The 576,716-nt window shown below is 42.9% G+C and overlaps 1 protein-coding gene across 1 annotated transcript; it reads right to left on the bottom strand.

The window, feature by feature from the left end:
• Positions 1–118,236: 118,236 nt before the first annotated feature.
• LOC143996450 (collagen alpha-4(VI) chain-like) lies at positions 118,237–399,434 on the bottom strand. Its single transcript, XM_077491500.1, has 43 exons — positions 399,306–399,434; positions 398,910–398,982; positions 312,627–312,717; positions 305,470–306,078; positions 303,613–304,200; positions 300,307–300,903; positions 294,663–295,283; positions 290,934–291,494; positions 272,008–272,565; positions 270,731–271,306; positions 266,347–266,922; positions 259,324–259,673; positions 256,687–256,765; positions 255,482–255,627; positions 255,289–255,381; positions 241,820–241,873; positions 238,426–238,497; positions 234,948–234,974; positions 234,552–234,596; positions 233,233–233,286; positions 230,948–231,010; positions 230,217–230,282; positions 227,044–227,097; positions 225,851–225,886; positions 223,498–223,560; positions 222,906–222,968; positions 220,027–220,089; positions 209,771–209,833; positions 204,709–204,759; positions 203,419–203,454; positions 196,496–196,558; positions 193,075–193,137; positions 192,957–192,992; positions 191,846–191,882; positions 191,736–191,747; positions 191,151–191,644; positions 188,225–188,315; positions 182,436–183,107; positions 173,529–173,610; positions 165,809–165,972; positions 144,410–144,586; positions 132,416–132,454; positions 118,237–119,864 (listed from the first exon to the last, which is right to left on the bottom strand). Exons 3-43 carry the CDS (start codon positions 312,700–312,702, stop codon positions 119,698–119,700), a joined length of 8,337 nt encoding a protein of 2,778 aa, XP_077347626.1. The 5' UTR covers positions 312,703–312,717; positions 398,910–398,982; positions 399,306–399,434; the 3' UTR covers positions 118,237–119,697.
• Positions 399,435–576,716: the final 177,282 nt, after the last annotated feature.

The raw sequence follows: 576,716 nt of genomic DNA, 5'->3' as shown, positions 1-576,716 counted from the left end.
GTATCCTGTTCTCTTTGTATTGCTTCCTTTGTGTGAAATCCCTGGTGTTCCTGCCAGTCCCTTTGCTTTCCTATTAGAAACTGACCACGTTAAGCAGGACAACACACTGTAATCAGTTCTATAGCTATGCTGGGAACTCAGTGTACTCTTCTCCAATGATCAGACTTGTCTTGACAAACACCCCCTGCACAGTAATTCACTGTGAAGCTCAGTGTGCTGCTGTTTTTCTTCCCCCTCTTCTTATGCAGCTGAGAACACAGGGAAGAGAGGTTTGTGATTACTTCTAAGAAGCAGGAAAAAGGGTATTTATAATTTATATTTTTATATATATATATATATATATATATATATATATATATATATATATATATATATATATATATATATACATATATATATACACACACACACAGATATTTTGCCTTTCATTTCTGTTTTAAAGTGAATGAGTTGTTTTAAAAGGTGATCATTTACAGTCACTTTACTGACTTTGTTTCAACTTACATATGAAATCGATTATTAGCAGGATTAACCCAAAAACTCCTGTGCTGCCACTAATCTATTCACCAAACTCAGGATAAGATATAAAATTTAAAATATAAGAACATTTAAGAAACAGTTGAGCAGCTGCAACCACCAAAATGTGTTTCCACATCCAGCCAACAGAAAGTAAAAATGAATGGTGTTCCGCTGCTCTCATATTTATAATAGCATACAATTGTGCTGCAAACAGTTGTAAATTAGAACCACCTTCTTAATTTGTTATTCTTATGCATATTGTAAATGTAAACACATTACAGAGCCATTTACTAATGCATATGTCTAATAACATAAAGCTGTGCCATAAACTGTTATAAATCAAATCTTAACCACTTCAGCTCCAAAAGATTTTAACCCTTTCATGACCAGGTCATTTTTTGTTATTTGGCACTGCATTACTGTAACTGGCAATTGCACGGTCGTGCCACGCTAAACCCAAACAAAATGTATATCATTTTTTTTTTCACACAAATGGAGCTTTCTTTTGGTAGTATTCGATCACCACTGGGTTTTTTATTTTTTTGCATATAAACAAAAAAAACAGACACTATATATATATATATATATATATATATATATATATATATATATATATATATATACACTACTTTCTGCTATAAAGCATATCCATAAAAAAAAAAAAATTTCTTCATAAATTTAGGCCAAAATGTATTCTGCTGCATGCCTTTGGTAAACATAAATCCCATTAAGTGTATGTTGATTGGTTTGCGTGAAAGGTATAGCATCTAAAAAATATATAGCATCTAAAATATATAGTAAATATAGTATATATACTGTTTTTTACTATTATACTAGTACTATTATACTACGATTGCACACTCACTTCAAAGTATTATACTATTTTTTTTAATACTAGTAATGACGGTGATTAGTGACTTATAGAGGCACTGTTATAGTGTGGCCGACAATCTGACACTAACTGACACAGTGTGGGAACTGACTAACTGGCACTGATATCATCAGTGACACTAATAAAGTGATCAGTGATAATACTATACACTGTCACTGTACTAATGACACTGGGTGAAAAGGGGTTAACATCTTGGGTTAATCAAAGGATTGTGTGCATAACAAGTGTTAATGTGTCTATTATGTGCTGTTTTTTCCAACAAAAATCTCCTTGCCCCTCTCCCTGCTTTGTAAAGATTGTTCCCTCTATACAGAGCCCTTAGTTGTTTGTCAACACAGGTTTCTGGGCTGTGATTGGACAGCCAATGATTCATGGCTGGGAACTGCTGACAACATCCTACTGTGTCTAATCACAACAGGAGTCGGTAAGGACAGGCATGTGGAGGGGCACCCTTTGCCTGGAAAAGGCCAGCGGCATACAGGCATGTCGCTGTGCCTGTAGGAGCCACCCATCCATAGTACAATGCGGGCGGGCAGTCCTAAAGAGGTTTAAACCACCAACTTAATATTGGGATTGTTTTATTATATACATATATAATAAATGTGAACACTCTACAGAGCCACCCACCCACAATGTGAAAACAAGTGCAAACTATGTGCAATAACAAACAATAAAGAAAAAACAACTTCCAATGTGGGTTATAAACATAAACAGTGCTAAAATGTCTATATTTCAAATAAATATGAGTCCATAATATATCCTAAAAAAGCAATTGTGCTTAACAGTGCCTCAAATTTCAGTGCCACCAACTCCACCAGTGCTGCAAAGATAACTGTTTTTGCCGGTGCTGTAGTCCACTTAAAATGTTCCACCAGCAGAAAGATTGCACACTCACTTCAAAGTATAACCCATAAAGCAGGTCTAAAAGCATTTAGCTTAGTAATAATGGGATCTCATTCAGATCAATCAGATATCGGGTACCCAAAGGTCTGAAATGCAGGTCCCCTTATGGCTCACAGTCTGCTGATAGTGGCTAGAGTCCATACTCAAAACAAGGCAGAAATCACTAATAGTGCAATATGTTTATTAAAAAGGCTAGACTCCAATAAGTAATGCACACTGATGCCACGTACACACAATCATATTTTTCATCGGAAATATCTTGGATGTTTTTTCAGACGGAATTCTACTCAAGCTTGGCTTGCATACACACGGTCACACAAAAGTTCTTTGAACTTTCGACCGTCAAGAAGAATGCCGTGATGTACAACACTACGACGAGCCGAGAAAATGAAGTTCAATTCTTCCGAGCATGCATAAAATTGTTTCCAAGCATTTGTAGGAATTTTGTGCATTGGAATTGCTACAGACGATCAGAATTTCCGATTGGAACTTTTTCCGTTGGAACAATAGAGAACCTGCTCTCAATCTTTTACTGGCAGAAATTCCACCAGCAAAAGTCCGATGGCGCATACACATAGTCGGAATTTCCGACCAAAAGCTCACACGGTACTTTTGCTGGTGAAATTTACGATCGTGTATACGGGGCATTATATGAAATTCCATAAACTTCGGGCGGGGAAGGGTGAGATAAGTTCCGATCACAGGTGCCGAAAACTGGAAGTAGGAAGTTAACAGATCCTGAGAGTATTTTATATGCTTTGACTGAACTGCACAATTTTATGCTGTTTTAATTTACACACTAGTAAGGGAGTGTTTTTTTGTTTTTGTTTTTTTGGGGCAGAGAGCAGAGCAACACTATTAATTATTAATTTCTGATGATTACTAGTACCTGCTTGGTATAATTGGTTGATCATACACCTGATTCTAATCCTACAAAATCCCTGACTTTGTACAAGTGTACAGTGTAATGCCCCATACACGCGATTGGATTTTCCAACAGCAAATGTTGGATGTGAGCTTGTTGGTGCAAAGTCCGACTGTGTGTATGCTCCATGGAACATTTGTTGTCGGATTTTCCGATCATGTGTACACAAGTCCGTTGGACAAAAGTCCAAAGTACAAACACACATGCTTAGAATCACGAATCACTATTAAACTTCCTTTTTATCGGCTCACCGTATGTCTTGTACGTCACTACGTTCATCATTGTTGACCAACATTTGTGTGACCATGTGTATGCAAGACAAGTTGGAGCCAACACTCTTCGGACAAAAATTCACGGTTTTGTTGTCGGAAAGTCAAATCATGTGTACGGGGCATAAGCACTGATACTGGTTTTAAGCCAAAGGGTGGTCACACCAAATATTGATTTGATTTAGATTTTTATTCTGTTTGCTTGCTTTGTATTTTGCAAATTGATAAAATTAAACAATTAAAATATATATTTTTTAAGTGCGCATGCGCGAGGCGCCGCGATTGGACATGTTCTGTTCGGGGTCCGCTAGCCTCTGGCCAATAATAGCTACAACTAGCGATGGGGAACGATCGGGACTCCACCGGATCAGCAGGCAGACACCCGCAGGTGGAGGATGCAGCAGAGAGCGGCGGGGAGCGGCGCACATAGAAAGAAGCACCCCCAGCAGCCTCGTAAGTCCCGCTCCTCACAGGCCACACAGCAAGCCAAGATGGCGCCCGGGAGGGGAGACACGCAGAGCGGCAGCCCGCAGCCCCCTCAGCAGCATCCGAACCCTCAAGCTGAGCAGCAGCAGGGGGAGGAAGCCACAGACCTCAGCAGCTTGTTTATCCAGCGATCTCATTTGATACTAGACCCCATGGAGACAGACAGTCATCCGAATAATCATTATCTCCCACAAGCTGTACAGGGGATGGAGAGGGGGGGTGCAGCAAGAGGAGAGGGACAAGTTCAGCAGACGCCATTGCCCCCCGCTCTAGTCTCATCACCCGGGCTGAAATCCATAGAGACCCCTTCTCATCCCAGTCTCAGGAAGAGCTCTTTTCTTCACAGAGTGGACACCAACAACTATCCCCTGGTATAAAATGGTAGCGGGCCCGCTCAGCACCCCATCCCTGCTGCCACATACTCAGGGGACACGGTCCTCCTGGCTAGATTCTCCGCCTTACTACAACAACAACTGTCCAAAGCATACACTATAATTACCACAGACATGAAGAATGACTTCCAAAATATTGGAGAGAGGCTGGACACCATTGAGTCAAAAATGGACGGCACAGTGGAACGAGTGAACCAAAACTCAAGAATGATTACATCTCTCCAGGACCAACTTGACCAAGCAAACGCAAAGATTGAAGACTTGGAGAACAGGTCTCGAATGTATAACTATCGGGTATGCGGACTCCCAGAAACTGAGGTGAACTTGGAGGAATCAATACAAGCTCTGATGACGCAACTGATACCAGATATCTCCCCCCATCAGCTTGAACTGGACAGGGTTCACTGAGCCCTGACAGCCCCAAGACCGGATGGACTACCGCGAGATGTGATAGTCAAGCCCCACTTTTACCGGATCAAAGAGAAAATAATGACGGAAGCAAGACAGAGGGGAGACATATCATAGCAGGACACCCGATCCCGATTTTTGCGGACCTAGCCCAGACGACAATTCAAAAGAGGAGAACACTGAAACCGCTTCTGAATCAACTTATAGATCACTGCATCAAGTATCGATGGTCATTTCCATTCAGATTGACATTCGCTTACAAGAACAATACCCACTACTTCTCCGATTTCCACTCCGGTGAGATGTTGCTCCAGAATCTGGGTCTACTTCCCTTGGAGCCTCGTGCTCCCAACGCCTCTATCGACAAAGGTCGACCGGTGTCCCCCTTGTGGTCCCAACAAGGCAGATCCAGGGCCAGGAAGTCTCCGTCGGTCACTTGACTTGATTGAACATGAAACCCCATACTTTAATTTAGTCCCCTTCAACAACTGATAAGTACACAGGGCCGGAGGAGGGTGCACGCCACTTGTGGTGAACTTGTCGCTACACTGATAGTGGAGACAACTTCACAACAAACAAGGGGGACTTGGTGCCCCAGTAGGTGCACTGCTAGGCAGTGTACAGGTTACTTTGAGTTGCAACTTTTGTTACCTTTGTCACCCTAGAGGCGACAATGAATATGCAGTTCTACTTTTGTTACTATACCTCTAACTTAAAATGTTCTCTTTCTCCTCTACTTTCTCAAACCTCTCTTTCTTTGGATGCGCTCCATTCCCGGGTAGAGATCCGAATGAGAACCCCTGACAGCCTTCGTGGGGACCTCTTCCAGCTACTACACAGTGAGTACAACCTGCCAAACAATCATGACAAATAACCCACAACCGACCTACTCTATAGTAACACATAACGTACAGGGCCTAAATTCTCCGACCAAAAGAGCAAAGGCTTTTCATCAATACCATAAACTGGGGGTGGATATTTTACTGTTGCAGGAGACACACTTTTCACGGACCTTAACCCCCAAATACTTGAATGCCAGATACCCCACAGTATACCTGTCTAGTGGACCAGATAAGAAACGGGGAGTTGCTATATGTACCACAAACCGAGTCCCTTTTACACCCACCAATGTTATAAAGGACAGAGAAGGCAGATATATTCTGGTGGTTGGGAAGATAGATGACAGCGTTGTCACCTTTCTCTCCTACAAAGCCGAACAAAGACCACGGTGACTGCACGAATTACCGTCCCATCTCTTTAATCAATGTGGACCTCAAATTAATGACAAAGATAATGGCCACATGATTGAATGGGTTCTTAGCAGACTACATTCATCCAGACCAGTCGGGGTTTGTCCCTACTAGGCAAGCCCCAGACCAGACTAGACGTATCATTGATATTATCTCTGCATTGAACTCGGGTTGGGATGGTGGGGGACAGAGGGGCGCACTGCTGGTCTCCCTCGACCTACATAAAGCGTTCGATTCTCTGTCATGGGATTACTTATTCTTTATTTTAGGAAAATATGGATTCGGACCCAGTTTTTTTGCTACGCTTAAAACGATCTACGATGCCCCTACGGCAACTTTAGTAATTAAGGGTTGCCAGTCACCAAACATTCACATACACAGAGGGACCCGCCAGGGGTGCCCCCTGTCCCCATAATTGTTTATATTAGCTTTGGAGCCATTGGCCATTAAGATCCGCGAACACCCGGACATATTAGGCATCACAAGCGGTGGACGTAAGCATAAATGCGCATTGTTTGCGGATGATATATTACTGCTTCTCTCCTCCCCAGTCACTTCTCTGCCCAATCTCCATGAGGTACTACAGCATTTCACGTCATTTACAGGTTTAAAGGTAAACCATTCCAAATCCCAAGCACTCAATGTGTCCCTACAACCCCATATAGTCTGAGCAGTACGGAGCTCTTTTTCCTTTCAATGGCAGGACAAGACCTTACCTTACTTGGGTATTACACTGACCCCTACTCTCACCTCGTTGTACAAACATAATTTTCCTCCACTGTTTAAAAAAGTATCCGCAGATCTTAAACGATGGTCGAACAGCCCCTACCGTCATGGTTTGGCAGGTTGTGCTCAATTAAGATGACAGTTCTACCAAAAGTACTTTACCTATTCAGGACCCTTCCGATTTCTATAGATAGGCGAGAGCTCCAGAGATTTCAGGCAAAATTGTTGGATTATATATGGGAGCACGGAAGACCCAGGGTGAACAGACAATCAATGTATACACCTAAAGCGAGGGGGGGCCTGGGCATGCCGGATTTGTTTAAATACCATCAGGCAGCACTAATTTCACAACTAATTTGGTTTCACACACGCCAAGCCAGACCGCTCTGGATGCTGTTGGAATCTTCTCAATTCCCTGGAAAAGAGATTAGCCACCTAATGTGGATGAAAGCAAAAGATAGACCAAAAGTAATGCGCCTGACTTTGTCCTACTCTCTAAATGTGTGGGATAGGTTAGCTAATACCCACGCCTTCAGATCCCGGCATGCTCCGCTAGCCCCTCTGCTTAATAACCCTATGTTCGCCCCGGGTCTACGCCCTAAAGATTTCTCATGGTGGACCAACAAAGGTTTGCTGCGTATAGCTGACCTCTGCGACCATAGAGGGGCTCTGTCGCGAGAGTCACTACAAGATAGACATCAGCTCCCGAGGTCGGAATTCTATCGCTACACTCAGATAGCGCACTTTTTGGCGACATTGAGTCGTATATCTGATCTTACTACATGCGCCCCAATGGAAACTGCCTGTAGGACATACGACAACCTCAAGGGTCATATATCTAGGATATATAATATCTTATTCCCAATCTCTCAGAAGCTGCCTTATATGGAGAAATGGGAAAGAGATATGCACAGCACCTTGCAAATGGAAGAGTGGAACAAAATAGTACAATGCGCATCTAAAGCTTTTATTAACACTTCTTTGATTGAAGCGAATTACAAGGTGCTGATGCGGTGGTATATGGTTCCAGCTCGAGTGACCACCTTCGCTCCGGAGGCATCCCCGCGGTGCTTTAGGGGCTGCAATGCAGATGCCACCATGTATCATATATGGTGGTCTTGCCCGAAGGTGCAAAGGTTCTGGATACGCACGTACAATTTTATATATTCTTTGACCCGAGTGAACCTTCGGAAGTCGCCTCTACATGCGCTGCTGGGACGCCCCGTGGAGGGGGCATTAAAGCCAATGAGAAAACTTATATCTTTCATATTTGTGGCTGCGAGGGTCTCTATAGCCAAATCGCGGAGGTCACCGACAATACCCTTTCATTTACTTAAAACAAAATTGTCCTGGATAATGTGAATGAACGCTTTTCGGCAATACTAATTGACAGAATGTCTTGGTTCAACAGAGTGTGGGATCCGTGGATTAGGGACCTAGTAACAGTCTAATAGGCCTACCTGGTGCGGGAAGGTGTTCCACTGGAGCTGGAGTGCATCCCTTCTTCTATCCCTTTTCTTTCTCTTTATTTCATTCTACTATAGCTACTTTTTTCTTTCCCTTCTCTACCAGAGGGTTCTTGACCACACATGTGCTTACTGTATGATCATTACGTTACACTAACTATAGCACTGGAGCCGGAATTGAGGGTTAGATAACAAGGGCCCAGTGATTGCTACATGACTCTCATATGGAGTAAGACAAACGATAGATATCTGTATGTGGTGATCTAATTACTCTTTAAGTTACCTTCAAAACTATGCACATGTATACCTAGTTTTTTTTTTTCTTTTTTGCGGCTCTTCTTTCTACTTGAATTGTTCTTTATTATTTCTTTTCCTCTGTGTATCTACGATGCCAGATACTAAAATTGTATTTTCTTAAGCCCCGTACACACGAGCGGACTTTTCAACATCCAAAGTCCGTCAGACCGAGTCCGTCAGACTATCCGATCGTGTGTGGGCTGCAACGGACTTTAGCTTCGCAAAAGTCTGACGGACTTTAGAAATGAAGCATGCTTCAAATTTTCCCGACGGAACTCCGCCGGACCCGGTCCCCTTCGAAAAATTCGCTCGTGTGTGTGCTACTCCGACGGGCTAAAACGGACGCTAGGGCAGCTATTGGCTACTGTCTATGAACTTCCTACGTCGAATCCAGTCGTACGTCATCACGTTCGACTCCGTCGGAGTTTGGTGTGATGGTGTGTGGTCAAGTCCGTTCGGTCGAAAAGTCCGCCAGAACTCCGTCGGAACTCCGTCGGAACTCCGTCGGAACTCCTTTGGAGGTCTGTCAGACTTAATCCCTCTCGTGTGTACGGGGCATTAGTGGAAAATTTTGAATAAAAATATTGGAAACAATAAAATATATATTTTTGAAAGCATTCTCACTTTGCAGCATTTCTTCACGTCTACCTAAAACTTTGCACAGTACTGTAGATTTTTTTTACCTGTTGATCCTGCTGCTATTTTTCAAGTTCCTTTAGCAGACCAAGCTGTGTTGCAGAAGTGGAAAACAGCGGGTTGAGACAAACCATTTAACACTGACAGAGACACTAACAATGGTCAACTTTTATTCATTTAGTTAAAACTTTTATCCCAAAAGGAAAAAAAAAACATTTCTGTAGCTGAAAAAAAAAAGCTGGAGTTAGGCTTTAATTCGTTAGTTACTTATGTAAAATCCATCTAAATCTACTAGTCCATCTAACTCTATCCTCTCTAGGGTCCAGGAATGACTCTGTTGCTCCTCCATAGATAGAGAAAACAACCATTGGTGTCAGTAGCACTTTTTTCGGGGGGGGGGCACTATTTTAAGGTCACCCATTCTCCGCCTCTTTTTGACACTGTCATGAAAGGGAGGGGCTTAGTCATCATATAAAGCACAGGCATGCAAAGGTTTGAGAAATCTGATGCAAAAGCTTAATAGAAGGATGCATCTGCCATTGTCTGATTAGCAATTTCTCTGTTTTTAACCCCTACCCTGCCCCGCAGCTAAGTCCGCCCCTAAACATGCCCTCGTAAATGAACTCATGAAACTACACTCCTAAATGTTTCATGCAGAATTAAGTTCCAAAAAGAAATATTATCAACAATTTTAACAATGTTAACATAAAGCATATTAGTGCCCATATTAGTGCCCATCAGTGCAGCCTCATCAGTGCCCATCAATGCAGCCTCATCAGCGCCCATCAGTGCAACTTATCTGTGCAGCCCCATCAGTGCAGCTTATCAGTGCCGCCTCATCAGTGGCCATCAGTGGCAATCAGTGCAGCATATCATTGGCCATATTTGAAACCTATCATTGTCCATCAGTGCAGCTTATTATTGCCCATCACTGCAGCATATCAGTGATCATCAGATTAGCCTATCAGTGGCATCAGTGCAGCCTACCATTGCCCATCAGTACAGTGTATTATTGCCCATCGGTGCAGCCTATAATTGCCCATCAGTACAGCACATCATTACCCATCAGTGCAGCCTATCAGTGCCCACCAGTGCAGCATATCATTGTTCATTAGTGCAGCATATCATTGCCCATCAGTGCAGCCTATCATTACCCATCAGTGCAGCATATCAGTATACATCAATGCAGCCTATCTTTGTCCATCAGGTCCGCGTATCATTGACCATCAGTGCTGCGTATTATTGCCTATACATGTAGCCTCATCAGTGCCCAGCAATTTGTCAGGCAGGAATCAGGAGGATCTGCTGGCTGGATGACACAAAGCGGGGATCTCCTGCTGAGACACGGCTTGTATATGAATAACCGCTGCTGTCAAACTAAGTCCCGCCTCCTAGACCGCTACTGTAATAGACAGCACACTGGTTCAATGCCGGTCCAGAAGGTTAGACTTTGTCTGACAGCAGCCGGCTATTCCACTACAAGCAGCATCTCAACGGAAGATCCCCGCTCTGTGTCATCCGGCTGCCCGATCCTTCTGACAGTTTCCTGGCTGATTGCTTCAGCCAGGAAACTGTCAGCCCAGTCCGCCCCTGCTTAACACTCACCCTCTGCTAATTTCCACTCACCAAATGCAAGCAGGCGAGTGGAAATTTTTAGGGCTCCGTGTGCGGACACCTTGCTCCCCCATGCAGACGCCCATGGAGACAATCTAAGACAGGAAGTGTGTCACTGGATCACCAGGGGAAAATAAAGGAAAAAAAGCCCTACAAAAAGAAAACAAAGAGAGCTTCAACATTTAGGAATTGTTAAGCTGCAATATGTTATGTTTTGTTTTTGAATTCAATACTGCTTTAACTTTGTTACAAGAGTACACTGATCTCCAAATGTATCTAGTTTCGGAATAGAAGGCCTACGGAAATTTGGCTGTCTTTTCTCTCTTGGTGTCATTTTTGTCGTTATATACTGGAATGCAAGTATGTTTTTTTTTTTAAATCATACTTGTCTACAGGGCCACTGATAAAAATCATGGGGCTTCCCTCAGTCCACCCCTGGTCCCTCCTTCAGCCCCACCCCTGGTCCTGCTCCTGGTCCCTCCTTCAGCCCCACCCCTGGCTCCTCCCCAGTGAGTCAGGACACACGGGGGTCTCTCAATATAAGGAGTTACATCTCCCCCATCCACATGACATGACAGGGGGTCGTCCATTATGAGTACACTGTCCCTGCTCAGGACATACAGCCCCCCCCCCATTATATGAAGTACAGTACAACTCTGCACACATGTTTCATCACAGTACACCTCTGTACACATATTCCATCACAGTACATCTTTGCACACATGTTCCATTACAGTACACCTCTGCACACATTTTATCACTATACAGCTCTGCACACATGTTCCATCACAGTACACTTCTGCACACATGTTCCATCACATTACCCCCATGTACATACGTGTCATCGCTGCATGCATGTTCCCTCACTGCACCCCTCTGCACACATGTTCACCATTGATGGTAAACAGGGTTCAGTGTACAACTATAACAAGAGAGGCCACTAGCTCTTACCACACTTGCTCCAGCAGACATTTAAATTGCACACTGTATTTCCCGCACAGCCTGGACATCAGGAAGAGGCAGGTGCAACTCTGATTGACACAGCAGAAGACCAATCGGCTTCCAGTTACATTCGGGAAAATTAGCAGTCAGACATCCTGCTGGGAAGCAAAAATATGTAGATAGCAGTGTAGGAGAGGCTTGTTGCTGTTCTCCTCACTGACACAAGGGACATAAGTAGAGATGTCAGTGTATTGTGAACAAGTCACACATGCAGGCTACTCGCTGTCGGTGCTGCTGAACTGAAGCCAACCACTGCCCTGAGTTCTCTTACCATCCAGAAAATGTTCTCCACCTCCTCCTCTCCAGCCTCTGGGTGGCGCTGCTGCTCCTGACGCTCCGCCTGCCGCTCCTCACCTCTCAGATGAGAGTGCTGGCTGGAGAAATACTTTTTTTTTCTCTTTCATTCTCTGCTCAGATGGCCCGGACCCCACTGCTGGCCCGGCTTGGTACAACAGGCCTAGTTGTACTGGCTTATCAGTGGCCCTGCTTGTCTAGTTGGAGTCAGTATTGATGCAATGCTGCATCTGTCCCCTGCTATCTCTAATGCCGCGCACATACGACCGTTTTTTTCCATCAGAATAAACTCTGACGTTTTTTACGATGGAGTTCTGATGAAACTGACTTATCTACACACAGTCACACCAAAGTCCGATCGCTTAGAACGCGGTGACGTACAACACGTACGACAAGACTAGAAAAAGGAAGTTCAATAGCCAGTAGCCAATAGCTGCCCTTGCGTCGTTTTTGGTCCGTCGGAACAGCATACAGACGAAAGATTTAAAACATGTTCTATTTCTAGAATAGGAATTTTTGGGAAAAAAAGTCAGCTGAAACCCACACATGATCGGAATATCCGATGAAATGATTCTGTTTGACTTTTTCTGCTGGAAAGTTCGACCGTGTGTACATGACATTAGAGTGAGAACTGAGCGATCAAACAACGATCAAACACTAGCTTCCTGATGACGCATTGAGCATACAAAACATGTTGAGGCATAGTGACGCCATGTACATGTCAGTTGCTGCCTTTTGTTAATAGCACTGCTGAGATTTGGAACGCAGGCCAGCTTCAATTGACGGAGTGTTATGCCATTTACAGACTTGGTTTGCTGGATCGACTTAGTGCCAGTCAGAGGGCACTTTTACATGTGAGTTGGCATTTGTTGTTTTTTAAATGGGATATTTGTATACTGAATAAACATGCTGCACAATGGTAGCATTTTTTGTTATTATATGGCTGAGCAAATCCCTGGGGGATTGAGGGATCACGTTTGTAATTGATGATCATAGTGGATAAAGTATCCCTGTTGAAGTGAATAATAATGCTTATTATTGATGATTATCTAGTGAATGAGTAGTTTGGACGGTGAAGGCTTATGCCGCGTACACACGGGCAGACTGTATGGCGTACTTAGTCCGTCGAAACACATTTCAGCGGACAGTCCGCTCGTGTGTGGGCTTCAGCTGACTTTTTCAGCGTGCAGTCTGGCGTACTAAGTATTTCGGATTTTTCGAAATTCTGTCCGTCGTACTTTGGTTTCAGCGGACAATCCGCTCGTCAGTTGGCTAGTTCGACGGACTAAGAATGGTGCATGCTCAGAAAGGATTTACACGGCGGAAGGGTGCTTTGCTGTGTATTGGACTTCCTATTTCTAGTCCCGTCATACGTGCTGTACACGTCATCGCGCAAGCTTTCGACGGACTGTTTGTGCATGCGTGTGTGGTCAAGTCCGTTCAGTCGAAAGTATGACGGACTGTCCGTCGGATTGTATGACGGACTAAGTACGCCATACAGTCCGCTCGTGTGTACGCTGCATTACACACTATACTGCTGGTGAATAGTATACGGCACTGAATTGAGATATTAAATCACAGAAGAGTGATTACGCACCAGCAATTATACAGTATATATTTGCACGACAGGACATTTTTTTAACTCTTTTATGGGCACTTTATACAGCGGTGTTTATTTTGATAATAAAATGATGTAATCCATTTTAGTTAGCACGGCTATCTACATTTATATTGATCAAACACGGCTTATCGCTCGGTTCTCCACGCCGCTCTGAGCAGAGAGCAGATGACGGTCAGTCAGTAGCTCACTGCTCTGTTTCCCCTGCGCTCACTGGAGTGTTGAGCTGTTGAGGGGCTGGGAAAAGCTAGCTTAGCCTCTCAGCGGTTCTCTGAGAGGCTGTACCAGGTGCCGGTCCTGGGTAAATCCCGACCATATGATCACGATCTTTCCCCAGCTAGGAGCGGCTCTGTGTGTCCACTGTCAGCTGAAAATGGGTCACAGGCGTACAGAACGAACTGCACTCCTGTGATCCACAGGAAACGAGCTTTGGATGAACTTCTCCTTTAATCTTAGTTATTATGGAGGAGATGTGGCAACCATTGAGCATGTACATATATTGCTACCCCCGCAGGAGCCACCCTGCACAGCCAGGTGCACAGAATTTTCCTACACACACTGGTCATCAAGAATCAGTACTTGCAGCTTTGTTTTTGTATTTTATTAGGGGCATTGAACTTGGATAGGATTTCGGGTATTATGGGATGCCCACTTGATCAGCAAAGAATTCTTCGGGGACACAACTATACACAGTTCGTATATACACTTCTCCTTCTACCTCCACCACAATCTTGCTTGTAGAACAACATCCAGGACCAACTGGCACTGTTTGTATGGTCTAACAAAGAACAAAGACTCAGTAGTACAAACGCATAAAAAACACTAGTCCACTAGTCCTGATGGATCCTTCTAATTTGTTATAAAGGGGAGTTAACCATTAATATTTGAACTCTACCATATTAATGTTTTTAGCTTGGAAGTCTATTCTTTTATTCATAGGTGTGTGCAGCCTATGGCATTAGGGTGTGTACCTCAAAGCTCATATGTGTGTGTGTGTGTGTACACCACAAAACACATATGCATGTGTGTGTGTGCACCCCAAAGCTCATATGCATGTGTGTTCACGCCAAAATACAAATACATGTGTGTGCATGTATATATACTGACAGTGTCAGTAGAGCAGTGGATGGTATCATAAGGGCAGAGATTGGTGTTAGTAGGGCAGTTACAATATTATTTTCATATATTTTTTTTTTTTAGGAGAAACAAAAAAAAGGAGAATTTTTATTTTTCTTATATATTTGGTGAAATATCAGTGGTCTAAACATTGGAAATATGCACCACACATGGTGATAAGGGTGTGCCCAGGCACACCTGGCACACCCTGTGCGCTCACCTATGCTTTTATTGAATCCTCTAAATAGTATAAATGTTAAACTTTCTATCTACAGTACAAGTACCCTATCTAAAAGTACATAGAAATCACTTTACAAATTAATTGCACATGTTTTATGCAAGTAATATAACTGTTTTCTTACCATGGGAGATGATGTTTACAATCATTTTTTTCAAACCAAATCACAAATAACTTCATGCAAAGTATATATTAGGAAAATTATATCACTTTGCTATTCTAAAATATATTTATATTATATTTATATCTGTGTATATTTTTATTTACTAGTTATTATATTTTAAAAGATTTGAAAATTCATTGAAATTATATCTAAAAGCTATATAGCTCAGAAACCGATTGCACATTGCTAGATGCTACACAGAGCTTAAGAACATATACACACAAAGGAATAAACTTGGCCAGAGGGTTGAGAGTTCAACCCTCTAAAAATTGTTTGGACTGTGTCTTATATATGTCTCAGCTAATATTTCCTGCAAAATTTGTAATGCTTCAAACAACAAAGCACTCCCATGGGTAGTGTTCTTGCAACTGGTGACATGTTATTTGGGGGTCTGATTTCCTTGGAATAATATTCTTATTAACTGAATCAACAACAGTTCTGCCAAAACTTCATTTTTGACAGCCAATTGTTTTCATTTTTAAAGTACTATTTGTATCTATTACTTGTCTTTTGATGTATAGTGATTACTCCCACGATATCACTGGTGTGTAGAATGGGTGGGTGGGGGTCCAGCTCCTGTGAGCTCTCAGTATCCTAGCCATCGCTATGTGAATGAGTGAATAGTGTAAAGTGAATAGTGCTGCGCTGCTAGAGTAAATGTGCAGTGTGCTTAGTGTACTGTACAAAAACAGCAAAGTAGATAAATCCTGTGCAAATTAGAACCAAACTTGTACAAATTCACAAATAAAAATATCTACTGTTGTGCCTGGTACATACAGTATATCAACACATAATGCAAATGTAATCATCAAGGTGCTAAAAAAATGATCACATTAATTTTTAGTGACTAATCAAACTGCAAATGTGCTCTAAAAAATATTTTTTTGGTCTATCCCTTCACCATTGAATGTGTATGTCCATAATTTGCAATGTCTTCACTTTTTACCATTGTGACACCTCTGTGCTCTCTAGCCTGTCGCCTTAGTACAGTTTTTATTAGGCATGTACTGGTGGTACTTTTATCTCCGCTCACCTCTAGGGGTCCTCTGTTGGTCCTTCCCAGCCAGAATATCTCTATGGCAAACAAGATTTCCTCTATGGTAATCCTAGGTATCCTCTCTCCATAACATCTGTGATTATGTGAATGTGAAAGAGACCTCCTCTAGTGTAATAAAAGATTTATTAAGGTAAAGGAGGTATTACTTACATTTTAAAATAGTACAAATGCATAAAAATCCACTAATGCAGAACTTGTATGGACACTGATGTCACTTTCTTTATGCCTCCGCTCATGCACAATAGATAGATGTTTGGCAAGCAATTCAAACCATATATGTGGTCAATTTTCCCAAAAGCAAGATGGCCATGACTGGTTTGTAAGTAATGGTTCTCCCCTATGCGTTTCGTCATATGTGACGTCATCATAGGTAGGTGAGACCAAAGATTATTGTCCTTGAGTGCACCAGTCATTTAAGGTGTAAGAGGTGGTGCAGGTCTCCTAGACCCCAGCGCTATGGAGGTGTCTTCGACCCAGACATCATTTTGTGAATGGCCAGGAGGAATGGGAGGTGGAGACATGACCATAGCATTGGGGTTTAGAAGACCGGCAGCCCTTACACCTGAGTGGACAAAAAGTACTGAAAGAGCTATACTAATCCCAGCCTATAAACAAATAGATTTTTGTGATATTTAGAGTGAAACCAGGATAATGGGGGCGGGGTGCCTTTGTGTCAAGGGAATGTATACCTTCAAAATACCTGTTTTATTGTGCCCAGAGTTTGGTATTAGATATCAAGCGTACTCAAGGACAGTAATCACTGAACTCTTCTGCCAACAATGAAATAGTTTTACTTAGTTGAAGATAAATGCCAACTTTCTTTTTACTAGAACTGAATGGAATGAATATTCCCAGCATAGATCATACCTCAGTACCATGCTTCTCTGTTGTCTGCAGATCCCCTCATATTTTGGGTTTAGTTTTGTGTGTGAGGCTTTGTATCCTCTGACACTCTGTATATCCTGCAAATACACTCTGTCCCTTCCACAGCCACTTCCTGTAGCAGCTAGAATCTGTAATAAGGATGAGCTCCGGCGTGTTCGTATACTCCACGTACAGATCCCGCCAGGAAGTCGGTGCAGCGCTGCACTAATCACAGGCAGTGAGACATTGCCCCAATGCGCGGCTGCAGAGATTGGGCAATGTCCCACTGCCTGTGATTAGCGCAGAGCTGATGGTGGGTGAGATTGAATGCATTCTAATTAGCATTCAATCCCACCCAGTGGGATTTGGGATTACACCTACATTGAATTTTTCTCTCTTCCCATGGTCTTATTTGTATAGAATTCTACTCCCTTACCTCCATTTTTTTAATATACTGCCATTTAGTCATACATTTTGAAATCTTTTTGTATCTTTTCTTATAATGTATGACTGTAAATGATGGTGGTTCTGTAGAGACCATATTAGCTGTTTAGTTTTTGCAATTATTTTTTCTAATGAGTTAATTGATAGGTAGAGCTTTTGTTTTAGCCACTATATATATTGTTCTATCATGTTGCAATAGTAGTTATTATTAAAGCCATGTAAGTTGGAATGTGTCAACTCACTATTGAACACTTCTATGGTCAATTATTCTCAGCTATGCAAATGCAGATTGGGCACCCATGAGCTCTACTAATTCTGTATTGAATGAGTAGCAACACTGTATACTCTATCAGTAAAAATACACATATATACAGAAGAAGCTGCCTACATTACAACATACCATTCTGATTTCTACTTATAATAGATTTTCAAACAAGTGAGACAGAAAGCAGTCTGTGCTCCACAAACATGCATAAATATAATGACATGATCAAGGGACAGGCTCGAAGAGCAGTTGCTATAGCATTAATAGGACTACCACTGACCAGCAATATAGGTACACAGGCAATCACCCTGGCGGATGATGCGGGCTCATATGTGACAGGGCCGTCTTTAAGGCGGGGCAAAAGGGGCAGCTGCCCTGGGCCCTGTCATTGTTGTGGGGCCCAAAGCATCTGCCTCATATTGCCAACTATCCCAGTTTAAATGATCTTGTCCTTTGAAGTTGTAGTACTGTGTTGTGTCCCGATATCTCAGTGTGAAGTGCTGCTACTAATGCTGCCCAGCTCTGCCCTATTGTCGTGTATAGATGACCCATCCGCAGAACCTGTGTTTACATGTAAATAGCCTGCATTGATATGCAAATTGTGGTGGCATTCATATGTAAATGGTCATGGACTGGCGGCATTGATATGAAAATAAAGGCAAAATACATGTATATAATGCCCCTCTGAGGTCATAGCCACCATTACCTACACTGAATACTACCCACTGGGGAGGTAAATGGGCATACTTAAAAGTCCTGCCTGCAACTGTGGTCATTAAGCCTAACATCAGCCTGTTCTGCAAAGGTAAGCAAATTGGTGGACGGGGGGGAGGGAGGGATGTTGGGTGGGGTGTGCAGAGGTAGGCAGAGAAGGAATTGCAGTCTGGGTACACAGGTAAGCAAGCAGTGGATGTGTAGAATTAAGGAATGTGGGTGCAAAGATGAGCAGAGGAGGCAGATTAAAGGGGTGGAGAATTGGAGTGGAGAGGATGGAGTGGAAGGTTTGGGGTGCAGAGGTTTTAGGATGCAAAGGTGTACTGACAGGGTGGATAAAGATGTAGGCCATGTCAATGGGCTGCTCTAGGTGCTGGAAATGCAGAAAAAAGAAAGTCCCTAACGCTTTTTTTCAAAATCACATGGTTCTACAGAATATCAGAAGATGTATAAGGGTATCATTAACAATTAATGGCACTGCTGTGCATCTGCTAAAGGGCAGCACGTTTCTGTGGTGTCAGGAAAGTGATTTTGCATTCATTCCTGACACACAAAAAAGTGAACTCAGGCTAAATGTCTCAGTCACATTGGTGGTCAGTGTAAATCAGTGTACACATTAGGGCTTGGTGTACAATTCTTTCATTCACACAAGTGGGCAGTGTGAAGGTCCCCCTTACATTGGTGGTCAGTGTAAATCCATCCTTACATTGGTGGTTACTGTGAATACTTATGTTACATTAGTGATCAGTGTTAAATCCTATTACATTGGTGTTCAGTGTTGAAGCTCCTCTTTATAGTAGTCTGTAAAAAAAATAAAAAAATCAGTATTGCCATTGATCACATCCTCTCCTCCCCCAGCACTGCCACTGATCCCAAGAGTTCTAGGATCCCTAGGAGTTTTCTGTCTATTGATGGGTCCCCTCTCCATCCCAATCCATGGTGTGCAGGCAGTGAGGAGATGATGTGCTTTAACCTCTAGCAATCAATCAGTGAGCAGTATTGATGTACAGTAATCTCTAGCAACCAATTAACAAGCAGAAATCATGTGCTGTAACCTTTAGCAACTAACTAGTGAGCCGTAATGTGTGATGTAACCTTTAGCAACCAGTCAGGTCCCGGTCCTCAGAATCACCCCACCAAGACGGGAGCAAGTCAGGGTCCAGAAGCAGATATACAGGTAAGGGTCAAACAGAACAGTAGTCAGTAAAACAACCCAAAGGTCAGTAACGAGTAGTACAGGTTGTGATTAAGCAGAAGCGTAGTCGAGGAACAAGCCAAGGGTCAATAACGAGTGGTAGCACAATCTGGACAGCAGTATGGAAGACTAGAGCGATATAATGGCTGAAGTGCACAATAATCTGGCAAACAGGAAGTGCAGAGACATGGCTTAAATCAGGAAGTTCATGGAAGGAATAAAGAGTTCAAGGTTCAGCAGAAGTCAAGGTACAAGACAGGGTTGTCCAATGGATCAGACAGGACACTGTCCAGCATCTTAGGTATCTCGAGTCATTGCCATACACAGCAGAGGTCCCAGGTTCAAGTCCAGGCTCTGACAGCTATTCAACTGATACATTTCTCAAAAACTGCCGATTAACTATTTCATTGTCAGCACAATGTCCCTGCAAAAAAATAATTTTTTTTGTGGGAGCTGAAACACAACAAGAACCAGAGTTCCTTTCAGATCAGGAACTAAGCAGACCAGGTAAATACTTTATTAAACCAGATTGGAAAGTTAAACAGAATTATGAGTCTGACAAAGAAAAACTGCTGGTTAATATCAATCACTAATTACTACCCATGAACGTTATTTAACCATTCAATACTGGGCAGTCTTACACCTCCTTCTTTCCCAGACCAATTTTCAGCTTTTAATGCTCTTGCACTTTCAATGACAATTACTCAGTCATGCTACACTGTACCCAAATACATTTTTTATCATTTTGTTCACACAAATAGAGTTTTCTTTTGGTGGTATTTAATCACCCATGGGTTTTTTATTTTTTGCAAAAAAAGAGCGAAAATTTTGAAAAAAACACAATATTTTCTACTTTCTATTTTAAAAGAAATCCAATAAAATCCAATAAAATCAAATATCGTCATACATTTAGGCCAGAGTGCATTCTGCTACATGTCTTTGGTACTGACAGCCTATATCATTTCTCTAGGCCCTAAAATGTCAGGACAGTACAAATACCCCCCAAATTATCACTTTTTGTAAAGCAGATAGTCTGAGGTATTTAGTAAGAGGCATAGTGAGTTTTTTGAAGTTACAATTTTTTGCCAACAATAGTTTGGAAAATGAAGAATTTTTATTTTTCTCCATAAAATTGCCATATTAACAAGTTATTTCTCACACGAGGTACAGATAAACTTGCAATTACACCCCAAAATATATTCTGCTACTCCTCTTAAGTATGGCAATACCACATGCTTGAGACTTTTCCACAGCCTGGCCACATAGAGAAGCCCAACATGCAAGGACCACCATCAGGTGTTCATAAATAAAATATACAGTACACATTTAGTCTCCTGACTACCTATAGGCCCTGGAGCACCAAAACAATGGAATTAGCCACAAAATGACCCAATTTTGAATAGAAAATGTATATTCTATGAAGCATAATGTGTCTTTTGAGCATGTAATTTTTTTCTATATATATATCATTTTCTTTACACAAAGTTGTCAATTTACAACATTTTTCTATCACATAGCATGTACATAGCAAAAATTACACTCCAAAATAAATTCTGCTACTCTTCCTGAGTATAGCAATACCACATGTGTGAGAATTTTACACAGCCTGGCCACATACAGAGGCCCAACATCCAAGTAGCACCATCAGGTGCTCTAAAGGCTAAATTATGCATTTAGTTTCCTGAGTACCTATCACATTTTTGAAGGCCCTGGAGCACTAGGACAATGGAATGTGGTAGATGATCATGGACAGATGTGGTAGATGATCACATACATATGTGGCAGATGATCACTGCCAGTTGTGCGCAGATGATCATGGACAGATGTGCCAGATGATCACAGACAGATGTGCAATATGATCATGGACAGATGTGGCAGATGATCACTGCCAGATGTGCGCTAATGATCATGGACAAATGTGCCAGATGATCATGGACAGATGTGGCAGATGATCACAGACAGATGTGCACCAGATGTGTGCAGATGATCATGGACAGATGTACGCCAGATGATTACAGACAAATGTGCACCAGATGATCACAGACAGATGTTGAAAAATGATATCTCCTCATACAATATTTGTAACCATAATTTAGTGTAGGTACCATCATCCCAAGTTAGTATAGAAATAAAAAAAAAGTTCAAATAAGGGTGACTCCAGGGAATACCCTTGAGCAGAAGAAAAAAGGACTATTACGGTACCCATATGTAATAAACATCATTGGTAAAAATTTGATTCATATTTATTTAAAATATCATAGCAACAATTACAATATTTTTTTAAATAATCATCAATGACAAACACAGCAATAGACAAAACATTCAATAAAGAATGATAGTGTTTACAGTTGTTCCAGGCACCCCAAAGGTAGGTGAAGGGCCGTTGATAGAGGGTTAAACTTATTCCTCGACCGGTTTCGTGGCTAAGAGCCGCTTCCTCAAGAGGCGTTACCCACAAAATCTACCAAAGAATGTAAAATCTTTTAGAAACATTGCAACACTAATTCATACTACAATGTTAAGAGTAGCTAATAATGCATATTAAATTGCATAACATCATTGTTTCTCAAACATTATACAACTAGAGTGTTACACAAAGAACCTGATGACTCTTCCACAGAAAATCAACCCTTGATAGCAGAGACGGCACTATCTTAGGCACCCTACAAACGGGGGCCCCCCTAGGGGTAGACACAGGGGGTAAAAATAAGAAAAGGCAGGAGCCGGCTGAAAACAAAATACAGTGATATCTGAATTCAATTTCATAATATAGAGCAATGCCAAGAGAGTTGGCCGTGAACAGGTAGGGAATAGAGGTAGTTTAAAGCTAATCCAAACACCATAGACCAATAAGACGCACCAGTGCGATCATAGGTTAGAATGTGTAGTGATTAGGGGTGGTAATCAACATTATCACTTACATACCCCACAGGGGGTCTTAAACTTGAATGCCAGCCAGGAAGGAGCAAGTCCTCTAGTAAAGGATATCCCCAATATTGACCAGACACACCTCAAAGGTCAATCAGGGGTATCCAAAATGAATCTAAAATAAAAACCGTATAGACACAATCAGCTGTCAACCTTAATAAAAGACTGGTAAGAAAAGCGTAATAGATTTGTAGTAAAAGAGAGAGACAAAGTTACCTGTACCACAGTAAGTGTGCAGCCCAATCATTACCATTAAAGCACCATTTGGGACTAAAAATTAGTAAAAAGACCAAGATAGCCTCATACCGCTGAGCATTTTACCTGTCATAAAGCTGTTGACATCCGTTCCCAGCTGCCGCCACTCTGAGTAATGTGCCTTAATCGTCGCCATATAAACCCCTAACCCGGAAGTGAAGGAGCGTCATTACGGCGCTCCCTGATTGCCGTAACGCGTGTTTGTGCGCATGCGCCAGATGTAGACTGCGCACGCAACACTCTAGTCTTCAAGGCTGACGTAGTCAGCTCGAGGAGGGAGGGGGAATGGCAAGATGGCGCCCTTCAAAAAGGAAACGCCAACCCGCCTAGACCTAACACAAGGCTGCACACGCGCATTCCCTGCAAAGTGACACAACGATTGTGTCAAACAGGGAAAAAGATGCTGGGCACCGACCCAATCAAATTGGGCCAGCTCCAGAGTCCCTAGGTCATCACGTGCCCACCCCTAGGGGGGAGAATAAACTCCTCAGACCGCCTCCGCCTGGGTCATTAAAGGGAGAGAGTCACACAGCTTCAAGATCAGCAATTACATAAATAACCAATGGCTTAAGTGACACTGGGGATTTGTTGCAATTTAAAAGAGAGCCAGCAATGGTAATTGCCAGTACTCAACAACAAGGCAGATCCCCGGCGTGACATATATTAACAATAAAGCAGTGTATTTGAAAATAACTCAACCTGGGATGAACTAACAACCATGGATGCACTGTCCAGTAAAAAACGTACAAAATTAAATTCATTTGATTTGAAAGGAATTAATAAAAAAACAACAAATAGAGTGGCGTTACAAGTTCTTTTATAGATAATTAATTTATTCCTTATTTTACAGAAAATAATTACAGGAGTGGGCTTCATTTAGGCCCGGGGGTACAAGGGCGTTGAGACGCTCAATCCAAAGGGCCTCACGCCTATGGATTTCACGATCCCAATAACCACTTCTAGGATCTTGTAGAATTACTTAAAAAAACATGAATTTAACGTTTACAGGTTGAAATCTATGATGAATCCCAATATGTCGACCAACGGTAGTAAGCTTACCATGGAATAATACAAATGATCGCCCAAACGTTGCCGTAGTTCCCTGATGGTCTTGCCGACATAGAAAGTCTTGCAGGCACAGACCATCAGGTAAACTCCTCCTTTCGTTAAACAGTTGGCATGTTGAGAGGGCAAAAAATGTTCTCCATTTGGGAGAATAAAAGTATCCAGGGGCATTTTGAACATTGTCCAGATTTATAAGTGCCCCAAGGTCCATCCATCAGCCGAGGATGGGCCTTATAATGGCTGCTCGTGAATTTGCCCCTGAGTAGTGATGGACGAACTTCCAATGGGATGTTACGCGAACACGGACCGCGAACGTTCACGGCGGGCCCCATTGACTTCAATGGGAGGCGAACTTCGCAAACCTACAGGTCAAATTTGCAGCCACAAAATAATTAATAGCTGTGCAAACATAGTCCCACCACATGGCCAATGACATAACACATGTATGAGGTGAATCTGGGATCGACAACTACAAGCATTCTTTTTTTATATGGGAAATTGTTGTGACAATTCAGGACTGTGGAGCGCATGAAGGCAATGGAGGAGAGGGAAGGTCAGGGACCAGGATAGGCAAAGAAGAGGGTGCAGGAGATGATCACCAGCAGCGTGACATACAGCAATGACACCTGCACCGTGATAGAGTCATCTGACAACAGCACCGTGATAGAGAGCACTGACATCAGCAGCGTGACATAAAGCACTAACACCAGCACCGTGATATACAGCACTGACAGCAGCACCGTGATAGAGAGCACTGACATCAGCAGCGTGACATAAAGCACTAACACCAGCACCGTGATATACAGCACTGACAGCAGCACCGTGATAGAGAGCACTGACATCAGCAGCGTGACATACAGCAATGACACCTGCACCATGATAGAGTCATCTGACAACAGCACCGTGATAGAGAGCACTGACATCAGCAGCGTGACATAAAGCACTAACACCAGCACCGTGATATACAGCACTGACAGCAGCACCGTGATAGAGAGTACTGACATCAGCACGGTGATATACAGCACTGACACCTGCACCGTAAGCAGCCCCAGGAGGAAGTCAGCACAGCACAGGGATGGTGGGAGCCCCTCATAATGAGCATAGCACAGGGATGGTGGGAGCACCTCAAAATATGCACAGCAGAGGTACAGCCCCAGGAGGAAATCAGCACAGCACAGGGATGGTGGGAGCCCCTCATAATATGCACAGCAGAGGTACAGCCCCAGGAGGATGTCAGCACAGCACAGGGATGGTGGGAGCCCCTCATAATAAGCAGCCCCAGTAGAAATATGACACCGCTCAACCTCTTCAAAGAGGAGGGTACGGGCATATAGTACGGTGTGCTTTTTTTGGACAAGGAAGTGAGCCAAATGAAGAAAGAAGGTCTATGTGCTCGATTAAAAAAATAGTTTATAGACATATACATGGTCTACTGGTCACATGTGTTGAATTCCTCCGAGATCCATGCCTCATTCATTTTTAGAAATGTGAGGTAGTTAACACTGTCGTGAGCTAGGCGAGTACGCTTATCGGTCAAGATCCCCCCTGCTGCGCTGAACGTCCTTTCGGACAGGACACTGGATGAGGGGCAAGCCAACAGTTCGATTGCAAATTGGGCAAGCTCTGGCCAGAGGTCAAGCATGCCCACCCAGTAGTCCAGGGGTTCATCACTCCTCAGAGTGTCCACATCGGCCGTTAACCCGATGTAGTCGGACACCTGACGGTCTAGGCGTTCCCTGATGCTGGATCCGGATGACACCTGTCGATGGGTCGGCTGAAAGAATGACCTCATATCCGAAGTCACCAACACATCTTCAAACCGGCCTCTTCTTGCAGGCGCTGTTGGATTGGTACCCGCAACTCCTTCTCTGGGAGTGGGAATTGCTCCTCTGCCAGTGCACGCAAAGGCAGAATGCAGCATTTCTCTAAGCAAGGCCTGGAAGTGCTCCATTCTGCCAGCCCTCTGTGACGGCGGTAACATTTCCACCATTTTGTGTTTGTACCGGGGGTCTAAGTATGTTGCCACCCAGTACTAGTCCTTGACCCTTATGCTTTTTATACGGGGGTCCCTATTAAAACACTGGAGCATGAAGGCCCCCATTTGCACTAAACTGAAAGTGGTGTGGTGGCCTGGCTCCTGCTCATCATCCAGGATAATGTCGTCCTCTTCATTCTCCTCTCCCCATCCACGCACAACAACAGGGATCCCAGAAAGGTTTAAAGCATGCTTTTCTTGCTCCTCTTCATCCGCCCCGGCACCATCCTCCTCTGACTCCTCTTCAGACTCCTGTTGTTCACTTGTCTCAGTTAGAGTAGCCCCCCCTGGGAATTCATCCAGCAATGCACGCTCCATAAAGAAGGCATAAGGTACCATGTCACTGATGGCGCCATGGCTGCAACTGACCAGTTTGGTGATCTCCTCAAATGGGCGCAGAAGTCTGCATGCGTCGCGCATGAGCAGCCACTGGCACGGTGAAAAAAACAACAACTCCCCAGAACCTGTTCTGCCGCAGAGTTCATACAGGTAGACGTTAACTGCACGTTTCTGCTGGAGCAGCCTATCAAGCATATAGAAGGTTGAGTTCCATCGCGTCGGGCAATCGCAACATCTGACCGGCAGATTGTGTCACCGCTGAATGTCAGCAAGGCGAGCCATGGCCGTGTAAGATCTTCTGAAATGGGCCGAGATTTTCCTTGCCTGCCGCAAGATGTCCTGGACCCCAGGGTATTTGACAAGGAATCGCTGCACGACCAAGTTTAAGACGTGTGCCATGCATGGCACATGTGTGATTTTGCCCTGTTTCAATGCGCTAAGCAGATTGGCACCGTTGTCACACACCACTTTACCAACTGTCAAAATGAGCGGTGTTAGCCACTGATCTGCCTGTGAACGCAAAGCTGAAAGGAGTGCTGGGCCAGTGTGGCTCTTGGCTTCCAGGCACAACAGACGTAGCACGGCATGGCAACGTCTCACCTGGCATGTCGAATAGGTTCTGGGGAGCTTGGGTGGTGCAGCAGAAGAGACGCTAGCAGCGGAAAAGGAGGAGTCAGCCGAGGAGGAGAGGGAGGAGGATGGAGTAGGAGGAGGAGGAGAAGAAGAGTCAGGCCTGCATGCAATCCGTGGCGGTAAAACCAAATCTGCATGGGTGCCACGGGTTACATGCTTGACGGCCGTCAGAAGGTTCACCCAGTGGGCAGTAAAAGTGATATACCTTCCCTGCCCGTGCTTGCTAGACCACGTTTCTGTGGTCAGATGTATCTTGGCACCGACACTGTGTGCCAGAGATACATTCACTTGCCGCTGAACATGGCCAAATAGCTCTGGGATGCCCTTCTCTGAGAAATACTTCCTTCCTGGGACCTTCCATTGTGGTGTTCCAATGGCCACAAATTTGCGAAAGGCCTCCGAGTCCACCAGTTTATATGGCAGTAGTTGGCGGGCTATGAGTTCTGACAAGCCAGCCGTCAACCGTTGGGCAAGAGGGTTATCCGGCGTCATCATTTTTTTACGCTCGAACATTAGGCCCACGGAAGCCTGCCTTTTTGCAGAAAAACGTGAGCTTGGCGTGATGGAAGGTGGAGTGGAGGACAATTGTGAGGAGAGAGGAGAAGGAGAAGTAGAAGATGAGGCTGGACGGTGAGAGCCTGGAGTGTGGCTTTGTGTGTTCCCATTGCTCCCACTGGGCTCGGTGATGGCTGCTCATGTGCTTTCTTAAGGCGGTCGTCCCTAGGTGAGTGTTGGGCTTACCGCGACGAATGCGTTGACTGCAAAGATTGCAGATGGCAACGCTATTGTCAGCAGCGGACACGTTAAAAAAAGCCCACACTGCGGAGCCTTGTGCCGGTGTCCTGGGAGCGCCAGATGTGACCGTACATGGTCGATGACTCGCTCCTGATACATTTACAGTCTGCTTTATCCCTCCTGTGTAATGTAAGTTATTCCTGCTTCTCCTCCCTATCTGCTGGTCCATATCTCCCTCTGAACTCCCCTCCTCTTCCTCTCTTGTGGGCACCCACGTGACATCACTAGACACGTCATCATCGACGTCACCTTCCCCACTGCTATAAGTAGAGATCTCGGAGTAGGCAGCAACAGAGGGGACTGAGTGGCGGTTGTTGCTACCTCCTCTTTCTGATCCAATACCAAGAGTGGCTGCGCATCAGAAATGTCTTGATATGGATCGGAAAATAATTCCTGTGACTCAAGCGGAAGGTATGTGGTGGTGGTGGTGGTGGTGTTGTTGGTGGTAGTGTCTTTGGGGGTGCACATAGCAGAGAGTGAAGAAGAGGGTGCAGATCGAGAGGATGAGGAGGGTGCAGAAGAGTAAGGCTGAGTGAGCCACTCAACCAAGTCTGGTGCGTCCTTTAAAGTAATTGAACGCACCTTCTGCAACTTCCCCCTTTGGCTCAAGCCTGTTGCTCCTGCCCTACCCCTACCACCCCTGCGGAAGGGCCTGCCTCTTCCTCTGCCTGTCATTTTTTAAATGACCCTGTGACAAAACTCTCAGTCCCTATACTGATAAAGGACTACTGCAGCAGAAGGGCAGCAGTCAGCAATAGTGCACCTCAACCCTATGTATTGTGGACCTATACCAGTCCTTAAGGAATAGCAGACTGTACCTCACTCAACCCTATGTACTGTAGTACCCTATACCTTACCAGTCCTTATAAGGACCTTTGTGGAACAAGTAGGTTGTGTGTGAGTGATCATCAGACTGTACGTCAGTCCCTATACCGATGAAGGACTGCTGCAGTATAGGGCAGCGGTCAGCAGTAGTGCACATCAACCCTATATATTGTGGACCTATACCAGTCCTTATAGAATAGCAGACTGTACCTCACTCAACCCTATGTACTGTAGTACCCTATACCTTACCAGTCCTTATAAGGACCTTTGTGGAACAAGTAGGTTGTGTGTGAGTGATTAGCAGACTGTACGTCAGTCCCTATACCGATGAAGGACTGCTGCAGTATAGGGCAGCGGTCAGCAGTAGTGCACCTCAACCCTATGTATTGTGGACCTATACCAGTCCTTATAGAATAGCAGACTGTACCTCACTCAACCCTATGTACTGTAGTACCCTATACCTTACCAGTCCTTATAAGGACCTTTGTGGAACAAGTAGGTTGTGTGTGAGTGATTAGCAGACTGTACGTCAGTCCCTATACCGATAAAGGACTGCTGCAGTATAGGGCAGCGGTCAGCAGTAGTGCACCTCAACCCTATGTATTGTGGACCTATACCAGTCCTTATAGAATAGCAGACTGTACCTCACTCAACCCTATGTACTGTAGTACCCTATACCTTACCAGTCCTTATAAGGACCTTTGTGGAAATAGTAGGTTGTGTGTGAGTGATTAGCAGACTGTATGTCAGTCCCTATACCGATGAAGGACTGCTGCAGTATAGGGCAGCGGTCAGCAGTAGTGCACCTCAACCCTAAGTATTGTGGACCTATACCAGTCCTTATAGAATGGCAGACTGTACCTCACTCAACCCTATGTACTATAGCACCCTACACCAGGTTATTACCAGTCCTTATAAGGAGCTTTGTGGAACAAGTAGGTTGTGAATGATTAGCAGACTGCAGCAGAAGGGCAGCAGTCAAGTATAATATTCTTTCTATATTTGGAAGAAAGAATATTATACGTGTACAAGCCTATTACCATACCACTGATACCAGTCCTGAAAAGAACCTTTGTGGACCTAATATAGTAACAGCTACTGATTAAACTGACCCTCACTGCCTCACACACTGCTTCCTGCCTGTCCCTATATAAACTGACAAAACAGAGGCTACTGGAACAATAACTGGAATAGCACTTTTGTGGACCTGATAGTAACAGCTAATGACTAAACTGACTGTCCCTACAGCAGACACACCGTCCTGTCCCTTTCTCTAAACTGACAAAAGACACTCAGGCTGCTGCAACAATCAGTAGCACAGCAAACCTATATCCTGAACTGTGAACTACACCTAACACCTATACCAGTCCTGAAATGAACTTTTGTGTACCAAATAGCTATCAATTTGGGTCACTGCAATCTCTCCCTGCTCCACACAGCAACCTCTCCCTATAGTGACAGAAGAAAGAATGTAAAATGGCCGCCGGATCGGGTCTATTTATAAGTTAGGGGGAATGTCCAAGTGTCCATGTGCTGTAATGTCTCAATTGGCTGTCCTGTACCCCATGATGGATGTGTCATCATAGGTCAAAGATCTTTTACACAGTAAACACGGAAGTCCGCCGGGCGAACGGCGCCAATAATCCGCCGAACAGGCGGACCACGAACAGCCAAAATTCGCTGCGAAACGACCGCCGGGCGAACCGTTCGGCCATCACTACCCCTGAGTGTAATGGCCTTCCTAAATACAAGTTCAGAAGAAGATCTTACATATTTGCCTAGAATGTGATGTTCCGTTAACAGATGCCAGTGTTCAGAAAGGAGGTGTCGTAACTGTTGGTGGTGAATAGAAAATGTCATCACAATTTTAGTAGTAGAAGGTTGTTTAGTGCGAGGGGGGCCATATAGTAGAGATGACCGAATGCGGGAAAAGGCTTTATTGAACGCCTTTCTCAAATTTGTACGGCTATATCCCCGGGCCAAAAGACGTATGTGTAACGCATTAGCCTGAACACGAAAGTCCCCGTCCTCAGTGCAGTTATGCCTCAATCTTATATATTGGGCGTATGGAATACTGCGAACCAAAGGAAGGGGGTGTGAACTGGAGGCATGTAAAATGGTATTGCCCGCAGTTGACTTACAATATAAATCTGTGACCAGTTTACCTAATGCATTCTTACTAATTTTAAGATCAAGAAATTAAATATCCGTTTCATCAGATATGTACGTAAAATGTAAGTTAAATTAGTTACAGTTTAGGATATCCATAAAGGCATTTAAGTCTTGTTTAGTACCGGTCCAGACAACATAAAGATCGTCTATGTACCTGTACCAGCACAGGACATAGTTCAAAAAATACTGTAATGATTCATGACCAAAAATTGATCTTTCCCACCCTCCCAAATATAAATTGGCATATGAAGGGGCACAAGATGTGCCCATGGCTACACCTTGGACTTGTAAATACAACTGGTCCATGAACAAAAAGTAATTTCTAGTGAGTATAAATTGTAATACTTTCAAAATAAAATTGTTCATGGGCCATGTTGTATGATCTTGTTCCATCAGAAAGGTGCCAGCCATCCGGATGCCCTGCTCGTGAGGGATGCTCGAGTACAACGCCTCAACATCAATAGCCACGAGCAGGGCATCTGGAAGGATCTGGACATCCTCAATGTGTTTTAATAGATCTGCAGTGTACTTGATGTAGGAAGGTAACCCGAGGACATGTGGCATAAGGAACGTGTCCACTAGCCTACTGGCATTTTCAGTCAGGGAGCCTATACCTGATAGTATCGGTCGGCCTGGTGGTGTTGTTCAATTTTTATGGGTTTTAGGCAAGGTATAGAATGTCAGTGTCCGTGGTAAAGTAGTATTGATAAATTTGAGAGTCTCTTCATCAATGAGGCCTTCCCAGATACCAATAACCAGACAACGAAATTCTGCAATAAGGGTTTCAATTAAGGTATGACTTATGGGAGAATACCAAGAACCATTACGCAGCACCATGTAACACATGGATTGATACTGCGAATGGGTCATCAAAACTAGATTCCCTCCTTTGTCAGACTGCTTTATTAACAAATTAGGATTTTCTTTGCAGTCTATTGATGGCTAATTTGTGTTTTTTTTGCTAGATTAGATGGCAATTCCGGCCATTGGTGTTTTTTTTAGGGATTTAATAGATTCATACAGGAACGCCCATATTGAGGGGCAGGTCATTAGATCTGGGAATGACCGGGATTTAAGTTTAAGCTTCTTACTAATAGTCTCTGGTCCAGATGAGACACTGGCCTGATTAGAGGTCAGGTCAAAAGGTCCAGGATCATCATTTTGATCCGAAATTTCAGTTGCTCCCTCTTCATACAATAGCATTAGATCCCTAAGGGCTCTAAATACCTGCATGGTGAAGTGTTTCGTTCGTTCAGTTAGCTCTTTTTCAAGGTTTAATTTTTTCCTGTCTGGATCAAAGATGAACCTGTAGGTTAAATTCCGGGCAAATAAGTAAAGATCCTTTATCGTCTCATAAATATTAATTGATTCTGATGGACAAAAACCAAGACCCAACTGAAGCACATGCTCTTCTTCTGAAGAAAGCACAGTGGGTGTAAGGTTTATGATGTTGAGAGTAGGCACTTCAATAGATTGTACCTCATTCTTATCTATGATGTATTGGGCATGGGTGTCTTTTGCACGCATGTGTCCAGAATCCCTCATTTGGTGGAGTATGGATTCGTCAGAATTAAAAAGTTTGGAGGAAAAAGAGTTTGAATTTGTGGTTGTAGTAACTTAGGGATGACATTATGTAAAGTAGGGCCCAAAGTTTCACTTTTAGCATTTTGTGTTCCTGTACATTTAACTTGCTGTGCTTTTGCAGTTTTACCCTGTTGTTTACCCTTTTTCGGTTCCTTGATAGGGTGACCGTTACCAGTAAAAGATCTTTTTCGGGGCAAACTTGGAGCTCGCAAATTCACATAATGGGACGTGACCTGTGAGGATAAAGAAGATAGAGAGGAGTCTGATTCTGTTGGGTCTGTTGATACCACATTTGATGAATTACGTTTACATGTTGGATTCCTTCTGGAATGTATCCTACCTGCCCACTTGTAGGTGTAGCCTTCTGTAAACGCTAGTTTATGTTGTACAAATTTACCTTGTTTCTTCACTATTATCTACTTGTTTAAAATTTCTAAACGATCTCTCACATCCTTCCATTTATCTGGAAAAGATGCTGAGTCTGTGATATCTGGATACTGTTGATTAAGTCTTTCTATCGCCTCATCTAATAAGGTCATATTCGCAATGTGTTGGGTGTTTAGATGTTTCATGAGTTCCACACTACAAGCAGTTAGCGTGTCCTCCCATGCTTTCTTAAAATCTGTCATGGGATCCTTCAAGGTGGGAAACACCTGAAAACGGAGACCCAATGGACAGACTTTTTCTTGTATGTATAATTTGAAGTACTATGTATGCCAATGTAAGTGGGACTTTCTTTTCAGAAGGTTAAACATTCTGTCAAGGAAGGCCTTTGTGTCATCCTCTGTTTTATGACTGTTAAAGAGGAAGTAAACCATGATGGGTTTACTTCCTCTTTCATTCCCTGCAAAGGTAAAACAGAATGGATTACTATGCATCGCATAGTAGTCCATTATGTATCACTTACCTGACATAGGAGCCAGCGAAGTCACCGCTGTCCCCTGTAGTCTGGCATATCCATCTTCTCTGTGGGTCTCGCCGCTCTGCCGCTGTCATTCGGCGAAGCCGCGATGACGTCACTCCTGCGCATGCGCACGGGAGCCGCCACTCGCGGGATATAGCCGTTGACCGCGGCGCGCTCAGTGAATGCGCTGTAGACATCGGTGCCTGTCTTTCGGCAAATATCTCCTAAACCGTGTAGGTTTAGGAGATATTTCTTGGACCTACAGGTAAGCCTTAATCTAGGCTTACCTGTAGGTCAAAGTGTGTTGTAAGGGTTTACAACCACTTTAAGTCATTCTGCTTGGATAGAGGACATAAAGCTCCCCCAAGCTGTACCCAAGACATCCATGCAAACACAGCTAAAGTATTCAGAACTCACCGCCTAAATGTTGTTTAAGATAATTCTACAAAAAATTAACATAAATCATTAAAGGTTGAGTCCACAGTCCCTGTTGAGAAAAACAATTGCAATATACATCGTGAACGTAGTATAGACCTAAGGCGAATAAAGATTGTGGATCCGAAGATCCGGGTGTGTTATCCACCCAATTAATATTCAAAAATGATATTGCCTCATACAATATTTGTAACCATAATTTAGTGTAGGTACCATCATCCCAAGTTAGTATAGAAATAAAAAAAAAGCTCAAATAAGGGTGACTCCAGGGAATACCCTTGAGCAGAAGAAAAAAGGACTATTACGGTACCCATATGTAATAAACATCATTGGTAAAAATTCGTATTTATTTAACATATCATATATTTTTTTTAAATAATCATCAAAGACAAACACAGCAATAGACAACACATTCAATACAGAATGATAGGGTTTACAGTTGTTTCAGGCACACCAAAGGTAGGTGAAGGGCCTTTGATATAGGGTTAAACGTATTCCTCAACCGGTTTCGTGGCTAAGAGCCGCTTCCTCAAGAGGCATCACCCACAAAATCTACCAAAGTATGTAAAATCTTTTAGAAACATTGCAACACTATTTCATACTACAATGTTAAGAGTTGCTAATAATACATATTAAATTGCATAAACATCATTGTTTCTCAAACATTATACAACTGGAGTGTTACACAAACAACCTGATGATGGCAGAGACGGCACTATCTGAGGCACCCTACAAACGGGTGCGCCCCTGGCTACCCTAAAAATCGGAAAAGACAGGAGCCGGCTGGAAACAAAATACAGTGATATCTGAATTCAATTTCATAATATAGAGCAATGCCAAGAGAGTTGGCCATGAACAGTTAGGGAATAGAGGTAGTTTAAAGCTAATCCAAATACCACAGACCAGTAAGACGCACCAGTGCAATCATAAGTCAGAATGGGTAGTGATTAGGGGTGGTAATCAACATTATCATTTACATACCCCACAGGGGGTCTTAAACTTGAATGCCAGCCAGGAAGGAGCAAGTCCTCTAGTAAAGGATATCCCCAATATCGACCAGACACATCTCAAAGGTCAATCGGGGGTATCCAAAATGAATCTAAAATAAAAAACAGATAGACACAATCAGCTGTCAACCTTAATAAAAGACTGGTAAGAAAAGCGTAATAGATTTGTAGTAAAAGAGAGAGTCAAAACTACCTGTACCATAGTAAGTGAGCAGCCTAATCATTACCATTACCATTACCATTAAAGCACCATTTGGGACTAAAAATTAGTAAAAAGACCAAGATAGCCTCATACTGCTGAGCATTTTACCTGTCATAAAGCTGTTGACATCCGTTCCCAGCTGCCGCCACTCTGAGTAATGTGCCTTAATCGTCGCCATATAACCCCCAAACCGGAAGTGAAGGAGCGTCATTACCGTGCTCCCTGATTGCCGCAACGTGTGTTTGTGCGCATGCTCCAGATGTAGACTGTAGACTGCGCACGCAACACTCTGGTCTCGAAAGGCTGACGTAGTCAGCTCGAGGAGGGATGGGGAATGGCGAGATGGCGCCCTTCAAAAAGGGAACGCCAACCCACCTAGGCCTAACACAAATCGCGGCTTTTCCGGGTCTGACATACCTAATGCGCGCGCGCCCTATCAAGGCTGTGCACGCACATTCCCTGCAAAGTGACACAATGATTGTGTCAAACAGGGAAAAAGACGACGGGTGCCGACCCAGTCAAACTGGGCCAGCTCCAGAGTCCCTAGGTCATCACATGCCCGCCCCCAGGGGGGAGAACAAACTCCTCAGACTGCCTCCGCCTGGGTCATTAAAGGGAGAGAGTCACACAGCTTCAAGATCAGCAATTACATAAAAAACCAATGGCTTAAGTGACAGTGGGGATTTGCTACAATTTAAAAGAGCCAGCAATGGTAATTGCCAGTACTCAACAACAAGGCAGATCCCCGGCGTGACATATATTAACAATAAAGCAGTGTATTTGAAAAAAACTCAACCTGGGATGGACTAACAACCATCTGGATGCACTGTCCAGAAAAAAACTTACAATATTAAATTAATTTGATTTGAAAGGAATTAATAAAAAAAACAACAAATAGAGTGGCGTTACAAGTTCTTTTATAGATAATTAATTGATTCCTTATTTTACAGAAAATAAAGAGTGGGCTTCATTTAGGCCCAGGGGTATAAGGGCGTTGAGACGTTGAGACAGACAGATGTTGGAAGATAATCACAGACAGATGTATGCAGATTATCACAGATGATCATGGACAGATTGAACAAAAAGAAAGTAGGAAAATGGACTTTCAAGGCACCAATCATAGAAAAATAAAAAGTAATATTTTAGTAACAATTAATACATACAATAAAAAAAAAACATTTAAAATACTGCAAACTATTTGCAATAACAGCTAAACCTCTCCAATGTGAACTATAAATGTCAAAAATCATATCATGCAAGACATATATGATAGTAACATTAGCTCAGTAAGCTCATAGGCTATACATGTTTTGCGAAAACTCGCTTCTTCAGGAGCTTGATAAGCAATCTAAGGAGAAAAGCAGATAATTGTAACAATTGTATAATCTTCATCAAATATATAAAAAAGGTCTTGACAAATGCATACGGGATTGCAGGGAAACATCAAAAGAGCTTTCCTTAATTATCTAACATATGGTGATAGACCTTTCTTTTTTTATGCTGATTGGTTATGCTTCTGCCTTTTTCAGATGTTGTGGATTTGAAGCCATGTGCTTGCTCTATTGTGCTGCTGCTATATCAGTAGATGCTATCCGTTTATGAAGTTTGGCTTTATGGGCTTTCTGCTGGGCTCAAACAGAGTATTTTGGCATTGATACCTTTTATAAGTATATTGATTATAAAATCCAGGTGAGACCAACATCACTATATGTTGTAGTTTTTACTTATCTAGATTGGCCTTCTATCAGGTTATTTTGATTATTGTCATCTCTTACATTTTTCATTTATATGTCTTTAGTTGTCCTCTCCTTTACTCATTATATTATGAGTTAACATCCAGAGACCCCAATTGCTACTGACTTATATACAGGTACACCCTGACTGCATGATTATGGTTCATCTGTACTCTAGCAGACTCTTGTGGTGTTTGGTTATTTCTTACTTACATTTCTTGTGCTATATTTTGGGTATCTTACCTTTTCCCTTTTGTCCTTTATGGTTACCTAAGTACTATGTTCTATCTGGCACATGTTGCTTGCTGCACAGTTTGCATGCTTATGTTTGGCTGTCTTTTGATGTTTCCCTTCAATCCTGTATGCATTTGTCGAGACCCTTTTTATAGATTTAATGAAGATTATACAATTGTTACAATTATCTGCTTCTCTTCTTAGATTGCTTATCAAGCTCCTGAAGAAGCGAGTTTTCACGAAACATGTAGAGCCTATTGTCACACTGATTCTCCTTCCAGCCAATCAGTAAGTGGGTCTTGAGACCCGTATCCTGATTGCCTGAAAGGAGAAGCGATCCTATTGGCCTAGGAGGAGGAGGGAGGAGATGGACGGCAGTCGTGATGGTGAGGAGGAGATGCAGGGCACTGTCCGTTGCCTGGTGGGAAGCGCTGCCCAAACCATAGATGGGGTAAGTGTAGGGCTGGTAACCAACCAACCAGGTGGGGGGTGTGTAATTGACCCAACCCATGAGGAGTAGCAGGTGACCCAACTGACCGGGGCTGATATGGTTGCATTGTTTGCCACCCCCCCTCAAAAAAAAATACCAGCTGCCACTGGAAGCAGAAGATGCAGAAACTGCAAGCAGGAAAGCACAGATAAAGACAAAGTAGAGAAGGAAACAGAAACTGCATGCAAGAAAGCAGATATAGAAGCTAAAACTGCACGCAAGAAATCTGAGATGGAAGCAGAAACCACATGCAAGAAAGCGCATATGGAAGCAGAGGTGAAAGCAGAAGCTACATGCAAGAGAGCAGACATAGAAGCTTTGGAGAAACAATATGTCACAGTCTAGCATGCACATTTCTATTTTTGAAATTCTTACCTCCTTGCTGCAGTGGTTTTGGGAAAGCTGCCTCAGGCCCAATAATTGCTGTGGGGCCCAATAGTTCTGTGTATGGAGGAGCAGGGCTGGCAATGGGGTAGTGCGGTGAATGGAGTTGTGGGTCAGGATGGTAGATTCCAGTGATCGGGGCTGTGTCTGGCTCTTGGAGACCGACATGGAGCAGCGGCAGCAGATCAGAAGTGAATGGGGGGGGGAGCAGGGCACAAGCGCAGTGCACAGCTGGCTGTGTCTATGTCCCTGGATCCCTCCCATGTGTCCCAGTTCCCGAGTCCCTCCCTCACGGGGCCGATTCACCCCCCAGCCAAGCGGTTGCTGTACAGGAAGAGACTGCTCCCAAAATTGTAAGTATCAGCTGCTCCCTCCCTGCCCGGCTCCTCGCGGCTCTGATTAGTACAGATGGCTCTGATCCACGGTCCCTCTGACCCTGCCGGGCTATATGGGGTTCCCTCAGACACTGCCCTCTGCACTGTACTCCTCTCCTGACCCTGTACAGGAGCCCTCTCCTCTTCCTGCACCTCCCATCTACCCTGCACAACTCACTCCATACTGAGTGAGGCCGCGTACACACGGGCGGATTGTCTGCCCAACTTAGTCCGCTGAAACGTGTTTCAGCGGACAATCCGCTCGTGTGTGGGCTTCAGCGGACTTTTTCAGCGGACAGTCTGGCGGACTAAGTCTTTCGGAATTTCCGTAATTTTGTCCGTCCAAACTTGGTTTCAGCGGACAGTCCGCTCGTGTGTAGGCAAGTTGGACGGACTAAGTATGGCGCATGCTCAGAAAGGATTTACACGCCGAAGGTTGCATTGCAGTGTATTGGACGTCGAATTTCTAGTCCCGTCGTATGTGCCGTACACGTCATCGCGCAAGCTTTCGGCGGACTGTCTGCTCATCGTGTGTGGTCAAGTCTGTTCATTCAAAAGTAGGACGAATTGTCTGTCGGATTGTCTGACGAACTTAGTTGGCCAGACAATCCGCCCGTGTGTACGCGGCCTTACTCTACAAAACCCTGCATCCCTCACTATACACCCTGCCCCCACCTCATTAAACAATGCACCCGTCACTCTACATTCCATCCCCACCTCATAGACCACTGCACCCCTCACTCTACATTCTGTCCCCACCTCATAGAACACTGCACCCCTCACTTTTCACCCCATCCACACCCCATAGCATACTGCATCACTCACTATACACCCTGCCCCTACATTAAAGAATATTTCACCCCTCCTTACACATTCTGCCCCCACCCCATAGAACACTGCACTCCTTACTGCTATCCCTTCCCCATCTCATAGAACACTACACCCCTCACTATACACCCTGCCCCAACCTTATAGAACACTGCACCCCTCACTATAAAGCCTGCGCCCACCGCATAGAACACTGCAACCTTCACTATACACCCTGCCCCCACCTTAAAGAATACTGCACCCCTCACTATACACCCTGCCCCACCTCATAGAGCATTGCACCCCTCACTATACACCCTAACTCTGCTCCGCTCACTATATACCCAGTCCCCAAACTGTATAACACTGTACCGCTCACTATTCACCTGATTGTATAAGGGAGCACCCATCATCCCCATGTATAACAGTACACTCATTACTATGCACTCTTCTTCCCAACTTATGCAGCCACTTTCTGGACTGGGAAGGCCCAATCTGTATAACCCTGCACTTCTCTAGTATGTACCCTATCTCTTCTTTTACTGGGGGACCTCACTCTTTTAAATACTACACTACTGTCAAGAGGACTCACCGTGTGAATGCCCGTCCCCGTGCAGCAGTGGCTTATTTTCGTTCTGTTAAAGCTAATGACCATGCGCGGTGTCCCCGACGAGTTCCGGAACGAACGGGTGCACGCACACACCAATACGAACACGTGTGCGCACTCGCGCACCAATCCGAACGTGTGTACGCACGCACGCACGTTCACGTCCACCAATCATGGCGCATGACACCATATATAAACATACAAATATAAAAATACTAAAAGATAATAAGATAAAACATATATAAACATGGTTGTTACCTGATACCAGTGCTGGATCGTCTTCAGCTTGTTCCTGAGATACCTGACTGCTGTTGAACCTTTTACCTTGCTCCTGACTAACCCGGCTTGCTTGACTATTCTGCTGGATCACCCCTGCTTACTACTTATCTGGATTGATTATACTGACCTCGGCTTGGGCTCTCTACTTCGGCTTTGCTTCCTGATTCTGTACCTCACTGCCAGCACGTTGCCAACCCTTGCCTGTCCTTGACCACGAACCTGCCTTCCGTTCCTGTACCTTGTTGCCAGCCAGTTGCCAACCTTTGCCAACCCTGGAGAGATGATCATCCATCGCTGGATAGCAAGAGTGGATTACCACCGCTGGAATCTTTTTTTATTTTTTTTTATTTTTAATAAAGGACTTTTTCAATGGTGTGTGTGTCTTTTTTAACATTCTTTTACACTTTCTTTGTGAAATTGTAGGGGTACTTTTGTACCCCCTTACCATTTCAAACAGGGGGGTGGGATCTGGGGGTACCCTTGTTAAAGGGGGCTTCCAGATTCTGATAAACCCCCCGCCCGCAGACCCCCACAACCACCGGCCAGGGTTGTGGGGATGAGGCCCTTGTCCTCATCAACATGGGGACAGGGTGCTTTGAGGGGTCACAGATCCCCAAAGCATCCTCCCAATGTTGAGGGCATGTGGCCTGGTACAGTTCTGCCAGGTTGTATGCTTGGATAAAGGGTCTGGTATGGATTTTTAGGGGGAACTCCACAACATTTTTTTTTTTATTTGGCGTGGAGTCCCCCTTAAAATACATACCAGACCTGAAGGGTCTGGTATGGATATTTAGGGGGAACCCCTTCATTTTTTTATTTGACGCGGGGTCCCACGCTTTTTTTTATCAATGACTTTCAATGACTGTTCTCTGTATTATGGGGAGCCGACAATTCGTTATTAAAATCCCTGCTCCCGAAAAAACTGCAGTTTTTTAAACTTTTTTTTGCATTGATACATGCCCCCTGGGACAGGACCCAGGTCCCCAAACACTTTTTAGCACAATAACTTGCATATTAGCCTTTAAAATTAGCACTTTAGATTTCTCCCATAGATTTGTACAGCTTGTTCCGCGGTTTTTTGAATTTGCCGCGAAGACCCCAAATTGTTCACTGTTCGCCGAACAGGCAAACAGGCAATGTTCGACTCAAACTCCAAGCTCATCCTTAATCCAGATAGATTGTCACCTAAGAGTGGAGATCTGAGAGAACCAGCCAAATTCGTCCCACATGGATGTTGCCTAAATTTCCGAACCATCCTCCTATTCCTACTTCCCATGTACCCGTTGCCACCTCTGAAGCTCCAGAGCCAATGCAGATAGGCCTTCTCCATTTACCACTGTCACCAGAAGAAAAGCAGCATCGGCACCAGAACAACTTCTGCCTCTATTGTGAGGAAGCCGGTCACTATGCAAATATGTGCCCAAACAAGACTCATAAGTCCAACTCTTTGCCTCATGAACATTGTGCGTTGCCTCTAACAAAATCCATTGACATCGCTGTCCCTGTTTCATTACAGCTTCCAGAAGGAACACTCCGGGTCCAGGCTATAGTTGATTCTGGCGCCTGCAGCTGCTTCACCGACCATGCTTTCGTCCTACAACACAACATTCCATTAATTCCCAAGCAACGATGACTCTCCATACGGCTAGCAGATGGATCAAACATCAAATCCAGCCCTATTACTCATGAAACCCAACCATCATCTGCCAACATACTACCTGACCATCAGAAACTACTCCGCCTGGATGTCATCTCCTCACCACTATTTCCAATCATTCTGGGGATGCCATGGCTACAAGCTCATAACCCTCAAATAAATTGGATTACCGGTGAGGTGGTCTTCCAGTCTGCCTACTGCCTCCAGGACTGCCTCAAGGCCTCCCACCATTTGGTCCCAGTTATTGCCTGCCTAAGGCCTCTATCTGAGACTCAAAAACTGGCCCCATCTGCATATCATAGCTTCCTAGATGTTTTTGACAAACAAAAGGCAGGCACTCCCCCCCCCCCCCCCACCGAGTTTATGATTGCCCAATCAAACTATTACTAGGGGCAGAAATCCCTTTTGGAAGGATTTTTCCTTTGTCGGAACCCAAACTCCTGGTCCTCAAGGAATACATTGACGAGAATCTCAAAAAGGGGTTCATCTGACACTCTTCTTCTCCAGCTGGTGTCAGAATATTCTTCGTCGAGAAGAAGGATCATTCTCTCCGCCAATGTGTGGACTACAGGGACTTGAACAAAATAATGATTAAAATCTGCTATCCTCTCCCACTGATCCTGGAACTATTCCAGAGACTTTGTTCGGCAAAGATATTCACAAAGCTGGATTTACGGGGTGCTTACAATTTATTCAGAATCCGTGAGGGGGATGAGTGGAAGACAGCTTTCCGGACACGCTTCGGCCACTTCGAGTATCTGGTTATCCCATTTGGACTCTGCAATGCACCAGCTACTTTCCAACATTTCGATAACGATATTTTCAGAGACTTTTTGGATTTATTCATGATCGTCTACTTGGACAACATTTTGATATTTTTGACCTCTTTAGAAGCACATCGTAGCCATTTGAAACAAGTTCTTCTCAGACTAAGCCCTTGTACACACGGTCGGAGATTCCGTCAATAGGATTTTGTCCGACGGATCTTGTCCGAAACTGTTGCATACACACATTCGGCCAAAGTTGTCGGAAAATCCAATCTTTCAGAACATGAGGACGTAATTTTGTTACGATGGGACTACGTTCAGGCCAGTAGCCAATAGCTTTGATATAGGAATTTGATCTGAGCATGCGTGGCACTTTGTCCCATCGGAATTCTCTACACATGATCGGAGTATGTCCGATCGGAGCATTTTGTCTGAAAATATTTCCGGCAAGTTGGAAAATTTGGTCCGACCGATATTCCGATGGAAACAGTCCGATGCAGACCACACACAGTCGGAATATCCGACAAAATGCTCCGATCGGATACACATTCCGTCGGAATCTCCAATCGTATGTACAAGGGCTAAGACAAAACGGACTTTATGCTAAAGCCGAGAAATGTGAGTTTGAGCGCCAGACCATTCACTTTCTCGGCCTAGTAATATCAGTTGGGGGTGTGGCAATGGATCCTCAGAAGGTTTCAGCCATTATATCCTGGCCACCTCCAACCGACAAAAAAAGGGTACAACGTTTTATTGGATTCTCCCATTTTTACAGGAAATTTATAAAAAATTTCTCCAGTATCATAGCGCCTATCACGCAGCTCACGAGCAAGCAAAGCCATTTTCAATGGACTGCAGCAGCCCAAGCTGCGTTTGACAAACTAAAAGGGTTGTTTACCTCCGCTCCAGTACTAAAACACCCTGATCCTGTCTTGCCTTACACCTTGGAAGTGGATGCATCGTAAAATGCTGTGGGGGCCATCCTGTCCCAACGCCAAGGACCTAAAAAGAAAGAAAGAAACTATGACGTAGGGGATAGAGTACTCCTGGCAATAAAATCAGCCTTGGAAGAATGGCGGTACCTCCTGGAGGGAGCAGCACACCCAATACTGATCTTCACAGATCATAAAAATGTAGAGAATCTCAGGACAGCCAAACGCTTCAGACCCAGACAGGCAAGATGGGCTCTTTTCTCGTTTTAATTTTCATATTACTTACCGACCAGGGTCCAAGAACAGTAAACCCGATGCGCTATCCCGCATGTTCACGGAGGCTGAAGTTTCATCCCCACCAGATGCTATCCTGCAAGCTGGGAATTTCTTACTAACCCAAACTAGTTTCATGTCACAGATTCATCAGGCATCCCGAGGAACATCACTACCTCCAGGTACAAATCTCCAAGAAAAGGATGGGCTCTTCTGGCAGGGAAATAAACTCTTTGTCCCTCAGAATCTGCGCACCTCTGTTCTACAGGTCTGTCATAACTATCCCTTGACAGGTCACTTTGGGGGTCAGGAGACTATGGACCTAGTTCAGAGACACTTCTGGTGGCCAAATCTTGCAAGGGACTGTAGGAATTACATTAATTCTTGCCCGACCTGCCTCAGGAATAAGAACAGCAAAAATAAAGCATGGGAAATATTGAGACCACTGCCTATTCCTGAAAGACCATGGGATGATATTGTTTCTGACCATGGAGTTCAATTCACATCAAAATTTTGGAAGTCAATGTGTGAAGCACTAGGCATCAAACTTAGTTTTTCCTCAGCCTATCATCCCCAGACCAACGGGCAGCCGGAACATACGAACCAAACGTTGGAGCAGTACCTACGTTCTTTCAATTCTTTTTCATAAGATTGCAATGGACTTCATTGAACTTCCTCCCTCTGAAGGGTTCTCTTCTATTTTCATAGCAGTCGATCGTTTTTCTAAAATGGCACACTTTATTCCCATGAAAGGGACTCCATCCACAACTGAGACTGCCAGGATATTTATTAAAGAAATTGTTAGGCTCCATGGAATCCCCAGATAATTAGGATGGGATGAGGAGGAGGGTATCTGGGTGCCACGGAAAAAAACAAAAAGGAATAATGAGGGACGAGAAAGGAGGAACAGAGTGAGAGAATGTAACTAATACCCGGTGCTAAATGAAAGTAAGGATATACAGTTTTTACATGTCAAACTATGGATGACAGGCAACAACAAGCAGAGGTCGACCTGGACCATAGAACAAATGGAAAAAAAGTGGGAGTTTTGCCTAGCTTCTTGAGGTGTTTCATTTCGTTACAGAATGGGGGGTAGGGAGGGAGAAAGGGAGAGGGAGGAAGGATCACAGGGGGAGAGTCCAGGGGGCTTTTTCTCTTTTTTTTTTTGCTCTTTCTTTTGTTGGTCTCGCTTGCTCCTTCCGCAGTATCAAATATGGATATCCCTTGGTTTCACTAGATGCTCCAAAAAACCCCCCCCAAAAAACCTGGTCCTAGAAGTAATCTATGGTACTGATTAATGTAATTACATATAATATAAGGGGTTTGAATACAAAAAGGAAAAGATGCATTGTAAATAAATAGCTTCAATTATTGGAAGCAAACATAGTGTGCCTTCAGGAGACACACATAACGCACACTTCAGGGATAAAATTTAATTTGTTTCATTTCCCGGTATGGTATTGTGGGGATACACCTTCCTCGTATTCAAGAGGTATAGCAATTGGATTTAGTAGGACAATAAGGTTCGAAATGGAGGAGCGTTTCGTGGACCCAGAGGGAAGATACTTGTGTATAAAAGGCAAACTGTTTAATATGAAATGTACGATTGTAAATATGTATGCACCAAATAAGAACCCAGATACATTTTTCAAGAAAGTGTTAAATAAATTAGAAGGTTTTAAAGAGGGGAAATTGATCATAGCCGGGAACTTGAATTGATCCCAGGGTAGACACCACAGCAGCACCCGATTTAAAAAAATATTACGAGGCAGTTGTGATATCTATAATAATAGACTGGACTCATAATAAAAAGGATAAGAGCTGGGTGGAATTAGAAATCAACTTAAGTAGTACAAAAATAGGGGAATTGATATGGATACCGACACAATATCGAGAATTAGGATCTAACACAAGTATATTGACAAAAAATTCACTAATATTCACTAAGGATTTGGGATACAATAAATAAGAGGCATAAATGGCAACACAACTCACCATTAATACCGTTGCTGGACACAAATTTTTTCGACCAAGGAAAGAGGAGTATATGTATTTTAGTAGGTGGGCCAATAAAGAGAATATAAGATTACAGGATGTGATGGAAGGAGACAGACTACGCACATATAAGGAAATCACGGGGAATGGGGTCAGAAACCACTTGATAAATGGAGATTTATTACACCAATTACACCATTTTGTACAGTCTTTACCACAGCCACTGCGAGGAATGGGTCAACTTAGACCTTTTGAGAAACTATTGGAGTCCCCTCAAATCCTTGAGAAAAGGATATAAAAAATATATAAAATATTGCTGCGTGAGGCAGATCACGAATACTCTTCTTACCTAGAAAAGTGGGAAAGAGAGATAGGCCCTTTAAACAACGACAAACGTAGGAACAAGATAATAAGGCAAACCTATTTGGAGGCTAAGTACACGCAAACAGTAGAAATGTCTTATAAGCTTTTAGCGAGGTGGTATGTAACCCCACAAAGAGTGAATAACTTCAGAGGAGATAACCCCTCAACCTGTTGGAGAGGCTGCCCTGCACTGGGAACTTTCTCACACTTGTGGTGGGAATGTCCTAAAATACAAATTTATTGGGATAAAATGATAGAAGCTATTTTCAATGTAACAAGCGTAAGGATTGAGAAATGACCATGGGTTTGCTTGTTCCATGATTCGGAGAAGGGGGAGAGGTAATATGGGAGTTCCTTAGTCCCTTACCTACAATGGCAATGGCTATTGTTTAGAAAAACTGAAGGTTATCTGTGTTACTGGAAAGAGATGGTGTTTAGAGAAGGAAGGGGCGAGCGAGAGGTGTTGGCTGTTCCTTTTTTTTTAGGGCGGGGAGGGAGTTAGGGAAAAATAACTAATAATTGTAATGGTAATATTTAATGTATAGGATTTATGTCTGTAATAGGTGAAAAAAAATGTAAAATAAAGAATATATAAAAAAAAAGTATGAACACTGCTATGGCACTGCAAATTGTATAAGCCTCCTGCTGCCCAATGAGGAGAGAGAGAGAGCTGCTGCTCTCGGGCACAGTGCTGGACTGAGATCACGCTTAGGGGATGGAGGGGCAATCCTGTGATACAGAAGTTTTTTTTTTTTTATCTTAATGCACATAATGCATTAAGGTGAAAAAAACGTTTACGCTTTAGAACCACTTAAACACAGTTTAGTGTCTATATCTAGAATATGTAATCCCATTTTGATCAACATATTGTTTAAAGTATTTTTGATTTTGAAAATGGCAAGTGAATAAATGGATAGGAAATCTTACTTACTATGAAGGGATTAGAAAAGTTGGATATGTTAAATATAAGTATGTGAAGATAACCTAATCAATATGTTTAAATATAGCAAGATCAGAAAGAAGCTGGAGAAAATTATCTTTTATCCCATAGACTGATCAAAGGAGAAGTAAATATAACTTGCACATGAAAGAAGATTTTCCATCCCTTTTACTGCATGAGGTAGTAATGTCAAAAGCAGAAAGATAATTTTCTTGCAAGTAGTAATATCCAAGATTATAATTTTGAAAGGCCAAGGGCATAATATTTTGATCCAGGGAATTAAACTAATTGCCTTTGGTGGTCAGGAATAATGAATTTTCCTCTTGCGTGACAAAATTGGCAACAGTTGAACCTGAGGGACTTTTCGGGCTTGATGGTCTTTTTTTGCAACTTGATGGACTTTTTCATCCTTATTAACTATGTAATTGTAGAGAGAAAAATAAAATGATCTTCCTCCATACATTGGGAGGTTGCATTTATGCAGGTCCTGAAATAGCTAATCTCTTTAGGGGGAGATTTCTGTTAATTCCTGTTTCTTTAGAACCCTGCAACCAGTGCAGAAAGTGAGATGAAATCTTCCCTATGAAGAACAATTCAGACACCAATAAACACATAAAAGAGATTAAAACCGAAGCCTTAACATGTTTTACTGAAATGCACTTTATATGCGCACTGCAGTGTGTTGCAGCTCATTCTTTTTTCTTTTCTTTTTTTTTAACCAATAAAGATTTTTATGGAATCTTCAAAAGTAAAAAAAATGAATATTCCAGTTACGTATTGAAACAGTGTTGTCACAGACATACCTATATAGGATTCCAAAATAAAGAATTGCTTAAATGAAGTTACTATAAAATACTATAGTCAAACTAGAAACTCTTAAACCCCATACACACTATCAGATTATCTGCTGAGTTTTTCCTTCAGATTTACCAAAACCATATAATATGAGGACAAACCTTAGGAGTTTCAATGTGTATGCAATCAGGCAGGCCCTTCTACTACATGGTTTTGGTAAATCTGAAGGAAAAACTCAGCAAATAATCTGATAGTGTGTATGGGGCTTTAAGGTGTTTAAACATTTATATAATGCCTGTTTACCCCAAAGGGAACTCGCTATAAACAAGGGATTGTAGCTTAATGTAGTAGAAAGAAGAGGAAGGAAAATGGAGGTGGTTGGAAGTTACTTTATTAATCAGAACACTTTGGAGATAGTGGTTCAGAAGCAAATTTAATAGTTCTTAGAATTTTTCAGAAAATCTGAAGCCCTAGCCCTTCTTAAAGGCACCTCAACACCATTAGTCTTTTTCCTGCCTTGAACTGAGCTCCGTCAGCCCAATATTACCACCAAAACAGTTTTCCCTCTACACTGCCTCTCTAATGCAGAAAGAAGTTTATAGAGTAACCAATAACCAATAATACTGTTTTATGTAACTCGGACCTGTATACATGGCAAAATTACAGCAAATGGAAATGAAAATGTTTTTGCTCTGAAAAAAGTATGGGCTGTTTTATGGAGTGCTTGCAAAACATGACCTCCTAGAGGTGGATCACTTTTCTGTTATTTCTTTAATGTTCTGGCTCCAAAATCAGCTTCTACAATATTTAGACATGGGAGTAATCAAACACATAGAAAAAAAAAATAACAAAATACAAAACAGTATTAAGTGTTAGGCCGCGTACACACGCAGGGACTGTTCGGCCAACTTTGTCCGCTGAACAGTGTTTCGGCGGACAGTCCGCCCGTGTGTGGGCTTTCAGCGGACAGTTTCAGCGAACAGTCCGCTGAACAAGGTTTTTCGGAAATTCCGAAAAACTGTCTGCTGAAACTTTGTTTCAGCGAACAGTCCCCTCGTGTGTAGGCTTGTTCGTCAAACTAAGTTCCGCGCATGCTCAGAAAGGATTTACACGCCGAAAGTTATAATGCAGTGTATAGGACGTCGTATTTTTCGTCCCGTCGTACGTGCCGTTCACGTCATCGCGCACGGTTTCAGCAAACTGTTCGTTCGTCGTGTGTGGCCATGTCCGTCCATGCTAATTTTGAGCGGACTGTTTGCTGAAACTGTTTGACGGACAAAGTTGGGCGAACAGTCCCCGCGTGTGTACGCGGCCTTAAGGGAAATCTAATAGCTATTAATAGCTATTTTATAGTTTTTTTTTTCTACGTAAACGGGTGACCACACCCCCCTCTGACAACATGGGGAAAGCCATAGGGAAGTCCCCATGCGTCAGAGAGGGACGGGGTCACTGGGTGGCCCCACCCTACGTTATATATAAGAACTGTCAGTTGAACAGAAGCATCAGACAGCGGAAGACTCCCACTGAGCTGAATCGTAGAGAGGACGAATCTGAGAAGATGCCGGAGGAAGATGCCCGGACAAGAAGACCGGAGGAAGAAGCGGAGAAAGATAAAGGAAGAAGCAGGGGAAGAAAAAGATGAAGGAAGAAGAAGAACACTGAAGGAAGACCAGAAGAAAGAAGATGGAAGAAGAAGCGGGGGAAAAAAAGAAGAAATTAATAAAGAAATTGTCAAAACCCATCTCTTGTCTTTTTTACATTTTTGACACTTTTTTTGTGAAATGGTAGGGGTATATTTGTACCCCATTATCAATTCACACGGGGGGGGGTTGAATCTGGGGATCCCCTTGTTAAAGATGGCTTCCAGATCCTGATAAGCCCCCCCGCCCGCAGACCCCCACAACCACCGGGCAAGTGTTGTGGGCATGAGGTCCTTCTTCCCATCAACACGGGAAAAGGTGCTTTGGGGGGCTACCCCAAAGCACCCTCCCAATGTTGAAGGCATGTGGCCTGGTACAGTTCAGGAGGGGGGGCGCTCTCTCATCCTCCCCTCTTTTCCTGCAGCCTGCCAGGTTGCGTGCTCATATAAGGGTCTGGTGTGGATTTTTGGGGGTACCCCACGCCATTTAAAAAAAATAAATGGTGCGGGGTTCCCCTTAATATCCATACCAGACCTGAAGGGCCTGGTATGGAATTTGGGGGGACCCCCACGTATTTTTTTTTTCACTTTGGTTCGGGGTTCCCCTGTGGGAAAATCCCATGCCATTTTTATCAATGAACTTTTATGTGTATTGCCGGACCGACAATTCATTACAGCCGCAAGTAGTTTTAAATGAATTTTTTCCTTTAGAAATGTAATTTTACTGTCAGACTGTTCTAAAAACTGGAAAAATTTGCCACTTTACAGGCACACTATAGACATCCCCCAGGTATGAAATTTAAAGGAATATTACACTTTTATTGTTTCACTTTAAGCATTATTAAAATCACTGGTTCCGAAAAAATTCCAGTTTTTAAAACTTTTTTCCTGACGCCTTCATGGCAGCACACACTGGGTTGTGACTCCGCCCCCACAACCTGACAGGATTGGATTAACTATAAATTTGAAGGGGAGACACCCTGCTGCATTCTCTTTTTTATCCTCACCTGACAGGTTGGACGGACGGAGTTTTCCTGTTACAGATGAATAAGCCTCTACCGCATTTGCCCCAGCAGGTTCAAGCCTCTCCTGTTTGGAAGTCCCTCCTGTACAGTCTCTAAAGGAGCTTCTATGGAGGGAACCTCCGCTCTGGTGGTCTCAAGGGGCTACTGGATTTCTGGCATTACCAAAGCTTTAAAGAAGCTTTTTTACCTTTGCAGTGGACTCCCCTTCTTCTTTTGCCTATTAATTCCTCTTATTTAAATAATATCCATCTTTTATTCCTATAGTAAGTGGTGGTTTATATTCCCTTTTTTTCTCTACCTTTGGGATTGCTGTCTCTTGTAGTCCCCTTCATGGCCGCCGTTTGTTTCTCCTTCAGTGGTGTTTTCTCTATGCTGTAATTCCAGCCTAGATGGCGCCATTCGGCTACTCTGAGCACGTGCAGTGCTAGTGTTTTTTTCCCCCTATGTTTTTAATGTGTGTTCCCTTATCCAAAATGGCGCCGGAACACTCGGGACGCTTCTGTGCATGCGCAGAGCGTCAATTAGCCACCGCAATGGCGCTATTTTCAAATACAGAGCTGTATTTCTCTGTGATTCTGCTGTGCAATCTGCAAAACTTAAGGAAGGTTGCTGCCTCTGCATGTAGATCACTCTGCAGTCTCCAGGTAAGTCCCTGTGGGACTCCTATATATATTATTATTGTTATTATATTGTTTCTTGCAGATAAACTTTGTTAATAAATAATATATATATTTATAAGTGAATTGTATGCGTGTATGTGTGTGTGTATGTGTGTGTATATGTATATATGTATGTATATATATATATATATATATATATATATATATATATATATATATGTATATGTATATGTGTATATATGTGTACACATTATTTCTCTCTATATCTCAGACTGTCCTTCACCCCTTTTTTTCTATGGAGTCCACTGCCCACGCAGACCACCATCAGCAAGTTAGGTAAGAGGCTTTACCGGGCAAGGTAAGTATTGAAGGGGAGAAAAAAAGAGAGTGCCAGACGTTAAATGCTGCATTTTTTTGGCAGCCCGTCTAGATCAAGAGGCGCAAGTTCCAGCCATGGGAGAAGGTCTAGCCATACGTCTAGCAGGATGTCCCGCAGGAGCCGCTCAAGATCTCCTTCATGGCACTGAAGACACAGCCACTCACAACATAGCTACTCATGCCACAGTCGATCAAGTCGCAGGAGATCTCCTTCCTCACAATGTCAAAGCCGCCACACCCAACCTGCAGCAAACGCTTGCTGGGTATGCGGCGCTCTGGCACTGCCAGATAACTTGCCTGTCGCAGACGCAAGAATTGCTACAGACCTCATAAGAGAATCAGTGCGGGGGTCCATACTGGAAACAACAACACCAGCATTAGATAGAGCTGCTCCCAGTGCGTCTTCAGCAGACCCCCATCTCACTCAGGCATCACAATCTTCCTCTGAAGATGAGGGTCAGGAGATGTCAGTGGGCTTTGATTTTTCCCTGGTGGAACCCTTTGCAAAGGGCGTTAAAGAAGCATTCGGCTGGCAGGATGATGCGGCGGAACCTCAGAAAATACGGAAATATTTTCCAAACCTAAAAAGAGATCCGTTATCCTTCCCATTTATAGAGGAGCTGGTGGATCTCATTAAAGACGAGTGGGAGAGGTCTGACAAAAGATCTAGTCTTACAAACAGATTAGTACCCTTTAAAAGAGTCAAAAGTGAAGCCTTTAATTAATGCTCCCATCGTCGATTCCTCATTAATGCGCCTCACCCGCCACGTCACACTACCAATCGAGAATGCTGTTTCCTTTCGGGATGTGCTCGACCGAAAGATGGACCTAGAATTGAAGAAGGCATATTCCATGGCTGGGGGAGCCTGTAGACCAGCAATTACCACAGCAGCAGTGGCCACAGCCATCTCAGGATGGGCATCTAAAATAGAAAAAGACCTACAGGATAGCATTGAAATGGGAAAGATTATTTCCTCTCTGCAAGAAGTCAAGCTAGCAGAGGCATCAGTAGATATTATAAGATCTTCAGCCAAGGCTGTGCTGGCCTCTGTAACAGCGAGAAGAGCGCTATGGCTCAAACCGTGGATGGCCGATACAGCATCAAAAATAAATTGGTGCAGAATTCCATATGATGGCGCAAATCTGTTCGTGCCAAGTTAGACTCTGCCATATCCAAGGTAACAGGAGGGAAGTCAGGCCTGATCCCCTCCGACAGGAGACCCAAGACGCAGAAGGGACCTGTTTACAGACGTAATCTTCCGGACAAATATAGAGAGTCCAGGTCCTACTCTCCTGGTAGGGAATTTAGAAGGGACTGGAAAAACACAAAACCTTATTTTCTAAGGATACAGAAATCTAAGGCCACCCCGGCAGGGGAACAGAAGGAACTTCACCAAGATCTGGTCAGACCAAATAAAGGATTTATGGACATTGTCCACAATCCGATTCGGACACAGGTGGAAATTCAAAAACAGACCCCCACCAAATCATTTCCAGGCAACTAGAGTACCATCCTCAGTACCCCAAAGGATTCTGCTACTAAAGTACGTAGCAGAATTGAAACAAAAGGGAGCGATCCTGGAGGTCCCATCATGCCAAAAGGGAAGAGGGTTCTACTCTTCCTTGTTTCTGCTAAAAGACAGGGGATCTGCGTCCTGTATTAGACCTCAAGATGCTCAACAAGAATATCAAAGTGGAGGCTTTCAAAATGGAAAACCTTCAATCCATACTTCTAGCAATAAACCTGGGCGATTGGATGCTGTCACGATCGTCCTGGCGTCTCGTTTGCGCACGAGAGACTTACCCACAGAAGCTTGTTGTCAAAGACCCGTCGTGCTCCGTTAACGCGCGCTAGAGCGATCGGACGCACTCGCGTCGGCTTGAACGAACGCACGCGTGCACGTGGGGGCACGAACGGGCGCACGTCCACTCGCGCACGCTGACTCGTCGTGCGACCGTTTGGCGCCCTACAGTCTTCTTAAGGCACTTGCTCCCTTCCACCCGTGCTGTCCAGTCTACAGCGTGCTCGGAGATCCTGCTATCCTATACCCGTATCTGTTACCTTGGTTCCTGTTACCCGGCTTTGACCTTGACCCTGATCCGTTGCTGCCTGCCTACGACCTCCTGCTTGTCTGACTACGCCTCTGCCTCATCCCTCTTGTACCACGTTGACCGCTACCTGCTGACCCGGCCTGTACCTGACTCTGCTGTTTCTACCTACCTGTTGGATATCCTGTGACTGCTGTATCCGCTGACGTCCGTCTGCCAGCCAGTCTACCACTTGTGCCTGCCTACACCAGCCTATTGTCTTCAGCTCCATCTACTCGCTGTTGGTGTCCTGCTGCCCATCCGGACCAGCATCTACCTGCCAGGCACTTGTGCCCCCTGAACTTTTGAGCCTTTGTTACCACCTCCAGGGGTTCTTCAGCCAGGGGCTACGAGGGGCCGCTTCCTGCATTCCGGGCTCGCCTACTAGGTACGTGACAGTACTGGACAGCCATGTCCGAGCCTGCGCAGGGAGCCTCCCCCATGGACGAGCTTTGCCGCCATTTGGCCGGTCTTACCCAGGCAGTAAAGAGTCTACAGGAAGGCTACGGCAGACTGGAGGAGCAAGTCCAAGCGCTATCTGCTTCTCTGCCCGTTGCTCCAGGGGGCCACGCCCCGCCTTCAGTGGTGATGATGCCACCTGAACCCAGAGTACCAACCCCAGAGCGGTTCACGGGTGACCGGAACAAGTTTAGAGCCTTCCGTAACTCTTGTGAGCTCTACTTCGCCCTGCAACCGAGGACCTTCTCCCTCGAGGCGACCAAGGTGGGGTTCGTTATCTCCCTCCTAACGAACGAACCTCAAGCCTGGGCACATCGCCTACTGGAGCGCAAGGACCCATCCTTAGACACCTTAGACACCTTTTTTATGGCAATGTCTAGACTCTATGAGGACCCCCAACTCGCTGCAACCGCAGAAGCAGCCCTACACGTTCTGCAGCAAGGTCGCAGGCCTGTGGAGGACTACGTGTCGGAGTTCCGTCGTTGGAGCGCTGACACGGACTGGAATAACGCAGCCCTGCGATATCAGTTCCGCATGGGCCTGTCCGAGCCTTTGAAGGATGAGTTGGCACGTGTTGGCATTCCCGAAACCCTGGAGGCCCTGATAGACATTTCCGTTCAAATTGATAGGCGCTTGAGGGAACGCCGCCAAGAACGTTCTTCTACAGTTGCACGCCCTGTCTGGATGTTGCCACGGGTGCCTAGCTCCGCCCACCCAGCTCCTTCAGTTCCTGCCACAGCCACGCTGGATCCCCCGGAACCGATGCAGTTAGGGCTACTCCGTCCATCACTGACCCAGAGGAACGCCAACGACGCCGGGTCAACAACCTCTGTATGTACTGTGGAGAATCAGGGCACTTTGTTCGCTCCTGCCCAGCCAAGATACGTAAGTGCCTTCTTGTTCCACCTGTTCCTTCGTCAGTGCTGTCTGAAAACTCCTCTCACCTGGCTGTTCCTGTTCTTTTGCAGCTCCCAGGAAGGACTATTTCAACCCACGCAGTTATTGATTCGGGGGCATGCAGTGGTTTTATGGACGTGTCCTTTGCCCTGAAGAACAAGATTCCCCTTAGACCGAGAGAGAAGGGACTCTCGGTATACCTGGCCGATGGGTCCGCTCTAGAATCAGGACCGGTGACTCAGGAGACTAGTCCCCTCTCTGCTGTCATCGCCGGGACTCACCAAGAATTCCTGTGCCTACACGTCATCAAATCTCCTCTGTTCCCCATCATTCTAGGCATGCCTTGGTTGAAGGCACATAATCCACGTATCAACTGGGCCACCGGAAAAATTGAATTCCCTTCGGACTACTGCCTCCAGCATTGTTACCCAGCAATTAACGGGGACTCTCCGGCCCTCCTCTGTTTGGAAGCAGATGATGACACCCGACAAGCTGTGCCTAGAGAATACCACGACTTCCTAGACGTGTTCAGTAAAAAAGGGGCTGAAACCCTACCACCTCATAGGCCCTACGACTGCCCTATCGAACTACTCCCGGGGGCAGAGATTCCCTTTGGAAGAATTTTTCCTCTGTCTGAATCTGAACTCAGTACTCTGAAATCCTACTTGGACGAAAATCTTGAAAAGGGATTTATCCGACCCTCTACTTCCCCGGCTGGTGCGGGGATTTTCTTTGTGGAAAAGAAAGACCACTCTCTACGCCCATGCGTGGACTATCGGGCGTTGAACAAAATCACCATCAAGAACCGTTACCCTCTGCCATTGGTTCCCAAACTTTTTCAGAGACTAGGTTCCGCTAAAATATTCTCTAAGCTGGATCTTCGAGGGGCTTACAACCTCGTCCGTATTAGGAAAGGTGACGAGTGGAAGACTGCCTTTCGTACCCGCTTCGGGCACTTTGAATACCTGGTGATGCCGTTCGGGCTGTGTAACGCTCCTGCCACGTTCCAGCATTTTGTCAATGACATTTTTAGAGATTACCTTGACCTGTTTGTAATTGTCTACCTTGATGACATTTTGATTTTCTCCCCCTCTCTAGCAGATCACCGGGTACACGTTAAGAAGGTCCTGACCCGTCTCCGTCTTCACGGTCTATACGCTAAGCCCGAGAAATGTGTTTTCGAACAACCGAGCATCCAGTTCCTCGGCCTGATTATCTCGGTGAGGGGAATTGAGATGGATCCCCAGAAGATCTCCGCAATTCAGGACTGGCCTGCCCCTTCCGATAAAAAAGGAGTTCAGCGATTTGTGGGATTCGCAAACTTCTACCGCAAGTTCATTAAGGGCTTCTCTGCAATTATCGCTCCCATCACCGGACTAACGAAGCAGTCTCAGAAGTTTCATTGGACCCCCGAAGCACAAGAGGCCTTCAAAACCTTAAAAGATTTGTTTATATCCGCTTCTGTCCTGAAACATCCCAATCCCGCTCTACCATACATCCTCGAGGTCGACGCTTCGGAGATTGCAGTAGGAGCGATACTCTCCCAGAGGCAGGGGGCCAAGTCCTTACTCCACCCAGTTGCTTTTTTTTCCCGCAAGTTGTTGGAGGCAGAGAGAAACTATGACGTCGGGGATCGTGAGTTACTGGCAATAAAATCCGCACTCGAAGAGTGGCGCTATCTGCTGGAGGGAGCCACCCACCCGATCCTGGTCTATACGGACCACAAAAATTTGGAGTACCTTAAAACCGCAAAGAGATTGAGGCCCCGTCAAGCCAGGTGGGCACTCTTCTTCTCCAGATTTTCATTTCACATCACCTACCGTCCCGGATCCAAGAATACCAAACCAGATGCTCTCTCCCGCATGTACAACCAATCGGAGAGCTCGCCATCCACAGATACTATCCTCTCTACGGGGAACTTCCTTCTGCTCCAGGGGGATGTGGTATCCCAAATTAAGCAGGCTTCCATAGGCCTAACGCCTCCACCCGGTATCCCGTTGTCCTCCAGCAATGACCTTCTGTGGCATGAGAACCAGATCTTTGTTCCCCAAGAAGTTCGGACTCCAGTTCTGGCCGCCTGTCATGATCACCCACTGGCCGGCCACTTTGGGGTATTCAAGACTCTGGAACTACTCCAACGCACATTCTGGTGGCCTCGCATGAAGGACGACTGCAAGAGGTACGTGGAAACCTGTGTCATCTGCACCCGGAGCAAAGGCAGCAAGTCAAGAGCCTGGGGTCTGCTAAAACCGCTGCCTGTTCCTGATAGACCATGGAGGATGATCTCCATGGATTTCATCGTTGAACTTCCCCCTTCAGAGAACTATTCTACAATTTTCGTTATAGTCGATAGACTTACCAAAATGGCTCACTTCCTGCCCATGAAGGGCACTCCCTCAGCTACAGAGACAGCCAACACCTTTATCAAAGAAATCGTAAGACTCCACGGCATTCCCGTTAACATCACATCCGATAGGGGGGTGCAGTTCACCTCGAGATTTTGGAGAGCGCTCTGCGGAGCCTTAAAGATCGATCTTTGTCTGTCCTCAGCCTACCATCCACAGACCAACGGCCAGACTGAGAGGACGAACCAGACTCTGGAGCAGTACCTCCGTTGTTTCTCCTCCTTCTCCCAAGATGACTGGGTCTCTCTCCTGCCTATGGCCGAATTCGCCTACAACAACACGGTCCACTCTGCCACCAAACAGTCCCCCTTCTACGCGAACTTCGGCTTCCACCCAGTGTTCTTGCCTGGCACCTTCCCTGAATGTTCGGTACCAGCAGTACAGGACCGTCTTAACTTCCTTGAATCAAACAACAAACTTCTACAAGAGACCCTGACCAAGTCCCAAGAGCACAACAAAGAAGTTTTTGACAGGAAAAGGAGGGGGGAGCTGGATCTCAAGATTGGGGATCAGGTCTGGTTGTCTACCTTGAACCTTAGACTGTCCTGCCCCTCTAAGAAGTTGGGTCCGAAATTTGTGGGCCCCTTTCCGATCAAAAGGAAACTGAATAACGTGGCTTTCGAACTTAAGCTTCCAGAGTCCTTCCGGATCCATCCAGTCTTCCACGTGTCACTACTCAAACCCGCAGTCCCGGACCCCTTCGTTGACAGGATGACCGGCCCTCCAGAACCCGTGATGGTCAATGGAGAGATTGAATTTGAGATTGAATCCATACTGGATTGCAGGAGAAGGCGAAACCAGACTCAATTTTTGGTCAAGTGGAAGGGGTACGGCCCGGAGGAGAATTCTTGGGAGCCAGAATCTAATATTCACGCTAAAAGACTCATCCGTGCCTTTAAGAACTCCCATCCGAGTAAGATGGCTCGGTTGGGCATCCGGAGGCTGCCCTTTGGGGGGGGGCAGTGTCACGATCGTCCTGGCGTCTCGTTTGCGCACGAGAGACTTACCCACAGAAGCTTGTTGTCAAAGACCCGTCGTGCTCCGTTAACGCGCGCTAGAGCGATCGGACGCACTCGCGTCGGCTTGAACGAACGCACGCGTGCACGTGGGGGCACGAACGGGCGCACGTCCACTCGCGCACGCTGACTCGTCGTGCGACCGTTTGGCGCCCTACAGTCTTCTTAAGGCACTTGCTCCCTTCCACCCGTGCTGTCCAGTCTACAGCGTGCTCGGAGATCCTGCTATCCTATACCCGTATCTGTTACCTTGGTTCCTGTTACCCGGCTTTGACCTTGACCCTGATCCGTTGCTGCCTGCCTACGACCTCCTGCTTGTCTGACTACGCCTCTGCCTCATCCCTCTTGTACCACGTTGACCGCTACCTGCTTGTACCTGACTCTGCTGTTTCTACCTACCTGTTGGATATCCTGTGACTGCTGTATCCGCTGACGTCCGTCTGCCAGCCAGTCTACCACTTGTGCCTGCCTACACCAGCCTATTGTCTTCAGCTCCATCTACTCGCTGTTGGTGTCCTGCTGCCCATCCGGACCAGCATCTACCTGCCAGGCACTTGTGCCCCCTGAACTTTTGAGCCTCTGTTACCACCTCCAGGGGTTCTTCAGCCAGGGGCTACGAGGGGCCGCTTCCTGCATTCCGGGCTCGCCTACTAGGTACGTGACAGATGCTTTCAATAGATTTATCGGACGCTTATCTGCATATACCAATTCATCCGGCCTTTCAAAAGTTTCTCCGGTTAGCCATAAACCAACATCATTTCCAATTCCAGTGCCTCCCATTCGGCATCTCTTCGGCACCCAGGACATTTACAAAAGTATTGCTACCGTTGGTGGCTTTCCTCAGAGAAAAGGGATTACACGTCCACCATTATCTGGACGACATCCTACTTTTAGCAAAGGATCAAGAGACGTTGATTCATCACCGAGAGATCCTCCTTACAACCCTCCAGAAGTGGGTGGATAATCAATTGGGAAAAGAGCTGTCTGCGACCCACACAAAATATGATATTTTTAGGGGCAGATCTGAACACCAAAACAAACAAGATACAGCTCCCACAAGAGAAGATCCGGCCTCTGATACAGAAAATGCAGAAGCTGCTATCAAGGAATCACTTGCCAGCCAGAGCCTGTCTGAGTGTACTAGGGTCCATGTCCGCAACCATACCCATGGTGCGATGGGCACAGTGACACATGAGAACCTTACAGAACTCATTCCTCAGGCAGTGGGATGGAGTCTCAATGCGTCAGACCATCTTCATCTCCAGATCGGTGAAGCAATCGATATGGTGGTGGACGCGCCTGAGCAATCTCAGGAAATACAAACCGATAGTCCCTCCAGACCCGGAAGTAGTCACTTCGGATGCATGCCAGAGCAGTTGGGGGGCCACTATCAAGACCAGGCAGCCCAGGGCCAGTGGCATATTCAGGCTCAAGGTTTGGTCTCGAACATTTTAGAGCTCAGGGAAGCCGTTTATGCCTTAAGGGCATTCGTACCATTTCTGACGGAGAAGAATTTGCTCATTCGAATGGACAACCAAGTAGCAGTGTCTTATGTTCAGAAGCAAGGGGGTACCAGGAGTGCCACCTTGATGGAAGAAGTTCGGCCCATCTTGGAATGGGCTCAGATACATCTAACAAGTTTAAAAGCAGTGTATGTCCCAGCGGCACAGAACATACTACCCGACTGCCTGAGTCAAGAAACGCTATCCAACAACGAGTGGTGGTTGAACCCTCGGACTTTCTCCCTCCTTACGGAAATCTGGGGAACGCCGGAAGTAGATTTAGCAGCCACTCCGACGAATACCAAGTGCCACAGATTCCTGTCAAGAGGTTCATTCCCATCGGTGGAGGGAGTGGACTGTCTAGTTCACCCATGGAACTTCAAGTTGGGGTATATATTCCCTCCAACTCCGTTAATTGTGAGGTTCCTATCCAGGCTTCGGTGATCCTCGGTGACTGTATTTACGATTATTCCACTGTGGTCGAGGAGGCCGTGGTTCACGACACTCTTACAGCTCAGCCTTCAACCTCCAGTTCCTCTCCCAATAACTCCGGATCTTCTGTCTCAAGGTCAATTTTTACATCCTGCATCAGAGAAATTGCACCTGATGGCCTGGAGATTGAGAGGGCTAGACTAAGAGCGCAAGGCTGTTCTCATGAAGTCAACCCTGATGCAAGCCAGGAAAGCCACTACCAATACCATCTATTCAAAGGTTTGGGGAAGATTCTGCTTCATGGCACAACAGAAAGGATGGAATTCCCTTTCTCCGGAACCCTCTTAGGTCCTGGAATTCCTCCAGTCGGGGGTCAACAAGGGTCTAAGCTTAAGTACCCTAAAGGTTCAGGTATCAGCTCTGTCAGCTAAAACAGATACTAAGTGGGCATTCCACCCATTGGTAATCCAATTTACAGAGCCTCTAAACATTAAACCCCCCAGCAGGCCAGTCTTTCCATCATGGGATCTTTCAATAGTTCTCCATGCTCCCGCTTCTCCTCCGTTTGTTCCATTTGAAACTATCTCTTTATGGCACTTGACTTTAAAACTGTCTTTTCTCATTATGATTACATCAGCTAGGAGAGTGTCGGAGATCCAAGCATTAAGTTAGTTCTCTTTCCTGACAAAGTAGTCCTCAGACCTTCCGAACACTTCATACCCAAAGTGGCAACTTCCTTCCATTACAACCATCATCCTTCCATCCTTCAGGGACGATCAGGGTAATCCTCATCCACTAGATGTCAAAACAACCATCATGAACTACTTAACTGCTACCACCTCTTTTAGGAAAACTAACTCTCTTTTGATCATTCCCCATGGAACCAGGCGTGGGCAAGCCGCCTCCTCATGCACTATTGCATCCTGGTTAGTCAGAACCATTAAAAAAGCTTACTCCACCCAGCATATGGCGATTCTTGAAGACATCAGGGCTCATTCAACTAGGGCAGTGGCTACCTCTTGGGCAGCGTATTGCAGGGTCTCACCAGAGACAATATGCAGGGCAGCAACGTGGTCCTCCAGGAATACCTTTATTTTCCACTACAAGGTGCATTCTGCTCATTTATCCATGGCCGACTTTGGCAGATCCGTCATTAGAGCCAATTCTTCAGCATTATAAGGAATAAATATTATTTTACTTGCACCCACCCGACTGGCGAGTTATTTCCCAGTGTGTGCTGCCATGAAGGCGTCAGGAAAATGGAAAATTGTATACTCACCTTTCCGTAATTTTCCTTTCCTGACGCATCTTCATGGCAGCACACAGTTGCCCTCCCTGTTTCTTTTGTGATGATATTTACAGAGAATGCAGCAGGGTGTCTCCCCTTCAAATTTATAGTTAATCCAATCCTGTCAGGTTGTGGGGGCGGAGTCACAACCCAGTGTGTGCTGCCATGAAGATGCGTCAGGAAAGGAAAATTACGGAAAGGTGAGTATACAATTTTCCATTTTTTTGCACTGATACATGTCCAATGGGGCAGGACCCGGGTCCCCAAACACTGTTTATGACAATACCATGCATATAAGCCTTTAAAATTAGCACTTTTGATTTTTCATGTTCGTGTCCCATAGACTTTAATAGTGTTTGCATGTTCGAACACATTTTTTGCCTGTTTGCATGTTTTGGTATAGAACCGAACAGGGGGGGGGGGGGGGGTGTTCGGCCCATCCCTAGTTCTTACAGCTGTTTAGCTGTTCTGATTTCCTTGATACACATAAACATATTTGGTACAGCCAGATCTTCCAGTTGTGTAACCTAACAAGGACTGATGGTCATTCTTGTTTTATATAACAAAAAGTGAATTGAGTAATTACCCTACTCTGTTTCTCCAAAAATTGGGAACAGTAGTATGGACTTCCATATTCTCTCTATATAAATATATATGTTCAGTTGCTGCCTACCCTGTCTTTCAGGCACGGGCCTGTCTCTGTCCTGTCCCAGACATTACGGTGCAGGCATGCACCTTTCTCTTCTCCCTTGCAGTCATACACTGACTCCTGGAAGGGTGGAGCCCTGAACTCTGATTCTGACACTACTATAAACCCAGCACACACCTGTGTGTGTGCTGGGTTGCCTGTTTTATGCAAATTCTGGTCTAGGCTGCCATTTTACACAGTGGCATGGCCTTGTCCTGACACAATATATATAAAGTTCTGTGCAAGAGTTTTAGGCAGGTGTAAAAAAAATGGCATAAATGCAGATTCAGAAATAGAAGTGATAGTAGTTTATTTTTGTCAATTAACAAAATGGAAAAAAGTAAACAGAAGAGAAATCCAGATCAATATTTGGCGTGACTACCCTTTTGCCACATACACATGATTGGAATTTTGGCCCCGCAAAAGACAGATGAGAGTTTTTCTTCGGAAAATGCGAACGTGTGTATGCTCTATCGTTCTTTTGCTGGAGGAATTCTAGCCAGCAAGAGATTGAGAGCCTGCTCTCAATTTTTCAGTCTGCAAAAGTTCCTATCTGAAAATGTGATGGTCTGTGGCAATTCCGATGTGCAAAATTCCTGCGCATGCTCGGAAACAATTTGACGCATGCTCGGAAGCATTGAACTTATTTTTCTTGGCTCATCATAATGTTGTACGTCACCGCGTTCTTGGCGGTCATAATTTAAGCAATCTTTTGCATGACTGTGAGTATGCAAGGCAAAATTGACTGAAATCCCATAGGAAAAGCCGTCATTTCTTTTTCCGACGAGAAATCCGATAGTGTGTATGTGGCATTTGCCTTCAAAACAGTATCAATTCTTCTAGGTAAACGTGCACACGGTTTTTGAAGGAACTCAGCAGGTAGGTTCCTCCAAACATCTTGGTAAACTAACCACAGATCTTCTGTGGATATAGGCTACCTCAAATCCTTCTGTCTTTTCATGTAACCACATGCAGACTCTATGATATTGAGATCAGGGCTGTGTGAGAGTCAAATCATCACTTCCAGGGTTCCTTGTTCTTTACGCTGAAGATAATTCTTAATGATATTGACTATATGTTTGGGGTCATTGTCTTGCTTCAGATCAAAATTGGGACTGAACATATACCTCCCTGATGGTATGGCATGATGAATATGTTTCTGCCTGTATTTCTCAGCATTGGGAACATCATTGATCCTGACTAAATCTCCAACTCTATTTGCAGAATGCAGCCGGGAACTTGCAAGGATTCTTGACCTTGCTTCACTGTTGCTCTCCAGCCCTTCGGCAATAAACTGTTTCTTGCTACAACCATTTAAAATTTTGATTCATCAGTTCAAAGCACCCGCTGCCATTTTTCTGCACCTACTTCCTATATTTTCATGAATAGTTGAGTCTCTTAGCCTTGCTTCCATGTCAGTGGTATGGCTTTTTGACTGAAATTCTTCCATGAAGATCACTTCTGGCCACACTTCTCTGGACATTAGATGAGTATACCTGGGTGGGTCTCACTGGTTTCCACAGTTCTGTGCTGATGGCAACTTGAAGGGAAGAAAGTATGATGCAGCAGATGTAATAGCATATGCAGATGACATACGCTAAGGAAACACAATGCACATCAATGTAAAGATCATTATCAGAACTAGAGAAACACAAAAAATGGTGACAAAATAGAAGGATAATGATGTCTCCATTGTAATAGTGGAAATTTTATTAACAGTTACAGCAGAAACAGTAATTTTGAATGGCAGATCAGCACACATATACAGTGCACCAAACTTGGTGTGTTCTGCCCATTGGGCCTTTATTCAGTTACTGTGTTTATGTGTTTGAAATAACATGTTCCTTGATGTACACCAAGCTAGTTACATGCAGAGCGTAGGTGCCACCTACTGTCCCTTTCTGGTATAGCTTTAGCTGCTTGAATTATTGTAATTTCTTAAAATGTGTTAATAAAGTTGTTAGTTGCTAGTGCATTCTGGGAGATTCTCTAGAGGAAGTGAGTCAGCCACCATTTTAAGAATGTTCAACAAGACATTAAGGCTGTTTCTCCAATCTCTCGCCATCACTTCTTAGCGAGTTTAACTGCTTCCCGACCGCCGGCCGTCAACTGACGGCCAGGCGGCGCACCTATTGTGGTGGGAGGCCGTCATATGACGGCCTCACATTTAAACAGGGAATGCGCGCTATCGTGCGCGCGCATCCCTGTTTCTTCGTGGAGGCGTGTCATGGAGACACCGCTCGCCACCGAAGGGGGTTATGACTGTTTACCACGTGATGAAGTCACGGGCGATCACAGATGGTCACACCCCCACTGTGCACGGCACATGCACGTGATCGCGAGCGCACTGCGCGTGTATGTTGGTGCCGGCGTGTTCCCCGGGAACACTGCTCATCACCGACTGTGGTAAACAGCAATTGACCAGCTGTTTACCCACGTGATCGGCTGTGATCCTTTCACAGCCGATCACTAAAATGTAAACAAACCGCGGTAACGAGATGTTACCGGGTTCTCCTCCTCACAAGCCGATCGTGTGTGAGGAGGAGATTGCAGTAACATCTCGTTACCGCTTACAGTGTACACCAATCACACTGATTGCCCCCCCAATAAAGAGGACCTGTCACCACCCCTCATAGTACCTGTCACTCACAGTCTATCAGAGTACCTGTCACAGTCCATCCGAGTACCCGAGTACCTGTCACAGCCCATCAGAGTACCCGAGTAGATGTCACAGCCCATCAGAGTACCCGAGTACCGGTCACAGCCCATCAGAGTACCCGAGTACCTTTCACGGCCCATCAGAGTACCCGAGTACCTTTCACGGCCCATCAGAGTACCCGAGTACCTGTCACAGCCCATCAGAGTACTCGAGTACCTGTCACGGCCCATCAGAGTACCCGAGTACCTGTCACGGCACATCAGAGTACCCAAGTACCTGTCACGGCACATCAGAGTACCCAAGTAACTTTCACTGTCCATCAGAGTACCCGAGTACCTGTCACGGTCCATCAGAGTACCCGAGTACCTGTCACGGTCCATCAGAGTACCCGGGTACCTGTAACGGTTCATCCGAGTACCTGAGTACCTGTCACAGCCCATCAAAGTACCCGAGTACCTGTCACAGCCCATCTGAGTACCTGAGTACCTGAGTACCTGTCCCAGTCCATCTGAGTACCCGAGTACCTGTTACAGTTCATCTGAGTACCTGTCACAGTTCATCTGAGCACCGCCCTTCAGAGTACCCAAATACCAGTCACCAGGCCATCAGAGAACCTGTCACCAGGCCATCAGAGTACCCAAGTACCTGTCACCAGGCCATCAGAGTACCCGAGTACCTGTCACCAGGCCATCAGAGTACCCGAGTACCTGTCACCAGGCCATCAGAGTACCTATCTGCAGCCCATCAGCGTACCTATTTGCAGCCCATGCGTCATAGAATATATGTTGGGGTGTTTGCTTTCCAAAATGGGGTCATTTTGTGGGTAATTTCACTGTCCTGGTGCTCCAGGACCTTCAAAAATGTGAAAGGTAGGAATGAAATGAGATGTGTCATTTATGCTCCTAGAACGCCTGAACGTACTACTTCAATGTTCGGCCTCTCTATGTGACCAGGCTGTATAAAAGTCCTACACATGTGGTATTGCCATACTCGGGAGGAGTAGCAGAATGTGTTTTGGGGTGTAATTTTTGCTATATGCATGCTATGTGTTAGAAATATTTTATAAATTGACAACTTTGTGTAAAAAAAAAATGTGTTTTCATTTTTTTCCACATATTCCAAAAACGTCTGGAAAAAAATGAACCGTTCAAAAGACTCATTATGCCTCACAGATTATACGTTGGGTGTTTGCTTTCCAAAATGGGGTCATTTTATGGGAAATTCCATTGTCCTGGTACTCCAGGGCCTTCAAAAATGTAACAGGTGGTTGAGAAATGAGATGCATAATTTTTGCTCGTAGAACATCTGAAGGTATTACTTCAATTTTGGTGTTCTGTATGTGGCCAGGCTGTGTAAAAGTCTCACACATGTGGTATCGCCGTACTCGGGAAGAGTAGCAGAATGTATTTTGGGGTGTAATTTGTTGTATGCACATGCTGTGTGTGAGAAATAACCTGATAATATGACAATTTTGTAAAAAATAATAATAATAATAAAAATCTTCATTTTGCAAAGAATTGTGGGAAAAAATGACAACTTAAAAAAACTCACCATGCTACTTACTTAATACCTTGGAATGTTTACTTTGTAAAAAGGGGTCATTTGGGGTGTATTTGTGCTTTCCTGACTTGTTAGTGTCTCAAGAAATGAGATACACCTGATGTACTGAAGGCCTGATCAGATGTGATCAATTTTCAGTGATTGGCACCATAGATTGTAGACTCTATAACTTTCACAAAGACCAAATAATATACACTAATGTAGGTTATTTTTACCAAAGATATGTAGTAATATAAATTTTGGCCAAAATGTATGAAGAAAAATTACTAATTAGCAAAGATTTATGACAGAAATAAAGAAAAAATAGGATTTTTATATGCAGCTTACCTGTAAAATCCTTTTCTTGAGAGTACATCACGGGACACAGGAGCTTCATTACATAGTGGGTTATATAGGCACCTCTGGTGATTGGACACTGGTTGACCCCAATTAAGGAGAATTCCTCCCCTATATAACCCCTCCCATATGGGAGGCACCTCAGTTTTGTAGCAAAGTAATAAGAAACCACGTAAAACCCAAGAGGGGCGGGAGCCCTGTGTCCCGTGATGTACTCTCAAGAAAAGGATTTTACAGGTAAGCTGTATATAAAAATCCCACTTGATCATACATCACGGGACACAGGAGCTTCATTACATAGTGGGATGTCCCATAGCAATGCTCAGATTGAGGGGAGGGAGACACAGATCATAATTATAGACCGCCAGGGACCGGAGGACCTAAACTGCAGCCTGCAGTACACTGAGCCCGAAGGCGATATCCTCTTGCCCTCTGACATCCACCTGATAGAATCTGGTGAATGTGTGGACTGATGACCAAGTTGCAGCCTTACAGATCTGAGCCAGGGAGGCCTGGTGATGCACTGCCCAAGAAGCACTAACAGCCCTAGTAGAGTGCGCTTTCACTTGAAAAGGAGGAATCTTCCCCTTTACACTATAGGCCTGAGAAACAATCAGTTTTCCTTATCTGAGTAGTTGCTTAAAGATAAATACTGATTGCTCTAACCACATCCAAAGTGTGCAAAGATTCTTCTTCTGCGGACTGTGGGTCCGGAAAAAAGGATGGTAGGATTACATCTTGATTCAAATGGAATCCCGAAATCACCTTAGGTAGAAAGGACCTGTTGGGACGCATGACCACCTGGTCCTTATGAATAATTAGATGCGGCTCCTTGCTGGAAAGAGCTGCCAGCTCGGATACTCTTCTAGCCGTGGATATGGCTATCAAGAAGACCAATTATTTAGTCAGGAGAGCTAATGAAGCCAGATGCAAAGGTTCAAATGGTTGCCCCTGCAAAGCCGAGAGAACCAAATTCAGATCCCAAGGGCATACCGGAGGTTTGACTGGCGGTCTTATCGGCATGGCCCCCTGGATAAAGGCCCGTGCCAGGGAATGTGATGCAAGTGGCTTTTGAAAAAACACTGACAGGGCCGAAATCTGCACCTTGATAGTGCTTATGGCCAAATTCATCTCTAGGCCTGACTGGAGAAAGGCCAAGATCCTGCTAATGACATACTTTCTAGGATGCCATTTCCTGAGTTCACACCAGGAAACATATGCCCTCCAGATTTTGTAATAAATAAGCCTGGAGGCCGGCTTTCTGGTATTGACCAGAGTAGAAAGGACTGGCCCCTAAAGGCCACGGTCCCAGCAGCCAAACCGTCAAATTCAGACTGCGTAAAGCAGGATGGTAGATTGGACCCTGAGAGAGCAGATCTGGCCGGAGAGGGAGGATCCATGGCCTGCCCATTGCCAACTTCATGATCTCTGCGTACCATGGTCGCCTGGGCCAAGCCGGGGCCACCAAAAGGACCGACTTTGTCTCCCTCTTGACTCTTCCCAGGAACCGCGACAGAAGCGGGCTCGGGGGGAAGGCATGGATCAGATTGTACTGATCCCAGGGAACTGTCAGAGCATCTGACCCCTGAGCAAGTGTATCTCTTGTCCTTGACACAAAATTGTCCAGTTTCCTGTTGAACCTGGATGCAAACAGATCTACGTCTGGAGTACCCCACCTGTGACATATGCTCCGAAACACGTCGGGGTGCAGAGCCCATCTTCCTGGGCACAACTGCTGGCGGCTCAGAAAATCCGCCTGCCAATTTTCCACTCCTGGAATGAAGACTGCAGAAAGACACAGAACATACTTTTCTGCCCAGACAAGTATGCGATTCACCTCTTTTTTGGACCAGCAGATCCTGGTACCACCCTGGTGAATGATATAAGCCACTGCTGTGGCATTGTCAGACTGAACCGAGCCGGGAGACCTCGTAGTCTGTAAGACCACTTTATGAGAGCCATATAAACTGTCCGGATCTCCAAGATATTTATGGGCAATAGCTTCTCGATCGCAGACCATTGCCCTGCGAGCACGTCTCCTCCAATACTGCTCCCCAGCCTGACAGGCTGGCATCTGTTGTGATAATCTTCCATGGAAGAGGAAGAAAGGTTTTGCCCTCCAGCAAATTCTTGGTTTGTAACCACCAGACGAGACTTTGCGTGTCCCTGGGGATAGACGCATAGGAAGATCCAAGGCTTGGGGCTTCCTGTTCCAAGCCGCAAGGATGCATCTTTGCAGAGGCTTTGAGTGGAACTGGGCGAATGGGACGGCCTCGAAGGATGTGACCATTTTCCCTAACAGTCTCATGCACAACCGAATGGGGGAAGATCTTCTGCCCAGAATTAGGCGCACCAGATCCCCAATGGCCAAGGCCTTTGGCCTTGGAAGAAACACCTTGCCCTGAGCGGTGTTGATGATCATGCTCAGGTATTCAAACCTGGTGTCAGGCTGTAGGGACGATCTTTCTAGGTTTATGATCCAACCTAGGCGTTCCAGGTGTTCCAGCATTCTGGTGACGCTGCGATTCAGGAACGCTGCTGTTTTCTCCATGAGAAGCAAATCGTCTAGATAAGCCATGACGGCTATACCCTGAGCTCTTAGGTTTGCCTAGAGAGGGTCCAGAATCTTTGTGAAGACTCGAGGGGCCGTAGCAAGCCCAAACGGCAAGGCCACACATTGAAAATGGCGCCGCTCCACCGCAGACCTTAGAATTTTTGGTGTGCGGGAAAATTTGCCACATGGAGATATGCATCTTTGATATCTATTGATGCCATAAATTCTCCCCCTTGCAGGGAGGAGACCACAGTGCGGATTGACTGCATTCGGAAGAACCAGATGCGTAAAAAACGGTTCAGATCCTTCAGATCTAAGATAGGTCTGACACTACCATTCGGCTTTGGAATGGTGAAGAGATTTGAGTAAAACCCTGAACCCTGTTCTTTTGGGTCCACTTCTACTATCACCCCTTGGGATAGTAAGTGATCTAAGGCCCGAAACAGCGTTTTTTGCTTTACTGGATCCCTGGGGATCCTTGACCTTAGAAAGCGAGAAGGTGGAATCTCCTGAAACTCTAGCCTATAGCCCAGAGATACCGAAGAGATCAACCACTTGTCCCGGATCTCTTACCGCCAGGCTCCTGCAAACCGCAGGAGCCTTCCCCCTACTCGGCCGAGCGGGGGCGCCCCTTCACAAGGGAGCTTTTGGGCTTTGCTTGGCAGGCTTTCGCCCCCAAGTCTTTTCCTGTCCCTGGGCTCGGCCTTGAGCCTTTCCTGTAGAGGAGGGTTGAGAAGGCCGTCGCCACTGCTTAGAGCTTGATGCTCCGGGAGAGGGAGCACGCCTAAATGAAGGACGCTTGCTCCTTTTGACTGGAAGGAGAGTAGATTTGTCTAATTCTTCTCCAAACAAACGTTCCCCTTTAAACGGGAACCCAATCAAATGCTTCTTGCATGACAGCTCAGCTGCCCAATCCTTTAGCCATAGGGCCCTTTGCATGTGTACCAACAGGAGGGACAAACGAGATGCTTGTTGGACAGAATCCAAAATCGCATCAATCATAAAACACAGAATATGAGGCAGTTCTGCATAATTTCTACTTCCTCACTGGGAAGGATCCCAAGCATCTGCTTAACCTGTTCCTTGAGGAACTGACAACCCCACGGCTGCGACTGTAGGTTGCACCACAGCGCCAGTCATGGAAAAGGAGGCTTTTAATAAGGTTTCCAGCTTCTTATCAGTTGGATCCTTAAATACCTGCGCAATATCCAAGGGACAAGTCAGGTTTCATTCACGCAAGAAACAGCCGCATCAACAGATGGGACCCCCCACTTCTTGGTGAAACTTTCCTCCAGAGGATAATGCATAGAAAACCTTTTTAGGAGGAGCAAACAGTTTTATCGGGATGTCCCCAATCCTTATACAACAATCCCTCCATTAAGGGATGGATTGGAAAGGAATAGGCAGTCTGTGGGGCTTTCCTGACTCCCAGGGAAGAAACAGAGGACGTAGCGACTTCAGCAGCAGGCATTCTGAATGTGGTACGCACCAATTCAGTATAATACTGCACCTGTTTTCTGAGTGCCTGGGAGGAGGGGACTCTCTCCTCTTCCTCTGATTCATCCGACTGCTCATGATCCCCATCCCAAGATAGGGATCTCTCCTCATTTTCAGAAAAATCATCTGAGAGAGGAATTTCAGCAGAGGGAGGGGATCTACCCCTTTTCCTGCTATATTTCAGGGAACCAGAAATAAAATTCATTATTTTATCTTCAAAACCCTCCAATGTAGCCCTAAGGGAGTACCTCAGTGACATAAACCGGGGCTGACATATTAGGAGAGGCTGCAAACCTGACAGGTGCACTGACTCGTCTTGAGAGGCTGGCTCCAGTCTTGCAGGGGGGGATGGTAACTTACAGGCACTCTTTTAGAACCCCTGGACCTAGGCGGTGATTTACCAGTGCCTTTGCTACCTCCCCCTGAAACCCTCTTACGAGGAGACATAGTCCTAAGCTACAAAGCAGAGGTACTAGTACAAGTGCAATCACTGTTGTGCTTAAATTCTCACAATAAATATATATGCTTAAACTGCACAACCTGATGCTGAGTAGGTGTCTAGGTTTGCCTGGATCCAATCCCACGGATGCTTACTGCCCACAGCTCCTGTGTCTCCACTTACAGCCCCCTGACGCTCTGGACTTTTTTAAAAACTGGCGCCTGGCGCCTGTGCATTACAGCGCCGTGCACACCAACGTGCACGGCTCACAACCACACTCCCCCCTCCTCCATTAGGCCGGGAACGCGCCCGGCACGCATGCACACGCCCACGCGCGTGCATGAGGACAGCGGGATCCAGGGGGGGGAGGAGAACTCCACCGGAGCTGCGTGGGACCCCCAGACTACGTGAGACCCCTGTTTACCTTGATGTGGTAGGGATTGCAGTGGAGACGTGAGTCAGCTGGAGAACCAGGCTTCACTGAGCGTGTGTACTGAAAGGCATGTAAGTATGCATCAGGCTGCTCTTACTCCCTCTAGTGGTGGAAACCAGGTAAGACATACAACTACTCACAATGAAGAAATCCATTCATATAATTATATATATACAAGATTAACTTCCCTTATCTGTCCTCGCCGCAGGAATTGCTGAACCAGACAAATTCCAGCCTTCACCCATCACGGCGGGTATTGTTAGCCAACCTTCAGGTTTATCTGGGGCTCTTTCTCGGAAGAACCTCCTACCTGGGCCATGTAGAAAGCTCTGCCAGAAACTTTTGTGCGCTCTGTATAAACAGTACACCAAGTCTGGTTTTCCCAGAGCCCAGTCTTCCAATGGAGAGGACTTACAGGCAAAACCTCACTTCTTTGGCTGACGAGGCCCGGGTACCATACCATCTTGGGAGTCAAAATATCGGCCCGAAGTATGGATCCGGTTTGTTGTAGCCCTTAGGCCCTCGCAGGGACCTGCATAGAGCTAATGTTTTACGTGACCAACCACCATAGACACTGGCGAAAAAACTGAGGTGCCTCCCATATGGGAGGGGTTATATAGGGGAGGAATTCTCCTTAATTGGGGTCAACCAGTGTCCAATCACCAGAGGTGCCTATATAACCCACTATGTAATGAAGCTCCTGTGTCCCGTGATGTATGATCAAGAAAGGCATTTTTTTCACAAAATTTAAATTTTATTAACCCACTAGTGATTAAATACCACTAAAAGAAAGCTCTATTTGTGTGGAAAAAAGGACGCAAGTTTCATATGGGTACAGTGTTGCATGACTGAGTAATTGTCATTCAAACTGTAAGAGCACTGAAAGCTGAAAATTGGTCTGGTCAGGAAGGGGGTGTAAGTGCACTGTATTGAGGTGGTTAAAAAGCTTTTTTTCTCATACTGTGTTATAGAGCATTGTTTCCTCATTATATGCAATATTATACTAAATGATGTCTATTTTATCAATTTGTAGTTTCACCTGGTTTGTTCCAATAAATCTAAGGTCAAAGAAATATTCAATCTGAATTTTATAGAGCAAGGAGGTTTATCTCTCTGTCTTAGAGACAGAACAGTTAAATTTTTAAGCTGCAGTACATTTTTTGCTGACCTCTGAGGTAAAGATAAGCTGACTTCAGAAGTGTCCATACAGTCAGATGCATTCGATGAAACAGGTCTTTAGCAGATGTGACAAGCAGCCAGACCACACAGAGATGCGCCCTGTCATGCAGCATACCCGCATTCGACACTACAATGGTCTCCACACAGCAGGGCATCTTCTCCACCGCAGCCATGTCTCACAGTATATCTTCTTTTTACAAAACACGATGGCGAGCAAGCTCATCCAAGTCAAGTGTCACAAATGCAGCAGCAATCCCCCATTCGAAAACTGAAGCAGCGAGGGCCAGGACCGCATTCACAGACCAAGAGTTGCAGATGAGAAGAGAAAAGGCTCACCCTGATGCAGAAAAGATGAGGCAGGATCAAGAGAGAGAATAGGAGCTAATATGCATGGAGAAAGAGAAAATACGTGTGAAGCAAGAGAGAATATGCATGGAGCAAGAGAGAGAATGACAAAAAGTATACCTGGAGGCTGAACTAGGTAAGCAAAAGACATCTCTGAAAATGCAGATACTGCTGCCGCCATTGCAGGAGCAGAAGCATTCAAAGCTTCTGCCTACGGTGAGTCAAGCTCAAGTAGCAGCATACTGGGTCCAGAGGAGGACCACCAAGATCCCATGCAGCTCACTTCAGATTATGTATACCAGCACTCTAACCCAAGCAGTACTCCGCAGCAAGAAATCAAATATAATGTCAGTGAGTCACATCAAGCAAAGCAGGAGAAGGCAGACCTTGAACCCCAGTGCTACAAGCAAGAAAAATCTGACCGAGATCCAGGCTATCCAGCTTCAACTAAACCTCCTACTCATCAAGATACTCAACCTTCACACAAGCAATGGACACCTGCTTTCACTTCAAGTATCAAACAAGCTGGCACAAGCTGCCAACCTTATGCAAATATGACCCCAGCCCCTCGAAAGAAGAGACTTCTACCAGGTATGCCTATAGACAACACCACGATACTCCAGCAGCCTACCCCAATGCTAATCAGGCCATTGTAGACCTTGCCAGGTTCCTTAGAAGACGTGAGTTAGTTACCCAAGGACTTGTCAAATTCAGCGATCATTACAGAGAATAGCAATCTTCTTTCCAGATTACATTCAAAGGTCTAGATCTATCCTACAGGAAACAGATCTCCACGTAAAGTGGCTTGGCAATGATTCTGCTGAGCATACCAAGAGAATCAGAGACATTAATATAAACCACCCTGAAATAGGCCTTACAAATATCTGGAACAGGCTGGATAGATGTTATGGCTTACCAGAGGCTATAGAGAATACACTATATAAAAGAATAGAAGACTTCCCAAAAATACCTAGCAGGAGTCAGAAAATTCAGTGACCTGTGTATGAAGTTACAAGTTGCTAAAACAGAAGGAGACTTACCTGGCCTTTCTTTTCTTGACTCAGCTAGAAATATTAACTCCTTAGCACAAAAACGTCCTTATGAGTTGCACGAAAGATGGATCACTCATGGATGTAACTACTAACGAAAACACAATGTACCTTTTCCACCCGTTAGAGAGCTTGTGGACGTTGTAGGCATACAAGCAGGAATGAAAGATGATCCCTGCTTAATTTTTCCAGTGTCCCTTATGTCACTTCTTCTGGCCCTAAGCAACACAGGGCTCCAGTAGCAGTGCACAAAACTAACATCTCTTCTCACAGAGAAGCATAGTCTCAGCTAGAAAATCAAGACAGTGATCCTGCTAAGTTTTTCTCTCTGCGTAAGATGCCACATTCTCTTCTGAAATGCAGAACCTTCAGAGCAAAGACCATGCGGGACTGCAAGGCCTTCATCAAAGAGAACAACATCTGTTACAAGTGCTGCTCTTCATCAACACATTTCACCAAGGACTGTAAGGGAGGTGTTAAGTGTACAGAGTGTGGCAGCACAGATAACAACACAGCTTTGCACCCTGGACCAGCTCCAAGGACCTTCCCACCTGCTCATAGTTACCATGAGCATGGCGGGGAGGTCATGGACACTAGTACAGATGCAATAGCAATCACTTCATGGTGCAATGAAGTCTGCAAAGCAATTACAGGTGGCAGATCCTATTCCAAAATCTGTCTAGTAAGAGTTTACCCAAAAGGACGCAGAGACAAAGCAGTCAAGCTCTATGCCATCTTGGATGATCAGAGTAATAAGTCACTAGCTAGAGATGTGTTTTTTGACATTCTAAACATTAAGGGCCCCAGTAGTCCTTACTGTAAAGGTACAGTGAAGAGGGCAGGGAGAAGGGCTGGTGGCCTACAAATAAAATCCATATATGGTAAGACATGTCTACCCTTACCGACCATAATAGAGTGCAATCAGATCCTAGATAACAGATCTGAGATCCCCACAACAGATGCAGCAGTTCACCATACTCACCTGAATCACATAGAAGATTTCATACCAGAACTAGATGATCAGGCTCAGCTAATCTTGTTCCTAGGGAGAGATATCTTGCAAGCCCACAAAGCAAGAAAGGAGATCAATGGCCCTCACAAGGCCCCATATGCCAAAAAAACGGATCTTGGGTGGGTCATTATAGGTGATGTTTGCCTGGGAGTCACACACAAACCGACATCTGTCAATAACTTGCTCACTAATACACTAGAGAATGGTCATCCTTCCTTTTTCCAGCCCTGTCAAAATAACATCATCATAAAGGAGCTACCACACAGCAACCCTGTACCTCTTCCTCTCCTAAGTTCCCTCTGTGACAGTAATACCTATGACAGTGACCAAGACAACGTAGGATGCACAGTGTTCAGGAGAACAAAGAAGAACAATCAGGTAGCAATGTCCATTGAGGATAGGCTCTTCCTGGAAGTTATGGAAAAGAGCATAGAGAAAGATCTAATTCTAAGTCTAATAACTGGGTTTCACCTCTTTCCTTTAGGCCATGAAGACGACGCTTGCCTAACAATGGGGAGCAAGTATAAAAACACTTCACTTCCCTAAGACACAACCTTCAAAGAAAGCCAGAGATGAGAGAACACTTCTTTTCCTTCATGGGGCAAATATTCAAGCAGAGATAGCCCCAAACCTCAACGTTTCACGCCCGTATTCCCCCTTGCCATCTACAGAAGTTCAGATGCTAAGTTTTTGTATGTTTTCTGATGCTTTTGTTAAGGCAATTGCTGCTGTAGCCTACCTCAAGACCATAGACAATAAAGGACAATACCATATGGGGTTTGTAATGGGTAAAGCAAAACTTGCACCACTCCCTGAACACACCACACCTAGATTGAAACTTTGTGCTACAGTATTGGATGTAGAGCTAGCTGAACTAATTTCAATGGAGACAAACATACCGATTTAAGAAGCTGATTTCTACACAGACAGTAAAGTAGTTCTAGGTTATATCTACATCTACTATGTCTATATCAATAACAGAATGTTGAGGATAAGGAGGTCCATCTACCCAGAACAATGGGATTTTGTGCCTACAGACTACAATCTTGCAGACTTAGCAACCAGACCCGTTGCAGTAAGTACTTCATGGTTCGCAGGTCCCACCTTTCTGCAAACTCCAGACTGCAACACTAATGACTTTGCCACATTTATTTTAATTGACGTAGACAAGGATCAAGAAATTCGCCCTCAGGTTTCTACCTCAGTTACACAACTTTTCTCAACCAGTTTAAAATCCACTATTTTAGCAGGTTCTCCACCTGGAAGTCCCTTGTTCGAGCTATCACTTGCCTAACCCACATAGCTCAGTCCTACAAAAGTGATCCACTATCTCATGACAACTGCAGAGGTTGGCACCACTGTAAAACGGTCTACGCAGTAGCTGACCTAGACCAATCTTAAAACACTATAATCTCTGTTGTACAGAGAGAAGTCTTTGCCAAAGAAATTAACTGCATTTCCAACCAGAAAACTGTTCCTACAACAGTTTTTTAACCACTTGCCTATAGGGCAATTACACCCCCTTCCTGCCAAGGCCATTTTTCAGCTTTCAGTTCTGTTGCACTTTGAATGACAATTGCGCGATCATGCTACACTGTACCCAGATTACATTTTTACCATTTTCTTCACACAAATAGAACTTTCTTTTGGTGGTATTTAATCACTGCTGGGTTTTTTATTTTTTGCAAAAAAATGTTTTACTTAGTTTCTGTCAGTAAATTTTGTAATTAAGTAATTTTTCTCCTTCACTGATGTGCGCTGATGTGTCAGCACTGATGGTCACTGATAGGCTGAAATTGTGGGCATTGGTGAGGTGGCACTTATGGGCACTGATGAGGAGGCACTAATATTCTGCACTTATGGGCATTGCTACATGGCACTGGTATCTGGCACTGATGAGCACTGATAGGTGGCACTGATGGGCACTGTTAGGTGGCACTGATAGGCAGCACTGGTGGGCATTGATGGGTGCTACTGATGGGTGAGACTGATGGGCATTAATGGGCAGCACTGATAGGCAGGACTGATAGCCAGCATGGACTGGCATAATGGGCACTGATTGGTGGCAGTGGTGGGCAATCATTGCTGGCAGTGGTGGGCACTCATCGCTGGCACTGATTTGTGGCACTGGTGTCGCTATTTTAATCAGGGCACTGATGATCAGTGCCCTGATTATATTTGTAGATGTCTCCTGTGAGGAGATGCCACTGATCAGTGTGAGACGAGAAGCACCGATTACCGGCATCTCTGTGTTTACATGTGATTGGACAGTGATTGGACAGTGATTGGACACAGCCGATCACATGGTTAAAGAGCCGTGGACGTGGCTCTTTGCAGAGATCAGGGTAACGATGTGTCCTAGCAACACGACGTGGCCGCGATCACCGTGCTGAGCACCCGCGTGGGTGTACGAGAGTGGCCGTTCTGGGACGCTGTCATATGACGGCATCCCAGAATGAGAGCCGCACCGCCCTGCCATCATTTGGCAGTGGGCGGGCGGAAACTAGTTAAAGAAGCTTGATCAAATCCTTGATGTAAATGGCTTGTTGAGTCTGTTGAGAATAGGTGGCTGTTTAAAAGAAGGCAAGTTAATATTTTCTGAAAAACATCCTTTAGTGATTCCAGGTCACCATCATATTGCCCACTTACTCATTCAATACTACCATGACCAAACAAAACACCAGGGCTGACTGTTTAGTGAAGGAGCTTTATGAGCTGCTGGACTGTGGATAGTTGGAGCTAAGAGATGTGTGAGCAGGTTACTTTTCAAGTGTGTTATCTGCCGTAAACTTTGTGGAATGTTACAGACACAAAAGATGGCCAACTTACTATCTAACAGACTTAGCATGGATCAGCCTTTCACTAATGTTGGACTTGATGTTTTTGGTCCCTGGTCTGTCACCACTCGGTTTACTAAAGGGGGACATTCTAACAGTAAAAGCTGGGCAGTCATATTCACCTGTATGTCTATCCGAGCTGTCCATATTGAAGTGATTGAATCAATGGACACTTCAAGTTTCATTAATGCTTTTAGACACTTAATTTTAATTAGAGTCCCAGTGAAACTCATTCGCTCTGACAGAGGTTCTAACTTTGTAGGAGCAGCAAAGGAACTGGAAACTACTTCCAACTTTTAGTAGAAAGATACTTGAGTAAGCAAGGCTGCACATGGACTTTCAACCCACCTTTCTCTTCTCAAATGGGAAGTGTTTGGGAAAGGATGATAGGCATATCTCGCAGAATTCTGGACTCCATCTTTTTGCAAGAAGGAACCGCAAGGCTTACCCATGAATGCCTAGTGACCTTTATGGCAGAGGTCACATGCATTATTAATGCCAGACCTTTTCATTTTCAATTTCAAGTGACTCTGAGGATCCGGTGATTCTCATACCTGCTATGTTACTCACTCAAAAGACAGGCCTTGTTGGCGCTCCAGCTGGAGAATTTTGTACAAAGGACCTTTACAAATGTCAGTGGAGACAAGTACAAATCCTTGCCAATACCTTCTGGAGTTGATGGAGGAAACAATATATCTCCCCTCTTCAACCAAGGAGAAAGTGGCACATTGAAAAACCTAATCTTAAACCTGATGATGTTGTGCTCATGAGAGATTGCCAGATACAAAGGAATGAGTGGCCTTTAGGTCTGGTCACCAGAGTATTGCCAAGTGAGGGCAAGCATGTCTGTAAAGTTGAAGTCAAGATCTTCCAACAGAATGAGGCCAAATTATTCCTAAGACTAGTGGCTGAACTTGTTCTGCAGAAGACTCTGTTAGTGACGTCACATGACGTCAGAGGGAGAGTGTTCTGCCCACTGGGCCTTTATTCAGTTGCTGTGTTCATGTGTTTGAAATAACATGTTAATTTCCTTGATGTACACCAAGCTAGTTACATGCAGAGTGTAGGCGCAAATTGTAGGCGCAAATTACAATATGTAACTTCTTAAAATGTGCTAATAAAATTGTTAGGAACTAGTGCATTCTGGGAGATTCTCTAGAGCAAGTGAGTCAGCCACCAATTTAAGAATGTACAAGACCTAAAGGCTATTTCTTCAATCTCTCGCAATCACCTCTTAGCGAGCTTAAAAAGTATGTTCTTGATATCTCATTCTGTGTTATAGAGCATTGATGTTTATTTTATCAATTTGTAGTTTCACCTGGCTTGTTAAAATAAATCAAAGATCAAAGAAATACCGTAGCTGAAGTTTATAGAGCAAGAAGGTTTAGCTTTCTGTCCTAGAGCAGAACAGGGTGTGTGCAAATCTGTAACAGCCCTTTCACATATGTATGCCTTGCATTAAAGTGTATGTGGAGCAACATTTTTTAAAACTAGTTTTGGATAGAATGGGGAAGGATTAGCCCCAAATAGCAGGAAATCATATGTTGAGTGTTTGCTGAAATTTGCCAATCTGTTAGGGAGATTTACCCCCACCTTTTTTTCTGGTGACAACAGTTTTTCAGACAGGAAGTAATAGAAAAAATATGCAACAGGAACACAGACAAAAATAACCTTCCCTTACCCCACTAAAGTTAACATTTGTATTACTGTCTGTGTTGCAGTTAGGAATTTCCTCTCACTTCTTGTCTTTTTTTCTGGTGAAACTGTTGTCACTGGGACAGGAAGTAAAGCGACATTTCTCTAATTGAGCCCCAGATAGCAGTATCATTGGAAACATAGGTAACAGAAGTTTTAATCCCCCTAAAAAAGTTTTGTCTGAATATACACTATTGATTTTTAATGTACTGGCAAAACTTACATAGAGGAATCCTGGACTGATTTGTTTTGGAAAATAATCATTCTCTTTTTAATCTGAACACAGCTTTATTTACTAAGGCTACATTTACACATTTTCTCTCCTCCTTATTGACTGCAGAGTCCTCTTATAGCTCCTCCATACGAGCTGCCTCTACTACTACTCATTAGGGATGAGCTGAACACCCCTAGGTTCGGTTCGCACCAGAACCTGCAAACGGACTGAAAATTCGCTCAAACTTTAGAACCCCATTAAAGTCTATGGGACTCAAACGTGCAAAATCAAAAGTGCTAATTTTAAAGGAAAATATGGAAGTTATTGTCCTAAAAAGGGTTTGGGGACCCGGGTCCTGCCCCAGGGGACATGTATCAATGCAAAAAAAAGTTTCAAAAATGGCAGTTTTTTCGGGAGCACTGATTTTAATGACGCTTAAAGTGAAAAACAAAAGGGAAATATTCCTTTAAATATCGTGCCTGGGGGTGTCTATAGTATACCTGTGAAGTGGCACGTGTTTCCCGTGCTTAGAACAGTCCCTGCACAAAATTACATTTCTAATTGAAAAAAGTCATTTAAAACTGCTTGCGATTTTAATGTAATGTCTGGTCCCGGCAATATGGATGAAAATCAGTGAGAAAAATGGCATGGCAACAGGCCCTTTGGGTCTTGTATGGATATTAAGGGGAACCTCGTACCCAAATAAAAAAAAAGGAAAGGTATGGGGCCCCCAGGCCCTATATACTCAGAACAGCAGTATACAGGTGGTGCAAAACAAGACAGGGACTGTGTAGGTTTGTTGTTAAGTAGAATATGTTTGTAATTATAAACTTGTAAATTTTTAAAGTGTAGCTCCAGTCCAAAAAAATCTATTTTTAAGCTTTTTGGAAAACATAGGGAAGGGTTATCACCCCATGTAACATTTTTTTTTTTTGCTGTCTTTGCACCTCTTCAGAAGATTTCACCTCACTTTCTGTCCCAATGACAAATGTTTTTTGAAAATTTGTGTTTTTTAGTAAAACAAGGATTGGGATAAAGCATCAGTGAAGAGGAGATACGTTTTTCTCATATCAACTCTTACAGGAGAGAATTTCCCTTCCTAGGGGTAGATTTCATCTCTCCTTCCGTTTGCAAGTAGGAGATGTTTGTAAGTTGGATATTTGAAAGTAGGGGCCTGCCCTATATGCTCTGCAGAAATTTGGGCCTAAGGTGTTGGTGTTGCCACAGCACTGTAAGCCCTTAAAGTGACTCTTGGTGGGCTCTGGAACACCCTGCTGTGAACTATTATATCAAGAATTGTAATTACATGTCATTGTTGAACAGTGGTAGAAAAATTGGGCCTTTGGTGGTGGTGGTGCTGGTGCCATAACACTGTAAATACTCACAGTTACTCTTGGTGGGTGCTGGAACGGGCCCTGCTGTGAAATATTATATCAAGAATTGTAATTACATGCACCTGTTGAACAGGGGCACAAAAATTGGGGCTTAGGCACTGGTGCCACAACACTACACCACTTCACAGAAACTCTAATTGGAGAGCAGGAATGAGCCCTGCTGCAAAGTATTGGATCAAAAATTGTAATTACACGCCCCTGTTAAACAGGGGCTGAACAATTGGGCCTTAGGCACTGGTGCTGGTGCCACAGCACTGCAACCACTCACAAATATTGTAGTTGAGCTCAGCAACGAACCCTCCTGCAAAATATGGCATCAAAAATTGTAATTAACGCCCCTTTTAAACAGGGGCCTTAGCCACTGGTGGCGGTGCCCAGAACCAAAAGCTATCAACATGATCATTGAGGAGGAACAGGATAGTCACTCAGCATAACAGGATAGTCACTCAGCATCAGCATAGGTCAGGCATGTCCAAAGTCCGTGTTCCGGTTTTGGACGGCCCGCCTGGTATTGTTGACATATATATCTTTTGTGGCCCCTAACAAATCCCTGAGCGCCGGGGGCCACAAAAGATAGATATGCTGGCTGCCATGGAGGGGACGGAATGAGTGCCGTGGATACAGGAGTATTTCCTGTTTACACAGCGTCTGTGTAAAAGGAAGTCCCGTCTCCTGCGCTGCCATTGGACAACTGTTTTATCCATCACAGGAGGCAGGACTTTCAATTAGAAACAGGAGTTTCTCCTGTATGTCTGTCGGCGCTCATCCTGCCCCCCTCCCTGTCTCCTCTAAAGCTGCAGAGGACATGAATCAGGCTGCACTGGTGACAATGGTGAGTCTGCATTCATGGCAATGTGTTGTGGGCTGCATTCATGGCAATGTGTTGTGGGCTGCATTCATGGCAATGTGTTGTGGTCTGCATTCATGGCAATGTGTTGTGGGCTGCATTCATGGTAATACGGTGGGGGCTGCATTCATGGCAATACGGTGGGGGCTGCATTCATGGCAATGTGTGGGGGCTGCATTCATGGCAATACGGTGGGGGCTGCATTTATGGCAATATGGTGGGGGCTGCTTTCATGGCGATGCTCTGGGGGCTACATTCATGGCGATACGCTGGGGACTGCATTCAGGGCAATACTCTGGGGGCTGCATTCATGGCAATATGCTGGGGGCTGCATTCATGGCGATGTGCTGGGGGCTGCATTCATGACGATACGCTAGGGGCTGCATTCATGGCAATACACTGGGGACTGCATTCATGGCAATACTCTGGGGGCTGCATTCATGGCAATATGCTGGGGGCTGCAGATGGGCACTGACCCCTATTTTGCTTCACAGGTCTTTATTTAAAATGTAATATTTTTATTTTCCTGAGACTTCCTTTTTAAAGTTAAGGTGCGTGGTATAAGCCGATTAAATACGGTATAGCCAAATAACACACCCGAGCTCATCTATTCACCACACACAGCACAAAGGCAAGAGAATTCTTGTTGGGCCATGTATTAGTGCTCAGACAAACACACTTAAACCAAATTTTAATGGTTTAAAGAATGTCAGACAAAATGGTCGGCCCTCAAGCATGTTCACTTCATCAAATCTGGCCCTCTTTGAAAAAAGTTTGGACACCCCTGGCATTGGCAGTGTTGAAGGGATCTGACATTTAAAAAAAAATTTCGGTCAGTCGATCAACCGAGTCGGTGGACAAGCGCACCCTGTGATCAGTTACAAAGCCTCCAGCAGCACTGAATGTGTGTTCCAAAAGAACGCTGGATGCAGGATAGTCCAGTAGCTCAATTGCATACTGTGCAAGCTCTGGCCAATGATCCAACCTCAAGACCCAGAAACCCAGAGGATTTTCGGTGGGAAAGGTGTCCAAGTCTGATCTTCCCCCTAGGTATTCCTGCACCATGTAAATCAGACGCTGGCGATGGTTGCTGAAACTGATCATACCTTGGGGCTGCGGACTAAAAAATTGTCTGAATGCATCGTTCAGATGGCCACCTTCTCCACCACTCCCTCTGTGACTGATCGAAGCCTCAGCAATGCGTTGTCCGGGACCAGGAATTTGTAACCTCCCAGTCTCTGGGAACGCGTTGCACAAACCTTTCTGCAAGGTCTCCTGGAGATGTCTTTTCCTCTGCTCCCTCTGCAACGGCAAGATAAGGTCGGCAACCTTAACCTTGTACCGTGGATCAAGGAGAGTGGCCAGCCAGTAATGGTCCCTCTCCTTGATCCGAAGAATATGAGGATCCTTCCGCAGGCTTTGCAGGATCAGGGAGGCCATGCAGTGTAGGTTAGCTGAGGCATTCGGTCCGGAGTCCTCTGGGTCACTCAGGACAACATGATCTGCAGCCACCTCCTCCCAGCCACGTAGAAGTCCACGGGTCCATGGGACTGTACATCATCCCTAAAAGACTGCTGCTGCTGAGTGCCAGTACCTCCATGCTGATACAATCCTCCTCCTTGTCCTCTTCCTATGTGATGGGTGGGACAGCAGGAACACTGTCTGGATAAAGGGGGGGAAAAAAGAAGAACTGCACTAACCTCAAAATCCCAAAATGAATGAGATATATATATATATATATATATATACACTAAACAAAAGAATAAAGAACTTCAAATGTTGTGCCTCTAAGATCACCTCAAAAAATAATGCATATAAATATATATGCATAAATGTGCAAAAGGGGGGGGGGGGATTGTGGTACTAGATCGGTGCGATTACATGAAAGAGATGTATCGCATTTTGGAGGATAGGGAAACATACACTGTCCTTAATCGGGACCCAGTGGATAAGTATAAGAAGGAACTTGGTAGGATCGTGGAAGGAGGCTATCGGCGGTACATCCTTAATGAAAAAGAAAAACTCTTTTTGATACCATGTGCCCCCCGTACGCCCGTGATCTACTACCTCCCGAAGTTGCATAAGAACCAAGTTTGCCCCCCGGGGCGCCCGATTGTCAGTGGCATTGATTCTGTGACGTCCCGGGTGGGCAAATATATAGATCACTACTTACAACCTTTGGTTCAAAAGGTCCCGTCGTATGTCAAGGATACCAAACATATTATTAATCTCTTGTCTGGCATTACCCCTAGGGAAGGCCTATGGTTGGTCACGGCAGATGTTAATCCATTATATACTATCATCCCCCACTCTTTAGGATTGGAGGCTGTGAGATTATTTTTGGAGAGGGGGTCGGGCCTTGTTTCTCCCCAGATTGATTTTCTACTAGAACTTTTGGAATATGCTGCTGGACACAATTATTTTTGGTTCAACCAACAGTTTTACCGCCAGGATAGGGGGTGGCCATGGGGGCGAAGTATGCCCCCAGTTTGGCCAACCTGTTCATGGCCAAATGGGAGGAGGACGTTATCGATGCCCCTAGAAGACCTGAGATAGTCCTGTGGGCTAGATATATCGATGACGTCCTCCTCCTTTGGGATGGAACTGAGCCAGACTTGCGTTTATTTATGACCAACCTGAATGAGAACGATAGGGGGATCAAATTAAGCTTTGAGGCCAGTCAAGAAGAGGTCAACTTTCTTGATCTTAATATTAGGAAGGTGGGAGATGAGTTTATAACATCTACATATTTTAAGTCCACTGATAGGATCTCCTACATCTCTACAGACAGCTGCCGTTTTCAACCTTGGCTGAAAGCTGTTCCTCTGGGGCAATTTTTATGCCTCAGACGGAACTGTTCAGATATTACAAAGTACGATGAACAGGCAGCAATTTTATCAAGGAGATTTTTGGAGAAGGGATATGACCCTATCTCCCTTGACACGACAATGAAGACCGCCCGAATAAGAGACAGGTCTTCACTGTTGGAAGATAGACAGGATATGAGGGCTAAAACTCAGGGTGGTGTACCGTTCATTACGACTTTCTCAGTGCAACACCGTGATGTGAGAAACCTGTTCCAAAAACATTGGCATTTACTGACTAGTGATCAGGTTCTCAACACGGTCTTGCCGGAAAAACCACAAATCATTTTTAAAGGGACTTCTTCTCTGGGGAGCAAAATTGCCCCCAGTGTACAGGACCCACCTAGGGCCAACAGATGTTTTTTTCAGAATCTAACTGGTTACTATAAGTGCAAGAATTGTCAAGTTTGCACTTTGAACTCCCATAGGGGTTCTAAGATTTCTAATATTGTATCTTCAAGCACCACCAGAACATATGAAATAGAACCTTTTATTACCTGTTCCTCGGAGGCTGTAGTTTATCTTCTACAGTGCCCCTGTGGCCTCCAATATATAGGGCGGACCAAAAGGGCACTTTGCGTTAGGTTGAACGAGCATATAGGTAATATCAGGCGTGGGTTTGACAAACATCCCGTGTCTAGACATTATGACCAAACACATAAGAGAGATCCATCGGGCACTTTATTTGTTGGTACAGATAAGTATAGGCCCCACTGGAGGGGTGGGTCCTTGGTCAGGGAAATATCCAAGCTCAAAATGGCCTGGATCCACAAACTAAAGACGTATGTTCCGTTTGGCCTTAACGTGGATACTGACGTAAATGCCTTCATTAATAATTCTTAAGTGGATAGCTCTCTGGTGCTATATCTTTAATTTTGATTCTGTATATGTAACTGTTGAGTATACTTTTGTTGTATTTATTCTGGTTTTAGGGGTAGGCCTTCGCTTTGGGTCGGCCAGCTATCTAGACGAGGGGATTTATACCAACTACATTTTATAACATCAGTTGGAGATGTCTAGTGTCAATATTAGGGGAAGCGGGGGTAATGTGAGACTTAGAACACACATTCTCCCATTTTTGTTTTTCCCCCTGTATTAATTAGGCAGAGATGTTATTATATAAATTATTTTAATATATTTTTCTTATTCATTTAAAAAAAAATTTTTTTTTCATTTGTATTTATTTTTATTTAATTCAATTTTATTTTTTACATTTTATGCATATATCCTATTTTTAATTCCACATATCAAAACGCTTTTTGTTTATTCATGATTTCCTCAAGCATATATATGGTAAGGAACGATAAAGACCATCTCTTGGGCAGTGAACATGTACCTTGGCCCTTGGCCTAATTTATAATTTTATCGTTCCTTCTTTCTGAGATATATATATATATATATATATATATATATGTTTTTTTACATATTTTTATATATTTTTTACTATTTACTTTTTAGTTTAGTGTCGGTTGATTCCATTCCGTGTCTCCATTGCACATTTTGGACTCACTTCCGGTTTGTTTTGGATATAGGAAGTGAACCTTTTAATGAGGGCTAACTTCAGCCTTTATATTTAAATTTTTTGCTTCTTTTAGGAACTAAAGGAGTGTTTTTGCGCTCCCCTAAGTATTTTTTCTTTTCGTTCTCCTTCTCCCCATACAGCTTAATTAGATACGTTCGGGGCTGATCCCGGAATTGAGGAGGATACGAATGATGATGGACCACCGTGAATGAGGCTTGGCTTTCTTAACCTTTCACAATGGTCCATCGGGACCGAGGCTTGGTTTTCTAACCACTTGCCATTCCCCTGTAGGATATACACTTGCTAGGTGGATGTGGGGAGATAGCATTTTTCGATATGGCCGCCGCTTGAAAGCGAGGCTTGGCCGCAATCACAGGATGTTTTGCTGTGATATACACACACATGATGTCCGCGGAGTGAAAGCGAGGCTTGGTCCGCGATCATGTGATTTTTAGCATTGAAATGACATCTAAGATGGCCGCTGACCCAAAGCGAGGCTTGGATATGGGGATGGGTATATAAGGGGTGACGTCGCACGCCGCCCGTGCCCCTGGAACGACGTAAGTTATTACAAAACGCGTAGGGCGGTGCGACGTGTCGACGTCACCCCAGTCGTGTTTGTTCGTTACATACCAGGAAGGACGGGTTGGTTTTCTGTGGCGTGTGTCCGGCCGGCGCACGCTTCTGTTCGGGCCTGTTTTTTAAACTCTTTCATGTAAGTGCATACATTTATTGATTGTGAATTAAAGTCGTTGGTTTTACACTATCTGGAGCCTATGTTTTTCCCTATATGACACTACGTTGAGCTGGGAGTGATATATGGAGTAACAGCTATAGTCCCACTGTGTGGAATATCTAGGATCGCTTAAGGGGAACAGTTACCTATCCATTTAATCATATTCTGCTTGTGGTGACCCTCTGTAACGGGGGGTCGCTTGGAGTTGGTAAGGAGCCAATTTATTTGTCTGGTGATGGGAAAGAGCACATCACACTTTTGGAGAGGAAATGTAATCTGTGTGCTTCAAATCCAGTTATTCACATGAAGACTTTTCACTGGTGTTTGATTAATCATATGGACACTTTGCATTAATAATTAGCTATTAAATTATATGGACGTTATATAGAGTTGATAATTTTCATTATCATTTTTATTTGTTTTTTATCTTATGCATTTCTCAATTTTTGGGGTGTGTTCAATTTTAGGTGTATATTTTGTTTTGGGTTACTTTTCATCTTTTATATGTTTTTTATTCATCACATTAATAACACTTAATCGTGTTTCACTTTAAATAAATTTTGCACATTTATGCATATATATTTGTATGCATTATTTTTTGAGGTGATCTTAGAGGCACAACATTTGAAGTTCTTTATTCTTTTGTTTAGTGTATATATATATATCTCATTCATTTTGGGATTTTGAGGTTAGCGCAGTTCTTTTTTTCCTTCTGTTTATTTGTGTATTTTTGGTATACATCAGAATTGCAGCTTCCGACTATTGTTGTTTCTATTCCGTAGCGCAGTTTTTCCCCTTTTTTTCCCAGGATAAAGGGGGGCCTTGAGAGGCAAGGAAGTCCTCCTCTTCCTGCCTCTGTTCTGCCTCAAGTGCCCTGTCCATTATTCCACGCATCGTATGCTCCAAGAGGTGGACAAGAGGTACAGTGTCACTGGTGCATGCACTGTCACTGCTCACCATCCTTGTGGCCTCCTCAAACGGTGGCAGGACAGTGTATGCATCCCTGATCATGCCCCACTGGCGTGGTGAGAAAAAACGAGCTCCCCTGACCCTGTCCTTGTGCTGAAGTCGCACAGGTACTCATTGATGGCCCTCTTCTGTGTGTCCCGCCCGCTGCAGCATGGCCAACGTTAAGTTCCACCTGGTGGGCATGTCACATATAAGGCGGTTCTTGGGCAGGTTCAACTCCTTTTGGAGCTCAGCCAGCCGAGCACTAGCATTAAATGATCGGCGGAAATGAACACAGACTTTCCTGGCCTGCTTCAGGACATATTGTAAGCCCGGGTACCTGCCCAAGAACCGCTGCACCACCAGGTTAAGGACGTGAGCCACACAGGGCACATGGGTCAGTTGTCCCTGTTGAAGGGCGGAGAGGAGGTTGGTGCCATTGTCGCAAACCACCAATCCTTGCTTAAGCTGGTGTGGCATCAACCACCTCTCGACCTGCCCCTGCAGAGCTAACAAAATATCTGCTCCAGTGTGGCTCCTGTCCCCCAAACAAACCAGCACAAGCACGGCATAGCATCGTTTTGCCTGCGTACTTGCGTAGCCCCTTGAATGCCTACAGAGCACCGCTGGTTCCAAGGACAGAGCACTGGAAGAGGTCATGGAGGAAGAAGAAGAGGAGGGGGTGGAGGAAAGAGGTGTGTCACAACCAGTAGTGGCATTTTGGAGGCGTGGTGGCGGAACAACCTCCAACACTACTGCACCTTGTCCTGCATCTTTCCCAGCTGCCAGAAGAGTGACCCAATGGGCCGTGAAAGACAGGTAACGTCCCTGTCCATGCCTGTTGGACCATGAGTCAGAGGTAATTGCACCTTACCACTGACCGCCCTGTCCAGCGAGGCAAGGACATTGCCTTCCACATGCTGGTAGAGAGCCGGAATCGCCTTCCGTGAGAAAAAGTGGCGTTTGGAGACCTGCCACTGAGGAACTGCACATTGCACAAACTCACAGAAAGGGGCAGAGTCTACCAACTGAAAAGGCAGCAGTTGAAGTGCTAACAATTTAGCCAAGCTGGCATTCAACCGCTGGGCATGTGGATGGCTGGGAGTAAACTTCTTTCTATGGTCCAGCAGCTGGGGCAGGGAGATTTGCCTACTACAATCGGACATGGGTGTACTGCTAGCAGAGTGCCCGCAAGCACTTGGCTGTGGCACACCTAATTCTACACCTTCATTCCTCTCAGCGCAGGTTTCAGAGAGGACTGAAGGTCTAGTGGGGTTGGAGATCCTAGCTAATGAGAAGCAAGGTCTGCTTTGTTCTTTGGTGTGGGTCTTTGAGGTAAGCTTGCCAACGAGCTGCATGGCAGGTCAACATATGTCTGGTCAAGCATGTGGTGCCCAAGCGGCTGATGTTTTGGCGACGCAAGATACACTTGAGACATATGTTGCAAATAGCAGTGGTGCGATCTGATACACTCGTCTCAAAAAAGGCCCACACCAAAAAACTGCACAGGCAGAGCTCTGCGGTGTGATTCAGTCGGTGTGCTGCCCCTAAGCTGGCCCCCAGAGGGCATCCTGCCTCATTGGAGATGTGCCTCCTCCTCCTCCTCTCTCCTACCAGACACCCACATGGAGTCAGTGCCCTCATCATCCCCTACCTCTTCATCACTGGAGCAAACCTGGCAGTATGCTGCAGCTTGTGGAACATGACTGCTAGATTGCTGTCCTTCTTGAGCACCCCCTCTCTCTGCGCTCACGCTACTGCCTTCCTCTACCTGAGTATCATCAGAGCCTACAAAACACTGGGCAACCTCCTGGAGCATGTACCCAACCCTGTGCTCAAACTGTTCGGGGGACTCCTCAGGAGGACGTGGTGGGTCTAGGGAAGGAGTCACTGATGATGACATTGAGACGAGGGAAGAGGATGCATTAGCAGCTGCTTTGCTAGTACCCTGAGCCTGGGTGAGAGAGGATGTGGAGGATGAAGAGGGCTTGGTCATCCACTCTACCAAGTCTTCGGCATGATGCGGCTCAACACGTCCAGCTGCCAAAAATAAGGACAAGCGTGTCCCATGGCCATGTGCTGATGACGATGCACCGCGTCCAAGACCAGCACTGTTGTCTCTAGATACAGAGCCTGCTTGCCCTCTTTTATTGGCTCGTGCCTGTCTGCCTCTCCTTGTTGGCCTTCCAGACATGGTAATGGCCTGCAGGGAGATGGGAAAACCAGCAATTGGGTAGTGTATATTGTGCTGGAGGCACAAAACACCCACTAACTCCTGCAGATGCCTTTATTATAGAACACCAGCAATAAAGGGTATATATTGGTGTATACTGTGCTGTGCTGGAGGCACACAACATCCACTAACTCCTGCAGATGCCTTTATTATAGAACACCAGCAATAAAGGGTAGATATAGGTGTATACTGTGCTGTGCTGGAGGCACACAACACCCACTAACTCCTGCAGATGCCTTTATTATAGAACACCAGCAATAAAGGGTAGATATAGGTGTATACTGTGCTGTGCTGGAGGCACACAACATCCACTAACTCCTGCAGATGCCTTTATTATAGAACACCAGCAATAAAGGGTAGATATAGGTGTATACTGTGCTGTGCTGGAGGCACACAACACCCACTAACTCCTGCAGATGCCTTTATTATAGAACACCAGCAATAAAGGGTAGATATAGGTGTATACTGTGCTGGAGGCACACAGCACCCACTAACTCCTACAGACGCCTTTATTATAGAACACCAGCAATAAAGGGTAGATATAGGTATATACTGCACTGTGCTGGAGCCACACAACACCAACTAACTCCTGCAGATGGCTCAATTAGAGAAGAGCAATATAGGTAGCTACAGGTGTATACTGCGCTGGAGGCACACAACACCAACTAACCCCTGCAGGTGGCAGATGGCTCAATTAGAGAACAGCAATAAAGGGTAGATACAGGTGTATTCTGCGGTGAAGGCACACAGACAACACCCAGTCACCCACTAACTCCTGTAGATGGCAGGTGGCTCAATTAGAGAACAGCAATAAAGGGTAGATACAGGTGTATTCTGTGGCGCAGGCACACAGACAACACCCAGTCACCCACTAACTCCTGCAGATGGCTCAATTAGAGAACAGCAACAAAGGGTAGATACAGGTGTATTCTGTGGCGCATGCACACAGACAACACCCAGTCACCCACTAACTCATGCAGATGGCAGATGGCTCAATTAGAGAACAGCAATAAAGGGTAGCTACAGGTGTATTCTGCGGTGCAGGCACACAGACAACACCCAGTCACCCACTAACTCCTGCAGATGGCAGATGGCTCAATTAGAGAACAGCAATGAAGGGTAGATACAGGTGTATTCTGCGGTGCAGGCACACAGACAACACCCAGTCACCCACTAACTCCTGCAGATGGCAGATGGCTCAATTAGAGAACAGCAATGAAGGGTAGATACAGGTGTATTCTGTGATGCAGGCACACAGACAACACCCAGTCACCCACTAACTCCTGCAGATGGCAGATGGCTCAATTAGAGAACACTCAGAACAGCAATGAAGACAGACAACATCCACTAACTCCTGCAGACGCCGGAACACTAAACAAGGCTGCCACACTGGCAGCCTTATATAGTGTGGGGCGTGTACTACACAGCCTGAGCTATAATTGGCCACAGGCATCCTGCCTGTGGCCAATCATGGCTCTCCTCCCTTCCGGCACTGTGATTGGCCAAGCATGCGGGGTCACAGTGCATGCTTGGCCAATTATGAGCCAGCAATGCACTGCGATGGCTCAGTGCATTGTGGGCCGTGAGCGCCACATGAATTTGGCGCGAACGGCCCACAGAGTTCAGGCTTTGTCGAACGGGCGAACAGCCTGTGTTCGACTCGAACACCAAGCTCATCCCTAGTGCTCAAACAGTTCGGGGGACTCCTCAGGAGGACATGGTGGGGCTAGGGAAGGAGTGACTGATGCCATTGAGCCGAGGGAAGAGGCCACGTTGGCAGCTGCTTTGCCACTACCCTGAGCCTGGGTGAGAGACGATGAGGAGGATGAGGAAGGCTTGGTCATCCACTCTACCAAGTCTTCGTCATGTTGCAGCTCAACACGTCCAGCTGCAGAAAATAAGCACAAGCGTGTCCCATGGCCATGTGCTGATGAGGATGCACTGTGTCCACGACCAGCACTGTTATCTCTAGACACAGAGCCTGCTTGCCCTCTTTTATTGGCTTGTGACTGTCTGCCTCTCCTTGTTGGCCTTCCAGACATACTAATGGCCTGCAGGGAGATGTAGCAGCACAAAGCTGGGCTGTATATACTGATATACTGCAGCTAGCAGAATCAAATGCCTGCCTGTAGTATTATTAGTATGAGAACACCAATAATTGGGGTAGCTTTATGTGCATACTGTGCGGAGTACACAGTACACCAACTGTAATTACTGTAGCTGCCTGGAGTATAGGATCAGCAGAACATCAGCAATTGGGGTATCTTTATGTACACATTGTGCAGATGACACAATACACCGACTGTAATTACTGCAGCTACCTGCCTGTGGTATAGGATCAGAAGAACACCAGAAATTGGGGTAGCTTTAAGTACACACTGTGCAGATGACACAGTACACCGACTGTAATTGCTACAGGTGCCTGCGGATAGTATCAGCAGAACACCAGCAATTGGGGTAGCTTTAGGCACACACTGTGCAGATGGCACAATACACCAACTGTAATTGCTACAGCTGCCTGCGGATAGGATCAGCAGAACACCAGCAATTAGGATAGCTTTAGGTATACACTGTGCAGATGGCACAATACACTGACTGTAATTGCTACAGCTGCCTGCGGATAGGATCAGCAGAATACGAGCAATTGGGGTAGCTATAGGCGCACACTGTGCTGATGGCGCAATACACTGACTGTAATTGCTACAGCTGCCTGCGGATAGGATCAGCAGAACACCAGCAATTGAGGTAGCTTTAGGCGTACACTGTGCAGATGGCACAATACACTGACTGTAATTGCTACAGCTGCCTGCGGATAGGATCAGTAAAACACGCGCAATTGCGGTGGCTTTAGGTGTAAACTGGGCAGATGGCACAATACACCGATTGTAATTGCTACAGCTGCCTGCAGATAGGATCAGCAGAACACCAGCAATTGGGGTAGCTTTAGGTGTACACTGTGCAGATGGCACAATACACCGACTGTAATTGCTACAGATGCCTGTGGATAGGATCAGCAGAACACCAGCAATTGGGGTAGCTTTAGGTATATACTGTGCAAACCACACAAGGCCACTGTGCAGGCGGCCTTATATAGTGTGGGGCGTGTACTAAACTCCCTGAGCCATAATTGCCCAAAGCCATCCTGGCTTTGGCCAATTATGGCTCTCCGTTTTTTCCACGCTGTGATTGGCCAAAGCATGCGAGTCATAACGCATGCTTGGCCAATCATCAGCCAGCAATGCACTGTGATGCCGCAGTGAATTATGGGCCATGAAGCGCCACTCGAATTAGGTGCGAACGGCCCATAATGTTTGGAATTCACCGAACGGACGAACAGCCGATGTTCGAGATGAACATGGGTTCGACTTGAACACAAAGCTCATCCCTACTACTCATATATGGACTTTATTTTAGAGACATGCTTTTAGAGACTGCACCCATCAGAGACTGCACTATTTGCATATATTACCCATATACGCTGACCATGCACTATTGCTTATATTGTGTTGGCAATATCACACTGTGGCCAGCTATACCTTATTGCCAGGATTCTCCCCCTCTGAGTCTAAATCCATTTGTTAGAATTAATTTAAAAAGATATAAATACAATCTAACTCAAAAACATTCTGAAAAATTAACAGCTCAATACAATCATTTAGTGTATATTAATGTTCCACAAAAAAATCAATACAGTGAATTGTAAAAAAGAGGAAAGTCCTCAGGAAAAATCCAAACACTGTAAAGAAAGAAACAAAAAATGTGCAGTTAGAAGTATTCCTGATTATCCGTGCTCCACCATCACTCATGTGAGCCTGGCTGTTGGTTTGTGCGTGAGAACCAAAGTACGACTCTAGTATGTGTTGTCAGCATAGGGTATTTTACTTTTTGGCACAGTACTTAAAAAACCCTAGCTTATTTCCTACCATATATGCAAAAACATATACATTACAATACAGTAAGAGTTAAACTGGGCTTACTTTTTATGCTAAATGCATGCATCACAATACTCCATCTGCCCATGCTTTCACTTGCTTTTCTTTCTAAATGAAGAAGTTTTCTTTTTCTTTGTCCAGGTACTATTTACAGTAATCACCTACTTCCTGACCTGAGATGCTGGTCTACAGCAGGGACGTGTGGTGAGGTCAGTGGCTGGTGAGACACTGGCTAGTATCAGAGCCAGATACACACAATACATATGCCACGATCGTTATAGCAAGAGCAATAATTCTAGCACTAGATCTCCTCTGTAACTTTAAACATGTAACCTGTAAACATTTTTAAAACATCTCCTGTGGAGATTTATAAGTACTGAAGTTTAGCGCCATTCCACAAGTGTGACATGTTAGGTATCTATTTACTCAGCGTAACACCATCTTTCACATTATACAAAAAAATTGGGCTTAGGTTACTGTTGTTTTTTTTTCATGAAATCCCCCCAAAAAAACACGTTTAAAAAAATTGCTGCACAAATACGGTGTAACGTAAAAATATGCAACGACCACCATTCTATTCCCCAGGGTGTCTGTTAAAACAATATATATAATGTTTAGGGGTTCTGAGTAATTTTCTAGCAAAAAAATGATGATTTTTACATGTAGGAGAGAAGTGCCTGAATTGGTCCTGGTGGCAAGGGGTTAATCACCATAAGTAATATACAAATAATTATTATATATTGTTTTTAAGGTAATTTTCAAAATCTGTACTCAAGCAGGTGGCTTAAGGATAAATTACTGAAGTTTGAAGTTATAACTTCCAAACAGTAATTTCATAGTAAATAGATAAATAATGAATTATTATCTTATAACATATAGCATACTAATATATTATTTAGCTTGAATATAACAGTACCCTTTCAGCAGGCAGCAGATTCTCATTCTCCCTCTTAACTGTGTAAGAAAAACATGGGATTGTGGGTAAATCTTATACTCATAAACACATGTTTTTTTCCATGTGGGGCTGGAAGGGAGCATATGTCTTGTAGACACATGCCCCTTCTATGACACTGCAGTTAGAGGTGTGCCTTCACTGCAGCATTTTTATTGGACAGCTGGGACCAATGGTACTTTACTATTGGTCCAAGACTTCAAGCTGTTGAGCTCAGTGCCTCAGACAAGAAGTGAGAAGCACTGTGAGCTCATCTTCTCAGTCTGCTGCAAACAGAGTGTGTCTCTGTAGGACCCCCAAATTTGACCCCAGGACACCGAGCTACGACCCTCAAATACCGTTTTTATTCTTTTTTTTATGTTCTTGAACTCAACTGCCTCCCCTGACTGCATGTCCCTGGTCTACAGATCATACAATTACGGCTCTCCTTTTTTTCCACGCTGTGATTGGCCAAAGCAAATGTTTAAATGGAAATATAATTTTTTTTTACATTTTTACTGAAGGCAGACAAGGCACTCAACTCAAAGCTTAATGAAAACAAAATTTCAAGTCTAACTCCAGATGTCATACATATAAGCAAAAATTTATTTGTATATCAAGAGAGAAAAATAAAGCTAATAAATGCATAAGACGTTCCAACTCTTATGCTGCACCTCTTTCTGAAGTCTCAGATTTACTTGGCTACTTTGTTAAATTAATGTGCCCAAATATTTTTATGAAACCACTGGCTGATTCTCACACACTGGTCTGATCCTAGAGATAAGAGCTGCCAGATAAAAAACTAACTTTCACAGTTGCCTGTGTTGAGTAATTTAAAGTGGCTTTGTACATATTTTCCTTATCTATTTTAGTCACTATAAAGTATAGCATATGAATAGTTTGTTTTAAATTGATATATACAGTATATATATATATATATATATATATATATATATATATATATATATATATATATACAGTATAAAAGTTCAAAGGGTGGGGTGCACGTCGGTCACAGTAGCATGTACAAGCAATCAGGCCTTCCGAAGGGCCAAAATATAGAAAAAAGAAATGGGATTTCTGCATATAAAAGTTTTTATTGAAAATATAAAATTACATCAAAGATGTATGGTATACATGGTGACGTTTCAGGCAACATGGATAATGCGCTTCTTCAAAACCATATACATAAAAAAATAATATATATCTCATAATCATCATTACACGATTAAATAATTGAATAATTGAACAATCTGGAATTAATTCATCTTAGAGTATACAAAATTCCTTATCAGTACTTAATGTTTCAAGAAAAAGGAACAACATTCTAGAGGACAAAGATAAAAAAATAAAGAAAAAGACAAAAATGGAAAAAATGAAAAAGCAAAAAAAGAAAACCATATGATAATAATAAATATAATCATGTGTGTTAACATCAATATATATTTAATAAATATTCACGGTCAGATAAAGCCTAGTATGATAATATATAAAGACATATAAAAAAGGAAAAGTATTAATACAAAAGAGAAAGAAGTATTAATACGAAAAAGGGAAAATATTAAAGAAATAAATACAAGTCAAAATCTTACAACCCTTTAGGTTGTAAAGCAGTGATTCTCAACCAGGGTTCCTCCGCAATTTCTGCCTCTCAGATAAGTTCCCACTGACACCATTGATCTTTTTAGCTAACTGTAAGGAGGTAATTCTTCCCAATGACCACAAGTGTAAGGACCATTCTTCCCACTGACCATCACACTGTTGTATCATGAGTTGTAGATTTCTCATTTTTAGCAGGGGTTCCCGAGACCGGAGAACTATTTCAAGGGTTCCTCTGTGTTGAAAAGATTGAGAAAGGCTGTTGTAAAGTATCAAGACGGTGTATCCAATTAACCTATATTTTCCTCAGCTCTAGTTCTCTATTACCTCGGCGTCTGTTTTTAGGTATCCCGTCAATAACCATATATCTCAGTTGTGATAACTTATGATCTCTTTCCAAAAAGTGTCTAGCCAGTGGTAATTTATCCAGCTTATCCCTAATGGAATACTTATGTCTTGCAATCCTTTCTTTGACTTTCTGTGTCGTCTTTCCTACATACAAAAGCCTGCATGGGCATTTAATAATGTATGTAACATAATGTTGTAAAGCGCTACGTTAACTGTTGGCACTATATAAATCCTGTATAATAATAATAATAATATTAATAACATAAGAGGATTGGCAGTTATAGTAGTCCTTTATTGGTATGTTATAACCTTTATGAAGGTGAGAAAACCTCTTACCTTTAATCATACTAGTACAGTGCATACAACAGAGACAAGGGAATTAACCGTTATTAGGTAGACCTAGAAACGTGGCTATCATAGATAGTTCTCCCTCGACGGTATGAGGGTAGTGGTAGTGGTAGTGATGAACCATTTCTCTAGGATATCCATGTTGTCACAGTCTGGCTTCCATTTCATCTAATCTATTTTCACAGGTGTCTGATTTACTAGTAATCCTAGCTAGGGATGGGCGAACGATTCGGTCTGAGCATAAGTTCGAGCCAAACTTTGGTTGTTCGGACATTTGGGCAAACACGGACAATATGCGGTATTTGTGGCAAATTCGAAAGCTGCGGGAACACCGCTAATGTCTATGGGACACTAACATGAAAAATCAAAAGTGCTCATTTTAAAGGCTTACAGTATATGCAAGTTATCGTCATAAAAAAGTGTTTGGGGACCCGGGTTCTGCCCTAGGGGACATGTATCAATGCAAAAAAAAGTTTTAAAAACAGACTTTTTTCGGGAGCAGTGATTTTAAAAATGCTTAAAGTGAAACAATAAAAATGAAATATTCCTTTTAAATATTGTGCCTGGGGTGTGTCTATAATATGCCCGTAAAGTGGCACAGTTTCCCGTGTTTAGAACAGTACCACAGCAAAATTACATTTCTAAAGGAAAAAAGTAATTTAAAACTGATCGTGGCTGTAATGAATTGTCGGGTCTGGCCACATGCACGTGCGCATTAACGCTGCTTGGCTCCAAAGTGCTTTCAAAAGCCCTCCAGTTGCAATTGTGCAGCGCTGTTTCATATTCAGCCCTGTGCCTTGTTCACCTGTATCTAACTGTTGATCTACCAATACTGACTCGGCTCTGTCTGACCCAACTGCTCTCTCCAATCCCACCCTGGCCTGCCTGACTCTGCCTGAACCTCTGCCTGTGATCCGTTGGCAACCTCTTCCTGTCTTACCGACTCTACTATAGCCTGCCGTGCTTACCTCCCTGATCACCTGCCGACCCGGACTGTCTGACCCTGCTGTTGCCTGCTGCTCCACTCTGTGTGTTGCTGTACTCCCGGCTCTTCTCATCCGCTCCAGTGGCCGATGCTGCTGCATCTATAAGCTCTTCAGATCGCTGACCTACTTCTGTAAACTGTGATCTGCAGTCCAATCATCCCTGGAGGATCTCCACTCTGTTCCGAGTGCCAGCTGCTTCTACTACCACAGACACTCCTACCCACTGTGTTCACGAGGCCACTGTTCCCATTCCAGTGACTCCTGAACCAGTGCTGTAAGAGAGGTCTCCTCCTACAAGTTGGGCTTTACTATCAGGTACCTAACAGTTGAGGAGGATATTAATCTTTTTTTGCAAAACCAATCTAGGAGGGACCATATAAGAAACAATTTGAGTCGGGAGGAATTTACAGCTCTTACAGCTTTATCTACATGGAAGGAGATCACTATTAAGCTGGCTGATAAAGGAGGCTCTATAGTAATCATGGATACCGAACAATACGATAGGGAGATCTATAGGCAACTAGCTGATACAAATGTGTAAACATGATTAGACAGTAATTCTACATTATGAGTTTTAAATAGAATTAAGCTGTACAACAAGAAATAATTGATATTAATACAAAAACTTTCTTGATTCAAGAACATCCAATTACCCCAATTATTTATGTATTACCCAAAATACATAAAGATTCAAGATTCTTACTCTGAATCGTCTAAGGTTATCAGTGATGTACCCAAAGGTTCAGTGCTGGGACCCTTACTTTTTAATATCTTTATAAATGATATTGGGTCTGGGATCAAAAGTAAAATTTCCATCTTTGCAGATGACACCAAGCTATGCAGTGGAATAACGTCCTTACAGGATGTCTCCAATTTACAAGCCAACCTCAATGCTCTGTCTAATTTGGTGACTATGTGGCAGATGAGGTTTAATGTTGATAAATTTAAAGTTATGCACTTGGGGGCTAAGAATATGCATGTATCATACATACTAAGGGGAGTACAACTGGGGGCATACATAGTGGAGAAGGATCTGGGGGTTTTGGTAGATCATAAGCTAAATAATAGCATGCAATGCCAAGCTGCGGTTTCCAAAGCGAGCAAAGTCCTTTCTTGTATTAAGAGAGGTATGGACTCCAGAGAGAGAGATATTGTCAGGAATCCGCCCGTTCCGTGCGATCGGCTCTCCGTACGCGCACGCGCGTTCGTGCCGCGGGTCATCATGGGCACGAGCATCTTCTGACGCGCGCGGGTGCACGTCGTTCGTATGTGCGCGCGTTACACGCACGCACGGGCGAGCGTTAGCACGATTGCCGCCAGTGGCCCTATTTAAAGGCACAGCTGCAGGGGCTCTGTGCTGTCTCGTCTGCAGCTTGTACCCGAAGTTACCTGCTATTCTGCCTGAACCCTATCTGATACCTGACCCGGCTCCGTCTGACCTTGCTGATCTCTCCTGCTCCGACCCCGGCTTGTTTGACCCTTCTTGGACTGTTTCTCGTTGCCGAACCTCTGCTTGTACCTGATTCCTCTGCTGGCTCCTGCTTGCTCCTGTGTCTGCTACCTCCTCATCTAGAGATCCATCCATCCTGATTCCACGGTCCGTGGTCTTCTCCCAGCTACCTTCCTGCTACAGAGAGCTCCTGCTCCAGAGGATCCTCATCTACCTAGCATCTGCTGCTGCACCTGGCTGGACTCTCCTACCCCGCTGCGCTCCAGTCTCCCTGTTCCCATTCCAGAGAGACTAGAACCAGAGCCGTAAGAGAGGTCCCCTTCCACTCAGTCAGACTCACTATCTGAAGACCTTAACAGATATCATTTTGCCCCTGTTCAAATCATTAGTAAGACCTCACCTGGAATATGCAGTTCAGTTTTGGGCACCAGTTTGTCAAAAAGGATATTGGGGAACTGGAGAAAGTGCAGAGAAGGGCAACGTAACTGATAAGAGGCATGGAGGAGCTCAGCTATGAGGAAAGATTATAGGAACTGAATTTATTCACTCTTGATAAGAGGAGATTAAGGGGCATATGATCAACATGTACAAATATATAAGGGGTCCATATAGTGAAAGTAAGTGAGAGAGTTATTCACTTTACAGACAACAAAGAGGACAAGGGGGCACGTCTAGAGGAAAAGAGATTTCATCTCCAAATACGGAAAGGTTTCTTCACAGTAAGAGCTGTGAAAGTGTGGATTAGACTCCCTGCAGAGGTGGTTTTGGCCAGCTCAATAGATTGCTTTAAGAAAGGCCTGGATTATTTCCTAAATATACATAATATAACTGGGTACTAACATTTATAGGTAATGTTGATCCGGGGAAAATCTGATTGCCTTTAGCAAATTGGATCATGCTCTGCTGGGGTTTTTTGCCTTCCTCTGGATCAACTGTTGGTATAGAATTGGGTACATGGAATTGTATGATATTATTATTTTCATTTTATTTTTATTGTTGTTGAACTGGATGGACTTATGTCTTTTTTCAACCTGACTCTCTATGTAACTATGTAACTTCCATCAGAAGCAGTGCTGGTTACTTGGGATGTTGGTAAACTCTATACAGCTATTCCACACACACTGGGCTTAGAAGCTTGCCAACGTTTACTAACTAATTAAAAAAAATATAGTTCCACTCAGATTTCATTCCTTTTGGAGCTACTGAGGATAGTTCTAGAGGAAAATTGTCTTATTCAAAGATGCCTATTATCTGCAGCTCACAGGAGCTACGATGGGTTCTAATGTCGCCCCCCCCCCCCCCCCCCCATATGCCAATACATTCATGGATATGTTGGAACATGCATTTATTTACAATTGTAAATTATTTAAAGATAACTGTATAGCATGGTACAGATTCATTGATGACGCCTTTGCCCTATGGGTGGGCGACTTTGATTCATTATTATTGTTTAACTCATATTTCAATTATTTGATTCCTGGTCTGAAATTCAATATATCCATTAATAATGAGACAACACCGTTCTTGAACACATTATTATTTATACAGGATGGACATATTATTAGCGATCTATATAGAAAACCCACTGATCGCATGTAGCTAGGAATTCTAGTAAATTGGATGCCTGTAAAAGTATATTAGATGAAATAGAAGCCAGACTGTGACAACGCGGCTATCCTAGAGAAATGGTTCATCAAATGGTTCATCAAGAACGTGCAAATTTACATTGTAATAAAACAAGAACCACAAGTTGCAGAATGGCATCTCACAGTTCCATCCATTCTCTAATCAGATAAATAATAGTATTGAAAAACATTGGTCAATCCTTAATAGTAATTAGTATATATATTTTTTTAATCTTTATTTACATTTTTTTCCATACAAAAAATATAAAACATAATATACATATATATGCACCCTACTCCCCCCCCCCCCCATCCTCTTCCCATCCCTCCATTCTATACACATCCTCTACTTTTCCTATCCATTCCCTCAATTTTGGGGCTTCCACCTGTCTCCAATTTTTTGGAATCAAGCTCTTTGTTACGTTTATTCAATTTCCTATGAGGCCTTCTTTATACTTTTGAGTTGGGGTGTCTGTACCATGGAAGAGACATGTCCATGGGTTTTCTAGTACCTGAGTTCCTGTTATTGTTTTTATTAAGGTTAGTATTTCTCTCCAGTACTTTCTAATTTTTGGGCATTCCCACCAGATATGTGCCGCACTCCCTTGCTGTCCACACCCTGTCCAGCACGTCCCGAGTTGCTATTCCTGGTATCTCCTCATCTTGTCTGGTGTCCTATACCACCTAGCAAGACTTTTGTAATTCATTTCTATTGTATTAAGATTTTTCTATGTCCCGTGTGTTAGGTGCAAGATTTTTTCTATATTCTGTTTCTCCCCTCATGGCCCTATTTCTTCTACCCATTTTTTTTATATATATATATATATATATAGGTACCTCCGTCTCATCCACTTCTCCCAGCATCTTGAATATCTGTGAGATATTTACTCTTATTATTTTCCCCTCACACATCCGCTCTAAAACATTAAGATCTTCTCCACTTCTCAATGGTTGTGGCAATGATGAGACAAAATGTCTGAGCTGGAGGTACCTCCATCCATCTATATCCATATACTCCTGTAGTGTTCCTAACGTGTTTATTTTACCCGTGTTTATTATGTGCCTCAATTGAATATCTTCTCTTCTAATCCAGTGTCCTCCCATAGTGCTCTTACCCGGTGGAAATAAGTTGTTTTCTTTTAATGCCATTAATGGGGAGTTGTATTTCCACTTATTATGTTTGTGAATTCCATCCCATATTCTAAAAACGTTTTTTGTGAGTGCAAGTGTTGTTGGTCCGAGTGATCTGTGTTTTGGGGGTATCCAAATTTTCTTTCCTAATCGTGTCTCTGCGGAGCTGTGTTCTATTGCCACCCATCTCTTTTCATTATCTAATTTTGTCCACTCCACCACCCGTGTTAATACTATAGATTCATAATATTTCTTAAAATCCGGTACTTTTAGACCTCCCCTCTCTTTTCCCAGTTGTAATACCTTTAAGGCTATTCTAGGCTTCTTATTTTTCCAAATGAGCTTGGTTATTAAATGTTTAATAGTATTAAAATAGACAGGAGGGATATATATCGGTAACATCTGTAGCTTGTATAATATTTTTGGTTGTATGATCATCTTGAGGGCATTTATCCGGCCAAACCAGGACAATGGTTTCGTCATAAATTTTTTTGTATCTTCTCTTACTTCATCCAGTAGGGGGATATAGTTTATCTCATATATTTTCTTTAATGAGGCTGCCAACTTTATACCTAGATATTTAATTTCCTTCTTCCATAGGAAGGGAAATTCACCCTTGATGTCCTGTTCTTCCCTACTGCTCGTGTTGACATTTAAAACCTCCGTTTTTTTTTAGTTTATTTTAAAGTTTGATAAATCTCCATACTGCTCAATACTCTTTACCAAGTTTGGCATGGAGATTCTAGGTTTCGTCACGTAAAATAAGACATTGTCCGCAAATGCGGCTACCTTATGTACCTCTTCCCCAAGCTCAATTCCTCCAATTCCTCACTGTCTCCAACAGTGGTTCCAAAGTCAACACAAACAGTATGGGTGACAGTGGGCAGCCTTGTCTAGTCCCATTGTACATTCTAAAGGGGTCAGACAAATTACCGTTTACCCTTACCACTGCCATTGGGCACTCATAAAGTGTCCTTATCCAGCTCAGGATTCGGGTACCAAATCCCATTTCTTTCAAGGTGCCCAGCATGAATCCCCAGTCTACTCGGTCGAATGCTTTTTCTGCATCTATTGACAGAAGCAGACTGGGGATTCTGCTCTCTTGGGCTTTCTGGAGAAGCAATAGTGTCCTCACTCCATTATCACTTCCCTCTCGGCCCCCCACAAACCCTACTTGGTCTGGGTGGACCAAGTTCAGGACAAATTTTTTCATTCTAGTAGCTAATATTTTTGCAAATAATTTTATGTCGGTATTTAACAATGAGATTGGTCTATAGTTTGAACATATCATATCCTCACTCCCTTCTTTCAATATTATTGAAATAATTGCTAGAGAGGCTTCCTTACCCAAACCATGTTTTATACCTAGGCCATTAAAATATGCACATAACCTTGGTGACAAAATTTCCCCGAATTTCTTATAGTATTCTATTATATAACCGTCCGGGCCCGGGCTTTTCCCTCCTGTTGTTTCTTTTATTGCCTGATTTACTTCAGATACTGTTATAGGGGTCTCCAGATCCTGTGCTATTTCCTGTGATAATCTAGGGACCTTGGCATTTTTTATATATTCTTTAATTTTCCCTCTTCTAATGTTCTCTTGTTGTTCTGTCTCCTTTTTTTTTAACCCAGTATAGTTGCTCATAATATTCCCTGAATACCTCCCCTATATCTTTAGTCTTATACTTAGTCTCACTGTTTTTATCTAATATTTTCTCGATTAAATTTCTTGTTCTCTTTTTCCTCAATATCCTGGCTAAGCTCTTACCATTCTTATTTCCCCACATATATCGCTCTTTTGCTATCTTATAATATTCTCTCCTTGCTTCTTGCTCTATTATTTCCTCTAGCTCTAGTTTTTTAATAGCTAAATTCCGTTGTATCGCCTGTATCTGTCCTTGTCCATTCTGTTTCTCTATTTTATGTTGTAATTCTAATCTTCTGGTTTCTTCTCTTAATTCCTTTACCTTATCATTCCTTTCTCTTTTTCTTTTTGCCCCAAGGGAGATATATATTCCTCTTATGTATGTCTTATGAGCCTCCCATAGTATGTTCTCAGCCATCTCTTCCTTCCCGTTTGAGGAAAAAAAATCCAACTCCTTTCTTATTATTTCCTCTCCTTCTACATCTAATAATTCTTTGTTACATTTCCAGGTAAACGGGGGTTTCTTCACCTCTGGAATATTGATTCTCATGTTTATGGGTGCATGGTCTGACAGGGTCCTGATTCTGATGTCCGTGTCTACCACTTCCTCCAATAGCTGGTGTTCCACCAACCAGTAATCTATCCTGGTGTACGTCCCATGCACAGGGGAGTAGAACGTATAATCTCGTTTCTTCAGATGCTGCATTCTCCACACGTCTATCAGCTGAAACTCGGCCATCCATTGTTTAATTACATTCCGCTGTATGTTCCCCGTCTCCTGTGCATGGGACGAACTGTCCAGTCTCGGATTCATCGGAAAATTCAGGTCTCCTGCCACAATTACCCTCCCTTCCTTAAATTCCCAGAGTTTTCCCAGTATCTTTCTCAGATAAGTTATTGGGTTCTTATTTGGGCTATATATATTTGCCAGGGTAAATTTTGTTCCCCATAATTTTCCTTTAAGGAACAGGAATCCCCCATCCTGCCCTCTACCTTAAATTGTATATCCCGGCCTAGCCCCACCTCTACCCCCCCTGTTCTACTTGAAACTGAGTCACCATAGAACCAGGTCGAGTACCTTGGGGAATACAGTCTTATTTTGCTTTCATAGGTTAAATGCGTTTCCTGCAAGAACACAACCTCTGCGTTAAGTTGCTCCAATTCTCTTAATATCTTAAACCGTTTGTTTGCTACATTCAAACCTCTCACGTTATACAACACACAATTTACCGTTATCATACTGGACCCCGGATAATGCCCTTTTTACACGTGGTCTTGAGCTATAGGTTATACTCCTGTAAATTTTTACAAAAGTCCTGTACTTCTTCTAAAAATCTCAACCTTATTGTCTTCCCCTCCTTATGTACTATCAGTGCTGCGGGGAACCCCCAGCTATATCTAATGTTTAGTTCTCTTAATTGATCCAACAAAGGTTTGAGCTTTCTTCTTCTTATTAGGGTTTCTGCCGATAGATCCATGTACACTTGTATAGTCTTTTGTTCGTACTGTAGAGGGGGCCCCTTCCTTAGGTTATTCCATATCTTTTCTTTATCTGAGTACTCATGAAACTTAATAAGTACATCCTGTGGTGTATCCTCTTTTAGCCCAGGTGGTCTCCTCATTCTGTGTACTCTATCAATTTTTATCTTTTCCGCTTCTCCTCTCTCTAGTAAGGGGTTAAATATCTTCTTCCTCTTTTCCTCCAGATTTTCTCCGTTTTGCTCTGGTATAGCCCTTATCCTTAAAGCGGGAGTCCGCCGGGAGTCCGCGTTTTTTTTTTTTTTTTAAACCAGCAGCTACAAATACTGCAGCTGCTGACTTTTAAAATAGTGACACTTACCTGTCCAGCGCGCCCGCGATGTCGGCACCCGAAGCCGATCTCTCGATCGTCTCTTGGGTGCTGCCGCCGCCATCTTGGGTATGGGAATCAGGAAGTGGAGCCTTTCGGCTTCATTTCCCGGTTCCCTACTGTGCATGCGCGTGTCGCGCTGCGCAATAAGGATGGACCCGCTGCCTCTGGGATCTGTGTGTTTCCCAGCAGGCAGCGGGGGACTTTCGGAAAGGGGCGTAATGTACGCCCCTTTCCGCAGAGAGCTATCCCGGAAGTGGGTGCAGATACCTGTACTGTACAGGTACCTGCACCCCCTCCCCCCTGAAAGGTGCCAATTGTGGCGCCGGAGGGGGGGAGGAATCCAAGGAGCGGAAGGTCCATTTTAGGGTGGACCTCCGCTTTAAGTTTTGGCGCCTATTTTGGTTTTCTTGCGCTTCCATTTTATAGTGACATTCTCTCTGTTGCCTTTGCAGCTCTTTCATTTGTGTTTTTAGCCCAGCTATCTCCAGTGTTTGTCTCTCCGTTTTCTCTTCCACCTCTTCTACCCTCTTTAACAGGTGTCCCAGATCCATACGTACGTTGGAAACCTCGCTTTTAATTAGATTTTCCATTCTCTAAAACATTGCTAACATGTCCGATTTAGTGGGCATTAGGGATTCATTTCTCAGGTCTTCCCCCTCTGTACTCTCCATATCTGTTCCCATGTTCTCCTGCATCTTCTCTCCTTGAGTCCCCTTTAATTTAGCTGCCTCTTTTCTTGCGCCTTTAGCTGACTGGGCTGTTTTTTTTTCCATACTAGGGCTTCTGGTGTTCCCTTCTTTAGTTGTTAAGTATTTCTGGATTGAGCTTGCATTTGTACTCGAATTTAAGCTCTCTCTAGGGGTTTTGGGTTCTGTTGCTTTTTGGGATCGACCTTTCATTATTTCTTTTGAGCTCACACCCCCTCGAGCTTACCCCTCTTCCCGAGTACTTGTCTCTCCGGGATTTGTAATATACTCCTCCTTCCCCTTCTCCCTTCCTTGTATACGCTTGTTTGCAAAAAAGGAAGAAGCATAAACCTCCCTTTAATAGTCGGTGGCTCTATACTGTGCGGGTGCAATAAACGTATATGATTACTCATGGATTGCCCACATATGTGTTCAAAACTTGGCATGTATCTCATGCAGATTGTTTCTTTAAACCATCTCCCCCCTTTTTTTTTGAGTCTATTACTATCTATTAATATATATTTAGTGGATGGTGCACCAGGGGAGCCTTTTCCAGCCTTCCATCATTAATCCTTTATTCACTCATTGTGGTTCAACCTGATACCTTGGAATTAATTAAATGGCAGTCCCTTTTTTCTCTCACAGGTTCTGTAGCTTTGTTCATTCGTATCTATGCATTTACTGTATAAACATTGTCTCTGCATACAATAATATCTCAAAAAAGCATTTTTACCTTCACTGTATATGTTACAGCAGCTTGTTCTGTCTCACTCTTGAGCATCTCGTGGGTTAACCATCAAGCAAACAGACAGAATGGAGTCCAGGAAGGAGGGGGTAGAGGGGACAGAGAGGAGGAGAGGGATAAGTATGTAGCAGGTCTCGCAGCTGGGATAGGGGACCGGGTCCCCTGCTATCCTGTCGGCGTCCTTCCTTCTTATCACCCCCGGCGGGGGGGGGGGGGGGGGGAGCTGCTCTCACCAGCCACCGCTGATCTCTCGCCGTATCTGAGTCCACTCAGATTCCCTCATCCAGGAGGGGGGGGGGGGGGCTGCTCTTACCAGCCCCAAACGAGCACCTCTTCAGACGAATCTTGCTCGCTTCTCCCGTCCGGCGAGTGGGAGGCTGCTTCTCACCAGCCACCACCGCTCTCCATAGCGGTCGCCGCCTGCTCTCTGCGGGGGGGAGGACAGATCATCCTAGTGAGAGGCCTCCACGCTGTGTCCCCGGCCGTCCATCCGGTTCCTCCGCTTCCGTGGATGTCGGGCTCTCTCAGCCCTCACAGCCGCCGTGTCAGGCTCCTCCCCCAACGCTCTGACGTCACATCTCCGTCTCAATAGTAATTAGTATTATTGATTATCCTACTGCCCCAGAAATCTACCATTCTCCACTACTCTCATACCATCCAGGGAGAGCTATCTATGATAGATTAGTCAAATCAGATCAGTATTGTACAGCTACCCCTCAAGTCACATTCCCTTGTCTCTGTTGTATACAATGTACTAGTATGATTAAAGGTAAGAGTTTTTCTCACCCTCATAAAGGTTATAACATACCAACAAAGGATTATCTGCCAATTCTCTTATGTTATGTGCATTATTAACCACTTCAATACCAAGCACTTAGACACCTTCCTGCCCAAGCCAATTTTCAGCTTTCAGCGCTGTCGCAATTTGAATGACAATTGTAAGGTCATGTGACATTGCACCCAAACAAATTTTTTATCATTTTATTCCCACAAATAAAGATTTCTTTTGGTGGTATTTTATCACCTCTGCGATTTTTATTTTTTGTGCAACAAATAAAAAAAGACCGAAAATTTTGAAAAAAAAATGTTTTTCTTTGTTTCTGTTAAATTTTTTTGTAAATAATTAAGTTTTCTCCTTCAATGATGGGCACTGTTATGGCTGCACTGACAGGCACTGGTAAGGTGGCACTGATGGGCACCAAAGAGGTGGCACCAATTAGGTGGCACTAATGAGGTGGCACTGATGGGCACTGATGATGGGCACTGATAGGCACTCATAGGTGGCACTTGTGTGCGGCACTGATGGGCACTCATAGGTGGCACTGATGGGCACTCATAGGCGGCACTGATGGGAACTCAGAGGCAGCACTGAAGGGTACTTATGGGTGGCACTGATAGGTGGCATGGATGGGCACTGATAGGTGGCCACTGATGGGCATTGATGGGCACTGATAGGTGACAATGATGGATACTGATGGGTGGCATTGCTGGGCATCACCGTTGTCTTTTAGCACATACTGGTGCCAATCAATGCCCATTTGTGGGCACTGATTTACACAGATTAGGCATTCATTTGAACATGTGGATAGCCATGGGGTACATACTTGGCCATCCACATGTTGCCCCCTTCCCTGGTGATCCTAGTGGCATCCCTGGTGGTCCAGTGTGGTCATCTAAGGGACAACTGCGCTGATAAACAATCAGCGCAGACCCCCCCTTGTGAGGAGAGCCAGCAATCAGCTCTCCTCTACTCGCGTCTCTCAGACACAAGTGAGGAAAAGCCAATCAACGGCTCTTCCTATTTACATTGTGTTTAGCCGTGATTGGATGATTGGACATGGGTGATCACGTGGTGAAGAGCCTCTGTCGGAGGCTCTTTACCAAGATCAGTGTAGCGGTGTGTCAGACTGACACACCGCACCATCAAACGCCGAAATGCACGCCCCCACAGGAACACGGCAGCTGTTATCCTGAAGGACATCATATGACGCCCAGTCAGGATAACTGAACCCCCGCCCGGCCGTCATTTTGCTATAGGCCGGGCGGGATGTGGTTAAATACCCATGTAGGCTTTTGTATGTAGGAGAGATGACACAGAAAGTAAAAGAAAGGATTGCAAGACATAAGTATTCCATTAGAGAGAATCTGGATAAATTACCACTGGCTAGAAACTTTTTGGAAAAAGATCATAAGTTATCACAACTGAGATAAATGGTTATTGACGGGATACATAAAAACAGACGAGGAGGTAATATGGAACTAGAGTTGAGGAAAAGAGAGGTTAATTGGATACACCGTCTTGATACTTTACAACCAAAGGGGTTAAACTCAGATTTTGACTATTTATTTCTTTAATATTTTCCCTTTTTCGTATTAATACTTTTTTTCCTTTTTTTGTATTAATACTTTTCCATTTTTTTTATATATCTTTATATATTATTACACTAGCTTTATCTGAGTGTGAATATTTATTAAATATATATTGATGTGAACACACATGATTATATTTATTATTATCATATGTTTTTTTTTTTTGCTTTTTCATTTTTTAAATTTTTACATTTTTGGCTTTTTCTTTATTATTTTTATCTTTGTCCTCTAGATGTAGTTTCTGACAGACTATATCTTTGTGATGTGGGAGATTTAGTACACCTGTTGATTAACATTGTTCCTATTTCTTGAAACATAAAGTGCTGATAAGGAATTTCGTATACTCTATGATCATTGATTCCAGATTGTTCAATCATTCAATTATTTAATCATGTGATGATGATAATGCGCTATATATTCTTTCATGTATATTGCCATTTGTAGATATGTCGTTTTGAAGAAGGGCGTTATCTCTAGCTTAAAGATATACACACACACCTTACCCCCATTCTCCCTCTATTTTGCTTCTTCTATATTGGCTTTTGATCAGAGACACCACTACTTTCTACTGTGTTTTCTTTTTGGAAGATCCATCATGCTCCTAGAATCCCTTGTGAATGTTCACTTGTAAAACTGTGCAGCAAATTTGCATGCTTACAAGTGTGCTCAAGCCCCATATACACTATCAGTTTTTCTGCTGAGTTTTTCCTTCAGATTTACCAAAACCATGTAGTACAAGGGCCTGCGGTGCCCGTCTTCGGGCAAATATCTCCTAAACCATATAGGTTTGGGAGATATTTCTTGGACCTACAGGTAAGCCTTAATCTAGGCTTACCTGTAGGTCAAAGTGGTTTGTAAGGGTTTACAACCACTTTAAGTGGAAACATTTTGATAATCACCACCTGAATGGGGCTGCTGGGACACGCAAACCCTTCAAACCCTCAGTACCTTGTCAAGAACTAAAAAAAGTTCTTTATTTTTTACTAAAAGCACAACCACATCTTCAATAAGTAAATTAAAATGAATTTGCCCAACAGCTGTACAAAAATGGACCTATCCTATTGGGATGTGTCATCACACAGATTGGACTCACAGTAGAATGCTGCAAAGAACAGCACTTGCACACCAAAAAGTTAGAAATCTAAAAAAAAAAATACTGATCAGGATAGATCTAAAATATTCACATTATCTATTAGCTCATGTATAAGTAATCAATACCAAGAATCTGGATATAGAAGACTTTCTTGATGGTATCATACTCCTAAATTGTTACACTTAATTTACCCACACACTTCAGATTCTTGTTGATGTAACAACCCACAGTCAGATCTACTACATATTTTCTTGACTTGTCCTTCACTATTTTTGGAATCAGGTTTACGTTATTACTCAAAAAATCACTGATCATCCAATTCCTAAATACCCAAGTCTCTTCCTACTACACTATAATAAAATTAATCTATGGAAGTCCTCTTCGACTCCCACTATATGACAGTGGTTCCATAGAGTTCATAATATAGAACATGTGGAAAATATTACAGCCTTACAAAAGTATTCACCCCCCTTGGCATTTTTCGTGTTTTGTTGCCTCACAACCTGGAATTAACATGGATTGTTTGAGGATTTGCATCATTTAATTTACAGAACATGTCCAATTTCACTAATTATGTGACTTCTGAAGGTAATTGGTCGCACCAGAGATTTTTATGGGCCTCATAAAAAAATTGTTTATGTATATATTTTTCAAATTTTACTTCACTAATTTTACTTCACCAACTTCACCGACTATTGTGTTCTGATCCATAACATATAATTCAGATAAAAAAAAAAACTTTGAACTAAAGTCTGTAATGTAACAAAATAGGTAAAAAGCCAAGTGGGGTGAATACTTTTGCAAGGCACTGTATATTATGGCCCCTTGTGCTCCTTTTGCTGTGTGTCATTTTAAAACTGTGTCTTATTCTAAGTGCTTAAATATGGATTATGAAGTCTGTACAATATTTATTCCTTTATTCAGTGTGTCCATTTGCACACGGAGCTGCGGCTGGGTACCCACCCCCTCTGTCTCCTGATTAGCTCATTGGCTGTGTTTGACAGCAGCAAGAGGTGATGGGTCACGCTGCTGCCAAAAGCCAATTAGCAGTGCGAGTCCCCTGAGAGCCAAGGCTCGTGTGGACGTTGCAGGATTGAGAGGGGGCTCAGGTAAGTATTAGGAGGGCTGGGGGAGAGCTGCTGCACAAAGAAGGGTTTTCACCTTCATGCATAGAATGTATAAAGGTAAAAAAAAAACTTGTTCCTTTACAACCACTTGTCTGGCTGTCTTCATAATTAAAGCACCTGATTCTCTTAGAGCCAAGTAACAATATGTTTGATCAGCACCCCGTTTATTCCAATCTATAATAGATTTTTGGTATGTATAGAGATGTATATATCATTTTTTTTAAATAAAATTAATTGAGCTTATTGCCTCATACATAATATATTATTTTTTGATTTACTATTTTTTTTCTCTCTAGCTTTTACAGTATTTCACTTCAAGCCCCCTGCAGCCACCTTGTATTGGCTGTTTTTTGGTGCCTGGGAGCATCTATCCTGCCTCGCTTGATGCATATGGTATGTTGGCCGAGTGTTGCTAGGATGGGGGTTACCCTCCCTGGGGACATCTGTGGGGTGGGGTTAGGAGGAGGAGTGGCCAGGGCTGGGACCCTTTATAGCCAGACAGCTGGTCACTTGTTGTAGCATGCACTTTACTAATTATATTATTGTTTTTTCTCTCTTTAGTGCTAAAGCAATTTTTGATCATCACTTTATTCTACTCCCCTGATGAAGCCAATGTGTTGGCAAAACTAGTAGGGAAAAAGTTGGCCTGCTACTTACCATCTTATCATCAAAATTTGCTTCATTATTGATATTTGACTACTTTGTACTAACGGCTCCCTTTTTAAATAACATTTTGTATATTTTGTATGAATAAAAGTTTTCTTTATAAAAGTACTTGTCAATTTATTTGTGGCACCGTGATAATCCCTTCCGTGTTTGCTCCAAATTGTATTAAAGTAGGCCAATCACATCCATATTTCAAGTAAAATAAAATAAAACCAATTAACATAAAGTGTCCCAATCAGAGTTCCCCTTTACAGCCGGTGCCCCCCTTTACATCAGCTGTCCCAATTGGATTTCCCCTTTACAACAGGTGTCCCCATCAGAGTCTCCCTATACATCAGGTGCCCCATCAGAGTCCCCCTTTACATCAGAGTGTCCCCATCAGTGTCCTCCTTTACATCAGAGTGTCCCCATCAGCATCCCTCTTACATCAGTGTGTCCCTATCAGCGTCCCCCTTACATCAGAGTGTCCCCATAAGCATCCCCTTTCACATCAGATTATCCCCATCAGCATCCCCCTTCACATTAGTGCACCCCCACCATCAGCACCCCCCTTACATCAGTGTGTCCCCATCAGCATCCCCCTTACATCAGTGTGTCCCCATCAGCATCCCCCTCACATCAGAGTGTCCCCATCAGCATCCCCCTTACATCAGAGTGTTCCCATTAGCATCCCCCTAACATCAGAGTGTCCCCATCAACATCTTCCTTCACATCAGAGTGTTCCCATCAGCATCCCCTTCACATCAGAGTGTTCCCATCAGTTCAGAACTACTTACTCCTGGCTACTTCCTGAGATACTTGCAGCATTTTGATCGGAAGCTTGAATTTTTGTAAGTCTCAGCTAGAAACAGCCACCCAGTCCAGAATGGTAAATGGGATGGTATCAGCATGATGGAAATTTTGGTGGGAGCATGGAGATAGTAGCCTGCTTATATAAACTGTATACTCTATATAATTAGGGCGCAAGTAAGGGAGAGAGAAAGAGATTAGCTGCAGACTGAGTAGTGCTTGCAAATCCTTGCCCCATGCAAACTAGTCTAACATGGGTTTTAGATTTTGCCAGAGTGATTTACTTATCTCCACTTTCAATAGAGATTATTATATTATTATAATTATACAGGATTTATATAGCGATAACAGTTTGTGCACTGCTTTACAATGTTAGGGTATACAGTGTAATTACAATACAATTCAATACAGGAGGAATCAGAGGGCCCTACTCATTACAATCTAAGTGGGATGATCAAGTGATATAAAAGGTAATAACTGTAGGGATGAGCTGATGAAGAAAATAAAAGTACTGTTGTTAGGTGAGGGCGGATAGGTTTCCCTGAAGAGAAAAGTTTTCAGAGATTGACTAAGGCCGCGTACACACGGGCGGACTGTTCGCCCAACTTTGTCCGCTGAACAGTGTTTGGGCGGACAGTCCGCTCGTGTGTGGGCTTTCAGCGGACAGTTTCAGCGGACAGTTGGACGGACAAGGTTTTTCGGAAATTCCGAAAAACTGTCCGCTGAAACCTTGTTTGAGCGAACAGTCCGCCCGTGTGTAGGCTTGTTCGTCAAACAAAGTTGCGCGCATGCTCAGAAAGGATTTTCACGCCGAAAGCTATAATGCAGTGTATAGGACGTCGTATTTTTCGTCCCGTCGTACGTGCCGTTCACGTCATCGCGCACGGTTTCAGCAAACTGTTCGTCCGTCGTGTGTGGCCATGTCCGTCCATGCTAAGTTTGAGCGGACTGTTTGCCGAAACTGTTGAACGGACAAAGTTGGGCGAACAGTCCGCGCGTGTGTACGCGGCCTAAAAGTTGATTGAGTTAGAGATAGTCTGATCGATCGGAATAGGGAATTCCAAAGAATGGGAGAGGCTCGGAAATAGTCCTGGAGGCGAGTATGGGAGAAGGTGATGAGGGAGCTAGAGAGCAAGAGGTCTTGTGAGGAATGAAGAGGATGTTTGGTTGGTATTTTGAGACTAGGCTAGTGATGTAGCTGAGGACAGAGTTGTGGGTGGCTTTGTAAGTTATTGATAGCATTTTGAGTTTAATTTGTTGGGTGAGTGGAAGCCAATGGAGGGATTGGCAGAGAGGGGTAGCAGATGCTGAACAGTTAGTAAGATGGATGAGTCTGGCAGCAGCATTCATATTGCACTGAAGGAATTTTTTCAAGGATGCATTAAGGTGACAAAACACCTGACAGTCACTGGCCCCCTAGCACCCCATTTTACTTACTTGAACCCCTTCATTCAGTCTGCGGGAATGCGCTGGCTCCTTCTCCACTGGCTCCCGGCTCTTGATTGGATAGATTGATAGCAGCGCAGCCATTGGCATCTGCTGTTGGCAATCAAATCCAATGACATGGGCACCAGTAGGCGGGGCCGAGTCTGGCATCCTGTGTCTAGAAATGCAAATACTGGACTCGGGAGCACGCCAGCAAAGTAAGTAGTATCGCTTTTCCGAGGGGGTTATCAGATGTGGGGAGGAGCCACGAGAGCTGCCAGGGGGACCCCAGAAGAGTAGGTTCAGGGCCACTCTGTGCAAAATGAGTTGCACAGTGGAGGTAAGTATGACATGTTTGTTATTTAAAAAAAAAATTGCTCTTATAATCACTTTAAATTACATAGATTTGTACCAAGTAGTTTTTTTTTTTTTGCATAGCACAATCAATGTTGAATGCATTTCTGTGGCAGGGGAAGAAAGCTAGATGTGCCTTCCAAAAACAAATTAAAACCATATCAGTGGGAGGGGTGGGCCACATAATTCTTAAAGATTACCACATTGCAGCGATTCTAGCCCAACAAAAGTATTGATTCCCAGGGAACCACAACTCACGGAGGAGAGACCTGGAGTCTTACCAATCCCCTAATGGCAGGTTGTATGATCTACTTATGGCTAGCAGATCTATGAAACATCTTCCGCCCAATTTACCACCCACCATGACAGCTGCGCTTAAGATGTAGAAACTACTTATTGACACCTCTATATCTGCCATTAATACTAAGATTATTCCACATCCTATTACGAGCTTACTACTATTGATCCCAAATCAACATATTACACATTGGGAATCCAAAGGGAATGTCCTCTATTAACAACTTCAAAATTGGTCCTACTCTAAAAACATTTCAGACACTTCAAATTGAATATAATTTACAGTCCAGAGACCATTATGCTTATACTCAAATTTCGCATTTATTATCATCTATCACAGACACATCTACCATTATACCTTGGCACATCTATTTATATCTTCAAAACCCTCATACCACCATAGGGGACATTTCCCTATTCTACGGTTCTCTCCACCAAAAGAATATCTTTACTAAATCCCCCTCAATGAGGACATGGGAGCTAGATTTGCAGGCGTCTTGGACCATTGAGCAATGGAAGCATGCCGTTGCATCTGTCTACAGTGCCACCAAAGGTGCCAATTAATGGGAACTGTATCAGAAAATCCTGTTAAGGTGGTATCTAACCCCCACGAGACTGGCTGTATTTGATTCTAGTAAATCCCCACTCTGTTGGAGACAGTGCGGGCAAAGAGGCTTTTTGCTGCATATTCTCTAGGCCTGACCAAAATTAAGGAAGTAATGGTTAGACACTCTCAAGCTTATACGTTGTATCTCCGGTATGCGAATACCATACAAACCGGGCCTCACGCTCCTATACTTGGGAGTTGATGATATCCCCCACCAACATAGACGCATCGTGTCCCAAATTCTGCTTAGCGCGCGCTTGGAGTTAGTGAGGAAATGGGCGAACACTGAACGTCCTAGTTTAGCAAATGTAATTAGGACAACTAACTTACATATTAACTATGAAGTTATGTTCTTGGCATTTCAAAATAGGCTCAATCCTAGATACCTAACTTGAAAACCATGGGTAGACTGGTACAAACAATATAGCAATAGAAGCGGTGAGAAATAAAACTGATATGATTTACATACTCACAGCAGAAGTATAAGGTAGAGCCACAGTGTAGCTTTTTCTTCTTTTTTTCTTTTGAGTTCCCTTGAGTCTTTTATTCTTTTTTTCTTTTTCAGTTTTTATTTTGTTACTTTTTACACCAATGCTAATATACATCACTGGCTGCGGATTTAGCCCACAAAAGTTGTTCTCACTTTAAGACTCAGAGTGAAGAGGTCATGGCTATCGTTGTCCTGACTAGCGATACTAATGGAACTATTAAAATAGGTCTGATAAGAAAGGTGGTGGTGGGGTCCTGGCCTCTGGGTGCAGTGTGTTCCCCTGGGGGCACCTGGAGGTGGGGGACGACTACTAGTAAAGGTTATTGGAGGTACTCATCAAAGTGGGGTCAGATTTTCTTGATTAGTGATAAAACTAAGAATTGTACTTTTCCATGATACTTACCTAAGTCTATGCTTGTCTCTTTTATTTTCTTTGTATCATCCACCAGCATGATGTATCTATGTTTTGATGGAAATGTACTGCTGTCCATATTTTCAACTTATGTTTAATAAAAATGTAATGCTTAAATTACATAGATTCTGCAACCTCTGGCAATTGGAAAGCATCGATACCTCACTCTCTGTTACTTGTAGAATAATTTGATCCAAGATATGGCTCTCTGTTTTCAGTTGATGGCAGCAGTTTCAGCAATTTACATTTTTTAGAACTCTAAAGTAGAAAAGAGGTGAGTACATCCCTTTTATTGATATCCTAGCCTGCTACATTGAACCACGTTGCACCTTATTATATGAATATGCTCTATTCTTAGCTACATAGTCATTCCTCTTTAATCTTCATATATGGAATTCTGCTGAGTGCAAGTTACTAATTTGATAGACATAAGGTAGAGCAAGATATGTTATGGTCAATATGATAAGAGAAGGGGGTGTTTTCAAAACCTATAAAGCGAAACCACATTATGTTCTCCAAGGGCCTAAAAAAAGCAATATACCGTACTAATAATTTAGTAAAGGATTATAAAATGGTCAGGAGGCATAACTTTGTTTACTTAGAATATCCAGTAATTTGAGAGGAAACTTTTTTTTTTTTTAACTGGATTTTTACTTGTACTTGTTTAGGTAACTGAAGTGAACGCAGCTTGAATCTTTTTACTAAGCTATGCGAATATTTATTTTGTAAAGTGAAAAAAGTACACCTTTATAAAAATATATATCTATAAATGAGTACTGGTTGGAAGGAGACCCTTTTTACATACAGTACAGAATAATTCCATAGACACTTCTTAGTATAACATAAGAGGTTCATTGGCCAAAATACTCAAAATTTAAAGTTTCATGATTCCAATGCTATCAGAAAGTAATGCATGATTTATAAAAAAGTATCCCCATTTTGTTTTATTAAAGCCAAACATACACACATAAGCAACTAATATATGAAATAATTTTATTAACATTCAACTGAAAAAAAAATGCAAAAAAATGACGAATCTAGTTTTTCTCACTAGAGCAATTTTTATTGATTGGTAATTCTTCATTCTTCATTAACATTTCCATTGCATTAAAAGAAAAATACAACTAGGTGACTTCTGCAAATACACATGTACTGCATATGCTGTTTCAAGTAATGCTCATTTCACTGACTTCCATGTCATTACAAGAGGGGGGGGGGGGGGGTGAGTGGGAGGAACCAGTGCATGCTGTGGGTAATTAAGAAGATCAACCAATCAACCATTTTGAAAGTGTCATATTCAAGGATTTATGCATGGCCGAGAGATTTCTCTTAAATTGAGTGGTGTTTTGGTGACGTCAGCAGGGAGTAAATAAAAGGCAACTGTTTGGTCTCTTTTTTTGCAGAAATGGTTGTTTTTTTGGGAGGTTTTTTTAATTTTATGACAGGGTTGCTTTAAATATTTCTGGATTTACATTCGAACTTGTGTAAGTATAAAAATGTTGCTTGCTTGGTAATTTTTACCTTTTCTTATAATACCTGAGATTAGCCTCCTAATACATTCTTATAATTTAGAAGAGGAAATGTTACCTTACATTATATTTAAAAAAAGGTTGGACTTCTGGTATGATATTTAACATAAGTATGAATAAAAATGATCCACCTAATAATTAATTAATAATAGTTAATAACCTGTGCATGGGTAAACATAGACGGGTCAGTAATCTCCCATGTTCATGAGTCATTCTGAGATCCTGGAAAATGCTTAACTTCTCAGTGACCAGAGGTGAATTTGGTGACCAGAGATGGAATTTGTGTGGGGTTTGGGAGGGGAAGGTTTTACACTTAGCTGCTATAATATTATAACAGACGAGCAGTTAACCAGAGCCTTCATCTCAATCTGTGTGACTCCACAAAATATCATGCTCTTTTAAAAATTTTGAGGCATTTTTTTAGTCCCTGAATTTCAGTTATATTTCCCAGAAGTGTTGTTAAGGCTGTAATGCAAATATATTTTTTACTGATGTAATGCTGATGTTCTCTGACAATTATTTATTTGATTAAAACCATTATTTGTGTGTTTGCAAATCTTACAAAATATTTTTTTTCATTTGACACATTTTAAATTCCTATTTCTACACTTCTTTAAGCATCACAGTACTAGAAAATACAAAGTTTGGTCTAGTCTACCCTTCTTCTGCATTATTATGTAATGCTCCAAGGTGCAAAGAGAGAAAACTGTTGATACATAATATTTCTTAAATACGTTATTTAAAAAAATAATTAAAAATGTTTAAACCTAAGACTTTAATTTTATTTAAAAGCAAACATCAGTGTTTATCCCTTTGTGATCATTTTCGCTGTCTAATGCATATGCATTAATTCCAGATATCACTGCCCATGTTATTTGCATAACACAGGGTAGAACAATTTAACAACTCTATGATAGACAGACAGTTTCACACTCTTCTTGTGTTTCAAACTGGTTTTTGTTTCCTCCGCAGCCACCATACCAGAACTGAGCACACGTGTTCTCATCAGAGTTGTACCACCACTTCAGTACATAATCTTGACAGTCTCCTTCTTCTTGTTTCAGTTGACATATATCTGCAAAGAAGAAATCTATATCTTAAAGAAAGGCTGGTATTGTTAGAAGCAGAGCACAGGAGATTAAAGCAGTAGTCCAACACAAAATAAAATAACTACTGAAATATAAAATAAAAAGCCGATTTTGTTTTGTTTTGCCATTTTCAGCTTAAGCCAACCTGTCCCTCACAGTATTTCCTTTCTGCCACAAGATGTCCTAAAGTCTTCCAAATGTATTGTAGTACCCTCTAGTGTGTGATACTAGTAGTGTAGTGTATGAAAATCTAACTTTGACTCATGCTGTAAATCTGTGAGTCTTGGGTCAGGGTTATTAGAGTTCAGGGCTGGATGGCTCATCCTGACAGCCATCTGGTGCCTCCCCCTGTTACCAGAGTGTTGGAGAATGTTCTGAAACTAGTGGGCAGGAGTGAGGAGGAGCTGCCTTGAATATTTATGGAACCTCAGCCAATCCCCAGGAGTGGGCTGGCAGGGGGAAGAAAATCCCATAAATAGATATGGGCCATTTCCAGCAGGGGAGTCAAGTGGAGGCTGTAGATGCAGAGCTAAGGAGGCTGTCAGTGGCCTTTCAGGCAAACCTTCTAATCAGGGGGGTGTTCTGTCTCAGGCCAGGCCTCTGGTGCTGGCCTGGAAGGACCCTACCACAAAAAAAGCTGGAGGGAAGCTTTCCTGAGAGGCAGAGGGAGCAAGAGAACAGAGTGAGTAATTCAGGACTGTGCAGGGGCTGACAAGGGGAGAGACTGCCACAATTAGCAAGTCTCCCTTGTAGACAGCGGTGTGCTTAAGGCCCCTTTCACACATGCGGACCGTTCAGGTCTGCCTGGCAGTTTTGTAGGTGAACCTGAACGGACGCTCCATACAGTTCTATGGAGCGACGGATGTCAGCGGTGACATGTTCGCTGACATACGATCCGCTGAACTCCAATCCGCTAAATTCAGACGGACGGAAACCCTATGTTCCATCCGTCTGGCAGATCGGATGAAAACAGAAAGGCAGATCCATTTTCATTCGAACCCCCATAGAGGAAAGCAGAGATATGACAGGTCTGTCTCTCCACAGTGAGCAGAGAAGGACCTGTCACCCGGGAATCCATGAAAAATGGACATTATGTGTGAATGGGGCCTAAGTCTTTGGCCTTGCCCCGGGATATCTCCAGAGAGTCAGTTGGGTGGACAGGTGTAAAGAGAGTCAGGCAGGTGAACTGGTGAAGAGGTGGCCAGGTAGCATTTTCTGCAGAAGTGGAGCTGTAAATAAGAAGTCGTCCATGGATCTAATTGTTGTTTGCCAAGTGGGCATCCCATAAATTCCTATTCCTATCCAAGTTATTGGCCCCTAATAAAATAACAAAAACAAAGCTCAAGGACTGGATTCTGTGACTGAATGCAAGTGGAAGATGCTGAGTGCTTGGCTGTGCAGCAGTGGGCAACCCTGTCATCTGCAGCTTCTACGAGGTGTGCTACATTAAGGACAGCCAGGATCATTCCTACTTCCTTTAAGCGCAGGCTGTCATGGGCCTACCCTTAGTCTGTCAAAGTGAAGTTGCAGCAAAAGAGTGATGGGCTCATCAGCTTTCTGTCACTTGCTTTTCTTCTATCAACATATTCTTTGTCAGCGCATGAACTGATTGGCTCTTAGTGCTGCCTCTTCATTTAACACTTAGCTCTGGAGTACAGAGCTGACTGTTAAATTAAGAGATTATATATATTATGATGTAATACTAAACACAGAATTATATTATATTGTGTGCTTTTTTATCTGCTTAAAGTTCAGCTTTAAATGCATACTAAAAACTGATATGCTGAGTATTCACAAATGTACAGTATACTGAACATATGTTTAAAATCAAAATATATTCCCAGACCTTTTTGTTTTCATTGTGTGGGCAGAGAGATAAAATATTGTTATCAAGAAGTATGACAATATTGCTTAGGAATTTTGAAGTCTATGAAGACATGTAGGCTAAACTCAGGGAAATGTATTTCCTTAAATAAATAATACACAACTTATTTACTTTGCGGGATAGAAAGATACATACAACTTTGTGCTAGAAATAACATATATATATTTTTTTATAAGAAGCAGGATGGAATTTATTCAAGTAGTGTGTATCATAAACAATTTCCCTTCTTTATAAAAAATACTGTTTTCACTTTTATGTATTTTTTATCTCAGTTTTGCTGCTCTCATAACACTAAGGGGCAGGGGAGGGGTTAATATGTATCCTAGTTTGTGTTCTAACTGAAGGAGGGATGGGACTGTGCAGGGAAACTAACAGATTGCTGTCCATACTCTGTATGAACAGACAATCTGTCAGTTCACTGCTCAGAGAACCTGAAACTGTGTTTACACACACAGCTGCCGGTTCTCCATGTGCCCCGAGCGATCACAGGAGCCCGGCGGCAATCGAGACCGCCGGGCACTCGCATCTGTGCATGGAGCGGGCAGGCGGCGCACAAGTGCCCCCTAGTTGCCGTTTATGCTCCCGACATAGCATAATGGCGATTCGCGCAGCCGAGCCATGCTGCTTCAGTACAACTGCGGTGGCTGGTCAGCTACCGGTTAAAATGTATATGAAAATAATGTGATTGGGTTAAAATCTACTTTAACCGGTTCCCGCCAATGTACGTCGGCAGAATGGCACGGGCAGGCAAATGAGCATACCTGTACATCCCTTTAAATTTGCCACGCTGCTCGCGTGCCAGTCGGGACCCCCGTGAGTCCGGTCGCGGGTCCCGCTGACTCGATCGCTACGGGGATACCCACGATCGTCTCACGGGGAGGCTGAACGGGGAGATGCCATTGTAAACAGCATCTCCCCATTCTGCCTAGCAACAACTGACGCTGATCTCTGCTCCATGTGATTGGAGCAGAGATCAGTGTTCACTAACACAAAGCCCAGCCCCCCCACAGATAGTAACCTACCCCTAGGAACACTTAACCCCTACACTGCCACCCCCTGGTTAACCCCTTCACTGCCAGTGTAATTTACACAAGAATCACTGCATTTATATAGCAGTGATTGCTGTATAAATGACAATGGTCCCAAAAATCTGTCAAAAATGTCCGATGTGTCCGCCATAATGTCGCAGTCACAATAAAAATCGGTGATCGCCGCCATTACTAGTAAAAAAAAAATATTAATAAAAATGCCATAAAACTATCCCCTATTTTGTAAACGTTATAACTTTTGCGCAAACCAATCAATAATCGCTTATTGCGATTTTTTTTACCAAAAATATGTAGAAGGATACGTATCGGCCTAAACTGAGGGAAACATTTTTTTATTCAAGATGGCCACTGATAGAAAAGCTAATTCACTGCTGGCCTTACTTAGCTTCTTTGTAAAATACATGAAAGGGCTAACTTTTTGAAAATGGCTGCATTTGTATTATTTTATACATTAATGGCAGTTTTAATTAAATCAACATCATAAATTTAGCACAGAGTATGAACTGAGAGTGCAGAGCAAATGCGCGGGACTCAGCAGAAAGACCTAGATAAGTGACTGTGCACACCAAAAATTCTACAGCCAATATCTCGCTGGATTGAGAACAGTAACGTATAATGGCGATCACACACGATCGCACATTCCGACAACAAAATCCATGTTTTTTTTCCAAAGGATGTTGGCTCAAACTTGTCTTGCATACACATGGTCACACATAGTTGGTCGGAATTTGCGAACTTCAAGAACGCGGTGACGTACAACACGTACAACGGCACTAGAAAGAGGAAGTTCAATACCAAGTGCACCACTCTTTGGGCTCCTTCCACTAATCTCGTGCTAGTAGAAGTTTGGTGACAGACGATTTGCGCTTTTCAGCCTCCTGCTTTTCCGATCATTCCTATTCTTCAGTTTGTGCTCGTGGGTTCGTATTTTTATTTTTGATTTTTAGTGCGTTCTTGTCCGCTTGTTTCTGTTTTTCAGCTCTGGCCTTTGTTTTTCATTGCTTTCTTTTCATTCTTTCTGACCAGCTGGACCAGAGGGTTAATAACTACTGTCTGGCCAGAGCCAGAAGAGTAGTGGAGAATGCTTTTGGGATAATGGGCAGCCGGTTCTGCCTATTCCTTGCGCCAATCAACATGGCGGAATATAAACCTAACCATATATTCCTTGCATGCTGCATCCTACACAACTTTTTAAGGAGAAGTTCAGTGAACTATGTTGCCACAGTTGGGCCTGAGGCCAGACTTCAACAACAAATCCTGACGATGCTTGAAGCTGATCTTCCTGGCTTGCCCCCCCCAAAGCGCCCGCGAAGTAAGACAGAAGTATGTTGAGTACTTTGCAGGTGGGGGGCAATTGATATGCCACAAACTGTTTAAGAAACATTTTATCCTACATTTTTTAACTTAAACTGAAAGAAGATTTCCTTTGATTTACTGCCTGGGTTTCTTTTAGCTGTCTCCTAAGTTCTCCAATGGGCTTTTCTTTTTGGACATTTTCTTCAATAGTGTAAGACTGTGAAATGTGGGGGTCAAAATGATAGTCTTTTCTATTTATTAACATTCAATTTGCAACAGTCATGAGCTGAAATATATGTGTGACTGGTGAATCAAAAAAGAAAACTATGTCCCTTTTTCATACACAGGAAAGTCTCAGCCAGGAGGAGGCCGTGGAAAGTGGCAGCCAGAAGGTGGCCAGGCCCAGCAGCCTGCCCAAATCTCAGGTCCCTCCCCTCGGCCTTCCACAGAAAAAGTGCCAGGAAGAGGAGTAACCTGGAGGAGGCAGCACTTGCCATATTTCTGAAGGCTACTATGGCCCTCAGAAACCTCCCTAGTCTTCAAGAGGACTATGCCTACATGACAGCCTGCAAAATGCTGGAAATGGAGGAGGGACAATGCTTCTTATGTGAGGAAGTGATCTTGCAAGCCCTAAATAAGGGGTTGAGGGGTGAACTCACAAGCCAAAGCCACGTTTGTGAGTTGAACCATGGTCCTCCTCCTTCACCTCCTGCCACAACTCCAACACCAGAGCCACAGCCATGAAGGAAGCATGTAAGGAAGACCAGAGAGTGATGGCCAGGGTCCAGTCTGGTTTGACAAAAGATGCAGGCTGTTGTATGACCACAGCATGGGGACAGATATGTCATCTGCTGCTGTTCCTGATCTCTTGTAGTCCTGTACCGGATTGTGCTCACTATTATATGGACTCCTCAGGCCACCAATTTTGGCTGGCAAATATTTGATTGGTGTCATGGGGTACAAAGGCTTCGCCAATTTCAGCAGTTTCTCCAGCGTTGCCTTCCTCTTTATTTTGTCATGACCCAGAATAAATGGATATTTATTTCTCAGAAATACTTGCCTATGTGTTTTAGCTCAAAAATGACAGTTTGCTTGTGAGTAGGCAGGTACATTTCCCAAATACAATGTCAAATTAACAAGGGACACCAACACCAACCAACCTCCTTGAGGTTAAAAAATACAAGATAATAATGGTGTTGTGGTAACTTGACACACAAAATGAGAAATAATATTATGGAGAGCACTAGAAAAAAAAAATGTAGATCTTGATAAAAGAAACAAAAATTATAAACATTATTATGGAGATCTGACGAAAAACAAAATTAATATTATTCATGAGATCACGCGAAATAATAAAGGAATCATTTCGTGAGAACTCTGTGTGAATATGAGCAGCAAAACCACTTCATTCTTCTAGCATTCTAAAGAAGAAGAGAATGCGCTGCATTAAACTATTAAAAAAACTGCAGCGTGACGAATATGCTATCTTCATTGCGTATACTAGTTTTGCCAGGTCAATCGTTTCCGTCTCGTAATTTATTCTAAACATGCGTGGCACTTTGTGCATCAGAATTGTGTACACATGATCGGAATTTAAGTGAACGGATTTTGTTGTCAGAAAATTTGAGAACCAGATCTCAAATTTTGTGCAACGGAAATTCCGATGGAAACTGTCCGATAGAGCCTACACACGGTCAGAATTTCCGACAAAAGGCTCCCCTATCGAACATTTTCCGTTGGAAAATCCGATCGTGTGTACGGGGCATAAGACTGGTAGGAGGGTTAGGGACAGAAACACTACAACATATGTGTAATACTTTAAAGTTTACTCATTTACGTAGGTTAAAACTAGCAGTATAAAACTAATGGTATTATGCATTTTTATTTTATTAAAAACATGTTATTTTTAGTATACTATGTAAAGGAATTATCAAGATTATTTTGATCTTAACATTTTTTTTACCATTTATCTCTATAGGGTTGATTTACTAAAGGTAAATAGGCTGATCTGTTTTTAAACAGAAAACTTCTCTGGCAGATCAGAAGGGGCAATGATGATCTGTCAAATTAATTATGCAAAAATATTTGTAGCACAAACAATGTGGTTTTCTTTGGATTGTGTCATTGTGTCACACTGACTCACAACATCTGTTATTGATATGAAAGAAAAACAGTACAGAAATAAATGTGTTTTATTGGGCTTTTGCACTTTCCATATCCATGTTTGTAGATTACCTGGTTTGTAAGAATTAGGTTCTATGTCCTATTGTGAATGAATTAATAGTCTTAGGCTGGGTTCACACATGGGCGGCTGCGGTTTTAGTGCAGCAGTCCAGTGCGTTTCTGTTCCCCCGGTTCATATGTGATAAAGGTGCAAATTTTTACCTGAACTTGGACCCAAAATGCACAGGACCATTTTTAAAAATGTACATGTGTGAATCGACACCATTGAAAGCCGGTTCAATTCACATTATTGTGAATTGGATGTGGTTATAACAAAAATGTCACACCATGGATCTCCAGAGTGGTTCCAAAGTTTGTCATCAGTGATCACATCGTTACAGAAGATAACAATATTTCAGAGCCACACCAGACTTCAGGCAGGCATGTGACAGTTAAAAACACATCCAATTTGCAAATATCTAAAAAATAGAACTTTATAGTTTTGTCTTGTATATCTTGTGTTAGGCTTGTTCAAAGTTAAGGTCACACTAAGGACTGTTGAAATCAAAATTGAATAAAAAGTTAAATTAATTGAAAAACTCATACTGGATAAACCTCCAGAAATAATGGTGCCAAAGTACTTCTAATCATTTGTCAGAACCAGTTCCTCCCAATGGAAGGAAAGTTTGACAGCTTCATGTATTTAAATATGTAAGTTTGTCCTGGAAGGATTCTTTGCTTCTAGTTAACCAGGCCCACTCTTTTTTCAGATTTTCAGGTATCTTTTTTATTCTCATAGACCCCTTTAACTGCCTGGTATTAATGAAAAGAGGGAGGCTCACATTTAGGAGGGAATAAGGGACGCAAAATGAGATCCCTTCCTTGCAACTGTTGGGGATGGATGACAGGACGATACAATGAATGGTGGGGGAATTGAAAGGGTAAGGTTTTTTTTGTATTTATTTATTTGTGTAAGGAAATTTAAAGAGCAAGAACAAGGCGCAATGGCTGTTTCCCATCCATCTTCTGTGCTTTGTCATATGGTATTAGGTCAAGTGCAGGGAACATATGGGGAAATAGCACTGCTCCCTGATTTGGCATCAGAAGTTTCCTATAAAGTGTCTTTTTCACCTTGGTCTGAACAGCAGAGCTTATTTTAAAAAGGTGTTTTATTATGCAACCACTACATACGTTAAAATGCCTATGTTTGAAACAAAAGCAAACTAACACAAGTAAATGATTACTGTGCTTGTTATAAAATATTAGAACTGGTGCTTTTATCTATCTGATGTTTGATATTATATAGTGCCTTTTTTAATCAGCCTTTTAGTTTCTTCTTGAAGTCAATTGTGCACATAAGATATTAATTATGTCTTCTAGTTTTGTTCATACGGTCCTAGTTTACTGGAGAGAGAATAAAGCAAACTTAAATTTAAGATGGAATCATTAAAATCATTAAACTACAATCCTGTTTATATAGTATACAATATAGGGTGCATTAGTTAATCCACAGTGTGGTGCCAAGGAATCCTAGGCAAATATATACATTTTAAAATTGATATTTGCTTTTGTCCTGTCACTCACTGAGAACTGCATTGTGGGGTGGGGTGGAATGCATCCACACTTTCCATAACCTGGAAGCCAGGTTGTATCAAGGGGGGTCAGTAGCATAGAAAAAAAATTATAGGTAAAGTTTATGGCATTTTAATAAACCATTAAAGTGATATTTAAGGCTGAATTCTTTTTTATAATAAAAAATGAACTGAGCCTATTTTTCATACAAGTTAAAATCATTTTATTTTTGCTAGAAAGGTACTTAGAACCCCCAAACATTATACCCCAAAGAATAAAATGGTGGCTGTTGCAATACTTTATGTCACACCATAGTTGGGCAGCAGTCTTACAAGCACAATTTTTTGGGAAAAAATAAAAAAATGTTAATTAAAAAATAAGACAACAGTAATGTTAGCCCAATATTTTTCTATATTGTGAAAGATAATGTTACGCTGAGTGAATTGATACCCTGTTGGTCCTACTTCAAATTTGAGCCCGCTCGTGGAATGGCGACAAACTTTGACCCTTAAAAATCTCCATAGGCGACATTTACAAATTTTTACAGGTTGCCAGTTTTAAGTTATAGAGGAGGTCTTGAGCTAGATATATTGCTCTCGCTCTAACGATCACTAGGCGATACCCAACATGTGTGGTTTGAACACCATTTTCATATGCGGGCGTGACTTACATATTCGTCCGCTTCTGCGTGCGAGCTTGGCGAGACGGGCGCTTTACTTTATTTTTTTTATTATTTATTTTTACATTGTCTTTAAAAAAAAAATGTGGGTCACTTTTATTCCTATTACAAGGAATGTAAACATCCCTTGTAATGGCAGGATCTCTTTAATCTCTTTAATAACAAACATGTCCACTTACCTCCTCTGTGGAGTGGTTTTGCACAGAGCAGCCTGGATCCTCTTCTCCCTCTCTCCGTGGATGCTTCTGGCCCCTCTTTCCCACCGAGTGCCCCCATAATAAGCTGCTCACACCTGAGCAGCCTTGCTCCTGAGCCAATACTTTGTCTGTTCATTCAGAAAAATAGCGCGGCTCAGACCTGCTCCTGCTCTCTTCTCATTGGCTCACAATGTGGAAGCAGAAACCCTGGAGACCACTGCTCTTGTGCACATCCCTGAATCAAGATAGCGCCAAGATAAATATAAGGGGGGGCTGCTGCATGCAGAAAGTTTTTTACCTTTGTGCATGGAATGAACAAAGGTAAAAAGCCTTGAGCATTTACAACCAGTAACCTTAACCTTAAAAGTGATACTTTTTGTATATCTTTATCCAACCATAATCCATACACATCCACTACTTAATGGTCCTGTAATCTAATTTTCATGAAGTTGTTTCTTACTGATTTCTACCTCCTTGTAACATCCCCTGAGCTCCTGAACCTCTCCTTTTCCCCAAGTTTGTTTGGAACCAGGCATCAGTGCATATCATTTTCAGTTAAATCCCATAATCCCTTCTCAATCTTTGAGAGTGAGCAGGAAAGGGTGGTCTGTGTTTCCACATACAGGGGAACAATGGCGAATGAACATTGCCACCCTTTACCAGGAAGGTGGATCACAGCAGCAAAAAAAATGATTTGGAGATTTTGAGGAGGTTGAGAGCTAGATCTTTTTTGAGTTAAGCATACATACTGTATTTAATACATGTAGCCACCCTGCCCTACACAGGAATGTCTTAATATAAATCTAATAGTGATGCTAAGCAGCAGTCAATTCAGCTGAAATTATAGTTCAACTTATTTGGGTTTCTCTTGGGCCCTGGTTACTGCATGTGTCATTCTGTTGCCAGTAGGTGGCAAAGCTGCTCCTGGTGCTGGCATAGAAGCTACATTAATACAAGTTATGAATATTGATTTTTTCCTAGCCAACCAGTAGGAGTGTCTTTGTCACTGGTGCATGCTGGGAGAGGGTATGTATATTCAGTGTGTGACATTGAGTTGAAGTCAGTCTCTTTTGCCCTGGGCCTCTTGCCTGGGGGAGCGGTGTGTGGGGCTGCTGAAACATCTTAGGTCTGCTGCCTGAGAAGGTGACCATGCGATTGGACAGAGGTCTGTATTTTAGAGCCTAGCCTGTGAAGCCCAGGGGTATGGGGAGCCATGGAGGACCACCAGATGGACAAGCTGGGAGAAGCTTGGATGAGCTTGGACCTCACTGGAGTATGGTGTATTTTACCCAGGGTGCTGGCAGCTGATCTTTTAAGCACTTCACAGTCAGGAACCACAAATACAGAATTCTGGGTCAGCTTCAAGATTTTTCATCTTTGCGGACTGTGATTACTTTTGTTCCCTTTTTGTAGAGTCTGCTAGTTCATGGGTGTCTTGTGCCCTATGTCTCTCTCCATAGGGTTTTCTGTGTGAGCAATAAACATCTTTTGTTTTACATCTTTAAGTGACTGGCACCCATATTTTCACATCCCACTATTGCCTAAGTAATCTACACTCTGAGGTGAAATGTCAGCCCATCTTGTCTCGGGGGGTTACCAACATGCCTCCTGGAGGTCGAGGGGGTGGTATTTTGTTTGAAAACCAAAGTTTAGTGTCACTTTAAAGCTGAACTCCAACTTTATTTTCACTGGAACTGAATGGAATGATCAATCCCAACATACTTCTGTACCATGTTGCTTTAGTTTTTCTGGGTTTAGTTGTGGCTTTGTATCATGTGAAGTAATTAATTTAAATATGAAGGGAACACCTTCATAATAACCTCTCATAGCTCTTCCTCTGTAGTCTAGCAGTAAGACATTATTCTTTGGCATGCTGCAAGACAGGAATAACACAGGAGGAGGTATGAAACATTTACAACTTTCACCTCCCACATGAAGGCCCAGAAACACCCAGGGTAACCCTAGGGCCTGCTGACATCAATTCCCAGAAATGGTAAAAATGACTCCCATAGGCCACTCTCAAGCTACAGAGGCTCAAAGGATCATGGGCTATGTAGTCTGAGGACTGGATAAGGAAGGGAGCAGGAAGCAAGAGAGCTTTGAAATCTATCCAAGAGGAGGAGTGACATCACAGGCACAGAAACCTGCTGTATGCATCTAAATGAGGTAAATTACATACAGACTGACAGTGTGGCTGGGATTCACCCTCATACACAATGCATCTGTTGTTTTGTGGAGGAAAATCTGTATTTCTTCTTTATTTTTCATACTGTACAGTATAGTACAGACTCAGTCATAGTTTAAAATATTGATCTTAACTATAGGTTGTAAGAAAATAATTCACAACTTCACTAAAAAAGGCATGGTGCCACATTGGTTCTACACCCAGCTTGTCTGCAGCACTGTCTCACCATGTTACTATGAACTCATGTGGGAGGATATAAGATATAGGATATATGAGGATATATTGGATGTAATCTATTGCCGTTTGTTCTCCTGGGTCCTTGCTGATCCTAGGCCCACAGCTCCTGGGGCAGACATCCCTGGTGGTCACTACTGGAATATGATCATGTGCTTTTAATACTTTTTGCAGATTTACCTCTATGCATGCATTAACTGCAGAGGAAGTGAATGCTGATTCACGAAACACTTCAGGACCCAAAGATGCTTTTGTTAAACTAATTATGAACTGACCTATTCTAATTTTTGTCAATATGGTACTTGTCTTTCATGTCAATCTACAAATGTTGTATCCTTCAATTAAAGTTTATACCATTCATTTATTATTGGGTGTGTTACATCTCATGCAATGTCCCAAGTTAAAATTAGTGTTTTTATGAGGTTGGAGATGTATAAGTTTGACAGGTTATTGAGTATAAACAACTTTCAGCAAACCCCTTAAAGCTGAACTCCAAGGAAAAATGCAAGGCACAAAATAATATAGCTCTTCATTAATGCATTATTAACTTTATAATTACTTACATGGCCTCCTGTTTTCTCTTATACAGCAGAACTCAGATTGGGAGAGGGAAAAGGAGCACAATGAGCACATCAGTTGTGCTGCAATGTTCATGTGCTAATAAGAAACATGTTGGGAGGAGAGAGAGCAGAGTGACAGAAACATGAGCTAATCAGACGGCTGCTTCTCATTTCACTGTTCAGTCCCAGGCTGGTAGGAGACAAGACCTGCAAGTGTTACTGAACTGCAGCAAGTTGACATTAGGTCTCTTTGTCTGCCAGGCAGGACTTTGCTATGTAAATCTCAATATGGGATGGACACAAATAAAAATCCTTTAGCAAGTAGGAAGCTTCCATATATGTGTTTCATCTATGTATTTAGCCTAGAGATCAGCATTGATTTTGTTTTCTAACCCGATTCTCTGGTATTTTATAAACCTACCTTTTTTTGTTTTTCACTTTTCTTTTTAAACTTTTTTTAAAAAAAAGGTTGTTTTTAACCTAAAAGAAAAAGTCAAAGTGTGGTAAAATCAATTAAAGCCACCACAATGCCAACTGATAGGCATTTCTAATCGATTTCCAGTTTAGTTGTATTTATTTGGTTACGCAAAACCCAGAAACAATGAAGACAGTAGGTGTTCAATTGATTGGTGACTTCTTTTGTGAAGTGTTAATATCTGAACACAAATGAACCAAAGTAATATCAATCATTGATATACTAGTATGTATAACAACGTACCTTTGCTAAAGAGCACTATTCCTTCACTAGTTCCTTGACCTGCTTACATAAGAAAAAGGCTGAGATTACACATTTGAGCAAATTGATTGAACACAGATGTTTTTTTTTTGTAAGATTCCTTCAAGGCCAAATCAAATAAATTAAACTGCAGTCACAAGAAAGATTCCTGCCATTCACGACATTGTAGCATATCATCTTATAAAGAGAAGAAATTGACATATAAAGAAAGAATTCATGCAATTACAGTGCCTTGCAAAAGTATTCGGCCCCCTTGAACTTTTCAACCTCTTGCCACATTTCAGGCTTCAAACATAAAGATATAAAATTTTTAATTTTTTGTGAAGAATCACCAACAAGTGGGAGACAATTGTGAAGTGGAACGAAATCTATTGGATATTTTAAACTTTTTTAGCAAATAAAAAACTGAAAAGTGGTGCGTGCAAAATTATTCGGCCCCTTTACTTTCAGTGCAGCAAACTCACTCCAGAAGTTCAGCGAGGATCTCTGAATGATCCAGTGTTGTCCTAAATGACTGATGGTGATAAATAGAATCCACCTGTGGGTAATCAAGTCTCTGTATAAATGCACCTGCTCTGTGATAGTCTCAGGGCTCTGTTGAAAGCACAGAGAGCATCATGAAGACCAAGGAACACACCAGGCAGGTCCATAATACTGTTGTGGAGAAGTTTAAAGCCGGATTTGGATACAAAAAGATTTTCCAAGCTTTAAACATCCCAAGGAGCACTGTGCAAGCGATCATTTTGAAATGGAAGGAGTATCAGACCACTGCAAATCTACCAAGACCTGGCCATCCCTCTAAATTTTCAGCTCAGACAAGGAGAAGACTGATCAGAGATGCAGCCAAGAGGCCCATGATCACTCTGGATGAACTGCAGAGAACTACAGGTGAGGTGGGAGAGTCTGTCCATAGGACAACAATCAGCCGTACACTGCACAAATCTGGCCTTTATGGAAGAGTGGCAAGAAGAAAGCCATTTCTCAAAGATATCCATAAAAAGTCTAGTCTAAAGTTTGCCACAAGCCACCTGGGAGACACACCAAACATGTGGAAGAAGGTGCTCTGGTCAGATGAAACCAAAATCCAACTTTTTGCCCACAATGCAAAACTATATGTTTGGCGTAAAAGCAACACAGCTCATCACCCTCAACACACCATCCCCACTAACAAACATGGTGATGGCAGCATCATGGTTTGGGCCTGCTTTTCTTCAGCAGGGACAGGGAAGATGGTTAAAATTGAGGGGAAGATGGATGCAGCCAAATACAGGACCATTCTGGATGAAAACCTGTTGGAGTCTGCAAAAGACCTGAAACTGGGACGGAGATTTATCTTCCAACAAGACAATGATCCCAAATATACAGCAAAATCTACAAAGGAATGGTTCACAAATAAACGTATCCAGGTGTTAGAATGGCCAAGTCAAAGTCCAGACCTGAATCCAATCGAGAATCTGTGGAAAGAGCTGAAAACTGCTGTTCACAAAGGCTCTCCATCCAACCTCACTGAGCTCGAGCTGTTTTGCAAGGAAGAATGGGCAAGAATTTCAGTCTCTCGATGTGCAAAACTGATAGAGACATACCCCAAGTGACTTGCAGCTGTAATCGCAGCAAAAGGTGGCTCTACAAAGTATTAACGCAAGGGGGCCGAATAATTTTGCACGCCCCACTTTTCATTTTTTTATTAGTTAAAAAAGTTTCAAAAATCCAATAGATTTCGTTCCACTTCACAGTTGTGTCCCACTTGTTGGTGATTCTTCACAAAAAATAAAAATTTTATATCTTTATGTTTGAAGCCTGAAATGTGGCAAAAGGTTGAAAAGTTCAAGGGGGCCAAATACTTTCGCAAGGCACTGTATATATTTGACATTAGTAACTGTACAAACCAAGTTATGGATGGGAGAATGAAAAGTAATGTATAAAGAAAATAAGATGTCCATAATACCTACACAAATTTGTTGATTTAACCATCAAATTTTAATTCGTAAAAGACTTTAATAATAAAAAAAATCTCAGCTGCATGCTGAACACACCAGCTTTACACATTTCAGTAAGCTTTAAAAGTGTGACTTCAGCCAAAACATTTTCTTTCTGATGATTTTGGATGGGAATAGTTAATACCTTTTGTAATGTTTCCTCCGCTCTTATAGGGGAAAGTTCTTCAAACTTCCAGGCATTAGGAAGGTAGGGAAAATCCAGGAATTAAAGCCAAACTATGGACGCCACAAAAAATACTCTTGCTGTGGGTCCCATCCTCACGCCAAAGGTTGAATGCTTATTAAGTCTAAGGACAGAGGAATAAGATGTAATGCTTACTTTATTCCTTGCTCCAGCAGGCTCTCTCCATCTGTGCAACTGGTTTTCGAAGCCTCTTCTCTAAGGCACTCCAGATGGCCAATACAATTTAGTATCTATATTCTGGCATTGTGTTTGAGGACCTCAAAAACATCAGAGATGAAGAGCAGAGTGCTGGAGCCTTCTAGAGTTAGGAATAAGGTAAGTATAATACCTTGTTCAAATAAAAAACAGCCAAAGGCCAAACGCTGCGCTAGAGAAGGGATATGAAGGGATATGTCCAAAAAATAAAAATAAATCAGTCGGTAGAGCAGCCAGCACTTCGAGTTTTAGAATACAAGAAAACCCCTAAATCAGTGACAAATAAAAAATAAATGCAGCGCTAAGTGATAAAACAATAGTGAAAAGAAAAATTTACATAAATAATAATATATCAAGAAATATGCTGGATTAATAGCACAAACTCTGCTTAAATATAATAGATTTGTACACTAGAATTAAGCATATATAATAAACATCAAAAAATATTTAAAGTGACTAAAAATATCAATATATAATAATATAATATAAAGGAGCCCCCTCCTTAAGCCTTATGATTGCTCCTAATGTTATTGATCCTCCTAAAACGGTTTTGTTTTTTCAAACATTTAATGTTTTTTTCCCCTGCAGGAAATCTATGATTTGCCAGATTAATTCGTTTAGAGGTAGAAAATGTGAAACATTTAATTCTACCCAAACCAATAAGGTTTACAACATTGAATCATTTATTACATGCTCTACGGAGTGTGTGGTATATTTGATTCAGCCCCCGTGCTCCAGACAGTACATTGGGCGTACTAAACGAGCTCTACATGTACGTTTGGAAGAGCATGTAGGTAACATTAGGAGAGGCTTCACCAAGCATAATCTTTCTAGACATTATGCTAAACATCATGATAAACAAATTAAAGGTACTTTATTTCTTCCGACTGATACAATTTGTCCACATTGGAGGGGTACTAATAAGGGTAGGGCAATCTCTAGACTCGAAACAAAATTGATTTTCGATTTGAAGTCTTATTTGCCATTCGGATTAAATGTTGATTGGGATATTAATTGTTTTCTTAACAATGCCTAGAGTGTTTTTTTTTTCATCAAAGTCATTTTTATATTATTATTCAATTAATCTATCGTTTCAGGTATCAATTTGTATGGTTTTATTCAAATTTGTAAACTTTTATCTTAATGTATTATAGTTGATCCCAATATGACTCTCATGCTGCGTTGTCTGGCGCGTTTTTGTATTTAATGTAGTTGTTTTACATTTCACCTAACCAGTAGTTGGTGCTGTGACAATGTTTTTTAACTCTGTATCTGTCCCGCTCGTTTTAGCATACTATGAATATCGATGGTGCAGCTTGCGCCGTTTGTTTTTCTATTATTGCCCTTTTTACCCTAAGTTAAAATGGCGCCTTCACATTATATAAGATGTCTTGTGATGACTCAGAAGCCTCAGCCAATCCCCAGACGCTGTCCGCTTGTGACAAAACACTGCGTAGGGAGGTGATCTGACATTTGCCTCGTTGGAGGTGTAGCTCTGCGGAGGACAGCGAGCAGGGAGAGTGTAATGGCACACCGATGATTTTATATTGCGCTATATTGCAACTTTCTTGTAAGTGCGATTTATTTATTTTTATTAAATTATTTATTTAAATACTACACAATGGGAGCTTTTATTATTTATATTCCCTGAGTGGTACCAATCCAGGATCATCTGTATTGCGGGATAGGTTTTTGGAGACCGAATTCCCTGAGCTTGCTGAGACCATTCTATTGGTCTTTGGAGTCGGTAAGGAGAATATTTGCTCACTTCCTGGGTTTTTTCCACTTGGCAAAGCGATTTCATACTCACTGATCTTCGTTGGCAATTCACCTAAGGACTTGTATCTATGGACTGATTTTCACTATACTTTCACTTTTTGGCACTCTGCCTTAGTTTTCACTTTCAGATATTTTTAGTCACTTTAAATAATTTTTTTTTTTTTATGTTTATTATATATGCTTAATTCTAGTGTGCAAGTCTATTATATTTAAGCAGTTTGTGCCATTAATCCAGCATATTTCTTGATATATTATTATTTATGTAAATTTTTCTTTTCACTATTGTAATACCTTGTTCACCTGTCCCCCACACTTACCAAACATTTAACCTTTGCAATGCGGGGTGGGGGGGGAGGGGTTCTTTTACAGACTCCAGAGTTCAGCTTTAGGTGAAACCAAGCAATGTGTTGCTAACAATAGTAATATCCATCACTGAAAAGTGGGCAAAAAGCACAAAAAGCAAAGTTCATCCTGAGTATTATACAACTCATTATATACATAGTACCCACAGATCAATGCAGAAGGCAGTAGAAGAGTACCAATAATTTTCCCAAGCAGGTTTCTTAGTGATGCTTGTAAAAATCTTAGTACTAAACTTTTTTTTACATTTTTTTTACATTTACATTAAGTTCTTGTATCTGATTGCAGCAAGGATGGTGTTCCAGCTTTACCAGCAGGTATTTTCTAGGATCATCTGATTATAGCTAAATGTAACTGTGGGGTAGAATGGCTACAGCACTGTCTGGAGACAAAATAAATTTGAAGCACTAAACAGGCAGGTTGTGTTCCCTGCAGGTACCGTATCTCAAGAGTATGTAAGCCTAGGGCTTTTTTTTTTTAGCTAGAACCTTCCGGAACCTCTGACAGCCCTCTCCTTCCAACCTGTCATCTAACAGAGAAGCCGATAGAGGATGTTTTCTGCATAGACCACTTTCTCTACAGACTTCTCTGTACTAGCGCTGGGAACCCAGGGTTCCTACCCTCCAGCAATGATGAGTTCCTCGGGATCCGGCACTGCAACTGCAGCTGCCTGTGATGATTCGCAAGGTAGCTTCTGATCCTGCCTGCCGCCGCTACTCCTCCTCGGCTCTATGCTACAGTTCTGATAGGTGGAGCTCTCCAGTCACACTGTGCTGAGATACAAAAGCGCATACCATGTACAGCACTGTCAGCTTTTCTGAAGAGGTGAGGGAGCCGTGATTAGAAAGGGGGTGGGGAAGAGGTGGCTGTGCAAAAAAGCAGCTATGGGAAGGTTGTGAGTTTATTACAGGGCTGAGTGCTGGGGAGGGGAGAGTGAATTTGTTTAGAGAGAGATGAACTGGGGGAATTTTAGAAGGGGGGGATTTGTGCAGAGAGGAGAGCTGGGAAAATGGGGGATTTGTGCAGAGAAGAAAGCTGGGGGGTGGGGGGGATTTATGCAGAAAGCAGAGCTGGGACAGTGGAGGGAGGATTTGTGCAGAGAGGAAAGCTGAGGGGGTGTGCAGAGAGGAGAGCTGGAGGTGTGTGCAGAGAGTAGAGTGGGGGCGGGGGGATTTTTGCATGCAGAGAGGAAATCTGGGGGGATTTGCACAGAGAGAAGATCTGGGAAAGGTGGAGAAATTTGTGCAGAAAATAAAGCTGAGGGGGGGGCGTTGTGCAGAGAGGAGAGCTGGGGAGAATTGTGTACAGAGGAGAGCTGGGGGGATTTGTACAGAGAGGAAAGCTGAGGGGGGGATGTGCAACGAGGAGAGCTGAAGGGGGGGGTTTGTGCAAAGAGGAGAGCTGAGAGGGGAGTGGGCAGAGAGGAGAGCTGGAAGGGACTTGCGCAGAGGAGAGCTGGGGAAAGAGGGAGTGTATATGCAGAGAGGGGAGCTGGGGGGATTTGTGTAGAGAGGAGAACTGGGAGGGGATTTGTGCAAAGAGAAAATCTTGGGGGGATTTGTGCAGAGGAGAGCAGGGTGGGATTTGTGCATGCAGAGAGGAGAGCTGGGAGGGTTGTGCAGAAAGGAGAACTGGGAAAGTTTGGGGGGGGGGGGTTGTGCAGAAAGGAGTATGTGCAGAGAGGAGAGCTGGGGGGATTTGTGCAAAGAGGAGAGATGGGGATGTTGTGCAGAAAAGAGAGCTAGAAAATTTGGGGGGGGGGGGGGAGTTGTACAGAGATGAGAGCTAGGGGGAGCTGCAGAGGGCAGAAGGCAGGTAGTGACAGTTGTGGAGGGAGAGCTGGTTGTGCAGAGGTTAGAGCTGTGGGGGAAGGGGGGCAAATATGAAAAATGGGGCGCTGGGTTCCAAGTTACATATTCCTGACCCCTGCACTCTGTACACAGGGCTATATGCTACATATTACTGTGCACAAGGGACACTTCATATTGAATGTAAGTACTGTCCCTTTGCTGAATCTGTACTTTGTGTCTTAAACATTCCCTGCGCCTTGTGTGATAAGCAGTTCTTACCCTAAACTTAATGCCATTATTTGGAGCTACTTTACTTCTCAAACACTGAGAAAGACAGGGTTGAGGGCAGGGACTTGACTGGGAAGGGTTCCTGCACCTATTCTCTGGGAGAAAAAGCCCTGTGTAAACCCAATATTTCATATTCCTGATATACGCTTGCTATATCATGTACTTGTATAAAATGGTATCCTGTTCTCTTTGTATTGCTTTCTTTGTGTGAAATCCCTGGTGTTCCTGACAGTCCCTCTGCTTGACTATTAAAAACGGACTACCCTAGCCATGAGAGCACACCAAGGTCAGTTCTCTAGCAATGCTGGACCTCAGTGTGCTCTCCTCCAATGATCAGACTTCTGCTGATTGAAAGTTATACATTGATTTGCATTTTAATGAGTGAAATAAGTATTTGACCCAGTTGCAAAACATGACTTAGTACTTGGTGACAGAACCCTTGTTGGCAATAACAGAGGTCAGACATTTCTTGTAGTTGACCACCAGGTTTGCACACATCTCTTTGCAGATCCTCTCCAAGTCATTAAGATTTCGAGGCTGACGTTTGGCAACTCGAACCTTCAGCTCCCTCCACATATTTACTATGGGATTAAGGTCTGGAGACTGTCTAGGCCACTGCAGAATCTTATAAACAATAAAGCTGTGCTTATTTAACATAAATATCAAATACAGTGATGATGCGAAATATGGGGAAAAAAGTCTGATTATAATAACCAAATTATTGTGGCAAAAAATATACACATTTTTTCACGATATTTCACGTCATCACTGTATTTGGTATTTATGTTAAATAAGCGCAGCTTTATTGTTTATATTGTTTTTGGAGTGTATCTCACTTTCTAGCTGCAGCTCTCAGTTAAGGGTATTGGGTAGCGCAGTGTTCTATATATACCACTCCAGAATCTTAATGTGCTCATTCTTGAGCCACTGCTTTGTTGCCTTGGCCATGTGTTTTGAGTCATTGTCATGCTGGAATACCCATCCACGACCCATTTTCAATGCCCTGGCTGAGGGAAGGAGGTTCTCCCTCAATATTTGATGGTACATGGCCCCGTCCATTGTCCCTTTGATGCGGTGAAGTTGTCCTGTCCCCTTAGCAGAAAAGCATAATTTTTACACCACCATGTTTGATGGTGGGGATGGTGTTCTTGGTGTCATAGGCAGCGTTCCTCCTCCTCCAAACATGGCAAAATGAGTTGATGGCAAAGAGCTTTATTTTCGTCTCATCTGACTACAACACTTTCATCCAGTTCTCCACTGAATTTTTCAGATGTTAATTAACCTCCTCCCACCCGCCCTATAGCCGAATGGCGGCCTTAGAGCGGGCGGGTTCCTTCGCCTGGCCGTCCCTGGACGGCCTGGTGTTTACTTCCGCAATGCGCGCCGCCAGGGGCGCGCATCGCGGAAGTATTGTATTCGCCAGGTCTCCCGGAGACAGGCAAATATAGATCGCCGTGAACGGCCAATCAAAGCGGCCGTTCACAGCGTGATCGCAGCTGCCAATGGGAGATGATCTCATATGTAAACATATGAGATCATCTCCCATTGCAGTGTCTCTCCCTCCTCACACAGAGACAGCGTGTGAGGAGGAAGAGCGATCTGTGTGTCAGCCCCAGTGCCAGTGTCAGCCCCAGTGCCAGTGTCAGCCCCAGTGCCAGTGCCATCTGTCAGCCCAGTGCCATCTGTCAGCCCCAGTGCCAGTGCCATCTGTCAGCCCAGTGCCATCTGTCAGCCCAGTGCCATCTGCCAGTAGTGCCAGTGCCGCCAGTGCCACCTGCCAGCGCCAATGCCTGCCGTCAGCCCCAGTGCCGTCAGCCCCAGTGCCGCCAGTGCCAGTGCCGCCAGCGCCACCTGCCAGCGCCAGTGCCACCTGCCAGCGCCAGTGCCACCCGTCAGCCCCAGTGCCGCCCGTCAGCCCCAGTGCCGTCCGTCAGCCCCAGTGCCGTCAGCCCCAGTGCCGTCAGTGCCGCCAGTGCCACCTGCCAGTGCCACCTGCCAGTGCCAGTGCCACCTGCCAGCGCCAGTGCCACCTGCCAGCGCCAGTGCCATCCGTCAGTCCCAGTGCCAGTGCCGCCAGTGCCACCTGCCACCACCAGTGCCGCCAGTGCCAGTGCTGCCAGTGCCACTTGCTAGTGCCACCTGCCAGCGCCAGTGCCACCTGCCAGCGCCAGTGCCATCCGTCAGCCCCAGTGCTGCCAGCCCCAGTGCCGCCAGTGCCACGTGCCAGTGCCACGTGCCAGTGCCACCTGCCAGTGCCAGTGCCACCTGCCAGTGCCACCTGCCAGCGCCAGTGCCACCTGCCAGCGCCAGTGCCATCCGTCAGCCCCAGTGCCGTCAGCCCCAGTGCCATCAGCCCCAGTGCCGCCAGTGCCAGTGCCACCTGCCAGTGCCACCTGCCAGCGCCACCTGCCAGCGCCAGTGCCATCTGCCAGCCGCAGTGCCATCTGCCAGCCCCATTTGCCAGAGCAATTAGCCAGAGCAAATAGCCAGCACCATCTGCCAGTGCCATCTGCCAGTGCCAGCCCCAGTGCCAGCCCCAGTCCCATCTGCCAGCGACATCTGCCAGCCCCATCTGCCAGCCCCATCTGTCAGCCCCATCTGCCAGCCCCATCTGCCAGCCCCATCTGTCAGGCCCATCTGCCTCCAGTGCCATCTGCCTCCAGTGCCATCTGTCAGTGCCACGTGTCGTCAGTGCCACGTGGGGTCACTTTGTGGGCATTTCCATTGTCCTGGTGCTCCAGGGCCTTCAAAACTGTAATAGGTGGTTGAGAAATAAGATGTGTCATTTATGCTCCTAGAACGCCTGATGGTGCTATTTCAATATTGGGCCTCTGTATGTGGTCAGGCTGTGTAAAAGTCTCACACATTTGGTATCGTTATACTCAGGAGGAGTAGTAGAACGTATTTTGGGGTGTAATTTTTGCTATGTACATGCTATGTGTTGGAAATATCTTATAAATGGACAACTTTGCGTAAAAAAAATGCGTTTTCATTTTTTTTCCACATTTTTCCAAAACTTCTGGAAAAAAAATGAACCATTCAAACGACTCATTATGCCTCATAGATTATACATTGGGGTGTTAGCTTTCCAAAATGGGGTCACTTTGTGGGCATTTCCATTGTTCTGGTGCTCCAGGGCCTTTAAAAATGTAATAGGTGGTTGAGAAATGAAATGTGTAATTTATGCTCCTAGAATGCCTGATGGTGCTATTTCAATATTGGGCCTCTGTATGTGGCCAGGCTGTGTAAAAGTCTCACACATTTGGTATCGTAATACTCAGAAGGAGTAGCAGAACGTATTTTGGGGTGTCATTTGTGGTATACACATGCCATGTGAGAGAAATAACCTATTACATTGAAAATTTTGTGAGAAAAAAAAAAATCTTAATTTTGCAAAGAATTGTGGGAAAAAGATGACAACATCAAAAACCTCACCATGCATCTTAGTAAATACCTTGGAATGTCTACTTTCAAAAAAGGGGTCATTTGGGGGGTATTTGTACTTTCCTGACTTGTTCGGGTCGCAAGAAATGAGATAGGCCACCAGTACATCAGGTGTGATCAATTTTGTGCGATTCGCACCACAGCTTGTAGACTCTCTAACTTTCACAAAGACCAAATAATATCCACTAATTTGGGTTATTTTTACCAAAGATATGTAGCAGTATAAATTGTGGCCAAAATTTATGGAAAAAAAATTATAATTTGCAAAATTTTATCACAGAAACAAAGAAATATGCGTTCTTTTTCAAAATTGTCAGTCTTTTTTCATTTATAGCACAAAAAATAAAAACCCCAGAGGTGATCAAATACCACCAAAAGAAAGCTCTATTTGTGGGAAAAAAAGGACACAAAATTCATTTGGGTACAGTGTTGCATGACTGAGTAATTGTCATTCAAAGTGTGAGAGCACCAAAAGCTGAAAATTGGTCTGGTCAGGAAGGGTGTTTAAGTGCCCAGTAAGCAAGTGGTTAACAAACTCCAGACAGACCGGTACATGTGCTTTCTTGAGCAGGGGGACCTTGTGGGCGCTGCAGGATATCAGTCCTTAACGGGGTAGTATGTTAACAATTGTTTTCTTGGTGACTATGGTTCCAGCTGCATTGAGATCATCAACAAGATTATTAGTTCTGGGCTGACTCCTCACTGTTTTCATTATCATTGAAACTCCACGAGGTGAGATGTTGCATGGGGCCCCCGACTGAGGGAGATTGACAGTTATTTTGCGTTTATACCATTTGGGAATTATCGCACCAACTGTTGTCACCATCTCACCAAGCTGCTTGGCGGTGGTCTTGTAGCCTATTCCAACCTTTTGTAGGTCTACAATCTTGTCCTTGACATCCTTGGACAGCTTTGGTCTTGGGCACGGTGGAGAGATTGGATTCTGATTGATTGATTGCTTCTGTGGACAGATGTTTTTTATACAGGTAACAAAATGAGATTAGGAGCACTCCCTTTAAGAGAGTGCTCCTAATCTCAGCTTGTTATCTGTATAGAAGACACCTGGGAGCCAGAAATCTTGCTAAATGATACGGGATCATACACTTATTTTACTCATTAAAATGCAAATCAATTTGTAACTTTTTTTAAATGCATTTTCCTTGATATTTTTGTTGTTACTCTGTCTCTTACTGTTAAAATAAACCCACCAATAAAATTATAGACTGGTCATTTCTTTGTCAGTGGGCAAACGTTCAAAATCAGCAGGGGATCAAATACTTTTTCCCTCACTGTACCTTGGTTTTAGGTAAAAATCAAAAAAACACAAATAACATTCAATAAAAAAATAATCGCAGTCCCAGTATCAGACCCACAAAATTGAAAAGCCCTGATTGCACACCAAAATATTAGATGAGATGCTTTATGAAACACCTGAGAATAGAAAGCTTCAGTTAAAAGATTACCACCAGAAATATTAGTATTAACAAGACAACAAAAAAAAATCTACAACAGTAACAAAAAAAATTAAAAATCTGAATGACCTTGAATATAAACAAAGAGAATGGAACTACGCAAGAAGATCCTAATATTCACATGGAAAGAAAACTACAGAATACTCTTTTTCCCTTAGATTAGTTTTCTCCTGGCTTTCAAAATTTTCCTTCTTCCACTTCTGATGAGGAGTTAATACAATATACTTTCATTCCAAATTTTAACAGAGCTTGAATATTTTACTAGCTAATATTTTTTCCAAAATCACTGTGGGTTCTTTTTTCACTGGAATAAAATAGCTTATGTAATGTTTATTAAAATAGCATTTTGTTTCTAGCCTTGTTTATCGCCAGTTCCAACACAAGCCACAAACACACAACATGATCTTTATCAGGATTCCAGAGTACTGAGTTTGACATCTCTTTCTTGTGTGCCAAATAAAACTTACGTTTGGAAGAGCAATCTTGTAGACACTCATTCTCAGTGCTAAATCTGTTTTCGTTGCCATCGCAACCTCCATACCAGAATTGGGAGCATGCATCAACATCTTTTATATAGTACCACATGCGCTGGAAGTCCCCGCATGTTGTGCCTTGGTTCACATCCAATAAGCACTTCTCTGCAACTAAAAGAAGCAGGGTTAAACAGAAATGCCCTAGTGCCTACTTAAGTCACGTGTAGTGTCACAGACACGCTGTAGTGTTATGCTATGATAACTTTTCTTCAGATTTCTTTAACATATGCATAGTTACATAGTTACATGGTTACATAGTTACATAGTAGGTGAGGTTGAAAAAAGACACAAGTCCAACCTATGTGTGTGATTATATGTCAGTATTACATTGTATATCCCTGTATGTTGCGGTCGTTCAGATGCTTATCTAATAGTTCTTGAAACTATTAATGCCCCCCGCTGAGACCACCACCTGTGGAAGGGAATTCCACATCCTTGCCGCTCTTACAGTAAAGAATCCTGTACGTAGTTTAAAGTTAAACCTCTTTTCTTCTAATTTTAATGAGTGGCCACAAGTCTTGTTAATCTCCCTTTATGAGAAAAAGTTTTATCCCTATTGTGGGGTCACCAGTACGGTATTTGTATACTGAAATCATATCCCCTCTCAAGCATCTCTTCTCCAGCGAGAATAAGTTCAGTGCTCGCAACCTTTCCTTATAACTAATATTCTCCATTCTTTATTAGCTTTGTTGCCCTTCTTTGTACTTGCTCCATTTCCAGTACATCCTTCCTGAGGACTGGTGCCCAGAACTGGACAGCTTACTCCAGGTACGGCCAGACCAGAGTCTTGTATAGCGGGAGAATGATTGTTTTATCTCTGGAGTTGATCCCCTTTTTAATGCATGCCAATATTCCGTTTTCTTTGTTAGCAACAGCTTGGCATTGCATGCCATTGCTGAGCCTATCATCTACTAGGACCCCCAGGTCCTTTTCCATCCTAGATTCCCCAGAGGTTCTCCCCCCAGTGTATAGATTGCGTTCATATCTTTGCCACCCAAATGCATTATTGTGCATTTTTCTACATTTAATCTAATTTGCCATGTAGTTGCCCACCCCATTCATTTGTTCAGATCTTTTTGCAAGGTTTCCACATCCTGAGGAGAAGTTATTACCCCACTTAGCTTAGTATCATCCGCAATTACAGGTCATTTATGAACAAATTAAATAGGATTGGTCCCAGAACAGAACCCTGGGGGACTCCACTACCCACCCCTGACCATTCCGAGTACTCCCCATTTATCACCACCCTCTGAACTCGCCCCTGTAGCCAGTTTTCAATCCATGTATTCACCCTATGGTCCATGCCAATGGACTTTATTTTGTACAGTAAACGTTTATGGGGAACTGTGTCAAATGCTTTTGCAAAATCCAGATACACCACGTCTACGGGCCTTCCTTTATCTAGCTAGCAACTAACCTCCTCATAGAAGGTTAGTAGATTGGTTTGGCAAGAACGATTCTTCCTGGATCCATGCTGATTACTACTAATGATACCGTTCTCATGACTAAAATCTTGTATATAGTCCCTTATCACCCCCTCCAAGAGTCTACATACTATTGTTGTTAGGCTAACTGGTCTGTAATACCCAGGGATGTATTAAGGGGCCTTTTTAAATATTGGTGCTAAATTGGCTTGTCTCCAATCAGCTGGTACCATTCCAGTCAGTAGACCATCAGTAAAAATTAGGAACAATGGTCTCGCAATTACTTGGCTGAGTTCTCTGTGTAACCTCGGGTGCAAGCCATCTGGTCCCGGTGATGTATTAATGTTAAGTTTCCCAAGTCTAATTTTAATTCTGTCCTCTGTTAACCATGGAGGTGCTTCCTGTGATGTGTCATGAGGATAAACACTGCAGTTTTGGTTACTGAAGCCCCCCAATTCCCCCGTGAAGACTGAGGAGAAGAATAAATTCAATACCTTCACCATCTCCTCATCCTTTGTAACTAGATGTCCTTTCTCATTCTTTATGGGGCCAATATGGTCTGTCCTCCCTTTTTTACTGTTTACATACTTAAATAATTTCTTGGGATTTTTTTGCTCTCCTCCACTATGTGTTTTTCATGTTCTATCTTAGCTGTTTTTATTGCAACCTTACATTTCTTGTTGCATTCTTTATAAAGTCTGAATGCTGATGATGATACCTCAACCTTGTATTTTTTAAAGTCCTTCTCCTTTTATATGCATTTTTACATTGGAGTTAAGCCATCCAGGACTTTTGTTCACTCTTTTAAATTTATTACCCAATGGGATGCATTGGCCAATGCCCTTATTTAATATGCTCTTAAAGCAAATCCATCTCTCCTCCGCGTTCTTTGTTCCTAATATTTTATCCCAATTTATGCCTTCCAGTAAGGTTTGTAGTTTAGGGAAGTTGGCTCTTTTGAAATTCAGTGTCTTTGTATTCCCCTTATGTTTTCTATTTGTGTGATTTATACGGAAGCCAATTGACCTGTGATCGCTGTCCCCTAAATTGCCCCCTATTTCCACATCTGTAATCAGGTCTGTATTGTTGGTAATCAGTAGATCCAGTAATGCTTATTTCTAGTTGGTGCGTCTACCGTCTGACCCATAAAATTGTCCTGCAAGACATTTAGGAACTAGCGAGCCTTAGATGAATGTGCGGCTCCCTCCGTCCAGGCTATGTCTGGATAATTAAAATCCCCCATTATGATAAAACTTCCCATCCTTGCTGCTAATCCAAATTGTGATAGGAGATCTGTCTCCCCTTCCTCCCTCAGGTTAGGAGGCCTATAGCATACTCCCAGTATTATTTCCCCCTTAGCTTCATCCCTTTGGAGCTCTACTCATAAGGATTCCATCTCCTCCCTAGCTCCCTTAGTGATGTCATCTCTCACATTCACTTGTACATTATTCTTGATATATAGGCATACTCCTTCCCCTTTTTTACCCTCTCTATCCTTGCGATAAAGGGTATACCCTTAAATTTGCCAGCCAATCGTGAGAGCTGTTGAACCAGGTCTCTAAAATTCCCACAAAATCCAAATCCTCCTCGTACAATAGTATCTCTAGTTCACCCATCCGTCCACCAGGCTCCTGGCATTGGTGAACATGCCATGCCTGAAACAACAACATTTCTTGCTTTTTCTCTGCCTTTTCTTGATTTCTGTGAGATATATTTAACTGGCTTTAAAGTTGAACTACAACCTGAAATAAAAGAGATACGTTATTTCTTGAATGGGAAAAGGTGCTTAAAAGCTCCTTCTCACCAGAAGACATAGCTGAATCTTGTCTTTTAACATACAAACTTCACTAACCAGTACTGCACAGGAGAGGAACTTTAAAATACTAACAGGGTGTTATCGTTATCCCCACTTCCAGCACAAAATGTTGCCTAATATTCCTAACATGTGCTAGCGTTGCTTAGCCTCACCAGGCACTATGACCCATATTTAGTGGGAATATTCTCGATTATGACACTATTGGGATACGGTTTTTGATTTATACATAAAAATAACTAAATAAATCCCTAGAACGTTGCAAAGAGAATGCATCTCCATGATCCCAGATTCACTTACGAAAGTCAAGAAAGAGCTTCTTCGCTCCTTCCTCATCGCAGCATGTGCTGTGATTCCCAGACACTGGAAATCAATTCTCTACTATAAGAGAATAGGCTGACATGCTGAATGCTCGGATATGGTTGGAAGAACTTGCAGCTCAATTACACAATCAATACTCACAGTTCTCTGAAGTGTGGATTCCCTGGATGATGTTTTGAAGCTCCACTAGTGATTTAGGAGATTTACTTTCATTCTCAATCCTTCCAAACTTTCACTTTATATACTCAGGGCTTTTTTTCTCAGAGAATAGGTGCAGGAACTTCCCCCTTCTAAGTCACTTCCTGTCTCCGCCCCCTACCCACCTCTGAGCAATGACATTTGGTTCTGCCCCTACCTAGCTCCCAGTATGGACCCTTTTAGAGAAGGTGGAGCCAAGTATCATTTTGCAGTGCTAAGTAATGTGTATGGAATTTGGTAATGATAACAAGAAAAGCAACAATAAACCCCCAGCAGCAACAACAGATCTCCCAACAGTCAGTATCAATAGACTCTCCAGCAGCCAGCAACAGTAAACCACTCCTTATACAGTAGATCCCTTCCAGCAACAACTGACCCCGGTAGCAAAATATTCTCCACTAGCAATAATAGATTGCCATGCAAAAACAGATCCCTTCCAACAACAATTGATACCCCAGCAGCCAGCATCAGTAGACTTTCCAATACACCCCAGCACCCCTTGCCATTACATACGTTCAGTGCTGGAGGTGTTGGAACGTTGCTCCCCCACATTCCGGCTGAAAAAAGCCCTGAGCATTCTTTACCATCACCCTTCTAGGTAATGAGTTCCTATTTACCCCTAATGTTTCCTCCACCTTCTTTTTCCCTCTGTTCTGACCTCCCTCTCCAACTATTCATACACCCTTGATTCATGACCCTGCTTCACAGTAGTCCTAAAATTTATCCTATTGACTAGGGTTTGGTCTTGTAATCCCCATTTTCATACAACCATATATGTATTCTGCTGTCATATAAATAATCACTACAAGTATAATAAAAAGGTCAAAACAATTATTTAAAAATAAAGTTAAAAAGTCTATTAAGTAAAAAAGGCATGCAGGCCAAAACTATTGTGTCCCAAATTCCATAAGCTGAAATCCCCATTTTTAGTCCCCACCTGACTCACTGCACTGACCCTTACATAGACATGACTTTACTCATGACCTTACTATACTGTTATGAATAGGCTGGATGTTTGTTCCTCCATTTTGTGAATTCAAGATATGTACATTTCTCTACATGACCCTGGAATTTGCCTTGTGTTCTATGTATTTTCTTCAAAACCTTAATAAACACAAATTATTTAACTTCTTCCTTTCCATCGACGTACTGGTACATCGTTGGATAAAGAAGGGCGATATCTCAGTCATTGCGGCAGCTCATATTTTTCAGCCGGTGGTTCCCTTCCATGTAAAAATAATCCTAGAGGCTATGGAGCCGCTTGATTACTTTTACAGGAACTGATGTTATCCCTCCCACTGTGTGACATCAGAAACCAGAAGCGAGGAGGATTTTATCACTTATGGTTTTGGTTCTTTCTTTACCTGGCCATTACCAGCCAGTAAAGTGGCCGATCAGACCAATCTGTGTCTGATCAGCTGCATTGAAGCCCAGAGGAGAGATGTAGTGTAATAAACTCCAGATCTCTCCAAAATTAGGACCTGTCACGCCCCATGCTATCACAAGGGAAAAACAACTTACTTTGTGATAGCAATAAAGTTGATACATAAAAATAATTAACGGCTTAAGGACCGGAAGGATTTACCCTCTTAATGACCAGGACATTTTTGCGATACGACACTGCGTCGCTTTAACTGACAATTGCATGATCATGCGATGCTGTATCCAAACAAAATGTATGACTTTTTTCCCCACAAATAGAGCTTTCTTTTGGTGGTATTTCATCACCTCTGCTGTTTTTATATTTTGCACTCTAAACAATACACTGACAAAAACATAAAAATTTTTTTTTTTTTTTTTTTACTTTTTGCTATAATAAATATCCCAACAAAAAATATATAAAAAAACATTTATTTCTCGGTTTAGGCCGATATATATTCTTATACAAATTTATGGTAAAAAAAAATTGCAATAAGCATATATTGATTGGTTTGCACAAAGGTTATCACATCTACAAAATAGGGACTAGATTTATGGCATTTTTATTATTATTATTTTTTTTTACTAGTAATGGTGGTGATCTGCGATTTTTAGCAGAACTGAAAAATTGAGGTGGACAGACTGGACACCTAGCTGCCATTTTTGACACTTTTTTAAGAACCAGTGACATTATTACAGTAATCAGTGCTAAAAATATGCACTGTTGTTGTACTAATGACACTGGCAGGGAAGGGGTTAGTATTAGGGGCAATCAAGGGGTTAAATGTGTTCCCTGCAGGTTTTTTCTAAGTGTATGTGGGATGGGTTGAAACACACAGATCAGTTTTCCTGCATAGCAGAAAGACAAGATCTATGTGATCTCGCCTTTCAGAATGGAGATCTGCCTTGTTTATACAGGCAGATCCCCGTTCTGTCACTGCGGGGAACAATCGTGGGTGGCCAGCGCACATCGAGTCCGCCCACCCACAATTTTAAAATGTTGACATGTTTGGTATCTATTTAATCAATGTAACAAAATCTTTAATATATAGTTTTTAAATTGGGTACCATATTGTGTCTTTGTGCATTGAAATTCATTAACTACTTGCCAACCAGCCGCTGCAGTTATACTGGGGCAGGTTGGTTCGGCTGCCTGAATCGCTGTCATGGTACGGCAGCTCTTTAAATCGATATGGCAGGCCTGATCGCTCCTGACAGAGCCAGAACTGAACACACAAATCCCTGTTCTGTCAGGGGAGTAGAAACAGATTTTGTGTTCCTACTAAGTAACCCCTTGATCGCCCCCTATTGTTAACCCCTTCCCTGCCAGTGACATTTATACAGTAATCAGTGGCTTAAAAGTGTCAAAAGTGTCCAATCTGTCTGCCGCAATGTCGCAGTCCCGATAAAAGATTGATGCCATTACTGGTAAAAAAATAATAATAATAAAAATGCCATAAATATATCCCCTATTTTGTATAACGTTTGTGCAAACCAATCAATATACACGTATTGTGATTTTTTTTACCAAAAATATGTAGAAGAATACATATCGGCCTAAACTAATAAAGAAATTTGTTTAAAAAAAAAAATTTGGGGATATTTATTATAGCAAAAAGTACAATCTTACAGACTACATTACTGTATCAAATTATTTCACATCCCTTTTGTTCCTAGTGCCCTGCAGGCAGTTTTATATTATATATACTGTTCTTTCTGCCTGGAAACTGGAGATTGTCCATAGCAACCAAAAGTGTCCCTTTACATCAAAAGAGGTTTTAGACCAGCTAGAAAACAGCGATAATAAATTCGAATCACTTGCAGAATTGAGTGATAGTGATTTGTGGGGAAATCTGTCATCAAACATTGAAAGTAATGACAGCGACAATTCTGCAACTGAGCAATTTCAGTGTTGATTTGATTACATTATTGAATATGTATTATTATTATTATTATTATTATTATTATTATTTGTTATAATTATTTATAGTTATTTATTAAATTATAATTTATGATTTTGTGTTTCAAACTTTATCATACCCGGGATGTCTACTAGACTCTTGTTTGAACAGATTTAAGTGTGTTATTCCTAAGAATTGCAGGCCTACAATATAAAATGCCAAATTTCCATGCAAAACATTGTATCACTTTGAGCATCAAAAATCTGACATAATCATACCGCCAGGGAGGTTAAGTAATGATATTTGACTAAGTCCACAACTCTACTGAATACGTTTTCATAGCCTGTTGTACCCGTTGCAATATCAAATCTTTTCACTGGGTTTAAAATAAACTTTATTTTATATTTCCCTTTATTTAGCAAATCACCCCTTAAAGCTTAGCATCAGGCAGTTATAAAACTGCCATTTGATCTAGTTACTTGTCTTTTTTTTTAAACATATATAATGTGTTATACACATGACTACCATAAATACCAGAATCTGTTTTAATATCGACCATCTGTTATGTCCTGTAGGATTTGCAATGAGAAAAAGAGCGGAAACATTCAGAGCCAATTTGGCTATACAGCAGTACGTAGACAGTATTGTCAGTCTCCTTCCCGAGTAGGATTACATAAGGGAAGGGCAAAGGTTTTTAACTCATTAGTATGCTGTTGCTCCTTATCGTTCTATCACTTCTGGGTATTAAATTCAGTAACTGTGAATTTTCAACTGTGCAAAAAGGATATTATGAGGACTAGCTCTTCTCACATAATATTTTAAAATCTAGGACACATTTATTAAAATCATTAACAACAGCAATAGTTCCTAATTCAAGGCTCATCCTGCATCTTCAACACGCCTAGCAAGCCCTACTCAAGTCTAAAACACAATTTAACCAATTTTGATGTGTTTTGAGTGTGAACTTAACCCTTTTTTTGGTCTATAGGTCAAAGATTCTCCTGGAACAGTTCCATAGTACAGAACTGAGCGCAACTTGTCAGGCGGCTAAGTCGTCTGACTTATCGCACCTGTGTGATCTGGGACTAAGAAGATTCAGAAATTAATGCAGTATAAAACCTAAAAACAAACATTTATTATACTGCAGCTTACCAATTCTTGGATGCAATGGCTGCATTTTCTTTTTTAGGCCCCTTTTACACGGCTCCTCTGTCTTGCAGATTCTGCTTGCTCAGCGGGGGGTCACTCTGCTGAGCAGGCAGAAGACAGGTCCATGTGCGCTCACTGTGAAGAGCGGACATGGACACAGTCCCGCTCTCCTCTATGGGGAAATTGGGTGGAAACAGTTTGCCTGTCCACTGTCATCTGATCCTATCCGATCCACCAGACAGATGGAAAATAGGACCACCATCCCTCTGGGTTTTGTGGGCAATGGCTTCTCCATAGAGGAGGCTGCAGGGTCTGATCAGGTCCGCCTGAAATACTGACAGGCGGACCTGGTAGGAAAAGTACATTCACTTCCAGCCCTTCACTTGTATGCAGCCTTAATGTACTGTATACGTTTTTGTTAAAAGTTATGTCTCTGAATTCCTTTTAGCATATATCTTCAGACCGGTCACATGAATCCCAGCCGCTCTACACCTCCGATCCAGGGCTACAGAGTGAGGGGCCGAGATCTTCCTCTGATGTCAGCCAGGGAGGTCACGTGGCCACTCAGCCCCTCCCACTGTAGCCCTGGATCGGAGGTGTAGAGAGGACGGGAGTCATGTGACAAGCCTGAAGATACATGCAAAAAGGTATTTAGAGGCTTTGTTTTTGATAAAAAACATATACTGTACATTACGGCTACCTAAAAGCGAGGGGCTGGCAGTGTATTTTTTAAAAGTTCACTTTTCTACTAATAGCAGCAGTATGGAGGGGTGGGGGGTGGGCAGAGACAGCTCACACAGAAGACACACGGGCTGACAGGCAGGTGGGAGGGGAGAGGGGGAGAGGAGAGCAGAGGAGTGTTGCGGATGACATAGGCACGTAAACTGACCACAGTGTCAGGACTCAGCAGCCATGATAAACCATGGTCAGTGGGGGAGGGCATGACCACGCAGAATCAGACAGATTTTTTTACAGCTTCCAGAGGGACAGATTAGACAGCACAAGCACTGTGCTGTTTAAAATGCTATGAGGGAACAGGATCTCTCTTTTTTTTTCAGGGTTATAAACACTTACACACGATTGGATTTTCTGACACTTAGAAATAATGGTTATGTATTAAATCGATACAGTTTTACCTTTTCGAGTTGGTAGTAATTTTGTAAGTTATTGTGCTTGTGTGCTAGTAGCAATTTTAGTGTATTTTTATAGAAAATATTGTTTAATAAACTTCTATGCAACTATCAATGGAAGTACAAAGTCAGTAGCACTATCGTTTTATTTTATGGGCCCAGAACTTTTAGAATGTGTTTTGGGAGGTATTTTACAAACTGTCAAAATTGGAATTTTAAAATATGGAAACGTGGTGGAAAAATAAAAAATGGCAAAAAATGGTTCAGTCATGCAATTTTAAATGTGGAGAGCAACTAAGGGGTTAAATGATAACTGATGCAAAAGGCACAAGATTTTCGAAAGATCTAAGGGGTTAAAGGACAATTTGTGCTAAAGGTACAAGATGAAATGAGCTTTTGTAACCCTCAGTTGCCATTTACTGTAAAGCCCATTGCACCAAAACCCCGTTTATTTAATCTTTTCCATTGACTCGAATACTTTTCACAATAATAGCAAAATTCTGCAGATGTCTTTCAATTCATGCCAACATTATGGAAAAATTAAACTCATACTCTCTTTTTGTTATTGATAACACACTGCATTAAACAATTCATGAAATTGCTAAAAATAGAAGAATAATGCCTAGAAATTTCATGTTCTTTTTACATACTGCAGAATTAGAAGGCGCATGTGACAGATATCTGTTAGCAATTCAGGTGCAATTAAGGCAAAGGCATGCTAAGAAGTTTAGCTAGGCTTTTTTTTTTTTATATGCTAAACTAAAACAAAAAATGTTATATAGAAGGTGAGAATTATCCTGAAGTAGAACTATAGGCAAAACCTTTTTTTTTTTACTTTTGAATAGAGTAAGGGAGGGTTATAACCTCTCAATGGCATACCAATGGAGAGGGGGGATGGGGGGGTTGGGGCAGTTTGCCCCGGGTGCCACACATTAAGAGGGGTGCAGTAAAATATTTTCTTTTTTTGTCATTAGTAGTCCCAATGGAGCAGGCTGGCAACTCCGCTCCTTCTCTCTGTGCAGCTGAGCGATGTGCAGGGAGGGACGCAGGCAGAGGCAAACAGCCAGGAGAGGATATGAGCCTGCTATGAAGTGGTGTGGGGAGAAGCTCTGTGGTGCCCAGCATCTCCCTTTACACCTCTGGCCAGCAGTTCACATTTTACAGTGAAGGGATGTCTGCCCAGGACAGGCACTGGTTTGGGTACAGTCAGTTGCTAGGTCACTATAGCAGGTATCACAGAGCTGCTAATTGTTAGTGCAGCAGTGCAGAGTTTTGTGTGTGTGTGGGGGTGGGTTGCAGAGATGTGCAGCGGGGTGCACACATTTAAAGGATACAGAGAATTCTGGGGGTGCAGAGGTGTACGAGGGGGGTACAGAAGTGTGCTGGGGGTGCAGATGCAGGCTGGGGGAGGGGATGTAGAGGTCTCATTGGGGTAACAAAGCCATTCTGGGGAGTACAAAGGCATCTGTGGGTGCAGAGGTGGGTAGGAGGATGCAGGGGTGTACTGGTTTGCTAGGGTTATGAAGGTGTACTTGGGGATACATATGAGGGGTGCAGAGGATTGTGGGGCAGATGGAAGTGTGCAAGGGGGTGCAAAGATGTGTGTGGGAGTGCAGAGATGAGCAAGGGGGTATGGAGGTGCCCTGGGAGGGTACAAGGATAAAATATGGATATGGAGATGTTCTGGGGCGCAGAGGCATGCTAAGGGGTTCAGAGGCATTCTGGGAGTGCAAAGAATTACAAAAGCATGCTGGGGGTACAGAGATGTGTTGTTGAGTACAGGGGTGTTCTGGGGGTACAAAGATGTGCTGGTGGGTATTGAGTAGAATTATAGGGGTCTGAGAATGTTGAGTTATAAAATATATTTATAAATATATAAAATAGACTATTACTTTAAGAATTGGTAATTCCGTTTTTTACTTTCCATAGGAGTTTTTTTTGTTTAGTTTCAATTCCTGGGAAATCGAAACTGTTGGATATGTGACGACACAAACTACTGATATGAACCCAGAAAGCTGCTCAAAATGACTTCCTTATCCAAACCAGTCTAAACCGACCAAATACTGCTGAAATCTCTTTTTTTGCCAGTCACATGATGTATACACCCATTTAACTGCTCCCTTGCTACTAAGAAGATATGGACATTGATTGGACTAAACTATACAGTCACACCTATAACACGCCTAGACCTTATGCATATTCATAAAGTATATATTGTTAAACTTGATGTTTGTAAGTCAGAGGCACTTCCTTCTTCATTTGGCCTAGTAGAGCTGAATACCGGTGTGTTGTGTCTCTCCACTGCAGTGTATGAAAAAAGCACCTAATTATATTCTTTTACAAAGATCTGGATCTACTATCTCATCTGAATGTCTTGTTTGGAGACTCCTTACCTTATTTAACAGTATGGAGTCATGCTGTGCTATTTGTGGTAGAGCATAATGTAATATTTGTGGTAGAGCATAATGTAATATTAGCGGTGGAGCACAATGTAATATTAGTGATGGAGCATCATGTAGTATTTGTGGTGGAGCATAATGTAATATTTGCGATAGTGCATAATGTGATATTAGTGGTGGAACATAATGTAATATTACTAGTGGAGCATCATATAACATTAGTAGTGGAGCATAATGTAATATTTGTAGTGAAGTGGAATGTAATATTAGTGGTGGAGTATAATGTAATATTTGTGGTGGAGCATCATGTAATATTAGTGGTGGAGCATCATATAACATTAGTAGTGGAGCATAATGTAATATTTGTGGTAGAGCATAATCTATTATTAGTGGTGGAGCATAATGTAATTTTAGTGGTGGATCATACTGTAATAATAGTGGTGGAGCATAATGTAATATTTGTGGTGGAGCATATTGTAATATTTGTGGAACAACTGTAATGCAAACTGCACTTTCACCTGTGTAGAAAAATAATCCTTGCATCAGCCTTGCAGCCCAGCGCAGGGCCTGCAGTCCACTTTTAAAGTAGGCCAAGTTCATATTTTTACAGTGACAAATTTGGGATGGGTGCCAGATTTAGGCTGCATTCACACCTGAGTGTTTTCAGCTCATAAAACGTTCGTAGTACACCCAAAAAAACACCCGAAATACGCCCAACAAGCAAAATCCCATTAATTTCAATGGCACCTGTTCACATCTGAGTGTTCTGTCACCTGAAGCAAAATGGCTGAAAAACGCCCTAAGGTCGAAAAAGAACATGCGCTTCTTTGGGGTAGATCACAGGCATTTTTCTGCCATTTACATTGGTAACCTGAACAAAATCACAGCAAAAACACGTATATAGATGCAGTGAAATCGCAGTGAATTTGCGGTAAAAATGCATGACTTTGAAACACTCAGGTGTGAAAGCAGCTTGAGGATCCACCCCGGGTGCCAAATGTTCTAGGTAAGTCCCTGCAACCTCTGTCAGTTTTTTGCCAACTGTGTCCCATTGGGGAGATTTCCCTTCATTTCCTGTTCCGTAGCCAAAACAAGAAGTGAGAGAAAATCCATCAGTTGTCACCAAGGTCATTTCCCCCAAGATTTCCCCTCTGTTAGCCCTTGTACACACGGTCGGACATTCCGACAACAAAATCCGTTGGATTTTTTCCGATGGATTTTTGTCCTAAACTGGTGTTGCATACACACGGTTGGACAAAGTTGTCGGGAAAATCCGATCGTTCGGAACGTGATAACATTCGTTTACTGCGACGGGACAACGCTCAGGCGACAACGCTCATGCGTGGCACTTTGTTAGATCGGAATTCTCTACAAACGATCGGACAAAGTCCGATCGTATCATGTTGTCGGAAAATTTTATATCCAGCTCTCAAACTTTCTTGGTCGGATATTCCGACAGAAAAAGTCAGATGGAGCCCACACATGGTCGGATTATCCGACAACGCGGTCCGATCGGACATTTTTCGTCTGAATTTCTGACCGTGTGTACAAGGGCTTACTGTTCAGGGGATGTGGCATTTTCCTTTACCTTCACTGTCAATGATAATGCGAAACAGGACAAATAGAGAGGGCAAATTTTCCTAATGGAGCACGTACAGCAAAGAAAATTAACAGGTATTCTAATCCTCCACTCTATCCAAAACCAAAGAAATGTCTTTATTATACAAAGGCTGCATTCATACCTGAGCGTTTTCAGCTCATAAAAGAAGCAAGAAAAAAACAACTGAAAACGCCCAACAAGCAAAATCCCATTAATTTCATTGCCACTTGTTCACATCTGAGCGTTTTGTAACCTGATCCAAAACCCCTGAAAAACGCCCTAAGCTCAAAAAAGAACATGCACTTCTTTGGGGCAGATTACAGGCATTTTTCTGGCTTTTACATTGGTGATCTGAACAAAGTTGCGGCAAAATCATGGTAAAAATACAATAAAACCCGCAGTAAAATCGCGGTAAAACGCAGTAAAAATGCATGACTTTGAAACTCTCAGGTGTGAATGCAGCCTAATGGCCCATACACATGATCTGAAAAACAAGAGCCGATCATGACAATTCATCCGATATTTTTCGATCGGAAGCGCGGAAATTTTCCTCGTACGATTCCAGTTCCTACAATTTTTGTTTAGTCAGTACAGTTGTTGTCCGAAAATATAATACAAATACACTACAACACATCACATCACTTTCTGTCGTATGAGAATTTTCGTGACTTTAGTAACCTATTCAATTTCTACTTGCGACTATTAAGCAAAAAAAGATGGACAATCATCCGATTTTTTCGGATTTAGTAACACATAAACCCATTGGTTATACATTAAATAACAAAACAGTTGGTGTATGAAATTAATTTAGTTCATAAGAAGTCAAAGCATTAAGTTAACTGAAAATCAGTTGACTACATAATTAGTGTTCAGCCATTTTGTATGTCATGTTTTTAGACATTAAAGGGGTTGTAAAGGTAAAAAATGTTTCACCTTAATGCATTCTATACATTAAGGTGGAAGAAAAATCAGGCAATGCCACCCCAACCCCCCCCCCCCCCCGTTTTACTTATCTGACCCCTCAAAAGGCCTGTGCTTGCCCCCGACATCCTCTTCACCATTCAGCCTGGCCATTGATTGGTTAAAGTGGGTGGATTGAAAGCAGCGCAGCCATTGGCTGCTGTCAATCACATCCAATGACGCGGCGCGCTGGAGGGTGGGGCTTAGAGATACAGTGAGCGGCTATGGCTATGGCCGCTGGCTGTATCATGGCTGTATCACCATGCAAGGGAGCTTGCATGAACGTGAGAAGTACTTGTGGGGGGGAGCCTGAGATACCCACCGAGGGACCCCAGAAGACCAGGTTTGGGGCCACTCTGTGCAAAACGAGCTGCACAGTGGAGGTGAGTATAACATGTTTGTTATTTAAAAAAGAAAAAAAAACCTTTACAACCCCTTTAAAGTAGTAAAAGAACCGTAGTCAAAACTTTTTTCCATTTTGGATAGGAAGGGTGTGGTGGGGGGGTTATAACCCCTGTCACATTTTTTTTCACTGTCTGGGTCTCATTGCTGAGATTTATCTTCACTCCCTGTCCCATAGCCAAACAGAAAGTGAGAGGAAATCCCTGCAAAGTAAGACAATTTCTTAAGGATTCCCAGGTCTCCAGAACTAGTTTCCAAATGGGAAGATTTCCCCTCTATTCTATTTCTTTTCTGGGGACAACCCAAAATTTGGGATTTCCTTTTACTTTCACTTTCAATGATAATTGTAAGCAGGATAAAGAGAGATGGTGTATCTCCCTAAAGAGGGCACAGACGGCAATCAAAACTGTTCTAACCCTCTCCACTCTATCCAAAACTAAAAAGAATGTTTTTCCTTTAATTGTATTTTGATCTGTATTTTTTTAGTTATAGACTGAGTTAGGAAGGAATGAAACCTCAGGTTATTTTTTTGCTGTCAGTGTCCAACAGGGAAGATCAGAATCAGAAACAGAATAATTTACTATCATTTTACAATAAAAATAATAAAATGAAATGCAGATACGGCCTCCTTACATAAAATAAAGCACATACCTCACATGGACATTAAATGCTTACTGCATATTTAATTTAACCCTAAAAAGATATTCCTTTAATTCCCACCCTTGGGATAGACCAGGAAATGAGAAGAAAACATTTAGGATTTCCCCTTGTCTTCTATGTGACAATGACCATAGTAACTAGAGGAAATAGGGGGGCAAATCTTCCCCCATGGGACACAAACAGCAAAAAAACCTTGACAGAGGGTCTAAACACTCCCACTCTATCCAACATTTAGAAGTAAAAGTTCTGCCTTTACATACACTTTTAATACCATACTTTGGACATCCAAAAGTTCCCAATATACTGGATGAGCGTCCTAATATTATATACTGTGGACTTAAAAATAAACAGGAAACAGATTATCATACCCCAATTTACTGGATACCCTACCATGGGTCTGTGTGACATGCACTGCAAAATGCTTTACAGAGTTGCACAAATAAAAAAATAAAAAAAAAGATGTAGCTAGTATCTTGCTTACAATGCTTGTGATAACCTGCCTAAACTATGTGACATCATTTCAGAGTAGCTTTTACCATTTTCATTTAAAGTGAATTTCCAGTTTTAATAAGAATGCATTTGTCTTACTAGGTCCTTTCTCAAATTAACTTCTAAAATGATAATTGTCTTCTCTACTGCCACCAGAGCAGTCTGATGCTATAATTCCAAAATGCATACCAATGTCATGTTATTTAAATAATGCTAAATGATAAAAATGGCAAAATATATACCGCGTTTCCCCAAAAATAAGCCTGGGTCCTATATTAATTTTGGCAACAAAAGATGCAGTAGGGCTTATTTTCAGGGTAGGTCCTATTATGCCATTTGCTGTCTTCTCTCTCCTTCCCTACCTGTCAGGAATCCCCAGTGGAACCAAGTAAAAGTGCTTGTAAAATGCTAGAATCCATTCTATTACAGTATTATATAATGTAAACTGTGCATATTTCTGTAATCTGATTGTGCCAAATACCTTCTTATAGCACCGCTGGTTGCTTCAGTGACCTGCCGGAGCTCTCTTCCCCGTTCTGAGCACTGCAGAGGGGGAGGGGGGGGCGAGATCCCCCTAACAGTTGGGAGAAGAGGAGGAGAGCAGCGAGAGGTCAGTCGAGCGCCGAGGGGTGCTATACCAAAAGTATTTCAAACAATTAGAAACTACGGAAACATACACAGTTTACAGTATATAATACTACAATAGCATGGATTCTAGCATTTTACAAGCACTTTAAACTAAGGCTTATTTTCAGGGTAGGGCTTATATTGCTGCCCCTTGAAAATCACAGTAGGTCTTATTTTTGGGTTTAGGTCTAATTTTCCGGGAAACACTATATACACACATATATATATGTGTATATATAGTGATTCCCGGAAAATTAGACCTAAACCCAAAAATAAGACCTACTGTGATTTTCAGGGGGCAGCAATATAGCATTTTCTTCTATGATACATAAAGCCATGACTCCGGTGTTGCAGGAGGTGATTTCACCACCACAGTTAAAAAAAAGAGCATATATGCTGAAGCATGGGGGCAGGGATGGAGGAGAAATTTGCTCCTAACATTAGGGGCAGATTGCCCCCATGCTTCGGCATATATTTTTTATGCACAGATTGCGTTAAAAAATGTTTTATTTTGACTATGTTATATTGTATTTGCTTTGCAGGTATGGTAAGTCTTACTGTTATACTGTAATGTTACTTTGTTTTATTGTTAATCATCATTTGTTTAGCGGTACGCCATTCAGCTGCAGCACTGATTTATTAATCTTGACAGCAACAGCATTTGCTCCCACAATACGTAAATCAGCGACTCCAGCGCTGTAGGAGGTGATTTCACCACCACAGTTAAAAGAAAATTGTGCATGTATGCCAATCATTAGAAGTGGGTGGATGAAGGGTGGTATTCTAATGGTGGGCATACCCACCGATCAAGCCCACAGGCTGCATGAAAAAAACAACATTGCGATATTAGCCCAACAAGGACCAGCAACATACTAGTATTTTGCTGGACTTGGAGTGGTTAAAACACAATGATCATCTTGGTATCATTCTTTTCAGCCAGCAGTGTAAAAGCCATCCTAGCAGCTAATTAGCCTGTAAACTGCTTTTACAAGCAGTGGTGGGGAACGTCCCTCCCCACCATCTTCCATGGTTTTCTCTGTCTCTCCTGTCCCAACAGGGAACCCGAGAATGCAGCCAGTGGTTCCGCCAGCTGACCATAGAGCTGATCGGAGACCAGAATGGCTCCAATCATCTCTATGGCCTAAGAAACTGGAAGCTATGAGCATTTCATGACTTAGGTTTCACACCGATCTTGGTGTGGTCAGATGCTTTGAGGACAGAGGAGAGATCTACTAAACCCAATTTTTTTCAAAAAAAGAGTACCTGTCACTACCTATTGCTGTCATAGGGGACATTTACATTCCCTGAGATACAGTGGTGTGAAAAAGTGTTTGCCCCCTTCCTCATTTCCTTGTTCTTTGCATGTTTGTCACACTTAAGTGTTTCGGAACATCAAACCAATTTAAACAATAGTCAAGGACAACACAAGTAAACACAAAATGCAATTTGTAAATGAAGGTGTTTATTATTAAAGGTGAAAAAAAATCCAAACCATCATGGCCCTGTGTGAAAAAGTGATTGCCCCCTAAACCTAATAACTGGTTGGGCCACCCTTAGCAGCAACAACTGCAACCAAGCGTTTGCGATAACGTGCAATGAGGCTTTTACAGCGTCCTGGAGGAATTTTGGCCCACTCATCTTTGCAGAATTGTCCTAATTCAGTTACATTAGAGGGTTTTCGAGCATGAACGGCCTTTTTAAGGTCATACCACAACATCTCAATAGGATTCAGGTCAGGACTTTGGCTAGGCCACTCCAAAGTCTTCATTTTGTTTTTCTTCAGCCATTCGGTGGTGGACTTGCTGGTGTGTTTAGGATCATTGTCCTGCTGCAGAACCCAAGTTTGTTTCAGCTTGAGTACACGAACAGATGGTCGGACATTCTCCTTCAGGATCTCTTGGTAGACAGCAGAATTCATAGTTCCTTTTATCACGGCAAGTCTTCCAGGTCCTGAAGCAGCAAAACAGCCCCAGACCATCACACTACCACCACCATATTTTACTGTTGGTATAATGTTCTTTTTATGAAATGCAGTGTTCCTTCTACGCCAGATATACTTGGACACACACCTTCCAAAGAGTTCCACTTTTGTCTCATCGGTCCACAGAATGTTGTCCCAAAAGTCTTGGGGATCATCAAGATGTGTTGTGGAGAAATTGAGACGAGCTTTGATGTTCTTTTTGCTCAGCAGTGGTTTTCTCCTTGGAACTCTGCAATGCAGGCCATTTTTGCCCAGTCTTTTCCTGATGGTGGAGGCATGAACGCTGACCTCAACTGAGGCAAGTGAGGCCTGCAGTTCCTTGGACGTTGTTGTGGGGTCTTTTGTGACCTCTTGGATGAGTCGTCGCTGCGCTCTTGGGGTAATTTTGGGCGGCCGGCCACTCCAGGGAAGGTTCACCACTGTTCCATGTCTTCGCCATTTGTTGATAATGGCTCTCACTGTGGTTCGCTGGATTCCCAAAGCTTTGGAAATGGCTTTATAACCCTTTCCAGACTGATAGATCTCAATTACTTTCTTTCTCAATTGTTCCTGAATTTCTTTGGGTCTCGGCATGATGTGTAGCTTTTAAGGATCTTCTGGTGGACCTTACTGTGTCAAGCAGCTCCTATTTAAGTGATGCCTTGATTGTGAACAGGTGTGGCAATAATCAGGCCTGGGTGTGGCTAGAGAAATTGAACTCAGGTGTGGACAACCACAGTTATAGTATGTTTTAACAAGGGGGGCAATCACTTTTTCACACAGGGCCATGATGGCTTGGATTTTTTTTCACCTTTAATAATAAACACCTTCATTTACAAATTGCATTTTGTGTTTACTTGTGTTGTCCTTGACTATTGTTTAAATTGGTTTGATGTTCCGAAACACTTAAGTGTGACAAACATGCAAAGGAACAGGAAATGAGGAAGGGGGCAAACACTTTTTCACACCACTGTAACAACAAAAATGATACATGACTCTCGGCAAATAGCTTTGGGTGTCTACTTTCCAAAATGGGGTATTTTGTGGGGGTTTATGCTATCTGGGCATTTAATGGCCTCCGAAACTGTGATAGGCAGGGAGACGTGAAATCAAACATTTCTGCCCTTAGAAAGCCTGAAGGCGGTGATTGGTTTTCGGGGTCCTGTACGTGGTTAGACTGCCAAAAAGTCTCATACATGTGGTATCCCCATACTCAGGAGAAGCAGCAGAATGTATTTTGGGGTGTAATTCCACATATAACCATGGCATGTTTGAACAATATATCATTTAATGACAACTTTGTACAAAATAAAAAAAATGTTTACATTTTCCGCAACTTGTGGCAAAATATAAAATATTCCATGGACTCAACATGCCTATCATCAGATAGCTTGGGGTGTCTAATTTTCAAAATGGGGTAATTTAGGGGTGTTTTGTGCTATTTTGACATTTCATGGCCCCGAAACTGTGATAGGTAGTAAGGAAGTGAAATCACCATTTTACGGCCTTAGAAAGCCTGAAGGTGGTGATTGGTTTTTCGGGGTCCTGTACACGGATAGGCTCCCAAAAAGTCTCACACATGTGGTATCTCCATACTCAGAAGTAGCAGAATGTATTTTGGGGAGTAATTTCACATATGCCCATGGAATGTTTGAACAATGTATAACTTAGTGACAACTTTGTGCAAAAAAAAATATATATATTTTCCTGCAACTTGTGGCAAAATATAAAATATTCCATGGACTCAACATGCCTATCATCAAATAGCTTGAGGTGTCTAATTTTCAAAATCGGGTCATTTAGAGGGTTTTGTGCTGTCTTGGCATTTTATGGCCTTCGCAAGCTGTCATAGGTAGTGACGAGTGAAATCAAAAATTTACGCCCTTAGAAATTACGCCCTTAGAAATTACGCCCTTAAAAACGTTTTCGGGGTCCTGTACGCGGCTAGGCTTCCAAAAAGTCTCACACATGAGGTATCCTCATACTCAAAAGAAGCAGCAGAATGTATTTTGGGGTGTCATTTCACATATAATCATGGCACGTGTGAGCAATATATAATTTAGTGACAACTTTGTGTAATTTTTTTGTCATTTTTCAATCACTTGTGACAAAAAATAAAATATTCAATGGGCTCAACGTGCCTCTCAGCAATTTCTGTGGGATTTCTTCTTTCCAAAATGGGGTCATTTGGGGAGGTATGTACGGCCCTGCTATTTTAGCACCTCAAAAATTGAGATAGGCAGTCATAACTAAAAGCTGCGTAAATTCCAGAAAATGTACCCTAGTTTGTAGAAGCTATAACTTTTGTGCAAACCAATAAATACAGGCTTATTGACATTTTTTTTTTACCAAAGACATGTGGCTGAATGCATTTTGGCCTAAATGTATGACTAAAATTGAGTTTATTGGATTTTTTTATAACAAAAAGTAGAAAATATATTTTTCCGTTTATATCTCAAAAATTAAAAAGGCAATCAAATACCATCAAAAGAAAGCTCTATTTTTGGGGAGAAAAGAGGCAAATTTTGTTTGGGTACAGCATTGCATGAACCACAATTATCATTTAAAGCAGCGCAGTGCCAAATTGTAAAAAGGGGTCTGGTCATTGAGCAGCCAAATACTCCAGGGCTGAGGTGGTTAATTGTATATGGGTACATAGGGAAGCTGGAATTAAAAAAACATGTGAACTTAGCCTAGTGGATTTAAATAAGCCGCAAAACTATTTCTCGAAATGCAGCTGTTTATTACTTAGACAACTGGTCTGCAGATGTCTTTTTTTTTTCTCTCTTGAAATATTCACTTGGGATATGTTAGATGAGGATGAAATTCACCAGAAATTTATTTTTGAGACATATTTGTGTATGTGCATGCTAATACATACCAGTGATTTTGACCCCTGTCTCAGTCGATAGATTCACAGTCTGTGTAGTTTCTGGAACAATATCACTCTCTGTTTCTTCCTCATAATAGTATTCTTCCACTTCTCTTTCTGCATACTCTCCCGCTTGTTCTGTGGGTTCGACTTGGACTTCAGTGTAGTAAACACTAAAGGGATATCCCATTCAATGATTATTACATTGATGATCATATTTATTGTCATTACCATTAACACATAAACTAATAAGTGGTACTAAGCAATCAAATAATATAAAATACTGCTTTTATGAATGATTATTAATCACTTGAACCTGTTAAACTCTATTTTAGCAAAATAAAAAATATATTCAGTTTTACTAATGTTTAGTTAACACAATTGTAAATGTGCTGATTTCTTAAAACTATAACAATGAAATATGAATCCATTGCCAATAGCGAACCAAAATATTGCTTTCAAACTTATTAAATTTGCAGTATTGCATGTTTGTAGATGTGACACCATCCTTCGTTAACAAAGGCTTAACCAATAGGACTCCTATGGGTTGATTTACGAAAAGGCAAATTCACTTGCACTGGAAGTGCACTTGGAAGTGCAGTCGCTTTATATCTGAGGGGAAGATCTGAAATGAGGGGAAACTGCTCATTTTATCATCAAATCATGTACAAGCAAAAATGCTGTTTATTTTCCTTGCATGTCCCCCTCAGATCTACAGTGCAGCGTAAATTGGATTTACCTTTAGTAAATAAACCCCTTTATGTTTTTTCCACACACACACACAGATTGTATCTCACAAAAGCGAGGACACCCCTCACATTTTTGTGAATACTTTATTATATCTTATAATGTGACAAAACTGAAGAAATTACACTTTGCTACAATGTAAAGTAGTGAGTGTACAATTTGTATAAAAGTTAAAATTTGTTGTCCCCTTAAAATAACTCAACACACAGCCATTAATGCGTAAGCCGCTGGCAACAAAAGTGAGTACACCCCTAAGTGAAAATGTCCAAATTTGGGCCCAATTAGCCATTTTGCCTCCCCGGTGTCATGTGACTTGTTATTGTTACAAGGTCTCAGGTGTGAATGGGGAGCAGGTGTGTTAAATTTGGTGTTATTGCTCTCAGTCTCTCATACTGGTCACTGAAAGTTCAACATGGCAACTCATTGGTAAAGAACTCTCTGAGTATCTGAAAAAAAGAATTGTTGCTCTACATAAAGATGGCCTAGGCTATAAGAAGATTGCCAAGACCCTGACACTGAGCTGCAGCACAGTGGCCAAGACCATACAGTGGTTTAACAGGACAGGTTCCACTCAGAACAGGCCTCGCCATAGTCGACCAAAGAAGTTGAGTGCATGTGCTCAGCATCATATCCAGAGGTTGTCTTTGGGAAAATATACGTATGAGTGCTGCCAGCATTGCTGCAGAGGTTTAAGTGGGGTTGGGAGTTCAGCCTTTCAGCCCTCAGACCATACGGCGCATATGTATGCACACATTTGAAAACACGTAAGCTGCAGGCCACGTCAAGGCACCCTGGTATCTGTAATTCCTATCACTGACTGGAGAGTGACTCCACAGTGGAAGCACATGCATTCTAATGAGTAGATGGAGGGCAGATGGACTGAAGGGAGCCTACCCCTTCAGGTGTCAGTGTGCAGCCTGAACAATATAATATTGTTGCAAAAAAGGGGTCCACTACCCCCTACCTATGACTGGCCATTACGATAAGCAGCACATAGATATAAACAAGGCCAAGGATAAATCCAAGGAAAAATTACAAGCTTACTTACCGATCAGCCCACGGACAACTGAATCAACCTGTCTAACAGTATGCATTAAAAACCTTTGAAGCCCTTGTTTACTGGGTGCTAAGTGTGCACCTGTACATTTAAGAAGGGGTGGGCTCCCTTCAGCCCATCTGCTCTCCACCTAATAATCATAATGCATGTGCTTACACTGTGGATTCACCCATCAGTCAGTGATAGGAACTACAGATACCAGTGTGCCTTGAAATGGCCTGTAGCTTACGCATGTATTTGCAAATGTGTGCAGACTAAACCCCTGTTTTTAATGCATACTGTTAGACAGGTTGATTTGGATGTCCGCGGGCTGGTCGGTAAGTAAGCTTGGAATTTTTCCTTGGATTTATCCTTGACCTTGTTTATATATGTTTAACGGTAATTCTCTGTTTTCTTCTTTCCTCTTTTTTTTTCGTTCAATGTTACTTCGAATTAGGGGCTAGTTTTTCGATTCACATGGACTTTGTATTCCCCAGGAAATGATCCTAGTCCAGGAAAGACATCCTTGTACTTACTAAGAATATCAGAACTATTAGCACCAGAAGACTGTGAATTTAAAATATTTTGCACACAATGCCAACTGCATTTGTTTTAAGTCCAGACAAGCCTGGAGACCCATCACTGCATTGGTCAGGGTGTTTACAAAACAAAACTTCAACTATTCCTTATTGGCATGTGTGCGACTTCCCACATTTCTACCATATCTACCACATTTATTTTTGGATGTTTTGTCTGCATCTAATTGTGCCTATCTGTGAGGCCAATGAACTGTGGATATCTTGCACTTTGTTTGATTCAGCCAAGAGTAGTATTGTGCCTGAGCTACTTTATTGATTACTGCAATATCAAACGCTTTGCAGCAACTTAGAGTTTTGCTTGTACTTTGCAGGAATTTGTTCCAAACACAGTTCTGGCACAAATCTGTGCCAGAACCGTGTACAAATTCTACTCCAGAAAAATGTACAATATCTAAGTTATTGTAAATGCCTCTGCTTTTCTCTTCAACTTGTAATAGCAAACATCACATTTATTGCCATTTTTGTAGTGCAGCACACCAACAACAACACGTAGTAGTGCCTTAGCGGTAGTTTCAGCCACATTCTTAACTGCAGACATCAAGATTATCAACAAACCCTGTTGTGGTGTCACCTAGCACATGTTGATCTCATCTTCTAAAAAGTTGTTTGCTATTATGGGTTGGTGTGAAAGGCAGAAATTATTAAGCCACATAGAGCACAAGCTTTGCAAAGCTTAATATAAAAGATACCATAATAATGTTCACAACAGTAGGTTTGTTTCACCACTGTTTTCCCTGATCAATCCTGGAGAGAATCCTGTCTGTGTAATCCATATTACCCAGTCAGATCCTATCTTTCATCATTTTAGAGCTTGTGTCTAGGGATGAGCCGAACACCCCCCTGTTCGGTTCGCACCAGAACCTGCGAACAGACCTAAACTTCGTGTGAACTTTAGAACCCTATTAAAGTCTATGGGACTCCAACGTTCACAATCTAAAGTGCTCATTTTAAAGGGTAATATGCAAGTTACTGTCCTAAAAAGTGTTTGGGGACCTGGGTCCTGCCCGAGGGGACATGGATCAATGCAAAAAAAAGTTTTAAAAACAGACGTTTTTTAAGGAGCAGTGATTTTAATAATGATTAAAGTGAAACAATAAAAGTGTAATATTCCTTTAAATTTCGTAGCTGGGGGGTATCTACAGTATGCCTGTGAAGGGGCGCATGTTTCCCGTGCTTAGAACTGTCCCTGCACAAAGTGTCATTTGTGCAGGAAAAAAAGTCTTTTAAAATCACTTGCGGCTATATTGTCGGGTCCCGTAATACAGAGAACACTCAATGAGTGTTCTCTGTATTAGCTGACAATTCATTCATTCATTGATTATTGATTTTAAAAAAAAAAGCGTGGGGGTTTCCCTAAATTCAATTACCAGGCCCTTCAGGTCTGACATGGATATTAAGGGGAACCCCGTGTCAAATTAAAAAAAAAATTGATGTGGGGGTCCCCCTAAATATCCATACCAGACCCTTCAGGTCTGATATGGATATTAAGGGGAACCCTGCATCAAATTTTAAAAAAAAATTGACGTGGGGATCCCCTTAAAAATCCATACCAGACCCTTTATCCGAGCATGCAACCTGGCAGGCCGCAGGAAAAGAGGGGGGGACGAGAGAGCGGCCCCCCTCCCTCCTGAACCATACCAGGCCACATACCCTAAATATTGGGAGGATGCTTTGGGGGTCTGTGACCCCTCAAAGCACCTTGTCCTCATGTTGATGAGGACAAGGGCCTCATCCTCACAACCCTGGCCGGTGGTTGTGAGGGTCTGCGGGCGGGGGGCTTATCAGAATATGGAAGCCCCCTTTAACAAGGGGACCCCAAGATCCTGCCCCCCCTGTTTGAAATTGTAAGGGGGTACAAAAGTACCCCTACCATTTCACAAAGAAAGTGTAAAAATGGTTAAATAAGACAAACACACTTTTGAAAAATTCCTTTATTAAAAATAAAAAAATTAAAAAAAGATTCCAGCGGTGCTAATCCACTCTTGCTATCCAAGGTGGCCCGCGATCCTAATATAAGAAACGTCAGCGCTGGGATCTCCGCAGTGTCTCCGCACTGGAGAAAGAAGATGGATGTATGGACAGCGCTGGACTGAGAGATCCCCCGTCGCTGGATATGATCATTCATCGCTGGACCCCGGAGATTCGTCGCTGGATAGCAAGAGTGGATTAGCACCGCTGGAATCTTTTTATTTTTTTTATTTTTAATAAAGGAATTTTTCAAAAGTGTGTTTGTCTTATTTAACCATTTTTACACTTTCTTTGTGAAATGGTAGGGGTACTTTTGTACCCCCTTACCATTTCAAACAGGGGGGGGGCGAGATCTGGGGGTCCCCTTGTTAAAGGGGGCTTCCAGATTCTGATAAGCCCCCCGCCCGCAGACCCTCACAATCACCGGCCAGGGTTGTGAGGATGAGGCCCTTGTCCTCATCAACATGGGGACAAGGTGTTTTGAGGGGTCACAGACCCCCAAAGCATCCTCCCAATGTTGAGGGTATGTGGCCTGGTACGGTTCAGGAGGGAGGGGGGGCGCTCTCTCGTCCCCCCCTCTTTTCCTGCAGCCTGCCAGGTTGCGTGCTCGGATAAAGGCTCTGGTATGGATTTTTAGGGGGACCCCACATCAAATTTTTTTTTTAATTTGATGCGGGGTTCCCCTTAATATCCATATCAGACCTGAAGGGTCTGGTATGGATATTTAGGGGGACCCCCACGTCAATTTTTTTTTTAATTTGACACGGGGTTCCCCTTAATATCCATGTCAGACCTGAAGGGCCTGGTAATTGAATTTAGGGGAACCCCCACGCTTTTTTTTTAAATTTTTTATCAATGAATGAATGAATTGTCGGCTAATACAGAGAACACTCATTGAGTGTTCTCTGTATTACGGGGAGCCGACAATTTAGCCGCAAGTGATTTTAAAAGACTTTTAAAAAAAATGACACTTTGACACTTTAAAATGACACTTTGTGCAGGGACAGTTCTAAGCACGGGAAACATGCGCCCCTTCACAGGCATACTATAGATACCCCCCAGCTATGAAATTTAAAGGAATATTACACTTTTATTGTTTCACTTTAATCATTATTAAAATCACTGCTCCTGAAAAAACTGCCGTTTTTAAAACTTTTTTTTGCATTGATCCATGTCCCCTCGGGCAGGACCCAGGTCCCCAAACACTTTTTAGGACAGTAACTTGCATATTACCCTTTAAAATGAGCACTTTAGATTTCTCCCATAGACTTGTATAGGGTGTTCCGGCTTTTCGAATTTGCTGCGAACAGCCCAAATTGTTCACTGTTCGCTGAACAGGCGAACAGGCAATGTTCGAGTCGAACATGAGTTCGACTCGAACTCGAAGCTCACCCCTTCTTGTGTCCATGGCAAAATGCACTTTCTCCTTGTGTAGGGTGACTGGTCTTTTATCTGCCCCCTTTAGTTTTGTACATGCAGCCTGTAGTGGGTGGACCTGATGGGCCCCTCTGAAAAGGCAATATCTGGGTTGGTAAAGGCATTTTAAAACTGTTTTTATTTTTCAAGGTTATTATGGAATATATTTAAATTACAATTTTTTTCCCCACAGTTCAGCTTCAAATAAAAATGTGTTCCTAAGTTTAAGGTCCATTTTCATATTTTTTGGGGGAATTTACAATTTTGTCCCCATGTATTTTTTGGAGTTTAAAGAAATGATAAGTACTAATATACACTATAAATGGCCAGAAGCATTGTTTGAAGTTGCTCGGGTTATAATATTTAAAAGGGATCAAAGTTAAGTAACTTAAATTATACAAACAAGAACCTATTTGCTTTCCAAACAGGTTATAGCCAATATCATAGATTGCTCCTGGCTGTTCAACCCCTAACAGATTATGTTACATAAATGTTCAAATATAGACTTATATATCAAATGATCGGAAAATGCTTAGTTATCCACTTGACCTCCGGCAGATTTACCCTCCTTCATGACCAGGCCATTTTTTGCGATATGGCAATGCATCACTTTAACGTACAAATGCACAGTCAGGCATGCTGTACATAAGTGAAATAAATGTATGCTCTTTTTTTCCCCACAAATAGAGGTTTTTTTTTGGTTGTATTTGATCACCACTGCAGTTTTTTTTTTTGCTTTATAAACAATAAAAGCAGACAATTGTGAAAAATGAACAATATTTTTTTACTTTCTGCTATAAAACATACGCAATAAAAAATTTTTAAAAATCTAATTTCTTCATAAATTTAAGCCAATATGTATTCTGCTACATATTTTTGGTTGAAAGAAAAAATCCCAATAAGCCTATATTGATTGGCTTGCGCAAAGTTATAGCATCTACAAAATATTATATATATATACTGGAATTTTTATTTATTTTTATAATAGTAATGGCAGCGATCAGCGACTTATAGAGGGGCTCTGATATTGCAGCGAACAATATGACACTGACACTTTTTGGGAACCAGTAATACTAATACAGTGATCAGTGCTAAAAGTATGCACTGTACTAATGACACTGGCTGGGAAAGGGTTAAACATCTTGGGCGATCAAAGGGTTAAATGTGTGCCTAGCCAGTGTTTCTGTGTACTATATGTGCTGCTTTTACTAAGGAAAATAATGGATTGTCTTTCCCTTTCCAGGGAAAAAAAATATATTACTTCCCTGCTGACAGGACAGAGCTCAGCCTTGTTTACAAAGGTAGAGCTCTGTGTCTTCCAGACGATCGGTGGTTGCCAGCGGTCATGCATTAGCTGGCACCCCATGATTGGCATCTGCTGTGTTTAATCACAGCACAGCTGGGTCGCTGGTGGCATGCGCCCCCTGCCTGGAAGTGCCAGGTCACATACCTAGTACGTGATCTGGTGCAGCAGAGCTATCTTGCAGGTGTATATCTAAGTGATACGGTTGGTAAGCAGTCATATAATCAAGAACACAGAAAATTTTCCTGTAAAAAAAACACTTCCAATCTTCAAACCTCCAGCTGTGTGTGCTAAATGCAAGTTGTAGACCCATCATGTAGATGCAGTAAGAAAAGTTTTCTTGTGTTTCACAAACCCTTAGAAATATCACATTGGTATTTATAATCACTATGCCAAATTCATATTCAAATCTATTTGAAGACATTTTTATTCTGATACTTAATTTTAAAGCAGATAATCACTTTACCAACTCATACATATTTTGCTATACCATAGAAAGTGTGGTTCAGGAGTACAGTGCACATACTAATATATTGCTCTGTACTTATATCACAAAGCCCCACATGGCTTAAAACAAAGATTTCTTTTCACTTATCCTCATCTATTATGGTCTAATCTGAAACCAAATATATCATAAGGGTATATAGCATCACAGCTTACTTTTCTGCAAGAGAGATCAATGAATCTCCGCGTCCTTCACATTCTGCTTGAAAAGCTGATCCTGGATAAGAGTTAATTTCATCTGAAGAAAAAAAATATTAAGTCAGCGATTTAAATGGCAAATAGATAGAAAGTCAAGTTGCTATCGAATAACTAAAAAAAAAACATGCAGATTGCATTTTAAGTGTCAGTAAACCACATAATACAGCAAGCGCCAGGGCATACCACTGCTTATCTGTTATCAGTGCTGACAGCAAAGTGTGCAGCAGCTCAACCTCCTTAGGTTCAAATTCATATTTAAAAGAGTGAAGAATTCCAGCACTTTTGTCTGAATAAAAGAGCCATCATTCAGTGGCGTAGCGTGGGGGTGCCATGGCCCTGGGCGCGACATTTAGGGAGGCTCAATTTCATGCCAGTAGTGTCACTACTGGCTGCCTCCATCTAATTAGAATTTCCTGTGTCCCCCACACTCTGGCTGCCATGTTTAGTGTCCGGCGCCCTGTGATTGGGCGTATGGAGGTCATGTGCGGCGTGGGACTGGCCTGTCCGCGATCGCGGTAGCTCCTGAAGTCCCGCCTCTGCACATGACTCCCATACACCCAATCACAGTGCGCCAGGAAACACTGAACATGACGGCCAGAGCACAGGGGAGACAAGCACTGAAAAGTGTGAGCCGCCAGGGCCGCTGTCTTCTCCTCCTCCTCCTCCTATGCTCCGGTGTCCGGACCTATGCAGAACATGAAGAAGAAGGTGAGGAATGGATGGACACGGGCTGGGTGGGGGGGGGGGGGGGGGGAGAGGGACACCGTATATGTAGTGTTAGTATAAGAAGACTTTAGGCAGGACAGTATAGTGGTCAGTGCAGTGTAGTATACTGTGTAGTATAGTCAGTATAGTGGTCAGTGTAGTGTAGTGTACTGTGTAGTATAGTCAGTATAGTGGTCAGTGTAGTGTAGTGTACTGTGTAGTATAGTCAGTATAGTGGTCAGTGTAGTGTAGTGGACAGTATAGAGGACGGTATAGTGGTCAGTGTAGTATAGTGGTCAGTGTACTGGTCAGTGTAGTGGTCAGTGTAGTGGTGTGGACAGTATAATGGACAGTGTAGTGGTGTGGTCAGTGTAGTGGTCAGTATAGTGTAGTGGTCAGTATTGTGGTGTGGACAGTATAGTGGTCAGTGTAGTGGTGTGGACAGTGTAGTGGTGTGGCCAGTATAGTGGTGTGGACAGTATATTGGTCAGCATAGTAGTCAGTGTAGTGGTGTGGACAGTGTAGTGGTCAGTGTAGTGGTGTGGACAGTGTAGTGGACAGTATAGTGGTCAGTGTAGTGGACAGTATAGTATAGTGAACAGTATAGTATAGTGGTTAGTGTATTGGATAGTGTAGTGGACAGTGTAGCAGTCAGTTAAGTATAGTGGTCAGTGTAGTGTAGTGGTCAGTATAGTGTAGTGGACAGTGTATTGGTCAGTGTAGTGGACAGTGTAGTGGTCAGTTAAGTATAGTGGTCAGTGTAGTATAGTGTAGTGGTCAGTGTAGTATAGTGTAGTGGTGTGGACAGTATAGGGTCAGTGTAGTATAGCGGTCAGTGTAGTGGACAGTGTAGTGTAGTGGACAGTATAGTATAGTGGTCAGTGTAGTTCTCAGTGTAGTGTAGTGCACAGTATAGTGGTCAGTATAGTGGGCAGTGTAGTGGTGTGGACAGTATAGTGGTCAGTGTAGTGTAGCGGTCAGTGTAGTGGACAGTGTAGTGTAGTGGACAGTATAGTATAGTGGTCAGTGTAGTGGACCGTGTAGTCTAGTGGACAGTGTAGTGTACAGTATAGTATAGTGGTCAGTGTAGTGGTCAGTGTAGTGGACAGTGTAGTGGACAGTATAGTGGTCACTGTAGTGGTCGGTGTAGTGGTGTGGACAGTATAGTGGTCAGTGTAGTATATTGGTCAGTGTAGTGGACAGTGTAGTGTAGTGGACAGTATAGTATAGTGGTCAGTGTAGTTCTCAGTGTAGTGTAGTGCACAGTATAGTGGACAGTATAGTGGTCAGTGTAGTGGTGTGGACAGTATAGTGGTCAGTGTAGTGTAGCGGTCAGTGTAGTGGACAGTGTAATGTAGTGGACAGTATAGTATAGTGGTCAGTGTAGTGGACAGTGTAGTGGACAGTATAGTATAGTGGACAGTGTAGTTAACAGTATAGTGGTCAGTGTAGTGGTAAGTGCAGTGGTCGGTGTAGTGGTGTGGACAGTATAGTAGTCAGTGTAGTATAGCGGTCAGTGTAGTGGACAGTGTAGTGTAGTGGACAGTATAGTATAGTGGTCAGTGTAGTTCTCAGTGTAGTGTAGTGGACAGTATAGTGGTCAGTGTAGTGGTCAGTGTAGTGGTGTGGACAGTATAGTGGTCAGTGTAGTGTAGCGGTCAGTGTAGTGGTCAGTGTAGTTCTCAGTGTAGTATAGTGGACAGTATAGTGGTCAGTATAGTGGTCAGTGTAGTGTAGCGGTCAGTGTAGTGGACAGTGTAGTGTAGTGGACAGTATAGTATAGTGGTCAGTGTAGTGGACCGTGTAGTGTAGTGGACAGTGTAGTGTACAGTATAGTATAGTGGACAGTGTATTTCTCAGTGTAGTGTAGTGCACAGTATAGTGTAGTGGTCAGTGTAGTGTAGTGGACAGTTTAGTGGTCAGTGTAGTGGACAGTATGGTATAGTAGTCAGTATAGTGTGTAATGGTCAGTAAAGGAATCGGGTAGGTCAGTACTATTGTTTTTGAAGGGACTCGGGGAGTGGTAAAAGTCCACAGGTTAGGGGGCGCAAATTACTTCTCTTGCCCCAAGTGCTGACAACCCACACTACGCCACTGCCATCATTAATTCATTCTCAGTTGCAACATCGACATATGTCTGTGCTTATTCTTTTCAGGCTATATAAGTGTGCTGCTAGATTAATCTATAAGCTTTCTATTAGATTATTATGGTTACTATCTTGCATGGAACCAAAGCCAGGAACGGAATTCCTGCTTAACACTAGGGATGAGCCGATGTTCGTGTCGAAAGTAATTTCGACTTGAACATCGGGTGTTCGCCTGTTCGTTGAACAGCGAACAATACGTGGTGTTCCCGGAAAATTTGAATGCTGCCGGAACACCATTAAAGTGTATGGGACGCTAACATGAAAAATCAAAAGTGCTCATTTTAATGGCTTATATGCAAGTGATTGTCATAAAAAGTGTTCAGGGATCTGGGTCCTGCCCCAGGGGACATGTATCAATGCAAATTTTTTTTTTAAAACTGACGTTTTTTTGGGAGCAGTCATTTTTTTAATGCTTAACCACTTAAGGACCGCCGTATTGCCATTATACGTCATCAGAATGGCACAGGCATGCACAATCACGTAGATCTACGTGCCTGCCTTCCAGCGGGTGGGGGGTCCGATCGGACCCCCTCCCGCTGGGTACGGCGGTCCGTTTCCCTCCAGCAGCGATCCGTGATGAGGGGATGGCCGTTGGTTTTCGGCCACCCCCTCTGGATCGCTCCTGGCCAATGACGAACTTCCTCCCACTGTGTATTGTTTACACAGGAAGGAGGAAGTGATGTCATTCTCCTCGGGGCGGTCTTTTTGACCGGACTACGAGGAGAAGACTAATAGTAAGTGTGCACCAACACTACACTGACATGTAGGTACACACAGGTACACAAACCCCCCCCCGATCCCCCCCCGATCCCCCGCCCCCCCCCCTCCCCCCCCCCCCCCCCCCCCCAGTCACAGTGTCACTGATTGCATTGATCATTTCTTTACTGATCAGTGCATTCAGTGCCAGTTGTAAAAGTAAAAACTGTCAGGGCAGTTAGTGTTAGGTCCAGGGTAGCCCCCTATCACCCCCCAATAAAGATTTAACGCCCTGATTGCCCCTAGAGTTAACCCTTTCACCCCCTTTTGCCAGTGTCACTAAGCGATCATTTTTCTGATCGCTGCAGTAGTGTCGCTACTGTTGCTAGGTAGCTAGTTATTTTTTTAGGTTCACCGCCAGGTTTTTATATCGCTAGGTACCCCGATATACTACCCAATAATGGTTTTAACATCCTGATTGCCCCTAGTTAACCCTTTCACCCCCTTTTGCCAGTGTCACTAAGCGATAATTTTTCTGATCGCTGCATCAGTGTCGCTACTGTCGCTAGGTAGCTAGTTATTTTTTTAGGTTCACCGCCAGGTTTTTATAGCGCTAGGTACCCCGATATACTACCCAATAATGGTTTTAACCCCCTGATTGCCCCTAGTTAACCCTTTCACCAGCGATCACAGTATAAGTGTCACTGGTGACGCTGGTTAGCCAGTTAGTTATTTAGGTTCCCCGTCAGGTTTTTATATAGCGCCAGGGACCCCCATATACTACCTAATAAAAATTTTAACCCCCTGATTGCCCCTAGTTAACCCTTTCACCACTGATCACCGTATAAGTGTTACGGGTGACTCTGGTTAGTTTGCTTTTTATAGCATCAGGGCACCCACCATTTATTACCCAATAAAGGTTTAACCCCCTGATCACCCGGCGGGTGATATCAATTAGGTTTTAGGGTCAGGGTCTGCGTCGCCCCAGGCAGCGCTAGGTTAGTGCCAGTACCGCTAACACCCACGCGCAAAGCATAACCTCCCGTAGTGGTATAGAATCTGAACAGATCAATATCTGATCTGATCAGATCTATACTAGCGTCCCCAGCAGTTCAGGGTTCCAAAAAAACGCATTGTTAGCGGGATCAGCCCAGATACCTGCTAGCACCTGCGTTTTGCCCCTCTGCCCAGCCCACCCAAGTGCAGTATCGATCGATCACTGTCACTTACAAAACACTAAACACATAACTGCAGCGATCGCAGAGTCAGGCCTGATCCCTGCGATCGCTAACAGTTTTTTTGGTAGCATTTTATATTTAAATCCGGAAGGCAGTGCTTGGTTTTCGTAGTCCCGTACGTGGCTAGGCTCCCAAAAAGTCCCCCACATGTGGTATCCCCGTACTCGGGAGAAGCAGCAGAATTTGTGTAATTTGACTTCTGCCCATAGCATGTGTGAGCAATATATCATTTAGTGTCAACTTTGTGCAAAAAAAAAAAGTTTGTAATATTCCCGCAACTTTTGGCAAAATATAAAATATTCCATGGACTCAACATGCCTCTCAGTAAATAGCTTGGGGTGTCTTCTTTCCAAAATGGGGTCATTTTGGGGGGTTTTGTGCTATTTTGGCATTTTATGGCCTTCGAAACTGTGATAGGTAGTGAGGAGTTAAATCAAAAATTTGCACCCTTAGAAATCCTGAAGGTGGTGATTGGTTTTCGGGGTGCCGTGTGCGACTAGACTCACAAATAGTCCCACACATGTGGTATCCCCATACTCGGGAGAAGTAGCGGAATATATTTTGGGGTGCAATTCCACATATAACCATGGCATGTGTGAGCAATATATCATTTAGTGACAACTTTTTTTTTTTTGTCATTATTCAATCCCTTAGGACAAAAAAAATAAATATTCAATGGGCTCAACATACCCATCAGCAATTTCCTTGGGGTGTCTACTTTCCAAAATGGGGTCATTTGGGGGGGGGGGGTTTGTACTGCCCTGCCATTTTAGCACCTCAAGAAATGAGATAGGCAGTCATAAATTAAAAGCTGTGTAAATTCCAGAAAATGTACTCTAGTTTGTAGACGCTATAACTTTTGCGCAAACCAAAAAATATACGCTTATTGACATTTTTTTTACTAAAGACATGTGGCTGAATAAATTTTGCCCTCAATGTATGACTAAAATGTAGTTTATTCGATTTTTCTTATAACAAAAAGAAGAAAATATCTTTTTTTTTCAAAATTTTTCGCTCTTTTTCCATTTATATCGCAAAAAAAAAAAACGCAGAGGCAATCAAATACCATCAAAAGAAAGCTCTATTTGTGGGAAGAAAAGGACGCAAATTTCGTTTGGGTGCAATATTGCATGACCGCGCAATTACCAGTTAAAGCAGCGCAGTGCGAAATTGGAAAAAGACCTCTGGTCCTTAAGGTGTTTATTGGTCCGGAGCTGAAGTGGTTAAAGTAAAACAATAAAAATGAAATATTCCTTTATGGCGCAACCATTCTGCCTCCATAGGAGGTTCCCGCCGACTGTCGATCCTTCTCTGTGACAGTTCTTATATTGCTGAGGGTGGGGCCACCCAGTGACATAAATGGGTGACCCTGCCCCCTCTGATACCACGGGTGCTTTCCTGTGGTTTCCCCGTGGCATCAGAGGGATGCGGGGTCACCTGTTTATGTCACCATGTGGCCCCGCCCTCAGCTATATGAGAACTGTCACAGAGAAGAATTGTCAGTCAGCGGGAGCCTCCCATGGAGGCGGAATGGTTGCGGCTTTTTTTTCTTTTTCGGCCCATCGGGCAGCAAGAATTTACATTGTGGGACATTTTTTATTTTTTTTATTTTTTAATAAAGGACTTGTCTTTTTTATAATGTTTTACACTTTTTTTGTGAAATGGTAGGGGTACACTGTACCCCATTACCAATTCCCATAAGGGGGAGGCCAGGATCTGGGGGTCCCTTTGTTAAAGGTGGCTTCCAGATTCCGATAAGCCCCCCACCCGCATACCCCCACAGCCACCGGGCAAGGGTTGTGGGGATGAGGGCCTTGTCCCCCTCTCTTGTCCCCCTCTTTTCCTTTGGCCTGCCAGCTAGTGTGCTCGGATAAGGGTCTGGTATGGATTTTTGGGGGGAACCCCTATGCCATTTGTTTTTATTTTGGTTCAGGGTTCTGCTTAAAATATATACCAGATCTGAAGGGTCTGGTATGGATTTTGGAGGGACCCCTACGCCATTTAAAAAAAAAAAATTTGGTGCAGGGTTCCCCTTAATTTTCATATCATATTTAATTTTGGTTCCCTTAATATCCATATCAGACCCAAAGGGCCTGGTAATGGACTGGGGGGAAGGGAACCCATGCTCTTTTTTTTCCAATGAGTTTTATCCATATTGCCAAGACCCGACAATTCGTTACAGCCGTTTTGAATGACAATTTTTCCTTTAGAAATGTCATTTTGCTGTGGTACTGTTCTAAACAGGGGAAAAATGTGCCACTTTACAGGTATACTATAGACCAGTGATGGCGAACCTTGGCACCCCAGATGTTTTGGAACTACATTTCCCATGATGCTCTTGCACTCTGCAGTGTAGTGGAGCATCATGGGAAATGTAGTTTCAAAACATCAGGAGTGCCAAGGTTCGCCAACACTGCTATAGACACACCCCAGGCACAATATTTAAATGAATATTTAATTTTTATTGTTTCACTTTAAGCATTTAAAAAATCATTGCTCCCAAAAAAAGTCAGTTTTAAAAAAAATGTTTTGCATTGATACATGTCCCCTGGGGCAGGACCTGGGTCCCCAAACACTTTTTATGACAATAACTTGCATACAAGCCTTTAAAATTAGCACTTTTGATTTTTCATGTTCGTGTCCCATAGACTTTAACGGTGGTTGTGTGTTCTTCAGAATATTTTGCCTTTTTGGTATGTTCTGGTGCAACCGAACCAGGGGGTGTTCGGCTCATCCCTACTTAATACAGAGCAATGCAATTAGCAATATGTGCTCTGAGCAATCAGCTCAGTGGTATATAAAGCCACTGGACTGCCTCCCAAATGTAAAGAAAAAAACTGTAGTTTTCAGCAGTTTGCAGTGATGTCTGCAGGTTTGGTCCCTTTGAGACAGGCACAACCTGAGAATGAGCCCCAAGACTACTATTTTCTGTAACCTGTAATCGGTTATCAGTTATGTTCACTGGTAATGTCCGGAGCAAATGAGTTAAAGATGAATAGTGTCAGACAATTAGACATTTCCTAAAGATCTGATCACAGAATTTTGAGATGAAGCACCTTAGCACTACATCCTCTGGAGGAGGATACATATAAGATGGTACTTTAATTCAAGAAGTAGTGCTGGCTTTCATGGCCTACCTTTGCATTTAAATGGGACAACAAAAGCCTCATATTCTAATGCTTGCCACTTTGTAGACTGCACAGGGGAACCACCCCTCAACAGTGAAGCCTTTTTAGCCAAGTACTCTTTCAGTTTAAAGTTAAGCTGTGCTAGGCCCACAAAGGGCAATGCAACAAGTTCATCTTAATTTAAGCCTTTCCAGCAGTAGCCTTTACTTTTGCTCCCCCGCTATTCATTTTAGCAGCTTGAAACAAAAAAAAAATCCCTGTGCAAGCTACCTTAGCCAAGTTACACATGGTGCAAGTTACCTGTAAGTACTGGGTTTTCCCAGTGCTACATGGAATGTGTGTGTGGGGGGGAGAAAAAGAAAGGTAAGTATATGCTTGGGAGGGGGGTTTAAAACAAACCCATTTCTCTGCACTGAATAGATATCCCACTCTTTCAGTGCTTGCATCATTCCCAGCCATTTACATCTGGGCTGAGATGAAAACCTACAAAGGGAAGCAGAAGAGTATCATCACTGATTAGGTTTATACTGTCTAACAAGGGAATAGGCAGCACATTAGTCACTTGTACCCATGGTCTAAGGTTGTCATTGTTCTGTCTACACCCAAATGTCTATACATTAAATTTAGCCTTTCTCAACTTTTTCAACACATAGGAACCCTTGAAAAAAATGTTCTGATCTAGGGGAACCCCTGATAAAATGACTGTATCTACAAATCATGATACATTAGTGTGATAGTCACTAGGAAGAATGCTCCTTACACTTGTGGTCATTGGGAAGAATTACACCAGGATAGGCAAACGGATCAATGGTGTCAGTGCAAACTTCTAAGAGGCAGAAATTGCTCAGTGCTCAAGTAAACCCCCAGCAACTGCTGAAGGAGCCCTATGGTTCCATGGAATCTTGGTTGAGAAGCCCTGCATTAAATGGTAAATGGTAAATTGTCACTTACTATTGAGAAGATTAAAGAATGATTGGGTGAATCTTTCAGCATATATTAGCTCAGGCCTTGCAACTGCAAGCAGATGTAGGGCATGCTGGTCATGGGGGAGGCTAGAGAGTTCATTTAGTTCACTATGGCTTACTTCCTTTCCAAAAGCTAGGACAAATAATGTGAACTTTTCACACTTGGCTTTTCTGGATATTTCTTTTAATTTTTCTCTGTCCCATAAACTTGTTTTACTTCCAAGGATTGTAAAAATGACTTTGTGCTTTCTTGCATTGGGAGTCTTTTTGAAAATATTTTCTATTGTCCACTGAAGAGAATAACCCAGTGAAGATTGGCCTTCCAGTTGTGTCACATCTTCCTCGATGTGTCTTTTCATTAGACTCCTGTCATTGTAACGAACAAGGTCAAACTCCATCTTGACAGGGCTTATATTTCGATTAGGCAGAAAGCTAGGATTGGCTTGTTGCACCAGAGCTACTCTAGCTCCAGTGCCTTGTATTCTTGGCTGAGATGATACAGCAATATGATCAAGCATTGAGCTAACAAAGTCTTTGGCATGCACAAAGACATCACTTCTGATGTTCCGAGAACTATCCAGTATAAAGACGATGTCCATATCTATTTCGGTAGGAGGTATGGGATCCAGTTCACATTCTTCATCAGGAATACATTTATCTGAAACATAATAACACAGGAACTTTAATATGTAAAAAAATCCCTAACTATTAGAGAAAAAGGAATAACATTTTCAATCCATGTATGGTTGGCTTTAGGGAGATTTTCAATCACTTCTAGGCCAGGCAATGAGAGTCTGCCAGAACAAGTAGTATAGTAAAACTCACAAGACCACTAAATAGACAGCATTTAAAATCAGATAGAGATTCTAACCTCTAACCCTTGGGCCATAATATTTTAATTGCTATGAGCAACTGTCATCATGGTAAGCATGTAATAAATCTGTATATTTGGCATGATACAAACCTTATATTATATAAGTACTTATAAAAAATGTTATATTGTAAAGTGCTGTGTAAATTGCTGGTACTATATAAATCCTGAAGAATAATAATAATAATAATAATGAATATTGTTTCTTTTTGAAGTAAGACTTCATCTGCAATAAGCAGTCTAGTTTTGGGCATCAGTTCATAGAGATGATGTTGCAGAAGTGGAAAGAGTGCAACAAAGGGCAACTAATCAGCTATTAATAAATTTTAACAGAATTTATTCTCCTTTGAGAAGAAGTGAATAGGTGATCACTTTCTATACACATAACAACTCCATATAGTAAACATGGTGCAAGGTCAAAGACAAACGGGTACTCTTGTGCCTAGAGGTAAAGTTTACTCTCTAAATTCAGAAGGTGTTCTTTGAAAATTTGGCATAGCCTTCCAGAGGACCTAGTTCTTGTAAACTCAGTAGATTGCTTCAAAAAGGTCACACACGCTTCTACATTCATGCTATACACTCTAACTAGCTATTAATATTTTTAAGAAACAAAACTGTGTATTGTTGATCCAGGGATTATGCAATTGCCTTTAGGGATCAGGAAAGATTTTTTTTTTTTGTATGTGTTTTTTTTGCTGTTGGAGCCAAAGGACAACACATTTTAACCACTACAGATCCGCGCTATTGCCAAATGACGGCATTAGCGCGGACCTACATTTCCGGGACTACGTCTATTGACGTCGTCCCGGATACGAGCGGCGTGCGCGCCCCCTGAGGGGCGCGCGCGGCGCGCTCTGTGATCGGCGAGTCCGTGAGACTCGCCTGATCACCGATCCGTGCAAGGGGTCGATCCCGACCCCTTATCACGTGATCAGCTGTCAGCCAATGACAGCTGATCATGTGATAGAACGGAGCCGGTAATCGGCTATTATTCCTCCTCGCGCTGACAGCGCGAGGAGAGAAAAAAAAAGCCGATCACCGGCGGCCGTGATCGGGACATCAGTCCCGATCACGGCCAGCAATACAGCTGACCACCTGCCCCCTGCCAGTGCCCACCTGCCCACCGCCGTGCCATCCTGAATAAAAGTAAGTGCCCCCCATCAGTGCCCCCCATCAGTGCCCATAGTGCCCACAGTGCCACCTACAGTGCCACCCACAATGCCACCCACAGTGCCATCCAGCAGTGCCACCAACAGTGCCACCCACAGTGCCCACAATCTGCCTCAAAGGTGCTGCGACCCAGTGCCGCCCATCAGTGCCCAGCAGTGCCGCCCATCAGTGCCCAGCAGTGCCACCTATCAGAGCCACCTATCAGTGCCACCTATCAGTGCCCATCAGTCCCATCTATCAGTGGTACCTATCAGTGCCCATCCGTGCCACCCATCCGTGCCACTTATCCGTGCCACCCATCCATGCCATCTTATCTGTGCCCATCTTTGCCCATCAGTGCCGCCTTATCTGTGCCCATCGGTGCCGCCTTATCTGTGCCTATTAGTGCCGCCTTAACTATGCCTATCAGTGCCCACCAGTGCAGCCTATCAGTGCCCACCAATGCAGCCCATCAGTGCCCACCAATGCAGCCCATCAGAGCCCACCAATGCAGCCATCAGTGCCGCCTAATCAGCACACTTCAATGAAGGAGAAAAATGACCCGTTTGCAAAATTTTATAACAAACTATTAAAACATGATTTATTTATTTTTATTCTTTTGCATCTTTTTTTGTTTGTTTAGCAAAAAATAAAACTCCGAGCTGTAACTAAATACCACCAAAAGAAAGCTCTATTTGTGGGAAAAAAATGATAAAAATTTCATTTGGGTACAGTGTTGTATGCCCGCGCAATTGTCATTCAAAGTGCATCAGCGCTGAAAGCTGAAAATTGGTCTGGGACTGAGGGGGGTTTAAGTGCCCAGTAAGCAAGTGGTTAAAGGATTTTGCATTATCCTCTGGATGAGCTGCAGTTGGACATGAGTATGTGGTTTGTTTTTTTTATCAACTTTGAAACTTGGTTATGTAGTGTCCGCCTGACTCCCGACATGAGGAAGGGCTGGCATTTTACCTTCCAGAAAAGATGGGCGCCAGTCACTTTTAGAATACACAAAAGTGAGTTTATTGTATCGCTCACAACAGAAAAATGCAGGAAAGACGGTTAGGGCACAGAACACCCTAGGACAATATGCAAACAAGTGCAGAACTAAAAAAAAATGTTTTGCTTCATTTCGATTCATTATTTACATAAATTTGTTTAGCTAAATTTGTTTAATTCATTTAATTCGTTTTCGGAATTAATTTTGTTTATTCAAATTCAAATCGATTCAAGTTTTTCAAATTCCATTTGAATCGAATTCCATTCTAACTCAAATTTATTCTATTCAAACTTTGGAAGATGGTTATATTCTTTCTATCTCATGCTATTCTATTGTTTTTTCTATTCTACTTTTTTATTTTTAGTTATGTTCTGTTTTCTTTTCTATTATATTCTATTCTTTTCTGTTCTATTCAAATTTGAATTTATTCTATTTGAATTTAGGAAAACTGTTTTATTTTTATATTCTTTCTATTCTATTCTATTGTTCTACTTTATTCTGTTCTGTTATTTTATATTATATTCTATACTTTACTATTACATTCTTTTTTCTTCTATTCAAATTAAAATGTATTTGTTCGAAATTCGAATTTCAGAAGATAGTTATAGTCTTTCCATTTTATTCTATCTTATTCTATTCTGTTCTATTATATTCCTTTATTTAAAATCCTATTTTATTTTACTCTGTTCTTTTATTTTCTATTCCTTTTTTCTGTTTTACTCTATTCTTTTATTTTATTTTCCATCCTTTTTTTTCTATTCTTGTATTTTCTATTCTGTTCTGTTGTATCCTACTATATTCTATTCTTTTATTTTCTATTATATATTTTCTATTATATTTGATTTGAAAAGTATTTGAATCAATTCAAAAACTATTCGAAACACACATGTCTAATGCAGACAGATCAGCAGATTTCAAAAACAAAACAACTAGGTAGACAGCAAAACAACCAGCTAGACAGCAAGGGCCTTAGGCCTGCACCCAATGTTCTGTACCTACATAGCAACAGCTGTCTCCTATATCAAAAACAACTCACAGCACCATGCAGAGTTTCTTTGGATGAGTTCCCCTTAATGCTTTCCCAGCCTCTTCACAGTCCCTGGCTCATGAAGGATAAACTCTGGTACTTATCTCAAAATTTCATGATTCTCTGCATGCCCCCAAGCAACAAGAGGCTCTTGCACTCTGGCAGATCCTCTCCTATGTCCTCAAGCAGAAAACAGTCTCTCTCTGACAGAGCCCCTGAGCACATGGCCAGGCCTCAGACTCCAGGCCTCACCCAACAAAGCTGTTTCTTACACATCCACACCAGACCAAGGTCTGAGTGGGAAGACATCGATCAAGAGGCTCCAAATATATACTATCCCCCAGCATGCTTAGCGGCCCTGCAACTCCTACTAGTCTCACTGCAGCTCGTCATCCTAATGCTAAAGACAACAGTGCCACCTATTGACAGAAGGGAGTAACCATAGTTGAACCAAGCTTAGAAGAAACCCTAAATGATCACAAAGGCTATAAATCACCCAGGTTAGTTACCACCTAGCACAACAAAATTTAACAGTAGCCCCTGTTTAGGACAAGGGTGATACTGTTTCTATGTAAAAGTTACACCGATTTACATATCCTTATTACAAACAAATCAACAAAAACTATTTACCTTTTACTGTGGAATCACTGGCTTAAATCGCAAGACACAAACCCCTACAGGTAGTTCAAATTGACTTTACTACTTACACATGATTAGGGATGAAAAAATGATTCCAAATTCAAGTTTGTTTGTTTTTGCGTATGGTTATAAACCTACTGAAAGGGTCTGATATGTTTTTTTTCTTTTTCATTATTACTGTACAATGTGCTACAGCAACAATGTAATTTACAAAGAAAAATAATGATACAGTTTGAATTGCCAGCAAAAAAAAGAAGCATACAAACCAACCAAAAGTCTCCCAAAATACACATATACATCCCCCTTGGAGGGTCAATAACAGCTGTCAAAGTCATTTGACAGCAATTTTAAAACTTGTTTCCCTTGTCAGTGCTGCTGCCACACTTTTTGCATATCACAGATATGTGCCCTTCACAGGCATGATTAGGGCACCCCTCAGGCATGTCATTTAAAGCAAAACTCCATCCAACTATTTACTTCACCTTAGCCAATCAGAGGATGCTTTGTATTCATTTACTGTATAGAATTTAGAGAATACAAAGCCTGTGAATAGGTAATCGGTGCTCAGCCTGCCTGGGTTTCGTTCTGGGAGTAGGACATTTATACTGTATGTAGCTGAGGTTACATGAAGTTTATACAGCTCCCACAGACATTGCATCAATTTGTGAGGTAACTGATACATTTGGACCAACGCGGTCCAGATGAACTAGTCAACGCTCACTAAAAGAGATCAGCTTTAAAGGAATGTTCCATTTTTTTTAATGTTTCATTATAAAAAATAATCACTGCTCCTGGCCGAATAGTTTTTATTTTTATATATATACATGTTCACCAGGTCAGTGCCTTCAGCCCATGCAATTTTTTTAGCCCAGAAAATGGCGATTTTTTTTATTTGATAGATTAAGCTCCCATTGATTTAAATGGGGTTCAGGTTTGGCACACTGAACCCTGCTGGAACTGAACCCAAGGTCTTGGTCATTACTACATGTGATTTTTCCCAATGACATTGCAATAGGAAGTCATAAGTATAGTATATTTTCTGTCTAATTATATAAGTAAGACGATGTATAAGCTTTTGGCTGGAGATCTTACCATAACATAGAGTGCAATGTGAAATCACTTCCAGTCTCTGGTCTTGTAGTCTCTTCCACACAAACAGCTGAAATCTTCTGCTTTCATCCATCTAGATAAAAATCAGTGATGATTTTTGGAATAAAAAAGAAACATAATCAGCCTTGATGCAGCTATGACTGATACATATTTGTCTCCACATATTTATTTGTAATAAAGTTGATGAACTGTAAACTATATATACTATCAAATAAAATGATGGTAGCACAGTGATTAGGTAATTAGCTGTACTACTCTAAGGTCCTGAGTTTAATTCACATGAATACATGGAGTTTGTATTGTCTCCCCATGTTTATCTGGATTTTTTTCTGGTTTCCTGAAACAAAAATAAACTGGCAGTTTCATTGCTGCCCACACAAACTAGACCTGTCCAAGTTTCTATGACATGGGCCTTCAAACTACGGCTCTCCAGTTGTTCAGGAACTACAATTCCCATCATGCCTAGTCATGTCTTTGAATGTCAGAGTTTTACAATGCCTCATGGGATGTGTAGTTTCGCAACAGCTGGAGGGCCATAGTTTGAGGATCCCTGGTCTATGACTTGATCTTGGGACCATGGACAGATAAGGATTATTTGGTGTCCTCTCTAAAATTATTTATTGCCTGGTTTAGATATCAGCTTATTGCCCTACTAGCAGACATGCACAATTTAAAAAGTATAACAATATGGTACATAGGTTATTCTTATAAATATAAACAGTTCTTCCATTGCACAAACTATAGAATGTTTCTGCTTAGATCAGAACTTAGAGAATAACTTCTGGTGATACCTCCCAAAGGTGGTCCTTACAGTACCTGATCTAATTGCTGGTGCAGAAGTTATTCCCATGCTCATTTTAAAAAAAATCAACACATAATTGCAAAAAGTATTGTCCATGAATTGAATGATTTTGTGCTAGAGGCCAGATTTGTTTTAACATATGCTAAGAATATTTTAGCTCCAACAGATAAAACAGATGGTCTTATTTTAAAACATGCTTAAATTAGAAACTTAAGCAATACACAGTATCTTTAGTAACTAAACTGTGCTAAAGTAGGTAGTCATTTTGATTGCATTTATATTCTGTAAAAAAATAAAAATAACAAAAATAAAAAGATTTCATCCTTCTTAAAACCAAAAAGTCTGCTTGCAATTGGAAATATGTCTGTGTGAACACCTCCAGGTAGCCATATTGCATTGCACTTGCAGAAAATGACAGTGCAGATTGGAAAGGAAAGGTCATTTTTAATAGCATTCAACTATAATATGACTTGTGTCGCAATCGTATATGCTATATATATTTTTTTTCTCCATGAACGTGGAGTTACCCTTTAACCACTTCCCGACCAGCGCACGACGATGTACGTTGACAGAATGGCACGGGCAGGCATATTGGCGTACAGGTACGTCCAATATTTAATGCCGCCCTGCCATCGGGAGCGCGCCGCCGGCGGCGCGCTCCCATGAGTCCGGTCGCGGGACCCGTGGACTCGATCGCCGCGGGCATCCCCGCGATCGTCTCACGGAGCAGCCGAATGGAGGAAATGCCGTGTAAACAGCATTTCTCCATTCTGCCTAGCAACTAGTGACGCTGATCTCTGCTCCATGTGATTGGAGCAGAGATCAGTGTTCACTAAATGAAAGCCCAACCCCCCCACAGTTAGTAACACACCCCTAGGAACACTTAACCCCTACACTGCCACCCACTGGTTAACCCCTTCACTGCCAGTGTCATTTACACAGGAATCACTGCATTTATATAGTAGTGATTACTGTATAAATGACAATGGTCCCAAAAATGTGTCAAAAATGTCCGATGGGTCCCCCACAATGTCGCAGTCACAATAAAAATCGCTGATCGCCGCCATTACTAGTAAAAAAAAAAATTATAAAAAATGATTAATAAAAATGCTATAAAACTATCCCTATTTTGTAAACGCTATAACTTTTGCGCAAACCAATCAATAATCGCTTATTGCGATTTTTTTTTTTTACCAAAAATATGTAGAAGAATACGTATCGGCCTAAACTGAGGGAAAAAAATGTTTTTTTATATATTTTTGGGGGATATTTATTATAACAAAAAGTAAAAAATAATGCGTTTTTTTCAAAATTTTCGCTCTATTTTTGTTTATAGCGCAAAAAATAAAAACCGCAGGGGTGATCAAATACCACCAAAATAAAGCTCTATTTGTGGGAAAAAAAGGACGTCAATTTTGTTTGGGAGCCACGTCGCACGACCGCGCAATTGTCAGTTAAAGCGACGCAGTGCCGAATCGCAAAAAGTGTTCTGGTCTTTGACCAGCAAAATGGTCCGGTCTGCAAGTGGTTAAGCTGTAGGAGACTTTATAGTAAGTCACAATAAAGTCAACCTAGCTTAGGGGATTGTCTGCAGGTCGCAAAGATAATATGGGTAACTGTCAGCGAATTACAATGATAAATATAATGCATGCTGACAATCTTGAAATGCACACCATTTGTTGTCAGCTTAAAGGAAAGAAGATATTTATTTAGGCTGGATTCACACCTATGCATTTTTAGTGCTTTTTGCAATTTGTAGATTTGCACTACAGTCCATTTAACATGAATTCCTATGGTTCTGTAGGGAAAATCTGCAAAAAGCACTAAAAATGCATAGGTGTGAATCCAGCCTTAGGGTGGATTCACAATTATGCAGTTTTAGTGCATTTTGCAGATTTGCACTAGAGTCCATTTAACATGGTTTCCCATGGAACATGTTCTGTAGTGCAAATCTGCAAAATGCAAAAAGCACAAAAAATGCATAGGTGTGAATCCAACCCATTTTAATTTAAGATGATTAGTTTCATTAGCTTCTTAATAAAATGTATTAATAATAAAATAAAATTATACCATAGTTTTATAAATGCTCAAAATTTAGTAACTCACCGCAAAGGCTGTCTTGACATTGGGTACATCTTCAAAGGCAATAACTGCAGGGACTATGTTGAGAGCACCAAGTTCTAATACAGCTGTGTTTATTGAAGCGGCATCTTGTGATCTTCCATTAGCAAAGAAAACAAGAACTTTCCTTATGAGAACCCCATGTCTAATACGCTTAAAAATGTTTCTACCCACAAATCTCATAGCTTCTCCAATGTTTCTCTGAGCTGTGGTCTTTTCAGGTACAATCTTACGAATTTCATCCAAAAGAAGATTTTTCTTCTTAAAATCAGAGAAACGAATTAGATGTTGAACAGTGTTGCTGTAAGTGACCACTGAAACACGAGCCCCTTTGGGGCAATTGCTCACACTGATTTCCATTTTTTCTACAAGAGAAATGGTGATGTCCTTCATTCTTTGAAAGGCTGCAGGTGGAACATCTTGAGAGGAATCAAGAGCAAACACTAATTCAGTTGGATAAACTGGGCATTTAGAAGGACCTTAAAAAAAAAAAAAGATGTTTTAAATTTTATTTTTAATAACACATAACTGACATAACATAAGGGCAATTTAGTAAAAAATATATTTTACCTGAGCAGCAGGCTATAAAGAAAGAAATTAAGCATTATTGGTTAAAATGATTCAAACCATTTCTCCATATTTATAAATATAATAAAACTATAGAAGATGAATTTACTTACGGCAATTCTCTTTTGTGAAATTTACAAGCTCACAGGGCTGAGAAAATAACAGTAAAAATTATCATAAAGTAATACTGTTAAAGAAATTTCAGCAAGTCATACTGCAATTCTATACACTTTTTTTTCACTTGTCTACATTTTAAAATATATTAAATTATATGAATAAATGAAATTACACCAAAACTTTTATTTTTATACTACTGCAAAGAGTTTTATTAAATACATAATTGTTTTGGCTGAATGCAGATTGTTAAAGTTCAACGCCAAGCTCAAAACCATTTTAGTTTTGGATAGACTTGAGAAGAGTAAATAGCTCCGTCCAGTTTGTATTGCTGTCTGTGACCTAGGTGGTGAGATTTCTCTTCAGTATTGTGACAGCAAGACAACAAATGAAAGGAAGTGGTTGTCAATGGGATAGCAAGACTAAGGCAATAATAATAATCTGACAAAGGAACTACCCCATGGGTGCTCAAACTGTGGCCCTCCAGTTGTTACGCAACTACACGTGCCATCATGCCTCTGCATTTGTGAGTTATGCTTATACCTGTCAGCCTTGTAATACTTAATGGGACTTGTAGTTCTGCAACAACTGGAGGGCCACAGGTTGAGTACCCATTTGCTAACCTATCCCCTTTTTAGTAAAAAAGTAAGTGTTTTGTTGCAGTCTCTGCGCCCACTGGGGAATATTCCCATTACTTAAAGACCATGGTAAAATCCTGACAGTGTTTTTATCCTGTATGAGGCTGGATTCACACCTATGCATTTTTAGTGCTTTTTGCATTTTGCAGATTTGCACTACAGAACATGTTCCATAGGAAACCATATTAAATGGACTGTAGTGCAAATCTGCTGAATGCAAAAAGCACTAAAACTGCATAGGTGTGAATCCAGCCTTAAAGGTTCAGAGTCAAGAGTCCACTTCTTACTGAAACTAGAAATCCATGTACTGTACCCGTATTTTTACTAATTAAATGCTATTTCACCACAAATTCAAAGCTGAGGAAATTTAAGAAGTTATACATATTTAGAAATCGCTCTTAAAAAACAAAACAAAAACTGTAGCATCAAATAACTAATATGCAATAGAGTTAAACAGATATAGGTTGCTCACTGTGAAGGATGTTGTTCCTGTTGACCCTTTGGAACCCTGTGAAAAATAAGAAAAAAGTTGTGATTAGCAAAATTTCAATTAAAAGATAATAATGATTTGCATTAAACATTATCCTTACCCTGGGCCCAGGAGGGCCCTTCTCCCCTGGACCACCTTCTTTTCCTGGCCGACCAGAATTTCCCTAAAAATGTACAATAAAAATGTATATAGAAATATTCTTTTTTATTATTATTTTTTTATCAAATATATATATATACATATATATATATATATATATATATATATATATATATATATATATATATATATATATCACATCTAAATAATTATAGGGAAAATCCCCCAAGAAAGATATCACCTTATGATATACAATCAGTTCCATAAATTATGTCAAGTTAAACTAAACAATAAAAGAAAAGAAGAAGAAAGAGAAAAAAAGAAAAAAAAAACAAGACAAATAAACTTAGCACCTCTCGGACTACAACTAACTTATACTAAACAATATGTAACATTGCACAGAGACATAGACACATTACATATTGCAATCTATGGCAACACCCTCTTATCAGCATCATCTCTTCTCTTACAGACTAATTTCTCCTCTATACTCCTACCCCCCCATTAAATAAGCCATCATATAATCTTCACTTTTTTTGTGTATTCTTCTACCGATGACCGATGAGATGGCGAGAGGGATATCTCAGGTAATACCTCCATTGGGTAAAGCTATTTACTTGTTTTCCAGTACTCTCTATAGTTTGTAAAATATAATAAAGGTCTCCTATTAACCCTCATTTTGTGCAAAGTACTGAAGTTGCCTTCGATAATATTTTAGAGGGGTTATATTGTAATTGAAATTTTGAGGTCTGACTTTGTAGTGCATGACGTATTTGGAGATAACGATAAAAATTATTATTTGATAATTGATTAAGATTTCTTAGTGTATTAAAAGATAATATGATATCCCCTTCATATAGCTGATATAAGAACATTATGCCTGCTTTTTTCCATTCTAATAATTCTGGCAGCTTGTTTAATTCACATAAACAATAATTATCCCATATAGGCATATGTCTCGTATAGCCCTTATGCTGAGTTATAGTTCATACTACCTCCCATAACCTATGGGTTAGTTGAAAGGTAGGAAACTTTATTGTATTATGAAAATGATGAGCGAAAATTAGTTGCACTAAGGGGGACATTTTAAATTGGGATATTATAATCACCTGTATAGGATCCTACATGTCTACCCCCTCCCAGCCATACCAATGCTGCAGTTGTGCTGCAATAGAATAGAATCTAGCATAGTCCAGGTTTCATTAGCATATAATAGAGAAACCAAACTCCTAAACCTTTAACTTTTTTTTAGAACAGAGAGTTTTGCTATGTGAATGAGGAAATGTTATAAATATAAAGTGTATGTTATCCCAGTTTGTCTGCAAAAGTGGAAATACCCTATTAAAAGCCCCTAAAGCAGTTCAGGCTCTTTAGAGATTTGATTTTTTATATATATATATATATATATATATATATATATATATATATATATATATATATAAAAATTCTGTGTCATTATTAGTGTCATTCATAGAAGCTGTGATACAGCTTCTATTTTATAAATGTCAGATCTGGCAGGAAAGAATGGGCAGAGTTGAGCTCTTTTGATGAGAGCTCCTGACAGCCCTTTAGTTATACTACCCCTGCTGTACCAAAACATTCCCATGTATGTGTGTGTGTTGGGGGGGGGGGGGGGGGTTATATAGAATGGAGGAAGATTTCTCCTAAAAGAAGAATCATCATAGGGGACATATTATACTAAGTGCAAGTTATGTTCCTTGTGCGGATATTTATGTTTAATTCTAACTAAATTTGGGCTTTAATAATTTTTGAAAATTAAATTAAGTCTCCATGATGAATGAGTATGCAATGCCTCAGGTGGTCAAATCAACTTAAAGCAGAGTTTCGTACACCCCTTTAAAAATTAAAAGTCAGTAGCTACACATACTGTAGCTGCTGACTTTAACATTAGGACACTTACCTGACCTGGAGTCCAGCGATGTCAGCACCACAGCCAATGTTTACATCAGCTGGTCTGGTTCTGCCGCCGTCATTGCAGGTAGGGGAACCCAGCAATATAGCCTTTTGTCTTCATGGCTGGGTCCCTGCTGTGCATGCACGAAGCATGCTGCACTCTCTCACTGGCCCTGCAGAAGGTGAGGGAGGAGGAGGGGGCCAACCGTGGCCCAGTGTCCCAAAAGTGGGGACAGGGTACCTGTAAAAAACAAGTACCTGCTCCTCCTCCCCTCGAAAGGTGACAAATGTAGCACTGGAGCGGGGGGGGGGGGGGAGTCAGATAAGTGAAAGTTTTCCATTTTTGGGTGAAACTCTGCTTTAAGTATTAGGCCATCCTGGAACATCACCCCATTTAACACATGGTTGCCAGCAAATTGCACTCTCCAAAGAGGCTAAAGTAAAAATGCATGCGATGTGCTGGATTTGTTGTTTCACTATACTAGAATGTTATTAGGGTTGCCCAGGGTCCTGGCTAATGCTCAGAGAGCCATGGACAAAGTCTTGAGACCCCATAAGGCTGCAAGGAGTTTTCAAGTCCCAACCTAGATGAAAGGGTCACCTTTGATGGTAACTGGGACAGTCATTTATAAAAAGCCAACTAGTTCTGGATGTCCTATGCAAGGCGAGAAAATTGTAGAGAAACCTGAGAAAAGCACAACTGGACTGAGGAGGCCCTCTGTTTGAGATAAGTGGTAGACAGAGGCATCATCAAACCCCAAAAATAAATATTCCATTGTACAAAGTGTCTTTGTAGCCACTGTTAGATCATGCCTTCCTTTTTGGATAACACAAAATAATGACAGGGACTCATAATTGTATTATTATTATGTTTGTGCATATTTATTTGCAAGGTGACATTTTTTTTCAGATGAGTTCAATTAATTGTAAAGAAGTGTCCCAGGCATTAAAAATTTGCAAATTGATTTTGTCACTAGATCTTACTTTCAGGTACTCCTGATGTAACATTTACCAAACATTTACTCATGGTTACTTATCTACTCTAAGTTAATACACCAGTAAAATTCACCTGCAGTGAATACTTGGTGACTGTCACATTCACTGCTTAATAAATATGACCCCTTGGTCTGCCTTCTGTTTCCTTAGGGTAAGATTTGGTACTTTTTAAAGTTAGCACACTATTTTTTAATGGTAGCTAAACAGTTTGTGTTACCTCGTTTTAGAATAATTTAATTTGGCTTTATTGAAACTCATTTCTGCACGGTTTGCATTGACTAATATACTTTTCAGTAATTTCCCTTTATAAAAAAACGCAGTCCTTTTTTGGTGAATGGCACAGTAATACAGAAAATATGTATTTTTGGAGTTTTACTGCAAAGTGCCATCTATCACAAGTTACACACAAAAAATAAACATTTTAGCGCGTTTAATTTTAAGGAAAAAAATAATTGCATATATGTTTGTTGTTGCAGCAAGCAAATACGTTCTTTAAAAAACAGAATTCTCACCCTCCTACCCCTGCCTCCTTTAGGACCTTCATCTCCAGGACTGCCAGAATCACCATCATCTCCCTTTTAAGAAAGAATATCTTGTTAGTGAGCGTTCGTTGGATTTTATCAGACTTTTGCCAAAAATTTTACCTAAATGAAACATCTATTTTCAAATGGATCATAAAAAACTGTTATGTACTGTACTTAACGTACTTTAAGGGACACAGGATGCAATTTTCTGAGGTAATTGGATTATACTGCTGCCTACAGGAAGAAGTGGACACTGGCAAATAAAAAAAAACATGGACCAGAGTGGTATAACCCCTTTCATTCCCAGCGTGTGTTGTAGAAAATCAGTATTAGGAGTAGATCATAAAAAAAAGAAAGGTGGGACCCGTGTCCCCTAATGAACTCCAAGAAATGGATTTTACGGTAAGTACAAAAATCCAATTTTCTATCTTTTTCATTAAAGGGCACAGGATTCGGGTATTTTGGGATAAATGGAACATCCAAAAGCATACAACTGATAGGTGGGCAACAGTAACAAAACACTAACAGGCTCATTATTAATAGAACATTTCGATTTGTACTAGAGCCAGACAGAGAGAAGGAAAAACATCCTGGTTGATGTGAAGGTACTGCCAGATTAGTTAGTCTGCCTGCCTATTGTGCATGCTTGGAATTTGAACAGTGGATAATTCTACCACTTTTTAAAACTCTGGTTAGACCTCATCTGGAGTGGTTATACCACATCTGGAGTACTCTCTCCAGTTCTGGTCACCAGTTCTCAGAGGGGATGGGCTGGAACTGGAGAGAGTCCAAAGAAGGGCAACAAAACAAATGAGGGGACTGAAGGAAAACAATTACGATGAATGACTGCAAGCACGAAAAATAATTTTCTCGCTGGAAAAACAATGCTTCAGATGAGATATGATAGCAATTTACAAATACCTCCATGGTAATCCCAGCATAGGAAAAAAATATTCAGTCTCAAGGAGTGTAAAAGGACACGGGACCACACAATGGGGTTGAGGGAGAAGCGATTTAACCTCAAACTGTGCAGGGTGTTTTTCACTGTCAAGGCAATAAGGATGTGGCACTCCCTTCCACGATTGGTGGTGGCAGCAGGGAGTATGGATATTTTTAAGAGACTCTTGGATGTGCATCCTAAAGAACACAACATACAGGTATATGGGAAATAAATATAGACATTCACACACATGTACACCTACACAGGTTGAACTGAATGGACTATTGTCTTTATTCAACCTTACCTACTATGTAACTATGTATGCAGTAATCTGTCAAGGAAAAAATGTACAGTATTCTACGTCTCTGGCCACTGCAAGACCTTTGGTTCTTCCCTGATGATTGATGTATGTCACTGCAGTGGCATTGTCTGCCCACTGCTGTCAATCACAGCCAATGAGGAGGAAGCAGGGGTGGGGCAGGGCCAAGCCATCACCAGTATAGAATCTCTAAGCATGGGAGCTATGGCACCTGTCTGATGTTCCTCAAGAACAAAATCGTCCAGCAAGGATTTATCTCTTCATCAGACACTTCATCTGAGTTAGAAAACATAGCTGCAATTTGGCTCATAAATTCGGAAGAGAAGCATCTGAATTATTGCTCTAGTAATGTGTTTCTCCTCCCAGTTTAATCATTGGTAGGAGGATAGCATCTTCATGATAAAGAAATATAAATCTGAAATTTCCTATAGAGTTCTTGCCAGAATATTCAATGTGAACTGAACAGCTCTGTCAGAAACAATGTAATCAGAAACTCCATGGAGTCTAATAAGATCTTTGCCAAGGCTGCTGTATGAGTTTTCTTCACTGGAACAACGGGAGCCATTATTCGTACTATCACCAATAATTTTATCAGAGATCTAACACTATAACCCATTATAGCAATAGACAAGACAGTACATAATTATAGTTTAATGTAGGGAGAATCCAGAACCTATTTATTTATTTTGGAACCCAGATGGGACACTTAAAATATAAATATGTACTACCTTGTCTGTTCCTATAATGGGTTAATCTGTTAAAGCTCTGATAATAATGATGATTTTAGGACTAAAAATAATAGCTATAAAAATAAATGCAGTGCTCACAGAAGAAAAGCTCTTATTTTTTTACAAAGAAATTAAAACCCTAACATAGAAATCAAAAAGAAGTTAACAAAATATATATATAGAAATAAAAGAGAGATGATACGTTATGTAAGTCTGCCCTCAAAGTACTGTATTTTGGCTGGGCTCCAGGAGGAAAGATGAAACCGACTATGGCGTACCCTGGCCTTTTTATTTTTATTTTTTTACAGAAAAGTGTTTATTAGAATTTGGCAGGTACATAAACAAAGTACATATTATTCTGAATAGGCAATCAACAGAGTTATACAGAATCACTGATGCAAAAATAAAAAGAAACATAGGCCTGGAGGTACCAGTAAAATCTACACATGGCCATCATAGATGGATGGGGGAAGGGGGACATGAAGGAGAAAGAAAGGGAGAGGAGGGAAAGGGAGGAAAACGGGAGGACATCAGGAGAGTAGAGAAGAAACAGAGTTGATGTCAGTGACAACCTGATTCCAGAACAACTGGATATGAGAGCATGACCAGACCATATGAAAAAAGGAAGCCTCAGGAGCCTGGCAACGAGGACAACCTTATGGAGTAACTTAAGTTGAATAAACCAATCTCTAGCTGAAATCATATTAGTTACATAGGAGCCCAAACAATCCTCCCACTCGTCCTCCTCCAGATCAGGAATATCAACCTGCTACTTTCAATATACATGTCGATTGTATAGGCCTGCGATAGGTACAAATAAAGTGAGGAGAGGGGTTTATCCAATACCCTAGAGGTCAGTAACCTCTCAATAGGGCCAGAGTCCACTGTGATCTGAGAATAAAACTTAGTTAAATGCAAGCCGAAACTGGAGTTACCTAAAGAACATCCAATTAGGTAGGTTAAAGGCAGACTTGAGATCAGGGAACATTCTCAAGCGACCTTCTGCCCCTATATGCTTCAGACCCACCACTCCTCTAGTAGCCCACACTCTAGGATCTGGGATGCTATTAAGATGAGGAAGAGAGGCATTACTCCACAGGGGGAGATGAGGAGAGAAGGATTCCCATGTATGAACTTAGCCCAGGCATTATTCCATACAAGTACTGTTGATCTCATTAGAATTATTCTGGCCTTTTATACTATACTTTTGTAATACTCAGTAACATATATACGGAAGTCTATTGCTGTCCTTGATAATATCCAGCAGAAGGGATTGTTACACTGCGGGCTAATGCCTTGGCCCAGGTCATTATTTGGCACCAGGAAGCCCTTTGATCTTGTTGGAAAAAAGGCATTCTAACCTCCACATGACCAGGAGGCAATGCTCTCCTATCTCCATACACCGCCACTAAGGAATATGCAGGACTTCTCTTTCAGATAAAGAATCCTGATATGCCTTAGCAACCCAGAAACGTCCGATATAAAAAAAAAACAAAAAACATTGTGCCTTCCTGATGTTAATTTTTGGGTTATGAGCCTACGCATTCCCACAATGATGGGAAATAATGGTGTAAGAATGATCAGAATTCTTGATGACCCAGAAAAAGGATTGTGAGCAGGGGAAACGTTTCTTGTGTCACTGGCCCCATTTTCATGGCCGATCTGTCAGCCAGCAGAATAAGCAAGGATTGGAGTGTAAATTGAGTCAGCCAGCAGAATAAGCAAAGATTGGTGTGTAAATTGAGTTTTTGGGGACATGCAGAGACAAAGAATGTGAGATACGTGTGTTGCTTTTGATATATATATATATATAAAAATTTATGATTTTCTCCATCAGACTAGTTTTAACAGAAATCAGGTTGTGTTTGAGAGGATGCTTCTCAAACAAATGTCTTGGTAACATGTACACAGGCTGTCCTCAAACAATGGGAACCTAGGCACCATTGTTGCATTTCAATTGACTGTTGAGCAGTTCATTGTCTACAGTAAACAAATAACCTGCCCAAATATAGTATCTGACATATATAACCTATGGCATGTATGATACCAGAGTGCCATCTTGAGGTAGAATTTGAGAACGCCTCTCTAATTGAAAATGGTACAGTGCAGCAGTCTGTTATTTTGTTGTTAAGGTAAACAAGTTTGTAACCATTGATGGTAACTGGTAAACAACCTTACATATAAAAGGGTTGTCAGGCATAAACTGGACAGGACTCATCATGCCTTAAGATCAAAGAGGACTTCATCATGCATTAGAACCAAGGACAGTCTGTAACTAGCCAGGAGGACTTATTATGCCTTAAACTCTTATGGACCAGCCACCAGCATTATACTGCGGCAGGTTGGCTCTCCTAGGCGAATCGCTGGAGATTTATGTAGGCGGCTTTAAGAGCAATAGAGAGCATGCGCGCCACCAGAGCCACCCGCGATCGCTCCACAGAGAGCCAATTCTGACAGGGGAGTAGAGAGAGATCTGCTGTTCCTAGTGGAACAGCGATCTCCCTCCTCCTCCAGTCAGTCCCATCGACCTCACAGTAAGAAACACCTACCAGGGAACACATTACAGATCTAGTGTTAACCCCTTCCCTGCCAGTGACATTTACACAGTAATCAATGGTGTCAATGGTCCCAAAAATGTGTCAAAAGAGTCTGATCTGTCCGCAGCAATGTGGCAGCCCTGCTAAAAATTGCAGAACGCTGCCATTACTAGTAAAAAAAAAAAAAAATGCCATAAATCTATCCCCTATTTTGTAGACGATATAACTTTTGCGCAAACCAATCAATATATGCTTATTGCATTATTCTATGTAGAAGAATAAATATTAGCCTAAACTGATAAAGATTTTTTTTTTCGAAATTGTGTTTATAGCACAAAAAAAAAAAAAAACGCAGCGGTGATCAGATACCACCAAAAGAAAGATCTATTTGTGGAATAAAAAGGATATAAATTTTGTTTGGGTACAGAGTTGCACAACCGCGCAATTGTCAGTTAAAGCGATGCAGTGCCATATCGGAAAAAATGGCCTTGTCATTAAGGGGACAAATCCTTCCGGTCCTCAAGTGGTTAGACACCAAGGACAGTTTGTAACCAGCTAGAAGCCATTCAAGAAGAAGATACCTGATCTCCAAAAAACTGCTTAAGAAGCCCGAGTCCTAGTTGTCAACAGAGATCACAAAAACACAGTAACCAGAGTTAAGTAACTTTTAAGCATATTTCTACTGTTACAGAACATAGTTTCTGCTTGTTAGCTAGGCGTCTTGCTTGATATATCTGTCAGTCTTGATTTGTATTCCTAATATTGTAATAGTTTTGTATGTACAGCATTTTTGTTCAGTAAAAGCACATTTATACACTGCAGAGGTCTCAGTTTCCTTGCTTATACTGCAAAGTAACCTTGGTAGATAAAACATAAGCATAACAATATGAGTAGATGAGGCTGACAGAAGATAGACTGACTGGGGGACACGATAACAGGGCCGTTGCAAAAAAAGCAACAGGGAGACCCAGTGCAGAGGCAGAGAGTGCATGGGCTCTGGTGCATCTAGAGATGCTGGCGAAGGTGAAAATTCCACAGCTGAAGCTGTTGCAGGAGACCAGTCAGCATGAGTCCAGGTAAAATGGCAGACCCCTTTTTTTCTCCAACTTACATTTCCTGAGTCTATAATAAATCTGAGTTGCCAGCTTGGTTAGCTCGTTCAGGGTATTATGGATTTTGACTCTGGCCAACTCATCCTTTAGTTGTGTTAGTGGGATTGTGTTAGTGCCGCGGAAGTCAAAGATATACTCCTCGATTTATAGCCAACCTTACTGGAGGTTACAAAGGGCTGAATCAGCTATTCAAGAAGATGCACCTTAGATTCTGGTGTGAGAGGCAGAAATGTGATAGAAACCACTGAGGAACCAAATGTTAAAGTCATCATGATCACCAGGGATTTCATGCAGTCTTCAAGCTGCAAGTAACCTCTTTTGAGTTCTTGTCCTAAAATTCTAAACTCAGAGATAAGTTGGCAAAGTTAATTAAGTGGCAATCTGTCTCTAACAGCTAACATCATGGGTATGACTCGTTATTACAGCAGTGGCCACAATAAGCCCCCATACACACTGTCGGAAATTTCCGACCACAAAATCCGTCAGATTTTTTTCGGTCGGACAAAGTTGACGGAAAATCCGATCGTAATGCGATGACGTTCCGACGGGACTACGTTCAGGCTAGTAGCCAATAGCTTTGCTCTCGTATTTTGATCTGAGCATACGTGGCACTTTGTCCGATCGGAATTCTCTACAAAGGATCAGAAAAAGTCAGATCGGATTTTGTTGTCGGAAAATTTGAGAACCTGGAAAAAGTCCGATAGAGCCCACACACAATCGGATTTTCTGACAATATAATCCGATCGGACCTTTTCTGTTGGAAATTCCGACCGTGTGTACAGGGCATAAGAGTAGCAGTTTAAATACCATCTGTTGCGTGTGTATGCCCAGCATCAGGGACCCATGTCAAAACAAACTAGTGCCAACACACACACAACCAGCGATGGAAAAAATGTCATGATCCAATGTGCTTTTGACATGCTGCACACAAACGGGATAGACCAGGCCACCTTAAAGTACCAAAATTCATCTTAGAGATAGTAACACTGATCTTGGCAGTAATAAATATGTCCCTGGGGCAAAATGACTTATGTTTTTTTTTTCCTGAACAAAATACTTGTTTTATTATAGTAAATCTAGCACATTTGTATGGATAAGAAAAGTTATGGTATAGTTCTTTTATTGTCTTGTTTATTCCCCAACAAAGCATAGCTACCGCTAAAATTACATTATATTGCAACACATTATAAATAAATCATATACGGTACATATTTACACATTGTAACTAAATAAGTATTCAAAATAACAAGCAGTAAAACTGAGTGTCTTTTATACCTGAGGTCCAGGGTAGCCAGGAAATCCCAGGTAACCCTACAAAAGGATAGTTTGGGTTAGTGATAATAAGGTATAAAACATTCACACATTTTACAGTTCATTCTTTTAAAATTAGGGATCTTAAAGATGACCTTAACTATGGAAGCTCTGCCCAAAAATGGCAAGCAGAGGACAAAGGACTAGCAAGCAGTATTCCCTGTTGGCTCCCTGTCGCAAGAGATGCCCTTCTGCTGACTGGTGGGGTAAGATTTAAAAAACAGCAGAGGAAAAGAAAACACAAATCCACAGAATAAATTAAGCAGAAGCTGGGAGATCATTGCACTGCAAGTTCTCAGGTACAGTTCTACTGCAAGGGAAATGGTGAGCAGCACTGTAGTGATATCACCAAATCTCTCTCCAAATCTCATGAGACTAGCAGGCAGAGGCAGCAATGCATCAGATGAACTCACACTGCAGATATACCGCTATGAGGCTCAAGGCATAGGTGTACAGGCATACCCAACTTTTAAGTACACAATGGGGTTTATTCACTAAAGCTGGAAAATCCAAAATCAAGCTCACTTCTGCACAGAAACCAATCAGCTTCCAGCTTTTATTACCAAAGCTTAATTGAACAAGCTGGGGTTAGAATCGCATTGGTTTCTATGCAGAAGTGAGCCTGATTTTGCACTTTCCAGCTTTAGTAAATAAACCCCCATTGTGTACTTAAAAGTGGGGTATGCCTGTACCTAGACACACTCACAGTGTGATTTTAATATTAAAGATACATTTTAAACAAAAGGCGATTTTTTTTATTTTTTTTTTTATTTTTTTTTAAGGGTTCGCCTTTGGTATTCATTTTCATTTCTAAATGTTCCCTATAAGACAGCACATGTTCTCTTTTTGAATTCTGGTTCACTTTAACCATTATGCAGGATTATGCATACATAATTTGTAAAATATTTTTTTTTTTTAAACTGACCAGCCAAGACATTTCTTTATGGTGGAAAACCAAATTATCTGTGTTAGAGTATTGTACACATTTGTGAATCCATAAATGTGTCAAAATGCATGTCTATCACTAGAATTGAATGTCTCGCTGAGCTTTTCTTGGATGTGAATGCTAAATCTCTGGGGTTGCATACTACAGCAAGAGAACAGAGAGAATGAAATGTTAGTGCTTGCATACACGTTATAAATCTTCTACCATTACAGTTATGCAAGAGAATAACAATACCGCCAAGAAATAAAGCATTATTAAAATAAAGCTAAGCTTGCTTAAAGATGTTTAATATATTAAAATGAACTCACCTTCTCTGCTTTTTTACCAGGAGCACCATATCCATCAATGCCATCTACACCCTATTAGTCACAAAGAGAGAGTTGAAACGCAAACAGATTAAGTCAATAATATATTGAAAAATTCAGATTTTGTATTGGTGATCCTAGTAAGGGTTTTTTTCAACCCACTACCTGGCAGCACTTGGTATCAGCACCTCTGGCACAGGTACCAGCATCTCTGGAAAGTACTGGTCCTAGCTGGGGGGCATTGCATCATTTAGAAACAGTAAAGGTGTTTGTCCTGTTAGTTAAGCTGTGCTCCTTTCAGATTCCCATCAGTGTGGACCTGAAGTTCAGCTGATGACTGCTGTATACAAAGAATTGGGGCAGAGGAGATCTTACACTACTCACGTCCTTTTCTTAGCTCTGACTGATGACATCATAAAGTGCAGAGCCCAGTGAGTAGTTCTATAATATATATATATATATATATATATATATATATTATATTTCTCTTAGAAATTATATGTATTTCCCTCTGTCATGGTGTTGTGTATGTTTGTATATAACATACACACATATATGAAAGATTTTCACATGTATGTGCATTTTTTGATTATTATTATTTGCATTTTTTGATTATTATTATTGTCAGCATCATTATTTTCATTTTATTTCATCCTTATTTTTACTTTCTATTTTTATTTATTTTTGCTTTTACTTTTATTTTTATATATTTTTTTACTTTTTCTATATATTTTTTTTATCTTTAGCATTATCATCTTTTAACAATATATTCATAAGATATACACTTTTCAATATTCTTGATAATGTATTCGTGCATTGGGTAGTGTTATTATGCGCTTGGGTGGGTGGGACCTCATGGATGATAGAGGCGTTTAGCTCCTCCTCTTCCTATTTCTACATTTCCGGTATTTTCCTCTATTTAATTCTTACACTCTGCCGACTATTCAGATAACCTGAAGAAAGGACATGTCTCCGAAACATGTAGTGTCTCCAGGCGGCATTGTGTGACTCTCTTTGCTCCTTTGGCATTAGCAGCTCCTGATCGGCCCAAGCAGCAGGGTTTGCCCATAGTCTTCGATTTCCCTTAGCTGAATTCCGCCAGGCTATGACGTCATATCCGGGCATCCTACACAGTCCAAACAGCCACTGTACACTGGCCCCAACAGTTTATGTGCCTGCAGATTGGTTCCCCTGCATCAGACCCCTGGCCCCAGGGTTCTGGATGGGCACCCCACCAGTGGCGCTCCTGTATTCTTTGTTCCACGGCTTAGCACTGGGTTTCCTTGAGCCCCTGTGTCATCCATGCGGCTTCAGCCTCCAGCCTACGGGTACTGCCAGCTTTTCAATCCAAATCTCTGTTTGACCATCAACAGACTGCTGTATGCCTTGGTGATTACTTTTATTTTCAACTTAACAATAAGAAGTATTTGCTTTGCTTCTGAGGATTCTTTTTATGTCTGCTGATCAGCGCTGTTCACCCCTTTGATTTTTTGACCGGGAAGTTATGGGCTTTCTTTTTTTACTAGACTTTGTGAATTTTGTTTCACTATATTAACACTTAAATGTTATTGTTTTTTATTTCCATTAAATATCTATGTATTAAAGCCCTGCACTTTTGTATAACAGTCTTGGATATGGTACGCTTAGCTGCAAGAAACAAATAGGTGGCCAGTTTCTGTTGGTAGGAAAATAAACCCTGGACAGGACAGCTTTGCGTCCTTGTGGATAGGTAAGTGAAAAAATGTATACAGTCTGAAAATCCTTGACCAAAATCCAGTTAGGAAAGGGCAAGGCTACCAAATCTCCACCGTGGCCACAGTCCCTAAAACATCTATCACTATACAAAAGATTGCATGTGGTATTCACTAACTTCTTAGTTACTCCCTCACTTCCTGTTTACTCTAATCCAAAATATGCAACAAAAAAGTTTTACCTTTAGTTTCACTTTAATGTGTTTAGATGTTATTCAGCAAGAGTTTCCTATGGTGACAAAGCCTGCTATTTGATGTTGACCACATGGAGCTGGCTAAAGCAGGCACTCTGCAACAGCCTGACTGGACACTGTAAAGTTCACCATACACTGATAGATTTTCATACAAGCATTTGTACAAAATATCTTAGCAGTACATTCTATCCATACATTCCATCTTCAGCGAATTGATGAATGTTGTTCAAAAGTACTTCAAAATGCAATTTTCTTATGACATTCAATTTTAATATAATTGCCTGAATAAATAAATATATAATAATTAATATTTTCAAACAAAATTCTACTAGTGTATAACCAGCTTTAGTGTGTCTGAATGGTAAATGTGCAGCTTTGCAGGGGGAAGGCTGTAATGCTAGTACATCTACAATTTGATCCTGGTTAGGGGCTAAACAAACATGTTTGTTTTGCAGTAGGTTTAATAATTGAGAAATGTTGCATGAGACATTTTCTAATTTTTGTTGGGAAGGCAAAAAAACTATTTTCAACAATTATCATCTTTATTCTCTTGCCCTAAATTATTTACATGGCTGAGGCATAATATGCACAATCCTTCTCAGAGCTGACACAAATTTGGTATTTTCATTTTCTAAGGAGATTATTATTAATAATAATGTAACTCTGTCAAGTAATATTTCACTACTCTGTTTTTGACTCACAAAATGCATTAATGGCCTTTAGGTCATTAATTGGCCAGTTGCTTTTCATGATTTTGTTTTTCAGTTTTTCATTTTTCATTTTATTAGAAACTTCTGACCTCTCTTTATCTCTTGTATCTTTATGGTTACACTGTATGTTGTAATATTATACATTTAAAAACGTTATAAAAGAAAAACTTATTTTACAATAAAAAATATAAGTTAATAATAATGTTCACTATAGTTTTTTTTTTTTTTAATATGCTGTATTGAGTTTTCCATAAAAGAACAGGTACAGAGGTTTAGGGAGTAGATAAACCATAACTCAGTCTTTCCCTGATTACAGACAGAAGTCTTAACAGAACAAAATAGTAGCTCACTCGTAAGTGATGAGTGGTAGGTAACAGGATATTGGACTAGTTACAAAAGATTCTACAGTAATTATGCCTGAGAAGGAAACAGTCTCAGAAGTATTCCTCTCCTTCCACTTGAGCATCGCCCCACTTCAGCTCTGATCGGGGCAGCGAAAGGGGGGAGAGGCAGGTGGGGGGAAGTCCATGGTGATGTTACCTTATGAGTTTATGTGAAATTTGGATTATTAGGATTATATTTCAATTAGCTTGTATTTATGTAGGGCTTAACATATTATCTTCACAGAAGTCTCTGTTGGACCATACAAATTGGTGCCTAGGCTTGTGTATCTAAACAATGGAACCCAAACCTCATTGTTCTATACATATTCACTTCAAAAGATCCCATGTTTGGATATGCAATGAAGGGAGGCCAACCCGTAATCAATACTTAACTTCCAAAGAAAAGGTCAAGTTAATCTCCTGCTCAGAATAGTCACAAGGATTTGCATTAAAGGGGGCTGACTTATGCAAAGTATAGGGATTGGAGATGTAGCCAGTCCTTAACCAGGAATAGGGAAGCCCACCAATCAGAGCCACGCCATGCCAACCAATGAAGCATTGGCCTGAAATGATATACACAGACTAGATGGGAGGGATACACACACTCTATGGCAGAGCAGTCACGTGAATGGAACCTCTATGGGAATGGTAAATATGTGAAATCTCCCTTGTACTTGTATCTAAATATGGTGGTCTTATATATTTTCTGTCCTACTGTTTGTAGATTAATGTTTTAAGGACTATACTCTGTATTCCTTCATTTAATCCATGATTTTTGCCCTTTTCCTGTACAATTAGATAGATTGCTGTGTATTAGTCTAGTCCTACTTTACTATATACCAATACATTTTTGTTATTGTGTTAAAGCTTTCACTCATGGTCAAAAATATCTAATTTAACCCAAATCATATCTGAGTAATATTAAAACTCAAATATAGTATACGGGTAACAGAGGTGATACAACAGATAAAGGTGCGTTACAACAGATACATTTATATGGAAAATAGCCGCGCTTTGTTACAACAGATAAAGGCTCCAATGTTAAATCCATGCTTTTGATAGCAATAATAGTGGACTAAGAAAAAGAGAAGCCCTGAGATTGGAGACAATGGATGGACTGAAGGCTAAAGGGGGCTGGTTAATAAACATGTCCTCTATAGGTTTTAAGATTGTCAAAAAATAAATAAATAGATAAAATTATAGATTTGGATCCAGACACAACATTAAAAGAAATGGCGGGGAAGTGAAAGAAAGGTAAGTTTGACTACAAAAGACTAAAGCAACTGGTATGCTGTTTCATATTTTTGCTACTTTAATATATTTAAAGATTTGTGTACTAGCCACTGGAGAAATCATTTGACAGGTGAGATATAATATAATTTGCATAGGCTAATTTACTAGAGGTTGAATTTTACATAAAGAAATTTGTGATAGTTCACATCTATAACAAAATCATGTGAAAACAAAACTCCTGATTTCTTTAAATACACAATCAGTTGCCTTGGATAATTCAAGTGAATATTTACACCATTTTTTTTTTTCAAAGATTTTCAACTTCTTTACTAAATCAACCCTAGCGAGCGCTTACTTTTTGACGAATAGGTCAAGTCATGGACTTGCGTTGTCAGAGGGAATGCTGATGTACAACCATTGTGTTTCACTATAAACAGAGCATGCATTTTAAACCCATGCATCAGGAAGATACAGTACCTCTGTAATGAATGTTTGATGAAAGTAACATTCACTGCTTTATAAACCTACCTCTAAATTATTGGGGAATCGATGAGTGTGCAGGAAGATACAATTTAATTTAAACTGAATTAATAGGGAATTATGTTTATATGAAAAGATTAGCACTTTGTAGTTAACTATAACTTCCAATGAGAGTTCATCTATCAAAAGTTACTTATTTTTTTAGTTGGTTGCTGTGTTTAAAATACGTTTGCAAATAAACATACTGTAAAAAAAACTGCACCTACCAAGATTCCACAAAAGAAAAAATGGCAACATTATAGAATAAAACTCACTGGCAAACCTCGACGTCCGGAAATCCCCATTTCACCTTTTTCTCCGATGTCACCTTGCTCTCCCTATATTTAAAAGGCATTAGCAGTTAATATATATTTATGTCAGTAGATGTTGAGCTTTTCTAAAAGCTAAACATTGATCAGGTTATTAATAAAAAACAACTATGTTGAGGAACTGGCAAATACATAGTTTCAAATAGACTAATAGTAGTGGTCCGCACTAATGGTGAACAAGAGCAATTTTGACTTTCGACTTCTGTCTCTCCTATTTGCATCTATGGCAGTCTCATGTTTTAAGTTCTAGGATGGACATTTGTGGAGATTAGATAGTACAACATGTATCAAGGAGTAGTGCTTAGACCTTCGAAAGAAACAAATGCAGGCTAAGAATGTATGGGGAACAAACACAAGAGGGTGCATCCATCTAGGTGTAGCAATTTATTAAAAAAAGCATAAAAAACAATTCAAAGGCACTCACTAAATGAAAGTAGTCAAGGCTTGTCATAGACCCATATAGACCTCCGTAGGATCACTATGAGGCTGCAGAGCTCAGCAGGCATGTGGCTGGTTGGAGCAGAGTTCTTGAAGGAACTGGAGCTGTCAGGTTTCAGGCTGGAACATAAGCATCAGCAGCTTCCAGAAGTGGCAAGATGGGTGCGGCTCCAAATAGCACCTCTCTCAGCTGGATGAAGACAGGAAGTGGAGGGAATGTGGCTACATGTTTCAGGGCAGACAGGAGGGCCCCTTTATCAAACCATAGGAAAGAGATTGTCCAAGTTACAAGTCTTTATATGCTGTGAAGAGTGGGGAGGGGGCGGGAGTAGGACGTCAGTAACTCTTGTTTAACCCAAAACTAGTGCTAGACACTGCATGTATCAAGGGGATACAAAAGGCTAATGTTCATTGACCCTAGGGTGACCAATACTGTCCATAGTCAAAAAACTGAGAAATAAAAAGTGAATAAATAATTAAAAGTAAAAGACATATGCTAATGATGATTAGATACAAAATAGATCAGACTTCTAATTGGGCTTACGAATGCATCCATGCTTAGAAGGCAAAAACTGGCACCAATAAACAGCTATACGATAGTGTGCGAAACAGTCAAGTGCAACATATAGAGTAGTATATATGTAGTAGAGTATATGAAGTAGTTGCGGATCAATGGAAACCTGTATGTAAACTACAATGGGAAAGCTAATATGGAGTGTGGAACAATCAAGTACAGCAAAAAAAAGAAAAGAAAAATGGGGTATCGATTTTGTGTCAGATTGCTGCAGAAGGGGAATCTTCATGTATAATAAGGCGGATATGCTTTTGTTTTTTCACATAATGGTGATATGGAGATTACAGTTTATTTATTTGTGTGAGGTATGGAGGCTGTCAAAAGCAATTCATAGGGAAATGGTAAAGTTTAAATGAGACCAGGATGGAGTGAGATACCAGTGAGAGGTTAGATTACTGTATTTTGTTCTAATTCTTCATTGAGGCCATTGGAGCTGAGACTGTTTAAGATAAAAATTCAGAACTTTTCACATTCACATAGCCTATTGAACCGTTTTGCCATGGTACAGTTTAATAGAATGCTTTCTAGTACCTATACTGTAAGACCGTGGTGGATTGCTCATGGACCTCCTTGAAGTGTCTGAGTACACTGTAGTTGGTAGAGCCTTGACATGTTAAGCACTTGTTTTTTTTTTGGCATTGGAACATGCCTACCAGATGACAGAGGAAATGTAGGGACTCCGTAGTGTTTTTATTTTTTGATAGTGCTTTAGGCTTGCTCAGAGCAATACCGCTTTTTAAATTGCAGGCTCTCTGGTATGTGAGCATGGGTTTGTTGGGAATCAGGGGACCTAGTATGGGATCCTGTTGCAAGACATTCCAATGTTTATTTACATTTTTTTCCATTTATCATTATCTGCTGTGATACTGTTTGATAAACTGTATTGGAGTTTGATCGTTGTTTGATATTTTTTTATACTGTTTTGCCATATGTGAGGTGAAAGCTTCTTCAATAATATTGGATGGGTATCCCTTATCAGGGAACTTATCTTTGAGCACCTTGCTCTGTATTATGTAGTCAGTGTCCAGAGTAAAATTCTGGTATAATCACTGGAATTGACTACTGGGAATATTCTTCATCCACCTCGAGTAGTGACAACTCTTATGCCGCATACACACATGATCGGACATTCCGACAATAAAATCCTGGATTTATTTCCGATGGGTGTTGGCTCAAACTTGTCTTGCATACACACGGTCACAAATGTTGTCAGAAATTCCGTTCTTCAAGAACGCTCTGACATACAACACGTACTATGGCACTATAACGAGGAAGATCAATAGCTCGTGTGCTAACCCTTCTGCTAATCTCATGTTTATCTTGTGTTACTAGAAGTTTGGTGAGAGATGATTCGCGCTTTTCAGCCTTGTGCTTTTCAGATCGTTACTGCTCTTCAGTTTGTGCTTGTGGGTTCATATCTGGTTTTCAGTGCATGTAGTCAGTCTGCATCTGGTTTTCAGTGCGTATTTTTATAGTACGTATTTTATTTTCAGTGCGTTCTTGTCCACTTGTTTCCGAATTTCAGCTCGCTCTTCTCAGACCTTTCTGATTTTCAGTGCATTCTCTTAGTTCGTTCTGACCAGCTGACCTTTTTGAAGCCATGTTGCGGGTGTGTACTTATCGTAGAGTTCATGCCGTGCAGGGGCTTGGTGTTGGGGTTCTCACTTTGAGCCAAGCACAGTCCATAAACAGGGCGAGGAGGCGTTCCTGGAAGAAGAATTGATTGCTCCAGCGTGACCAATTCTCTCATATGCCTTTGTTGTGGGAGATCCAGGAGAATAATCGTAATGATTTCAGCAATTATCTCTGGATGACGGACCCCGTTTTTCACCTTTAACATCACATTATATGTATTTAATGTTTGCTAATGTATTGTATTTATTTCATCATTCCATAATTACCATGATTGTAATATGCTGTAAATGTCCCCTTTGTCCTCATGCATGCTGGAAGTTTTTAAAGTTCCTTTTTTTGTCCTTCATGCATATTTGCCTTCACTAACCTCCCTAACATGCTATCCTGGACCCATACACACCTAGCCTAGTCACTTTACAATGTATTTTGTCAGCTCCATAATAGTGCTTTACCCTAAACACCCCCTAAAATGCATACAAATGTTGTTTGTGTCCTTAAATTCAGACAGAGTGCTAGAGGATTTTTTTGGGGTCCCAAAATCATTTTGAACCCTCACTCCCCCCAACCGCTAAGTCAACCAATGCCAATCCTCTATCTGCTGACTTTGCCAAACCCATACACACTATACCTAGCTCTTTTGTGGTCATATTTCTGTATGAATTCACCAAAGCATGTAGTGAATACTTTCAAATGATACTGTTTCAACTTTTGTTCGCCTATTATCTTGATAGGTAATTGCAGAATGTAAAAATGTGCTTCAATTTGAACAGTGTGCATTTATATTTTAGTATTATGACATTTCTTACCTGTCCATTGAGCTGCCAATAGTGTAAGTAAGGAGGGGCTGGCCAAAGTAACACACATTATTTATGCATTCAGCTCCCAATGAAGTGGAGAGGGTTACCTTTCCAAAACATCTCCCTACCCTAAACTTTTTACAATGGACCATCAGAGGGGGTGAGAAATCTGATAAGTGGACCTTATATTTTTGTCTTTAAATACTCCTTCAAATACATTTTATAATAATAAATGTTATACTGATGTTGGCCAAGAATGTTTGACTCCACAGTTTCCTTCAACACCACAGGAATGACAGACTGTGGCTTCCCAATTTACCTAGCGGTGGAACTTTCCCAACTGCAGAGGGGCAATTGATGGGCAATACATCCACATAGTATGACCCCGAGTTGGGGGGGGACTATTACAACTATAAGAGGTTTAATAGTATTGTGATGTTGGCGGTGGTGTTGGCGACATATGAGTTTCTCTATGTGGACGTGAGGAAAAATGCCGGATGTTAGATGGTGGAGTCATCTCCCAGACTGAGTTCTATGGTGGCTCCAGATTGGTGGCTTGGGACTGCCACCTCCGGAAGACACCGTGGCTGGTCTGCTGTTCGTCTTTGTCACTGATGAAGTGTTTGGGCTGGGTGATCACCTGATGCGGCCGTTCCCGATGAGGACCCTCACCCCGGACTAGAGGTTTTTTAACTACCGACTAGCCAGAGCCAGAAGAGTGGTGGAGAATTCTTTCGGGATAATAGCCAGCCGGTTCCACCTATTCCTTACACCAATCAACATGGCGGAATATAATCTTAACCATATAATACTTGCATGCTACATTCCACACAACTTTTTAAGGAGAAATTCTATGAACTATGTGGCCTCAGTTGGGCTTGAGGCCGGATTTCAAGAACAAACCCTGACGGCGCATGAAGCTGGCCGTCCTTGCTTGCCCCCAAAAGCATCCTTCTAAATTATATGGAGTACTTTGCGGGTAGGGGGGCCATTGATATGCCAGAAAATGTCTAAGAAACATTTCTAAAATACATTTTTAATTTAAACTGAAATACTATTTCATTTGATTTACTGCTTTTGTTTCTTTGAGCTGTCTCCTAGGTTATCCAATGGGCTTTTCTTTTTGGCCATTTTCTTCAATAGTGAAAATTTAATTTATTTGATACATGAGGTGACAATCTTTTCTTCAGCTAACTATTATTATGTTGTGGGTCTGCTACACATACAGACACACACACACCTTGTTTTTGTTGTTAATGTATGTACTGCATTAATTGTACTAATATTCATTTTCAGCACCATGAATTAAATTTTTTGAGTCACAAAAAGTCGGCCCTCTTCCAGATTTCCACCATCTCCACTATCTCTACAAAGGTCATATTTGAGACCTTAAATCTCCTCTGGGATCGGACGTTCGTGACTCCGGGCTTTCATCATTGCTGCTGCTGTCTGCATGCACTTGTTCTTTCTTCACCACTGCGCCGAAATAGAAGGGGCAGGAAATATACTAGAAAGAAGGTCAGGGGTGGGTGGATTTTCATGCATGCACAGTGTATATAAAGCGGAACACGCGTGCGTCATACTTGCGATCTGTGAATGGAGGAAGGAGTATCGGAAGCATCAATCGTGATAACGATGGTACAATTTTAAGGTGGGGCATCAGTGGCCTATACTGCTTAGAGATTAAGACCTATATTGGGACACAATTCTGGGAGTTTAGCCTGACATTAGGGTTTGTCTTGTGTTGTGTCTTGCAGATAAAATGGATGGATTCAACAATCATGATTTCCTCCCCAATTCATTGATATGTACATAGAGCTGACCTGTCTGTGGCAGACAAAACACCCCTTTTATACTAATTGAATAAATAGAAAGGCAGCACTGGATACATTTCTTGAATTTTTGAAGCCGCAGATCCCCACGGCAGACATCAACTATTTGAATTTCAAAATTGGTGGCCTGAGGAGCACTTATATAGGGATCGAACAAAGGATTCCCAGAGATCAGGAGCTGCAGCAGATGACGTTTATGTACCCAGGCTGTGCTGTGCCAACCTTCCGCAGTATAACTGCGGCGACTGGTTGGGAAGGGGTTAAACACTGACTAAATCTTACAGAGCAAGGTGCTCAAAGATAAGTTCTCTGATAAGGGATACCCAACCAATGTTATTGAATTTCATCTTACATCTGGCAAAACAGCATAAAAAAATATGGAACAGTGTTCAGACTCCGATACGGTTGATCACACAGCATCCGATACATGGAAAAAATGTTAAATAAACATTGGAATGTCTTGCAACAGGACCCCATACTAAGTCCCCTGATTCCCAACAAACCCATGTTCACATACCGGAGAGCCTGTATTACTCAGAGCAAGCTTAAAGCACTATCAAAAAATAAAAACACTAGAGTCCCTACGTTTCCTCTGTAATCTGGTAGGCACGTTCCAATGCCGAAAGCCCAAGTGCTTAACATGTCAATTTGTTGACCATAAGAAAAAATCCTTCCAGATGAATGGAATTCTATTTCTAATTTTTTTTTGCTGCTCTACTGAGTTTGTTGTTTATTGATTAAACTGTGCATGTGGGGGACTGTATGTTGGATGCACCATTAGAGCACTTAAGGCAACTAGAGTGTACTCAGACACTTCAAAGAGGTCCATAAACAATCCACCCAATGTCTTAGAGTGTGGGTACTAGAAAGCATTCCATAGAACTGTACCAAAGCAGAATGGTTTAATAGGCTATGTGAATGTGAAACATTCTGGATATTTACCTTAAACAGTAAACAGTACTGTAAATTTTCTCCATATCACCATTATGCGAAAAAGCATCTCCGCCTTATTTTACATGAAGATTCCCATTGTGCTGCAATCTGACACAAAGACGATACCCCACCTTCTTTTTTTTTCTTTGCTGTACTTGACTGTTTCCCGTAATTTTTTTTTTTTTTGCTGCACTTAACTGTTCCACACACCATATACACATTTCCACTATTTCCATTGTAGTTTACATACAGGTTTCCACTGATCCGCAACTACTTGACTGTTCCACACACTGTCATATAGCTGTTTATTGATGTCAGTTTTTGCCATCTAAGCATGGATACATTCATAAGCCCAATCAGAAGTCTGACCTATTTTGTATCTAATCATCATTAGAATATGTCTTTTACTTATTATTATGTATTTACTTTTTATTTCTCAGTTTTTTTTTTTTACTATGGACAGCAGGAGCGGACTGACCATTCAACCACTCGGGCACTGCCCGAGGGCCCCAGGCCACTAGGGGGCCCCAACAGGGCTGCCAGCCTCAGGAAAACCAGGGACAGTATGTAAAAATCTGTTTTTTTTACATCTGTCTCTAAAATATCCCTTACTGACATCCTTTTGGTCTAAAAATCCTGAGATTATAGCTGCCCCACTTCTCCAGTACTTTCTCAGCCAATAGAAACATGTCTGTATATACTGTGTGAACATGTATGGGTATACTGTGTGATTGTATACTGTGTGGCCCCATAATCTCTGATTGCCTGGTGGCCCCACAATCTCCTATTGCCCGGGGGTCCCATGAGTTGTCAGTCTGCCACGATGGACAGTATTGGTCACCCTAGGGTCAATTAACATTAACCTTTTGTATCCCCTTGATACATGCAGTGTCTAGCACCAATTTTTGGTTAAACAAGATGTAAAAGTACTGGCGTCCTACCCCCCCCCCCCCCCCCACTCTTCACAGCATTTAAAGACTTATTACTTGGAAAATCTCTTTCCTATGGTTTGAAAAAGGTGCCCTCCTGTCTGCCCTGAAACATGTAGCCCCATTCCCTCCTCTTCCTGTCTTCACCCAGCTGAGAGAGGTGCTGTTTTGAGCCGCAGCCATCTTGACACTTCTGAAAGCTGCTGATGCTTATGTTCCAGCTGGAAGTCTGACAGCTGCACTTCCTTCAAGAACTCTGAGAACTCTGCATCAACCAGCCACATTGCAGCCTCACAGTGATCCTATGGAGGTCTATATGGGTCTATGACAAGATTTAACCTACTTTTATGTAGTGAGTGCATTTTAATTGTCTTTTATGCTTTTTTAATAAATCACTACACCAACAATGCCTTGAAAAAGTATTCACACCCCTTTACATTTTCCACATTTTGTCATGCTACAACCAAAAACGTAATTGTATTTTATTGGGATTTTATGTAATAGACCAACACCAAGTGTCACACAATTGTGAAGTGGAAGGAAAATGATAAATGGTTTTCAAAATGTTTTACAAATAAATATGTGAAAAGTGTGGTATGCATTTGTATTCAGCCCCCCTGTGTCAATACTTTGTAGGATCACCTTTCGCTGCAATTACAGCTGCAAGTCTTTTTGGGGATGTCTCTACCAGATTTGCACATCTAGACAGTGACATTTTTGCCCGTTCGTTCAAAACAGCTCAAGCTCTGTCAGATTGGTCGCAGAGTTTTTATGAACAGCAAGTTTCAAGTCTTGCCAAAGATTCTCAATTGGATTTAGGTCTGGAGTTTGACTGGGCCATTCTAACACATGAATATGCTTTGATCTAAACCATTCCATTGTATCTATGGCTGTATGTTTTGGATTGTTGTCCTGCTGGAACATGAACCTCTGCCCCAGTCTCAAGTCTTTTGCAGACTCTAACAGTGTTTCTTCTAAGATTGTCCTGTATTTGGCACCATCCATCTTCACATAAACTCTGACCAACTTCCCTGTCCCTGCTGAAGAAAAGTATCCCCACAACATGATGCTGTCACCACCATGTTTCACGGTGGGTATGGTGTGTTCAGGGTGATGTGCTTGTGTTCGTTTACTGTCACACATAGCATTTTGCTTTTAGGCCAAAAAGTAAAATGTTGGTCTCAACTGACCAGAGAACCTTCTTCCACATGTTTGCTGTGTCCCGCACATGCCTTCTCGCAAACTGCATACGGGACTTCTTATGGCTTTCTTTCAACAATTACTTTCTTCTTGTCAATCTTCCATAAAGGCCAGATTTGTGGAGTGCACAACTAATAGTTGTGCTGTCGACAGATTCTCCCACCTGAGCTGTGGATTGGCAGCTCCTCCAGAGTTACCATGGGCTGCTTCTCTGATTAATGCTCTCCTTGCCTGGGCTGTCAGTTTAGGTGGCCATATCTTGGCAGGTTTGCAGTTGTGCCATGCTCTTTCCATTTCCAGATTATCGATTGAACGGTGAGCCAGGAGATGTTTAAAGCTTGGGATATTTTTTTATAATCTAATCCTGCTTTTAACTTCTCCACAACTTTATTGCTGACCTGTCTGGTGTGTTCCTTGGCCTTTATGATGCTGTTTGTTCACTAAGGTTCTCTAACAAATCTCTGAGGGCTTCACAGAACAGTTGTATTTTTACTGAGATTAAATTACATTAAATAAAAGCAATGTGGGGTACAATAAAGCTTTCCAACAGGTTTTGACTCTCGCGGTCTTCAACAGGGACTTATATTTTTGGTGTATCATTTTATTTATGACATATTGAAATAAACATAATATTTTTTTTTGACCTGCACCATTTGGAGTACCCACCTTTTTTCCTTGAATGGTCGGTGTTGATGTGACTTCAGACAACTAGTTCCAGCCTCCATTATTTGCATTGCTTTTTCCAGACCCCCTTCCGTGTTTGGCAACATCCCACAGGAATATTCATTTACACATTTGGGTTCATTTGGACTATTTCCAATATAGGATACATTGGAGTCAACTCCTTTAGTGTAAACTACATTCACTGAGATTTTCACAGTCCATTTTTTAGTTTTGCACTTCCATGTAAATTTTACTATATCGTGCATTGTTTCTTTATGTATTTCATTACACTTGTTTGCACATTTGAGTATATAATATTTAGCGCTACACTAATTATTTATCACTTTGTTTAGCTTTGTTTGCTTGAGTGTTAGCTGCTTATCACCTTTGTTACATTGTAACGCAGTGTTTTCCTTTCTATATAAAGCATATGAATGAGAAAGAAGAATTACAGCGTATTGGACACTAATCAAATTTCCGGTGGGTATGGTGTGTTCAGGGTGAATGCATAGAGAAAATATTTTCCAGGTAAGCAGTGAAGCAATGAAAACTTTTTTTTACTTTTTTTTTTTTTTTAATTTTGGTTTCATATGCAAATTTAGTATTTGTCCTGTGCTAAAATGTAAACTGCACATTTATAGAAACAATCTACTAGAGAAAATTGGGTCGGAGAGCTTGTTCAAACACAAATCTCCAAAAATCAATATTTGAAGAGCATAGGGTATCCCAGAATTTCCCAGAAATTGCTGACTTTCGGGCCATCCTTGCAGCATGTCATGTTGCTTCCTTGTCTATACAGGCCGACACAGATTATGTCCTATGTTGCTGACTGGTGATATTCCATCCAAGGCTTTGACCACGACCCCCTCTTGTCACCCTACCCTGGTTTAGTGGCCCTTGATGCAGGCTCCCTTTTTAGCTAAATATAACTACCATCAAAAAAACCTTTCTCTTTGTTAATATATTATTTGAACTTCAAGTGGATCCTGAAGAAGCCCAGTCTGGGTGAAATGTGTTGATCCCACCACTGTCCTTGGTTCAGCTGACTGTATGGCAAATTTGGCTTCCCTGTACACATGTTTTTAGAATGTCTTTTTACATTTCTTCATTTCTTCAATGAAAATATTGTTTTTAAACATATCTTTATCTTGTCAACTATTGGTTGTAGCATATTAAAAAATCCCCCATAGAAACAACCTACCTTTTGACCCATAGGTCCTTGACTGCCAGGGCCCCCTGGACCACCCACAGCGCCAGGTATTCCCTAAAAAACAAGGATGTGCCAGGATAATAAACAGACTGATTATAGTGATTTAACAACAATTCCATGCAACAAGGGAAATCAGTGTGTAAATTAATTCTTTCCACCAGAAACATCATCTGAGCTGTGTAAAATGTTTACCTTAGTGTAAGTTCCTTTACTGCGTGTTGTGATGTGCCGCAACGTAGGTGCTTTGGGATGCCATTTACAGCCAATGGCACCAATGCACACTGATACATGTGAGGTAAATAAACCTGGAAAGGTTATCCTGCACTTTATACCCTTAATAGGCTGGTCTCCTTTAATACCACTCTGGGCTTAATTTTCAAGGTAGACTGCAGTGTACCTTTTTAAAAAAAAGTGTATACTTTTGTTCTTGGACACACAAAAGTCAAGAGAAAGAAGAATGCAAATTCCAGATGCCAGCTATTCAAATACTTTGTATAGAAAATTGATCCTCGAGTCAACTCCCACTCAGGAAAAAAATGTTCTAAAAGCAACTCAGACATTTTAAATTATCTCTTTGCACACTTGTATGTGCTTAAACAAAGCTAAACCACAGAGAGTACAATGGATGTTTCTGCTCATAATAAGTAAATCAAAGGGATATATTAAAAAGCGAGATTTGACCTGATATAATCCTTAGGCTCCATGCACACTGGCTAAAAAAATCCCTACTTCTACAGGGGTTTTTATGTTCTGCCTGTAGAAGCTACTCAATGTTATCCTATGTGTCCATGCATTAAGACGATTACAGGCATATTTTGAGCTCAGTGTTTAAGCCACATATGCACACGCAGATTTTCTGCTGATTTTTGTCTTCAGATTTACCAAAAACATATAATATGAGGTCAAACCTTAGGAGTTTCAATTTGTATGCAATAAGGCAGGCCCTTGCACTACATGGTTTTGGTAAATCCGAAGTCAAAAATCAGCAGAAAATCTGATAGTGTGTATGGGGCTTTAGAGCAGGAAGAAAAACCTTCTGGTTTGTGTTTTTGATTGGAGCTTACTGGCAGAATAAACATACAACTCCCCTAAATTTGTCTAAACTTTGTACAAAAAATGCTCTATATGAGTGTTTTTTACTCCCAAGAAAATAGACATTTTTTTAAGCCCAGTGAGCATGGAGCCTTAGGGTCACAAGAGGTCTGTCGAGTCATTACATTAAGGGGGCGCGCTGCACTGAAACATTTGGAACACAGTTATTATAGTATAAGTAAGCACATGCACAGTGCAGATTCATTTATCAATGAATGGGGCTACAGTATATGTTTTTTTGCTTGTTTTTTTTTTTTTTTTTTTGCATCATTCTATTACTTATATCTATTTTTCAAGTGATTAGTGGGTATATAGGATGCTATTGAGAGAACACAGGGACACTGTAGAGCTTTGCAATAATATTTTGTTTATTTATTTTTGTATTATGTTCACATTTGTTTTATGTTAGTACATGCTTAATTAGACATTGATTCATGATCTATATTTTTTTTAATTTACCTTCATAGCATTGTTCCATTTTATTTTTATTTTTTACTTTTGAAGAACAGGATTGGTCTAATAAATTCTTCAAGTCGTTCTACAAAAATTCTAAGGAAAACTTGGCACAGGGAAAGTATAGTATGAACACATATCCCGTTAGAATGATAATATATCTGTATTGGAATTACAATTATTCATCTGGATTCAGAATTTGGGTTCAGAATTTACCACAAACCAAATAAAAGAAGAGCCAAGCTACAATTAAGCACTTAATGCATTAATGACCAATCCACAAACGTGAATACCTTTTTTAGATGTTGGATGTCAACATACTATTTTCACGGTATTTCAATGCAGAAAGTTTGTAATGAGTCTTTATATATTTATTTTTGTGAATATACTGTGGATAAATTCTACACAATTTGTATCTTAGTTTTTTTTGGACTTAAATTGATTGTAAACTCTCACCTTGTAAAATAATCCATTAGTTTTAAATTAGAAATGAGAGGCAAAACATTTGTGTATAGATGAAAAAAAAAATTCTCTTTTTTTTTATATGTAAATTACATCTATACTCAGCTGCATAAAAACTAAGGGAGGAAAAACAACAGCACATTGGTCTTCCCAGCAAAAGGCTGTGTGTGTGTATTGGGGGAGAGTTTTCAGCAGATGTCTGATCATTGGAGGACAGCACACTGAGTTCCCAGCCAAAGAGAACAGAATACTTTGTCATGTAACTATATGATCAGCATGCACATATCGGGAATATTAAATGTTGAGTTTACATATTCATTAAATTACCACTATAACAAAAAAAAATATTGCCTTCTGGCAACTGTATGTGATTAAGACCTGTAATGATAGTATTTTGTATATCCATACCTTTTTAATTTCACATGCATTAATTTATATTTTTTCCATATTTACTTGCAGACCAAGCTATCAAAGTGCTAGTTACAGGGGTTGAGGCAGACCATTCAACACTTACAACAGTTAGCTTTTATTTTTATAGTTTCAAATGTAAGACTTCTGATGTTAATGCTTACATGTAAACTACAGCTGGGCTTTATTTTGTTTGCGATTATTAGTACCCTATCCACAAGGTGGCAATGCTGCTTTGCAATTTCACTGCAGTTAGAAGAGCTTTGTCACCCTGTTAAGAAAGGTGAAAGATAATGGATCCATAGGTAATAAACTATATTACTGGGGGGGGCTTAGAAAGACAAAAATGGATGTATTAATGTTAGTTTCATATTTCATCATATACAGTATGTAATTTTTTCTAACTATTATCAAGCTCTGTTTAATACTTATGTTTAAAAGATGAATTAAAATACCTGCAGTCCTGGTAATCCTTGCTGCCCTTGAAGTCCTGGTGGACCAGGCAAACCTTTGGGGCCCTAAAAATAATAAGTCAGTGCTAAGATGAGATATATAAAAAAAATAAAGTTACAGATCACAGCTGTGTAAACTTTGCTAAATGTCGAACATAAAATATACCGGTAAATTTAATGTGACATTGTATATTTATTTCTGACTTTTATACAGTACAAGTTAATGCATGTAATATCTGAAATGATGTACTATACCAAAAAAAAAAAAACACAGGTAGAAAAAAAACAATAGTTATAATAATGTTTTGATCATTACTTAATATTCATCAGCTGTATGCATACACCAGATGGAAGTGAGACAGGCACCCACAATGGTAAAAATGCATAAATAATATTTCTAAAAGCATATATATATGAATTATATCATCTACAGTGCATTGTCATCAAAATTGTAGTAATTTGAATGTCAAGGTTTTTCGTAATCGAATGTGACTAATGCATAAATGCATTTCATTAATTATATACAGTAAATGGAAAGTTAGCCAGGCTTCATAGAATTCATTGTGATGAAATAAGCTTAGTTACAATAATATACCTGTATGCCTTGAAGTCCATTTTCTCCTGAGATACCCTTTTCTCCAGGAACTCCACGTAAACCCTGCAAATCAAACAAGGCCATAAAACAAAGAATCTGATTTTAATCCTATTAGTCTACTTTAATGTTGATGGGAAAAATCAAAGGTTACAGAATGAAAGCAAATATCAGTATATTGCTAATATATTGAAGTTTCACTTTTCTACATGTTTTCATACATACAGTAACACAACAACATACACAACTTATGTCAGAGCGAAATCACAAAATCTTCTAGATTACAGGCATACTGTGCAAAATACAGGATCGGTAATAATAAAGCATAAGTAGCATTTATTTTTTTTGTGTTTCAAATTATTTGTTTTCACTTTCTTTTTCCTAGCAAGCTCTCCTTTAATTTGTTTTCACAATTTTTTATTACTACTACTACTTTCTGTTCCTATTATACTTTTTTTTACTTCATTGTTTATTTTTATTCAACACTTCTTACTACAATTAACTGTTCCAATGTTTTCTCTTACTAACATTTTTAATAAACAGATTTTTGAGATTTATTTATTTTACTGCTACAGTAAGTTGATTTAATAAAACAAACCAATTTGGAGGTGAGCTTCACTCGGCATAGTTAAAAAGGAATGCAAAGGCAATGGGCAATGATAATGCAATACTCAGATTAATGGAAGATGCTTTCTAAATAATTGTTAGAAATTATTATTGCTTTTATTGAAGTCCAACTGACAAAAACTGTGATTTTGTTTTGCATACAGAATTGAAGGACTTTTTTTGTCATCTGTGTCCCTATTGGTAAGTTTTCCCTCACTTTTTGTTAAAACGGGAAGTGATGTTAAATCTCTTCTATAGGGACACAAGCAAAAATAAAGTTTTTGACAATGTTTTCATGGCTGTATTTGCTGAGTCATAGGGACCGGAAGCAAGGAATATATTCCCCAATGTGGTCACAAACAGACAAACCAAACATTTGTCTCCCCCTCTCTATCCAAAAATAATAATAATTGTGGTTGGAATTGGGTGTAAAATAAGCCCATGTATAATTTTCACAAAGTTTAATGCTACAATGCACACTTTCTTCCAAGGAAAATTGAATCCCTTATTTTTTTAGATTAAATTGTGTTTTGGACTACACAATGTGTTTATTTATAGTCCATGAGTCTATAGACTATGGTTAAGTACCTTCCATAGTCCTAAAATAAGTAAGATACTATGTATCCAACTATAATAGTTCAATAAAGTGTGCTTTTTACAGCGTTAGTCAGTGTTGGCATAATTACATGTTGCTTTTATGTCTTCATGGAAAAGAATAAAGTGCTGTGCAACAGTGTCAGGAGTCTGGAGTTTATTTATGAGCTGTCACATTACAGCTGCTAACATGTGCAAAAAATCCTCTGTTCCTAAGAGTATCTAAAACCTAGTGAAAGCAAGTCTTCCTTTCATATTATATTCAAGCAGTGATTTATAGGGTGAACTAATGTAATGTGATTCTGTATTAACTTTAAAAACACAATTTAGGTGTCGGTAAATTCCCCAAAAAATCTATACATGACTAGATGTTTGGAGCAAATACAGGTTTTCATGAAACCAGCATCGACAAAGAGGGAATTTCCAGTTTTTCTAGGAACATTCTTTAAAACAAAGCTACTGTATCTGCAGTTTGCTTTATCAAACTGTCATAATTATAATACATATACAGACTCATAAAGTCTAACTAAACTATACATGTAAATTTGTTTTGTTTTTTAACTATTAGTATACAATTATGGAACTATATATAGTGAGCTGAACCACACTTAGGTAATTATCTAGAACTGTAACGCTTTAGAATTACACAGTTACTTTAACCACCGAAACGTAAAAAAATATTTAAATAATAACTTGAAGGTTTTCTCATCTTGGCATAGAGCAGTTGGATAAAGAGTCAACTTGAATTAGGAATGACGTTCCACAAATCACCATTAGCTTTCCAGCACCTCGCCTTCACAGCTCCCGCAATGTGACTCATCCGTGCCAGACAGCATTACTCTACTTGGCTCAGAATCCTGTGTAAAGTATGTTTCTTTGAACATATGCATGTGCTGAACCTGCACAAATCCTCGATGGCAATTAAACCTTTGCCAAGCAAAGCAAAATAAAACATTGAATGCTTATGTTTTATGCCACTGCGCTTAAAATCAAACAGAAACTAAGTACAATAATATAAAAAACTAAGATAAACATTAAATCCACTCACAAAAATCTACCTTTACAAATATTTACATAATGTATTTTCTGGTATAAATGAAGCAAATGGGTGCTCACTCGTATAAAATTTGAGACCATTAACAGAGAAAATGCTCACCTTTAATCCAGGAGGTCCTCTGCGGCCTTGTGGACCCTTCACAAAAAAAAAAAAAGTTAAATATACGCAATCAAAGTTTCATCACCCTACAAGTTAAAGAATAACTGTTTTAATGCAAATGACTATTTGTTTGAAAGAATGTGACCTACATGTGCCTGTCGAACTTTCTTGAGCACAATAACTTGCTTGGTGACTTAAAGCCAAATGCTACCTTTAGCCTGTACCAAATTTTACTTTGAAAAAATTACTGCTCATGACTGCTTGGTAAAATGGCCATAGGTCCAGGCATTGTTACATGAGCTCATCTGAGGGAGCTTAGGTACTGATGTTCAGGAGCAGCAGACAAATCAGGCCGGCTTCAACTCTGCTTACCCATTTTATGCCGTAACTCATTGTTTTTGGAGGCAAAGAAGCATTTTCTTTAACAGATGTAACTCTTATAAGTTTTTTGCTTTTTATATAGGTCAGGGGCAGGATAGGGGCTGTATTTTCACAACACAGCAAGCCTACTTAAACAGGGCTTTCTGTTTTTGTGGATGCTTGTTGCAGTGGAGAACCCTATTGTTCCTACCGACAACAATTTATACAGCTCCGAAGGTGTGGCAACTGAAAGTGCAACTGCAGACTGATAATCAACATTAACTATTTTTAATCTTCAAGCATTAGTAAATAGATAGGAAAGTAAATCATATTTACTTGTTTTTTTTTTTTTTACTTTTGTTCACCAACTTCCTGGTTTTCAGGCCTAGGCAAGTGATGTCACACATCCCAGTCTTTAGGAGGGGAGGAGAAGCTTTCTCATCTAAGCACACCCTCCTGCATGCATGCCTGAGCTAAGAGGAGATAGATTCAAGGAAATAAATGCTATGCTACATGAATCATCTGCCCTTACTCAAGATGGTAATAGCCAGAAATGCTAGGGGGATGTTTTTCAAAGTGATTTCTCTGCAAAATAAAGCATGAAAATATGGATGGGTGGAGAGATTGCTGTGAATATTAAAAATGAATAAAATTGCTTTTTTTTTTGGTCTGTGGTGCTCAGACGAAGTGTAGTTCTACTTGAATATTAGCAATTCTAGTAAGTCAGAGAGACATAAGCCCTGGAATATCCCAGTCTTGGTAACGTAACTCTTTCTAATGGGGGAATCTACTTTTTTTGGAAAAATAGCATTAATAGGCAATATATGTTTTACCTCTGGACCATAACCTCCAGGCTCTCCTTGTACACCATCTTTCCCAGGTTCATCCTGTTAAAATACAACTTCTAATGAATATTTGAAAATTACACATTAGGTTATCCTAAACTTTTGAGGATATCTACTGAACCATTCCATTAGAACTATGCAGCATTATTTGGTTTTATTTACTTGCCTTTCCTGATATCGGTACAAGTAAATAATCTGACTGTAGTCTAAAGTTTAAAATGTATGTAAAAGTTTTCTAAAATAATAGAAGAGCTCAGCCCTGTTATAATATCTTTCAAAGTGTTTATTACAGTCTGTATATGTGATTTAACAGTTTAAGGCCCAATTGAAGTCTCATGCTTTTCTATCTCTTTATAGTTCGTCCTGTTATGATTTGTGACTGACATTTGCTAGGAAATGCCTTAAAATGCCTTAAAAAATGAGTCTGCTCACACAGTCCCTTATTACAGAGAAATGGGAGGGAGCATCTGACCAGTTCTGAAAGCCCTTTACTAAAAGTAGAGGGTCTTAAACTAGTAAACATGGACAGCACAGTCATAATTAGGCACGCTCCACAGCTGCTGTAAGAGAAAAGATAAGAAGAATAAGACAATGAAAACAGAAGCTGTTACTATAAAGTTGGACCAAAATCTATTTTTGTGACTTCAGTTGTGTCAGGGCTGGGCCCAGCCTTTCCTTCACTAAGCTGGCCACTCAGCTGTCGGTTATTTGCCAGCTCCTATCTCTCCACAGTGACTCACCTGGTGATATCTTGCTTGTCGGCCCTGCCTACTTAAGCCGTCCAGTCCAGATGATCTCTGCCTTCGCCTTGGTCACATCTCTAGTGATGCTCTCCTGTTTTCCTGTTAAAGACTTGCTTGGCTGCCATTCCTTCTGGCTCCCTGATGTTTTGGCTTGTCTGACTGTCTGTTCCGGTTCCTGAACTCTGGCTATGTTTTGACTAATTTTACTCATTTACCTTTTTTTAATTAATATTAAATAAGTGTGATTTAACTGTACTTCTGTCTCAGTCTGATTCGTGGTTTCTGACAAGTTGTAATTTAAGCTATAGCATTCTTCACATTTTAACTCTATATAGCCCTCCGGTTTATTCAATTACAATCTGGCATTATCACACACCCATACAACCTTGTTTCACGCAGAACCTTATAGTGGGCTGCTGGCACCCAGCTTAGAAAAAACTGTGAATAATGAAAATGTAGATCTTATTGCTCCCCCAGAGTCTACAAGAGCCTCTCGAGCCTAACGAATACATTGGAATTGATTTAAAACAAATAGATTGTTCACTTTGCAGGGGTATTCTACTGGTTTCCATCAGATAATCATGTGCAAGCAAAAACACTTGCACGTGATTGCGTTCTTGTTGCAAAGTGAATTTTCTCCACATTCACTAAATTAAACAAAAAGTCTCTTGCAAGGTGAACAGCCTATGTGCCTTTAGTAAATCAACTCAAGTGTGTTGCTTTATTGCACGCCTAATAATGTTTTGGAGCCTCCCAGGACTCCTCCATCAGGCTAGAGTGACCTGTCACTGTTAAGGAGGATCTTCAGGAGCTATATAGAAAAAAATTTAAAGTCAGCAGCTACAAATACTGTAGCTGCTGACTTTTAATAAAAGGATACTTACCTGTCCAAGTATCCAGCGATATCCTCACCCACACCGGTTCTTTATCGGCCCTCGGGTCCCTGATGCATGCATGATTACTAAGGGAAGCCACAAGCAGTCACAGCCGGCTGCTCTCTGGACTTGCGGAAGCCACACTAGTCTTTGTGAATGGTCCTGCAGCATTCTGGGACCTGTGATGTTTCCCAGAAGGTTTTGGGCAAGGTGGGTGGTGAACTTCTGCATGGATCGCCTAGGGATGCAAACAGAAGTGGGTGCAGGTACCTGTCAAAACCAGGTCCCCACTCCCCCCAAAAAATATATTTAAAGATTTTTTAAAGAAGGTAAGGAGGAGACGGAAAAGTGGAACTTCCCCATCTGAAAGATGTTCCACTTTACGCTTTTCATTTGTCGCTCCATGCTGATCAGGCTCCACACTCCCCATTCACATCTCAGGTGCTGGTTGGGCTCATTTCTATCAAAGCAATCAATTATACCAGCAACAGGAATGCCACACACCAAGATGCATACTTTCTTCTTTTATTCAAACAACCAGTAGGAATAGGTTCTATTCTGACATGTTTCACACTAGTCACGGAACTTTGAGACCTGCTAGTGTCAGGGAAGAATTCAGAGAAGACCTGGCAAATATGCCAATGTCCAGCATGGCTGCACTAATTCACGCATCAGCGCACGCAAAGCATGATAATTGCCAGCATCCACTGGCCTATAAAAAGACAACAGTTCCTCTCATACATTGCTTGATTATCATCAGCCTTTGTATCCTGTGTTCCTGTGCCATGTGCTTCTGCTTGATTATCCATTATTGAACCAGCTTACCCCTGACCTGTTCTGGCTTCTCTCCAGGCTCTGAATCTGGCTTGGTCCACAGACCTGCTCCTGCCAATTGACATCTTGTGTTTGACCTGGCTTGATCTTGACCACACTCCTGCCTCAGCTCCTGATTGACCTCCTGTGTTTGACCCTTGCCCTGGCTTATGACTTTGCTTCCCACTCTACCCATCTGTCTAGATCAGACAGCGCTTCCACAGAATCATCTGCTTTGGCTACTTCTCTGCTCTCGGGAGTCCTCCCATCTGGAACCATCAGACAGCTTCATTTTCAGGCAACCCGTGCATCTTTGGTCATAGCACCCTGGTCACCACCTTCAGGGGTACTCTGCATCACCTCAGTCTCCAGTCAGATACGTGACAGCTTGACCTGTCACTGTTACTTGATGATGAAGTACTTTGATGTTCTGAAATGTGCCTTTTTCTACATTTGAGCATTAATGTTGCTCTTTGCAAGCTGTTTGCTGTGCTGGAGAAATTTGTGATGCCTGACCTATACGTTTGCGCTATTCACTGAAATTTCAGGAAGCATTCCTTCCTTAAGATCCTTAAGCCATTTGGAGAGCACTTGAATATGTATATATATATTTGCTTAATTGGAGATGCTGGACATAGTGTCAAAGTAGGGAGTTAGGGGAAGTCAGAGAAAGCTAATATACAGTATTTGAATGAATACAATTCACATTCTTCTCCCGCTCTCTTTTTACCTGCCGCCCTGGTTTTCCTTTCTGTCCCTTTGGTCCAGGTATATTATTATTTGTTCCAGGTTCACCCTAAAAATGTAATTTAAATGTTATTCTTTATATCTTTATATCAATAAACTGTATTTTTTTTACAAAATAACTTAGAAGTAATGATAATGCTGGAAAAAAAACACAGGTTATGGGGTATATTTACAGTATAAAGCAGCGAATGTGACATTCAGCAAACATTCACTGCTGGTGTATATCCCTGGAGCATGTGTTTAAAATTACAACTACCATGAATGCTTGCTGAAGTTTACATTTGCTGCTCTCTAACTATGCCCCTATCTGTTTTGTTTGAAGTGGGACTTCAGTCAATTAAAATACTTTCTTCTTTGGTGGAGTGAGGAAGATTGGTACCTCTGTCAAGTTGTACTGTTGCCTGTGTTCCCACTGGAGACATTTTCCCCTATTCTTGTCCCTAATGCTGTGGTTACCAGGGGAGAAAAGGGGATATTTCCTCTATGAGGAGTCAGACAGCAATAACAATATAACAGAAGTTCCAAGCCTTCCACACTACCTGAAACTTAATATGTTTTTATTCTGTGGAATAACAGTGCACAATAGTAGCTGTGAAAAGATTCCCTGATAGTGAAGTTTTCTGTAAACACTGATTGTATTCTAGCAAACACATGGCATGCCTTTGAAATAAACTTTTACTGAATTGATGAAAAACAAAATTTGCTCATACTTACAGAATCCCCTCTAAGCCCAGGTTCGCCCCTTTCTCCTGGCTCTCCTCGAGATCCTCTTTTGCCCTAAAACATTTTAAAGCAAATAAAAACTATTATAGCCCACTTAGATACATCAATATATAATGAATTTTAGTCAGTATTGATGAGAGGAATGCCCAAGGGTTTGGATTTGGGGTAAGATTTCAAACTTCAGGAATGCTCACATGCAAAATTGAATCCCCATTGAAGTCATTTGGAGCCAAATCAGGCTTTTTTGGGCTATTAAGCAAGAGTTTGTCAAACAAAGGGCATGGGGAGCTGGGAAGTGCCCTGGGGATGTGTACCAATGCAAAAAAAGGCCATTTAAATTATAGTTCAATAAGGAGAGGGTTTTTTCAGACAGCTTAAAGTGGATGCAAACATGATTCATGAAATTTGAGCAGGGCACATATATCTGCAGTGTTTTGATATCTCTCTTCAAAGCATTATCTCCCGTAGCTTTCTCCTGCTCCGTTCTTCTATTATCAGCCTGATAACTCTTGACAAGTTCTCCATCGCATATGATAAAAGCAGCCGGAGTTTTGTGTTGGGAAGGATGCTATAAATAGATTAGCAGAGCCCTGAACAATTCAAGGGACAGAGCTGAAAGTCTCTACCTATGAGGAGAGGGGGGGGGTGCCTTTCCTCCAATCAGCTGTCTTGGCTGTATGCCCAGGCGTCACTGCAGTGCTAACCAGGGTGAAAAAATATCCTAACACGAAGCGCACTTTATAAACAGTATATAAAGCTGAAGACAGCAGATATACATGTAAAATTTATGTAGGGAGATTTGTTTCATCTCTGTGTGTCATCTGAGGCTGTTTACTTCACTGGGTATTTGTGAGGGTTTACATCCACTTTACAAGGTCAACTTAAAAAATATGCAGTTCCTTAAAATGATGTGCTTGGGGATCCCTCAAAACCATATATGGTTTTAGAGAAAATTATGATTTTCAGGAACAGTATCAGAGACACCCTATTGTATCATCATATAAATTACATTTGTAATATTTTAGTTTACTTTTACATTATTCATTGGCTCATATTCAACTGCATCATCCCAATATGATTGATTTCTTTTTCAAAAAAAGTCTTTATTAAGTAGTAGTGATAGACCATAATTGAGTGTTGGAAGTAGCAGAGACAACAGAGCTAAAATCTATTGTAAAGTATATGCTTTAAAAAATAATAAGACTAACATATTAAACATAAAGTGGAGTTTCACCTAAAAGTGGAAGCTCCACTTAACTGCCCCCCCCCCCCCCCCCGGGCCACATTTGGCACCTTTCAAGGGGGGGGGGGGAGAAACACCCATCCACTCTTCTGGGAGACTGCGCCTCCTCCTTCCGCCACCGGGTCAGTTAGAAAATGCAGCGCGTTTCATGCATACGCGATAGGGAACCGGCTGTGAAGCCGAACAGCTCCACACCCAGTTTCCCTTACCACAATTGGTGGCGGCAGCACCTGAGAGCCGATCAGAAAATTGGCTGGGGGGCAGACATCTGACTTTAAAAAAAAAATAAAAAAATAAAATAGGCATCAATTTATGTTAATTGTATTACAAAACTATGGTTAGAAGTTGGTTAACCTCCTTGTTTGTGGATAAATGATGTATTTTCTATTGGTAATTTAGTTTATGATGTATTATATGCCTGCCCAATTTGGGATGTAACTAAATAATTATGCTAATTTACCTGCCTTGTAATGGCAATCATTCTTACTCATTTAGGAGTTGCTGACTCCTTATAATGGTAAAACTCTAATTTCCCATTGCAGGGTATGCTTACACATTTATTTGTAGATCTTCATCGTAAAAACCAGACAGATGACACCCAAGAAACTAACCCTAACTTTCCACTTTGACATATCGAATAGAACACTGCACAATGTACAACTTGTCATCTGAGCACAATAATGTGTTCTATCTAGTACATATATGGTATATAGAGGTCTTTTTTATGAAAGAAAGATAATCATTCAGCAATATAAATTATTTTTAATTGTCATTTTTGGGCCCCCTCGTGGTCACAGAATCTTAAGTAGCTGCTAAGTTTCCCTATGCATCACATACACGTAGCCATAGCTGAAAAACATTATACAACATGAACACAAAATTTGAAAGCAATATACCTAATACACTTTTAAATATAGCAGGTAAACCATTTGAAAGTATAATTAGCAATTAAAACCTAAAGGCATTCCCAGGGATACTGTCATGACACATTCATGTGGAAAGTTTTTTGCTTTAAGAGATGAAATTGACCTACCTGTGGACCAGTGCTACCTGTTTCCCCGTGTAATCCAGGTGCTCCATGCTCACCCTGTAGCAATATTCAAACACAAGAATACATATTTCAACTATGCATATAATCAGATTTGGTGCAACAAACATATTTTTGTGATTGTGATTCATGTAAGCGGAGGAGTCAGTTTAGGAGTATTACATGTTGTGCTGTAAATATGTGTGTGACATGAAACATGTTGTGGAAGGGGAAATTAGCCTTTAGCCATCCTTTCACTTAACTAACCTTGAAAATAAAACATTTTACCTGAAGAAAAAGCAAAAGCTACCCTTTGTCAACTCCCAGTCAATCCAAGTTGGAGCTTGTTCAGGGCTGAGGATCATCTTCTTGCTCTTATATGGGTTTGGCCAATTACCAAGCACCAGCACTGTTACACTGGGAAATGCTATAGTACCAGTATCAAAGACTAACAGTCTCATGCAAAATACCCCCAACATCAAATCAAACTGCTTGAGTAAAAGTAACTTTGATTTCAAGATTAATGTTTTAGGAACAACATCGATCTCATGCTTTTTTAATTGTTTGACTGGTTCTAACATGTATTCTTGATCGTAATCACAGAAGACAAGGCTGCACACTGATGATGTTACACCATATGTTTATACTGTAGCTTTCGATACAGTCCCCACCCATAGCCACAACCCTCTAAAGCATTTCACCTTGATTGGGCTTATTTTTTAGGGGTGTAAAACCCACATCAAATGGGTATGGCTATTGGCAGGGGTTGTGTCAAATGCCAATTTGAATGAATAAAGCCATGGTATGGTATCATCAAAGTGCGGCCTTGTCTTTTTTGTTTGCTGCTATACTGAGTGGGATGGGCTCTTTGAGGCTGGCACTTGTCACATTAAGAAACCAGGGAATCATGCACAAAGGTTGGAGTGATGCTGTTTCCTTTTGATTCACAACAGTGTATTCTTGATCAGCTAAAATGTCGAGTGCTTAACGGTATTTGAAGCACCTTCATACATCATCTTAACCCATACATTTGTCTTCTAATTACATAAAAAAACACGAAAAACAGAAATATATAGAAAACACTAGAATAATAAAGTTAGGGGGCAAGTAAGGTTTCATTGGATCACTTTTATTTTTGATAAATAGCATCTCCAACTATAATGATTAGAGACGTTATTGATCCAGATAAATAATATGACAACTTTTTTCAGTTGTCTAATTGGGGTTTTGTTTTCCTTTTCTACATGAATAGTATTGGGATTGTTAGAGTTTTGTAAACCTTATTATACTGTAAAAGTAACATGTTTTAGAAACATTTGTCTCACCTGTTCTCCGGGTATACCATCAATTCCATTCTCACCACCTTCCCCCTGAAAAAAATACAGTTAAGTATTTCTGAAATTATGTACATTGTACTTTTTATGCTTTTTACGCTCTTTTATTACACTAACCATTAGCAAGTGACAGAGTGCAAATATACACACACACACACACACACACACACACACACACACACACACACACACACACACACACACACACACATACACACCCACACATATACAAGATCTATACCAATTTTCTACTTGCCAATTTACAATTATGGTAGTGTGCACATATGACATTCATGCTACAACCTTTAATTACAAGAACTATTTACAATGTACATGAGTCAAATAAACAATTATCACAAATTTGAACTAAATGCAATTATAGCTCACCTTGTCTCCTCTAAAACCTCTTGCACCCTATGAAAAGACAAAACAAAAGTTTGTAAATAAAACATACCAAATAATGATACATAGAGTAACATTATAGAGTTAAACTATCTTTTCACTGGAACAATTCTGACATCATCATACTAAAGTTTGACCCAGTACAGCAAGAAAATTTGTTTCAAGACCAACTGCCAAGACATTAAAGGGGTTGTAAAGGTCTGTGCTTTTTCACCTTAATGCATCCTATGCCCTCCCAGCCTTCCCCAATTAACTTACCTGAACCCTCGAACTTGTCCCACGGGGACGTGCTCTCTCTGCCCGGGGTTCTCGGCTCTTGATTGGATAGATTAATAGCAGCACAGCCATTGGCTTCCACTGCTGTCAATCCAATCCAATGACACAGGCACCGGGAGGTGGGGCCGAGTCCTGAATTCGGCCTCTATGGATGCTGAATGCTGGAATCGGGAGCACGCCCGCAAGGTTACCCCAGGGAGAGAGCTTCTCCCAGGGGATTATCTGATGTGGGGAGGAGCCAAGAGAGCCGCTGAGGGACCCCAAAAACCAGGTTCGGTGGCCACTCTGTCAAAAGGAGCTGCACAGTAGAGTTAAGCATGACAAAACAAACCTCTATTGCCACATTAATAAAATTAGTGTCAGTGTTTTGGGCAATCTATTCTGATATTTGCTGATTATGCAAATGCAAGTCCATGCAGAGGAAAGCCACTATGGGGATTACATTGTCTAATTTATCCTGATGGCAAAGGAACATGTATCCGTACAACTTTTGAACTATTTTTTTTAATTAATTTTTTTTTTTTTTGATGTGATCTAGAATAATGTAAACGTTTCCAGCAAAGAGCCTAACACGGTTAAAAGCTCCTTTTTGTGAAAGACAAAAAAATTGCAGTTACCATTCTTAACTCAAATCTTAACATTCTTGCTATGATGGATAAATAAGGAGAAAAATGTGCACAAAATACTATTCTGAATATGCAGTGCTGTGACATGCCAATAGTTAGAACCAGGAGCTGGATTAATGTATAACAGCATGGGAATAACTGAGTGACCTCAGAAAAAAGATGTTGGGCTGAATGAAGACCAGCAGAAGAAGGCAGTAGTGGTGGGGGAGCATAGACCTTACAGCATTGGAGCAGAAACTGCCATAACCTGTGAGAATGCACATTATGGTAAATGCTTCAGGGTGCTACTATCGCTCTAGTACCACTGACACAGGCGACTGTAAAGCAGATAGAGCCTGCGTGAAAGCGCATGTAGGAAATATAAGCAAAGACAGAGTTTTTTTTTCCATAATGTTGCAAGTATACTGTTCATTAATGTACATCAATTCTGATTATGTTATATTAACCTGGTCAAATATGAGCTCACATTCTTTAATCTATTTTATACAAAGAAAATTTATTTAGCATGATTCTTGGTAAAATTCCTCAGCGACTACTGTTTTATTTATGATTTCATGAGAAGGTCCTAGAAGTATTTAATAGTCAACTATTGGTCAGTCATAGAGCTGCACCATTAATCGTTAAAAAATTGTGATAGCGATTAAACCCCCTACGAACTTAATATAGCATTTCCCCGATTCATGTTAACCACTTCCCACCCAGCTAATAGCAGAATGATGGCTGGGTGGTGGTTCTGTTATCCTGACTGGGCGTCATATGACATCCAGCAGGATAAGCCGCAATCACGCGCCCACGAGGATGTGCAGCATGGCGATCGGTGTTGTGGTGTGTCACTGTGACACCGCAACTCTGATCTAGGTAAAGAGCCTCCGACATAGGCTCTTTACCACATGATCAGCTGTGACCAATCACAGCTGATCACAGCATGTAACCAGGAAGTGCCGGTAAACAGCTTTCCTCGGTTCACGCTGACAGGGAGAGCCAATCAGTGGCTTTCCTGTCAGAGGGGGGGTTTGAGCTGATAATCAGCGCATTGATTATCAGCTCAGCTCCCATCAAATGTGCCACCACAGCCGCCAATAAGTGCCCATTGGCTGCCAGTCAGTGCTCAAATTTCCAGTCAGTGCCCACCAAAGTGCCCATCAAAGTGCCAATCATGCCCCTCAGTAATGCCTGTCAGTGTCCATGTCAGATGCCAATCAGTACCTCATCATCAGTGCTGCCTATCAGTGCCATATATTAGTGCCCATCAGTGCCATCTATTAGTATCCATCAGTGCCTCCTGTCAGTGCCAATCAGTGCAGCCTGTTAGTGACCATCAGTGCCTCCCGTCAGTGCCCAGTGCCACCTATTAGTGCCCATCAGTGCCGCATATTAGTGCCCATCAGTGCCACCTATCAGTGTCTATCAGTGCCACCTATCAGTGTCCATCAGTGCCACCTATCATTGTCCATCAGTGCCACCTATCAGTGTCCATCAGTGCCACCTATCAGTGCCCATCAGTGCTGCATATCAATGCTGCTTATCGGTGCCCATGAGTGCTGCATTTTAGTGCCCATCAATTCTACATATTGCCCATGAGTGAAGGAGAAAACACAAATTGTTAGCAGAAACAAAGAAAAAAATTTGGTATTTTTTAGTTTGTTTAGCAAAAAATAAAAACCCCAGTGGTGATCAAATACCACAAAAAAGTTTTATTTGTGGGAAGAAAATTATAAATAATTAGTTTGGGTACAGTGTTGCATGACAATGCAATTATCATTCAAAGGGTGACAACGGTGAAAACTGAAAATTGTCTTGGGCAGGAAGGGGGGAAAATGCTCTGTATTGAAGTGGTTAAAGGAGTGGAGAGCCGAGCAGAGCTGTCAAAAGAAAAAAACAAACTCAGGCAGTAATGTTTATCAACAGCAATAAAGAGAAACAAGGGATCAAAGGAATGAACTTCAGTCTACAAATGAGGTCATATTAACCACCTAAATACTAAACCTTTTTTGACACTTGATACTTATAAGTTAAAATCAGTATTTTTTGCTAGAAAATTACTTAGAACCCCCAAACATTTTTTATATATATATATATATATATATATATATACACATATATACATATATATATATATATATATATATATATATATATATATATATATATATATATATATATATATATTAGATACTATATTTATTATATTATATATTTTTTATTTTAGCAGCGACCATAGAGAATAAAATGGAGATTGTTGCAAAATTTTATGTCAAACTGTATTTGTGCAGCTGTCTTTCAAAAGCAATTTTAGGAAAAAATATACTTCAATTAATTAACAAAAAAAAAATACACTGTAAAGTTAGCCCAACTGTTTTGTATAATGTGAATGATGATGTTATGCCACGAGAATCGTGATCTTTATTCTAAGCAAAAAAATTGTGATTCTCATTTTATCCAGAATCATGCAGCTCTAGTCAGTCAATAACATTTATATTTGCATTATATTACCATGCTAGTAGAACGCTATACAAAATGCAGCAATATTAAATATTGTACATTGCCTGTAGAAAACGTGCCTTTAGTCCTCTGGGTCCTGGGCATCCATCGTCTCCCCGTGTTCCATTCAGTCCGCGTGGCCCTCTGTCACCCTAAGCAAAAGTGTAAGTTGGAAAGTTTACTTGACATTTTTCTACAGTAATATTTATAATATTTGGAATTTCTACTCAAAATGATGATTGCTGTAATTCCCAAATTGTGCAGTGTAAGAATCTACTTACTATGGGACCAAAGCTGCTGATTTTCTACATAAGCCACATGCATGTAAAAGGTAATCATGATTTGTACATTGTTAAAGACTATAAAATAATATTATTTTCCAAATGTGAAAGCACTGTTTCAATACTTATGTGGTGTCACATTTGGACACTATTACCATGTTCTTCACAGTTGTTTTAGAGCCAGCTTCATTCACATTGGAAAATTCTGTTTTGTATGACACTGCATTAATTAAACAAGGCATCAAAATATTACAGAGCAAGGGGATACTAGAGCATTTGATATATATTCAAGTATTTGGTATAGTCTAGCAATATTAAAGTAACTTCTGCTAATATCACACTCCCTGTCCTAGGCTGACAAGATAACAGCTTTCTCTTAATGTACTGTAACTATGGAAAAATAGCGTTGTCACCCTAGGCTGCATGCCTGACTAGAAACTCCTCCTCCAATGCTTATTTGCATTATATAAAAGGAAGGAGTTGCAGTTCACAGAAGATAGCTAAGAAAGCTGATAACTGATTGAAATGTCAGTCCAGTGCAGCTGTGGCTGGTGATCCAACCCAATTGGTTGGTCGAACTCCCCCCTGCCGCTTGAACATCAGCCCACCAGCCCAGCAATTACCCCATCTAGGTCTCGGACAGTGCTTCCTGCTCGGTAGATTCACACTGCTTCTCCTCCTCCTTGGCTTCACGGTGGCTTCCCCTGAGTCTCCTCCTCCTCGGTGGCCAATACAATCGCTTCTCCTCTCAGCCAATTGGGTCTCAGGACCCACTTCATGAGTGGCTCGGAGGAGAATCAGGAAGACAATAGCGAATATTAATTTGCTATGGTCACATAACTGGGTGGGCTCAGGGCACAGTTCTCTGCGCTCTCAGCCCACCCTTTTTTGAAGCCAATTAGAGCCTCAGGCTCTAATCCTGTGCCTCAAAAAAAAAGAAAAAAACCCCACTGAAATCCATGTGTCTGACATCCTGCATGTAGATTAGGGGCCAGGCTTGGATTAGGGGGGTGGCCCCTGTGCCCCTTATGAACAGGCCACCACTGGTCCAGTACCTAGGACGTCACAAGGATTGAAATGATTGAAATGATTGAAATGTCAGTCCAGTGCAGCTGCGGCTGGTGATCCAACCCAATTGGTTGGTCGAACTCCCCCCTGCCGCTTGAACATCAGCCCACCAGCCCAGCAATTACCCCATCTAGGTCTCGGACAGTGCTTCCTGCTCGGTAGCTTCACACTGCTTTTCCTCCTCCTTGGCTTCACGGTGGCTTCCCCTGAGTCTCCTTCTCCTCGGTGGCCAATACAATCGCTTCTCCTCCCAGCCAGTTGGGTCTCAGGACCCACTTCATGAGTGGCTCGGAGGAGAATCAGGAAGACAATAGTGAATATTAATTTGCTATGGTCACATAACTGGGTGGGCTCAGGGCACAGTTCTCTGCGCTCTCAGCCCACCCTTTTTTGAAGCCAATTAGAGCCTCAGGCTCTAATCCTGTGCCTCAAAAAAAAAGAAAAAAAACCCCACTGAAATCCATGTGTCTGACATCCTGCATGTAGATTAGGGGCCAGGCTTGGATTAGGGGGGTGGCCCCTGTGCCCCTTATGAACAGGCCACCACTGGTCCAGTACCTAGGACGTCACAAGGACACTGGATTTCTTGCAAAATCAACTGGTATTTTTCTGCCCCATGAAAAAGAAAATGCATGCAGTTGGCACACCTAAGGACTGATAAACTGCAATATTTTCGTTTTTTATTGGAATTAAATATACTTTATTTTTTATGCAAGAATTGACTGCACATTTATTTCTATGTCCTCCATAGTCCAATATCAAGGGCACTATAATATATAAATGCTGGCTGACCATTAAGAGGTCAGTGCCTTCCTAAGCCTCATCACTGGCCCATCCCTACAATAGGAGGCTCCATAATCCAAAAGAGAAGTGCCAGAGGCAGAATGGGGCCTTTTCAATGTAAGATGATAATTGCATGATGAAGCACCCCAAGTTTTATGGACAACTGAAAACGTGTAGTCACATCTGAGGGTCTGAATTATTATTCTCTGGCCTATTTATATACGGTGAACTGAATACAGCTTCACTTTAATGCTTAACTCCAGCCAGCTCTTTGCTCTTTTTTTTAGTAGCCTGAAAAAGAGTTAGGCTGGGTTTACATTATCTTCACATGTGGCTCACAGCAGGGGTCCAGTGCATCCCCATTCACCATTTCAGGTCCGCTTTCAGCACGAATTTTGGGCTGAATTCGGACCTGAAATGGACCAAAAGATGCACAGTACCCCTGTGCAAATTCGCACCGGAGCCATGCAAAATCTCCTGCTATTGTGAATTGGATGCGAGGAACCCACATTCAATTTGCAATAGTGTGAACCCAGCCTTAAAATACATATTGCTAAATGTGTTCCTGTTGAGGAGACTTTCCCTATGTTATCATGTGTGGGTATTGGGGCATGAAACTAAAATTTACAGCAGTAAGACCCGGTTCACACTAGTAAGACATACATGTCACATACATGTCGCATGACATGTATAAATCAATGATTCAGTATGAGAGCCATCTTAACTGGTCTGACTTATGTCAGTCCAACTTTGAAAAAGGTTCCTGCACTACTTTGGTCCGACTTTGGTCCGACTTTGGTCCGACTTTGGTCCGATTTCAGCACATTGATTATCACTGAAGTCGTATCACAAGTAGGATCACCATCTTAACTATCTGACATGGATAACAGCATCAGGAAAATTAATTTATGTCACACTGGGATTGTTTTGATTGGTCAAAGGACAAGTCGTACTATCTCAAAGTTGGATCAAAATTGTATCTCATTCATTAAAGTCGGATGGGTAAGTTGGATCGATGATGAACTGAAGTCACAGGGCACAGTCGGATCGACAGTTGTACGACTGTTGTGTCGCACCAATGTGTGCCGGACTTGAACGTGCATTTTCACCAAAATTTCTCTGGTGGAAAATCAATCACAGTCACTCAAAGCACCTGGAAGATTCACCCGCAGAGACTGTTTGCTGAAAGCCATATTGACAGCATTATAAAATTTGCCTTAAATTGTAGAATGTCTTACCCACCACTACAATGTTAAGAAAGGTCACATCGAATGTGCTGTAACTTTTTAAACTTGTTTACTAAACTATTATAAAGAAGTAAGATTTAGTAGATTTTACTTACAGATCCACCTTCCTCTCCAGGATGTCCTGGAGATCCTTTTTCACCAGGTCTTCCCTAGGGACAAAAAACATAAAATAGAAATTAGCTCTATACACTTTGTTAATACAATTAATGGGACAGATATCAAAGATACACATGCCTGGTTCACTCTGTAAATTAATTAAACTTTTTAACTTTTGCAATGTTTTAGTGTAAAAATTGTCCCAACTTCTTGATTCTCTTGTATCTTTTGGCATTAATAGAACATTTACATATAGCAGTTTACTTCTTTCTCTGCTGCGTACCACTTGCTCTAAGGTCTCAAGAGACTTCAGATGCAATGAGGGCAAATGAAACAAGGTAGCCAAATCTTTCTGTTCACCTTAAACATATATTCAAATAAGGAAGTTTTAGAATGCAACAGACAAAGAAAAAGTGATGTAACTATGGGGTATGAATCGTGGAGGCTCAACTTGCAAAGCTAACACAATCAGATAAGGATACTTATTTAAAAAAATGAGTTTCAGATATTTGAAAACTACTGTCACATAGCCAAGATAAAGATAAAGATAAATCCTTGTGTTTAAAGATTTGTGAACTTAACCCATTTCTTGAATGTTTTACCTGTAGTTTTGTGAATGAGGTGTAGCTTTGCTGACTTTCATCATCCAATCATGTGCAAGCAAAAATACTTTTTTATTTTTTTTCCTTTGCTAGCGATTAGGTACTCCTTACAAAGTGAATTTCACCAAATTCACTAAGCTAAGAGAAAGGTCCCTTGCAAAGTGATAATCCTCCTGCAAAGCGATTAGCATATTTTCCTATAGTAAATCAACCACACTGTGTTACTGGATACAATAAGTAAATATATATATATTTTTAAACATGATTTTACACACACATTTCAGTGGTGGACCTGATGGTTTGGATTTTAGGGAGGACCCCACACTAAAACAATAAATAAAATAAAACAGCATGGGCCCTCCCCAAAATCCATACCAGACTCTTATCCGAGCATGCAGCCTGCCAGGTCAGGCACACATGCCCTCAACACCCCAAAGCATCTTGTCCCCATATTGATGAAGGGGCCCCCCAGATCGCAGCCCTCCCATGTGAATGTGTATGGGGTACACAGTACCCCTACCCATTCACTAAAAAAGTGTCAAAAAGTAAAATAAAAACACAAAGACAGTTTTGAAAATTCCTCTATTAAAAAATAAAAAAAAACAGTGTCCCCCGATGTAAATCTATCGTCAATCATGCTGACCCAAGGAAAACAAAACAAAAACCCTCCCGCCGTCCATGAAGGCTGGCTACGTACTGCAGGCTCCGTCGTTTCAAATTTCTTATATAGCTAAGGGACGGGGCCACCTGGCTACGTCGCCTGGTGGTCCCTCCCCGTTTTGACGTCACAGACCACTGCATGCTGGGTCATACATTGTTAAGAACACTGAGGCCGGCTTCCTGGCATGCTCCTTAGCAATCAGCCATTTGTCAAAAACAGCTTGGGGGTCAAGGGGATCTTTTTTTTTACAAATACCGCATGTGATACCACCAGCATGCTTGATTCCTTTCTGGTCCATTTGTGAATTTGAGTTTTTAGAGCGGTTATAAACCCCGCTTTGTTATTTTTACCTATAGGTAAGCCTATAGCATGGCTTAACTGTAGGTAAAATGAATATCTCCTAAACACGCACCATTTAGGAGATACTCACCCTGCATGCAGCCACTGATGTCAGCAGCACATGTGTTTTAAAAGTCCAGCATACCTTGCCAGACCTCCAGAGTTTCTTGACAGAACCAAGGACTCCCACGCACATGCGCAGGAATGATGTCACTGCGGCTGTGGCCACTCACAGCATCGGAGCCCATGATCCTGAATGAAAGGACGGGAGAAGATGTCGGCCCTCTCAGCAGTGAGTGGGTGCCACTGGAAGGGCTTCATTATAAGGCGAGTATTTCTTAAGGTGTTAGTATTTGATACATACTAGCACATTATGCTGCTGCCCTGCAGGTTTTTATTGTTTTTTTCAGTAATTTACTACCCTTTTAAAGCAACATTTACTGCCACATTTTTTTGCAGTTATTTTTTATGAATTGGACTTAATTTACAGCATGCAATCATTTATGCAAATGAGTAACCGAGCATGCAGTAAACCTTAGTGAATTGCCCCCATAGTTCTATAAGTTAATACCGGCATGCATTAAATTTAAACACACATAACCTTTAAAGCTGAAATACAAGCTAAGTATACATTGACCAAATACAAAGACCATGTGAAATGTTACTTGAATTTTGTTGTTTGTGTATCTTCACCAGGTCTATGCAGTGATCCAGCATGAACTAACTTCTGCAGTTTGTCTTTGCAGAAATATTTTGTAATAAAAGCCAGGCACTGCTGTTCTCTCTCTCGGCACACTGTCTGGTCTCTTATTTGCCCCCCCTGTAGTTTTCTACATGCAGTCTGTAGACCCAGGGGGTACTATCCACAGTCTATTTGCAGCCTAGAGATCATGTCATCACTACTTTTAGAAAGTAATATCTAGGCGCATAAGGTAGGATTATATAGCGGGGACAGAAAGTATTCAGACCCCCTTAAATATTTCACTCTTTGTTATATAGCAGCCATTTGCTAAAATCATTTAAGTTCAATTTTTTCCTCATTAATGTACACACAGCACAGATTGACAGAAAAATACAGAATTGTTGACATTTTTGCAGATTTATAAAAAAAAAAAAAAATAATGAAATATCACATGGTCCTAAGTATTCAGACCCTTTGCTGTGACACTCATATATTTAACTCAGGTGCTGTCCATTTCTTCTGATCATCCTTGAGATGGTTCTACACCTTCATTTGAGTCCAGCTGTGTTTGATTATACTGATTGGACTTGATTAGGAAAGACACACACCTGTGTATATAAGTCCTTACATGAAGTCAAAGGAACTGCCTGAAGAGCTCAGAGAAAGAATTGTGGCAAGGGCACAGATCTGGCCAAGGTTACAAAAACATTTCTGCTGCACCTAAGGTTCCTAAGAGCACAGTGGCCTCCATAATCCTTAAATAAAAGACATTTGGGACGACCGGAACGCTTCCTAGAGCTGGCTGTCCGGCTAAACTGAGCTACCGGGAGAAGAGCCTTGGTGAGAAAAGTAAAGAAGAACCCAAAGATCACTGTGGCTGAGCTCCCGAGATGCAGATAGGAGAAAGTTGTAGAAAGTCAACAATCACTGCAGTCCTCCATCAGTCGGGACTTTATGGCAGAGTGGCCCGACGGAAGCTTCTCCCCAGTGCAAGACACATGAAAGCCCTCATGGCGTTTGCTAAAAAAAAACACCTGAAGGACTCCAAGATGGTGAGAAATAAGATTCTCTGGTCTGATGAGACCAAGATATAACTTTTTGGCCTTAATTCTAAGCGGTATGTCTGGATAAAACCAGGCACTGCTCATCACCTGTCCAATACAGTCCCAACAGTGAAGCATGGTGGTGGCAAAATCATGCTGTGGGGGTGTTTTTCAGCTGCAGGGACAGGGCGACTGGTGGCAATCGAGGGAAAGGTGAATGCGGCCAAGTACAGGGATATCCTGGATGAAAACCTTCTCCAGAGTGCTCAGGACCTCAGACTGGGCCGAAGTTTTACCTTCCAAGAAGACAATGACCCTAAGCACACAGCTAAAATAATTAAGGAGTGGCTTCACAACTCTGTGACTGTTCTTGAATGGCATAGCCAGAGCCTTGACTTAAAGCCAATTGAGCATCTCTGGAGAGACCTAAAAATGGCTGTCCACCAATGTTTACCATCCAACCTGACAGAAATGGAGAGGAACTGCAAGAAGGAATGGCAGAGGCTCCCCAAATCCAGGTGTGAAAAACTTGTTGCGTCTTTCCCAAAAAGACTCATGGCTGTATTAGAGCAAAAGGGGGCTTCTGAGCAAAGGGCCTGAATACTTACGACCATGTGATATTTCAGTTTTTCGTTTTTAATAAATCTGCAAAAGTGTCAACAATTCTGTGTTTTTCTGTCAATGTGGGTGCTGTGTGTACATTAATGAGAAAAAAAATGAATTTAAATGATTTTAGCAACTGGCTGAAATATAATAAAGAGTGAAAAATTTAAGGGGGTCAGAATACTTTCCGTCCCCACTGTATACTGTGTGGCCATTAACCCCCCTGGCGGTATTCCTGAGTCTGGCTCGGGGTGGAAGTTTTATACCAAAAGCGGTAACCCCGAGCCAGACTCGGGACGGCATCGCTGAATGCAGGAGGTTTACTTACCTTGTCCCCTGGACCCAGCGATGTCCCCCCGCTGTACGAACGGTTCGTCCTCTGCTCGATTAATCACGGAGCTGATCTCCGTTACCCGGGAGCGTTGCGATGCACGGAGAACAGCGCCAATTTCAAAAAGTGAAACATACAGTATACATACATACATAATCTTACAGATTACATTGCTGTATGTAATTATTTCACATCCCCTTTGTCCCTAGTGGTCTGCCCAGTGTCCTGCATGCAGTTTTATAATATAAAAACTGTTCTTCATGCCTGGAAACTGGAGATTGTCCATAGCAACCAAAACTGTCCCTTTACGTCAAAAATGGTTATAGACCAGCTAGAAAAAAGCGATACTAAATTGTAATCACTCGCAGAATTGAGCGATAGTGATTTGTGGGGAGATCCGTCATCAAATATTGAAAAGTAATGACAGTGACAATTCTGCAACTGAGCAAATTTCAGTGTTTTTGATATGATTACATTATTGAATAATTTTTATTGTAGTAAAGTAATTATTCCTGCACTGCCTTTATTAGGTGATGGACCTTGGAACTGCTGCATACACCGGAATGGATCATACCATATCCAGCAAATTGTAACAGGGGGGTAGTTGGTGTCGCGCTATTCTAATACAGAACACTGGTTCCAAGCCCTAACTTCCTGGCTCATAGATGAGAAGGTTTGGAGTAAGGTAGTGTATAGTCCTTAATAGTTATAAGGATGGCTAGAAAATTTCTATGTTTTTTAATAAGTTATATGTCTAAAATTATGTGGAGTGGGAGTAGAGTAATGTAAAATGTCAGCTAGATGGTGCAATAGTAATGTAAAAACCAAGGAATAAAAAGAGGGAATGGAATAAAAATAGAAAATTGCAGAATATGAAAAACATATATAATATTAAAATAAATAAAATAGTAAAAGCACTACAGAGGTGTCTGTGCCCGGACTACAAACGTGCCAAAATAGTTCTTGTAAGAGAAGCTAATGCTGAGTATCGGCGTGATTGAAAAAATGGAACTTGATATAGTAGAAGTGAACACACTACAGAGTCAGCTGTGACTTAAGTTGTATGAATAAACCAAATGATATAAAGCAGAGTATGAGGTGTGGAGGCATCCAACACCATCAACTAAGGACCTCTAAAATTAAGTGTATTCAAAAAAGTGCCACGTGCTCAATAAAATGGAAATAGATGCATAACACTGACAAAAGGTATTAATAAATAAATGAATGAATTGGGAGTGAGTATTGAATCAAATAATTACACTCAACAGATCGGTGTGATAACAGAATAACAAACAGAATATTTCAGTATGAAATTAGTAATTGTTTCAAAATTTGTAAATGCCCATACAGAGCCCTTTCAACAAATGTGTAAACTTAAATTCATAAGTGCAAACAGTGCAATTAAAAAGTGCAATTAAAAAAGTGCCAAGTGCCTTGTACACAGAATTTCCATATGCAATAAGTAATTCTTTCAAAATCGGTAAATGCCCTACAGAGCCATTTGCATCAAATGTATAAACAAATTCATAAGTGCAACCAGTGCAATTAAAAAAGTGCCAGGTGCATTATATATCAATAAATTATGTAGAAAAGTATAATCAAATAATATATCAGACAGTGTGTATGGAAACAAAGACAAAAAATGCAGATAGTTGAATTATACTATAAAATAAGAATCAACGTTTTGTGAGACTTATATTAATTTTTATTATTGTTATATTAATATTTGGTATAATTATTTATAGTTATTATTATTATATTATAATTTATGATTTCATTTCTCAAACGTTATCATACCCGGGATGTCTGCTAGACTCTGGTTTGGACAGATTTAAGTGAGTTATTGCTAAGAATTACAGGACTACAATATAAAACGTCAAATTTTCATGCAAAATAATTGTACCGCTTTCAGCACCTAAAATCCGAAATAATCATACCGCCAGGGAGGTTAAAGTATACATTCAATTGAACATTTTTGTGTCCAATTTTAAGTTAAGAAAAAAACTCATACACAAATATATTTCCAGCTGTATGACAAAAGCTTTAAATATTATCAAAGGTACTCAATACTGCACTTACGCTTGTAGACAGAGAACATCTGGCTGAATTTCACATGGTTACATGCTTATCTCTCTAGCTATGCGAGCAGATTTAGACATGTACAAGGATGCACTATAAATTTATTATAACTCCATTAATCTTATAGTATTACACTGCACAGAAACACAAGCCAGCTGCGATGAGTTAGTAGATTACAACACGTCTACATGCATTATGTAATAAATATGTGCGGTTTGGAAATAAAACTCTCCAAACACAGAAAAACAGCCAATTATCAGGAACAAGAAAACTCCAAAGAAAAATGTCTTAAAAAATGATTTGCTAAAATGTACAACCATGAAAAATGAAGCTTTATGCTAAGCTGAGTGCATGGCAGGTGCAGTTGTTCTAAGTGTCATTTTAATATTACCTAGATCTATTTTATTTAAATGAACTTTCCAAATAAAATAAATCAAATCGAAACAATGCAAAAACATGTTGATTTTTTGGAGTCATTTTAAGTTGTATTATAGGTCACACTGTCTAAGCCCTTGTACACACGGTCGGAGAATCTGTCGGAATGAGTCTTATCGGACCGTGTCGTCAGATAATCCGACTGTGTGTGGTATGCATCGGACTGATTCCGTCCGAATCTTCGTTCGACCCAATTTTCCAACATGTTGGAAATATTTTCCGACCAACTGGGCTGGACGGACCTAATCCGATCATGTGTAGAGCCTTTTCATCGGACCAAGTGCCACGCATGCTCAGATCAAATTCCTACATCAAAGCTATTGGCTACTAGCCTGAATGTAGTCCCATCGTAACGAAATTACGTCATCACGTTCTGAAAGATCGGATTTTTCGCCAACTTGGCCCGACCGTGTGTATGCAACAGTTTCGGACACAATCCGTCGGACTAAATCCGACAGGCAAAATCCGACGGATTTGGTTGCCAAAATCTCCGACCGTGTGTACGTGGGCTAATACTCTAAGCCAATAGAGTATTTCAGTCTCTATAAAATTACAGTGAATTCTAGACACTCAGAGACTGGATGTGGTCATTAATGAGATAAAGGATATGCCACGTGAGGAGTGTTTGAGGAATACAACAGTGGCCAGGACACAAACAGACCATGAATGTCTATATTTAACCCTTTCATGACTAAGCCTATTTTTGGAATTTGGTGTTTACAAGTTAAAATCTATATTTTTTGCTAGAAAATTACTTGGAACCCCCAAACATTATATATATTTTTTTAGCAGAGACTCTAGAGAATAAAACGGCGATTGTTGCAATATTTTATGTCACACGGTATTTGCGCAGTGGTGTTTTAAACGCAACTTTTTGGCAAAAGGGACACTTTCATGAATATAAAAAACAAAACAGTAAAATTAGCCCAATTTTTTTGCGTAATGTGAAAGATAATGTTACGCCGAGTAAATAGATACCAAACATGTCACACTTTATAATTGCGCGCACTTGTAGATTGACGACAAAGTACGGTACCTAAAAATCTCAATAGGCGACGCTTAAAATTTTTTTTACGGTTACCAGGTTAGCGTTACAGAGGAGGTCTAGTGCTAGAATTATTGCTCTCGCTCTGACGATCACGGCGATACCTCACATGTGTGATTTGAACACCGTTTACATACGCGGGCGCGACTTCCGTATGCGTTTTCTTTGCTTCGCGGGGACGGCGGGAACTTTAAAAAATGTTTTATTTTTTTTTATTTATTTTATTTATTTTAAAATAACTAAATTGTTTAAAAAATAAAAAAATTGATCACTTTTATTGCTGTCACAAGGAATGTAAACATCCCTTGTGACAGTAATAGGTGGTGACAGGTCCTCTTTATGGAGGGATCGGGGGTCTAAAAGACCCCCCACCCCTCCTTTACACTTCAATGTATTCAGATCGCCGAAAACGGCGATTCTGAATACCGGATATTTTTTTTAAACCGGCACCATTGGCAGCCGAGTAAACGGGAAGTGACGTCATGACGTCGCTTCCGTGTTTACGATGAGGAGACTGGAACGAAGCCGATTACGGCTTCGTTCCAGTTCCTCCGCAGCAGCCGGAGGCATTGGACACAGAATCGGTGCTCCCGATCGAACGGGAGCACCGGTAGCAGCGGCGAGAGGCGGCGGGAGGGGGGGACGTCCCCTCCCGCTCCTCCGGCATAACAGCCGAGCGGCTTTTAGCCGCATCGGTTGTTATACCTGGATAGCCAATCGCCTGCTGCAAAAAACGGTACCGGGATGATGTATGCAGGTGCGGGCATCATCCCGGTATAACCCCCGGAAGCCGAGTACGCATATCTGCGTACGCTCGGCGGGAAAGGGTTAAAGCCCATTGGCATTGTCTGAGTCTAGATAAGACCCTCAAGACTGTTTTACCTTTGGCTCCCAAGTTCATATACAGAAAATCCCCTAATGTGCGAGAAAGAGTAGTAAAGAGAATTGTAGACCCTCACTCCAGACCATCCAGTTTCTCAGACAAAGATGGCTGCTATGCGTACCGGAAATGCAAGGCATGCAGGGAGGTGACTACCCCTATGAAAGGAATGGTTACATTTACCTCAACAGTGAATCACAGGGAATTTGAAATAAAGGAATTCATAACGTGTAATGTCACGCACGTGGTGTATGTACTGACATGCCCATGTGGGTTGATGTATGTGGGCCGCACAAAAAGACCGTTCAAGGTCTGTATTGCGGAACATATACAAAACATAAAACTTGGATGTAAAGATCAAAATGTTTCACTGCACGTTAAACTGTATCACAATCACGACCCTTCGGGATTAAAGTTTTGGGGAGTAGATCACGTAAAACCAGTGTGGAGAGGGTCCAATCAGGTGAGGGAACTCTCCAAACGTGAAACCTATTGGATTTTTTGAATTGATATACTTTCCCCTAAAGGGTTAAACGTAGAGTTAGACATTAATTGCTTTATCAGTGATTTCTGAGGTTATACAGTAACTGAATATTTCTTGTGCCTTTTATTCAATTTTTATTAATTATTTATTCTATATGTTTCTGTATATTTTATTATATAATTGTATTATGTGATCTTTGATACTGTAGCCCATACTGATATCACTATGGGCATAGTATCGCTATATTATTCATAGTAGTGATGGTTATATTTAATCAGTAATTTTAGGTTTTAATAATGAATTTTTCAAATTTAAAGCAGTAGTAAACCTGCTGAATTTTTTTTTTTCAGACCTGTAAGGGAAAAGGCATAATGAGCTAGTATGCACCGCATAGTAGCTCATTATGAAATACTTACCTTAGAACGAGGCCCCGACATCTCACCCGATACACGCCGAGGGAGCTGACATGTTCCCTCGGCTTGTCTTCTGGATATCGCGGTTCCGGCGCTGTGAGTGGCCAGAGCAGCGATATTGTCACTCACGCGCATGCGCGTGGGAGATTTCTTTCCGGCAGGGTCTTCCAGCTGAGAATCCTCTGTGTGCATGCGCCGCTGCAGTCAGCGGCTCATTGCGAGGGGAATACAGAAACCATACAGGTTCAGGAGATATTTTTTTTTACCTACAGGTAAGCCTTATTATAGGCTTACCTGTAGGTAAAAGTAAAAAAAAGACTATACAACCGCTTTAAACAAAATTTTAATGTATTTTATTGTACGGACTACTTATGATATGGGTATGCCTTATTAGTTATGTAGAATGTTGTCCTTTTATTTTATTGATCATGAAGATGTTGTTCTTTTTGATATAACGTTTCAGATATCAGGTGATGTTTTAAGAATGTATGTACAAGTCATCTATGCTCCGTTGCTGTTATAACAGAATGTTGCTTGCCATAGTGCAGGTAATCAGTGCGCCTATGTAGGATTGACATTTTCATGCTGTTCTGTTGGTATATAAATCCGGGACGTTATGTTGTAAGGCCATGCCCTCGGAGGAAGTCGCAACAACGACCAAATGTGACGAGTGCGTTCCGCGACCAGAAAGAGACAAACCAGAAAGCATGGATGCTGCTTCCCATACAACATGAGCCACTCCTTCCCTGTGTTGTGGGGAATGCCCGGCCATTTGCCTAGAGAGTTTTAAATGGTTTGACTGATAAATTTGTATGGAAAAACTTTTATTCAATAAACTAAAGAGAGAAAACGGAATTACACTATTGGAGCCTTTTTTTCTGCTCTGAGAACCTGTGGAGATCTTAGGATATGCTGTGACACCTTCCTTGTTGCTGAGGCGAGATGTGGTTTACTAATCCATGCCTGATATATCCATCTCTCTGGTGAGTGTGAACCCCGAAGGGGAGTGTGATGCACAGACTTCAGTGTGGGGTGTTTAATGTTGTAACATAGCATAGTGATCTGAGGTTTCTGGGACTTTTTCACATCATCTGTCAACTACCTATTCCTTGTGTGTACCATATACACATGAAAGCTGATCATAAACTTTATGATAGTAGCGCTGCTATAATAATCATAGGCACCTGAGTTGGATTTGTGCAATTTTTATTATTATTATCTCTAATAGTATTTTAATCACTGGCTTTAAAAGCTGAACGCCAGTCAGTTAAAAACATAAATTTTTGGTTGCTTCTTTTCCTACCAGATTCATAAGCCTCTATTGCTTGTTTAGTCTAGGGTGCATGGAATAGACATAGTTGCTTAACTTTTACCTTATTCCCTTAAGCTTACAGGAGTTTAGGCTGATCTTTATACCATAGACATGTGATAAACTGCAGGGTTTGCCTGAATTCTGGGTGTTCAGGTAGGAGGAGATTTCCACTACAGCCTGTGTCCTCATGCTATTATGGAAGGTGGCTCATCCATGAATACAGATATGCCATCCCACCCACTGTGTTCCCTTTTAGTTACTTGGCATGGAGGAGAATGGAGGGACTAAGCAGTAATTTAGGATCTGTATACATGGCCAAATGTGTGATGTGATACCATGTGACCTGAAAAGCTCCGCTCAACAAGGAACTGTTCTCTCCAGCAATAGAGACCAAACTAATAATGTGCAGCTTTACTACCCTGACTGTGTCTTATCTGGCCTTGCCAAGAGATACCCTGCAGGAGGGGGAGGATCTGTTCATAGCGGATCCAATCGCCTTTTTACACAATGCAAATGATTAACCCCTTAAGTTCCACAGTGAGTATAACAAGCAAGCTTTTTGGCATATATGGACAGATTTGACTGTTGTGGGGTTAGTAACATGTTAAGCTCTTTGTCTTCACTCTGACATTACTGATTTAAATTTTTGTTTCAGGAAAGTGTCCTAAAGTATTGAAAGTAGTGAAAATAACCAGATAGATAGCATATCCAGATGGAGGTCCACTATGGCAACCTCATGTTTCCCTCAGTTTCAATTCTTTGAGGCACTGGTCTTGAGCAAGCTGGCAGGTTGGAACACTGAAATTTAAATTCTGGCTTTGCATTCTGGTGCCAGGAGTGTACCACAGAAAGTATTGTAGTCATTGGATTAGCTTTAAATCCATTAAATCCAGGCAACTAGCATATATAGCAGAGGTCAGTCAATCATAGCTTCTATATTACCTCGAATAAGATTGCTTAAAAGTGTATCTATGGCCCAAAATCTTTTCAGTTTTGGATAGTGTAGGAAAGGGTTAGAAACCTGTCAGTTTATTTATTTTTTGTTGTATGTGTCATATGATTTACCAACCATCACTTCTCGAGATAAAATAGCAAGTGAGAGGAAATCTCCTCTTAGACAATTATTTCTGCAGCGTGTTTGCCCATTGGAAGATGTAACCTCTCCTTTTGTTCTGGTGACAACTATAACATTTTGGATTCCCCATTATTACTTTCTGTCTCAGTTACAACAGTCATCAGAAGAAACAGAGAGATGAATCTTCTTAAAGGAGATACAGATAGTAAGGGTATCTAACTCTTTCCTACTCCAATCAATGCTATGTAGCACTACCCCCGCAAAAGCTGCTGGTATTTTGCCCAGGTCTTTCCCACTTTCCTGCTCCGCAGCCAGGCACAAGTTATTTCCGAAAGCCAGGTGCACACATACTTCCGCTCATTACTCTGATAACCAGTCTATGATTTTTTTTGTTGTTTTATTGGAGCACTTGGATAAGTAGGGATATAGCAGGATGCTCCAAATGTAACTATTCACACCAAGGAATTTATTTCCTAGTAAAACTTGACTAGTACTTGAAGTCCTTGCAAAGGCACATGCAGACTTCTTCACAGCAGCACAGAGCAATGTCCCTTAATAAAACAGTGGACAGTTCTGGACAAGCTCTAAGAAAACTAGCCAGTCTTCTTCATTGTGTGGGCCCTCAGTTCACTTAGAGTACAAGAGGGTATAACAGTCTGAGGATCCTTAGAAAGTCTGTACTCACAAGGCTCCTGCAGCTCCACCGGCAGCCTTCTCTCTCCGTGATACCAGATCAGATGCACTGTATACTCTTCGGTCTGCCAGCTAGGTAGACTTCCTGCTCTCAGATCTCCCATCTGAAGCTGAACGTCAGCAATTTGAGGTCATCAGGTTGCCCACCTGAGGCCATATGGCCACAAGCCTCTCCCCCCAGCCTGGTGTAATCCTCTCCCGGGAGTGACCCACAGCCCATGTGCTCCTCAAACATAAATACAGGCACCCAGCATGCCTAGGGCACCTTCCCTTCCAATTTCCCAGGGCTGTATCCATATTTATGCTGCTTATCTGCCTAGTCTCCACCTATAGCCCAGAATCTTCCTACGTTGCTAGGCAAAGGAACACCCAGACCGCATAAGCCGCACCCGAGCACATTCAGCAGCCAACACTAACCAATCACAGCTCTCTGTTAACCAGACAGCACATAAATTTACCTAGCTCTCTCCCTGTTAAGCAGAGAAACCCAAAAGTATAATACACTCATCCTAGCACCCACCTCGGAGGGTGCTACAGCTAAAAAAGAGTTTGGCTACACACATAAGTAAGAGCTAACATGCATCGATGTTAAGAGCATACGCAGTTATGATGCCTGTGTGAAAAAGGAACGGCAGGACCCTCTTTTAGTCAATGTCCTACTGTGCAGAGGATTACAGTAAGTCAATGTATACAGCTTCAGGTACCTATTGTAGCTGTATTTAAACACAACTTTATCAGGAATCAGGACTATTTTCAGAGGAATAAATATCTTTTCCTTTGAATTGTCTCACCTTTGAACCTGGAGGGCCAGAAAGACCACGAGGACCATTTTGCCCCAGACATTTACAAATTACTTTGCAGCATTTTCTTTCAGCAACTGTGTCCTGTCAAAATACACATATAAGTTAGATAATTTTGAAAGCAAATATACAAATACATAATAAAAAAGAACAGGTAATGTCTTTATTTCAATATAAAACTTACAATTTCTTTTAGCATTATACTCGGCAAATCATAAATTCCAACACTTAGTGGATATTCGTAGGAGAACCCTCTTCCAAACTCAAGTTCCTGTATTTCTTTAAAATTATGCACACCTTCCAGTCCAACCAACAATAAACCATCCAAACCTGGAAAACAAGAAGTTAGATATTTTTTTTCACATATACTTTTGTCTAATTTGCTTGGCAAGTCTATAAACAAAGAATCTGATGTGATTAGCATTCCATCTGCGGTCCAGTGTTTCCAATATTTCTCTGAGATGCTCCTTGTACTCAGAATGTACCTCACAGAAGGTATTGATATAGTGACACAGCATGTCCCAGACAAATATTTGCATTGTCAGCATGTCTTTGGCAGAACACTTAATGTTTTAATGAGTTTCTAGCACCACTATTTGCCTTTATTTATTTATTTATTTATTTGGTAAATCATTTTTTATAGAGTGCTTAATGTGCTCAGAACGTCTCTGGAAAAGTACAGAGTATACTTTCATGACCTTAACAGGTTGTTCAAGGGATTCAATATGAACCTGGCAGAGTGCCACATTTCATCTGACATGTCTTTGTCAGGGGTCTTCAAAGTGCTCCAGGCATACAGGTCAGAGTTCAACATTTCTTTAGCACAGTGCAGGGCACTGTGTGCCCAGTATATCCATTGCACATTGCTCAGTGTTTATGTTAGTTCACTTTTTTGTTAGTCTATCAAGAATAAGTGACATAATCATACTCTTAGGCCAAACCTTTTGCAATACAGCAAATCATGATTAGCTTCCTTGTGCCAAAGCTGTATGACCCTACACCCAGCATTAGACTTTTTTTTTTACATTTTTATTCAAGTTTAAACATTACATCAATGTTCAGAAATAACAATACAAGCTGACATAAATCCAGACTTGGTAGAATAAAGTACAAACTTAGGGGGGTAGTGATGGCTTTATCTAAAATCGCTATACATTAGCGCTGGATATATGGTTATACATCTTACATGGTCTCATAGATAGTAAATAGCATTAGACTTTAATGTGGGGTTTTGAATGACCTGGACAGAAATGGGCAGTTTATAGGTATAATGAATCCATGGCACTGAAAGGTCATATGTAAATTAATAAATATACCCAAATTAAACTAAATATCTACCAAAATAGCCTTCTGTTTAATCAGTATATCTTAGTGAATATTTCCACAAACCTTGCCTACGAAGGGATTCTGAAGTCTTCTTTAGTGCTGCTAAAGAATCATCAAGTCCATCTGTAAAAATGATTATGACCTAGAAAACAAATACGTACTTTGCTCAAGGAGAATTTTAAAATAAATCAGAAGAGTAAATTTGTGGTAATGCACAATACAAAATATGTAGATGCTGAAATCAATGCACTGCTCTTAATATCAACTGGTAGATCTGGCATGAAGTTGTGTCTGATTTTGGTATGGAGTAGAGTCTGACTTTTAAGCCTGACATGGAGGGTGAGCCCTTTGAAAAAAAACTTTCAAAAAGTCATAATTTGCATGGAAACTTTTAGGAGGAACCCCATCAAGAGTACTTGCTATACAAAACAAGTGTTACATGGATTATTTTGTACAGTAGAGGTTTACATTAAGTCAGTGTTTGTTACTCCTATATTTATTTATGCATTAGGGACAGGATTTGCAATTTCTTTAGAATTTGCAATTTTATGCTGCAGATACTATACAAATATACCTGGCAAAATGTATTTCTCTTTGCTATGTGATATACTTAGATTTTATACAGCAGTTACACCTATCTAGAGACAAAAGCAAATAATGACAGAGCCAAGTCAGACTTGGTGTCATGAGTTGGTGTAGACAGTAAAAATTACTAAATGAACAGATGTACTCTATAAACATGGCTATAGCTGTAGAGTAGCAATCCTTTATTGTATACATGCAGGATAGCTGTCCTACCAGTAGTGTACACAAATTTGGTCATCTGCTCAGAGAGACTTGCCTACTTTTTTGATACTAGAAGCCTTATTATAGGCAAGCATGGGGAGGAGACATGTCTGTAGAATCTACTTTTGGTCAGTAACATTGCACCAAATATAAGCAAAGAAGTTGATCTGTAAAGTCTATTCAAGTATATGCAAGCTTTGCTGGAAAAGTAAATGCGTAGGCTTCTTCATTTCCAAGTTTACATTTTTATAAGTATGATTCAAATTCCAGAATATTAATGTGCATACCATATTCAAGGTGCAATTGGAATCCCCAATTTCAAAACAGATTTGTTTAGCTTGCAAAGTATTTTAACAGTTTAACTGAAGGGATTTCATTAAGTATAGCTGTGTCTAAGGCCAGTATGGACATTTAGGTGACAAATTTATTGTGACAAGGAGGATCGTACCAATGACCAAAAATCATCAAATACAGATACAGGAAACTTTTTAGGAATGTATTTGTAAACATGAAACGCATTAAACACAACAGCATAATGAAATGTAACATAAAAGCAAAGACAATTTGTAAACAAATGGGTTACTAAAAGAGTATGCCATTTTATTGTGCTTTTTTGACAGTGAGTGTCAATATGATGCCACATCATAGATTATATTTATGGAAGTGTTCTAAATTAACTATTAACTCTGTCTTTAAAACTGCACATTATCTGATAACAGAGCTGATCACTGCCTCTACTTGTGTAATTAACCTCTATGTACAGGTGTTTTTTTTTTGTTTTTTGTTTTTTTAGATTCTATAGTCTCCCCTCCATGAATACACTCTATCTTATATAGTATAATGGCATAACTAGTGGTATAACTAGCAGTGAACAAGAATATAATAGATGTGAAAACACCATCTCTTGTTATGCTATTAACTCTTAGCAAAGTACTGAGAATGGATTTATACTCTTATTTCCTGCTTTATTTATAGTCTCCAAATTACATGATTTTTAAATGACTTGTGAATGGCTTTCATTTATTTCTTGATCTGTTATTAGTCCAATTTTTTTTTTTTTTTTTTTTACTTATCCATTAGATCCATTCGATGTTCATGTTTATTGAATTTTATTGCCTTTTATGTTATTCTGATTTGTGACAAAAATCAGCTGAAAGATGCATCAGTTTAAATAAGCACCTGGATGGTATATATGTTTTGTTCAAGTATTTGTATTTTTACCTTACTTTTCTGCTGTCTAATCCACATACATATAAGTGCCTCATATGAAATAAGATCTACATTTTTAAAAACTCCTGCCAAACCAATATCCATTGCTATTCGGTGATTCCATCATTGGCTGTTACTAAGGAATAAGTGAATACCCAATTTCAGAAAAATGGGCCTAGCTCTAGAGATATTGTTCTCTGCTGTGTGTAAGCCTGTCTCAGTCAACTTCTGATGCCTCTTACCTTGTGAATTACCAGAAAGCCAGAGTGCTAATACAATCCCAGTCAGTGATCACTAGTGAAGTGTTGACTGAAGAAATGCTTAGGGGTTGATTTAATAAAACCGCAGAGTGCCAAATCCGGTGCAGCTCTGCTTAGAAACCAATCAATATCCAGGTTTTGTTGTCAAAGCTTAATTGAACAAGTAGAGGTTAGAAGTTAGAGGCTGATTGACCACCATGCACAGCTACTCCAGATTTTGCACTCTCCTGTTTTAGTAAATCAACCCCTTTGTGTTGACTGAAGCAAGTTAATAATATAGTTCTCCCAACATGCATTTTTCAAACCTAGAAACAATCACCTTAAAGAAAGCTTATTAACGGCAGTAGTTATATTTTTATGCTAATTGCACTATTCCAGTATATCATTACATCTCAATGTTTCACTTTAAACAATGTACAAACAGTCCTTAGAAAACAGTACTCACTTTTGTTTTCTGTGTAGTCAAAGTCTGCATTTTTTTCCAAAGTGATTCCAAGAACTGGACATTTAAAAAGCTGTCAACTGTTGACTGAACTTCAATGTACTTCCTAAGAATGTCTTCATTATATTTGTCAAAATCAGAATCAAATTGAAATGTAGAGTCCTGTCTGGGAACAGCATATCTAAATTGCACGTTTACTGGTGACCCAGAGGTACAGCTCAGGTTGCTCAGGGTAGACACATGCTGTAACACTTCAGGGAGGAAGCGGTTAAGTTTTTGTTGCAGAACAGATGTGGTGGATGGTCTAATTCTTCTTGAGTAGTCAACAGACACTGTGATGTCTATGCTGCAACCTGTAACACACAAATGTTGAAGTTAGTATCATTAAGAAAACAACTAGGGTAATTACATTTAGTGAGGATCATATATGAAATACTGAGAAAAAATAGAATTTAGCCAAAGAATGGGCTTCTGTAGGAAAATTATGCAGAATAAAAAAAATGGAAATGGGGAACAAAGGATTGATTCAGAAAAGTGTCTTGGACCAAGCCGTATGTGAAAGAACACATCCCTAGAATTCTTTTAGACTTGCATGCTCCTCTCTGCTGGCCACTGGGGGATGGTATTTTGCTGTAAAATCTGCTTATCAGTTTTATGATTATATTCTTTTAGACAAGCTTCTGCAACTGATTGCACAGCTAATGTCTGCAACATCCAGCAGCCAGCAGGAAGCAAGATGCATATCTAAAGGAACGTCAGGGATGTGTTGTTTCATATCGCATTTGGGATCAAAGCAGAACACAGCTTCAAACCAGGGGAAAATGGAGCATACACAGTGAGAGTGGCAATGCTGAAGATGGATGATCAGCTTGTAGGTGGTGCCACTCTATACCATGTACTTGAAAAGCACATGCAACAGTGTATCCCACCTAACAAACAGAGCATCAGTCATGTGGCTGTTTCTTCTGCCAATCTCACACTCTGACCACATGTTTGGATGTAGACCATAGGCCATCATCCTGTTCACAGTTCTTTAACCCCTTTGCAACCAAAGTAAACATATGCATAGGCCTAAGTCTTACACATGATTCAGTTTAGAGCTCGCAAAATAAATATGAACACTTGGGGCCCATGTAACAATGGGGTTTGAGTTACCTGTCCTGATGTGTTACCTGGGGGTGGCATCTCTCTCCGACAGGAGGGTGACTCTATTCCTCCAACCACCACTTACTCTGTGGCTAACTGTGGTTCTTTAACTTTAAGCTTTCCTCTTACAGTTCCAGAAAGTGTGCTGTGGTGTACTCAATGTTAGGGCATGCTGCTCATAATCTCAATATGCCATAGGCTTCCAATGGTCCCTTCTCTGACATCCCCCAGGTGCAGGAGTGCCACCATCCTGCAATGAGGATGGTGGCACTCCTGAGAGACTGCTTTTATGCCTTTTTTAGGCAATGTCAAACAATGTTCCATCTGCCTACAAGCTGCCTCTCTGAATAAGAAAGTATAGGGAAATGACAGCACACAGTAAAAGCAACTGATTTTTGATAGGTAATTGTTGTAGGAACAGCTCTATTTTCTTTACATTGATTTGTATAGATTAGCATCTAAAGTAAATCTTAGCATACTAGGTAGGAACACCGATTGGTCTCCTCCCCTAGTCAATCCCACCCCCCACAGTTAGAGCACATATAGGGAACACAGTTCACCCCTTGATTGCCCCCTAGTGTCAACCCCTCCTCTGATCACTGTATAAATGTCACTGGTCCCAAAAAAGTGTCAAAAGTGTCCGCCGCAATGCCGCAGTCAAGATAAAAATCACTGATCACTCCCATTACTAGTAAAAAAAATAATAATAATAATGCCATAAATCTATCCCCTAATTTTGTAGATGCTATAACTTTAGCGCAAACCAATCAATATACGCTTATTGCGTTTTTATTCTAAATTGTCACTATTTTTTGTTTATAGCGCAAAAAATAAAAACCGCAGAGGTGATCAAATACAACCAAAAAAAAGCTCTATTTGTTGGAAAAAAAGGATATCAATTTTGTTTGGGTACAATTGTTAGTTAAAGCAACGCAGTGCCACATCGCAAACAAATGGCCTGGTCAGGAAGGGGGTAAATTCTTACAGGGCTGAAATAGTTAAAAACATTGCATGTACTAAAAACAAAAAAAACAATGATCCTGCCTGAAATGCAGACAGGCTCTATTTTCCTTTAATGGGCTGATAACACCACGTTTTGTACAATGAAATCCCAAGCAGCATTGCCAGCCCTGCTGAACTATCAACACATTCTCCTCTCTTAACCTAATTTCCATTGATTACATTCCCAGCATTCACTGCTCCCTTCTACCAGCTGCTTGCTGATTTTCCCTATCTTGCAAGTGCAGCAGTGGCAGTTTTGCCAGCTTACAACAGGAAGTTAGCATCCTAGTAAATTTCTGGCAGGATCAACAAATATTTTTAGTACTGGCAAGTATTTAAGAGGCTTTTTGTAAAATTTGTATTGCCACTATATGAATACGGCACGAAATGTGATACTCTCCAATGGTGAACGATATTGCCCGAAACATTTTGCCAACTGTTAGACAATGGGCATCGCGTATCTTCTGTGGTGTGATTGTTTTTGTTTTTATGTAGGAAAAACTATCCAGCCATTTTTTTTGCGTCGTGCCTACCAACATATTTTGTCAATGAAGACATGCAATCCTACTCTTCCATTGGGAAGACATGTCACAGATGTGCACTATGTAATTACTCCTAAGATATCCTTCCTGATATTGGATAGGATGCATTCAGGGGTTCCGGGGTGGGGACACCAATAGACTACTCCTGCAGTCAGAACAGAGGTGGATATTTTGCTTAAATGCGACTAAACCACCTGGCCTGAATGGAGCAATTTCATACAGGCCCTTTTTGGCGGGTTTCTCATCTGGAGGGTCTGAGTGGGAACCCCTTGAATGAGAGGACCTTTTTGAATAGGTTTGTTGAACATTGCCTTATACAATCTATGAAATAAATTGTAATATATAATCATCACTTGGTCTCTCTCTAAAATATAAAGGAAATCCTCTGTCAATTAAGAGCTTATGTGTACCCAGTGTTTTTTTCTGATTATTTCAAATTTTTCTTTATAATTATGACTTTTATTTTTTATTTATTTTTTATATCTATCGGGTGTTTAATTTTCATCACACTATGTAAGATGTATCTTCAGAATCTGTAATACAATGTATCACTGCAATGTATGTAAAATCCTCTTTTTGATATAATTGTTTTCCCACCAGATAATTGGGTGATTGGTTTCGCTCGTCTGCTGATGAATCAGGGGACTTCACAGGTGGGTAGGTGTGTGCCTGTTAGGCGTACTCGGCCTCCCTCCCTTCCGGCAGTCTGTATGTATGGTTACCATGCCAATGGACACGCCGGGTCTGTGTTGCGAGATGGTGACGCGGGGCGACATCACCTATGTGCCATGCAGCTCCGGCTTTCACGGAGCTGCGTTGGCGTAGGCACGCCATAGCGGTGTCCTAATTGGAAGTCGCCTCTGTATGCAATCTATCGGGTGGCGTGTGGGGGGTGGCGCCCCGCACCACTGCACTCGGGGGCCATCCAGCCAATTTCAGCATGTCTCCTGCCATACCTCCCTCACATAACAGCTAACCTATAACAGGGCTGTTTTACTGCATGACACTTGTATTTAAACAGGTGCTTTGCAATCACTTCCTCCTGCCTGCAGCAAGCCACAGAATAGTGTGAGACACTGAACCCAGCTTGTTAAGTACATTAGCTGATAAAACTGTTTAACCGAATTATGATCTTTATATAAGCTCAGCATTGATGTGGAAAGCTAATACTTTGCTCTTTTGTGTTTGATTTCTTCAGATTTCTGAAGCCTAACATAGCTGAAGGAAGTTATATTATAACCTTCATTCTACCATCAGACCACTCAAGCATGGTCTCTTTCTGTCTCTCTATACCTGTGGATACATACACTGTGAGTCAGCATTGAGGGTATGTCTTGATTTAACTTACCAAGTTTTATTGGACATATGTATATAATTTTTTTTTCTTTTACATGTACCCACGAGGCTTACTAGATTTTGTTACCTGGCAACCTTTTTATATATTTCTTCTAGTGACTTGGAAGAGATGGAGAACCATTTCCTTTATTTTTGGTCCTGGTTTACCCCTTTTACGGAGTGGGATGTGCATTGTTGGGGGTGCTCTTTGTGGAACTGCTGTGACAGCTGTGGCCCACTGCCCATCTGGGGGACCTAGGGTCTATCTTGGGGGCTTTCTTCTGCCTTTTGGTATTTTTACCCCCTTACTCCCACCTCTCTTTGTCCCTGTTGTCTCCTGGTCCCTGTGGAGCTGTGGCAGATCGATCTCCCACTGGATGCTACAGATGTCTTGGAGATTCTATCTATAATATACATGGTCAGTACCTATATATGTACCGTTTTGTGCAATATGGTTATTATGTATTTGATCAATTTGGCCACGTTCACTGTTAATATTTTGATCTCCTATTGCACTGTACATAGTTACAGATATTGTTCTCTTTTTTCTTTTTGCTCTATTGTTCTATTGTAGACACACACTTTGAAGTGATTAAACCCACTACCCCTGAAGAAGAGTTTTACTTCCAAAACATCTTGAAACGTTGGGTTATTTCTACTGTGTATTATTATTTTCTGATAGAATTGGTTTAATATCTTGTGTATATTTCCAACATCCTCAATGTGCATCCATTTTAGATGTTTTTGGTATAAGTCATAGTAATTTTATAGCTTTCAACAATAAATAAATATATTTTTTAAGAAATTCGTTCTTTACTCTCGTACTAATATTGAGTACCAGCAACCAAATGTAAAGTCCCATAGAGGACACACACTCTTTTTGAGTGATTGTTTTTTCTTTTGTAAGTATTTAAGTGAATTTTAAACAGTATAGGCACTTAATATTTATATGTTAATATTTTACTTAGCTATACTTGCAAAGGGGACCAACCTAAAGTGATCTAGCAGGGCTTTAATTATTAGTTCCTAATACATAATTTTTTTTGCCATTGTTCAATTTTGTATATGCTACACAGGTTCTCAAAAAATAAACTTTACGGATACTGAAAGGCAATGCAAGAACTCTGAAATAGATGTTAATTCGATTTACAAAAGGCAATGTCACAGCACAGTTTTGGCACCACCTAGTGTATTTTTATATTCTGCATGTGAAAACATACACAATCTTTTTAAATCACAATTGCCTTACTAAAGGAGAAGAGAATATTCACCTAGTAAAGTAAATAGTGCACTTACCTCTAGCACATGTATTTAGCACATTCTAAACAAAAGCATATGGTATTACACATCCAAAAATAACACAGTAAGCATGCTTATTCCACCAACAGCTCAAATGCATATAAAAGGTGAATAAGATAAGCTAAGCAAAAATAAAAGAAAATTTAGGATTTCTAAACTTTTTGAAACCTAGTTGAAAAAACAGCTGTAGAGTTATAGCTGACCCCATTGGTAATGCATTTAATATTTACAATATGTATATAGCATGGACATATGTCAGATTTAAATTTGTTTAAAAACAGCACACACCTTAGTTTCTGCCTGTAATGCTGGTCATACTGGGGGGGGGGGGGTATTTAAACTTTGCAACAATGTTTGTGAGTGTACCAAATGGCAATATTAGCCATTGCAGACTGCCTAAATGAAACAGTCTATAATTTGTATATATTTTGTTTTTGTATGCTTTTGGTCTATTTATTATCTCCACAACTAAAAAGTGAACATTTTATTTTCTCTTAATTATTATCATGAATTTTGCATATGAATATATCATGTTTACAACATAAAGCAAGTAGAGCTCCAGGTGCCCTTTCAAATGTTTACATATCTATTCTTAGCTGCTTTGTTGAAGAAGACCATTGTTTTAAGAGCTAAATAGCTAAAACTCAGATTAGGATAAAACATGAGTCAGAGAAACCCATATCTTTTCTCTACATTTTTATGCCTATTTTGTTCTGTTCTGTTCAAATGGGTCTATGGATCTTCAGTGAGTGGCAAATCTTCTACAGTGCTCTCTCATTTAAGTGACCCTGTTGCTACATTTAAAAAAATCTATCAATCACAACCGGCCAATTAAAGAGCATGTTTAATATATACCTTCCTAGCATTTGGTGAGTCAACTTTGCTCTATTGATGAGCTATGGGTGCAACTGGAATCCAACACTTCTTGCATGTCAGATACTTGGCCCCTTCTGAACACTGTTGTCCATCCTGACATTTCCACCACCATATGGAAAAAAAAAATACTAAGGCCGCGTACACACGCGCGGACTGTTCGCCCAACTTTGTCCGTCAAACAGTTTCGGCAAACAGTCCGCTCAAAATTAGCATGGACGGACATGGCCACACACGACGAACGAACAGTTTGCTGAAACCGTGCGCGATGACGTGAACGGCACGTACGACGGGACGAAAAATACGACGTCCTATACACTGCATTATAACTTTCGGCGTGTAAATCCTTTCTGAGCATGCGCGGAACTTAGTTTGACGAACAAGCCTACACACGAGCGGACTGTTCGCTGAAACAAGGTTTCAGCGGACAGTTTTTCGGAAATTCCGTAAAACCTTGTTCGTCAAACTGTCCGCTGAAACTGTCCGCTGAAAGCCCACACACGAGCGGACTGTCCGCCCAAACACTGTTCAGCGGACAAAGTTGGACGAACAGTCCGCCCGTGTGTACGCGGCCTAAGCATATTATTTTACAGACTGATTTTTTTCTTTTATTGTAGGGACAGACTCATGTTTACAAATAACCATAATGCTCTGGAAATCCTCACTTTCCTTTTAATCCAAAAACAAAAACTCAAATGCAACAAATGCAAACTCACACAGGAGGAGCTGAGAACTCATTTTATTGCCGGTACTTCTACATCTCACAGGCAAAATAGGAAGAGGAAGCATCCTAATACCTTCTGTAAATTATATAGCACATAATCCTTACCTATGGAAGGGTCTTCTTTTGGTTCGCATACTTGAGACACAATTTGCCTCTTGATTGAGTCAAGGACATTATAGTTTTCAACCATAAAAACATTTTGTGGATCCCCAGCAATCTGGATAAGCTCAAAGCTGTTTTTGAGACCAATTCCAATAGAGAAGATTGTAATTCCATTGCTCCTCAGTTCAGCAGCCTCTTGATCTACTGTATCATGTGACTCACCATCAGTCATTACTATTAAATACTGATAAACATTTTGGTTTTTGCGACTTCCATTGGTAGGATCAAAAAACTGTTTGACAAACTTCAGGCCTTTTCCTGTGTAGGTATTTTGATTCAGCTGAGCAATCTGGTCAATATTATCTTTCATTTTTGAACTTGAGTAGTGCTCATTCAAGAAAAATTCTTTCTGGGGGTACTCGCTGTACTGGGCCACACCAATTCGTACTCTGTCCTCTGCAATAGTGAAGCTGTCTACTACGTCTTTCATGAAAGCCTTTGATATTTCAAAGTCATTTTGGCTAATACTTGCAGAACCATCAATCAAAAACACAAGATCAAGCTGTTGATGATCACAAGCTGAAAAGACAAAAGAAAAACTTGACTTTTTATATAATAAATCTAAACACAAAACGTGCATTTCCTTGTTTACCACATGGGTACTAATAGATAAGGATGTACTGCGAAGTTTTAAGAATCGAGTTTATATTTGTGTAGATAACCAATGTTTCTCTCCTTAAAGCCTAATTCCAGACATTTTAAACCACCTCCAGAACGGGCCCTTTCTGGCACTTTTTGTTCACATGTATCAATCAGTATTTTTTGCTAGAAAATTGTTAGAACCCCCAAACATTAAAGGTTTTTTTTTAAATAACAGGCCTTAGAGATCAAATTGGTAGGTTTTGAAATTATTTATGTTATACGGTATTAGTGTGCTTTTTCAAATGGCATTTTTGGGGAAATAATGCCTATTTTTAAAAATTTCTATCCAAAAAACACAATACATGACTCAATTGTTTTATATAATATAAAAGATGATGTTATGCTGAGTAAATAGATACCAAACATCATGCTTTAAAATTGCGCATGGCCTTGCAATGGGGACAAACGATCTAAATTGTACTATACATAGGCAACACTTTAAAAGCGTTTGCAAGTTATCACTTTAGATTTACAGAGTAGGTCTGGTGCTAGAATTACTGCCCATGAGCTGAGATTCACGGTGATACCTCATGTGTGGGATTACCACTGTTTGCGTGCATGACCAACACGCACATTGGCCTTTTTGTATGCAAGCACATGAGGACAGGGGGTACTTTAATTTTTTTTTTTATTATTCGTTTTTTTACACTGTTGCTTTATTTTTCTTTTAGTTTTTTTATCACTTTTATTGCTGTCACAAGGAATGTAAACATCCTTGTGACAGCAATAGGCATGTGACAGGTACTCTTTATGGAGAGATCTGAGAGATCTATAAGACCCCAAATTCCTCCTCTGCACTTAAAAGCATTCAAAACACCAAGATCTGTGCTTTTGAATGCTTTACATTTTTAAAAACTGGCACCGATGGTTTCCAAGCAAACCAGAAATGATGTCATGTCACATGATCCCAGCTTTGCTTGGCTGTCCAACCAGCTGGTGGACTACCTGGCTGGTCCCTCAGGTCTCTTGGTGGGGCAGGAGAACCCGAGATAGCAGCGGTAGGTGGTGGGAGGGGAGGGGGATGCCCCCTCCCGCTGCCTGTAATAGCAATCGAGCAGCTAGTAAGCCACTCAGACTGCTATTACAAGAGAACTGACTGCAGGTATCATCCTAGTACAACCCCTGAAATCCAGTAACATACGGGTATGTTGCTGGATGGAAAGTGGTTAAAGTTTTAGGTAGAATGGGTAAGATTTAAAATTCCTGTGAGGTTTTTTTTTTTTATCTTTGAATCCCTTTATATCACGTTCTTGGATTCAATATTAGAAATGGAGGTGGCAGATGTCACTACACCAGGAAGGCACAGACAGCAATAAAAGCATTGTCAGAAGATTTAACCCTTCCTGACTGTAATCAGGGTTAAATTATGTGTTTGTCCTTGTTGGAAAGATTTCCCATTACATCCTGTCCTGCATAATGTGGTGAATCTCCGAAAATAGGGACAAAGAAAGCTATAATATCTATAGAGAGATCAACCCTTTCCTGTTCTATACTGTACAACAATGAAATATGTTTTGGCTGGAATTGGGCTTTAAACAGTTCCGGGTCGCCCACTGCATATATACTGTGCACGAGATCCAGGGGGCACACGTGGAGCAGACCGCTCCACCTGTAATTGAACACAGCAGGAGCCAATTGGCGGGTCCGGCAGCCATGATTGCCACTGGGACCCACCGATTATTCAGAAGGAAGAAAGAACAGCGGTCTGCCTATGTAAACAAGCCAGACCACTGTTCTGTCAGAGTGTAAAAGAGAGATCTTGTGTTTTAGCTAAGCTGAAAAATGTATCTCTCTTTTCCTTAAGTGCATCCATCCCCCATACAGTTAGAAATCACTCCCTAGGAGCACACTTAACCCCTTTATTGCCTCTGATGTTAACTCCCTGCCAGTGTCATTTATACAGTGACAGTGCATTTTTTAGCATTGATCACTGTATTGCTACAAAAAGCATCACTTAGTTTCATATTTTACAAAACATATTACAGCGCACACATTCAAGAATGATATTAGTTTCAGATTTGTCTGCCACAATGTCGCAGTCCCACCAAAAATCGCTGATCACGGCCATTACTAGTAAAAACAATTTTAAAAAAGTCCATCATTCTCATAGTTTGTAGATGCTATAACTTTTGCCCAAACCAATCAATATTCGCTTATTGGTATTTTTTTTTACCAAAAATAGGTAGCAGAATACATATTGGCCTAAATTGATAAAGACATTAGATTTTTTTTATTGTATTGGGAATGTTTTTTTAGCAGAAAGTAAAAAATATAGTTTTTTTTTCAAAATTGTCAGTCTTGTTTGTTTAGAGCAAAAAAAAAAACTGCAGAGGTGATCAAATACCACCAAAAGAAAGCTCTATTTGTGGGGAAAAAAAGAACATCAATTTTATTTGGGTACAGTGTAGCACGACCACGCAATTGTTAGTTAAAGCAACACTGTGCTGTGTAACAAAAAATGGCCTGGTCATTAAGGGGGTTGAAGTGGTTAATGATGACCTTGAAAATTCAAAAATTAATTAGGCAGATTTTACTACTGAGTACTGCCACTGATGCAGGTTTTAAACCATATATCCACCATATGGCTGCAGTTTACAATCATTTTAGGAAAAGCAGTACTTAGAGCCCCACTACAACACCCCACTACAACACAGCAGCCTATGAGAGTTCAAGTAAGTGATACTCTTCCATGTGTAAAAATCTTATGGCAAATCCCAGTCTTATATAAACTTCACTACAACAGGTACTATATAGTTTGGGCATTTGAAAACATATAAGGAAAAAACATAGTTTTTGTATAATAGCTGCTTAGGTGAGAATACAAACCCAAAAAATTGACATAACCTTCACATCTTTCTGATAAATCAAAAACTAAGCATCATTACTTATGATTAGCATTCTTTAGTAATGCCTTCTTTTGTGGAACAAGTGTGAACCAGGCCTTAGTTCACACTTTTGCCATTTCATATGTGACTTGAGTGGCACAGAATTGCATGGCAATGGAAATCACATTATTTTTAATGGTGCCTGTTCACATAAATTCAACGCGATTTTGGAAAAGGGTCCTGTGCTACTTTGGTACGATTCCAGCTCAATTCTGGTCCCATAGAATATGCAAAGCACATCCAAGTAGCTTCTAAGCTTCATCACACAATTGCACTGAAGGTTGGATCAAAATCAGATGCAGTGTGAACCTAGACTAAACCATATGAAAAAATACCAGATTCACACAAAAGGATATTTTTGTTTAAACTTACGCCTGTTTAAAGGAAACCTGTCATGAGCAACATGAAAGCCCCAAAGGCTTCACCTACTAAAAAGAACTAGACTGCCAAATTGTTGAGACAAATCACTAAGGATGTTCTAAAGAAGTACTGTAGCTGTTTGTTTCGCCAGGTCCTTTGTAGACTCAATCTAAATGGGAGGGATTGGTTTATTATAATCAGCTAATACACTGGCTAACCCACGCCCGGGTTCGAATGCTATATTATTTCCACAAAGGTGGAGTTACCATTTAAGGTGTGACATCAAATCAGAGACTTGCAAGTTTTTGTATTGCTAAGTTGTGTACTTTTGTACAGCCACCGTCCAAAGTTTTTTAACAGAAAAATAAATAAAGCTACATATGAGAAAAAAATATACAATGTAATAACATTCTTTCATGTAGATTATGCAATTTACTTACCTGGTTTAGACTGATCACAAACAATATGTGTTATATTTTCATGCAAAGCTTCCAGGCTAGTGTAATTATCTACTAAGAACCATCTATCTGGCTGTCCAGCAATTTTCTCAAGCTCTGCTCGTTTGGCTCCACCAACTCCAACAGCAAAGATTATAAAACCATCATTTCTTAAAGATTGAGGTACTGTATCTAATTTTGGTCTGTCTGCAAGAGTTGTTTCCCCATCGGTAATGAGAATTATCATCCGTGCAACTCCAGGACGACCACCATGAATTGGATTAAACCTTTCTTGGGTGTACATTAAAGCTGTTGCAGTATATGTATATCCCTTTGCTCGTTTCAAAGAATATATAGCCTTGCGGACCTCAGATTTGGAGGAATAAGCATTCAAAGCAAATTGTTCTTCAGATGTTGTTCCATAGGTCACAACACCAAACTGGACATGTTCTTTCCCAACCATGGAGTCATTTACTACAGCTTCCATAAACCTTTGCATAATTTTGAATTGCGAAACGGTGATGCTTGAGGAGGCGTCCACTAAAAATATGATGTCTGCAACCTCTGTCCTTTTACATGCTGCAAAACACAACATAATATATTCATTAGTCATTCATTATCATTATAACTGAGATTTCCATGATATGGCCATTTCTAAAGTCTTTAGATACTAGCTGCTAATATTAACTTGACCTATTTAAAGAAAGGGGAAAAAAAAACAAATGCCCTGTGGCCTCCAGGAAAGATGGCCCACTAATAAGTAATGGAGATTGAGTGAAGTTATTTTAATATAACCAATAACTGATCAACAGAATTTCCTCAGAAAACAATTAAATTTAAAGTGAAAATGCAAGAACTGGCTATGGAAATCAAATGCTTTTTTACACGGTTTCAGAATTTGGAAAGCATCCATATATTTATTACATAAAAATAATAAAACATACCACTTTCAATTTTCACGTTATTTGCTGTCAAATACTAGCTATTTAGTGCTCAGTAGAGGCTTTAAGATTTGTAAGTGGAATGACAGGTGGCAGGGCTCAGTGCTAGGAGTGGTAGGGTTTAAGGTCAACTTGTGCAAAAGTAGAAACCTCATGTACACCATGGGCCTATGATCTCAAGGGCTCTATAAGGACATAGCAATCAATATAAAGACTAAGATGAGAACTTGCAGTTAGCAGAAGGTATGTGCATTTCCCTACTGCTGTTACTTTAATCAGGCTTTATGCCAGGTTTACTTTAGGTCTATTGTTAAGAAATCTTCTGAGGGTTAAACTTACGATCTTGAGGATTGCAAATTCCAAACATGATCTCCTTATTTAGAAATGCCAAACCATCAAAATTATCCACAAGGAAGACACGGTCTTGCTTTCCTGCAATTTCCAAAAGCTGTGTGTTGTTTGCATTCAGTACACCAATAGCATAAATGTCAACACTCTTGCTCCTAATATCAGCAGCTGGTTTTACCACTGGATCTGAAGACTCTCCATCTGTGACTATAATAAGATATTGTTTCGTTTTTGGCCTTCCTCCCCTGGCCAAGCTGAAATATGGCAATGCATCTTGTAACGCAACTCCAGTCAAGGTTCCTTGATCCAATTTTTGCATACTCGATATGGCATCTTGAATTTCATTTTTATTTTTATATTTGTTCAGTGGGAACTCTTCTTTGGTTTCAGAACTAAACTGGATTAGGCCAATCTGAACTCTGTCTGGACCAATTTCAGACTGTTTCACTATGGAATTCATGAATTCTTTCATCTTCTCATAATCATTGTTATTGATACTGCCAGAACTGTCAATCAGAAACAGGATATCTGCTCTCATGTCTTTGCAAGCTGGAGACAAGAAAAAGACAAACGCTAATATCTGAACATAGTTAATAAAAAAATATCAGTCACAACAAGTATGACTTATCCCAGCGCTCAAAAGATTAGAATCATGCACTATAGCAGCTATTATACAAATACAAAATATATAAAATAAATTATACAAAGATAAAAACCTCAGCATTAACAGCGCTAAAAAATATCAATAAATATTCAGTCCGATAGTAAGGCATTCAGTGGGCTAAAAACATTGCACACTTATCCCATCAGAATTTTAAAGCAGCAAACATTCCTTTCCTGAATACCGTCACCAATCCACCTTGTGAACACCCCTTTGGTGTACACTCACCGCAATAAAAAAGATAAAAATAAGCCTTATATCTCCCCAAGTATATCGGACACTCTCTCCGAAGGTTACCAAAGATCACACCTGGAACGCCTCAGCTCATCGGTGCAACGTAGAAAAACACAAGGGAATGATCTGCATAGCGTAATACTGTAATTTATTTAGAAACACAACCCCCACATACATATTGTGCTTACAGAATGAATGAATAAAAACAGCGTGTCAAAGTTTAGCCTGTGCAACCCAGCGTAATGTCTTCTCAACACTTCCTGGAATTCCTAGAAACGCTGACCGCAGTGAGACCCAGGATCCATGTGGTCACGCCCCCCTTGTCCAGGAAGTGGTGAAAAGACATTATGCCGGGTTGTACAGGCTAAACTTTGACACGCTATTTTATTCATTCATTCTGTAAGCATAGTATGTATACTTGGGTTGTGTTTCTAAATAAATAAAATTCTATTAAGGCCCCTTTCATACTGAGGTAGTTTTCAGGCATTTTAGTGCTAGAAAAAGCCTCAGAACAAAAGCCTGAAATGTGCCTCCCATTCATAGCAATGGGTGCTTTCACACTGAGGTGGTGTGCTTGCAGGACATAGAAAAAGAGCAGCATCTTTAGGGTAGGTTGGAAGTGCTATAAATAGCAGCCTTTTCGCGATGACAGCTTTTATATTTTCAAGGGCGGGGTCACCTGGTGACGCAAATGGGTAACCCCGCCCCCTCTGACATAACATGACATCACATGATGTAAGAAGGGGTGGGTCACTCGGTTACATCACTGGGTGGCCCCGCCCTCAGCTATATAACAGCTGTCATCATGAAAAGGCTGCAGTCGGTGGGATCCTGAGTGTGGCTCGGGGCTAACGCTTTTGGTATTGAAAATCCACCGCGAGCCACACTCTAGATTACCCCACCAGGGAGGTTAAAGGAATATTTAATTTGTATTGTTTCACTTTAAGCATTATTAAATTCACTGCTCCTGAAAAAACAGCCATTTTTAAAACTTTTTTTTTGCATTGATACATGTCCCCATACACTTTTTATGGCAATAACTTGCATATAAGCCTTTTAAATTACCACTTTTGATTTTTCACGTTCGTGTCCCATAGACTTTAACGGAGTTCGCACAAATTATTTGCCAGTTCGAATGTTCTGCTGTGCAGTGCCCTAAGTAGCTCAGGTCTCCACCTTGTACCGCACTATCATAGCAAAGTAATCATGTTTTTACAGATGGATTCTGTTTATTTTACCTTATGGTGAATCTATGAAAAAAGTAGGACATTATCACTTGGCTTTGTAACTGCCATACAAAAGTATAATTTTAATGAGGATATCTAGTCACTGGATACCTTGACAACTTAAGCTGGCCATGCACTGCTGGAATTTACTTGGTTCCTGATGAACCAGCTGAAATTTGCATATTGGGGGGCCCCCGTCTACCGCCTCTCACTCTACATCCCTAGCATGAAGCTGTTGTTCGGGTATTTGCAATCCAATCTAATATGCTCAGCAGGAGATTCATCTATTTACTCTAGAATCTAGGGAATTTTAAAAATCCTCTACATACATACATACAGCTGCATGATAATGTTATACTAAATGTCCCTATTGCATGTGTGCCACGTGTCAAAATGGTCAGCCAAACAGTGGCTGTCCAATCAGATGCAGCTGTTGTTTGGGTATTTACAATCCAATCCAATAGGCTCAACAGGAGATTAATCTATTCACTCTAGAATCTAGGGTTGAATCTAGGGTTTAAATCTCTATTAGGATACATCCGAATCTCAGAATAATGCTAATTTTGTCTGAATTCCGATTAGTAACAAAAAATATTGCATGTCCAGTCTTTATGTCTAGTATATGTCAGTCAATAACTCCTCAATAAAAGTATCCTGCTGCTGAAAATGTTTTATATAGATTGGGGTGATTAGAGCACTCCAGGCATTTGTTCATAAAAGAGTGGCAATGTTTCGCAGCACCTCAATGCATCCTTTGAAAAGAAAAAAATGAAAAATACTGTGCACCCAAAACACTGCACATCCTCACCCCAGGTCAGGAAAGAGAAAGGGGAAATAGAATAAAGGCTTACCTCCCACTACCTCACCTTATAGGCTTATCTGTAATTGTGTGTGTCCTTATGTGAAGAAGGGTAGGCAGCATATGGCCCTAGCATTCTACGTTTATTTTTTGCTAATGCCTCCCCTTCCACTGACCTTTCCTCCACTTCATTTGTTGCTGCTTCTTCTTATCCCTGTATTGTGGAAGGGTAAGCGGCCTATGGCCATAAGTTTCCCCCTACAGCTATGCCACCAGTAACTTGACTATAATAAAATAAATAAATATTTATATAAAAATACAACTGGCTGCTGAGCAACAGCCACATAAAAAAATGATGGCCATGAATTATCCTTTCTGGGGAAAACCAAGCCAGGAAATTACCATTAGATTATGTGAGGAGTTGTAGTACAAAGAGCTTGGATAAAGTGGGGATCAAATCACTAGACTTGGGGATGGTTATAGTGTAGCTTTTTTTTCAACTCCTGATGGCAGATGATGCTCATTTCTATCTGGAGCTGCACTGTCCAGCCACTGTACAATATTTGTGGCTATTGTCACACTCTAATGTTCATTTTAAGACGATATCTTCCTCATCTCTCACTCTTACATTGTGACCTAACCAAGCTTCTTACATTCTGTCCAGCTACTGAACAATGTTTGCGGCTCTCAGATGCCCCATTCTAATTTTTAGTGCAAGATACAATGTACCTTGCTTCCTACTATTTGTTGCCTATTTGAGAGCTAGTGTACTGCCCTGATGCTAGCCAATTTCTACCAAACACATAACTTAAGCCTATGGGGATTATTTACGAAAGGCAAACCCACTTTGCGCTGCAAGTGCACTTGAAAGTGCACTTGGAAGCGCAGTCGCTCTAAATATAAGGGGTAGATCTGAAGTGAGTGGAAACTCTGCTGATTTTATCATCCAATCTTGTGCAAGCTAAAATTCTGTTTTTTATTTTCCTTGCATGTCCCCCTCGGATCTACAGCGACTCTACTTCCAAATGCACTTGCAGTGCAAAGTGGATTTTCCTTTAGTAACTAACCCCCTGTTTTTTGGATTTAGGGAATATGCAGGCTGTAGTTCTGAAGATATTAACTCATATTTAAATACAATGGGGGTTATTTACTAAAGGAAAATCGACTTTGCACTGCAAGTGCACTTGAAAGTGCACTTGGAAGTAAAGCCGCTGTAGATCCGAGGGGGACATGCAAGGACAATAAAAAACAGCATTTTAGCTTGCACGTGATTGGATGATAAAATCAGCAGAGCTTCCACTCATTTCAGATCTACCCCTTAGATTTACATCGACTGCTCTTCCAAGTGCACTTGCAGTGCAAAGTGGAATTGCCTTTCGTAAATAACACCCAATATATCATAAATACAATATATTGCACAAAAATATATAAATATATAAAAATATATATATAAAAAAAGTTAAATTATAATAGTGTAGTCCCATGTGTCAAGATAAATCATTATAATCCAACTGTGCTGTTAAAACAATAATTCAGCCCAAGGTGTCACAGAACTTCTATTCACTTCTATTCACTGTGCAGTGTTCTCAGTGACTGACAACACTCCTCCTCCACCGCAAGTATAGCTCTCACCTTAAATGGATAACCTGTATATTAAAGAGGTCATATAAAGCTTTTTTCCCCCACCTGGGGTCTAGACTTGGTAGGCACCAATTTGCTCCACCATTGCTTAAAGAAAACAAAAATATACCACATAGTGCATACCGTTAAAGCCACCTTTATTAAAAAGCGTTAAAACTATACTCAGATTAAAATGCACCTATTCTGTTCTAGTACCTTCTAAGTAATTCTGAGCTGTACTAAACTTGGAATTTGATACTATTCCAGTCAACACCTGTATTGCTGTTAGACATATTCTCTTAGCAGCTAAAATCACTATCACTGCAGTATTGAGACAACACCTATTACATAATTCAGTCAGAAACAATCACTATAGTCAAAACTCACTACAAAAAAAGAACTTACTAGAAACTCACTAGAAAAGACACTAGCATCAAGGAAAGGAAAAATACTTGCCTTTGAAACTATGTGGAAACCTTGGTCTACCAGGATTAACAAATGTACACTAAAATGTACACGTCTATATTGTATGCATTTACTAGCTGACAGGCAGGGAGGGGAGGGGGAGAAGTGGACAAAGGAAGACAGTAGAGCTGTGGATGATGGAGGCATGTAAGCTGACCACGGTGTCAGGTCAGAGGGGAGGGTAGAAATTGGCAGGATTAACCAAGGTATTTCAGGTGTTACAGGGGGCCAAATTACACAGCACTGTGCTGTATAACATGCTTTAAAGGGACAGAATCCATTTTTTTATGTTAACAAACGCTTTATTAAATGAGTGATGTCTTGATATAAAAGTAGCGTCATGTCACAACTGAGTATAAAATCCAGAAGGAGCTACAGAGTATAAAAGAGAAGAGAGGTACCTCTAAGCCCTTGTACACACGGTTGGACATTCCGACAACCAAATCCGTCAGATTTTTTCCGACGGATTTTGTCCGAAACTGTTGCATACACACGGTCGGACAAAGTTGTCGGAAAATCTGATCGTTCAGAACGTGGTGACGTTATTTCGTTACGATGGGACTACGTTCAGGCTAGTAGCCAATAGCTTTGGTGTAGGAATTTGATCTGAGCATGCTTGGCACTTTGTCCGGTCGGAATTCTCTACACATGATCGGAAAAGGTCAGATCGCATCATGTTGTCGGAAAATTTTATAGCCAAGCTGGAAAACTTGGTCCGTCGGATATTCCGACGGAAACAGTCCGATGGAGCCCAAACACGGTCGGATTATCCGACAACACGGTCCGACCGAATGTCCGACCGTGTGTACAAGGGCTTAGTGTAGTAATATGGTTACAGTTAATGAAGGTACAACATTTAGCAACTCACTTGGCTGATGATTAAAAGAGGCACATCTAAGTATGCAGGCATCCGGGGTAAAGCTGTCCACATAGACCTAGAGCTCAGAGCCTGCAGTGCAAAGGTCGATCTATGTGGACAGCTTTACCCCAGATGCTTGCACACTTAGATGTGTGTCTTTTAACCACTTAATAACCGGTCCATAGCCGAATGATGGCTACAGGGTGGTTTGTTAACTCTGGGAGGACATACAGTGACATTCTCCCAGAATCCCGCTCTCGTGCGCCCCTTGGGGGCGCACCTGAGAACTTCTGTGACCATCACGGTAAATGGCCGCTGATCGCGGCTGTTTACCACGTGATCGCTCCGTCAAATGACGGAGCGATCATATGTAAACAAATCGGCGTGATTTCCGGTTCCTCTCTCCCTTCTCCGTCCAGTGTGAGCAGAGAGGGGAGAGATCAGTGGCAGCAGCGCTGTGGGCTGAATGTGTAGTGCCCACAGCACTGCTTAGTGAGAGATCCATACTCTGCATACCCAGCCATACCCAGCCATACTCCGCATACCCAGCCATACTCTGCATACTCATCCATACTCTGCATACTCTGCATACCCATCCATACTCTGCATACTCTGCATACCCATCCATACTCTGCATACTCTGCATACCCATCCATACTCTGCATACCCATTCATACTCTGCATACTCTGAATACCCATCCATACTCTGCATACTCTGCATACCCATCCATACTCTGCATACTCATCCATACTCTGCATACCCATCCATACTCTGCATACCCATCCATACTCTGCATACTCTGCATACCCATTCAAACTCTGCATACTCATCCACCCATACTCTGCATACCCATCCATCCATCCATACTCAGCAATACTCATCCATCCATCCATCCATGATCTGCCATCCCATCCACCCCCATCCATAATTAGCCATATCCATCCATACTCAGCAGTACCCAGCCATACTTAGCCATACTCAATCATACTCAGTCATACCCAGACGTACCCAGCCATCCCATCTATACCCATCCATACTCAGCCGTACACAGCCATACTCATTCATGCTCAGTCATCCCCATCCACGGCTTATCCATCCCCATTAATGCTCATCTATCCCCATTCATGCTCATCCATGCCCCATCCATGCCACTACAGTGCCTCACAAAAGTGTAATAAATAGTCAAATTAGACTTGAAAATTATGTCCCTAGAACACCTGATGGTGCTCCCTGCATGTTGGTCCTCTGTATGTGACCACGCTGTGGAAAAGTCTCACACATTTGGTATCGCCATACTCAGAAGGCATAGGAAAATCTATTTTGGGGTGTAATTTTTGCCATGTACATGTTATGTGTTAGAAATATTGTGTAAATGGACAACATTGTGTAAAAATAAAATGTGTTTCCAAAAACTTGTAGAAAAAAAATGACATGTTCAAAAGACTCGATATGATATAGATTATACATTAGGTTGTTTTCTTTCCAAAATGGGTTCATTTTTGTGGCGTTTCCATTGTCCTGGTACTCCAGGCCTTCAAAAGTGTAAGCCCTTGTACACACAGTCGGACATTCCGACAACAAAATCTGTCGGATTTTGTCCGACGGATTTTGTCCGAAACTGGTGTTGCATACACACAGTCGGACAAAGTTGCCAGAAAATCCAATCGTTCAGAACGTGAAGACGTTCGTTCGTTACGGCGGGACTACATTCAGGCAAGTAGCCAATAGCTTTGGTCTCGTAATTTCATCTGAGCATGCGTGGCACTTTGTCCGATTGGAATTCTCCACAAACGATCGGACAAAGTCCGATTGGATCATGTTGTCGGAAAATTTTATAGCTAAGCTCTCAAACTTTGTCCGTCGGACATTCCGACGCAAACAGTCCAATGAAGCCCACACACGGTCGTATTATCCGACAACACGGTCCGATCAGACATTTTCCGTCGGAATGTCCGACCGTGTGTACAAGGGCTTAGGCCGCGTACACACGCGGGGACTGTCTGCCGAAACTAAGTTCGTCAAACAGTCCGCTCAAACTTTTGAATGAACGAACACGCCCACACACGGCACTTTTTGAGCGAACAAATACGGCAAACTTTGTTCGTCGTACTAAGTCCGCGCAACTTTTGAAATGAACGGACTCGCCCACACACGAGGCAACAGTCCGCTCATTTCGAGCGCGTGTGCAGGTAGGCGGGGCCCGCGACGGAGACGTTGCGGGCTCCGCCGCCTGGAATGTACTTAAAGGGGAACCCCAACGCCGAAAAAAATCGGCGTGGGGGTCCCCCCAAAGTCCACAACAGACCCTTGTACGAGCACGCTACCCGGCCGGCCAGGAAAGGGGGGCGAGCGAGCACGCCCCCCCTCCCGAGCCATACCAGGCCGCGTGCCCTCAACATGGGGGGTGCCTTGGGGAAGGGGGGGCCGCGCGGCCCCCCCACCCCAAAGCACCTTGTCCCCATGTTGATGAGGACAAGGGCCTCTTCCCGACAACCCTGGCCGTTGGTTGTCGGGGTCTGCGGGCGGGGGGCTTATCGGAATCCGGGAGCCCCCTTTAATAAGGGGGCACCCGGATACCGGCCCCCCACCCTATGTGAATGAGTATGGGGTACAATGTACCCCTACCCATTCACCTGTAAAATAAAAGTACCCCAAAAAAAAACACAACACACGAGATAAAATATTTTATTGCACAGCTCCGGGGGTCTTCCGTCTTCGGGGGGTCTTCTCGCCGGACTCCTCCGCTATCTTCTTGTAGCTCTTTTGCTAGCGGAGGAGTCCGGCTTTCTTCCTCCCCGCCGCCGGCCTCTTCTCCCGACTTCGGGGGTCTTGTCCCCCTCTTCGGTTCTTCTGCCGGGCCACCGCGCCTTCTTATAGCTCTTTTGCAGGCGGTGGCCCGGTCTTCTGTCGCCGCCGCCTTCCGTTCTTCTGCCGGGCCACCGCGCCTTCTTATAGCTCTTTTGCAGGCGGTGGCCCGGTCTTCTGTCGCCGCTGTTGCCTTCCGGTCGCCTTCCATTCTTCTTCTTCTTCTCCAGGAGATGTTGACACGTCGCTCTCTCCGGCCGGAATGCCAGAGCCGCGCTGTGCGGCCACTTATATAGGGACAATGGGGCGGTGTCACATGGTATATGTCACATGGGTTGGTCACATGGTGACCCCGCCCCCCTTACGATGGCATAGTCCCCATGTGACATCAACCCATGTGACCAACCCATGTGACATATACCATGTGACACCGCCCCATTGTCACTATATAAGTGGCCGCCCAGCGCGGCTCTGGCATTCCGGCCGGAGAGAGCGACGTGTCAACATCTCCTGGAGAAGAAGAAGAAGAACAAGAAGAAGAACGGAAGGCGACCGGAAGGCGACAGCGGAGACAGAAGACCGGGCCACCGCCTCTAAAAGAGCTATAAGAAGGCGCGGTGGCCCGGCAGAAGAACGGAAGGCGGCGGCGACAGAAGACCGGGCTACCGCCTGCAAAAGAGCTATAAGAAGGCGCGGTGGCCCAGCAGAAGAACCGAAGAGGGGGACAAGACCCCCGAAGTCGGGAGAAGAGGCCGGCGGCGGGGAGGAAGAAAGCCGGACTCCTCCGCTAGCAAAAGAGCTACAAGAAGATAGCGGAGGAGTCCGGCGAGAAGACCCCCGAAGACGGAAGACCCCCGGAGCTGTGCAATAAAATATTTTATCTCGTGTGTTGTGTTTTTTTTGCACTTTATTTTACAGGTGAATGGGTAGGGGTACATTGTACCCCATACTCATTCACATAGGGTGGGGGGCCGGTATCCGGGGGCCCCCTTATTAAAGGGGGCTCCCGGATTCCGATACGCCCCCCGTCCGCAAACCCCGACAACCAACGGCCAGGGTTGTCGGGAAGAGGCCCTTGTCCTCATCAACATGGGGACAAGGTGCTTTGGGGTGGGGGGGCCGCGCGGCCCCCCCTTCCCCAAGGCACCCCCCATGTTGAGGGCACGTGGCCTGGTACGGCTCGGGAGGGGGGCGCGCTCGTCTGTTGTGGACTTTGGGGGGACCCGCACGCCGATTTTTTTCGGCGTTGGGGTTCCCCTTTAAGTCCATACCAGGCGGCGGGGCCCGCGACGTCTCCTTCGCGGACCCCGCCTACCTGGAGACGCGCTCGAAATGAGCAGACTTTCCTCCGAGCGGGAACAGTTTGCTCATTTCGAAAGTGGCCTACACACGGGCGGACTGTCCGCTCAAACCAAGTTTCAGCGGACAGTTTTTCGGAATTTCCGAAAAACTTTGTTCGTCAAACTGTCCGCTGAAACTGTCCGCTGAAGCCCCACACACGAGCGGACTGTCCGCTGAAACACTGTTCAGCGGACAAAGTTGAGCGAACAGTCCGCCCGTGTGTACGCGGCCTTAGAGGTAGTCAAGAAATTATATGTGTAATTTATGCTCCAAGAATGCCTGATGGCGCTCCCTGCATGTTGGGCCTCTGTGTGTGGCCACGCTGTGTAAAAGTCTCTCATATGTGGTATCGTCATACTTAGGAGTAGTAGAATGTATTTTGGGGTGTAATTTGTGCTATGCGTAAGCTGTATGTGAGAAATAACCTGCTAATATAACAATTTTGTGAAAAAGAAAAGAAAAGAAAAGAAAATCTTGATTTTGCAATGAATTGTGCGAAAAAGTTACAGCTTCAAAATACTCACCATGCATATTACTAAATACATTGGAATGTCTACTTTCCAAAAAGGGGTCGTTTGGGGGGGGGGTATTTGTACTTTCCTGGCTTGTTAGGGTTTCAAGAAATGAGATAAGCCGTCAGTACTTTAGGTGTGATCAATTTTCAGAGATTGGCACCATAGCTTGTAAACTCTATAACTTTCACAAAGACCAAATAATATACACCATTTGGGTTATTTTTACCAAAGATATGTAGTGGTATCAATTTTGGCCAAAATATATGAAGAAAAATTACTAGTTTGCAAAATTTTATAACAGAAACAAAGAAAAATGCATTTCCTGACAGACTCCATGGCAGCCAACGTGTGGGTTTAGTCCCGCCTCCATTACCCTATAGGACGATACTCCCATAAATCTTTGCTCCCTGCCAGAGGCCGTGTTCTTTTTTTGTCCTCCTCCATAGGACCTTGCATGTGTCTTTTTTACCCTGAAGACTTGCATTTTTTTCTGCGATACGGACCGGCCGAGCGACTTGGAGTGGCATATTTCCAATAAGCTCTAGCTACTAGCGGAGTATGGAAAAGGGGCATATGGAAGAGGCGCTGAAGAGGTGTATTCCTGGTCACTGACAGGTTAAACCGCGTGTTAGTCGTGAGCCTAGCTACTAGCAGGTGACTATCCCCCCCCCCCCCAGAAGTCCGGCATGTGTTTGGGACCTACCTCGGCTGGTGTCCATGTACAGGAGTGGTGAGCTTTATGTTTGTCTCCATGGCAGCCATTCTATGTCATTTTCTGTATGTTTTTGTTTTTGCGCTGTGTCTCTTTTTCCCTCTTACATCGTTTTCGGCAGTGTATCTGGCAAGCTGGGCGGCTGGTTTCCTTGCGTTCCAGCCACCCAGCTACTTCCTCGTTCACCGCTCGGTCGTTCTGCGCATGCGCAAGGCCGGCGTGAGGACGAGGCTTGGTTCGCGCATGCGCACTAGAGTTTTTATGGCGTAGTGGATGACGTCATTTAGGCGGCAGTTTTAAAAACAGAGAACAGCTTGCAGAGCCTCTGGGATGCTTGTAAAGCCTGCAGCGCCATTCCTGAGCCCTGATTTCTTCAGTAATAGGTATGTGTCTATGGGGAAAGGTCAGATTATCTTTGCTTGTCCTAGCTGTTCTCTGTGTTTAATTGGGGCTGTTTTATTCCAGCTCTGATGGCTCCCTTGGATGCCTTGCTGCCCGCTAGTGGCCAGCCCTCTCGTAGCAGGTACCTTTTGTTCCTGGGTTACCTGCCGGGGGGGGCAGTGGAACATTAGGGTATGTTCCACTAACACTGTTGGTTTCAGCCCTTCTAGGTCTACTCAACGCCGGAGTTCTCACCGAGGAAGTGATTCGTTTAAGTCCCACCGCCGGCATTCCTCTACCAGATCCAGACGTCATGATTCTCCTACGAGAACTAGTCTCCGTAGCCGGGAACCTTCCCGCCCTTCTACGGCTTGCTCAAGTCACGCAGCTGAAGGTTTATGTTGGGGGTGTAGGACGCAGGTTCCTGCTGACAAGTCCCTTCGTGATGCCTGTTATGTCAAAGCGACAGGCGAAAGAAATGACTCTGACCAACAGCTGAAGTCTATGGTCGAGAAATTGGTCAAGGACAGTCTAAAGAAATTTGAAGCCCTCCATTTGTCTCCCATAGAGTCTCCAAGGTCTCCAGGGAGGGATGCTCAGGCCCAGGACACATGGGATTCCTCTCTGCCTAGCCATCCGTCTGCTGTCCTCTCAGATAGTGAATCTGAGGAAGAAGAGTCTGGTTCGGGTTTTGACTTTTCCCTGCTTCCTCCTTTGGTCAAAGCCATCAAGGAAACGCTGAACTGGGAAGAGCCGGTAGTGGCTCCGGCGAAGCAAAGAAAGTTTTTTAAACAACTAAAGAAGGAGCGTATTAGCTTCCCCTTCCTTTCAGAGTTGGGAGAAGTGATCTCGGATGAGTGGAGCAAGGTAGAGAAAAAGAATTCTCTTCTATCTAAGATTCAAGGAGGAAGAAGTCAAATATTTGGAATCTTCCCCTCTGGTGGATGCGGCAGTAATGAGACTGGTCAGACATGTGACCCTTCCTCTAGAGGACACAGTCTCTTTTAAGGATGCTCTGGACAGGAGAATTGATTCTGACCTGAAGAGGATCTATCTTACGGCCGGCATGGCCTGTAAACCAGCTCTGGCCTTAGCGGCCCTGTCTAGACCGATGGAAGTTTGGTCCGATAGTGTTGATGAGACACTCAGAAACGTCTCAGAAGAACTTGCCAAGGGTTCTCCCATTCAAGAACTAAGGCTGGCTTTGGCTTTCTTGGGGGAGGCCTCAATTGATATTATCCGACTGGTGACGCGAGTTATGCTCTCTTCTGCAACTGCCAAGCGTACCCTGAGGCTCCGTCCTTGGCTAGCCGATCCCACTTCTAAGCAGGTTTGGTGCCGTATTCCCTTTGATGGTTCTTCCCTTTTCAGCAATAAGCTGGATAGTGCTATAACTCGGGCCACCAGGGGTAAGTAGGGGTTTCTTCCCCAGGATAGGCATCTGCAGAGTCAAAGGAGATCGTTTCCAAGAAATCAGGGTCAAGACCGTGCCAGGGAGGCACGCAGTTACAGGCCTGGAAGGGAAGTCTCCAGATCTTGGAGGTCCAGACAGACATCTCTCAAAAAGTCTGCAAAGGGCAGTTCGATGGGGGAAAAGGAGCCTACTAAGTCCTTTTGAGATCGGGCCCATTCAGGCGGTCCGGGTGGGAGCTCGTTTGTTCCACTTTCAGCACGTCTGGGCGGCCTCGATCCAGGATTTTTGGACCGTCAGGAGGGTCTCTTTTGCGCACACTTGGACGTTCAGCAGTGTCCCCAAACTCAAGTGTGTCCCCACATCCATTCCAAGGTCAGAAGAAAAAAAGACAAATTCTTTTAGCCTACCTAAAATCTTTTTTGGATCAAGGCGCCGCTATTCCTGTTCCAGACAACCAACGCGACATCTTTTCCTGGTCCAGAAGAAGAATGGTACGTGGAGACCTGTAATAGACTTGACGCGTCTAAATCGCTTCATAAGAAAGGAAAAGTTCAAAATGGAAACCCTGTCCATGATCAAACAGTCAGTGCAGCCAGGGGATTGGCTTGTCTCAATAGATCTCAAAGATGCCTATTTCCACGTCCCAGTGGCAACAGAGTTTCAACAGTTTCTTAGTTTCTTCATTGGCCAGCTTCATTTACAGTTTACCTGCCTTCCCTTCGGTCTGTCAACCTCCCCTCGCACATTCTCGAAGGTCCTGCTAGCAGTCGTAGCATTGTTGAGAATCAGGAAAATCCGGATTCATCATTATCTGGACGATTTGCTTCTTCTGGCTCAGGACAGAGATTGTCTCTTGAAACACAGGGATCTAGTTATCGCAACCCTCAAGGAATTCGGGTGGCTCCTGAATTTAGAGAAAAGCCAGTTAGTTCCTGCACAGTCTCTCTTGTTCCTTGGTGCTCTTTTCAATACGGCAAGAGGTACCATCTCTCTGCCCGAGGAGAAGGTTGCAGTAGTACGGGACAGGATCCGCCTGGCCCTCTCTTCATCTCGTCTCAGTGCTCTTCATTGCCTAAAGATCATAGCCCCCACGGTGTCCACCATTCCGATGGTGAAGTGGGCACAATGGAGGATGCGCCCCTTTCAAATGGGTTTCCTTTGCCAATGGTCGGGAGAGAAGGTCCAGTCCATCGATATTACTCAGACCATGAGAGGTTCCCTCCTCTGGTGGCTTCGTCGGGAGAATGTTGAATTGCCACTCCCTTCTTCCAATCAAATGGATCACAGTGATGTCAGATGCCAGCAACAAGGGCTGGGGGGCGCATTCTCTGTCGGAAGTGGCCCAGGGCATTTGGGACTTTCCCTCTCGGGGAATAGTGTCAAATGTGCTAGAATTACGGGCAGCCTTCCTAGCGTTGTTGGCATTTCCGCATCTGATAGTGGGAACATCCGTACTCCTCAGGCTGGACAATACAACTTCGGTCGCCTACATAAGGAAGCAAGGGGGCACCAGAAGTTGGTCTCTGCTGTGGGAAGTAGATCCAATAATGCGTTGGGCCCAGAAGAATCTGGCCAACTTAACAGCAGCCTATGTGCCTGGAGTTCTCAACGTCCAAGCAGACTTTCTCTCACGAGTCCACTAGGACAACAACGAGTGGGCCCTTCACGAAGATGTGTTTCAGTGGGTTCTATCCCTGGGGATTTCTCCAGAAGTGGATCTCTTCGCCTCCCGTTTCAACAGGAAGCTAACAAAGTTCTATTCGAGGTTCAAGGATCCGCAGGCCTACGGGATAGATGCCCTAACAGAACAGTGGTGGTTCCACAAGGCATACGCCTTCCCTCCAATTCCGATTATTTTTCAGTTTCTGAGGAGACTCAGATGGGAGGAAGTAGAAGTGTTGGCAATAATTCCGCATTGGCCCAACAGGCCTTTGTTTCCTCTCCTATCCTTCCTCAGTTTTCGGGACCCAGTTCCTCTCCCATCCAGATGGGATCTGCTCTCCCAAGGCTCGATTCTCCATCCATGTCCGACTCACCTTCAGCTGAGGGCCTGGTTCTTGAGAGGGGAAGGCTGGAAGCACTAGGGTGTCCTAAGGAGGCCATTTCTACTCTCTTAAGTGCAAGGAGACGAAGTACTAATAAAGTATATGAACGGATCTGGGCTAAATTTGTATCCTATATGTCTTCCAGAACTAGTTCCTACATTTCACCTACAGTTCAAGACGTTTTGGGCTTCCTGCAATCAGGCTTGGACTTACCTTTGTTAGTTAGTTCCCTTCCGGGTTCAAGTTTCGGCTATCTCCGCATTTACAGGGGTTTCGTGGGCCAAAGGCACAGTATGATTGAGACCCCAGAGAAAACCCAGATTCCCTAAATGGGATCTGCCACTAGTTCTGGACTTTTTTTCTCATTTCAATAAGGCTCTTTCCATCAGAGAACTCACCTTGAAAACTGCATTTCTGATGGCGGTCACCTCAGCAAAGAGGGTATCAGAGATTCATGTTCTAGGAGTCAAAGAACCCTTTCTAACATTTTTTCCGGACAGGGTGGTCCTAGTTCCGATGTTGGGGTCAAACCCTAAGGTCACCTTGGTTTTTCATGAAAATCAAGAAATCTCTCTACCCACATTTAGATCCTCGGATTCCTCGGAGGTTTATCCGCTTGATGTTGGTCGCTCATTAAAGTTATATTTGGAGGCTACAGCTCCATTCCGTCAGTCGGATTTCCTGTTTGTTCTTTTCTGTGGGAAGAACAAGGGCACTAGAGCATCAGTCAGATCAATTGCGGCATGGATAGTTCAAGCAATCCAATGGGCATACAGAGAAAAGGGCTTGGCTCCTCCTCAGGCGGTGACGGCGCATTCGACCAGAAGTCTTTCTACCTTGTGGGCGGCCTCTCACCATGTGGCTCCTGACGTGATATGCAGGGCGGCTTCGTGGTCTTCAATACACACCTTTATGTCTCATTATTGTGTTGAGCCTCAGTTGACTTTGGTGTTAGAGTTTTGTCGGTTGACAGTATCAAATAAATCTTTGTTATGCAGCATTTTGCCCACCCGGGTGTGTTTTGGCGAGTTATTTCCCACACGTTGGCTGCCATGGAGTCTGTCAGGAAAACGGAAAATTTATGTCAAAATACTTACCGTAATTTTCCTTTCCTGATGGACTCCATGGCAGCAGGAGTTCCCTCCCAAATGGCTGGAGTAGGATAGTTACTGAACACGACCTCTGGCAGGGAGCAAAGATTTATGGGAGTATCGTCCTATAGGGTAATGGAGGCGGGACTAAACCCACATGTTGGCAGCCATGGAGTCCACAAGGAAAGGAAAATTACGGTAAGTATTTTGACATAAATTTTCCATTTTTTTTATACAGAATTTTCCGTCTTTTTTCTTTTATAGCGCAAAAAAAAAAATCCAGCAGTGATTAAATACCACCAAAAGAAAGCTCTATTTGTTTGAAAAAAAGAACAAAAATTTCAAATAGGTACAGTGGTACATGACTGAGTAATTGTCATTCAAACAGGGAGAGCACCAAAAGCTGGAAATTGGTTTGGTTATTAAGGGGGGTTAAGTGCCCAGTGGTCAAGTGGTTAATCATCAACAATGTGACTTTATAAATGTTGTACCTTCATTAAATGTTACCATATTGCTACACTTAGGCCGCGTACACACGGGCGGATTGTCTGTCCAACTTAGTCCGCTGAACCGTGTTTCAGCGGACAATCCGCTCGTGTGTGGGCTTCAGCTGACTTTTTCAGCGGACTGTCTGACGAACAAAGTCTTACGGAATTTCCGTAATTTTGTCCGTTCAAACTTGGTTTTGTCCGTCCAAACTTGGTTTCAGCGGACAGTCCACTCGTGTGTAGGCAAGTTGGACGGACTAAGTATGGCGCATGCTCAGAAAGGATTTACACGGCCGAAGGTTGCATTGCAGTGTATAGGACGTCGTTTTTCTAGTCCCGTCGTACGTGCTGTACACGTCATCGCGCACGCTTTCAGCGGACTGTCTGCTCATCGTGTGTGGTCAAGTCCGTTCATTAAAAATTTGGACGGACTGTCTGTTGGATTGTCTGACGAACTTAGTTGGCCAGACAATCCGCCCGTGTGTACGCGGCCTTAGAAGTGTCTTCTCTCTTGTCTTTTATACTCTGTAGCTCCTGCTGGATTTTGCATCTGATCCCCTTGTGGAGGCTGCCATTTGTGGATGGGCATTTTATGGTTACACAACCTCAACCACAAATCACATTACTGTAATCTTTTTATATGAACTATAAATGGAAGGACTTATGAATAAATGGTTGTGGAACAAATAATCTGAGTTTCCATTATTTCTTGATATATGAGTGCTTTGGATTACAAGCATGTTTGCGGAATGAATTATGCTCACAATCCAAGGTTTTACTGTATTTGCTTTTTGAAATCTAATAAAAATTATTGAAAAAATTATTATGCCAACAGTGCAAAAAACAGCCTCTAGCAGCATGAAAACCTGTAATTCTGGTGCTACTGGCCTCTCCCTCCTGCTGATGCCCCCACAGCAAGCAGTTTTCTGTGGGGGCACTCGAGCTGAGCCACTGCTCTGTGGACCCATTAAGACACTGAGCAGTGGCTCGGCCCTGCCCCCATTGTTTCTTCATTGGCTTACTGACTTTAATTGACAGCAGCAGGAGCCAATGGCTGTGTGTCTCAGCCAATGAGGAAGGTGAGTCCCAAACATCTGAGTCTCTTGTGCAACATCACTGCATTGAGATGGGGCTCAAGTAAGTATTAGGGGGCTGAGGGGAGCTGCTGCACACAGAAGGCACATAGAATGCATTAGGATAAAAAACGTCCTCCTTTAGAACCACTTCAAGCTTTAATAAAAAAAACTGGAAGCCGCTAAAATATACATAGCCGAGTGTACTCGGCTAGGCTCGGCTCCGCCCACAGTCATGCCCAGTCCCACCATTGGGCCCGTGTTATGTCCACCATAGGTCGAGAGTGGGCGTGACTGCGAGCGGGGCCGAGAGGAGCTGAGTACACTCGGCTATGTGTATCTCCGCTCTGCCCAGTCCCAGCGATTTCGGCGGTGCTTGCTCCACTACGCCCAGTCCCTGCGATCTTGGCAGCGCTAGCTCCGCTCTGCCCAGTCCCTGCAATCTCGGTGGCGCCAATTTTAAATCCATCCAGTAACAATGACAAGGCTTTAATGGACACTGGGGCAAGGCTGCACTGACAAGGCTGCAATGAACACTGGGGCAAGGCTGCACTGACAAGGCTGCAATGGACACTGGGGCAAGGCTGCACTGACAAGGCTGCACTGACGAGGCTGCACTGGCAAAGATGCACTGACAAGGATGCAATGGATACTGGGGCAAGGCTGCACTGACAAGGCTGCAATGACACTGATAAGGCTGCATTGATGGGCATTTAAATGTAATTTGTTTTCCCTTAAACTTCCTTCCTAAAAGTTTTTTCCTTAAAATTCCCTCCTAAACTTGGGGTGCATGTTATACGCTGCCACGTGCTATACACCGATAAATACATTATATATATATATATATATATATATATATATATATATATATATATATATATAGATAGATAGATAGATAGATAGATAGATAGATAGATAGATAGATAGATAGATAGATAGATAGATAGATATGTATAATTTTGATGTTCACAGCACTACATATTTCTTTATTCTTTAAGGTTTAATCACTTTGAGGTTCTTTATAGATTGTGGCAGCTGTGACACACTTTAAAAAAAGAATATGAGGGTTGTATTGTGATTTGTTTTTTCACCGCACGGGTTACAGGTGATTTTTAGACTACTCTATCATTATTTCAATTATGTGTATTATTTACTATATTTTAAATGTCAAACCTCAATTTGCTTACCTTGTGGTGTACACAAATCGCGAGTTAGTTCATGCTTGATTAAATTGAGGGAATCAAAATTATCAACAAAAAACATTTTGTCTTTGCTCCCAGCTATGTCCTCCAGCTGTTCTTCTACGGCTTTTTTGACACCTATGGCATATACGGTGATGCCATCTCCTCTAATATCTGCTGCAGCTTCAGTCACCCGATCTTGAGACTCTCCATCTGTAATGACGATCAAAGACTGGGGAACTTTACTGGGCCGTTCCCTTTCTGCTTGAGCAAAGAGACTTTTCATTGATTGTAGAGCCTTTCCTGTTTGTGTCCCCCCTCCTAGCTGGTAGATGTCTTTTATTGCTTCCTTTAAGGTCTTCTGTGCATTGAACACATTGATAGTGAACTCAACCCTTGGGTTGTCAGAGTATTGCACCACTCCAAAGCGTACGCTATTTGGTCCAACCTGAAACACACTTACTACTTCAATCATAAATTTCTTCATGTCCTCAAAGTCTTCTGGGAAAATGCTACCCGAACCATCAATCAGAAAGTAGATATCAGCTTCTTCTGTATCCACACAACCTAAGGGAAAGCACGTTGCAGTTCATATACAAACACATTATGGGGTCATACATTTACTTTTAAACAAAGCATACTGTTATATTGTACAAGAAAAATAATGTTAAACTGTATAAACTTCCAAAATCGGTGCATGTACTTCCAATTGTACTCACTGTATCCCTGCCAGTACTTCCAATAGGAGTCCCTGGCAAGACTACACTGGGCAGGTCCACTAACCAAAAGGGTTTTTAGGATTCAGCCTTTGAAATGGCTGGTGCTGTGTCTTCAAACCAGTTATCAATTAGCATAACCCCTATTGTTTAAAAATTCCCTTGTATTTTGCTTTGCTTTCTGCTTTCTTCATTGCCTACCAAGACTATCTGACTAACCTTTGCTTGGGATCTGCCAAGACCCCTGCCTGAGCTTGATAACGCATTTGTCTCCAGCCTATTGGATTGCTATCAAATCCCTCCATCCCCTTAGATAAAAAAAAGTTGGGAATACACCAGTTAGGTCTATTACCCATGAATAAAAGTGTCCTGCTGCAGCCTGTGCTCTTAGCCCTGTACACACGGTCGGACATTCTGACAACAAAATCCGTCAGATTTTTTTCAACGGATTTTGTCCGAAACTGATGTTGCATACACGCGGTTGGACAAAGTTGTCAGAAAATCCGATCGTTCGGAACGTGATGACGTTCATTCGTTGCAACCGGACTACATTGCAGCTAGTAGCCAATAGCTTTGGTCTCGTAATTTGATCTGAGCATGCATGGCACTTTGTCCGATCAAGATTCTCTTCAAACAATCAGAAAAAGCCGAATTCTGTTGTCGGAAAATTTGAGTTCCTGCTCTCAAATTTTTTCCGTCGGAAATTCCAACGGAAAAAGTTTGATAGAGCCCACACAGGATCAGATTTTCCGACAATATAATCCAATCAGATCTTATCCGTCTGAATTTCCGACCGTGTGTACAGGGTATAAGTCTCTAATAAATATGTGGCCTAGCCCTGCTGTTATGTCTTGCTGCTGAACAATTTTACACTGCTGTATCATCTGCGGTCTCCTGATTATTAATGAGAGTTTGATAGAGATTGGCCAGAGGGTTTTGCACCAGTAAGAACAGGGTCAGACCCAACAGCAAACTACTGGCTAATCTGTTGGTCAAGGCAGGTCTGTTACTACTTATTAAAAAGCAGATGTCATTGGTAAAACTACAAGAAAAAGATATATATTTTTTTTTCAAACTGAAAGAAAACATATTGGGCGCTGCTTCGGTATTTAACCCAAGTTAGTTGTAAAATATAGAAAAAAGGTGTATGATATATATGGGGGGTTATTTACGAAAGGCAAATCCACTTTGCACTGCAAGTGCACTTGGAAGTGCAGTCACTCTAAATCTAAGGGGTAGATCTGAAATGAGTGGAAGCTCTGCTAATTTTATCATCCAATCATGTGCAAGCTAAAATGCTGTTTTTTTATTTTCCTTGCATGTCCCCTCGGATCTACAGCGACTTTAATTCCAAGTGCACTTTCAAGTGCACTTGCAGTGTAAAGTGGATTTGCCTTTAGTAAATAACCCCCACGGTCTGTTTGTTTATTTTGTCACTGAGACTGTTCGTAATCATTGTACTGTTCCATAACACCATGTACAACTTCTTTAAGGCTTCCGCCAAGCCTGGTATATAAAGGATTTGTGTATTTTGCTTCATGAAGTCACATGAAAACACCCTCTTCCAACTGTACCGTTTTTTTAATTTTATTTTTTAACAGTTTTGCATTGAACACTAGACATGTGCACACTGAAATATTGCGTTTCATAATTTCATTTTCGTCCTAAATTTTTTTTTATTTAGATACTACCGAAATTCGTTTTTAATTATTTTGTTGCGTTAAAAAATGCATTTGTCCAAAAATACAAAATAATTAAGGTCGAATCTGTCATTGAAGGCTTGTCTGTCGAATGTTTTAAGAAGATTTGATGGAGCAGCCAAACTGCATGATGCTGCAATCATACATTTCCGGTCCAATGTTCCGCCTACAAGCTATAGTAGAATTCTAAGGTTGTATGACACTAGTAATAATTATATTTATTAATTATTATTACTAGTCAACCAATATTAGAATTCTTCTATAGCCTATGGGAGGAGCATTTGACCATAAATGTCTGCTCGCGGCGACTGCTTCGTCGAATCTTCATGTCGAATCGTTTCTCTCTATGTTGAATAATCTTGGACTAATAGAGTTAGGTTAGGCACATTCAACCTTTTTTGCTATTGTCTCTATAATGTCGAATCTATTCTCTCTATGTAGAATAATCTTGGACTAATAGAGCTAAGGTTGAGCACATTCGACCACAGGTTCGATGGACGCAGATTGCTATTGTCAGCGTCATGTCGAATCTCCTATCTATATCAAACTGTTGTCACAACAAAAACGAAAATAAAGCATGTGTTTATGTCGGATCTTTCAGTTTTCGAATTCTGCATGTTTGTTATCGTTTGTTAAAACGATAATGAAAATACCCAAACTTTGGACGAAAATGCATTCGGACGAAATCAAATGCACATGTCTATTGAACATGTCCCCCATTGCATTGCCCAGATTTCCATGCCTTTTTGAAAGCCCTAAAAGTTGTCAGAATTTAAAAACAGGATCCCCCACCAATAAACTTCACTGGGATTAGCCTCTAGGTTTGAGTTCACCAAGTTTTGCCCTTGGCGAATTAAATAAAACATTATTATGACTCTTCATTCAGCTTCTCCTGTTAAATTTTAATAAACATTTTTGTTTTTTATTGGAACATTTTTAACATATCTTGTAGGTGCAGGTATGTTTATACAACTGTCATACTATTTTGTATGCTACTATGTTTTAATAGCTGTATCTTGCACTTGAAAAAGGAAATCTGGCTAAAACTTATGCCAGATTCATGTTTATTACATGCCAAATTTCTTTGAATGAACATGTTGCTGCAACACATTTAAGCTTATTATATCTCTCTTGATATATATACTGTATATTTATATTGTAATCTGTAGAATATACAAACTAATATATTGGCTATATTTGGTGATAAGAGAACCAGGTCAAAGAATAGCCAATGATAAAAGTATTATCTAACACATATACCAATTTACTATTATTTACTGTCTTTTTTTTGGGTAGGGGAACTGATTGGTCTTTCTTACCATCCTTCAAACTCCGGGCTAGAACTGGAAGTGCAAATGATTGAACAACAATCTCCCGACACAGAAGCTTCTTTAATCTAAGGTCAATATTTTGAAGCTGGAGAAAGGATTTCACTTTAGAGATATGTTTCCGTGGTGGATGCGAAACTATGCTTTTCAGCTCTGTCTTGTTAGCATTTTTAAAACCAACTGCAAAGACTTCAACTCCAGACCGTCTTAATTTTGCTGCAGGCTTAGTGGGATCATCTTTTGATTGCCCATTGGTCATGACCACAGCGATTTGCTGGACACCGTGTTGTGCTCTGCCACCATTTTCCTGGGAGAAAAGTTCCTTTCTTACAAAATTGAGAGCAGCTCCAGTGTTTGCCTGTCCTCCTCTGTATGGCAGCTTAGTTATATAGTCCAGAACTTCATACTTTTCCTTAAAAGTATTCAGTTTAAACTCTAGGTTGGGTTTGTCACTATAGAGAACTAAGCCTATCCGAACTTTGTTCAGGCCAATCTCCAAAGCATTGATAACCTTGTGCAAAAATACTCTTGTTAGCTGAAAGTTGGTATCACCAATACCACTGGATTCATCAATCACAAAAACAATATCAGCAAGCGAGGCACTGCTGCAAACTAGAGAAAGAAATAGAAAAATATTGTGAGAACAAAGTATAAGTGTGTCTTATAGTTAAGCAAGAGTCAAATGTTAATGTCATCTCAATTTTGAATACATTATAAATTTAAGCCTATACAGAATTTTTAATAGTGCTGATATGGTGTAAGCAGTTAAAAATATATTCTGACAACATCTTAGAATCGCAGATGAAAGCCTTTTCTTGATGCAGATTTATGAAAAGGCTACAAAACAGCTATTGGGCATTAGAGAGGGAACCTGTGCTTTGCCCGTGCAGTGCAAAGCAACAGGCTCACTAAACTGCCCCTCTCCCCAGCTACAAACACTTACTGTATCTTCTTTACGTTCCCCCAAATTTGGCTTCTTGAAGCAAAGAGATTAAAACCCGATGTAAGCTTTGGGTCACAATTTTGAGCATGAACAGGTCTGAGGAATTTTATTCCTGACCCCATGTGGCAGTACTGGGTGCCTAAATGGTCAGTTGGCAAGCATTATGGCGAGGAAGGAAGAGAGTGAGTCGCATGCTCCCCTCATAAACCCCATTTTTCATTTTCCTAATGACTGTTGTTCCTAGGACAGGAAGCACCTGTGATTGTAAACCTTTACAGCTGTCACTAGACCAGTTGGAGGCAATAGTTTCTGTGACAGCTTTCTAGGTAGAGTATGCAGGGCTGTCTTAATGAGTGGGCACACATGGGCACTTCCCAGGGGCCCCAGCTGCATGGGCCACCCCTTCACTTTTCCCAAAGCAGCTGGTCCTTGAGCCCACAATGCCCCAAATTTGGGGGCCCCATGATGGCACTGAGAGTCATGGATACACAGGGGAGGCAGGTTGGCAGCAGTACACCGTGCTGTGCAGAACGATACCTATTATTTCACAGCCAACAGGGAGGGGTTGGGCTAGAGCGCCAATGATGCTTTGACCCTGGCCCATGCAGCTTGAATGCTCGGGACTCGAAGGCTGCAGGGTAGGAGCTGGAGTGGGAGCTGCTGAGTCGGCAGCACTGAGAGTCCACCTGTAGCATTGTGGATGGTGTCATGGTGAACCCAGCTGTCCAGCACTGTTTGCACAAAAAGGGCTTGGAATGCCCGGAGGATTGCTCTCTCCTCCGCCCCTCCTTCTGCCTGCTTGATTGGTATAGGTGTGTCCAGTGCTGGGGTGGGCACATAGCCAAAAGTTTAAATGTACTGTATCTCCACTGGAAAAGGGGGTACTACATGGATGGAATAATGGTGCTGGGGGATTTCAAGGGTGTATGGGGGAAAACAATGCTGAGGGTGGGTCTGGGGTGTATAGGTGGTAGCAATGCTTGGGGTAGCTTGGGTGGCTATAGTGCTAGAGGTATAAGGGATGTAGAGAGGCCACAGTGTAGGGGGTATCTGGGATGTGGTGGGGTCACAATACAAGGGGTATCTTATGGTATATGGCAGTGATGGCGAACCTTGACACCCCAGATGTTTTGGAACTACATTTCCCATGATGCTCATGCACTCTGCAGTGCAGTGGAGCATCATGGGAAATGTAGTTCCAAAACATCTGGGGTGCCAAGGTTCGCCATCACTGGTATATGGTAACAGTGCTGGGGGGAATATCTAGGGTTTAGAGGGGTCAGAGTGCTGGGGGGATATCTGTGGTGTAGGGGTCAGAGTAGTAATAGGCAGTAGGCAGAGAAGGAATTACAGTTTGGGGTGCACAGGTGAGCAAGGAGGGGATGTATGGAGGTAAGGAAGGTGGGTGCAAAGATGAGCAGAGGAGGCAGGTAGAGTTAAAGGAGAGGGGGTTTGGAGTGGAGAGGATGGGGGTTTGCAGAGGTTAGCATGGATTTTAGGATGCAAAGGTGTATTGACAGGGTGGATAAAGTTGTAGTACACATGTAGAGCAGCCCATTCATTTCTTTGGGCTGCTCAATGCGCTACAAATGAAGAAGAATGTCCCACACCCTTTTTCAAAATCACACGGTGCCAAGGCATGTGTCAGCAGATGCGTGAGGGTGTCACTGACAATTAATGGGACTGCTACGTATCTGCTAAAGATACACAGCAGGTTTATGTGGTGTCAAGAAGGAGATTTTGCATGCTTCCCGACACACACAAATGTGAACGCAGGCTAAATCTCTCAGTTATATTGGTGGTCAGTGTAAATCTTCTCATTACATTGGTGCTTGGTGTAGAATCCTTTCACCAGTATTGATGTACAGTAATCTCTAGCAACCAATCAACAAGCAGAAATCATGTGCTGTAACCTCTAGCAACTAATCGGTGAGCCATAATGTGTGCTGTAACCTCTAGCAACCAGTCAGTGAGTGGTAATGATACACTCTAACCTCTGGCAACCAATCAAAATCACTGGCTGACTTGATTCAGTAAATGGATTTTGAGTCTAGCTGCTATTTATTGTATGTCTCAGAGCAGGTGGAGAGCGAAACTGCATGGAGGGGGGCCCCCAGGAAATTTTTTGCCCAGGGTCCAATCATTATTGAAGACGGCCCTGCTCCTGCAGTGTCAGCTGGCTTTAGACCTTTGTGTCTGACACTCACAAAATAGGATAGCTACATTCCTGGGACTGCACCCCCTCAATCAGAACCCTTGCCCTCCACTGCCATTTCCCCTCTCCCTTGCATACACTTGTGTGGAGACTGTATTCTGCTGTGAGTCGGCCTGGGACTGTAAAGCAATGATTATGCTTTCTGAGGTCCCATGTCTTCCAAAAAACTGTAAATTTCTGGGGCATCATAAAGATGGATTGGCTTGGTTTTTGCATGCAAATGACTGGGGGTGTAGGTTCTAGTGCTTTGGTGGCTGCATGGTGGAGAAGTCTGCATCACTATCACAGTACCCCATTTCCCTTTCTTCTGTGTAGCCACCATAGTGCCACAACCTCTCACACCATTTGTTTTTTTTATTTTTTTATTATTGTGCTAAATGTTGTACATGTCTATTATATTCTCACTTGTGCATAGTAATTAAAGCATACTATGTAGATACAAAGACTCCAGCATATGTGTGCCATGTATGCAGCAAGCAGGCTCAGGTTTTATTTAACTATTCCCTTTAAGATCTTCCCAATATTAGCACAATTTGACACTACTCACAATTCAGCATTAAGTCTGCATATGGTTGGAACACAAAAAGTGTAAGCTTCATGGGGAAAATGCCAAAGTAAATGGCAAAAACTCTGTTTAACCTCCTGCAGCATTGGTTGGAACCAGTGCTGGGACAAGGTAATTCGGTGCCCAGGGTAAAGATGGAAAACTGTGCCCCCCCACCATTGATGGGATTGTCTGCGATACCCATTATAAACTGGGTGGAGTGGTTAACTCTCTGGGGGGAGGTTAATTAAGCACTTGAGTTCTGAAAGATTGTACCCCCTTCATAGCCATTCCATTTTTTGCTATATAGAAATGCGCTACTTTAACTGGTAATTGCGTGGTCATGCAACGCTATATTTATATAATATTTTGCACACCACTGGGTTTTTTAATTTTTATCTTATGAACGAAAAAAGACCAAACATTTAAAAAATATATTTTTTTTACTTTCTGATAAAACATCTAATAATAATAAAAAAAAATGTTCATAGATTTAGGCAAATATGTATTCTTCTATGTCTTTGATACAAACGTTGGGATATATACTGGAATTTGTTTTTATACTAGTATTGGCGGCGATCAGCAACATATAGTGGGACTGTGATAGTGACACTAACTGATACTTTGTGAGAACTGACTAACTGCCACTGACATCACCAGTGAAACTAATACAGTGATCAGTGCTAATACTAAACACTACTATTCACTGTACTGGCTGGGAAGGGGTTAACATCTAGGACAATATTCTAACATCTAGCAATCAAGTGGGTTAATTGTGCAACTAACAATATGTAATATTTATAGTGTGTGCTGCTTTTTACTACTGATCGATATATTTCTTATCTCTGCTTTGCATGGAAAAGAAAAAATAGATCATTCCCTCTGTACAGAGCACTATGTTGATTATTAACACAGGGCTCTGGACTGTGATTGGACACAGCCGATCAGCAGGTTCCAGCCGTGAATCATTGGCTGGGATCTGCTTACAGACTCTCTGCTCTGTACAATCACAGGAGAGTAGGCAGGCGTGGGACTGCGCTTGAAACACTGAAACAAGCAGTGTTGTAGGGGTACATCCCGGTGTCTATAGCTGCTACTTGCGGCGGGTTGGCAAGTGGTTAATTACAAATGGTATTTCTGTAATATGCAGCATGACGGGGGTTAATGTACTGCCACTGGTCACTGATGCATTAGTGACTAGTGATAGTTAATTAACCTAATTGTGCTGCATTAGAGACACCAGTGTCAGTGTTTATTAACCCCTTCAGCATGATGGGGTTAATAAACACTGACACTGGTGCCACGAATGCAGCACAAAGGGGTTAATTAACTATCACTGGTCATTAAAGCATCAGTGACAGTACATAAGCCCCCTTCATGCTGCATATTACAGAAATACCATTTGTAATGAATTAATCTCCCTTCAGCCCCACCCCATTCAAAGCGTTAATTAACTCATCTGCAGATGGCATCTGCTTACTTGTGCGATGTACTGCTTGGCTCCACCTCTTGTAGTTCGCACTTGCATGTCACAGCTTCGGTGTTTGGACAGGCAGCAGCATTCTATGCTCCTCTCCCATCCCGCCTCCCGGCTGGCCTCTCAGTGATGTCACGGTGGCTGGGACTAGGAAGTGCCTAACGGGACAGGGAGTAAAGCTCGGAGCTGGTCTTAGGCTTGTACCGGGTGCAGGAGCGCACTCGGCACATGTTGCAGCTATTAGCTATGTAGTGTCTCCAGAGTATCCAGACAGTCAGTGTACTTGCTAGCCAGGTTTTAGCAGCACACTGCTGGCATTTCTCCTGTGCCCCCTTCCTTCAGAAAATGGTGCCGCCCAAGGCATCTGCCCCTTCTCCACCCCCCCCCCCCCCCCCGCCACCGGCCCTGGTTCGAACTATATACTGTAAATTCATAGAAAAAGTTAATCTGCTGTACCTGCTGGAGCATCTGGTATCAAAGCAAACTGCAGCATTTCCTGAGTGACAACAGTATTAATAATCTCTTGCTCTACATCTCTTATGCCTTGCAAATCCAACAGTTGGAAAGCAAAAGGATCTGTTGCTATTTCTTCTAATTCTCCTTTATCTGAGTTACGAAGTCCAACTGCAATTGCTGTTACCCCAATGCTTTTTAGCTGCTGGGCATATTCATTGACCATATCTTGAGATTTTGCAGATGTTATGATAACTGCAAACTGTGATAATCCTTGGTTAATGCGGCTCCCAGCTTCTTCTACAAAAAATGTTGTGTGCAAGTAATCTAAAGCACTTCCTGTGTTTAGAGGGCCCCCTCTAAAAGCAATGGTTTGAACATGATCTGTAACTTCTTTCTTGGTGTCATAGGTGTTCAGTAGGAACTCAGTTTGTGCTGACCCACTGTACTGTGCCAGTCCAACACGATATTTATTAGTACCCACATCAAGTTGTTCAATTAGTCTTGTAATGAAAGCTTTGATTTGCTGAAATACTGCAGTTCCAATGCTTGAGGAAGAGTCAACCAGAAATACAACATCTGCATAACGTTTTGAAGATGCTGAAAAAGATGAAAAACTATAATGTAATATGTATAATAACATAAACTCAAACTCTATCACTGTTGACATAAGGAACTTATTTTAGATTTTTTTTTTATTATTTAAGATTTTGGCAAAGAGGTTTCTACTACTTTACTTCAACATTTAAAATGATCAATCATTTCTGCCATTCAAGAACATCCAGAAGCAGGGTTCCTTTCTTTCAAACCTTGTTATCGTACTAACCTACTTAGATTGAATAGAACAAATTGCTGGATATCACTCATAAGCAGGAAATGTTTTCCACTTCCTAATCACAATTTACATCTAAACCACTGACAACCTAGCATGACCCCACAGACGTTTTATTAAAACAACGCTCTCTGTGGGAAAAACTCTGTTCATAGGTTCCCAGCAGACAAGACACAAGTACGAACTATAGTCATAGGCACAGAGCACCTATTTATTACCATCAAGACCACCAAAGTAATCTATACTAATTAAATTTAATGAAACTGATTTGAGGACAGAGTTGGCCAGATGACACCAATTCTTTCTAAATAAATCATGATTTTTTTGAACACGTGAATAATGAATCAACTGAAATTGCCAGGTGCACCGATTACCAGAATTGCTAAGCCACAGCCCCAAGCATTACTGGGTGTTTGAGGTGGATCACTGTCCTGAGTTTGCTGAATTAGCTATCCAGGGGTTCCCTATCATGCCCTTTGTCCAGTGTTGTGTCTAAAAGAGTCATAGGAGTAATAGGCGGTGTTACCATTACCAATTATCTGGACATCTGTGAGAACATTTATGCATACATATATGCTGTAAATGTATGCATATTATGGGGGTTATTTACTAAAGGAAATACCACTTTGTGCTGCAAGTGCAATTGGAAGTAAAGTCGCTGTAGATCCGAGTGGGTCATGCAAGGTAAATAAAAAACAGCATTTTAGCTTGCACATGATTGGATGATAAAATCAGCAGAGCTTCCACTCATTTCAGATCTACCCCTTAGATTTAGAGAAACTGCACTTCCAAGTACACTTTCAGTGCACTTTCAAGTGCACTGAAAGTGCAAAGTGGATTTGTCTTTTCGGAAATAATTCCCTATGTGTAGAAGTATTGTGTAGCGGTGTAAAATGTATTTATTTTAAATGTATTTATACCCAATGTAGCTTCAGTTAGGTATTGCTGCTAATGACCATCTCTGGCCAATGGTCTTTGGCCATTATCCTATCCATTTTGTATGTAATTTTCATAGTCATACACGCCCAGATTCTCCAACACAATACTCCAGAGAAAAAAAAAAACAGAAATGTAAGCTGCCTTTGGATAAAAGATATTCTTCATATATTTCCATCTGGGCACCTTTTTATATGTTAACATAAAAAAATGGTGATTTGTATGGAAAATGACTAGATAAACGTTCTGCCAGTTTCATAGCATTTACTACCTTGGCTAGAGTTGATGATCTTAGTTGCTAACTAATTTATGGATATATCTTTATAGCTACATAAAACATCTTATTAAGAGAACTTATGCTATTGTGTACCGTCAACATGTGTAATAGATTTTTGCATATGCATTTTGAATAGTTTCTCCTTTTTTATTGGCTCAACATTGGTAGATGTATTTTTTGCCCAAATGTTAAATGTTACATGTTCTACACATGTGTATGATCTTATTTAAAGAAATATATTGCTAAGGAATGTTTATCCCCATATTTGTAGATTGTTTTGCCACTTCCTACTGAATATTCAACAAAATGTAGCCAGGTGTGCCAAGTTTTTTAATTCTGCCCACCAAGCAATTATGTGTAGGGATCTTGTAGTTTTTTGGAAATAGCTTCAATATTTCTGTGAGATCTGAATCCAGCCTATATGTTTTCTCATATTGAGTGTGGCTAAGCATAGGTTGTTACTGTTTCTGTCAGATGCAGTTGAGCATGTTCTAACAGTCTGTGCCAGAGGGGCTAATGATGGGTGCTATGAATGTTTAACAACCTTGTCTTTCAATAGGAGTTTGACCTGCCACATGGTCTTTTTTTCCCTGGGTTTAGACCCTGGGTGAGTGGTGTGGGCTTAACTCTTGGGAGTTGCATGATGCAGATGTATTCCCTTCTGAGATGCTATTGAAGATACTGGGTGGCTGAAAGAAAGTAATCAGCCCTGAAGAAGCACCTATGTCTGTCCTTCACTACAGAGGTAGTGGGTAAAGAACGAGGGAGAAGTATACAGAAGATCTTTCTCAGCTCTCCTGTCTTGGAGGGATATGATCAAGGCACAATATAAACTGAACCTTTAAAGAGCTGTAGTCTTACGGGGTAGCTAGAGAACATAACACATGAGAATAGGCAGTATGGTACATTTGTACAAAAGACTGGATTCTGTGTTGAGCAGTACATTTTTAGGTATACTCTGTCTCATTACCTTCCTTTCCTACTCTCTGTACAGTTAATTTTCAAAGAGACTGGCACATGTACCCTGCATGAGTAGAAGAAACCCTGAAATGGATGCTCCTGGAACTTTACAGTATGCAAGATGTTCACAATGTGACCTGTTTTGCTATCTGCTGGTCATTTGTAGTGTCTTCCAGGGTAAAAAACATTACACATGAAAAGTATACATACTGACCTTCCTAAAGGAAAATTACATGAATAAATTTGCAAAGTATTACAACAAAATGTTTTTGACAACTTGCCAGGTAGCAGACAAATTACTCACCTTGAATTTTTGTGACAATGTTGGAACATACATTTTTCAGGAGTCTTGTATTCACATCTTCTGTAGGATCAAAACTCTCTTGAGGATAAATAAACTTCCTACTTGGTCTACTAGCCACCTCCTGTAACTCAGCAATGTCTTTAATATTATGACCAGTGACATAAACATATATGCCTCTGGATTTTAATTTTTTAGCTGGCTGTTTCACCTCATCAGCTGATTTGCCATTAGTAACTACAACAAGAAATTGAGCGATGTTGTCTGTGGCTCTGCTGCCTGCTGATTCAATAAAGAACCTGTTATTGACTATTTCTAGAGCCCGTCCAGTATAGGAAGTGCCCCTTGTATAGGATAAGCTTTTTATTCTCTCCAGAATATCACTTTTTGTGGAATAATCATTAAGTAAAAAGATTGTATTAGTCTCATCACTGTACTGGGCAAGTCCAATGCGAACTTTGTTGATGCCGACATCAAGACTGGATACAAATCCATAAAGGAAATCTTTCACTTTTTGGAAAGCCGAATCCCCAACTTGTGTGGAACTCTCTACAAGGAAAACAATATCTGCCTGATTGGCACCTCTACAACCTAAAGAAAAAAGAAGGATCATTTATTAATAAAATACAATTGACCATTATTGCTAGTTACACTGAAAAGTGCAGTGATACTTTAGGGATTGATTTAAGAGTTAAAGCTGAACTCTCTGCCCATTTTTTTATACTGCTTTTTAACCTAAAATAAAGCAAATCCACTTTTGTGCACCCCATGCCTCTGCAAAATTGGATACCTTAGCAAAGTAACAGTGACATCATCACTGTGCCACACAGAGTTTATGCAGAGACCAACATGCTGGCAGCCCACAGAAAACTACAGGCAGTCCCTTAGTTAAAAACATCCGACTTACAAATGACTCCTACTTACAAATGGAGGGAGACAACAGGAAGTGAAAATCTACCCCTAGGAAGGGAAATCTACTTCTGTGACAGTTATTATGGGAAAAGGGTACTACCTCTGAAGCTTTATCACCAAGGCATGTTTCAACAACAAGCCAAAATTTTCAAAATCCAATTGTCATTGGGACAGAAAGTGAGGTGAAATCTTCTGAACAGGGGCACAGACAGCAAAACAAATGTTACAGTGGTGTTAACCCTTCCCTATGCTATTCAAAAAGCTTAAAAATATTTTTTTTGACTGGAGCTACACTTGTACCTGTTTCGACTCACAAACAGATTCAACTTAAGAACAAGCCTACAGACCCTATCTTGTTTGTAACCCAGGGGACTGCCTGTATAGGAGATGGATACAGTAGCAAACCCTCTGTACAAAGAGAGAGGGAGAGAGCAGCAACTAGTCATTATTACAGGCAATGTAGAAAGCTGGTTTACTGCACAGATCTGGAGGAAATATAATTATGTTGAGGCATAGATCTGTATGTTTATTATGCATAAATTTTTTTTAGAATATGCTAATGCAGACAGTGCAACCTGGCTGCCATATGTTCTGTTGTGGCAGCATTACCTTGAGGCACTTCCTGTATAATGGTATAATAAGAACAATATGGACCAATAAACATGCCCATGCTTTGTGTGATCCCCAAAAGTATTTGTTTAATTTCTGTTCTACTCTCCTATTTCTAGTTTCTATATCACTTTACTAAAGTGAAAGGATATGGCACAAATGTAAGCAATGCTTTATTTCCCCAGATGGTTCAGTTTCTGCAATTTCCTTACAGATGTTTATAATCAGGGAATACAGACGAGTATAATGAAAGTTAAATGCATTCTGTGTCTAGAAATTCAATGTGCAGACTTAAGATTGAGATGAAGAGAAAGATGACAGGACTGAATAATAATTTACCTTTGGGGATCTGACCAATCTGCCTGGTGGCTTCTTCTACCGTGGTGCACAGAACCTGAAGAATGTTTTGGGAAATGCCCTGCAAGGCTGTGAAGTCAGCCACATTGTAAACGTGTTTCTCATCTGGATCGCTGGCTATGTCATTAAGCTCTGTCAAGAGAGCATCCTTTATACCAATAGCATATAAAGTGATGTCTGCATCTTTTACTTTCTTGGATGGCTCCCTAATATTATCTTGCGATTGTCCATCAGTTATAACAATGGCTATTTGGGGTACTCCATTGAGAGCTCTTCCACCGGCACTTTCTGTGAAGTGATTATCCAACATAAACTGAAGACTTTCTCCAGTTTTTGTGCCCCCGCCTTTGTACTTCAAGTTCTGTACATACTGTAATATGTCATCTTTTTCATCATAAGAGTTTAAATAAAATTCTGTACGAGGCTCATCACTGTATTGGATAAGGCCAATTCTGATCTTATCTTGACCAATATCAAAGCCATTTATCAAGGTATACAAAAAGTTTTGCATGGTTTTGAAGTTTTCTATTCCAATGCTCCAGGATCCATCCACAAGGAATACAATGTCAGCAATGTTTGCTTCCTTACATACTGAAAAAAAAAGAAATAACAAAAGTTATTCCTGCATATGATGTAAGTCTCACATGTTTTTTAAATGTTACTAAAAATGTGTCAAATCAAATCATTTTCTGCAGCTATTACCTTTTGTACCACCACCCCCTCCCTTTAGAATGTAAGCTCTATGAGCAGGGCCCTCCTGTACCTTTTTGTATTGTACTGTAATTGTGTTGTCCCCCTCTATACATTGTAAAGCGCTGCATAAACTGTTGGCGCTATATAAATCGTGTATAATAATAATAATAATAATAAATAATAATGTGTCAAATACCGTATATACTCGAGTATAAGCCGAGATTTTCAGCCCCTTTTTTTAGGCTGAAAGTGCCCCCCTCGGCTTATACTCGAGTCACGCAGATCAGGTAGGCAGACGGCGACCATTCCCCTATTCAAAAGCCACGCCTCCCTGTCTGTGATAGACGGAACACTCAATTTCCCAGCAGTCAGTGTTCCGCCTATCACAGACATCCGCTCAATCTCATACTACGGACGAGGATGAGAGGATGTCCGTGATAGGCGGAACACTGACTGCTGGGAAATTGAGTGTTCCGCCTATCACAGACAGAGAGGCGCGGCTTTTGAACAGTGGAATGGCCGCTGTCTGTCAGATGAGGAGGAGAGATGCGGCATGGCACACAGAGGCTGCAGAAGGAAAAGAGGCTGCAGATTGGCACAGGTAGGCTGCGATGGACACAGGGAGGGACGGGACACAGGGATGGACACAGGGAGGGACGGGACACAGGGATGGACACAGGGATGGACGGGACACAGGGATGGACACAGGGATGGACACAGGGAGGTACCCAGGGAGGGACACAGGGAGGTATGCAGCTGCAGATGGGCATTGTTGATACTCTTTTCCACTCTTTTAAGCTGTAACAGTAGCTGCTGCATGTCTCACCCTCGGCTTATACACGAGTCAATAAGTTTTCCCAGTTTTTTTGTGGTAAATTAGGGGCCTCGGCTTATATTCGGATCGACCTATACTCGAGTATATACGGTAATCAAAGTGCTGGCTTCCCCACTAAAAATGTGTTTTCGTTTTTGTCTTTGTCCATATTGTATATATTTGCAATCACTTCCTGTTCTGACAGGAAGTGAGGGGAAATCTTTCCAAAATGGAACACAGAGGGTAATAAAAACCTCCAACCCTTTCTTGCTTTATCCAATAACAAAAAAACATGTTTGCCTGGAACTAGGTATCAAGGAGTACAGTATGTCCTCCATCAAAGACCAATGTTTCAGGATATATATCTCTATATGATATTCTTTCAGACATTAATTTGCAATTGTGAATGGGAGCTTGGTATTCGTAAAGAACTATTTGAGGACTATCCCATTTTATCAGAGGGTTGGCAGTGGCTGGCTGTAGGAGGACCATGAATTGTGACTACATTTATATGTCTTTGTATAAACTCTAAGGTATGTGGCAACATAAATTGAGTCATTATGTCTACTGATAAATGGAGATTCAAATTGATGTTTAAAACTTTTCTTATTTTAGTGTTCGGCTGCAATTTTCCTGTAGAAGTGGGCTATGCCCCGTGAAATGCAAATGCGTTGAAACTGCAGCAAATGTTTCACTCCCCACTGAAGTGGGGTCGGTGAGAATAAACACTAAGATGTTTTTTTTTTCATGTTTGTGTTACGTGTGTACAATGTAATATTTAAAATTTGTATAAATAATTGTTTTGATATTTTTTACACTACTAGTACCATCAAAGTCCTTCCAATTTAGCTTGTTAGAGTTGTTTGTGTAATGTTTCAGGATGAATTGACTTTAGGTGCCCACAAAGGAGGTTTTATGCAGGTTTTTTCTCTCCACAGGTAAAATATTTGGGCCCATTTACAAAAGATAGTGAGGGGAATTTATAAAGAATTTCCCAGACACACTTTAAAATTCCCTGGAATGCCCATACAAAACATTCGTTCCTAAGTGAGCTCCCTCCCCACACATGTGTCCCTTACACATTATTTATTCCTATTACTCAGTTATAATATTATACCATATGGTTATGTTTCTTTATAGATCACCATTGCATTCGCCCCTGAAGAGTTGGTATACCACAACGAAACGCGTTGGGCTTACATAGATGCATGATGTCCATACAGATGATTTTATGTCTCTTATTTTGTTTTACTCTAGACTTTTTAACACCATTCAGCCCCTCCAGTGGCCCATGTTATGCAGGACTTGTTTTTACTTTATATTATACCTATTACCATGGTGTCAGTATTTATATTCAGTTTACAGCATACCCTGCGTGTATGCAATTCTGTAAATGCATTGTGGTATTCAGAATGTTATACATGATTTCACATGGTATAATAAAATGTTCTTTGCCAAGAATGCTTTTGGTATACATCTCTCACTCAAATTCCCCCTTTTTTTGTCGGAACCCATAAAAGCAGCACTGTTTTATATCCTACCTGTTTACTTTATACAGCTTCATTTAAAGTCCCGCTGACCACTTTCCCTTTTCTTTATTCCTTTAGAAATGTAATTTTGTGCAGGGACTGTTCTAAACACGGGAAACACATGCCACTTTACAGGCATACTATAGTCACCCCCCAGGTACAATATTTAAAGGAATATTTCACTTTTTTTTTTTTACTCTAAGCATTATTAACCACTAGAGATCCGCGCTATAGCCAAATGACGGCTACAGCGCGGACCTGCTTTGCCGGGACTACCTCTATTGGCGTCGTACCGTGCACGAGCGGCCTGCGCGCCCCCTGAGGCGTGTTCTGTGATCAGCGAGTCTATGATACTCGCCTGATCACGGATCGGAGCAAGTGGTCGATTTCGACCTCTTACCACGTGATCAGCTGTCAGCCAATGACAGCTGATCATGTAACACAACAGAGCCGGTAATCGGCTATTTTTCCTCCTCGCACTGACAGCCGAGGAGCCGATTACTGGCAGCCGTGATCGGGACATCCAAAAGCTGTCCAACTGAGGGGTGGATAACACAGTAAACAAATAAATAAAAAAGAACTGCGGTCAAATATTCCCAGATCAAAACAAAAAAGAGGGCCACACCCGGCTGAGACGGATGGAATATAGAGACTCAATTGGATAACAGCATTAAAAGGCCACCTCAAATAGTTTGTAGATAAGGTCTTGATTAAAGAAAAAAATCTTGAAAAACCCAGTAATTTAAAGAATCAATAGAGAAAATGTGTCCATCTTCCTAGGACACTAGCAAAAAACTGAAGCTTTCTAGAAGTGGTTAAACCAGACTGGTCACTGTTTTTTGTTTCCCAGTTTCCAAATATTCATGTAGGTGGCAGTATACCCAATTGTTTCTGAATCCTGTGTCCTTCAATGAACTCCAATAAAAGGATTTTACGATGAGTTAATAAAGTTGTCCATCTTCCTAGGACACTAGCAAACAAACTGAAGAATGCTGGGGGGGGGGGGGGGGGTTAAACCAGACTGGTTACTGTTTTTGTTTACAAGTTTCCAAATCCTCATGTAGATGGCAGTATAACCCAATTTTCTCAGAATCCTGTATCCTTCAATGAATTTCAAGAAAAGGATTTTACTGGGAGTACAATAATCGAAAAATATTTTCTATTGAATGTGGTCATAGGAAAGGGTAGGTTTTTCAATACTGAACCCTCAAACAAGAATGCAAAATATATACAGTGTGAACATTTAAGTTAAACCTCCAAAGATGATTCAGTTCTTAAAATATCTCAGATGTTAAAGACATTTCTGGAAGCAGACACCATCATTAAACTATAAATTATCTTCAAAGGTTTGAAAGTAACAAGCCAAAGCAACAATAATAAATCAGTACTTGTTTTGCTGTAAAGAATTACAGCAAAATAAAATTAGACAATATCCCTAGGGTTTTGTAGTTCTTTAATTAGCCGGTAAAGGATGGTATTAATTGCCTTTTTATACTCTTTCCTGGCATTAAAGAGCAATGGAAAAAAATGAAATAAACATGTTCAAGGTTTTTTTTATAAGAGTGCATCATGTATATTTTGTGTGCAAAGAAAACACAGTAAAAATAAATAATGTGCATTCAAAGGAATTGTATAGTTATCAGGAACACAGCTGAATTGTATGTACTCAGCGGTTTAGCCTTTGTTTGCCTTTCAGAGATGCCACAGGAAGTTCTATCCTAGTTCCACATTTAGTTTAACTGTACCACAAAAACGAAGTCATGGAGCTCAACACTATTGATTTGGTTCACATCTTTTGGCTAGGAATGAGATTCAGATTTGTGGCTACTAAGGGTTTGAGGCGAGTCCTGCAGGTTCAAAATTAGTAGTCCAAGTAAATTCATGTGCATATTCACCCAGCAGAACTTTTCATTAAACCACGTGCACTATATGGCCTTTGAACTATGTCCAGCAGGCTTGGAAGGGACAATGTAATGGGGGGGGGGGGGGGGTAGATAAGCAATAAAAGGCAAGGCACAAAGCAGTGGTGGCTGGTGCTCAATATTTTGAGGGGGTGGCAAACTAACACTACCACCCCCGTGATAGACAGTTGGGAAGGTGGCGAATAGAGGCCTCCTTACCTTAGGAGGCTGATGACAAGGATCCAGGGTAGGGCTGCTGCTTCTTGCTCCAGCTACCCCTTTCTTCGGGACTGTTGCTTCTTCTCCCGGTCGAACAGGAAGTGGGTCCTTAGACCAGATTGGCTGGGAGTCCTAAGACCCGCTTCCTGATTGACTGGGAGGAGAATTAGGAAGACAATAGCTAAAATGAATTTGCTTTTGACACACAACTGGATGGGCTCAGGGTGCAGTGCTCTGCGCCCTGACCCCACCCTTTTTTTAAGCTAATTAAAGCCTCAGGCTCTAATGATGTGCTTCATAAAACCCTGTTTAAATGCATGCTTCCGGCACCCTACATGTAGATTAGAGGCTGGACGCATGGATTAGGGGCAGCGGCGCCCCTGTGCTCTGTATGGATGGGTCGCCACTGGCACAGATAGACAACGTGTCAGTGAATTAAAAGCTGTTATTGGGAAACCATAAGGAAAACTGCAAAGGAAGAGATTAGGGTAAGTTAGGCTGGCCATACATGGATCAAAACAGACAGGGACCGGACAAATTTCAAACCATGTAAGGGCAAGGTGGTTGTACAGAAGTTGATCTACTGAGAACAATCACAGCCTCAGCCAACTACTGGGCAATTTCTGTCTACCAGCTAAAGTGGGCTTATCACCTTTTGATGGAAAAAACACATGTCGCTGCTAAATCTATCTGCAAAAAAAAGGAAAGTGCTGCTGTATGTAAGCCAGCTTAATTGCAAAAGAAGAAAAGCAATTCCACAGACAAATATGCATTGCCATGCATACTTTCACTGAATGTGTTTGTATAAATCATACTGTCCCCTAACATCATGCATAGTTTTAAGACATCCTCAAAGCACGTTACTTAAAATACATTAAAAGACCCTCTCCCCGCTGTACAGTATTTTTTCAAAACTTTTTTTTTTACTTCTCCTCCATGTAAGTGTCTAGTTTCCTTTGCCTTGTTGATAGAAGTTTTCCCATTGCCACAATTGACATTAAGATTCCCCCCTTAGATTTAAAAGGGATTTGTCTCTAAGCACGGGATGGCCAAAATTCAAACCATTGGTGAATTGACCCTGGGCAGATTCATCCATCATAACTACTGGCACTGAAAACATTTTTCTTGGCTGTCAATTATTTTATACAGTCAGTCTAAGCAACACCTGTGGGTGCCATCCAGACTGGTGTGCATAAAAATGCCATTTACCTAGAAACTGTCATACCTCTGGACTGATATCCACCCAACTCCTCCCAGGGGCTAGCCCACTGCTTGAATCAAGGATGAGGGCTGTTGAAAGAAGTACTGAGGCAGGGCGCTGTGATCTTTACGGGAAGTTATGTACAGCACCCTGCAAGCCCCTCCCATCATCAATAATCTGCAAGCATTACATAGAGAAGCACCCAGTGATTACATCACTTAGTCTAAAAAAGAGATTAAGTTCTAAAAATAGATTGATTTTATTTAAAAATGTGATGTTGATAATGGTTTTCCCTTGTATGTTAACAATGAGGAATGTAGATTATGTACAGCTAGATATGCTGAAAAAAAAATGCCTAAAACAATAACTCAGTTTAGCATCCCAGGGAAATTGAGGGTTCAAATGGCATAATAGAATAAACTAATTATTCTAACATACAGAAAATATACATAGTGTATGCAGACTTAAATATACCCAAAGCCAAAATGTTTTCATTTAATTTAAATAAAGAAGGGGAATTGTTAAAAACTGTACAGTTTTCACTTCTCCCACATCTCAATTTCTTCTACTTCTCACCCCACTAGAAGACTCCCCTTTTGCTGTTCTGGTGACAACTGAAACTCACCACACAACAGTAAATTGAGGTATATTTAATGTCATGGAATAGGACAGATGGGCGACTTGTGTATAGCTTAAACATGACTACTTGACTAGAGGTACAGATCAGGATATAAAGCAATATATACCGTACATTGTTTGTTAAATGAAACACAAATGCATACCTGTTTTCTGTGTGTTTGTTAGATGAACTGTAAATCCGAAGAGAAAGAACCATAAAAGTGATCTCTGGTGTTCCATTTTTAATGAAATACTCTGTAATGTAAAAATAAAAGAGAATAAATAAAACAGTATATATATATATATATATATATATATATATATATATATATATATATATATATATACACACACATATCGTTAACCACTGAAGGACCGGGCCTATTTTTCAAACTTGTTGTTTACAAGTTAAAATGATTTTTGTTTGCTAGAAAATTACTTAGAACCCCCAAACATAATTTTTTTAAATCTTTTATTTATTTCATAAGACAAGAAAATACAGAGCACATCTTCTTCGAATATATACAGAAAGAAAAAAAAAGAAAAAATAATAATGGAGAGGGAGGGTTGGCTTCCCTTCCTCCTCCTATTTCCCTTTCTTGTATTTCCCTTTCCCCCTTTCTTTTTTTTTGTGTTCTGTTTTTGTTTTTGTTTTCATTAAGATGGGGAAAAATTTGAGGCAGGAAGTACAGGGACACATATGACAACAGGGTATAATTTGACGGAACAGATGTTTAGGTATGGAGAAATAGTGTAAGAAGGTCAGGCGACCGTTGGTTAGGTTATATATATGTTTGAGATGATATGCCTGTCATGAACGATATAAGGTTGATTTATTTGAACTGAACCCCCAAACATTTTATATATATATATATATATATATATATATATATATATATATATATATATACATACACAGTGGTGTGAAAAAGTGTTTGCCCCCTCATTTCCTGTTCCTTTGCATGTTTGTCACACTTAAGTGTTTCGGAACATCAAACCAATTTAAACAATAGTCAAGGACAACACAAGTAAACACAAAATGCAATTTGTAAATGAAGGTGTTTATTATTAAAGGTGAAAAAAAATCCAAACCATCATGGCCCTGTGTGAAAAAGTGATTGCCCCCTAAACCTAATAACTGGTTGGGCCACCCTTAGCAGCAACAACTGCAACCAAGCATTTGCGATAACGTGCAATGAGGCTTTTACAGCGTCCTGGAGGAATTTTGGCCCACTCATCTTTGCAGAATTGTCCTAATTCAGTTACATTAGAGGGTTTTCGAGCATGAACGGCCTTTTTATTTTTTTTTATTGTTTATTTCTTTATTTGACATATTACAAGTTATAACAGACCAAGTTACAATATCAGTATATATTTTACAGTTTTGTTTCCTTATACCGCTAATACATCATATTCTCGTTTTCCTATTTATTTCAATTGATCCGTGCAAAACAACTTTTTATATTTTTCTCTTATTCTTACTTGCCACTATCATATATACTACCTAACCATCCTTTAGACACAAGTATTTACAAACATACACACAGACATAAACACAAAAAAAACAAAAAAAATAAATAAATAAAAAAATATAAAAAACACACGCACTCTCCGGGCGAAAAATCCATAGCGTAGTTTCCATAGTGAGTTATATATCACAAGCTGACAAAGGAGGAGAATGTTTATACCCACATCTTCCTTTGAATACTGCTTTTACTGTCCCACTCAAACAGAAAAAGAAAAACGATACTAACCACTCAATACAGACTCCCCCATTACCAATGAGGGTGGAGCTACCCGTGGATCCGATATCCATCGTTTCCATATTTTAATCCAGTTATTGGATTCTCCCCTATTGCAACCAATTTGTTGTTCTTTCAAGATGTTTTCATTTACCTGAAGACGCCAGTCCTCAAGTAAAGGTGCATTCGAAGATATCCACCTTAGAGCAATTAACTTACGTGCAATAAACAATAGTCTGGTAACTAATATCATCACCTCCCTGGGAAAGAAACCTTCCTCGTCCAAATATCCCAGTAGACATGTCATAGGGGCCCTGTCGATATGCGTATTAAATGTAGCATTGATTGTATTAACCACCTCTCGCCAATATCTAGCCACTTTTGGACAATTCCACATCATGTGTATTAAATCCGCTGGAGACTTTTGACATCTAGGACACTCTGGAGAATCGCGTCTGCCCCACTTAAATAATTTTACTGGTGTTCTATATACCCTATATATTATAAATAGTTGTGTCAGGTGATAATGATACTAGGGGTACCCTTCTCAAAATAATTTGCCAGTTTTCATCTGAGATGTCCCCTATGTCTCTCTCCCAGCCTGTTCTACCAGGGCTGACAACTTTATCCTGATATAGTCTCATCAATTGACCATATAAAGACGAGATCAAGCCCTTTTTTTCCTCCCCCCTTGCTAATGATGTTATAAGTGGGGTAGGTTTTATCACTATCTTTTCCCTTCTAAACTGAGTTTGAATCGCATGCCGTAATTGTAAATATTTATAGAAGTGACTAGAAGGCAGTTGAAAGGATTCTTGCAGGTCCTGAAAGGAGTGCAGAACGTTATGTGTAAACATCTGTTCTATATATTGAAGCCCCTTAGAGTGCCAGCTTTCGAATCCCTCCAATTTATATAATTCTTTGTATGGCTTATTCCCCCAAAGCGGGGAGTATTTTGAGACTCCTTCAAATTTCATTATACTCCTCATTTCCTTCCAGACTCTATTCATAAGTGTCGTTGTTAGACCCCTACCGGTGTTACCCAGGGCTCTGGATTCCAACTGAGCCACAAGATTATATCGAAAACTGTTATTTAACAGTAAAACCTGTATGGGGTCTTCCCAATTACTTTCCCCCCAGCCTGCAAAATGCTGAAGCTGGGAGGCTATGAAGTAGAGTCTTGGCTGTGGTACCGCTAATCCACCCCAATCCCTTGCCCTCTGGAGAATTGATAACTTAATTTTCGGGGTTTTTCCTATCCACAATAGCCTACGAAATATTGATTCTGTTTTTTTGAACCATTTTAAAGTTATCCATATCGGTGAATTATGGAGTATATATAACAATTGAGGGGTCCAGATCATTTTTAGGAGATTTGCACGGCCTACCACCGATAATGGCAATTTGGTCCACGCCATGCTCTTAAGTTGAAATTTGTTAAGAATAGGTGACAAGTTATCCATTAAATAGTTTTCTATTCTAGAGTTTATAATTATTCCCAAGTATTTAAATGATGACACTATTTTAACTTGAGGGGCCTCTTTTAACCTGGACAGACTAGGATTGTCTAAGGGAAGTAGTACGGATTTATCCCAATTAATAATGTAACCAGAAAACGATCCAAATTGTTTTATTAGTGACATTAAGGAGCTTAAAGAACCTTCTATATCCCCAAGAAACAGTAATGCATCATCAGCATACAAGGAGATTTTTTCAATCCTCGTTCCTCTAATAAATCCGCAAATAGATTCTGCCTGTCGGACGGCCTCGGCCAGTGGTTCAAGGGCCAGTGCGAATAGTAAGGAGACAAGGGACACCCCTGTCTTGTTCCTCTGTATAATGGGAAAAATTCTGAAACCGTGCCATTTATTTGCATACATGCCCTCGGAGTGGCATACAGAATCCTGATCCACCTTATAAACTTGTCCCCCAGGCCAATCAAACCCAACACCTCCCACAGATATGTCCACTCGACACTGTCGAAAGCTTTCGCAGCGTCGAGTGACAAAATCGCTCTTGTCCCAATATTATCAGTTGGCATTTGCATATTCAAATAAAGCCTCCTTATATTAATAGCTGTAGACCTTGTTGGGATAAAGCCACATTGGTCACGATGAATCAATCCCTGCATATGTCTACTTAGTCTTTTAGCCAAGACCCTGGCTAAAATCTTAGCGTCCGAGTTCAACAATGATATCGGGCGGTAGGATTCCGGAGCCAAAGGGTCCTTTCCCGGCTTTGCTAATACAATAATACAAGCATCCCTCATAGATTCAGGAAGCCTGAATGATTCCAAAGCCTGGTTAAGGACCTTCAATAATTCTGGAAGCAAAACCTCACCATATTGTTTATATACTTCTGAGGGTAACCCATCAATACCCGGGGCTTTATCATTTGGACTTTCTTCCACTGCCTTAATCAATTCCTCCAATGTCAGAGGAGCACCCAGTTCTTGTTTATCATTTTCAGAAAGAGAGGGGAGTTTTAAAGGTTCTAAAAATTCTCTAAGTCTTGTCTCGGAACAATTAACTTTATTTTGATATAAATTACTATAAAAATGAACAAAGGATCGCATTATTTCCTTCTGGTCATAAGTAATATCTCCCTCCACTGTACGAATAGCAGAAATAATTTTACTATCTTCTTGGGATTTAGCTATTACTGATAGCATTCTGCCTGATTTTTCCCCTTCTTCAAATCTGCGACATCTAGACAAAAAGTCAGACCGCGCAGCCTTTTTCATAGAAGTTTGTTTATATAATAATTGTGCATCCTTCCACACCCTACGATTAGAGGTAGTAGGACTCTGAATATACTGAACTTCTTTCTGCTGCGCCTCTGCTGCTAACAGCGATTCCCGTTCTCGACATGCTTTTTTGTAGACGCTTATGGCCTTAACCAATAATCCTCTCAAAAATGCCTTCATGGTGTCCCATACTACCTGAGGTGATGTTGAGTTATTATTAATTTGAAAAAATTCAACTAAGGCCAACCTCATTTCATCCCCCTGATGGGGAACTTTAAACCAGAAAGCAGGAACTCTCCAGTTAGACCTAATTTTAGGCTTTATTTTATCTACTGTTACTACTAACGGTGAATGATCTGATAAATCTCTCATTAACCACTTGGGATCCGCGCTATTGCCGAATGACGGCATTAGCGCGGACCTAGATTGCCGGGACTACGTCTATTGACGTCGTCCCGGTTACGAGCGGCCTGCGCGCCCCCTGAGGGGCGCGCGCGGCGCGCTCTGTGATCGGCGAGTCCGTGAGACTCGCCTGATCACCGATCCGTGTAAGGGGTCGATCCCGACCCCTTATCACGTGATCAGCTGTCAGCCAATGACAGCTGATCATGTGATAAAACGGAGCCGGTAATCGGCTAGTATTCCTCCTCGCGCTGACAGCGCGAGGAGAAAAAAAAAAAGCCGATCGCCGGCGGCCGTGTTCGGGACATCAGTCCCGATCACGGCCAGCAATTCAAGCGGACACCTGCCCCCTGCCAGTGCCCACCTGCCACCCGCAGTGCCATCCTGAAATAAAGTAAGTGCCCCCCTGTCAGTGCCACCCAGCAGTGCCCATAGTGCCCACAGTGCCACCCAGCAGTGCCCACAGTGCCACCCAGCAGTGCCCACAGTGCCACCCACAGTGCCACCCAGCAGTGCCACCCACAGTGCCACCCAGCAGTGCCACCCACAGTGCCACCCAAAATCTGCCTCAAAGGTGCTGCACCCCAGTGCCGCCCATCAGTGCCCAGCAGTGCCACCCATCAGTGCCCAGCAGTGCCGCCCATCAGTGCCCAGCAGTGCCACCTATCAGAGCCACCTATCAGTGCCACCTATCAGTGCCCATCAGTCCCATCTATCTGTGGTACCTATCAGTGCCCATCCGTGCCACCCATCCGTGCCACTTATCCGTGCCACCCATCCGTGCCATCTTATCTGTGCCCATCTTTGCCCATCAGTGCCGCCTTATCTGTGCCCATCGGTGCCGCCTTATCTGTGCCTATTAGTGCCGCCTTAACTATGCCTATCAGTGCCCACCAGTGCAGCCTATCAGTGCCCACCAATGCAGCCCATCAGTGCCCACCAATGCAGCCCATCAGTGCCCACCAATGCAGCCTATCAGTGCCGCCTAATCAGCGCACTTCAATGAAGGAGAAAAATGACCCGTTTGCAAAATTTTATAACAAACTATTAAAACATGATTTTTTTTTTTTTTTTTTTGCATCTTTTTTTGTTTGTTTAGCAAAAAATAAAACTCCGAGCTGTAACTAAATACCACCAAAAGAAAGCTCTATTTGTGGGAAAAAAATGATAAAAATTTCATTTGGGTACAGTGTTGTATGACCGCGTAATTGTCACTCAAAGTGCATCAGCGCTGAAAGCTGAAAATTGGTCTGGGACTGAGGGGGGTTTAAGTGCCCAGTAAGCAAGTGGTTAAATAATAAACATCAGAAACCCAAACAATAGCTGAGTCTGTTCCCAAGAACATATCTAACCTTGATAGGGTCTGAAAAGTACCAGAGCAACAAGAATATTCTTTAGAAGATGGATTCCTAAGCCGCCATATGTCATACAGTCCAAGCTCCTGAATATAATTGTAGAATGTAGTATTCACATTAGGGCCTGCTGGATATCTGTCCATGCTGGGATTACATACATTATTGAAATCCCCCATAATAAACATGGGGGTCCCTGGATTATCAGCCAATATCATCCCTATCTGTCGCATTACTTCACTGTTATATGGAGGAGGGATATAAATAGACCCCAAAATACATTGCGTAGAAAACAGTGTACATACCAGCAAAACAAACCTACCCTGTGGATCTATCCTTGCTTGCTTGCAGGAAAACTGGACCTTTGAGGAAATTAATATACTTGTTCCTCTTGCATAAGCTGAATATACTGAATGGTATTGAGTGGTGTACTTTTTATTCTGTAATAAGCTAACAGTATCTTTTGTTAAATGTGTTTCCTGCAAGCAAACAATCAACGGGTCATGCTGCACCAGTTTATTGAACATAGCACGCTTTTTAATAGTGTTCTTAATCCCTCTAATATTCCATGACCATATTCTGATCTTATTATCCATTAATAATTATATATACACACACATGACATGGTGCCCATATTGTCCACATGATCCCCAAAATACAGTAAACCATACAACAGTAAGTCATTATACGGTCTTCCTCCATTTGAAGAGTTACAGACCTGACCAGCCCAACATTCAGTTGATCTCTTAAGCGTATCGTACTGTAATAGACAAAAATAATACAACAGCATCAAGCAGTAACATGTAAATTGTCGCCCATACACACACACATACACCCATACACACACAAAAAACAAAAAAGAAATAAAAATAAAAAAACAAGAAAAACTGAAAAAAAAAAAAAAACATTGTTTCCCACAGGAAGGTGTATACAGGGGAGAAGGAAAAAATCCATCCAGGCTTGAGCCCTAATGAGGAGGAGTTCTTGTACTATTGCAAGTACAAAAGCAAAAGCAGGGGCTCCTGCCCAAAAAAAAATATATATATATATATATATATATATATATATATATAAAAGGGGAGGGATAAGGGAAGGAAGAGAAAAAGCGCAAGGAAAGGAAGGGGCAGGGTTGGGGACAAGGAAGAGAAAAAAAAAAAAGAGATTAAAGGTTAGAAAACAAAAACATTTTTGTCTCTGTCACCTCCCCCATATAGTACAGAGAAAAGTTATTTTCCAAATCCCAGTCGCATTTCTTCACCTTCTATCACATTTTTAACACATTTTTAATTTTTAGTTTTTCATCATATTTTAAATCATTATCCTTTGAATTTATTCATAAAAAGTTCAGTTTCCTTGCACAACATCAGTGCTGTCAACAAGCGATGAAATATGTTGCTCATTTTTGTCAAGCCAAGATGCCGCTGCCTTAGAATTATCAAAAAAAAAAAGTTTCTCCTCTAGCTATAATCATTAATTTGGCAGGATAAAGCATGGAATATTGAACTTGAATATCACGAAGTCGCCTTTTAACATCTTTAAATTGAGCCCTTTGCTTTTGAACCTCAGCAGAATAGTCCGGAAAAAAAGAAATTCTAGACCCATTGACTTCGATGGTGCCCTTAATACGAGCCAGTGATAATATTTTGTCTCTGTCTCTGTAATGAAGCATTTTTAGGATAAACTGCCTTGGATATTTACCCGGAGGTGGGGGTCTAGCAGGAATACGGTGTGCTCTCTCCACAGCGAAGAAAGGGGTAAAGTTTTTTTTGTCAAACACTTCCAGTAACCACTGCTCTATGAATTCCGTTGGCTTCCCCCCTTCTAGGCGTTCAGGTATACCAAGGATTCGCACGTTATTTCTTCTGAGTCTGTTCTCAAGGTCATCCATGCGATTTGCATTGCGACCCGACTGCATACCCATTTCCTTAAAGTCCCTCTGCATTAGGCTCATCACTTCCTCCAAAGTAGCCACCCGCCCCTCCACTGCAGATGTTCGCTCACGTACTTTCTGCATATCCTGGCGCATAATAGACACATCTTCCCTGAGATGGTTAAACTGAGTAGATAGTGAAGTCAAGGTACAGTTACAATTTTGTACTGCCAGGAACACATCCTTAATTGTTGGTTCTCTCCCCAACTCATCTTGGACAGGCAGAGCAACAACACCTGAAACATTGCCCCCTTCTTTCTCTACTCTTTCCATCTGTCCAGCAGCTCCACTCTGCTCTGTTTGTATCGCCCCCTCCATTATCTCACATGAGTCAGCCTTCCCCTTTTCATTTCTCTCCATCCTCATCACCTCCTCCATCTCCACTTCATCTCTCACTTTGCCTTTTATTATATCAGAAATATTATATGGATTAGACATACCAGGCATATTAGGCACTCTGTTTGCGTCCCGGTTCACACTCCAAGCAAACCCTTCCAGCCTTGCAGCTGCATCTTTTCCTCTATCTTTTTTCCCTGCCTGGAGTGAGGGCTGAACAGCACTTTCTTGTATACTTTTCTCTCCTGCTGTTCCACTTGTTCCAGTCTCCTTCAGACGCTTCCCCATTGCTCTTGTAATCAGATAAGACTGCAGGATGCAAGATGCACACTGGGAAATGTAGTCAGTAGATTAGCTTAGCAAAAGCCAAACACAGCAAACTTCAGACAAAACAAATTTTTCCTCTAACAGCGTGGCCGGTAAGGATTGAAGGAGGAAGATAATTAGGTCAGGGTTATCAGCAAGGTTATCAGCAGTTCAGCAACTTATCAGTGAAAAAAACGGAGAGACACATAAATCTCCAGTAACCAGCTTGTGGAGCAGTGGAAAGCCAGGTGAATCCTTCCCCTATACCTCACTAATTGCCAGCTGGTGGTCAGCAGGAGCACAGTGCTACAGCGTCCTCCTCTCACATGCTCAGCCTAGCCACTCCCCTGGTGGGTGTTAATGATGAACGGCCTTTTTAAGGTCATACCACAACATCGCAATAGGATTCAGGTCAGGACTTTGGCTAGGCCACTCCAAAGTCTTCATTTTGTTTTTCTTCAGCCATTCGGTGGTGGACTTTCTGGTGTGTTTAGGATCATTGTCCTGCTGCAGAACCCAAGTTCATTTCAGCTTGAGTACACGAACAGATGGTCGGACATTCTCCTTCAGGATCTCTTGGTAGACAGCAGAATTCATAGTTCCTTTTATCACGGCAAGTCTTCCAGGTCCTGAAGCAGCAAAATAGCCCCAGACCATCACACTACCACCACCATATTTTACTGTTGGTATAATGTTCTTTTTATGAAATGCAGTGTTCCTTCTACGCCAGATATACTTGGACACACACCTTCCAAAGAGTTCCACTTTTGTCTCAACGGTCCACAGAATGTTGTCCCAAAAGTCTTGGGGATCATCAAGATGTGTTGTGGAGAAATTGAGACGAGCTTTGATGTTCTTTTTGCTCAGCAGTGGTTTTCTCCTTGGAACTCTGCCATGCAGGCCATTTTTGCCCAGTCTTTTCCTGATGGTGGAGGCATGAACGCTGACCTTAACTGAGGCAAGTGAGGCCTGCAGTTCCTTGGACGTTGTTGTGGGGTCTTTTGTGACCTCTTGGATGAGTCGTCGCTGCGCTCTTGGGGTAATTTTGGGCGGCCGGCCACTCCTGGGAAGGTTCACCACTGGTTCCATGTCTTCGCCATTTGTGGATAATGGCTCTCACTGTGGTTCGCTGGATTCCCAAAGCTTTGGAAATGGCTTTATAACCCTTTCCAGACTGATAGATCTCAATTACTTTCTTTCTCAATTGTTCCTGAATTTCTTTGGGTCTCGGCATGATGTGTAGCTTTTAAGGATCTTCTGGTGGACCTTACTGTGTCAAGCAGCTCCTATTTAAGTGATGCCTTGATTGTGAATAGTGATGGCCGAACGGTTCGCCCGGCGGTCGTTTCGCGGCGAATTTCCGACTTTCGCCGTCCGCGGGTTCGAACGCCTTTTTCCGTCGTTCGCCCCGGCGGACTTACGTGTTTAATGTATACAAGAACTTTAACCTTTCGTGACACGTTTATCATGTGTTACAGGACAACCAATTGAGACATGACAGCTCATGGACACTTGGACATTCCCCCTAACCTATAAATACACCCGATCCGGTGGCCATTTTACATTCTTTCTTCTGTCACTGTAGGGAAAGGATCCTGTGTGGAGTAGGGACAGAGAAAACGCTAGCTATTTGGTACACAAAAGTTCTTTTCAGGACTGGTATAGGTGTTAGGTCAGCAGCCTGAGTTTCTTTTGTCAGTTTAGATAAAGGGACAGAGCGCTGTATGCTGCTATTTTAGGGACAGCTCAGCCAGATTAGTCTTTCTTCATCATCATCATCATCATCATCATTAGCTGTTACTATCAGGTCCACAAAAGAGCTGTTCCAGCTAATCGTTCCAGCCTACTCTTTTTTGCCAATTTGTATAGGGACAGGCAGGAAGCAGTGTGTCAGGCAGTGAGGATAATTTTAAAGACTTGCTGTTACTATTAGTTCCACAAAGGTTCTTTTCAGGACTGGTATCAGTGGTACGGTAATAGGCTTGTACACGTATAATATTCTTTCTTCCAAATATAGAAAGAATATTATACTTGACTGCTGCCCTTCTGCTGCAGTCTGCTAATCATTCACAACTCACTTGTTCCACAAAGCTCTTTATCAGGACTGGTAACTTGGTCTGTCTAGGGTGCTACGGTACATAGGCTTGGGTGCGGTACAGTCTGCTGTTCTGTAAGGACCGCTATCGGTCCACAATAGATAGGGTTGCCGTGCACTACTGCTGACCGCTGCCCTATACTGCAGCAGTCCTTCAGCGGTATAGGGACTGACGCACAGTCTGCTAAACACTAATACACAACCTGCTTGGTCCACAAAAGTTCTTATAAGGACTGGTAACTTGGTATAGGGTGCTACGGTACATAGGCCTGAGTGCGTTACAGTCTGCTGTTCTGTAAGGACCGCTATCGGTCCACAATACATAGGGTTGACGTGCACTACTGCTGACCGCTGCCCTATACTGCAGCAGTCCTTCAGCGGTATAGGGACTGACGCACAGTCTGCTAAACACTAACACACAACCTGCTTGGTCCACAAAAGTTCTTATAAGGACTGGTAACTTGGTATAGGGTGCTACGGTACATAGGCCTGAGTGCAGTACAGTCTGCTGTTCTGTAAGGACCGCTATCGGTCCACAATACATAGGGTTGCCGTGCACTACTGCTGACCGCTGCCCTATACTGCAGCAGTCCTTCATTGGTATAGGGACTGACGTACAGTCTGCTAATCACTAACACACAACCTGCTTGGTCCACAAAAGTTCTTATAAGGACTGGTAACTTGGTATAGGGTGCTACGGTACATAGGCCTGAGTGCGTTACAGTCTGCTGTTCTGTAAGGACCGCTATCGGTCCACAATACATAGGGTTGCCGTGCACTACTGCTGACCGCTGCCCTATACTGCAGCAGTCCTTCATTGGTATAGGGACTGACGTACAGTCTGCTAATCACTAACACACAACCTGCTTGGTCCACAAAAGTTCTTATAAGGACTGGTAACTTGGTATAGGGTGCTACGGTACATAGGCCTGAGTGCGTTACAGTCTGCTGTTCTGTAAGGACCGCTATCGGTCCACAATACATAGGGTTGCCGTGCACTACTGCTGACCGCTGCCCTATACTGCAGCAGTCCTTCATTGGTATAGGGACTGACGTACAGTCTGCTAATCACTAACACACAACCTGCTTGGTCCACAAAAGTTCTTATAAGGACTGGTAACTTGGTATAGGGTGCTACGGTACATAGGCCTGAGTGCGTTACAGTCTGCTGTTCTGTAAGGACCGCTATCGGTCCACAATACATAGGGTTGCCGTGCACTACTGCTGACCGCTGCCCTATACTGCAGCAGTCCTTCATTGGTATAGGGACTGACGTACAGTCTGCTAATCACTAACACACAACCTGCTTGGTCCACAAAAGTTCTTATAAGGACTGGTAACTTGGTATAGGGTGCTACGGTACATAGGCCTGAGTGCGTTACAGTCTGCTGTTCTGTAAGGACCGCTATCGGTCCACAATACATAGGGTTGCCGTGCACTACTGCTGACCGCTGCCCTATACTGCAGCAGTCCTTCATTGGTATAGGGACTGACGTACAGTCTGCTAATCACTAACACACAACCTGCTTGGTCCACAAAAGTTCTTATAAGGACTGGTAACTTGGTATAGGGTGCTACGGTACATAGGCCTGAGTGCGTTACAGTCTGCTGTTCTGTAAGGACCGCTATCGGTCCACAATACATAGGGTTGCCGTGCACTACTGCTGACCGCTGCCCTATACTGCAGCAGTCCTTCAGCGGTATAGGGACTGACGCACAGTCTGCTAAACACTAACACACAACCTGCTTGGTCCACAAAAGTTCTTATAAGGACTGGTAACTTGGTATAGGGTGCTACGGTACATAGGCCTGAGTGCGTTACAGTCTGCTGTTCTGTAAGGACCGCTATCGGTCCACAATACATAGGGTTGCCGTGCACTACTGCTGACCGCTGCCCTATACTGCAGCAGTCCTTCATTGGTATAGGGACTGACGTACAGTCTGCTAATCACTAACACACAACCTGCTTGGTCCACAAAAGTTCTTATAAGGACTGGTAACTTGGTATAGGGTGCTACGGTACATAGGCCTGAGTGCGTTACAGTCTGCTGTTCTGTAAGGACCGCTATCGGTCCACAATACATAGGGTTGCCGTGCACTACTGCTGACCGCTGCCCTATACTGCAGCAGTCCTTCATTGGTATAGGGACTGACGTACAGTCTGCTAATCACTAACACACAACCTGCTTGGTCCACAAAAGTTTTTATAAGGACTGGTAACTTGGTATAGGGTGCTACGGTACATAGGCCTGAGTGCAGTACAGTCTGCTGTTCTGTAAGGACCGCTATCGGTCCACAATACATAGGGTTGCCGTGCACTACTGCTGACCGCTGCCCTATACTGCAGCAGTCCTTCATTGGTATAGGGACTGACGTACAGTCTGCTAATCACTAACACACAACCTGCTTGGTCCACAAAAGTTTTTATAAGGACTGGTAACTTGGTATAGGGTGCTACGGTACATAGGCCTGAGTGCAGTACAGTCTGCTGTTCTGTAAGGACCGCTATCGGTCCACAATACATAGGGTTGACGTGCACTACTGCTGACCGCTGCCCTATACTGCAGCAGTCCTTCAGCGGTATAGGGACTAAGAGTTTTGTCACAGGGTGATTTAAAAAATGACAGGCAGAGGAAGAGGCAGGCCCTTCCGCAGGGGTGGTAGGGGTAGGGCAGGAGCAACAGCCTTGAGCCAAAGTGGGAAGTTGCAGAAGGTGCGTTCAATTACTTTAAAGGACGCACCAGACTTGGTTGAGTGGCTCACTCAGCCTTATTCTTCTGCACCCTCCTCATCCTCTCGATCTGCACCCTCTTCTTCACTCTCTGCTATGTGCACCCCCAAAGACACTACCACCAACAACACCACCACCACCACATACCTTCCGCTTGAGTGCAAATGGGGGCCTTCATGCTCCAGTGTTTTAATAGGGACCCCCGTATAAAAAGCATGAGGGTCAAGGACCAGTACTGGGTGGCAACGTACTTAGATCCCCGGTACAAACACAAAATGGCGGAAATGTTACCGCCGTCGCAGAGGGCTGTCAGAATGCAGCACTTCCAGGCCTTGCTTCGAGAAATGCTGCATTCTGCTTTTGCGTGCGCTGGCAGAGGAGCAATTCCCACTCCCAGAGAAGGATTTGCGGGTACCAATCCAACAGCGCCTGCAAGAAGAGGCCGGTTTGAAGATGTGTTGGTGACTTCGGATATGAGGTCATTCTTTCAGCCGACCCATCGACAGGTGTCATCCGGATCCAGCATCAGGGAACGCCTAGACCGTCAGGTGTCCGACTACATTGGGTTAACGGCCGATGTGGACGCTCTGAGGAGTGATGAACCCCTAGACTACTGGGTGGGCAGGCTTGACCTCTGGCCAGAGCTTGCCCAATTTGCAATCGAACTGTTGGCTTGCCCCTCATCCAGTGTCCTGTCCGAAAGGACGTTCAGCGCAGCAGGGGGGATTGTGACCGATAAGCGTACTCGCCTAGCTCACGACAGTGTTAACTACCTCACATTTCTAAAAATGAATGAGGCATGGATCTCGGAGGAATTCAACACATGTGATCAGTAGACCATGTATATGTCTATAAACAATTTTTGGAATCAAGCACACAGACCTTCTTAATTCATTTGGCTCACTTCCCTGACCCAAAAAAGCACACCGTACTATATGCCCCTACCCTCCTCTTTGAAGAGGTTGAGCGGTGTCATATTTCTACTGGGGCTGCTTATTATGAGGGGTTCCCACCATCCCTGTGCTGTGCTGACTTCCTCCTGGGTGTTCTTATTATGAGGGGCTCCCACCATCCCTGTGCTGTGCTGACTTCCTCCTGGGGGTTCTTATTATGAGGGGCTCCCACCATCCCTGTGCTGTGCTGACTTCCTCCTGGGGGTTCTTATTATGAGGGGATCACACCATCCCTGTGCTGTGCTGACTTCCTCCTGGGGCTGCTTACGGTGCTGCTGTCAGCGCTGTATGTCACGGAGCTGCTGTCAGCGCTGTATGTCACGGAGCTGCTGTCAGCGCTGTATGTCACGGAGCTGCTGTCAGCGCTGTATGTCACGGAGCTGCTGTCAGCGCTGTATGTCACGGAGCTGCTGTCAGCGCTGTATGTCACGGAGCTGCTGTCAGCGCTGTATGTCACGGAGCTGCTGTCAGCGCTGTATGTCACGGAGCTGCTGTCAGCGCTGTATGTCACGGTGCTGCTGTCAGCGCTGTATGTCACGGAGCTGCTGTCAGCGCTGTATGTCACGGAGCTGCTGTCAGCGCTGTATGTCACGGAGCTGCTGTCAGCGCTGTATGTCACGGAGCTGCTGTCAGCGCTGTATGTCACGGAGCTGCTGTCAGCGCTGTATGTCACGGTGCTGCTGTCAGCGCTGTATGTCACGGAGCTGCTGTCAGCGCTGTATGTCACGGAGCTGCTGTCAGCGCTGTATGTCACGGAGCTGCTGTCAGCGCTGTATGTCACGGAGCTGCTGTCAGCGCTGTATGTCACGGAGCTGCTGTCAGCGCTGTATGTCACGGAGCTGCTGTCAGCGCTGTATGTCACGGTGCTGATGTCAGTGCTCTGTATTACGGTGCTGCTGTCAGTGCTCTGTATCTCCTGCACCCTCTTGTTTGCCTACCCTGGTCCCTGACCTTCCCTCTCCTCCATTGCCTTCATTAGCTCCATAGTCCTGAATTGTCAGAACAATTTCCCAAATAAAAAAAAAATGCTTGTAGTTATCGATCCCAAATTCACCTCATACATGTATTATGCTATTGTCCAGGTGGTGGGACTACGTGCTACCCCCTAATAATTACCCCGTGGCCGCAAATTCGACCTAAAGGTTTGCGAAATTCGCCTCCCATTGAAGTCAATGGAGCCCGCGGCGAACGGTCGTTTTCGCGAACGTTTGTGCCCGTTCGCGTTTCGCGTTCGCGAAACGTCCCGTCGGAAGTTCGTCCATCACTAATTGTGAACAGGTGTGGCAATAATCAGGCCTGGGTGTGGCTAGAGAAATTGAACTCAGGTGTGGACAACCACAGTTATAGTATGTTTTAACAAGGGGGGCAATCACTTTTTCACACAGGGCCATGATGGTTTGGATTTTTTTTCACCTTTAATAATAAACACCTTCATTTACAAATTTCATTTTGTGTTTACTTGTGTTGTCCTTGACTATTGTTTAAATTGGTTTGATGTTTCGAAACACTTAAGTGTGACAAACATGCAAAGGAACAGGAAATGAGGAAGGGGGCAAACACTTTTTCACACCACTGTATATATATATATATATATATATATATATATATATATATATGAGAATAAAATGGCGGTCGCTGCAATACATTTTGTCACACCGTATTTTGCGCAGTGGCACTTTTTTGGGAAAAAATTCACCTTGAATTAAAAAATAAGACAACAGTAAAGTTAGCCCAATTCTTTTTATTATGTGAAAGATGATGTTACACTGAGTAAATTAATACCCAACATGTCACGCTTCAAATTTGCGCCCGCTTGTGGAATGACGATAAACTTTTACCCTTAAAAACCTACATATGTGACGTTTAAACATTTTTTTTTTAAATTTATTTTACCTTTTATTTTTATTTTTACATTGTTCTTTAAAAAAAAAAAAAAAAATGGTGTCACTTTTATTCCTATCCCTTGTAATAGAAAAAAAGCATGACAGGACCTCTTAAATAAGAGATCTGGGGTCAAAAAGACCTCAGATTTCATATTTACACTAAAATGCAATACAAAATAATTAAATAATTAAATGTAATAAAAAAAAAAAAAATGTTGCTTTAAGAGCTATGGGCGGAAGTGACGTTTTGATGTTGCTTTTGCCCTGCAAGGGTATGGAGACGGGTGATAAAAGTGATCTAGTGGCAAATCCGCAGCAGAGACCATTTTTATCTGAAAGCGGACCTCCCACTGAAGAAGAGAATACCGGGGTTATGGTAGCTAGCTGCTGTAATAACAACAATATTCCTCTTCAAACAGCCGACGTATAATGACGGTAGGCAGTCCGTAAGTGGTTAAACAAAAAAAATATGAATTAAAAAAAATGGATTTACCGGTAATTATTTAAAGACATTTACATGCTACTTAATAGTTTATTGTGTGTTCTTCAAGAAGAAAATATTATCTCTCTTTATTAAAACCAAAGTGATTCTTAAAACAGGTTTAGGCTGTCCCTAGACTGCTCTAGTAAAAATACAGTGGCAAGAAAAAGCATGTGAACCTCTTGGAAAAGTATGTTCCAAGAGGTTCCCTTGGAATTAACTGGTTTTCTGCAGTAATTAGCCAAACACAACATGCTTAAGCTGATAGCACACAATAAATTCAAATTTCTTTTATTTTTTTAACAGACCCACTAAACATGCACAGTGCTAGAGGAAAAAAATAAGTAAATCCTTGCCATTAGTAGCTGATCAAACCTTATTTGGCAGCAATGACTTCAAACAAATGCTTTCGGTAGCTCTCAATCAGACCTACACAACATTCAGAAGGATTTTTTTTACCATTCCTTTTTATAAAACTGCTTAATCTAAGACATTTTTGTAGGATGTCTGATGTGAATGGCCCTCTTGAGGTCATTCCATAGCATCTCTATAGGGTTAAGGTGTGAGCTCTGACTGGACCACCATTTTCTTTTTCTGAAGCCAGTCTGTGGTGGATTTATTTTGGTGCTTAGGGTGATTGTCTTGCTGCCTCACTCAACTTCCTCTAACCTTCATCTTGTGGTCAGACACCTTTACATTATACTGTAAGATCTTTTGGTAAACTTGCCAATTCATTTCCCCTTGATGATGACAAGTTGTCCAAACCCTAAGGCAGCAAAAGCAAGCCCAAATCACGATGTTCCCTCCACTATACTTCACCATTGGGATTAGGATTTGATGTGGGTAATAAGTGCCCTTTTTAAGCCATACATGCTAAGTATTCTACCCAAACAATTCAACTTTTGTTTCATCAGTGCATTAAACATTTTCGCAGTAGCTCTTTGGCAAACTTCATGTTTGCCATGGACACCTTGGCAAACTTCATGTCTGTCATGGACACCTTGCTTATTCAAAGACTTATGTATGGTAGACTGGTGAACAAGAATGTTTGCCAGTTCCAGTGATATCTTCAAACCTTAAAGTATAAGTTCAATTTTTAGAAAAAAATTATAAAAGCACATTTTTTTGCAGGTAAAAAATTTGATTTTTTTTTATTGGAGCCTGTAAAGCATTGCATCGCCAATCAGTAGATCTCTGGTGCCATGTAGGTCTCCAGCAGATCTGCCATTGTATCTGTTTCCCTGTACATCCTGTACAGACAAGCAGATACAAGCTGACAGGAAAAGAGAATGAACTACCACAGTGCTCTACAGCGCCGTGGTAGATCATTGAAAAATTACAATCCGACAGCTGCAAATGCTGTCAAGACCTTGTACTTTTTCCATTTTCAGAACACGGTAAATGGATGACGTGCCCAGGCAGGCAGAGCTCTGCGTAGCCACATTTGTTGCAGAGTGTGTCAGCTAGTGCGGGGGGAGGGATCCCCCAACTAGTTGACAGAATGGGAGATCGGGGGTGGGGGCTGGTGCATCTGTAACATGTTATGGGTGTAACATGTAACATGTTAAGAAAGGTGAACTTATCCTTTAAGCTGTTACTCAAAGGTTCTTCATGTCATTTATGATTCCCCATTGTGCCTTGAGAGTCAGCTTGGCGGAGCGCCTATCCTAGGAAGAGTAGTCATAGTAATAAACTGCCCCTATTTAGAGACAATTTGCCTATCAGCTGATAGATGCCTAAACACTTTGAGATTGCTTACATTCCTTTCCAGCTATATGCTAATTTTGGTGAGCCATTGCTCAATCAGCTGATGTTACTTATGCACAGCAATCTTAAAATGTTTGAGTGTATTTTATTAATCAAGGTAGCTCTGAAACACACCTCCAACCTCATTTCATTAACTGGACTCCAGGTGTGCAAACTACTAATTCCTTACTGACTCCAATTAGCTTTTGTTGAAGTAATTTGTCTGTCTATAAGTTGTTGTGACTTATATGAAAATCACATTGTATGGCAAATTTTTGGCCCAAACTTGACTTGCATACACACGGTCGCACAAAGTTGTCGGAAAATCCGATCATTCAGAACGAGGTGAGGTAAACCACGTACGATGGGACTATAAAGAGGGCAGTAGCCAATAGCTTTCATCTCATAATTTATTCTGAGCATGTGTGGCACTTTGTCTGTCGGAATTGTCTATACATGATCGGAATTTAAAGGATAGGATTTTGTTTATTGGAAAATTTTAGATCCAGCTCTCAAACTTTGTGTGTCGGAAATTCAGATGGAAAAATTCAGATGGAGCCCACACATGATCGGATTTTCCAACAACACGAACCGATCGCACATTTTCCATCGGAAAGTCCGACCATGTGTACAGGGCATTAAAGGTAAATACATTCCACACAATTTTTAAATTCCATTTAGGACACCAGATAATATATAATATCTTTACAGTATTAAAAATAATTTTCAGTTACATCTTGGGAAATACAACAATTCGTTTTCCCAAAAACATCTTTATTGAAAAATGTAAATAACATACAACGCATTTCCATATTTTACAATTAGTGCTGAAACATAGTCATAAAAAAGGATTACAAAGAGTAAAATTATAATTTTTTTTATCTAATAAACAACAACAAAATTAGGAATCATTTTTCCACAACACTTTGCATAATGAAACTTAAAACTGGAAAGTGGAAAATGGTAAGCAGTGATGATTTGAAGTGGTGGCTATCTGAACGTTCATTCCACCAGCTTTGACAAATGCGTCAGTGATCATCAATTGCCCAGGATTGCACCAATTTGCTTTTTATATTCAGATTTTGTTTACATCTGTTGCATTTATGATATATGGCATATAGTGTACATTATTGTACTATGCATGATTACATAGGACCCAGAAGCAATAACTGCTCATTTGTTTTACTATATTCTATTTTGTGGGTATATTCATGCTCTATAGGTCTCACATATGACCCTGGACAGGCCAGTTGGGGTTCCCAGTTATAATTTGTTTCGGTACCATACAACACCTGGAGTCCTGGAGTATTTATGGGCTGTAGATGCTAACATTTAGGGTGATGGGGGTGTGTTTTAAGTGACTTAAAATATAAATAAAGGCAATATTTTTTTTTGTTTTGGATGGAGTGGAGAGGAATTAAAATTTTGTCAGGTTTTATTGTTGCCTGTGCCCCCCCCCCCCCCCCCCCATTAAGGAGAGTCACACTCTCTATATGTACTGTTTACCATTATCATTAAAAGTGAAAGTTTTGAGTTGTCCCCAGAAAAGTAATAGTATGAAAATCTTCCAATGGAGATTAAAAAAAAGAGAGAGATCTTGTTCCCTTATAGCAGGTTAAAACGCACAGTGCTTGTGCTGTCTAACCTGTCCCTCTGTAAGCTGTAAAACACCTCGTTTTACCTGCCAGTTTTTGTGTCCCTGTCTGTATACCGACCACTGCAATCAGGGCTGCTGAGCCCTGATTATCATTGTTGGATTGAATTCATATAATACTTCTGGTATTTGTTCATGGTTGAGGTAGCCACTTAGCCTCAAATGAATGAAGCACATGAAAGCTTTGTAATCAGAAGAACAATAGCTGGACTCGGACCCCCCCCCCCCCTGCTGTGATGTGTGTGTGGTTGCAGGATTCAAAGGGAGTAAAAGCAAGCTGGGTGGCTCATCGTTGGAGACACTGATCAATAGTGGACAATACAGCATGCTTCCTGAAGAATGGACATACATGTGAAGGAATGCCTCTTGGCGAAATCTATTGGATGGAAGGCAAATGGGGGTGGCTACGAGTGGGTGTGTATGTTGGTATGAAAAGGCTCACACACAGACAATGTTTTCTGTTTGCTGTAAGACCATGCCATGTGGTGACTTGGCCTACTTTGGGAGATGGCTCCGGCCTAAACCTCATGGTGAAGGCCCTCTCCTGGTCTGAGCCTAGCCGATGCAGCAAAGCCTCAAGGAGTACCGTGTGATAAGTATCTTTCATATTCTTGTATTATATGTTCTGATTGTAAGCTGCGTGATATTGTAATGTCCTTTTACTACTTTATGTTAGCTTTCCTAATTTCTTGGGAAATAAATAAGATAGTGTTTTACTAGCAGCAATGTGTATGTTTTCATAAGTAACTTTATATCAGTGTGCTTAGTAGGGTTTTATAAATTAGATAATTATGGGAAGAGACAAGGTAGTAATAGTTTTTAGAGCACAAAATGTCTTTCAATCATGGTCACTTTACATCCCTCCATTACCCGCTTCTGTTCTCTCTGCCTCTCTCCCCCTGCCAGCCTGTCAGCTCCTGTGTCTGTGTGAGCCATCTCCCCCCCCCCCCCTCCTGCTGCTATTAGTAGAAAAGTTTAATTAATGCCAATGCCAGCCCCTTTATTTTATCTAGCCATAACACAGAGTGTAAGTGTTTAAATTATGCCTCTAAATACCTTTTTTTTAACATATCTTCAGGCCGGTCACTTGATTCCCGGCCGCTCTTCTCCTCTGATCCAGGGCTACAGTGGGAGGGGACGAGTGGCCAGCACGGTGGTCACGTGACCTCCACGGCTGATGTCAGAGGGAGATCTCAGCCCCTCCCGCCGTGGATTGAAGGAGGAGAATAGCCGGGAGTCATGTGACCAGCCTGAGGATATCTGAAAAGGGCTTATTTGGAGGAATCACACTGTGTGCGCATACACTGTGTGTTATGGCTGCATATAAAAGAGGGGCTTGCAGTGAATTACCATATTTATTAGTGTATAACACACACTTTTTTCCCCTTAAAATCAGGGGAAAATCGGGGGTGCGTGTTATACGCCGATCCCCCGCCGTTTTTAACCTCTTCTGCCGTTCTCGGCGGCTTTGAGTATTTTCGGTCTCTCTCTGCAAAGCCGAAAGCCACCGAGTGCAGCCGAAAATAGCTGAGAACGTCCGAAGATAGCCGAGAGTGGCCGAGTGCGGCCAAAAATACCCGAAAGCCGCCCAGAATGCCCGAGAACTACAGAGCGCGGCCGAGACACATAGGACATCCGCTCTGTATTTCGGCGGCGCCATTTTTAAACAAAAAGACACTGACAAGGCTGCAAATAACTGACAAGGCTGCAAATGACTGACAAGGCTGCAATGGAAGGCTGCAAATGACAGAACAAGGCTGCAATGGAAGGCTGCAAATGACTGACAAGGCTGCAATGCAAGGCTGCAAATGACACTGACAAGGCTGCATTAATTGTCATTTAAATGTAGATTTTTTTCCCTTAAACTTCCCTCCTAAAGGTTTTTTTCTTTTAAATTCCCTCATAAACTTGGAGTGCATGTTATACGCCGGCGTGTGTTATACGGCGATAAATACAGTACTTCTTTAAGATTATAACCACTTTAAGATGATATGTACATGGCAAACAGTTATCTGCAATATCATCAGACAAGTAAATAATTAGAATAAAGGCATGAGCAATACTAGTGCCTACTACCCATTAATATTTGGCTGGTTTCTGTGCATATATAGTGAATGGTCAACTACAATATATTCAGAAAAGTAAATATTTGGAATTGAGGCATGGGCAACACTGGTGCATAACTGCCTGGTCATGTGTGCTTGATTTCTATTCCTGAAGCTGTACAAGACTACAGGAAGATGATGGTCTTTTATAATGTAGAGTAGGTTTAGGTAGAGTGACCATAGCATTTACATATTTTTTACCATTTTATGGGTTCAATTACAACTCATAAATTGTGTAGTAGAAACATGTTTTATGTGTTAATCTTTTTTTACTGCATACTGTTCCCATAGTATAGGAAACGGTACTGAATATTGTTGGATTTCATGGCGGTGACATCATTTACTGTTCAAGCCTAGCCAATTCCCATTAAACTATCTATCCTACAATCTTTTGGCTTGAATCTTAAATCGCGATATCACATTGCTATTATAATAACCGTGACCTATCATTACAGAGCGATTGCCAATGCTTCATTTTTCCCACAGCAATTCTGGTTACCCGAATTACTAGTTACTAGCAGTAAATTACTAGCAGTAATGCAATTGGTGAAAGTATCAAACAACCCTGTACAAAGACTCTTAAATTTGAAATAAAGTCCAGAAAAAAAAAAAAAAAAAAAAAAAAAATACATATATATATATATATATATATATATATATACATATATATATATATATATATACATATATATATATATATATATATATATATATATATATATATATCACAAAAGTGAGTACACCCTTCATATGTATGTAAATATTTTATTATATCTTTTCATGTGACAACACTGAAGAAATTACACTTTGCTACAATGTAAAGTAGTGAGTGTACAGCTTGTATAACAGTGTAAATGTTCTGTCCCTTCAAAATAACTCAACACATAGCCATTAATGTCTAAACTGCTGGAAACAAAAGTGAGTACACCCCTAAATGAAAATGTCCAAATTGGGCCCGATCAGCCATTTTCCCCCCCTGGTGTTATGTGACTCGTTAGTGTTACAAGGTCTCAGATGTGAATGGGGAGCAAGTGTGTTAAATTTGTTGTTATCGCTCTCACTTTCTCATACTGGGCACTGGAAATTCAACATGGCACTTCATGGCAAAGAACTCTCTGAGAATCTGAAAAAAAAAAATTTGTTGCTCTACATAAAGATGGCATAGGCTATAAGAAGATTGCCAAGACCCTTATACTAAGCTGCAGCATGGTGGCCAAGACCATACAGTGGTTTAACAGGACAGGTTCCACTCAGAACAGGCCTCGCCCAGGGTCAACCAAAGAAGTTGAGGGCACAAGCTCAGCGTCATATCCAGAGGTTATCTTTGGGAAACAGGCATATGAGTGCTGCCAGCATCGCTGCAGAGGTTGAAGAAATGGGGGGTCAGCTTGTCAGTGCTCAGACCATACACCCAGGGCCGTCTTTAGCGCAGGGCAAACGGGGCAGCTGCCCTGGGCCCAATGTTTGTAGGGGGGCCCGCACTGCTACCCGCGAATTGGGGCCCCAATGAAGGTTTTGCAGAGTGCACAGAGGACACGGGAGGCTGTATTCCCGTGCTAGCCAGCTGAGAGGGGGCGGGCCGGGAGCTCCACTGACGCTCTGACCCCGCCCCCGTGCAGCCTGTATGCTCAGAACAGAGCGGCTGTAGTGAGAGCCAGTGATCGGAGTGGGAGCGTCAGTGGAGCTCCCGGCCCCACCCCCGGACCTCTGTATTCCCCAGCCAGTATAGAGGGTGCGGGGCCGGGAGCTCCACTGACGCTCTCACTCTGATCACTGGCTCTCACTACAGCCACTCTGTTCCAAGCATACAGGCTGCACGGGGACGGGGTCAGAGCGTCAGTGGAGCTCCTGGCCCCGCCCCCTCTCAGCTGGCTAGCATGGGAATACAGCCTCCCGTGTCCTCTGTGCACTCTGCAAAACCTTAATCGGGGCCCCAATTCACGGGTAACGGGGACCCCCTGCAAAGCATCAGTGGAGCTCCCGGCTGTTGTAGTGAGATCAGAGAATGGAAGCCCCGCCCACACACCTCTAAATGTATGTAGTGAGTTTGGCTGCCCAGGTATGTCCTTGTACCCATAAAATGTCTGACTGCTTAAACCCTGAGCTGTGTTATTCAACTGTCAAGCTGTGCATTGGTGAAAGTTCTCTGACCATCACCTGCAGTATGTCCGCAGTCTCTGATTGTCTCCTGCAGTATGTCCGCAGTCTCTGATTGTCTCCTGCAGTATGTCCGCAGTCTCTGTCTCCTGCAGTATGTCGCCAGTCTCTCTCTTTTTTTTTTTTTTACTTTAAATTCTCTTTATTTATTTATTTTTCCTCGTTATACAAAATATCATAACAAACAGCTTATATACACAACAATTAAGCTTATCCACTATACATATTCACACTTCCTTTGGTATCAATTTATCCCACATTCTATTACCCCCCCCCCCCCTCTTCTCCCATCCCATTCCTCCTCCCTTACCCCATCCTCCCCCTCACCCTCCCTCTCCTAGTATCCCTCTTTTCTAGATTTATCTTTGTTATCTCTAGACTAATTTTTAAGCCTGTATTTCATGGTTTTCAAGCTACTTTGTACTTCATTTACCCTTATCCTTCTTCTTTTCCTTCCTTCCTTTTCTTCCTCCCTTCTTTTCTTTCTACTACTATTGTTGATTAGGTGGGTACCCTATTTCATTCAGCCACGGCCTCCAGATTTTCTCAAACCCTATGAGGTTTCCTCTACGTATATATACAGTTTTCTCCTTCCAAATTAAATTGTTGATAACCCGGGACCACTCACTCACAAGAGTTGCACTCTCGGACTGCCATTTCTGTGCTATCAGTTTCCGCGCTTGAAATAAGCAGCGTATAACTGCAAGCGTAGTACTTTTCTGTTCGCCCGGCACTTTCCTGTGTCCTAGTATACAGGTTTTAGGATCTAGGTCCAGATTAATCCCAAATGTTTTATTTATAGTTTCTGCTATTCCTTCCCAGTATCGAAACAGCTTTGGGCACCTCCACATCATATGTAGAAGCTCCCCATAGCCTCGGCATCTAGGACAGTTGGCGTCCGTCCTCCTTCCGAACAAAAACAGTCTCTTGGGAGTATAGTAGGCCCTGTATATCAGCATCAAGTGTGACACTTTCTGTGATGGAGAAACTGATAATAGAGGCCCCAGTTCCAGTATTCTCTTCCACTGTTCCTCCGTGATCTCTCCTATGTCCTCTTCCCACTTCTTCCTTTGCTTGGCTAAGCCAGGTTCTATTTTGAGACCCCTACCTAGTAACCCATAAAGGGTGGATATAACTCCCCTAGATTTATCTACTTTAATTATCTCCTGGGGTAAGGATATCTTATCCCACTCAGGGATCTGTGGTCCAAACTGCGCTTTCAAAGCATGCCGGAGCTGTAGATATTGAAAGAATGTCTGTTGCGGTAGGTCATATTCCTTTTTTAAATCCGTAAATGTTTTCAAAATTCTACCATCGTAAATTTGACCCAGCCTGACTATTCCTTTCTTCTCCCATGTATTAATTCTCCCAATTGACAATATTTCCTGCAAGTTCTTATTGTCCCACAGGGGTGTATGTTCTGACCAACCTGTACATCCCAACATCTTTTTTACTGTTCTCCATACTTTACTCAGCATATTTATTATGGGGTCCTTGCGCTGAAAGGAACTTGCTTCCAGTGCATCTACCAGTTTCTTATGTGGGGCTCCGATCAGCATTGCTCTGCCATTTGGGTTACCCTCCCCCTCCTGATTACATCCCACCAGATGTTGCAGTTGCGCTGCTAAGTAATAATTCCTAGGGTTGGGCACGGCTAATCCCCCCCTATCCATTGGCTGCTGTAATGCCTGGAGTCGAATTCTCGCTTGTCCCTTTTTCCAGATTAACTCCCGAAAGAGAGTTTCAAATTTTTTAAACCATTTTTTCCCTATCCACACCGGGGCATTGTGCAGAACATACAACAATTGTGGCAGCCATATCATTTTTATCAAGCTGCAACGACCCGCTACCGACAAGGGGAGTCGACTCCAGACGTCACAGCTTCGCTTGAATTTACCCAATAGCGGAAGCATATTTTTATCAACGTATTGCTCTAAGTTTACTGTTAAGTATATACCTAGGTATTTCATTGAGTCTACCATTTCCAGTTGCGGTATCCCAGTCGCAGTCACTGCGGCTGGGGTATCCACTTGAAGCAGCTCTGACTTCCCCCAGTTTATTGTCAAACCTGTGAAACCTCCAAAGTCCTCAACAAGTTTAATTGCCTTTGCCAGAGATTGACCAGTGTCTCCTAGAAAGAGAAGAACATCATCTGCATAAAGTGCAATTCTCTCCTCTCTGTCCTCTTCCCTTTGAAAACCAGATATCTCAGGGTCTGACCTAATAGCGATCGCCAACGGCTCCATTGCAATAGCGAAGAGCAGAGGGGAAAGAGGGCACCCCTGCCTTGTCCCTCTGCTCATCTCTATTCTTTCAGATTGTTCTTTATTTATTCTTACTTTTGCACTGGGGTCACTGTACATCATTTTAATCCATCCGATGAACGCGGGGCCGACCCCGCACCCCTCCAGGACACGCCATAAATATCCCCATTCTAGACTATCAAAAGCCTTTGTCATGTCCAAAGATAGGATGGCCCTCGAGCCCGCGTTCATCGGGGGGGTCTGAATGTTTAAAAATGCCCTTCTTATATTCATACTGGTTGATCGTCCGGCAATAAAACCTGTCTGATCTATGTGTATCAGCCTATTAATGACTTTATTTAGCCTATTTGACAATACCTTCGCCAAAATTTTAGCATCAGAACATAAAAGTGATATCGGCCTATACGAAGCTACCTCTTGAGGATCTTTTCCTTCTTTAGGTATTACAATAATGGTCACCTCCAACATAGATACTGGCAGCTTCCCCTCTGCCTTTGCCCCTTTTAAAGTCCTAAGTAGTTCTGGGAGTAAAATTTCACTGTATTTCTTGTATAATTCCACCGGTAGGCCGTCTGGCCCAGGGGACTTTTGGTTAGCCATACCAGTCACTGCCTGCTGTATCTCGCTAAGGGTTATAGGGGCTTCCAGATCATCCCTCTCCTCTTGAGTGAGGGTTGGAAGTTTCACTTTTTCCAAAAATGCGCCCATGCCTTCTTCGTTCCTCTGGCCTCGAGTTCTGTATAGTTCCTCATAGAAAACCCTGAAGGCCTCTACAATCTCCTTTTCGCTTGTAAGAACTGTCCCATTCATGGACTTAGTCGCTGGGATTATAGCTGAGGGGGAATTAGTTTTTACTAGCTGGGCTAATGTTCTCCCGACACTCTCTCCCTCCCCAAAATAGCGTTGCTTCTGAAATAATCGCTTATTTTCTTCCCTTTTTATAATTGCCGACCTATACCCATGCTGTTTATTTAACCATATTCTTTGTTTTTCATAGGTGGGATCCTGGACATAGTTCTCCTCTGCCTCTATTACTTCCTTCCTAATTTTCCCCTCCCAACTCCTAGATTTTTGTTTAATTTTAGTCACCTGGTGGATCAGAATACCTCTAGTATATGCTTTTAATGTATCCCATATTGTATTAGTTGGGGCAGTGTCTATATTGAATACTAAAAACTCTTTTAATCTTTTTGGAATTTCTTCTACATCTTTCATTAGTTCAAGCCAGAATGGACTTATTCTCCAACCCCCCGGTATTTTTCTTTTTTCCCCTGTTCTCAGTACTATTTTCAAAAATGAGTGGTCAGATATTCCCCTAGGTAGGTACTCTATATTTCTTACATCTTGCAGCGCTTCCTCATTGCCCAGGGCTAGGTCTATTCTGGATAGTGTTGAGTGAGAACTTGAAAAACAAGAATATTGCCTTACATTCATATTCCTCACCCTCCACATATCCAGCAGTCCTACTTCCTTCAGGAAATAACTTAATCTTGTTAACCCCGTTTCTCCTGATTGAAGTTTACTGGGGAACCTGTCAGCCCCTCTATCAAGCACTTCATTGAAATCCCCCAAAATTATTACCGGTACCTCCTCCTTGTCTGCCAGAAAATCCATTAGTCTATACACCACCTCCATCTTAAACGGGGGTGGCACATAGACACACGCCAGAACACATGGCCTATCCTCCAAAACAAAATATAAAAAAATATAACGGCCCAGTTCGTCTAAACTGGCCTGTCTGCAGATGAATCTCACCCCTGTTCCTATCATCACACACACTCCCCTCGAGTAGGATGTGTGGGTGGAGTGGTATTGATTTTGATACCTCCTATTTTTAAATTGGGGAATAGTTGATTTTGTTAAATGTGTCTCCTGCAGACAGGCCAGGCCGATCGCATGTCTATCCAGCATCGAAAAAACTGCTGCTCGTTTAATCGGGCTCCCCAAGCCTCTTACATTCCAAGAGGCAACATTAAGTACCTTATCCAGCATTATTCAGCATATAACGGAACAAAATTAAAATAAATAAGCAAAAAGGGGGTGGAACTTCAAATTTTGTGAAAAATATCCTATAATATCTCATTCTACCCGTGTTTCCCCCATATCCACCTAATTTACAAAATCCATGCAGGTGTGTCATCTTTATAATAGTAGCATCCAGTTGAGCTACTGTTTGTGTGCAGAATATACAATATACAGCTTTAAACCTTCTGTGATCTTCTGTATTCAAAATTTTTTGACCCCTTCTACCCTCTCTCCTTTTCCAACCCCTCCCAACCCCCCCCTCCCTCCCTATCCCCCTGACCCACCCCCTCCCTCCCCATCCCCCCAACCCACCGCCACCTATCTAGGTACTCCCTTAAGGGGGTATACATGGCCCTTACACACTCCTCCCTTCCATCCTTCCCTCCCTTCACTTCCCCACACTTATTACACTCTACTTCCACCCTAGGGGAGACAAACACCACAGGTAAAATAAAACAGATATAAAGAAGAAAAAGTGAAACCTTAATCCCTATCTCCCCTACTATCATCGTTTCATACCTCATTTAAATCTCCCGCAGCTCTCTCCCTGTACTCCATATAAAAAAAAAATTATAAAAAAAAAAAAAAAAAGACCCCGATTCCCCTCCCCCACCCCCTTAATGCGTCTGTAATGACTCCTTGTTAGCCTCAAGCCATAAGGTTACATCTCCCGGGGCGTCAAACACCCGTATTCCCCCCAGTGTCGCTATTCGCAAGCGTGCTGGGTATAAAAGGGCATATGTAATCTTATGGGTTCTTAAGGTACGTTTAACCTCTAAGAAATCGGCCCTGCGCCTCTGCAGTTCTGGTGAATAATCTGAATAAAAAGAAATCTTTACACCATCATACATAACACTCCCCATATCCCTAGCCTTACGCATCAACGTCACTTTGTCATTATAATTAAAAAATTTCAAAATCATTGGTCTAGGACGACCTCCAGGAGGCGGGGCTTTAAAAGGGACCCGATGGGCCCTTTCTATTGAGAAAAAAGGTGAAAATTTTTCTCTGCCAAATAGTTCTATGAACCATGTCTCTAAAAATTTTATAGGGTCAGAGCCTTCGCATCTCTCAGGCAGTCCCAGCACCCTAATATTGTCTCTTCGAAGTCTATTTTCTACTTCATCCATTCTGGCGGTTTGGCTGGTTAGTTGTTTTCTCAAACTGTTAACCTCCTAATGTAGTGGGTGTAAAACATCTTCCATTTGACTTATCCTTATTTCTAATGCTGCCGTTCTTTCCGCTGCGTTATGTATGTCCTGTCTAATCAATAGTAGCTCTTCCTTCATATTTTTAAATTGGCCACATAGATCTCCCAGCGAGTTTTTACATGCATTAACAGCTTGAAGGACCTCTCTTAATGTTGGTTCCTCTTCAATAGGGGGATTACCTTTGGTACCTAATTCGGTCTCGTTTTGGGTTGTCCCTTGATGTTTGCTTGCATTCTTTGAGCTGGGTGCTGCTGCAATTTTTGAGCCTGAAGGACCTTGGCTTTTTCTATCCACTGATCCCCCCTGTTGTATTTTTACTTGAATAGGCTGGGCTTGTTGTTCCGTTTGCTCCCCCTTTATTGGAGACTGACCCGATGTACGGGTATACCGCTCTAATTTTGCTGCAGCTGATCGTGCAACCTGAGCATTTTTTTCCTTTGAGGAGCGGAGGTGTTGTGTCCCTTCGTTCTCCTCCAGTGCCTGATCCTCTCCTCTCCTCCTTGACATCTTTATTATTCAGGAATGGTACAAAGAGTCTAGGCCTGACCCCAAAAAAAAAAAAAAAAAGTGGGGGATAGTAATAGTAATAGAATAATAGCTCAAAGCAGCTAAAAAATATAACAAGAGGGGGGAGGGGGAGGGGTGAATCCCTGTGCTGAGTCAACCAAGTGTATATAGACCAGTCAGTTTTCCTTCAGCGAGAGCGTGCGTCAAGTGTCTTGTTATTATACCGTTCCTGCGGAGGGCTTATAACATTTAACCTTTAAGCAGCTGTCCTTTCAGGATTCTTTTTGCCCGGGTATCAAAACACTGATATTCACACAGTCATTGTACCTCCCAGTCAGGATTACAGAGATATTAGCCAGCCTGGGGTATCCTTTAAGAGTCTCCTCAAGTAGACAGCTTATTTCCACAGATAAAAGCAAAAGTTTTCCTACCAGGAGGGAGAATAAGTGCTTACTCCAGTCCTGGTCCCAGCTGCTCAGCGCTCTGCTTTCTGTCAGGCCTCCCCCACCTCCACTTCACATACCTCGGGAGCCTTCTAGCTTCCTCCGGGCTCAGCTGCTGGGGCATCTCTCAAAACGATATTCAACTCGCCTCCGTCCGTGCCGCGTCTCGCTGTATTCTCGCGGTCTTTGCACTGCTCTCCGACAGTCCTCGGCTTCTCTCGGCGGCCTTCGGCGTACCTCGGCAATCTCCGGCTGTTTCCGGGTGCATGCGGGTACCTTCGGAAATCTCCGACCTCAATAAGTTCTCCGGAGCTCCTCAAGCGTTCGTATAGGGCCGCCTCGCCGCTCTGCCTTCCCAGCCAGGGTGCACTAGACGTCGGAGCACAGGGAGAGAACCCGCCGGCGCGTCATTCACCTCACATCACCTTGCCGTCTCCACACCTCCCACACCTTCCGCATCCGGCCACTCCCCCCAGCCTGAAAGGCAAACTTTGAGATGTCGCCAGTCTCTGATTGTCTCCTGCAGTATGTCCGCAGTCTCTGATTGTCTCCTGCAGTATGTCGCCAGTCTCTGATTGTCTCTTGTAGTATGTCTGCAGTCTCTGAACCTCTCCTGTAGTATGTCTGCACTCTCTGACACTCTCCTGTAGTATGTGTATTAATGTGCCCCTTTACTTGCTCAATTATTTAGGATTGCTCCACTGCTCAGTGAGAGGTAATGATGTGTATTAGCCTGTAGCAACCAATCAGCGAACAGTAGTGATCTGCTTTAATCTCTAGCAGCCAATCAGTAAGTGGTAATGATGTGCATTAACCTTTAGCAACCAATCGGCAAGCAGAAATTATGTGTTGTAACCTCTAGCAACCAGCCAGCGAGCAGTAAGGATAGGTAACCTCTGGCAAACAATTGCAATCACTGCGTGATCTGCTGCAGTAAACTGATTTTTAGTCTACCTGCTATTTTTTGTATGTCTCAGAGTGGAGGGGGGGCCCCAAGAAAATGTTTGCCCAGGGCCCAATCAAAATTAAAGACGGCCTTGCATACACCGCACACGGCATCAAATTGGTCTACATGGCTGTCGTCCCAGAAGGAAGCCTCTTCTAAAGATGATGCGAAAGAAAGCCTGCAAACAGTTTGCTGAAGACAAGCAGACTAAAGGCATGGATTACTGGAACCATGTCCTGTGGTCTGATGAGACCAAGATAAACTTATTTGCTTCAGATGATTGTGTCTGGTGGCAACCAGGTGATGAGTATAAAGACAAGTGTGTCTTGCATACAGTCAAGCATGGTAGTGGAAGTGTCATGGTCTGGGGCTTCATGGGTCTGTTTGTCTTCAGCAAACTGTTTGTGGGCTTTTTTGTATTGAGAAAATTGATTCAGTGAACCTCTCTCTTTCTAAGGGCTAATTCACGATCACCCCCACTTCTATTCTTTTCCACACCTTCTAGGACCATATATTTGAATTGTGACACACTATGTCGAAATTCTACAAGAGGAAATAGTTCTCATCAAGTACAATTTTTTACTTAAAATTGTACTTGATGAGAACTATTTCCTCTTTAAGGAAAATCACTTTCTACAGCTGAGAGGTGCATTGATGGGTTCTAATGTCGCGCCCCGTACGCAAATTAGTTTATGAACATGATTGAAACATCTTATATTTTTGTTAATGATATATTCCTTAAGCATTTCCAGGGATAGTATAGATTTGTGGACGATAGTTTTGCAGTATGGGATCGTGACATGGACACTCTCTCTCTTTTTGATAAACATATCAATTATCTTGTCCCCGATCTTAAATTTAATATTGAGATTGGTATTACCGAAATCTCTTTTCTTGATACTATGTTGAAACTTGATCATATGAAAATTACTAGTGATCTTTACGTGAAAACTACTGATTGTAATCAACCATTGCAATTTAATAGTTTTCATCCTCCCAGTGTATTTGCCTCTATTCCAAAAAGTCAGCTGATGAGGGTTCAGCGGATCATTAGCGTTGCGCTGCGCCATTGTCAGAGGCTTGATGAGATGGAGGCAAAAGTGATTGATCAAAAATATCCTGAAGGCTTGGTTAAAAAAGGAACGGTCCAATATAGACAGCATTAGGACCCCAAAAAAATGTACTAAAAGAATTCCCTTTGTATTTCAATAGTTTTTATTGTGGGTTTACAATACAAAATAAACAAAGTTCTCATCTATTCAGTACATTAGTACAACTAGTACAGTTGTTCGCTGGTCATTTCCTAAGACACTCTTTCGGTAACATTTCAAATTCTACAATGCAGTCCAGTGTCCATTACAGCTACCCAGCAGGGTTAGGGATGAACACCAGTCTGTTTCCAACTATGAATCATAATTCCAACATGGAGTAAAACATTGATAATCTATGCTTTTAACGCCCCTGCTCCCCGGTAAGATCCCATCCCCCTCACGTCAAGGGTGGTCCTGGGATCCCTTTGGGCAGTAACCAATTGCTATCTTCCACGCAGGACTTAACCTGCCAATAAGCAATAACCAACATTGTAACTGATCGTGCTACAATTTCAGCTCAATAAGAGATGAGTAGTGAGCAAAAAAAAAAAAGAGGGGAAAGTCAAATAAAAAGAGGGAGCAGAGAAGGGAGAGGAGTGGGGAGGAAAAGGGTTGGAGGAGCTGTGGCCCCGTTTCGTAGCGCCCATATCGCTGAAATACTTCTATTTCGATATATCGAAATATATCGAATATGTGTCCTGGGGTCGGTAGTTAGGTAAGCAATCCATGGGTCCCATATTCTGTGGAATAACCCCATCTTGTCCTGCGACATTTTATGTTTGAGCTGTGCAATCGGCAGGGCGGCAGACCTCCAGTTTCGTGCTATGGTAATCTTGGCAGATATAAATATAAAGGTAAGGAGTCTCTTCTGGAACTTAGAGGCCTCCACCACCCTGCCGCTCAAGAGGGCTTGTTTAGCTGATTTTGTCAGGTTCAAGCCAGTAATCCTGTAGACAAAGTTATACACTCTAATCCAGAACCTTCTAACTTTAGTGCGTGTCCACCAAATATGGTAGGTGGACCCCACCTGGCCACAACCCCTAAAACATTGGGACGTAGCCCCTGGTACAAAGGTAGCCAATCTGGTCGGGACCATGTACCACCTTAACAAAACCTTATAGTTCGCCTCTATCACAGAGGTGTTAATAAGTGATCGATATGCCGTCTCAGAGATTGTATGCCAGTCGTCTAGTTCAAAAGTTTCCTGAAGGTCCTGTTCCCATTGGATCATATAGTTCAGTTTCCTCTTAGCACCCCTTAGTATTATATATATATAGCCGATAAGTGGCCCCTAATTTTATCGTGTTGTCTATATAACTGCTCCATGGGAGTCAGGGACACCAGGTCTCCCCTGCGGGCCACGGTCTGTACATAATGGTGTAGTTGGGCGTACCTATACTTCTCTGTAGGCGGCATATGAAATTTTTCTATTAAAGCACATTCAGAAAGCATACCCCTATGGTCACATAGATCGGCAATGCGCAATAACCCTTTATTCGTCCACCAACCGAATTGTTGAGGAGAGAGGCCCGGGGTGAACTCCTTATTGTTTAATAATGGCGCTAGTAGATTGTGAGGCGATTTGAATTTGTGTAGTCTCGACAGTCTGTCCCATATTAAGAATTCCCTTTATTATGCAGTATCATCCTTTTTCATACATAATCTCTAAAATAATAATAAAAAAAAAACACTGGAACGTACTTAGAACCAGTTACCCCAGGGGTGCCCAACCAGTGGCCCGGGGGCCACATGTGGCCCGTGGAGCCCTCTGATGTGGCCCTCGACCTCCTGCTCTAAGATGGTAGGTTGGCAAGCCCAGATCATGACCACGATCACGACCAGCCATCCCAGAGCAGCAGTTTTGTGAATGAAACCACTGGTAGTGGAAGCAAGTGGCTGCGGAGCAGAGCCACATTAGCCAATGCTTCCTGTATGGTGCCCGCTCCTGTCACAGACAGAGTGATGCCAAATACACTCCGCCTGGTACAGCAACAGCAAGCGATACTAGAATAGAAGACAGTTATTAAAGGTAAGTTTACTACTAAATTCACAGTATATATGCATATATCTGTTTTGCAGTGGTTACTGGGCTGCTTTAAAACTGATCCGCAGGTGCAGTCCAGCTGCAAGTTACCTGCATTGAGCCATAGACTTCTGTTATCACCTGCGGGTTTGTTGCGCCTTCAGAAAGTGCGCTACACCAGCAAAACATAATAGAAGTTTATGGCAAAGTGCAGATAACCCTCAGAAAATCCACAGGTTCACTGAGCTGCACCTGCACCTGCACTTTGGGCAATTTGCAGCACATCAGTGTGAAAGCAGCCTTAGGCCCCTTTCACATAATTGGTCCGACCCAATCGGACTTACTATTCACCTCTATGGAGCAGCAGATGTAAACGGACTTGTGTCTGTTTACACCCGCCTACCTAAAAAAAAAAAAAAACAGAAAGGGATCTGCCCCTTCCATCTGGGTGAATCGGATTGGATCAGAGGGCCCATAGAGTAGAGTGGGCTGTGTCTGTGGACCGGACCTGTCATCCTCCCGCTCTGCTGATTGTGGCCCGCGACCAGTTACCAATTCACTTAAGTGACCCTCGCTCTTCAAAAGGTTGGGCACCCCTGAGTTACCCTATGGTTCAGAAATTTTGGAGTCCTCCTATGTCATCCTACAGGAATGGCAGAACAATACACGACTGATTAATAATATCTGACCAATTTTCATCAAGGGCACCGAAAACAGTTTTTGGGACCCAAAAATCGAGGTACATATCCCTGTTTATCATGCATTCAGTGCAAGTCTAGGATTAAGGGTACATTTTTCACACACCCCACAAAAAGGTTTCAACATTCCTATTAGGGGATATTACACATGTCAGTCATCGTTTGTGGTATATGCCATTAAGTGTCCATGTGGATTAGTTTACACATGGTGAAACTACACAGAAAGTGAAGGACAGAATCGCAAGGCACAAGTATTCAATCAGGGATAAAGTAACACAATTACCACTTGCTAGACACTTTGTAGAATTTGGACATAGTGTGTCACAATTAAAATATATGGTCCTAGAAGGTGTGGAAAAAAATAGAAGAGGGGGTGATCGATTTGTTCATTTGAATATACAAATGTTTTAATTTTTTTTTTTGATTCTGGGTGTTGATTGAATAGATTTTTGGATTTCTATGTTTATTTAATAAAGATATATTTGTGATACGTTTATATTTATATATGTTTTGCAGATTTGATAATAGGATGAGCTACAAGAGGATAATGAGATTATCTGTTGTTTGACTAGCCATTTTCTGTGGTATAAAATTAGTACTTGTAACACGAGTTGAATTGAAGCTGAGAATTATTAACCATATTGATTCCATGTGTGATGATGCCTGTGTGTACATATAAAGTATATGATTGTGGAGAAAACCTTTAGATGTGTTCTGACTGATCTTAGGAAGGGCGCGAGCGAACCAGCCCGAAACGTAATCGCTGTCTGAACAGATGATTGTAACTATTTTTGTCTTGAATGACTCTACTTGCCTTGTAATCTTTTTTTAAAGATTGGATGAAATAAAGCAACAAATTTGTAAGTGCAGCAACCTTTTGATCTTTATACCACTGGCACTATATCAAGAAAAATGTGAGTAGTCCTGGCAATATTCTTTTTTAAATATACGAAGAGGTGCCCTTTAGTGAAAAAAAATCTATATATACAGGGCTTTTTTCTCAGAGAATAGGTGCAGGAACTCATCCTACCTAGCCAACTTCCAGCACCCTAAACCACATTTCTCTGGGGAAAAAAGTAAAGCAATGCCAAATAATGGGTACGGTCAAGGCTCAGAATTATATTTTGCACACAACACAAGATTCAGGAAAGTGTAACTCACAGAGTACAGCACTCAGGAGTGCATAACACACAGGAGTGCATATTGTGCAGTGCTAAGATGTGTTACATAGTTACATAGTAGGTGAGTTTGAAAAAAGACACAAGTCCATCAAGTCCAACCTAGGTGTGTGATTATTAGTCAGTATTACATTATGTATCCCTGTATTTTGGTCATTCAGGTGCTTATCTAATAGTTTTTGTAACTATTGATGCCCCCCCCCCCACTGAGACCACCGCCTGTGGTAGGGAATTCCAGATCCTGGCTGCTCTTACAGTGAAGAACCCTCTATGTCAGTGATTCTCAACCAGGGATCCGTGGAACCCTAGGGTTCCTCCAGAGGTTGCTAGGGGTTCCTTCAGCATTGGGCCATTTCTGCCTCTTGGATAAGTTCCCACCGACACAGTTGATGATTTTAGCTATCTGCAAGGAGGTAATTCTTCCCAATGATCACAAGTGTAAGGATCACTCTTCCCACTGACTATCACACTGTGTATCATGAGTTGTAGGTTTCTAATTTTTAGCAGGGGTTCCCTGAGACTGGAGTACTATTTCGAGGGTCCCTTGTGTTGAAAAAGCTGAGAAAGACTGCTCTATGTAGTTTATGGTTAAACCTCTTTTCTTCTAATTTTAATGAGTGGCCACGTGTCTTGTTAAACTTCCTTCCGTTAAAACGTTATATCCCTATTTTGGGGACACAAGTATGGTATTTGTAAATTGAAATCATATCCCCTCTCAAGCGTCTCTTCTCCAGAGAGAACAAGTTCAGTGCTTGCAAACTTTCTTCATAAGTAATATCATCCAGACACTTTATTAGCTTTGTTTCCCTTCTTTGTGCTCGCTGCATTTCCAGTACATCATTCCTGAGGACTGGTTCCCAGAACTGGACAGCATACTCATTAATCCCTTTTTTAATGCACTCCAATATTCTGTTTGCTTTGCTAGCAGCAGCTTGGCATTGCATGCCATTGCTGAGCCTATCATCTACTAGAACTCCCATGTCCTTTTCCATCCTAGATTCCTCCAGAAGTTCTCCCCCTAGTGTATAGATTACCATCATATTTTTGCAACCCAAATGCATTATTTTACATTTTTCTACGTTAAACCTCATTTGCCATGTAGTTGCCCATCCCATTAATTTGTTTAGATCTTCTTGCAAGGTTTCTACATCCTGCGAATAAGTTATTGCCCTGCTTAGCTTAGTGTCACCCACAAATACTGAGGCTGAACTGTTTACCCCATCCTCCAGGTCATTAATGATTAAATTAAATAAGACTGGTCCCAGACCCCACTACCCACCCCTGACCATTCTGAGTATTCCCCATTTATCACCACCCTCTGAACTTGCCCTTGTAGCCAATTTTCAACCTATGTACTTACCCTATCAGCCAGTTTTCAGCCCATGTACTCACCCTATGGTCCATGCCAACGGATCTTATTTTGTACAGTAAACATTTATGGGGAACTGTGTCAAATGCTTTTGCAAAATCCAGATACACCACGTCTACGGGCCTTCTTTTATCTAGATGGCAACTCACTTCCTCATAGAAGGTTAATAGATGTGTTTGTCAAGAATAATTCTTCATTAATCCATGCTGATTACTGCTAATGATAACATTTTTATTACTAAAATCTTGTATATAGTTCCTTATCATCCCCTCAAAGAGCTTACATACTATTGATGTTAGGCTCACCGGTCTGTAATGCCCGGAGATGTATTTTGGGCTCCTTTTAAATATTGGTGCTACATTGGCTTTTCTCAAATCCGCTGGTACCATTCCGGTCAGTAAACCGTCAGTAAAAATTAGGAACAATGGTCTGGCAATTATTTGACTGAGTTCCCCAAGTACCCTCGGGTGCAAGCCATCCGGTCCTTGTGATTTAGTAATGTTACGTTTCTCGAGTTTAATTCTAATTCTGTCCTCTGTTAGCCATGAGGGTGCTTCCTGTGACATGTCATGAGGATAAGCACTGCCGTTTTGGTTACTTAAGTCCCCAGATTCCCTTGTGAAGACTGAGGAGAAGAATAAATTCAATACCTTCACCATCTCTCCATCCTTTGTAACCAGATGGCCTTCCTTATTATTTATGGAGCCAATATGGTCTGTCCTCCCTTTTTTACTGTTTACATACAAAGAATTTCTTGGGATTTTTATCTTAGCTGCCCTAATTGCACCTTTACATTTCTTGTTGCATTCTTTATAACATCTGAATGCTGATGATGACCCCTCAACCTTGTATTTTTTGAAGGACTTCTCCTTTGCTTTTATATGCATTCTTACATTGGAGTTAAGCCATCCAGGACTTTTGTTTGCTCTTTTAAATTTATTACCCAATGGGATGTAATGGCTAATGCCCTTATTTAATATGCTCTTAAAGCAAACCCATCTCTCCTCCGTGTTCTTTGTTCCTAAGATTTTATCCCAATTTATATCTTCTAGCAAGGTTCATAGTTTAGGGAAGTTGGCTCATTTGAATTTCAGTGTCTTTGTATTCCCCTTATATTTCCTATTTGTGTGATTTATACTTGACCTGTGATCACTGTTTCCTAAATTGCCCCGTATTTCCACATCCGTGATTGGGACTGTATTGTTGGTAATCAGTAGATCTAGTAATGCTTTATTTCTAGTTGTGCATCTACCATCTGACTCATGAAATTGTCCTGCAAGACATTTAGGAACTGGCGAGCCTTAGATGAATGCATGGTTCCCTCAGCCCAGTCTATGTCTGGACAATTAAAATAACCCATTATGATGACTCTTCTCATCCTTGTTGCTAATCCAAATTGTAATAGGAGGTCCACCTCCGCCTCCTCCCTCAGGTTAGGGGGCCTATAGCATACTCCCAGTATTATTTTCCCCTTAGTTTCGTCTCTTTGGAGCTCTACTCATAAGGATTCCACCTCCTCCCTAGCTCCCTTAGTGAGGTCACCTCTCACATTCACTTGTACATTATTTTTGATATATAGACATAACCCTCCCCCTTTTTTACCCTATCTATCCCTACGATGAAGGGAATACCATTGAATGGTTGCCAGCCAATCATGAGAGCTGTTGAACCAGGTCTCTGAAATTCCCACAAAATCAAAATCCTCCTAGTACAACAGTAGCTCTAGTTCACCCATCTTGTCCGCCAGGCTCCTGGCATTGGTGAACATGCCACATAGTTTAGACTGGTCGCATACACTCCTCTTATTGGGTGTTCCGAGTTTGTAACTAGGACTTGTTACTATACTTACCTTGGGTTTATGGGTTTAGTCAACCTACCACTAATGTCCCCAATACTACCCTCTGGAATATGTTCTATGCTGACCATCTCTACCTCTGGACCCTCACCCTGCCGCCTAGCTTAAAAACCCCACTAAGTTTTTGGCCATCTTTACTCCCAGTAGATCTGCACCCTCCTCATTTAGGTGCAGTCCATCCCTTTTATAGTACCGGTGACCAACTGAGAAGTCGGCCCAATCCTCCAGGAACCCAATCCCTCCTTACTTACACCAGCTCCTGTGTAATGTGCCTATTACACAGAAAAAAATCAGCACATGGGGCAGTACTTACATTCACTGCAATGCATCTCTTGTGCTGTTAGCTACTGTTTTAGTTGAAATCTGCCCCAGTGACAGGTCCCTCGGCTCTATTAACCCCAACAGCACTGGAAGATCACAGCTATGGGGTGGGGGGGATTTGTAGTAAAAAAAAAAACATTGTACAGAGTGCAGCTTTCAAGAGTTCTGTCCAGGGGCCATCAACATGTACCTTCCAACCATAACAGGTATGTAATAGTTATCACAGCATCCAGAGTATAGTGGTTCTGGGTAGACATGTGCAATTTGTTTCTGTTTTTCGACAAAATTCGACAAATTAGTTAATTCGGAAATATTTGAATTAACGAAAATGAAAATTCGTTAAATCATTATTTTTAAAACTCATAAATTTGAAATTTCTTAATTAAAAATAAAAAAAAATCTGAAAATTCAAAAATCCAAAAATAAGACTGAAAATCTGTAGATTCAAAAGAACGAAAATCCAAAAAAACTGAAAATTCTATAAAATAACTAACTAATAATAATAAATTATTACTAACTAATAATTATAGGTATTGGAGTTTCCTATTAAATTTGACTGTTAGTGAACACAACAAATACAAATTTATCTAAAGTTACGAATTATCCAAAATAACGAATGCAGCATCTAAAGGAATAAAACATAACAAATTAAAAATAATAAATTATAATAATAATAAAAACTTTTTATTATTATTATTATTATGTATTATTATTAATTTCTTACGTTCCATTCATTTAGATGCGGCATTCGTTATTTTGGATAATTCGTAACTTCGGATAAATTCGTATTCATTACGTTCATAAACAGACAAGTTTGAAAGGAAATTCCAATATATAGAATTTAATAGTTATTATTCGTTATTTCGTTATTATTTTGGATTTTCGAATTTACGAATTTTCTAATTCACGAATACCGTATCTAAACGAATGGAACATAACAAATTCAAATCTTTCTGAAGTTATGAATTTATTTGAAATAATGTATTTCGATCATAACGAATGACTCGAAAAATGAAAAAATAAAATAAAATAAACAAATGAAACAAAAATGAAAGTGAACACATTTTTCAGCAATGCATATGTCTAGTTCTGGGTATGTAATGCACAAGCTATGTTAAAAAATAATGACCACTGTACCCTGCATGTTGTGCCATATATTACCTACTCTTGATCACTGAACAATGTATGCTTTGCTGCCAACCAGCAAATTTTCTTGTTCCTCCCCAAGCAAAAATCCCACTTCTCTCTCAAGTAGCCCCCCCCCCCTGAAGTAACAATCTATTGCTCACCTCTGCACATCTCTTTGCTAACATTTGTGCCCCCCCCCACATTCACAGCTCAATTCTGTACCCCTGTCCACAGCTCACCTTCGCCCTCCTCCTTCAGAGCTCACCCTCCCCCTCCCCAAGCCTACCTTCTCTCTCCACATGCACAATTCACCCCCCCCCCCCCATCCACAGTTCACCTTAGCATGTGCCCTGTCCACAACTCACCTTTCTATCCCCTGCCATGTCACCTTTGCACCCTGGTCACCCTGGTTACCTCTGCACCCTGGTCATAGTTTATCTCTGCCCCCTTCACATTTCACTTCTGCACCCCCATCTATAGCACACCCCAATACACAGCTCTCAAGCACTGCAACCGCCCATCTTTCACCTCTGCGCCCCCAGCTCTCGAGAGTATCAGTGGAAGAGTTTTTCACATATTAAACATACTTTTTACACCGTCAGCAATTTTTACGTTTTAAATAACTCAAGATGGTATACAAAATCACGCTATAAATAAAGAAAAGCATGCCTCTTAAATACACAGCTGTAAGGAAATTCCATGGGTTAACCTTTCCTACATATGGAGCAATAAAATAATATTCTTAGAACAATGTCTTTGTTGTGTGTGGTTCTTATGAATTGATCCATGCATAGAGCTAATATTGATGGAAATCATATGTTCTAAAAGTGGTTACAAGCATATCAGGAATAAAAATATTGAGATAAGTTATGAATATAAATGATCTGAGTATAAACACACTTAAGATGAGTATAAATTAGCTTTAAGTCCCAGAAGGTCCTTTTACAGCTTCTGTACAGTCTGCAGAAAAGGTATGTCCACCCCTGTATCACAGCTACTTTTAAGACCAACAAAGAAAAGGAGAGGTGGTCTCACTTTTTTTGTTCTTTAATGATCTTTTGACTCCTCTGAACTTTCCTGCACACAAATTCCCCTGTAGTTCATCTGCTAGTTTTCGTCACAATTGTCTAGAAAAACTAAATAAAAAATGTTAACATAGGTTGTACATTTTCAAGGCTGACCATTCCCCCCTGCTGATCTGGCCATTGACTTACAAGGATCAAATGTGCATATTTAATTCCCATAAACACTCTTACAACCAGTGGTCAAACACTTTGGAATTTGGAAACATTTTTCTCAAAATTGTTACTTTGGATTAAAAAGAACACATTCCTACACCTTCTCCTAACAAGTAAAGTAGTGGTTCAGCTTTCTGCACTAGCTGTAACACAATGAGGAGTGGGGAAGGGGGTTAGTGAAAAGACACATTCACCTGAAATTTCATGTGATCTCAGCAGTTTTGCATTCACTATTGCAGCAAGGGATGTTGTAATAGAGCTATACACTGGCATTAACTAAGATGATGGATGACAATACTTCATTCATTTGTCCATGGAAACAGTACCAAGACAGGTTCCTCTAGTGCCCAGGGTAAGGATGTGGAACTGTGCCCCCTCCGTCACTGTTAATGCATGCCATAGAATGGGTTTACTACCCTGTGTGCATTCTCTTCTCCCTTATCTGCTGCCTCAGGGCAGTTGCCCCTCCTGCTCCACCCCTTGTCCTGGCTCTACATGAAAGTACGAGTCTAGTACTGAAAGTGAAAGTCAGAAGATGGCCCATTGATGGTATGGACATGATTGTACAGATATGGGTACAAGGACATTTTTCACGTGCAATGTGGAATTTCTGATTTCATCTACCTCTTCACTGATCAGTTTAGGGAAGTAAGGCACCTACTTACCCCTATGAGCTATTTGACAGACATCTATAAAAGAAACCTCTACTAAAGAAATATAGAAGCTGCAACTGCTATTCTTTCTGCTATTCTATTCCCGGACTGTCATGGTAATCCAGTGACTTGTTTGCCTTTGAAGTCAATGACTTGGTCAATGGTATATTACATGTTCTGACTCCATTCTGACTCTTCAGATCAGCATTCTTGTCCTAAGTCAGCATCTCAAAGTACTAGAGCCAGAGACAGTTAGATATTTACCTTTTCAGAGGGAGGTCAACAATGGCAGCTTATATATGATAACTGTATGTGGTTATTACATGTTATATGTACTGATATTGTTCAGTAATTGAACTCCTGTTTTTAGTTTACTATGCCATATTTTTTATTTTTTGCCTAATTTACCTATAAACCAAGCTGACCAGAACTGTGACAAACCATAATACTGCCAGTAGTGCAGTAACATATTTTTTTCAATCACCTCAGTCCCGGAAGGATTTGCCCTCTCCCCTTAATGACCAGGCAATTTTTTGTGCGACGGCACTGCGTCGCTTTAACTGACAATTGTGCGGTCGTGTGACGTTGTACTCAAACAAAATTGACATCCTTTTTTTTCCCCACAAATTCTTTTTGTGGTATTTGTTCATCTCAGTGGTTTTTCTTTTTTGTGCTTTAAAAAAAAAAATAGCGACAATTTTGCAAAAAATTTTTTTTTACTTTTTGCTATAATAAATATCCCTCCAAAAAATTTAAAAAAATGTATTTATTCATCAGTTTAGGCCAATATGCATTGTTCTACAGATTTTTGGTAAAAATTGTAATGAGCGAATATTAATTGGTTTGCGCAAAGGTTATAGCGTCTACAAAATAGGGAATAGATTTATGTCATTTTTATTATTATTTTATTATTTATTTTGTTTTTTTACTAGTAATGGCGGTTATCTGTAATTTTTACCAGGACTGCAACATTTCAGCAGACAGATCGGACACTTTTGACACTTTTTGGGGACCACTGACACTAATACAGCTATCAGTGCTATAAAAATGCACTGATTACTGTATAAATGTCACTGGCAGGGAAGGGGTTAACACTAGGGGCGAGCAAGGGGTTAAGTGTGTTCCCTAGGTGTGTTTCTAACTGTGAAAGGATGTGAGTGATTAGAGGAGGAGGAGCCAGAGCGTTGTTCCTACTTAGTAGAAACACACAATCTGTCTCTCCTCCCCTGTCAGAACAGGGATTTGTGTGTTTACACACGCAAATACTCATTCCGGCTCTCATGCCCCTGATTATGGGTGGCCGGCAGTGACCACGCCCCTCGCTGGCCACGCACATCAGGCCCCCCACTGTGCAGTGGGTGCACACGTGCCTGCTATGGCTCTTAAAGGAGCCGCTATGCATATACTGTGCAGGAGAGCCAACCTGGCGCCGTATATGTACGGGAGTCAGTCGGGAAGTGGTTAAAGACGTTATTAATTATGTGAATAAAAGGTAAACTTATCCCAACTACTGCCACTGTAACCTCTCCCAGGGACGTCTTTAAGGCAGGGCAAAAGGGGCAGCTGCCATGAGCCCTGTCATTGTTGTGGTGCCCAAAGCGGCTGCCTCATACTTGCCAACTATCCCAGTTTAAATGTCCTTGTCCTTTGAAGTTTTAGTCCTTTGCTCTGTCCCAATATTTCAGTGTGAAGTGCTGGTACTAATGCTGCCCAACTCTGCCTTATTGTTTTATACAGATGACTCACCTGCAGACCCTGTGTTTACATGTAAGTGCCCGGGATTCATATGTAAATAGTGGCGGCATTCATAGGTAAATAGCTGTATTTATATGTAAATAAAGGCAGCATTCATATGTAGATCATGCCCCCCTGCAGTGAGGACATGATGTGCTATAACCTCTAGCAACCAATCAGTGAGCAGTAATACTGTACAGTAATCTCTAGCAACCAATTAACAAGCAGAAATAATTTGTGGTAACCTTTAGCAACTAATCAGTGAGCTGTAATGTTTGCTGCAACCTCTAGCAACCAGTCAGTAAGCAGTAATGATATGCTGTAACCGTTGGCAACCAATCGCAATTGCTGCCTGATCTGATACAGTAAACTGATTTTAAATCTAGCTGCTATTTACTGTATGTCTCAGAGCAGATGGAGAGTGAAATTGCATGATAGGGGGGCCCCAAGAAGATTTATGCCCAGGGTACACTCAATATTAAAGATGGCCCTGACTTTTCCTAGACAACTTTCTTTGCAGGTAAATGCAAAAAAAATGTAAGGGTAAAGATGTAGTATCAAGCCTTTGTTTTTAAATTTTCAGCATTTACCTGCAAAGAAAGTTTTCTAACAAAGGTTACAGTGACAGAAAGGAATTAAAATACTAAATAGTATCATTACATATATTAACCTCATCCAGCTAGCCAGAAAACAATAATTTTTATAATAGTAAACCTTTAAAGTGATAGTAAAGGCACAAGGTTTTTACCTTCATGCACTCTATACAGCAGCCCCCCTAATACTTATCTGAACCCCCTCTCTATCCAGCAATGTCCACGAGAGCCTTGCCTTTCCAAGGACTTGCACTCCTAATTGGCTTTTGGCGGCAGTGGGAGTCATTGGCTCCCACTGCTGTCAATCACAACCGCTGAGCCAATCAGGAAATAGAGGGGGTATGGCCAAGCCACTGTTTCATGTGTGAATGGACACACAGAACCATGGGTCGAGAGCATGCCTGCTTGGGCACCTGGCAGGAGGAAGGAGCCAGGAGCGCCGGCGAGGGACCCGAGAAGAGGAGGATCCAGGCTGTTCTTTGCAAAACCTCTACAAATAACAGGTAAGTATAACATGTTTTTTTTTTTTTTTAACAAGGCTTTAAAATAGCTTTAAGCATTTCAAAAATGACTGCAACTGAAAGTTGCTCATCTCTTATCAGGACTCTGGTGATAGATTTGGATTTGATGCATTTTCCAGGCTGGGATGTGTCATGTCTGATAAAGATAAACAGCTCTAAACATAAAAGCAGCTTTAGAACAGTATAATGCTTCTTTGAAACAGCTCATTTTCAAGGATAGAAAGGGAACAAATGTTTTCCTTTTGAATATAGCACTATATGCAGCTGTGTAGTCTCCCCATGTTTAAACTGCTGCACACAAGGTTGTGACCAACCGATAATTTAGGAAGCATTTTTGTCAAGAATATCTCTAAGTACACAAATCTTTCAAGATTATAAAACTCTAAAAGAGCAGACAGCTATAAAGTAATTAGGAAATTGTAAATTTTGAAACGTTTGATGTAAATGATTCTATAAATAGAGCAATAAAAAACACATGCCAACCGAACATTAGAAGGTTTCTTAAGTACAGTCAGATTCTAGCATTCAATTTAAACATTTATTATGTGGGAAATGTTTAGTTTTGTAAGCCACTTTTTCAAGAATTACCAAAAGGGAACTTATTACAAATTGTGTATCATATAGTTCTGTATCACTGGAAACATCAATACATACAGAAATGTTACAAATGTAATAAAACTCTGGGGAAATGTATTAAAACTTGAGCAGACAGAATCTGGAGCAGTATTGCATAGCAACCAATCAGCTTCTATCTTAAGCTTGTCCAGTTAAGCTTTAAAAACGAAAGAGAGAAAGTGGCTGGTTGCTATGCACAGCTGCTCCAGATTCTTTCTTTCCAGTTTTGATATATTCTCCTTTTTTTTTTTGAAATTTGCATTTAAAGTCTTTATTTTAATCTATATTTTTAAAGGACTCTTGAACATGCATCTTAGTGAACACAACATACAGGGATATGGGAAAGTATTATAGACACTGACTCACATACACCTACACACAGGGCTGCTGTTAGAGACCACGGGCCCTGTACAACCAACTTAACAAGGCCCCCCCCCCCCCCCCCCAAATAAACAAAGTTTATCAGATCATTATCATTAGCATTTCAGCTGACAGAAGGGTTTTCAGCCATTCAGGGGATCGGTTCCAGTAATTGCCCCCCAACCATGCAGATTACTCTCAATGCCCAAATCCAATTCACCCAACTGAATGGACCCCCCTGCTGGCCTGGGCCCCGTACAGGAAAACCATTGGTACTGCATTATCCATGGCCCTGCCTACAGGTTGAACTGGATGGACTATTGTCTTTATTCAACCTTACCTACTCTTAAACTATGGAAGACACCATTTAAAAGGAAGAAAAAAGAGAAGTGCAGCTGCATGGTAGAACTTATGGGTTGCCTGTACTTCTCCTGTAAAGCAGAGCTTGGCATGAGTTGGCTGGGTAAGTTTTCATGCCTGGGAGTAGAGAGGGGAAGTTAACCCCTTCCCATCCACACTATAGCCGAAAGATGGCTACAGTTTCGCTCTAAAGGTCTGGAAGAACATCCATGGTCCTCCTCTCACATGTGCACACTCTGGGGCACTCTGGATCACAGATCCCAGTGAAGGGTCAATCGCAGAGGCCCTTTACTATGTGATCAGCTGGGTCCAATCAAAGTTGGTCACATGTTAGCAGACTTGCCAGTTATTGTACACAGAGACAGCAAGTGAAGAAAGGAAAGCTGATAACTGGCAAGTCTGACAGGACACAGTGAGTACATTGTTTACATTGATAATCAGATTGATCATCATTCCCCTGGTTATCAGTACAGCCCCATCAGTGTCAATCAGTGCACCTTATTAGTGCCCATCAGTGCAGGATATCAGTGCCTATTAGTACTGCCTATTAGTGCCTATCAGTGCCCATCAGAGCACATCAGTGCAGCTTCGTCAGTGCCCATCAGTGCACATCAGAGCAGCCTCTCCAGTGCCCATCAGTGCAGCCTCCTCAGTGCCCATCAGCGCACATCAGTGTGGCCTCATCTGTGCCCATCAGTGCAGTCTCATTAGTGCCCATCAGTTAATAAGAAAAATTACCTATTTGCAAAATGTTATAACAGGAACTAAAGAAAACATTTTTTTTTCAAATGTTTTGGTCTTTTTTCATTTGGTTAACAAAAAATAAAAAATCTAGTGGTGATTAAATACCATCAAAAGAAATCTCTATCTGTCTTAAAAAAAAATGATAAAAATTAAATTTGTGTACAGTGTTGCATGTGCCGGCCATTGGCAATCTAAATGTGACAGCGCTAAAATCTGAAAATTGGTCTGGGAAGGAAAGAGGTAAAAGTGCCTGGTATTAAAGTGGTTGTAAACCCTTTACAACCACTTTAAACTACAGGCAAGCCTATAATTAGGCTTGCCTGTAGCTGCACTGGATATCTCCTAAACCGTGCATTTGCATGTGCTGACGTCATGTGGCACATGCACATTTAAGCCAACTAAAGCAGTTGTACTGTGCCGTTCGCAGCTACGGCCAATCACAGCGTCGGAGCCGTGATACCCACAAGCAACCCCCGGGCATCATGTCGGCGACCTGAGGGGGAGACAAAGCTGCGGGGGATTCGTTCTTGGGTAAGTAATTCATAATGAGCTAGTATGCTATGCATACTAGCTCATTATGCCTTTATCTTGCAGGGTGTGTTTTTATTTTATTTTTTGCAGGAGGGTTTACGTCCTCTTTAAAGTGATCAATATGTGCCCATTGTCAGAGCTAAACAAACAAAAAAAAAAAAAACGGAACCAATTCCCACATTCACACAATCAAGGTGGATGTGGGAATCCTCCCTGCTGTGCTATTGTACTCTCAAAGCAGGGGGGACTCCTCCTCTGACAGAATACATAGCTTAGCACCATAGCCATTGGTTGCAGCCACTGATTGAGCATTTTATTTTCCAACAAGTCTGTTCAGCAAAAGTTGATCAATAGATCAACATCTGCTGAGCAGCAGTGGCCACAGATGGATTGAAATCCAGCTGGTCCCTGCTGAACCGTCCAAATTTCAACCCATTTATGGACAGCTAAATAGGTGAAAAGTGAAGCCCCTGCATGTGCAAAGTGACAGATTCCTTTTAATCCACAACGAATATATGCAATCAGAGCAATGCTTGGACAGGGTGTACTGTGCAACACAACAAACAAGGAGTACTCTCTAATATATGGGGACTAGCAAACTCTTGATCAATGTGTGGGCATCCCTGCTCGACCAAATTAGATTGTTTACTTAACATCCATTGAAGAGACAGGTTGGAAAATAGTCAATGATCAGTGTATTTTGACAGCAGTGGGTACCCTGTCAGAATAAAATGTCCCAGTGGGGGCAGGGGGGGGGATAGGGGGGTTGTTGGGGGGGAATCCGCCATCCACCTTGTTTGTGTGTATGGAGGCATCTGGTTTTTTTTTAAGTTTGGGCAAGTGAATCAGAATGTCGCACAGCGGGGGTTATCTTTGGATAAGGTAAAAAAAAAAAGGTTGGGAGCATAATAAGATAAAATAACTTTAAAATGCAACTATTAATAGTGATCTAGGGAGAAACAGGAAATAATAGCTGAGAGTTTAATACTATTTTGGAACACAGTCCTTGGGCTGCAGGCAAGTGACTGTCTAGGTTGAGATGGGGTCATTACTGAACCAAGAGCTTTACCAAGATTGCTGTCAGCACTCCGATAATTCTGTTCATATCCCAGATAATATCTGTGGAATTCTTCTTCTAAATACACTTCTATAGCCCCTTCCCGCCGAGCGTACGCAGATCTGCGTACTCGGCTTCCGGGGGGTATACCGGGATGATGCCCGCACCTGCAGGCATCATCCCGGTACCGTTTTGTTCAGCGGGCGATTGGCTATCCAGCCATAACAACCGATGCGGCTAAAAGCCGCTCGGCTGTTATGCCGGAGGAGCGGGAGGGGACGTCCCCCCCTCCCGCCGCCTCTCGCCGCTGTTACTGGTGCTCCCGTTCGATCGGGAGCACCGATTCAACTTGCGCTGCCTCCGGCCGCTGGGGAGGAACTGGAACGAAGCCATAATTGGCTTCGTTCCAGTCTCCTCATAGTAAACACGGAAGCGACGTCATGACGTCACTTCCCGTTTACTCGGCTGCCAATGGCGCCGGTTTAAAAAAAATATCCGGTATTCAGAATCGCCGTTTTCAGCGATCTGAATACACTGAAGTGTAAAGGAGGGGTGGGGGGTCTTTTAGACCCCCGATCCCTCCATAAAGAGTACCTGTCACCGCCTATTACTGTCACAAGGGATGTTTACATTCCTTGTGACAGCAATAAAAGTGATCAAATTTTTTTTTTTTATTTTAAACAATTTAGTCATTTTAAAATAAATAAAATAAATAAAAAAATAAAAAAATAAAAAAAAATTTTTTAAAGCGCCCGCCGTCCCCGCGAGCTCGCAAAGCAAAGAAAACGCATACGGAAGTCGCGCCCGCGTGTGTAAACGGTGTTCAAATCACACATGTGAGGTATCGCCGCGATCATCAGATCGAGAGCAATAATTCTAGCACTAGACCTCCTCTGTAACGCTAACCTGGTAACCGTAAAAAATGTTTAAAGCGTCGCCTATTGAGATTTTTAGGTACCGTACTTTGTCGTCAATCCACAAGTGCGCGCAATTATAAAATGTGACATGTTTGGTATCTATTTACTCGGCGTAACATTATCTTTCACATTATGCAAAAAAAATGGCATCATTTTACTGTTTTGGTTTTTTTTAATTCATGAAAGTGTCCCTTTTCCCAAAAAGTTGCATTTAAAACACCGCTGCGCAAATACAGTGTGACATAAAATATTGCAACAATCGCCGTTTTATTCTCTAGAGTCTCTGTTAAAAAAATATATATAATGTTTGGGGGTTCCAAGTAATTTTCTAGTAGAAAATATGGATTTTAACTTGTAAACACCAAATTCCAAAAATAGGCTTAGTCATGAAAGGGATAGAGAACTTTTATAGCACACTGTAATGCAAGATTGGAAGTTTAAGATCTGGCTGATTGAACACCTGGACAGTATGGGCATATACATAGAGAATTTGGCATTCAGCAAACATTCTCTGCATTGGAATCCAGGTTTCAGGTCTATGTGCCTAAATGGGAGCGAATGATTCTGCACCAGAGAATGTTTGGTAAAGATCACATTCACTGCTTTATACTAGATGATTAACTGTTGGATTCTGACTGTCACCAGCACTGAACCTGCACTTGAGCCTGAAATGGTGCTGTTTTTAAATGAGAATGGAAGAATAAACTGCAGTCTCGGGTGCTATGACAATGGTAGTGAGAGACCCTTACTTCTACACTGAGGGGTGAGCCCAGATGATTGTAATAATGCAACCCCAGGGGTGTGTTTATAACAGTGTGGGTTCAAAAGAAGTAAGCTGAATGATTGATGCTGGTCATCATTCAACCTGGAAGAGAAGTGCCAGCTGATGGGAAATCTGATCTTTTGTGATGGACATCACTGAAATGAAGTTAAACTTGTAGGCAGGTGTGGTATATCCTTAGTGCTGTAGGTGGTGCTGTGCCTTTGTGCAGGTGAAAGTGGAGGGAGGAAAATTGTTCCTCTTCAGACTCTGTAGGTGTCATCATGGAAGCTGTAGTCCAACTGGACACTGTGTTACTGAGTGACATTTAGCAGCCATCTTTTTTATTGAGTTTTTCATTGGCATACAAACTTGCCCACGCAGGGGCCAAACATTACCCACACAGGGGCAAATCTTCTGATGTGGCAACAGGCCACAGAAGGACACATCACATAGTACACAGTCTGCCTCTGAGGCAGCAACACACCGCAGCAGGGCAGATCAACATAAACATAACCTTATCTATCTATACACCAATGTGGGGAGAGGTTATTTCAGGAGATTCTGTGCTCAGTGTTATAATGACAGGATAATGTGACATAGGAGTATTTGGGTCAATCTATAATCATACTATAGCCATAATGTTGAACTATGGGTTATTTACTACATTCGGCGCCGTAGTGTTATCGTCCAACCAGCAGGTCCACACCTTCTCAAATTTTTGTGGACAACCCCTGCTCGAGTAGGTGGCCTTAAAGAGGGGCAAACTAGCGTTCACCAGGTTTTTCCAGAACTTGATAGAGGGGGATGGCCTTGCATGCATAGTACAGTAACAGGGATATGAGTGTTTTTCTAGCTCTGAGGATCGACATTTGCTCCACTAGCCCTAGCAGACAATATTTAGGATCATAAGGGAAACTAATCTTAGTAGTCTTAGCTATCACCCGGAGAACCTCCTTCCAATAATACCCAATCGTTGGGCAAGCCCAGAAAATGTGAAAGAAGTCTCCTGGCTGATAGGAGCAGCGCCAGCACGCCGGGGAATGCGTCTGCGACATCTGGTGCAGTCTGTGGGGTGTGTAGTGGGCTCTGTGTATAATTTTTTATTGGACCAATTTGTCTCTGGCTGAGACCAGAAAATCCCAAACCTCCCGCCAGTCATCGTCATCCAGCCCTGGTATGTCCCCCACCCTTTTTCTGCAGAGGGAGGACAACTCAGGGATGGCAGCAACCAGTAGGGACCCGTAAATCTGAGACATGGGTTTCTCCAAGTCTTTTACCTGAAGGATGGATTCAAGCTCAGAATATTCCAGTATGACCGGTTGACCCAAAAACTGACACCGCATGTGCGATTTGAAGATATCGGAAATGGGCCCATGCAGGTACATTAAATTTGGTACGCAGTATATGAAAGGGAGTGAGTTCCCCGTTGGTGACAACATGTTCGAGAGTCAATATTTTGCACTTGGCCCAGGCCTGTGGATCCGGGATGGTACTGAACTGTGGTAGGTTAGGATTCAGCCACAGGGGGGTGTGAGGAGACCAGGAGTTCGGCAGGGATGCCCTCAGTGCCTCTCCCACCTTCCACGCCCTTATAGTGGTGCGCATAGAAGGGGTGAGGCAGTGAGGTGTTTTTGGCCCCCTGAATATCAACCCCTTCAAGGCCTCCAGAGACCCCACTATAGCTGCCTCCAGGACCGTTGCGGCATTGGTCAGGTCTGGCCGCAACCACCAGTGGGCGGTTACAAGCTAAGTGGCCAAAAAATATTTGTGACAATCAGGAAGAGCCAAACCCCCACTACCCACAGGCCTGGTGAGAGTGGTTTATTTGAATCTATGGGATTTAGATCCCCAGATGAAGGAGAGGAAAAGTTGTTTATTCAGCCATCTTTAGTATGGACAGTAATAATAAATAGCAGTGGCTAGTGTAGGGAAAGGAACCATGCTGGATCAGGGACAGTGATTAAGGCTTAGGGAAAAGTTCCTGCATAAGGAGCATAGGGACATTGCTGTGCACTGGACTGTTCACCAGCTGGAAGACTAACTGTAAAGGTACTGCTAATTCTCCTCAAGAGTCAATTTTGCAGCCACTTCGCAAGTCAGCCAACCCTTTTGCACATACAGAATCCGGAAACGTAGGCCATACCTGTGTGCCATATTTAGTGCTGAAACATACTGTGGTCCACTAACGTTAATGTAGCTGTGCTTGTACATTCAGAGTTTCTGAGATCACTAGTTAAAGAATATTCCGATCTATTATTGCAAGTCTGTGTCAAAGTTACAGTTACTAAAGCCATTTTACTAGCACCAGTGATTGCCTATTGCCTTGTTGACCGTTTACTTACAACCTTCCAATACAAGAGTCGTTTAACCCACTTGTGGACTGTGTGTTGTTCCTCCAAATTGGGTACCAACCTCCTTGTCCCTCCCACAAGCTGTTACAGTATTTTGCTGTCTATTTTTTCTTTTGATTACAACAGCTGAAGCTCTGCTTAAAACCCGCCCCCACTACATTACATAATCCATATGGATATTATTATTATTATTATTATTATTATACAGGATTTATATAGCGCCGACAGTTTACGCAGCGCTTTACAACATTAGGGTAGACATACATTACAATACAATTCAAGACAGGGGGGATCAGAGGGCCCTGCTTGTTAGAGCTTACAATCTAGGAGATTGTCCCTTGCTCTGCATTGTGGGATATTGCAACAAGCATAAGCACAGCAAGCCAGAATCTACAAGCAGATTTGGGTTTTTACTGGGGTACAGGTTGTAGGAATCTGAATCTTCTAAAAAATTCTGTAGACACTTGGCATTTTCTCGTTTCCATGCCCAGCTTACATTTAATAGTTTTCCTATGTTGCAGGCATTTAAAAACTGCCCTGCCTTAAGGCATGTTCACATCTGTTTCTTCTATCTGCAACTTATCTGTAGCTTCAAAGACTATTTTTGAATGGACCCCTATATAAAAAGGTGTCAGGCTTTGGAATAGGCCATCATGATTCTGCTGCAGTCTACACAATTAACATTTGACCTTAGCAGATGCACAGCAGCTGTATCTTGTACGTTTTCTGGCCCCGCAAACCATTTCCCTTTTCTAAGAGCATTATAAACACTGAAACAGCTCACTTCATCAGATATAATACAGGACACATAAAAGTAATGCATTCATGTGTATTTAGGCAAAGACAAGGACCACACATAGATATTTGCCAGAAACGGCATCTTATGTGTTTTAATAGGCTATGCCTGAAATAAATAGAAAAGAAAGCCAGTTTATTAATTGGAGCCAACATATTAGGACAATAGCAAGTAATGTGTTCAGTTAGCAGCTGATGATTGTAAAAAAAGATGTGATAACAAAATGTGTACCTTATAAAATTTTTGAAGCATTAAAAAACTAAAATAAAATATTAGTAGATGGCTGCAGTCAAGGCATGATGGGAGCTCATATCTGAGAATTCCTTGGCTTTTTCCTGGGAACTCCTTGGCTTTTTCCTGGGAACTCCTTGGCTTTTTCCTGGGAACTCCTTGGCTTTTTCCTGGTTAATCAATTTTATTTACTAGATCTTCAAGCTGCTGGAATGTCCCACTATCTTAGTGGAGACATTAATGTCACTACTGTCAGTCAGCAAATGGAGCAGCACGCCAGTGCAAAAGAGAAGGAGACAGCTGAAAGGAGGTGTGGGTTGTGTTTTCTCCTTCTTCAGCTCCTTCCTCTGACCACACATATGGGATAGCAGACAGAAGGAATTTAGATAAACAATAAACACACTCACACTACCTTTGGATAAAATTATGGCCGCGGCCTTTAATATTATTGGCTTTAATAAATAAAACAGACTTTTATTTCCATTTAAAAACACGTAAACATATCAGCCACTACGACTTGAGCTGTATCATCAAAAGAAGAGGGGAATCACCCCACGCCCCTTTCACACATGCGGGCCACATATTCGTTTTTCATCCATCCATTTGCTGATGAAATACGGACATACGTGCATCCCTATGGGATAGCGGGTGTTTGCGGGTGAACATCCGCTGACACCCGATATCGTCCGTCTCCGCAATGGCCCGACTCTGCAGACGGTGGAAAATCCTACTTTTCTATCCGTCTGCAGAGCGGATCGGATGAACACGGACAGACGGTCCATGTTCATTCGATCCCCCATAGAGGAGAGCAGAGAACTGACAGAGCAGTGTGCAGGGACCGCCCTGTCATCCGCCGGCTCAGCGGGGATAAACAGAGCGATCCCCACTGAGCAAGCGGATCATCACGGGGCGGATCATTACGGATCCGTCCCGTGTGAAAGGGACCTAACTCAAACATTCACTTCAAATAATATCAACACTTTTTTATTAATAGATATATAAAAAAAAGAAATATGTACACCGTCCCCCTTTAACCACTTCTTGCCCAGGACCAAGCCGACCCCTTCTTGCCCAGGACAATTTTCAGCTTAAAGCGCTGTCACACTTTCAATGACAATCATGTGGTCATGTAACACTGTACCCAAACAACATTTTTATCATTTTCTTCCCACAAATAGAGCTTTCTTTTGGTGGTATTTGATCACCTCTGGGGTTTTTATTTTTTGATAAACAAACTAAAAAAGACCAACATTTTTGTTTTCCCCTTCACTGACGGGCACTAATGAGGCGGTACTGATGGGCACTGATGAGTTGGCACTGATAAGGTGGCACTGATAAAATTAGCACTGAACACCTAAGCTAACTGAGCTATGGGGAATGGATATGCAGAAACAGTTAACATACTCTACATCTATAAGCAGAAGATTGGATCTCATAGAGAGATCCATAAAAATACTCCCTATACTTGCTTCTTTTTATTTGAACTTGTAAAGGGACCATAATAGATAAACATCTTTATTTATTATGATCAGGACTTTTTTTTGTCAGGAAAATATCAAATACACAGGTATATACATACAGTGCCTTGCAAAAGTGTTCACCCCCCTTGGCTTTTTACCTATTTTGTTACATTACAGCCTTTAGTTCAATGTTTTTTTAAATCTGAATTATATGTGATGCTTTAGAACACAATAGTCTAAGTTGGTGAAGTAAAATTAGAAAACTATATACATAAAACTATTTTTCAGATATAAAAAACTGATAATTGGCATGTGCGTATGTCAGTGTTTCTAAACCTTTTTACCTGGCAAAAAGTTTGAGATCTCAAGTAACCCCTGAAATAATATTCACATCAACAGCTGAAAACTGTGCTTTCTTTTCCTGCAGAGCTGATCCAATTAAGGGGACATTACATGAGGCAGAGAGCATTACATGGAACGGAGGACATTGCATGGGGCAAGGGACATGACAGGGCACATCACATGGGACAGGGCATATTACAAGGGACAGGGCACATGACAGGGGTCATTACATGGGGCAGGGCACATTACATGGGGCAGAGCACATTACATGGGTCAGGGCATGTGACAGGGGACATTACATGGGACAGGGGACATGACAGCGCACATGACAGGGGACATTACATGGGGCAGAGCACTTTACATGGGACATGACAGGAGACATTACATGGGACAGAACACATTACATGGAACAGAGCATATTACATGGGGCAGAGCACAGTACATGGAACAGGGCACATGATAGGGGACATTGCATGGGGCAGGGCACATTACAGGGGACATTACATGGGGCAGGAGACAATAAGAGGGACAAGGGGCATTACATGGGACAGGGGACATAACAGTGAGAAATTACATGGGGAAAGGCACATTACATTGGACATGACAGGGGACATTACATGGGACAGGGACATTACAGTGGACAGGACATGGGGCAGGGGACATGGTGCAGGGGACATTACATGAGACAGGGGACATAACAGTGAACATTATATGGGGAAGGGCACATTACATGGTACGGGGAAGGGCACATTACATGGGACATGACAGGGGACATTACATGGGGCAGAGCACATTACATGGGACAGGGCACATGACAGGGGACATGACAGCGGACATTACATGTTGCAGGGGACAAGGTGCAGGATACATACATGAGACGGGGTCATAACATTGAACAATACATGGGGAAGGGCACTTTACATGGGACATGACAGGGGGCATTACATGGGGCAGAGCACATTACATGGAACAGGGCACGTGGCAGGGGAAATGACAGTGGACATTACATGGGGCAGGGGACATGACAGGGAACATTACATAGGACAGGGGACATTACATGGGACAAGACAGAGGGCATTACATGGGGCAGAGCACATTGCATGGAACAAGGCCCATGACAGGGGAAATTACATGAGGCAGAGCACATTACATGGGGCATTACATGGGGCAGAGCACATTACATGGAACAGGGCACATTACATGGGGCAGAGCACAGTACATGGAACAGGGCACATGATAGGGCACATTACAGGGGACATTACATGGGGCAGGGTACATTAAGAGGGACAGGGGACATTACATGGGACATTACATGGGACAGGGGTCATAACAGTGAGCAATTACACGGGGAGGGGCACATTACATGGGACATGACAGGGGACATTACATGTGACAGGGACATAACAGTGGACAGGACAGGGGGCATGGGACATGGTGCAGGGGACATTACACAAGACAGGGGACATAACAGTGAACATCACATGGGGAAGGGCACATTACATGGGACAGGGCACATGAAAGGGGACATTACAGTGGAAATTACATGGGGCAGAGGACATGGTGCAGGGGACATTACATGAGACATGGGACATAACAGTGAACATTACATGGGGAAGGGCACATTACATGGGATGGGGAAAGGCACTTTACATGGGACATGACAGGGGACATTACATGGGGCAGAGCACATTACATGGGACAGGGAACATGGCAGGGGACATGACAGTGGACTTACATGGGGCAGGAGACATTACATAGGACAGGGGACATTACATGGGACAAGACAGGGGACATAACATGGGGCCGAGCACATTGCATGGAACAGGGTACATGACAGGGGAAATTACATGAGGCAGGGGACATTACATGGGACAGGGCACATTACATGGAACAGGGCACATGACAGGGGAAATTATATGAGGCAGGGGACATGACAGGGGACATTACATGGGACAGGGCACATTACATGGGGCAGAGCACATGACAGCGGACATTACATGGGACAGGGCACATGATAGGGGAAATTACATTGGACAGGGGACATTACATGGGACAGGGCACATGATAGGGATCATGACAGTGGACATTACATGGGGCAGGGGATATTACAGGGGACATTACATGGGGCAGGGGACATTACATGGGGCAGAGCATATTACATGGAACAGGGCACATGACAGGGGAAATTACATGGGACAGGGCACATTACATGAGGCAGAGCACATTACTTGGAACAGGGCACATGACAGGGGACATTACATGGGTGGGACAGGGCACATGATAGGGGACATTACATGGAACAGGGCATATGACAGGAACAATACATGGGACAGGGCACATTACATGGGACAGGGCACATTTAACTTGTTTTTAACAACTTTTTTGGAATAAATTACGAATGTACTTCACTATGGAAGTTCAATTTTTTATCTTTATTTCCTACTAAAACTAATAGAATTCCTGCCAAGGGTATGGTATACATCAGCATATCCATTGAAACATCCAATGATTGTAACCGATCGAATCCCGTTTGTGGCAATTAGTGGTGAGGTCGCTAGGATTGCGGGTCAAAATTGCTGTCTGAGTCTGTATGACCACCTGTAATGGGTGACAGGAGATTTCGTTTGGAGCATTGAATATCAATCGAATCCCGTTTGTGGCAAACAGGAGTGAGGGCATTAAGATTTCTGGTCAGGATTATCGTTTAAGCCTATATGACTACCTGTAATGGGGGTCATGGGATTTCTGTGTGTAGGATGTATGGCAGGTGTTGATGGTGGTGGAAATTCTTTAACCAAGACCTGGATTATATTATAAATCACTAAACACTGAATGAACTTTTTTCACTACAGTTTTTTTTTCACTTGATTATTAATTTGTGTGCATTCTGATGCATATTTTGGGACATTATATATTTATTTAAGATATTCAATGGCTTTATAATTGTTATTATTAATTTTATAGCACTTCAAATTTCTTGCACTTGTTTAGTTATTTAGTCACAGGGAGCGTGGTTTAATTAATTTATATTAATTATCATCTCTTACTCGGGAAGGACAGGAGGGGAGGAGGGGCAGGCGAGGAATAGTGTGCTACTGCCAATAGGATGCCAGCCGCTTCCCTGTCTATCTCTGCCTGTGTCTGTGATCCTCCTGTCAGCTGCCTGTGACTGACAGTCAGATTGCTGTGGAACGCTAGGGTTCTGCGGAAGCCCATAAAAATCTCTGGTGCAACCAGTTACCTTCAGAAGTCACATAATTAATGAAATGATGTCCACCTGTGTGCAATCTAAGTGTCACATGATCTGTCATTACATATACACCTTTTTGAAAGGCCCCAGAGGCTGCAACAGTTAAGCAAGAGGCACCACTAACCAAACACTGCCATGAAGACCAAGGAACTCTCCAAACAGGTAAGGGACAATGTTGTTGTGAAGTACAAGTCATAACCAAATGGAAAGAACATGGCACCACAGCAAACCTGCCAGGAGACTGCCGCACACCAAAACTAATGGACCGGGCAAGGAGGGTATTAATCAGAGAGGCAGCATAGAGACCTAAGGTAACCCTGGAGGAGCTGCAGAGGTCCACATCAGAGACTGGAGTATCTGTACATAGGAGGACAATAAGCAATAAGCCATATGCTCCATAGTGTTGGGCTTTATTGCAGAGTGGCCAGAAGAAAGCCATTACTTTCAGCAAATAGCACATTTTGCGTTTGCAAAAAGGCATGTGGGAGACTCCCAAAATGTATGGAGAAAGGTGCTCTGGTCTGATGAGACTAAAATTGAAGTTTTTGCCCATCAAAGAAAACACTATGTCTGGCGCAAACCCAACACATCACATCACCCAAAGAACACCACAGTGAAACATGGTGGTGGCAGCATCATGCTGTGGGGATATTTTTCAGCAGTCGGGACTGGGAAACTGGTCAGAGTTGAGGGAAAGATGGATGGTGCTAAATACAGGGATATTCTTGAGCAAAACCTGTACCACTCTGTGTGTTATACTGACCCCAAACACACTGCTAAAGCAACACTTTAGTGGTTTAAGGGGTAATATGTAAATGTGTTGGAATGGCCTAGTCAAAGCCCAGACCTCAATCCAATAGAGAATCTGCGGTCAAACTCAAAGATTGAGGAGGAATGGGCAAAAACGCCAGTGGTAAGATGTGGCAAGCTCATAGAGACTTATCCAAAGTGACTTGGAGCTGTGATAGCCGCAAAAGGTGGCTCTACAAAGTATTGACTTTAGGAGGGTGAATAGTTATGCACATTGACTTTTTCTGTTATTTTTTTCCTATTTGTCGTTTGTTTCACAATATATATATAAAAAAATAAATCTTCAAAGTTGTAGGCATGTTCTATAAATTAAATAATGCAAATCTTCAAACAATCCATGTTAATTCCAGGTTGTGAGGCAAAAAAACACGTAAAACGCCAAGGGTGGTGAATACTTTTGCAAGGCACTGTAAATCAATATATATATACCGTATATACTCGAGTATAGGCCGACCCGAATATAAGCCGAGGCCCCCAATTTACCCCCAAAAAAACTGGCAAACTTATTGACTCGTGTATAAGCCGAGGGTGAGACATGCCTGTCCATCCCTGTGTGTGTGTCCGTCCATCCCTGTGTGTCCGTCCATCCCTGTGTGTCCGTCCATCCCTGTGTGTCCGTCCATCCATCCCTGTGTGTGTGTGTGTCCATCCATCCATCCATCCCTGTGTGTGTGTGTCTCCATCCATCCATCCATCCATCCCTGTGTGTGTGTGTCTCCATCCATCCATCCCTGTGTGTGTGTGTGTATCCATCCATCCATCCATCCCTGTGTGTGTGTGTGTATCCATCCATGTGTGTGTGTGTGTGTGTGTGTGTGTGTGTGTGTGTGTGTGTGTCCAGCCTACCTGTGTCCCGAGCCTTTGTCCCGAGCCTCCGTCCCGTGCCTTGCCTCCTTGCCTCCGTCCCGTGCCGTGCCTTGCCTCCGTCCCGTGTCGTGCCTTGCCTCCGTCCCGTCCCGTGCCGTGCCGTGCCTTGCCTTGCCTCCGTCCCGTGCCCTCTTCGTCGGCGCCTCGGCGGCCATTGTAAAATTCAAAAGCCGCGCCTCCGCCTTCGCCTGTGATAGGCGGAACACTGAATTTCCCAGCAGCCTGTGTTCCGCCTATCACGGACATCGTATCATCCTCGTCCGTAGTACGAGGATGATACGATGTCCGTGATAGGCGGAACACAGGCTGCTGGGAAATTCAGTGTTCCGCCTATCACAGGCGAAGGCGGAGCCGGAGGCGCGGCTTTTGAACTATAGAATGGCCGCTGTCTGTCTGCTCGACACGCTGATCGAGCGGGCAGACAGCGATGACTCGAGTATAAGCCGAGGGGGGCACTTTCAGCCTCAAAAAAGAGGCTGAAAATCTCGGCTTATACTCGAGTATATACGGTATATATATATATATATATATATATATATATATGTAAGAAGGCCAGTATGGTGGCCTGAATTTATGGGAGGAGCCCAGGGGGTATTTAACCAGCCCACTCGCCTGTGGTCTTTGTCGGTTTCCTGTGCGCAATACCCACCCTCCCATCCCCTTTTTTAGGGCATTTATCAAAACATTTCTCTTCAAACACATTCATTTCTAATTACTGGGTATGCCCCCTTATTTTGGTATACCGTCCATTAGACCAGGGCACACTTTCAGGTCCATTTCATATAGGGTATCTCATGATAAGTTTGTATTGTTCAGATACGTATCGGTCATAGGGCTTCAGCCATAAATATATATATATATATATATATATATATATATATATATATATATATATTTTTTTTTTGTACTAAGTGACATGAGGTGACTTTCCAGCTTTCTTTTACATCTCCAATCAACTTTTCTAAAATGTTTATCCTTTACAGCTTCAACATAGCAAGTATCCTCTCCCATTGGATGCAATATATACAAGTATATACAAGTATAATAAACATTTGTCCAGCTTATTCAGATGTTTAAAGTCATATTCAGGTACAAATAAATCTTATGAGAGTGAGGTTCAACAAGTCAGCACTGTCAAATAAGTATAGCTTCAGTAATAACAGACCGATTAGCTATTATAAACAGCTCACAGCTGTAAGTAAAGTGGAATCCCATCACTGTAATCAGATTGCAGTCTTTTTTGTACATATTCCTTGGTAGCTAATCAAGTAAATCAGGCTAACATGTAACTTGGCCAAATTGCTTCCAGGATTTTGACTGATAACATCATGCAGAACTTGTAGCACAGTTGTACAGTATATTCTCCAAGCTAATGTCATTTTCCTGATTCCGTTATTATGACATTGCATCAAATGCATTTATTGAGATCATCGCCTGATCTACATTTTCACTTTTTTTACTTGCCACATGCCAATCAACTGACGTTCAGGACACAACATTGTTTTATGTTACTGTTGCATATTTACTGTACAGCCACAGCCAAAGGTTTTGAGAATGACACAAATATACATTTTCACAAAGTCTGTTGCCGCAGTGTTTTTTGATCCTTTTGTCATATGTTACTATGACATACTGAAGTATAATTACAAGCATTTCAAAGGCTTTTGTTGACAGTTACATGAAGTTTATGCAAAGGGTCAATATTTGCATTGTTGACCCTTCTTTTTCAAGACTTCTGCAATTCGCTCCGGCGTGTTGTCAATAAACGTCTGGGCCACATCTTGACTGATGGCAGCCCATTCTTGCATATTCAATGCTTGGAGTTTGTAAGAATTTTTTTTTTTTGTTCACCCACCTCTTGAGGATTGACCACCATTTCTCAATGGGATTAAGGTCTAGGAAGTTTCCTGGTCATGGACCCAAAATTTTGAGGTTTTGTTCCCCAAGCCACTTAGTTATCACTTTTGCCTTATGGCAATGTGTTCCATCGTGTTGCAAAAGGCATTGTTTGGAACCAAACTGTTCTTGGATGGTTAGGAGAAGTTACTCACAGAGGATGTTTTTTGTAGCCTTCTTTATTCATGGTTGGCTGAGAAGCAACCCCACACATGAATGGTCTCAGGATGCTTTACTGTTGACCTGGCACAGGGCTGATGGTAGCGCTCACCCTTTCTTTTCTGAAAAAAAGTTTTTTTCCGGATGCCCCAAACAATCGGAAAGGCGTTTCATCAGAGAAAATTACTTTTCTCTAGCCCTCAGCAGTCCAACCCTTGTACCTTTTGCAGAATATCAGTCTGTCCCTGATGTTTTTCCTGGAGAGAATCTGATTCTTTGCTGCCCTTCTTGACAACAGGCCATCCTCCAAAAGCCTTTCCCTTACTGTGCGTGCAGATGCCTGCTGCCACTCCTGAGAAAGCTCTGCACTGGTGGCGCCCAAGCTGCATCAACTGTGGGAGACGGTCCAGGAACATGCTGGCCTTTCTTGAACGCCCTGAAGCTTTTTTCACAAATGCATTGGAAATGTTTTTTTATGGGATTAATTTCAATTTCAGGGCAAAGAGGAGAAGCTAAATAGTGTTATTCATGCACACTACATTAGGCTATTAGCATTTTTTGAGCTTCAGCATCTAAGAGCAGAAAAAAATTGTTTTTGTAGAGTTTTTTAAAGCGTTTTCCAGTCAGAAAAAAAAAACGCTAGAAGCTCCTAAATGCACCTAAAAGCTTCTAAAAGCTACTAAAACATTACTAGAAGTTAGCACACAGATGCTATTATCAGCGTTTTTTATCTAGTGTTTTTTTTTCTAGCAATTTTTGAGCTTAGAAAAAACGCCAATGTGCATGGAACCTTATGTTATTAGAATGTATTTTTAATAAAGTGTATATATAAAAAAACAAAAAAACAAAAAATGCGGCGCTAAAAGTGAAAAAATCACCTACTTGTGAAAAAGGTGAAAAAAAATTTGCACAGTGGCATAGCATAAGCCAAGCATAATAAAAATAACACAAATGCAATATGTATAGATAAACAATACAGAAATCCACGTGAACAATGTGTAAAGATCCCCACAATATATGTGGATGAATAATAAAGAGATCCACGTGAACCGTACCACATAGATCAAACAAATAATGTGAAAAACAAAAAACAAAAAATGATCCTATGACACATAAGAAAATAATTGTCCCCTTAAGCAACACATAGTTCCTCTTCAGTAAGCAGTGATCCAAATTGACAGGAGTGTCCAACTTCCAGTAAATGTAAAATGGAACACTAAAGGTACCATCATAGCAACACCCTTCCAAAGCTCCTCATGCAGTTAATACAGCGTACTGGATAAACAGAGATAATTAATGGGTACTCTTACCCGAAGGTGTGGACCCACACACCTTAGTGGTGAGTCAGTCAAGCGTCAAGCTGTAATGAACATTGTTCCTCCCCCTCTTCTAAGTGCACTTTCAGTGCACTTGTAGTGCAAAGTGGATTTGCCTTTAGTAAATAAACCCCACTGTGTTTATAAACACATAGAACACCACACTGTGTGCATAGGAACAGCTCAAAAATTGTGTTTCAAAGACCGCTGCGCAAATACAGCAAGACATAAAATATTGTAACAACCACTATTTTATTCTCCAGGGTCTCTGGTAAAAAAAAAAAAAAAAAAAGTATGTGTGAGATATATATATATATATATATATATATATATATATATATATATATACATATATAATATGTTTGGGGTTTCTAAGTAATTTTCTAACGATTTAATGATTTTACCTTGTAAGCAACAAATGTCAGAAAAAGGTTTGACCTTTGAGTGGTTAAACTGACCTCATCTACACATTCCTTGGATCTAAAGAACCCAGACATACATTGTATATCTCTCTGTGCTGAGGAATGTCTTTTTTTTTTTTACAGCACTGGCTTTGAACTGTCAGTTCATATGGATAGGGAGGTTGAATCCAGATCATTTTCTAATGAGTAATCATGCAGCTCTAGTATGCCTTTGTATGTGTGGGGGTGGGGAGGCTCAATTTGTTTTAGTTTTTTTACTTTTCATGTTTTTATTTTTACTTATGATTTTATTGCTATCACATAGGGGTCCAATAGTCCCCTATGTGATAGCAGATACGTGAAAGGACCTTTATGGGGGAGGGGGCAGTGTGTGCAAAGAGAGAAGAGGTGAAGAGCATTATACACAGTGAGGGCGCAGTCTGTACAGCCAGGCTCCCTCACTTGCTGATGCTCACTGTCACTGTCAGCTTTTAAATGTAATTGTCGGCTCTCTTTTTCTTTTTTCTATGCTTAATAGCACCGAGAATGGGCTGTCATTCGGGCCTGCCACTAAATTAAAACAAAGGGATAGCATAGCATACTAGCTCATTATGAATTACTTACCTTAAATTGAAGCCCCGCAGCCGTCCTCGTCTCCCCCTCCAGCCGGCGACATCACTCCCGGGTTACTCCCGGGTATCGCGACTCTGGCGCTGTGATTGGCCGGAGCCACGATTACTTCACTCCCGTGCATGCGCGCAGGAGCTGCCGGTAACGGCACACAGACTGAGGTTGGCTGCTAACTGGTCAGCCCATCCCCCACCTGACACCCCATCTGGTCCTGCTGCCTTTCTGATGTCAATCTTCCTCAAATTTGACCTGACCTCATGTATTTTCCATACCAGTAAATGGTCGTCCTCCACTAGGTCTTTACTATGGGTTTCACATCTCATATTTAGACCCTCGACGCGAGCAAAAAATTGGTTTAAGGTGTCAAGGAGCACTTTATAAACCTGTGTATTCCTAGATTTAATATCTACCATTGTTTTAATCCCCTTCCACATCCTACAAGAATTTTGATTTTCAATATAAGATTCGATGTGCTGTTTATATCTACGCTTAGCCTCCTTAATGCCTTTCTTTAATTCATTCCGAGCTTTCCTATAAGCCATAGGGTCGCCCGACATAAAGGCCACATCCCTTGCTCTAAGCTGAGCCCTTACTTTACCATCCAACCAAGACTTTTGGTTTGGGAATACCTTAATGGTTTTTGTAACTAGGAACATCTCCATACAAAATATAAGCTAGAACAGATGAAGCATATTCCTCTAAGCCCTTGTACACACGGTCGGAGATTCCATTGGAATGTGTCCGATCGGAGCGTTTTGTCGGATATTCCGACTGTGTGTGGTCTTCATCGGACTGTTTCCGTCGGAATATCTGTCGGACCAACTTTTCCAACTTACCGGAAATATTTTCCGACAAAATGCTCCGATCGGACATACTCCGATCATGTGTAGAGAATTTCGATTGGACAAAGTGCCACGCATGCTCAGATCAAAATCCTAGACCAAAGCTATTGGCTACTAGCGTAAACATAGTCCCATCGTAACGAAATAACGCCATCACGTCGGATTTTCCGACAACTTTGTCCGACCGTGTGTATACAACAGTTTCAGACAAAATCTGTAGGACAAAATCCGACGGATTTGGTTGTTGGAATCTCCGACCGTGTGTACAAGGGCTTAGACTGCATCCTGTGCAAATACATTCCAATCAGTTGATTCAAAGTACTCTTGCAGGAGTGAATTTGACTCCTCACTCCAAACCTGTATAGTTTTAATATCTGGTTTTGTTCTGCAAACAAGAGGCTTATAACATGGGATCATCATTAAGGAGGTATGATCTGATAGACCAAGATGTGGCAACAAAGCACAGTAGGTGACCATGATATTGTGTCAATCTCGCCGCTTTTATTGGCAAGATTGACACCTTGCAATCCCCACCGTGGGAGTCAGCGCCGAGCTGGCTCGCTCATCGGGAAAGGAAAAATTCGTTTTTTTCCTTCCCCAATGAGTGACAAGCATTGCTGACATTGAGGCCGGGTTCACCCTTGGATCCCTGCCAATACCAGGCACTGTGTTTGGTATGAATCATGAGGGGGAACTCCATGCCAAATTTTAAATAAAAAACCGGCATGGGTTCCCCTCCAAGAACAAAGCACCTTGTCCCCATGTTGATGAGGACAAGGGCCTCTTCCTGACAACCCTGGTCGTTGGTTGTTGGGGTCCATGGGTTGGGGCTTATTGGAATCTGGGAGCCCCCTTTAATAAGGGAGCCCTCAGATCCCAGCTCCCCACCCTATGTGAATGAGTATGGGGTACATCATACCCCTACCCATTCACCTGGGCAGAAAAGTGTCAATAAAAAAAACACACTAGACAGGTTTTTAAAGTAATTTAGGCAGCTCCTGGAGTCTTTTCTGACTTCGGGGAGCCCTCTCCCCAGCCTCTTCTCCCGCTCTCTGGTTCTTCTCCCGGGCTCCTCCTCTTCTCCTCTTTTACCGCTCTTTTGCTAGTGTTGGCCCGGTCTAGTAAAAGAGCGGTAAAAGAGCAGAAGATATCAGAGGAGCCCGGCAAAAGAACCTGAGAGCGGGAGAAGAACCGGAGAGTGAGAGAAGAGGCCGGAGAGGGGAGGAGTCGGAAGAGACCCCTGAAGTCGGAAGAGACCCCTGGAGCTGCCTAATAAATTACTTTAAAAACCTGTCTAAAGTGTTTTTTTATTGACACTTTGTTTCCCCAGGTGAATGGGTAGGGGTAGGGTGGGGGGCCGGGATCTGGAAGCCCCCTTATTAAAGGGGGCTCCCGGATTCCGATAAGCCCCCTGCCCGCAGACCCTTGTCCTCATCAACATAGGGACAAAGTGCTTTGGAATGGGAGGGCCGCAAGGCTCCCCCCTTTTCCAAAAGCACCCACCCCCATGTTGAGGGCATTGGGCCTGGTTGGGTGCTCGCTTAAACCTACCCCTTTCCTGACCGGCCAGCCATCATGCTCGGATAAGGGTCTGGTATGGATTTGGGGGGGGCCCCACAAAGTTTTTTCATCGTAGGGGGTTCCCCTTAAAATCCATACCAGACCTAAGGGCCTGCCATGCCCTTGGAGGGGAACCCATGCCATTTTTTTATTAGAGAGGCGACATGGTCTCTTTCTCGCACTGGCTGCAATAGGAAAATGTTTTTCCTATTGCAGCCAGCGCGACATGTAAAGTACCCTGTCGCCAAGAACCAGAGTGATGGGATCGCGCTGGAAACACATTCTCGCGGGCAGGTACTGTAGCTTTATATGCACTGGAAACATTTCTATATACAGTACCTGATCTAAAATATTGCTTTCCCTTGTTGGAAAGTGCACATTCTTATAAAATTTAGGAAGAACCATTTCTCTAACTCCACCTGGTTGAAATCGCCAGCCGCAATCACAACCCCCTCTGGATGTGTATTTCACTGAATGTTAATAGCATCGTATAATTCCTCCAGAGCCAGCTTAGAATTAACCTGTGTGGGTATATACACAGCCACAATTATAACATTAGAAGATTCTCTTGGTATAAAAAAAAGGTCTGCATTTTAGCATAAGATATTCCAAATCAGGTGAACAGTGTGTCCCGACAATATTGGTAGTTGTACTCCATTTATTGTTAACATATACACATATATGCAGCACAGTGGTGTAGTGGTTAGCACTCTCACCTAGCAGTAAGAAGGATCACTGGTTCAAATCCCAACCATGACTCTACCTGCCTAGAGTTTGCATGTTCTCCCTGTGCCTGCGTGGGTTTCCACCGGGTACTTCGGTTTCCTCCCACAAACCAAAGACATGCAGGTAGGTTAATTGGCTTCAGTCCAAAATTGGCCCTAGTATATGAATGGGGACCGTGGAATGTGGATTCCTTGAGGGTAGGGACCAATGTGAGTGTGTAATGTACGGGGACAGGGATTGTAGACACTCAGGTTGAACTGGATGGACTGGTGTCTTTATTCAACCTTACTAACTATGAAACTATGAAACACAGACCACCTCCTTTAGACTTTCCAGAGTGCGCAGACCTATCTGCTCGAGCAGAGCAGCCTGTTAGCTCAATGGCCTCATCAAGTATAGACCCACCCAGCCAGGTCTCTGTGAGGACAGTCACACAGCTATGAGTTCATCCATCTTGTTTAAAACAGATTAGCAATTACTAAGAAAAAGACTTGGCAACACCGGTCTATATGGGCGAGCTTCCAGTCTTAATCTTATATCTAAATCAAGAAAAAACAATCAGCGCTCACATATAGCCTACAAACAAATTATTCCAAGCTGAACACCTGAAGGGGCAATACAAAAACACCTTAATAACACATTAAATAATACGAATGGTGCAGCGCAAAATACAAAAGTCCACATAAATTGGTCATATATGACAGCAGAAGAGCATGTAGAGAGGAGACACCACGTGGGAAGATAACTGTTTGCTTGTATGTGACCCTCCTTCCACCAGTAGGAATAAACTCTTACCAGCTCTGATGGACCTCTGAAATATCAGATGGTCAAATGCGCAGATTCACACTCAAGGTGCGCAGGAGCCTTATTGCTATAAGCTATCTTCCCACGTGGTGTCTCCTCTCTACATGCTCTTCTGCTGTCATACATGACCAATTTATGTGGACTTTTGTATTTTGCCCTGCACCAATCGTATTATTTAATCTTATATCTGCTCTCTTACCCTGTTTCTGTTTCCTATACCTCCATTTTCACAGTGTCTCCCAAGAAAAACATCAGCACCTCCAACAGTTCCTTTGGATGCTTTAGTGGCAGACTCAGCTAAACATGAGCTCTCCAGGGGAAGTTTTAGTGTTCTGCACCTCCACTGCTTAGCTTGTTCCTCTGCCAAAACGTCAGCTGCTCCCACAGCCTCCCCAGTTGAAACAGCCCCAGCATGGTCACGGGAAGATTTTTGCTTGCTTTTCCTCCAGTGCTTTTCTTGTTTTCCTGTCAGCACTGCTGCAGCTGCCATGGCATCGATTGCAGTCTCAGCACACTTCCCAAGGTGCTGAATCTCTGGCAAAGCTCCTAGCAGGGCACACAGCGGGGCAGTCAGTGTCAAGGCAGGTGGCCGAACAGGACATGAAACCATTAAAGGCACTAAAGCGCAGTCCTGGCCTCCCACAATACACGCAGCATTTTCCTGCCTATAGAAAATAGTCAGCAGCTCCTTTCGCTCTAGGGATGAGCTCCAGCGTGTTCGCACACTCCACGTGCAGAGCACGCCAGGAAGTCGACGCAGCGCTGCGTTAATCCCAGGCAGTAAGACATTGCCCCAAAGCGCAGCTGCAGAGATCGGGGCAATGTCTCACTGCTTGTGATTAGCGCAGCGCTGCATCGACTTCCTGGCAGGCTCTGCACATGGAGTGTGCGAACACGCTGGAGCTCATCCTTATTTCGCTCATAGCAAACAGTCCTCCTCTCACACTGCTCTACAGAGCACCCAGCTGCTGCATCTGCATGCGCCGCCATTATTCCATCAAACTTTATGAATGTAGAAGACAGCAAAACAAAGACTATTACAGCTCTTTCAACTTTTTATGAGGGTTCTGTAAATTGTTTAAGGGTTATACAGAGGATGTATTTATATTATGTCATTTATATTGAATGTTGCTTTTTGAAATAGATAGGAGATATCAGATACAACTGTTGTAATTATAAATCATGTGGTATAGTTTTGGATCAGTGAAATTACAAAGAATGCCCAAGAGTAATGCACATGAGCAAAAATCCTGACTGAATGTTATGTACATATTAATAAATCTGGAGGAAGACGATAAGCAAAATATTTTTACTGGAAAACGAGGAAGTTAGGCAGATCTAACTTTTTTCTTCAAACCATTTTACTTCAAAAGCAACATTCATTATAAATTATATAATATAAATACATCCTCTGTATACCTCTTAAACAATTCACAGAACCTTCATGAAAAGTTGAAAGAGCTGTAATAGTCTTTGTTATTCTGTCTGAAACATAAAGTTTGATGGATTGCATACTGTAATTAGGGCTTTCAAAATAATTCAGGATGTTTAATAGCTCTCCAAGGTCAGAAATCAGGGAAAAAGTAAGCAGTATTTGATGATATTTTAAGCTCTTCAGCCCCAGCAGGATTTGCCCCCTTGATGACCAGGCCATTATTTGCGATATGGCACTGCGTTGATTGCGCGGTCATGTGACGCTGTACCCAAACAACATTTTATACACGTAAATAGAGCTTTCTTTTAGTGGTATTGGACCACCCTTGTGGTTTTTATTTCTTGCGCATTAAACAAAAAAAGACCAACAATTTAAAAAAACACAATTTTTTTTAACTTTCTGCTATAATACATATCCCAAAAAAATATAAACACCCCTCACATTTTTGTAAATATTTTATTATATCTTTTCATGTGACGACACTTTGCTAAAGTAGTGAATGTTCAGCTTGTATAACAGTGTAAATTTGTTGTCCCCTCAAAATAACTCAACACATATCCATTAATGTCTAAACCGCTGGCAACAAAAGTGAGTACACTCCCAAGTGAAAATGTCCAAATTGGGCCCAAAGTGTCAATATTTTGTGTGGCCACCATTATTTTCCAGCATGACCTTAAACCCTCTTGGGCATGGAGTTCACCAGAGCTTCACAGGTTGCCACTGGAGTCCTCCTCCACTTCTCCATGACAAAATCATGGAGCTGGTGGATGTTAGAGACCTTGCACTCTTCCAACTTCCATTTGAGGATGCCCCACAGATGTTCAATAGGGTTTAGGTCTGGAGACATGCTTGGCCAGTCCATCACATTTACCCTTAGCTTCTTTAGCAAAGCAGTGGTCATCTTGGAGGTGTATTTGGGGTCGTTATGTTGGAATACTGCCCTGTGCGCAGTCTCTGAAGGGAGGAATTCATGCTCTACTTCAGTGTGTCACAGTACATGTTGCCATTCATGGTTCCCTCAATGAATTGTAGCTCCCCAGTGTTGGCAGCACTCATGCAGCCCCAGACCATGACACTCTCACCACCATGCTTGACTGTAGGCAAGACACACGTCATTTGTCAACCAAAAAAGTTTATCTTGGTCTCATCAGACCAAAGGACATGGTTCCATTAATCCATGCCCTTAGTCGGCTTGTCTTCCTTCTGCGGCGACAGCCATGCAGACCAATTTGTTGCAGTGTGCGGCTTTTGGTCTGAGCACTGACAGGCTGACCCCCCCACCTCTTCAACCTCTGGCAGCACTCATATCTCTATATCCCAAAGACAACCTCTGGATATGAGGCTGAGAACGTGCACTCAACTTCTTTGGTCGACCATGGCGAGACCGTTTCTGAGTGGAACCTGCCCTGTTAAACCGCTGTATGGTTTTGGCAACTGTGCTGTAGCTCGGTTTCAGGGTCTTGGCAAACTTCTTATAGCCTAGGCATTCTTCATGAAGAGCAACAATTCTTTTTTTCAGATACTCAGAGAGTTCTTTGCCATGAGGTGCCTTGTTAAACTTCCAGTGACCAGTATGAGAGAGTTAGAGCGATAACATCAAATTTAACACAACTGCTTCCCATTCACACCTGAGACCTTGTAACATTAACGAGGCACATGACACCGGGAAGGAAAAATGGCTAATTGTGCCCAATTTGGGCATTTTCACTTAGGGGTGTACTCACTTTTGTTGCCAGGGCTTTAGACATTAATGGCTGTGTGTTGAGTTATTTTAAGGGGACAGCAAATTTACAGTTATACAAGCTGTACACTCACTACTTTACATTGCAGCAAAGTGTAATTTCTTTAGTGTTGTCACATGGAAAAGATATAATAAAATACAAATATGTGAGGGGTATACTCACTTTTGCGAGATACTGTATACTCTTTTACATATCGCAATGAAAAAAAACAATTGCAATAAGCGTATTGATTGGTTTGCGCAAAAGATATCACCTATTAACTACGGGAAAGATTTAGGGACTTTTATTTATTTTTTATTGTTTTTACTAGTAATAGTGATGATCTGTGATTTTTAGCGGGACTCCAACATTGCGGCAGACAAATCTGACACAAAATGACACTTTTTGGGGACCAGTGACATTACTACATCGATCAGTGCTATAAAAATGCACTGATCAATGTAAAAAATACACTGGCAGGGAAGGGGTTAACACAAGGGGCAACGACCAAGGGGTTACGTGTGCTCCTTGGGTGTGTTCTAACTGTAGGTGGGATGGGCTCATTGGGACATGACAGAGATCACTGTTCCCGTTTGTTAAGAACAGAAGATCTTTGACGTAGCATTAGGCAGAACTGGGAAATCGCCTTGTTTACATAGGCAGTTCCACGTTCTACCTCTGTACACATCGATCGCTGGTCGCCGGTGGACATAGAGTTCGCGGGACCCACGGGCATGCCCCCGCTGCGTGCGACGGGCGCGCGTCCGCTATCCTCCTTGCATGGACCAACGTACATATATGTCTGTTCGCGCAGGAGAGCCGACCTGCCACAGTATATCTGCGTAAGCTGGTCGACAAGTGGTTGAAGATACTTTCTGTGGCAGATGCTCATAGGTGGTATGCCTAATAATGTGTACAAAATGCTCTACAGGACTCTATGTTGGTAAGACAGATGAAATTCTGCCAAAGCAGATGAATCTACACAGCTTCACAGTGTCCTATTTCTTTATATAAAAGTACAAATGTGAAATCTTGAAAAAAAACTCCACATCTAAGAATCACAAACCACCTCACAGAAATGTGTGCAGGTTCCCTTGCCAAACAGTATCTCAAAAAGCAACAGAGCAGAAATCATCCAATTGGGGGGCCACCACTCAGGATAACACTGACCCCACTGCTTCCACGGTCCTTCACTGGTTATCAAAGCCAATACCTCAAAGTAATAATGGGTAGGAGAAAGAACAAAGGACCATAGAGTAGAATGCTTAAACCACATTTATTTAAAAGTAGATACTCACAAACATTGCAGAGTAAAATACACAAATACATCACACCAGGGATCAATAGTGGGTGTACAACCTTATATGCCACTGACCTCAGCCTACGCGTGTTTCGTCTGGTTCAAAGGAATAAAGAAGTATTTTTGACATTAGTGGTCAGAGGGAGGAAAAATTACTAGCATCAGTGGTCAGGGGAAGAACAAAATGCCCAGTGTTGGTGATCAGGGGCAGTAAAATGACCAGGTATTACCAGGTATTACCAGGTCAATGGGATTTAAAGAAGGCTAGACTCAATGAGGGGAAAAATGTCTGATATTGGTGGTAAATAGGGACCCCCTCGGTTCGATTCGCACCAGAACCTTCGTACGGACCTAAAATTCGTACGAACTTTAGAACCCCATTAAAGTCTATGGGACTCGAACGTTCAAAATCAAAAGTGCTCATTTTAAAGGCTAATATGCAAGATATTGTCCTATAAAGGGTTTGGGGACTGGCTCCTGCCCCAGGGGACATGGATCAATGCAAACATTTTTTTTAAATGGCTGTTTTTCGGGAGCACTGATTTTAATGGTGATTAAAGTGAAAAAAAAGTGAAATATTCCTTTAATGATCATGCCTGGGGGGTGTCTATAGTATGCTTGTATTACAGAAACAGAACAACACCAGCAATAAGGGGTATCTTCAGGTGTATACTGTGCAGGAGGCACACAGCACCCACTGTAAATGCTGCAGGTGCCTGTGTTACAGAAACAGAACAAGACCAGCAATAAGGGGTAGCTTCAGGTGTATACTGTGCAGGAGGCACACAACACCCACTTTAACATTGCTAGGTTCCCAAGCAAAAAGACACTGTCCCTGCCTATCTTGCTATTTTCCTGCATTCCAACACACTACACAAGGCCACCGTGCTGGAAGCCTTATATAGTGTGGGGCGGGTACTAAACCCCCCTGAGCTATAATTATGGCTCTACTGGCTGCCGGCGTTATGAATGGCCAAGCATGCGGGGGTCACAGTGCACGCTTGGCCAATCATGAGCCAGCAATGCACTGCGATAGCGTAGTGCATTGTGGGCCGTTCGCGCCACACGAATATGGTGCGAACAGTCCACAAAGTTCTGAATTTGGCGAACGCTCCGTGTTCGAGTCAAACATGCGTTCAAGTCGAACACCGAGCTCATCCTTAGTAGTAAACAGGAGCAAAAAATGCCTAGAGTTGGTGGACAATGGGAGGAAGAAAATGTGTGGCGTCAGTGGTCAAAAGAAAAAAATTCACTCTTGGGAGGAAAGAGGGGGCATTGGTGCTCTGTAGGGGTGTATATACACTTTAAAGTGGTTGTAAACCCTTACAAACCACTTTGACCTACAGGTAAGCCTAGATTAAGGCTTACCTGTAGGTCCAAGAAATATCTCCCAAACCTATACGGTTTAGGAGATATTTGCCCGAAGACGGGCACCGCTGTCTACGGCGCATGACAGGAGTGACGTCATCGCGGCTTCGCCGAATGACAGCGGCGGAGCTGCGAGACCCCACCGAGAAGATGGATGCGCCGGACTACAGGGGACAGCGGTGACTTCGCTGGCTCCTGTGTCAGGTAAGTGGCACATAATGGGCTACTATGCGATGCATAGTAGTCCATTATGCTTTGCCTTTGCAGGGAATGAAAGAGGAAGTAAACTCATCAGGGTTTACTTCCTCTTTAAAGCTGTATCAGCAGTAAGACCCCTTTCTAGAAGCTAGTATTTCCATGGATCAATCCTCAAACCCTGGCACTGTGCCTGGAAATCCGACTCAGAGTCAGGAATTAGGGCAAGTCACAGGCACTTTGCAGGTTGTCTGGATTGCACAGTGAGAGGAAAAATATAAGCAAATTGGTAGAACCACCCAGCAACTTCACAGTCAGACATCTTTTATTGAATACCTAGAGTCATTAGTATGTAGCCTATGGATGTGTAGTTGCCAGTGGCTTGTTGGAACATGTGATTCCACAAAAGATTGACAGTCATAGATTATCATGTTTGGTCCTTGGATAATGTGTATCTGACACATAACAAGGTCCCCTGGGTAATGCAGACACGCAACTCTTGACAGAAGCAGCTCCTCCTATTGCCAGGGTAACAATGTCCAAGTCTCTTTTCTGCCCAAACCTCTTAGTCAGCGCCATCTCCACAGCCACGTATTACTTGCCTAAAGGGTAATCTACTGTCTGCGGCAGGAGGGCACCACCCTATGAAAATGGGAAGCAGTTCCTGCTCCTGTGCTATGCGAGAAGTATTTGTGACCTTGCTTCTGTGCCACTGCCTCCCTCTGCCAGGACCAGATTGCTCATGTCAGGCTCCAACAGAGCAGGAAAAAACCCGAAGTCGGGTGCAGGTATGAGCATTGTGATGTCTAGCTAGTAGCGGGACACAGCCTGGATCTGCAGGACATCAGGATTTTGTTAAAATCATGGGCAGTCCCATAGAATGTGTGACTAGTGGGAAGTAGGCAACTGGCGCTGCTGAAACAGGCTGAAACACCACACAAGTATAGAAAATAATGGCTACCCATGTATTAGTCCTAGAACAGAGCTACTTTATTCATTTAGGCTTGGTATGTGTTTGACATATCACTGAACTTGTAGATGTAAAGATTGCCAGGCCTAGCAGTAAAAGTTTGTATTAGATACAAACTGAAGCAGTTACTCTGCAAATTTGATATTAAGTTTGAGGGACTATGATTTTTTTTTCTTCTATGGTGAGGACGCAGCCTCTGCCAGAACAACATCCTGGCTGGGTTCTGTGTCAAGTGTACACCCACACCATGGCCCCAATCATTCCTATGCATCCTCCACATTCATGGTGCAACTGTACTTGCCAACAGTCCGATTTTCCCAAGACAATCCCAATTTTGGGACCCTCGTCGCAATAGGAGCTCGTCCTGATTAATTTCCCAGGATTTCGCTTTTGTCCCGGGAAAATCGGTAATGTTTAGGGAAAAAACAGCTGACAGGCTGTAAAAAAATGGCCACCATTGTCTCTGCCAGTACATTTCCCCTTGTGTTCAGTGGAGAGAGGAGAGACAGCCAATAGTCTTCTCTCTTTATTGTGCAAGTATTCTCTTGTAGACGGAAGCCTATTGGCTGCACGGATCGATCGGAGGCCCCCTCTCTCTCCACTGAACACACGCGGAAGTCGGGAACTGTGTAGCTGCCGCTGCACATGAAGGAGACAATCGCCACTGCTGGAGACAAGGAGGGCTCTGCTGCACTGGGGACATAGATGTAAAGGAGGGCACTGTTGCATTTCAGACATAGATGTAAAAAGGGGACTCTGCTGCACTGGGGACACGGATGTAAAGGAGGGCTCTACTGCACAACACAGATGTAAAGGAGGGCTCTGCTGCACTGGGGACATGGATGTAAAGGAGGGCTCTACTGCACAACACAGATGTAAAGGAGGGCTCTGCTGCACTAGGGACATGGACGTAAAGGAGGGCTCTGCTGCACTAGGGACACTGATGTAAAAGAGGGCTCTGCTGTACTCTGGACACAGATGTAAAGGAGGGCTCTGCTGCACTGGGGACACGGATGTAAAGGAGAGCTCTGCTGCACAACACAGATGTAAAGGAGGGCTCTGCTGCACTAGGGACATGGATGTAAAGGAGGGCTCTGCTGTACTGGGGACACAGATGTAAAGGAGGGCTCTGCTGCACTAGGGACATGGATGTCAAGGAGGGCTCTGCTGCACAAGGGACACAGATGTAATGGAGGGTTCTGCTGCACTGGGGTCACGGATGTAAAGGAGGGCTATGCTGTACTGGGGACACGGATGTAAATGAGGGCTCTGCTGCACAACACAGATGTAAAGGAGGGCCCTGCTGCAATGGGGAAATGGATGTAAAGGAGGGCTCTGCTGCACTAGGGACATGGATGTAAAGGAGGGCTCTGCTGTACTGGGGACACAGATGTAAAGGAGGGCTCTGCTGCACTAGGGACATGGATGTCAAGGAGGGCTCTGTTGCACAGGGAACACAGATGTAATGGAGGGTTCTGCTGCACTGGGGTCACGGATGTAAAGGAGGGCTCTACTGCACAACACAGATGTAAAGGAGGGCTCTGCTGCACTGGGGACATGGATGTAAAGGAGGGCTCTACTGCACAACACAGATGTAAAGGAGGGCTCTGCTGCACTAGGGACATGGACGTAAAGGAGGGCTCTGCTGCACTAGGGACACTGATGTAAAAGAGGGCTCTGCTGTACTCTGGACACAGATGTAAAGGAGGGCTCTGCTGCACTGGGGACACGGATGTAAAGGAGAGCTCTGCTGCACAACACAGATGTAAAGGAGGGCTCTGCTGCACTAGGGACATGGATGTAAAGGAGGGCTCTGCTGTACTGGGGACACAGATGTAAAGGAGGGCTCTGCTGCACTAGGGACATGGATGTCAAGGAGGGCTCTGCTGCACAAGGGACACAGATGTAATGGAGGGTTCTGCTGCACTGGGGTCACGGATGTAAAGGAGGGCTCTGCTGTACTGGGGACACGGATGTAAATGAGGGCTCTGCTGCACAACACAGATGTAAAGGAGGGCCCTGCTGCAATGGGGAAATGGATGTAAAGGAGGGCTCTGCTGCACTAGGGACATGGATGTAAAGGAGGGCTCTGCTGTACTGGGGACACAGATGTAAAGGAGGGCTCTGCTGCACTAGGGACATGGATGTCAAGGAGGGCTCTGTTGCACAGGGGACACAGATGTAATGGAGGGTTCTGCTGCACTGGGGTCACGGATGTAAAGGAGGGCTCTGCTGTACTGGGGACACGGATGTAAATGAGGGCTCTGCTACACAACACAGATGTAAAGGAGGGCCCTGCTGCAATGGGGACATGGATGTAAAGGAGGGCTCTGCTGCACTGGGGACACAGATGTAAAGGAGGGCTCTGCTGCAATGGGGACATGGATGTAAAGGAGGGCTCTGATGTAAAGGAGGGCTTTGCTGCACTGGGGACAAGGATGAAAAGGAGGGCTCTGCTGCACCGGGGACACGGATGTAAAGGAGGGCTCTGCTGCATAACACAGATGTAAGGGAGGGCTCTGCTGCACCGGGGACATGTATGTAAAGGAGGGCTCTGCTGCACCAGGGACACGGATTTAAAGGAGGGACTCCACTACCTGGGGACACCTGATATAAGGAGGTGCTCCACTGCTGAGGACACTAGATGTTTGAAGGGACTCCACTGCTGGGCACACCAGATGTATGAAGGGGCTCTACTGCTGGGGACACCAGATGTAAGAAGGGGCTCCACTGCTGGGGACACCTGATGTAAGAAGGGGCTCACTGCTGGGGACACCTGATGTAAGAAGGGGCTCCGCTGCTGGGAACACCTGATGTAAGAAGGGTCTCCGCTGCTGGTAACACCTGATGTAAGAAGGGTCTCCGCTGCTGGTAACAGCTGATGTAAAAAGGGACTCCACTGCTGGGGACACCTGATCTAAGAAGGGGCTCCGCTGCTGGGAACACATGATGTAAGAAGGGGCTCCGCTGCTGGGGACACATGATGTAACAAGGGGCTCCACTGCTGGGGACACCTGATGTAAGAAGGGGCTCAGCTGCTGGGGATGCCAGATGTAAGAAGAGGTTCCATTGCTGGAGACACCTGATGTAAGGATGGACTCTGCTGGGGACACCTGATGTGAGGAGGGGCTCCACTGCTGGGGGCACATGATGCAAGGATGGACTCTGCTGGGGGCACCTGACGTAAGGACGGACTCTGCTGGTGGCAGGCGACATGGCAGGTGACACACTCAGGGGTGCCACTGATTCTGCATTATGGTGAGTTGAATGATTTCATTCTTTATTACAATGTAATAATAGAAATAATGCGCTTCAATCATGCTGACACCATAACAACCATGGTGCCGGGATAATTGAAGCGCTAACACCAGGTATTTGGAGTATTTTTATCTGCCAATTGTTAAACTCTGGAATACACATATTTCTAATGTGGTGTAGGATCTGGGGCTGCTGTCCCTCCATCCCTCTCCCCCCTTTTACCCCTTTCCCTCTCCATCCCTCATTCATCTCAGACTCTAACCCCACCCCATTTCAGCCATGCCCACTATTCCATGTAAACTATGCCCATGTTTCTGTGCAGTTTATTTTTATGCCACGCCAACAAACACATACCTCTCTGCCTACAACCACAAAAGTGTCCGTAACATTTTTTTTGCAATGTTGCATGTTGGCAACTATGCATGGTGGCCCCCAGTCATTCAGAAGTTCATCTTAGGGAATGAATGGGGCCATGGCATAAATATGCATCAGAATTCAGAGATGATGGTAAATATTTTTGTTTTTGAGCTATACTTAGGGCTACAGTCAAAGTAGACTGTAAAGTAAAAAACTGTAAGAGTAAGGCTTTATGCATTTTTAAGCATTTTTTTTCTGCTCCTAGAAGCTAAATAATGTTATCCTATGTGTCCATGCACACTGCAATGGGCTATTAGCGTTTTTTGAGATACATTGTCTAGGTGCAGAAAAAAAAAAATGTTGTAGAGTTTTTTTAAACATTTTCCCAGCAGAATAAAAACACTGAATGCTCCTAAACAATACTAAAAGCTAGTAAAACGTTATTACAAGCTAGCACAAAAATGCTATTACCAGCATTTTTCATCCAGCGCCCTTTTCTATAATTTTTTTGAGCTTATGAAAAAAACCTCTAGTGTGGGTGGAGCTTCAAAAAGACATAGGGCATACTGTGCGGGTATCAAAGTACACATACAGTACACATATAGTACCATATAGTACCATATAGTACCATACTGTTGGCCTTCCACGGCCATGGTAAACATGCATATATATGATTTCATACATTACTGTCTATGAACAAGTTTCCAATTGTAAACTCCCGTACATAAAGGGATCTTTTATTTATTCAACAGCATGATACACAGGGTTTTTTGACCTGCTGCTTTACTAGCGCATGCATATTTTTATTGCTCAACCAGCTTATCACATTAAAGCAGTGACGGAACCTTACGCTCTCTCCAGCTACCCCTCTAGCACCAATAGATAGATTCATACATTGCATGAACCTATCTATGGCCGCCGCTGCCACCCCCTATTCAGGCGTCTGGCCCCTTTTTTTCGGGCGCCTGAATTACAGCGGCAGGATTTTTTAAGCACCTGATTAGAGCCATGGGCTCTATTAGGTGTCAAAAAAGGTGACCTGCGAGTGCCATGCTGGGCACTCGCAAGTCACTCAGCTGTGTTAGAAAAGCAAGTGAATATTAGTTTTCCTAACACTAAACCGCCTCTCCACCAATCAGGTGTTTGGATCTGTTACCCGTCACCTGATTGGCTGAAAAGAACAGGCTCTTTGATTGGACGCCTATCAGGTGTCCAATCATAGCAGAGGACGGGAGAAGACAAATAAGACAGGGTAAGTACAGACGGCGGGCAGGGGGCACACTGGCAGCATTTGATATGGCACAGTAGCTACGTTTGATGGGGCACAGTGAAGCTGCATTTGATGGGACACAGTGAGGCTGCATTTGATAGGGCACAGTGAGGCTGCATAAGATGGGAATAGTGGCTGAATAAGATGGGGCACAGTGGCAGCATTTGATGGGGCACAGTGGCAGCATTTGATGGGGCACAGTGGCAGCATTTGATATAGCACAGTGGTGGCAATTGATGGGCACAGTGGCTGCGTTTTATGGCACAGTGGCTGCGTTTGATGGGCACAGTGGCGGCAATTGATGGGTACAGTGGCTGCATTTGATGGCACAGTGGCTGCATTCGATGGTACAGTGGCGGAAATTGATGGGCACAGTCGCTCCGATTGATGTTACAGTGAGGCTGCAATTGATGGGCACAGTGGCTGCGATTGATGTTACAGTGAGGCTGCAATTGATGGGGTTTTTGTCAGAATTTTTCAGTTTGTTTGCCCCCCCCCCCCCCCCCCCAAAAAAAATTTGAGTACCAGCTGCCACTGCATTATAGCATAACTAAAGAAGCAACTTTTTTGGATAGAGAGGAGAGAGATTAGAACACCTGTCAGTTTTTATTGTGGCCATTAGGGAGATTCACCCTCTCTATTTGTCCTGTTTACCATTATCCTTGAAATCAAAAGTAAAAGAAAATCCTACATTTTTGTCTCCAGAAAAGTAATTGAGGGGAAAATTTCCAATGGGGACACTAGTTCTGTTGACCTGGGGGTCCCCAAGAGATTACCTAATTTGAAGGTATTTGCTCCTACTTCCTGTTTTGGCTATGGGACAGGAAGCGAAGGGAAATTTCCCCACTGGAACAAAGAAGGCAAAAATAAACAGGGGTTATAACCTTCTCTTACTCTATCCAAAATGAAAAAAAAAGCTTTGCCTAAAGTTCTACGTAAAAAAAATAATAATAATAATTTGGCAATTAATCACTTCAATACAGGGCACTTAAACACCTTCCTGCCCAGACCAATTTTGAGCTTTCAGCGCTGTCGCACTTTGAGTGATAATTACACGGTCAAGCTACACTGTACCCAAATAACATTTTTATCATTTTTTTCCCACAAATAGAGCTTTCTTTTGGTGGTATTTGATCACCTCTGCGGTTTTTATTTTTTGCTAAACAAATAAAAAAATACAGAAAATTTTGAAAAAAAAATGTTTTTTTTTGGTTTCAGTTTCAAAACTTTGTAAATAAGTAAGTTTTCTCCTTCACTGATGGGGTTACACTGATGGGCAATGATAAGGCGGCACTGATGGGTACCGATTAGGTGGCACCAATGAAGTGGCATTGATGGACACTGATATGTGGCACTGATAGGCGGCACTGATGGGCACTGATAGGCGGCACTTATGGGTGGCACTGATGGGTGACACGGATGGGCACTGATAGGTGGCACAAATTGGCACTGATAGCTGGCACGGATTGGCATGGATGGGTGGCACGGATGGGCATGGGTAGGCGGCATAGGTGGGCATGGGTAGGCAGCACAGTTGGGCATGGATGGGCACTGATAGGTGGCACGGATGGGCACTGATAGGCGGCACAGATGGGAACTGATAGGCGGCATTGTATTATAATATACTGTACTAATTGATGCCAATCAGTGCCAAACAATAATGCATGCCAATCAGTGATGCCCATTGTGGGCACTGATTGGCATCCATTATGGGCACTGATTGGCATCCATTGTGGCACTGACTGGAATCCCTGGTGGTCTAGGGTGGCATACCTTGTCCTGGGCATCCCTGGTGGTCTGGTGGTGTCCCTGGTGGTCCAGTGGGGGCATCCTCGGGGGGGCTGCGCTGATAATCGATCAGCACAGACCCCCCCTGTCAGAGGAGCAGCCGATCGGCTCTCCTCTACTCGCGTCTAACAGACGCGAGTGGGGAAAAGGCGATCACCGGCTCTTCCTATTTACACTGTGATCAGCCGTGATTGGACATGGCTGATCACGTGGTACCGATAGCGTAGTTGCAGGGTGTCAGACTGACACCCCTCAACAACGATCGCCGCGATGCGCGCCCCCGGGGGCACGCAGCGGCTCAAAATCCTGAGGATGTCATATGACCACTTTGCCACCGTCATTTTGTTATAGGGCGGGCGGCAAGTGGTTAAAGGAGAAGTCCAGCCTGAGCTTGTTTGCCTGGGCTTCTCCCATGGGTCACAGGAGTGTAATTCGTTTTTCACTCCTGTGACCCATTTTCATCAGAGAGCGTTCTGAAGTCCGCTCTCTGCTGATGTCACAGGAATCTGTCCAGTCACCACGTCATTGAGACAATAAAGTCTGGATCCGCCAGGTGCCTGGACTGATGCCTGTCTAAGCCTCTCAGAAAGCCTCAAACAGTCGCTCACCACCCCTCCACATCTCAGTGCTCCAGTGAGTGTGGAGGAGTAAAGCAGGAGAGCTGCTGATTGACAGTCAGAAGTTCTCCGCTCAGGAACCTTTGAGAACCGAGACATCAGCGGTGCTTGATGGCTCAGTTCTCAGCGCAGAGGTGGCAGAGAACAGATGCAACATTGTAGCGATGCTGCATCCACCTAGGTAAGTATAAATGGACAAAAACAAAAACCTTACTTCTCTTTTAAGGCTGGGTTCACACTGCTGCGGGGGGAGATCCGGATGTGATTCGCACCGCAAATCACATCCGATCTCCGTAGCGATGCGAGTACAGCCATACAGATAGTATGGCTGAATTCGCATCGCTCCCGCAGCAAACTCGCACGGGACCCTTTTTTTGGTCCGCAACAGAATCGGATCGCATGGGGGTTCACACCATGCGATCCGATTCCTGTGCGAGTCGGCAGATCGCACTGCGATATGCGGACGGATCTGGGGGTGTCATTAACATTTCATTGACACTCCCAGCCGTCCGCATAGGGCAGTGTGAACTGCCGGCGGGAGTAATGCGATGCGGGAAAACGCCGCGGATTTGCAGCGTTCCCGCATCGCAGCGGTGTGAACCCGGCCTAATACACATTATTTAGTGCACCTTATCAGAAAAAAAATCACAAAATGTCATTATTTGGATGTTCAATGCACATGGAAAATAGGGACCACAGGCATGAAACATTGAAACAGTTACAAATACATCAGACATCACGGTCGCAGAGTGAACATACATCATTTATGCAAGAGTACCATATGGATTCATTTATGATTTTTTGCATTTACTTTAAACAATATCCTCCAGGTCATGGCCAGGTCACACACTAATCATCAGTCAAATCTTTTAGTAAACATCCGTGCATTGAAAAAGATGAGAGTCATCTTTCTATCTGCTGGAGATAAATCAGCATCCTCCACTCTCATCCTTTACCCTCAAAATATTTGTATTACTCTTATCAGGGAATGGAAATGTGCTTTAGCTCATTCAAACAAGATCAGTCTTACGCCTCCTTTTATTACCACAGTAGATCAGTTATTTATATATGCGGCACATTGTAAAAAATTACAGCAATACTTTAATGTCGGGCGGCACAGTGGTGTAGTGGATAGCACTCTCACCTAGCAGTAAAAAGGGTCACTGAATCCCAACCACAACACTATCTGCCTGGGTTTACTCTGGTTTCCACCCACATTCCAAAGACATGCTGGTAGGTTAATTGTTTTCTGTCCAAATTTGGACCTAGTATGTGAGTTGGAGACCTTGGATTGTGGGCTCCTTGAGGGTAGGGACCGATGTGAGTGTGTGATGTATGTGTGGAGCGCTGCATAATTTGATGGCACTATATGGGTACCTTAAAGTGGTTGTAAACCCTTACAAACCACTTTGACCTACAGGTAAGCCTAGATTAAGGCTTACTTGTAGGTCCAAGAAATATCTCCTAAACCTATATGGTTTAGGAGATATTTACTAAAAGACAGGCACCACTGTCTACAGCGCATGCGCCGTAGACAGGGGCGCGCAGGAGCACGGGGCAGGCCACAGATCACGGCGATATGCCGCTTGTGTCGGCTCCCGTGCGCATGCATAGGAGTGACATCATTGCGGCTCCAGCGAATCACAGTGCCAGAGCAGCAAGACCCAGAAGTCACTCCGGGATACATGGCAGCGGCGAAGATGAAGACGGAGGACCGCTTCGGGGGCTTCGTTCTCAGGTAAGTTATTCATAATGAGCTAGTATGCTATGCATACTAGCTCATTATGCCTTTGCCTTGCAGGTTGCATTTATTTTTTTTGTAAATGGCCTTTACTTCCTCTTTAAATAGTTAGGGATAATTGTAGACACGCACCCACACTCACTCAGGATGGACTGGTGTCTTTATTCAACCTTACTAACTATGTAATGTCACAAACCTTGAAGAATAAGATAATTATCTTACCTTAACTCTCCTATCAGGAAACAATGAACATCTTCAATAAAATAATATGTGGGTTCTGGAGCAACACATGGACCTGTCAAATAGAACAGAACTTTACACACAGATTCATACAAACTTGCCAAAAGGAGAAAAAAAAAAACCTCAAGAACACCTGAATAGTAAGAATGCCTGAAGACATGTAAGGTGCTCCATGCAGCTGCTAAACGTAACTTTGCCTTTTACAGGCATCTCCAAGTAAGACAAAGGAAAAATGAACCCTTTTATAAATATGGAAGGGGAAAGACATGTGCTAAACCACAAATCAGTTTTTTTTATAACTATTCTGAACATGCTTACAGTTAAAAAAGAATGAAGTAAGTAAAAAAGTGGAAGTAATAATCACTTGAAAAGACTTGCCTGTTTTGTGAGAGTTGTGTGATTGCTGATCTTGGTGTCCCAGACTGGAGGGGCTGTGTGTTCTATCAATCTCCCTCTCTCCAGACTAGTGTAGTATGAGAGCCAGCAAATTCTGCATCTCAGCCCCTGAGAGAAGCAAAGATTTAGTATTGGGTGGGTGGGACAGGGGCTGGGGGGGCTGGGGGGGACTGACTGGAGATGGGTTAAACGCACACACTTGAATAAACATACAGCAATAAGGACTATGTGTCTTTAGGCTGACACTTATACCCACACACAGATGGCTAATCTTCTAAAATGCATTGTTAGAATAAAGAAACAGCAACAATATACTTTTGCAGCAACACAAAACTCACTTTCTCTAACCTTCAATTCACCAGCCACAGCAAGCAGATATTTTCAATTGGGCTAGAAAAAGTTAAAAAATGCATTTTAACTGACACTGAGGTTTTTTTTTTCTAATTTCATCTTTTGGTAGCAATACGTTAATCAATAATTGATTGATTTCTTGTCTGATTGATCTTTTTCAACTGGGATAATCACATCTATAGTCAGCAACCTACATTACCAGATGTGATCCCTTGGGAAGTTATTAATCAATCACTTGCTGATATCTGATAAGCAGATTTGATTCTCACGTGGTGTGGTGTGCTTCCCTACATGCACTGAAAACTGGTTAGCGCTGCATGTGGACTTTTTATATTTGCTTATTAACAAATAGTGCTGGCCTCTTCCAATATTAGAAGTGGGTGTAACCTTGTGCGCTGCCAAAACTGAAAATGAAAACTAAAAACTCGAAAAACAGCTGCTGACACTTCCCACACCTTCCCACAATTTGAAAAAAACTGTAACCTATATGATATATATATTTGTAGTCAGAGTCTTCACTTGGAAATACGGTGTGCCTTGGCCTAGCTGGTCAGTATGCCTAAAAGAGGGCATACCCTGAATGGATATGTATGAAATGTAAATGAAATAATGAAAGTAAGGGGGAGTGGGTGGGAGGGAACCCAGAAATGAGCTGACGAAAGGCTCTGATGGAGCAGGAGGGATATAAAGCCCTCAGACTCCTCCTACAAATTCAGGCTAGCCTGCGACCAGCCTTCCAACATATAAATATATATATATATATATATATATATATATATATATATATACCGTATATATATATATATATATATATATATATATATATATATATATGTGCATGTACATACTCATGATCGTACACAAGATATTACTGTAAACCAATATAAATAAATAATGATAGTGAAAATTAATAATAATGAAAATAATAAAAAATATAAATATTAATAAAGTATTAAAGTGCTCGTGCTCTGCGAAACTCACACAGTGATTTAAATAAATATTGCAACAAAGTCCATAAAATTTTAATTAAAAATGTTCAGCAAAAGTCTATAGTGATGATTAAAGTGATCAGGTGCCTTAATGCAATGTGCACTCCTCCCCCATCAGGTGTACCCTCACCTTAAGGGCTTAAAATTAAGCCTAGAGTCATTATCAGCAGATGGTCTGGGTCATTCTGATGTGTCCTTTTAATGTGCTGGCTGCTGCATGTAGATACTCCACACTGGTGACCTCCTGCTCCCAATGGTAGCCCAGCTTTATATTATCTCCTGGTTATTTCCACCAAGCCTCCTCACATAAACCAAATGGGGGAAAATAATAGAGGCATATAATAGTGTAATACTGTATAAAAAATCTTTAATCTTTAAAATCCTCGACTTACATTCAACTCACACTTGTATGACAAAGAAAACGCTCATAAAGTGCTGTATTGCTGTAGTAGTGAGGGGGGATAGGATCACCTCTATCCTGGATCTTCAGCCCCGATGTACACAGCGTTCGGAATGTCCTATGCCAGGAGGCATACTTTTTGCTTCCCACACATCAGACAATCAGGCTCCTTCTACCAGTTTCGTCACAGACCTTGTGACTTCTTCTGGGAGGGACTTTGTTGCAATAGTTATTTAAATCACTTTGCATTGTGTGTATTTCATGGAGCACAAGCACTTTAATGCTTTATTATATTAATATTTTTATTATTTTCTTTATTATAAATGATTACTATCATTATTTATTTATATTGGTTTACAGTAATATCTTGTCTTCCAATATTAGACATGTGCGCCATCAATAAATTTGTTTCATTTAGTTCTGTTTCATTTGGTATTAGCCGTTAATTCATATTTCGTAATTCTTGTCCGAAATTCAATTTGGCTTCTAAAGAAATACGAGTTTTTGTTAGGTTCGTTAACTTTTTGTAAGAATTACGAACATTGGTTATGATGGATTTAAAAAGCCTTTCTCAATATGGCAGTCATTGATTCATTATGCTCATTCACACAGGGGGCAGGATTTGGGGCCCCCTTGTTAAAGGGGGTTTCCAGATTCCAATAAGTAGACTCCAACAACCAGCCCCTATGGTTGTGTGGAAGAAGCCCCTGTCCTCATCAACATGGGGTAAAGGTGCTTTGGGGTGCAGGGGCAGAGGTGCTCACTCACCCCTCCCTTTCCTGACCTGCCAGGCTGCATGGTTTGGATTTTGGAGGGAATTCACGCCATTCATTTTTTCAGTTTTGGCATGGGGTTCCCCTCCAAATCCATACCAGACAAGAAGGGCCGTCAATTCTTTTTTTTACATTCAGCTGTCAGTGGGGAACCCCACTGACAGCTGATGACTCATCGGTTGTTAAGGACGTGGCGGCCAGCTTAAAGAGGTTGTAAAGTTAGAAGGTTTTTTTAACCTTAATGCATTTTATGCTACTACTGGCTGCCTCCTCCTAATTTTATTTCCTGTGTCCCCCCTCTGGCCACCATCTTCAGTGCCCTGCACCCTGTGATTGAGCATATGGGGTTCATGTGCGACGTGGGGCTGGCATGTTGCTCTTGATGTCCCGCCTCCGCACATGACCCACATATGCCCAATCACAGTACACCAGACACTAAACATGGTGGGCAGAGCACGGGGGAGACAAGTAATGAAAAGCCATGGTAGCCGATGTCTTCTCCTCCTCCTATTCTCTGATGTCTGGACCGATCATGCAGGACAGGAAGGTGAGGATTAACACAGACTGGGGAGAGGCAGGGCAGAGGGGGAGAGAGAGAGTTACTGTAGGCAGGACAGTATAGTGGTCAGTGTATTGGTTAGTGTAGTGGTCAGTGTAGCATAGTGGTCAGTGTAGGGCTTAGTGTAGTGGTCAATGTAGTATAGTGGTCAGTGCAGTGTAGTGGTCAGTGTAGTGGACAGTGTAGTGGTTAGTGTAGTGTACAGTATAGTGGTCAGTGTAGTATAGTGGTCAGTCCAGTGTAGTGATCAGTTTAGTATAGGTGTCAGTGCAGTATAGTGGTCAGTTTAGTGGACAGTGTAGCATGGTGGTTAGTGTAGTGTACAGTATAGTGGTCAGTGTAGTATAGTGGTCAGTCTAGTGTAGTGATCAGTGTAGTATAGTGGTCAGTGTACTGTAGTAGTGAGTAGAATTATAGGGGTCTGATAATGTTGAGTTATATATATGTATGTATATAGAGACTGTCGCTTTAAAAATTGTAATACACTTTCTTACTTCTTCTTAGACAGAGTTTTCAGCCTATGTTGACCCTCACTGCCAGATAAAAAGCAACAGTTTACTCCCTCTTTGCTCCGAGAAATGGACAGTCTTATCTAGCTGGTCTGAACCAGTACCAAGATGGCGGAGCCCATGTTTTCTTTCGCTTTCTATCAGTCACATGATGTAACCACCCATTTAACTGTTCCTTTGCTACTAAGAAGATATGAATGCTGATTGGACTAAACTATACGATCACACCTATAACATATAATAATAATAATGCTCATGCATATTCTTACGTATGTATTGTATAACCCATCGATGTAAGCGCAGAGACACTTCCTGCTTCATTCAGTCTGTGTTGTGTCTCTCCACTGCAGTGTTTGTATACAATAAAAGCATCTTATATTATCTTAAGATCTGGACTCACTATCATCTTGTCTTGTTTGGAGACCCCTAAAGCGGATTTAACAGTTGGTGCCTTGCAACTTGGATACAGTCCAGTGGGCTCCCGGCCAGAGAGACAAGAAACTCATGCTGAGCAGACAAGTGGCCAGGATAAGAAATTATTATTCTTACTTATTCTGCTCTCCGTGGCGAGTAATTAGTCGGTGTCTGGGGTCCATTGGCTGAAGGAGTCTTATGCTGTTGATGAGATGGTGAGATTAAGGTAAAATTAAGTGTAAACTAGAGTAATATTGATGTTACACAGTTTGACCAAAATAACTCCTTTACCTGTTGCAGAAATAATAGAGCCGATAATAATTATCAATGATGATGTTTTGTTTCTATGCTTGGGGTGTCAATAGATTTATGAGACTTGTGAGAAGGTATGACCAGAGGACTGCAGTAGTGAGCCTGTGTGGCAAGTAATGCCTATGTGGCAAGTGTACAGGCCTGTGTGGCCAAGCGTAATAAGTGCCATTTGACGGCTACTGTGTGTGGCCCAGAGAAATACATTTATATACATTTTTGGGTGACGACACACAAATTGTTAGAGACTCGAGAGTGAGGATTCTAGATTGAGAGCATGGCACTCTCATGGGACCTTTCAAGCCAGGAAGGTAGATGTGGCACAAATAAGTCCTATGACTGACATGACAGACACACAGATATGGACAGTGGTTAAGAAATTACACCAAGACTAAAACAGAGCTGATCTAAATACCAGAAGGAGTTATGATCAATAGTGATGGACGAACTTCCGACGGGACGTTTCGCGAACGCGAAACGCGAACGGACACAAACGTTCGCGAAAACGACCGTTCGCCGCGGGCTCCATTGACTTCAATGGGAGGCGAATTTCGCAAACCTTTAGGTCGAATTTGCGGCCACGGGGTAATTATTAGGGGGTAGCACGTAGTCCCACCACCTGGACAATAGCATAATACATGTATGAGGTGAATTTGGGATCGATAACTACAAGCATTTTTTTTTTATTTGGGAAATTGTTCTGACAATTCAGGACTATGGAGCTAATGAAGGCAATGGAGGAGAGGGAAGGTCAGGGACCAGGGTAGGCAAACAAGAGGGTGCAGGAGATACAGAGCACTGACAGCAGCACCGTAATACAGAGCACTGACATCAGCACCGTGACATACAGCGCTGACAGCAGCTCCGTGACATACAGCGCTGACAGCAGCTCCGTGACATACAGCGCTGACAGCAGCTCCGTGACATACAGCGCTGACAGCAGCTCCGTGACATACAGCGCTGACAGCAGCTCCGTGACATACAGCGCTGACAGCAGCACCGTGACATACAGCGCTGACAGCAGCTCCGTGACATACAGCGCTGACAGCAGCTCCGTGACATACAGCGCTGACAGCAGCTCCGTGACATACAGCACTGACAGCAGCTCCGTGACATACAGCGCTGACAGCAGCTCCGTGACATACAGCGCTGACAGCAGCACCGTGACATACAGCGCTGACAGCAGCTCCGTGACATACAGCGCTGACAGCAGCTCCGTGACATACAGCGCTGACAGCAGCTCCGTGACATACAGCGCTGACAGCAGCTCCGTGACATACAGCGCTGACAGCAGCACCGTAAGCAGCCCCAGGAGGAAGTCAGCACAGCACAGGGATGGTGTGATCCCCTCATAATAAGAACCCCCAGGAGGAAGTCAGCACAGCACAGGGATGGTGGGAGCCCCTCATAATAAGAACACCCAGGAGGAAGTCAGCACAGCACAGGGATGGTGGGAACCCCTCATAATAAGCAGCCCCAGTAGAAATATGACACCGCTCAACCTCTTCAAAGAGGAGGGTAGGGGCATATAGTACGGTGTGCTTTTTTGGGTCAGGGAAGTGAGCCAAATGAATTAAGAAGGTCTGTGTGCTTGATTCCAAAAATTGTTTATAGACATATACATGGTCTACTGATCACATGTGTTGAATTCCTCCGAGATCCATGCCTCATTCATTTTTAGAAATGTGAGGTAGTTAACACTGTGGTGAGCTAGGCGAGTACGCTTATCGGTCACAATCCCCCCTGCTGCGCTGAACGTCCTTTCGGACAGGACACTGGATGAGGGGCAAGCCAACAGTTCGATTGCAAATTGGGCAAGCTCTGGCCAGAGGTCAAGCCTGCCCACCCAGTAGTCTAGGGGTTCATCACTCCTCAGAGCGTCCACATCGGCCGTTAACCCAATGTAGTCGGACACCTGACGGTCTAGGCGTTCCCTGATGCTGGATCCGGATGACACCTGTCGATGGGTCGGCTGAAAGAATGACCTCATATCCGAAGTCACCAACACATCTTCAAACCGGCCTCTTCTTGCAGGCGCTGTTGGATTGGTACCCGCAAATCCTTCTCTGGGAGTGGGAATTGCTCCTCTGCCAGCGCACGCAAAAGCAGAATGCAGCATTTCTCGAAGCAAGGCCTGGAAGTGCTGCATTCTGACAGCCCTCTGCGACGGCGGTAACATTTCCGCCATTTTGTGTTTGTACCGGGGGTCTAAGTACGTTGCCACCCAGTACTGGTCCTTGACCCTCATGCTTTTTATACGGGGGTCCCTATTAAAACACTGGAGCATGAAGGCCCCCATTTGCACTAAAGTGGAAGCGGTGTGGTGGCCTGGCTCCTGCTCATCATCCAGGATAATGTCGTCCTCTTCATTCTCCTCTCCCCATCCTCGCACAACAGGGATCCCAGAAAGGTTTAAAGCATGCTCTTCTTGCTCCTGCTCATCCGCCCCGGCACCATCCTCCTCTGACTCCTCATCAGACTCCTGTTGTTGACTTGTCTCAGATAGAGTAGCCCCCCCTGGGAATTCATCCAGCATTGCGACTTCCTCATCTTCCCGCTCCTGCTCCTCCACAGCCTGATCAATGACACGACGCAATGCACGCTCCAGAAAGAAGGCATAAGGTACCATGTCACTGATGGCGCCATGGCTGCGACTGACCAGTTTGGTGATCTCCTCAAATGGCCGCAGAAGTCTGCATGTGTCGCGCATGAGCAGCCACTGGCGCGGTGAAAAAAAACCCAGCTCCCCAGAACCGTTTCTTTCGCAGAGTTCATACAGGTAGACGTTAACTGCACGTTTCTGCTGGAGCAGCCTATCAAGCATATAGAAGGTTGAGTTCCATCGCGTCGGGCAATCGCAAATAAGACGTCTGACCGGCAGATGGTGTCGCCGCTGAATGTCAGCAAGGCGAGCCATGGCCGTGTAAGATCTTCTGAAATGGGCCGAGATTTTCCTTGCCTGCCGCAAGATGTCCTGGACCCCAGGGTATTTGACAAGGAATCGCTGCACGACCAAGTTTAAGACGTGTGCCATGCACGGCACGTGCGTGATTTTGCCCTGTTTCAATGCGCTAAGCAGATTGGCACCGTTGTCACACACCACTTTACCAACTGTCAAATTGAGCGGTGTTAGCCACTCATCTGCCTGTGAACGCAAAGCTGAAAGGAGTGCCGGGCCAGTGTGGCTCTTTGCTTCCAGGCACAACAGACGCAGCACGGCATGGCAACGTCTCACCTGGCATGTGGAATAGGTTCTGGGGAGCTTGGGCGGTGCAGTGGAAGAGACGCTAGCAGCGGAAAAGGAGGAGGCAGCTGAGGAGGAGAGGGAGGAGGATGGAGTAGGAGGAGGAGAAGAAGAGTCAGGCCTGCATGCAATCCGTGGCGGTAAAACCAAATCTACACGGGTGCCACGGGTTACATGCTTGACGGCCGTCAGAAGGTTCACCCAGTGGGCAGTAAAACTGATATACCTTCCCTGCCCGTGTTTGCTAGACCACGTGTCTGTGGTCAGATGTATCTTGGCACCGACACTGTGTGCCAGAGATACATTCACTTGCCGCTGAACATGGCCATATAGCTCTGGGATGCCCTTCTCTGAGAAATACTTCCTTCCTGGGACCTTCCATTGTGGTGTTCCAATGGCCACAAATTTGCGAAAGGCCTCCGAGTCCACCAGTTTATATGGCAGTAGTTGGCGGGCTATGAGTTCTGACAAGCCAGCCGCCAACCGTTGGGCAAGAGGGTTATCCGGCGTCATCATTTTTTTACGCTCAAACATTAGGCCCACGGAAGCCTGCCTTTTTGCAGAAAAATGTGAGCTTGGCGTGATGGAAGGTGGAGTGGAGGACAGTTGTGAGGAGAGAGGAGAAGGAGAAGTAGAAGACGAGGCTGGACGGTGAGAGCCTGCAGTGTGGCTTTGTGTGTTCCGTTGCTCCCACTGGGCTCGGTGATGGCTGCTCATGTGCCTTCTTAAGGCGGTCGTCCCTAGGTGAGTATTGGGCTTACCGCGACTAACGCGTTGACTGCAAAGATTGCAGATGGCAACGCTATTGTCAGCAGCGGACACGTTAAAAAAAGCCCACACTGCGGAGCCATGTGCCGGTGTCCTGGGAGCGCCAGATGTGACCGTACATGGTCGATGACTCGCTCCTGATACATTTGCAGTCTGCTTTGTCCCTGCTGTGCAATGTAAGTCATTGCTGCTTCTCCTCCCTATCTGCTGGTCCATATCTCCCTCTGAACTCCCCTCCTCTTCCTCTCTTGTGGGCACCCACGTGACATCACTAGACACGTCATCATCAACGTCACCTTCCCCACCGCTATAAGTAGAGTAGGCAGCAACACCGGGGACCAACCTCCTCCTTGGGCTGATCTGGGTACTGGCGTCAGACTGCTGAGTAGCGCTTGTTGCTACCTCCTCTTCCTGATCCAATACCAAGAGTGGCTGCGCATCAGAAATGTCCTCTTGATATGGATCGGAAAATAATTCCAGTGACTCAAGCGGAAGGTATGTGGTGGTGGTGGTGGTGGTCGTGTTGTTGGTGGTAGTGTCTTTGGGGGTGCACATAGCAGAGAGTGAAGAAGAGGGTGCAGATCGAGAGGATGAGGAGGGTGCAGAAGAGTAAGGCTGAGCGAGCCACTCAACCAAGTCTGGTGCATCCTTTAAAGTAATTGAACGCACCTTCTGCAACTTCCCACTTTGGCTCAAGCCTGTTGCTCCTGCCCTACCCCTACCACCCCTGCGGAAGGGCCTGCCTCTTCCTCTGCATGTCATTTTTTAAATGACCCTGTGACAAAACTCTTAGTCCCTATACCGCTGAAGGACTGCTGCAGTATAGGTGAGCGGTCAGCAGTGGTGCACGTCAACCCTATCTATTGTGGACCTATAGCGGTCCTTACAGAACAGCAGACTGTACCGCACTCAAGCCTATGTACCGTAGCACCCTATACCAAGTTACCAGTCCTTATAAGAACTTTTGTGGACCAAGCAGGTTGTGTATTAGTGTTTAGCAGACTGTACGTCAGTCCCTATACCGCTGAAGGACTGCTGCAGTATAGGGCAGCGGTCAGCAGTGGTGCACGTCAACCCTATCTATTGTGGACCGATAGCGGTCCTTACAGAACAGCAGACTGTACCGCACTCAAGCCTATGTACCGTAGCACCCTATACCAAGTTACCAGTCCTTATAAGAACTTTTGTGGACCAAGCAGGTTGTGTATTAGTGTTTAGCAGACTGTACGTCAGTCCCTATACCGCTGAAGGACTGCTGCAGTATAGGGCAGCGGTCAGCAGTGGTGCACGTCAACCCTATCTATTGTGGACCGATAGCGGTCCTTACAGAACAGCAGACTGTACCGCACTCAAGCCTATGTACCGTAGCACCCTATACCAAGTTACCAGTCCTTATAAGAACTTTTGTGGACCAAGCAGGTTGTGTATTAGTGTTTAGCAGACTGTACGTCAGTCCCTATACCGCTGAAGGACTGCTGCAGTATAGGTGAGCGGTCAGCAGTGGTGCACGTCAACCCTATCTATTGTGGACCGATAGCGGTCCTTACAGAACAGCAGACTGTACCGCACTCAAGCCTATGTACCGTAGCACCCTATACCAAGTTACCAGTCCTTATAAGAACTTTTGTGGAACAAGCAGGTTGTGTGTTAGTGATTAGCAGACTGTACGTCAGTCCCTATACCGCTGAAGGACTGCTGCAGTATAGGGCAGCGGTCAGCAGTGGTGCACGTCAACCCTATCTATTGTGGACCGATAGCGGTCCTTACAGAACAGCAGACTGTACCGCACTCAAGCCTATGTACCGTAGCACCCTATACCAAGTTACCAGTCCTTATAAGAACTTTTGTGGAACAAGCAGGTTGTGTGTTAGTGATTAGCAGACTGTACGTCAGTCCCTATACCGCTGAAGGACTGCTGCAGTATAGGGCAGCGGTCAGCAGTGGTGCACGTCAACCCTATCTATTGTGGACCGATAGCGGTCCTTACAGAACAGCAGACTGTACCGCACTCAAGCCTATGTACCGTAGCACCCTATACCAAGTTACCAGTCCTTATAAGAACTTTTGTGGAACAAGCAGGTTGTGTGTTAGTGATTAGCAGACTGTACGTCAGTCCCTATACCGCTGAAGGACTGCTGCAGTATAGGGCAGCGGTCAGCAGTGGTGCACGTCAACCCTATCTATTGTGGACCGATAGCGGTCCTTACAGAACAGCAGACTGTACCGCACTCAAGCCTATGTACCGTAGCACCCTATACCAAGTTACCAGTCCTTATAAGAACTTTTGTGGAACAAGCAGGTTGTGTGTTAGTGATTAGCAGACTGTACGTCAGTCCCTATACCGCTGAAGGACTGCTGCAGTATAGGTGAGCGGTCAGCAGTGGTGCACGTCAACCCTATCTATTGTGGACCGATAGCGGTCCTTACAGAACAGCAGACTGTACCGCACTCAAGCCTATGTACCGTAGCACCCTATACCAAGTTACCAGTCCTTATAAGAACTTTTGTGGACCAAGCAGGTTGTGTATTAGTGTTTAGCAGACTGTACGTCAGTCCCTATACCGCTGAAGGACTGCTGCAGTATAGGGCAGCGGTCAGCAGTGGTGCACGTCAACCCTATCTATTGTGGACCGATAGCGGTCCTTACAGAACAGCAGACTGTACCGCACTCAAGCCTATGTACCGTAGCACCCTATACCAAGTTACCAGTCCTTATAAGAACTTTTGTGGACCAAGCAGGTTGTGTATTAGTGTTTAGCAGACTGTACGTCAGTCCCTATACCGCTGAAGGACTGCTGCAGTATAGGGCAGCGGTCAGCAGTGGTGCACGTCAACCCTATCTATTGTGGACCGATAGCGGTCCTTACAGAACAGCAGACTGTACCGCACTCAAGCCTATGTACCGTAGCACCCTATACCAAGTTACCAGTCCTTATAAGAACTTTTGTGGACCAAGCAGGTTGTGTATTAGTGTTTAGCAGACTGTACGTCAGTCCCTATACCGCTGAAGGACTGCTGCAGTATAGGGCAGCGGTCAGCAGTGGTGCACGTCAACCCTATCTATTGTGGACCGATAGCGGTCCTTACAGAACAGCAGACTGTACCGCACTCAAGCCTATGTACCGTAGCACCCTATACCAAGTTACCAGTCCTTATAAGAACTTTTGTGGAACAAGCAGGTTGTGTGTTAGTGATTAGCAGACTGTACGTCAGTCCCTATACCGCTGAAGGACTGCTGCAGTATAGGGCAGCGGTCAGCAGTGGTGCACGTCAACCCTATCTATTGTGGACCGATAGCGGTCCTTACAGAACAGCAGACTGTACCGCACTCAAGCCTATGTACCGTAGCACCCTATACCAAGTTACCAGTCCTTATAAGAACTTTTGTGGAACAAGCAGGTTGTGTGTTAGTGATTAGCAGACTGTACGTCAGTCCCTATACCGCTGAAGGACTGCTGCAGTATAGGTGAGCGGTCAGCAGTGGTGCACGTCAACCCTATCTATTGTGGACCGATAGCGGTCCTTACAGAACAGCAGACTGTACCGCACTCAAGCCTATGTACCGTAGCACCCTATACCAAGTTACCAGTCCTTATAAGAACTTTTGTGGACCAAGCAGGTTGTGTATTAGTGTTTAGCAGACTGTACGTCAGTCCCTATACCGCTGAAGGACTGCTGCAGTATAGGGCAGCGGTCAGCAGTGGTGCACGTCAACCCTATCTATTGTGGACCGATAGCGGTCCTTACAGAACAGCAGACTGTACCGCACTCAAGCCTATGTACCGTAGCACCCTATACCAAGTTACCAGTCCTTATAAGAACTTTTGTGGACCAAGCAGGTTGTGTATTAGTGTTTAGCAGACTGTACGTCAGTCCCTATACCGCTGAAGGACTGCTGCAGTATAGGGCAGCGGTCAGCAGTGGTGCACGTCAACCCTATCTATTGTGGACCGATAGCGGTCCTTACAGAACAGCAGACTGTACCGCACTCAAGCCTATGTACCGTAGCACCCTATACCAAGTTACCAGTCCTTATAAGAACTTTTGTGGAACAAGCAGGTTGTGTGTTAGTGATTAGCAGACTGTACGTCAGTCCCTATACCGCTGAAGGACTGCTGCAGTATAGGGCAGCGGTCAGCAGTGGTGCACGTCAACCCTATCTATTGTGGACCGATAGCGGTCCTTACAGAACAGCAGACTGTACCGCACTCAAGCCTATGTACCGTAGCACCCTATACCAAGTTACCAGTCCTTATAAGAACTTTTGTGGACCAAGCAGGTTGTGTATTAGTGTTTAGCAGACTGTACGTCAGTCCCTATACCGCTGAAGGACTGCTGCAGTATAGGTGAGCGGTCAGCAGTGGTGCACGTCAACCCTATCTATTGTGGACCGATAGCGGTCCTTACAGAACAGCAGACTGTACCGCACTCAAGCCTATGTACCGTAGCACCCTATACCAAGTTACCAGTCCTTATAAGAACTTTTGTGGAACAAGCAGGTTGTGTGTTAGTGATTAGCAGACTGTACGTCAGTCCCTATACCGCTGAAGGACTGCTGCAGTATAGGGCAGCGGTCAGCAGTGGTGCACGTCAACCCTATCTATTGTGGACCGATAGCGGTCCTTACAGAACAGCAGACTGTACCGCACTCAAGCCTATGTACCGTAGCACCCTATACCAAGTTACCAGTCCTTATAAGAACTTTTGTGGAACAAGCAGGTTGTGTGTTAGTGATTAGCAGACTGTACGTCAGTCCCTATACCGCTGAAGGACTGCTGCAGTATAGGGCAGCGGTCAGCAGTGGTGCACGTCAACCCTATCTATTGTGGACCGATAGCGGTCCTTACAGAACAGCAGACTGTACCGCACTCAAGCCTATGTACCGTAGCACCCTATACCAAGTTACCAGTCCTTATAAGAACTTTTGTGGAACAAGCAGGTTGTGTGTTAGTGATTAGCAGACTGTACGTCAGTCCCTATACCGCTGAAGGACTGCTGCAGTATAGGGCAGCGGTCAGCAGTGGTGCACGTCAACCCTATCTATTGTGGACCGATAGCGGTCCTTACAGAACAGCAGACTGTACCGCACTCAAGCCTATGTACCGTAGCACCCTATACCAAGTTACCAGTCCTTATAAGAACTTTTGTGGAACAAGCAGGTTGTGTGTTAGTGATTAGCAGACTGTACGTCAGTCCCTATACCGCTGAAGGACTGCTGCAGTATAGGTGAGCGGTCAGCAGTGGTGCACGTCAACCCTATCTATTGTGGACCGATAGCGGTCCTTACAGAACAGCAGACTGTACCGCACTCAAGCCTATGTACCGTAGCACCCTATACCAAGTTACCAGTCCTTATAAGAACTTTTGTGGACCAAGCAGGTTGTGTATTAGTGTTTAGCAGACTGTACGTCAGTCCCTATACCGCTGAAGGACTGCTGCAGTATAGGGCAGCGGTCAGCAGTGGTGCACGTCAACCCTATCTATTGTGGACCGATAGCGGTCCTTACAGAACAGCAGACTGTACCGCACTCAAGCCTATGTACCGTAGCACCCTATACCAAGTTACCAGTCCTTATAAGAACTTTTGTGGACCAAGCAGGTTGTGTATTAGTGTTTAGCAGACTGTACGTCAGTCCCTATACCGCTGAAGGACTGCTGCAGTATAGGGCAGCGGTCAGCAGTGGTGCACGTCAACCCTATCTATTGTGGACCGATAGCGGTCCTTACAGAACAGCAGACTGTACCGCACTCAAGCCTATGTACCGTAGCACCCTATACCAAGTTACCAGTCCTTATAAGAACTTTTGTGGACCAAGCAGGTTGTGTATTAGTGTTTAGCAGACTGTACGTCAGTCCCTATACCGCTGAAGGACTGCTGCAGTATAGGGCAGCGGTCAGCAGTGGTGCACGTCAACCCTATCTATTGTGGACCGATAGCGGTCCTTACAGAACAGCAGACTGTACCGCACTCAAGCCTATGTACCGTAGCACCCTATACCAAGTTACCAGTCCTTATAAGAACTTTTGTGGAACAAGCAGGTTGTGTGTTAGTGATTAGCAGACTGTACGTCAGTCCCTATACCGCTGAAGGACTGCTGCAGTATAGGGCAGCGGTCAGCAGTGGTGCACGTCAACCCTATCTATTGTGGACCGATAGCGGTCCTTACAGAACAGCAGACTGTACCGCACTCAAGCCTATGTACCGTAGCACCCTATACCAAGTTACCAGTCCTTATAAGAACTTTTGTGGAACAAGCAGGTTGTGTGTTAGTGATTAGCAGACTGTACGTCAGTCCCTATACCGCTGAAGGACTGCTGCAGTATAGGTGAGCGGTCAGCAGTGGTGCACGTCAACCCTATCTATTGTGGACCGATAGCGGTCCTTACAGAACAGCAGACTGTACCGCACTCAAGCCTATGTACCGTAGCACCCTATACCAAGTTACCAGTCCTTATAAGAACTTTTGTGGACCAAGCAGGTTGTGTATTAGTGTTTAGCAGACTGTACGTCAGTCCCTATACCGCTGAAGGACTGCTGCAGTATAGGGCAGCGGTCAGCAGTGGTGCACGTCAACCCTATCTATTGTGGACCGATAGCGGTCCTTACAGAACAGCAGACTGTACCGCACTCAAGCCTATGTACCGTAGCACCCTATACCAAGTTACCAGTCCTTATAAGAACTTTTGTGGACCAAGCAGGTTGTGTATTAGTGTTTAGCAGACTGTACGTCAGTCCCTATACCGCTGAAGGACTGCTGCAGTATAGGGCAGCGGTCAGCAGTGGTGCACGTCAACCCTATCTATTGTGGACCGATAGCGGTCCTTACAGAACAGCAGACTGTACCGCACTCAAGCCTATGTACCGTAGCACCCTATACCAAGTTACCAGTCCTTATAAGAACTTTTGTGGAACAAGCAGGTTGTGTGTTAGTGATTAGCAGACTGTACGTCAGTCCCTATACCGCTGAAGGACTGCTGCAGTATAGGGCAGCGGTCAGCAGTGGTGCACGTCAACCCTATCTATTGTGGACCGATAGCGGTCCTTACAGAACAGCAGACTGTACCGCACTCAAGCCTATGTACCGTAGCACCCTATACCAAGTTACCAGTCCTTATAAGAACTTTTGTGGAACAAGTGAGTTGTGAATGTTTAGCAGACTGCAGCAGAAGGGCAGCAGTCAAGTATAATATCCTTTCTATATTTGGAAGAAAGAATATTATACATGTACAAGCCTATTACTGTACCACTGATACCAGTCCTGAAAAGAACCTTTGTGGAACTAATAATAACAGCAAGTCTTTAAAATTACCCTCACTGCCTGACAACACTGCTTCCTTCCTGTCCCTATACAAATTGGCAAAAAAAGAGAACGATTAGTGGTTACTGGAACAGCTCTTTTGTGGACCTTGATAGTAACAGCTAATGATGATGATGATGATGATGATGATGAAAGACTAATCTGGCTGTCCCTGTAGCATACACCGTCCTTTCCCTTTCTCTAAACTAACAAAAGACACTCAGGCTGCTGCAAGAATCAGCAGCACAGCAAACCTATCAACACCTAACACCTATACCAGTCCTGAAAAGAACTTTTGTGTACCAAATAGCTAGTGGTTTATCTCTCCCTACTCCACACAGGAACCTGTCCCTATCTTAACAGAAGAAAGAATGTAAAATGGCCACCGGATCGGGTGTATTTATAGGTTAGGGGGAATGTACAAGTGTCCATGTGCTGTCATGTCTCAATTGGCTGTCCTGTATCACATGATAAACGTGTCACCAAAGGTTAAAGTTCTTGTATACATTAAACACGTAAGTCCGCCGCGGCGAACGACGGAAAAAGGCGTTCGAACGTGCGGACCGCGAATGTCGGAAATTCGCCGCGAAACGACCGCCGGGCGAACCGTTCGGCCATCACTAATGATCAACTTGGGTTTCTGTGTAGGTTTATTTTTATGACAGAGTTGAATAAGGTGATTAAATCTATACAATATTGGATTTTTGAAAGTATGGAATGTGATGAAACCTGTCAAAGTTTTTATAATGAATATCACTAATGGGTCTAGCAGAAAGGAATTAGACCAAGCAATGCAAGTGTTATCTAAATGTTTAAAAAAATTGTATATGAGAAAGATAGAAGCCTTTGTAAGATCAAAATCTTTGTAAGTTTAACTAAGAAATCATTTTTTTTAGAAGAAGAGAGACGTGAGACTGATTTTCAGCTTCCACCTTTGACCCCTATTTAATTCTGCTTCTTCGATGAAAAAATTCCTGCTTGAGAGAATGTCTGTAAAATGTTAACTCTCGACCAGCTATGAAATTACTAATATAACATGTGATGTTTAAAATGTGAGTGATATACAAGACCCAGTTGATTTCGTTTTTTAACATGACAGAAGTTATCAGAAGGTTATTGATGGTTTAACCTCTTGAGATCCGTGCTATAGCCGAATGACGGCTACAGCGCGGACCTCCTTTGCCGGGACAACGTCTATTGACATCGTCCTGTGCACGAGCGGCCTGCGCGCCCCCTGAGGGGCGCGCGCGGCGCGCTCTGTGATCGGCGAGTCAATGAGACTCGCCTGATCACCGATCCGAGCAAGGGGTCGATCCCGACCCCTTACCACGTGATCAGCTGTCAGCCAATGACAGCTGATCATGTGACAAAACAGAGCCGGTAATCGGCTATTTTTCCTCCTCGCGCTGTCAGCGCGAGGAGAGAAAAAAAAAGCCGATCACCGGCGGCCGTGATCGGGACATCAGTCCCGATCACGGCCAGTGTATCAGTGCCCACCTGCCCCCTGCCAGTAACCCCCAGAGAATTAAAAAAGTGCCACCCAGCAGTGCCACCAATCAGTGCCCATAATGCCACCTAGCAGTGCCATACATCAGTGCCCACAGTGCCATACATCAGTGCCCACAGTGCCATACATCAATACCCATAGTGCCACCTATCAGTGCCCACAGTGCCACCTATCAGTGCCCACAATCTGCCTCAACAACATTGCTGCACCTCAGTGCCACATATCCGTGCCCATCAGTGTCATCTACCAGTGCCCATCAGTGCCCATCAGTGCCGCCCATCAGTGCCCAGCAGTGCCACCTATCAGAGCCACCTATCAGTGCCATCTATCAGTGCCCATCAGTCCCATATATCAGTGGTACCTATCAGTGTCCCTTAGTGCCACCCATCCGTGCCACCCATCCGTGCCACCCATCCGTGCCACCTATCAGTGCCCATCAGTGCCGCCTTATCTGTGCCCATCAGTACTGCCTTATCTGTGCCTATCGGTGCCACCTTATCTGTGCCTATTAGTGTCGCCTTAACTGTGCCTATCAGTGCCCACCAGTGCCGCCTATCAGTGCCCACAAGTGCCGCCCATCAGTGCCCACCAGTGCCGCCCATCAGTGCCCACCAGTGCCGCCTCATCAGCGCATTTCAATGAAGGAGAAAAATTACCTGTTTGCAAAATTTTATAACAAACTATTAAACATGATTTTTAATTTTTTTTTATTTTGCATCTTTTTTTGTTTGTTTAGCAAAAAATAAAACTCCCAACTGTAACTAAATACCACCAAAAGAAAGCTCTATTTGTGGGAAAAAAATGATAAAAATTTCATTTGGGTACAGTGTTGTATGTCACTAATTGTCATTCAAAGTGCATCAGCGCTGAAAGCTGAAAATTGGTCTGGGCAGGAGGGGGGTTTAAGTGCCCAGTAAGCAAGTGGTTAAAGAAGTAGATAGTAAACATAAAAGTGGAGAAAGGCAAGTTTCTTTAGAAGAGGAAAAAGATATGTTATCTTCACAAGTAAGTGATTTACTGACAGAAAAATCTGTGCGGAACAGAGAAATAACAGAGATTTCAGGATAGACTGTAAGAATGCTGATGTGATAAGACTTAAGGAATCAACAAGAAAATGGTTAATGGCAATAAAACTAAAAATGGTTTAAAGAACTTGAAAGTGAATTGCACTATGAAGAAGTGGACAGAATGTTGTAGAATTATTATCAAGTGGCTTGATGAATGTGAGAAGACGGGAATGAGCTGTTTCTCAGAAAGCAGAAAATGCAGATTGCCTGACAGATTCAAGGAGAAGAAAGAGGGAGATGATGATAAATATGGTGGCCAAAGCAGCATGAACTTTTTGAACACACAGAAGTTAATTTGTGCATCTCTGAGACAGATGGTAAAGACGCTTTGTAACATTATGCTTTACACAAACAGATCCAGAAATGTCATGCTTAGTGGATTCTGGCTCTGTCGGGACTATAATTCAAAAGTCTGCCTACCAAAAGGCATCCCCCTTACATCTGGACCACTAGCAATTGGAGTGGGAGGGAAATCTATCCCTCTCAAGGAAAAGCCCCCCACACAAATTGGAAGCCACAATATGTTTCATAAGCTGCTTGTCTCTGACACTGTAACATGCAACCTATTGGGAAGAGTCCTACTGAGTTACTTACAAACCTGTGTACAGTATACACCCAACGGAATAGAAGTACATGTTGGAGAATTAGATGAAGAAATTATATGTGGATTGACAGCAATTGAATTAGAGCAAGAGATTGGAGGTAATATTCCACCTGAAATTGTTGCTCAATTACCTGATATTCTCTGGGCCAAGGGAAAATATGATGTATGTGTCTAAAAGTCCCTCCGGTTAAAGTAAAAATTGAAGCAGTAGCTCAAATCCCACGCATACCACAGTATCCACTGTCACCAGTTCAACTCACTGGTGTACAAGTACAAATAAAATAATTACTTGAAGCAGGTGTCATAAAGAAAACAGAAAGTAGAGCACAGATGCCATTGTTTCCTGTAATGAAAAAGGTCAAAAAGGGAGAAAAGCCAGTATATAGACTGGTACATGATTTAAGGGCCATCAATCAAATCATCAAGGAAAGCACTCTTGGCTTCACTCAGGTGGGTGTGCCATTATGCAAGTCAGCTGTTGCTGCTAAGTGAGTGAGTGATTCCTCTGAGGGTACGGACCAGGAGCTCCAGGCTGCATGAGGCAGAGGAGCTGGCATGCCGGCGTGTATTATACAGCACTAGCCTAAAAGGGGTTTCAGCTCTCCAGCCGTAACATCTGACATTAGTGGGGCTGACTCCCTCACTGATCCCTTCCTTGTACTCTCTTTGTACCGGAGGACCTCCAGAGGATCACTTGTTTGTACTCTGGTGGTACTCTGGTGGAGCTGTGGGGTCGGAACAGCTGCTAGGACTGTCATCAGCTGTTAGGACCGACGGGTCCTGCCATCTATCCTGCCTCCTCCCTTTTAAATCCTTTTTCTGTACGGATTGCACGGCTGCACAGACTGTCTATACTCTCCACTGTCCACTGCCCATACTACCCAGCCCTTCTTGTTCCTCCTCTCTCAGCCGTTAAGCTGAGCTGAGTACCGACGAGCAGTGCTGCACTGTTGTGATCTCTGTATCCCTTTATCAAGGCGGACACGTAAGGACAGGTAAGGACAGACAAGGAGACAAGGAGAAGACAGACAAGGAGTAGTCTGTATAAGCATATAGAGACACACTGGGAAGCTCTTAATTACCTACTTATCTACCTATCTACTTACCAACTACCTGCCGAGGCCTTAACCTATTTGTTTGCTTGCTTGCTACAGAGACATGCTTCTAAGTTCTTATTAATTGCCTGCCGATGCCTTAATCCACCTGCTCACTCATTCATTCTTTATTCTTCATTACTCTGCATCCTTCAAACATCCCTCAAACACTCGCAGCATTCGCAGCGTTGACTTTTTTTTTTTCAGCGGTTCATTCATTCATTCAGCATTTATCCAGTAAGGCAAGGAAAGGCAGGGGTGCCACCAATGGCATCTATGGATAGTTGAGAGCAAGAGCTTGGTTGGGACAAGGTAGTGTGATCACTGACCACCTGATTACTAGATAGCCCATCAGTGCTAGCTTTTCTGTTAGCAGCGTCTACTGTAGGAACTGGAGATTATTGTGGTTACTGCGGGTCATTGAGAACAGACGTATCAGATCTATCTGTTGGTTATACCAGATATAGATATACTAGTTGAGCAACCAGAGTAACCAGATGAGAAACCAATGACAAACTGAACAAGAAGGAACAAGATTGGAGTCAATTTAAGTTAATTTGTGTCAATTAATTATTTGAATAATTAAATCTTCATATGAATAATTGAGGAGCAAGAGGTTGATGGACTTTTTTTTTCTAGGGAAGCTGTTATCAGTTTCTGTGCTTCTGTGCTTCTCTCATCTCTTGTCTTTTTGAGTCTGTAGACTCTGGCGGTCCTATACCAGGATGAATATCCATATGATATTATATATCAAGCTACATATTATTATCATGTTTTTAGTTTACTATGCTATTATTATAGTGGATATAGAGATTATCTGTATTATTTTGACATTTTGATAGACACTATTGTCTTTACTTTCAAAAGATTTTATTTTATGATAAAGGCACTTACAAAAATACACCAGAATAATAAAGAATCTTCAGCAGGGAGTGCCCGCTGTCACAATGTAAGTATTGGAAACAGGAGACAGTAGTGAAAGACAAACAAAATCAAATGGGTACAGACATCTTGCCCCGCCTCAGCGAGGGGCTAAACAAATAAAGAGAAAGACACGGGGTAACCCCCCGTGGGGAGCCCATCCAATAGAACCGTAAGGGGTAGCAACCAGGAGCCCCCACCCCGACACCCCTAAGAGGGAACTTGCTGTGCCAGGATGGGGGAGTACCCTCCTGGGACCCCCCCTCTCAGAGGGAAAAAGAATTTGATGGGCCGTCCACAGTGGGACTGTACGGTGAACCTGTCAATTATAGCTCTGTTGAGCAAACCACAAACACAGAACATCTAGAGGGACAGAGGAGAGAAGAGAAGAGGAAAAGAGAAGGACAGAGGGGTAAAGGGAGGTAAGCTATGTCCTAAAAGAGTGGAGGGGTACAGTGGAAGAATGTTTAGCACTCAATGTAAGAGGGGGAGCTTTAGGGGTGAGGTCTGGTCACTAAAGTAGAGCCTGGGGGCACCCCAGGCAGCAGAGATATTCCCATGTAACGGGCCCAAGGGTCCCACACCTTTCTGAATTTAGGCGTTGTATCTGACAGAATGCCTGACAGTTTTTCTTGGGACATTATCCAAGATATCTTCCTCTTAACTGCGAGGAAGGAGGGTCTGGGTTGCTTCCAGGCGGAGGCAATCGCAATTTTGGCTCCTAAGAGTATAAAATATGTTAGTTTCTGAGTGTTACCAGGCAACAAAGGAGCAGGGGCATTGAGTAACGCAACCTCTGGAGTTCTTGGATCCCGGCAGCCTGTGACTATGTAAATCAAGTTAAAGATTTTAGACCAGAACGATCGAAGCCTAGGGCATTCCCACCAGATGTGGATCATGGAGCCATGAAGTTGGCACCCCCTAAAACATAAGGGGTTAGCCGTGGGGTAGATTTTGGCTAGCCTGGCTGGAGTGAGGTACCACCTGGTTATCAATTTGATGCTAGCCTCCATAAGTGAGGTGTTTTGGATCCCACGAAAGGATCTGGCTAGGGCCAGCTGCCAGGTTTCAAGACTGCCAGAGGTCTGGAGATCAGATTCCCATGCCGTCATATAAGGGGATTTGCCCGTTGGGGCAGTGAGAGCCGCATAGATTACTGAAATACCACCCCTCTGCTCCTCGATCTTACCACACCAGGCTTCGTATTCAGTAAAGGGAGGAGGAAGGGGTTTGTTCTTCCAAAGCGAGTTTAAAAAGTGAGATATTTGTTGGAAGCGGAACCTCTCTGAGTCTGGTAGCTTTAAGTGTTCAATACAATGAGCCAGGGAAATCGGACCCCTTGAATCGAAAAAGTGACCTATCCGGTATAATCCCTTGTCCAACCACCATCTGAAGGCCTCAATGTCCAGGCCAGGGGGAAAGTCATAATTACGGAACATGTGGGCAAGGGGTCTTAAAGTGGAGACTAGGGAAGGCTCTTTGCGGAGACCGTCCCATAGGGCGCAGGAGTGAGAGAGGGATGGGGACATAATGGGCGGTCTGGCTTTGGGCGGGCACCACAATAGAAAATCTAGTGTAAAAGAGGGTACGGAGCAGCGTTCAATGGACAGCCAATCCGGTTTCTCGTATTTGGAGTAGATCGTGGAGAGTTGGGCTAGGCGAGCTGCAAGGTAGTATTTGTGAAGGTTAGGCAAGCCCAACCCCCCCCTGCGTCTGTGCAGGAATAGCGTGTTTTGCGAGAGACGGTACCCCTTGTTTCTCCAAATATATTTCAGTATTTTGCTTTGCAGAGAGCAGAGGTGGTCCTTCCGGACTGGTATTGGAAGGGCTCGGAAATAGTAAAGGATTTTGGGAAGAAGGGTCATTTTTATGGAGTTAATCCGGCCAAGCCAGGAAAGTTCGTGTTTAGACCATGAGGAGAGATCAGTTTCCAGCTGTCTGTATAATTTGGGGTAATTGTGGGCATACAACATCTCCATTTTAGGTGTAAGGGAGATACCCAAGTATTGGATGGCAGTATCACTCCATTGGAACGGAAAGGATTGTTTGAGTGAGAGAACTTGGTGGGTGGGGAGAGAAATATTCAAAGCCACAGACTTAGAGTAATTAACCCGCAAGCCTGAGACCTTGGCAAAGTCGTCTAGTACTCGGGATAAGTTGGGCAGGGTTGTGAGGGGGGAAGTAAGGAATAACAGTATGTCGTCCGCAAAGAGTCCGCATTTGTGCGTTTGACTACCGCACTGGACACCTCCAATGTCTATGTTGTGGCGGACTGCTATCGCTAGTGTTTCAATGGCTATTGCAAATATGAGGGGAGATAGGGGGCACCCTTGTCTGGTCCCCCTGGTAATGGGAATTGGAGTGGAAAGGTATCCCTGAATTCAAATTTGGGCCCTCGGCTGGGAGTATAAGGCCCGTAATAAGCCAAGGAAGCGAGCCCCAAATCCCCACCTGTCAAAGAGCTGGAAGATGTACTGCCAGGAGACCGAGTCGAAAGCCTTCTGGATATCTAAGGAAAGGAGGAAGCCAGATTGTTTGGGTCCCCCTTCCCAATTAGACTGCAGAATGGAGATAATATCGATCGCCCTCCGAATTTGATCAGGTCCCTGTCTGCCAGGGATAAAACCAACTTGGTCCTTGTGGACGTAGCGTCCGATAAAGGAGGCCAGCCTATTGACCATAACTTTCGTGAGAATTTTGAGGTCATTATTAATGAGGGAAATCGGTCTGTAGTTGCTGACATCCTCCAAGTTCTTGCCAGGTTTGGGGATGACCATGATATACGCCGTGTTAAGGTGGGGATCTAGGGGGCTTCCATTAGCTGTATGATTACCGAGATTGGCCAGGTGGGGGGCAAGCGTATTGGAAAAGGCTTTATAGTAAGGGATCGAAAGACCGTCGGGGCCTGGGGCGGAGCTTTTTTTGAGTTCCTTTATGACTCCCAATATCTCCTCCACCTGGAAGGGGCTTTCCATGACTTGTTTGTGAACATCCGATAAGACAGGGATGGGGAGTCCCTCCAAAAACTTTGGAAGGAGGTTTGCTTTGGGAGATGGGGGGCTGCTGTAAAGAGAGGTGTAAAAGTCCTGAAAGGCATTCAGAACTGTGACCGGATTAGACGTGGGCGGGTGTCCTGCACTTCTGATCCGAGGGAGGGTGCTTAGCTTGGTTCTAGGGGAGAGTCTATTAGCCAGGAGTGTGCCTATTTTATCCGCCTGTGAGTAAAACTTGTGGCCAGACCACCTAACCGATTTTTCTGCTTTCGTGGTGAGGGCGAGATTAAGTTCTAAGCGAATCTTGTCAAGCAAGGAGGTGGGGGTGCGGAGGGGGTCCTTTTTGTGAAGAGCCCTGAGTTTAGAGTATTCCTCTTCTAGCTTCAGGATGGTTGATTGCCTTTCCCGTTTTATTTGAGTTCCTAATTGAATGAGTTTTCCCCTAATAAACGCTTTGTGCGCCGCCCACAGGGTTTCGGGGGAGACATCAGGTGTCGCATTAATAGAGAAATATTCCTGCAGTGCTTTGTCGAGATCCATAACTCGTGATGGCTCTGATAGGAGAGATTCGTTTAACCTCCAATGCCTGGGGTGTCTCCCACTCGAACCCCCGAGGGCCGTCACAATTACCAGCGAGTGATCCGAGATCACTGTGTCAGTGATGGAGGCTTTGAGCACCCTGGGAAGGAGCGAGGAGGGGACAAGTATGTGGTCAATCCGTGCATATGAAAGGTGTGGTGCTGAGTAGTGAGTGTAGTCTCTCTTTGTGGGGTTTAATTCCCGCCAAGCATCGGATAACCCATAAGCGTGAAGCAATTTGGCGATCCGCAGGCTTGCCTTCGTGGGCCTGGTTAAACGGGCATGAGAGGAGGAGGATTTGTCAAGGCCTTGATCAAAGGCGACGTTAGAGTCCCCTCCGACAATGACCGTCCCCTCTAAAAGAGGCGCAAGGGTGCGCAGCAGGGATTCAAAGAATTTGACCTGTCCTGTGTTCGGGGCATAGTAGGAGACCAAGGAATAAAGGTGGTTCCCCCACAGTGCCCTTTACAAAGAGAAACCTGCCCTCCGGATCTGCCTTTTCAAAACTTTTATTGAATTTGCATGTTTTGGCAATCAAAATGGCCACCCCCTTGGTTTTGGATTCTGCGTTGGCTAAGTAGAACTGAGGGAAGTGGGCATGAAGGAACTTGGGACTATACCGGATAGGAAGGTGCGTTTCCTGAAGTAGAATTATATCTAGTTTCAGAGATTTATAGTAATAAAGAGCTTTTCTCCGTTTGATGGGGGAATTAAGGCCCTGTATGTTGTGGGTGGCTATCTTAAGCCTAGCAGCTTGTGGATCAGCCATGGAGCAGAGGGGGAGCCCAGCATCTGAAGGCGACCTCACTTACCCAGTCCATAGCGGGGTTCTTGGCAAGAGCATTGGGATCGGCGGCCTGTGGTTTTCTCGCAGAATACATTGCCAACTGGGTTAGCTCAGCCGGACCTGAAGAGAAAAAAAATAGTGTAATGTAAACATTCAACAGGAGTAGCTTACCACCTAGTGGGGAGAGAGAAGGAGAAAGGGCAAGGAAAGAAAGTGTTCCTGGGAAGAGAAAGAGGAGATCAGGGCAGGAGACACCCCCCGAAATCCCAAGAAAGAACAGTGTACACAACCGACCCATAAGGTCAGATGTCCCGACCCTCAGGCGCCCGGGAGAGACCGAGGGAGGGGGAGTTGCACATGTGGTCCCTTGCGGAACTGGGGACCCCTAGTCGGGCAACAACCCGATCTGTTGATTCAACATTATATAACAATAGAAGATAAGCAACAATAAAGAACTTAAGGCACGGCTAAACATAATGATTAGGAGACACTGGGGCTAATCAGTGAATGCTGGTCATTAAACAGAAAGTGAGATGGTATATCCAGGGAGGGTGCTGGGGACTGCAGCCCCCTAAAGAGTCCTTCAAGCAGCCCGTAGGGCCCATTTCGAGGGGGCGCAAATAATGTGAGGGGTTACGGACAGTCCAGTAGATGGACGAAGTACTGCATAGCGTCCCGGGATATTGAAGGCGATGGGGAAGAGGGTAGCACAGGTCCTAGGCAAGGGGAGGGCAAAAAAGGGTGGAGGACCATACTTCCAATGGTTGGGGAGAAGTCCTCCGGCCCTCTCCAGGACCTCGGACGGTCAGACACAGAATGGAGAGTCTGAGAAGGGGTCTGAATGTTGCTCAGGTGGGTGCATTATCCTTGACCTTCTTGGCTCTTCCGGAGGTCCACAACGGGGATTGTGGGCTGTTAGGAGTGGGCCGTTTGTTTGAGCTCTGGCCAGGGTTAGAAGTGTCCATATCAGCTTCTTGAGAAATGATTTTCAGCCTGGTAAGGAGCTTTTCCCCCTCGGGAAAAGTGGAGAAAGCATAAGACTTCCCTTTATCCGTGAACCTGACCGCAAATGGGAATGCCCATTTGTATTTTATGTCTTTTTGTGACATTGCAAGCAAGAGGGGTTTCAGAGCTCTCCGTCTCTGTATGGTGGAGGGGGAGAGGTCCGCAAAGATCTGAACCTGGTGGCCCTGGTATATGACGTGTTGCAGGGATCTGGCTCTCTTCATAACTTCTTCTTTCACCGAAAAGTGATGTGGCTTGGCCAGAACATCACGCGGAGTGCCATCCTTCCTAGGGGGGCCGAGGGTTCTATGGACCCGGTCAAGTTCAAGCTTAGGAGCTGGGATGTCAGGGATTAGCTGTGTAATGAGGTCTTGCACCGCCCTGGACACATCAGTTATCGATTCTGGAAGCCCGCGAATTCTGATGTTGTATCTGCGTGACCTATTTTCAAGGTCATCAATACGGGCCATGGCTAGGTCTAATTGCTCTTGTACTGAATAAATGTGCCTGGAGTTTTGAATGGATCTGGCAATAGTATCCTCCATTTTATGTTCGATCGTTTCGATCCGGGAGCCTAGGTTAATAAAGTCAGCTTTCAATTCCCCCGTGATTTGCAAGGCAGTTTGGGAGAGGCCCCTTTCCAATAGTTCAGAGAATTTGTCAAACAGGGCATCCATGTGGGAGACTGGGTCTGCATGAGCAGCCTCATGGGAGGCCATGGTAGCCTGGGCAGCCCTGTATGTCCCCGCTGGGGAGGGGGAGAACTCCTGGAGGGTGCGTTCCAGCAGGGAGACCGTGGAGGCCGGGGACGGAGTGGCTTCCTTGGGTGGACCCCTGAGGTTGCCTGGGGTGGCGTGGAGAGGAGGAAAGTCTGTATCTGACCTGAAATCCACTGTGCCTGCGGATCTGTGGTCCTGAGATAGGAGCTGTGCTGCGGTGGCCATCTTGGATTTCTCCCACACGTCCAATGAAGCGAACAGCGGGCCCAGATTGCGTTTAGCCAGTCCACCGGTCATTCGGTAATGTGCCCCAACTCTCCGGGAGTCCGTCCCTACAGCTCGGGAAGCGGAAGGGTAGCCGTGTCGTGCGGTAGGGGTTCCGTCGTTCCGCGAGGCAGCGGAGCTTTAGATGATCGCGGCCATCTTGGAAGCCTCGCGCATGCGCACCAGACACTATTGTCTTAAATATTGTTTTTGTTTTCCTTTGATATTATTTTTGATAACTTTCTTTTTTTTGCTTTTTTTTTATATATATATTTTTTTCTCTTTCTTTTGTGTTGTGGTGTGTGTGTGTGTGTGTGTGGGTGGGTGTTTTTTGTTTTTTTTTGTCATAGATATTAGATATTAGTTATATAATTTGGCCATAACCATCAAACCAGCAGATAAAAGGGGAGCAGTCATTGTGATGGATACAGACAAATATATACAAGAGGGCCAGAGGCAGTTGGCAAATACTACTTACTACAAAAAACTGGATTATGATCCGACCCAGGATTTTACTGAGCAATTAAAAGGTTTCATTGCGACAATACCAAGCCACCTACATTCAGAACTCATCAATGTGATTCCGGATAATCAAGAAATTGGAGACTTCTACATGCTGCCCAAGATTCACAAGCCATCAAATCCAGGCAGACCCATTATAACTGGTATGAATACACTTACCGAAACATATCTCAGGCCTTGTACAAAACATGTTAAAACCTTTAGTCATGAATACTGCGAGTTTCCTGCAAGATACCACTGATTTTCTCAACAAGCTTAACAATATACAACAATTACCACCAAATACACTTCTAGTCACTATGGATGTAGAATCTCTGTACAGTAAGATCCCTCACAAGGATGGGTTGGCGGCATGTCACAGATTCTTATCATCCTCACCAAACCACAAATACACTGCTGAGGATGTGACACAGCTCATCAAATTCATTCTTACACACAACTACTTCACGCTCAATAATGACATCTATCTCCAGTGTATGGGTACTTCTATGGGAAGCAAAATGGCACCACAATATGCAATAGACATGTGCGATTAGTTTCGTACGAAACGAAAATTCGTACATTTGTACGAATCTGAAATAGGAATTTTTATGCATACGAATTCTGTATGAAATACAAAATTTTGTTTACGAATTTCGGATCCAAATTCATAACGAAAATTCATAATTAACAAAAAGTTAACGAACCTAAAAGTTAAAAACCCAGGAAGTCAGCACAGCACAGGGACGGTGTGAACCCCTCATAATGCTAAATTTATCAACGAAAAATTTGTAATTGTAACGAAAAGTTAATGAACCTAAAAGTTAAAACCCCAGGAAGTCAGCACAGGGATGGTGGGAACCCTATGGGAATTTCTATGCTTACGAATTTCATATGAAATACAAAATTTAGTTAACGAATTTTGGGAATTTCGGATCCAAATTAACAGAAACATGACTGGTGTTTTGTTCACCAATCAGAGGAAGTCAGCACAGCACAGGAATGGTGGGAACCCCTCATAATGATAAATTCATCATAACGAACTTTCGTTATTTTTACGAAAAGTTAACAAAACTAAAAGTTAAAAACCCAGGAAGTCAGCTCAGCACTGGGATGGTGGGAGCCCTCTCATAATGATAAATTCATCATAACGAACGTTTGTTACTTTAATGAAAAGTTTCCAAATCCAACGAAAATTCATATTTCATACAAATCCGAATTGAATTTCATACACAAATTACGAAATACAAATGTAGCACTGACCCCCGAAGGAGCTACTGGTTTGATTTAGGCCTGCACTCTACCAATAACCCCACTAACTTGACTCAATACCCTTGGCACAGCTGTGGTGCAATGCAACACAATACAACATAATACAAATTCAAAGTACCTGTATTGTAACCTCAGGATCCCCTGGCTCCACCTGGTGGGGAAAAACAGTACGCCACAACACTGGATACTTAACCATAAATATATTTTACTCTAGAATATTCAAAACAGGTGGTTACAGAAATTGTGCTGTCATCTCAACATAGGACGACAGCACAATATATTTCAATAGAAACAATTTAAAACAATATATATATCTGGATTAGGGATGAGCTCGGTGTTCGACTCGAACATCGGCCATTCGTCTGTTCGGTGAATTCAGAACTTTGTGGACCGTTCGCACCAAATTCGTATGGCACGATCACCCCACAATGCACTACGCCATTGAAGTGCATTGCTGGCTCATGATTGGCCAAGCATGCACCGTGACCCCGCATGCTTGGCCAATCACAGCGCCGGCAGTGAGGAGAGCCATAATTGGCCACAGGCAGGATGCCTGTGGCCAATTATAGCTCAGGGGGTTTAGTACAGGCCCCACACTATATGAGGCCGCCAGCGCGGCGGCCTTGTGTAGTGTGTTCCGGCGTGCAGGGAAATTGCAAGATAGGCAGGGACAGTGTTCTTTTCTCAGGCATCTGCAGCAGTTAGTGGGTGTTGTGTGCCTCCAGCACAGCACAGCATACACCTGTATCTACCCTTTTATGCTGGTGTTCTCTAATACAGGCATCTGCAGGAGTTAGTGTGTGTTGTTTGCCTCCAGCACAGTATACACCTGTATCTACCCTTTATTGCTGGTGTTCTCTAATACAGGCTTCTGCAGGAGTTAAAGTGGGTGTTGTGTGCATCTGAAGATACCCCTTATTGCTGGTGTTGTCTGTGGCATATCTTGCATATTAGCCTTTAAAATTAGCACTTTTGATTTCGAACGTTCGATTCCCATAGACTTTAATAGGGTTCTAAAGTTCGTATGAATTTTTGGTCCGTTCGAAGGTTCTGGTGCGAACCGAACCGGGGGGGTGTTCGGCTCATCCCTAATCTGGATTAATACCTGGGAGCTCCCCTCAATTTAAAAGCTATGAATGAGATCTCACTTAAAGTACTTAGTCTGTGATCTTCTTTCCTTGCTGGCTAAAATAACTCCTTTGTGATTTGTAATCCACAGTCTATGAAAAGTTAGGTTGAGGTGCTCCTGTTGTGGCTCCAATAACTAATTTACGACGCTTGAGGCACCAGAGTAGATTGGTCTCAAGCCTGCTCAGTGTCAGTTGCTCTGCTCCTTCTCCGTGAAACTAAAAATTCCAGTGAGGCCTGTATGTGAGTCTAACTGCATGTAAAAGTTAACAAGTCTAACTGCGTGTAAAAGTTAACAAACGGTGGGCCGTAACCCGCTCACCAAATGAATCGGAGCTCCGTGTGGTAACTTGGGTCCGGTGACTGCAGCTTGCTTCTCTATCAGCTGGGCCAGTCCCTCTGTACCGCTCCGCTGGATGTATCCGATCCTCTACTGCACCGATGAGTGTCGCTGGACCTTCTCAATCTGGTCTCCGTCTCTCAGGCACCATCAGGTCACTCCATAAACAAATGGAGTTGCGCTCCGCAATGGCTGTGGGCCGCTGTCTCCGGGAAGCCTCCTCACAGATCAACACAGGCCAGCAACGCGATCCCAAGATACCTAAAATGGCCGCTCGGGTCCCTTTTATCTCCTACCCAGCATGCACTGCGTAAGAGAGTGTTCATGGGTAGGTCACACAGACTCCTGGGTAACAAGGTCAACCTTCTGAATCAAAACAACAGTCACTTCCTGTATAAGTCTTTTGGGTTGTTCAGAGGTAATAATATACAAGTGCATTACCCATATTTGGTCACTAGATGGCTCTGGATACGGAACCATAGTAATGTCCATTAACCTTATATTACAGTATGCATAACCACATCAATAGACGGGAGTTGCACACAAAAAAATTTCTGACGGAGTGAAACGCAACACATTTTTGAGGGCGCCCATGTCTAATATGCAAACGTATTTATGGCTGACCTGGAGGACAAATTCCCAAACAGCATACGGATAGTATCGCTATATTGATGATATCTTCATGATATGGACTGAAGGTGAAGAAAATCTAGACCAATTCTTCTCATTGATCAACACTTTTCATCCATCTATCAAACTAAAAATGGATTGTTCGAACACACATGTCAACTTCCTAGACACTACAGTATACATCAGGGATCACAGGCTTCACACGTCGATATACAGAAAACTGACTGACGCATGCAGCTATCTTCACAGTTCCAGTTTTCACCCCCAACACACGGGCCATCATAGACAGCCAGGCCATCAGATATCACCAAATTGTTCAGACCCAGGAGACAGAGATAAACATCTCAGAACACTGGCAGACTCCTTGAAAACCCTAAGAGAAACTCTCCTCCAATACACAGAGAAAAAAACAAATAACCGAGTACCTCTAGTCATCATATACAACCCAGCACTTGAAGGGATCAAAAAGATAATCAAAGATTTCCAACCCATTATAACAGAGGATGAAATTCTGAAAGGAATATTCCAACAACCCCCATTATTGGCTTTCAGACAACCACCCAACCTCAGACACAAACTAATCAGCAGGAAACTTCACTCTGATTATGAAATCACAAATAATGGAAGCAAACCGTGCAATAAAAAACGCTGCAAACTATGCAACCAGATCAATCTATCTAAAAGTGTCACACACACAAATGGGACCTTCAATATCATGGGATCTTACAACTGTACCTCCAGCAATGTTGTGTACCTCATTCAATGCAAACGGTGCAGCAAAGGATCTTTTTATGTTGGTGAAACAGGACAGAAATTGCCAGCGGGGATGAATTTGCACAGACATACCATCAAGGAACAGAAAAAAGACAGTTTATGTAAACCTGTGGGACATCACTTTTTACAATCGGACCACACTATAGAAGACCTCAATATTTTAGTTCTTAAAGGGAATTTCAGAACTATCCAGGAAAGGAAAAAGTTTGAACTAAGAATGATAATTCTTTTTGACACAAAAAATAATGGCCTGAATTTAGATATTGGTTTCCTTACTCATTATACTAAAGTTTTACAACCCCCTCTGTGACTAGCACCCCCCTCCAGTCTATAGCTATCCCTCTGTCTTATCTCACTAACTCTGCTGCTTTCTTTATTACCATTGATTTGTATGTGTTTATTTTTCTCTCTTTTTTTATTCTTTCTCTCTCCTTTCCGAATGTCAGGAACCATGAAACAGACAGAGATAGAAGTACAATCAAATGACACTTGTTTATTAATAAAAATAAAAAGGTAAATAGGAAAAAGCGTAGTCAAGCAAGCCAGAGTCCAGTAGCCAGATCGGGTAGTCCGCCAGTCCAAAGTTCATAAACCAGATCGGGTAATCAGCCAGTCCAGACGTCAGGGATCCAAGGAGAGCAACTGCAAGCAGGATGGAAGCCAAAAGGGATGTCAGCAAGCCAGTCTTGAAACAACAGCAGGAGATGGTTCCTAGTGATATGACCAACGCGAAGGCAAATGGAAAAGTGAGCAGGAAGGCTTTAAATAGGCAGGTCAAATGAGCATCATCGGGAACAGCTGGTAACTGTGGAAAGAGTGGAGAGATGGCAATTAGCCGACAGCTCAGTGGCCAGCCCAGACGAGGAATGGCTAATGCCCCGTACACACGAGCGGACTTTTCGACATCCAAACTCCGACGGACTGAGTCCGGCGGACTATCCGATCGTGTGTGGGCTGCAACGGACTTTAGCGAAGCTAAAGTCTGACGGACTTTAGAAATGAAGCATGCTTTAAATTTTCCCGACGGAACTCCGCCGGACCCGGTCCCCTTCGAAAAATCCGCTCGTGTGTGTGCTACTCCGACGGACTAAAACCGACGCTAGGGCAGCTATTGGCTACTGTCTAGGAACTTCCTACGTCGAATCCAGTCGTACGTCATCACGTTTGACTCCGTCGGAGTTTGGTGTGATGGTGTGTGGTCAAGTCCGTTCGGTCGAAAAGTCCGCCAGAACTCCGGCGGAACTCCGCTAGAACTCCGTCGGAAGTCTGTCAGACTTAATCCCTCTCGTGTGTACGGGGCATAAGCCAGCCCTGACACCGAACAATTGTCACGTGGTTTGTTTTTTTAACATTCTGTTTAAAAATGTGTAAATCAGTACTGCTTGGACCTTGAAGAAGGGGACATACCCCAAAAGCTTGTCCTGAAAAATTGTATGTTAGTGCAAATAAAAAAAGTATCACGGAGAGTACAGTTCTCTCTCACAATTGTACTAATATGGCTACAATCACATCAAGAGAATATAATGTCAGTCTTGGGAGATAGACTTTTTAAACTTTGAATAGTGGAACGAATCTGAAACATTACATTTAAAGTTTTGTGTTTACTTATATCATTACCCCTAGGTGTATTATCAATACATCTGGTAGAGGACATCCATAAGTCAATCTTTCCAATAAGGTCATCAGCTCACTCTAAAGGATTCCGCGCTTACCAAACCAATGCATTTGACAATTGTTCAGATCCAAATTCAAACTCTCTCCATAAACTCTTTCCAATGCTTTCTTATGGGCCCAGAACACAAATGAGTGTCCAAAGATCCAAATCGTTTTCTGTGTTCCTGAAATAGAAGAAAGTAAACTAGGTCTGATATAGGAAGTATAAGATTTCTATCTACCTATATTCTTGATCTTATCCTTGCCTAATTTAGCAGCTTCTGTCACTGCTCCAATCCTGAGTGAATGTCATGACAGTGGAACTGTATCCAGGTTAAGAACTCTAAGCCCTTGTACACACGGTCGGAGAATCCGTCGGAATGTGTCCTATCGGACCGTGTCATCGGATAATCCGACTGTGTGTGGTATGCATCGGACTGATTCCGTCGGAATATCCGTCGGATCCAATTTTCCAACATGTTGGAAATATTTCCCGACCAACTGGGCCGGTCGGACATACTCCGATCATGTGTAGAGAAGTGCCACGCATGCTCAGATCAAATTCCTACATCAAAGCTATTGGCTACTAGCCTGAATGTAGTCCCATCGTAACGAAATTACGTCATCACGTTCTGAAAGATCCGATTTTTCGCCAACTTTGTCCGACCATGTGTATGCAACAGTTTCGGACAAGATCCGACGGACAAAATCCGACGGGCAAAATCCGACGGATTTGGTTGTGAAAATCTCCGACCGTGTGTACAGGAGCTTAAACATTTTTTGAATACTCAAATTAATTGAAATTTAGTTAGTGGTAAATTATTCTCATGTACGAATAACAATTTCTTACATTGAGGTCTAATACTAAGATACTTATTTAAAAGCCTAACCAGACAAATTACTGGATTATTACAAGTAAATAGATTAATCCATGAACCCTTGCCTAGTTTATCAGTTTTAGAATGATGCAACAAAATCTTAACGTAATGGCCTTTCTTTAAAAAGAAGGCCATTTAAACCTTTCTTGTTATGTCTGTGGTACAAGCTCAGAAATCCTCAAAGCTGCAAAAAAATAAATAGAAAAGGTGGCTTTGAACATAAAAACCTCAAAAAGAGAAAAACATATACCGTATATACTCGAGTATAAGCCGAGATTTTCAGCCTCTTTTTTGAGGCTGAAAGTGCCCCCTCGGCTTATACTCGAGTCATCGCCGTCTGCCTGCCCGATCAGCGTGTCGTGCAGACAGACGGCGGCCATTCTACTATTCAAAAGCCGCGCCTCCCTGTCTGTGATAGGCGGAACACTCAATTTCCCAGCATTCAGTGTTCCGCCTATCACGGACATCCGCTCATTCTCATACTACGGATGAGGATGAGAGGATGTCTGTGATAGGTGGAACACTGACTGCTGGGAAATTGAGTGTTCCGCCTATCACAGACAGGGAGGCGCGGCTTTTGAACAGAGGAATGGCCGCCGTCTGTCAGACGAGGAGAGCATGGCACACAGAGGCTGCAGATTGGCACAGGTAGGCAGGGATGGACGGGACACAGCGACGGACGGGACACAGCGACGGACGGGACACAGCGACGGACGGGACACAGGGACGGACGGGACACAGGGACGGACGGGACACAGGACACAGGGATGGACGGGACACAGGAATGGACACAGGGATGGACGGGACACAGGGATGGACACAGGGATGTCTCACCCTCGGCTTATACACGAGTCAATAAGTTTCCCAGTTTTTTTGTGGTAAATTGGGGGCCTCGGCTTATATTCGGGTCGACCTATACTCGAGTATATACGGTACTTTCAGTTCATAAACAGAGTTTTTCTGTAATTGGTTCTCTACTATTAGGGATGAGCTAAACACCCCACGGTTTGGTTCGCAGCAGAACATGCAAACATGCAAAAAGTTTGTTCAAACACGAGAACACTGTTAAAGTCTATGGGACATGCACGTGAAAAATCAAAAGTGCTACTTTTAAAAGCTTATATGCAATTTATTGGCAAAAAAAGTGTTTGGGGACCTGGGTCCTGCCCCAGGGGACATGTATCAATGCAAAAAAAAAGTTTTAAAAGCTGCAGTTTTTTTGGGAGCAGTGATTTTAATGCTTAAAGAGAAACAATAAAAATAAAATATTCTCGGACGCCCACAACTCGAGCACTGAGAGACTCAAAGATGTTTCGACAGTTAACCAGGAGATATGCCCTCTTTGATGCGTGGAGAGCACTAAACCCTAGCGACCGACAATACACTTTTTTGTCAGCCCCGCATTGAACGCACTCTCGTATACACTATATCTGTGTTGATAATACCGCCCTGAGTATGACCCGGACTGCGCAAATCTTGCAGATTTCATGGTCGGACCATGCTCCTGATCACATAGGCAAGACTCAATTGTGTCCAGTCAATCGCCAATGGTTTGAAAGTCATCTTTGAGTATTTTTTGGGATCCTGGATTAAGATGTGCTTATAAGAGTGCTGTTGTTCATTTCGGTGAGCTGATCTACTAAAAAGAGGAATATTCTGACGCGATTGATGATATAGTCATAACGCTCCAACCAAAGTTCCATCTGGTAAGCGCACTCACTATATGGTGACGGGCACTTGTGCGCATCTGAGTGTGTTCAACCACCGTGGTGTTTCCATTTAGGACCGCAACTGTTGATCATTTATGGACTCCTTTATGAACTTTTTGAGGATGAATTCTTATTAATTGTTAATTTTTATTTAGAAGTTTTGAATATATCAACTATTCACATTTCACATATATAAAAAATAATCCTTTTTTTAGGGGTGTTTATTTATAGGTTACTTTTATGTTGGTGCAGCTTTTTGTATTTTCTTATTGCTGTTAGGTGTTTGTATCACATTTATTGCTGCCGCCTTCCTTATAGATTGTTAGTAGTTTGTGTTTGTTTTTGCTTCACCCAAGCGCAGTTTATTTTTCCCTTTAATAATCCAGATATCCCTAGCAACCCTCCCGCGCCGGAACTAACCAATTGAATACGACAATACTTACAGGACAGTGGGCTACCCCAGCTTCAATCTACAGACCTGGACTCCTTAACCACTTTCAGACCGGACCATTTTGCTGGTAAATGACCAGAGGTCTTTTTACACTTTGGCACTGCGCTGCTTTAACTGGTAATTGCGCGGTCATGTAATGTTGTACCCAAACAAAATTTGCGTCCTTTTCTTCCCACAAATAGAGCTTTCTTTTGATGGTATTTGATTGCCTCTGCGATTTTTATTTTTTGCGATATAAACGTAAAAAGACCGCAAATTTTGAAAAAAAATGATATTTTCTACTTTTTGTTATTAGAAAAATCCAATAAACTCAATTTTAGTCATACATTTAGGCCAAAATGTATTCAGCCACATGTCTTTGGTAAAAAAAAAGTCAATAATTGTATATTTATTGGTTTGCGCAAAAGTTGTCACATCTACAAACTAAGGTACGTTTTCTGGAATTTACGCAGCTTTTAGTTTACGACTGCCTATCTCATTTCTTGAGGTGCTAAAATGGCAGGGCAGTACAAAACCCCCCCAAATGACCCCATTTTGGAAAGTAGACCCCCTAAGGAAATTGATAAGAGGCATGTTGAGCCCATTGAATATTTTATTTTTTTGCCTCAAGCGATTGAATAATGACAAAAAAAAAAATTTTTTTTTTTTTTTACACAAAGTTGTCACTAAATGATATATTGCTCACACATGCTATGGGCGTATGTGAAATGACACCCCAAAATAAATTCTGCTGCTTCTCCTGAGTATGGGGATACCACATATGTGGGACTTTTTGGGAGCCTAGCCGCGTACGGGGCCCCGAAAACCAAGCACCGCCTTCAGGCTTTCTAAGGGCGTAAATTTTTGAGTTCACTTCTCACTACCTATTACAGTTTTGAAGGCCATAAAATGCCAAGATGGCACAAAACCCCCACAAATGACCCCATTTTAGAAAGTAGACACCCCAAGCTATTTGCTGAGAGGCATGTTGAGTTCATGGAATATTTTATATTTTGCCACAAGTTGCGGGAAAATTACAAACTTTTTTTTTTTTTTTTTTTTTAACAAAGTTGTCACTAAATGATATATTGCTCACGCATGCCATGGGCATATGTGAAATGACACCCCAAAATAAATTCTGCTGCTTCTCCTGAGTATGGGGATACCACATATGTGGGACTTTTTGGGAGCCTAGCCGCGTACGGGGCCCCGAAAACCAAGCACCGCCTTCAGGCTTTCTAAGGGCGTTACAGTTTTGAAGGCCATAAAATGCCAAGATGGCACAAACCCCCCCAAATGACCCCATTTTGGAAAGTAGACACCCCTAAATTTAGGGGTACACTAGTGAGACTAGGTAATAAATGGCGGGTGCCCTGAAACTATAAAAAAATAACTAACCAACCAGCGTCACCTGTAACAGTTATATGGTGATCACTGGTGAAAGGGTTAACTAGGGGGCAATTAGGGGGCTTTATGCGGTAGTATATGGGGGTCCCTGGCGCTATAAAAAGCTGCAGCGAACCTAAATACCTACCTGCCTAACTAGCGTCACCTGTGACACTAATACAGCGATCAGAAAAACGATCGCTTATTAGGCTGGGTTCACACTGGAGCGATGCGGGAACGCCACGAATGCGCGGCGGGTTCCCGCATCGCATGCCTCCCGGCGGCAGTTCACACTGCCCTATGCGAACTGCTGGGAGTGTCAGTGAAATGTTACTGACACCCCCAGATCAGTTCGCATATCGCAGTGCGATCTGCAAACTCGGATCGCATGGTGTGAACACCCATGCGATCCGATTCTGCTGCGGGCCAAAAAAAGGGTCCCGTGCGAATTTGCGGCGGGTGCGGCGGGTGCGGCGAATGGCTGAACTCGAATCGCACAGAGATCGGATGTGATTTGCACTGCAGTGCGGTGCGAATCACATCCGTTCTCATAAACCGCTGCAATGTGAACCCAGCCTTAGTGACACTGGCGACGGGGGGTGATTACGGGGTTAAACCTTTATTGGGGGGGTTAGGGGGGTACCTTAGAACTAAAGGGGGCTAACCCTAACTGCCCTAACAGTTATTAGTCACAAATGACACCCGCCGGGTGATCAGGGGGTTAAACCTTTATTAGGTAATAAATGGCGGGTGCCCTGAAACTATAAAAAAATAACTAACCAACCAGCGTCACCTGTAACAGTTATATGGTGATCACTGGTGAAAGGGTTAACTAGGGGGCAATCAGGGGGCTTTATGCGGTAGTATATGGGGGTCCCTGGCGCTATAAAAAGCTGCGGCGAACCTAAATACCTACCTGCCTAACTAGCGTCACCTGTGACACTAATACGGCGATCAGAAAAATGATCGCTTATTAGGCTGGGTTCACACTGGAGCGATGCGGAAACGCCGCGAATCCGCGGCGGGTTCCCGCATCGCATGCCTCCCGGCGGCAGTTCACACTGCCCTATGCGAACTGCTGGGAGTGTCAGTGAAATGTTACTGACACCCCCAGATCAGTTCGCATATCGCAGTGCGATCTGCAAACTCGGATCGCATGGTGTGAACACCCATGCGATCCGATTCTGCTGCGGGCCAAAAAAAGGGTCCCGTGCGAATTTGCGGCGGGTGCGGCGGGGGTGGCGGGTGCGGCGGGTGCGGCGAATGGCTGAACTCGAATCGCACAGAGATCGGATGTGATTTGCACTGCAGTGCGGTGCGAATCACATTCGTTCTCATAAACCGCTGCAATGTGAACCCAGCCTTAGTGACACTGGCGACGGGGGGTGATCACGGGGTTAAACCTTTATTGGGGGGGTTAGGGGGGTACATTAGAACTAAAGGGGGCTAACTCTAACTGCCCTAACAGTTATTACAGTCACAAATGACACCAATGCAAAAAAAAAAAAAAAAAAAAATGACATTGGTGTCACTGTGACTGGGGGGCAGGGGTAATTGGGGGGGTGATCGGGGGGTAAAGGGGGGGTGTGAGTGTGCCTGGCATGTTCTACTGTGTGTGTAGAGTGTTGGTGCAACTTACTGATCCGCTCTCCTCCGTGTCGGAACGAAAAATACCGACACGGAGGAGAGAATACATCACTTCCTCTCCTGTGTTTACATTACAGGAGAGGAAGTGATGTCACCGGGGATTTCTATTCGTCGGGAGCGATCGCGAGGGGGTGGCCATGAATGAATGGCCGTCCCCTCGTCCGGGATCGCTCCCGAACGAATACCGACCGCCGCAGGCACCGGGCGGGGGCCCGATCGGGCCCCCGACCCGCGGGAGGCAAGGGACGTACATGTATGTCCTTATGCCTGCCCGTGCCATTGTACCGACGTACATCGGCGTGCGGCGGTCGGCAACTGGTTAAATGCGGCAATAACACTGGAAGAAATAGAGCAGACCATTAAATCCCTCCCCAACCATAAAGCCCCAGGCCCAGATGGATTCCCTTACGAATATTACAAAGAATTTCTCCCTCACTTGCTTCCTTATATGTGTAATCTATTTAATACCTTTCTACATGACACTCAGATACCTAGAGACATGCAGAGTTCCATTTTCATAGTAATCCCCAAACCGGAAAAGGATCCTTCCCTGTGCACTAACTATAGGCCTATTGCCTTTCTTAACTCAGACCTGAAAATTTTTACCAAACTGCTCTCGACCCGCTTGAACATGCTCTTGCCCTCTCTGATTCACAAGGCCCAGGTAGGATTTGTTCCCCTGCGACAGGCGGGTGACAACACCAGAAAGATAATTGACTTAGTTGAGGTGGCGAACAGGGGGGCCAAGCAAGCGCTGATACTTAGTTTGGATGCGGAAAAGGCGGTTGATCACCTGGGCTGGCCCTTCCTGTTTGCCACACTGGGCCACATGGGATTCAAGGGACCTTTTTACAGGGCTATTCAACACCTGTATTTGGACCCTTCATCTCAAGTAAAAACTCCATTTGCAGTATCTGCCTCGATACCAGTGTGGAATGGCTCCAGACAGGGGTGTCCTTTATCGCCCCTACTTTTTGCCCTTATTGAACCCCTAGTGGCCCCTATCCGACGGAATCCAGACATTAACGGTATGTTGGTCCGAGATAGGGAATTTAAAATCTCCCTATTTGCGGACGATATAATTCTTACATTGACCCAACCTAGGACCTCTTTGCCGATTCTTCATGCGGAACTGGAATGCTACGGAGCCTTATCAGGGTATAAAATAAACGCATCTAAATCAGAAGCCCTCCCTATCAACACACCAGAGGTGGAGGGGGCACACTTAAAAGCCAACTTCCCCTGTAGTTGGAAAACTACGGCTTTAAAATATCTGGGGATCAAACTTACCCCACAATACTCTACCCTCTTTCAGGAAAACTACCCCCCTCTTCCACACTATTGCAGGTCTCCTAAAACAGTGGAAAAAACACCACATTTCTTTGCTAGGGCGGATAGCATCGGTGAAGATGACAATCCTCCCAAAATTACTGTATCTTTTCCAAACCCTACCCGTCCCTGTCCCTTATGGACAATTAAAGCTCTTACAGGCAGAGCTCTTACAGTTTACCTGGAATTATAAACGTCACAGAATCCCACGCTCGGTACTGCAGGCAGCCCGGAATGATGGTGGACTAGCATTCCCCAACCTTATTAAATACCATCAAGAGGCGCAATTGAGGGCGATCATCTCCTGGTTTACGCTTCGCCCCTATAATAAATGGACTGAAATAGAGAAACTAGGGCTGGCCCCCATACACCCGAATAGTCTCCTATGGAGTGCAGGGGCGGAGGTAGACCCTTCACGGCTGCTTGGCCCAATGGTGCAGCTCAGAAAACTATGGCGCAAATTGGCGCAGCAGCATAATCTTTCCTCCACTAGCTCGCTCCTGACTTCCTTTGTTTGTAACCCCAAGATGCCAGACAGCCTGACCCACCAGATGTCTTCTCCCTAGACCACCAGAGCTCTATTCCACTATGGAAGTTTGGTGTATCCCTGTACACGTAAATTGTAATCGTTCACACAACTGCAAGCCAAATTTGATTTGCCGAAACAAGCATTCTATTGGTATCTTCAAATCCGCCACTACGCCTTGACATTTGCACCGCATCTGCAATTCTACCCACCTACTCCATTTGAGAATCTTGTCCTAGCAGAATCTGCCCAAAGAGGCCTGATCTCTGATATTTATAAAATTCTTAATGAAAGACCTACTACATTAATGGGCAAGCATGCTTACATGCTTAAGTGGGAAAAGGCTCTGGGTGAGGATATACCCATGGATCAATGGAGGATTATATGGACTCAGGCGGCCAAGAGCTCACTTTGCACATTATATAAAGAAAATACCTACAAAATCCTATACTTTTGGTACATGACCCCAGATATGCTTCATGCCATCTATCCAGCTAGCTCAGACCGCTGCTGGCGATACCTAGAAGCCAAGGGAACACTGTTCCATAATTACTGGGAATGCCCACGGATAGTCCCTTTTTGGACTATAGTCCAGCAGCTCTTGGGACGTCTCCTTGAAAGGGTAGTCCCCAGAATTCCTGAGTTCTTCCTGCTAGGACTGTCCCCACTGAAAACATCGGCTTCTCAGAGGAAACTAATTAGGCACATCCTCACAGCGGCACGCTGTTTGGTGGCGCTGAATTGGAAGCGCAGCTCCCCCCCCCGACTGAAGGAGCTCTATACGCTAGAATAAGAGACATAGAGTTAATGGAGAAAATGACTGCGAGGATTAGAGACCGTCTGGATGCTCATAACGTGATCTGGGAGCTATGGTACCGATGGGAGGGACAAAGGGACTCGGACAGTGGCACAAGCTGACGTTGACCTAACCTACCCCCCCCCCCCCTTCTCTATTCTACTTTCTTTCTTTCTACTAATGGGAGTCCTTATACTCCAACAAATGTTACGAGTTAAAAGGTTTGGTTATTTACTACTTGAGATGGAGAATGAATAACCGGATCCTAGCATTTTGGATCTTGTTTTCCAGATAGAGAGTAATTCAGGATTCAGGATATATGGCAGCTGTGCAGGCTAAGAAATCGAGTAATTAATGTGAAACTGTATGAACACTGCACCTGAAATGTATCTAGAATAATACTGAATAAAATTGTTATTGATAAAAAAAAATATTCCTTTAAATATCATGCTGGGGGGTGTCTATAGTATGCCTGTTAAGTGGCACAGTTTTCCCATGTTTAACACAATACCACAGCAAAATTACACTTCTAAAGGAAAAAAAGTAATTTAAAACTGCTTGCGGCCGTAATGTATTGTCGGGTCCCAGCAATATAAATGAAAATCATTGAGAAAAATGACATGGGTTCCTCTTCCCCAGACCATTACCAGGCTCTTTGGGGTCTATGGGATATTAAGGGGAACCCTCCCACCCAAATTTTTTAAAAAATGGCGTGGGGGCCCCCAGGCACTATATACTCTGAACAGAAGTATATATACTATACGGCCTGCCCTATATACTCTGCAGAAAATTGGGTCTTAGGTGTTGGTGGTACCCGAACACTGTAAGCCCTCACAGCTACTCTTGGTGAGCGCAAGAACGGACCCTGTTGTGAAATACTATATAAAAAATTGTAATTACATGCCCCTGTTAAACAGGGGCAGAATAATCGGGCCTTTGGTGGTGGTGGTGGTGCCACAACAAGCTAAGTCCTCACAGGTACTCTTGGCGAGCACAGAAACAGTGAAATATGAGATCAAGAATTGTAATTACATGCCCCTGTTAAACAGGGGCAGAAAAATTGGGCCTTTGGTGGTGGTGGTGCCAAAACACTATAAGCCCTCACAGTTACTCTTGGTGGGCACAGGAATGGGCCCGCGCTGTAAAATATTAGATCAGAAATTGTAATTACATGCCCCTGGTAAACAGGGGCAGAAAAATTGGGCCTTTGGTGGCAGTGCCATAACACTGTAACCCCTCACAGAAACTCTTGTTGGGTGCAGAAACGGGCCCTGCTGTGAAATATTAGATCAAAAATTTTAATCACATGCTCTTGTTAAACAGGGACAGAAAAATTGGGCCTTAGGTAGTGGTGGTGGTGCCCTAAACCAAAAATATTGTTGGAAGCTAGCATCATCAAGATTGAGGAGGAACAGCATAGTCACTCAGCATAGTCTTCAAGGGATCCCACATGCATAGAAAAATCAATCAGTTACATCAACATCAGGTGCTTGATAGCTGCGCTGATACAGGACTGATTCATTTTATGAATGTGAGCCTATCAACATAGTCTGTGGACAGGCGCACTCTATGATCCATTACAAACCCTCCAGCAGCACTGAATGTGTGTTCTGAAAGAACGCTGGATGCAGGACAGGCCAATAGCTCAATTGCATATTGAGTAAGTTCTGGCCAGTGGTCCATCCTCAAGACCCAGTAATCCAGTGGATGGTCTGTTGGAAAGGTCTCCAAGTCTGCTCTTGCCCCTAGATATTCCTGCAACAAGTAATGAAGATGCCGGCGATGGTTGCTTGAATCGATCAGACCTTGGCACTAAGGACTGAAAAATTGTCTAAAGGCATCGGTCAGCCAGCCACCTTCTCCACCACTCTTCTTCTGATTGAATGAAGCCTCAGCAACATATTGTCCAGCACCAGGAAATTGTAACCTCCCAGGGTCTGGAAATGCATTGCAAAAACCTTTTTTGACGCCTCCTGAAGATGTTTCATCCTCTGCACCCTTTGCAAAGGCAGGGTGAGTTCTGCAAACTTACCATTGTAACATGGAACAAAAAGGGTTGTCAGCCAGTAATGATTCCTCTCCTTGATACCACGAATCCTAGGGTCCTTTCGCAGGCCATGCAGTGTAAGTTTGGAGAAGCATTCGATTCTGAGTCCTCTGGGTCACTAAGGCTTACATGACCCATAACAACCCCCTGCCAGCCACATACAACTCCTTCAGTTTCTGGGGACTGAAAACCATCCCTTGAAGACTCCTGCTGAGTGTTATCATCCACGTTCATGCTGACACAATCCTCCTCCTTCTCCTCCTCATCTTTCTGTGTGTTTGGTGGACCTGCAGAAATACTATCTGGATCAAGGGGGCCTTGAGAGGTAAGGAAGTCCTCTTCTTCCTCCCGCTGTTCTGCCTCAAGTGCCCTGTTCATTATTCCACGAAGCGTGTGCTCCAACAGGAAGACAAAAGAGACAGTATCACTGATGCAGGCATTGTCGCTGCTCACCATCCTCGTGGCCTCCTTAAAAGGTGACAGAACAGTGCATGCATCCTTGATCAGTAACCACTGGCATGGCAAAAAGAAGCCAAGCTCCCCTGACCCTGTTCCTGTGCCATGCTCACACAGGTACTCATTGATGGCTCTCTGCCACATTTGCAGCCACTGCAGCATTGCCAACAATGAGTTCCACCTGGTGGGCATGTCACAAATGAGGCGGTTGGTGGGCAGGTTGCATTCCCTTTCGATGTCAGCCAAGCACTGGCATTGTATGACTGGCAGAAATGACTACAGACTTTTCTGGCCTGCCTCAGAAGATCCTGTAAGCCTGGGTACCTGCTCAAGAAACGCTGCACCGCCAAATTCAGGATGTGTGCCAAACATGGAACATGGGTCAAGTGTCCTTGTCGGGGGGTGGAGAGAAGGTTGGTGCCATTGTCGGCTGAAGTTGGTGTGGCATCAACCACCTCTAAGCCTGCCCCTGCAAAGCTGACAGAATCTCTGCCCCAGTGTGGCCCCTGTCCCCTAAGCAGACCAACTCAAGCACCGCATGGCATCTTTTTGTGTGCTTGCGTAGCTCCTTTAACGCTTACGGAGCACCGCTGGTTCAGAGGACAAATCTGCAGAAGAGGCCAAAGAGGAAGAATAAGAGGAGGGGGTGGAGGAGAGAGCTGTAGCAGAATCACCACTAGCATTTTGGAGGCGTAGTGGCGGAACAAGCTCCAACAATACTGAACCCTGTCCTGCATCCTTCCCAGCTGTCGGCAGAGTTATCCAGTGTGCTGTGAAGTAAAGGTAACATCCCTGCCCATGCCTGCTAGACCATGAGTCAGTGGTAATATGCACCTTACTGCTGACCACCTTGTCCAACAAGGCCAAAACATTGCATTTCACATACCGGTAGAAATCTGGAATGGCCTTCCGTGAAAAGAAATGTCATTTTGGAACCTGCCACGGAGGTACAGCGTATTCAACAAATTCACAAAAGGGGGCAGAGTCTGCCAGCTGAAAAGGCAGCAGCTGCAGTGCTAGCAATTTGACCAAGCTAGCATTCAGACGCTGAGCATGTGGATGGCTGGGACCAAATTTCTTTTTACGATTTAGCAACGGGGTAGGGAAATGTGCCTACTAAAATCAGATGGTGGTGTACTGATAGCAGATTGGCTGCAAGTACTTGGGACACCTATTGCTATACCTTCATTCCTCTCAGTGCAGCTTTTTGAGAGGACTGGGGGTATAGTGGGGTTGGAGATTCCAGATGAGGAGCAAGGAGAAGTCTGCCTTTTTCTTTGATTGGGTCTTTCAAGTGCTGTTGCCAACAGACTGCATGGGAGGTCGTCATATGTCTGATCAAGCATGTGGTTCCCAAGCACCTGCTGTTCTGGCAATGCTTGATCCGCTACAGACATAGGTTGCAAACAGCATCAGTGCGATCTGCTGCACACGTGTCAAAAAAGCCCCACACCAAGGAACTTTTCAAAATCTGTCGGGAGTAAGGAGCGCCCTGCACCTGCAGAGCTCTGCGGTGGGATGCAGTAGGATGGCTGCCCTTAAGATGCCCTCTAGAGGACATCCTGCCTCATTGGAGTTGTGCTGCCTCCTCCTCCTCTCTTCTATCAGGCACCCAAGTAGAGTCAGTGACTTCATCATCGACCCTCCTCGTTACTGGAGCAAACTTGGCAGTATGCTGCAGCTAGGGGAACATGACTACCAATTTCTTGTCCTTCTTGGGCACCCCCTCTCTCAAGGCTCACGTTATTCCCTTCCTCAACCCGGGAACCAACATCAGAGCCTTCAAATCGCTGCGCATATCTCCAGCAGCATGTACCCAACACTGTGTTCGAATAGTTTGGGGGACTCCTCTGTCCATGATGGTGGGTTTACAGAAGGAATGACTGTGGACAAGGAGCCGGTGGAATAGGCCACTTTGGCAGCTGCATTGGAAGGCAAACTACTCTGAGCCTGGGTGACAGAGGATGAGGAGGATGAGGATGACTTTGTTATCCACTCCACCAACTCTTCTGCATGTTCTCGCTCAATAAGACGGCCAGCAGCAGAAAAAAGAACAAGTAACTGCACTACTGTTAAACTGTATTGTGTACTATGTACACCACCAGAAAAGTAGTAGCAACTGCACTACGACTGCACTGTATAATGTACTGTGTACACCACAAAAAAAAGGAGTAGCAACTGCACAAAGGCTGCACTGTATTGTGTACTGTGTATACCACCAGAAGTGTAGTAGCAACGGCACTATGGCTGCACTGTATTGTGTACTGTGTACACCACCAGAAGTGTAGTAGCAACTGCACTACGGCTGCACTGTATTGTGTACTGTGTACACCACCAGAAAAGTAGTAGTAACTGCCCTATGGCTGCACTGTATTGTGTACTGTGTACACCACCAGAAGTGAAGTAGCAACTGCACTACGGCTGCACTGTATTGTATACTGTGTACACCACCAGAAGTGAAGTAGCAACTGTATTACGGCTGCACTGTATTTTGAACTGTGTACACCACCAGAAAAGTAGTAGCAACTGCACTACAGCTGCACTGTAGATAGTGTAATAGAAGCAGTGCACCATGGAATGCACTGTAGATATAGGCTACACTGGATGCAGAGTATATATATATATATATATATATATATATATATATATATATATATATATATATATATATGTGTGTGTGTGTGTATATATATATATATATATATAGATCAGGCTATATCTCCGTCCACACCAGTCAATTTCTGTCTAAACGATTCATCATAAACAAACCAACTGAATACTTCAAAATTTTTATAAGCCTCCAGAATTATGTCTATATGATGAAATAAACCACATCTACGCTTGGAAATTATTCACAGATGATGCTTGCGTAGATACAAAAAGCCTGAAGCCAGGTATTGAAATTTCTGCCAACAGGCCTTCTCCTATCGTCTTCATTTTTATCTTTATCTTGCCTAAGAAATTCTTTGCTGAATGGAAGTAATGACAATAAATCAATACATTCTCAATCCATAGTTTTTCTTTGACTGTTGTTGCTAAATGAAAGCCTAATGGTGATGACATGCAAGGCATGCTTCATTTTGTACAGATTTCTGGCACATTATGCTTATTAGCATTGCTTCTATCTATGTGAGCAATGTCTGTAGGTGTAATATTAATTGATCTAAAAGCATTATTAGTTTGCTGATCTGGCACTGTCCAGACACTGGAGACATCCTGCTTATTAGCATTAATTTGATTTGCTGACATACCTTTGATAAATGATAATGATGAAATTAGCTGAGAAATTGGCATAGAAAGGTTATTTAACACTTCAGCATTGTATAACTCACTATTTACAGCAGAAGTAGACATCGGAATCTCACTGTAGCCAGGCAATTCAGTACCCATCTCTGCAGGAGATTGAAAATACCTAAATTGACTTTCTTGTCTTCTTGCCAGGTCACTGCGAAAGGTGCTGTTTCCAAACATTTGCTCCAGCATTTGCGGTTGCCTAGGGAACCGGCCTTTACTCCTGAATTCCATTCAGCTCTGGCTCTGCCTCTTCTTGGCCACGCCTTCGATGACATCACTTTTGTTCAGCAGCACTCCCCGGCAACACCAACTTTTCTGCCGCTCTTCTCCCATCCACAGGGGGGCTATACGGCCGCCAAAACTTTACTCTCCTCTGCGCCTGCCTTCCAAGTTCAACAGCTCCTTCTGCTGCTTCTTGACCCCGCCGACCTGGAAATGGAAACGAGCCATCTTCTTCCTGATTGATTTCTTTCACGCCTTCATCTTCAAAAAGTCAGACATCTCTCCTGGATCCATCCCCGCTTGCCTCGCCTGCCACCGTTTCAGCCTTTAGCCCATCTGGTAAGAAGAGTCACTTGCAAATCCAGTTTTCTCCTCTTTCAGCCTCCGCTCTTTCAATCAGCTGTCTCAGGAGCATCTTCATGTCACCTCAGGAGTTAGTGGCAGATGAGCCCTGTTGGAACCCCCTTTTTACAGGGTTCCCTCAGGCTTCTGGAAGCTTCTAACCCACAAGATCATGGGTTTCAAGGCTCCCCCATTTAACTGTCTTAAGGCATCCCAATAGCTAGTGTGACCAACTTTTCTAGGGGGGGCCTTGAAACCTGTTAGCTGCTGCATTCCCATTAGAAAATTGGCTGGGGGATCCTGAAACACGCTATCCCCTTTGTTTTACATTCTAAACTTTATGTTTTAGAGTGGGGCAACTTATTTTTTGCACTCTGTGTTCCACTGGGGAGATTTCCCTCACTTCCTGCCCTGCAATACAATGGGAAATTAGAAGAAATCTCTGCAAACTGAATGGATTTCTAATCTCAGAGAGTGGTCATAGCACCAGGTGTTTTCAACAGATATTTCTTCACCTCCTGCTTTAATGATAGTTCAAATTTTTTGTATTTTTTTCCTTTTTTTCTGTCTTGGTGACAATGATTACCTGAACAAATAAAAGAGTTAATCTCCCTTGTGTGGACACAGACAACAATAAAAACTTGACAAAGGGTCTAACCCTTTCCAGGAGATGAGTTTAAGGTTTGATCTGAACACACGTTTGGACCAAACCTTGGCTGTTTGGGCATTCTGACAAACATCCAAACATTTACATATTTGGTAGAAGCCAAACATTATGCATAATATCAGCAATACTTTCGCTTTCTGCTGTCAATAGTTTTAATGGTAAGTGCAGGTACCAGTGAGTGCAGGTACCGCTGAGTCCTTAAGAACTAATGACGTCAACCAGTCCCCTTCATTTTCATGGAATCCCAATTAAACAGAGAAGCCAGGGATAGTTAAAAGAAAAATAAATGGTGTGGGGTTCCTTCGAAGCTTTTTAAGGGCATCCCTATGCAACAATAAGGGGGAAAAAAGCGTACAGCTCAGTGATCCCAGTGACATCATTGACAAACTATGGTCATGTCCATGTATAATTAACGATCTCACCTGGGAGACCCTGTTCCTTTATTTATATTAACTGTCACCCACTAAAGCTGTCAGAAGTAGGTGAGCAATCACTGTGGTAAGATAGTGTCAGCGAATGGAATTTTGATTTTTTTTTCATTTTGGCATAATGATATGGATCTACATCACTGGGCGACGTGATTGGCGATGGGTGTAGACCTGAAGGATTTTTTAGGGACTTTTTATTTTATTAAACCATTTTTTTTTTCTGTTTAGTTTACTAAGTACCCCTTACTCATTCACATGTGGGGTATCTGGGGGGCCCTTATAGTTAAAGTGGGCTTCCAATTCCAATAAGTCCCCTGTTTGCAGACTCCCCCAACCACTGGGACAGGGTTGTGGGGAAGTGGACCCAATGTGAGTCGGTGTCCTGTGATCGTGTCACAGAGCAGCAGAATGGGGAGATGCCTATGTAAACAAGGCATTTCCCTGTTCTGCCTAACAACATGACAGAGATCTACTGCTCCTTGTCATCGGGAGCAGTGATCTCTGTCAAGTTCTAGTGAGACAATCCCCCCACAGTTAGAATCACTCCCTAGGACACACTTAACCCCTTGATCACCCCCTAGTGTTTAATCCCTTCCCTGCCAGTGTCATATACACAGTAAACAGTACATTTTTATAGCACCGATTGATGTATAAATGACAATGGTCTCAAAAATGTGTCCGCCATAATGTCGCAGTCATGATAAAAATCGAGATTGCCACCATTACTAATAAAAACAAAATTATAGTAAAAATGCCATAAATCTGTCCCCTATTTTGTAGACGCTATAACTTTTGTGCAAACCAATCAATATATGCTTATTGTGATTTTTACCAAAAATATGTAGAAGAATACATATCGGCCTAAACTGAGAAAGACATTTGTATTGTTTTTTTATATATTTTTGGGGGATATTTATTTTAGCAAAAAGTAGAAAAATATTGCTTTTTTTTTTTTCAAAATTGTCTCTCTTTTTTTATTTATAGAGCAAAAAATAAAAAATGCAGATGTGATCAAATACCACCAAAAGAAAGCCCTATTTGTGGGGAAAAAAAGGATGTAAATTTTGTTTGGGTGCAATGCCGCACAACCATGCAATTGTCAGTTAAATCGACGCAGTGCCGTATCACAAAAAGTGCTCTGGTCAGGAAGGGGGTAAATCCTTCCGGGGCTGAAGTGGTTATTAAAAAGGTCTCAAGTAACAATGATAGTATAATCTGGAAGATGCATAGTTTATTTGGGTGTTTTTTTTTGTTTTTTGTTTGTTTGTTTTTTTGGTTATGGAAATTGTATAAGTTTAGTGGCTATGTTTTGTATGTATTTGTTTTGTCACAAAATGTAAAAAAAAAAAATATTTTTTAATAAAGAAGCATCTGATTAAAAAAAAAAAAAAAAAGCGCATTTATTAAGAGCGGGTATTGATTTACCTGCCTCGATTTGACTCTCAACAGTTATTTGCCTCACACTTAAAGTGGTTGTAAATCCTTACAAACCACTTTGACCTACAGGTAAGCCTAGATTAAGGCTTACCTGTAGGTCCAAGAAATATCTCCTAAACCTATACGGTTTAGGAGATATTTACCCAAAGACAGCCACCGCTGTCTACGGCGCATGCTATGCATACTAGCTCATTATGCCTTTGCCTTACAGGGTGTGTTTTTTTATTTTTATTTTTTGTGCCTTTACTTCCTCTTTAACCAGAAACAGAAGGAATGCAATTTTATGCCAAAAATCCTCCTTTCCAGTGGTCCCAACTGCTCCTTTAGAGGAATTCAAGAGCAAATCAATTACCAAATGAATGATTAATCTAGACCCTCATACAGTAGAAAAAAGAGGCACAAGGGTGGCAGATGTAGCATTAATCATATGATACAGTAAATACAGAGAATGTTCATGGAATTAGAATTTCCAATTAAAGACCTGATCTGGTGAATGTGCAAGCAGCAATTTGCATCAGCTTATAAAATTCACTCAGATGAATGTATAGCCAATTAATATTTTTCATTATAACTAAAAGATGCGGATGTATACCGTATATACTCGAGTATAGGCCGACCCGAATATAAGCCGAGGCCCCCAATTTACCCCCCAAAAAACTGGCAAACTTATTGACTCGTGTATAAGCCGAGGGTGAGACATGCCTGTCCATCCCTGTGTGTGTGTCCGTCCATCCCTGTGTGTCCGTCCATCCCTGTGTGTCCGTCCATCCCTGTGTGTCCGTCCATCCATCCCTGTGTGTGTGTGTGTCCATCCATCCATCCATCCCTGTGTGTGTGTGTGTCCATCCATCCATCCATCCCTGTGTGTGTGTGTGTCCATCCATCCATCCATCCCTGTGTGTGTGTGTCTCCATCCATCCATCCATCCCTGTGTGTGTGTGTCTCCATCCATCCATCCCTGTGTGTGTGTGTCTCCATCCATCCATCCATCCCTGTGTGTGTGTGTATCCATCCATCCCTGTGTGTGTGTGTCTCCATCCATCCATCCCTGTGTGTGTGTGTCTCCATCCATCCATCCATCCCTGTGTGTGTGTGTATCCATCCATCCCTGTGTGTGTGTGTCTCCATCCATTCATCCCTGTGTGTGTGTGTCCGTGTGTGTGTGTGTGTGTGTGTGTGTGTGTGTGTGTGTGTGTGTGTGTGTGTGTGTGTGTGTGTGTCCAGCCTACCTGTGTCCCGAGCCTTTGTCCCGAGCCTCCGTCCCGTGCCTTGCCTCCTTGCCTCCGTCCCGTGCCGTGCCTTGCCTCCGTCCCGTGTCGTGCCTTGCCTCCGTCCCGTCCCGTGCCGTGCCGTGCCGTGCCTTGCCTCCGTCCCGTGCCTTGCCAGGATCGCCGCTCTTCGTCGGCGCCTCGGCGGCCATTGTAAAATTCAAAAGCCGCGCCTCCGCCTTCGCCTGTGATAGGCGGAACACTGAATTTCCCAGCAGCCTGTGTTCCGCCTATCACGGACATCGTCTCATCCTCGTCCGTAGTACGAGGATGAGACGATGTCCGTGATAGGCGGAACACAGGCTGCTGGGAAATTCAGTGTTCCGCCTATCACAGGCGAAGGCGGAGCCGGAGGCGCGGCTTTTGAATTATAGAATGGCTGCTGTCTGTCTGCTCGACACGCTGATCGAGCAGGCAGACAGCGATGACTCGAGTATAAGCCGAGGGGGGCACTTTCAGCCTCAAAAAAGAGGCTGAAAATCTCGGCTTATACTCGAGTATATACGGTACATATCAAATTCTGCAACTCTTTCACTTTATACCAGTCATGACTAACCAATTAAATTCTGGGGCAAAAATGTAACTTTATGTTTTCAGAAGGATGACAAATTATGTTTCTAATTTTGTTTACTTATGGAATGTTTCTAATTTTATATATATATATATATATATATATATATATATATATATATATATATAGAGAGAGAGAGAGAGAGATATAGATATATAGATATATAATAGACATGTGCATTAGTTTTCGTCCGAATTTCAGGTATTTTCGTTTTCGTTTTGACAAACGATAACAAAAGTGCAGAATCCGAAAAAACGAAATATCCGATATAAATAAATGCTTTATTTTCATTTTCGTTGTTATAACAGTTCGATATAGAATAGGAGATTTGACGTGACTCTGACAATAACAATCTGTGTCTATTGAACCTGTGGTCAAATGTGCCTAGCCTTACCTCTATTAGTTCAAGATTATATAGAGAAAATATTCGACATAGAGAGAAAAGATTTGACAGAGAGAAAAGATTCTAAAGTGCTAATTTTAAAGGCTAATATGCAAGTTACTGTCCTAAAAAGTGTCTGGGGACTTGGGTCCTGCCCCAGGGGACATGTATCAATTGAAAAAAAAAAGTTTTAAAAATGGCCGTTTTTTCGGGAGAGATGATTTTAATAATGATTAAAGTGAAACAATAAAAGTGTAATATTCCTTTACATTTCGTACCTGGGGGGTGTCTATAGTATGCCTCTGAAGGGGCACACATTTCCCGTGCTTAGAACTTTTCCTGCACAAAGTGTCAAGGGGACCCCCAGATCCCACCCCCCCCTGTTTGAAATGGTAAGGGGGTACAAAATTACCCCTACCATTTCAAAAAGAAAGTGTAAAAAATAGTTAAATAAGACAGACACACTTTTTAAAAAGTCCTTTATTAAAAATAAAAAAAAATAAAAAAGATTCCAGCGGTGGTAATCCACTCTTGCTATCCAGCGATGGATGATCATCTCTCCGGGGTCCAGCGATGGCTGATCTGATCCAGCACAGCGAATCCATCCATCTTCTGTATCCACATCCACGGAGGAGACACTGCGGGATAGCAAGAGTGGATTACCACCGCTGGAATCTTTTTTTTTTTTTTTTTTTAATAAAGGACTTTTTCAAAAGTGTGTTTGTCTTATTTAACTATTTTTTACACTTTCTTTGTGAAATGGTAGGGGTACTTCTGTACCCCCTTACCATTTCAAACGGGGGGGCCAGGATCTGGGGGTCCCCTTGTTAAAGGGGGCTTCCAGATTCTGATAAGCCCCCCACCCGCAGACCCCCACAACCACCGGTCATTGTGGGGATGAGGCCCTTGTCCCCATCAACATGGGGACATGGTGCTTTGGGGGGGACCCCAAAGCATCCTCCCAATGTTGAGGGCATGTGGCCTGGTACGGTTCAGGTGGGGGAGGCGCTCTCTCGTCCCCCCTCTTTTCCTGCGGCCTGCCAGGTTGTGTGCTGGGATAAAGGGTCTGGTATGGATTTTTAGGGGGACCCCCACGTCAATTTTTTTTTTATTTGACGCGAGGTTCCCCTTAATATCCATACCAGACCTGAAGGGTCTTTGTGCAGGGACAGTTCTAAGCACGGGAAACATGCGCATACTATAGACACCCCCTAGGTATGAAATTTAAAGGAATATTACACTTTTATTGTTTCACTTTAATCATTATTAAAATCACTGCTCCTGAAAAAAACTGCTGTTTTTAAAACTTTTTTTTGCATTGATACATGTCCCCTGGGGCAGGACCCAGGTCCCCAAACACTTTTTAGGACAGTAACTTGCATATTACCCTTTAAAATTAGCACTTTAGATTTTAAATGTTGGAGTCCCATAGACTTTAATAGGGTTCTAAAGTTCACACGAAGTATGCTATATACTAGCTCCGTCAAATCTTCTTTATACATTCGACAGACACCATAAGCCTTCAAAGACAGATTCAACCGTAATTCATGTGGATTTTCGGACTAATGCAATTTTTGAACGAAAAACTAAATAAATAAAAACGAATTTCAGGAGTAACTAAATAATTGTATTTTTCAGACGAAATTACGAAATGAAATATTTCACTCTGTACATGTCTAATATATAATAGATAATATCAGCATCAAATAATAGTTGAATGCACAACACATGAGAATATTTAAGCAATTCCAAGCACTCTCAATTAGCTTTCAATTGATTAAATAGATCCAGGCAACTTTGTATGTATACTGTACATTTCTATGAGACAGGGCAGGTAATTAGTTGTGTTGATCCTTTGATTCATTTCTGCAGTTGGAAGCTGGTTTAAAGTGGTTGAAAATGATAAATTTTGTCATGTAAATGGATACTAGCACTTGGCACCTGTGGCCTAACTGACAGCACCAACAACGCCAGGAAAGCCAACTGTAATGCACAGTAATATGTTCACTATAGCACCAAAGTAGATGTCACTTTCTTGTCTAACTACTAACAGAAAAGTGTGATGTAATGCTTACAGCTAAACCGTTACAAATTACAACTCTGTGAACTGTTTTACCTTCCAAATGTTTTATATTCCTATCCAGCAAGTCTTAAATAATGTATCACACTGCACTGATATGAATATCACTTTAACCACTTCCAGACTGCCCAACACATATATACTGTGGCCGGGCGGCAGGGCGACCCGGCTGCGCAAAATCACGTACCCGTATGTGATTTTGTGCACGCGGTGTAGGGAGGGCTTGCTTGGATTGGACGCAGCGGGAGCCAATCAGCGGGTCTGGTGGCCGCGATCTGACAATCATTCAGTGGAGAGATGGAGCAGCAGTCTGCCTATGTAAACAAGGCAAACCGCTGATCTGTTAGGGAGCAAAAGAGAGATCTTGTGTTTCAACTAAGCTGAAACACGGATCTCTCTTTTCCTCCAGTGTATCCGTCCCCCACACAGTTAATAAGCACCTTCCAGGGACACACTTAAACCTTTGATCGCCCCTGGTGTTAACCCCTTCCCTGCCAGTGTCATTTATACTGTGACAGTGCTTTTTTTTTAGCACTGATCACTGTATTGGTGTCACTGGTCCTCAAAAAGTGTCACTTATGCCCTGTCCACACGATTGGACATTCCGACAATAAAACCTTGGATTTTTTGACGTACAACATGTATGATGGGACTATAAAAAGGAAGTTCAATAGCCAGTGTGCCACCCTTTGGGCTCCTTCTGTGTGTTTATCTTGTGTTAGTAGAAGTTTGGTGAGAGGCGATTCACGCTTTTCAGCCTTGTGCTTTTCAGTTTGTTACTTCTCTTCAGTTTGTGCTTGTGGGTGTGTATCTGTTCTTCAGTGTGTGTTGTCAGTTTGTTACTGTCTTTCAGTGCATTCTATTTATTAGTTTGTATCTGTTTTTCAGTGCGTTCTTGTCTGCTCGTTTCTCTGATTTTCAGATCATTCTTCTCAGGTTCTTTCTGATTTTCAGTGTGTTCTGTTAGTTCGTCCTGACCAGCCGAACGCTTTGTAGCCATGTTGTGGATACATACTCGTCGTAGAGTTTGTGCTGTGCAAGGGCTTGTTTTTGGAGTTGCTTTGACCCAAGTCCAGTCCATGAACAGGGCGAGGAGGAGTTCATGGATAAAGAATTGGTTGCCCCAGCATGACCAATTCTCGCACATGCTTTTGTTGCGGGAGATCCAGGAGAATAATCCTGATGATTTCAGTAATTATCTCTGAAATAAATGAAATAATAATGTACGATATTTCAAAGTCTTAAGTATATGTTGAGATCGATCAATCTTGTGCGACGAATTTCCTTAATTAGATCTGAGTCAGCGTAATTCAAAAATGTGTATTTATTTGTACACATTTAAATACAAAAGGATGCTTACAAAAATAGTACAATGATAATCATTTGTATAAAGTTATTGCATGTGTGGAATAACCCTTTGTCTGCTGTGTGCAAGACATGAATTAGCTTGCCTGCTTGGTCTTTCAAGAGCACATCTGCCTCGTTATGTGAGCAGGAAACAACAGGAAGTCTTCCTCCCAGGTTTACCATTATATTAACCAGGCTTCTAATTTCGCGCCAAAAAGACAGACCCTCCTTTCCAAAGGTGGGGGCTAAGAGTGGTTGTTATAACAGAGCTAACATGTGTTACCACTTAAAACGCAATTCTAGCTTCTAATGAACTGGCAGGAAATGGATATGAGAGAGGATTTCTGTCTAATACAAATATCGTCTCTTATTACATAGGAAAGACCTTCTAAAAACATATATATAATGAACTGGATAAGTTTAACATAAACAAATATCACTTACATAGCCCTTAAAAGTATATATAAGATATACAATATTCATCAAAATCCTGACAGGTTTTAAATATTTACTTTTCCAGCTATGCAAGCCATAACACAGAATTAATTGACTCAAAGCTTTCTTTCACACAGTATGGAAATATTATTATTCTGAATAAAGTATAATAAAGCCAATTAAAATTTAGATATTAAGAATATAACATTCCCCTCTGAAATATGAATACTAATCATATTTTTCAGATAAAAAATTCATCCATCATCATTCATGTCACATTCAAACAAACTTTGATTCAATAACTCCAAATGTTTTGTCCTACACAATTGGATTCATACCTTCAAAACCCATTTTCCTCTTCAATTTACTTTGTAACAAATCATCTCCTTTCTTAATATCACTTCTAACTTGATAATATAATTTTTTCATTCTAAACATTAAACATAACTGGAATATAAGGAATAACATGATAATAATAAAAATAATTACAATAGGATGTGATAAAATATTTCCTGCTGCTGAAGTTATCGAAGTTTTTCCCCACATGGATACACTATTACTAAATCTTTTCCACCAATTACTTCCTGAAAATTCTGACCATTGATGTGATATTTCTTGCAAATTACCTTGTTCATGTTTAAACAATACTTCTGCATTCTGCAATTCCTTAGCCAAAGCTATTAATAAACCTTGATCCTTTTGAATTATATTTGCCCATTTTTCCCATGGAAATTCATCTATTTGGGAAATATTATACTGTGTAGGTAGAGCGCTAATATTTTTCATAAACATATTTGTTAAATTTGTTCTCAACCCATTAATACTTATTGCAACAATATCTCCTTCTATACAATACAACCCTTGATTTAGGTTTTCTGTATTTGTACAAGAAGAGAAAAAAGTTTTAACACTTTCTGTATCTGACATAATCTGAAAACAAACCTTCTTTTTATCTACACGAGTAACTAATTCAGAATTAATTTTATTTTCAATTCTTGCTGAACATAATGTATGATTATGATAACAAGAATGAAATATACTTTTATCTTGATTAGGTAAACATATAATTTTAGACTGGAATTGTAAACATGATGACAAATCTAATTGTTCTAATTCAGAATTTTCATTGTTAAATACAAAATCTGTATACTGTAATTTATAGTATAATAATTGTGTATTACTGACAGGTAATCCCAAAACAGTGATTGGAACCAAAATTTGTTCTTTTCCGGCTATTGGAATCATAGAAGAACTATAACATATGTCCTGCTTGCATCCTATCCATTTATTTACCCATAAATCTGTATGATTTATCGCATATAAATATTCTTTGGGTAAATACTGTAAAATACCAAGAGGAGTTATTCCACTCTGAAATGCTTGCGCAATTATTTTAAAATTAGTGGAATATTCCGTTTGAATCTCTAAGCATGCTCTGGCTATATGAGAATGTTGTTCACTTCTCATCAAATCAAGAGTAATATTTTGAAGATGTAAAATAGATGGACCCATTATATTAGCAGTTTTAATTACCATATTTTCTAAAATCTGATTTAAATGTCTTTGTATTTTAATACCGTTACTTCCCACTAAACCAGCGGTTTCTAGATCAGACTTTAAAGTATTAATATCCATACTATTTGTTATACTCCCGATTGTGCCAATCCCTCCTAAAATACCTTCAACAATACCACGCTTATTTCTGTTATGATTTCTATTATTAATTCCAAACCATCTCTCAATACCCAATTCCATATTAACCAGATGTCCTTGACATTGTGGAAACCTTGTAGAAATTTTCCATTCTGAAACATTAAAGTTCCACAAAACAATGACAAACTTTCCCTCTCTCAAAAGAGTTCTGGATTGGAAATGGTTAATCTGAAAAGGGCTTGCAGAAAAACTTTTCTTATTGACACATGGAGTTTTCCTTGGAGACATAACAATAACACTTGCCTTTGCACATTTCACCGGATAATTTTCTATTGATATGCAACATTCATATATGCCAGTATCATTCAAAGATACTCTCATTTGTTGATAAACAAATGTATCATTGATCCAATTCACACTACCAAAAATTCCTTTATGAATTATGACAGTAGAACTATAAAGAAAACTACCCAAAAACTCATCATTCCTTTTCCAAGTCAACAATGAATTTTGAGGTAAAGATATTTTTGTATCACATATCAAATGCAAATTATCTTTATCTTCCATAATTTTCAAAGATTGTGGGAAAATATTAATTTCTGGAACAATCTTATCAACTATAAGGATATCGATTTTGACCCTTATTTCAGTAAATTTTCTTATAACTTTAAAATCCCATGTTCTTACAACGTCTCCTTTTTCATCTCCAATGATGTCTAAATGTTCTGGATCTAATATTTTTACAAAACTTTGAAAAAGATAAAAATATTGATCTAATGGATAAAGTGATTTTCCAGATCTTGACATACTATTATCCACATCTCCTGACCAAATTGTTGACTCATTACCCTTTAAAAATATAGACCAGAAACTCCTCAACAATATGTTACACTCGAAAGTTCCGGTTTTGTTATTTAGTCTATAAGATCCCTGCATTTTAACAAAATTTGTTTTGGATTCTATTTTAACTTTGATGTCAATATTATTGCTGTGAATGAAATACAATTACAAACAACAATCATACCATTGACTAATACAAATATATCCATACAAATCTTCTGCTGTATTTATATCAACATATCTAAAATCATGATTTTTATCATGAGCATTAACATCAATATCATTTTTGTCCTTTGTAATCTCAGCATTGTTATCTTTTTGTTCATCTGTAATGAGATCAGTGTCTACATCTCTCTTATTTCTGAATAACATGTGACCTTTGTTGTGTAATCCTTCATTCCTGTTAGTCTTTGCATAACTTGAGCAGTTCTTGATATATCTTATCACAAATAAAATTGTCATTAGGAAAAAGATGAATCCTGTGATGAGGATACATTTTCTCTCTTTAAAACTTTTCATTTGTTGTGCTGACATCTTTTTCTTTTGGAATACGCACTTTCTTCAGGTTCGATTTTTATTTTTAATTCCTGAAAAAATAAAGGCAGCATCATTATCTTGGAATATAAAATTTGTTATACCCACATTTTTCTTTCTACATACTTGTTTCACTGAACTGAGAAAGTATTTGTACCCCTTGAACATCCCAAAATGTCCATGGACTTTCCCAATTACTTTTCCATGTTTCAACTCCTGAAACTCTGTGACGTGTCACCATCTCTGGGTGTGGCCTCACATGTAACAATTCTTTAATCATCTTTTATCTTTTCTGTCTTAGACTTGTGTCAACAATATCTAATTTTATCTTAAATAAACCTTTCTGTTCCTGGTCTACTTAATAGACCGCTTATCTTATACAAAAGATAATTTTGGTTTAACAACAAAATAACAAAATGTTACAAAAAACAATATCAATTGTAAAATATCAAAAAATAGATTATTCTTACAATGAAGATTAAATCCGATATGTGTGTGGATTTAATAACAATCCTTCATGATATATATAAATATATGTCTTATGTGTACTGGAATGAAACTTTCACTGGAATGTGTACTCCATTATTGTCTGTGTCCACTCCTAAAACAAAAAAACTAGCCCCCACCTTTTTACTTCTAAAGGTTTTTCTGAGCATGACAGTTCTACAGAATGAGTATTTTCCCTCCCACCTTTCTAAAACAATGGGTGTCTCATTCTAAATTCTTAAGGGCTGCTATGAATAACCCTTTGTATAAAACCATTTTAAACATACACAAACCTTTTTACCTTATCAATATATATACAAATTATTTCTTAATCTCTTAATCAAGAAACATTGTAATATAAAAACTTATATTTTTAACTAACAAAGACACTTTTTATCATGAATTAATTTTCTTTTTCAAACTTAAAAATATGAGGAGGAACCATTTTGTATACCTTCTTCAACCAATTATGACTCCACGAGGCAACACAAACTCCATTTTACTTTCTCTATTAGACTCAAAAGGAGAATACTTTGTAGCATCAGAAATTGTGCTTCTTACATCCATTAAAAATAACTGGAACAACATCAACCCAAATATTTCCTTTGTCCAACAACATTTATCAATCCTAGATTTAATTATCCGATACATCCTCACAATAATACCTACAAACTGTGAATGTTATCGTACATGAAATCTCTGTTCTATTCCCTGATATTACACATCCTCTGTCACAACTGAAGTTTGCTGATATATCCCAAACTAGAAAAACATGATTATTCAACATCTAAACAATAGTTAAAGCATCATCATTAGTGAATCCCACCTGTAGGTGCTGTGAACTATAAATACACAATAATCCTTTTTCATCATGACACAAACTTATGGTCTAATGACCCAAATAATAACTTTGTGGCAACCTATGAGAAATAAAAAAGATTGTGACCTTTTTTTCCTCTGAAATTAAAGGAATATGTGTGTCCACTTTCTTCACAACATTAATTGATACCATTTCAGGTTGAATTTACTAACTTCCCATGCAAAGCTGTTTCCTTTGCCAATAAATCTGCTGTTCTGTTACCTACAGATAACTCACTATTTTTTTATGTGCTGGAATTTTTACAATATCATATGCAAAAGAATTACTCTCTGCAAAGTCAAAAACTACTTCTAATGTCTCTTTCTGCACAAGAGTCTTATTGGATGAATCCACAAAACCTCTACATAGATAACGTACAACATATGAACTATCACTATAAATCACTAGTGAACCTTTCTTCTCTTCCTTGTCAATACTCAATGCAGTTTTTATCAACAAATACAAGCTCATCAATTTCTCTGTCTCTCTTTGTTGTCTATTCATTCAATTGCTAATTGAGTACCATGCTGACTGAATACAAACCTTTCAATGTTCAGCTTGAACAAAACAAAAATAAAACCTTAATACTCATGACAATGACACATTGATAAAAAATAATAATCCAATAGATTATCATTGAAAAATATTAAAATTATATCAAAATCCTCAATAATATTCCAAACGTCAAAACCAAATCTTTTTAAACTCAAATCAATCCTTATTCATAGCCATTAAGCATCAACCAGAAAATTCTTACCATATCCGCAGTTAATTTAAGGACTGCTGACTGTTTTCAGAGTGTTATATGCTACATAATTAAACCTTTCCTGTATTAATGGACTATTTTCAGTTTGCAATCTTTGTCTTTGGGTCTTAGAAGAAAAATGAATTTGCTTATTATGACCTCTATACCTCAGATTACTGTGCCAACGTACAGAATAAACCTCTTGACGCCTGGGCAAAATTTAATACAACCTCTTTTGTGTATTATTATTATTCAACATTTTATAGACTTTCCTCTGAGCATATAGCGATGAAAATCTACATTTCTGCTTACTATCAGTATTATTTAAGTCAACTGACTTCCCACTCTCATTGTCTGAGGAAATATTAACATTTGACTCATTACAGGATATGACGTTCACGTCTGCCTTTGTCACATGTTCACCATCCTCCATTTTTGAGCACTGAGCATGTGCAGGAATCTCAGCTTGCAATAATTGAGTTTTAAGCAAATTTAAAACATTCCCATGCACACAGCTTTCCAAAAAACCTATTTGATTTTCATTTTCTTTCAGAGATTGCAATAATGCATCAATTCTATGTTCCAATTCAATTTTTTCAGTCAATAATTGTTCAGTATATTTCTTCTCCTGCTTTGCTGCAATTTCTATTGCATTCTCTAAATGTTCAATATATGTACAAAAAGTCTCACAACTTGAACATCTAGGTTCAAAAAATACATTTTCAGTTACACTTTGACTTTGTTTTCCTGGCATATCAAACACCATAGTATTATAACTTTTAACAAGTTTCATTATATTACGTACTTTTTTCTTTGTTTTAACTAATGAGAATCTATCCTTCTCAATGTCAGCATTTGCCTGAAAGCATTGATCATACATTAATTTCCATAAAACAGCATCAGAGACCTGTTTCGATAAACCTTTAAATTCTAATGTACTTTCATCAGCTAAAACATCTACAAATTCCATATTTAATTTTCTACTCACCAAATATAAAACTCGTCAATTTTTCGCTGTCCTCGAAATTCACGTCTGTCAAGACTTCTGTATATCTGAAATTCTCCGGTCTTTCACAATCAATCGATCGATTTTCCTTCTAGGTTCTTTTTCAATCTTTGCGAAGTTTAATCTCTGTTCGTCACTTCCTTCCCCTCTGATCAAAGGATGGAAGTTGAAAAAAAAACTTCCGACTTATGATTAACTGGCTGGAGTTCGCCAATGAAATAAATGAAATAATAATGTACGATATTTCAAAGTCTTAAGTATATGTTGAGATCGATCAATCTTGTGCGACGAATTTCCTTAATTAGATCTGAGTCAGCGTAATTCAAAAATGTGTATTTATTTGTACACATTTAAATACAAAAGGATGCTTACAAAAATAGTACAATGATAATCATTTGTATAAAGTTATTGCATGTGTGGAATAACCCTTTGTCTGCTGTGTGCAAGACATGAATTAGCTTGCCTGCTTGGTCTTTCAAGAGCACATCTGCCTCGTTATGTGAGCAGGAAACAACAGGAAGTCTTCCTCCCAGGTTTACCATTATATTAACCAGGCTTCTAATTTCGCGCCAAAAAGACAGACCCTCCTTTCCAAAGGTGGGGGCTAAGAGTGGTTGTTATAACAGAGCTAACATGTGTTACCACTTAAAACGCAATTCTAGCTTCTAATGAACTGGCAGGAAATGGATATGAGAGAGGATTTCTGTCTAATACAAATATCGTCTCTTATTACATAGGAAAGACCTTCTAAAAACATATATATAATGAACTGGATAAGTTTAACATAAACAAATATCACTTACATAGCCCTTAAAAGTATATATAAGATATACAATATTCATCAAAATCCTGACAGGTTTTAAATATTTACTTTTCCAGCTATGCAAGCCATAACACAGAATTAATTGACTCAAAGCTTTCTTTCACACAGTATGGAAATATTATTATTCTGAATAAAGTATAATAAAGCCAATTAAAATTTAGATATTAAGAATATAACAATCTCCGAATGACAGACCCCATTTTTCACTGTCTGTTGGTTTTACTGTCCCCTTATATTACAAAGCATGACACCTGCATGCGGCAAGCCATCACTCCCAAGCAGAGGTTTTTCGCCACCTTGCGGTACTTGGCAACGTGGAGAAGTCTGCAGGACATCAAGTTCTGAACTGGCATCTCCCCCCCCCCCCAGGCTCTGGAAATCATTATTCCAGAGACTTGTTCTGTCATCATACAGGTCCTGCAGAAGGACTATATTAAGGTAAGTTTTCTCCTTTAACATCACATTCTATGTATTTAATGTTGGCTAATGTATTGTATTCATTTCATTATTCCCTAATTACCATGATTGTAATATGCTGTGAATGTCCTCTTTATTCTTATGCATGCTGGAAGCTTTTAATGCACCTTTTTTGTCCTTCATGCATATTTGCCTTCTTTAACCTCCCCAGGATGCTATCCTGGGCCCACACACACCTAGCCTAGTCACTTAACAATGTATTTTGTCAGCTCCATTGTAGTGCTTACCCTAAACACCCCCTAAAATGTGTTTTTTTGGGGGGGCAAAACTCATTTGGAATCCCCCCCTCCCAACCACTAAATCAACTGATGCCAATACGCTATCTGCTCACTTTGCCAAACCCATAACACTATACTTACCTCTTGTGGTCATATTTATGGATGAATTCACCAAAGCATGTAATGCAAAGGCCTGCCTAAATACCTTCAAATGGTACTGTTTCAAGTTTTTTTTTTTTCTCCTATTATCTTGTTATCTTCTTATTTTTGTATTATGACACTTTTTATCTGTCCAGTAGGCTGCCAATAGTGTAAGTACGGAGGGGCTGGCCAAAGTAACACACATTATTTATGCATATCTGATAAGTAGACCTTATACTTTTGACTTTAAATAGTACTTAACCGGTTCCCGACCAGCGCACTCCGATGTACGTCGGCAGAATGACACGATTGGAGCAGAGATCAGTGTTCACTAACACAAAGCCCAGCCCCCCCACAGTTAGTAACATGCCCCTAGGAACACTTAACCCCTACACTGCCACCCACTGGTTAACCCCTTCACTGCCAGTGTCATTTACACAGGAATCACTGCATTTATATAGCAGTGATTGCTGTATAAATGACAATGGTCCCAAAAATGTGTCAAAAATGTCCGATATGTCTGCCATAATGTCGCAGTCACAATAAAAATTGCTGATCGCCGCCATTACTAGTAAAAAAAATATATTAATAAAAATGCCATAAAACTATCCCTATTTTGTAAACGCTATAACTTTTGCACAAACCAATCAATAATCGCTTATTGCGATTCTTTTTTTACCAAAAATATGTAGAAGAATACATATTGGGCTAAACTGAGGGAAAAAAAATTTTTTTATATGTTTTTGGGGGATATGTATTATAACAAAAAGTAAAAAAATAATGCGTTTTTTTTCAAAATTGTCGCTCTATTTTTTTTTATAGCGCAAAAAATAAAAAACGCAGGGGTGATCAAATACCACCAAAAGAAAGCTCTATTTGTGGGGAAAAAAGGACGTCAATTTTGTTTGGGAGCCACTTAGCATGACCGCGCAATTGTCAGTTAAAGCGATGCAGTGCCAAATCAAAAAAAATGGTCTGGTCTTTGACCAGCAAAATGGTCCAGTGTGTAAGTGGTTAAAATAAATGTTATACTTATGTTGGCCAAGAATGTTTGTGCCTAATCTGCTTGCAAAGTTATGTGCAAAAGTACTAATTATTTTCTTATTTACTCCACAGTTTCCTTCAAACCCACAGGAATGGCAGACTGTGGCATCCCAGTTTGCTCAGCATTGGGACTTTCCCAACTGCGGAGGGGCAATAGATGGGAAGCACGTCCACTTTGTCCCAATCCCAAACTATTATAATCATAAGGGGTTTAATAGTATTCTGCTGTTGACAGGGATGTTGGTGATATACGAGTTCCTGTATGTGGACATAGGGAAAAATGGTCAGATGTCGGGTGGTGGAGTCATCGCCCAGATGGAGTTCTTCCGATGTCTCCAGAAGATAAAGTGGCTGGTCTCCTGTTTGTGTTCATCGCTGATGCAGCGCTTGGGCTGGGTGATCACCCGATTTGGCTGTTCCCCATGAGGCCCCTCCCCCCAGAGCAGAGGGTTTTTAATTAGGCCAGAGACAGAAGAGTCGTGGAGAATGTGTTTGGAATAATGGCCAGCCAGTTCTGCCTATTTCTGACAGCAATCCATATTTCAGAATATAAACTGAATATAAACTGAATCATATTGCCCTTGCCTGCTGCATTCTCCACAATTTCCTATGGAAAATGCTATAAACTTTGCGGCCTCAGTTGGGATTGAGGCCGGCGTTCAAAATTCAAATCCAACTACCTTGACTACCCTTGAACCTGGCCGTCCTGGCTTGCCCCGCAAATCACCAGCAAAGTTAGACAGAAGTATTTAGAGCACTTTGCGGGTAGGGGGGCCACTGATATGCCAGCCAATGTGTGAAACATTTTTAAAATAAATATATTTGGTATAAACTGAACTCATATTTCATTTGATTTACTGCTTGTCTTTCTTTTAGTTGTCTCCTAGGTTCTCCAATGGCCTTTTCTTGGCCAGTTTCTTCAATAGTGCAAACGTAATTTATTTGATACATGAGGTGACAATCGGCTAACTATTATGTTGTGGGTCTGCTACAAATACACATTGTTTTTGTTGTTAATGTATGTAATGCATTAATGATAAAAATAATCATACTTTTCAGCTCCATGAATTAATTGCTTTGAGTCCCTAAAATGGCATGATTGGGGCAAATTTTAGAGCACTGTGGGGGTTATTTACTAAAGACAAATCCACTTTGCATTACAAGTGCACTGAAACTGCACTTGTAGTGCAAAGTAGATTTGCCTTTAGTAAATACCCCCATTGTCACTGTAAACTTACTCCAAAAACTGGTATTTACCAAAGAAGAAGCCACACATTGTTGAGTATAAAACATTTTACTCCGTGCACATTTATATGTGCATTCGAAAAGGTTTTTTTTATAACAAACCAACATCTTTGGTGTATAACATTTTTTTGTTTGACAGTAGAAATATCCTTATTAGGTTAAACAGGCATGCCATACATAACATACACAACTCAGGAACTTACAAAGTTAAACTTTGATAAATTGAAGGCAATATTAGACATTAGCATGTCAAAACTGTGTTGATATTGCTTTCTTCAGATGGGGTGATGTCACCCCTGTTAAAGCCAAATTTTGAAGATGCACACAAATTGGGAGTCAAAATGTGTATTTTACTCCTGATCCCATGCCTAACGTCAACATGTGCTAGCTCCCATCATGGGGGATCAATGGATGTGTTTCAGGGGTGCAACCCCTTCCTCTCATCTACTTTAATTGCGAGGAAGGGGTTGCACCCCTTCAAAATTTGGCTTTCAAATTACTTAAAAACTTTCTTAAAATTCAAAAATATTAGGATAAACTGTAAACATTTTTGGGTGTTTATATTCTGCCTAAAACATCAATGATGTTGTTGAGTCTTTTTTCAACATCATTGATGTTTTCCTTTATTTTCTGTAATTCCCGATTGCACACCTTTATCTCCCTGAGGAGGATCTGTGCACTTGCACTGGTGAAATGAGCTTCTTCTTCCACAACATCCACATCACCTAAAATAAAAAAAACACACCATGTATTATAAATATGCAGGCATACATCTATTACCTGAAGCTGTGGTCTCAGTCACTCACTTGTTGTGGTCACTATTTTGCCCAATTCCTGAACCTCTCCTCCCTCCACATCTTCTTCAGGGTATGTGGGAATTCCCCCTTCTTTAGGAGGTGTGGTGTTCTTGGTGTCCCAAGTCTTTTCTCCCCTATGTGAATAACAAAAAAGGTTAGCACACAGATTTTTGAGGCAAGAAATAGGAATATGAAACATTGCTTGGAAGAGTCGTACAGTTGTCTGTTTTGAGTTCCAAGCTGAAGACATGATATTTTCCCTTTCTTAAAGCTGAAATACTTACCTTTTTTGGTAAAGTATCACACATTGAGAGACCACTAGTATCCACTGGAGCACCTGTGTGGGACAACCTAAAAAGGGTGTTCTGGTGTCCCACACTAGTGCTCCTGCATCCAGCTGCTGAGTGTCCTCTCCTTACACTGAATCAAGTTTGCATGTCATTATAGTTACAAACCAATCTAGACAACAATGTACTAAACTTATTCTATTACAAATAGGCCTGAAAAAATGTAGTTAACCTGCATCTGCCAAAAACTTAGTTTAATGGTCGAATGAACGATGTTTACTACGAACGATTACCGTCCCTATGAACCTGAAACTTGCCATTTTAACCACCATTTTAAAATGTTCAACAGTAAAGAAAAGCACATGGAGCAGCATGCAAGTAATACGAATAATAAGAACACAGGACAAATACTTACTTTTTAGAAGCAGTTTTCTGATCCTTCTATACTGATCATGCTCCCTCAATTTCAGGTCTGACCAGTGTTTCCTCAATTGCTCCTTGGATCGTCGTACCCCAATATTCATGTGCAAACTTTTCACAACTTTAGACATGATCTTGACCTTTCTCACATTTAGGTTTGGGTACGGTCCATACTTCCCATCATAGTTGGCCCTCTTCAAGATGTCAACCATCTCCACCATCTCTACAAAGGTCATATCTGAGGCCTTAAATCTCTTCCTTGATCGGGACATTTCTGGCTCCGGGCTTTCCTCATCGTTGCTGCTATTATCATGCACCTGCTGTTTCTCTGTCATGTGCTCTCCTACTGCGGCAAAAGAGAAAGGGCAGGGAATATACTAGAAAGGAGGCCAGGGGCAGAGTTTCACACATGCGCAGTGTAGATAAAGCATAACACACGTGCGTCATACTTACAATCTGTGAGCGGAAGAAGGAGTATCATAAGAGCAGATCATGCTAACGAAGATACAATTTAAACTTTTGGCATCGGTGATTAGTGGCCTATACTGCTTATAGATTGAAGCCTGTAATGGGACAAGATTAGGAGAGTGTAGCCTGACATTAGGTTTTGTCTTGTGTTGTGTCTTGCAGAGAAAATGGATGCATTTAATGACCATGACTTCATCCCCAACTTCATTGATAAGTACAGAGAGCTGCCCTGTCTGTGGCAAGTGACACACCAATTTTGTAACAACAAAATAAAGAGGAAAGCAGTGCTGGATCAACTGTTGGAATTGGTGAAGCCGGTGATTCCCAGGGCAGACATCATCTATTTGAAGGCCAAAATTGGTGGCCTGGGGAGCACCTATAATAGGGAGTGCAAGAAGGTCCAGGATTCCATGAGATCAGGAGCAGCAGCAGATGACATTTATGTCCCCAGGCTCTGGTACTATGACAGACTGTGGTTTTTGTCAGACCAGAGTGAACCCAGGCAATCACTCTCAACCCTCCTTTCCACTCTTCCTTCCACTCTTACTTCCACCTGAGCTGAGGCTTCCGACGTACAACCTGGTTCTTCCACCCAGGAAGATGTGGAGGAGCCCAGCTTGAGCCAGGTATAGTATTGTTCAACATATTTCTTGTCAAAAAATGTATAATGTTAACTAGATGTTATTATTGATCACTAATTTCTGATTTAACAAAGTGGTTTACATATCAATAGACAATAGTAGCCAAAAATGATTGGGACAAGAATGAAAAATGCTGGGGTCATAATGATAGTCTTTTATATTCGTTAACATTCAATTTGCGACAGTCATGAGCTCAAAATTGTGTGTGATTGATGACCAAAAAACTAAAACTATGTCCCGTTTTCATACACAGGAAAGTCTCTGCCAGGAGGAAGCTGTGGAAAGTGGCAGCCAGGAGGTGGCCATGCCCAGTAGCCCGACCAAATCCCAGGTTCCTCCCCTTCGCCTTACAACAAAAAGGCCCAGGAAGGGGAGGAACATGGAGGAATCAGCATCTGCTTTGATTTGGCAGGCTACTGCGGTACTCACATAATGTCCAGGAGGCCTTTGCGTATATGAAGGCCAGCAAAATGCAAGAAATGGAAGAGGGCCAACGTCTCATCTGTGAGGAGGTCATATTTCAGGCCCTAAATAAGGGGTTGAGGGGCCAATTCACCAATAAAAGTCACGTATGTGAGTTGGACCATATTCCTCCTCTACCTCCTGCAACAACTCCAACAACACAGCCGCAGCCTGCAAGGAAGCGTGTAAGGAAGTCTTGAGAGTGATATCCTGGGTTCGGTCTGGTCTGGCAAAAGACGCAGGCTGTTGTAAGACCACAGCCTCAGCATATATATGTCATCTGCTGCTGCTCCCAATCTCTCTGAGTCCTGGACCAGATTATGCAACCTATTAAATGGACTCAGGCTACCAATTTTGTCAAATAATTGATGTCTTCCCTGGGGTACAAAGACTTCAGCATTGCCTTCCTCTTTATTTTGTTATGACCCCTAATAAATTTGTAATTTTTTTTTGAGAAATACTTTGTGTTTTACTTTAAAAAGGACAGTTTTTTTGTGAGTAGGCAGGTACATTTCAAAAATACAATGTCAAATTAACAAGGGACACCAACACCAACCAACTTCTTTTGATGTTAAAAAAAATACAAGATAATAATGGTGTTGTGGTAACTTGACACACATAATGACAACAAATATTATGGAGATAACTATAAAAAAATAATAAATAATTTCGGGAGATCTTGAGAAAAAAAAAGTAGCTCAATATAAAAAAAACAAATAAACATTATTCTGGAGATCTGGCGAAAAAAAACAAAAAAACTATTATGCATTATGAGATCACGAGAAATAATAAGAAATCAGTTTGTCAGAACTCTGTGTGAATACCAGCAGCAAAGCAACTTCATTATTCTAGCATTATAAAGAAGAAGGAAATGCGCTGCATTGAAAGATTTGCAGCGTGATGAATCTCCATTACTAAAGCTAGTTTTACAAGACCGAGCGCTTCCGTCTCGTAATTGATTCATGCATGCATGGAATTTTGTGTCTCGGACTTGTGTACACATGCTCAGCATTTCCAATAACAATATTTTTTGTCTGAAAATTTGAGAACCTGCTCTCAAACATTTGTTGTCGGAAATTCTGATGGCAAATGTCCGATGGAGCATACACGCGGTCAGACTTTCTGATAACAAGCTCACATCAAACATTTCCCATCAGAAATTCCGATCGTGTGTACGTGGCATTAGTGTCCAGTTTGTCCGCCCGCAATGTCGCAGACCTGCTAAAAACCGCTATAGGGCGGGCCCGAGGTGGTTAAACTGTTTACATACAGTTGACACACATATAAATATATAATCACCAGATACATTTAGCTATTTACATCATTTACTTATTCATTTAGATTATTTAGCCCTTGTGATCAGTTAGATATCTTTCATAGTCTGCATAGATAGACAATGGCATATTTACATTTGTGCTCATAAGTTTACATACCCTGGCAGAATTTATGATTTCTTGTCCATTTTTCAGAGAATATGAATGATGACACAAAAACTTTTCTTACATTCATGGTTAGTGTTTGGCTAAAGCCATTTATTATCAATTAACTGTGTTTACTCTTTTTAAATCTTAATGACAACAAAAATTAACCAAATGACCCTGATCAAAGTTTACATACCCCAGTTCTTAATAGGGCGTTTTGCCCCCTTTAACATCAATGACAGCTTGAAGTCTTTTATGGCATTTGTGGATGAGACTCTATATCTACTCAGATGGTAAAGCTGCCCATTCCTCTTGGCAAAAAGCGAGATCTCTCCAGAGTGACTTAATGTTATTGAGGTCAGGAGACTGAGATGGCCACTCCAGAACCTGCACTTTATTCTGCTGTAGTCAATGACAGGTTGACTTGGCCTTGTGTTTTGGATTATTGTCATGTTGGATGAATGTCCAAAAATGTCATATGCGCGGCTTCCTGGCTGATGAATGCAAATGTTCTTCCAGTATTTTCTGATAACATATTGCATTCATCTTGCCATCAATTTCTTTTAAATATAATCTTTATTTTAGAATTGTTTTTATATTATTACACAACATGTAATCATACATAACAAAGAGAACAAATTAAAAATATCTTGAATATATTAAAGGTGCAATTTTACATTTGTTTCATAAGTATAATTCCATGCTATAACTATTATTTCCCACTCACACTGACTTGAATGTAAAAAGAAATACCGTTTTTCAATAGATTCATGTATATAATTCCATGTTTATAGCTATTTTTTACCATTCACTCCATTAAATAGAAGATCAGAAATATTTTGGATATATTAACCACTTAAGGACCGCTGCATGGAGATGTACGTCGGCACAATAGCACCGTCAGGCACAAGCACGTACCGGTACGTGCTTGCCTTCCAGCGGGTGGGGGGTCCGATTGGACCCCCTACCGCTGGCTGCGGCAGTCCGTTTCGCTTCAGGAGCGATCCGGGATGAGGGGATGGCAGTTGGTTTCTGGCTATCCCCTCTCGATCGTTCCTGGCGAATGAGAAGCTACCCCCGCCTGTGTAGTGTAAACACAGGCAGGGAGGAAGTGATGTCATTCTCCTCGGGGCGGTCTTTTTGACCGGACTGCGAGGAGAACACATAGTAAGTGCACAAATCACTACACTGACATGTAGGTACACATAGGCACACAAATCACCCCCCCCCCCATCCCCCCCAGCCCCCCCCCCCCCTCCCAGTCACAGTGTCACTGATTGCAGTGATCATTTATTTACTGATCACTGCATTTAGTGTCAGTTGTGACAGTAAAAAGTGTCAGGGCAGTTAGTGTTAGGTCCAGGGTAGCCCCCTACCCCCCCTAATAAAGGTTTAACCCCCTGATTGCCCCTAGAGTTAACCCTTTCACCCCCTTTTGCCAGTGTCACTAAGCAATCGTTTTTCTGATCGCTGCATTAGTGTCACTGGTGCCACTAGGTAGCTAGTTATTTTTTAAGGTTCACCGCCAGGTTTTTATAGCATTAGGTACCCCCATTTACTACCCAATAAAGGTTTTAACCCCCTGATTGCCCCTAGTTAACCCTTTCACCAGTGATCAACGTATAAGTGTTTCGGGTGACTCTGGTTAGTTAGTTTGCTTTTTATAGCATCAGGGCACCCACCATTTATTACCCAATAAAGGTTTAACCCCCTGATCACCCGGCGGGTGATAGCAATTAGGTTTTAGGGTCAGGGTCTGCATCGCCCCAGGCAGCGCTAGGTTAGTGCCAGTACCGCTAACACCCACGCTCAAAGCATACACCTCCCGTAGTGGTATAGAATCTGAACAGATCAATATCTGATCTGATCAGATCTATACTAGCGTCCCCAGCAGTTTAGGGTTCCAAAAAAACGCATTGTTAGCGGGATCAGCCCAGATACCTGCTAGCACCTGCGTTTTGCCCCTCCGCCCAGCCCACCCAAGTGCAGTATCGATCGATCACTGTCACTTACAAAACACTAAACACATAACTGCAGCATTCGCAGAGTCAGACCTGATCCCTGCGATCGCTAACAGTTTTTTTGGTAGCGTTTTATATTTAAATCCTGAAGGCGGTGCTTGGTTTTCGGGGTCCTGTACGCGGCTAGGCTCCCAAAAAGTACCCCACATGTGGTATCCCCGTACTCGGGAGAAGCAGCAGAATTTATTTTGGGGTGTAATTTCACTTATGCCCATAGCATGTGTGAGCAATATATAATTTAGTGACAACTTTGTGCAAAAAAAAAAATTGTAATATTCCTGCAACTTGTAGCAAAATATAAAATATTTCATGGACTCAACATGCCTCTCAGTAAATAGCTTGGGGTGTCTACTTTCCAAAATGGGGTCATTTGGGGGGGGGGGTTGTGCTATATTGGCATTTTATGGCCTTCAAAACTGTAGGTAAGTGAGGTAAGTGTACCTTCAAAAAGGTAGTGAGGAGTGAAATCAAAAATTTGCACCCTTAGAAATCCTGAAGGCAGGGATTGGTTTTCGGGGTGCCGTACACGGCTAGACTCCCAAAAAGTCCCACATATGTGGTATCCCCGTACTCAGGAGAAGCAGCAGAATATATTTTGGGGTGCAATTCCACATATAATTATGGCATGTGTGAGCAATATATCATTTAGTGACAACTTTTTGTAAACTTTTTTTTTTTGTGTCATTATTCAATCACTTGGGACAAAAAAAAAATATTCAATGGGCTCAACATGCCACTCAGCGATTTTCTTGAGGTGTCTACTTTCCAAAATGGGGTCATTTGGGGGGGTTTGTACTGCCCTGCCATTTTAGCACCTCAAGAAATGAGGCAGTCATAAATTAAAAGCTGTGTAAATTCCAGAAAATGTACTCTAGTTTGTAGACGCTATAACTTTTGCGCAAACCAATGAATATAGGCTTATTGACATTTTTTTTACTAAAGACATGTGGCTGAATACATTTTGGCCTAAATGTATGACTAAAATTTTGTTTATTCAATGTTTCTTATAACAAAAAGTAGAAAATATCTTTTTTTTTTTATTTCAGTATTTTTCCTTTTATATCGTAAAAAATAAATATTGCAGTGGCAATCAAATACCATCAAAAGAAAGCTCTATTTGTGGGAAGAAAAGGACGCAAATTTCGTTTGGGTACAACATTGCTTGATCGCACAATTACCAGTTAAAGCAGCACAGTGCGAAATTGTAAAAAGACCTCTGGTCCTTAGGCTGACAATTGGTCCGGGGCTTAAGTGGTTAAAGGTGCAATTTTACATTTCTTCCATAAATATAATTCCATGCTATAACTATTATTTCACACTCACGGTAAGCCCTTGTACACACGGTCAGATATTCCGATGAACAATGTCCGATAGGACCGTGTTGTCGGATAATCCAACAGTGTGTGGGCTCCATCGGACTGTTTCCGTCGGAACAAGTTTTACAGCTTGGCTATAAAATTTTCCAACAACATGATCCGATATACGTCAGTTCCGATCGTGTGTAGCCTAATCCGATGGACAAGGTGCCACGCATGCTCACAATAAAATTCTGAGACGGAAGCGCTCGCTCAGGTAAAACTACTGCTCGTAATCGATATAGCACATTCGTCACGCTGCAATGTTAAAAATTCTTTCATGCAGCGCATTCTCTTCTTTCTTTACAATGCTGCAAGAATGAAGTTGTTTTGATGCTCATATTCACACACACTTCTCCCAAACGTGTTTCTTTATTCTTTTTACTCATTTCAGCAATACAATATTTGAATTCGTCACATCTACCAATTTTTTTTTTTTTTTTTTTTGTGGTTGGTTTTTTAATCAGCATCTCCTTTTTTGACAGTTTGCTCATCTTTGCATTTTTTTGGGTGTGTTTTGTGTGTCAATTTACCACAACACCATTATTATCTTTTTAATTTATTGTTTTCTTTTTTAATCTACAGGAGGTTGTTTGGTGTTGGTGCCCCTTGTTATTCATTTGACTTTGTATTTTTGAAATGTACCTGCCTACTCACAAATAAACTGTCCTTTTTGAAGTAAAACACATACGCAAGTATTTCTTCAACCAAAAAAAAACTTTATTTAGGTGTCAAACAAATAGGCAACGCTGGAGAAACTGTGGCAAAGCCTTTGGCCCCCAGGGCAGACATGAACTAATTTGAAAATGCAAAATTGGTGGCCTGAGGAGTACATATCTCAGGGAGAGCAGTCTGGTCCAGAAGTCCTAGAGATCAGGAAGAGCAGATGCCATCTATGTCCCCAGGCTGTGGTTCTACAAGAGGCTGCATCTTCTGTCAGACCAGACTGAACCCAGGCCATCACTCTCTGGTCTTCCTTGGGCTCTTCCCTCCAGGCTTCCTTCCAGGCTGTGGCTCGGCTCCTGTAGTTGTGGCAGGAGGAGCAGGAGGAGGGCGATGGTCGACCAGGAGGTCTTCCTGTGTATCAAAATGGGACATAGTTTTCGTTTTTTGGTCATCAATCACATAATTTTGTGCTCATGACTGTTTCAAATTGAATGTTACCAAATAGAACAGACTATCATTCCGAGCCCAGCATTTTTCATTCTTGTCCCAAACATTTTTGGTCACTACTGTCTGTTGGTATGTAAACTACTTTGTTAAATCACAACTTACTGATCAATAATAACATCTAGTTAACATCATTAAATGTACGACAAGAAATATGTTCAACAATGCTATACCTGTCTCAAGCTGGGCCCCTCCATATGTTGCTGCCTGGAAGGCCCAGGTTGGACATCGGAAGCCTCAGCTGGGGGTGAAGGAAGCCTTGAAGGAAGACTGTAGAGGGGTGGCCTGGGTTCCCCCGGTCTACCAAAAAATGCAGTCTCTTGTAGTCCACCATCCTAGGGACATAAATGGCATCTGGATATCCTCATCTCAGGGAATCCTGGTGCTTCTTTTGCTCCCTGAGATGTGTACTCTTCAGGGCACCAATTTTAAACATCACATAGGTCATGTCTGCCGTGGGGACCATGATCTTCACCAAAGCAAGAAGTTTCTCCAGCCCTGCCTTCCTCTTTCTTCGGTCATTATAAAAGGGGTTGTTCTTCTGCCACAGACAGGGCACCTCCCTGAGAAGATTAATGAATAGCCCCATAAAATTGGAGTTCTTGAAGGGATCCATCTTGTCTGCAAGACACAACACAAGACAAACCCTAATAATAATAATGCCATGCTAAACGCTCCTAATCTTGTCCCAACAAATTGTACCTTCGTTTGCACGATCAGCGCGCCAGCTCCTCACTCTATTCACAGATCGTACGTATGATGCACACGTGTTGCATTTCATCTACAGTGCGCATGCGTGAAACTCCGCCCCTGACGTTATTTCTAGACTATTCCCCGCCTCTTCTAAGGGACCCCACACCTCCCAAAGAAGGGGAAATTCCAACACCAGAAGCAGAGGAGGAGGAAGGAGAGATTGTTGAAGTTGGACAAATTGTCACCACAACAGGTGAGTGTCGGAGACCACAGCTTCCGGTAAGCTAATCAATGTATGTCTGCATATTTATAATACATGGTGTGTTTATTTTTGTTTTTTAGGTGATGTGGAAGAAGAATCACATTTTACCAGTGAAAATGCCCAGATCCTCATTGGGGACATAATGGGGTGCAATCGCGATTTAGAAAATATACAGAAAAAAATTAATGATGTTCAACAGAAAATGAAGAACATCATTGATGTTTTGGGAAGAGTCTGAAACACCCCAAACTAGCTAGGTTTTTTTTTTGTTTTTTAACTAAAAACTTTTGTATTTTCCAAAAAGCCAAATTTGGAAGATGCACACAGTGTGTCAACGTGTACTATCTCCCAGCATGGGGGATCAATGTACGTGTTTTGTGGAAAGTGGCTGAGATGAAGGGGTCGCACCACCAAAACATGTACATTGATACCCCAGGATGGGAGATAGCACATGTTGACATTAGGCATGGGAACAGGAGGAAAATGGCCACTTTTGTATTCTCAATGTGTGTGCATCTTCCAAATTTGGCTTTTCCAGGGGTGACACCCCATCTGATGAAGGCAATATCAGCACAGTTTGTACATACTCATGTCTGATATTATCTTCACTTTTCAAAGTTGAACTTTGTAAGTTCCTGTGTTCTGTATATTATGCTTTGATACATGCCTGTTTACACAAAAACGCCAAGTTATAAAAATGTTACCCAAAATAATGTTTTCTATACACCAAATATGTTGGTTTGTTGTAAAACCCTTTTCTAAACGCACATGTGAATGTACTTTGATTAAAAAGTGAAATTATCAACAATGTGTGGCTTCCTTTTTCACAAAAGCGCAAAAGCAGTATTTGGAGTAAAGTTGTTGTTTACTGTAGCAATGGGTGTTATGTACTAAAGGCAAATCCACTTTGCACTCCAAGTGCAGTTTCCGTTGCACTTTTGCACTGCACTTGGAGTGCATAGTGGATGTGCCTTTAGTAAATAACAGTGATGTTTAAATTTCCCCAATCACGCCATTTTCCTGACCCCACATATTTCTGCCATGGTGCTGAAAATGAGCAATATTTTTGTCAGTAATGCACTACATACATTAACAACAAAAACAAGGTGTGTGTAGCAGACCCACAACATAATAAGATTATCTGAAGAAGAGACTGTCGCCTCATCTTGCTCAGAACTTGGGTTTGCACTGTTGTAGAAAAAGGCCCCAAAAAAAAGCAAAAATACCTAGGAGACACCTAAAACAAAGCCATGCAGTAAATGAAAACAAAGATTATTGTAGTTTCAAAAAAATAATAATTTAAAAAAATGCCCCTCAGACATTGTCTGGCATATCAATGGCCCCCCTACCCACAAAGTACTCCATGTATTGGGTTCTGACCTCGCGGGCGCTTTGAGGGGGCAAGCCAGGACGAGCAGCATCAAGGGACGTGAGATTCTCATTTTCAGGCAAGTCTGCATCTGGGCCAACTGAGACCACATAGTTAGCTGAATGTTTTTTCAAAAAATTGTGCAGAACACAGCAGGCAAGCACTATGTGATTTAGTTTATAGTCCGCCATGTGGATTGGCGTCAAAAATAGGCAGAACCGGCTGGCCAGTGTTCCAAAAGTGTTCTCCACGACTCTTCTGGCTCTGGCCAGCCGGAAATTAAAGATCCTCTGATCCGGGGTAAGGGTCCTCATCGGGAAAGGCCGCATCAGGTGGTTTGCCAGGGCAAACGCCTCATCCGTGACAAAAACGAACGGGAGTTCTTCTACATTCTCCTCTGGGGTGGCAAGCCCAGACTGCCACTCTGGAGACGCCAGAAGAATTCCGTCTGTGCAAACACTCCACCATCCGACATCCGTCCATTTTGCCCCACGTCCACATAAAGGAAGTCATAGGTCGCTGACACCACCACCAACATCACAATACTATTAAACCCCTAGTAATTATAATAGTATGACCCCGAGTTGGGGGGTGGGACGATGCGGACATGTTTCCTATCAATTGCACATCCACAATGAATGCATAAATAATGTGTGATACTTTGGCCAGCCCCTCCTTACTTACACTATTGGCAGCCCACCGAACAGGTAAGAAGTGTCATAATACCAAAAAACTAAAAAATTGAAGCACATTTTTACATTCTGATATTACCTATCAAGATAATAATAGGAGAAAAAAAACTAGAAAATGTAGCATTTGAAAGTATTGAGGCAGGCCCTTGCACTACATGCTTTGGTGAATTCGTCCATAAATCTGACCAGAAAAAAGGTAGGTAGAGTGGGTATTGGGTTTGACAAAGTCAGCAGATAGAGGATTGCTATCAGCTGACCTAGCAGTTGGGAGGAGGGGGTTCCCAATGAGTTTGGCCCAACCAAAAAAAAAAATGGCAGTCTGTATGAATTTAAGCACACACATAACATTTGTACACATTTTAGGGGGTGTTTAGGGGAAAGCAATACTATGGAGCTGACAAAAGGCATTGCTAATATGCATAATATAATAATATGCATGAAGGACAAAAAAGGAACTTGAAAAGCTTCCAGCATGCATGAGGACAAAGGTTCACAGCATATCAATTAGAGCATATTGCAATCATGGTAATTAGGGAATAGGGATGAGCCAACCCCCCCCCCCCCCCCCCCCGGTTCGGTTCGCACCAGAAATTTCGAACGGACCCCAAATTCGTATGAACCCCATTGAAGTCTATGGGACTCGAACGTTCGAAATTAAAAGTACTAATTTTAACGGCTAATATGCAAGATAATGTCCTAAAAAGGTTTTTGGGGACCTGGCTCCTGCCCCAGGGGACATGGGTCAATGCCTAAAATGTTTTTAAAAATGGCCGTTTTGGCGGGAGCACTGATTTTAATGACGATTAAAGTGAAAAAAAAAGTGAAATATTCCTTTAAATATCGTGCCTGGGGGGTGTCTGTAGTATGCCTGTGAAGTGCCACGTGTTTCCCGTGTTTAGAACAGTCCCTGCACAAAATGACATTAGCTCCAGTCAAAAAAACTATTTTTAAGCTTTTTGGAAAACATAGGGAAGGGTTATTACCCCTGTATAATTTGTTTTGTCGTCCATCTTTTTTCATCTCACTTGCTGAATGAATGAATGAATGAATGAAATACTTATATAGCGCACAATGCGAACTGAATCGCCTCTAGGCAACTTGCTGTTGTCTCCTTCCGTTTGCAAGTAGGAGATGTTTGTAAGTTGGATGTTTGAAAGTAGGGGCCTGCCCTATATGCTCTACAGAAATGGCGGAACAAGGTGTTGGTTTTGCCACAACATTGTAAGCCCTCAAAGTGACTCTTGGTGGGCGCTGGAGTGCCCTGCTGTGAACGATTATATCAAGAATTGTAATTACATGCCATTATTGAACAGTGGTAGAAAAATTGACCTTTGGTGGTTGTGGTGCTGGTGCCACAACACTATAAGTTCTCACAGTTACTCTGGGTGGGCACAGGAACGGGCCCTCCTATGAAATATTATATCAAGAATTGTAATTACATGTCCCTGTTAAACAGGGGCAGAAAAATTGGGCCTTAGGCACTGGTGCTGGTGCCACGACACTGCAACCTCTCCCATATACTCTAGTTTTATTGCAGGAATTAGCCCTGCTGCAAAGCATTGCATCAAAAATTGTAATTAAATGCCCCTGTTAAACAGGGGCAGAAAAATTGGGCCTTAGGCACTGGCGCTGGTGCCACCACACTGCAACCTCTCCCATATACTCTAGTTTTATTGCAGGAATTAGCCCTGCTGCAAAGCATTGCATCAAAAATTGTAATTAAATGCCCCTATTAAACAGGGGCAGAAAAATTGGGCTGATGGCATCACCCAGAACTAGAAATGTTCTTCCAACGTATCAGCGGAGGAGGAAGAGGATAGACAATCAACATAACAGGACAGTCACTAAGCATCAGCATAGGCAGTCTTGAAGGGATGTGATATTTCAAAAAAAATTATTCGGTTACATCAGCTTCAGGTGCTTGGTAGCTGTGGGTTATCCAAGACTGATTCATCTTGATGAAGGTCAGTCGATCAACTGATTCGGTGGACAGGCGCACCCTGTGATGGGTAACAAAGCCACCAGCAGCACTGAAGGTGCGTGCCGAAGGAACGCTGGATGCAGGACAGGCCAGTAGCTCAATTGCATACTGTGCAAGCTCTGGCCAGTGATCCATCCTCAAGATCCAGTAAGCCAGAGGATTTTCGGTGGGAAAGGTGTCCAAGTCTGACCTTGCCCCTAGGTATTCCTGCACCATGTAAATCAGACGCTGGTGATGGTTGCTGGAACCGATCATACCTTGGGGCTGCGGACTAAAAAATTGTCTGAAAGCATCAGTCAGACGGCCACCTTCTCCACTGCTCCTTCTGACCGATGCCTCAGCAACACGTTGTCCAGGACCAGGAGTTTGTAACCTCCCAGTCTCTGGGAATGCGTTGCACAGACCTTTCTGCAAGGCCTCCCGGAGATGTCTCATCCTCTGCTCCCTCTGCAATGGCAAGATAAGGTTGGCAACCTTACCCTTGTACTGTGGATCAAGGAGAGTGGCCAGCCAGTAATGGTCCCTCTCCTTGATCCGAAGAATATGAGGATCCTTCCGCAGGCTTTGCAGGATCACGGAGGCCATGCAGCGTAGGTTAGCTGAGACATTCAGTCCGGAGTCCTCTGGGTCACTAAGGACAACATGATCCGCAGCTACCTCCTCCCAGCCATGTACAAGTCCACGGGTTTCTTGGGACTATAAATCATCCCTACAAGACTGCTGCTGCTTCTGATGCCGAGTGCCAGCCTCCACCTCCATGCTGACACAATCATCCTCCTCCTCCTCTTCCTCCTCCTCATCCTCTTCCTGTGTGATGGGTGGCACAGCAGGAACACTGTCTGGATAAAGGGGGCCTTGAGAGGCAAGGAAGTTCTCCTCTTCCTGCCTCTGTTCTGCCTCAAGTGCCCCGTCCATTATTCCACGCAGCGTATGCTCCATGAGGTGGACAAGAGGTACAGTGTCACTGATGCATGCACTGTCACTGCTCACCATCCTTGTGGCCTCCTCAAACGGTGACAGGACAGTGCATGCATCCCTGATCATGCCCCACTGGCGTGGTGAGAAAAAACCGAGCTCCCCTGACCCTGTCCTGGTGCCGTAGTCGCACAGGTACTCATTGATGGCCCTCTGCTGCGTGTGCCAACGTTGAGTTCCACCTGGTGGGCATGTCACATATAAGGCGGTTCTTGGGCAGGTTCAACTCCTTTTGGAGCTCAGCCAGCCGAGCACAGGCATTAAATGATCGGCAGAAATGCATACAGACTTTCCTGGCCTGCTTCAGGACATCCTGTAAGCCCGGGTACCTGCCCAAGAACCGCTGCACCACCAGGTTAAGGATGTGAGCTACACAGGGCACATGGGTCAGTTGTCCCTTTTGGAGGGCGGAGGGGAGGTTGGTGCCATTGTTGCAAACCACCATTCCTGGCTTAAGCTGGCGTGGCGTCAACCACCTCTCGGCCTGCCACTGCAGAGCTGACAAAACATCCGCCCCAGTGTGGCTCCTGTCCCCCAAACAAACCAGCGCAAGCACGGCATGGCATCGTTTTGCCTGCGTACTTGCGTAGCCCCTGGAACGCCTACGGAGCACCGCTGGTTCTGAGGACAGAGCACTGGAAGAGGCCATGGAGGAAGAAGAAGAGGAGGGGGTGGAGGAGAGAGGTGTGTCACAACCAATAGTAGCATTTTGGAGGCGTGGTGGCGGAACAACCTCCAACACTACTGCACCTTGTCCTGCATCCTTCCCAGCTGCCAGAAGAGTGACCCAATGGGCCGTGAAAGACAGGTAATGTCCCTGTCCATGCCTGCTGGACCATGAGTCAGCGGTAATATGCACCTTACCGCTGACCGCCCTGTCCAGCGAGGCAAGGACATTGCCTTCCACATGCCGGTAGAGAGCTGGAATTGCCTTCCGTGAGAAAAAGTGGCGTTTGGGGACCTGCCACTGAGGAACCGCACATTGTACAAACTCACGGAAGGGGGCCGAGTCTACCAACTGAAAAGGCAGCAGTTGAAGTGCTAGCAATTTAGCCAAGCTAGCATTCAACCGCTGGGCATGTGGATGGCTGTGAGTGAACCTCTTTCGCCGGTCCAGCAGCTGGGGCAGGGACATTTGCCTGCTACAATCGGATGTGGGTTTACTGCTAGCAGAGTGCCCGGAAGCACTTGGCTGTGACACACCTAATTCTACACCTTCATTCCTCTCAGAGCAGGTTTCAGAGAGGACTAAAGGTCTAGTGGGGTTGGAGATGCCAGCTGATGAGGAGCAAGGAGAGGTCCGCTTTGTTCTTTGGTGTGGGTCTTTGAGGTACGCTTGCCAACGAGCTGCATGGCAGGTCAACATATGTCTGGTCAAGCATGTGGTGCCCAAGCGGCTGATGTTTGGGCCACGCGAGATACGCTTGAGACATATGTTGCAAATAGCAGCGGTGCGATCTGATGCACTCATCTCAAAAAAGGCCCACACCAAAGAACTTTTAGAATAACGCGCAGAGGCAGCGCCCTGCACAGGCGGAGCTCTGCGGTGTGATTCAGTCGGTGTGCTGCCCCTAAGCTGGCCCCCGGAGGGCATCCTGCCTCATTGGACATGTGCCTCCTCCTCCTCTCTCCTACCAAGCACCCACGTGGAGTCAGTGCCCTCATCATCCCCTCTCTCTTCATTGCTGTAGCAAACCTGGCAGTATGCTGCAGCTTGTGGAACATGACTGCCAGATTGCTGTCCTTCTTGAGCATCCCCTCTCTCTGCATTCACGCTACTGCCTTCCTCTAGCTGAGTGTCATCATCAGAGCCTACAAAACACTGGGCATCCTCCTGGAGCATGTACCCAACACTGTGCTCAAAGAGTTCAGGAGACTCCTCAGGAGGACGTGGTGGGTCTAGGGAAGGAGTCACTGATGATGACATTGAGACGAGGGAAGGCGATGCGTTGGCAGCCGCTTTGCTAGTACCCTGAGACTGGGTGAGAGAGGATGAGGAGGATGAAGAGGGCTTGGTCATCCACTCTACCAAGTCGTTGGCATGTTGTGGCTCAACATGTCCAGCTGCCGAAAAGAAGGACAAGCGTGTCCCATGGCCACGTGCTGATGACGATGCACCGCATCCACGACCAGCACTATTGTTGACACAGAGCCTGCTTGCCCTCTGTTATCGGCTCGCGCCTGTCTGCCTCTCCTTGCTGGCCTTCCAGACATGGTAATGGCCTGAAGGGAGTTGAGTAAAACAGCAGTTGGGTAGTGTATATTGTGCTGGAGGCACACAACACCCACTAACTCCTGCAGATGCGTTTATTATAGAACAGCAGCAATAAAGGGTAGATAAAGGGGTATACTGTACTGGAGGCACACAGCACCCACTAAGCCCTGCAGATGGCTCTATTAGAGAACAGCAATAAAGGGTAGATACAGGTGTATATTGTGCTGGAGGCACACAACACCCACTAACTCCTGCAGATGCCTTTATTATAGAACACCAGCAATAAAGGGTAGATAAAGAGGTATACTGTACTGGAGGCACACAACACCCACTAAGCCCTGCAGATGGCTCTATTAGAGAACAGCAATAAAGGGTAGATACAGGTGTATATTGTGCTGGAGGCAAACAACACCCGCTAACTCCTGCAGATGCCTTTATTATAGAACACCAGCAATAAAGGGTAAATACAGATGTATACTGTGCTGTGCTGGAGGCACACACAACTTCCAATAACTCCTGCAGATGGCAGATGGCTCAAATAGAGAAGAGCTATGTAGGTGGTTATAGCAGTGTGTACTGGGTACAGAGCACGCAGACAGCACGCACAAGCTCCTAACACTGACTGCAAGCTCTATTATAAAAGATAGATATATCGCTAGTTATATAGGTGAATATAGCGGTGTATACTGCGGTCAGGGCACACAGACAACAACCACTACAGAAGAGCAAGATCGAAAAATCGGCCGATAACGATCGGTGTATACTGTGTTGAAGGTACACAGAACACCCACTAACTGCTTCAGACGCCAACACACTACACAAGGCCCGACGCGCTGGCGGCCTTATATAGTGTGGGGCGTGTACTACACAGCCTGAGCATCCTGCCTGTGGCCAATCATGGCTCTCCTCGCTGCCTGTGCTGGGATTGGCCAAGCATGCGGGGTCACAGTGCATGCTTGGCCAATCATGAGCCAGCAATGCACTGGGCCGTGAGCGCCACACGAATTTGGCGCGAACGGCCCATAATGTTTGGAATTCGCCGAATGGGCGAACAGCCGATGTTCGAGTCGAACGTATGTTCGACTCGAACACGAAGCTCATCCCTATTAGGGAATGAGGAAAGAAATACAAGACATTAGCAATCATTAAATACATAGAATGTGATGTTAAAGGAGAAAACTTACCTTCATATAGTCCTTCTGCAGGACCTGAATGATGGCAGAACAGGTTTCTGGAATAATGATCCCCAGAGCCTAGGGGGAGATGCCTGTGGAGAACTTCAGGTCCTGACGGCTTCTCCCTGTCGCCAAGTAGCGCAACATGGTGATGAGCCTCTGCTCCGGAGTGATGGCTTGCTGCATGCAGGTATCCTGCCTGGTGATATAAGGGGACAGCAAAGCTAGCAGACGGTGAAAAACGGGGTTGGTCATCCGGAGATAATTCCTGAAATCATCGGGATTATTCTCCCGGATATCACAGAGCAAAGGCATGTGCGAGAACTGGTCACGCTGGCGCAACCAATTCTTGGTCCACAAACTCCTCCTCACCCTGTTCATGGACCGGGCTTGTGTCAAAGCTAAAAGCCCAACACCAAGCCCCTGCACAGCACAAACTCTAAGACGAGTACGTACACGAAACATGGTTTAAAAAGGTCGGCTGGTCAGAATGGACAACAGAAAGCACCGATAAACAGCAATGCCTGAAAAGCAGAAACAAGCAGACAATAAGCAATGCAAATCAAAGCATACTATACCAAGATATAGTCCACAATGAGCAACAAATGCTTACTGACTACAAGCACTGATAATCAGATACGCACCGACAAGCACAAACTGAAGAGCAGTAACGAACTGAAGCACAAATCTGAAAAGTGCGAATCATCTCTCACCAAACTTCTACTAACATGCGATAAACATGAGATCAGCGGAAGGAGCCCAAAGGGTGCCGGACGTGGTGCTGAACTTTCCTTTTCTAGTGCCGTCGTATGTGGCTTACGTCACCGCGTTCTTGGCAACCGGAAATTCCGACAACTTAGTCCAACCGTGTGTATGCGACACCACTTCCAGACCACTTCCGGACTAAATCTGTCGGAATTTATCCAACGGATTTGGTTGCCGGAATGTTCGACCGCGTGTACGGGGGCTAACTTAAGTGTAAAGAGAAATACAGTTTAGCAATTGATTCATTGATATAATTCCGTGTTTACAGTTATTATTTCACCATTCACTCTAGTCTTAAAACACAAACATACGTTAAAATCATTCCCACAACAAACTAAAAAAAAAAAAAAAGGGGGAAGGGAAAATTTCTAAACAAAAAGGCACTGCTATATTACTCTATAAATAATTTGATAAGATTGCTGAGGTTCTAAACTCTTCCCATTTTTGCCAGGTTTTTAAGGTTTGTTCCTTTAAACCTGTTTCCATCACTATTATCAATTCCAGGGACTGCACCTCGCTCATCTCACACATCTATTCCACAATAGGGATGTACCATTTTCTTCCATTTTCATACTATAACACTTCTTGCTGCTGTTAACACGTGTCTTAGCATGTCTTTTCTTATAGCCTTCATAGAGCAGGGGATCATTGACAAAAGTGAGACTAATATATCTGGATGTACATTTAGTCCTGTAATGGCATGATATATATTATAGATTTTTGACCAAAATATCTGAACCCCCAGGCAATAATACCATATGTGTGACATTGTACCACTTGCATTTAAGCATCTCCAACATACCTCTTCATTTTCCCTATTTATTTTATGCATATCTACCGGACATCTATACGATCTTGCTAAGATTTTATAGTTCCTTCCTGATTTCTATTTGATAAAGATAATTTGTGTACTAGTATTAATGCTCTTTCCCATTTTGATATAGGGGTGGTCATCCCCAGTTCTTCCTCCCACTTAATTAAATAAACGATATCCTGTCCCGTTTTTTGGGCTTGAGCATTTATATAGTATAGATAAGACATGTATTGGTCTTTGATCTTATAGTAATAATTGTTCAAATTCTGTTGATGGTCTATCTAAATAAGAGTTTTTTTGTCAGGGATTGAATATACGTTTTAAGTTGTTGATACTGCATCCATTTTGGTTTTATTCTCCAAGCCCAAGTATTCCAATGGAGGGAGCCTATTCTCTATCAGGGTCTGGACCACCCTAACATCCTCGCATCTTCGCCATTTAAAAAAAATTCAAGGCTTCCATTGCTGGTGGAAACTCGGGGTTGCAAAATAAAGTTGTCATTGGCAAAAAATAAGTAGACCAAGTCTCCCTTTTCAATACTGCATCCCAGGCTTTCAGTTTTGAGGATACCAAAAATGACATTTCTCTCCTGGGGGGGTCGATGCTCTCTAATTATCCAAGATAATGATTTCAATTTCATGGCTGTGTTATCTTCCTCCAATTTCACCTATTGTTTGCATTCTGCATTATGGAACCAGTCTACTATCCTGGACAGAAATACAAAGTGAAGATATTCAGAAAAGTCTGGAAGGGCCAAGCCTCCATCCTTTTTTGTCCTAGTTAATATAGCTCTTACCTGTCACTCTTGGATCAGCTGTGGCAGGTTATATAATTAGCTGGGTATAAAACCCTGTCTCACTCTGAGGGCTGGGTCAGTTCATTGTCTCCTGTTTTGCCTAAGGCTCCAGTATTCCTGTGCTCCAGTATTCCTGTGTTCCAGTTACAGCGTTCCAAGACTGACTCTGGGTTCTGACCCTGGCTCTGCTTATCGTTTATTCTGACTTCTGTAATCCCTGACTACGGCTTTACATCGACCATCCCTTGGCTATTCCTGTCAAGCCTCCATGCACAGATTCACAGCCCAGGTAGCTTATCTCTTTGTTACCGTGGGCTGCGTGTATTTGCAAGGGTGAGCGTACATCTCTGCACCATGGACTCCAACCTAGGTAAGCCCTCACAGAGTGTTACCTGCGGTGGCTGCTGGGGCCATTTCCTATGAGTCAGAATCCAGAAACATCAGTGCAGCACTGGATAAAAGATACAAGGGTCTGTCAGGAGTCCAGAAACTCCTTTACCATTTATACACACACTAATTACAAGAAAACAGATCACAGGTGAAGATGGTTACCTTTATTAGCCATTCAACGCCCTTTGTGTCAACTTGTGCATGTTAACAGGCCAAAATCACCAGGGTATGTAAACCTTGGATCAGGGAAATTTAGGTAGTTGCTGTTGTCATTATGATTTAAAAAGAGTAAACACAGTTCATTGATAATAAATGGCTTCAGCCAAACACTAACCATGAGTGACAGTTGCCTTTTGTTCATTCACATTCACATCACCACTCCTCCCCTTCTTCTCCCCTCCCCCACCCTCACTAATACCACTTGTGAGTTCATCCATTGTTGATGGGATCCACAAACTATGGTATCTATACCTTCTCTCCTTTCCTTCCATTGTTTTCCCCTTCCCCGCTTCCCTTTCCACCTACTTTCTACCCCCCCCCCCCTTTTCCCCTCTTCTCTCTTCTTTCCTTCTCCCTCCTCTCCTCTTCCAACAAATTTTTCCCTTTCCCATCCTTTTTTCCCCCTCTTCCCCCCATCCCCCTTCTTCTCCCCCCCTTCTTCCTCTCTCGTTTCCTTAACTTTCCTTATTGCTTTCCTTTCACCCCTATACTTATAGCTTTCTTTTTTCTCTCCTTTACGTTCCTCCTCTTCCTGTCCAATTCCTCAATTTCCTTTCCTTGCATCCCTTCCTTATTTTCCCTACCATCTCCTTTCTCCCTTTCTCACTCTTTCTCATTCTCTTTCTCCCTTTTCTTTCTCTCCCCCCCTTTTCCCCTTTCCTTTCCTCCCTCTTTTCCCCCCTCACTTAATTCTCCTATCTCCCTTCACTTAAACATTCTAGTCATTCCCACTCCCCATGCCAACCCCCCACATTCTTTCCATCCTATGCACAATACACATTAACCCCCTCCCCCCAACCCCTTTCATCCCTCCTTTTTTCTCCTCTTTCATTTTTTGATGGACCCCTATTAATTTTTCTTTTTTTATTCGGGTAGATTTTGACCTTCGGCCTTGTCCTGGGGCTCCTCCTGGCCAGCTCTTTGTGTGTAGCTCAGTGTCCATTTTTCTAATTTTGGCTCAACATCAGTGCGCAGGTAAACACCGGTTGGTGGGTAGCTAATGAACATGGGCCATGGACGGTCAATGGCATACACTTCTGTACCTTTATATATTGTTTTGCACTTTCTTAACCGGATTTTGTCTTATGCAGTGACACATCTACCTTTGTCTCTCAACATACATCCCTTGAGGAAGCCCTAGCAGGCGAAACATGTCGAGATACTATTGCTGAAAGACTCATTCCATCTGTTCATTAGATGTGTTTTCATGTCTGCATAATGTCTGTATAGCCAATATCATTGTTTTTAACAAAAACGTTTGTTGTTTTTTGTTTAATACATTTTGATACTTGTTTTATATATTTTTTGGTGTATCTTTAGCTCATTCTATTTACCAGGCACCCTGAAAGTCCCATTAAATCACCCTCGCATATATACATACTGTTCAGGGATGGTGGTGTGTCACACTGTCACTTATCCATATCAATTACTACAAGTGAACAAAATGTTTTTGTGTTAGTCATATTTTCTGAAAAGAAATCATAAATTCTGCCAGAGTATGTAAACTTATAAGCACAACTGTATGTACAGTAATTGGTATCAGCATTTTATATTTAAGGTAAGGATATAATTTAAAACAAAAGGCCAAAGAGTTGTACAGTATTATAAGAATAACTGTGCAACGAATGTAATGTGCTTAGTTGGCATTCTGGCCAAGACATGGATTTACTCCATCAATACTGCATAAAAAATATTGTTTCCCTTTTCAAGCTACTTTCAATTTAAAACAGCTTGAATATAAATACAGTCAAGGAAATAAGGGATTTATTGTGCCTGTTATAGTAAGGAAGTAGTGCATTAAAATTCAAGTTCCCAGGTACTTTGTTATGCATTGAATTCAGGAATGACATCCTGTAGAGGTAGCTAGTGGAGTGCTTGGTGATATTGAAGATACTAGATAAAGATAAACACATTAGCCATAGCTTTGAAAGGATCTTTTGTTAAAACAGTAATGCCCCATACACACGATCAGACTTTCCGACAACAAATGTTGGATGTGAGCTTGTTGTTGGAAAGTCTGACCATGTGTATGCTACATAGAACATTTGCTGTCTGACTTCCCGCCATCAAATGTTTGAGAGCAGGTTCTCAAATTTTCCGACAACTTAACTTGTCAGAATTTCGAGCGTGTGTACAAAAGTCCGACCACAGTATACACCATTATATCCACCTATATAGCTAGCTATATTGCTCTTCTGTAATAGAGCTTTCAGTCAGTTGTAGGATATTGTGGGTGTTGTCTGCGTGCCCTGACCGCAGTATACACCATTATATCCACCTATAGAGCTAGCTATATTGCTCTTCTGTAATAGAGCTTTCAGTCAGTTGTAGGAGATTGTGGGTGTTGTCTGCGTGCCCTGACCGCAGTATACACCATTATATCCACCTATATAGCTAGCTATATTGCTCTTCTGTAATAGAGCTTTCAGTCAGTTGTAGGAGATTGTGGGTGTTGTCTGCGTGCCCTGACCGCAGTATACACCATCATATCCACCTATATAGCTAGCTATATTGCTCTTCTGTAATAGAGCGTTCAGTCAGTTGTAGGAGATTGTGGGTATTGTATGCGTGCCCTGACCGCAGTATACACCATTATATCCACCTATATAGCTAGCTATATTGCTCTTCTGTAATAGAGCTTTCATTCAGTTGTAGGAGATTGTGGGTGTTGTCTGCGTGCCCTGACTGCAGTATGCACCATTATATCCACCTATATAGCTAGCTATATTGCTCTTCTGTAATAGAGCTTTCAGTCAGTTGTAGGAGATTGTGGGTGTTGTCTGCGTGCCTTGACCGCAGTATACACCATTATCCACCTATATAGCTCTTCTCTAATTGAGCCATCTGCCATCTGCAGGAGTTAGTTGGTGTTGTGTGCCTCCAGCACAGCACAGTATACACCAGTATCTACCCTTTAATTCCTGTTCTATAATAAAGGCATCTGCAGGAGTTAGTGGGTGTTGTGTGTGCCTCTAGCACAATATACACTACCCAATTGCTGGTTTTCCCATCTCCCTTCAAGCCATTACCATGTCTGGAAGGCCAACAAGCAGAGGCAGACAGGCACGAGCCGATAAAAGAGGGCAAGCTGGCTCTGTGTCTAGAGACAACAGTGATGGTCGTGGACGCGGTGCATCGTCATCATCAGCACGTGGCCATGAGACACGCTTGTCCTTATTTTCGGCAGCTGGACGTGTTGAGCCGCATCATGCCGAAGATTTGGTAGAGTGGATGACCTCTCTCACCCAGGCTCAGGGTACTAGCAAAGCAGCTGCCAATGTATCGTCTTCCCTCATCTCAATGTCATCATCAGTGACTCCTTCCCTAGACCCACCAGTGCCACCACGTCCTCCTGAGGAGTCCCCTGAACTCTTTGAGCACAGTGTTGGGTACATGCTCCAGGAGGATGCCCAGTGTTTTGTAGGCTCTGATGATGATACTCAGCTAGAGGAAGGCAGCAGCGTTAGCGCAGAGAGAGGGGATGCTCAAGAAGGACAGCAATCTGGCAAGCATGTTCCACAAGCTGCAGAATACTGCCAGGTTTGCTCCAGCGGTGAAGAGGGAGGGGATGATGAGGGCACTGACTCCACGTGGGTGCCTGGTAGGAGAGAGGAGAAGGAGGAGGGGGCACATGTCCAACGAGGCAGGATGCCCTCAAGGGGCCAGCTTAGGGGCAGCACACCGACTGAATCACACCGCAAAGCTCCGCCTGTGCAGGGCGCTGCCTCTGCGCGTTATTCTAAAAGTTCTTTGGTGTGGGCCTTTTTTGAGACGAGTGCATCAGATCGCACCGCTGCTATTTGCAACATATGTCTCAAGCGTATCTCGCGTGGCCCAAACATCAGCCGCTTGGGCACCACATGCTTGACCAGACATATGTTGACCTGCCATGCAGCTCGTTGGCAAGCGTACCTCAAAGACCCACAGCAAAGAACAAAGCGGACCTCTCCTTGCTCCTAACCAGCTGGGATCTCCAACCCCACTAGACTTTCAGTCCTCTCTGAAACATGCTCTGAATGGAATGAAGGTGTAGAATTAGGTGTGTCACTGCCAAGTGCTTCCGGGCACTCTGCTAGCAGTACACCCACGTCCGATTATAGCAGGCAAATTTCCCTGTCCCAGCTGCTGGACCGTCGAAAGAAGTTCACTCCCAGCCATCCACATGCCCAGCGGTTGAATGCTAGCTTGGCTAAATTGCTAGCACTTCAACTGCTGCCTTTTCAGTTGGTAGACTCGGCCCCCTTCCGTGAGTTTGTACAATGTGCGGTTCCACAGTGGCAGGTCCCCAAACGCCACTTTTTCTCACGGAAGGCGATTCCGGCTCTCTACCGGCATGTGAAAGGCAATGTCCTTGCCTCGCTGGACAGGGCGGTCAGCGGTAAGGTGCATATTACTGCTGACTCATGGTCCAGCAGGCATGCACAGGGATGTTACCTGTCTTTCACGGGCCCATTGGGTCACTCTACTGGCAGCTGGGAAGGATGCAGGACAAGGTGCAGCAGTGTTGGAGGTTGTTTTGCCACCACGCCTCCAAAATGCTACTACTGGTTGTGACACACCTCTCTCCTCCACCCCCTCCTCTTCTTCTTCCTCCATGGCCTCTTCCAGTGCTCTGTCCTCAGAACCTACACAAGTACGCAGGCAAAACAATCCCATGCCGTGCTTGCGCTGGTTTGTTTGGGGGACAGGAGCCACACTGGGGCAGATATTTTGTCAGCTCTACAGGGGCAGGCCGAGAGGTAATTAACGCCACGCCAGCTTAAGCCAATGCAACAATGGCACCAACCTCCTCTCCGCCCTCTGACAGGGACAACTGACTCATGTGCCCTGTGCGGCTCACATCCTTAACCTGGTGGTGCAACGGCTCTTGGGCAGGTACCTGGGCTTACAGGATGACCTGAAGCAGGCCAGAAAAGTCTGTGTGCATTTCCGCCGATCATTTAATGCCTGTGCTCGGCTGCCTGAGCTCCAAAAGGAGTTGAACCTGCCCAAGAACCGCCTTATATGTGACATGACCACCAGGTGGAACTCAACGTTGGCCATGCTGCAGCGGCTGCATACGCAGCAGAGAGCCATCAATGAGTACCTGTGCGACTACGGCAACAGGACAGGGTCAGGAGAGCTCGGTTTTTTCTCACCACACCAGTGGGGCATGATCAGGGATGCATGCACTGTCCTGTCACCGTTTGAGGAGGCCACAAGGAGGGTGAGCAGTGACAGTGCATGCATCAGTGACACTGTACCTCTTGTCCACCTGTTGGAGAATACGCTGCGTGGAATAATGGACAGGGCACTTGAGGCAGAACAGAGGCAGGAAGAGGAGGACTTCCTTGCTTCTCAAGGCCCCCTTTATCCAGACAGTGTTCCTGCTGAACCACCCATCACACAGGAAGAGGACGACGAGGAGGCGGATGATTGTGTCAGCATGGAGGTGGAGGCTGGCACTCAGCAGCAGCAGTCTTGTAGGGATGATTTACAGTCCCAAGAAAGCCGTGGACTTGTACGTGGCTGGGAGGAGGTAGCTGCGGATCATGTTGTCCTTAGTGACCCAGAGGACTACGGACCGAATGCCGTAGCTAGCCTACGCTGCATGGCCTCCCTGATCGTGCAAAGCCTGCGGAAGAATCCTTGTATTCTTCGGATCAAGGAGAAATGACCATTACTGGCGGGCCGCTCTCCTTGATCCACGGTACAAGGGTAAGGTTGCCGACCTTATGTTGCCGTCGCAGAGGGAGCAGAGGATGAGACATCTCCGGGAGGACTTGCAGAAAGGTCTGTGCAACGCGTTCCCAGAGACTGGGAGGTTACAAACTCCTGGTCCTGGACAACATGTTGCTGAGGCATCGGTCAGAAGGAGCGGTGGAGAAGGTGGCCGTCTGACCGATGCGTTCAGACAATTTTTTAGTCCACAGCCCCAATGTATGATCGGTTCCAGCAACCATCGCCAGTGTCTGATTTACATGGTGCAGGAATACCTAGGGGCAAGGTCAGACTTGGACACCTTTCCCACCAAAAATCCTCTGGCTTACTGGGTCTTGAGGATGGATCACTGGCCAGAGCTTGCACAGTATGCAATTGAGCTACTGGCTTGTCCTGCATCCAGCATTCTTTCGGAACGCACCTTCAGTGCTGCTGGTGGCTTTGTTACCGATCACAGGGTATGCCTGTCCACCGATTCGGTTGATCGACTGACCTTCATAAGGATGAATCAGTCTTGGATCACCCACAGCTACCAAGCACCTGAAGCTGATGTAACCGAATATTTTTTTTTTATAATATCACATACCTTCAAGACTGCCTATGCTGATGCTGAGTGACTGTCCTGTTATGTTGATTGTCTATCCTCTTCCTCCATTTTTGGTTCTGGGTGATGCCACCAGCCCAATTTTTAAGCCCCTGTTTAAGAGGGGCGTTTAATTACAATTTTTGATGCAATGCTTTGCAGCAGGGCTCATTTCTGCATCACAACTAGAATATATGGGAGAGGTTGCAGTGTGGTGGCACCAGCACCAGTGCCACCAGCCCAATTTTTCAGCCCCTGTTTAACAGGGGTGTTTAATTAAAATTTTTGATGCAATGCTTTGCAGCAGGGCTTATTCCTGCACTACAACTAGAGTATATGGGAGAGGTTGCAGTGTCGTGGCACCAGCACCAGTGCCTGAGGTCCAATTTTTCAGCCCCTGTTTAACAGGGGCGTTTAATTACAATTTTTGATGCAATGCTTTGCAGCAGGGCTCATTCCTGCACTACAACTAGAGTATATGGGAGAGGTTGCAGTGTCGTGGCACCAGCACCAGTGCCTAAGGCCCAATTTTTCAGCCCCTGTTTAACAGGGGCATGTATTTACAATTCTTGATATAATATTTCACAGCAGGGCCCGTTCCTGTGCCCACCGAGAGTAACTGTGAGGACTTATAGTGTTGTGGCACCAGCACCACAACCACCAAAGGCCCAATTTTTCTACCACTGTTCAACAATGGCATGCAATTACAATTCTTGATATAATCGTTCACAGCAGGGCACTCCAGCGCCCACCAAGAGTCACTTTGAGGGCTTACAATGTTGTGGCAACACCAACACCTTGTTCCGCCATTTCTGCAGAGCATATAGGGCAGACCCCTACTTTCAAACATCCAACTTACAAACGTCTGCTACTCGCAAACAGAAAGAGACAACAGGAAGTGAGATGAAAAAAAGACGGATGGCAAAACAAATTATACAGGGGTGATAACCCTTCCCTATGTTTTCCAAAAAGCTTAAAAATAGATTTTTTGACTGGAGCTACACTTTAAAAATGTACCAGTTCAAAATTACAAACAGATTCTACTGAACACAACAAACCTACACAGTCCTTGTCTTGTTTGCACCGCCTGTATTCTGCTGTTCTGAATATATAGGGCCTGGGGGCCCCACGTCTTTCCTTTTTTTAATATGGGTACGGGGTTCCCCTTAATATCCGTACAAGACCCAAAGGGACTGGTAATGGGTAGGGTGGCTACCCATGCAATTTTTCCTCAATGATTTTCATCCATATTGCCGGAACCAGATATTAAATTAAAACCGCAAGCAGTTTTAAATTACTTTTTTTCCGTTAAATGTCATTTTGTGCAGGGACTGTTCTAAACACGGGAAACATGTGGCACTTCACAGGCATACTATAGTCACCCCCCAGGCATGATATTTAAAGGAAATGGCAAAAATGGCAATTTTTAAAAACATTTTAGGCATTGAATCATGTCCCCTGGGGCAGGAGCCAGGTCCCCAAACCCTTTTTAGGACAGTATCTTGCATATTAGCCATTAAAATTAGCACTTTTTATTTCGAACGTTGGAGTCCCATAGATTTCAATGGGATTCTAAAGTTCGCACGAATTTTCGGTCCTTTCGAAAGTTCTGGTGCGAACCAAACCGGGGGGTGTTCAACTCATCCCTATACATAAGATAAAAGCCAATGTATAGGCAATAATCCTTTCTAAAGTTATAAAGTCACCCCACCAAAGAAGCACTCTGATTTATTGCCTATGTGTGATAGATTGCATTATAGTCAGTAGTGCATGGGAATGGAAGCAGAATAGAAGCTGCTTTGTTTGTGCTGACCTCCCATCAACATGCATCTGAATGGTTTAGGATGGCTCTGGTACAATGAGGATATCACATGAATTGATGCTTTCTATAGGGTCTTAATATTTTGGAAAATATTCAAGAGGAATTGCATAATCAAGCCTTTTTTATTTTTTTACAATTAGTTTAGCTGAAATAACAGGTCTTGGAAAACTGATATAAGTTCTTGCTCTTTCTTAGACAGTTAAAAAATAATTATTTGTAGGTTATACTAAGATTGTAAGCTCAAACGAGCAGGGCCCTCTGATTCCTCCTGTATTTAATTGTTGTGTAATTGTACTGTCTGCCCTAACGTTGTAAAGCACTGCTCAAATTGTTGTCGCTGTATAAATCCTGTATAGTGCTGTTACTAATTAAAATTTTCGTGTTCGATTAATCGATTTTTTTCAAATCGATTAATCGACTAATTTCGATTAATTATAACGCACATGCAGATCCAACTACTTTTAGCTGATCTCCTTGCATTGCAACTCTGCATTAGTCAGTGGTAAATGTGGTATACACTATATACAATCACCCGACACTAGTTAGTTTCCACAATCCATGACTTAACTTCACAGTTCACACAAATACGTTTTAAATTCAAACTGTAGCACTGACGTAAGTAATTTTTTTTTCCACAGTATCGTGACAATCCCTCCACCTCCGGTCTAACTAATCACTCTCACCTTATGGCATGGACCCCTGTGCAAACAGGTGGTCATGCAAGCGGGTATCAAAAGGGTTAACGCGGACCATAAACTTCTCTCATGTCTCCTTAGATCTCAGCAAGGACGCCAGGTCATGGGTAGAAAGAAAAGATCTAAGTGCTCACCACTTAAGTATAAGATTTAATTTGTGTGTTCAAACACAAACTACTCATATAAATATGATAAAAATGCAGCATGTAAAGCCGACAATCGTGTTTGTTCTGTAGGGCAGCAGCTGGTGACGTCATGCGTAGCTCCTCCCCCGTACGTGTTCAATCAAAACTTGGGGGAAGGAGTCTGGTGATGTCGATGTCCATGACGTCAACAGATCTCTGACGGAACTTCCTAAAGACCCGGAATCCGGCAGAGAAATGAGTACCGATCAAAAGAATTTTGATCAATCAAAAAAAGTTAACGATTAATCGAGGAATTCATTTTTAATTTCCACAGCCCTAATATATATATATATATATATATATATATATATATACAGTCATGGCCGAAATTGTTGGCACCCCCAAAAATTACAGAAAAGTATTGCAGTAACACATGTTTTGCTATACACATGTTTATTCTCTTTGTGTGTATTGGAACAAAACAAAAAAAGGAGGAAAAAAAGCAAATTGGACATAATGTCACACAAAATTCCAAAAATTCCAAAAATTCCAAAATTTGGCACCCTTAATTTAATATTTGGTTGCACACCCTTTGGAAAAAATAACTCAAATCAGTCGCTTCCTATAACCATCAATAAGCTTCTTACACCTCTCACCCGGAATTTTGGACCACTCTTCCTTTGCAATCTGCTCCAGGTCTCTCTTATTAGAAGTGTGCCTTTTCTCAACAGCAATTTTAAGATCTCTCCACAGGTGTTCAATGGGATTTAGATCTGGACTCATTGCTGGCCACTTTAGCACTCTCCAGCTCTATGTTGCTATCCATTTCTGGGTGTTTTTGACGTATGTTTTGGGTCATTGTCCTGCTGGAAGACCCAAGATCTCGGACGCTAACCCAGCTTTCTGACACTGGGCACTACAGTGCAACCCAAAATCCTTTGGTAATCCTCAGATTTCATGATGCCTTGCACACATTCAAGGCACCCAGTGCCAGAGGCAGCAAAACAACCCCAAAATATCATCGAACCTCCACCATATTTCACTGTAGGTTCTGTGTTCTTTTCTTTGTAGGCCTCATTCCGTTTCAGTAAACTGTAGAATGATGTGTTTTACCAAAAAGCTCTATCTTGGTCTCATTTGTCCACAAGACGTTTTCCCAGAAGTATTTTGGCTTACTTAAGTACATTTTGGTAAACTGTAGTATTCCTTTTTTATGACTCTGTGTCAGCAGTGGGTCCTCCTGGGTCTCCTGCCATAGCATTTAATTTAATTTAAATGTTGATGGATAGTTTGCGCTGACACTGATGCTCCCTGAGCCTGCAGGACAGCTTGAATTTCTTTGGAACTTGTATGGGGCTGCTTATCCACCATCCGGACTATCCTGCGTTGCAACCTTTCATAAATTTTTCTCTTCAATCCACGCCCAGAGAGATTAGCTACAGTGCCATGGGTTGCAAACTTCTTGATAACACTGCGCACTGTGGACAAAGGCAAATCTAGATTTCTGGATATGGACTTGTAACCTTAAGATTGTTGATAGTTTTCCACCATTTTGCTTCTCAAATCCTCAGACAGTTCTCTTCTCTTCTTTCTGTTGCCCATGCTTAGTGTGGTACACAGAGACACACAATGCAAAGAAGTTAACTTCTCTCCTTTTTATCTGCTTTCAGGTGTGATTTTAAAAGAGCATCACATGCTTGAAACAAACGTGATTATCCACAATTTTGAAAGGGTGGCAAGAATTTTGACCAGCCCATTTTTGGAATTTTGTGTGACATTATGTCCAATTTACTTTTTTCCTCCCTTTTTTTGTTTTGTTCCAATACACACAAAGGCAATAAACATGGGTATAGCAAAACACATGTTACTGCAATACTTTTCTGTGATGCCGCGTACACACGGGCGGACTGTATGGCATACTTAGTCCGGTGAAACACATTTCAGCGGACAATCCGCTGGTGTGTGGGCTTCAGCGGACTTTTTCAGCGTGCAGTCCGGCGTACTAAGAATTTCTTTTTTTTCGAAATTCTGTCCGTCGTACTCGCATTTCGGCGGACAATCCGGCCGTGTGTATGCCAGTCCGCCGTACTTTTGAAATGAGCGGACTTTTCCCGCCCGGAGAAAAGTCCGCTCATTTCGAGCGGGTCTCCAGGTAGGCGGGGCCCGCGAAGGAGACGTCGCTGGCCCCGCCGCCTGGTATGAACTTAAAGGGGAACCCCAACGCCGAAAAAATCGGCGTGGGGGTCCCCCCCAAGTCCACAACAGACCCTTGTCCGAGCACGCTACCCGGCCGGCCAGGAAAGGGGGGTGAGCGAGCGCCCCCCTCCTGAGCCATACCAGGCCGCATGCCCTCAACATGGGGGGGTGCCTTGGGGAAGGGGGGGCCGCGCGGCCCCCCCACCCCAAAGCACCTTGTCCCCATGTTGATGAGGACAGGGGCCTCTTCCCGACAACCCTGGCCGTTGGTTGTCGGGGTCTGCGGGCGGGGGGCTTATCGGAATCCGGGAGCTCCCTTTAATAAGGGGGCCCCCGGATACCGGCCCCCCACCCTATGTGAATGAGTATGGGGTACAATGTACCCCTACCCATTCACCTGTAAAAAAAAAAGTACAAAAAAAAACACAACACACGAGATAAAATACTTTATTGCACAGCTCCGGGGGTCTTCCGTCTTCGGGGGTCTTCTCGCTGGACTCCCCTGCTATCTTCTTGTAGCTCTTTTGCTAGCGGAGGAGTCCGGCTTTCTTCCTCGCCGCAGGCCTCTTCTCCCGACTTCGGGGGTCTTGTCCCCTTCTTCGGTTCTTCTGCCGGGCCACCGCGCCTTCTTATAGCTCTTTTACAGGCGGTGGCCCGGTCTTCTGTCGCCGCCGCCGCCGCCGCCTTCCGTTCTTCTTCTTCTTCTTCTTCTTCTTCTTCTTCTCCAGGAGATGTTGACTCGACGCTCTCTCCGGCCACAATGCCAGGGACGCACTGAGCGGCCACTTATATTGGGACAAGGGGCGGTGTCACATGGCTTTATGTCACATGGGTTGGTGTCACATGGTGACCCCGCCCCTTACGATGTCACAGTCCCCATGTGACATCAACCCATGTGACCAACCCATGTGACATAAAGCCATGTGACACCGCCCCATTGTCCCTATATAAGTGGCCGCGCAGTGCGTCCCTGGCATTCCGGCCGGAGAGATCGTCGAGGCAACATCTCCTGGAGAAGAAGAAGAAGAAGAAGAAGAACGGAAGGCGGCGGCGGCGGCGACAGAAGACCGGGCCACCGCCTGTAAAAGAGCTATAAGAAGGCGCGGTGGCCCGGCAGAAGAACCGAAGAGGGGGACAAGACCCCCGAAGTCGGGAGAAGAGGCCGGCGGCGAGGAAGAAAGCCGGACTCCTCTGCTAGCAAAAGAGCTACAAGAAGATAGCGGAGGAGTCCGGCGAGAAGACCCCCGAAGACGGAAGACCCCCGGAGCTGTGCAATAAAGTATTTTATCTCGTGTGTTGTGTTTTTTTTGGTACTTTTATTTTACAGGTGAATGGGTAGGGGTACATTGTACCCCATACTCATTCACATAGGGTGGGGGGCCGGTATCCGGGGGCCCCCTTATTAAAGGGGGCTCCCGGATTCCGATAAGCCCCCCGCCCGCAGACCCCGACAACCAACGGCCAGGGTTGTCGGGAAGAGGTCCTTGTCCTCATCAACATGGGGACAAGGTGCTTTGGGGTGGGGGGGCCGCGCGGCCCCCCCTTCCCCAAGGCACCCCCCCATGTTGAGGGCACGCGGCCTGGTACGGTTTAGGAGGGGGGCGCTCGCTTGCCCCCCTTTCCTGGCCAGCCGGGTAGCGCGCTCGGACAAGGGTCTGTTGTGGACTTGGGGGGGACCCCCACGCCATTTTTTTTCGGCGTTGGGGTTCCCCTTTAAGTCCATACCAGGCGGCGGGGTCAGCGACGTCTCCTTCGCGGGCCCCGCCTACCTGGAGACGCGCTCGAAATGAGCGGACTTTCCTCCGCGTGTGTGGGCGAGTCCGTTCATTTCAAAAGTAGGGCGGATAGTATGGCGGACTTAGTACGCCGTATTAGTCCGCTCAATAAGTGGTGTGTGTGGTCAAGTCCGTTCATTCGAAAGTATGACGGACTGTCAGTCGGATTGTCTGACGGACTAAGTTGGCCAGACAGTCCGCCCGTGTGTACGCGGCTTTAGACATTTTTGGTGTGCGGGAAAAATTGCCACATGGAGATATGCATCTTTGATGTCTATTGATGCCATAAACTCTCCCCCTTGCAGGGAGGAGACTACAGTGCGGATTGACTGCATTCGGAAGGACCGGATGCGTAAAAACCGGTTCAGATCCTTCAGATCTAGGATAGGTCTGACACTTCCATTTGGCTTCGGAACGGTGAAGAGATTCGAGTAAAATCCTGAACCCTGTTCTTTTGGGTCCACTTCTACTATCACCCCCTGGCATAGTAAGTGATCTAAGGCCAGAAATAGCGGTTTTTGCTTTACTGGATCCCTGTGGATCCTTGACCTTAGGAAACGAGAAGGTGGAATCTCCTGAAACTCTAGCCTGTAGCCCAGAGATACCAAAGAGATCATCCACTTGTCCCGGATCTCTTCCTGCCAGGCTCCTGCAAACTGCAGGAGCCTTCCCCCCACTCGGCCGAGCGGGGGCGCCCCTTCAGAAGGAAGCTTTTGGGCTCTGCTTGGCAGGCTTTCGCCCCCAAGTCTTTTTCTGCCCCTGGGCTCGGCCCTGAGCCTTTCCTGTAGAGGAGGGCTGAGAAGGCCTTCGCCATTGCTTAGAGCTTGATGCTCCAGGAGAGAGAACACGCCTAAATGAAGGACGCTTACTCCTTTTGACTGGAAGGAGAGTAGATTTACCTCCTGAGATTTTTTGGACGAATTTGTCTAATTCTTCTCCAAACAAACGTTCCCCTTTAAACGGGAACCCAATAAAATGCTTCTTGCATGACAGCTCAGCTGCCCAATTCTTTAGCCATAGGGCCCTTCGCATGTGTACCAACATGAGAGACAAACGTGATGCTTGTTGGACAGAATCCAAAATCGCATCAATCATGAAACACAGAATATGAGGGATTTCTGCATAATTTTCTACTTCCTCACTGGGAAAGAGCCCAAGCATCTGCTTAACCTGTTCCTTGAGGAACTGACAACCCCACGGCTGCGACTGTAGGTTGCACTACAGCGCTAGCCATGGAAAAGGAGGCTTTTAATAAGGTTTCCAGCTTTTTATTAGTTGGATCTTTAAATACCTGCGCATTATCCAAGGGACAAGTCAGGTTTTTATTCACGCAAGAAACAGCCGCATCAACAGATGGGACCCCCCACTTCTTGGTGAAACTTTCCTCCAGAGGATAATGCATAGAAAACCTTTTATCAGGAGCAAACAGTTTATCGGGATGTCCCCAATCCTCATATAACAATTCTTCCATTAAGGGATGAATTGGGAAGGAATAGGCAGTCTGTGGGGCTTTCCTGACTCCCAGGGAAGAAACAGAGGACAAAGCAACTTCAGCAGCAGGCATTCTGAATGTGGTACGCACAAAATCAGTATAATACTGCACCTGTTTTCTGAGAGCCTGGGAGGAGGGGACTCTCTCCTCTTCCTCTGATTCATCCGACTGCTCATGATCCCTGTCCCAAGATAGGGATCTCTCCTTATTGTCAGAAGAATCATCTGAGAGAGGAATTTCAGCAGAGGGAGGGGATCTACCCCTTTTCCTGCTATCTTTCAGGGAAGCAGAAAAAAAATTCATTATTCTCCCTTCAAAACCCTCCAATGTAGCCCTAGGGGCACTGACTCGTCCTGAGAGGCTGGCTCCAGTCTTGCAGGGGGGGATGGTAACTTACAGGCACTTTTAGAACCCCTGGACCTAGGCAGTGATTTACCAGTGCCTTTGCTACCTCCTCCTGAGACCCTCTTACGAGGAGACATACTCCTAAGCTACAAAGCAGAGGTACTAGTACAAGTGCAATCACTGTTGTGCTTAAAGTCTCACAATAAATATTTATGCTTAAACTGCACAACCTGATGCTGAGTAGGTGTCTAAGGTTTACCTGGATCCAATCCCCACGGATGCTTACTGCCCACAGCTCCTGTGTCTCCACTTACAGCCCCCTGACGCTCTGGGCTTTTTAAATCTGCCAACTGGCGCCTGTGCAGTACAGCGCCGTGCACACTGACGTGCACGGCTCACAACCACACTCCCCCCTCCCCCACTAGGCCGGGAACACGCCCGGCGCATGTGCACGAGGACCGCGGGATCCAGGGGGAAAGGAGAACTCCACCGGAGCTGCGTGGGACCCCCAGACTACGTGGGACCCCTGTGTTACCCTGTTGTGGCAGGGACTGTAGTGGAGACGTGAGACAGCTGGAGAACCAGGCTTCACTGAGCGTGTGTACTGAAAGGCATGTAAGTATGCATCAGGCTGCTCTTACTCCCTCTAGTGGTGGAAACCAGGTAAGACATACAACTACTCAAAATTAAGAAATCCATCATATAATTATATATATAGGATTAACTTCCCTTACCTGTCCTCGCCGCAGGAATTGCTGAAACAGACAAATTCCAGCCTTCACCCATCACGGCGGGCAGTGTTAGCCAACCTTCAGGTTTATCTGGGGCTCTTTCTCGGAAGAACCTCCTACCTGGACCATGTAAAAGACTCTGCCAGAAACTTTCATTTGCTCTGTATAAACAGTACACCAAGTCTGGTTTTCCCAGAGCCCAGTCTTCCAATAGGAGAGGACTTACAGGCCAAACCTAATTTCTTCGGCTGACGAGGCCCGGGTACCATACCATCTTGGGAGTCAAATATCGGCCCGAGGTATGGATCCGGTTTGTTGTAGCCCTTAGGCCCCCCCAGGGACCTGCACAGAGCTAAAGTTTTACGTGACCAACCACTATTGACACTGGCGAAAAAACGGAGGTGCCTCCCATATGGGAGGGGTTATATAGGGGAGGAATTCTCCTTAATTGGGGTCAACCAGTGTCCAATCACCAGAGGTGCCTATATAACCCACTATGTAATGAAGCTCCTGTGTCCTGTGATGTATGATCAAGAAATAAACATTCCTCAGTAAACTATTTGTTCTAACCCCAGAACATGCAGTTTATAATTTCAATGCTGCTGATTCCTGCTCCCTTAATACTGCTTCCCTGAACTTCTGGTCTTCACAGGAAAGAGTTAACATTGGTCAGTGCAGTCTGGATCCAGCTTTTTAGCTTGAAAACGAGACGGGGAGGAGCGTGGAGCAAGAAAGTGCTTTGCCTTCCAAAGTTACATGGCTGTGTGTTTCTATTGATGCACACAGGGTAGGGGGCACACGTCTAGTCCCTGCATGGAAGGATGACTCAATGGGATGCATTATTTAACACATTATTCAAGCAAATGCATGCTATTTAGGTGTGCTTGAAATATAAAATGAACAAACTGTTATATGTAAAGATTCCTACAGTGTGACAGATTATTGACATGGAAGTCTGGAGCTCTGTACTATAGTGATGAGGTGAAGCCCATCAGTAAGATGGTCATTATGAACACTCCAATGGCAGATATGAAGAAATCTTTAGAAGATGTCACATACCTTGGAAAAAGGACCCATGCAGATTGTGCAATCACTGTGGCTACAGAGCATCTCCTAACTGGATGAGTACTTAAAACTAAAATTCTTGATTATACCAAATCCACCCAAGATTGATATTTCGTTTTTGGTATACAAAATGGGGTTTATTTTCTCTCTGGGACTCAGGATGCTTAATTTTTACTTTGAGTTTCTAGGTCTGAAGTCTTGAAGCCCAACTCCAGCCAAAACATTTTTTATTTCATATACAGTAGGTATCAATTATAATTATAATTCAGTCTGGTTTAATTGTGTACCTGTTTCCCAATGGGGAGAATTACCCCTGCTTTCTGTCCCTGCTGTCCTTCCCAAGTAAAGATATCTGGCTATCACCAATTGATGCCCCCATTGGAGGATATTCCCCCCTATTCCTGTTTTTTTGACAACCAAACATTCAGGATTTTCTTTCACGCTCAAGTCTTTCACTCAAGTGATAATAGCACTTCATACTCATAGTCGTGGACCTCTCTGCTGCCTTCCACACAGCTGACCACCTGCTCCTCCTCAGCAAACTCCACTCCCTTGGCCTTCATGATTCTGCTTTATCCTGGTTCATATCCTACCTATCTCAGCGCACTTTCAGCGTCACTTACAACTCCATCTCCTCTGCTCCTCTTCCGCTTTCTGTTGGGGTACCTCAAGGCTCCATCCTTGGGCCCCTACTATTTTCTCCCTATATCTCTTCCCTGGGCCAGTTGATAACCTCCCAATACCAACTCTATGCCGACGACACCTAGATCACAAACTTACTGAATGATATATTGGTATGGATGTCACACCACTTTCTCAAACTCAATCTTTCTAAAACTGAGCTTGTTATATTTCCTGCTTCCTGGTCCCTTCCCCATGACTTAACCATTAAGATCAATGGTACAACCATTGGTCCCCCCACACATGTCAGGGTGCTGGATGTAATCCTTGACTCTGACCTCTCCTTCAGCCCCAGTGTATAAATAAAATAATAGTAAATAGGACCAACAGAGATATTGAATCCCTAACAGAGACACAGACAACAATAAAAACTTGAAAGGTGTTCTGATCCTTCTCCATGCAAAATAAAGTTTTGTCTTTAGTTAAGCCCAAATCTACTAAAATGTAAATCCCAGCTGTTCTCCTCTAGCCCCAGTCGCAGCATCTGTCAACTTACTTCCTGTGAACAAGGATGTTAAGGACATTAGGAATTATGAAGAAAACACCCGTGCTGATATGTGGTGTTGTTTACATAGAGGACTGCTGCAGTAATAGAACAAATAAAAATAGGACCCAAGGACATCATAGATTTATACCAAAGACATCTGCAAAAAAAGCTAGGGGGTACTCCAGTGGCATGGGAGGTATTACAGTAAACATACCAGGGAACTTTGACCCCCACAATGCCGGAATTTAACTCAGGTTGCTGGGATAGCATTAGCAGAATTTTTTTTGCCACCAGGAGCAGAGACACAAGGAACTAAAGATGCCACCAGAGAGATAAGTGTTTGTGTGTATGTGTATGCAATGTGTATGTTTATTGCATGTATGTTGCATGCATGTTGTATGCATGTGTATGCAGTAAGTATGTTTGTTGCATATGTATGCAGTGTGTATGTATGTTGTATATGCATGTAGTGTGTATGCATGTTGCATGTATGTGTATTCATTGTGTAAGTATGTTGTATGTATGTGTATACAGTTTGAATGCAGTGTGTATGTATGAAGAATTTATGCTTATGTAATGTGTATGCATGTTGCAGTTGCATGTATGTTGTGTGCACATGTATGCAGTGTGTATGCATGTTGTATGCTGTTCTATATAGGAGGATGGTGGTGAAAATAATTAAAGGGGGGGGTGATGTGAACTGGACTATAGACTCCTGAGCTGTGTATGTTACATACACCTTACTCCTGTTTCCATACATTACCCTCTCCTGACTCCCACATTCTATATATTATACATTTGACTTCTGCATTATTTACGTTATCCATCCCAAACCCCTGCACTATGTAAGTTGCCAAACCCATACCCCTACACTACGTACGTTACATAATTCTGACCTATTAGAGCCAGAAGTATGTAACTGAAGTGAGCTGAGAATAGGTAAGTACTGTATATACATCTTTTTGCATAGGTTAGGCAGCATACATGATAGAAGGGGATTAGGGGACATTTTAAAGACTAGGTTGAGGCCAGGTTACGATGTTTCACCATCATATTGTATTTTTTTAATTCCTTATTTTTCTAATCTTTAATGTCACCAAAAGTTTTGTTACTGTACATGTACTGTACTGCATCCACAAATTTGAGGGCAGTCAAGTGCTAGTACTATATTTCCCTGTCAGTATGAAAAAATCCAGCATGTCGTTTAGAAGTTTGACCTCACACTGGTATTTAAAAGTCCAAAAAAGTATAGATTAAACATGAGAGTGTGTGTCCTCTAAATTTATGACCTATGACCAAGTACTGTATATGCATTTGTAAATAAACCTGTGTGGTAGCTATAGGATACATTAATATCCTTTTATATCATGTCCCCTAAAGTTCCTTCACTACTTAAATGCTGGTTAACAATAAACTGACACTGCAATGCACACTGCATACTGCATACTGTGTGTTGCCATGTGTTATGACGTGATGTGTTGTGGTGCTGAGAGATCCCTTTAAATTGATCTTTTAACGCAACATATCCAAAAACAATATTCAAGTATTTTTCCAAATGTGCTGTTAGCAGTTGGAATAATATCTTTGGCTCATGGAATCCTGCTTTCTTTTAATGTGCCAAATAATAGTACAGTTTGAAGGGCTTGAAATTAAAGATGAGACTAGTGCAACAATTGTAAAATAATCCCAAGTGAAATTTTTCCCATGAAAAGTCTTACAATCTGCAACATTTTGTTACAGAAAATTAGTTCATCAACAATTAATACAGTAGAGGTGTTCACTAGTCTAAAACAATGATGTATTCATTATGACATAATAGTTTATTTGACATACAATATGCATAGACATAATAAGATGTTACATGTAAAAGGTTGCAATCCTCAAAAACTGCAAATCTTAATTTATCCTAAACAATATTTTTTTTCTTTGATTCATGCTTTATTGCCAGCATTTCTAAAGGAATAGACATGATTCCACTGCAAACAAGCTATTCAAGGGACTCTGTGATTGTATATTTTTTTAAAGTCAAAAGTGTTCAAATTCAACACATATGATGCCCATTGTCATGATTTTTCACTGTTTTGTCAACCTAAGCATGCTGAAGAATTTTATGCATTCAGCACTGGGAGTATTGGATGCCTTGTCTCTCATGGTGTCATCTGCCAGAACCTCTGTCAATACATGGCACAGTAGTTATGTAAGGGAGAGATGGAACCATAGAAATTAGAGTGGTACCAGACATCTGATACTCCTGCAAGTGTATATGAACCAAACATTTTTCAGCCACTGTAGCTCTGTTACAGTATGATGATCCACCATGCGGGCAGCTAGACAGGTAAGTCTGGACACAGATTGTCATCAGACGGTTTAATCCATTTAATCTGTAGTCACAGCACCTAGCCATAGGGATCAGAGCATCAGGACTGCTGGAAGTACCTCCCTGAACTTTCTTACTATACAGCTTTGGTGTTGAGCGGTTCCTGAATGTATTGTACATCAGATTCCACGCTAGTGAAATACACATTAAATTTTCGGTCTTATCAATGCATGAATTGCACAAGCATTAATTAGCTGTCAATAGCATGCTTATGCCATATTGAAGTGTGATTGTCTGCTGTATGGATGTAAACGCAGCTGCGACCCTCCACTTTGGATGATTTTTTTACTTGTTTTTTGTAGATATTTAAATGACATAGTGCTTTTTTATATAATAAACGTAATTTAATTAAACCGTGGTGTTCTACTTCAGTGACCATCTTGGTAGGTTACTTTCATGCCCCTTTTTGCAGGTAAGTGTCAGTGCTTTTCTTTGTAGACTGTGCTTTTTTGCTGTTTCAATATATTTATTGAGATTTCAGTGTCAGAGAATAAAAATGGCAATATATGTATTTTCCCCCCAGCCTATCAAATCAGAGAAACATATACTGTATGGGTATGCAACAAAAAGGGTCTGAAATAAAACTTTTTAACCGTTTTGTTGTAGAAATCAATAACGTTACAGAATAAACCTGATAAAGGTTTTGTGCTAGCATCCAAGTGTTTTTTGTAAAGTATTCAGAAGGGAGAAAGCTGGGGAAAGTAATGGAAATGCCCAAGGCCCAGCCAGCTCCGTAAGGGCTCCCATAGGTACCCCAAAGGGATCTCACTGTGGCCCGCGAGACCCCACCAGGGCCGATAGGGTACCCCAACCAAGTACCCCTCCACCCCGCCTCCAGTGTTTTGGAGACAATTCAAATTGTGCAACTTATTACGCTAAAATCTATTGGTTGCTTATTTCTGAAGTACAATTTCCAACCATGAATTGTCTTCCACTGAACCCAATAATTCACAATTGAGAAAGAAAAAAGAAAAGAGGGCCTGAAATTATATAAGGTATTATTCCAATAGGAATATTATGGTAAAAGATACAGAGAAAGAGGAAAAAGGAAGAAAAGATATCAGAAAGATAAGGCCTAACTCCAGATATAATGTTTCTGTCTTTTTTTTTTTTTATTCCCTGTCACTGTGACATCCATGTAAGAAAGGGGGCAGGAAAGAGCAACAAAAACATTGTCAGATTTTTTTGCCCCCCTCACCCTATTAAAAATGTGTTTTTTTTTAATTTGTGCACCTATAGGAGAAATGTCCCATCACTTCCAGAAATCCCCCAAACAGGGCTTCATATGTCAATAAAATGTGATACTGACTATAACCCCTCCATGCTCTGTCAAAAACAAAATACAACAATTTGGTAGGACTTGGGAATTTGCAAATGTACAGTATCCAAGAATTATGTAAGTTCAAGAAAGGTAAAAGCGGTGACAGAGATTATGATTTTAATGTGTATACATACTGTAATGCAGCTGATCGAGTGAAAACATTTCCTGCAATATCATGCCTGCTTTGTTTCACATGTCAACTAAGTATATGTAGATGTTTCTAACAATTATGGCAAGTGTTTAGTAGTGGATTTTAGCTAATTGTATATTACTTTTATGTCTACCTGTTTATTAAGTAATGTTTTTCATTATGTATTATTTGTATAATTGTTATTGTAAAAACTGAATACAAGATACATCCATAAAACTTGGATTGCAAAACATGTTGGACTGTGCATGGTTGCTGATAACCTGTGTACAACTTATTAAACCATCTATGTTTGCTAAGAGAGATGGAGGGTTGTGCGTTCAGCTGTGTGTGTGTGTGATCTGATCTCTTTTTGCACCATTCATTTGCAGTAGACTAAAGCACATTTTTAAAATTTATTATTTGCTTTTAGTCCTTAACCTAATATATAAACAAAATACATACAATGAACACTTCCTCTTCAATTAAATGTATTAGCCCTTGTACACAGTTCAGTTCGGACCGTGTTGTCGGATAATCCGACCATGTGTGGGCTCCATCTGACTTTTTTAGTCAGAATGTCCGACCAACAAAGTTTGAGAGCTGGATATAAAATTTTCCGACAACGTGATCCGATCGGACTTTGTCCGATCATTTGTAGAGAATTTTCCGACAACTTTGTCTGACCATGTGTATGCAATACCAGTTTCGGACAAAATCCGTCAGAAAAAATCCGAAGGATTTTGTGGTCGGAATTTCTGACCGTGTGTACAAGGTCTTAGAGATTGCAATTATTTCCGCATCAGTAAACAGTCACTATAAATATACAGTATATATCCCATAGAGTCTGAAGGTCTTGAGCACTCAGCAGAACTTGACTGAGCTGGAAATCTATTGGAGGGACTGTAATTCTAAACCAGGCACTCCATCAGTTATAGTCTCACCTTAAAGCAAGGGTCTTGAATTAAAATTCAAGGCGATCTGGCCGTTAAAATTTTCTTTGGGCCGAGGTCCGAATCTCACGTCAACATTTTTCCCCATCAGAGTGCCCCATTATATAAGGTTCCCCCATCAGGGCACCCCCTTATATAGTGTGTCCTTGTCAGAGTGCCCCCTTAGAGTAGTTGTCACCATAAGAGTGCCTCCTTACATCAAGTGTCCCCACATCAGGTGTGCCCAGAGTGACGCTTTACATCATGTGTCCCTATCACAGTGCCACCTTACATCAGGCATTCCCCTCAGTGCCCCCTAACATCAGATGTCCCAATATGCTTCCCCTAAACATAAATTGTGCCCATCGGCTTTCCCCTTAACAAAATGTGCCTATCAGATTGCCCCTTAACATAAAATAAGGGGCATTCTGATGGGCACATTTACTGTTAAGGGAATTCTAATGGGCACAAGAAAATGCAGTGCATACTAGCTCATTATGCCTTTGCCTTATGGGTTTTTGTTTTTTTTTTGTTTTTTTTCTTCTGGTTATACAACCGCTTTAAGAAATTACATTTTTTTAAGCATACTGGGGTTGTTTAACTAAAACTGGAGATTGCAAAATCTGGTGCAGCTGTGCATGCTAGCCAATCAGCTTCTAACTTCAGCTTGTTCAATTAAGCTTTGACAATAAAGCCTAGAAGCAGATTGTTTTTTTTTTTCATATTTGACTGCAAAATTGGAAATACATTCTAAGTTCCTATCATTCAACAATGGGATTTAAGGCAGGTACACATGTGACGAATATCAGACGGTATTGGCCGGTTTAAAAGAAACCGGCTGACATTCAGCCAATGTGTAAATCAGCCTTTCCTAATGTCCGGCTTCTGTCGAACGGGCATGCTGGAAACATGCAGCCAACTGGCATTCTATCACCGCTCGTAGCGAATGGCGAGGGGGGGTGGGGGGGACAGTCCCTCTGTCAGAACACAATGCAGGGGAGATCATCGTGCTAACATTGCATAGTTAGTAAAGTGAGCTACTACGCTTTTTTTGTTTTTTTTAAACCCAGCGGGCTGTGTGTAGCAGGCTTAACTGATGGCTGGTGAAGCTATATATATATATATATATATATATATATATATATATATATATATATATATACACACACACACACACTACACACTAGGGACGTCTAAGGTGCCAAGCAATAAGCTTCACATGTTTTAAAAAAAACATACAAATTGTATTTCGCAATTAAAAATAAGACAAGTGGTAAAAAATATTCCTATTCATAGGGAAGGAGAAACTTTTAACACCAAGTGAACAAGTGATATCATGACCATTGTGTACAAAAATCTTCACTATGTGACCCCTTAGTACATGTTACATCATGATATTAGGCATACTAGTCCATCTTTCCAAACTTTCAGTCATCAATCCATGAGGAAACAAGATTGAACAATAGCCCTTTGCCTTTTTTTTATTACTAAATAAAATGTGTAAGCTTGTATTAGGCCCCTTTCACACATGCGGATGATATGTCCGTATTTCACCCATCCGTTTGCGGATGAAATACGGACATCCATTCATCCCTATGGGATAGCGGGTGTCTGCGGATGAGCATCCGCAGACACCCGCTATTGTCCGCCTCCGCAAATGTCCGATTCTGCAGACGGAGGAAAATCCTATTTTTCTGTCCGTCTGCAGAGCGGATCGGATGAACACGGACACACGGTCCGTGCTCGTCCGATCCCCATAGAGGAGAGCGGAGAGCTGACAGGGCGGTCCCCGCACAGTGTGCGGAGACCGCCCTGTCCGCAGCCTGCTCAGCGGGGACAACGGAGCGATCCCCGCTGAGCGAGCGGATCATCACGGGGCGGATCTTTACTGATCCGCCCCGTGTGAAAGGGGCCTTACTATGTGAAGCTTTTTGTTTGACACCTTAAAAGTCCCTAGTGTGTAAAATATTCAAAGCAATTACCTTAAATTTCTATTGTATGCTTAGCAAATATGCTAAAACAATTATATAAGAGTTCAAAAGTCTGCTGGACATTACAAAAAAAAATCATCCTTCATTTTTTATGTTTTGTTATATTTTTTGCTGAGCTTTAAAGGATTTAAAGACCAAAGGTTTGAATTCCTGTATCAGACAAATAGTTTTCTCTATGACTTTTTAAAGACTTACAATTAAATTGTTAACAATTAATTCTGGCCTATACAAGGCAGAGGTAGTATTGATGGGCCACATGGAAAAAAGGTAAGAACATTTGGTCTCTCTTCTTTTATTACTAGCAATATTAGCTTCACAGTGCATTGCGTAAATATTCACCCTGATTATTACATATTTTGCAACCCGTAAATAAAATGAAATTAATAGATTTTATTTACATAGCTTACTTAACATAATTAAGTATTTAAGTATAATTTTTTCCACTTCCCTGGTCAATGCATAGGGATTGCTAATGAAAAGTTTGATCAGAAGTGCTGGCTTTCTATCAATAAAAGTGTTTGCTCTACAGACAAAAAAAGCTCTCTTTCATATCAGCAGACCAGGGAATCCCTTTCCATATATTTGCTGCGTCTTCTACAATCAAACTCAAAACAAAATTTGATATGAGTATTTTTCAGCATTGGCTGTCTTCGCATCACAATTCTCCAAAGCCAGGTTTGTGGCATAAAATCCCAGTTAATTCTGGGTTCACACTGCAAAATGTGGAAATGTCCACTGAGACATCAGAACCCACGCAAAGCATTGTAATTCCCAAAATATTAATCAGTGGCTTTCAAATTAATTGGTTCCATTCAAATCACCCACAAGCTTTATCTAGCTGTGCAAAAATGATAATGTTTTATTGCTAAAACTTACAAGTACCTGGAAATGGTTAAATATTCTATTATACAGATTGAATACTTTTTTTAAGGGTGAACCAGGTCTTCTTACAGATTACCAGGCTGTAAAGGTGAAGTTGGGCCTGATGTAAGTATGAAAAAGTAATACATTACGACACACTGCTAGGCTGCAGTTTAATTGTTGTTGTACATATACATCGGCACTTTGAAGATGGATATCTCGGTAACAGTAGCAGCTGATGCCACAACCGAGGTATCCATCTTTGGAGCTGGCGGTTCTGTATACGATAACGGTGGTCTCTGCGGCGGATTCTCCCATGCCCTCCGCCGCTTACTGGATCCATCGGCAGCGGCAGAGGAGATTGGGACCTGTCTTGGCCGGGTATGGAGACGAGTGAGGCTAAGATGTCCCCCACCCGTCTCCATACCATAGCAGGGCGGAAGTGATGTCAAAATGTCACTTCCTCCCATGCGTCGTAAAGGCACTTTTTTGTTGTCATTTTTTTCAAATGACAAATTTTCAAAATCCAAATATGAGATCTGAGGACTTTTTGACCCCAGATCTCATATTTAAGAGGACCTGTCATGCTCTTTTCTATTACAAGGGATGTTTACATTCCTTGTAATAGGAAAGTAACCCATTTTTTTTTTTAAAACAGTGTAAAAATAAATAAAATAAAATAAAACAAATAAGAACATTTTTTTTTTAAAGCGCCCGTCCCGACAAGCTCGCTCACAGAAGTGATTGCATACATGATTAGCACCCGCATATAAAAACACATGTGAGGTATTGCTGTGATCATTAGAGCGAGAGCAATAATTCTAGCCCTAGACCTCCTCTGTAACTCAAAATATGCAACCTGGGGAGCGCATGCGTGGCGCGATTCTGGACGGAAGCAGGGGATAAGAGCTCCGTGAGGATCTGAGACATAAGTGGGTTCCCCAGGGCAATAACGCTGCTAATCGAGCACAAAAAGACCCAACACCCCTGGCGGAACATACAGCGCATGCCAGGCCCTAAGAATCACGGTGGAAAACCGTCCCAAAGATCTTTAACCAACTACTTACTCCATGTGAGGAAGCAGAGCAACATGTCCCAAGATGACGCCCAGTCGGACATGGCTCCAGCATGCTTCCAGGCCACAGCCTCATTTCTGGAACACTCTACAGGGAACAGTGAGTACACCAATCAGCTTAATAAGGCTGATCTGGAAGACAGCCTCTCCTGCATGTATGACAAACTAGCTAGAAAGTTTCAGTCAGAGCTGCATAAGTCCACAAGCACACTGTCCCTTGAGATTGCTGCCCTGGGCACTAGAACAGACATGCTGGAAACAAAGCATGACGAACTGTGTCTCTCACACTCAGACCTCAGAAAGGATCATGAGTCCCTCACAGAAACAGTTCAACTCTTGCAAGCCTACCTCGAGGACCTGATAATAGAAACAGGAGGAACAATTTGAGGGTGCGTGGAGTCCCAGAAACGGTCACGGACCTCTCCCAAGCTATGCAGAAACTATTTGAAACACTCCTCCTTGAGACCCCAGTGGCATCGTTTATTTGTGATAGGCTTCACAGGGCCCTGCGTCCAAAACCCCCTCCAGACAGACCACCAAAGGATATTGTGTTATGCCTGAAAGAATATTTGATCAAAGAGGAGATCCTCAGAGCCTCACGCAACATGACAAAGGGCATAGCAATTCAGATATACCCGGACATTTCACCCACCACCCTGGACAATCGCAGGAGAATGAAGGAGATCACCATAGTCCACCAGACAGCTAGAATTAGGTACCATTGGGGCGTTTCCTCTTTAAGCTACAAGTCCCACACAATGGTACCAATTACACTGTCACCACAATCTCAGATGGGAAAGACCTCCTGGTTAAACTTGGCCTTTTGGATGCGGAACACCCCAGGATGCCATCAACTCCTAACTCGCCAGCCATTTGGGCCACTCCACCTCCCAGGAGGGAGCAACGCACCGCACATTGATCCCCACAGATCCCAACACCGTGGATTAAGCCCACACAATTGCCCACATGTACAAGAACAGTTGTTCTGTCTCTCCCTTGGACAGATGTCCTTTCGCGCCCGCTTGATCTACCCCGCACTCCAATCAAGTCAGATGGAGACCGGGACCTCTCCAGGACGTTTTCTACCTGGAGTCCGTGCAGTTTTCGAATTGCATGAACGGTTTCCACCCCTTGCTTGGAGTTTTGGACCTTTTGGTCCGAGTTCACAAAGGAATGTAGAGGGGAAAGAGTGAAGAAAAGGGTTTTTTTTTTGTGTGTCTTTTCCTGCCTCTTTCTTTTTCCCTTTTTTTAGTCAGGGTGACTGTTTTTCCCTTGACTCCCATAGCAGCTCTGCTGCTCGATAAGGTAATAGCATTGCTAAATAAGAAGTTGCAGAAGTTGCTGCAAAGGTTTTCGTAGTTATTTTTTATGTTTTATTTTTATTTTTCCACTGCTCTTAATTCTGAGTTCTAATCTACCGAAATGGTTAGCACCTTCATGCATAACGTCTGTTTTTGGCACTGCCATAATACGATTAGTACTTACGGTTCTAACTATTGACTCACAACTTGTTTGGAACATGGTCTGGTTATGTTTATTGTACGTATCACAGGGGTTTACTTGTCTCAACCTGTAGGTGCTAATGGGTTCTAGGCTCATCTCTAGCCTCATGCTCTTTGAGCTTCACAATATTTTAGTCTTATGGGTGTCAAAGTAATTACCCACAACCTGAAGGGCTTTAACTCCCCCAATAAAAGGAGGAAAGCCTTTCTGGCATACAAAAGGCTGGGAGCTAATATTTTGCTTCTCCAGGAGACGCATTTTTCCTCCCAATACCACCCACTTTATTTTGATAAGGCTTATCACCAGGGTTACTACACCACATATGAGTCCAGAGCCCGTGGTGCTGCGATTTTCATTAGGAATGCTGTTGGGTTTGAGTTGCAACAGGTCCACAGGGACCCAAACAGCCGCTTTTTGATTGTAAAGGGCAGTATACAGGGCAAGAGCATCACCATAGTTTCAGTATCAAGCTTCATTCTTTAAAAACGTTTTCCTCACTCTAGATAGATTCCACTCCTCGCATATGCTAGTGGGTGGGGACTTTAACCTAGTGGCACACTCAGACCTAGACAAAAGTATTACTGGCCATGCAGCTAATGTGTTCCCAAAATCACTTCAATACCAAATTAGAACCCACCAACTGATAGATACACGGAAGGCTCATAACGTGGGGGTTAGGGAGTATACTTTTTACTTCCAACCCCACAATAGCTACTCCAGATTGGACTATATTTTTTCCACTATGGTTATGACAGCCAACTCCACCTTGGCTAGAATTCACTCTTGCCAATGGTCAGACCATGAAATAGTGTCATGTACCTTTGCTCACATTGGCCTCCCAAGGGCTGCAGGAGCTTGGAGACTAAATGACTCCATGCTCACGGACCCCATAGCTCTATCCCAAATAACAGAATATATTACCAAATATTTCACACACTATGACGATGGTGAGATTTCCCCTGCCTCATTGTGGGGTGCACACAAGGCGGTTCTGAGGGGACGGCTTATGCAGTTGGCCTCGGACCGCAAACGCCAAAAGCTCCAAGACATTACTTACCTCACTGTGGATTTGGATGGATTGTATCGCAGACATGGTCAAACACAAACATCAGATTTGCTGGAACAGATTAACTAAAAGAGGAGGGCATTGGACGCTATCCTCTCTGAGCAAACCAAAAAGTCTTTAAGATGGTGCAAGGCCAAGTTCCTATTGTATAGCAATTCATCTTCGACCATGTTTGCGAGAAAGCTGAAACAATCCATACAACCCACACACACTTACAAGCTACGAAACAGGGAGGGTAACCTCACCTCACACCCTAAAGAAGTCCTACAATTATTCTCATCATACTATCAGTCCTTACTGACCGCCCCTCAGACCCCTAATGCCCCAACCTCCACCTCTTGGCTGGATTCCATCCCACTACCCGAGCTTACAGAGGAACAACTAGAATCCCTAAATGCCCCCTGCACTGTAGAAGAGGTGGCAGCGATCATCAGCCAAGACCCCAGGCCCAGAGGGCTTTACGGCCCTCTATTATAAAAAATTCTAAGCATTACTGACCCCTAGGCTGATGAAGCTCTTTAACAAAGGGTTGACAGGTGAGGCATTCCCTAGGGACATGCTGTTGGCCAGCATGTCATTGATCCCAAAACCGGGAAAGGATCACTCTCTTCCCCAAAACTTTAGACCTATTTCGGTCATAAATAATGATCTGAAAATATTTAGTCATATGTTGGCCGACCGCCTGGCAGCTATTATTACTACTTTAATCTCCCCCGATCAGATGGGATTTATCCCCACCAGACAAATTACAGATAATATATGCCTTGCTACTAATATCATACAAGACGCTAACTTGCACTCACGTAAAGTACTGATGCTCAGTCTAGATATTAACAAGGCCTTTGATAGTGTCTTGTGGCCATATTTAGACACTATCTTGCTAAAATTTGGGATCCGGGGCAGATTTGTCAATGGTTTTCGTGCTCTTTATCGCCAATCCCAAACTAGCATCTAACTTCCGGGATACTCGTCAGAATACTTTACACTGGAGAGGAGAACTAGACAGGGCTCCCCATTACCCCCCTTATTATTCTCCCTGGCGATCGAACCCCTGTCTAGATATATCACAGCCAACCCCAACATAAGAGGATACTGCAGTAATGATAAGGAATATAAACTGAGTCTGTACTCGGACGACGTCCTTCTTTTTTTATCTGACCCCCTAATCTCCCTCCCCAATCTTTTCACAGCCCTAGACACCTTCCATGAAGAGTCTAGCCTGAGAGTAAACCCCTCTAAATGTGTAGCTATGCCAATTAACTTACTGCAACACCTAGTCGCATCCCTTCAGAGTAGCTTTAAGTTCTCCTGGAACACAGAATCAATACAATACCTCGGTATTAGACTGGTCCCAACCCTTAAAGAGTTATACACCTAAAACTACCCACAGGCCTTCTCCAATATTAAAAAGTTATTAGCTCTGTGGTCCTCGCATCATATCTCCTTCTTGGGCCGTATTCAGGCAGTAAAGATGTCTGTCCTCCTGAAACTGTTATTTTACTTCAGGGCCCTCCCACTGTATGTGTCTAGTTATACCATATGAACCGTACAGTCGTAGCTGCTGAAATTTGTCTGGCAGGATAAACGACCACGCCTGAGTAGACGGGGGGACAGAGTTGCCCAAATCTTTGGAAGTACTATCTGGCGGCCAAACTGGTTCAGCTGGCCCAATGCCATATACCAACATCTCAGATTCCTTGACTACAATTTGAAAGGGAATCTATCAAACCGTACTACCTCCCGGGCATCCTATTGGATAACACGGTGCATCACAGAGTTATCACTCCACTAAATGGAATTGTTGGGCAGTCCCTGTATCTCTGGACCCTGTACAAGGAGAAATTTTGGCTTACTTCCAAACCGACTCTCTTGTCCTCCTTTCTGGGAGATCCGGACTTTCCGGTAACCTTTGGTCCGAACTGGAATTTGCACACTGGTCCTCGCAGGGGCTGGTGACATTGCGCTCTTTGATTCAGGGTGCCACGCTTCGCTCCTTTAAAGACTAGAAATAAAACTGGGCCATTCCCCACTCAGATTTCTATAAATACTTACAGATACGTCAATTCTACCAGAAGGCTGTCTCACTGATGGGGGGTGGTACCAGAACTATTTTTAAAAGCTTGTTCTGTGGGGGTCCAGGAATGGAGGGGTGATATCCACAATTTACAGGCAATTTACAGGCATCTGAATGAACACCTCTCCGAAGCTAAATCCCAAGCGATGCTGGGCTGGTAAACAGAGTTGGAAGTAGAGATCTCTGAGGAGAATCGGAGGGGCATGATCGATAACATGCATAAATGCACTCGCCCAGCAGCCATCAGGGAAGCGGTGGTGACGTTGCATACCAGATGGTATTACACCCCGGTCAAGAATGTTCCCTACAATCCCTGATGGCTGTTTTAGGAACTGTGGAGGGAATGGTTCTCTCCTTCACACTTTCTGGCACTGTAATGCTTTAGACCCCCAATGGCAACAGATAACTTCAAAGGTCTTACAAATCACAGGTCTTAACATCACCTTGACTAATCAGATTTGTATTCTATTTGCAGACCTCCCTGGGGTTGCGCCCACTGAACAAAAGTTAATCCATACGCTTTTTAGTGCGGTACATTGGGCCATTGCACTGAACTGGCGCAAACCTTCTGTCCCCTGGCCCCAGGTGTTGCATCGCATGGAGTCGAGAAAAATTATGGAACATATTTACCATACGCATATGGATTCCATGCGAATTTTCGAAAAAAAAGTGGGACCCTTGGACTCCATCTTACTAGTCCAGTACAATACCTCGCTTTAAGGACATCACTCAATACCTAGGCAGCAAACAGAGCTTGGGCAATATGGCTGGCTCTTTTCTACATACCTTTGATAGTACTACGAGGTCAAGGACTTAAACGACCCAAAGCTACTACTCCTATTGAGATTAATAGACACCACAGATTCCTTCGCACTGTACATCATACAATACTCCGCCTAATGTGAATCTTGGAGCTATCTGACACATAGGTTTTATATTATTGTAACTATAATGTATTCTTTTACTGTATTCATATGCACTTTTCAATAAAAGTCGGTAAACAAAAAAAATATGCAACCTGTAGAATTTTTTAAGTGTCGCCCATGGAGATTTTTAAGGGCAAAAGTTTGTCGCCATTCCACGAGCGGATGCAAATTTGAAGCGTGACATGTTGGGTATCAATTTACTCGGCGTAACATTATCTTTCACAATATGAAAAAAAAATAATAATTGGGCTAATTTTATTGCCATCTTATTTTTTTATTCAAAAAAGTGATTTTTTTCCAAAAAAAGTGCTCTTGTAAGACCGCTGTGCAAATATGGTGTGACAAAAAGTATTGCAATGACCGCCATTTTATTATCTAGGGTGTTAGAAAAAAAATGTATAATGTTTGGGGGTTCTAAGTAATTTTCTAGCAAAAAAACTTGTTTTTAACTTGTAAACACAGAGTCTGAAAAAGAGGCCTGGTCTTGGTTAATCTTGGTGAAGGAAAACTATTTACATTTCTTTACTTAACTATATGGGGGAAAAGCTGTCTTTTTGCCTGTGCTATCTGTAGGTTTCATTCTTCTGTGTCATGCTGGTAAACTAAAAAAAAATGAATTACTATATTTTATGTTAGGATGGTCCAGATTAATAACATTACAATGATACAGTACATGTATAATCTCATTATTATACATGATTACTCACATTGTTATATTATACAGAAGTTAAATAGCACCAACAGTTTGCACAGTGCTTTACAAAATCAAAGGAGACAATACAGTTGCAATACAGTTCAAGACAAAAGGGTTGGGAGCACTGCTGATGAAAGTTTACAATCTAAAAGGTAGAGGGAGTGATACAAGAGGTAGTAGCTGAATGGGGAGGAGTTGATAGACAAAATAAAGTTCAATGTAATATGTAAATCTATTTCCATGTAGCGGTACCCCCGTGAGGGCTGCTGATTGACTCTATACTCTACTGGCTACCCCGACTATGCAGATCCTCTCTTACCTCTGACACCTTAGATTCCATTCTGTAATGTGACGTTAGCAATGAGAAACTCACACAATGTCACTGAACCACTCAGAAAAGTTTACTAAAATAAGTAATGGAACACAATGAAGAGAATTAATAAACACAAATTGTAATTGACAATTGTTATCACTTAATGCACATATACAGAATTTGTAACCTTATATTAATTTTAAGGAGTATATGTGAACAGGTGTACAGAGGGATAAGTACCGTATTTATTGGCGTATAACACGCACTTTTTTTCCCCTTAAAATCAGGGGAAAATCTCCCGGCGTTTCTAACCTTCTCTGCCGTTCTCGGCGGCTTTCGGCTATTTTCGGCTGCACTCGGCCGTTCTCGGCTATTTTCGGCCGTTCTCAGCTATTTTCCGCCGCACTCGGCCGTTCTCGCGGCTTTCGGCCGAAAGCCGCCGAGAACGGCCGAGAGCTACCGAGCACCACCGAGATACACAGGACATCCGCTCTGTATCTCAGCGGTGCCATTTTTAAGAGGCAAAGACACTGACAAGGCTGCAAATAACATACAAGGCTGCAAATGACTGACAAGGTTGCAATGCAAAGCTGCAAATGATTGACAAGGCTGCAATTTAAGGCTGCAAATGACTGACAAGGCTGCAATGGAAGGCTGCTGCAAATGACTGACAAGGCTGCAATGCAAGGCTGCAAATGACACTGACAAGGCTGCATTAATGGGCATTTAAATGTAAGTTTTTTCCCTTAAACATCCCTACTAAAAGTTTTTTCCTTTTAAATTCCCTCCTAAACTTGGGGTGTGTGTTATGCTCTGGCGCGTGTTATATGACAATAAATACGGTACTCAATATATTCAAAAAAACCTATATTAAATACCTTCCCACTGAGGCTTCAACACAGACCAAAATGCTGTATATATTCTTTACATTCAAGAACACAGTGTAAAGTCTAGCATATATTCAATGCCCCCCGCCCCCCCCCCCCCCCAGGCTATAATTCAGAGTCCAACTTATAAGTACAACAGCAATGCTTGGTAAAAGAGGAAGATGATGAAAGTTCTTTCAACTCCGGATATCTTCACCTAGCCTGATGTTTAAACTGCAGTATTTGTAATCCACAAATACGAAGGAAAATAAATTACTGTAGAACAAAAGATATGATGATGACTGCTTAACTGAAGAAATATCACCACTTGTAGATCCCTAATTACATGTAAGTGCAATACAGTACTGACCTTACAGCTCAGGAGAGAAAGACAAGGCCCCAAAGTCCAGCTGTATGTGAAGAAGTAGATTTACCTCCATGGAATTACAAGTCTCACCAGCAGTCTGTAGAAAGAACTCACTCAGCAATACTGTACTCTCTACTGGAATGGGCAGGTGCCCTCACATAACAATGAAATCCAATGGCTGTGAGGCTCCATCCAGAATCCCCTCCTGGTGTCTCTGTCTGGTGAAAATGGCGCAGCGGCACCATGCTGCAACTCCCAATGGACTGAAGTGCAGGGGCTTCAGTTGCTCTGATGCGCAGACTGATCCGCTTGCTAGGATAGCAAGGCTGTATTCCGAGATCCCTCAGAGGCGGGCGATCCAGCTCTCCGCTGTATAGCCCGTGGTCTCTCACTCCTGGTCACATACAGACCTCCTGCTGGCAGGTGCTGAATGGCATCCGGAGAGGCTGAAAGCAGGCTGCGCTAGTCCTTTTATCACTTCTCCCAGCAGGCAGTGCTGATCCAGCTAACAGAGTCAATTCCTCCTCCAAACTACATCTCCCGCAATACTTTGCTGCATTCCTTCTAAAGGAATAGGGAAAAATCCAGCGGCTACTAGAGGGAGCCAAACTCATTTGAAACAACAAACTGTTCAACTATAATAACTATAGTAGCAAACCCTTGGCTACACACTCCCCCCACTTGAACTCTTATGTCCCCAAAGACACGAAAATTACCCACTTCAGCTTGCTGAAAAGGAAAGAATTAATTATTAATGATTTTTTTTCACTAACCACAATCCAAATCTAGCAAATACTGACACACTTCTAGGTTTCTTTGGAACCATCTATACACACTATCATTTAGTTCAAAATCAGTCTTTGAATAGGCCAGGGCAATTGCCGTGTCTCACCCATTGGTATCAAAGGTTAGAGCAGAGTCCCTCCCTACCCAATTAACAGTTGGGGGTGTAAAATCAAGAGCTGATGTGCGAATGGCATGAATAAGTTCTTCAGAGCTCTCTCCCAGTGTGTCATAAGTGAGTCTCTTGGGAGGGTGCACATCCCGCCTTAACCGCATTGGCGAACAGGTTCCAGAAGTCTGTGTCAAATCTTGTTTCATTAGCACTAGTCTAAACATCCAATTTCGGGGAGAGGTTTTCACTTGCAGTTTCAGAAGCTGATGAAGGTTCACCAACATCAGGGTCTTCGCAGGCAGTCCCAAGAGTTAATGAAGGTTCACCAACATCAGGGATTGGTAACAATTCACCAGAGAAGTCTATCAGGTCCCATCTCTTGTTCAGGGACAACTCCTTTGGCCTTGGGTCTGTCCACTCCCTCAAAAGGTGGCAATGTCTTGAACTCTGGTCCAAGAGACCTTACAAATCATCTTATTTGTCTCTATTGGCTGTTGAGGTACCATCTTAGCTGTTTCTTTTGGTCGTTGGGGTACCAACTTAGTTGTTTCTTTTTGCAGCGGTGGCAATGCTTTATAAGCTTCCATGCTTTTTTCCATCCTCTTCAAAGGGCTGGCTATTGAGCTGTCTTCAGTAGACCACAACCAGAAAGGCCCATTCACCATCTCATCCTCCTCCTCTTCTTCAATTCTCCTTCTTCCTGGTGAGGACACTGCACTAGAAACTTGAGAAAACACATAATCTTCTCCAAACTCCTCATCTTCTTCATCCGTCATATCAGCTGCAGTCAACATTTCCTTTTGTGAGCGTGTTTGAGGTAGAAATGCCTTTGGGGAAGGCTGTAGAGGTGCTTGAGCCACCCTCACTGCATCCAATAGTAGATGCAGTGAGGGTGCTCACTGCATCCACTATTCATCGGTAGTGATTCATGTGCCACATCTTCCACGCTCCCTTCTCTCCATCGGGTCTGATCTGATACACGGGCAAGCCAGGGAGTTGTTTACACACAACATAGGACTGTGACCTCCAACGATCCGCCAGTTTATGTTTTCCTGGTACCCCTGAATTTTTCAGTAACACTTGGCCACCTGGTTGCAAGTCCTGGATCTTTACTCTTAAATCAGAGTTTTGTTTATTCTGAGATTCTCTGGTAGAAGCATGTTCCATAGCTTTCTCATAGGCTTGTTGTATGTTCTTCCGTAATCTGTTCACATAACCCTTATATGATGTTAAAAGGCTGTCATTGAGGGAGGTGCCAAAAGCAAGGTCAGCAGGAAGATGAGCCTCTCTCCCAAATATGAGGCAATAGGGGAGTAACCAGTAGCATCACTCTCTGTGCTATTGTAAACATGCACCAGTGCTGCTATATGATCACCCCAATGCTGTTTCTTTTCTGGGGTTAGAGTTCCCAACATGTTTAGCAAAGTCCGATTGAATTGTTCAGGTTGAGGGTCTCCTTGAGGGTGATATGGTGTAGTATGAGACTTCTTGATACCCAATAGGGCACACAGCTGAAGGACTAGTCGACTCTCAAAGTCTCTTCCTTGGGTCTGACTCCATCTTCTCGTTCTCCCGTGATCACTTGCAACAGCTCATTAAGAGGCCCGAGCAATCCTAGCGAAGTTGGCCATAAATCGTCGGTAATAGGAGCAGAACCCCAGGAAAGATCTCAACTCGGTTGCAGTTCTTGGCCTGGGCCAGGTAGTGATAGCCTCCAGCTTTTGTGGATCTGTGGCGACTCTTCCTGCAGAGACAACATAGCCTAAATAGGTGACAGAGGTTCTGTACAACTGCCATTTTTCCAGTGACAACTTCAGTCCTTCCTCATGGAGGTGGAAGAATATATTTTCTAGTCGAGTTTCGTGCTCTTCCAATGTCTTCCAAAACACAATGATGTCATCCAAATACACCAGTACTTCTATGAGATTCATGTCTCCTACTGTCCCTTCTATCACAACGTTGAAAGGTTGCAGGGGCCCCCAACAAGTCCTGAGGCATCCGACTGAACTCGTAGAATCTTAACGCGCATATGAATGCCATCTTCTTCCGATCTTCCGGGTGCATGGGAATCTAATAATACCCGCTTTTAAAGTCAAGCACACTAAACCACTTGGCTCCAGTAAGGCATTGCAAAGCATCTTCAATGCGGGGTGTGGTGTACTGGTCTGGGATGGTGCGCCGATTCAGGGTTCGGTAGTCAATACACATGCGTAACAATCCATTTTTCTTCCTTACTACCATGATGGTGGATGCATAGGAACTCCAAAATTCCTGAATGACTCCTAACCTTTCCAACTCTGCCAACTGTTTTCTTAAGTCTTCCAGGTCACTGAGAGATATATATGCCTTCCTGGAGCCGAATTCTTGTACATCCCATATCAAAATCGTCTTTGGAAAACAACTTCTCCCATCTCATCAGTTGAGACTTCATCCTTTTCTGCCAGGCAGGGGACACAACCTCTGCACATTGCTGAAACTCCATCTTTAACTGTTGGCCATTCTTAAAATCCTTGGCTTCTTCGGGGAGTACAGGGGGGGCGGCACTCACCTGCCCCACCAGCATACGAGCTCTCAATGTAATAGGCTGATCAGTCATACTCTTCAAGCGGATGGGCACTTTCCTTCCTGTTCTGGACAGGTCACGGGTAGGAACCAGCTCAGGAACCATTTGTAGTCCAGCTGCCCTGGCTTGCTCATCCATCTCCAGCACTACAAAGGGGCCCGGTTGGTCCCAAGTCAAATTGATGGTGGCCTTCACATTAGTAACTTCCCCCGGCTGTAGTGCCCTCTCTTTGGTCTCCAACTTCCACAACTGCCCCACTCCTCCTTTAGGGGCCTTCTTCTCTCTCGCCACTCTCCGACAAGCTGACAGTAACTGCGGGTGATTTTTGTTCTTGGTAAATCCATCTTCGCTCAGTACTTATCATAACAGGTTTCTCACAAGTCGGTATTGGTTCCCACCAGTATGGAATTTCGCCCGGCCCCAGGTGCTCTGGCACACGCAACAGCCAAGGTGTCAAAAGCCTCTTTTTTTCTGACAGCTGCTGGCCCGAAGTATATCCGTATAGGGATGTAGCCATCATATGGGCATCCAGCAGTTCCAATTCCCCAGATTTCGAGTTCTTCCATCTTGCGTAAGGGAATGTGGCTCAGGTGTTTGTCATAGAAATCCCGGTATAATAACATGACCTGGGCCCCTGTATCTAGTAAAGCTTTGGTATAGATGCCTTCTATTTGCACAGGCACAATCGGGAATGGCTCCACTAACTTTTTCAGGAAACTGCAAGATAGAACACGAAAGGCACATAGTGGAGGAGAGTAAAAAAAATTCCCAGAAAGAAGAATTATATAAATAGCAAGAGATGGAGGTGAGATCATATTGGCCCCATAAAAAACTTCTGGCAAAAACGTAAGCCATCCAGCCCATCCGGGTGGCATCAGAGCATGAAACAGTGCCCCTTACATCAGAGCATGGCACAGTAGTGCCCCATTATAGCATGGCACAGTGCCCCCCGACATCATAGCATGGCACAGTGGTCCCCAACATCATAGCATGGCACAGTGCCCCTTACATCACAGTTAAGTCATCCCTAAGTGCTAGCTGGACAAGAAATAAACTTGGCAGCTCCTGGAGGGGGGGGGGGGGGGAGACAAATGGGGGAGAGAGGGAGGTGGGGGACTGCTCAGTCACCGGGCTGGAATTTGAAGGATCACACAGGAGAGTCTAGCAGTCCCCACGGATCTGCCAGCTGCTATACCTAAGATCTCTCACCCACATATCTCCTTTCTCAGGCCAAGGCTGCACACAAGGATTGTAGTGTGTGAGGGGCAGACACAGGGGATGAGGGCTGGAGGAGCCACAGAGGATAGAGCCCTCTCTCCTCTCCTGTTCGTGCGGTGTGAACGGGGGAAGGGGGATTCCTGCTGGCACGAGCATTGTGAAATCTACTCTCTAGATTCGACCATGCTCCCCACTAGATGCTGCTTATCTCCTATCCTATGACAGCAGAAGAGGCACTGTCTCACTCTGCATCACTCTGCCACCTACAGTAAGAGATCACTTGCCGGAACTATAGAGGGAGCATTGGGAAATGCGGCCAGTTGTCAGCTTACTCCGCAGTTGCAGTTCTCATAGGGTGAGTCTATGAGTATACATATCAATCAAAATTGTCTCACTGGCAGCACTGCCACTGCCAGTGGGTGTCAGCAAACCCAGCAGTTTCACCAGAAAAAAGCTGTGGCTGGCACAGGGGGGATTAGGGTGTGCTCGGGCATACCCGGTATACCCCTTGTGCATGCCTAAGATCAAGGACTATTTACGAGATTTTAGTAATGAAAACAGTATCATTAGCTTAGCAGTAATCAGCATGGATTTATGAAGAATCGTTCTTGCCAAACCAATCTATTAACCTTCTATGAGGAGGTGAGCTGCCATCTAGATAAAGAAAGGCACGTAGACATGGTATATCTGGATTTAGCAACGGCATTCAATACAGTTCCCCATAAATGTTTACTGTACAAACTAAGGTTTGTCAGCATGGAACAAGGAATAAGTACATGGATTGAAAACCGGCTACAGGGATGAGTTCAGATAGTGGTGATAAATGGGGAGTACTCAGTGTGGAAAGTGGGTTCCCCAGGGTTTTGTCCTGGGACTAGTGGTGGCCTGTGCATTGTGGGTGCATGGGAGCTGTCTTCCCAATCCAAATGCCCGGCCCCTTTAAGGACGCCGGACACATGGATTCCTATGGCGGGGCGGGAGGGGGGTGGTAATTTTGAAGCACCTGATTAGAGCCAAGGGCTCTAATAGGCTTCAAAATAGGATGGGCTCAGGGCGCAGAGAGTGTGCACTGATCCCACCGAATTGTGTGACGATAGCAAATTAATTTTCGGTATTTTCACACTAACATTCCTCCCCGCCAATCAGGAGGCAGGGCATCAGACCTGTTTCCTGATTGGCCAAAGTGCCAGGCCACCCTATTGGATGCCTGGTGCTTAGGAAGAGGAGCGGAGGAGACACATGCTAGAGCAGAGGTCGCTGCCGCTCTGGTGCAGTTGGAGAAGAGCTGCTGCCTGGCGGTAAGTGCCTGACCATAGGGGGTCTGTCAAAGCCACGAGACATGCGTGGGGGTTTGGGGTGTTTCCAGAGCTGCGAGCCCCATGATGGGGTGCTGTTAGAGCCGTGAGCTCCAAGGCGTGGCGCCACTGTCAGAGTCTAGAGACAGGGAGAAAGTGTGCTGTCAGAGCCACAAGTCCCACGAGTGGGGGGGTCGGTGGGCACAGTGACTGTATTTGGTGGGCACAGTGGCTGCACATGATGGGCACAGTGGCTGTATTTGGTGGGCACAGTGGCTGCACATGATGGGCACAGTGTCTGTATTTGGTGGGCACAGTGGCTGCATATGATGGGCACAGTGGCTGCATTTGATAGGCACAGTGGCTGCATATAATGGGCACAGTGGCTGTATTTGATGGGCACAGGGACTGCATATGATGGGAACTGTGACTGCATTTGATAGGCACAGTGGCTGCATATAATGGGCACAGTGGCTGCATATGATGGGCACAGGGACTGCATATGATGGGAACTGTGACTGCATTTCATGGCACAGTGGCTGCATTTGCTGGGCACAGTGGCTGCAATTGATGGCACAGTAGCTTCATTTGATGGGCAAAGTGGCTGAATTTGATAGGCACAGTAACGCTGCAATTGATGTTTTTTTTAAGTATTTATCTGAATTTTTCAATTTGTTTGCACCCCCCCCCCCCCCAAAAGATATTTGGTCACCGCCTGGGATTTTATTCATAAACGATCTGGGGGATGGGATAAACAACTCAAACTCAGTATTTTCTGACGATATTAAGTTAATCTGGGCAATCATTTCTCCACAGGATGTGGAAACCTTGCAAGAAGATCTGAACAAATTAATGGGGTGGGCAACTACATGACAAATGAGGTTTAATGTAGAAAATTTTTTAATAATGCATTTGGGTGCCAAAAAATATGAATACAATCTACACACTGGGGGGAGAACCTCTGGGGGAATCTAGGATGGAAAAGGACCTGACCGGCTCAGCAATGGCATGCAATGCCAAGCTACTGCAAGCAAAGTCAGCAGAATATTGGCATGCATTAAAAAGGGGATTAACTCCAGAGATAAAACAATAATTCTCCCACTCTACAAGAATTTGGCCTGGCCACACCTGGAGTATGCTGTCCAGTTCTGTTCCCCAGTCCTCAGGAAGGATGTGCTGGAACTTGAGAGGGTCCAAAGAAGGACAACTAAGGGACTGGAGGACCTTAGTTATGAGGAAAGATTATGAGAGGAAAGATTATGAGCACTGAACTCACTGGAGAAGAGATGTTTCAGAGGGGATATGATTTCCACACAGGGGATAAAACTTTTCCACACAAAGGAGCATAAAAAGACACGGTAAGAGCGGTAAGGGTGTGGAATTCTCTTCCACAAGCAGTGGTTTCAGCAAGGAGAAAAAAACTATTAGATAGGCACCTAAACGACCACAACATACAGGGATATACAATGCAATATTAGCATAAACACAAACAAACACACACAAGTTGGACTTTATGGACTTGTGTCTTTTTTCAACCTCATCAACTATGTAACTATGTAATGCGGAGTGGCATGGAGGTGATCAGTCTGTGGCACTGCTGAGGTGTTATGGAAGCCCAGGTTTCTTTTATAGTGGCTTTTAGCTCATATGCATGGTTGGGTCTGGTATCTCTCATCTTCCTCTTGGCAATATTCCACAGATTCTCTATGGGGTTTAGGTCAGGCAAGTCTGTTGGCCAATCAAGCACAGTGATACCATGAACATTAAACCAGGTAGTGGTACTTTTGTCAGTGTGGGCAAGTGCCAAGTCTAGCAGAGAGAAGCATGAATTTCCTGGTAGAGGGCTACGCTCATTTTGGACTTGATAAAACAGTGGAACAATTCCAGGAGATGACATGGCTCCCCAAATCATTCATGTACTATGGAAAATTTGCATATAATTTGAAAATCAAGGTCCCAAAGTCTGGAGGAAAAATGGAGAGGCAGAGAATCCAAGTTGCATGAGGTCCAGTGTGAAGTTTCCACAGTCAGTGATGGTTTGGAGTACCATTTCATCTGCTGGTGTTGGTCCACTGTGTTTTATCAAGTCCAAAGTTGGCGCAGCCCTCTACCAGGAAATTCTAGAGCACTTCATACTTCCCTCTGCTGACTAGCTTTATGGAGATGCTGATTTAATTTTCCAGCAGGACTTGGCACCTGCCCACACTGCCAAAAGTGCCAGTACCTGGTTTAATGATCATGGTAGCACTGTACTTGATTGGCCAGCAAACTTGACTGACCTAAACCCCATTGAGAATCTGTGGGATATTGTCAAGAGGAACATGAGAGACCCGACAATGCAGACAAGCTGATGGCTAATATCAAAGCAACCTGGGTTTCCATAACACCTCAGCAGTGCCACAGGCTGATTGCCTCCATGCCATGCTGTATTGTGTAGTAATTCATGCAAAAGGAGCCCTGACCAAGTATTGAGTGTATACTATACTGTACATGGACGCACTTTTCAGTCAGCCAATATTTCTGTATTAAAAATCCTTATTTTTTATTGGTCTGTAATATTCAAATTTTATTAGATACTGAATTTTGGGGTTTCACTAGCTGTAAGCCATAATCATCAAAATTAAAAGAAAGAAATGCTTGAAATATATCACCCTGTGTGTAATACATCTATATAAAATATATGAGTTTCACTTTTTGAATTGAATCACTGAAATAAATTAACTTTTGATGATATTCTAATTTTATGAGATGCACCTGTTTACCTTGTGCACACTGATATATATATATATATATATATATATATATATATATATATATATATAGCGATACCCTCACTTAAGAGGGCCGCAAGTTTGGTTTGGGCCCTGAGCACAGCTCCGCCAATCCCCCCGGCAATCTGCTCTACCCACTCTGGCACAGTTAGTATCTAGCAATACACATTAACCACTTTCAGACCGGACCATTTTGCTGGTAAATGACCAGAGGTCTTTTTACACTTTGGCACTGCGCTGCTTTAACTGGTAATTGCGCGGTCATGCAATGTTGTACCCAAACAAAATTTGCGTCCTTTTCTTCCCACAAATAGAGCTTTCTTTTGATGGTATTTGATTGCCTCTGCGATTTTTATTTTTTGCGATATAAACGTAAAAAGACCGCAAATTTTGAAAAAAAATGATATTTTCTACTTTTTGTTATTAGAAAAATCCAATAAACTCAATTTTAGTCATACATTTAGGCCAAAATGTATTCAGCCACATGTCTTTGGTAAAAAAAAAGTCAATAATTGTATATTTATTGGTTTGCGCAAAAGTTGTCACATCTACAAACTAAGGTACGTTTTCTGGAATTTACACAGCTTTTAGTTTACGACTGCCTATCTCATTTCTTGAGGTGCTAAATTGGCAGGGCAGTACAAAACCCCCCCAAATGACCCCATTTTGGAAAGTAGACCCCCTAAGGAAATTGATAAGAGGCATGTTGAGCCCATTGAATATTTTATTTTTTTGCCTCAAGCGATTGAATAATGACAAAAAAAAAATTATTTTTTTTTTTTTTACACAAAGTTGTCACTAAATGATATATTGCTCACACATGCTATGGGCATATGTGAAATGACACCCCAAAATAAAATCTGCTGCTTCTCCTGAGTACGGGGATACCACATATGTGGGACTTTTTGGGAGCCTAGCCGCGTACGGGGCCCCGAAAACCAAGCACCGCCTTCAGGCTTTCTAAGGGCGTAAATTTTTGAGTTCACTTCTCACTACCTATTACAGTTTTGAAGGCCATAAAATGCCAAGATGGCACAAAACCCCCACAAATGACCCCATTTTAGAAAGTAGACACCCCAAGCTATTTGCTGAGAGGCATGTTGAGTTCATGGAATATTTTATATTTTGCCACAAGTTGCGGGAAAATTACAAACTTTTTTTTTTTTTTTTTTTTTTTCACAAAGTTGTCACTAAATGATATATTGCTCATGCATGCCATGGGCATATGTGAAATGACACCCCAAAATAAATTCTGCTGCTTCTCCTGAGTACGGGGATACCACATATGTGGGACTTTTTGGGAGCCTAGCCGCGTACGGGGCCCCGAAAACCAAGCACCGCTTTCAGGCTTTCTAAGGGGCGTAAATTTTTGAGTTCACTTCTCACTACCTATTACAGTTTTGAAGGCCATAAAATGCCAAGATGGCACAAAACCCCCACAAATGACCCCATTTTAGAAAGTAGACACCCCAAGCTATTTGCTGAGAGGCATGTTGAGTCCATGGAATATTTTATATTTTGCCACAAGTTGCGGGAAAATTACAAACTTTTTTTTTTTTTTTTTTTTTCACAAAGTTGTCACTAAATGATATATTGCTCACGCATGCCATGGGCATATGTGAAATGACACCCCAAAATAAATTCTGCTGCTTCTCCTGAGTACGGGGATACCACATATGTGGGACTTTTTGGGAGCCTAGCCGCGTACGGGGCCCCGAAAACCAAGCACCGCCTTCAGGCTTTCTAAGGGCGTTACAGTTTTGAAGGCCATAAAATGCCAAGATGGCACAAACCCCCCCCAAATGACCCCATTTTGGAAAGTAGACACCCCTAAATTTAGGGGTACACTAGTGAGACTAGGTAATAAATGGCGGGTGCCCTGAAACTATAAAAAAATAACTAACCAACCAGCGTCACCTGTAACCGTTATATGGTGATCACTGGTGAAAGGGTTAACTAGGGGGCAATCAGGGGGCTTTATGCGGTAGTATATGGGGGTCCCTGGCGCTATAAAAAGCTGCGGTGAACCTAAATACCTACCTGCCTAACTAGCGTCACCTGTGACACTAATACAGCGATCAGAAAAACGATCGCTTATTAGGCTGGGTTCACACTGGAGCGATGCGGGAACGCCACGAATGCGCGGCGGGTTCCCGCATCGCATGCCTCCCGGCGGCAGTTCACACTGCCCTATGCGAACTGCTGGGAGTGTCAGTGAAATGTTAATGACACCCCCAGATCAGTTCGCATATCGCAGTGCGATCTGCAAACTTGGATCGCATGGTGTGAACACCCATGCGATCCGATTCTGCTGCGGACCAAAAAAAGGGTCCCGTGCGAGTTTGCGGCGGGTGCGGCGGGTGCGACACGAATTCAGCCATACTATCTGTATAGCTGAACTCGAATCGCACAGAGATCGGATGTGATTTGCACTGCAGTGCGGTGCGAATCACATTCGTTCTCATAAACCGCTGCAATGTGAACCCAGCCTTAGTGGCACTGGCGACGGGGGGTGATCACGGGGTTAAACCTTTATTGGGGGGGTTAGGGGGGTACATTAGAACTAAAGGGGGCTAACCCTAACTGCCCTAACAGTTATTACAGTCACAAATGACACCAATGCAAAAAAAAAAAAAAAAATGACATTGGTGTCACTGTGACTGGGGGGCAGGGGTAATTGGGGGGGGTGATCGGGGGGGGTGTGAGTGTGCCTGGCATGTTCTACTGTGTGTGTAGAGTGTTGGTGCAACTCACCGATCCGCTCTCCTCCGTGTCGGAACGAAAAATACCGACACGGAGGAGAGAATACATCACTTCCTCTCCTGTGTTTACATTACAGGAGAGGAAGTGATGTCACGGGGGATTCCTATTCGTCGGGAGCGATCGCGTGGGGGTGGCCATGAATGAATGGCTGCCCCCTCGTCCCGGATCGCTCCCGGACGAAAACCGACCGCCGCCGATCGGGCCCCCGACCCGCGGGAGGCAAGGGACGTACAGGTACGCCAATATGCCTGCCCGTGCCATGCTGTCGACGTACATCGTTGTGCGGCGGTCGGCAACTGGTTAAATCACTTATACTCTAAATATGTGTGTGCGTGGGTGGATAACTCAAGCTTATAGACAATCTTTGAAAGTATATAACTGACTTTACTTGTTGTTTTATAAAAGGAATAACATGAATCGAACATTTGGTTTGCAACACATAAGCAGGTCCCTGCAGTAACCAGTAATAAAGATAAACAGAGTAATTAGCATAATAAAGTATTGCTATGCAGCTCTAGCGCTGCCCTTTTTCAGCTACTTCCCCGCATAGGTAAACTAACACCCAGCACTATCTACCTATGCAGTCAGGCCTGACTGATCTAGATTGAAGTCCAGTGAAACAATATTCGCTAGCAATCTTTCGGTGGTGCACTTGAAGAACAGCTTTGTAATCCAAACGAATAATAAAGATAAAGTATCTGTCTTTAAACAGCTCTCACCACCCGGACAAGTCCAAGTCCGTTTTCTCCGCCGATTCGTTTAGGAACAGGAATCCACCAACCTCCGAGTCTTCAATCCTTCTGGTGTACTGCAGCAAAGATGAGAAAATGTCTCTCAGGTGCAGCTAGGCTGGCAAAGGGCTCTTTGGGAAAGAGCACAAGGCTCAGGCTTCAGGCCTTGTGCCTCCAGCAGTTCAGCACAGACCTCCTCTTGCTAGGAGAGGGGGGGTGTCCAAAGAGAAAGAACTAGGCCTCCCCCCCTCCTTATATGCCCTCCCCCATGAGTCTCTGGGGCATAACTCCAAACATCCTGGGAACCAGCGGGGTTCTGGGAACAGTAGTTTTATAGTCCCTAAAGAGACCCCGCTACACACTCCCCCCACTTAAACTCTTTGGTCCCCAAAGATAAACTTTTAACACATATCCTGTACCAATTTTGAAAGTGCTGGGTATGATGTTGGTACAGGGAATTTCCACCAGAACTCAGAGGTGGGATTCCCTATCCCACAGGTCACACTGGCATGAGTGGCCTGCCTAACTGTGCCAGAGAGTGAGCTGGGGTTGCCCTCCACCAAATGGTCAGTGGAGGGATTAGAGCGTTCAGCACTTCTTCTAGCAGTCACAACAGAGTCCTCAGAGCTCTCCCCCATTTGAGAGTAGGTTAGCTTCTTGGGGGGTCTCACAACTCGGCAAGCTCTCTGTTCTCTTGGGACTTCAGGCTCTGGTGCCACAGGCTCTACTTCAGGAACACACTCTGACAGCATCACTGGTTCTGCAACATCGGTCCTTTCCTCTTCTGAGTAAATGCTAGGGATATCTTCCCAGCCTTCAGGCACACCACTAGATGGAATGAACTCTGTAGCTTCTGGGTTCAGCGTCCCATCCTGTGTATCCTCAGTAGGTGGGAGATCTATGGCAGAATTTCCTGGAGTTGATGAAGGCCACAGCCACTCAAGCTCTCCTCTTCCACCTTCACCTCGTTGGGAATCTTGTCCATCTCTAACCCGGGAGGTCTGAGACCGAGTGCTAGGTCCCGGGGTATCCAGAATGGAAACAGATTCAGGTGGATTTCTCACTGGAGGTATTCTGACTGCTTCAGTAAGCGGGAGCAAATGATTCCTGTGCCAAGTCTTCAAGGGCCCCACTTTCCCCTCTGGTTTTAACTTATACACAGGCAATCCAGGTAGCTTTCTGCAAATGACATAGGGCTCCGATCTCCATCTATCAGCAAGCTTGTGCTTCCCAGGGATCCCCAGATTGCGTAGCAGTACACGGTCCCCAGGCTGCAGGTCTTGCACTCGAACTTTCAGATCGAAGTTCCTCTTGTTGCGGGCTCCCCTTTGGTCCGAGGCCGCCTGAGCTCGTTCATGGGCCACTTTCAAATTGTGTCTAAGTCGGTCCACATATCCCTTGTGGGAGGTAGCAGAGGCATGGTCTAGGGAAATGCCAAAGGCCAGATCCACCGGCAATCTTGCTTCTCTCCCAAACATGAGCCGGTAGGGGGAGTAACTCGTCACATCACTTGTGGTGCAGTTGTAAGCTGATATGTGTTGGCTCCAGTGTTGCTTCTTCTCTGTCTCTAGAGTTCCAAGCATGTTTAGTAAGGTCCGATTAAACCTCTCAGGTTGGGCATCTCCTTGTGGATGATAAGGTGTAGTCCTGGTCTACTCTACTCCCAATGAGTCCAGTAGGTTCCGGATCAGACGACTCTCAAAGTCCCTTCCTTGGTCTGAGTGGATTCTCTGTGGTAATCCATAGTGGACAAAGTATTTTTCCATGAGCACGTTGGCCACAGTAGAGGCCTTTTGGTCTTTGGTGGGGAAAGCCTGGGCATAGCGGGTGAAATGATCGGTTACCACCAGAACATTTCCCAATCCACTCAAATCGGGTTCGAGGCAGAGAAAGTCAATGCACACCAGATCCATTGGACCCTGACTCTGTAGGTGGCCCATTGGGGCAGCTTGATGGGGTAGAGTCTTCCTCTGGATGCATCGTGCACAAGAATGGCAATATTCCTCCACTTCTGCCCTCATACAGGGCCAATAGAACCGGCTTCTGACAAGCTGGAAAGTTCTCTCCGCCCCTAGATGGCCATGCTGGTCATGTAAGGCAATTAGTATCGTCTCTCGGTGCTTCTCTGGGAGAAACAACTGCCACTTATCTTCTGAGTTATCAGAGGGGCCCCTTCAGTAGACCACTCCCTGATGTACTTGTAGCTTATCCAACTCTTTCCTCAGCAGGCGAGCCTCCGTTGAAGGGTGATGTCGAAGTCCCTCTGGATTCTCGTTCTCCAAAGCTTCAAGGACCAATCTCCCCATGGGGTCTTCCAATTGGTCATAGCTCAGCTCCTTTCTGGACAGCTTTGGCAGGAGTTCCTCTGCTAGTTGAGTTACCCCACAGTAGGGTTGAGGGACTCCCACTGCGGTGACTCCTATCTCCTCTGCTCTGGAGCCCCCTCTTGCTTGAAACTCAGCACCCTGACAGAGTGCTCGCACTCCTTCCGGTGCTACCTGGGTCCAGTCTTCCCAGTCATTGACCATGACATGAAATCTTCGGGACAGGGCATCTGCATCCCTATTTCCAGCCCCTGGTCTGTACTTTAGACTGAAGTTGAATCCGGATAATGCAGCCAACCATCTGTGTCCATTTGCATCTAACTTTGCAGTAGTGAAGAGGTAGGTCAGAGGATTGTTATCTGTCTTTACGGTAAACTCCGCCCCGTAGAGATAGTCCTTCAGTTTGTCTACTACTGCCCATTTGAGGGCCAAGAACTCCAATTTATGAGTGGGGTAGTTCTTCTCTGAGGGAGTCAGGCTCCGGCTCACATAGGCCACTGGTCGCAGCTGCTCTTCATACTCTTGATAGAGCACTCCGCCCAGGCCCTCATGACTGGCATCGACATGTAGCTCATATGGTCTGGTGGGGTCGGCATAGGCCAGGACTGGGGCCGTGGTAAGGCTCCTCTTCAAGGTTCGGAAAGCCTCTTCACACCTTGGGTTCCACTGATCTTGAACCGACTCACCAGCCCTCCTAGGTCCCAAGCCATCCTCTTCTCCTTCAGTCTTGAGCAATTCGTTTAGTGGCTTGGCAATCCGGGCAAACCAATCCACAAATCTTCTATAATAGGAGCAGAACCCCAGGAAAGATCTGAGCTCTGTGACTGTTGTCGGTCTTGGCCAAGAGGTAACTGCCTCCAACTTCTCAGGGTCTGTAGCCACTCCCTTTTCAGACACTATGTGTTCCAGATAGTTCACAGAGGATTGGTAAAACCGGCACTTCTCGGGAGAAAGCTTGAGTCCCTCTTCACTGAGTCTTTTCAACACCTTCTCCAACCTGGCCTCATGTTCTTCCAAAGTCTTCCCAAAGACAATGACATCGTCCAAGTACACAAGGACTTCTATGAGGTTCATGTCTCCTACGGTCTTCTCCATGAGGCGTTGAAAGGTAGCAGAGGCTCCAGACAGGCCCTGAGGCATTCTGTTGAATTCAAAGAATCCCACTGGGGTTATGAAAGCTGTCTTCTCTCGGTCTTCCTGGTGCATGGGGATTTGGTAGTACCCACTCTTGAGGTCCATTACACTGAACCACTTGGCACCAGACAAACTCTGTAGGGCATCCTCTATTCTCGGTGTGGTATACTGGTCAGGGATGGTCCTCCTGTTGAGAGTCCTGTAGTCGATACAAAGCCTCAACGACCCATTCTTTTTCCTGACCACCACTATGGGGGAGGCATAGGGACTTCTAGACTCCCGAATCACACCCGTCTTCTTCAACTCCGCAAGCTGCTCCCTCAGATCCTCCAGATCAGCTAGAGGGACCCGCCTAACCCTTTCCCTGAAGGGTTTGTCTTCGTGGAGGCGGATTCGGTGGGTGGCACTCCTGGCACATCCCACATCAAACTCATCCTTTGAGAAAATCCTCTCCCATCTAGTCAGCTGGGCCTTGGCTCTCTCCTTCCAGGCTCCAGGTAGGTCGGGGTTCTCCATGGAAAGTTTTTCCCAAACATCTCCTCCTTCACCCGTTCCTTTTACTTCTGACCAGCTGACTGGGGCCGCAGGACTCACCTGCCCCAACAGCATCCTGGCAGGGATCTCTATGGGTCTCTCCGTAGGGTTTCTCACACTCACTGGGACTCTTCCTCGAGCCTTCTTCAGGGCCTTGATTGGAATCACTTCCGGTATCACTTCCAGGCCTGAGTGGTCCTCCCTTGGATCGGATTCCAGCATGACAAAGGGTCCAGGCTGCTCCCAGGTAAGCTTCACCGTCGCCCTGAGGCAGGCTACCTCTCCGGGCTGCAGCACCACTCCTTCTCTCCCAAGTCTCCACACCTTCCATATCCCCTCTCCTGGGGTCTTCTGCTCTAGGACCAACCGTTGGTAGGCTGTCTTCAGCATGGGATGGATATTGGGATCTTGATGGTTTCCCGTCTTCACTAGGGGGGTCAGAAGTCTTCGCACCAGATCCGTATTGGTCCCTATGATGAGGGACATCTTGCTGGCCCCGGGCGGTCTAGGACACACAACTGCCAGGGTGTCAAACACCTCTGTTTTCCCCCCCACAGATGGATCGAAGGTCAGCTTTATGGGCAGGTAACCATCGTAGGGGAAACTCTGAGCTCCCAGGCCCCATATCTCCAGCTCCTCTATCTTCTGTATAGGCAAATGGCTCAAGTGCCTATCATAGAAGTCTCTGTACAACAAAGTCACTTGAGCTCCAGTGTCCAGGAGGGCCTTCGTGTAGACTCCTTCCACCTGGATGGAGACAGTGGGGGACGGGCCGACCAATTCTTCTGGGTAGGGCCGGATTGAGACCACCTTCTTCTGGGGACCCGTCTTCATCCAGTTGGTTTTTGACTTTATTCTTTTTCGAGCCTGGTATGCATTGACCCTCCCCACAGTAATGGGAGTACAAACCCGCTGAGGGATGTTATTGTTTCTTATTTGTAGACATTCCTTCTGAGGGGTCTAGTTTTCTCTCTTTCTCTTCCTTCTATTCAGTTTGGAGTTCACTGAAAGGCATGGGCACCCGGTTGACTCCCTCACCGGGGCCCTCTGGAGTTTCCCGCCGGCTGGCGGTTATCTATCTTCTTCTTCTTGGGACTGGAACATCTACTGGCGAAGTGGCCACTGCCCCTGCAGTTGTAGCATAGCATCTCTTCTCGGTCTCGAGTGGGGCTTGGTGTTGGTGTATCTGGAAACAACTCCTTCCTAGGACTTGGTTTCTCGGCTCCCCCTTGACCTTTCGCCATCATAGCAGTCAACATCTCCATCACCTGGGACATCTGTAATTTCAAAGTGTCCACCTCCTTATCTCTAGCGGGAGTCATGGCCGGTGTAACTATTGCTACCGGTTGTTTGACGGGCTCGGTGAGATGTTCTTCCCTTTTCTCTTCCAGTAGGGCCTCTTCCTCTCTGATCATTCGGATGAGGTCAGTGTACTCCAGATTCTTCCCATCCTGTCGGGCACGCAGTGTCCATGCAATAAGATCCATGGGTTGAGCTCCCCTCAGTACCTGTTGAGCACGGGCCTCATCTACTTTCCCTGGGCTGATCCCCTTCCTTAGGATCATCCTATGCAGGATTTTATCTAAACGTCCCATGTAGTCTGATAGTTTTTCACCTTTCTTCTGGTAGCAATGCTCTAACTGATAAGCAAGCTCAGAGATTTTCTCTGTCCCACCAAACACATTCTGTAATACATCTAGGTACTCCTGCGCATTACAGTCTGTCCTGCTCATCTTCAGGTTGCGTACGGCCTCTAGAGCAGGCCCCTTTAGACTTTCCACAATCCTCTGCTTCTTTCTGCGCTCTGGAACTTCCCATTCCTCTAGTGCCTGAGTTGCGCTATCTAACCGCTCTTCAAATCCCTCTTCTTCCGAAGGTACAGGTTTCCTCACTGAAAACATCCGGAGTTTTCTGTACCCCGACATCGGGTAATCTGTGGGATCCTTCTTGCACTGGGCCACAATCTCCCCCAGGACAGCACACAGTTCTGCGCTAAGGGTGGCCGGTGCTGATCTGAGACTCTCGGGTGAGGTACGGGCCGCAGCCTGCGGTGATCCCATTGGCGATGGCTCCTCCTTTGTTGCGTGCGCCAACCTATAGGATCTGTTGTCTTGTGTCCGTACACAGTTGCGCTTGCAAGCCTCCGGCATCCCATCCCAGTATTCCACTAGCGCGTACTGATATGAGATGTCTGGGTCTGATTTTATCTCCATCACCCATGGTTCATGGTCTGGGGACACTGACTTCATTAACTCCTCTACGGTCTCAGTCGACCATTTCTCCCCTGGGAGGCTAATGACCACTGACTGACTTGGGTCGGCCTTAGCCGCTTCACACCACGCTCTGACTCCCTGTGGGTCCATGCCGGTACCTCTGGCGTGTTTTCAACGCTGTCTCAGAAATCCCGGACGAGCCCCCACGTATAGCGATACCCTCACTTAAGAGGGCCGCAAGTTTGGTTTGGGCCCTGAGCACAGCTCCGCCAATCCCCCCGGCAATCTGCTCTACTCACTCTGGCACAGTTAGTATCTAGCAATACACATTAAATCACTTATACTCTAAATATGTGTGTGCGTGGGTGGATAACTCAAGCTCATAGACAATCTTTGAAAGTATATAACTGACTTTACTTGTTGTTTTATAAAAGGAATAACATGAATCGAACATTTGGTTTGCAACACATAAGCAGGTCCCTGCAGTAACCAGTAATAAAGATAAACAGAGTAATTAGCATAATAAAGTATTGCTATGCAACTCTAGCGCTGCCCTTTTTCAGCTACTTCCCCGCATGGGTAAACTAACACCCAGCACTATCTACCTATGCAGTCAGGCCTGACTGATCTAGATGGAAGTCCAGTGAAACAATATTCGCTAGCAATCTTTCAGTGGTGTACTTGAAGAACAACTTTGTAATCCAAACGAATAATAAAGATAAAGTATTTGTCTTTAAACAGCTCTCACCACCCGGACAAGTCCAAGTCCGTTTTCTCCGCCGATTCGTTTAGGAACAGGAATCCACCAACCTCCGAGTCTTCAATCCTTCTGGTGTACTGCAGCAAAGATGAGAAAATGTCTCTCAGGTGCAGCTAGGCTGGCAAAGGGCTCTTTGGGAAAGAGCACAAGGCCCAGGCTTCAGGCCTTGTGCCTCCAGCAGTTCAGTACAGACCTCCTCTTGCTAGGAGAGGGGGGGTGTCCAAAGAGAAAGAACTAGGCCCCCCCCCTCCTTATATGCCCTCCCCCATGAGTCTCTGGGGCATAACTCCAAACATCCTGGGAACCAGCGGGGTTCTGGGAACAGTAGTTTTATAGTCCTTAAAGAGACCCCGCTACATATATATATATATATATATATATATATATATATATATATATATATATATATATTTTTTTTTTTGTGGTACTCAGCTTGCCTAATGTTTGCAGCTGAATAGGGGTTTATTGGTGAATATAGGTCTGCAGTAATTTGTGCCTGTTACCAGGGCAGCCACCAGAAATGGTGGAGCCCCTTACACAGCTTTAGACCTGCCCCCCTCCCCCGGCCTGACCGTCAACATTCCCCAGGGCCCTCCCACTTGCTGTCCTACGCCCTCCTTCTCCATCCCATCTCCTCCATCCCATGTTCTCCTCCTACCACAGAAAGGGGGAAGTGGGACAGAAAGAGAACAGGGGGACAGGTAGAGGGCAGTGGGTTAGGAGGGGGCAGCGGGACAGGCGGGGGCAGCGGTAGGGGAAGGGTCATGGGAGGAGGTCAGTGGGACAGGAGCGGGGCAGCAGGACAGGAGGGGGAAGTGTTATAGAAGGGGGGCAGCGGGACAGGTGGCGGGCAGCGGGAAAAGTGGAGTTGGGGACAGCATCACAGATTAGAGGCAGTGTCTCAGGTGGGGGACAGTGGGTCAGGTGAGAGGCAGTGTCACAGGTGGGGGACAGTGGGGCAGGTGAGAGGCAGTGTCACAGGTGCGGGGCAGAGGGACAGGTGGGAGCCAGTGTCACAGGTAGGGGCAGCGGGACAGGTGGGGGGCAGCGGGACAGGTGAGGGGCAGTGGGACAGATGGGGCCAGCGGGATAGGTGAGGGGGAGTGGGGCAGGTGGGGGCAGTGGGACAGGTGGGAGGGAGAGTCACAGGTAGGGGGCAGCAGGACACATGGGAGGCAGTGTCATAGGTAGGGGGCAGTGGAACAGGCGGGGGGGCAGTGGAACAGGTGGGAGGGAGTGTCACAGGTAGGGGGCAGCAGGACACTTGGGAGGCAATGTCATAGGTAGGGGGGAAGCGGGACAGGTGGGGGGCAGCAGAACAGGTGGGAGGGAATGTCGCACACACCTAGGGAAGCACCAGTCCTCCCAGTTCTCTCATTTCCAGCAGTGCCAGGAGGGGTAGCTGAGCCTGTGTCCCATCTCCACCAGGATCTCCAGCAGCAGCTGCAAGAAAGGGAGGCTTCTTCACCCTGACCTACTCATCCATGGGAAACTCCGCTGGCACAACTGGCCCCACCCACCCCGCACAGCTGGGTGCACACTGGTACCTGACCGAAGCAGAGCTTGCATGCACAAAAGGGGGGGCTCCTCCACCAGACCCCCTCCTCAATGGGTCTATCTGACCTGCACACAAAAGAGTGGGGGGGCTCCTCCGCCCTGATGACCTCCTCCATGGGGCCCTCCGACCTGGCACCTGACATCACCCCACCCCGCACAACGTCTGACAGCGGGCCCCGACCTGCACACACGTGGGATCCGCCCACCTCTCCACCCTCCCCTGCATCCTGGCAGCCGGTCCGCTCTGACAGCAGCTGCCTCATGTTAAAGATAGTCCGGCTTGTGAGCTGTGGTACGGGCCCCTCAGACAGGTGGGCCTTTTACCTGCTGTACCCCCCTGATGGCAGCCCTGCCTGTTACATCCACATGGAGCTCAGCTTTAAAAAGAACTAAAACTAGAAATAGTTCCTCTTTCTTTTCTTTTCTTTTAAATCGTTCTTTCAAATTTTTGAACATTGCTATTATAGTTTTATAATGCCATTTTTAAGGGTGAAAAGGGAGCAGCTGGAACAGAAGGATTGCCAGGGGTCACAGGGGCCCCTGGAACAAAGGTAGGTTTGTCAAATGGTCTTTAAACCACTTCCCACCCAAGGACATCATATGATGTCTTTGACTTTCAGTGGGAATATGTGAATGATGCCTGCAGCTACAGGCATCATTCAGATATTCTTGATTTCAGCCGCCGATTCTGTGCACCATAAGAATGATCATAGCGGCAGTTCCACTGCTTGATCATTGTTACAGAAAGGGACATCCCCCCCACCGCCATCCGGTGCTTCTCTGGGCTCTCCTGTGTCATCAGGGTCTCTATGACCATCAAAGGATCGGGCGTGATGTCATGATGTCACGTCTGGGCTGCAGATGTAAACAAAGCCACAATGGCAAGCATGAGATTGTGTATTTTGTTTCCGTTCTCATGCTTTCCAGCCTGAAGGAAAGATGTGGGGTATTATTGACTCCACATCTCTCCATAAAGAGGACCTGTCACAAATGATTCCTATTAAGGGATGTAATAGGAATAAAAATGATAAAAAAAAATAATTTAAAAGAAAGTGTAAAAATAAAAAAAAGTTAAAAAATTAAATAAATAATAATTAAAGCGTCCCTGTCCCCGGGAGCTTGTGCTCAGAAGCCCTGCCCACATATGTAAACGCTGTTCAAACTACACATGTGAGGTATTGTCACGTGTGTTAGAGAGCGAGCAACAATTCTAGCACTAGACCTCCTCTGTAACTCTAATCATGTAACCTGTAAAAAAATGTTAAAACGTCACCTATGGAGATTTTTAAGTACCTGTTTCGCATCATTCCATGAGTGTACGCAATTTTAAAGCATGACAGGTTGCGTATCTGGTTACTTGGCGTAACATCATCTTTCACATTATCCCAAAAATGGACTAACTTTACTGTTTTGTTATTTTTTTAAAATCCCCCCAAAAAAAAGAGTTTGAAAAAATATTGCGTAAATACCGTGCAAGATAAAAAGTTGTAATGGCCGCCATTATATTCCCTAGCGTGTCTGATAAAAAATATATATATATAATGTTTGGGGTTCTGAGTAATTTTCTAGCAAAACAATGATCAATTTTTACATGTAGGAGACTAGTGCCAGAATAGGCCTGGTATGGAAGTGGTTAAATTGCCGTACTATTTCCATACTGCTGTCAGCTGCATCTTTTATCAATTTAAATGATTATTTCTGGCAAAGCATTAAAAGTCACGAAGTAGACCTAATTTAACGATTTATTTATTTGGGTATGCTTATGGTTTTGTGATGTTAGGTTGTGTTAATTAATACTATAATTACGAGCAACAACATGATTATACCGTGTAACAATTTGAAATCAAAGGAGATAACTACCAGCTAGAAGAAAGAAGCATTTTTCCTAGGAACAAAAAGTAACAGACTTCCTAATATAGCAGAATTTCAGCCAAAACCTTTGTGTTTTTTTTTTTACTGTCTATATACTCACTGGGGAGATTATCCTTCCCTTTCTAAGCCTGATACACAACAGAAAGTGAGGAGAACAAAAAATGGAAGAACTCTCACATTTGACAGTAGTGCGCATAATAGGTACTCTTGTAGCTACACAATTTGAGATTTCCATTACTTTCTAACCTGTGTCAAATTAGTGAAATCAGCAGAACTACCTCCAGGTTTGTTATGATTGATCTGCAGAAGTATTGGGGATCAGTGCAAATAGGGGTGTTTTTTCTATTACAAAAAATTTTTTTGGCTTGGGCACCCAATGATTAACCACTACAATACAGGGCACTTTCGCCCCCTTCCTTCCCAGCCCAATTTTCAGCTTTCATCGCTCTAGCGCTTTCAGTGACAATTGCGCAGTCATGCTACACTGTACCCAAATGAAATTTTTATCATTTTGTTCACACAAATAGAGCTTTATTTTGGTGGTATTTATTCACGACTCCGTTTTTTATTTTTTGCGATATAAGCACAAAAAAAGCGGAAATTTGGAAAAAAAACAATATTTTATTTTTTCTATTTTAAAAGAAATCCAATAAAATCAAATTTTGTCATAAATGTAAGCCAAAATGTATTCTGCTACATGTTTTTGGTAAAAAAAATTCTGTTAAGTGTATAATAATTGGTTTGTGTGATCACGGACATATGTACGCAAATGATCATGTACATATGTGTGCAGGTGATCACGTACATATGTGTGCAGATAATCATTGGGACATGTGATTTTAGTGGGACATATGTGGGGGACATGTTTTTATTATTAGGGACATATGTTTTTATTATTTGGGGACATGTATGTTTTGGGGACATGTGTGGGGACATTGTGTTTATACTGTGTGGTGTGTTTACACTGTGTGGTGTGTTGTGTGTTTATACTAGAGTAGTGATCAGTGAGCAAAAAGCTGTAAAAAACAGCTCATACTCACTGATCATCAGCCGGCTGCAGGGATCTGCTCTCCTCTCCTCAGCGATGACTTCTGTGTGAGGAGAGGAGGAGCCGATTGCCTAGCAACCGGCTGTTTGTTTACATCACATGACGGCCGTGATTGGACACGGCCGTCATGTGATCAGGAAGGCCAATCACAGAGCCCTCCTGCCGATCTGAGATGCGCCGTGTCCGGGTGACACGGGCGCATCGGGATCCCGCTCCTTCTGATGGACGTTCCTGAACGTCCTATCATAAGTAGACTGCTCCCACCCGGCCGTATATGTGCATTGGCCGGGTGGGAAGTGGTTAAAGAGTATTGTTATATCCTACCCAGAGCTCTGCTTTATTATAGAGACACATGTACGTTTACGCTGCCCATAAGTTAACTAGTATTGTTATTTATATTATCTAACATTTAAAATTGTATTTCCAGAGAATTCTGGGCCCTAAAAGCCAGGAAGGAAACAAAGGAGAAAGAGGGGATGTACTATAAAAGTGTCACTTGAAAATCAATAGAAACGTTTTTTATCAAGAGTGTTATGCCTATTTAAATGTTACCTTTGCATACTGGTAACAAAACTACTACCGTATATGCAGGCGTATAAGACGACTGGGCATATAAGACGACCCCCTATTTTTCAAGTGAAAACATAGATTTTGGGCAATACTCGCGGTATAAGACTACCCCCTTCTGAGGCAACACCATTTAAAAAAAACATTAGAACCATTAAAAAACACAAAGCAAGAATGCCAACTACTCATCCGCCATGCTGTGATATGTCATAAAGTAAATCAAACAATAATAACACAAACAGAGATCTATTGAATGCCACAACTCTGGAAAGTAGAATTTTTCACTAACCAAACCTATACCACTTTTGGGTTACATTCTATGGGAATTGTCCACCAAAATGCCTGTCTTATGTCCCAGATTTACCTGTCCCTCTTGGGTGCCTGGGACCTCAAAGGCAAACAGCAGGATGTATAGTAGTAGGAGATCAGTGAATGGATTTACCCAGGGAAGTATGGTGAGCAGTGTATTATTATAATGAATACAACGCCTGCTTGGATTGGCAGAGGCTGTAGCATCATCAGCCCTTTCTTCTCTCTCTCTCAAAGCCAATCCGAGCAGGCTACTCTATGTAGCCTGCTCGGATTGACAGAGGTTGTTACTCCAATCCAAGCAGGCTCTGTATTCATTAATAGAATACATTGTTCGCCGGGATTGGCTCAACGGCGTATACTGTTTGTAGCTGAAGCCACATACAGTATTAGCAGACATTTGGGGGCTGACATCCATTGGGCAGCATTGTATACCCGGCGTATAAGACGACCCTCGATTTTTGGGCATTTTTTGTGTGTAAGGCTGGGTTCACACTGCTGCGGGGGGAGATCCGGATGTGATTCGCACAGCAAATCACATCCGATCTCCGTAGCACTGCGAGTTCAGCCATACAGATAGTATGGCTGAACTCGCAGCTGTCCCGCAGCAAACTCGCACGGGACCCTTCTTTGGGTCCGCAACGGAATCGGATCGCATGGGGGTTCACACCATGCGATCCGATTCCTGTGCGAGTCGGCAGATCGCACTGCGATATGCCGACGGATCTGGGGGTGTCATTAACATAACATTGACACCCCCAGCCGTCCGCATAGGGCAGTGTGAACTGCCGGCGGGAGGTATGCGATGCGGGAAAACGCCGCGGATTCGCGGCGTTCCCGCATCGCAATAGTGTGAACCTAGCCTAAAAGGTATTCTTATATGCCAGAAAATACAGTAATTGTAAAATATACACAGCTCAAAAAAATTCAAGGAATACTTTTTAATCAGAGTATAGCATCAAGTCAATTAAACTCCTGCAATATTTATCTGGTCAGTTAAGTAACAGAGGGGGTTGTTAATCAGTTTCAGCTGCTTTGGTGTTAATGAAACTAAAGGGTTTTTTAACCCTTTCATGACTAAGCCTATTTTTGGAATTTGGTGTTTACAAGATAAAATCAATATTTTTTGCTAGAAAATTACTTGGAACCCCCAAATATTATATATATATATTTTTTTAGCAGAGACTCTAGAGAATAAAATGGCGATTGTTGCAATATTTTATGTCACACGGTATTTGCGCAGCGGTGTTTTAAACGCAACTTTTTGGGAAAAGGGACACTTTCATGAATTAAAAAAAAACAAAACAGTAAAATTAGCCCAATTTTTTTGTGTAATGTGAAAGATAATGTTACGCCGAGTAAATAGATACCAAACATATCACACTTTATAATTGCGCGCACTTGTGGATTGACGGCAAAGTACGATACCTAAAAATCTCAATAGGCGACGCTTTAAATTTTTTTTACGGTTACCAGGTTAGCGTTACAGAGGAGGTCTAGTGCTAGAATTATTGCTCTGATGATCGCGGCGTTACCTAACATGTGTGATTTGAACATCGTTTACATACACGGGCGTGACTTCCGTATGCGTTTTCTTTGCTTCGCTAGCTCGCGGGGACGGCAGTCGCTTTAAAATTTTTTTTTTTTATTTATTTTATTTATTTTAAAATGACTAAATTGTTTTAAAAAAATAAAATAAAATTGATCACTTTTATTGCCTTCACAAGGAATGTAAACATCCCTTGTGACAGTAATAGGTGGTGACAGGTACTCTTTATGGAGGGATCGGGGGTCTAAAAGACCCCCCACCCCTCCTTTACACTTCAATGTATTCAGATCGCCGAAAACTGTGATTCTGAATACCGTATATTTTTTAAAACCGGCGCCATTGGCAGCCGAGTAAACGGGAAGTGACGTCATGACGTCGCTTCCGTGTTTACGATGAAGAGACTGGAACGAAGCTGATTATGGCTTCGTTCCAGTTCCTCCCCAGCAGCCGGAGGCAGCAGAATTTGAATCGGTGCTCCCGATCGAGCGGGAGCACCGGTAACAGCGGCGGGAGGCGGCGGGAGGGGGACGTCCCCTCCCGCTCCTCCGGCATAACAGCCGAGCGGCTTTTAGCCGCATCGGTTGTTATGCCTGGATAGCCAATCGCCTGCTGAAAAAAACAGTACTGGGATGATGCCTGCAGGTGCGGGCATCATCCTGGTATACCCCCCGGAAGCCGAGTACGCACATCTGAAGGGGTTAACCCACATAATTTACTTAAAAAAATCTGCTAGGTCTCCTAAGGATATATTCCCCTGTGTGAGTGAGTTGTATAAAAAAAAAGCCATGTATACCTTATTTGTCGGCGCTGATCAAGGCGCTCGCGCAATCCGCCAGCTGTTTCCTCTCCCTGTCTGACAGATGCAGTGAGAGGGGCCGAGATTCCCCCAACTGTCATCAGTCTGTAGGGGAGGAGGTAGGGAGAAGAGAGCTGGCGGGTCACGTGACCACCACTCAGCACTCACAAATAAAGCACATACAGCTTTTTTTAAAAATATAACACACACACGGGGGGACATATCCTTAGGAGACCGAGTGGATTATTTAAAGTAAATCATGTTATTTCGGTAGCAGGAGGGGGGTGGGCCCTTACACAGAAGCTGACAGGCAGGGAGGGAGAGGGGAGGAGGACAGAGAAGGACACAGGCACAGGAGAGCAGGCTGCAGAGGACAGAGGTGAGTAAACTGACCACTGTGTCAGGGCTCAGCGGCCATGATTACAGTGGTGAATTTACAGAGGGGAGAGGAGAAACTGTCAGGATCAGCCAGGTATTTTAGGTGATACAGGGGGCCAAATGATCCATTTGGTGGGTTAACAAACACTTTAACAACAGGGGTACTGATGGACAATAATGAGAAAACCTCCAAAACAGGAATGGTTTTACAGGTGGAGGGCACTGGCATTTTTTTCCCTACTCATCTTTTCTGACACTTTTTCACTAGTTTTGTATATGGCTAGGGTCATTGTAACTACTAGTAGCATGAGACCTGGACCCTATAGAGGTTGCACAGGCAGTCCAACTCCTCCAGGATGGCACGTCAATACATGTCATTGCCAGAAGGCTGTCTGTGACTCCCAGCACAGTCTCAAGAGCATGGAGGAGATTCCAGGAAACAGGTAGTTACTCTAGGAGAGCTGGACAGGGCTTTAGAAGGTCCTTAACCCATCAGCAGGCCGATACCTCCTCCTTTGTGCAAGGAAGAACAGGATGAGCACTGCCAGAGCCCTACAAAATTACCTCCAGCAGGCCACTGGTGTGAATGTCTCTGACCAAACAATCAGAAACAGACTTCATAAGGGTGGCCTGAGGAACCAACGTTCTCTAGTGGGCCCTGTGCTCACTGCCCAGAACTGTAAAGCTTGATTGGCATTTGCTATTGAATACCAATATTGACAGGTCCGCCACTGGCGCCCTGTGCTTTTTACAGATGAGAGCAGGTTCACCCTGAGCACATGATGTGACAGACATGAAAGGGTCCGGAGAAGCCGTGGAGAACGTTATGCTACCTGTAACATCGTTCAGCATGACCAGTTTGGTGGTAGGTCAGTGATGGTCTGGGGAGGCCTATCCATGGAGGTACACACAGACCGGTAAAGGCTAGACAATGATACCCTGACTGCCATTAAGTATCGGGATGAAATCCTTGGACCCAATGTCAGAACCTCTGCTGGTGCAGTGGGTCCTGGGTTCCTCCTGGTGCACAACAGTGCCTGGCCTCGTGGCAAGAGTATGCAGCCAGTTCCTGGAAGATGAAAAAATTGATACCATTGAATGGCCTCCACACTCACATGACCTAAATCCAATAGAACACCACTGGGACATTATGTTTCGGTCCATCTGACGCCGCCAGGTTGCACCTCAGTCTGTTCAGGAGTTCAGTGATGCCCTGGTCCAGAACTGGGAGGAAATACCCCAGGACACCATCCGTCGTCTCATTAGGAGCATGCCACAATGTTGTCAGGCATCCATACAAACTACTGAGTATCATTTTGAGTTGCTGCAATAAACTTTCAGCAAAATGGACTAGCCTGCGGCATAATTTTTTTCACTTTGATTTTCGGGGCTCTTTGAATTCAGCCCTCTATAGGTTGATAATTTTCTTTTTTTTGTAAATAGTTTTTATTGAAGAAATTTCACAATATAATCCAAACATCTCCACATTCGTTGTACAATTCCGGAGATAAAAAAATAACACGAACAACACACACATATAGATAGGCTCATACGTTGCACATGTCAAGTTCATATGTTAGGAAACACATCAATATACAAATGAGATAGCGATCCCAATAGACCCTTATCGCCTCACCTACTCCCCCCAAACCCGACAAAGCCCACCATGCTAATGAAGGATGCCAGCATCGAGCCGGGAGCAGGATGGCCGACAGAGCCTCCCCCAGTGCTACCTGAGCGAATGAGGTAGAATCATCGACAAGACAAGTAGCCGGGGGGAGGGAGGAACAAAACAGTTGGGAGATGCATAGAATATATATATAAAAAAAAAAAATGGATATGGATATGGAAACGGAAATGGCCCGGTGCAATCCATACTCTCCACCAGAAGTAAATAGGCTCGAAAGCCTAAGGTTTAAGTGCTTAGAGTTCTATTGTGCCATACTTCCCATACATGCCAATTTTTATCAAACTTTATTTTTGTGCGAAGCCTGAGGCCGCGTACACACGCGGGGACTGTTCGCCCAACTTTGTCCGCTGAACAGTGTTTCGGCAAACAGTCCGCTCGTGTGTGGGCTTTCAGCGGACAGTTTCAGCGAACAGTCCGCTGAACAAGGTTTTTTGGAATTTCCGAAAAACTGTCCGCTGAAACCTTGTTTCAGCGAACAGTTCCCTCGTGTGTAGGCTTGTTCGACAAACTAAGTTCCGCGCATGCTCAGAAAGGCTTTACACGCCGAAAGTTATAATGCAGTGTATAGGACGTCGTATTTTTCGTCCCGTCGTACGTGCCGTTCACGTCATCGCGCATGGTTTCAGCAAACTGTTCGTACGTCATGTGTGGCCATGTCCGTCCATGCTAATTTTGAGCGGACTGTTTGCCGAAACTGTTTGACGGACAAAGTTGGGCGAACAGTCCCCGCGTGTGTACGCGGCCTAAGAGCTAGGATTGATTCATACGTGTAGTGTAAATGGGTGGTCGACAGTACCTCAGATGCATTGGGTGCTTGGTTATTTTTCCAAAATCTAGCTATCAGCGTTCTAGCAACCATAAGCATGTGAGATACTACAAGTGCTAAGGGCAGGACTTAATAAAAGTAAACTTTTGCTGAAAAAAATTGTAAAATAAGGTGATTCCTTTAGGTAGAGTGGGAGTGGCATCGTAGAAGCACCAAAGGACTTCTGCTATCGGAACATGACGGACCTTAATATCTTTTAATAAGTGGGAAATTTGATGATATTTATATATCTCTGCAGACGTTAGATGGAAGCGTGTTTGTAAAGTGTGAAATGGGATCAGGGAAGAGTCCTAAAATAGGTCCGCCAACCACATTATTCCCTTTCCAATCCACTCTTTCAGTGTGAAATTGGGAATTAAGAAGTCAAGGGCTTTAAGAGGTATAGGGAGTTCTACCAGTTTAGTAGTCTGTGGAGTAGATCTGAGAAGCCCTCTCCAGACTTTCAAAGCTATGAGTAAGCGCTAAATTCAGCGTGAAACGTGTCAGCATTCCTTGTTCTACATTCCCTTTGCTGTTGTGACTCGCATGATGTAAAGGTTTTTTAGTGGAAACAATAAAGGCACAATCTATTTTACCTGATCCGGAGTGCGGCTATCCAGAGTTCTTTTGGTTTTTTCATTAGGCTTGTCCAGTATCTGGGAGCTGTTGCAAGGGCCATGGTCTGATCGAATCAATAAGAAGTAAGAGCCTCAAATTTCGGGTAGGACAAAGGGCTTTTTCAATACAACACCATTTGGGCTCTAGGGAAGAGTTGAATCAATGTTTTAGCTGGACAAGCCTGGATGCTTCATAATAATGTTTGAGGTCCACCATGCCCATACCGCCCGCCAATCTGTGTTTCACCAACAAAGTTTTGGAACATCGAGGTATTCTGGATGCCAAATTAATTTGTTCATTAAAGAGTTGAGCGCTGAGAAGTGTTTGGTAGAAAGGGTAATAGGTAAGGCCCTAAAAACATACAAAATTTGGGGGAGCATCAGCATCTTGAAGGATGCCAGACGACCACGACAGTTCGGACTTAGCCACTCTATTTGATTCCCTAGTTAATTTGTGAATAAGTGGGGGGAAGTTAGCGTCTGCCAAACTCCGAACGTTTTTGGTGAGTTTAAGCCCCAAATAGGAAATATTGGATTGACTCCATGTGTATGGAAATGTGGAAGTCAGGTGGGCTCGGAGGGAGGGCTCAATGTCTAGATCTAAAATGATTGATTTTGAGAAGTTCACTTTGTAGTAGGAAATTTGACTAAACTTCTGAAGTACATTGTGGGCCTGTGGCAACGACGTAGCAGGGAGAGTCAGAAAGAGAATAATATCATCCGCAAATAAATTGATTTTGTGGGGACTGTCCTTAACCGAGGCACCTAAAATCTCGGTGGGATCAAATTTTTTCGGCTAATGGCTCAATCAGGAGGTTGAAAATTGTAGGGGAGAGGGGGCACCCCTGCCTGGTACCATTAGAGATAGAAAAAGGGGACGACAACATGTTTGAGGTTAAAACCTGTGCCGAGGGGGGAGTAGAGAGCAAGAATAGCCGAGAGGATCGGTCCCTCGAAACCAAACTTCCGCAGGACCTGACCCATATATCCCCAGTGAATCCCGTTGAACGCCTTCTCCGCATCCAAGGAGAGGAGCAGAGAAGGCGTCCGACAGGCCCCTGCATACTGGATGATACCAATGACACGTCTGGTAGCGTCGGAAGCCTGCCGACCAGGCGTGAAACCCACCTGGTCCGGCTGGACAAGCGTAGGGATAAGAGGAAGCAACCGCTGAGCAAGTATTTTGGCATATAACTTGACTTCTGTATTTAATAGGGAGATTGGTCTAAAATTGGAAGGGGTTACTTTCCCGGCTTAGGGATCGTGGCCACATATGCTCTAAGCATCTCCGGGGGAAGGAAGCTGAGGACATTGCCTCAGCGCAGATTTAAGATAATATTGGGGAAAGCAGGTCTGAGAAGGTACGGTAATAATCATTGGTTAGGCCATAAGGGCCCGGAGACTTGCCCTGGGGAAGAGATTTAATACATTTCACTATCTCCAGGGGCGTAATAGGGGTGTTGAGGCAGGCTAATTGATCCTTGGAGAGAGAGGGAAGATTAATACTAGAGACAAAGGATTGTATGTTATTGTCTGTGGGTTGGGGTGTATTCTCATCTAATTTTAAGTTATATAGTGATGAATAATAATCAGCAAAGGCATCCGCTATTTCTTACGGGTTGATTTTTTTCTTTTTATCTATGGGATGATAAATGAAAGGAATCTTGGCTTTGGTCCTGGCCGCCCTCAATCTGTTGGTTAAATATTTCCCAGCCCGGTTACTAGATGAGTATTGGGTTATTTTGAGTGAATGCACATATTTGTCATACCTTTCAAGCAATAGACCCCGGAGATCAACACAGAGCTGAGTAAGCTTGCGAGCAGTTTTGGAATCCGGCTTATGCTTGTTGGAGGATTCTAAGGCCTGAATGTCCTCTAAGATGCGGTCTAATTTCTGGGTTCTTATTCTTTTTTCTCTGGAGCAAATCTGTAACATAATTCCCCTTATAAAAGCCTTATGGGCACACCAGAGGATAAAAGGGGTTTGCACTGAGCGAGAATTTAACTAAAAAAATTCAGACAAGTTTTTAGCAACATGCGGGGAGTTATGAAATAACCGAGAGTTTGCTCTCCAAAGGTATGCCGAGCACGGAGCATGTCCCTCCACCACCGTAATGGAAACAGGTGCATGGTCTGACCAAGATATATCATGGATGGTTGAGGAAGAAACTGCCTGCAACAGCAGCTTATCAACCAGAATGAAATCGATCCTGGAATAGGTGTTGTGCCTAGCAGAGTGGAACGTATAATTTTTCTCACTCACATGTTGGCATCTCCATACATCATAGAGATCCTCAGCAACCAACAGGGGTTGGAGTTTAGGTAAGGATCGGTTAGCCCTGGTCATAGTGTCCAGTGTGTAGTCGACCGTCATGTTATAATCTCCACAAACAACCAGAGAATCTTTACGATACTTATTAATCTTGTGAAACAGTCTGTTCAAAAAACGCAGTTGGTGCGCATTGGGGGCATAAAGATTAACAATTGTATAGGCATTATTGTTTAGTTCAGCTAGTAGGATTAAGTATCTCCCATCAGGGTCTATATACACCTCAGTCAGGGTAAAGGCCACGGTATCTTTAATGGCGATTATTACTCCTCTTTTCTTTTCCGAGGCTGAGGCCTGAAATATGTGGGGAAAGTTCCTGTGCTGGAATCTAGGTGCGGCCGTACTCAAGAAATGGGACTCCAGAATAAAAAGGACATCCATGCCGAGTTTCAAAGCCTCCTTCCACAAAGAGTTCCTCTTGGCCGGATGGTTTAGGCCATGTACATTAAAAGAAACAAAATTAAGCGCCATTTTGGAGGGCAATCAAATGAAAAATAAAACAAAGGGAGACATCTCATAGGGTGAGTACCTGGATTTTCTGGTGTCCCTGACCCACAGACATGTGTGAAGCAGAGGGATGGCAATCCGGATCCAAGGAGAAATGAGCAGTTCGGACACATACAGACCAGATCAGTACTGTAATAAGACTGGAAAAAGAAAAAAATCAACACATAACAAAGGTTCAAAGCGAAAGTCAGCAAAAAAGAAGATCTCGGACGAGATGTGAAGGCAATATCCATGCCCATTTATTTGGGGGAAAACGAGTGGTGCGCGCTGGAATAACTCGAGCGACTGGTTACCAACAGTTGTAAAAAAGTGTTGCAACAATCTGCATCAGGGAACCCATTTTTTGTTTTACTTTTTCCTCCTCTGTGATACAGTCTGCCAATCCTCCCGTGTATCCAATTTTGCAGGTGGGGATGGGGCTGACTGTTCAGTAGGCTCGTCAGGAAGAATATCAAGGGAGCGAAGCAAAGCAAGCCCTTCTTGAAGTGTGATGATCACAGAGGCTTTACCTTCATAGGTAATCAACAATTTCAATGGGTACCCCCACTGATAGGGGATCCCATGATTGAGTAGGGCTTTGGTGATTGGCAGGAGTGCTTTCCTCCTCTGCATGGTAAATTGAGAGAAGTCTGCGTACATTTGTATACGAGAGAATTTTTCTGGGAGCTGGCTCTCTCTTCTGAACGCTGACAATAGCTGCTCCTTAACGTGAAAGAAGTGAATCCGCATCAGGGCATCCCGCGGAACATTGTCCGGGAGGTGCGGAGATTTAGGGAGCTGGTGAATGCGATCAATAATCAATTCCTGAGCTGACAGCGAGGGCAGCAGGGTTCTTATAAGGTCCTGGACATGTTGGGTAAGCTGTGCAGGCAGAACAGACTCAGAGATCCCCCTTAGTTTAACATTATTGCGTCTGGACCTGTCTTCCAGGTCCGCCGTCTTGGATTTGAGCCACTCAATGTCCTCAGATTAACCATTATGGGCGTCTACCAATGTATTGTGTGCAACAGCAAAATCACTCATCTTCTGTTCAACGTGGTCCACTCTCCCACTCAGTGCCCCCACTTTAGATTTGAAGTTGCTAATACACTGCATAATGTCTGTGTGTAGGGAAGCAGGCAGGCAAGCATGTCTTTGAGAGTGTATTCAGAGACAGGTTTTCAGTGGTGGGGAAATCAGAGATACAGTCTGTAATTTCTCTGGTATCCGCAGAAGAGTTCTGCTCAGCACTCACCTGCAGAGCGTCCTTCGACAGCGATGGCCTTGATTTTGCAGGGCTGTTGTTCAGCAGAGTTGAGGTCCCTGGAGATCGCTGGCTCTGCCTGTCGCTAGGCGCAGGGCTCCATGTAGAGGACGGAGAAGATCCAGAGGAAGACTGCGTGCTGCCGCGGGCACCATTTTGGCTACAATCGCGGGCCGGCGGCGGGAAGAAATCCGGCAGTTTTTTAGGCTGCACAGGTCCTCTCCTCTTCGGCAACATCTCCGGAGGGTTAGCAGACTCTCTGGCTGGTTGTGAAGTTGTTTTGTCGGCTCAAGGGTCCCCTAGAAGCACAGGAATCCCGTCAGCTCTCAGACGGCCAATTCACCAGCGCACGGTAGCCACGCCCCTATAGATTGATCATTTCCATTTCCATCAAACAATATGGCATTCTTTTATTCCTAGCACATTACCCAGTCCATATCAGTATAGATATCCAGCGTGAGATTTTTCCCCATTAAGATCTGATGTTTTTTAAAAGTGTTCCTTTAATTTCTTTGACCCAACATAGATTCATCTTGATTCCCAGGTGTAAGGAGTAGCTCCTGGTATAAGCACAAAATATTACATTACCGTTTTTGAAATCAGTTGTTTTTTCAGGTTCAACCCTATTAACTGTTTTATAACCTGAGGTCAGTGATGCCTAGACGCTCCAGCCAAATTTAGCAGCATGTCACTTTACTTGACAAAAGCTCGGTTTTTTATTTTATTTTCTATTTTATTATTTTATTTTTATGACATTTAGGTTTAGTTTACATCGGAACACAAAATCGCGTTCTGCGTGCATTACCTGCACCACATTCAAAACACACTGGGAGTGCAATCTGCTGAAGGTGTCAATATAATCCAAATGTCATCCTAAATGCAAAAGCAGGCGTTTTCCAGCACTGGATCACAGGGTACCAAAGTACAATGTGATCCAGTGCGTTTATTTGGTACACTGTTCAAAAAAATCCTGCTCTGTGAAAATTGTAGTAATTATTGGCCACAAACAACATTTTAACCACTTGCTCCCAAAGACAATTCTGAAACTTCTTACATACATGTAAAACATTTTTACTTGATAATTTCTTACAACCCTCAAACATTATATATTTTCTGAAAGCAAAGGCTCTGAAAAAAATATTAATTGTTGCAATTTTTTGAAGGTAAATATACTTTAATGAACTTTAGTGCACACAAACACAATATAATACTCAATTGTTTGGTGAAATATAAAAGATAATTAAATGTGGATGAGATGAGATAATAGATAATTAATTTGTCACTCTTTAAAATTATGCACGCCTTTGGAATGGTGACAAATTATTGTTTTTAAAAACCTCCATATGCGACACTTTAAAGTGCTAGAATTATTGTATACAGGCATACCCCACTTTTAAGTACACAATGGGGTTTATTTACTGGCACGTGCAAAATCAGGCTCACTTCTGCATAGAAACCAATGAGCTTTCAGGTTTTATTACCAAAGCTTAATTGAACAAGCAGAGGTTAGAAGCTCATTGGTTTCTATGCAGAAGTGAGCCTGATTTTGCACTTTCCAGCTTTAGTAAATAAACCCCATTGTGTACTTAAAAGTGAGGTATGCCTCTAGTAACAACTGCTCTCTATGGAGAGATCTGGAGTCTATTGGACCCCAGATCTCTCTTATGTCCTTAAAATTATCTGATCAAATCCAAATATATTTGAGCAGATGTTTTACAAGAAGCCGGCAATGGCTTGTAAGCAATAAACCGTCACCAAAGGTGAAAAAAATCCTTTTCATTTCCAGTTTCATACACCATAGAGACGATCAGGTGTTGGAAGTTTCTCCTTCATCGCTATACTGTAGTGTGCCACCATAAGCACCAGTTTCAGTCTTGGGCTCCTGAGTGTAATGGGAGAGCCCAGGAACCCTGCAGAAGCCAGGGTTCGGGAAGGAGATCACCTTCCGCCACATGTAAAAGTGATTCACTGGCTGTATAGCCACTCAGGTTACTTTTACATTATAGAGCATTGCCAGCTCTAAAAAAAAAAGATGCTGGGTCATGACTGCAGCTGCAGCCATGACCCTGATAGAACCACTGAGTCCCAAGGACTTGCGAATACATCCATTTGTAAGAAGTGGATAAATTAAGGCCTGTGTTGGTGGGCTTTCGGCTGCAAAAGCCTCATGTTTTTGCCATGATTCTGAAGTATTGACAGGTGCATTTGCCTTGCATTTGCCCTTCTTCTGATTGGCATTTGAACTGTTTCAAGGTACTTTTGCATTCCCATAGACTCGTATGTGGGGGGGGGGGGGGGGGGAGACAGATCCTTACTATCTCTAAGAAAGGTGATTCAAAGAAGAAGATGATTGATTTCTCTGGGTTACTTTATTTTTACTCCATTAATGGGGTAAATCTCTCTTCAAGTAAAATGGGTAGGCAGACATCTGGTTATCCCCTTGTATATAGATTCACTACTGGTATTCCCAAGAGTCATCCAAAGAGCTGAAGATTTTTGCTTGGTTCTGCCCAAGTCATATTGCTTTTGCTGCCATTAACTGAATTTTTTCATTTTATATAGACAACAACAATGTTTTTTGATACAAGATTATTGGGGATTCATAAAGTATTCATTTTACAAGTGTAAAAACAGTTATCCAATTTCTCTATGTGTGAAGTTAAAAGTTAATTTTTCAAAACTGTGGAATGTCTTTGTCTTTGATTTTTTTTTTTGTCTACTTCACTTTCTTCGTGAAGAATTACACCATAACAGGGTGATCTTGGAAGACTTGGCTATTTGGGGAAAAAAGGATGGCTAAAGTTCATGTTTTACTAACTATAACAATATGTGCAAACGTTTTATATTGTTGATACAGTTGTAGATATGTGGTTTCAGTGAATAGAAACACATAAGATATGATCATTATACGTGCTACTTTTTTACTAACTTTTTTGAGTTTTCACATTTGTCTAAAATCAATTTTTCATGTGCCATTGCATACAGACTAGCTGATTTATTAGGAACAGAATTGCATGTAAGTAGTCAGAAACATTTGTGTGAAAACAGCCCATACTGCACTGGTAAGAGGGAAAAATATAGTCGACTAAGAACTTTGATAAAGAAGAACTCTATATCTACGTATAGTGCTGCTGCAAGATTAGCCACTTACCGACCGACTCATGTACATTTACGTCGACAGTTTGAAGATTGATATCTCGGCAACGGCAGCAGCTGCTGCCACAACCGAGGTATCCATCTTTACAGCAGGGGTTCTGTTTACGATAATGATGGTCTCTGTGGCGGATTTACCGCAAGATCACCGTTATTGGTGGTGGGAGAGGTGCCACCCCCCTCCCGCCGCTCTCCTGCGCCCTCTGGCACTCCACCGCTTACCGGAGCCATCAGCAGCGGCAGAGGTGTTCGGGTCCTATTTGTGGCTGGGTATGGAGATGAGTGAGGGGAAGATGGCCCCCACCTGTCCCCATACTACAGCAGGGCGGAAGCTACGTCAAAACGTCACTTCTGCCCATACGTCTTAAAGGCACATTTTTCTGTTGCCATTTTTTCAAATGACAAAATTTTATTTATTTATTTTTTATTGTATTTAAGTCCAAATATGAGATCTGAGGTCTTTTTGACCCCAGATCTCATATTTAAGAGGACCTGCCATGCTTTTTTCTATTACAAGGGATGTTTACATTCCTTGTAATAAGAATAAAAGTGACCCATTAAAAAAAAAAAAAAACAGTGAAAAAATAAATAAAATCAAGAAAAATAAATAAGCGCCCCATAAATATATGAAAACAGTGGTCAAACAGTGAGGTATCACTACCATCATTAGAGTGAGAGCAATAATTCTAGCCATAGAACCATGTAACTCAAAACATGCAACCTGTAAAAAACATTTCAACTTCGCCTATGGAGATTTTTAAGGGTAAAAGTTTGACGCCATTCCACAAGCGAGTGCAATTTTGAAGCATGACATGTTGGGTATCAATTTACTCTGTGTAACATTATCTTTCACGATATATAAAAAAATTGGGCTAACTTTACTGTTGTCTTATTTTTTTATTTAAAAAAATGCATTTTTTCCAAAAAAGCGAGCTTGTAAGCCCGCTGTGCAAATACGGTGAGACAAAAAGTATTGCAATGACCGCCATTTTATTCTCTAGGTTGTTAGAAAAAAATGTATAATGTTTGGAGGTTCTAAGTAATTTTCTAGCAAAAAAAATAGTTTTTAACTTGTAAACACAAAGTCTGAAAAAGAGGCCTGGTTTTTAAGTGGTTAGGAAAGAAAGGAAATACATTTTCTTTTCTTTTTTTTTAGATACAAATCTTATCTTGCACACTTTCAGTTCTGCTCAGGAGATGTTCCGCTTGATGCTTCTTGCTCTCCAGGCCATTCTTAGCTGCTTTACAGGATATGTACACTCTCCCTCCCCAGCCAGATACATACATATCTTAGAATCAAAGTGCATATATACCTTGCCAGCAAAGCATACTTATCCCCCCCCCCCCCCCCCCCCACACACACACACACACACACTTCCCACTCCACTGTGTGTGTTAAACTTGTCCCCCCAGCATAACTAGTTCACAATTATGCAGGCAGTGTTTGTTTACATCCTGCTGGCAGATATTTAGTGCACTGACTGTGCCTTTGCATTAGCTCCCCATAATTATGTAGGGGGCAGACCCCCCCACCTGTTCAAACACCATTACGCAATTGGTTTGATTTACTAAAGACAAATAAACTTTGCACATTGCAAAGTGCAGTTGCTCCAGAGCTTAGTAAATGAGGTAAAGCTTCACTTCACAAAGAATAGCCAATCGGATGCATTAAAGTGGTTGTAAACCCACAAAAAAAACTGCAAGACAAAGGCATAATGAGCTAGTATGCATAGATATGAAGTATACGAAGGAGCTGCTGGTTATTTTTGGGCTTACCGTTACCTTCTGTTCTCCTTGTGGCATGTCTAGGGTGTGTCCCATGGTAAATAGCCCAGTAACACGAGACTGACAACAGATCCACTTGAATGGATTTTATTTGCAAAACTCAGCCAATTGAACAGTCTTTCAACTTGGGATCAGAGGGTTGGAAAGGAAGTTCAGGTTCTCTTAGTGTCAAAGTCAAAAACTTTGAAGAACTTGCTTACTTTGACTGCATCCAGAGAATAGCCATTCGCAGCTGGATGGTCACTCAGGTTGGACAGTCCCTCTCTCACAAGGCCTAGCAGCCAACAAGGTGCTTACACAGGAACAAGTCTCTGCCACAGATGTTGTTGTAGAATGTACAAAATAATGTCTCTGCCACAGACGTTGTTGTGGAACATCTAGGGAAGCTAAACTTGAAACACTCCTGGGATACCTGGATCTTTCAGCCAGCTTGGCGATATCCACAAGACCGGATTCTCTCGGTTACTTCAGCCCTTCCAGACTCTTGTTAAGAAAACCAACCACATGGTGTTCTTCTAAAGGGTCCTCCCCTGGAATGCTTGAAGTACACTGGGTCTCAAACGAACCAGAGACGGCACCCAACCACCTCAGAATCCTCCTTTAGTTTCCTTGCCTTGGGCTAGCCAGCCCCGAGACATTAAAGTCGGGTGGATCCGCACCCCCGGCCATAGCCTTGCTGGGGGCTGGTCAGGAGGACCAGGACCATGAAGTCAGCACATCATACTGGACCGGAACCCTGTACCATGTGACATCTGCATCTTAAATACCCTCTCCCAAAGGGCACAGCGAGAGGGCCACTCCCGATGACCTGGCTCTGAAAGAGAGTAACTTAAGCACCTAACCAGACCATAGTCCCACGCCTGCCACCAGAGAGTGCCCCCTGTGGCCAGGCTGAGCATCTCACAGTCCAGTCAGACTGATGCAGAGGTCCAATTTTGACAAATAAACCCAAACTAAACTGCAGTTTAGGCAAAGTTTAACTTTGAAACTTTATAATAAAAATAAATAGGAATTTGCCATTCACATGATTGGAGAATCCAAGTGGATCCTCACCTTATTTATCCAGTGAAGATTCTCAACTTTTTTAGTAAATTAGCCCCATTATTTCTACCAATAATAGTAAAAAGATGTGCAGCTTATAATTAAACAACAAAAAGCCATTTCTCTGCCTAATGGTAAGTTTGGCCCTGGTTGTCCCAAACTGTGTACTGTTCATCAGTCTCCAGCCTTTTCCTCCTTTCTTTCTGGAAGGGAGAAAAAGGTGAGCAAGACATCAGAGGTTCACCAGGCAGTCGTGGGGCACGAGGGGAAAAGGTGATATTTTACAGCTATCCAAATGAAACGTTGTATTGTATTTAATGATCAAGATTATGCTGATTTGTAAGGTGATAGTGGCATGTTATTTTACATATCTAGGTAGCGAACAAATGGCTAGGGGGATACAGGTTGTTTTTAGTATTGTACAGCTACTTTGCGAGACCTACTATAAGCTATGGGTCTACCATAATGACTTATACAGGTAAACTTTCTTGTTTACTTTCTTGGTCCTTTTCTTGATGAACGTTTTGTTTGAGGTTTGTATTATTACCCACAATTGCAAGTATCAATGGTAAAGCACCCATGTGTATGATACTGTTGATTAAATACTTGTAATTAGAGGAATGGTCAGCCTTGACGCTAAGTCATTCCACACTCACTGATTCCCATACAACAACAAAATAAATAGCACAATGCTGGGGTATGTAACTCCTTAATAAGATAATATATCCCACCTTAAATACCCTCTCCCAGAAAGCACAGCAAGAGCACCACTCCCACTGGGCGGGCTCCGAGAGAGAGTAACTTAAGCACCCAACCAGACCATAGTTCCATACCTGCCAGAAGTGCCCCCTGTGGTCAGGCGGAACAGCTCATAGTCCAGTCAGACTGATGCTGAAGTCCAAATTTAGACAATTGCACCCAAACCAAACTGCAGTTTAGGTATAACCTTAACTTTGAAAAGCCCCATAGCGCGTGCTCTTCAGGAGCCGCCGCTACACACTCCCCCTGCTTATTTAGACGATGTCCTCATCGTCTGGGAAAGACAGGAAAAAAGAAGCCCAGAGATATAGTACCTGAACATTGAGGTAGGGATGGGAAGAGGGAAGGAAAACAATAAACTTTCCAGTATTGGATGAAGACATTGTTTAAACACAGAATTATCATACATAAAGATTACCACCCAAACCTGTCTACCTAAACCACCCATTCTCCAGCAGCTTGATAGATGCTCCTTGGTGAATCCTGAAAGAAAAGAAAACTTGCAAAAATACCCTGTACACAGACTATTAGAAGTCAGGGTTCCCAAACAATCTCAATAGATCCCTCTCCTCTAAACAAACTTTTAAAACCCCTTTTTTTTCTACTTATAAAACAGTGCTCATTGCGCCAACTCATGACACCAAGTGGTATGCGCCGCTAAGGTGCAGTCTCTTCTTAGAACAGTTCTGTGTCCAGTAAAGTGATCTTGACACAAAGGATGTTTCTTTCTCTGTGTAACTGGCCCTGTCTAACTCCCCCATAGTTCAGTAGTTCCAAAGGAAAATGCAAAGAGATAAAGACCAAGAGAAACTCTCCTTACAAATTCAAAGACTTGACTCAGGAACAGTTCACCAGTAGAAACAGGGATCAGGCAAAGTTAAATCTTTTCCCTGTGCATCCACAGTGGTAATAAAATAAATGGCACTGTCTTTGTCCGGTCTGCAAATTACAATTTTGTCTCCATAAATGTGAAATAAATAAATAAATGTGCCGACTATAACTCCAATGCTGTAGACATCTGACAAACCGTTCATACAGCTCCGGTGAAAAAGCCTTTTTGCGAAGCGGCTTTGGTACTTTTAAATAGTTCCAAACATCGTCCTCATACCATGCCTAGCAGTTCTCCTCAATAATATTCATAATGTCCCTTGGGACATAGGGGAATTCGAATCCGCACTCTGTTGCCACCCGCTTATTCAAAAGTCTCTGAGACCGGGATCGGTCTCGTCATAATCGGGCAACATTTTTTTCTTCCTTTTAAAATCACAGAACAACTTAAAAGTCTTTCAAAAAGCTTTAAAGTACTCAAAAAAAAAAAAAAAAGTACTCAAGGCAGCTTAGGTTCAAAGTGCCAGTCATCTCCTTCATCGGAGCCAGAACTAGTCCCTGAACTCTGTGACGACTCTGTGACAGACCTAGCCGGTACAGAGGCTGTTGGAGGGGACAGAATGTGAGCCTCTTGCCTTGTGATTATGGGCCCTGGCATTTGGGGGAACGGTGCTCATTGTGAGCTATATGCCTGGGAACCCCTGAGGTGGTGTTACTTGGATTCAGATCCATGTCCCCCTCAAGACACACAAACTGTGCATATGTATTTGCCATATTAGCAGTAGACTGAATCACACTGTTGGGACACAAACTGTTAGATGCTAATGTCATCAACTCCAGCCACCTGTCTGTTGTGTAAATGAGTCTAGTCTGGCTTGTAAGAGTATTCCACACATTGTTGTTTGTGCTAATTAACCCTGTGTTTATGTTTATGATAATGTGTATTGAATAGTCAATCAGTGAGCTAGGAGACAAAGTCTTACCCTGAAAAGCCCTATCTCTCAGACAACTAGTCTGGGTCAATGATTAGATAATTAGCTCATGCTAATTAGGTTAGGTTTTAGTCTTCTACTGTATTATAAATACTTGTCATTTTGGTTCTAATAAATCAGTCCATGTTGAGCAGCTAAGCAAGTCACATTGGTGGCAAGCAGGGGGTTGCTTCCTGCAGTCTGAGACATCCAAACCTCCACTGGGATCCAAGATCAGGATAGCAGACTTAAGTCACCCCAGCGGAGATATGGACCTGGCATCAGAGTTCCCCAGGCTGCTGCGGATCGTCCTTTCAGCATACACCAGGACTGTGTCTGAGGATGAATACCTGGAGCTCAGGCAGCAGATTCGAGTGGAGCTCTGGATTGGAGCCCTCCAGCTCGCTGGTATAAAACAGGCAAGTGCTTTCCAACCCAAGAGCAACGGGCCAGTGACCAACGGGCATTGCGGATGGCATTCCTGGGAGAGCGGCCCCAGGAGCAATGGGTGACTGTGTTGGACAGGCTAGTCCAGCAGGAGATAGAGCTGGACAATCATTATCGGGCTCTGCAATGGCACGCAGAGCAGGGATATTTAGGGGAGACAATAGAATGCTCTCCGGAGGGATATGACTTTGGAGACCCTGGATTTCTGTGGGAGAGCCTTACAGATCGTTTTGTGTTTGGCGATGAAGGGAAACCTACCCTTGAGGACCTGCGAGAATATAGAGAGGCTATGCTCGGCCTTATAGGGGTCTCAGAGCTTAAACTGATCTGGACCATTTGTTAAGGAAGGAACAGTATCTGGAAAGGACATACAGGAAACTGCTAGAACACGTTCAGCAGCATGCCAGAGAATCAGCAGTGGAAACTCTGGAGATTGTCGTCCCCAAACCCGAAGTGCTGACAACAGGGCAGAGCTCTGCTAACCTCTACTCATCACTGATAGCATCTTCTGGGTTCCACAGACAGGAGATGGTGAAACTCTATCCCCAGACACCAGTTGCAGAGACAGGGGATTTGATAGACTTTTGTGCCGAGGAAGAAGAACCTGATGAGCCTCCAGCAGAAGAGCTGGTATTAGCGCCAAACTTCACTGTGCTCTGCCCAGCACCAACAGCAGTATCTGTGGAGTTGCAAGGATCTTCCCCAGCTGAAGTGCTGGTCACCGGACAGAGGGTCCAAGACCTCTGCCCCACACCTATGGCAGTTCCGGAGGCTCAGGGTGAGAAGGTAGCGATCACCTCCCAGCAGCAGATACAGGGGAGAAGGGACAGGAAGTATGGAGAATGCAGTGTTTCCTCCCCAGCAAAGATCCGTGCACCTGGGAGACAGTACCACAGACATGTCATTCCAGCAGCCAGATGAGGGAACAGAAAGGGAAACAGCCAGCTCACCTTCCAAATGGCAGCTACACAGTTTGGGAGTGGAGGAATCCAGCCTCTTGCCCCAACAGTTAGCCGAAGCGGATGATATGGAGCCCCTAGCAGAAGTGCTGGCAACAGGGGAGAGTGCTATCAAACTCTGCCCAGCACCGGCAGCAACTGTGGAGTTCCAGGGAGCTGGGGCAGTTGGCTCATCTCTCCAGTCACAGATTACAGAATGTATGGACTTAATGGACTGTTCATCAGAGGATGTCATAGATTACGCATCACCTGCTAAGGTACTTGCAGCAGGACAGAGTACTGCAGACCCCTGCTCCACACCCGTGGCGATTTCGGATGCCCAAGGTGAGAAGGTGATGGTCCCTCTCTCCCAGTGGATTTCAGAGATGAAGGGAGGAGAAGCAGAAATTTTCCCTCCCCAACAAGGGTTCATGCACCTGGGAGACAATACCAGTGAAAGGGAGTTCCAACAGCAGACGGCGCCCCAGAATGAGGACACCAACCCAGCTGAAGCGCTGGCAATCAGGCAGAGTGCTACCAACCTCTGCCCAGCACTGGTAATGGCTGCAGAGTTCCAGGGAGCCGGAGCGGTCCGCCTGACTCCTCAAAAGTCAGCTAGAGTGGATGATCTGGGGTCCTCAGCTGAAGTGCTAACAGGACAGAATGCTACTGGCCTCTACACACAACTGCAGCTTGAGCTGATATCGATAGATGGAATTTCAGTCTCCACTTGTATACCCTAGGGATGCTGGGCAGTCGGCTCAGATCCCCAACAACTTGATGGAGTGAGCCCAGTCCCCCTGTCTTCTCTCCAGAGGCTGAAAAGACTCGAGGGAGAAGGGTCAGTCCAGGCCTCTCCCCAGCGACGGATGTGTTCTCTGAGAGAGGCAGAGATTGGCTGGGTGAGGAATACTCTGTTTGGACCAATTTGTTTGGGGTACTGTGTGGATACCGGCATTGGGGGACTCGAATCATTGCCTAACTTCGGAGTCAACCCGCCTGGAGTCTCCTTCTGTGTTAGTCTCCTGCCGAAAGGGGAGAAATGTGACAGACCTAGCTGGGACAGAGGCTGTTGGAGGGGACAGAATGCGAGCCTCTTGCCTTGCAATTATGGCCCCTGGCATTTGGGGGAACAGTGCTCTTTGTGAGCTGTATGCCTAGGGACCCCTGAGGTGGTGTTACTTGGATTCAGATCCATGCCCCCCCCCCAAGACACACAGACTGTGGATATGTATTTGCCATATTAGCAATAGACTGAATCACACTGTTGGGACACAAACTGTTAGATGCCAATGTCATCAACTCCAGCCACCTGTCTGTTGTGTAAATGAGTCTAGTCTGGCTTGTAAGAGTATTCCACACATTGTTGTTTTTGCTAATTAACCCTGTGTTTATGTTTATGGTAATGTGTATTGAATAGTCATCAGTGAGCTAGGAGACAAAGTCTTACCCTGAAAAGCCCTATCTCTCAGACAACTAGTCTGGGCCAATGATTAGATAATTAGCTCATGCTAATTAGGTTAGGTTTTAGTCTTCTACTGTATTATAAATACTTGTCATTTTGGTTCTAATAAATCAGTCCATGTTGAGCAGCTAAGCAAGTGTCGTCTTGTTTTGTGTTTGGGAGCGGTTGGAATATCTGATATCTATATTCAGGCTGGGAGGAAGTGGTATAAGACGAAAGCACTCAATCAGAGTGTGGGATTGGATCCGTCACAGACTCCTTTGGGGGCCGACAGTTTCCAATGGTAACACCGCAGTTTTCCGGTGCTTGTCCACGGATATGTTTTTCCAAACATTCGGCCTGGGGAGGCATGGGGACGGCCTGCCTCCTCAACAACTGGGAGCACTGGGTTGTTCTCCCTCTTTGCAAACAAGTACCTCAGCACCAGTAGTCACAGCTGAGGTCATGTCCATGACCTCTGGGGTAGTCTCCTGAACTTCGGAGGGGGAAACATCCCTTATTGCAGTGCGGGCTGCAATGGATGATGCTGGGGCATAAACAATCGACTCCTCAGTTGCTATGCCTGTGACCCAGTTCATGTGGTAGGCCCGAGTCAATTCGGTAGGCTGATCCACTTTAAAGGCGTACTCTCCACACCTTCTGCACCTTGCAAACGGCTGAGTATTGGCAATCAGGCCGTCACACTTCCCGCATAACATGCCGAGACCCTCAATATCTCCTGTGGTATATAGCACAAACCGCCTCTGCGGCAGCAGGCGAATGGCCGTGGCTATCAGCACGGTACTGGGCATCTGCATGCCTGTGGGACCCCTTTCAGTAGGCATCCTGGATCCTGATACAAACTGCACACACGGAGCACGGTACATTCTCAGGAATTTTCCATTTGACACTTTAAGAGAAAAAAGTAGACCAGCTTCTTCTCCTTCCGTGACACACTCTCACGCGGTGCCTTGTGCAGGAAAAGAACAGCTCAGACTCCTCCCACTGGTTGCTTGGGTTGCGTAACTTTGCAGGCTTTTCGGCAAGGGCTCCTCCCACGCTTACGCCCCTCAGTGAAAGTCAGAGTAAAGATGGCTCTGATGGCGCAGTTCAAAAATACAACCCTCTGTCCTATATTTTACCACATGTACAGTTCTTTGCGGGGGGTAACGGTAAATTCGGACTGCGAGACCCCACATGTAGCACTAACATTCGAAGGAGCTGCTGGTTAGATTTGGGCTTACCGTTACTTTCTTTTCTCCTCACTTCACGTCTAGGGATGTCCCGTGATAGATGGCCCAGTAACTCGAGAGACTGACAACAGATCCACTTGAATTTATTTTATTTGCAAAACATAAACAATGAACAGTCTCTTAAATTGGGATCAGAGGATTGGAAAGGAAGTTCAGATACTCTTTGTGTCAAAGTCAAATATTGAAGAACTTGCTTACTTTGACTGCATCCAGAGAATAGCCATTCGCAACTGGATGTTCACTCAAGTTGGGCAGTCCCTCTCTCATAAGGCCTAGCAGCCAACAAGGTGCTTAACTCAGGAACAAGTCTCTGCCACAGACGTTGTTGTAGAACATACAAGACATGTCTCTGCCACAGACGTTGTTGTAGAACACATAGGAAAACTAAACTTGAAGAACAATCATGGGATACCTGGATCTTTCAGCCAGCTTGGCAATATCCACAAGACTGAATTCTCTTGGGTACTCCAGTTACTCCAGGCTCTTACTAAGAAACCAACCCGTGCGTGCCCTTCTTCTGAAGAGTCCTCCCCTGGATAGCGTGAAGTCACTGGGTCTCTCCCAAACCGGAGACGCCACCCAAACACCTCAGAATCCTCCTTTAGTTTCCTTGCCTCGGGCTAGCCAGCCCCAAGACATCAAGATCAGGTAGATTCACACCCCAGGCCATAGCCTTCCTGGGAGCTGGTCAGGAGGACCAGGACCATGAAGTCAGTACATCCTTCTGGACCAGAACCCCGCACCATGTGACGTCCGCATCCTAAATACCCTCATGTTTTTGCCATGATTCAGAATTATTGACAGGTGCAGTTGGCTTGCATTTTCCCTTCTTCTGATTGGCATTTGACCTGCTTCAAGGTACTTTTGCATTCCCATAGACTTGTATGGGGGGAGACAGGCCCTTACTATCTCTAGAAAGGTGATTCAAAGAGGAAGATGATTGATTGCTCTGGGTTACTTTATTTTTACTCCATGAATGGGATAAATCTCTCCTTAAGTACAATGGGTAGGCAGACATCTGGTTATCCCCTTGTATATATATTCACTACTGGTATTCCCAAGAGTCATCCAAAGAGCTGAAGATTTTTGCTTGATTCTGTCCCAGCCATATTACTTTTGCTGCTATTAACTGAATTTTTTCATTTTATATAGACAACAAAGTTTTTGATACAAGGTAATTGAGGATTCATAAAGTATTCATTTTACAAGTGTAAAAACAGTTATCCAATTTCTCTATGTGTGATGTTAAAAGTTAGTCTTTCAAAACTGTGGAATGTCTTAGTTGATTTATTATGTCTACTTCACTTTCTTCATGAAGAATTACATCGTACTTTGATTTTAGAGGGTGATCTTGGAAGACTTGGCTATTAGTGGTAAAAAGGATGGCTAAAGTTCATATTTTACTGATTATAACAATATGTGCAAACATTTTATATTGTTGATACAGGTGTAGATATGTGGTTTCAGTGAAAAGAAACGCATAAGATACGATCATTACACGTGCTACTTTTTTACTAACTTTTTTGAGTTTTCTCATTTGTCTAAAATCTATTTTTCATGTGCCATTGCATATAGACTAGCTGATTTATTAGGAACAGAATTGCATGTAAGTAGTCAGAAACATTTGTGTGAAAACAGCCCGTATTGCACTGGTAAGAGAGAAAAATATAGTCGACTAAGGATTCTTCTTTCAGGCACTTTAAAAAAGAAGGACTCTACATCTACATATAGTGTTGCTGCAAAATTAGGAAAGAAAGGAAATACATTTTATTTTCTTTTTTTTTGATAAAAATGTTATATTGCACACTTTCTGTTCCACTCAGGAGATGTTCCACTTGATGCTTCTTGCTCTTCAGGCCATTCTTACAGGATATGTACACTCTCCCTCCCTAGCCAGATACATACATATCTTAGCCCTTGTACACACGGTGGGATATTCTGATGAAAAATGTCCGATCAGACCCTGTTGTCGGATAATCCGACCGTGTGTGGGCTACATCAGACTGTTTCCGTCGGAATATCCGACCGACAAAGTTTTAGAGCTGGGCTATAAAATTTTCTGACAATATGATCCGATCGGACTTTGTCCGATCGTTTGTAGAGAATTCCGATCAGACAAATGCTCAGATCAAATTCCTAGACCAAAGCTATTGGCTACTAGCCTGAGCGTAGTCCCACCGTAACGAAATAACGTAATCACGTTCTGAACGATTGGATTTTCCAACAACTTTGTCTGACCGTGTGTATGCAACACCAGTTTCGGACAAAATCCATCGGACAAAATCCGACGGATTTTGTTGTCGGAATGTCCGACCGTGTGTACAAGGGCTAAGAATCAAAGTGAATACATACCTTGCCAGCAAAGTATACTTATCCCCCCCCCCCACTTCCCACTCCACTGTGTGTGTTAAACTTGTCGCCCCAGCATATCTAGTTCACAATTATGCAGGCAGTGTTTGTTTACATCCTGCTGGCATATCTTCAGTGCATACATATAGTGTTGCTGCAAAATTAGCAAAGAAAGGAAATACATTTTCTTTTCTTTTTTTTTTGATAAAAATGTTATATTGCACACTTTCTGTTCCGCTCAGGAGATGTTCCACTTGATGCTTCTTGCTCTTCAGGCCATTCTTACAGGATATGTACACTCTCCCTCCGTAGCCAGATACATACATATCTTAGCCCTTGTACACACGGTGGGATATTCTGATGAAAAATGTCCGATCAGACCCTGTTGTCGAATAATCCGACCGTGTGTGGGCTACATCAGACTGTTTCCGTCGGCATATCCGACCGACAAAGTTTTAGAGCTGGGCTATAAAATTTTCTGACAATATGATCCGATCGGACAAAGTATCTAGTTCACAATTATGCAGGCAGTGTTTGTTTACATCATGCTGGCATATCTTCAGTGCACTGACCATGCCTTTGCAGTGGCACCCCATAATTATCTAGGGGCAGACTCTCTCCTCCCCCCCCCCATTTGTTCAAACACCACTGTACAGTGGGTTTGATTTACTAAAGGCAAACAGACTGTGCATGTTGCAAAGTGCTGTTGCTCCAGAGCTTAGTTAATGAGGTAAAGCTTCACTTCACAAAGAATAGCCAAACAAATGCGTTCAAGTGGTTGTAAACCCACAAAAAAAAAACTGCAAGACAAAGGCATAATGAGCTGGTATGCATAGCATACATAGCATGCATAGCATGTTACATAGCGTGCATAGCATACCAGCATACATAGCATGCATACCATACCAGCTCAATATGAAATACTCACCTTAAATCAAAGCCCCCACAGCGGTCCCAGTACACAGCTCCACCTGGCGACATCGCTCCCGAATTTACTTCCAGGTATCGCGGGCTCTAGGGCTGTGATTGCCCGGAGCCGAAATGACATCCCTCCCACACATGTGAGCAGGACATGTGCCGATGATGTTGGTGCATGCTGATAGAGGGGATATCTCCTAAACCGTGCAGGTTTAGGAGATATCCATGGTAGCAAGCCTTATTATAGGCTGACCTGTAGTCAAAAGTGGATTGTAAGGGTTTACAACCACTTTAAAAAACAGAATTTTTTCTTGCACATGATTGGAGGATGGAAGTCGGATTTTAGGATTGGATTTTTCCTAGCAGTTGTTGATCACTGTTATTTACTAATGTTAATTGGTACATGCACCACATTATTGCAAGCCAACCAAGGGATCTAAGTGATCACTTCATGCTGCGTCTGAAACTATTATTTAACCACTTGCTTACTGGGCACTTAAACCCCCCTCAGTCCCAGACCAATTTTCACGGGTCATTTTTCTCCTTCATTGAAGTGCGCTGATGAGGCGGCACTGATAGGCTGCACTGGTGGGCACTGATGGGCTGCATTGGTGGGCACTGATGGGCTGCATTGGTGGGCACTGATAGGCTGCACTGGTGGGCACTGATAGGCATAGTTAAGGTGGCACTAATAGGCACAGATAAGGCGGCACTGATGGGCACAGATAAGGTGGCACTGATGGGCAAAGATGGGCACAGATAAGGTGGCACGGATGGGTGGCACGGATGGGTGGCACGGATGGGCACTGATAGATGGGACTGATGGGCACTGATAGGTGGCACTGATAGGTGGCTCTGATAGGTGGCACTGCTGGGCACTGATGGGCGGCACTGCTGGGCACTGGTAGATGACACTGATGGGCACTGATATGTGGCACTGGGGTGCAGCAGCTTTGTTGAGGCAGATTGTGGGCACTGCTGGGTGGCACTGTGGGCACTGCTGGGTGGCACTGTGGGCACTGCTGGGTGGCACTATGGGCACTGCTGGGTGGCACTGACGGGGGGCACTTACTTTTTTTTATTGTGGCACTGGCAGGGGGCAGGTGGGCACTAGCAGGGCTGGCCATGATCGGGACTGATGTCCCGATCACGGCCGCCGGTGATCGCCTTTTTTTTTTTCTCCTAGCGCTGTCAGCGCGAGGAGGAATAATAGCCGATTACCGGCTCTGTTATATCACATGATCAGCTGTCATTGGCTGACAGCTGATCACGTTATAAGGGGTCGGGATCGACCCCTTGCACGGATCGGTGATCAGGCGAGTCTCGTAGACTCGCCGATCACAGAGCGCGCCGCGTGCGCCCCTCAGGGGGCGCGCAGGCCGCTCGTGCACGGGACGACGTCAATAGACGTAGTCCCGGAAAAGGAGATCCGCGCTGTAGCCGTCATTTGGCTATAGCGCGGATCTCAAGTGGTTAAAGTGTAAAGTGTAGAGTGTATCAAAGTTTCAAACTAATATCCATTGTGGTTGCTCCTAGAGTTGGATTTCCATACCTGGAGCCTGTAGGCACAAAAGCCTTTAGCATCCAAACCAACATTCAAACCAACCTAAATCACCACTTCAAATCAGAACTTGTTTTACTAGTCTTACCTTTGCTTAGAAATTGTTTCAATGCGTGTTTCAAAAAGCCTAATGTGTGAAAAATGACAATCCTCACTGTGGCAGCCCAACATTCAAAAAAGAAACAAGAGTGCGCATACCCGCGCACCACATAAACCATGGGGTAAAACCTAACTTTTATTGGAGTTACTTAAAGTGGAACTTTAGTCAGAAAATTAAGTCCTGCTAGATCACTTCAGGCTGACCCCTTTTGCGGGCACAGCTATGTAAAACATTAAACATAAATGCTTATACTGTTTAAAATGCAGTAATACAATGTCTTCCCCTGCTCTACACATGCTCAGTTGCTCTCCATTTTTAGGCAATTTTAGGCACTGCTGAATGCTGAACTTGTAGAGGTCAATCTACTTTCAGATTTAAAGTGGAATTAAGCCCTCCTATCCTTTACAGCCAGGGAAGCTGCTTCTGTTTGATCTGCAATTGCCATTATTATTATTATTCAGGATTTATATAGCGGCAATAATTTACGCAGCGCTTTACAATATAAAAGGAGACAATACAGTTACAATACAATAAAGGGCCCTGCTCAGAAGAGCTTACAATCTAATAGGGTGGGGCAGGTGGTACAAAAGGTTAAGCTGTGGGGAATGAGTTTATGGAAGTGGTAGGAGATTAGTTGGAGACATGATAGGCTTCCCTGAAGAGATGAGCTTTCAGGGATCGTCTGAAGGTAGCAAGAGTAGGGGATAGCCGAACCAATGGAGGTAGCGAATTCCAGAGGATGGGAGAGGCTCTGGAGAAATCCTGGAGACGAGCATGGGAGGAGGAGACGAGAGAGCTTGAGAGTAGGAGGTCTTGAGAAGAGCGGAGGGGACGATGTGAGTGATATTTGAGACAAGATTGGTGATGTAGCTTGGTGCAGAGTTGTGAATGGCTTTGTATGTTGTGGTTAGTATTTTGAATTTAATTCGCTGGGTGATTGGAAGCCAGTGTAGGGATTGGAGGAGAGGGTTGGCAGACACTGAGCAGTTGGTAAGGTGGATAAGTCTGGCAGCAGCATTTATGATAGACTGAAGAGGAGAGGAGCCTATGGAGAGGCAGGCCAATGAGAACGGAGTGGCAGGCCAATGAGAACGGAGTGGCAATAGTCAAGGCGAGAGATAACAAGGGAGTGAATGAGGAGCTTGGTGATTTCATTTGTTAAGAAGGGGTGAATTTTAGAGATGTTACGGAAGTGAATTCTACAAACTTTTGCCAACTATTGGACTTGGGGCTGAAATGACAAGTCAGAGTCTAGGATTACACCTAGTACCCTGGCTTGAGGGGAGGGCCTAATGGTTGCATTGCTGATTTTGATGGAAAAATCATGGAGGGGGGCATGTGCAGGGGGGAATATTAATAGCTCAGTTTTAGAGAGATTTCATTTAAGGAAGTGGTGTGACATCCATGCTGATATGTCAGTTAGTAAGTTAGTAATGGGAGAGGAGACTGAAGGAGTGAGGTGAGGAGTAGACGGATAGATTTGGGTATCATCAGCGCATAAGTGGTATTGGAAGCCGTGGGCGGTTATCAAGTGACCAAGGGAGGAGGTGTACATAGAGAAGAGAAGGGGTCCAAGAACAGAGCCTTAGGGGACCCCCACAGAAAGAGGCAATGGAAAGGAGGAGACACAGTTGTAGGTGACACTGAAGGAGCACTGTGATAGATAGGCAGAGAACCAGGATAGAGCAGAGTCTCGGAGGCCAAGGGAATGTAGTTTATTGAAGAGGAGCGGGTGGTCAACAGTATCAAAGGCAGCAGAGAGGTCAAGTAGTAGGAGTATGGAGTATTGGCTGTTGGTTTTAGAAGTTAGTAGATCGTTAGTGAGTTTTCGTAAAGCAGTTTCCGTGGAGTGGTGCGAGTGAAAGCCAGACTTTAATGGGTCAAGAAGGCTATTTTCACTGAGGTAGGAGCTAAGACGGTTGTAGACTAAACCAAAATATGTATATATCTAAAGAGAAAATCAAATTGCGCAACTACTATCTCCTTAACTCAGCGCAATGGCGTCAAAAATTAAAAACAATAAACATCACATAAAACAGATGATCCTATTCTTTTAAGACCATATGATAAGCAGGCGGTTTAAAATAATTTACAATATTTCAAAAATTATCAATAAAATTCATATCACTCATCATTAGCAGCGCTATTATCACCTATACAATGATGAATTGCATATAGTATTCAACTTAATGACCGATGTACAACAAAACAGCCTATTGAGACACTAAATACTCAGTATAAGAAGCAGTATCAGTGATAGAAGAGTGAGTCCTAATACGTGATGGTTACAGCGTTTTGTCTAAAGATAGTGCACCCTTCCACCAGATTTCTCCACACGCACACCACGCTCCCCTTAGGGGTTCAAACTCACCACACTTCTGATATCAATGGGCCTCAATTAAAATTCCTACGTCTCTGCCTCCTTATGTCTTCCTAAGCCCTTGTACACACAGTCGGAGATTCCGACGGAATGTGTCCGACTGGACCATTTTGGCGAATAATCCGACAGTGTGTGGTCTCCATCGGACTGTTTCCATCGGAGTATCCGACGGACCAAGTTTTCCAACTTGTCGGTAAAATTTTCCGACAACATGATCTGA

Source organism: Lithobates pipiens, unplaced genomic scaffold (assembly GCF_037356315.1).
Source record: "Lithobates pipiens isolate NorthernLeopardFrog02 unplaced genomic scaffold, aLitPip1_a1.2 Scaffold_19, whole genome shotgun sequence".
Taxonomy (NCBI): domain Eukaryota; kingdom Metazoa; phylum Chordata; class Amphibia; order Anura; family Ranidae; genus Lithobates; species Lithobates pipiens.
The sequence above is the reverse complement of the archived record's forward strand: the minus strand, read 5'-3'. Positions and strand labels throughout refer to the sequence as shown.

Coding starts and splice junctions, on each gene's coding strand:
- LOC143996450 (XM_077491500.1), bottom strand. CDS start 312,702: ATGGAACACCAGAGATCACTTTTATGGTTCTTTCTCTTCGGATTTACA. Junction 271,307..272,007: donor AATTTGCAATCCTCAAGATC/GTAAGTTTAACC, acceptor TGTGTTTTGCAG/CATGTAAAAGGACAGAGGTT. Junction 230,283..230,947: donor CTGGGCTTAGAGGGGATTCT/GTAAGTATGAGC, acceptor TTACATTTTTAG/GGTGAACCTGGAACAAATAA.